This window comes from Perissodus microlepis, chromosome 8, assembly GCF_051167445.1.
Source record: "Perissodus microlepis isolate ML-2025 ecotype Zambia chromosome 8, ASM5116744v1, whole genome shotgun sequence".
NCBI lineage: Eukaryota > Metazoa > Chordata > Actinopteri > Cichliformes > Cichlidae > Perissodus > Perissodus microlepis.
Window position 1 is genome coordinate 7,970,280 of NC_140468.1, and position 548,212 is coordinate 8,518,491.

Consider the following 548,212-nt stretch of genomic DNA (forward strand, 5'->3'; position numbering starts at 1 on the left):
TTTTTGGGTTCATTGGGAACATGGTTGTTGTTCAATAATAAAATTATTCCTCAAAAATACAACTTGCCTAATAATTCTGCACTCCCTGTATTAACGAGGCTGTAAAGCCTATCGAAAGCAGTGTGGCTGAAGGATCCTAATTAGCTCACAGGACTCCACTTGCCATGATGGGATGTGAAAACTGTTAACACGGGGTTTTATCTTTCATTTCAGGGTTATTTGCATAGAATAATCCACTGTGAGAGGGTGTTTGTTAAACTGTGGATTTGGCTCTTTCTGCAGTTCCCTCATTGAAATCTGACCTTGCAGTAGACGGCACAGTTTATACTGAGCTTTCTGCCTATTTTGTGCCCAATGTTACACATTTAAAAAGTTTGAAAATTACGCAGCCTGCAATGACAGATTTGCAAATATGAAACAAAAGAAAGTTGATCATAGTAAAAGATTATCAGCTTTCTCTTTTATTGAAAAATATAGAAGTTATTTCAAAGAAAGAAAAGTGAAGATAAATATATTAATATACTGTAAAACCAGAATATGGAACAGGGAAAGAAAACAGTACATACTTGGCATATCACTGAAGCCAGTGGGGAAAAAAAGGAAACATTCTTTAGCTGAACTTTGAGCCAGCTGTCTTACGCAGTTCTTATCTCTCTCTCTTTTTTTTTCTTTTTTTCCCGCTCCCCACACCATTGCTGTCAGGGAATGAAAAACTTTTAAGCAGACCTGGGGCAGAGTGTGTTTGCAAATTCTTTTACGTGGTTTATTCTGGCCTACTTAGGAGTTTCCCACAGAGAAACACAACAAATGCCCGAAAGTTAAGATCATTATGCTAAAATACATTAAGTATTTTAGCATAATTTTGTGTACTTTTCCACAATTTTCTATTTATGTCTTCCAAAATCTACAGCAATATACTGTCTGGTGTTGCAGACAGCTGTGAAAATGTCGCAATGCAAACACAATCTGACCACATATGTACCATGTCATGTTAAATCCAATATTTGTCTGTTTGCTTAGTATGATCTCATAGTCACACTGCTGGTAACAAAGCTTGTTTACTGTAATCGCTGATGGCACTACCTATATGTACATTATTTTATCAAAAGACAACAGCAAACTTCTTGGAGATGAACAAAAGGGATTGCATCACCCCAAACAATCCAAACACTACATGTTGCAAAACTGATCAACAGAAGACATCCTAAGATTTGGCCCATATACACTGAAATATAAAAAGAGGTCTATAATGCATATCTATACAGGAGTAGAAAAAAACTAAATCCAATGTGCTGCTAACATTACTACAGAAGCCCTGAGAGGCAAGTGAGGAGTTGAAAATTAAGGTGTTGTTTGTGTAATCTTTCAGAGGGATTTTTTTCCCCCCCACATCTGTGAGACAGGTGAAGAGAAAGGTTTCCACTAAAGTAAGGAAAAAGAAAAGTTCTGCCAGGGCCACATTTCTTTTCATTTAACTAACCAGTAGGTTTGATGCTGAAAAACCAACCAATTACAACCAGAATGTAACTGAAAAATGAAAATCAAAGTGAAAAATTACAATTAAATGTTTCCAATATATTTCCACCCCAATCGGCTGAGTGAAAATATGTTAGAAACCCAAAAACAAACTTCCTACAAAATAAATTTAAAATACCCTGGCATAAGAAAACATTTTGGATCATGCATTAAAAAAAAAGAAAAACAGACACCCACTTTTTTTCCCCACTCAGGACTTCTATACCTTATCCAACAATATAGTTAACATACTTGGCAATTTCCTCAGGATCGCCTTCAGTTTCAGAACGTCTTGCAATCTGTACGGGCACATAGTGTTCCAAAACATTACAACAACCCAGAACAGAATGGCACAGCATCCTGATTCTATATACACAACCCTGCATCAGTGCCACAACAGGAAATTCCAAGCTAACATTTGTCAAATGTGGCAATTAGTTTTTTTTAAAAACACGAAATAATAGAAGAAGGTCAGACATTAATCTTGGATACAAGAAAGTAAAGTACGCACTCTTTCTGTGTAATTTATAGCTGAAAGTAATCTGGAGTAGCCTACCGAGTGAAACCAACTAAACACAAAAAAAGCCAAAGGGAAACAGCCCACCTATCTGTTTCTGGAGCAGTTCCAGCTGGTCGGGGGCCAATATTCTCGCACATTTAATGAGTAGACTGGGAGAAGCCAGATGATTGGTTGATTTAATCATCTGTTCCTACTATGTGATTCTGGTTGGGTAAAGGAGTTGAGTATTATCACCTTTGGGTCCACTTTGGGAAGTAAATATCCTTCTCACTGCTCAGAGACATACCTGATGCCCGTCTGTTAAGTAGCAGTCCTCTAATAACACTTTAAACATGCTACATCCTTTCTCTGCTCTCAGAGACAAGCCTGGACACATGTACAGAGAGAGGGAATGCTTTTGACAGAAGCATAAATGCTTAAATGTAATTATATGGTGGCAACTCCCTTCACAAATGTCTTACATCTTTCCACTGACCTGCTAATCCTACTTCAGCTAAGAAGCGGAATGAGAGGCATGACAGACACACATATTTTACCACAATCACAATTCCCGTCTTGCTTTTTTTTTAAAAAGTACAAGACACATAACACTTACAAAAGGCCTCTTTTTGACAATTCACAGTTTTTCTGTATTAAAAAAAAATCTTTCACCAACTCTGATTTTGTACAAGACATTTCCCTGTAATGAACATGGGATCAGGAGTGATTTAAGACAATGTATTGCCTACTTAAGGCCAGTATTTAAGTGCAATTCAGCCAACCTCTAACAAAGAAGATGGTTCTGTCTTTAGTACCCTTAAGAAATTATGATATCTGGAAAAAACAACAACACAATTTTAAGACTAAGGAGTGCACATTAAGAATGATCCATCCCTTATGACAACAAATTAATAAATATTACAGCTGTCTGTGAATTTAAAGAATGCAGATATTCCCAATGAAAAACGGAAACAAAATAATAATCTACCCAACTCAAAACAGCAGCAGGCTGCTGTATACTAACTCCCAGATACTGCAGATACAATAAAGTAGAAAATAGCATAAATCAACTGTTAAACTCTTAAAAAGGCATAACTTTTTCTGTTTAGTGTCTATGCCAAAATAGTGTCATTGGCAAATAAAACCCCATATTCACTCACACACACTGGGATTCTAACGCCATCTTGGTTTCACTCCTCATCCTTTCCCTACATCCTTCCACAGAATCCATACCACACATCCACATTACCCAATCTCACTGTCATCTCTTCTCTCTTCTTAAAATGATATGTCTGTGATATTATTTACTAATGGTTTGCAATTGCTTCTTCTTGGTTAAGGGTTTAAATGTGGTAAACAATACTTTTTTGGGAAAACTGAGACTTTACCAGTAATATGAGTAAACCCAAACACTTCAAAAAGGGCCACTTTGTGAGCCAGTCAGTCTGCACTCTAGCGTGCATTTAGCCCACCCTAGCTACAGCATGGTGAAAAAGCCTTATTTATCATGTCTACAGTCCTTTTCAACTGTTCTTGGCAGCTAAAGTCTAAACTCTAATCTCATCGTCATCATCCTCGTCCATGAAGGTGAAATCTCTCTCTCCTTCTCCCCCACGTGGGGAACTGTACTTTGCACTGTCCGTGTCACCGTCATGGAGGCGGTAGTTAGGTTTCTCCTCAGAACCAGAGCTGGACACAGAGCAGCTATCCATATTGTGGTGGTTGTTCTTGGTTTGTAGCTCAGGGGTGTAGGGATCCACCATGGCTTTTTGCTGGTACATGCTGCGAGGAGGCCTTGCAGGGGCTCGCTCCTCTGCATCGTCATCATCTATGTGGGGAATGAGGGACGGTGAAGCATGGCCCTCGCTTCCCTTGCCTTCCTCGTAGCCAAGGTCATCCTCCTCCCAACCTTTCTTTTCCATCACGCTCAAGATGTCCCCGAGCATCGAAGGGCCCAGGTCAATGTGGAAGGACATTATAGACTCTGCGTGCTTCATCCCACCTCCCTTAGGCATGGATGGAGGCAAATCTGTAGGTTCGCCAAAATCCCGTTCCTCAAGCTCTGGATCAAGGGCTGCCATAGCTGCTGCTCCATTTAACGGCTTGCTTTCGATCTCATTCACCTTCTTCATTGGGCTTGAGGAAACGCTCTTTGGCAGTTGGATACCTCTGTTAGTACCCTCGTCGTTCAGGTACGGCAGGGATATGGCGGTCTTCACAAACTGGGAGGAGCCGGCAGAAGGTGCCATCGCGTTGTACTCACACTTGTCCGCCCGATTTACAGACTGAGATCGCTTGCTGTTTCTGAAGGTACGGGACAGAAGCCCGGGCTTGGAACTTGGTGAGCCTTGCTTTTTGTCTGGCTCCCTGGGAGGTTCTCCTGAACGGGTGCTGAGAAATGAGGTGTCACCAAAGGCATCGCCCCCTCGGCCCACGTGCATGGTGTGACGGAAGTCCCCCAGCGGAGCACTGATCATCTCTGCGGTCAGGTCAGCCCGAGACCTCCGCTTTGACTGATTGGAGTTGCTGACCAGTTGCTTAAGAATGGGCATGATGGCAGTCTTTTAGTAACGATCCACAGGTAAAATTTAAATTAGGATCTGAAGGTGGTCAGGAGAGTTCCTTTCAAAGTTTTTAGCAATTGTAAGGGATGTTGTCAAAGCACATATAACTTCAGGTGTTTGAGTAGAGCCATTCTGGTCCTCGGTTGAAAAAGCCTGTGGTGAAGAAGAAGAAGGAGAATACAGAGCATTAAAACCACATCAGTAGTTCTGTAAACTAAATGTAGCTCTGCAACATGGCAGGCAATGTGAAAACAAGTAAAAAAAAAAAAAAATAGATTCCATTAAACTGAGATAAAAATGTAACATTCTGCTTTGAAGAATTCTTTCTATTCATTTCTCATTACTCACTATTGCATAAAACGCACTTTTCTGATCTCCATCAAGCATGGAAAGTTTGGTAGCCAGGGCTTCAAAATGAAGGCTCACTTGAGTGGTTCTAAAGTCTAAAAGGTTTTCTATGCAGAAGACTGTAAGGGTGTTATGCAATCGTGAAAAGCCTCTCTTGTACAAAGTTCAAAGCACCCTCACCTTACTCCAACCCAGTCACAATAGCCCCTGTGAAGTTCTACCATGGTAAACTTCATTCCTATTCAAATTAGTTCGATTCATCTGATACATTTTTGAGCTTTTTCTAAAAGTCTAGGGCTGCTGTTGTGCTCTGTTTTTCATGGGCTGCAGTGCCTGCCATCACTGCTGTGCTTTAGTTCCCATTTAGGCCCCTGGCTGTTACATAACCAGCAAGACACAGGATACTGTGAGCTAGAGCAGTTGAAGCTGGCAGAAATAAAAGAAAGAAGAAGAAAAAAAAAAAAAGACTGAAGAGGAACAACATCTCTTCAGCATGGATCGACTTACAGCACAGCTCAGAAAACTCCAGACCGACTACATTTTGCTCTCTCCCTCCCCTGTCTTCAAGAGATAAATAGTTTCCAAAAACTGCTTTTTATGTTATTCTCTTTTTGGGGGGAATTTGTCTTTTTAAACCCCGTAGGCAACACTTGAACACTTCACGCAGTGTATTTTGTTCCGTATTAATCTGTTTTTCATATAACAAATATCAATCAGCAACTTCTATTAGATTTGTCTATAAAGCTTTGGTGAAAAGTAGCAGATTAAAAGGTTTTGAAACCCCCTTTGGAAAGCAGAATGATTCTTTCACAGGTCAGTTTGATCTTTTCCATGCCAAATGACTATACAACTAATTTTAATCCTTAGACCAAACTGACCTTAAACCACTTAAACCTTGAAACATGATCTTAGAACAGAAATGCAGTGGAAAAGAGGTTTAAACACCCACTTATGTGCTAGCTACAGTCTACTAGCTCCATGTGTTTCTGACATTAACAATGGCTTCAATTGTTTAAGCCAGACAGAAATACCATTACTCTCAGTGTTTTCAAACTCACGCTGAAGCCCACGCTCTAGGGCTGCATGCGTATCCCCCATGAATGAAAGGGGGCTTCACTCAACAATATTCCAAAGAAACGTCACCCATGAAAACATTTGCATCCCTGACAAGAACCCATTCAATTGGAAAGGGAACTGATGCACTAGAGGGAACAGAGGGGGGCTTGATAAATGATAAAAGCTAGTGCTCTTTTTTTTTGCTCTTTTTTCAAAAGACAGATCATCCCCAAAGAGTACTAAATTCTATCCACTGCCACATTTTTATCTTCCATATTCACCACCTTCATTCAAGATTTCTTCAGTAGTTCTGGTGCTAATGGAAGAGACACATTGTTCTCACAGTGGCTGAACAAAGACCAAATGTAATAAGGATAGTACTCCAAAGGCTTATTTTCTTGTTCTGTTGTAAAAGCTATTTGAGTTCAAGCTCACACCCATATACGTGACAACTGGAAAGAGCTTACTGTTACTAAAGCTATTTACGCCGCAACTGGGTGCCAAATTACAAGATTATAGCTTAAAGCAAACAAACACCACCAATATCCTCCGGAGCGGAGGCACTGTTGTTAAATTAATGCAGTATGATCCATCATTGGGTAAACCCTTTATTATTTCATGCATTGTGCAGTTGCCCCATTAGTATCTGCTGCACAAAAGATTGCTGAATGTGTGGGTGACCGCTAAAGACAACTCATCATCTTACATGTTCCTCCCTGCTGCACAAAGTTTTGTATTTCTCTATGGCAACATCAGAGCTGAGCGCTGGCTACCAAGTGGGCTTCCTGTCTCTAAGCTGACCAGAAACGGCGAGAAAGATTTTATCCCCTACATGGAGAGATCAACTCATTCAGATGGATTAACCCTTCCTGGTGACCACATGCCAGGCAATAAGACAAAGTTCACAGTGCAATGGCTGAGGGGCGAAAGCTTTTGATGTGCCATGTGACTCGAAGACATTCAACCTCAGCATAAAAGATGTCACTGAGTTCTCGAATATCAAAAGGTGCAAACCTCACACCTTAAGTCATTCTAGGAAATGGCCCATTTTATGCCTTGGGGAGCCCCTTGGTCTTTGATGAGGAATAGTTTCAAAACCCCGCAGGGTCATCAAGACCCCATTATTGTGGCTGTGACAAAAAAAATAAAGCATGACCTGCCTGGAGTCCTGTCATATTCAGTTTTAGCCTTTCAGTACTTTGTAAAAAAAAAAAAAATACATTATGAGAAATGACACTGTCATTTTCACCATTCAGTTTCAAAATAACACTCCAGAATGGTTCAATGCTCTCCAAATGAAACGGTGACAGTGTTAAATGTTCTTTTACACAGAAAAGGGATGTTTCTTCTTTGTTTTTTAGTTCTCAGGGGAAATTTGTCCATGCTGTCATCAGTTATATGTATATTTAATGCTTAGATTGTTAAAGTCATTGGCAGCATGACTATCAGCACTATAAAAAGTTATTTTGGAAAAGCAAACAGATTCAAGGACTCATTTTCATTCACATCAGTAGAGTGTATTTGAAGAGGAAATGGTGACCTTTTAGATAGATTTCATTGGACAATAGGCGAGCGGGAGTATCTTATTGTTTGGTTTTCTGTTTCTAGGTGACCCTTTGTTCTTCTCATTTTATTACTGTTACTAGCTAGATGAAAGAAATGAAAGTATGGGGCTTAACTACAACTCCGTCTAGACATCTAAATAGAAAATAATTTAAACACAAAAACGCTGTTATACCCGAGCATTTACTCATACATTGTGTTGAAAAGGAATTGGTTGATCAGTGATTCCAGTTTGACCTGCACACACTCCCAGCCCAGCTGGGGGCAAAATTCCATTTTAGCTCTTTTTCACACAGAAGATCATATTCCTATTGGATAGCTACTGATGCAACACAAAGAAGGCTTATACAAGTTTGTGTCAGAGCACTCAGTGTGCCTAAAAATATGAAGATATTGTTCGTTTGCTTCAGTTGAGAATCAGTTTTTGTTTTTTGTGCCAGTCAGTGACAAAGCCTTTATGTAATGGAGTCCCACATGACACTAGCTTGAACTGAGACAAGTGGTGACAGGGCCATGAATGATTAAGAGCATTTTATGTCGCCAGCAGAATGTGATGTGGGCAGAATGACATCACAACAGCCAACATGGTCATCAGCGCTCAGCGTAACGCTTGTAATCCTTAGGATCACAGGCGCCCTGCAGTCCTCGGCTATCCTGTGTCACTTTCTCTCCTTCCACTCAACAAAGAGGGGAAAGAGGCTTTGGCTGCTCATCCAATAACAACTTGGCTACTGTCATGTTAAACCAACCGGCATGCAGACTATATAAGAGTTTCTGTTTTTGTCTTTGGCTCCATTTAAATTTTTTAAAGTGAGATGGAGAAACAGTCTATCCTTTTTTCACGAGGTGGAGGAGGCCTTCATGCAAATATTACAAAGAGTCAGGTGAAGGGTAAATTCAAACCTTGTTATTTTTAATACTAGAATAACGAGCATATATTTAAGCACATAATGCACTGCCTAAGCTGTCTCTGCAATAAGAAAACTTCTGCTTGTTTTAACCTTGAACTACTCAGAGTCGTCTCTATAGTTCATTCCCATTGTCAGTGTCATTGATATGCAAATGAATATTCAAGTTAGCCAACGCCATCTATGACACTGCTAATCAGTTAATCAATGGAGCTGCATAACAATGGAACGTTCTTAACTCAAAGTGACAAAGAAGATTGGGAAATTTCATTAGCACTTATTCTGGCAGGCTCTAACCTTCACACCAAACATCTGATTCCCACGGGTGGGGGGGGTAAAAAAAAGCACTGAAATAACAAAAGTTATATATAGAGAGAAGAACGAGCGATATAGGGAGAATTCATCTTATTTTACAGTAATTTGAATTTGTATTAATGTGAGTTCTGTGGTTATGTTCAAAAATGTTTTTGTAACATGTAAGAGAAATAAAAATACTATTAAATATGGTGCAAAAACGAAAGGATTAGGAGAACTCATGAACTATGTATGAGTCTGATTTCGACTCACATCATGTAACTGCAGCTCATTAGCAAAGCCTCCCTCTGACTTCACGGTGCTTTTTCATGTGCCTCAAAGTTTCCTCCAAGCAAATCTACTTACTTGCCTTAACTCACCACACAGATAATAAATAATAAATATAAATATGCCGTTTGTTCTGGCCTTGCTTGCCTTGCTCCGCCTGCAAACAGCACCCAAAAACTAAATCAGAACTGCATCTAAAAAAACCCCAAAAAAAAACCCAAAAACATCTGACTAACACCATAAGACAGTAATGAAAGACTTTTGACGTGATTTTCTACAATAGCATGCTCTGCTACGGACAAATAAAAACAATAAACTATAATTTGCTTCTCTGCTTATTTGTTACTGCCTGACACATAAGGAACCTGTTCTTCCTGTTTAACTTCATTTATAGTTACCTAGCTCTAAGGCAAGCCTTGCATGATAAACAGCAAAAGTATCCTGAGCAGAAACATGCAGAATGTTATGACACTAATGGCCTCACCCCTCAACAGTAAAGGATATACATACTTAACACAGGTGAAACTGACTTGTACAAAGTATGATTACATGGTGAATGGATCCCACTAATATAAGCATGTCTAGAACACGCTCTACCCGCTTATTCGCAAGTCTCACTGCATATTTCAGAGAGAAAACAGGGAAGCAATGAGAGTCAAATTTATCCAGCCAGTTCTTTTTTACTGAAGAGTCTGCAATGGCATTCCACTTCTAACACGCAGGTTCTAGGCAGAGCTGTGCAGACGCACGTCTGCAAGTTGTCACTAGTAAATTTGTAACATAAGCTATTCTTGTTGATCACTAAGCGTTCTCTCGGCTGATGAAAAGACAAAAGTTATAATACACAAAAAGTCTTTGCATTGAAGTAAAACAGACTGATAAGTGTTAAAAACATTAAAGTGAAACCATTGCAGGGTAACACGCTATTGAGATTTTTAGATAAATACAAGCAAATGTCTCTAGTCTCTGCGCTGGTTGAATTCCCATAATCTTTTTTCGGTGTAGCCAGAGAGCTATGCTTTACTGATCCCAAGGGATATGAAGTGAAAATAAAGCTGTTTATTTTCACATGAACTCCAAGAAAAGTTGAGAGAATCACTTCAGGACAATGTCTGAAGTAAGGAGAAGGTCCACTTGAGACACCCCGTCACTAGAGGAAATACTTTGTAGGGTTTAGGCGATAGTGCTGCGTGGGTAGAGCATGCAGACGGCAGGACGCACTGTATGACACCAGCGCACTCGCTGTGAATTCACTGGAATGTGTCAGTGTCGCATGCCTGCTACTGGACATCCAGAGCTTGAAGGTTTAAGACCCTTCTGACTTTACTGAATATTTGTATTCCCACACGTATCTCCGATGGGCAATGTCTTAGAAAGTTCAAGTCCAGAGTGCATTTGGGAAAATTACTTAAGTTGAATTAACACGATTTATGCAGGGAAGGAAACATAACCAAGAGTTTACTGATGCTATTATGCTGACCTGTTTTTCACTTAACTTATATTTTTATAGGTTTTGAGTTGTGTATATATTCTATGCCATATAGCGTGTGGTGGAAAAAGTTTGACAACCACAGTTTCAAACAATCATTAGTGTATGGTTTCATCAAATTCCAGCCAGACAGACTTGTGCTGTTGAAAGACTGTCTTTGAATTAGGAAATGCTGTTTATTTGGCCTAAAATCCATACAATGGTCATAAATCACTTAATACTAACGAAGCCTTTTTTCAATAACAGCTCTTCTGTGCCGTTTCTAATGCTGTATGTGCTTCAATGGGTTATGCTTACGTAATGCATTTCTACTGTACTGTAACAAATTACAGAACCAAAAAAAGTCCTAAAGAATACCTTTGTTTTTATTTTAAAGGGTGCATGTGCAATAAACATGCATTGAGGTCATATAATATAGGGGGTGCTAGGTTTTGTCATGATACACACTGCAACCTTGTTAAGCTGTAATAAGAGAACAGAAGCAGAAATTGATATGAGGTATAGTTTGGTCAAGATTTACCAGAAGCCTAAAAGAAAGCAATTGTGCCAGTATCAAAATACAAATATGGTTTGTGCAATCTGAACTTGAGATTTAAGCAACACAACAGCTTAAAGATACTTGAAACCTAAAACAAGCAGACAATGGGCTTACACAGAGGTCAAAGATGAGTTGTTCAGGTCACTCCTGAAATGCTGAGTGCTTCATGTAAAAAGCCTTCAGGAGTTCAAACAACCAGGACACAAAGACATACCTACATCCGCATGACTGTTGCCAAAGTACCACCACCACACAAAGTACCTGTGTGTGTGGAAACGGTGGAGTATCAGCCTCCAGGGCCCCACTGCCACCCAGGCAAAAACAAAAACACAAGAGGATTAAGAGCAACATTTTCAGCGTGAGCGAATAAAACCAGCATGCCTGGACTAGCCCTCTGCACTGCGACAGTTCCTTAGGGCGTATGGCACAACCTCCAGTTACGACCCCAACACTCCCTGTGACACAAACACCAAATGAATTTATTTTCAATCTTTACAAATCCTGATATCCAGAAGCACAGGACAAACTTCCAGATGATTCTTTGTGTTTCCAGTCAAACTGGCCTTTTATAAATCTGTTATTCCTGCATGGCTGGACAAAGCAGCAAATACTGGGTGGGCTGCCATGCTGTGCCCCAGCCAAAGAGAGAAGAGAAAAAGGCTGGCTCATAATCAAACAGATAGATAATGAACATGCTCCTTGATTAAAAAATAAGCCTCTGCCCAAACAAGTCTACCGAGAGTTTGTTTTGAGGGGGAAAAAAAAAATATACCCCCCCTCTTGGTGTATGAATAATATCTAGAGTAAAAATTAGAGGGAGTAAAGCCTTTCCCATGTGAAGCAATATTACCTCAGGGACTTGTGCAAAAAAGGGAAGGCACAGATGGATTCACTGAAGAGAAACACATCCTCAAAGGGGCGGTGGAGGGTGTCACCACATTGGATTCACTCAGTCATGCCAGCGCAGTGACAGACGTTCTTTCACCGTGTCCTGCATGAAATGTACCCAAGTCCTCATTATGCCTACTGTGGATGGCTTGAACTACACTCTGTGTGCGTGTGTGTGTGTGTATGCGCACATGAGCGTACATGTCTAATTAATCGCCAAAATCCTCCCCATCAGTCTCTAACAAATAGACAGCATTCACGCCTGGTACCAGAGGTCAGGATCTGAGCCAAGTGGTTGAATTAACTGTCCAATAGCTGCTGGATCGTGAAACGATGCAGAATTTCAACTGAGGATTGTTTTGTAGATGACAAAGAGGGAAAGTAATGCTTTGTTGTAACATTTGGCTTACACTACACTTAGAAAGTTTAAACAGCTTACATGCCGTATTGGCTGGTTGTTTTAAAAATGAGACCTTGGGGAAAACCCCAACAAAAATAAAAAAAATTGGCACTATATTAAAAAAAGATAATCTAGTGCCAGACAGCCAAGCTCAACGCATATATCCGCACACACTCTCTGGTGGAAGCAGCAGTAGGCCTCTCAATGGGACTGAAAGATAAATGACCGTTTTCTGCTCTCCGTCAACTTATCAGCAGCTTGTGGCTTTTTTTTTTTTGTTACTTACTTTTTTTTTTTTTTTTTTTTAAATCAGCAGCCTCCTTGCTAAACTCAAATACACAAACTGACTATAAAGACCTTAAGACCTGACAAACAAGATGAGTTAATAAACCCCCATGGTGTTCACTTTAATGACACCAACTGCAGCCAGCTAAACACTCGCTGACCAAAGAGAACACCCAAGCCCGCAAACAGTCACTTCAACCAGATAATAGTAATTCACAACAGCTGAGAAGCTGAAAAATGCCATGACAAGACAGAGATAAAAACTAGAACACAGTACACAGCTACTGCACTCCTGAAGCATATTGTAAGCTTAATTGCACCCTTCCTTGATTTACCTACATCCACTGTGATTTTGTTAGTGCTGTGTGTAGATGTTGTGCTTGCTGTGAGTGAGCATGTGTTTAAGTTCTTACCAGAGTGACTCTTCAGGAATGTCCAACTAGCACACAAGGATAAATTACATCTCAGTAGCTCCTCAAGGGTTGGGCAATCGTCATAGCCAAAGCGCCCTATCATCATCCTACGTGACTGCCAATATAAATAAAGAGCTAAATAATGCATCAAGATCATTTATTGGCATAACCCTAAGGTAAGGTCACTGAGATAAATGATTAGTCAGAGCAATAATCTAATTAAATATAATTGGGAGTTGGGTCAGAACGAACTTGAGATTCAAGTTTAACAATTTAGGAAAAAAATCGTAACAATAAATTCTGTTTATCTATGAGCCAGACGAGAGAAGAGCCAAAACCTAAGAGCTTTCATGCATCACCACCTGATTTTCTCAGTAAAAACCTTTGAAGTATCATCGGTGTCATCTTACTGCAGTTCGTCTTTCTTTAATTTGGTTTTCTTAAAGACATTTGGCATACTACTTTGATTTGGCACTCAAATAACAACTTTGATTCCCTGGAAACTGGCAGCATAAAGTCTTAATTAGTAGAGTGCATACACTCAACCTGCTGTGGGTGTGAACAATAAGTTTAAAGTCCATCAGCCACTAAGTTTGAACTAACACAAATGTGTTCAAGAGTCTCACACATCCACATACAACCCCCACTAGGGGTGGGCGATATAAACGATATAGGATAGAAACGATATACATTTGGCCAACGATAGAGATTTTGACTATACCGCTCTATCGCGATAGCGCATGTTGATGATGTCATCAAGCTGCACCTGTTTTGGTCGAAAGCACTTTTGAAATATGGGGAAAGCCAAAAACTGCGCTTCCTCCACTTCCGTAACATTGATTCATTAATGTTGAATTCTCTCGCAGCTGTTCTATTCCCATGTTGTTGCAGTATATTAATAACTAACCTTGTATTGTGGATGAATAATCTCAGTTGTTCTCCTGACTGAAGTTTGGCCCGTGTATAGCATCCTGCTATGCGATTGCATTTGTCTCTAACCACCAGAATCCCTCACGTTAACTTTTATCGAGTGGAAAAAAGTTGCCGTTCATCCTCCAGCTTCACTGTGCTAATGTTATGCTAACATAGCTGTGTCGCTAGCAATTACGTAGCACAACATTATATACCAGGTAGTCCCACTTCAGTAACCCTGCAAACGCCACTGCTGTTTAGTTTCCTGTCTTCATTTATGTTGGAAGTGGTAGCAGAGCTGTACGTTTTAATTAGTCTCAAAAATCTCTCAGTCAGAACATGGTATGAAATGTTTAGGTGTAAACTAGCGAGCTAACTTCTAACTCTGTTAAATTTAATAAATTCTGTTTTCATGGATGCATGGACGTTAAACTTAATTGTTACACCTGGTAAAGCAGCAACGCTGATGATTTTATTAAAGATGAAAGAATTTAGAACGTTTTTAACTCTGTGTTCATTTGACTTTGGGAACTGAAGAGGACGGAGTTTTGGACCCAGATTACTCCGCGAAGCTACTCACTACGGCAGCCGTAATGCTCTGACAATCCATCAAAACATTTTTTAACAGATTTCTGCACACCAAAATCGGTTCGAGGTCAGTAAGCACAACCAGAATTCATACATAAGGCACACTCGATTTTTGAGAAAATTAAAGGATTTTAAGTGTGCCTTATAGTGTGGAAAATACGTTATACAGAAGAAAAGAATATATCGCGATATATATCGTTACCGCACGTGCTTCAAATTATATCACGATATGGATTTTAGGCCATATTGCCCAGCCCTAACCCCCACCCCCCAAAAAACCAAGTATATACACATATCTCACTAGCTCCCAGTTTGGATTTAGACAAACTGTACTTGTAACTGAGAAGCCAGCAAAGACACACAAAGCACAATGGAAAACAAAACAACAGAGAGGAAGGCGCGAACCAAACCCTTCTGGCACACCCAAAACCACACGCACATACCTATAAAGGGAAACAGACTAATGCAGGTAAGCTCACACAGGACGGGCCTCAAAGCTGATTCATGTAAACGACACTGAAACGCATTCAGTTAAAACAAAGAGACAAAGGAACTTCGATCCTTATCCATTTAGGTATTGCAACTTCACCCTAGTCCATTCACAACACAGAACTGCTGACCTAGAAAAGGACCTCTATAGGCTCAGGCAGGAAATGTGTGATTCTCACAGGATTATCAGATATGCTTGACAAGAACCCACAACAACTCATGTGACTGTTCCCATCTCCTGAACTGGTTTCCTTGCATGACTTTGTCATCTGGTAGTCACAGTGGTGACCAACATACTTCCTTTGTCCTTTTACTATGCTTAAGGCCAAAACCACCTGTTTCTGTGGTCACTCAATGCTGGAAAACAATGATGGCTCATTGGAGTGTAAAAAAGGCCAATGACTGGACAAAAACTGCCAGCTGCACACCACCCGTTACTGTGTTTTTATTTTTGTTTTGTTTTTCTACACTATATTATCCAAGTCTACAAGAGTCGGCACATATGGTGCAGAAATACATCCTATTAATTGCAATACTGTGTCAGTAATTAAGGGTAAGTAAAAGGATGTAATACAATCATAACTGTTTAATGATAAACTCTGTATTGCATGAAAGCTTCCACTGTTGCCAGTACAGCTGAAAGAGCTGATGTAGTTTACACACATTTCTATTCAACTCTATGCCTGTTACTAGCATACTACCAGCTCCTGATCACCAACTCTGATGAGGAGGTCCTCATCATGAGCTTTAATCCTGGATCAGCAAAACTCAACAGGCCCCAGTAACAATGCAATTCTAGGGAGTTCTATATATATTAAACTATGTGTCAGCAGCAGTGCACTGGTTGCTAGTGAAAGAGCTAACAAAACATGGAGGAAGCTAACAGCAGCCAACAGGTTGGTAGTTTAGTATATGATCCAAGCCTATGTCAACAGTCCCTCGGCCGACATGGACAGTGATAACAGAGGGTGTTTTTTTGTTTTGTTTTTACAATGGCACGAGAAAGAGGAGCTCTCATGGAAAACCTGTGCAAACACAGGGAGAATATCCAACCTCCGTATGAACCTAGGACCCATTTGTTGTAAGGGACAGAGCTAACCACTGAACCACCATCTGATAAAACTTCTTATCTGTTACTTCATCCATTTGAGGAGGTATACTCAATGTGAAACAGAGACCATGAATTACAGAAGGATGCAGTAAAGACTTTCATTTTGAGCGGAACTATGACAAAAGCAAATAAATTAGCTAAATAATCATTCCATTTATGGTCTAGGTCCTGTTGATAGATTAAAAAAAAAAGATCATTAAAAATTTATTTTTGCTACATTTTAAATTTAAATTTGAAGTTAGGAAAGCAATCTTTCAATTGACCCTCATGCTGCCTTAGACATAAAGCAAAACTCCCAGTCCTTTCCTCTCAGTAAGGAAAAGCTTTATTAATCTAACACTGGTGCTGGATCAGTACCCTGTATTGGCAGCCAAGGTACCCATACCAGTGTGTAACTGGAAGAAAAATAATTACCTTGTTTAAAAGTTGCTGCAACACATCTTGCAAAGTAGATTTGTGTAACCACACCGGTCCAACAACAGGATTTCGGATTATGTGATTTGGACACGCCAATCACCCTGATGTTGGGTATTGTTTTGTTATCTTCTTCAACATAACTGAAACCAAAGAAGGTGTTCTGAAACTTCGCAACATGGGATCGAGTCAAGTCGGCCACATTCAGCGGTTTTGAAATGCCTTGCGTCACGCGTGCCAATTTTCCAGACTGGTTTCACAGCTTTAAACAATTGAGTTTAAGACATCAACAGTGACAGGTGATGCAAAAACGAGATCATGCTGTGCCAAAACATACAGTACTACTGCGTGACAGATTTTGAAATCTACTGTATGTCACAGTAAGTTATGCTGTCAGCTAGAGATGGCACGATACCACTTTTTTATGTCCGATACTGATACCGATATCATAAATTGTCCGATATAGTGTTTTTTTTAATCAATAAAACTGTTTTTTTTTTTTATATCTTGCTGCATTTTGTGTAAGTTCAAACTCAAGTTAAAAAACAAACAAACACTAAAGCTATTCTGTTATACCTGTATGCAAAAAATACACTGCACCCAAAATATGTCCTAGTTCAGCGATACTGATCAATCTAATAAACTTAAACCTACTCCATCCTCCCTATTCTGGTATTTTAAAGAGTAAGCAACCTAACTAATAGGGTTGCAAACGACGTAATCAACTTTAATTTGATGCAGTGTGAAAAAAAATGCACAGAAATCAATTATTTTTCAAGAATAATTAAATAGATTCAACATCTTTCTTCAACAGAACTGCAGACTGCACAGATGGTACCTTCCTAAAGGAAAAAGTACTACAGCTCACTAGGGTATATTAGACTTAATAGTTACTACATACAATAATGGACTTCTACACATTTTACATCAGATTAAAACTTTGGGTGTAAGATTCAGATAATTATTTATTAAAAGCTAGATATTTTAAATGAGAATAAGAAAGAAAAGTATGTCTTTGTGCCCCCTTTTCCCTGTTCATGCCCTATGGGCCCCCCTGGCTAAACTTTGTTAGATCCGCCCCTGCACAGTTACCAGCCGTCAGCTACTTAGAAAAAGATCCTGGTCTAGAAAGTAATATTAAATAAATTCTAACAACAGATTATCAAGCTTAAACGTGCTGCTGTTGTTCAGCCACTGGTTTCCTCTTTCTGGCGCGAAGTGGGCCAAAAACAAGCAAGAGACGGACTTGCGACAGAAAAGCCAATCAGCTGATCATTAATCAGTTTCACGATTGAAGTAGCAGCAGGAGAGGGAGAGAGGCAGTTGCTCCATATATCGGGTGTTAAGCTTAACGCTGGAATGCTTTACAAACATTCAGAGATGAACTTACACACTTGATTTACTTCTCTCTGGGATAACTTTCTCGGGAGATCAAATGCCAGTTTGGTAGCAAGGCTCAGAATGCTCAACCAGACCACCGACAGGTCTCACGCAGCTGCTCTATGTGATGCATACTGCTCCGACGTGCTACAGTTATGAGCCGAATTATGCCATGTCACAAGTTTTGTGAGGTACTTTTTTGATATTTAATGGATCAGATTACATTTTTTATTTCTCTCCGATATCCGATCCAGTAATTTAGGTCAGTATCGGACCGATACCGATACGTAATATCGGATCGGTCCATCTCTACTGTCAACCTGTTGTTGGGAGAGGACAAAATGACTTTAGTGTTTAGCAACGCAAAGTAAAACGTTTTTCCCGTTGAACTGGTTAGGTTACGTTGATAACCAAAAAAGGCATAGGTATGGTGATGGGGTGTCAGGTTCATAGGGGCTGTTTCGAAAGAAAAGAGAGCACACTCTTCTTCTGAGAAAAGATATGTCATGTGAAATGAAAGGACAAAAAAAAAAAAAAAAAAAAAAAAAAGAACTGTTGTATCACTGTTTCAGATTAGTTCAAGTTGCTAAATGTTTATGCAATTATTTCTAGAACATAGATGCTACAAAATATGTCTACATGTCCAAGTTTCTATGTGAACAATTTCGTACTTTTTCCTCTAATTTGCCATCAAATAAGACAATGATGGTCTCTGATTAATTTTTTTTTCTTTTCTGACATTCAGAGTTAACTATAATTTGCAAAAACCTGAAGACACAGATAAAATATTGCACTGTTGCTTTTCATATCAAGTCTGTTCAAAGGTTAAGACAAACATCCTCAGCATGACTGCTCTTCAAAGACCTCATTGCTTTCTTTGCAGGTGGGGTGAATCCTGTAATTGTCTGAGACAAAGCAACTTTCCTTGGGGATTTCAACATAACCAGAAAGAACAGCTTAAAAAATGTGCACATGTGTCACTCGTGAAATGATTCAGACTTTGCAGAAATGATCAGGCCTCCATAGTTTCAAAGCTCTAGAGGGCTTTTTTTTTTTTTTTTTCAATGTAAATCCAAAAGGTATTAATTCACACGAATAACTCAATAATGACCTTTTGCTTGCTGCAAATTGCCCTCTTTGAGCCAAATGTCAAGACATTCTCTCATCATTACCTGTCAGTCTCCCATGGAGGTTGGAATAAAGGTAGATGAGCAAACAATTTACAAGGCCATTTCCTAAGGCATGGGAATATTACTCCAAGTTGTCACATCTGACTCCGGTTAACCAATTTATATTTATCGCCTAATAAAAACAAAAAGAAAAATGTTTCTGCTCTTACATTAAACCGTCACGTAGTATGAAACCCAGACACACAAATAAAACAAAGTCTATTCACAAGGAAATGAGGTGCCCTCAGTTTTTACTAACTACACAAAAACTGCCTGAAGTAAATGTTTTCGTGCACATGAGTCTAAATGCACGTCCACAACCTCTACTACTGCACACCCTCTTTCTAATATAAAACTGTAATGACCTCACCACAGCCAAGAGTTGGGAAAGTAGCCAGCTTCCTCAAAACGCAGCAGGAGTATCCTCCAGAGGAAACTCAAAGAGCCTCCATAGCAAAAAAAAAGAAAAGAAAAAAAAAAAGCACAGTCAGAGATGACACATACTCTCCCTCCCCTACTGGCTGTGCAGTGGACACAATAGATCTCGATGGTGAGATATCTGCCTGGCAGCTCTGGAGAAGACATCCACTAAGGAGCTGAAAGGCCTGAAGTGTGTGCAGTAATGCAGCACTGTTGTCACTGGAAAGAAGACAGAGAGACGCAAGAGGATGCCAGGAAAAAAAAAAGTGGCAGCGCTGGCAGGATGGTGACAAGTCAGTGTCGGAGTTAAGACAAGATTTCTCTAGTCAACTTTTAAGATGTAAAGGAGTGAGCTATTTTTTGCACTCGTCTAAGTTCTTTGATTTAGAGTTATCAGTGCAGAGTACGTAAATGATTCATCGAGCAAAATGACAAGAACAGACCAACCTTTGGGCTTTTGTTAACTACTGCTCTGTGTTTGTGTGTAGGACAAGGGCAACAGTCACACAAAGTCAACACCAGACCTGAACTCATCAGTCAACACGTCCTTTCACTATTGTCCAGACCGACAGTTTAACAAGCGTGAAGAGCTGACGATGAGTGAGGAATAATGAAACAGAATGTTATAAAACGGACCTGCAGACTTTATGGACAGTGTAGTTAAAGTCGGGCACACACTATACAGCCTTCATTTAGAGCATGATGAATGAGGCAGGGCACGTATACAGCCACTGTGGCAACTCTTACAGCAAATTACTCAGTTCATCAGGAGGGATGATGACCATAAGAGGCAAGTGCCAAGTCTTTAACCACAAACAGGAAAAAACTCCCTAATGATCCAGGGAGGTGGACAAATATGCCTGCCAAAGATGGGGTGAAAATAGCTGTTTAGATTGTAGAGCTCTTGCTAGATTCCCAGAGATTTTACTGAGATCCAACAGCAGCAGTATTAATGTTACGTAATTCTCACTGAAGAGAACTGATGCTCATGCAACCATCTGCCCCTTGCTCTGATTAAATCATGACCCGTCCTGTAGCCAAATATAGTTATTTGGGACACTTTTCTTAGACTTTGCAACCTAGTTTTAACTCTGGGATATCTGCTGCTTCATTGAGTTAGTTGCTCTTAGTTACAATATGAAAGGCCAGAGTTTGTGGGCACATTACCACAGAGGATCCCAAATGTGAAATACGTCACTCTCTGCAATAGTAAACCCAGCTAATTCCTTTCTTGAGTAGTTTTTGGGCCCAAAACAAGAAAAATATCCAACTTTAATAAGTCATACAAAACTGGATTTGAAAAAGAAAAAAAAACCTCAGGAGATCCCATGACTTTTAACGAAAGTTATTAGCTCAGCACAGCTTTTTGGCCATTATTCAAACTGAAAGCACAGCAAAGTCTATAGTGGCATAGGTCAAGAAAATGGTTCCAAAAACAGGCAGGATATTTGTAATTTTAAAAAAGCACCCTTTAGATTAACATGTTGGCTCTTGAAGATGTTTTAAACTCAGGTGGTTACTTTTATTGTATCTTTTTTGACCCTGTACTTCCCAGTCTTCCTCAGGCTGATGGAGGACACAGAGGACGCGAGAGAGCTCATTGTTTTGGCTCCATATGGGACACCGAGGAGCTCGATGAAACTGCCAGGCTCTGATTGTCCAGAAGCAGATGACATTCAAATGAGATGCAGATTTCACTCCGTTGGCTTTACTTCAACCTACGCCTCTTCCTCTGACCCCACAGAGTATTCTGGAAACTACACTCAACACACTGGCTACAACCCAAAGATGACTAAAAGTCGTCGCTCGTCTTCAGAACAGCCCCTGGATACGTGTAATACAACAAAACATCACTCCTCAGGTTACCGCGAAGAAACGTTACCTTTTTCTTTAAGGTCCACGCGGTGGCGAAGTTTCAGACTTTATCCCTCTCAACTTTCCGTAAACACCGCGAAGGGTGAGTTAGCACAAATTTAGTTAAGTGTCCGTAGAAAGAGAAGCAAGAGAATTGTGGCAGGACGGTCCCTGTTCTGGTGCTCCCAACGTTCGTTTACTTTGCATCTGTGTGGCGCACAAAGCGGCCCTCCTCCTCCCCTCCCGCGCTGGAGAGCACCACCTCCTGCTGCGGTTTAAAGGGCCAGAGCGCCATTTATCCACAACGCCTAACAATAGCTGGGACTTCAACTGGAGTATCCCAAGCCTGACCCCTTGAGTGGTAAAGGCTGTGCCCCAAGCTAGCTGACAGGGACTAGTTGCTGCGAAGTAAAACATTTGAACACTTAAGGGAGACGCAACCACCGTCTGGCTTTTTGTACCACACGGGCTACCTTAGAAATGAGGCTGGCAGGGGAAACTGGTTATAGCCAAACTCTGCTATGCCCAAATGCAACAGAATTTGCCTACTGGCACATCTAAACCATGATCTAAACACAGATAAAAATAATAAAATCTTGCTTGCTGTTCTGAACAAGGAGATCTGCTGTTCTGTAATGTTGCACCCATATCTAGCTCCATAAAATAACAGCTTTTTTAAAAACTTATTAGACTCATTTATTTGTTATATATATGTAGATAAAATTCGCGTTTACAAATGCTTGTATATAGACTAGTAGTTAAAAGTGGACAGACCTTCATATATCATATACAGACACTGAATCAATATATCATCTAACTTGTGAAGAAGGTGAATAACCATGCACTAAAGGTCATGCTAATATGGTTAAATCAGTATGTTTTCTCACTTTAGCCTCTTAGCACATCTGAAAGCACCACATAAATGAGCGCTATTGGTTTTAAACATGCTAAATTTCAGAAATGTGCACTTAGTTCAAGAGCACACAATTACAACAGGAGTTAATGTTCTTCTCTTTTCTAATTTGTAGTATTAGAACAAATGCACTGAAAAGTAGCCTATTACTATAATTAAAGGTCCAGGCACATTGATTTATATGATCACTAACTCATAATAGCCATGGAGGTAATTAGGTTAGACATAGTGCCCTTTTCTCCAATTATTTCTGACAATTTCCAGATTACATTAAAAATGGCCTTTAATTTCACACCCACAAAGCAAATTTACAATGTCTGATGTGTAAATCATCCAGGCCACATACAAATGAGCATGTGTGTGTGCGTGGGTGTGGTTACAATAGTAAGCTGGGCCTCAGGTGTGAACTTTAATTCTCCACTGACGCCCACCTGTCTGTCAAAGCCTAATTTTCCCACCTGTAAATATCATTAGGGCTTATATTTCAACATGATGAGCCAATTAGTGGTGTATTGTTTTACGGCATACTCTGTTTAAGTCTGTCAGAACTTCAGCGAGGGTAGGCAGGAACATGACACTTTGATGGCAGGTTTCCCTGAAGCAGGCCCCTTATTCATTTATTGCTTCCTTGTGTGGCTCTGTGTTCTTTGTTATATACTGCACACAGCCTAAATGACTACAGTAAATGGGGACAAAAGGTATTCTCTTTTCTCATAAAAAGCCTCTCAACTGAGATATAAATAATTGTGACCTACTATGAGTCCTGACAACAATTTATGTCACAATTTTTTAGCTGCCTCACATTCCCAAGTCTTACTTTCCCCACATACTGTGGAAAGTTAGCGTCTTTTCAAACTGCAAGAACAGTGGGGTTCTCTGGGGCAAAGGGTCTTTCCGAAATGACTGAGGCCATTTTTCTGCTCTTGCCTATAATGTACACTAAGTCAGAAAACAATTTAAGCTCGATACAAAGAATACATTAGGAAGGCATTTATGAACAGCACAGAGGGAACATCCTATTTCTCAAATTAGTATCCTTTCTCCAACTGCCAGTATATCCTCTTCAAATCCCCAAGCCACACTCAGTGAAGCTCACAAATGAGGCAATTAAATTCAGGGTTTCAAACTCCTTTGAACTACACCTTCTGTCTGAATCCTTTAATATTCCAACTGAGGGTTCTCAAACTCATCAGGGCTATTTAGCACCTTGGGCTCCCGTTTTAAAAAGGGACCACCAACTCAATCTTATCTGTCAGTCATTTCCTGAGGGGTAGAAGAAAGAGAGAGACAGAAGGAAATGAACATTTCAACAAGTGAAAAACCTCCTGTCTGTGATTCTTCTGTTGGAGGGAAATTTCCCATGTGTTTTCAAAAAAGGGATTAGTGCTCTGGACGCTCTTGTTCCAATTCCCTGTCCAATCCTATCCCATCTAATCTCCTCTCTTCTCATGCCTATGTGGTTAGTAGGTTAGCATTGGATCAAGTGACTGACTGTGATACAATTAGCATCTAACACCATCTGACACTGTACATGTGCTTCTGTGTTACTGCATATAATGTTTGCACATACATTTTCAGTGCATCACCTATGTCCTGAGTAGATATGGGTATCACTTAATGTATAGTCACAGGGGTCAAAGGCCCAACTGAGTTATCTCACTTGTGGTTATCTGGAAACCAGGAGAAAGCTGAAGAAGTCAGGATGGGACTTTGTAACCAGATAACAGCATTTCAAAGAATCTTCAATGATCCAATTTATTTCTACCCCGAGTAACACAAGGTTAGATGTGATTTAATTAAATAGTTAGCCATGGACAGATCCCAAGTGCTTACAGAACTCATTTGTAAACAGAGTGCTTCTGGCATTGTGCACTCTGTTTTCTTTTAAGGTTTTTATCACATGTTACAGTAAATAGTATTCGCTGCACTTTGCAGAAATTTTTGTGTCATGTTTAGAGGCACAATGGCCATTTTTCAATAGAAAGCAAGGGACTACTTTCTGTGTCTGAAGAAAAACTACTCAGGTGATTCCACGAACCATGATGCCCAGTTTGAAGAAGCCATGTCTAGACGTAGCATGTGGCCCAACATCGCGTGATACTAAGGGAAGCTTCGGAAGACTATCAGTCCAGTCTTTTTCTTTATTCTAAAAGCTACAAAGATTGGAAAGTTAACGTAAAGTCTTCAAACATTTGCTGGCATATTCTGGCATATTCAGAGTTTACCAACCAATTAACTGGATCTGGGAAAGTAAGCCAACAACTAAACGACTGGCATTGTGAAAGATTTAAACAGACACACAAGAGGAATGGAGTAGATAGTGATCAATGGGTGTGGTATGATTTGCACATAGGTCCTCAATAATGTTGAAACCAGTTGATTATGCACACACTTAGAGCTGAAGTAACATTTCAATTTTTTCTTGTATCATTACTGAATAAGAGATTACTGTGATCACCATGTATGTTATTTACTGAACTAGAGTGCGTGAGAAGGTTTACAGAGGAAATAGATTAGATGGGTGCTACTGAAAATGGAAATCTGCTGATTACTGTGGCACAGCTACAGAGGTCATGCAGCACTGGTTTGTGGCAAAAGTTGGAGTCACTGCTTCTGAACGAAGGCCTTTTTTTCTGCAAAGTCTGAATAAGAAGGGGGTTATATCCCTTTAACACCACTGTTTGCATGTTTCCCTTCCTCCCATCTTCCCTTTACGTTTCACAATTCAATACCAGAATGGTTAACATTGAAAAATAATTTATTTCAGAAATGTACTGTGATCATATATTCATTCAGATTCTGCATGATAAGCTTTTGTTGCGTACAATGAAATCACCCCACAAATAATTAAAAAAAAAAGTAGATGACATTTTTTTTCTGCTTTTTGAACTATGAAAACTAAGAACACACCACTGAGTCTTCACTATAGCGTTATGAGTGCGCCTGGCAGGTGGCTGGACCACGTCAGCCCTCTGTGGCGTTACTCCGGGCAGGTTTACAGTTGCTGCAGAACAATCTCTTTATAAACAGACATAAAGTGAATGATCTGTAAGCTTACACACGAGAAGAGTGACCACGCACACACACATGCACGCGCGCACACACGTAATTGCATCTGGGACAATACAGTCACACCTGAATATTACAGAGTGGTTGTTTACATAAAAGGAAAAGAGGTGAGGCAATTCAATGACATCATCTCTTGGTGCAGGCTCGGCGCTGCCCAGCGATAGCGATCAGTGACAGCGAAAAGTTATCTCAGCAGGGAAGAAAACAGGGGGGGTGGTGGGAATCCTCTTGGTCTCTTATCAAAATCACACTGTAGAACTAGCAGCTGTGCTCCCTTATAACAGTTCCTGATGACAGTTTTGAGACTTCACCTCTTAAGTTGGATTCCAAAGCATTTCAGTAGAATCGGACTCGTGAGTGTTTATGTGAGCCAGCAAAAAGTGAAATATGAGATATGGGTTTTGTATGCAAACTGATTCCCAGCCCACATGAGGCAACACGATGCCAAAGTCTCGGGGCACCATCAACAGTCCATTCACAATTGGTGCCAGAGATCATAAATATGTGTTTCTCTATCAAGGCATCTTCGATCCACTGTAACACACTCACAAAAAACAGACTTAAACACTTCCATTTAAACAGATATACACTCGTTTCATATATCTGCAGGATCCTTCAGGCACGCCGCAGTCACTGACATTTGACCTACTACTATGGCCAAATGCTGTCTGACTTTTTTTTTTTTTTATGTATGTGTATGTTATAGGCCAGAGAGTTTTTCCATTGAAATCCATGATTGCTTCTTCAATGTCATTTTAAAACTCTCACAACCAGCACATTAAATGTCTTCGATTTGGCATAAATTCCACCTTTACGCTGGCAGCTTTTTGTTTTTACATCCAGTCCAAACAAATAATTGTTTTTTAACTTCCACAATATGGCTCCATCATATTGTCATATCAGTCTTCGTCAAAGTAGAGTCAGCAATGACTTGAATTTGTCTTCTAGGCATGTCTACTATAGAATATTTATATATATGTATATATATATTTATATGTGTGTGTGTGTGTGTGTTTTCAAAGATTCTAGTGACTTTGTACAGAATCAGATATTACCACTGAATGAGTTTAAAAAAGTAAAAAGAAGGAAATAAATGATAAAGCCATGCAAGTATTTCAACTAACAAAATAAAAGTGAATAGATGTTGCAGAGACCTTTTTTTTTGTTTTTATCAGCCGGTGAGCGAAACCAAAGTTTACACTGGCACATTTTCACACATTAGACAAAAAAACGCCTCAAAAAGTATCATAATGTTTTGATACATCCAAGCTCACTAAAAAAAATAACATGTAAGTTATGAAAAATAAACTGATGATGAAAATAAAGAGTGAGCGACTTGATTGGGCTGACTGCAATGCTATGTTCTTCTTCAACACAAGTTGGGTAGGTATTTTCAGAAGTTTCTATGTCCTCAGTATTTTTCACACAAAAGAGGAAAAGCCAGCAATAGGGGCCCGTGAGCCAGGGGCTAGACTGCTGGGGGGCCTGTACAAGGTGCTGTGCTGGCTCGGAGGGTTGGAGCTCTGCTGGGAGGGGGTGGGAGTCCGGCTACCTTTGGGTCTAAAGAGGCTGCCTTGGCCCTGGGGCTGGCCCTGAGCCTGCTGAGGCTGAGGGCTTGGTGAACTCAGCTGGGGTGGCAGTGGAGGTAGAGGGGGCAGCGGTGGTGGGGCGCAGTGATCCGGCTCTCCTGACTCTGACTCTGTGTAGCTGTAGGCCTGCGCCCGGGATATGCCTTTCTGTTGGCGCCGCCAGGAGTTGTAGTAGGTAGGATCACTTATGTAGTGGTTGACGAAGGAGTGGGTCTTCTGACGGTTAGGGTCCACCTCATACTCACTGTCGCTGCCCTGAGAAGCCAAAAAAAGAAGAGACAGCGGTTTATGTTGTGAGTACGGTGTGACTCTGTAGTGTTTCCATGTGTAGCAGTTAAAGATGTTGAGGCTAGAATGAAAATGAACATGAAGTTATTGTGTTATTCTAAGGCATCAATTTACAGCCACAGCTGTCTAAAAAGCAAACACATGCAAACACTTACATTTACAACACAGCACAAATACAGACGGACAAAATGGTCAAAGATGGTCAAAGCATGAAGGATGACTTGCTACTGAAACGTGCACAAGAAAACCGTCAACACGAGATGGCAAAGGTCAATTTGTCTTCGGGACTTTAACCAATAAGCAGATCTATATGTTCAGGATCTAAGACCTTGACCACACCACGTCAGCAAGACAGGGCTTGGTGTTGTGTTACACAGTGTGGCATATAAAACCTAACATGTAAGAGGAATCTGAGGGAAAGGATTGGATGGGGGCTACCAATTGGAACCAGTCGCCTATAGGGCTATATAACATTCAAAGCAGGCAGCCACAGGAACCTCACCAAATGCAGTGGAAGTGTATGTAGGCCACCTGTTCCATATGAAAACACCAGCGCCTCCTATGGGTGAACAAAACAATGGGTTTTACAGTACATCACCATAACAGAATGATTCAAATGGCCGAGTCATGATGGTGATAATGCCACAATATGTATAAATAAATGCATAAATACAGCCTTTGTGCCATTCTGTGTAAATGGTATGAAAAGGTAAAAGGATGAAATAAAAACAGTTTTGTATTGTGCAGTGCATTTTCCAACACTACCATCAACTTTAAGAGTATATTGAGAGCACTGAAGCATTGTTAAAATGATTTTTCTTCACATTTTAACTCAGTCTGAATTCCATTCTTGCTATGTGTAAAGAAATAATAGTTCTCAGCACATTCTCACCAGTGACCTTCCACCTTGCTGCAGGTTGAGCTAGAAGCACTATTGTATTCATGTCAAGAAACATTCCATGCATCAAACAAAAAGGAACGTGATCACTGAACGCTCAGCAGGGACTGCTCATGGTAATCTAATTGCCATGAAAGCAAACTGCCAATCGGCCAGGCAGCATCTGATTAATCACCTTGCCACAATGAACATATGCACAGTTGACTGTGCCAAAAATGTCACTGGATAATTTCCCAAAGACGCTCTTATAAGCATGCAATAGGTGCATAACAAAAGCCTGTTCTCTTCAAAGTGGTATACCACCGAGAGGGTGCTGATAATCGTGAGCGTTTCAGAAATTTCTTGCTCTCTCGGGCCTTTCATAATCATGTACAGAAACATTGCTATTGGCGCACACTCAAAGAACAGATCTCTCACTGGATATTGCACAGCACATATGTCATACATATGGCAGTTGTCTCAGATTTCCCTGTGCCTCCTGGTTCATGCCTATGTCAAACCCCTATATAAAAGCTTTTGTTTTCTCCATGTCAGCAGAGTTTATAAAAGTCCAAACAGAAACTTTTGAGTGCTGAATTATAGGAAAAACGATCCTACATTTTGATTCTCTTTAAAAGAAAGTATCCTATTTTTTTTCCTCACGAATTAATCAAAGGCAGATACTGCACAAGCCACGTTCCCCTTAACATACCTCCTTTTTTCCCCCTTTCTTCTTTATCGTTTTTCCTCTCAATAAAGGAGAGCCAGAGTGTGGGATGGCTCAGTATTTGTGTTTTTGTTTGCAATATTGTCACCCAGTTGTAAACACTTAAAACACTTAGGTCTGAGAAGCATTCTATTCATACCAGTCTATTTAGCAGCACAGCAACACAATAAAAACATCCATTCACAGTGGACCAGCAAGACACACTGAGGCACTTCAAGTGGCATTACTTCACTCTAAAAGAATTAAGCCAGCATTGAGAGATGAAAAACCACTCTAGCTGTGTGTGGCAATGGGAAAGCGTGACTGCAGACCGAGTGTTGACACAGGGAATTGCATCCTCCTGCCTGCTCCGACACAATTTTCGAGTGTGTGCAACAGATGTTGTGACTGTTAAATTGTTCTGCTTACAAGTACAGCGCTCCAATCTGTCTGCCTTTGCTTTTGGTTTATCACCAATATTTAACAGAAATAACACACGGATGCAATTGAGTAACCTAAAGTAAAGATGCTTAACAATTTGCCTCTGGGGCCGCGCAGCCCTTGATACAGCTCCTTATTCCAACTCATTACAAGCTAATTACTAGAGCTGAATGCTGTGACAGAAACAGACTTTAGGCATGAAATGCAGCATTGCACCTCAGCCTCGAGGGAATAACCGTCTCATTTATGCAAGGATATGTGTAAGACAGACACATACCAGCCTGCCTGTGTCAATTATTAAGCATTTTTTCATCATTTTGATGTTAAATTAGGCGGTGAAAGAGATTAAGACATCTATCCAATTAACTAGCGAAACCTCTTGACAGTACTTTATTTTATCATCAGCATAATAAAGTTGCCTTGTGGTCCTGTTTACAGTTGCTAGCAAAGAAGAGGGAAAACAACAAAGGAGAGGAGGAAATAAAATTGAGAAAAAACATGACAAAGATGTGCATCAATCATGGGTCAGAATTACAGTTTCTTGGAGATAAATTGGTCATCATCAACAAACCATGTAGGCGTTCAGACAATCTATTTGAAATTTGACATCGGCTTGCTGAAAATGAGCTTGCTGTCATCTCTGTGTTTGCCACCGTCTGAATTATTCCCCTTTTTATCTGGATGTGTTGCTCCAGAAATGACATAGACTTACAGTCATGTTAAAAGTGCTTTGAATTAATTACTGCACTTTGTAAATAAATTCTCTGGTAAGCAAGGTCCCAACCCCATCCCCCCCAAAATTGATGCATACCCCAACAGTCGGTCCTTTGTCCTCTTGTTATGGATTATTGCAAAGGGGAGGGGGAGAAAGGGGATGCTGTCTAAGTCACTCTTATTGATGAAGTGAACACAGCAGGGGTCCTTTGAGATAAAGACAATGGCAGTGTATATGGGGCTGGAGGGGACTTGAAATCCCTGCACATTCACAGCACATATATCATTATGAGCTTTTAGCAAAAGCTGTGCAGGAAATTGGAAAGGAGAAGATGGGACACTTTTGCTAGCACTAAAATACCAGCTTTATCAAAGCAAAGTAGCATACTGCCACCATCAAGGCAAGGCCTAAGTCTCCTTTCTAGTTCCAGTCTCCAACTAGTGAACTTCATATTGCTTAATCAGAACAATTATATTCAGAGAAATTTAAAATCTTATTGATCATTAGAGCTGCCCCAGAAAGATGAAATGCATAATGGAAGCATGTGCATTTATTCAGATTTTTCCCTTTAAAAGTGATGCCTAGTTTAAGGAAGCATGTCAGTTTAATGCTCGTTTTACATGTGCTTCATCCCATCCAGCCAATATAAATGTCTGCGTCTTTCCAATAACCTCTGTTTTGTACACAAGCCAAAAAGCTATTAATATAAACTCTTATTTATTTGCGGTCGCAACTGAACTTTATTCTGGGTTATGACATGAAACTTTAAACGTGGCTGGTCAAAATTAGCGTGTTGTCATTAGTGACAATCCAAACATTACAGATAATATTGTCGGTTGAGTCTCAGCCCAAAAAAGCTGCAGTAACCACAGAGGCAGCGAGTATTAGGATGGAGAAAGAGAGCGGCAAAGTCTGAAAGAAAAAGACATTTTCATCTGTCTCCCATGGAATGCCACTCTGCAGAATAAACATAATCTATAATATGACTCAGAGATGAGGTCATTTGCCTTTAACTGGTTTCGGCTTTAAATTACACACAAAGACATTGCCACAGAGACAACCTTGGAAAGCGAGAAAACCTACACTCTAAAGGAAAAAGGGAAGTCAATAGGTCTCTACCTGCAGGGGAGCAGAACAGTAATGGTGACCCTGTTGCCTTGCCAAGTCACTGTTGGCTTTCTCCAAATCCCCTCTTCACGAGGAGTACAATAGTGAACTTATACCTGCTGGGGGAGGCCGTGGGGATTAAGGAGGACAGACAGCACAATGTCATACTGATAGCTATGAGTTATCCGCTCAATAAAACTTCAAAGAACATTCCTAGATTTTTTGAGCACCACTGGTGCTGATATGGTGGTCTGTCAGGAGCATGGCAGGGGAGCCTTGGGCTAACATAAAGGCTCTGTGCATTTCACGCCATCAAAGCCAACATCGACCCCTCGAATGTGCAGAGTGGCAGCAGACAAGTGTCGTCATCCAAGGGGGGCAGTAACTGCATTAGGGCCATGCTTGACAATACACAAGTGTGAATGGTAGATATGTCAGACAGGCGTTGAAATGTTGAAATGCTTCATTTGAGGGGATGTTATGGTGCTGTGAAAGGTCCTGTCTGTAGCACTTCATTGTAGAGAGATTTCTATTTGATCTGGAAGCATGACTTAGGTCCCGATAAAGCGAGGTGGGGAGAGATTTCTGGCTTTTGGAATTCACACTACAGACTTATTTATCTGAAAGATTTTCCAAGATAATTTGGGAAAATGCAGAGAGTAAAGAATTCCCAGATGAAAGAAAAAACTGAAGGAAGCCTGATAGCAAGGGAATTCCAGACTACTTTCCCCTGATGCTTTTATCTTGCAAGGCTCCAAACCAGACTGCAGATTGCAAGATGAATCACAAAAACCACAGAGAGGATGTGATATAAACAAAAACAGAAACAGCATAGTGTATACGCACATAAGACCAGACAGAAGAAATTTAATTTGGTTAAAAGGGTGAGAATGAGAACAGACAAAAGCCAAGATGGCACACGCTGATCAATAGAAAGACAGATGCAGACAGACAGAAGGGCACAATTTATTGATCACACTCGCTGGGTAAAAGCAGTTTGGCTCGGCACAAAGGCCACAAGTCAGACATTCTGACATCAGTTTTTAATAATCTATCAGTCCGAACAGAAGACTTTAAAACTTCAAACAGACTCAAAATTATGATCGCGTTTTAACTATCAAGATCCAATACAGTGCTCTTTTTTTTTCCATAGAGATCAATTTAACTAACTTGACTCTGATCTGACTTGCTGAAAAGGAAAATTGGATAAACTATCTGTCTGGAGAGCCAATTTTTACTACGTAGCTAGCTGGAAAATAAATTTTGCAGAGTGCATGCCCTCTCGCTGCCTTACATAACGAGTGCTGTGGCTGAGTGCAGTGACCTAGATCTCAGGTGGATGTTTGTAGAGTGACATTCTCCACAGGTTACTGCCTGGTCTAAAAACTGCTTTGCCACCAGTAAGCAGAGTCATTAATCTCTCATCTCGCCATGTGCATTACTGTAGCTGTATCTTATGACCTCTGCAGGCCAAACACATTGAGATGGGTGACACAGAAAGGACACCAGCATGAACAGGCAAAAAAACCACAGAACAGCTGACAATGCAAAGCTGAATTCCAGAGGAATTCGAGGAGATGACGGTGGGTACATGTACACAGGTACAAACAGGACTGAAATACTACTTAATGCAGACAGTAGGGAAGATGCAGTATAAAACAATACAATGCTATTGCACCTGTGAGTCTGAGATTTCTGAGGGTTTTTCAGTCAGGCTGCTGCTCTCTGCAGGGATCAGGTCGTTGTACTTGGTGCTGACATCCTCGTCCGAATAGTGAAGACTGCCTGGGCTGGGCCTGGGAGGAGACCTGATCAAAGAGTAAATGCACACAATTAGTTTGATTCAAACTGGTTGTCAAGCTTAACAAAAAAACCCTGGCTTTTCAAAAACAAAACCTTTTGGAATAAATCAGGTTGTATTTTAAATGCCAGTACATCTCACTGGGTCGAGCAGGCTAATGGAGAGGCCCAGTTTCAAATCGACCACAAGACTGTTTTCTTCCAGCTTTCATGTCATCTCTCTGGTGCTCTATTCCAATAAATAGTAAAAAGAAACTTAAAGAATACTCCCGGTCTATTAAAACCTGGGTTAACTGTCTTATTACTTATTCTTTGTATAGATTTGTTCCTTTAAAATTAGAAATTGTAGTCAATACAATTTTTGATAAACAAGCAAATGCAGTGTTCTCTCTAATGTCTGAGACACTACAGTTAGGGCTTCCTGTCAAGCTCACATGTGTTCTCTCTTTCAGTGTGTGTAGGAGGGCAACTAGATGAGAATCATGGGACACTCATGAGATGGCTGCTTACAGCCTGTCTCTTCTGCAGTGAATAATTTCCTTGATTCAGTCCTCACTGTGGGCTGTGGAATGTCAAACCACTAGGCTCTTGTGACTAAATTATAAACTGAACTCAAGGGGTCATCAAACAAATTGCAGCCTCAGGCTTTGCTCGGGTAAATGTTATTGCACGCTACACAAAATGATGGCATGGATTAATGTGTCAGTGCGCATACTTAGGTTATCACATATCAGATAGAAGCTTAAAGAGAGGTGGCCGAGGAAAGGGAGGATCATTAAAGTGTGGGGGAAGGGAGGATAGGGACAAGGTGTTCAATGAACCTGAAAACTGAAAGAAAAATGGAATGGGAAAAACGTGAAATAGTTGGAAAAAAGCATTCCCTAAAATGGTGCGCTTCTGTCAGGGGTGTTTTCAGTAAATATGAGAGTAATAAAAAAGCTCTTGGTTCCTAATCTCCTCCACATTTTCCACTGTTCCTAGTCCTCCTAAATAAACACCCATCTGTTTCTGCTGATTGGTGCTGGTTTGGCGGAGACTACTTGGACATACTGACTCCTGTTGACTTTCCAGGCCACAGCGTCGGCCGGCAGTCGCTGCCAGTGGAGCTGCTGGAGTGCACACACAGCCGCTTCACACATTGAAAGTGCATTTGCATAAGCATTTTCCATATAAATATATTTGGAGTGCATTTCAAAAATGTTGCGGGTAAATTCCAGCAGTTTTCACAGGGCTGGTACTTTGAGTGCAGTGTGGATGAAATGGAAAACTCCACTGGGAAATCACAAAGCAAGCTCTAACTCAATTACACTCTGAGAGTTAAACTAAAGTTAATTCACTTAACTTTAGAAAATTGAAACATGTACAATGGAGTGCTCCTATACAATGAGCTCAAGTTTTTCTAATTCGTGTGCTCTTTCTACATGACTGAGAATCTTAGATTATATCCCCTTGCATATATACAGATGGATTTTGACGCTACAGATGAGTGGTTGTTTTTATATTTTCTAATTGGCTTGGATTCTGCTTAAAGGACATATGTAGCTGGGACCATGTAGAGACGTGTCTGTGTGGACGAGTTCATGGGGTTACAACAAATCAATGTGTGTTAAAAAGGAACCTATAACAAAATAATAAAAATGCTTAAAATTATTTACCACGTACTTATCATATGTGACTGTTTTGAGCATTTTTATCCACCCACCCATCCATGGGTTTTTATCTGTTGGGGATGGCCCAGCATAACCCAAAAGCCCATCACAACTCACTGAAGGGGCCGTAGTGGTTCAGTGCTTGGTGGACCATGTCTTGAGCAATGTATCAGTATTTGTGGTATTCAGTATTTTAGACACAGTATTCCAGTATTTTTTATTTCATTTTATTCACATTGGTCGCGGCATCCATCTGCCGGTCGCAGCAGATGGCCGTCCCTCCCTGGTTCCTGGTTCTGCCGGAGGTTTCTTCCTGTTAAAAGGATGTTTTTCCTTCCCACTGTTGCCAAAGTGCTTGCTCATAGGGGGTCATATGATCTGTATGTATTATTGTAGAGTCTACCTTACAATGTAAAGCACCTTGAGGGGACTGTTGTTGTGATTTGGCGCTGTATAAATAAAATTGAATTGAATTGAATTGAACATTGCCCTGAATTGGCTCAAGTCTTATTTGACTCAAAGGTGTTTTTTTTGTCAGAGCAGTTACTCTTCTAACATTGCCCCCTTCACCTCTGACATACCTCAGGGTTCCATTCTGGGCCCAATTTTGTATTTATTTTCAATGCTACCACTCGGGTCGATATTTAAAACAAAACAAAAGTTGCTTAGCCTGTATATGATGATGATGATAGGAGTAAAGCGCTATACAAATACAGGCCATTTACCATTTACCATACTCATATATACCTACCTCCTAAACCAGGCGTCAACTTCCTGTCTAGCTAAGTTTAAAACCTGTCTCCTTTCCTGAGACTTAATGAAAATAAATTTAGAAATTTTAGCGATCCATCCCACTCATCGACAGGTAGTCACACTTTGCATTACCTCTTCAACTCTTAAGCCTCAGGCATACTATTCTAAATCTTAGAGAAAACAACAATCTTGGTGTCATCTTTTATTCCTTTCTTAAATTTGACTCAAAGATCAAACCCATTGCTACGGGCCATTCGATCCCTATACAACCGTTGCAAGAGCTTGGTTCGCATTGCCGGCCATAAGTCGGACTCGTTCCCGGTGGGTGATGGGCTCCGCCAGGGCTGCCCTTTGTCACCGGTTCTGTTCATAATTTTTATGGACAGGAAATCTAGGCGCAGCCAAGTGGCGGAGGGCTTTCACTTTGGTGGCCTCAGAATCTCATCTCTGCTTTTTGCGGATGATGTGGTTCTGTTGGCTTCATCGGGTGAGGGCCTCCAGCTCGCACTGGAGCGGTTCGCAGCCGAGTGTGAAGCAGCGGGAATGAGGATCAGCACCTCCAAATCTGAGGCCATGGTTCTCAGCCGGAAAAGGGTGGAGTGCCCACTCCGGGTCGGGGATGAGTAGACCCGCTGCTGCTCCACATCGAAAGGAGCCAGCTGAGGTGGTTCGGGCATCTGACAAGGATGCCTCCTGGGCGCCTCCTAGGTGAGGTGTTCCGGGCATGTCCCACCGGGAGGAGGCCCCGGGGCAGACCCAGGACATGCTGGAGAGATTATATCTCTCGGCTGGCCTGGGAACGCCTTGGTGTTCCCCCGGATAAGCTGGAGGAGGTGGCTGGGAAGAGGGAGGTCTGGGCCTCTCTGCTTAGGCTGCTGCCCCCGCGACCCGGGCTCAAACATGAAGATGGATGGATGTATGGATCAAACCAGTCACATTTCTGCCTCCCTCCTAAATTTACATCATCTACCTCACAAACAGTCTTCAAATCCCAAGTGAAAATGTACTCTCTCGCCCTTGTTTTTCCCTTGAGTTTCAATTAGTTTATTAAGCTTGTGGATCAGGCAGCAGTAAAGGGCAGAGGTCCCTGCAGTTTGATCCTAAGTTGGTGAATCTGGCTAAAGGAATTGGATCAGTTATTTATCCTCTTGATATTTACCCTCTTGAGGTAATTTAAGGGGAGGTTTGCCCAAACAGTCTGCATGTGTTTTGTGGACCTGGAGAAGGGATTTGACCATGTCTCCTGGGACATCCTGTAGGAGGTGCTTCAGGAGGATGGGGCGACTGGCCCACTGGTGCAGTTGTACAGATCATCCAGTCCTTGTGCAACTGCAGCAAGACCCATTCCAGGTGGGAGTTGGACTCTGCCAGGGCTGCCATATTGAATATTTATTTTCTTCTTTTTTTCTATGCACATTTGTATATTCTTTTATATACATTTGAGTATTGGAGGAGCGCCCTTGGAGTAGGGTTGCTACATTTGTACACAGCATGTCTACTGTTTTTACCTATTAATGTAAATGCAATCGACCTACTTCTACTACCCCTCTTAGTATGTTGTTGTGTTTTTTATGTATACGTTCTTTTATATAACTCCATCTTATATAAAAAAAATTAAACTGAGTATCACCAATACAGAAATATAAATAATGCAATAACAAGCTATCTTTTTTCCCCAATTCTCCAGCATCCTTTAGTGATCCGTTTAACAACAACGCTTTGCATCAATGTAAATGTTAGTGGATTTTTAAGTTAATGACAGAGGAAATTTCCCCCAGGAGTATAATTTTTCCATAATCACAGGTCTGAATTTTTATCTGCACTTATCCCCAGAAGGACTCCACAAAGTAACCTTCAGCAACTTGCATTCCTCTGTAGTCCTCTTAGCGAGCCCCCTCCTAACACAGCCAAACAAAGAATCGAGCCAAAGTGAAGAACAGCTATTGCGAGCCTACTGGGATATTATGATAAACTGCCCGTTTTAAAACACTGAGGAATCTCAGCCCACTTTCACCCCCTTCTCCTTGACTCACATACACTGTTGAATGAGGCGTAAATTATTTATCAGCTCTCTCATTTGGACGGAGAAGGGTCCACTTAATCCTCTCACAGCAAAATTCAGTCAGCAGCACGTCAGGTAAGGAATGAGAACCAGAGGGTGAAATCAAATCTGCCCCCTGGTCTTTACTCATTACCAGGCTCTCTTGCTACAATCGCCTGAAGGGACTCATTAACATGTCTGAAGTGTTCGGAAGCTTTGTCACTCAAGAGTGTTTAAAACCATGTTAATCTACACTGAATTACCTCGCCGAGACCTCTTTAAACCCACAACCAGTGTCAAAGTTGGTTTCAAAAAACAAAAAGACGCTACTACAAAGCCAAGAAGGGATTGCACTCTTAATCCTTCCCTCTTGATCATAGAAGAATTTGAATGCCAAACCTGAGACACATTTAGAGTTCTTTGGTTTGATAGCATGCCGTTTATGTGCTATTAGTGTGCACTCATTACTACTGCCATATATATATATATATATATATATATATATATATATATATATATATATATATATATATATATATGTTTATGAGACCACACTTTATCTAAATTCTTTATATTTTACTAGATTGATGTGTTTATCTATTTTGATCTCCTTACAGGAAAAAGGTACACTTAAAGTTTAAGCGGGGCAGATTAAGTCATCGGTGTCCAACGGTACTGAAATCCCTGTGCGTTGAGATTCTCCACCAGACATATTGGCCCTTGTATTAAACTCTGAACAAATAATCTCCACATAGAGAAAATCTCTGTGAGGATCAGCTTCAAATGGCATTTGCTGTCTGACACAGTTCTGAATTAAAATGAATACAGCAGGATTAGGAACGTGTTTGATTTCTGATCCTGGTATAACGCAAAAGAACTTCATCCTGTCTTTGGTATTCAGAGACCAGAGATCAAGATGTGGCATTAATCTATAATCGGAGACTCAGGTGTTGGGATTTGGTTTCCTTCGCTATGGGCTGAGTTCAAAGAGTGCTGACTGTACATCTGTGCATTCTTTCCCTCTGAGCCTCCCCCTTCAAGTCAGAGACATAGTAGTAGGAAGCTGCCTGGAAGCATCTCAAAGACCTGTGCCTGCTTTGATCTGTCCTCAAGGTTACACACACACATATACTCATAGAAAGACACAACCAAACATATTTCTCCAGCTTACTGTTACTTATATAGAAACAGTCAGAAAATGCATTTGTCTCATTTGCATTCTTTTCACTCAAAGGATAGTAATATCCACATGACATAACTGACAGTCTGTTCAAAAACAACATGAAAGCAGCTGTCTATAAATCCACATCTTATATGCAGAATAAACAGGTTTTAATGAGCTAACACAAAGTGTGCAGTCACATCTAAACCTGGACTTATGACTTAGTTCGTGCAGTATTCTCAGCACAGGTGTCAGTCACAGTGATTGGTTTTAAAACAAGGCCATGGCCTCAAGACCAGTATTGCTGGGAATTCACAGAAATACAGAAGCTCATTAAGAGAGGCTGCAGTGAGTCTCTTTATATGCTGCTTTTAGATAGCGGAAGGAGTGCATTTGAGTTGTCAAGAGTATTTTTTTTTTTCAACAGAGCTGAAAGTGTTTTCAGGCATGAGGTATAGCTTCCACAGATTACCCAATTATTTTTACCGTATGGCTGTTTCATTTGGACATTAAATTAAGCTTTTCTTTTAAATATTATCGGAACATGAATTTTCTTGGAAATGTGTTGCTCACTCACCTGGTGTAGACGCCATTCTTCCGGCAGAAAGAGTTCTTTACAGACAGCCGTCGATTGTTAAGTTCCAGAGCTGGGAATCGTCCTTCATCCAGGCTGACCATATCTCCGTGGGTGAGAGCGTTACAGTTGGAGTTGTTACCTGGACACACGTACAGAGACACTGTGTGACCACAGGCCAGATGGACAGGCAGGTTAGTGTCTGGGAAAACTGATGGAACTACGTGATCTTTTTTTCCCTTTAAATTCTCAATACTGAAATAACATTTTATTCCCAAAGCTGTCTACACTTTTTTATCACATAGGCTTTTACTTCATCAGTCATGCCGTCAGATGTCATTGTGTTTATTTTAAAGGTTCAAATTGTTGAAGTAAATACAGCGGGGGGAGCTATTATTTGATTCCCTACTGAATTTGTAAGTTTGTTCACTTACACAGGTGCATTGTGTGCCGGGTGGCGGCCAGGAGCGGAGGCCCTGGCGGACTGACCCCCAGCTGCCAAGACTGGCAATAGGGACATGGAATGTCACCTCTCTGGTGGGGAAGGAACCTGAGTTAGTGCGTGAGGTTGAGAGGTACCGGCTAGATATAGTCGGGCTCACCTCTACGCATGGCTTGGGCTCTGGAACCAGTCTCCTGGAGAGGGGCTGGACTCTGTCTCAGTCTGGAGTTGCCCCTGGTGAGAGGCGGCGGGCTGGGGTGGGTATTTTAATATCCCCTCGGCTTTCTGCTGGTACGTTGGGGTTTTTCCCGGTGGATGAGAGGGTTTGTTCCCTGCGCCTTAGGGTCGGGGAACGGGTCCCGACTGTCATCTGCGCTTATGCGCCGAGTGGCAGTTCGGAGTACCCAGCCTTCTTAGAGTCCCGGGGGGGGGGGGGTGCTGGAAGGAGACTCTGTTGTCCTGCTGGGAGACTTCAATGCTCACGTGGGTAACGACAGCGAGACCTGGAGGGGCGTGATTGGGAGGAACGGCCTCCCTGATCTGAACCCGAGCGGTGCTTTGTTATTGGACTTCTGTGCTAATCACAGTTTGGCCATAACGAACACCTTGTTCGAACATAAGAGTGTCCATAAGTGCACGTGGCACCAGGACGCTCTAGGCCGTAGGTCGATGATCGATTTTGTAATCGTATCACCAGACCTGTGACCATATGTTCTGGACACTCGGGTAAAGAGAGGGGCTGAGCTGTCAACTGATCACCACCTGGTGGTGAGTTGGATCAGGTGGCGGGGGAGGACGCTGGACAGACCTGGTGCACCTAAACGCGTAGTGAGGGTGTGCTGGGAATGTCTAGCAGAGGCCCCAGTCCGCGAGATCTTCAACGCACACCTCCGGCAGAGCTTCAACAGCATTCTGAGGGAGACTGGGGACATTGAGTCCGAATGGACCATGTTCAGCGTCTCCATTGCCGAAGCTGCTGCATTGAGCTGCGGCCGCAAGGTGGTTGGTGCCTGCCGTGGTGGTAATCCCCGAACCAAATGGTGGACACCAGAGGTGAAGGGAGCCACCAGGCTGAAGAAAGAGTCCTATCGGGCTTGGTTAGCCTGTGGGACTCCGGAGGCAGCCGACAGGTATCGACAGGCCAAGCGGAATGCGGCTCGGGCAGTGGCTGAAGCAAAAACTCGGGTGTGGGAGGAGTTCGGAGAGGCCATGGAAAAAGACTTTCGGACTGCCTCGAAGAGATTCTGGCAAACCGTCAGGCGTCTCAGGAGGGGAAAGCGGTGCTCTACCTGCACTGTGTATAGTGCTGGCGGAGCGCTGCTGACGTCGACTGAGAAAATTGTCAGGCGGTGGAAGGAATACTTCGAGGACCTCCTTAATCCCACTGACATGTCTTCTGAGGAGGAAGAAGAGTCTGGGGATGAGGGGAATGACCCACCAATTTCCGGGGGCGAGGTCACTGAGGCAGTTAAACAACTCCTTGGTGGCAGAGCCCCTGGTGTTGATGAGGTCCGCCCCGAGTTCCTGAAGGCTCTGGACGTTGTAGGGCTGTCCTGGTTGACACGCCTCTGCAATGTTGCGTGGAGATCAGGGGCAGTACCCGTGGACTGGCAGACCGGGGTGGTGGTCCCCATCTTTAAGAAGGGGGACCGGAGGGTGTGTTCCAACTACAGGGGGATCACACTCCTCAGCCTCCCTGGGAAAGTCTATGCCAGGGTGCTGGAAAGGAGAGTTCGTCCGCTAGTCGAACCTCGGATACAGGAGGAACAATGCGGTTTTCGTCCTGGTCGCGGAACACTGGACCAGCTCTTTATCCTCTCGAGGATACTTGAGGGTGCATGGGAGTTTGCCCAACCAGTCTACATGTGTTTTGTGGACTTGGAGAAGGCATTCGACCGTGTCCCTCAGGGTGTCCTGTGGGAGGTGTTGCGGGAGTATGGGGTGTCTGGCCCATTGCTACGGGCCATTCGATCCCTATACAACTGTTGCAAGAGCTTGGTTCGCATTGCCGGCAATAAGTCGGACTCGTTCCCGGTGGGTGATGGGCTCCGCCAGGGCTGCCCTTTGTCTCCGGTTCTGTTCATAATTTTTATGGACAGGATTTCTAGGCGCAGCCAAGTGGCGGAGGGCTTTCGCTTTGGTGGCCTCAGAATCTCATCTCTGATTTTTGCGGATGATGTGGTTCTGTTGGCTTCATCGGGTGAGGGCCTCCAGCTCGCACTGGAACGGTTCGCAGCCGAGTGTGAAGCAGCGGGAATGAGGATCAGCACCTCCAAATCTGAGGCCATGGTTCTCAGCCGGAAAAGGGTGGAGCGCCCACTCCGGGTCGGGGATGAGTTCCTGCCCCAAGTGGAGGAGTTCAAGTATCTCGGGGTCTTGTTCGTGAGTGATGGGAGAAGGGAGCCGGAGATTGACAGACGGATTGGGGCTGCAGCTGCAGTAATGCAGACGCTGCACCGGTCCGTCGTGGTGAAGAGGGAGCTGAGTGTAAAAGCGAAGCTCTCAATTTACCGGTCGATCTACGTCCCTACCCTCACCTATGGCCACGAGCTGTGGGTAGTGACCGAAAGAACGAGATCGCGGATACAAGCGGCAGAAATGAGTTTCCTCCGAAGGGTGGCTGGCCTCTCCCTTAGAGATAGGGTGAGAAGTTCGGCCATCTGGGAGGGGCTCAGAGTAGAGCCGCTGCTGCTCCACATCAAAAGGAGCCAGTTGAGGTGGTTCGGGCATCTGACAAGGATGCCCCCTGGGCGCCTCCTGGGTGAGGTGTTCCAGGCATGTCCCACCGGGAGGAGGCCCCGGGGCAGACCCAGGACACGCTGGAGAGATTATATTTCTCGGCTGGCCTGGGAACGCCTTGGTGTTCCCCCGGATAAGCTGGAGGAGGTGGCTGGGGAGAGGGAGGTCTGGGCCTCTTTGCTTAGGCTGCTGCCCCCGCGACCCGGCCCCGGATAAGCGGAAGAAAATGGATGGATGGATGGATGTTCACTTACAAAGAAATATACAGTCTCTAATTTTAGCGAGAAACAGAATATCAGCCAGAAATCCAGAAAAAACTCTACATAACAGTTATAAACTGATTTGTGATTGAGTGAATTAAGTATATGATCCCTAGGGGACAGACTGCCTGTGTGCTCATGTGGCACACAGATTATAATCAATCAATCAATTATAGATACTGATCTCAACTTGTTATGTGTATAAAGCACGCCTGACCAGAGAATATTTTCTTCCATTCCAACCTCTCCACCACCATGGCCAAGACCAAACAGAGGAACAGATCAGTGGCTAAAGGAGAAGTACGTTAAGGCCATGGAGTGGCCTAGACAGTCTCCAGATCTCAATCCTCTTGAAAATCTGTTGCTGAAGCCAAGTAGCAGCCAAGAAAACGACAGGATTTAGAGAGTTTGAGTATAGCGAAGTAGGCCAAAGTCCCTCCAGAAACGTGTTCAAACCCGGTGACCATCTCCAAAAAATATCTTACTTACTGCTTGGGTTTCTCCACCAAGTTGTGTTTTCCTTGATAACCAAATACTGATTTCACACATACATCTAAATCAATGTATAATTTTTATGATATGTTTTTTATGGGTTTTTGTCACTCCATTAAAATCAAACAAAGAAATAGAGATCGTCCATTTCTTTGTAAGTGAGCAAACGTACAAATTCAGCAAGGATCAGATAATTATTTCCCCCACTGTAGTAGTATTCATATTTATGACTTGCAGCAATAACTCACAATTTTGTAAAAAATACACTTCTTCACTTTCTAGCCAAGCGTAAGAAGAAAAGATCAATAAAACAAAATATGTAACTGGAGCCAGGAGCTGATTAACTTAGATACCCTGGGATTAGCTAGCTTGGGATGTTAATTAGTGAGGTTCAGAAGTCCCTCATACAGCTAGCTGATTCCCTGTTTCCAGTCTTTGTTAGGTATTCCAACCATTTTAGACTCTAGCTTTTTATTAAACAGACAGCTCCAAGAGCTGTAATAATTCTTACAAACTAATCCTCAACAGTTAAGTAAACTTTTTCCTAACAAGCGTCAAGTCAAGCGATGTAGATTTTCAAGTGTCCAAAAAACATGTGAATGAAAATGAGAAATTCGGCAGGTTTGCAGGGCATGTCAGTGGAAATTCCCTTAGAATATAGCAACACAAATTTAGTATAAATTACATGGACAGAGCTTAACATATTTATTAAACCACCTATCATAAAAACAGAGAAACATAAATATTTTAGACATCTGTTGAAAATTGTATGTTTTTATACCTAAACTTGAGCGCGAGGCTCTGCACCTCTCCAATAAGTCAGAAATTAATCAAGCATAAGATTCAAAAACCAAAACAAGTTTTTTCTGTTCAGGAATGCAAGTAAAAAAAGAATGCAGTTTTGGCATCTGAATCAAAAATGAATAATGTGCTTTACTATTTTTCCAGCTCTGTTGTAAAACATTACATTTGAAAATTCATGGATAACAACAATAATTATTTTTTCGCATTAAATTAAATATCATTTCAGTTAAAGACCTGGCAGATAATGATGGTTTAACTGTTAAAAAAAGCATTAAAAGATTTTGGTATTTACCAATACTATAAATTTAGGTGAGCTGAAGCACATTCATAATCTATAACCAATGACTGAGCTAAACTCATAATTGGCATAAATATTTAACTTTGACTTTAAGTGTCATGATTTTATTATATTAAACAACATAAACAGGATGGTTTCTATATAAGATTAATTTTTCGAGACTATTTCTCACCATGTTATAGGTTAGAAAGACTTTCAGTCATCCTACAGGTGGCCACAGCCAGGCCAGGACCTGCATGGTTGCTCGAGGGTACTAAAGGTCAATTGGTGGTTATGCCAACACAGAGAAAAAGAAATAGCATTCGGTCAGTCCAGTGGCCTGGGCCAGATTCCTAGAGGAGGATATGGAGGCTTTGAGAGTGTCTTTGTGCTGGAATGAGAAGGAACCTCTTGTTTTCTCTCCATCAGTCAGAAAGATGGGCAGTGACCCACAGGGACCCCACCCCTCCCCTGCCTGGCAGTTAAACAGCCCTGGCAAAAGTGCTGAGCTGAGGGAAATACCCGCTGATGTCAGAGCTGCTCTGAATGGACAAGTATGCCCCCCGTTCCTGCTTCCTTTCTCTCTTTCTCTGCTTTTTATTCCCCTGCAACCCAGTCAGTGACCTGATTCATTCAAAAGCAGAATTCACCCCTCTACAAAACAAAGTTAACTCAATTTCTCTGCTCAGTATTTCAAAAGTAATAAAATAATAATAAAATCCCTGTAATAAGTTTTACTCTTTTATTTAAAAAAGGCAAGTTATCAGATTCCTATGCCCTCCATGCCACCAGGCTGGAAGCAAAATACAAGCTTCCATGATAGTTAAATGTTCCACTTAGCTGCACAACTGTGTGTACTCACCTGATTCAGACTTTTTTGCATACTTCTTGCTCTGTCCTCTGATAATGAGGATGAAAACTAGCAGCAGAATGAAGATGAGTCCCACTAGAGCAACCACGACCAGGAACCACCATTCCTCATAGAAAGGAGCCACTTTTTGAGCTAGATAAGAAAAAAAAAACCCAGAAAATTGAAATTCATGCTTGTTAAAAACATGTAGCCACATTCCTGTGAAGTCTGAATGACCTAAGGGGATTTAATTAAGCCTGAAAGTTAATGTAATTCAGTTCATTCAATTCTATTAACAAATGCAAGAAAGCTCACCAGATATGGAGGGAGAAGGTAGACTCGGAGAGCCATAGCCGTAGTCGTTCACTCCAATGACCCGAAAGTCATAACTGACACCTTGTTTCAGGATGTCCATGTTGAATGTGTGCGATGTTGCATCCTTGGAGATGTCCTTGATTAAGATATCCCACAAACCCTCATCTGTAATGGAATTTTAATGGAAAAATTGGGTCGGAGGAGGCTGACGATATTCGTTAAGCAAGCAAAAAATATTTAAACAGTGTCAATATGTCATTGTTAACAGGCTGTTTGTTTGTTTGATACAAGGCTCCGGCCTGGCTGGCAGCTCCGAGGGTAATTGATAATTCTTAAAAATATTACACAATCCATCAATTTCACTGCTCTCGTAAAAATTTACAACCAACAAATTCTACAACATAAATAGCGGAGCAGCCATATTTCAAATGAAGCAGCGTTAGATGTCTTGCTGCTTGCTATGGAAATCATGCCAGAGATCATTTATTACACCCTGCTGCTTGTAAATAAATGTGTAGCTATGACTCCTTGATAGGGTACACAAATATAACCAAGTATGGATAGAAATTTTTTATGTTGCTGAACTTTGACAAACATTTTTTAAAAACAGCGTAATTTGATCTAAAGGCAAAAATAAGTTTTCAAGTAACTGGATACTGTAGAAACTTATCACCACTGGCATATGGATAAGGGGGATATGGGAAAGCCCCCCCCCCTTATCCATTTAATCTATACTGCCATAAAATACCTATCAGTTCTTGCAAACCTTTAAAATGTAGGACTAGATAGCCTTTGCGATTCTCACTCAGGAGCGGTGAAACACATCTCTGCCTGTGAGTCACCCACCATCCATCACCCTCATTGCCATGCCAGGACTTGTCAATCACAGTTGAAACAGGATGCCAATTGTCTTGACTGTAGCGCCTGAATCAATAACCCATTAAAATGCCAGGGACACTGACTCCAGGGCAGCAGATGTTGACACTTTACACCACTTTCCTTAATCAAAATCTCACAGAAGGTAACATAAGGCCAGTGATGTGGTGATCCTGTAGAGCATGGAGTCTCCAAACGTCTTTCAAAAACATGCTTGCTTCCATTTGCACTCTTAGATGGAATCTCATGTCTCACAACCATATCAAATTGGGATATAGATTGGCTATTTATTCTTAATATTTAGATATTCATTTCCAAGATTACAGCAAAATGTATTTTACAGTCCCCTTGGCTATGGATGGCTGACCCCTCTGATTCCCCAAGACCCCACTTTCAAAACCACTGTACTAAATCCCCTACCTGAGGGTCTGGCCTCAATTACATAGCGTGTTATGGGAGAACGTCCTGGGTCTCCAGGGGTCCAGTGAATGGTGAGGCCCGAACTGTAGCGCGTAATAAATGGCTCTCCAGGGGGTCCTGGGGCACCTGAGAAAGAATAACATAGTAAAAAGTGTTTAAAGGGCTAGTGACAAAATTGTCAGCGTTCCAAAACATCACTGCAACTACCTTCCCCTGGTCCTGTGGTGATATTTGCTTCCACCTCAGGCCCGTAGATGAAGGTCTTGGCCCGGATGCGGAAGTTGTACGTGACGCCATCTGCCAGGTCTCTGATCTTCAACCACAGAGGGCCGGTCCCCTTCACATCCACCGTCACTGTCTTACTGACGCCTGGGGGGGAGGGGGAGTGGAGACAGTCGGCACAGGCCACTGAAGACTCTAGACAAACACACCACATTTAAAGCAGGTCTTACACAGGCCAGGCAATGTGCAAGCACACCCAACATACGCAAATGCACACAGAGAGTAATGGAATTAGAAACATGTTTGCATTTTGGCACCGAAGCAATGTATTATTTAAGATGATAGTAGTAGATATGTATAAGGTTGCAATGAATAATGAGCTGTTTATGTAATGGTTAGCTTAGCTCAAGAAATGCACATCACAAGATTGCAAGAAGGTCGACTGACACGCAAAAGCGTTGACTCTAAAACTTCCGATCTTGTAGTGTGCATTAAGCTTTTATAGCCAGCAGCCATTTAGTGCAGAGAAAACTGACATTGTTAAGAATTTGTTACCATCTACAGGTGTGGAGGGTTCATAGACCAGACGGTAGCCCTCAATGATGCCGTTAGGGAAGGTGGGCTCGCCCCAGGACACATTGACGGAGGTTGTGGTCAGTTCACTGAAGTGAATGAAGCTGGGAGCACTGGGAGCTGAAACATACAGAGGTCAAAAACATCAAAAATTTTTGTAGAATGACTCTGTCAAATAATAAAAAACAACCAGATGAGTGGATTGAACAAAAAAACAACCCTTGCTTCACTAGCCTTCAGTTAGTTTCTCATGAAATAGCAAGTAAATTTTTGCACGAGCCATTTTAATGTCATGACATATATTTCTTCTGTCTGATCAATGCAGTGGTCCTTCCCATGGTTACATCAAAGGCCTCAAACAGAGGCATACATCTCTAATTCAGTTTTCTCATCTGAACAAAAAGCCAAGATGCCATAAAGGTTCCATAATGGTACATAAACTAATGGTTGGTGTTACGGTATTCACCCAATACTTTTTTTATATACCCCTTGTTAAGGGAATTCTTCAGGCTAACAACAAAATATACATAAACGTGGAAATATCACAATTCTCCACTGGTGCTGTTTCTTGTTTCTATAGTAGAAATCTTCTGGAGGTCCAGAACCACTGCTGCAAGTCTGAGTCTCCGCGCATGAGCAGAACTCCACTGATTATATAAAAAAAACTTTTTGCTAAACTACATACAGATTTAAAGGTTCTGCATTGCTTACGTATACTTGTTTGACCTTGGGCAGAGCAATTCATAATCACAATGAACACTCTTTGCCTCGAGACCCCACCATTATAACAGGCTGAACTCTTGAAACCACTGTGCTGAGAAACACATTTTCCTCTGCTGCCTTTAAGCTTCTTGAGCAGGGGGTGAGACGCTTGCAATAGACAAAGCCTCTTTGTTTAAAAAAAAAAAGGGATAACTATCCTCCTAATGCATGCCACCCCCTTCCCAGCTTGTCATCTGCTTCCTCCTCTCAAAACAGCAAGCACTGGGGAAAACAGAGGATCTGTGCACACCTTCCTTTTTCCCCTTTTTACTAGTCTGGGACACAGTAGTAAAACGCATCAAAAATGGCTTTTTGGAAGATAAATATTGTTTTGACACATTTGCAGATGGGCACGCAGGTAGAAAGTCCCATGAGTCACAGAAAGAAGAAGAAGAAGAAAGAAAGGGGGCAATGCACGGGGTCCTTTTTGATAAAGCATGCCTGGAGACTCAAAGCTCGCTGACAAAATTTTCATAGCATCAGACAAAAGATGAAATTCAGCAAGTAAGTTTAGAATGGGTTAGCTGATTAGAAACTTATGCTCCGTGTGTGGCTCCGCTAACATCGTTTGGCATGCTGCTGACAACAACGATTAGCATCATCGTCAAATCAAATTCTTTCCCCATGGCTGACTCATCCACTTTGAGAAAACTCTCAGGGTTCTCTAAACTAACATCGGCGCTGCCACCAGCACATAAATATGACAAATGAATAAACACGGCTGTACACGCTCTAATTTATCTGCTTTAGTCTTGTCATGATGTTACCACATTTGTCTTAAGCTTGTCTTTTCTTTTAGAAAACATCTCCATCATGTGTGCGTGCGTTATATACAGAAATATTTGTTTTACTACACTGCTTGATCCCGACTCTTGTGCTCTTTCATACTGATAAACGATTTTGTATAGCCACGTCTGGCGTCTAATTGTCACATTTACCTGCTTGCTGAGTGCGTCCCCTCGTTGGTGGGCTTCGGGGTCCATCCCCAGCGGCGTTGAATGGAGCCACACTGATCATATAGGTGGTGTAACCAGTCAAATTCTTCAGCTTCACCCCTCCTTCAGGCATAAACAGAGTCCGCATCCGCTCAGTCTCGTTCTTACGTTGGAATTCCCAAAAGTAAATCTACATGGAATAGCACAGACATAAATAAATATCTACAGATACTGTTCAGGGAATGCAGCAATTTCTGCTTCTATGAAACTCAGTCCCATTTCAAACTCCCCTATGGGAAATACACAATTATATTTTATTCCCTGCAAATGTTTTCTTGAGCAGCAGACGGAACCTTTTACTGAAGCCCCCTCTGGAAAACGCTGTTCGCTAAAAGTGTAAAATTATCAATTTAATACTGATTAACAACAGATGGATGTAATCTCATGTGAACCACTAAAATGTAAATATTTAATGATAAAAACAGAACACTGTTGTATTGTTACGCTGCACTATAAAAGTGAGCCAGTAAGGCATGTTGAGCCTGTGCCAGACGCGGCACTTTGCAGAGACTCTGACCTTGTATCCCTGGATGTCTCCATTCTGTGCATCCACAGGTGGAGGGTCCCACGTCACATCCAGCTGGGTGGCTGTTGCGGACTGAATAGCCACATTCTGGGGCGGGGCCGTCGGCACTGTGACAGCCGTTCAGATATATCGCATTTAACGATGACGTTTTTCGATTTTAATATTTGTTTTCATTACTATGCTCATTGCGTTTACTAGGAAAATGACAGCCTCAAGGAGAAACTATTCAGTTAAAACTGAACAGACTCGGCATTTAAGAAAGATAAATGACCCCCCAAAATCTATTTGCCCATAAGAGGAAGTGTGCATACCTGCTTCTCCAACAAACACCTCCTGTGGAGGGCTGGTTGGCCCCTCACCCACGGCGTTGTACACACTCATGCGTATCTCATAACGCTTGTGTTTACTTAGCTCTGCAGTAGAAGTAAACAGTTTGGAATATAAGGTTAGGAATTATATCAAACACCAATCTGTGACATGTATGCGAAATCCCTACATGGGAATATCTTCCCATTTATGAAAGTCACCATTGCTCTGCAGTTAACTGTAAAGAGGTCTGCTGACCTCCTGGGGATCCATTTCTGCATCCCTACACCCCCCCTCCTGGTGCCCCAAACAATTAGTTGAAGTAGAAAACGTAATAAATAGGATATGATCCCTGAATGGTTTCACACCCACCCACACAACAACACTACATGGAATTTTACACTGCTGCCCTCGGAAGACATTTCTATTTCAATTACAAATTCACAGAGTGACACTGTAATTATGAGTCTGTCGAATTGTGCATTGTGGGGGTACAGGAGAAATATGTGACCATCTGCTTTTGCAGTGCTCATCCAAATAAGCTGACATGTGCAAACCAAAGAGCATGCTGGACCAGGCACGCTTGTGTATTCAGTGTTCAAGAATTTCTATGTACAAAGCGCTCCACTGGCCTCAGTAGAAGTGTTTGTGCCGAGCAATGTGATTATAAGCAGCCAAATGTTGTGTTAATTTGCTTAACACTCTGCTTTCTCTATTCTAGGAAGCCGGGCACTTGAGAAAAAATTGAGATTCAAAAGGAAAATAGTTTTGTTTTTGTTTTTTCAACCTAATTTGTTTGCAGATTGAATTATTGTGTTTATATGTGTTCTTTCGAGAGGCAGAGAGATAACGAAACTTACTGTCTAACTCATACTGGGTGAGCGTTGAATCACTCAGATTACGGAGGCTGTAGGGAGCTGCAGAAAAAAAAGGGATAAAAAAAGTCAAAATAAGAGCTGTTAAGTGGAGAGACAAAGGTAGTAGGGTTCAAAGTCTAAAATTTGTTGCTGTTAATGAGGGCAGCAACATTATTATAAGAAAAAACAACCCAATGATGGTGATCATAGCTCTGAATGAGCAACAGAGTGAATCAACAAGAGGAAAATTATAGGCCAAGTTTCACAAAGCAGCAGAAAGAGAGAGGGCTCCAGAGTAAACCTAATGATAGCCTGCAGCTGATAACCACTGATCACAAGATGAAATGTTTTGCTGTGAAGTGTCAAGACCAGTGGGGAAATCTTGGCAACAGTATAGGCCTTTGTGAGAATTTTCCTCTAATGGAAAAGGGGCTGCTGACGCATAAAGACAGCATGTGAATAATCAACCATAACAGAGACTTATAATTATGTGTTACTGAAGTAAAGCGCAGGACTGTATTTCTTGATGTGCAATTTCTAACCTCGGTTATTTCTTTATGGTCTTTAAATTCATAATGTCACATTTCAAATCGCACACCGGAGAGTTCCAGTTAATGCAATATACCACTTGTTATAGTACACAATTCATTTTTCTTAGGATCATATAGTGTAGGTGGTGGCATAATAAAATGTATTTTGTTGGTAGCAGTTATTTCTCACCAGAGAGCTCAGCCCAGGCGGATGCACTGTTGACTGTGTGAATATAACTGCGGAGACGGTCGTACAGCAGCTCGCGGTATCGAATGCGAAAGCCCAGTAAGATACCATTTATCTTCTCCTCTGAGGGGGGCTGAGGAGAAAAATGCAGACTTACTGTTAGTCTAATGTAGCACATCACTGTACATCTGATACCTACAGATAGCCTGGAAGACTACATACGATCCAAGTGATCCAACTCCTTTTAACAAGAATTTTGATTGTTTTTTTCTTCACTGCTAAAAAACTGCCAAAAAAACCCCCAGTTATCACTGACATTTGTCATTAACTTACCATCAACTAAGAAGATTTAGAGTAACTGTTATACACAGACAGGAAAAAAAATCACACCATATCACACCAAGCTGAAGAAAAATCCCCTTTGATTAAACAATGAGAGGAACAAACCCACAGGAGAAAGAAAAAAAGCACAAGCAACTCTCAATCCTCATAAAGTCTACAAGTGTTCTCTATAAAACTAAAATTGTGTCTCAGAGCCTCCTGTTTTTCTTTTTATGACCTGTTAATTCAGGTGGGAATGCGGGTGAGGGTGCTTTTTATTACGCAGACAGTGTAGCAGTGTGTTTATCAGTGTATACTGTAAGTATAGGCCTTGCTGTTTGCTATCAAGCTCTCTTAGAAGCCATTTTCCCACACTCGAATAGATCACGAAGTTTAAAAACATATATATAAAGTTATTTTATTTGTTCTTACCTGCCAGCGGATCAGCACTGACGTTGTTGTGTGTGGCGTGACAGAGAGAATCGAGGGCGCTTCGTCAGGCACTGGGGTAATAAAAGTGAAATAAATGAGCTAAATTGACCAGAAAATCTGCACAATTCAAGATGCTTAACCTATCCATGTGCAGTGGCATTCATGGAGCATAAATACACAACAGCCACAACAGAAGAACCATTGATGAGTCAGAAATAGCTGAGGGAAAGATCAGCAGAGTTTCTTGATTTGGATAAGCACCACTGGGCAAACTTTTGTTTTCTTTTATAAAGTTGCTCTTTTGTCTCATGATGGTGCAGTTGTTGCACACGAGACAGTTTCTGTTGTCTTTGCCAGTAATGTTCAAATCACAGCAAAAGGCAAATTGATGCAGACATAAAACTGTTTTCACTATGATACAGATCAAAGTCATACCTCGGACTAACCTACATTTTAAATAACAACTTGATACTATACACTAACATATAAAAGATATCACAAAGGAATAGCTTGTTTTGTGAAAATGAACACTAGCGTCCACACTTTCTGACAACTTGACAGTGTCACGAAATGAAAATGACCACATTCACCAAGAAAGTGTCTTGCACAACACACCATAAATGTGTCATACATCAATATGACATGCATATATTCAAAAGATTACATACGAGTAAGCTTTAGAGGCACTTCTTAGTAGCTACAGAGCAAACCAGACAAGACATTTCCAGCTTTATACCAGGTTTGTGCTTAAGGATGAGTCACACAAGAGCAAAAATAGATGTTCAAAAAAGTTTCTTTTTGAATAACTTGCAGTCGGCAGCCAAGTTGTCCCAAACCACTTTGTTGCCAAGCAGTTGTGGTAACCAATTGGTTGTCCAGATGTTAAGCATGTAACACCCTCAACCTCTGGGCCATGTTTAAGTGCAAGGTGATTGCACAAGTTGGCTGGTCACAGGAAACCTGTCTCCAAACAAGCACGTTTTGACTTGAACTTGGACTCTTTTAGTCTTACCTTAGTTAACAGCAATCAAAAATAGACCCACTTCTTTCTGATCAAGGTAAACGATGCATCATGTCATCAGATTTTTATGCTGTAAACGATGAGAATAAAGATTTTTGCTCATCGTGTCACTCTTACCATCCTGTAGAGTTGTGATTGCTTCACTTTCCTGACTGTACTCGCTGTCCCCTATGTCATTGGTGGCTTTTATTCTGAACTGGTAAGATGTGAAGGGTTTCAGCCTTAGGGATGAAAGCACAGAAAAGCACATCAATCTTTATCACAAACTACAGCATTGAAACTTCAAACTTTTTAAACTCCATACATCAAAAAGAGAGTCTCACTGCGAGGTTTAGAAGCAAACTATTAGGCATACTTTAAACCAAACTGGAACCTTAATGGCAAATACAGTTTCACATTTGTACTTGCCAAATGCATTTCCATTGTTTACGTTCCAAACTGCAATCCTCTGGAAACATTATTCTTTAAAAGAACACATTTCTTATGCCAGCTATTCAAAAGCTAGGGGAATATTAAAGAGGAAGCGTCAGCGAGAAGTGTGAGAACACATTTGTTCTAATAAAGGGAATGAAAATGTGAAAATTCACACCTTAACGTAACCAGATGTTGTTACTTGATGATACTCTACCTGGATACTATGTAGGTTGTGGCCTCATGGCTGACAGATGCTGAGTGGACTGTCCAGTTGCTTTCAGGAAGCTCTCTTAGCTGGACCGTATAGTAACGCACGGGGGACAGGCCGTCACTACCAGGCTCCCATGAAAGTAACACCTGACGAGCCTGAACGTGTTTTTGAGGAACCAGGGGGCGGCTGGTAGGCTGAGGACGAGCTGGAGCAAAAACAGAGGCAAGTAAGGGAAAGAGAAACGGGCAACGGAATACAAGGACGGCTGCTGTGTGCGCATGTGACACATGAATTGGGGCAAACTGAGTGTTTGGAGAAGTTGGAGATGTGCGGGGGAAAAAATTGGAGCTATTAGAAACTGTTTTTTTAAAATATACTTCTTGTTTTCCATTTACTCATATTTGCATGAGCTATGTAGAGCTGACAAGAAAGAAGAAAGTGTGATTCTGGTGCTGGAATGAAAAGTAGCTGAGAAACTAAAGTAGCATAGTACACGATCCACAACATGCCTTGAGGGAAGCAGATGGACTGATGCATTCTCACAATGACATCAGAGTGCTTCAATAAATACCCACAGGGCACAGACACTCCTCTAGAAAACACATCTGCTCGCTGAACTGTTGACTGGAAATGAACTAAGTGCAACGAAGGCTTAGTGCAGCTCTCTGCATGTTATGCCATTACGGAGATCATACACCTGTGTCTGTTCTCAGGTCTCAGCACCATTTATACAACTGTTACTATATTTCCTGCATTGTTAGAGAAATACAAATTATGTTGCTACTACGCTTCCAAACACCACTTCATCAGCATCAGACGAAACATTTTATTCATATTCTCAATTAAATTGTTGTTTTTATGACTCCCCCACATATCCAGCGCTCTAATATGTCAGCATTAAAATCCACATCGAGTTACCTCTTTTCTCCGTGGTAACCACGAGCGCCTCGGCCGCCTCACCCCAGCCTTTCCTTGTCTGTGCCGTGATGCGAAACACATAGACAGTTTCTGGCTTGAGGTTAGTCACCGTGTACTGGCGGGCGCTAGGGTTCAGCACATCCACTGTGGCTGTGTTGCTATTGGTGGAGTTGAGGTGGTACGTGATCTGGTAAGCTGGAGAAGAGACAAATGGTCTTAATAAAGCTGTCAAAGATGCTCTGGGTTAGACTGAAACATGTATTTCAGTGGTATTTGAAGAAACAGTTGTTTATACTGTTAATAAAAGGGAAATCAAGCTGCGCTGCAGACAGCTGTGTTCCTTCTGACAGGATTTCATTAGCAACTGCTCCTCTATGCTACTTTGTAGGTCTGTCACACTGGACAGTTTAAACTAAATTATCCAACAGATGTTTAATGGAATAAATACTCACAAGGAAATCCCCAGTAAGCCAACAAGAGAATCCCAGTCCCTTTATTACAAACCGGAAAATAACAAGACTTGATTTCCCCCAACGAATACGGTCTAATCCACTTAGTTGGGGAAAAAAACCCAAATTAAAGTTTGCAAAAGTATGTTTACAATGATTGGGAGCAAAAACTGTTGCCATTGATTTCTAGAGTAGAATTAGGGGCCAAATCTTAATAAAAAACATTTTGTATGTACTAACCAAGTATAATGCCATTCGGCTGGGCAGGGGACTGCCAAATAAGGCGGACTGAGGTGGTCCGGACTTCAGGGAACAGGATACCCACTGGAGGTCCTGGGACTGTGAGGAGCAGACAAAGATTTAAAGTTTTTTCAGACATAACATACAAGTAGCCCCTCCCTTTTCTTAATTCTCTTACCAAAGTATTCAGCACAATATCAATTGCTATTTATTTTTACATAATTGGAATGCTTAATCTTGCTCTATCCTGTGCTCCTACCATCATCCAAGGTCCTTTCAAGAATAGGTGGAGAGCTCGGCCGTCCATCTCCAATCCGTGTGAATGCCAGAACTTGGATCTCATAGAGCACATATTTCCCCAGACCAGTCAGCTGGACACTGTGAGTGGCATTCCCCTCTACTGTCCAGAAGTGGACTGGACTGTCCGAGTCTTTTTCTTTATAAACCACCTGACTCGGTGAGGAGACAGGAGAAAGAGGTTGGGAAAAGTGAATGTGGAAATTAAGTAGGACAAATAGCCTCAAAAACCGCAACCATGCTGTGTATTTCACTGCTTAAAAGAAGCTCAAGTTTTTTCCAAACGAATTAGATGCCTCGGAAAGCTCAGTAAATAAAAGGTGTATAGCTGCCAAATATAAAAAGCAGAAATAGACCTTGTAGCCCAGAATGAGCCCATTCCTGTCCGGCTCTGGGACTTCAAACCAGCGCACCAGGATGCTGCTTGAAGTAGTGGCAAAGGCAGAGACGTTGGTGGGACCACTGGAGGGAACTGGGAACAATAAAGAGATTAGAGGGCTGGATAGTCTACTGTTTGCCACATATTCCAAAAAGTCTGTCATATATCCTGTGTATGAGGGCAATTACTGTGTACACACGGATCTAAAATAGAGAAGGATTTATTATTTGTGTTTGCGTATGCACACAGAAGCTTCTATTATTTTGGCTTGGTGGAAAAAACCCCTCAAGAATAGGGCTGTTCTCCTCCTTGGCACTCATCCTTGGACAATATGCCTGATTCCTAATAATTTGCTGGAGTATGGGGAAAAAAGAGCGCAGGAATTCCACATTTAAGTCCATGTGTTCTCAATTTCCTCAGACTCCATTCTTAGCTCCTTCCATGTCTTTCTGTCCAATGCCTGGTGAAAGCGTGAAAGCAGACGCAAGGATGGAAAAGCAGTGTCTTCGCTTATATTAAAGAGGCTATTAAAAATACTCTAGCAGGGCATCTGAGCAGGAGACAATCTGCTCATGGATTTACCATATGGCAAAGTGTTAAGTGTTTGTTTGACACCTCTAATATGACTAATAATAAAGATATTCAGCACAGATGCTGCAAATACAGTATCACAGAAGTAATCAGCGTGTTTTTATTTCTGGGTTGTGAAAATGTGTTTGATGTTCACACAAATATGTGTGAGGCAATTTAGGAATTTGACCTTTAACAGAAAAAAGAAGATTTGACTAATCTAATGAAGTTTGTGCATTACTTTTCCAAACAAAACAGTGTTTTTCCACAGCGTGGAACTCACCAGACTCCCGTGTCCTGCCTCTGACCGGTTGGCTCCAGGGTCCCACTCCAATGCCGTTTACAGCCTGGACCCTGACCTCATATTCTGTCCACTCCTCCAGGTCCTCAATAGTAAACTCTCTCTCCAGACGGTCGGTAATAACATGGGTGAGTGGATGGCCCTGTGAGCCTGCACGGGAGTACTGAACCCTGTAGCCCACCTGCTCAGCATTCCCATTGTATTCCCATTCAGGCAAAGGCTGAGTGGAAGGAGATGGTGTTCACATTGAGAGAGATTGGACTGACTAACAGGCCTGTTTCCTTCAACTCATCAAGTTTTTCTTACGGTGTGACATCACTAACAAAAACTGGCATTTTAGAAAAAGATTTCTCCTTACCATCCATCGTAACCAGAGGCTTGTTTCACTAGCGGTGCGCAGGGTGACGTTGGCAGGGGCCATGTCGGGAGGAGCTGGTAGGGTCTGAATTTTTCTGGAGGGCTGACTGGGAGGACTGGTACCCACTATGTTCACCTGACGCATCCGAAACCTATATATGGATTTGAACATCATAACATGAATCTCACTTGAGAAAACACTTACTTGATTTCAGCTGTAGTCCTGAAACTGGGAATCTGGCAGCTTAAAATGAACCTGCAATGATCAGCATTATAGTCGCACTTGCATCCTCTTACATGAGGCTTATTGCATTTGAACAAGATCAGAGCGCCGAATATGAATAAAGCATGAATATGCTGAGAGGGGGGCTTATTTGCGTTATGGCCTGAATATGCAAAACAACAATTTTTTTGCATTTAACTATATTGAAATGAAAAGTGGCAGCGCTGATGTTGGAATGATGAGAACTATAGCTGTTGTGAGCCTTTAGGGATTGGCTCAGTGAAATGCTAATTGCTTATATTGAATGCGATCGTGAAAAACAAGCCAAGATAAAAATCAGGCATACACTTAAAAAAACTTTTAAAATAATCTTGAATTCAAATTAAAGGAAAACATAATAAGATAAGCTGCTGGGACATGCTGAAATGAAAGTGCACATACACAAATGGCACATTATTACTTTCAATTAAAACTGGCATTGCTAAGTTGTTAACACTAATACTGATGTGACTTTGTGTGTCTGTACAAAAGTACAGTGCAGCAGATCAGTTTTTATTTGTTCTTTTCAGCATGTGTTCTGCCACAGGAGAATGTGTACTGAGGTGAATGTGTAGTATGTGTACTTTGTATTTAATAATTTTGGAACAAAAATCTGTAAACTTTATCTCTCAGGTGCATCAAATTTGGTGCCTGTCTTAACCAGGCTACACTCAGGTACACAGTAAAGATTCACAGAAACAAGTTTCCAGTAATTACCTGTATGAGGTATATGGGTTGAGACCTGGCACCTCTAAGGAGCGAGCCTCAGGTTCGTTGAACACCTGGTGGACCATCAACCAATCCTCATTTTCTCCTACTGCACCCACCTGGGAACAAGACAACAGAGGAGTCAAATACTGCACCTCTCTTTCTGAGGAACTGAGGAAAGTAGTGAATTTTTACTGAACTTTTTAAATATAACTAAAAAATAAATAAATTATTAGTTCCAGTTAAAATCTGGCTCACCTGGGCCTCCACTAGCCAGCGGGAAATGGAAGTTTTGCCATCATAGCCAGGTTTGAACTGCAGGTTGATGGAGCGTGGGCCAATATTGGAAATTGCCATGTTGGTAGGAGGGCCAGGAAGCTCTGTGAGGAAGCAAAAAACAAACAAACAAAACAATTAAAAGAGTCACATAAAGCAATAACTGGGCTGATATTACTATGTCACTGGAGAATGTGCATTAAGATATGGATATTTTTCTCTTGCTGCCTCTTCCACAGGGCAAGTTGTTGAGTCTGTGGACTACATAGGAAAATCCATCAACCACAGCACCCTCTTGTGGCAGAACAGATACTGCACACATATATTTCTCTGCTATCTCATCCTATTCTCTCCAGAGTGCTCCCACCTTCAGCCAAAACACCAAAAAGAAGATTAGATTTGGAAAAGATGCTTACACACAGTACACAGATAGAGACCAATGCCATGAATGTCAATTACACTGCAGTTATCTGGATATATGATTCAATCTGATATCCTACTTGTTTACACTTGAGCTAAATAAACAATAAGAATGGATTGTTCACTGATAATACTGGAGCAGGTGGGCGGGTGGGGGGCAAATCTGAAAATGGTGAATTCAAAGAACAGCAAGAAAGCATTTTTGCGTATATGAATATCAACACTTTTTGTGCTTGTCTAGGTAGGATTGGATAATTTATGTGAGTGCAAAAACGGATTCATTATTCATCATTTTTTACCTCATACTTTTTTAAATATTAAACCTACTAGGCAAGCCCCTCTTCCCAAAGCACAATATAGTTAACATAAATTCCAGTTGAAGACATTAATCCAAACCATAGCCCATCGGTATGACCCAGTATTTTTTTAAAAAGATATCATCATTGCCATGGGGATACTAAACAGTTTTTTCCAAGATTGCTTAAATGTGAATATATTCAATCATAATGAAACGCAGATTATGTGTCGCTGTAAAATGACCACCTCTAAATTATTTGCATGACTGATTACTGAGGCTGCTTTTAGCTGGGTCATTACAGTACAGTTGCAGGCACATAGGCGTTTTCTTTATACCTATACAATGGGAGTAATTGCTATTCTAAACGTAAGTGCTACACTGAGGCCTGTTCTCAATAAAACAGCCTGTCATTTCACAGGTTTCACAGATGTACAGCCTCTAAATGTAGCTCCAGTAATTGACGTGTGCATTGTGTTTCTGTTGCACCGTTTTGCAAATATGAAATCATTAAACACTGTAATCGTCCTTAATGCTATCGAGGGAGCTATTATTTCACGAATGTCGGGGAGATACGTGCATGTGCAGGTTTTTGGGTTTTTTTGCTTCTGTCCTAGATGAGGTGACCGGGGTCAGATTTCATTGTGTCTGGCGCCAGACAACATTGAGTGTGTGCACCGAGTTCAATGCGTGACGGTAAATCTACGGGAAGGGAAGGTTCAGTAAAGGTCCCCAGCTGCTCATTAATTTGAATAAAGACACAATTTTGACTTGAGAATTAATTGAGCTTGGAAAGGTTTTATGATTGTTAATTGGAACTGCACACTGCCTGAGAATGAAGGCATGCGGATAAAGGTAGATATTGTCTGAGTATGTAAAAAAAAATGCTATGGCACTTGTAATGTCAATCATATTTTCTAACACTTGCTTTTTGCAGGTATCATGTAAAAGCGTACTTTCATTCGCTTTCACAACATGCCACTACCTCTCCTCATAATAGACATGAACTATTAACAGATTTTACAGGGACTATTTCTTCAAAGAGCACTCAACCAAGGATGAGTGATACTTAGCCTCAACACAATTGTGTAACGTCTTCTGTTCCAGAGGGCGCTCTCCAAGTACGGAAAAAATGAATGCTGACGATGTCTACAATGAGACTGAATGAACATCAAAACAGGAGCTCCCAATGCAAACTGACATTTTGGAGAGGGACTTTAGTGGGCGGGCACAATTAAACATGCAACTGCAATGTGAGAAATGTAGAATCTAGTGTGTATCCATTCTCACACATGAACTTTAGACAGTGTCAGAAAAATCTGGAAAATTGTCTTTTGTTTTTTGGGGGAAAGCGTTCTGCCGGAGGAGCTGACCACTCACAAGCTGTGAAGTCACTGAACTTTCAGTGCTTTTCTCATAATCGCAAGAATTGATGCAAGCTGACACCACACAGGCTTGTAGTATGAGCTAGGAGGTTAAAGACTATTTAACATTCAATATACTGCAGTAATTTGTGTTGTCATGTGCACCTCTGCCTGGTGATGTTTAGAAAAGTTTAGTGCTGCAGTTCATGTCTAAAAGCTGCTTTTATTGACAGATTTTTTTTTTTTTAAATTACTCTTTCATATCATCTGGAATAAAAAATTTTGGGCATACAGGCTCTCATGTATCTGTAGTGAATGCTTGGTTACTAACCTGGTGGGACACCAGAGGAAATGGTGGAGGAGGACAGCACGCCCTGGCCCTTGGAGGTCATTCCTCCCACTTCAATAGTGTAGGTGGTGAGAGCAGTGAGCCCGGTGACCCTGTACTCTAAGGTGACATTGGGCAGGTAGTGGGTGACTCTGGTGTTTGTTCGGTTGTACTCCTCCCAAGAAATGCGGTAACCTAAGGAGAGGCAGTGATGAGTGGACACGGACAGAGAATCCTCCAAGGGAAAATCTGACAGCAGTTTTACTACAATAGCAACTCCAGGCTTGCGTGCTACAGGGCAAGCTAACAGAAATATTAAATTAACTTCATCAAAAATTGAATATAGCAAATTAAATAAGCCTGTGATTATACCTCCCTGCACTCACGCATCCTCCGCCCACTCCCATACACACATACAGACACACATGCTCACCCGCTCAAAGTTAATGCAATTTGCTCCTTGGCCAGCAGCTCTTTTCATGTGATTGCACAAAGCATTAAGCAGCATTTCTTGCCAAATCAATAATTTCACATGGCATGTCAGTGTTTGTCTCCTGGGAGCGTGCAACACATTGAAATGTTGGAAAATACTTTACAACATGCTGCTAAATATCAAGCTGTGCAACCATTTAACAATTTGTTAGCTAGATTTTTTAACGTAATACTCAACAAAAAACATTCTGCATGTGAGTCGATGGAATGAAAGATTTACTGCACATTAAGCGACTGATAAGTCGATGGCGTGGTTGCATGAAAAATAATAGAAACAGTATATTGGCCAGTATTATAGAAAAATCACTGAGTAGTAGGGAATGTAATTTTAAGAAAAGCCAAATAACCATTTCTGCACACTTACCACTGAAAGAATCACTTTAATGATATATCTCATCAGTCAATGCGATGTTTTATTGGTCTTTATTATGTATGATAATTTAAGGACTTTTTGCCCTTTTATTACTATACTGTTTCATAGTAAAATGATCACATTTCTGTATATTTCTTCTACGATTGCAAAAGACTTGAGCAATGTCTCTCGAAGGGAGCCTTATTGAGAGATATTTCATATGGAGAGCTTGGGAGAGGAGACAATGTTGGCTGAAAAATGCCATTTTTCAAATATTCTTCTCTTTCTTTCTTTTTTTTTTTATTTTCTCAAGTGTTGTCTTATTGCTGGTATATTCTGTCTGTGGCTTGGGAAGTGGTATGTGCATGAACCCCCACAAAAAACAAAGAAAAACAACAACTAACGATAAAGAACCTCTCCTGGGCTGGCTTCACTAAATGAGTTCAAGCAGCTGCAATATAAAACCAAATCCTCCGGTCTCAGTTCAACCTGAGCACTGCCTCATGCGACTGGCGTCTGTCAACCCAACTCTGACAAATACCACCTTGGAGAAAAAAAAGTGCTATTTCTCACCTTTTCTGCCTCTGGCTACAAGTATAATTTGGGAGTTATGTGAATGTACCTGTGAGAACTCCATTCTTCTTGCTGGGCTCACTCCAGCTGACTTTGAGTGAAGTGTCCAAGATCTCGGTGAAACTCAGATGACCCACTGCACCGGGGGCTGAATAGGAACAAATAAGAATAATGAGCACGCCTAAGAGGCTTTGAGCCACGGGTGTACAGGTGATTGACTAGGATCTGGAAATAGCCACTCATTGCTGACATCTTAAGAGTTTGGATTTTAAAATTTGAAAAAAAAAGAAGAAAGAAAAACCTGTGAATATGAGCCAGGGTACACTGGGAATTTTTAACACTTCGCAAATATTCTGTAAAGAACTATATCCCAATTATGATGATGCCAAATATACTCATTCATTAGCACTTTTCTACAACTCCTTACTACATGAATAATAGATCTTGCCCAAAGGATGTGTTACTGTGAGATGCATGTGTCCCCATGCCACCGTGGGAGAGGCAAAAGTGTGGAAGAAAAGTCACTTACTGTCCTCATGCGTCCTCAATGCTTTAGGCGGGCTGCGGGGGCCGTCTCCGGGTGTGGTGAAGCACAGCACAGAGGTGTAATACTCGGTGAACTTCTTCAGACCTGTCACATATCCCACATGGACGCTGTCCTGGAAGTTCGGTCGTACTGTTACCATGGCAACTTCGTCATCCTTGCCAGGTTCCCAGGCCAGCAACTAAAGTGGGGGGAAAACAATGTAAAAACAAAAGAAAAAATAGAAAAAAGAAAGAAGGAAATTACCCACACGGTTGAAAATAAAGCAACTAATCCTTTTTCTTCTGTAATAATTCTCACAAAACTAACAGTAGTGTCTCTCTGTGGTGGTCCTAAGCCACTCCGAGGAGAGATTTGGCATCATAGCTCTTCCAAATATATTTAGAAAAATGCCCTAAAGAGGTTTTGACTGGGGGAGAGTGACTGAATAACTCCGCCAATGTAGGCTCAAGAGAGACATGATAGCATCCCATCATTGCACACCATATAGCATCTACAAATGGGGTCTGGATTGACCAATTAGCTGCTCGGTAATGAGTCCCAATGGTTGTCTATTGGGTTGTTTCCAGTTTTCAGAGTGAGCGAGCTTCCAGGGAAGTAAAGAATTGGCTAGAGGATGTCAGCGGGATAAATGCTTGATTGTCCGCCTTCATTTTCCAGCTCTCCGTTCTGCTTTTGACACACTTTCTATCACCGTCCACACTATCTACCTCCCCTTTTCTCATTGCTTCTTAAGTCTCTTTCCTGGGAGAAAATCCTGGTATTTAAAATTCAGATTGGGTCTTTACAGTATGACCCTTCCACCAAGCTGACTAAGACTTGTGGACTGCCATTCAACAGACAGACAAAAAGAGAGAGAAGAAAAACCCAATAACATAATTAAGTCTCAGTGGAGTCAGCAGAAAAGTACAACTGCACCATGGATGCAGTTTTGAGAATCCCTGTGGGCTACATTTATTCAAGGTGCACACAAGAGGGGCAGAGATAGCCTACATTTGAGAGCGTCTGACAAAATAATGAAGACATTTATCATTATGGGCACGCAGCCTTACAAAGTTACATATGAGAAATGGTCGTGAGGATAAAGAGAATGACCTCAGACTGACAAATCGGTGAACAGAATCCATTGTTCACACTGGCACCAAATGTCGTTAACCCCCCTGGCTTTTCAATCCCCTGTGCTACATGTAATACTACATGCTCAACTGTGACAGGTCTGCCAATGGATGTGATGACTGGTGGTGTTGACACTGCGGCGTCTACTGACCTTGTAGCCCTGGTTAATGCCGTTGATGAACTGGGGGTTAGGGGCTGTCCACGTAAAACGGATAGTTGTTGAGTTGACCGACTCAGCCTGCACGTTGCCTGGAGCTATGGTGGGCACTGGGATGGATGAGGAGAGGAAGAAAAAGTGAGACAGAGCGGAAGAAAAAATAGAAGAAGAACAGAAGGCAAAAAACAAGGGTATGACAATGCCTTTCAATTCGCTGTTGGAAGTCTGCCTGCATCTGTTTAGATGTCAGTATTGATTGCTGCTGCGTAGGTCAGGGCAGATACCACCATTACTCTCTCTCTGGTACTTAAACCTTACACCAGAACTCTTTGTGGGTTTGTTTGCAGTGCTGTGACCTATTTATGGGTTTTAGAGTCACGTCATTGTGTTTCTTACAAAGAAGATAACAGTTAGCACTAGCTTTTAGAGCTGATTTCAGTAATATATATGCAGAAATAAAATAAAATGAAAGATTTACACTGTATTTGTAAGATACTGAATGCTTGATTGACACATCTTAAAGATAAGCTTGACTGAATTTAGTAAAAAATAATATACATGCATGCTCACTGAATAATGGGACATTAAATAAGAAGGAAAGAGCTATTGAGTGCTTACCTCCTTGCAGGGTCCACTCAGTAACCTTATGGCTGAAAGTGCCCAAACCTGCCCCATTGTAGGCAGCCACCTCAATCTCATAATTGGTCCAGATGATGAGGTCTTCCAGCAGCAGTGTGGTCATATCTGGGCTGGAAATGTTCTTGATTTGGTAGTCCACAGGCAGCCCAGTGAGACGATACCTGTGATAGACATGTATAAACTTGTTGGACTATTCAGAAGATTGGACACCTGTTCTGGATGAGAGTCCATGTGTTTGCAGATTTTGTACCTTATCTCTGACAGTTTAGTTGTTTCACTGACAAAGACATTCCTATTTTACCTGAGCCCAGCAGTGCATTAGAATCCCTGCTAGGGGGAGACAAAGCACTAGCCAACAAGCAATTAAAAAACTGACAGCACTGACTGTTGTCTGGAAAACACCTGCTGTTTTATTTGGATGTAATGAATAAAAAGCCTGACAGAAAACCAAACTAATTACATGCCTACAGGATTTACAGTCAGTTTGGCATATTGCTGACTTTACCTAATAGGCTTGCTGAAGTTTTTTTTAAGTCAAATCAGCCATTAAATTTTGTTTTGTTTTTTTCTCACAGACAAGATATGCATGTATATCTTTAAATACAGCGGTAAGGGATGTAAAACATACTCCAAGTGAGCTGCTCCTAGTAGTTTTCCACTCCAAAACCAAAGACATAAATTAAAATAGATGGATCAATAATATATGCACTGGTAATAAAGTTAGAAGAATATTTTACACTTTACAAAACGCTGTAGAAAAGCATTTAGACTTGTCTGTTCAGAAAGAAAGTGCAAATGCAAAATATGAAGGTCACAAATCAAAAATTAAATCCATCATCACGTAAGAACACTGACAAAGGAAGCACAATAGATGTGCACATCACTTTGTAGCTTCCTTTAAATATAAAATATGATCAAATTTCAATTACACTGACTTGAGAAAGCACTTGGAGTCCCTCATTTTAAAACATGGACCATCAACACTGTGTAAATTCTAACCATTTACATAAATGTAAGAGACAGGGAGGTGTCTGTGGAGATTTTACCGAACGATGTAGCCTCTGAGGATGCCGTTCTGGTGGCTTTCCGGCGGAGGCTGCCACTGGATCATGATAGATTGGTTGGTCCGACCACTAGCAATGACATTTTGAGGAGGAGCACTGGGGGACTCCTCTGGGAGAGAGACCCTGCAGAACACACACACAAATATTGCACTGATAAGACATTATATTAAAACCACTGACATGTGATAACTCGTGTGTAACACCAAACATCTATTTCTGCTGTCTGCTTTCTGCTATCTTCAGCTCCAGTAAAGTTTGCAAGGATTTTGAATTGGCAAAGGGTCGTTGGCTGGTCTCTAAGCATGTGAGATGGGGGCTTTGGGTCCTGGCAGTCATGTACCAGCCACATGAACATTTGTATAGACCCAGCGCACACATACAGTCCTTTTCTCAGTATAATAACTTGCCCCACAAAAACCCTTTCAGGAATAGCTAAAGGAATAGGAATCCGGTGGGATGCACTGCAACAGGTTCAGTCCACAGAGGTCTAAAGCAACCCCAGAGATCTCATGTCTATACCTCAATAGGTCAGAGCTTGTTTCAAGGGAGACCAGTGAGTTATTAGGAAGGCAGGATTTTAGTTTTAATGCTCCAGCTACTCGATGCAGAAGTTTAAAAAATGAAGAAATTCCAGCTGAAGCATTTCCCCGTACAATATCTTCTGTCTCATAACTGTGTCCTTCCATATCCTTTTGTTTGTGAAAAAACTGTCACCATTTCTTGTTTGCTTTTGCTCTCCAAAATATGTGCAATACTCACCACCTTGAAATCACCTCTGAGGAACTGAAAGGATACCTAGGCTACCTAAAAGCTATATTTCTACTGTGATAAAACACCCCGTGTGCCTGGGGAGAAGATGTGTATGAGAGATGGGAGCGAGATCACTGGCACTGACTGTCCCAAATGGTCTCATGGAGAGTTCTGTGCTGCACCCCCCGTGACACACAGATGAAGCTCCCTATGGCTCTCCTATGGCTTGGGAGCTCCCAGCAGGAGGCAGCGTGACAGACTGGTGGAGGAAAAGAATGGAGGCAAGAAGGGATAGGGAGAACAATCAGTGCTTGAAGTTGTGTGAGGCCGCAGAGAAGCCGACAGCGGTCTCGCCTCAAACCTAAATCCTCCCTGTGGCTTTCAGAGTCAGTAGGTGTTTGTGTGTTTGAAAATGCACGTTTGAAAATGCGTGTTTACATGCATTGGGCACGTTTGTATGTGTATTCTCCTCGGGAGGCTTACATGTATATCCCTCTTCTCTCGACTCTTGACTGAAGGGATCAGTCAATCCGGTTGTCTAGGAAACAGATTTCTGTTTACTAACAACCAACAAAGTCCTGCTTTGACTCTTGTTTTTTGACATTGCTTAGGTTTCTCACTGCTACTGCCAATTAAATGGTGTGCTGAAAGGGACAAAAAAGCTTTTAAAATGTTGATGTGAGATATAAAAAGTGTCTTTAGCTCACCGGTCTGTCTCCTTGCTAAACTGTCCCTTCCCCACATCATTAACAGCACAGAGGCGGAACTGATAGGAGCGAGCTGGGATCAAGCCGTTGACCGTCACTGCTGTGGACTCTGGTTCAATATTGGCCAGCAGGATGGCCCAGGGAGCATCTACAAGACAGAAAATCAACTTTTACACCTTTTTTCCTACATGCGCATCCACACAAATACACACCTGAGTTATTGCTATTGTTCCATTCAGGAAGGAGTGCTACATTCCAAGGAATTTCAACAATATCAAAAGGGATTTTCAATTTAATGCCTTCCAGTCATTTTGTCTTAGAAGGTTTTAAAATTCAATTTAATGAAACAAACCAAGCAATGGTTGAAAAAACAAAAAAACAAAATAGAAGAGCAATAACAGTATTGGTACCCACAGGGAAACTTGGTCTCTGCATTTAAGTATTAGGAGCAGAGAGCAGCTGACATACATCACCCTGAGACCAACTCCAGATTTAAGCCAGTGCATTTATCAAGGGGACAACAACAGCAGAATCAGCCTAGCATGTTTTTTGATGGCAGGAAAACCTGGATCCTCAGTTATTCAGGGACTTCTTCCAAATTGGCAAACCATTAATGTTAATACTGTTTACCTCACCTTCCTGTTCTCTTTGATTCTACAAAACGATACAAAGCAAAAGTCCCAAAAGCATTGTTTCTGTTTCCCTCTTACTCCGTGACACTGACAAATACCAGTTTGCTCATGTAGCTTAGCTTACAAGATGGCAGAAAAGAGAGAAGCTGTGGAAGTATTTACTTTATTTTGAAGACGAAAGACACGACAGTGAAACTCTAATTGCGTGCCTGGGTGATAATAAGTGTCAGCTGCACAGAGTTCTACTTCAAATTTAATAACGGACACCTGCAAGATTAGCACAGACGTTCCACAACGCCGGTGGCCCACGGAGGAGGGAAATGATGCTGGTGCAACAGCTCTGAAACGACAGCGGCTAGTTTTTAGTTCGGCTAAAGCTGCAAGTCAGAGGAAAATTAAGGAGCTTGGCGCTAGTAATACGACAGAGGAGATGCTACCGGTGTCTACTCGCTATATGCAAAAGAAGGCCTGTAGGCTATATGAAAGTGTTCCAAAGAGGTGTTACGCTGATGTTATGCCAGTCGAACAAATTGCTTATACCGACATTTGTTCTGCATCGGGTTACTTTTCAATGGTAATCATGTCATAATGAAACTTTTATGAGTGTTATAACCCAACAGTGACAAGCCCCTCGTTTCAGTGCATTTAATTCGGCGATGCAAATTGGACTGCGCTATAGTTACAAATCCATGCTGAGCCTAAAGGCAATGATGGACATTCCTAATTAGTGATATTGATCCTGATCTCAAATTCTATTTAATCTTCTTGTAATTTTTTGCTGTATTTGTTTACATTTAAGCTCCTTGGGAAAAACACTGTGAACACAGGAGTCTAAACCAGCCTCTTTTTAACTCACTGCTGCACTGTTAATCCCATGAGCTGAGTTCCCCAAACCTAACTCATCAAATAGAAGGTAGAGAAGGATGCAGGAGAAGGATGTATGACTGGAACAGACAGGACATTTTATGACTTACTGTTCTCAGAAACCTCCAGGATATAGCGTATGAGGGGACTGTTGCCATCAAAAGGCTTGGCCCAAGCCAGGTCGATGGCTCTTTTTTCAGATTTGCTCAGCACGGCCGTAGGGTTCTCTGGGGCATGGGGCAACTGTCTGCAGGGAACAGCAGGACAAGAGCGATAAATAAAAGAATCTCTCTATTACAGCAAACAAGCCGCGGAGCCAAGGGAGTTAGCGAACGTTTCGTTTTTCTCTGAAGATCGCTTGTACAGATCTAAAGTAAGGCAAAAATCTTTTGTAAGAGAGAGATCAGTTAGACAGGTGATGAAATGTGGCGAGACGAGACAGCAAAGATGGTTCCTTGTCAAGATGGACACACAGGCAAACAAAACGAGATGGATATCACTGGAGGGAGGAAAGGGATTGAAAGGCATAAGGAGACAGATAGAAAGAAAATGCACAGGGAGACATGAATAAATGAGGCCAAAGCAGAGGATCATTAATTCATTCAGCCATAAATTCAGATAAGCACAGACAGATTGATAGATAAACCTTATAGCAATGAATTGATATAGACAGTAACTCAGTCAAAAGGCAGGCAGCCAACGAGACGGCCGATAGCACGATAAACAAAGACAGAAACAATCAGTCAGTCAGTCTGGCAAACAGAAAGTTTGATGTCACATTCATATTCGATTCACTCTCGCTGCCGTGGCTCTCTGTGTGCCAAAGTATAACTGTAGCAGGCAAAGTTATGTGGAAGCGAGGGATTTGAGAATAAAAACAGAAGCGCTCGTGCATGCATGTGTAGTATCGGAGATGAAGAATGGAGGCGGAGGTCCCCTGGGGCTGGAAGTGTGTCAGGTGAGAATGAGGACAGGGGAGGTGAGGAAGAACAGGCGTCACTTAAGTGAAAATGAGTCAGCGGTGTCAATAGGAACAGACAGAATAGCAGTGGTAGTAAGCACTCATGTGTCTGGCGCTCGCACATGCGTATGCATGTAAATGTCTGTGCTGTGCCTCTGTGTGTGTGTGTTGTGTCTCTACAAAGAACATGTTGCTTCCTGTGTTTTTACACTGGAGAATATTGGAGAAACAAAAGGGTGAGAGGAAAAAGGAAGGCCGGTAAATAGAAAGTCGCACGATGGTGATGGTGAATGATGGGAGGAGGGCTTGTTACCTGACACGGAGGTGCGCGCTGCGGGAGTCGTTGCCTCCAACAGAGGTCACTCTGCATGTGTAGGTGCCTATGTCACCTGACCAGGTTTGGGAGATGTGAAGCGTACCATCTGCATCTAGCCGCATGCGGGGGATGGACTGAACATTTATCACTGAGCCCTCTTTTTCCCAGACATGCCTGGAATACAAAGACTTCAGTCAGCTGGCTTGTTAAATGTCATTAACGTCATCATCATCTGCTGCATCCATTCCTTCCACTGCATCAGTCAATCAATTTAAACACATTTTTAAAAAAAGGAAACTGCAATATTCAACAGCCTCTGTGTTTTTTCCATTATTACAATTAGTCACAATATAGCATTACTCACCACCTGCACGCCAATCGCAAACACTCATACTGCATGTTAAGCACATTCTTTACACTTTATTGCTCAATTAAATCCATCCATTATCTGTCAAAAGTCGTTTCTAGCATACTTCCAGAAGCTAACGCTGGATAATTTAATTGCCACCCACTGCAGAGTGGAACTTATCAGGTACATATATATGTATGTCACCTTCAGATTGCAGGTTAACTCTTTTTGACAGTAAAGCAAAGAGTAAACTGAGGTTTTGGTTTTCTTTTATTCGACCACAATCTAAGAAAAACATGTCATTAGTGTGGTTTTTCATCTTCTTCTCCCCTGTCTCTTCAAACTCACCATCACAGGTGCCCCGCATATCATCGCGGCTGACGGCTGCATATCAAACGACCGATTCACACTCGTCAAAACTGCGCGGCGCAAACGTGGCTTCAAATGCAGCTTTCTCCTCCGAGTAGAAAGGGACTATTGATCACTACTGATGTCAGCTACATGCTCGGAGTTCAATACATTTTCTGTGGAAGGGTTGTTTGTTGCGCTGGTTTGGGCAGCAGCTGTAAAGTATTGTGCGAGGGACTCTTTATGGAAAGAAATATGTATATGCTGGTGGCTGACAAACATGGTTAACAGGCGTAGGTGTATGTGTAGGTCACAGGTTTCCTCTCTGTAGTAACAGCAATTCAGTGCATGTATTTATTTATTTTTGTGCGACCCTTAACCCTTCCCTATAGCAGAATTGTAGTGGTGAAAATAAGATAATAAGGGTACTAAATGACATACACAACCAAGCTGAGGATGAAGCGTCTTTATTAGCCAATCTAAAAACAAAAAGCTCAACTGCAGAGATTTATTAGGTATTAAACATGTAAGAATTACATAAAAATAGGTTAGGATGAGTGTCAGGATGAGTTAATCTATTTTAATCTTCTCTTCACCAGGAAGACACGGCTGAGTCCCTTAGAAGTGATCCAGATAGTGGTGCAAAGCTTCTAAACAGGTCCTTTTAACTAGCCTTGATTTTTTTTTTTTTTATGCTAAATCGCCATCAAATTGAGAAGTCAAGTTAAGATTCCTCTGCACGGTCAGGCACCCACATTCATTAGTAAAGGTCTCTGGGGTCTTCTGATCAGTATGTGCTGGTCGAATCTTTCTCCTGGCGTGAACTAAAAAAGATTCTGCAGCTTTTGAGGATGTGACTCCTACATTTGAAACTCGGTTTTTTGATCTGTGGACACCGTGGGCATTGGCACATTTAGATGATAGGGCTGGCAAAGTTTCAGATTTGTTTTTGTTGTTTTTAATTAAAAAAAAAGTTTCTTCCAAAATGTTATATCCTACTAAATAAGTAAGTTTTTTTAAAATTTTGCCCCAAACAATGAAGAATGCATCTGTGACACACACTGACATGCCCCAGATGAACATTTGTACACACATATAGGTCCAGAGATCACAAGGAAAACTATTATAGCCACCATAAAAGGAATGAAGAATAAAGAAATATAATAATGGCTAAAAGAAACACAATTGTGGCAGCTAAAGTCTGAAGGAAACGCTCGCTGCAAACTGTGAGTGTGTAAATTAATAGGGTTACCAATCAATGCCGCATCATTAAGGCACAGGTAGAGCTTACTTTAATTAAATTATTGGGCTGCTTGGATGTATTCTTGTGCCAGTTGAGACAATTTCAGGTATTTTCTCTCAGCTGCAAACCTGACAGCTTGCATAACTGTTTCAGGAGCAAATAAAGAGAAAATAGAAATAATTCAAACCTTGCCTACAAGGTAATGTCTTAGGGTAAGGTCTCTATACAAATGCCTACAGTACACTGAACTGGCTTTGAAACAGTTTTCTGCCAGGAGGAAAAAAATGAATCAAGGAATGAAGTTCCCTCTGCTACGAATCCGTATCTCTCACAGATATAAGACATGACAGCTTAGCTTGGGTAAAACTTATTCACCTTTTGTGGGACGGGTTAATCAGGAAGACGACTTACTTTGCTTCTCTTCACTTTTTCTCCTGCTTGTTTGCATGCATTAGCTCCTTCCTGATGCTTGCTTGCTTTCAGTATTTGACTTTTCGCTTTAGGATTTGCTGTATTTTGCCCTTTTTCATTAAAAACAAAAGAAAAAGAAAAAAAGGGAACGACTCCCTTTTAACCTGCCTATTCTATGTTTGACTCCTTTTTTGAGTAACAGTATCTACTGCTTTCAGGTGACATCAGTTTTACTAACAGCCTGTAGAAACTGTTGTATATAAATATGCATTGTGCCTTAATTAATCTGTGTTTCTAAATGGATCGTTACCTGACTGTCACACTTGGGTCGTGTGTGACTCCACAGTTCATAATGGCTTTAGTTCCTTTGATAACGCTCTGGTCCTGTGGGGGGGTGGTAATCCGAGTGCGAGCTGTGGACACAAAATAAAGAAGAAAAGAAAGAGATAGACGGAGAAAAAGATGAAGGAAGTGAGAGAGGAGAAAACGGTCTACAAAATGTCAAAAAAAAAGAATTTCAGAAAACTCATTTCAGTCGAAATGACTTGCTCCTGGTTTGTCTTTTGTCTTTTGATGGCTTCTTGAAGAAAACACCAAAATGATGACTCCAGACTTGCACAGAAGAATGCTTTTTCTATTTAGAAATTGAGCATTCCTTTGTTATTATACAGCACAACCTTGTTTCCTGCTAAACACGTCTCTCAGTAAAACTGCACTACTCTTTCATTTCCTGTTTTTATCACAAAGTGAGGACTTTTTCAACACATTACATCAGGTATATGTGTTTTTAAAAGCCCACTTACCCCAAACAACAAGGTCAGCAGATGCCTCGTCAATGCCCCTGGAGTTGCTTGCCATGCAAGTGTAGGTCCCGGCATCAGAGATGTGTGAAGGCGAGATGAGCAAGCTGCCTGATTCGAGCAGGGTGAACCGGGGCAGCTGGACTGAACCGCTGGCTAACACGCGCTCACCTGGCATATGGGAACGGACAGCAGAAGTGGTAGGCAGAGAGAAAAAGGTCACACAGAACAGAAGGGAAAAAAATGAGAAAAGCAGATTGTCAAAAACAAGGATGGTGCTTCCCTGATCTGCTATTGGAATGCAAACACAAAAACATGGCAAAAGGTAAATCCCAGTAAAGGAATCAAATCAGGCTTTATTTGTTAAGCCACAGCAAACTGTGGTCCCAATGTTTTACAGATAACAGACATCACAATCCCTCGTGGTGTGCGTATGCGTGTAAAAGAGACCTTTTTGCCAGGTGATAGCTGGTCTTGGAGCTCCAGAGGTCTCACAGTGCAGAATGACTGACATCCCGTCGATCACAGTGCTATCAGAGGGTCCAGCTGTGATATTCGGGGCAATGCCTGAGGGTAGACAAACACACACTGAATAAAGGAAGCTCAGTACAGTAACGAGAGAGGGTAAGAGGGTTATAGAGGTGAGAGAATAACTGTCTGTGGCAAAGCCCCACTTCAAACGTATTTCTTGTAAGCAGCAGCCAGCTGCAGTGTTTAGTCGATGCTTTGTCCCCCTAATTCCAAACGGATTGACACAGGCTTCACCTCGGTGCCATAACTGTCTGCTGCCGGTCTATTTTTTGCACCCGCAGAGATAGCGGATATGAAAGGAAGGAAAAGAAAATGAATGGAGAAGAAGTATAGACAGAAAAGGAAGGCAATTTGTAGATAACTAAAATCCGTATTTATGATATGCAATAAATCAAAGCTTTTATAGGATGACAGAAAACTGTATCACTCCCGGAGGAAAGGAGGAGTAGGGAGTTGTCATAGGTGCGCTGCTAATCTCAGGACACAGGGAGTAGGGCTGAAGGAGAAGTACAAACATGATTGTGTTGACAAAAAGGAAGACGATAAGATGAGATCATAGAAGGAGGGGGGAGAGAAGAAGAGGAGAGAAAAACAGGGATGGAAGGGGTGATTTAGCGAGACGGAATATTATGAATTCTGATAACGCGGCACGGCGTGGAGCGAAGGCAGCAGGAACTGAGACAAAGTGAAGAAAATTAGATGTCAGAAACTTGCCAAACAGATGCACAGTGAGAGTAAAATTAGCAGTTATTTTCAAATACCAACAGTGGCAGAAGCGCAGGGGAAAAAAAGACTTCTAAATTCCCATCATTTAGGTGATTACAGTTTAGCAGCAAACGTGATTAATGTTTCGCCTTTCCACAGTAATGTAAACTTAATCGTTGTTGGCCTAATTGTTAGTTTATATAGGGAAGCTTCCCTTCTGCAATATTGTCAACTGACAGCGACGCCGCAATCACAACTCTGCTGTCAGATGTAGTGCACATCCAAAGTGTTTTTCTTCACTGCCTAGGTATCGGATTTCTTAGTACAAGACAAAAATGCCACTACTACAGAAAAAAAAGGTGCATCTCTGTGTTTTTTTTTTTCCTGTAACCAAAGTTTTGTTTGTGGTTTTCATCTATATTTCATGTCCCAAGTTGAGTGTTTCTTGCAGTGTTTACAGTAAGTCAGGTTCTTGTGTGATGAGAATTAGTTCATTTTCCAAAGACAGAGAACCAAGAGTGCAGCAGTTTGTTTAACAGACTGTCACTTTTTTATTTTTATTTGGACTTTTATTCACTCAGCGTAGGGCCCTTGAGCTCACACGCTCATTTACAGCAAAACCCTACTTCACTTTTTGTACTGCATTTTTCGCATTTGTCCTGGGAGATTGGCCATTACAAGCCCAGTCATACACAGGTCACTGCTTTGTTTGGTACCATGATTTCATTTTCTTTTTTAAATGAAAATAAAGACTTAACTTATACTTTATAATCACAAATGTAGCTTTTTTACTTGAATTGCAGAGAGTAAATCCATACATCCATTTATAACCATTCTATGCAAAAGTCAACCTGCTTTCAGTATTCTGAAATGATTCCATTTTTAAAATACTACGCTTTGACATTTCTAAAGCTGAAGCTTAGCAGAGCTGCATGAATAGTTAACACATTTCAGTAAAATAAAAAGTGAATGTTTAGCTCAAATTCAGCACTTTACAACATGTTTAATAGTAGCAATTATCTGGGTGAAGTAATTCCTTGAAAAGCTGCTGGAGCACTTACTTGTAACAGCCAGGTATGTGTTGGTCTGAACTTCTCCGGCTGAATTTCGGGCAAAGCACTGGAACATGCCGGTGTCATCAGGCAGTAGGCCGTTGACCTGGAGGCTGCCTCCCACCAACACCCTGTACCTGGGTGTCCTCACTGGGTCGATAGGCAAAGCATCCTTGTACCACACAATGTCTGGCTGGGGCACTCCTGCAGAGGGTGGGCGAGTGAGAGTTTGGGGTTCAGTTCAAACATTTCTCCTCTGATAGGGTTTACTTTACATTCTCTTATTGTAATACCAGCGAGCTCTCACCCCGTGCCTGACAGGGAATGTCAACCACCTTCTCCATCTCAGCTGTGATGTGTTTCTCTGGTTCCTTTATAAACTGTGGTGGCTCTGAAACAGCAGACACATTAGTGAAACACAAAAACAACAACGCGAGCTTAAAGCAGAAGTTATTTCTGCTTTTAAATGTATTGAATTTTGGGCCAAATATCTGACAACGCAGCAGAACACGGTGAGACTAGTTTGATTATAGAAGTGAGTAATTGGTATTCTGTAATGGTTAGGCTATCCTTCAAACTTATAGGGGGGGTAGAGGAAAGGCTCAGTTAGCAGTATCGTGGAAAAAGTCCCCCCCCCTTCCACCTTGTGCTTTGAATCACATCATAACCCTGAAAACATCAAAGTGTTTCAGTCAGATGGAATAAATGTGACTCAAGCAATGCTATTAAACCATTTCTTGAGGCCAACCATTAGTTTTCTCCCTTTTAAATCAATAACACTTCCCCCTTACTGCCTCACAACTTCACAGTCATGCTTTTACCACATTTATGTAGTGAGACTGAATATTTGCATCAAGCTCGCACAGTCACTCTTGTCTGTTAAAGTTTACTTCTACATATGTGACGCATGTGGGTTGCTACACGTAGACGCTGATATGAAGGTACATACAACTACCTACCAAAACTGAAAATATTAATCTGTTCTTTAACTTGACCATAATAAAAAAAGGTTATAAACACCTAAAAACTATGTTAAACTTTAAGGCCAACAGGCAAAGAATAGAAATACAAACATTATGGTAATGTGCTCCAAATACTGAAGTTGTATAAAATGCAAAAGCAAAGACACTGATATCAAATAACAAACAAAGCATGAGAGAGAAGAATGACAAACTTATCTTGACTTTGAAGCAGCAAGGAGAGAGCAATTCCTTAATATGTGTGCTTTCACTCGAATGTGTTTCTGTCCTCAGGCAGCACTGAACACTAAAAACTCAAATAGTATTTGTGATGCAGTGTCTGAGTAAACCTACAAGGTAATCGATCATGAGCTCTCAAAGTGCTACCTGCGGGCCAGTGGTGCCCCATGGAAATATTTTATGTGGCCAGCGGGTGTGAAAAGGAAAGAATTCACGACTGTGGGTTTAGTTTCTCCGCACTTCGTGTTATGCTATGACAAAGTAGCGCTCGACGAGACCGGGGTTTCTATTCAATTTTAAGCAGATCATTGCAAACTAAACCTGACAAATGCATCTGTTTAAAAAAAAGAAGCCTAAAAGTGGTTGATATGCATTTTTATATATGGCCTTCCATCATTTGCTGGGTTCCTAAGTGGCACTCAGTCATATAAACTTTGTGAACCATTATAATAGTCAGACATTCACATGAAATTCTGGGAATGTTTTTTTTTATTGCTTTTGTCCTCTAAGAAAAAAAATGTGTGAACTGGTGTGAAACTATGAGGTAATGAGTTTCATAAATAGATATTGTCACCTGGAAGTGTGCAAGTATTGGGAAAAATTACAGCTAAAAGTACTAAGTGATATTAATACGCAAAAATAATAGACACAAGACCCTGCCAGGAACATATTTTAGCCTTTAGCTCTTACCAAGGACATGTAGATAAGCTCCAGCACTGACTGAAGGCACGCTGCTGCTGCGCAGAATGGCCTCGCACTCGTAGTAGCCGGCGTCGCTCACCACAGGACTCAGGATGGTCAGTCTGCGGTTGAAGTCACTCAAACCGCTGTTCACCAACACGCCGTTCTTATGCCATGTGATACTCAGCTTGATAAGAGGTCTAGTGAGAGGAAAGAAGGATGTGAGATGTGTTTGTAACATCCATGTCCCTGTGAGAATGCTCGTTTTGTGCTAGCCCATAAAGCCTCACAGTGTGACACGTCACATAAGCAGACATAAGCAAATTATAATTATACAGCTGAAGTACATTTAGCTTCTGACTCTTTACCATTAGAATCTAGCACCGTAGATGTTTTTGGTTCTATTTGCCCAGTTTTCTGAGTTTTGCCCCTGACATGCAGCAATATATCACCAACGGTCATTTCACTGGGACTATTTTTCTTTTCAACTGTGAAAAATAGCCCCATAAAATCCTCTATTTTGGACTGTACCGAATCATTTGAAACCCTGCACTTCCAGGAATTTTTACCTGGCATTGGCCACACACTCCATCGTGACCTCTGATGTGCCTGTGACCACACTGGTGTTCCTGGGAGGGATGATAATGGTGGGGGCAATGGGATCTGCTGGACCTCCAACATCTAGACACAAAGTCAGGTCGCCACACAAACATGTAAACAAAACATGGAGATGTTAAGCAAAGATCAATGAACCTGATAGATGGGAATAGGATATAATTAACAGAGGCACAATCTGATGAGATTTCATTGGGTTCTTTGGATTGTAGTGACCTATAAATTTCATTTCCACTCAGTGGGTGCTCATCGACATGAAATATTGAAACTGACCAGTGCACGCACTGTATCTGAGTTCTGACAGAGAGATTGGTCAAATACGATGAGACAGTGCACTCACTGTGTATAACAAGATATATGCCGGAGAACCAGAAGCAGCGATAGAAAAATACTGTTTGACTAACATGAGGCTTAAGAAGCGAAGAGGCTGTTGTGTGCGTGTGTCCGCATGTGCCTGAGCCCACATTTTCAACACTTTATGCTCATCCTTGTTTATTTCTGTGTGAGTTTGTCTGAGAGTGTGTGTGTTCATTATGGCACAGCTCATGGCAAGGAAACCCCAGTGTGTGTGTGTGCGTGTGTGTGTGTGTGCTGCTTGAGATGTGTCACGTCTGCGATAAACTCACACTGATCCGTCAATCCCATCATGCCCTGGAAGTGTGCTTGTGGGCGCACATGTCAGATGTAGCTACAGGGACTGTCATGACTCAATCTAACCAGTCTTGGGTGTTAAGATGCATGCACAGACACAAACACACACATCACAAGATATGATGTCCATATCAAACTACTATCTTGCAGAGAAAACAAATCTTTTTTTTTTAAAGAGAAGAACAAAAACACAGGAGAAGCCTTGCTGAAATTATAATGAATTTTTAAAACTTCATCCCGAGTATATAAATTGTAAATTGAGCATGACTCCTGCTCTCCACCTTTCCTTGTCCTTTGGCCTTGCCAAATCTTAGGCAACTACTGCCGGACCCAGGTAAGCTCACAGTGTCAGAGGCATCACTGCAGCAACAGCTGCCGCAGCAAATAAGTGGTGCATACATGCAAAATTCAAGCGCTCTGTCAAACACATGCACAAACTCCAAATACCGGCTTTCATAACAGACTGTATCTGATTGCTTGTATGTGTGTATGCATGCGCACATGTGTGTGCATATGTGAGGAGCATTCGTATAAATTCGTATTTCCATTACACCTGCTGAGTCGAGACCTCCTGCTACGTGCTCTGTATAGCCTGAACCCGTGCGCGTGCGTGATCTAGCACTTGTATAATCAACTCTGCCATTGTTCTCAACATGTGCCACAGGCTATTTTTTGCTCCCTTGTGTTGTCAACTATAATATCTTACCCTCACCCTCCTCATTCACTTCCATAATGAACTCCAGTCTACCATGTCATAAGATGCTGTCTGTTAGGTTTCCTCTTATATTTCACTCTGCTGAGCTGAAGCCGACCGAATTGGTTTGATTTGTGTATTCTGTGTTTTTTTTGTTTTTTTGTCATGCAAGCTAAGGATGCTTGTGAATATTAACTAACTTGGCAGAAGAACAATCTACCTGTGCCTCTGTCCGTACAGCTTCCTCTTACTTTGTGCATGTATTCGTGTGTGGGTGTGTGTGTTTATGTATGTAGCAACGTGCGAGTATTGGTACAGACTCATGTAGTTAAGCTTAAATCTCCCACAGTGATGGGAAACATAATCAGGTACAATTAAAAAATTTACCTGACAGATTTTGTCTATATTCCTTTGAGGTCGTCTCTTTATGCATCTCTGGAACACTCCCAGTACTGCTGTATTTTAACCCTCTCAGGCTCAAATTAAGTTTTTGTTGCTAATACACAAAAGAATACCTGCAGTGGTACTTCTGAGTTAAAAAACCTCATAAAATATGTATGTGGGGTAATCAGGTTGTTAGCTTTTAACTGTTGCAAATCTGCAACGCCTGCCTTGAGAGGGTTAAAACGCTTGCTTAAAGCCGGCAATTTACTTATGCGCTGGATCGTCTCTAAAGCAGGCCTTCAACTTGAATTTCATTTTAGTCAAGAGGAAGAAGTAAAAGGGGAACCTAAACTGTCGAGAGGGTCAGCTGGTCAACACAGAATAATGATGTGACCAAAGAACTTCTCTCTTTTCAACGTACTTTCAGTGTGCACACAATGTTCTGTCTGGAGGATGAATGTTGAATGAGCGCGTCAGGTCAGGAAGGCGCACCAGGTCACACTCCTGACCTGAAGAGGTGCCTTTGGGCTTTTCTCCTGAAGACTACTGTTTGATCTCTGGGTCATAACTCATACATCTAGCTCTCATCAAGACAGTTGAAAGTTGGTTCTGATGGACACCGAATTTGACATTTTTCTCCTTTTGCCAGTTTGAGGTAAACATAAAATCTTAGGTGTGGATGTGGAAGAGCCCAGAAGGGTGTAAACCAGGGGTGTCCAACTCCAGAGCTTAGTTTACCAGTACCACTTTATATGTACTATATTATAAGGTTCTAACCTGGAATGACATCTTTATAAACTATACACACTAATAGCAAGACAGTAATACCATTTTAAATACTGTTTTTGCACCGGGGCTTACTAAAAACACACATCACACATTTTTCAAGCCAATATATCAAACTGTAAGCCTGGTATGTAAAGGCTCAAGATGTCAAGTGAATGTTTAATATTTCCTTCAAAAACTTAAAAGGGTTGAACACGATAATAAAAGTACGCCTAAATGCGTTTACAATTAAGCCTTGATTAGCATACGTATATGTGGTTACTCACTTTCTACTGACAAGATGATGGGCTGGCTGGTCTTGTTCTCTCCATTCTTGTCGTTTACAGCTTGCACATAGTAGCGTCCGGCATCCGGTGCCACGGTAGACAAGATAACAAGTGTGTTGTCCAAAGTAATGGCACTGAACAGGAAAAGAAAAGAGATATAAAATCACTCTGCTCATTCAATGAGGAGGAGGAAAAAAACTGTGAGACGTTCATAGAAAGCTTCTATAAAAAGAAAAACAGAGAAAACTTTAAGGCCGTCTCCCTCTGCCTAATTAAAACTAAACATGTCTGACGTTTGCTTTTGTGTCCACACTTTATCTCGTGGCTGAGGAAGGCATTAAACATTTTAACATTTTAATTACACTGTTCAAGCAGCATTAGGTATATCGATTTACAATGTGTAAACAATGTGTAAGCGCTGACTGAGCAAAGCGGAAATATTGACATTCTCTCCTGTCTTAACTTCTGTGCAGTCGCTTTACAAATATGATAGCCTTGCTTTTAATAACCCAAAGCTTTTAATTAGCTATTTATACCACTCTGCTTCATGTGGCCAGCATTTTGGCAGCAAACTGCTTTTGGCGGGGATCAACAGCATCTTTCTTATTGCCTGTTTTAGTGACGCCTGAATAAATAAACACTGATCCATTTTTCAGCAGGAGGCCTATAGGCGCTAATACCTGGTCCCATGTTGGCTTTATCAAGTCCTCCCTTTCTTCGTCACTATAGCCACCAGTGAGAGAGCCCACCCTCCTGTGATGTGTGCCTGTCTTCAGTCTTGACACAGATTTCCAACTAGGTTTTACTCTGATTTCATATATCCATCTACTTACTTTTCTATTCCTCATCTCTCTTTTTCTCTTTCCATCCCACCAGAAGTAGTTCTTAGTAATGTGCTGTTTATAGATAAACTTCTAAACTACAAATAAGCTATAAATTCTAAAGTTTGAGCTGAAAACACAATACACATAAAAATCGATATATTTCGATATATCGATATATACAAAAAAGCCTAAAGAACAAACAAGTAACACTTTAGGAAAATAGTCCTTTTGGAGTCCTCTTCAAACTTTTCAGGCTATTAGCAGTGCTAAAACTGTCCTCTAACTGTAATCTCAGTTATCAATAAAAAACAAAAACAAAAACTATTCCCCAAGTCATTGATCATGTATTCTAGAAATAGTGTAATTTTTGCTGTTTGTTATAAAAAACAAGTGTAAAAAAACAAAACAAAACTACGACCCCTGTCGTGTAAGTTTCAGACACATTTCTGTTTCACAGCTGATGATTTCCTCTTTTTCTCCTCCTCCAATCAAACCCACTCCACTTCTCCTTCCACTTTTTCCTCCACCCCCACCTTCATCTCATCAGTAGGGGATCGGAATACCTGCTGTGCATGATCAGGGGAGCAAGAGAGCTGATGAGAAAGCAAGCAAAAAAAGATGCCAACAGTATGGTGCTCACAAGCAAATACAGAAAATATATAGAACTGTGCAAGCCCATAAAAAAAGAAAAGAAAAAGCTTCACAGAGGCAGGAAAACCATCTGACACAGCAGAGAGAGCAATATGCTGTGCATGTGGCATAGAGGTACCTGTGCTGTTAGCATTTAGAGCGTGATGACTTATGAGATGCATCTTGGAGCTGATTGATTTTCAAACATCTTAAAGCAGCTCCAGTCGCTGGGCTCATCTGGGATTCTTCATGCATGCTGAGACTGAAAACACTCTTCCTAAAGGGACAAGCAGGCCTCAATGGCTGTGGCTTATGATCTGAGGTAAATATTTAATGCTAGCTCGCTGGAGCGGTGACATCCTGGACACACAGCCATGAATTATGGATCTCTTCAGGGATGCGGGTAGAACGGAAGTGTCCAAAGCACCGAATGAATCCCGGGTGGCTTCCCAGGACCTTTCCAAAACGGGGACACAATCCAGGGCTTAACTTCTTTACCTGCCACTTATGAAAGACCAAAATATACAAGCTAGCACTGTTAACCACAGCTTTCCAATGACCTCGACGACGCAGCCCATTCTCTCTGTGATAATGCAACGTATCAGGTGATCTTTGAAGTTCTTCTTTATTTTCCCTCAAAGATCATTCAGGAGCATGTCAAAGCACCTGCCAAACTAAGTTCAAACTAATATTATCCAGAGCAAAACCAGATTTCATCAGTTTCTAGGAGCAGGAGGCATTTTCCCCCTGCTAGTTGATTTTAATGTGCTCCCATGCTGAGCATTCACTCCCCCCAGCCTGTAATCAGGGCTGGTGCAGTGGGGGTCACACAAAACTTGGTTACACAGCTTGTTCAGCACATCTAACCACTCCGAGTGTGTGCTGGGCCTCAGGGATCAAAGACCACATGACGCTGGAAGAAATTAAAAGTAAGCCAATTATCCTGAATGGCTTTGCATGTATATCAAGGGAGCAAGAAGGGAAAGATAAGAATTTCGCTTAAAAGAGCAGTTAATGTTTTACATGCTTCTTGAAGTTCCGCTTTAACATGTTCATTATTTTTTTCTCTTTTATCGTTGTCTGTCTGATTTTGGTCACTCTTATTCAAATCCCCATCTCTCAGCGGTGTTGTAAGCAGCTGTCGGAGGCTTGCTTATAACGATGGCTTAGCACGTATCCGGCACGGTGCAGGGATTTATCAAGCCACAAGGCTGAGAAATTTGGACAAATCAGATATGTGTGAACATGCCTCTGTCTCTCTCTAGTTTTAATGTTTATTCCCACATCTTAGAATGCTTTCTCTTTTTTTATTCCAACCCAATTTCCTTTTCCATTATTATTCTTCAGAAAGAGCCATGGTCTACAAGAGAGCCTGGTAGGCAGGACAGCTGCCCAGAAACATCTTGGCCAACTGTGCAGCTTTTACGCAACCCTAATCTTGCTTGCAGCAATAAGCAGTATTACTCCCATATGCAATTACTTTCTTGTGGATCAATTTTTTATGTAAAGAATCAAGGGCGCTTTTTCAATGAATGCCAGCCTTATAATGATTCTGTAGCACTTTCATCAATAATGATGATGAGGATTTATGTTTGATTGAAATAGATATAACTATAAATGTTTTATTTGCCACTAGCTGCTTCCCGTCTCTAATTTCTATTATTAAAAATAAATTATATTACAGCAAAATTAAATATACAATGATCACGGTTGCTCCGTTTAATTAAAAACATGTGGTCCCAGCGCTGGAACAGTGGCTTCACAGTGTATCTCCAGAGAGTTCAACCACCGACTTTGTCAGCTTGTATACATATCTTATTTTGTTAATCCAGCACTGACACAGTGTGACAGTGCTGGTCCTGCTCTATCACATACAAACACACACACTCTCTAGTGTTTTGGCATCTGTCGTGGCTGTCCTTCTCCACTGGGCCGTGAGGGGCCTAACCTCGCTCCACAGCCTCAGACCTCCATTACATGCAGACAAATGGCCCCAGTTGGCTGATGGCCACCCCCCAGGAGAGAGAGAGAGGGGTCAGCAGGATCAAATGGCTCACATCGCTGGCTAAGGTATAAGTCAAACCACAGGCAGTAGACAGATGAAGGAAAAAGAAAGCTAGAGTGAAAGCAAGCAACAGGCTACAAGCCCTTCCGCTCAACAGAGTTGTGATGAAAAAGCCACAGCTCCTGGGGATGGAGGGATGAAGAAGTGAGAGAAATGAGAGGAGGTGAGGGAGTGTTGCTCATGAAAACAGGCACTTGTTTTCTCACTGGGTGTATGGACTGAAGGTTTGTGCCTTACTGTTCGCTTTCTGCTTCCTTTTCACTTGTGGTTCATTGAGTGTTCAAACCAATATAAGGATGTCCCCAATACTGCTCAAATAGTGACATCTGAATGAACTCAAAGCCATTTAAGACAAGCCTTCATTAGCTGAGTAACTCGATTGTCTTACCATAACAGGACACCCCTAAATTCTTCAACCATCAACTGAATTCTTACATAGAAATCAACCTGCATTAAGATGAAAAATAATTAATTCATTAGTCGTTCAATAGGAAAGTGTTTTTAATAATCAATCATTTCTTATTGTGAGTCTCTGTGGCGACTCTCGATCCCATTCACAGCGTGGTTTAGCTAGATTGGATCGCTCTACTGTGACCCATTGTTAAAACACTGGGATACTGCAACACATTGCAATGGTTTTCAAATCACTGAAACTTTATATTTAATTGAAAACAGTACAATATATCAAATGTTAAAGCTGAGAAATTCTACATATTTTTTGGGGGAAAAAATGTGCTCATTTTGAGTTTGATGCCAGCCACACAATTCAAACATGCATGGGCATGTTTACATCTGTATTGCATCACATCTTTGACCAACACCACAAGAGTTTGGAAACTAATGAGACCAAATGCTGTAATTTTTTTAAAAGGCTAGTGTGCTACAATTCTTGCTTTTTACATGACTTTAGCTTTTCAATTTGAGGCTTTTTTGTCATATTTTTCATTTCATAATGCACTGCTATTGCCATTAAAATTTTAAAGTGTCAGGTCAAGCACTCTTATATGGAGCTATGCTGCTGTAATATGTGCAGCATATGGTTTGTCATACTATTGCTGAACTAAACAAGGCTTTCCTTAAAAACGTTGTCTGGATATCAGCATACAATATGTCACTAGAAAAACCTTGTACATATCATTCAACGGTAATTGTGACTTTACAGATATGCAAGAGCTAATGCATCAGTGGAAAATGGGAAACAGATGCCGTGATTTATTGAAGCAGGTGCAAACACAAACGGAAAAAGAGTATGTAAGGCAACAAAACGTAAAATAAATGACCACATTTATTCTTAAACAGACCCTGAACTCTCTAAGGTAGCTTTCTTGATTTTTTTCTTCAAAAATAGTTCTCTGGGCTTGAAGGAAGTCTAAAGCTCTTCTTTGGATGTTAGCTGCCTTTTGTTCCCTTCGCTGTTGAGACGATCCTATACTACCTTAATAATGTTGTGACATCCAATCCAACACTTTTAGTATTCCACTGTGTGTTTTTCTACCCAGGCATGCTTTTACTGTTTGGAATCACCCTAACCCTGCTGAAAATGAATGATAACGAAATTAAACTGTTGCCAATCGGATGCTTCCCATGTGGTACTACATGGTGGATGAAAATCTGGACTTTGCTGCCTTCATAACTCATAACTTCATAACATCAATTTTGACAAGATCCTCAACACCACTGACTGAAAGGCAGCCCCAAATCATGACAGTCTCCACCATGCTTTACAGAACACTGGAGACACTCACTCGTGTACCTCTCTCATAACCTCCTCCGTACAAAGTGACGGAGATTTGAACAAAGCTAACTAACACAATGGCAATAAATGATGTGTTTTTGCAACAGGACCCTAAATATACAATTTAAAATTGGTTCTTTGCTAAGGTACAACATTCGTTGATCGTTTGAGTTGGCCTATTTTATGCCTGAATGATTTACTGTATAGGTCACTGTTAAATGGCTTAATAAGTTAACTAAAAAATCATCTGAAAATGGTAACAAGGACTGAAAATGTGTGAAAAAACAGCCAATGTCTGAAGAAAAACGTTGAAAGATCTTTAGAAGGCTTGGAGAGCTAAAGACTTATTAAAAAAATAAATAAAGGAAGAAAGTCTGGCTCAGTGGAACCTAGAGATCTACTAATATTGGCAAGAGCCCAAAACAACAATAAAACCCTCTTGATTGCTGCTTCACAGATCTTTTGATTTCCCTGGAGTTTCTTTTTCTACTTTCACTGTCCTTGTATAAACAGACGTCAACATACAGCACAGAACTGAAAGGAATACAAGGAAACTTTTTAAAAAAGTTTTTAAGTGTACACTTTCAGGATTAATCATTAGGTAGATATTGTATAATTTTGGCTTCATTAAAGCATGACCTTGCTCATGCACCTCCAAGTCTTAGGCCATGGTTCTCTGATGGAAAATGTTGGAATGCTCCCTGTGGATTGGGGAGAGAGGCTCGAGGCTTCCTTGCCTCAAGCAAACAAGTTCCAAATATCTTGGGGTCTTATTCATGAATGATGTTAATGTGGAGTGTTAGCTGGACTGACAGATTGGTGCGGCATCAGCAGTTATGCGGACATTGCATTGAACTGTCATGGTGAGCAGAGTGCTGAGCAAAAAGGTGAAGCTTTCAAATTACCGATCAATCTACGTCTCAATCCGAAATATGGGTAATGACCAAAAGAGTAAGGTCATGAATACAGTTGTTTAGTTTTCCCTCTAGGGTGGCTAGGCTTAGACATAGAGATAGGGTGAGGAGTTCAGACATCCAGGAGGATCTCAGAGTAGAGCCACTGCTCCTGCATGTAAAATGAAGCCAGATGAGGCTGTTTGGGTATCTCATTAAGATGCCTCACCTCCATTTGGAGGTTTTCCAGAAATAGAAATTGTCACTGGAAGGAGACCCTAGGGTAGAGCTTGAGAGATTATATACCTCCACTGGCCTGGGACTGGACACCTTGTGGTCCTCCAGGAGGAACTACAAAGTATTATTGGGAAGAAGGACATCTAGAATACCCTACATAGCCTGCTACCACTGCAACCCAACTTCAGAGAAAGACAACAGATGGATATTATCTTAAAATATATCTTGTCTTAATTAAACACACAATAGCTTCAGCTGTTGTTCAAACTTCTAATAATCTAGTTGATGAACAGTAAATTTTGGACAAAGGAAGAAAAAAAAAGTAGATTTCTTAGTCTCTTGCAAGTAGCGAGGACCAAGAAATATTTAAGAATAGTAAGTAATTTCTTGTAGGACTAGATACATCCATTCATTCATTTAGGAATCTATGTAAATTGTGATATTTTTTTTAATGTTATTCTTGCTTCTCCTTGTCGTCTATTCTCTCTTGACCTGAAGATCGTCAGGTTCATGACTAATGCTGAGCAGTTGTAGTCAAATGCAAAGGAAGGGCATGGCTATTCACTGGTCCTCGTGACTAATGGAGAATCCATAGCACGCTGACAGGACCTGAGCATCCCAGGCAGGGCCCATTAATTGATCAGTAGCTACAGCGAATTACTCAAGCGAACTGCAGTGTGTGTGTGTATGCGTCTCAACGATGTCCTCCCACTGACTTCTCCAGGTCAGGCTCCTCTGTGTTCTGTCTTAACAGACACCTCTACAAGGTTGTTTCGGTGTAAATCCATGCCAAAATGTCAATAGAAAGTTTCTGGGAGAAAAACAACAGGTAGTGGGTAGTGAGTTGTTGTCAGATGTGAAAAAGTGAGGACAGAATCCAACGCTATATCTAACGACAGACTCACCTTTCAGCCAGGAGCCACACAATTCCTGGCAAATGCATTTAACTAAAAGAGGCTCTGATTACACACGACATTAAGTCTCCAAAATAGCATAACAAATCACAGCAGCTGAATGGAGAAGATCTTCTCGACTACATTTCCATTCACCGAGAGAAGAATGTCAGCCATTAGAAAGTTCTTTTTCTCCTTGCATCCTGTTTCATATATTGTAACAAAAAGACCCTGACTGAACTGATTCATTAAAGCAAAGCTAGATCAATGTCTGGTTGCACACTGTTCAGCTTACAGTCAAACAAGGACATGTGCTTTGAACCTGGGCAGTACACAACATGAGCACAGCAAAGACTGTAAGAGACAAACGCATCAATAAGTGATTCCGTGAGCTTATGGGCGTACTGTTAGAGAGCAAAGGAGTCTCTGCCCACGCCGAGGCCAGCAGCTGCACGAGTCACATTGCAGAAAGTGAGCAGTCACTGTTCCACAGTAAGACGCAGCCTTGCCAAGGGGAATATTGGCAGCAGGGAAGCAAAAATGCAGCATTCATTAAGTTTACACATTCAAGGCCTGGGTGGTGTGTTCATACTACTAACATAATGATGTTCAGCTGCTATCACATATTTCCCCATTACCATCTTTAGATGGCATAAACCAAAATATATAACAAATTAGAATTTGACCCGTAATGGACAGTCGGGACCGTCAAGTTGTATAAGAATCCCAAAAATGTCTTTGAGAGGTTTTATACAGAACCCGAGTTGTGAAATGACTGTCACACCAGTAATCACAATCAGATTTTGGAGTGCTGAAGTGTGCTTTACTCAAACCACATTTTGAAATAATCATGCAATTATTCTGAAATAATGGGTGCCAGATCAGCCAGAACGGGATCCAGGATTGTAATTCTATTATTTGTTTTACATGTTTTGAATGGACATGGTACGCTCTGGTATTAAAACAAACCACTCAATACGATTTCAGTTATTCAAAGAAGCATCTTTCAGCTCCTTCAAATGGATTTCCTAAATATTTCATCATTGACCCCGCGTAAGAAAGTAAACACGTTCTATTCGTTACAGCCATATTATACCCAGGGTTAATCGTCTCTTTGAACAGTGCTGGTCATACCTAATGATACGTCAGCCTCTTAAAGTGTGAATATTAATATTTGCTAATCTACAAAGCCAGTGCCGACTCTGAAGGAGTTTGGGTGAACGCTTGGTCTATGATCTTGAGAAAGCTGCAAATAGCAAGACTGGAAGCCAAGCAATCAGGCTATTTTGAACAGGCATGTTTTGAACAGTCACTTCCCTAGTCCCTGATAAAATGAAGGGGGCATTTTATGCTGTCAGCAGCATTCCAATATCGAATACTGACTGTGAGCTAGCCTTTTCTTTCTCTCTCTCTCTCCCTCTTTTTTTTTTTGAAATGAACTTGATTTGCACCCAAAATCCATTCCTCTCTGCACACATCCACTAGATCATATTTACTCTTTCTGAAGAGTAAATTCAGTTCCCAGCTGTGGGTGGCCAAAGGACATAAAAATGCCACAGACATCCGCAGTTTAAGCCAAAATAGGAAACATGAGGCGAATCAGGACGGGACTGTGGTGTGGGGTGTTATGGACAACAAGATGAGGTGAGGACATGATCCAATCTGAGCAATTCCTTATTGTGAACAGTGAGGTATAAAGACCTGAGGACTGAACTGCAAGTTCTGTAAGCTTCATAGCTAAGCATGTGATGATGTGGGTGTTGTGTGTACTGAGAAAAGTGGTCTAAAAACATTCAACATCACTTATTGAAAATTGATGCCTAGGAGCCAAACAGCTTAGTAAGTGGAAATTTAGTACACACTTTGCACCATGTTCTGTACAGCAGCTGCATGCTCCACCAGTTTTTTGATTAATCAATACTTATATATCTGAATCTTGCCTATAATCTATATTATTGAATCTTATATTCACTAATCCTGTATATAGAGGATTACTTTCTATTCTCCAGACATCCTCCCTATGTATTCGAAAGATTTGCATTACAATCCTGGATTCAATTCTGCAGCCAGATAAAGATTTATACAGCTATAAATACAAACATTTTGAGGTGTGTACTTGTTCTCCTGAGATGTGTATTTTTATATGTGTACCCAACCTGAGACCTAGAGCACCTCACAAGAGTCCTTGCAATCAACAAGTGTCATCCTTGAGTGATTTCTCAGCTTCTCTCACCTTTCTACCACGAACAAAAAATATCACACAAGAACTCTCGAACTGCACGACACAGTTTGAGGAAACTCCCAGAATTTCAACTAAATGAAAGCACAATGCAAAAAAAAAAAGAAAAAGAAATTGGTCGTACAGCAGCCTCCAGAGCGAGTGTGAATTATATTAGGTATTAGATTGGTTGGATGAGAGCCTCGACATTTTTTGAGCGATCTGATTGTTTTTGCTGTTTTCTCTTTTGCAGGGGTGTGATTAAAAAGAGCACAGACAAGCAGCAAGACAGACCCCTGAGGAGCCTGTAAATTAAACTTATGACACCTTAGGATGGCTAGCAAGAGCAGGAGACAATTAGGGGAAATGGTCACCATGGTTCTAATCCATGGCCTGTTTTTGTCAGTCCTCTTTCTCCTTCACCGCCATTCCACTTTAGCTTGTTCCACTATATGACTCTTGTAACACATGGCACACCGAGATCTTCCAGGTGGTCTTACAACAAGAGAACGTCTGAAGACCTGCATAACGATGTGACAGATTTAGAGAGACAGAGCCTTCATGACGGCAACACTTGTGGTTTGGTGCGACTCACTCAGTCGCACTCCCTCATTCTCTCCTCCACTAGCGAGACTTTGATGCCTCTACAGAGTAAACGCTAGTGGCACGAATCAAATTCAATTAAATGATTTTCAATAAAAAAGGCTGCCTGTTATCAACAGTGCTCATTTGCACACTGTGACCTTGGTAGTGCATGTGGTATTAGCATTCTCAGAGCTGCGGGGTAGGAAGTGAGGATGAAGAGCAGCAAAGTACACACAGCGGGTGGCCCATAATGGAGACAAAAGAAGGGAGAGAGATAGAGGAGGGAGACAGCGACAGAACGGCAAATGAAGCCGCAATTATGCCTGACACACTGGTCACTGCACATGCCACTTTGACGTCAACAGAGAAGCATAACCTTTTATAGTCGTGCATGAGGTTCACTGATTTGCTGAAGATTTTCTAAAAGAACAGCATACTGCTGAGAAAACTACAGTCTGCGCCACAGAAAGAGGAAGTACATAATTCAAAGACAAATACAATGCTGTTTTTCAATAACTTTCCACAGAACGTCTCATCATTTCTAGCTGAAGCACCAATCTTCCAACACAAGTTCAATGCCATCTGGGAATTCCTATACTCCCACACTGATGGATTATAGAGATGCCCATAAAGACGGGCTCGCTCATGCCTTCAGCTTGTCCATTTCGCTCTATCTGCACAGTGCGCACCAGGTTACAAAAAAACCTGAGAAATAAGGAACCAGCTGTAACGATGTCAGAGAACACAACCGCATCAGCTTGAGAGAAATAAGAAGTTCAACTTATTTTGTAGATCCTTCTTATTAAAGTTTAACTTTAATACTTATTAAAGTATTAAAGTTAAAGAGTTAAACTATTCTTTAAAAACACAGACAGAGCAGGCTACCGGTGGCCAGCAACCTTCATCTTCTCAGTACGCCTGGGCATTTGTCTCATTGTGATTCTAGGTCAGGGGATGATTACTGATGATGAGAAGCTGATAAGAAAGATTCACTCTAACTAAGGGCAAGGTCACCTCCCACTGTGAAGAAATGCAGATGTGATGAGACGGGATAAGTGACTTTTTAACGCACACGCTGGTACACACAAATATCCCCCACACAATGTGTGTAACCTCAGTACAATGTCAGTCACTGAAAGATAAAGTAAAAACCCTACCGTGTGGAGGTGCAGCCTGTGTAGCATCACGGGGAACATAATCTTAATTAATAGGGGTGGGGGAAAAAATCGATACTGTGTAGTATCGTGATATTTTGTTTGCTAATAATGTATCGATACAGGGACAGCAGAAATCGATATTTTGTTACAAAAAAGGTTTTTGTGGACTGGAACTCTGACTTCAGAGCATGTTGATCCTTTTTCTGAGCAAGAATCCTGACATTCCTTCACTGTCCAAATGTGTTTAACTTTTTTTTTGGCAGCAATAAACATGACAGTTTACTTATTTTAATTTAAGACATGTTTTATTTTAATTAAGTTTAAAACTTTTTATTTAATGTAAAATTATATTTTGTTTTAATTTACTTTCAAATTCTTCAGTTGCTGAAGGGGCTGCATAGTTTTCATAAATTGCATAGTTCAGAATAGCTATAATTGTACCAGATGGTTGCATTCAGTTAAGTTGGACTAGACTGTAATACAAACCGTTCAGTTTGTCAACAATAAAACTGACTGAAATGAGAGAAAGACTGAGTGCGAGACTTTGATATTAGATAAAATGAATATTGATAAAGTTTACCTTTATGTACAGAATCTGAATATCGCAAAATATTTAAAAAAATTGCAATATGCAATATCGTATCGTGCGTTAAGTATTGTGATAATATCGTATCGTGGGATGTATGGTGATTCCCACCTCTATTAATTAATCTGTCAAATGTTCTTGAAGCACATCTGTATATTTGTGGAAAAAATATTCTAAAGTAACTCAGATATTTTAGGCAAAACTAACATAATACATGCAAATGCCCAAACCAAACAGTCAAGTTACATTTTGGGAAATGTAGTTGTCAGGTTGTGCTGACAGTGTACAGATGCAGTACATTTTCAATTAGTAGTAAAATAACAAAGTTTGTATCTGCTTCTTTCTTGGGCCACATAGCACGTTAAAGTGAAGAAAGCACTTTAAAAAAAATCTACCTTCATATTTGCATTCTACCTTTTTAAGTGACCAGAATGAGACAGAAAAACAAATAGGCTGTCAGGAGGCCCAGTGCAAAAACAAAAACAACAAAATAAACACAGACAATGGGCAACATTAAGAAAAAGACGTAGATAAGGAAATAGAAAAGGGTTTTCTTACAAAATTGAAAAAAAATGTGTAAGATGAGAGATATTCCATTGCACACACAGTGCTGAAACCGTTTTGTCTTCAGCCCTTGTTCTGTAGAAGAAATTCAAGCTGTCCTTCAGCACAAAATCTAGCAAGATGAAAAACAAACAACAGGTAGGAACAGCTGCTCTCAAACTAAAGCCCTCAAACACCTTCAGGGACAAAGGAAAAAAAAAAGGAAAAAAAACCAAAAAGTATTTCTAGAGTCAAACAGAAAAGCAAAATAAGACACAAAAGGCCCAACGAACAAAAAAAAAGAAAAACAACAAGAGAAGAAAACTCACATGCGGCTGCTGGGTGGAATCTTGCGCCCATCTCTGAACCAGGTGACTTGTGGCTGAGGGAAGCTGCGAATGCGTGGTGCTGGAATCACAGCACCCTCTCCCTGAGAGACTGACTGGGTACGTTCGCCTTCCTCAAAACTGCCCATAACTAAAAGAAAACACACAATACACAGACAAAAACAAGGGAAGCAAGAGAGAACAAGAGAGTGAGACTGACAGTCGCAGGAACAAATTACTCTTGCTTTCTTCTTCTTTGACTTTTGGTAACCACAGAGCTTTTGTCATCTGCTGTCTATTGTGAAATTTCACACTGAAGCTATTTGATGGACAGCAAAGTGTTGTTGCCATGGTTTCCATGGTACATCAAGCAAGGCTAGACGGAACCGGCACGTAACGACTCACAGAGGGACATCGAGGGACGCTAAATTGACTAATATTCATATCCCGTATCCTCCTGTGTGGATGCATCAAAGGCAATCAATCTTGATCACGCACTAAATTTGTGCATTGCGCAACATAGTAGATGACCAGCTATGCCGCGTCTCTATTATCTCGTAATATATTTCATTTGTTTTTTTATTATTAGTATTTTTATTCATCCCTTGCCTCATTATATCTTAAAAGCTGACAAAACGCTGGACTAATATTACCCCCCCCTTTCCACTCCCGATTTCTAATGGGAATTTATCAACTACCTGTAAATTCATCTGTTGTGGGCTGTGAAATTCCCCTATGCTGTTACATTAGCAGATGCTGATTGTAAACCTTTACAGGACAACAGTAACAAGTAGAGTTTATGTTTTCCTCCTCCAGCACAGTCTGAAACGCAGTCACAGCATTATTTTTCTCCAAAGATCATATATTTGCCTCCGTGATTTAAAGGGGAACAATAGGCAGAAATAAATAAAATGTTACATTGAAAACCCAATTATGACACACATTTTGGAGATAATATCTCGGGAACATTCAGGGACGAAGGTGAGGGAGTCTGAACCGAGGATGCTGCGGTGGTTGTGAATCGATGGCAGTCTTATTTTTCCTCACTCTCTTTCAAGAGAATAAAAAAAGGTAATCTGGCTTTACGCTGCAGCTGTGGTGCTTAGCTTAAATGAAAATCTGGGAAGTGTGCAAATCCCCCGACTTTGATCTGCAGTTTCAGTGATGTGATGTCCTCCTCCCCTTCTTCCCTAATCTCTAATGCCTCGGCATGTTTCCCTTTCTCTGAGGTGTGTCTCTGTAATTCTAATTGTGCTGCCTCAATAGAATAGTTTCTAGAAGAAATCTCTCCATCTACCCTTCCTTCTTTCTTCTTCTCCCTCTCCCTCCCTTGTCCAGCTCATCCATTCCTTTTGCAGGTGTCCTTAATTCTCCTTTTTTACTCTGCGTCACCATCCATACCACTTCATGAGCAACTGAGAGGGAAGAAGAGAATTATGGAAATGGGAAGTGTTGGGAATAAATAGGAACTGAAATAACAGCAGGGTGGAGGCCAAGAAATAAATAGAAAGCAGTGGTGGCCAGATGACAAAGTCAAGAGAGAGAGAGGAAGCCGAAACAACAAACAGAACCAGTGATGGATGCCACAAAAAGTCCGTCTGCTGGAGGAGAGGCTTCGGCAACAGTGTGTTTGCCGAATACGAGAGAAGTCGACTTGTGGGACTCAATTTCCTATCACCCTCCCATTTCTTTCTCTTTAGTGGCTGGTTGCGTGCATCAACAGGTACAGCTGTACGTTACATCCATTCAAATGCGGCTGGAACACAGGGAAGCAAGTAAACCAGGCATACCCTAGTAAAGCACGGTAATGGACAAGTTGTGTATATGGGAAGGGGGGGTGGATCTGATGTGACAACACTCCAGACACCTCAGTGGCACGTCTAATAGCTCGTTAACAAGACGAGGGAGCTGAGTGGCCTGAAAACGAATGTGAAAATTTGCAGAAACACTGTGCACGGGAACTCTATTTTTGCCAAAGAAACAACAGATGTTGTTGACAAAGGAGAGAGAATGAAAAAAGCAGCGGTCATATTGAAATGAAGCAAAGTTAAAAAGAACCATGGCAACAATATCAATCTAATGAGAATGCTGAGTGGAACAGCTGTCTGGGATGATAACACTCTGAATGAGATGCAGGTAGATCTTTCACCCTGCCAGCATCTGTCCCTCCCTAGTCAGTCCTTGATACAAAGGCACCCAAAGATAGCGTGGGCCTACTGTGTACTAAACTGCTGCAGTTAAGCGCACACGCTTTCGCTCGCTTAAATCAGCATGTGTCTATTAGACAGCCGTTTATTCATTCGTTGGATCTGTGCTTCAGCTGCGTCCTGTGTTAATACTTACAGGCCACTTGTACTTCTGTGCGCCTCTGCAGAAGGGCTCCCACCCGATTTCTCACAATGCAGCGGTAAAAGCCAGCATGGGAGCGGTCCAGTGAAGGGATTAGGTACCTTTTAACAAGCACAGAAACACACAAGAAAAAGATTTAAATACTTTTAACTCTTAATAAACTAAAAAAACTAATTAAGACAAAAGTAGAATTCAAAGAAGTTATTTAATTTATAGGCACGAACAAGCTGAAAAGCATTTGAGTGCGTACACACATTAAATACACAAACTTAAGACTATCTAATAGAAGAACAAGGGCATTGAGGACGTCGCAGCTTAGCTGTTGTTTATTCCACCGATAATGATACTTGAGAGGCTAACCCAGCCATCACAGTGAAGCCATCCCTCACACACTTACTTAGACACAGGCACTAAGCTCAGACAGCAAACACCTGCATTAAAATGTCTTTTATGCAAACATACACACACACACACACACACACACACACAGACACAGACAAACAGAACACCCCCCTGGGACAAAGGTTGAAGCCTCATGTCTTCAGCAGCTGACATTCTCACGATGACCTTGACTTCGGTGTCCAGCTGTGATAGCAGTACTGCCTCGGTGCCAGGTGGCGGCAGAGTGACGTGTACTTTTTGCAAGGATAGAAGTGTACACTTAGCACTGTCTTGCTCTATATTGTTCCTTCTGCCACATCTGATGATACAGCTATGGTAAAAGGATAATGAGTAAGTAAGGTGTCTAAGGTTTTGGCTTGAGAAAGGACTGCATTAAAACAGTCCCTGTTTTGTTGCAATTAGACTGCAAAGACACACCTAAAAATGACTTAAATGTCATTCTGTCAGACTCCGCTAGTGTCGTAAGGCCTCTTTTGGCATCAGTGTCTCAACTCACCACCTGCTGTAATTTCTGAAGCCAACAGATAATGCTCCTCTTTTAATGAGGAACAAAGTACGCATCTGGAAGTTGGTTCAGAAAAGGCTAGTGAGGAGATGATGGTTTGTGTACTAATTTTTTATTTTCAAATTAATTTTCAAGTTAGATCGTATCCTAACATTAACCCTGCAGGCTGAAAAATGCCGCTTAACCAATGCGTTTAAATATAAAGCCAAAAGGTCCTTTGAAAGCATTGATTTATGACAAGCTGGGAGTGAGAATGGGCAGTTTGATGAAGCCAAAAAGAGAAAACAATGACTTTCTGTTTATTCAACGCAGGTATAGACCTTTGCTTTTAAAAAGTTTCAAGCACATTGAACTTCTAATTGTGTTCTGTAGAACAAAAAGCTTGTAAATTGAGTTGTTAGGGTATCGATTGTTTACTAAATTGATTACCTGAAAGCTAATAGGTTAATATGTGGTATAGTGGTGGGCATCCCCAGTTTGAGACTAGGAGGAGACACAAATCCACCCTCAAAAGATGAGAAGACAGTGTACTCTTTCTGCCGGACAAATGAGAAGGTTCAGATAGGAAGGGCATCTGGCATAAAATAAAAAAACTGTGCCAAGTCAAATTTGGGGATCCATTCGCCATGGCAGCCCCTTGGGAAAATAAGGCAGCAAAAAAACCTTTTTCATTACTTGCAAAGTGATACTTGATTGTGTGCTTGTGTCTTTTCAATATCTGGAAAACACCTGGCTACGTCTGTGAGAGAAAACTTCAATAGCATCAGGATACGAAATGGATTAGGGCATTTCATTTTAGAGATCAGGCACACCTCAAAACGGCAGGTATCAAGGTCCTAAAACCTTCCAATAACTAAAAGAAATGACTGCACTGAGGGAGCTACAAGGAACAGCCGGCTGTTAAAGTGGTTGCACGGATGGTCTCTAATGGCATGTTACATAGCAGCACAACATGCAGAAGTTGCAAGTTAGCCTACAGCCAGTTGCACATGTTTAATTTGAAAGTCACTCTAGCACAGCACACTCTTGTCAAAATAAATACTTGTAGGAGGTGAAACAGTTCCCACTAGGAGCATGTGTGACAGCAAAGCTGTCACATTCCTGCATGATATGTGCTCAGAAATGCTTAGAGCACTGCCAGGCAGATCGTTTGAGAGTAACCTTTAGTAATGGTATGTACTGGTTTCTATAGTAACCACATGCAGTTTGTTTGAAAAGTTTTTTTGTGATTTAACCTTTTGTTTACACATCGCTTTTTTGTCATGAATCAGTGTTTGGCGAGAACATAAGTGAGACTATTTGTTAAAAAAAGAGCAATTTCATAGTTCAGAAGTGCATTCAACAAGCTGTTTGCAGTGAAGTTGGATGCTCGCAGAAGCAAAACTATAACTGCAAACAAAGCAGTTGTATTTTAGGGGCCATAAAAAGAATTATTCCTCTAAAAATGCTCTGTTATATATGCCTAATGGTACCTAAATATCTGAAAAGCACTCATCTGGTCTCTTCTGTAGTTGACTAAAAATGCATCAAGAGATTCAAAAGCACTGCAGAGAGCTCAAGAGAAGAAAAAAGAAACATCTATTTTCTAATAGTGTTTTTAAAGCAAGCTAACCAAAAATATACCCTCCTGCATTACACGCAGTACATAAATATATTTAAAAACTTTCCACATAGAAATAGGCTAGAATATATTTTTTAAATTTGGTGATTTTGATCAGGCTGACAATCAGACTTTAAAGTAGAAACAAGCATCTATTTTGCTTTAGGGTCATTCAGAACAATTTTACTTGATCTACACTGATCAAATATTCACATAGTGAGGAAAAACGAAGACCCAAGAAGGAGCTGCTAGAGCAACTTTAGTGTGCTGTCAGTGTAATCTCTCTGAACTAAGTCTCTAATTTGGTGTTTTAAACATGGTGGTCGAGAACACCATCACTCATTCTCATTAAACGACTGAGTCGCATGCTTTGGAAAGTAGAATCTGCAACAGTTTTGCTTTTTCAAATCAGCTTTTTCTATGTCACCAGTCTCTCATGTATGTGTCAGAAAACTTAATTTCACACCACCTTTAACATGCAAGACAACAAATAAGCAGATAGCTGTTGATTTGCTGTTCCACATGAAAAGGAAGAATTAATGGATAGTGCGCATATCTAGAAGAGCATGGTGCTGTGCTCAGGATTCTGGTTTCTGCTAGTTGGATAAAAAAACTCTGCATTCAAATCTCTGCATGTGAATTTCAAAAGACGAGGATGCCATTATCCTGTTGGACAAGGAATCTTCTTAAGTCCTCCATCGGACAGAGTAGAGATCTGTCAGCAACCACTTGGCAATCATTAGTCACAATATAAAAATGTGCATTTCTCCACTGATTGTGAGTGATTGCTGTGTCAAAGTAACAGGGGGTCATTGATTAGAAACTGGTCAATGACCCCCTGGTAACGATCGTTTGCTAGGAAAGACTATGTATTCTGCGACTGGTTGGGGAGCGACTGCTGAAGGTTGCTGGCCGTCCCAAGCATGCGGTATATGGCGCTTGTTTGTGTTGGTTGATGGCAGATTGTTGCGATAGCTAGAGGTTTGCATGGAACGAAACATGAAACTGAGTTTGCAGTGCAACCTAAACTGCAAATGGAAAACTTACCCCTTCACAATAAAAGCAGTGACTTGCAACTACAACCAACACAATTCAAAAGATGCAGTTTTTACTTTGAAGATTGAAGTTCTTCATTTCCAGTTTGTGTCTCACTTTTTGAAGTTTCACTAACCACTCACTGTCTAGTTTGCTCTTTGAATTATCCCGATAGCTTGAAAAGGTCCAGAAAGCCGACTCTGTTCTTTAAATGTAGTGCTTTTGAAATTGATATAGTGCCGTAACAACAAATGGCTGGCTGTGCTGGAAGGCTTTTAATATCTATAACAAAAAAAATGAAGTGGTATCAAACCTCATTACCAGCAGCGCCACTTGGGCCCGAAGGACTAAATGAGTTTTAGCCCAAAGTCTGTTAAGGCTTAATCAACTAATCAGTAGGCTCTATTAATGATGTGTGACTCCTTTCATATGTTCCATCAACTAAATGAATACAATTACATATATATGCTATGCATAAATGGAAGGGAGAGGAGGTGAATAGATAATGGGATGCCAGCAAAGGAAGACTGTTACAAAAAAAGTGAGCTCGCTCAGTGGTTTGGAGAAGAAGAAGCAGATATCGAGCGAGAAATATCTGACAGGTGGTGTCGTTGCTCGAAGTTTAACCTCACTGAGGCCTAGAGAGAATTCACCCTAGAGCCAGAACCTTCAGGGTGACTTTAGTTAGTATTCTTTCACTTTCTCTCCCTCTCTTTCTCCCTCTTTCACTCTGTCCCTTATATAATGAATACAATTAACCTTTGCAGAGTTGTGCACGTTGGCAGCAGGTTGGGGGAGTCAGCGGGGGCTCGCTGTGTTGGACAGAGATTGATTGATGTTCCTGTGGTCAGCACACTCCGTCAGATCCCCTTTAATTAGCCCCACTCAGGAGAAATGATTAGTTGGAGGAGTGGCAGGGAGACGGATAGAGGGACATGAGAAAGAGGGGAGGACTTGGCATAAAGTGGGTTGGAGATGGAGGAAGGCAGAGAGAACAGAAGGGATGGAAGAATGAAAACAGGTTAGAGAGAGAGGGGGAAAAGATAAAGAGATGGCAGCGGATAACTGGAGAAACTATCATCTTTGATTGTAGGTGGCTGCAGTGCACTCTTTTTTAGAGAGTTCCCATAATAATATCATACCTTCACCAAGGTTAGCTCCAATAACATTCGACTTTAATTGCTAGTTAAACACTAGCATTATAAAACCTCATTCACACACAGCAAGGACACTATAATTACAGCCTATCTTATCATAAAAGTAAATCATAATAAATTATAAAGCATCATAAATTTATTATGAGCTGGTAATGACACCAACATTTTTCTCTACTAAACACTGCAATTAATTAGAAACCAGATCTGAAAGTGTGTGTGTTGTTGATGCTGTGTCACGTGATGCAAAGATCAGATTTGACTAAAAAAACGAAACGAAGCACGAAGTCTGACCGCTCACTTATAATGATCTCCCCCCTCATGTTACAGTTACAGCTAACAGAAAGGTCTTCAACCTCATATAACAGTTTGATGTCACTTTACTTTTCTTAACGAGTTCACTTAACAGCAACACGGCATACTTCAACAGCTTGTATATTCAAAAGGGTAGCATACAAACAAAAGCAGTTGCAGTGGATAATTATTAGCTTTGACAGCCTAATTACTTATTTATTCAGGGGATCATGATGGACTGATGTGTGTCATTATTCTAATAGGATGATTATATGCTTATGGTGTGTTTACCGTGTGCTTGAAATATCCATCACAGAAAGCAACACGTGAAAGCAACATTGACAGAAAATCAAAGATACTCGTTTATAGCTCTGAAATGCTCCACCGCATGCGTAATGTCTCTGAAAAGAGATCAATACTCTTTGAGATCAACTATATATTTTTAAGGACATTCCATTTAAAGATGCACTGGATTATATAAGAAATGTTTTCTCGGTTAAATGTTTCTCAGTTTCTTCTTAATTCCTAACATATCCACTACATCACAGGTAACTAGGACTTCTCATTTAAGCTACTGGAAATAAATAGATTCTTTAGAGGTGCACAGAGGATAGCTTCTTCTGTTCTTTAGGATAACGCAGAGGGATACGTGTCCAAAGGAGACAGTATACTCAAACTAATACTATTTTAAGATCATTTTATCTTACAATTTCCGCCCCATAATGTCTGAAAAAGCCAGTTTCCTTTTCTATGCATTCATCCCAGCTGTGAAATAGTCGCGAAGGCCAGAACATATTATGTTGCAAATATACGACAAACAAAAGCCTGCATACTTGTACAAAGGATGAAATTGGTAAAGGATACTGGAACATTCTTGAATTAAGAACTATTTATATCAGAACTTAAAAGACTACAATAGGAAAAATACTTTGTAAACTATATAAACATGATAAAGTGAGGGTACTTCCTGTTTAATGTGGAGATTCAGTGTAATTATTCGTATAACCCGATGTCCTTGCACATCCATACAGTACAGTATGGATGTGCTTCTACAGTAGAGAAGCAGCCATACCAGCCAGCAGCACAGTGACACACACGCATGAACAAATGCTGTACATGTGCAAAATAAAACAGTGTCTTCTTCTTCTCCTGTTGTCTCACTTGCACTTGAGACTCACTCACTCTGCTCAGCCATAGAAAACAAGAAGTGAGTGCGTGCAAGGGAGGAGAGAGAAAGGTACAATCTATTGTATCTAGGGGCTGTGGCTGAGAATGCCAGAGAGATAGAAAATGGACATTTCTAGTTATAGCCAGAAATCCATTAAGGTCATCCAGAGAGAGATGCTGCCTGGCTGACTGTATTCAAGGCGTGCCCATCCCTAACATGATGGGATTCAAGTACTGACCTAAGGTACTGCAACTCTTTCTCCTTAGCACGGATAAAGGTTAGCCAAACATTAGAAAATAAACAAGGATAACAATGCGTTCAACCAATCAGCTTAATAATACATGTGGATTTATTTGACCTGTATATTGAAAAATTCAGTTATGTCTCACGCTGGTCAAGTCTGCATACTAATTCTTCTTTTTCTTATTGTTATTATTACATTTCAAGGATACTTTCATTTAGTCCAGTGAAGTAGCTTTGGATTTTCTGTTTTGTTGTTTTGCTTTTATTTGATGTCTTTTATTCACAGGGCCTTAAAGCACAGAAATCCAAGCATATAAAAGAAACGCATACAGATTAAGTAGAGAGTGCCACGGACCCGCTAAATAAAAACTATTTATTTAGATCTGATGTGACTCGCTAGAACAATTGTGTGTGACAATTGGAAAGAGCGACAGCAGAAGGAGCAAGGATATGTTGGATGTGTCAAAGAAAACAACACACTGGGAAATGAAATGGGAAATGAAAATGACAGTGAGCGAATGGGCAAATTTGAATCTCAAGGTCTTATTATTTGCTGCTGTGCTTTATTCCTCATGCAATTTCATTTTCCACATGCACACTTTGACCCACCCCCTGTTCTACATGCATACACATTTGTTTTGGCACATGGAGACTGGAACAAAAGGAATCTTCAATTTGTCTGATTTTCAACAGGGTTTTTTGACATTTCCTGCGATAAATTGCTGTTTAATGACAGTAAAAAGGCAGCGCACACACAAACCATGACTTGGATCCTACTCTTGTGTCTGTTATATATGTACTCATTACAGAAACAAATAAAAACAATTTTCATAATTACCACCGCTGTTAATTTAGGGCAGCTGTCGTATGAACCTCTCATTGGGTGGTGGTCACTGTAGCTGGAGACAGATGGCACATTCCCAACAGGACAGTAAACTGACACGCTTTAGCTGGTCTTAAGTTTGGATATAATTTATTCAATAACTCAATAACTAATCTTAGGCACAATGATGTTCGTGGCTTCCTCTAAATATTTGTTCGTGTGTGAAGAAAAGGCAGTTTTTTATCACCAGCTTTTCCTTCATCTTCATCCAGTTGGCATGCTTGTCATCTCTTCTCGCTTTCCCCCCAGACATTGAAAAACATTGTACTGAACTTGTTTTAATTTGTTCAGAGCTAACATGAAATGATATCTGCTTAAAAGAGAAAAAATGTGGATGCTTAGTGGTATTTCATCTATGTATGGATTAAAGTAAGACAAGACAAACAAAGGGGATGGAGGAGAGCCCAGTGTGAAGTGTGAAGAGGGGCGTCTGGGTGAGGGTTGAGTTTTTAGGAAATACGTAAATGCAGTGTTTAAAAATCTGCACATATCTGTCTACATCTAGCTTCCAGCACATTCTTGATTTGCCAAAAACACGGATATACAACATTACCGTCCCATTTCTGAAGGCGCACCCACATTTTACAAAGATGAATCATTATTGCAAAGAGTGAAGTGACATTCTATCAAGCTAGCTGTCAAACGCTAATCTCATTTTCTATTTATTCTTTTCTTTCCTGATTGTGAAATGCCAGATTTGAAGAGCAAAGCACCTATTATGCAGAAGATCATAGAGATGAAAAGTCAATCAACACGAACTCGTCACGCTGCGACTGCGATGTCTTTCGCACCATTTTTTATGTATTTATTTGTTTCATATTTTGTGGTGAGGGAGTCTTGATTAGACATATCCATACCCCCGTTTGTGCCCGTACAGAGGTTTCTCCTGGAGATCTGTGGTTGAAGATTACAGTCATTTACTCTTAGTTTTCTGCCTTTTCCTTTGGATTCACAGATTTCTCTGCTCATTTACTGATGCAGTTGTAATTTGAAATGTCATTCTTAAAGTTTTTATCTTTCAGAAAAAAACGTATCCTCTCTGGAATGCTATTTTCAAATTATTATAACTGAAACAAACAACTACTATATTCCCTTCTGCCTTTGTAAAACCCTTTAAGACTTATTTATTTACTTTTGTCTTTCAATCTAATTACAGTAAGAAGCAAAAGTTTACTATTCTCGGAAGCAGAGGCCACACTCCACCAACCCAGCCAAGAACCAATTGACAAACAAAAATGCCTCTTGAGGGCCGATTAATAATTAACTCTCTTAATTAGGTTTCTAGGTTAATTGGCAGCAAAAAGACTGGTGGAGTGCCAGGTAATCACCCCTGAGGTTTTGGTCACGTGACAGGAAGCTGTGGTGCTATTCTGTGTATTTATAGATCTATTGATTTGCTGAAGCATTGTGTGTGGGAGACTTATCTGCCTAATAGGATCAAAAATTCTTAATTGTATTGGATATAATCTTCATCCTTTCTAAGTTCAATTGTAATCTGTTGATAAGGCTATTAAATGATTTTTTTTAGGAACAAAGAAAGCAGCACGCGAGCCAGAATGTGTGAATATCTGTGTGTGGCAATTGGATATTGTATAGATGAAGTTTCCGTCATGTGGCATTTGTCAGTGCTGATCCTGGTCTCTTTAAAAGTCAGCCACTTGCTTAACTCTTCCACGCACACACCTACATGTTGAATTATAATGCTCACGCAGAGTTTGCAGCATTGATTGGTTGCCAGAGGACACAAGGTCAAGTCACATGGTGTCAATATTTAAAGCAGCGCCCAGCACTGGGGACCTCTACCATAACCTCATTAATATCGGGGTCTGTTCTGCTGAAATACTCTGCTGGCGGAAAGAAAGGCCGACTTGAGGAATAAGGAGGAGTGCGTACCGACATATAAACAACACGAGCGCTTCGGTTTTGCATTAAGAGAGCTGCTGATATATATGAGGAAATTATACAATGGACACAAAACCTCAAGAAAAAGGCATGCGTACTTAAAACTAACATCCACAAACTCTTGGAAGTATATAGCAGGGCACTCGGTCTTCAGTTAAAATGGTATTTAGATTTTTTAAGTACTCAGCTACTCATATGGACTCTAGATCTTTATAAAGGTCCTTTTGTTGTTTGCATGTTGCATTTAGCCTATGCAAGAGTCACGTTCTTTTTCGCAGTGTACTTTATTTTATTACTAGCAGGACGTTGGTAAAGCACAGATGGTCTAAGCGCATGACAGCAATTTGAGGGTATTTTTGATTAGCTTCTAGTTTATATCTATTTGTAAAGCCAAACAATCCTGAATGGGATAATTGCATGGCTTTAACAGTCCTTTTATATGATATACACACTCACATAGACATAACCTTGTCCAGCCTTGTGTCTGAGTACTTGTTTAATCACCCATAGTGTCACTCAATCACTCTCCCAATAACACAGTCAAAGTGGCCCAAAGCTTTCAACAGCAGTGGTTTTCTCAGGTACAGTCCATTCTCATCAATTCCTCCAGCAGCTGTGTGTCTCACTTCTACCCTTCCTGCTCTGCTGTTCTCACTCTGGTCTTATCTGTCTCCAGAGATTATACCAAGAAAGCGTTTCCATCAACAACCCTGATGTTGCTTCTATGTTCAGCCACTGTTGTTTTCACATTCGTTCTCTTTTTCACATGTGAACACAACAGTTCAGCTAAGATCTGCTGCGCGTCAGCAAGCTTTCTATCAATCGTCCGGCACTTCATTTGTACTGCTGTCTGCACACATACATGTACATGCGCACGGAAACGCTCAGTGAAGGCACACTGCTCTCTGAGATAAGAGCAATGTTTGCCTCGTGATTGGGATCTTCCAGTTACCGTTAAAGACGGTTTATCTCCTGCACTAACCCTCATTCACGTCTTTCGCTTGTTTGCAGCCTCTCCAGAGAGAGAGACAGAGAGTGATGGAGGTCACGGAGGCACGAGGGAGAGAGAGGGGGGGGGGGGATAGAGGCAATAAAAGAAAAGAAGCAAGAATAAGCCATTTCTTTATTTATAATGCACTAATGTTTGATGGATTATAACCAGGATTAATTAAAAATGCACATGCAGAGTACCACACTTCCCTACTGAATTTGAGAATTATTACGGCAGTGTTGGAAATGAAATAAAGATTTGCTTTTAGAGCCATAATATTACACTGATTCAATTTAAATTTAAAATAAGTTTGATTTTAAAAAATATTTTCATCAAACAAGCATTAAACACCTATCTAACTGGAATAGGGTGCAGAAGATGTTCTTACATAGCCCATGCTTCTTCTCTGTAGCATCAGAATAATTCATCAAAAAATATAAGTAAGGCTACCTGTGGCTACAAGACCAGGTCCCTTTGAAGGATTTTTTTATAGGTCAAATTCAAACCATCCCTCAAGCAAGAGAGTTCAAGTATTGTGGGATTTTATTCACGAGTGGTGGGACGTGAGCTTGACTGGGAGATTAGTGTGGCGTCAGCGATAGGGCTGGGCCATATCATACCGTTCACGGTAATACCGGTGTAATTTTGGGCAACGATAGCAAAATGAAATATCGCGATAGAATATGGGTAAAACGCGCATGCGCAGTGCCTATGTTTACATACGCATGGCGGCGACGCAGAATGAGAAGAGCAAAAGCAGATCGTTGAATGAAACGGATGAACCAGAATTGGTTTGTAAAAATGCTGCAACTTCAGTGGTGTGGAACTGGTTTAGCTTTCGTCCGTCAGATACACAACAAAGCACTATTTTTGGTAGCGCATGCTAGCAGGCCGTCGTTATTACCGTGTTGTTTGGAAAATACGGCACATTTAAAATCAATCCTTTGATTTTTTCTGAAAATCGACAGAGCCCCTTATAATCCCGTGTGCCTTATGTATGAATTCTGGATGTGTTTACTGACCTCGAAACAATTTTATGTCGTACACGGCGCTCGAAAATCTGTCAAATGTTTCAGTACGACTTTGCTAAGCTACGAAGCCGCACTGCTTGATGGGTTGTCGGAGCCTCGCGGAGTGATACTTACTGTGCTTCAACATAATATTACCGTATTGTGTGTGTATAACCTCTTTTTAAGTTTTGTGGATATTATACATGGTTATGCTGAGGATATGTCAGCCAGTTTCCACTGGAAATGCCTTTTGGTTAAACTGTCAGCGAGAAATTTGCACTGTTAAATTTTTATATAACTTTAATGCACATAAAAAACAGCTGCTTGTTTAAGTGAAAATACATTGATGGGGGTTTTTGCACTAATAAAGTTGTGGAGTATTTTTTCTAGTGTCAATTATATCGTCAGTTATATCGTTATCGCAAATTTTCAAATGTATATCGTGATAAATATTTTTGGTCATATCGCCCTGCTCTAGTCAGCGATAATGCAGGCATTGTACCGGACTGTCGTGGTCAGGAGAGAGCAGAGCTGAAAGGTGCAGCTTTTGATTTACCAGTCCATCTGCATCCTGACCCTCACCTATGCTCATGAAAAATGGGTAACAACTGAAAAACTAGTGGTCGAAATCCAGATCTTGGAGTAGAGCTGCTACTCCTGTGTGTCCTGTGGGTACGCCCGAATGGCAGGAGAACACAGGGTAGACCCAGACCACAATGGAGAGATCTCATCTAGCCTGGGAACACTCTGGGATCCCCCAAGGAGGAACTAGAAAGTCTGTCTGGGGAGAAGGACATCTGGAATAACCTGCTTAACGTGCTGACACTGTGAACTGACTTCGAAAACGATAGATTGGTAGATACCAATCTATCGTATATTTTGATTTAGATTCAAATCAAAATATCACATGTGTCATGTACGTTAAAAGAATAAGGTCTCAGTCACACTGACCTAGAGGACGATCAACAACCTTTGTATTTACCAGCCACTTGGAGCTGGCTGTCAGAGGTGAAACGAGTTTGTAAAGAGGGTGCTGCACCAAAAACCTTCCTGTACTCACCTGTAGTTTTCATGGAAGATGCCAACTTGTCTGCAAACACTTGCCATTTATACTCTGAGCTATAGTGAAACTGAAAAGTTCACTGCAAACTGGAAGTGGACATTGTTTGCTTTCACAGTAAAAGTTACAAGCTTTTTAAAAAGTTGTACCTGACTGCTGCAACCAGCACATTTTACTTTTAGTGCAAACAGACTCCATTTCCAGGTTGTGTCACAATTTTTCACAGTTTCACTTCCTCTTGGTGTGTACTCAAACTCAAAACCTCAAAGGAGGTTTTCAGTGCAACACCGTGCACCTCTTTCCAATCAATTTCACGCTAGCGTGAATTAGCGACCAGTGGCTACCAGGGGTCAATCACTAATCTCTGCTCCTTATTGAATGGGACTTTCATAGTTAATCTCTTACAGTAGGCCTGTAGCTAATGGCAAAAAGGTAAATACTAATCCTAATTTCACCAAATATATACATGACTAGTTAGTTACAGTTCATCAGCCTGTGCTCACCTGTACTCCAGTGAAAAGCGTGTTAATTCTGTGCTATTGTGGATCCATTTAAACTCTAGTGGCCAGCTTCCCTCCGCCATGCAGGTCAGCACCAGCCTGTTACGTTCCAGATGGAGCTGGCTACGCACTGGCTCTGTCTTGAAGTAGGGAGGCACGTCATCTGTAAAGACAAATGTTTGGAATTAAAGTCTTTCAATTTCCTAATGAGACATTTTTCTCCTAAAACCAGTTAATGGAAAACAAACAGTGAACAATGCAAACTCTTAAATGTCACACACACAAATACAGGGACAAAAGAATGTCAGGAAAATGGAGTTCTTTAGATAAGATAGAAGGAATCACATTAACTTTGATAATGTAAGCACAGACAAGAAGCAAGCACAGAGTCCTCGGAAACTTTTCAAATACACTTAAACAGGGAGCCAAATGTAACTGATGCTTACATCTCTCTGACTGTTACGGATTGTCTATGGTCAGATGCTGGGATCTCATTTAAGACAAAGTAAACTGTGTTGCATTTATTTATCACTGGCATCTAAACACACTCCAGATGGAAAACCCTCTGTGAATGCGTCCCATTCGGAGCTACCTAATCTGATATGATGCACTGTTGTCTGCTGTGGGTGATTTTGACTTGCTCTTAATGTCTCAGAGAAGTCTGACTAACCGCGAAGAGGAAGCAAAAGCATCAAGTCATGAAGGATTGATCCTGCATCTCCTGCTCTGTGCACTTGTGTGTCAGTAGCTCATTGGCACAGTGCAGTACCTTCCTCCGAGCTAGACAGAGCAGACAGGAGAGGAGTAAAGCTAAGGAGGAGGCATGAAATCCTTTCATCATTTGTTCGCCTCCACTCTATATCGCTCTGTTTTTCGCTCCTTCTGTGTTTCCTGAACACGCTCTGTTGAGTGTGACGGAATGGATTGAGGAAGACCGGCGAGAAGCTCTCTGTAGGGTGGTGCCCATAGTGAACGTCGCAATAGACACACAGTGATTTTTTTATATCTCAATCAAGAAGCTGCACAGCAAAACTGTCAAGGTCTCTCGTGGCTCTAATATCTCACCCTTAATAAATGATGCAAAAATGGACCGCTTACTTGATGATCATTGTAAATATAGAACACATTAATTGGATGGTTGGATAATATAATTATCAAATTGACTGATAATCAGGCATTGAAATTAAACTGTCAAAATGATCTATAGTGCTGATATTTTGTTCCTCTATTCTGGCTCAACAAATCCACTGGAGGTAGACTGATAAGAGTGAAGGAATGGTGAGAAAAATAGGGGATGAAAGTCAAACAGTGGAAGCCTAAAGATGATTTACAGGCATTTCACTTAAAATTACAGACTTAGATTAACTACTAAAGATTCTTCTTCACACTAAATGTATGTATGTTACAGTAGCTGATCATGGAGGAACATAATATAGTTTGCATTTGCATCTAGTTTTTTTTTTCCGTTCCTATATTCACAGATAAAAGTTGAGTGGAACCTTTACAGGAGCCCTTACAGTAAAATGCGACACAGATGAACAGCGCTGCTAAAAACAAACTTCTGTCCACAAGATCAAAACTTCAGGCAGTGCAGTATAGCCTGAAATCCAGACTACAGACCAAAGCTGCTGTGATACATGTAGAATCTGGATTAGCAATTTATTGTCCTTCACAAAAAAACCCTGCTTATTTTACTCATCATAAATAGATTTCCAGACCTTCAAGGTTTTTCTTTGTTTTTCAAGGTTCTTAATTTTTTTTAAACACGTAGATCACATCAAAATTCAAAATGAGAAATTTAACAAGTTTGAAACATCTGATACTGTTGTCTTTAAACCACCTGACACAACATTTAATTAATTTACAACTTAATTAATGATTACGTTCCACTTTTTATTAAGCTTCACACAGTGTCCCAACAGGTTTGCATATCCTAAAAATATCAGAAAGTCAAATAAGCACCTTATTTATTTTACTGTATTCTAGCTGAGGAGCTCGTGAATGCGCAGCCACGTGTATTCTCCAGACAAGTTATGAAAGAGCCAGATGACTAATCATGTCATTCCAGAGAAATATAAAGCAGATTTAATTACTATGTTAAATTATGTTGAAGAACTTTCTGAAATACCTCGGTCGTCAAGAACCAACGTGATAGACTGAGGCAGATACAAAGTTACATAACGAAGAACATCAAGAAAAATGATAAGGGAATGAATGGTAGTTGTTGGAAGTTCAAAAGTGCAAAAACACACTTCAGTGATTCAATAATGAATATTCATAAATTCTTGATGCATATTTATCAACAGCTTTTGGTTTGACTTCTCACTTGATAACCTGAGTATTGTGCTAGGCTGACATGCATAAATATTTATAACACATATAAGAAGACATAGGAGACTCAGCAAGCTAACACACGGCATTTATCTGCTAAATTCGACTCACATCACCACTGAGCATTTTCAGGAGTGAGCCTTTTCCGTTCTGTTCAAATCTGATCCCTTAATCTAGTCAAACACGAAGAAAGACACCATACAGCAGGGGCATAAAAAGTTCAGTCAAACCATAGACACAGCTAACAGAAAGTCACACTGTGAAGTCTTTGTCAGTGTAAAGACAGAATACACAATGAACGAAAAGAAAAATGAACACTTAGGTTAAGTGATATAAGACAAAAAATGAGTGAATGATCTATAAGCGATGAGGATGGCAGACAGAGGGCTTAGCAGATGCAAAAAAAAAGAGAGATAAAATGTAAAATAGACTCTAAGCTGCCTTTAGAGTTGGAGTGCCAGGGCCTCTCCAGTGTGGGTTAATGCTATGCCTGGCACTGGAGGAGATAGTTTGAGAATGAGGGTGATTGAGACATACAATAGTTATTTGAGATGGCCGAGACTAATCGTTCCCTCGCGATGCACGCTTTGCTTTTATCTTTGAGGGACAGATAAAAAGAGCATGAGGTGAGAGGAAGCAGTGGAGTGGGGAAAGAGACAAGAGGAAGCAATGCCGTGAAAAAGAGGGAAGAAGAGGGGTGGGGGGCACATGCAAATGAAAGGCAAGCGCTGTATCACGCAGAAACACATATCCATTCAAGCACAGGGCAGTGTGAGGCCAAAGAAAACACTGATCACTGATGATATCTCCAGTAGCTCCTCTCATTAGGACGTCCGTAAGAGCTCATCAGTGTTATCTAACAGTAAAATCAGCACATGCAGTGCCAGTATAAAAGAAAGCACTCTAGGAGTATAATAACTTAGGCCCAGAAGTAATTAATATTTTTTTGTTAACAATTAGTAATCAAAACATTGCATACAACATGACCCCATGTAAAAAAAAATCAACAAATAAAATGTTTTATGTTAATAAGAACTCCGAGTTTTATCTGAACCGGTGTTTTGGTGGGTGTCCAGGCTTAAATGTGGAAAGCAAATAAAGGTCAATTGTATTTCTCAATAAAACACACAAATGTTGTCATCTATAATAAAAACAGTCCTGTCTTAAAAATGCATATCTTTCTCATATGAATATGAAACGTGTTTTAATTGTGCTTTCTGCATAATAATTAACAACAAAAGTGGGGTCACGAAGGGAATAATGTAATAAGCAATACATAGCTCATATCTTTTTGAGTAGAAAGCAGGAATGCAGTCCTCCCCTACCGGTGACCCGTAGCATTACCAACAGATTGATGCACAATTAACCCATATGGGAATCTGTGCTTCCTGTGCACATGGCTGGTTATACATTCTTTATGCTGACAGCACTTTAGCAACATGGAGTAACTATAGCAACAATTTCCTGACACTTTAATACTGTAAACACTTACATGTGACAGGATTTAATGATGCTTTTAAAAAAAATAATCAATGCTTTTTCTCAGAGGAAATGATTTTCACACAACTACAGGAAGTATAAATGTGCAGCATGTTGCTATCACTTTGTGAGACAAAGATGAAAACTGAAGTATCAAGATTTTAATGACATACCACCACTTGAGATCTTGCTGTTACAGTTCATACTGTACACAGCTATTAGCGCAGATAAAAAGGCTTAGAAAACACATTGGATGGTCTGTCTCATGCCACCAGTAAGCTCTTATACACTTCCAATTAGTGTGAACAGTGCTACAAATGAACTCGCAGACAGACTAGACCCAACTTAAGTTTCCACTATTCGGCTGCATGCTTCCTGTAAAATACAAAGGATTACTGGGTGTTAGAGACCCCCTCGTTTGCATACAGCAAAGTCCATGCCAGGAGATGCTCCCTGGGGCCATGCCAGCTCAAAGCACTGCATGTTTCTGTGTGTGTGTGTGTATATATAATTGTGTGTGCATGCAAAGGTGAAGGGTAGTGTGTTAAATGCAGACTCAAAACCGAGTCTGCAGCACAGTCAATTAAATCAGCTCTCTCATTAATGAAAACGGTGCCAGGTACAAATGCCTGCCCTGGGGTGAGAATTCATAATTTAGGAGAACTCATATTATTAAATTTTAAAAACAAGACCTATAGTCAGGAATATTTCTCCTATTTCACTCCAAATACCTTTGGCTAGCTTAAAAAGGTCAAAACACCATTTTAAGTCGGTTTATTTATAAGGCACATAAAATAAAGGTGCTTTGTGGAGCAATGTGAAATACAGGACATGATTTAAACGGACATAAATAAGAAGTAAGTGAATTAATAAGACCATCGACCATCTGATTACATCAGAAAACAAGATTTTGTGAATTTGATGCTGCACATGTAACATTAATTTTTTAAAGAGCAGTCTGTAGGTGCTAATGCCACACATATAAAACATCATTTAAAATACTTATACTTTACTTATACATAATGCATAATATGTATGAAGATATTCTGAAGATTGTAATTGTGACACAAACATATTCTTTCCGCACAAGTCTGCCACTTTTAAACTTTATCGGTTCTGTGCTTTCTGGCAATGTGATTTCTTTTTTTCAGATCACTGACGCAGTCGCCTTCAGCATAATGTGTCCATGACCTCCATAGGCAGAGTTCTTTCTGGATCATTATTATTATTATTATTTCAAATGGCCGTGAAATACACACAGAAATAAAGGTAAAGCAGGTACCTGTGTCCGTTTTCAAGGAAAAATATCCTCGTGAAAGCACATCGTTTGAATAGATGCAAGTCCGTGTCAATACAGCTCAGCGGCTTTACAGATGACATTTATTTTTTCAGATTTTTTGTGGCCAGTGCAAAACGGAGCAGTGAATTTGCACAGATAACGAAGTACTTTCCAGCTCCCAGAAGGCTGTGGTGCTGCAGTGGCAGCCATGAGTAGTAACCTCCCTCCTAGCTCAATCCTCAGGGGCTCAACGTTGCCGGACACAGCATACATATTTCAGCTGCAGCCTGGGGGCCCCACACATAGAGACAAACCCATGCACTCATGCACAGGTGCTTGATTATAGCTTTTACAGTCCATTTTCATAAACCTACTGCTACACGTTGATTTATAATGTGGAACGAAAGTTTGGAGGTGTCTAAGCGTTCGTATGTATCTGTCCACATGTGATTTGTTTGTTTCTAAATGATGTGTGCATGTGTAGGTGTGTGTGTTTTTGTGGGTGTGTGTGTGTGTGTGTCCCACCGTGTGTGCATGCCATTCTTTCATGGCAGGTGTCAAAGTGTGTTTGTGATGCTGATGAGGATGGAAGTTTGCTGGTGGTCTAACTGAGCTGCTAATGGTCCCGCTGGGTGTGAAAATCTGTTCTACTGTCTAATTTTATTTAGCACACTGCTCTGGCCCTCTTGCTCAGTGTGTGTGTGTGTGTGTGTGTGTGTGTGCGTGCGCTCTGGAAGGGAAATGATCCAGATTGTGCCAGTGAATGTATGTCTGTACGAAACTGTATATTTTGAATGTGTGTGTCTGTGTGTGTATGTGCGTGCGTGAGAGACACAGAGAGAGAGCGAAAGAAAGATTTGGCAGGCGTGTGTGGTTGTGCTGACTGATATTTTGCTCATCCCTGAGAGACACTCAAATCCAGTCCAGCAGCTGGTTTCCACTAGCCTGTGTCCACACAGTTACACATACTGTACACAAATTCACGATACAAAGCCAGTGAGCAGCTCACTGTTCTGTTCATATGCACATACATAGCATGTCCATACTACATAAAGGAGACACATCTTGCTTTAGCACAAAGCTTCACTATTTTATTGTTGGCTCCCTTTTTGTTTCATTCATGGTTCAGTGACACCTCCTCCTCTTTGCCCGTAGAACTGCATTTTCCAGGAGACCACCCTGCCAGCCAATAATCTCTATTCTTGCTGGTCTGTTCTCCGCTCATGATTTTAGTTCAACTGGAAGCCCTCCACCACTGCAAAAGACCCCTGCACTGTCCAGGAGACAGACTCTCAGTGGATAAGAGAAGACGCCCGGTTCCAATGAGAAGCGATTCTTTTTTTACCCCTTTTTTTATTGTAGGTTTAAATATTCTTCTTTGTAGATGTCTGCATCCTATTTACATCCAGCACTCTTCAGATTTGATGTTATTATGTTTATGTCATTTCCATTTACATACATAGTGGTAAGAAGGCGCTATGTAAGACCCTACAAGACAGCACATTAATTCTAATTTATATCAATTTTTTCCTTCCACGTGTTTTCTGTGAGATACCTTCGCTTTCTCAGTGAATGGAGAAAAAAAAGCTGCAACATTATGATGTGCTGCAAGTACCTCTCACTTGGTTTCAAATGGCTGACAATCTGCAAAGGCAGGAAAACACTGGTGCGGGATATTGAAAACAATAACACAATACATTGCTGTGAAAAGCCAAAGAGCTCTTTTTTTTAAACACATGAATATTTAAAAAGTGTGAAAACTAGCATCACTCACTGTTCTTTTCTCAGTTCTCATGCCACCCAATATGGGGAAGGGATAGCAATAAATCACAGCAACTAAAATATCAAAAATGTCTACTTCTTTAAACGGCCTCAGCAAAGAGAGGTGGCATTCATAAATCTATGAGTTAACCTTTAGCAACGACAGGCTAAGCCGTCAGCTTGTATGCTTACTTTTATCACTTAACCTGCAGCAATCCTTCACAAGTGTCAATAATGACTTGCAAATCTAGACTAAGCAGGTAACACTAAGAAACAGAGCTACATAAATAAAAAAAACAGGTTATGTACAAGAAATGAAAGGAAAATGTGATTGGTTGTGCGCCAATAAATGCCACTCTATTGCATGTCACCATTGTGTAATTTCCTGTTTCTACAAAAAAAAAAAAAAGTATGTATGTGTATTGGTGTGCCTGTATGTGCTTACTTAGGAACAAGCTGGTTTAATTTCCCAATAGATCTAGAAAGAAAAATCTCCTTAGTGGTGGTGTGCGGGGCACAGTGCACTGAGCATATTAAGCTATGATGTTTATGGAGCCAAATCAATTGCTGTATTATGGGACACAATAAAGCTGAAAAGCATCTCATGCGTCAGTATCATATGGCTGCATGAAACATCTTAAATGACCTTGCATGCTCCAAACTGAAGTACTGTACAGCAAGACTTCATGTTGATTTATACGTCAGTGAAGACTTCTTTATATCAGGTAAAGAATTAGGTCATTCTAAAACATTAAGAGGGAAGACAAAAAAACGCTCACCACTTGAGCTGTATGATAAAAAAGTGCAGTCAGGGGAAATAATGAACACACACTGTTGATAAACACAGAACTCTATACGAGACAGTATGCATCAGCAACCTGAGTAACCCATGGCTTAAGGATGGGATGTATCTGCAGTCCACCCCTGGCCTGCTGAAAAATTAACGCTGTGGAACAATGTTCTTTACTACTTAATAATGTATGGATGGGTTGCAGCAGGGGAAGGCTAGACAAAGGGAGAAAAGAGAGGACCATACTCCTTATCACTTCCTCTGCATGCTACAGCCGCTATGAAGTAAGTGAACGTGGAAGTAAGTGAACGTGGAAGCAAGCTCGCGCGTGCACACAACAAAACGTTGCCAAACTACAACTTGAACTTAAACCTAACATGCATGCGTTGTTGTTAACGAGCCAAATTTATAGTTCAGTGTGTGAATGAACTGCGATGACGACAAGCCATCCACAAAATAACACATTTCACACTGATTTGGCAGGCTGAAATGTTACGGTGGTGGCCAACACCACCGTAACATTTCAGCCTGCCAAATCTTGTGGAATGAATTTATTTTTATCTGAACAGACTATTAACTGTGAGTAATCTGCACAAATCAATTCCACTAAATGTTACTCAGTGTAGAAAAGATATTTTCTCCTAAGCTTAAACAGAATTTTCAGGTGTTAAAATGTTAAAATAAGTATGAAAAAAGTGGGAAAGTTGTCTTTTTTATGACTTTTGGGCACATAAATTGGTACCACAATTGATGCAGTTTAAAAACAGCTATTGCAAAGGTCCACTGGTCCACTGTTAAAGGAGTTTACTGACAACAAGACATCATACGGCCTCTGAAATAAAGTGAAAATGATAACAGGTAAATATGAGACGTGTAGGCAGACCCTAATTTGTTATTTTTTCTTTGACCAATGGGTTCCAACACCAAAAATTAACTTTTACTCTAATTTCTAATTTGATCATGCTTTGGAAAGACAAGAGATAAACCTGGTCTCAATGTTCAACTGGCATCAGTTGAAAAACACCCAAGTAGCATTGTTTTAACTTTTAAAACCTGTAATAAATACGGTCAAAAAAAAGTTACAAATTTGACCTTTAAGCCTTTTAAAATCTTCTTAAGATGAGTGGGCACAGTGTGCTGGATTCATTTGATAAAATACTTATTTCAAAAGAGAAATTTGGGGGGATAACTGTCTAAATTGCCACTTTGTGAAGATGATTAGTGCAGGTCAATACGGAGAGCATTTGATAGCTGAGGTAGTTTGAAGGAGAGGCCATTATCCAGCTTCTCGCCCAATTCAACACTTGTTCACTTTGGAGTGTGGCAGGAAACAATTCCACTTCATGGCCTTGTTAGAAGGCTTTTAATGCACTACAATTGGCTTTTTAGTCAGCCTCTGTTATTGCCACGCAGTAGTTATTTGTTGGAAGGATAAAAAAAAAAAGAAGATGCCTAAATAAATGTCATGTTAACACGGGTTTCTCTATGATAATCTTTTTATTTATTTATTTATTTTTATTATTCATTTCTCCTTTTTGATCTTTTAGATTCACATCTTTCATATAAAAAGATGCACAATGTAGACTGCTTGTTTTTCTTCATATTTCTACTCTTGCCTGCTGATTTTTTTGGTGCAAAGATGCACATCTGTGTGATTTAATGCAAGCAGCAGGCAAATACTCACTGGTGACTTTTTCCCCTCAGTACACACAATGTGAGGCATGCCACTGGGCTCTTGACACAAGCAGAGCTGCATGCACACACACATCGCCCACCTCATCTATCTCATCCCCGTCTCTGTTGGCAACTTCGCACTCATCCTCTGATGCTCACACTGAGACAAAGGCATATACATATAAACAAGGAGACCACCCTCTGTCCTCTCCCGACACAAGCAAACATACATGCACAAACATTCACGCCGTGAGTCACTACTCCACCTCCCCTTAATAAACATCATGATCATTGCTCTGTCCTCTTTGTACTCACCTAACGAAGGGCAAGTCTATATAAAGCCGACTGAATAGATGGCGCTGGTTTCATTTCTCAGCAAGCCAATTAGCTTTTCTTACCTTATACCATACATTCTTCTTTGACCTCATGCTATGTTTTCTCATAGCAAGGATGGTTAGCTTAGTCGCTGTTTTCCTTTCCTCTTGCTGATTGTACCGGCTACAAATGCAAGTGTTTGGTGAACCAAAACAGCAAGAAGGCACACATGTGCATTAGTTTAATGCGAGAATACAACAAGCCAGGTTTAGCTTTTCTTTATTTTTTTCCATGATTTTTCTCGTTTAAACATTTCCTCTTTTTTGCTTATTAGTAGTGGGGTCTTTACTTTTTGTCAAGGGCACGTCTTCAAATCACAGCACAAAAGGCTGGCTAAGGTCGTTCATGCTCCTGCAGGGGTCAATGTTTGTTCCTTTTGTGTTTGGCTCTTTGTACCACAGCCTATATGGGCACCAAATGAAAGCTCACTGTGGCTATTCAGAGAAACCGTAATCTTTCATTAATGAGTTTTGAGTATTATTTGTGATCAAGCCACACTGTATTATGCCAGTATAGCCAGGTCAGAGGAAAGAATGAGGTAAAGTGGATAAACCATAAAAGAGGAGGATGAAAAGATGAAAGTGGGTTGGAGCAGCGCTGATTATAAGGCTGGAGGTACAAAAACATCCTCTAAAGTGTATAATAAAGTCCAAGGATTAGGTTATGGGGGAAAACAAGGGTTTTATTTACATCAGTGCACACAGAACCTCTTAAGCCAGAAGCCTTGGGTGAGTATTAGGACTTGATATTTTATTGCAAAGGGGGCTGCAGGCAGTGGGCACTGAGGCTTCTATATATTGTGCAGAATGAGTTTACTGTCAAATTATGTCCTACAGACTTCTAGATTTTGCAAACAAGCACCAAAGAGAAAAATGTTGCTTCAAATATTGTTCTGGGTTTTTTTTTGTCATTTTTTGTCATTTTAATATGGTTCTTGTAAATGTGATGAAACTGGTCATAGAAGAGAAGTAGAAGAGTGTGAGAAAACAAAGTAACCAGAAACAATGGAAGGCAATAACAGTTATTTTTGTTATTATTAAACACGTGTGTGTGCTGTCTTAACACAGAATATGCAATGACTCTCACATTAAATATGAAGCTCACACCTTTCAAAAATGTCAAACTTTTACGTCTTGAGGAGCAGAGATGGGCAGTAACGCGTTACTGTAATCCGATTACTTTTTTCAAGTAACGAGTAAAGTAAGGGATTACTATTGCAAAAACGGTAATTAGATTACCTTTACTTTCCCGTAGGAACGCTGCGTTACTGCGTTACTTAAACCTTAGTCTCATGACAGTGACGTAAGCAAGTGCCACGTTTGTGACAACAGCTGTGTGCAGATCAACAGTGGATCATATATCGAGTACGGGAGAGAGTATGAGCGTGCAGCGTTTAAAGCGTGGAAGTACTGACCTTACTTTGAGTTTGATTCCATAAAAAGTGACAAAAACATTAGCGTCCATTAGCATTGTGCGTGGGAAGAAAACTTCTTTTTACAGCGAAAAAAAACTTAAGGTTATGTATATAACCCCGGTTCTCTGAGTAGCATGAGTGAGTGTCTCACTATGGGAACGCCTCCTGCGTGACCTCATCAGAAGCTCAAATACCATTACGCCAGCCCTTACAGGCTGGCTAGGTGACGCCCATGTCAGGAGGGGCCAGTGCCTCCCTATATAATAGGCTGACATAGCGTCAGACGTCATTCAAAACAAGCCCACCTCTTCCTCGCTTCCATAGCAAGGAGGGCGGTCTGGTGAGACACTCACTCATGCTACTCAGAGAACCGGGGTTATATACATAACCTTAAGTTCTCTTTCATAGCATTCGTTTCGTGTCTCACTATGGGAGAAATACTGACTCCCGGATTGCCAGACATGCCTGTTAAGAAGACAACTGTCCCCAACAGCACTTCACAGGGGAGAGGCCCCCACCCGGGAAGAACCTGCACTGAGGACTGAATGTGCTAGGTTAGGTGCTGTCACATCTAACCTGTAAAACCTAGCAAATGTATGAGGTGAGGTCCAGCATGCAGCTGCACACACCTCCTGAATAGAAACTCCCCTAAAGAGAGCCCATGAGGTTGCCAGACCTCTAGTGGAATGCGCACGTAAGCCAGCAGGGGGCTGAAGGCCCCTGCTAGTATAGGCCAGGGCAATTGCTCCCACTATCCAATGGGAGAGGCGCTGTTTAGACACAGGCTTTCCCATATGTGGCTTAGCCCAGGACACGAACAGCTGGTCACTTTGTCTGACACTCTGGGTTCGGTCCATGTAAATGCGTAGAGCACGGACTGGACACAAGGTATGCAGCCGCTGTTGCTCCTCTGAGGAGAAAGGCGGTGGGCAAAAGGCCGGCAGTTCTATAGGGGAACATGTGCCGACAACCTTCGGGACAAAGGCAGGGTTGAGCCGCATACTGACCCTCGTATTATCAGAGGAGAACCGAATGCATGACTGATGCACTGAGAGAGCGTGGATCTCTCCCACACGTTTAGCAGAAGCTAAAGCAATTAATAGAGCTGTCTTCAAGGACAGAAATTTTAACTCAACCTGTTCCAGGGGTTCAAACGGGCAACAGGAGAGGGCAGCCAATACTGTGGGAAGGTCCCACGACGGAGCCAACGGCCTAGACGTAGGCAATTTACGCCGTGCACCCTTCATGAAACGGCATATTAAGGGATGCTGGCCAACAGTCTTTCCCTCAAAACCAATATGGCAGGCTGAAATTGCTGCCAAATACACCTTGATGGTGGAGAAGGCTTTACCCTTATCAATCAGGGCCTGAAGAAATGACAGAATCACAGCCACAGAGCACAGAAAAGGGATGGCCTGTGATTCTGCGCACCAGCTTTCAAACACACGCCACTTGTGCTCATATAGCGTCCTAGTAGACGATGCTCTAGAACACTGAATAGTGTCGATAACACTATGAGGGAGCCCCACCGTGTTCAGGTTAAACCATTCACGGGCCAAGCCCATAGAGCTAGCCTCTCTGGGTGGGGGTGGAATATTTCCCCCTGTGCCTGAGACAGGAGGTCTCTGCGTAGTGGTAACGGCCAAGGTGGGCCGCACAGCTGCTGAAAAATCTCCGCCAGCCAGTGCTTCCCTGGCCAGTGCGGGGCTATCAGGATCATATAGTGACTTCCCTCCCTCACTCTGGCCAGAGTTGGAGAAATGAGGGCCACTGGGGGAAAAGCATAGAGGAGGGTTCTCGGCCACTCGTGAGCTAGAGCATCCACCCCGAGTGGAGCTCTCTGATCGCGCAGTGAGTAAAACAGGGGACACTGAGCATTCTCCCTGGATGCATAAACGTCCACGGTCGCCTGACCGAATCGCAGCCAGATCTGCTTCACCACCTCTGGGTGAAGCTTCCAGTCCCCATACAGCGGGTTGCCCCTGGAGAGAAGATCTGCTCCAAAGTTCAAGATCCCCGGCACGTGAGTCGCTCTCAGTGAGAGCAGGTGGACACTGCTCCAGATTATCAGTCTGTGTGCCAGTGTGTGTAACTTGGGGGACCCCAGACCCCCCTGTCTGTTGATGTAGGCCACAACGGTGGAATTGTCCGACCTCACTAAAACATGATGACCTCTCAGCCAAGGGAGAAAGTGTTTTAGCGACAGGTGAACCGCCAGCAGTTCCAGACAGTTTATGTGGGTGGAGCGCATGTGAGGGCCCCATTCCCCATTCACTGTTCTGCCCTCGTGGGTGGCCCCCCAGCCCGAAAGAGAGGCATCTGTGGAAATCACTTTCCTGGCTGAAACTGCCCCCAAGGCAACACCCTGAGACAAGAAACCTGGCCTCTTCCACTCGCGGAGAGCGAGTGAACAGTCTGCAGAGACTCTCACGCGACGGTGGCCGTCTCGGTGAGGGTCCAGTCCCCGCGAGCCCACCCAGCGCTGAAAGCCTCTCATGTGCAGGCGTCCCAGTGTTATCGCCACTAGAGAAGAGGCCATCAGACCGAGCAGCCTCTGGCACTGTTTGAGGGTCACTGTGTTGCCTCTGCGAAACAGTGCTAGGGATGACTGTATGGCCGCTGTTCTCTCCGGGGACAGAAAAGCCCTCACCCGGAAGGAGTCTAGGCTGAGCCCTATGAAAGTAATGCATTGAGTTGGCGTCAATGTGCTCTTTTCCACGTTTATCTGGAAACCCAAACTCTCCAGATGGTGTATGAGAGCATTTGTGTGACAAGTCGCTCCCTGGCGGGTTGGGGCTGCCACCAGCCAATCGTCGATGTATGTGGCCACCCGAATGCCCTTTTTCCTGAGCGGGGCCACTGCTGCCTCGGTGCATTTCACAAACACCCTTGGGCTCAGTGAGAGACCAAAAGGCAGGACTACAAACTCGTATGCTATCCCCTGGAAAGCAAATCTCAGATACTTTCGGTGTGGGGGATATATGGGGATGTGGAAATAAGCATCCCTCAGGTCGATTGATGTGAACCAGTCGCCCGCTCGTACAAACCGTAGCAGCGAGGCGTGCGTCAACATCCTGAACTTGTATGTCCTTAAATGCCGGTTCAGGGCACGGAGATCCAGAATGGCTCTCATACCCCTCCCCCCTTTCTTTGGCACAAGGAAATACCTTGAATAAAATCCGCTGTGCATTTCCTCGGGAGGGACAACTCTTATAGCTCCTTTGTCTCTCAAGGTGGAAATTTCCTCCAGGAGAAAACTGGCAGACTCGCCCAGAGCACGAGAGTAAACGATCTCTTTGAAATGTGGTGGAGCGACACTGAATTGCAGCCTGTAGCCCTTTTCCAATGTCCTCAGCACCCATGCTGACTGAGTGCAGGTGGCCCAGCTCTTCATGTGGAGAGAGAGCGCTCACTGGCCACTCCACCGAATATGGCGTTTTGGCGCCCCCTTGTGGTCGCAGCGCGAAACATACGTGTCCCGTCACCTCTGTCACAGGTGAGCGAGGTGACGGGCTCATCTGCATCATCACAGCCGTGGAAACGCGAGTCTCCACGGGCTGCGTTATGGCAGACGGTGCTCTGTTTTTCAGCATGTTTGATTTTTTCATGTGTTTTGCAACACTCGACAGCGCCCTCGGCAAACTGCCTGGATGCGCGTGTCGGGGCTTTTTTAATACAGAATGCATGAGAGAAGTGCTTGTGAAACAACACTGCGAACTTTGGCTCTCTTTCCCTCTGGCGGGTCCGGTGACAGGAACGCCGGCCCGAGTTAAGCACTCTGTGTGGAACATGTCCCGTTGAACTTGCTCTGGAACGGAGCTGGGAGGCGGCAGGGTGGCCCATGAAGGGGGGAAACTGGGTTCGCTCCCGCCTAGAGGAGAGGCTGTCAGGCCGGCCGCTTCTTCCTCCTCACGATCGCGGCAGCGGGGGGAGGAGGAGGGGCCGCTTGAGGTCTGGCCTGGGGAGACTGCTTCCGAGTCCATGGATTCTTAGGGGCCCCGGCAGCCTGGGGGGCTGCCTGCGTCTTAGGCACTTTGGGAATCCTGAAAGCGGGGACCGGGCGAGACGCTGCCTGCGCGAATGACTGGCGCGGTGCTGCTGGGGTGGCGTGCTGGGCCCTCCTCGGCAGGCAGAGTTTCAGAGCCTCATCATCTCTCCTTTTCTCCTCACATCTCTTCTGCATGGATGTAACAGCCGCACCGAAGAGACCGTGAGGGACGACAGGGGTGTCGAGGAGTTCCTCTTTCTCCTTGGTCGTCAGGTTGGTGAGCCCGAGCCAGCGTGCTCGCTCCTGAAGAACCATGAGGCCCATGGCTCTCCCAGTAGCCTGTATGGCTACCTTGTGGAGGCGGAGGACGTGGTCAGTTATAACGCAGATTTCTTCCCACACTGTGGTATCTGGTTTAGCTGTCATGTCCTCTTCTAGCTCAGCTTGGTAAGCCATTAGCATAGAAGAGGCGTTGTGGGCTCTTACTGACAGAGCCGCTGCCTTGTAGCACTTATCTGTAAGGCTAGACTGGAAGCGGTCTGTTTTGGAGGGGAGAGATGGAGCCGATGAGGACAGAGACGTCTTCGGGTGAAGATGGCTCGCCACCAACGGCTCCACTTGTGGCATCTGGCGGAGGCCGATAGACTCCATCCCCTCACAATCCAGCAGGGAGCTCCCCACGATGGGGTGTTTCTCGCTGTAAGGTTTTGCTTTCCACGTCACCGCTATCTCATCGAGTAGCTCAGGGAAAACAGGCAACACATGCTTCCCCGTCTTTTTCGCCTTCGGCAATTTCTTACCGTCAAAACGAGACTTTACAACCTCTGTTTGTATGGCGGGCCACGGGATGTTGAGCCTAGCGGCTGCTCGCTTGCACATGTCCTGCATGTCGAGATCCAGGGGAGACGGCGGTGTCGGTTTTTCAACCTCGCCGGTAGCCGAGGGCTTTGCAGCCCAGCTGATGCTAGCCAAGGAGGTGGAATCTTCCTCCTCGCCGTCGTCAGACAGCAGGAGCTCCGAGTCAGCCGACTCATCTCCGTCCTCGTTGGCATCTCCTTCCCAGGTGACTCCAGCATCGGGGAAAAACACACGATCTCCGTGTGCCTCCAGCGACGGGAAAGCGGTCGCGATGGGCTGAGGGTCTGCCTCTGCCCAGCTCGGCCCTGGCGTTGCAGCCAAATCATCGGGCATCTCAGTTTCTCCTTGCGCTGCAGCAGCCTCACACAGCAAAGGGTCGCCACCCGACAGGTTAGCCTGGCGAGCTAGCCTGCGGCGGAGTAGTTTGCATGGGAAAGCCGCGCAGTGGATACAATCTTGTGCGGGTGTCAAGGCAGCCTGAGCGTGAGATAAACCCAGGCATGCCGCACACACGGGGTGTGTATCCCAGGCAGAAATCTTCTTGCCGCAAGGACAGAGTTTTGCAACTTCGTTGGCCGTCGTAGCCATGGTTAGCTAGAGGGTTGCGCACGTTAGCGAGACTGACACTGAGTGCGGAGAATATTGCTATTCCTCGCTAACATGGGGTGAAAAGTGTTGCTACTTTTCTACAGGTATTGCTACCTAATGTGTAAAACCGCTAGCGTCGAAGGGTATTGCTACCTGATGGTGAAGCTAGGGGTAGCTTTATTAGCAAAGTGTTGCTACTTCGCTTTCGGAAAGTATTGCTACTTCCCTGGGTGAAAGTATCGCTACTTGGCACCCGCACTAGCTACAGAACAGTATTGCTACTGCTCGTATGCTAGTGGACAACTGAAAAGCTGGGAACAAAGCGCCCGGCGACCGAGTTGTTCACTCGAATCTGTGGACAGTTTAGCTTTAGCACCCAATAGAACAGTTGTCTACAGGCTTCCGTGAGAAGCGAGAAGAGGTTTTTGAATGACGTCTGACGCTATGTCAGCCTATTATATAGGGAGGCACTGGCCCCTCCTGACATGGGCGTCACCTAGCCAGCCTGTAAGGGCTGGCGTAATGGTATTTGAGCTTCTGATGAGGTCACGCAGGAGGCGTTCCCATAGTGAGACACGAAACGAATGCTATGAAAGAGAACCCCCTAAACTTCCAAGCAAGCTCCGAGTGCGCTACGACGTAATGGGAAATTCACAGAGAAACTGCCGTATCCTTCCACTGACCGCTGCGGCACACCTGCACCAGGGTAAACCTCCGCCTACCCTACTCCTGCTTTACAGGTGAAAATAGAGCAAAAGGACCGCTAGTCTTTGATTTTATTTATTTTCTGCTGTGTTTTACTTGCATCTATTTGAAAGACTGAGTGTAAACACACACAAAAAAAAAAATTATGTGCTGGAATGTGCAGAAAATAGGTTTAAATATTAAACAAATTTCTTCCAGTCAGTGAATGTTGCATATAATTACATTTTTGCTTGATGCATAAAGTTAAAAGATTAAAACTAATAAAACAAGTTTTAAAAAGGGACTTTTCCATTTGATTACATTTTGTATGATGGATTATGTAGAAAAAGTAGAATTGGGCTGGGAGATCTGTCGCTTTATCACCTATTCAGGTTGTAAATCGTGTTTTTAAAAAGTAACTAAGTAACTAAGTAACTAAGTAATTAATTACTTTTGAAAATAAGTAATCAGTAAAGTAATGGGATTACTTTTTTGGGGAAGTAATCAGTAATTAGTTACTGATTACTTTTTTCAAGTAACTTGACCAACACTGTTGAGGAGTGCAGATGAAAAAAAGCCGAGCACGAAAGCCTCAGCTGACAATTTAAAACTCACATACTGCTCATTTTCTACAGATTCGGAGCAGTGTGGACCAAGAATCTCTGCAATTAAAAAGTCTCTCATTTTGAAGAATAATTACAATCGTATTTACTGTATCTTTTAGGACATACACCACTTGTTTATGGACAAAAAATACCCACTCAAAAAATGAAAAAAAAAAACCAAACAAACTGAAAAATATGGAGATTTTAAAAAATAACACAATCTGAGAGAGAAATGCACAAGAAAAAGAAAATGGATGGTTGAGACAGTGCAGAAGGAAGCGTGCTGATTCATCAGACATCAAATGTCTGCAAGCTGCCACGGGCATGGCAGTGTGCCATAGATACCAAAAACCTCCACCCATGCTGAAAAACTATACTGCAAAACTTGTTTGGTTCAAGTGGAGAAACAATGAAGCAGTTTAAAAAAAATGCTCAGAAGTCGTGGAGATAAAAGAGGCAGCCACGGGAACCCAGCAGGGTGCCAGAATCAGATCCAGTTCCTGAGGGAGAAGGAGGTGGCTGGTACCACCAGCAAGATGCCAGCATCAAAACCTCCGATATGAGGGGCAAACTGTAGGCGGACTTGGAGAGGAGGCTCTGTTATACAAGGGAGATTTGCAACTTGATTCTGTGACCAGACTGTGGGCTCCAGCAATAAAAGCGCTGCAGCTGACTCAAGGAGGAGAGATTGAGAAGAAAATGACTAAATATGCAGAACTCATCCCTGTTCTCTGCCTAACTACCAGGAAACGCAATAGAGAAGTATCACCAACTGGTTGTAACTGCTGGTAAGTGGGATGCATGGGGTGCACGGGAAGTTTCCATGAAGAAGCATACTTCAGTCTTTTTGATTTTTCTGAGAAAAGTGGCATTGTGTAACAGTCGTGTGAACGCTTGCAAGCTATAACAAGAATACATGACAAAAGAATAAGATGATTGGCTACGATGACATAGCATGATGTATCCAAAGCTGTGTGCTGCTGACATTTAGAAAGCCTAGGAGAAGTTAAGCGATAACTGATAATGTGCTTTCATTCATTATTTGGAGGAGTCAAAAGTTTAGTCACAAGTTTAACTACAAAACTTTCTTCCCATGTTCAGGTAGAAAGCATTTTAAAGTCAATGTAAAAAATATTTATTATCGGATTCTCTTTTTTTCCACTCTTCTTTCAGTGGTTGGAGGTTGAAGTAGAGCATCTTTTTCAATACAGGTGTGCTAGGGAGTGTTTGTAGTAAACAAACCTCTTTAAAAACTGAAAGAGGAAAATGTCAAAAGGGTACACGGAAAGCTTACAAAGCTTTTTTATATATATTTTGTGAACAGGGAAGAATGAACAGGATTGAAAGATGTTGAAAAGAAGAATGAACAGGATTGAAAGATGTTGAAAATCTACCCAAACAGAATTTCTGCAAGTGTATTCTTGTTAATAAATATATTTACAGATCACTTTATTAGGTACACCAAATATCAAATCAGTCAGTTACATACTACCAACTTATTTAGGCACGTAGTCATGCTCAAGATCAGAGGTGGAAAGTAACGAATTACATTTACTTGCATTACTGTAATTGAGTAGTTTTTTTGTGTATTTGTACTTTTTAAAGTCATTTTTCAAGTCTGTAATTTTACTTTTACTTAAGTATATTTTTTAAAAAGTATTGTAGTTCGCTACGTTTTCAATCACACCCGTTACTGAGTAAATTAAAAATTAAAAAAAACCATTGCGCTTCGGAAATACTGCAGGGAATGATGGGTAGTAGAACAAATTGGCGCTAAGGTCACGTTAAAGATGGAGTCTGACGTCGGTGTTACGGATCTAGTGAAAAAAGAAGCCCCGTCGAATTCTGCTGACCCTGAACTCGAAGAAACGGATGTGAACCCCTGGCCGTATTTAAGGGACCATTTCGGCTTCAAGTGCAAGAAAGGCAACAGCTTTATTATGCAGTGTAAGCTGTGTTTGCCCAGAGAGACCGAGTTAGCAGCTTTTAAAAATTCCACATCAAACCTGCGCAAGCATGTAGAGGTAAGTTAAATACAACTCGTACCGTTATGGTAGCAAAAAGGCTGTGTTCAAATTAATCACATTAAGTTAAGACATCTGTGAAGAACACAGATAACGTTGGTTGGTACTAGCAACTTGCTGTAATCGGGCACGTTGTTGTCCACGCAACTTACATTTTTTTTACTGGGTTGGTAAATTGCCAAAAGAAAATGTGTTTACCTACGTTTTTCCTGTTTGTTAATAATAATAATTTATTTAAAAAAATAGTTAAATTAAAGACAGAAGCGGCTACTTTCTTACTTAACCCACATATGTTCACACTGCAGGCAAAAGAATAACAGAGCGCTCACTTACCTTAGATTAGTCAAAGACAGCTGACTTCTGTTACTTGTTAATTAGCACTTGCAACCTCCCGTTAACTAGCCTGTTACTGTCCAATAAAAAAAAAAAACACGAGGTATATTGGTATAATTTACCAGCGGTAGCTATGTAATGCATTGATGTCTTATTAGGGACGTCAAAAAACTTTCTCTCAAACTTAACACTGGCCTGCCTGCCTCAGCTGCCTTCGAGCGTCTCTTTAGCTGTGCTGGACTACTGTTCACTACAAAGTGAGCAAGGATGAACTCTACTAACTTTGAAAATCAACTGCTCCTCAAAATTAACAGGAAGTTCAGAGAGTAACACTCTAGGATGGATACAGGAACTTTATTCTAGAGGTACAGTAGGGCAGGGCCAAGTTTAAAAAATTAAAAAACATTTTTAAAGCAGCTGCCGTTCAGTTCAGTACTTGTTCTCTTATTTGACAGTTTAGAACACATTCTCATGTGAAAGAATGATATGGTTTTGTATTGAAAACACTGTGATACCTGACAGTTTGGTTGACTGGTTTGGTGACCATTATCCATTTTCATGTATAGACTTGCAGTTTAACTGCCACTGCACTTTAATTTGTAAAGTTTTTCTTTTCACTAAAAAAGAACTACTTTGAGATTTATATCCCACTGTCTTTTTTTGCACTACTCAGAAGCGGCTGTCCTCCTGCTGACAGAAAAGTAACTAACTTTTACTCTGAGTACATTTTAAATGAGCTACTTTTTACTTTTACTTGAGTACATTTTTAGACAGGTAATTTTACTTGTACTTGAGTAAAAATTCAGCAAAGTAATAGTACTTTTACTTGAGTAAAATATTTTAGTACTCTTTCCACCTCTGCTCAAGATGACCTGGTTAAGTTCAAAGTGAGCAATAGAATAGGGAGGAAAGGTCATTTAGGTCACCTTGAATGATGCCAGAATGGCTTGCATGAGTATTTCAGAAACTGCTGAACTACTGGGATTTTGCCACATAACTGCTACTGAGGTTTATGGAGAATGGTCCAAAACAGACAAAATATACAGTAAGCAGCTGTTCTCTGGGCAAAAATGCTTTGTTCGTGCCAGAAGTCAGAGGAGAATGGCCAGACTGCTATGAGCAGACCAAAAAATAAAATAAAAGATGTTGACTGTCTGCTTCCAGCGGGATAATGTGCCACGATGAAAAATTGGAATTGTGTCAAACCGTTTTGTTTTTATTTTACATGAAAAAATAATCCTAACATAAATAGCCCCTGATAGCTAACTAATTCAGTCACAATCTTTGTAGCCTCACACTGACTATGTCAAATCTGTAGGTAGCGATTACAGGTGGTGTCTCAGGGAAGTGGCAGCTTTTCTCCCTCCAGTTTACCAAATGAGTTCGTCTTCCTCCCTTTACTCCAGCCTCCTACTCTGGTGACAACCATACCATTACTGCACTGGGTGACTGACAGCTTCCTCAAATGGAAGTGTATTGGCTGCGCTGTGACTGACAGATATGCCTCCCACCCCCGTAACCATGTCTCCCATTGTTTGATGAGTATGTGTCCAGAAGTGGGCACTCAAAACACACACTCAGCCCCTCCACTGCTCTTAGTGAGCCACTCTGGTCTCTCACTTTATAGGGGTAAAAAAATCCATTCGATTTATGTAAGGTGCTCTCAGGCATACGGTGCCCGTTTTCAATCACACTGCATAATCTCCCAACAATCCCGAGGAAACTTGATACATACTGGAACTACCAATATGGTAATTTGGCGACAACATCTGTAATATAGCTTGAATGAAATCATGGTTTTAGTTTATTAGGAAGAAAGCACAACACATATATTGCTTCCAGTATAGAAAAGGCTTATTTTTATCTGTAGTCCCTGATAGATTTTTTGCACTGTCCAGAAAAAATGAAAAACAAACAACCAAGAAAAAAACTAAGTCAGAATTCTACTCTTTCATAATCCTATAATACAATACAGCTTTGAAGATTAATGCTGATCAAACAAACGGAAAAAAGAAAAAACCCATCTCTAACGCGAGGCACACGTCTGTATTTACTGTGCAGTTTGAAGCTGTTAGCTTCGGAAAATTTGTTTTACACTTTGCTCTGTAGCAGTGCAACTAAATCGAAGTAAAAGTCTTCAGTTTGTGTCACGGTTTTAAAATTTCCAATCGGATAACATGCACATCGACACGCGACTAGAAAAGGAAGTAAGCCACAACTGCATTTTGATTTCATTTCATCTAAAAGCTTTCTAGCAGATATGCCGCAGTAAAATTAAAGACTGCTGTAGGAGGTTATAGCTCATAGATTTTACTTGTCAAAATCCTCACTTACCAAAGCGCCATAACACAGACACCACTGGAACCATTCATTCTTTGTGATTTCAGCAGTCACAGCAGTGATAAATAGGTAGCGCACAGCATGCTGCATTCAGACAGGTTCCCCAAACCTTGCTGCCTAATGACACTGCAAAGAGGGCCAAGGTTGGAACATCCGTTATCCATCATCATCATCATCATCCTACGCTCATCACTGTCTATGGGAAGATCACATTTCCATCATGCATTGTGGGGCTTCACGTGTCTTTTACACATCCCTAACTCAATTTGTCTCGCTCTATCTCTCTTTTTTGTTTTTGAGTCGGTGACCTCTTTCAGTTTCTTTATTCGGTCCCTTCACTTGTTTGCTTTTCTGTCCTTTTTTTGTTGCACAACTGATTTTTTTAAACATCTTCACTGAATAATATCACTTATCACTTTCACTCGTGTTTCACTTTTAAAATAACCATCAGCTGTTTTGGGTCTAATCCTCACGCTTCTTACTGTTAACTCAGAAATTAAGCTGATAAAAAAAAACGTCGTCTCAATAGCCATTAACTTAAAGTGAGCATCCATTTCCCATTAAGGCTTTTAGAGGCACTTTGTGGAATGTTTGTACAGTACAACTATACTTTTTCCCCCTTCATTTCCTCAAATTTCATTCCCTTTTTTATAAATCTTGCGTGGACTTTTGTTTGGGAAAAGATTTCTTGCACTCATCAGCAGGCATTGGACTTTGGTTATTGGAAGGGAGTGGGTGTGACCTGTCATTGCAGAATAGCAACAGAAAGGAAGAGAGAGGGAGAGTGGGGAAAAATGCAGAAGCGTAGTTTAATTGTGCTGCCTCGCTCTCTTGTCACCGCTGAAGGTCAGAGCCATCACTTACTATGCTGCCAGCAGCATCACTATGACAGGCGCAGCACCTGCGATTGACATCCCATCAGCTGGTGTTTTACATGTGCGAACTCAGTTGAACACGGACAGTTGTTCTTGCGCTCCGCAAAAGCATATTTGAACGCTCAAACACTATCAGCGAAGTGGCGCGCCAAACATGAAAGCACTCCCTACACTTGTGCGCGCTGCCTTTCTTCCCTCACCTCGCCGCACACAAAGACACCCTGCCTATCCCGCCTCACTGACATGTATCAGATGGCTGTGCATTCAGTGTCACCATTTCATCATGCAGCCCTGACAAGACAAACTCCGTTCCTCTTCCACCTTTGCAGACAGATGATTAGGTGCAGACCAACATGCATTCAGAATTGCATCAGAGCAGAACATCCTTGTCTGGCTGCCATGAAGAATAATGTCTCCTTTTAGGAGTTTTGTGAAAGTGTTCTTTGTGTAGCCATCCTGCAGTTGCTCCGTATTGCCCTATTTGTATTCATTATAATGTGCAGATGAACTATCAGTGACACAGCATTATGTCATTACAACTGTAGCTTCAGAAACAGGCGTTTTTCCTTTCTTTTGTTGTTGTTGTGCGGTGAGAGAAAGATGAATACAAAGTGGGTGCTTGAAGGAACACTGAAGTGCCAGGAGAATATCCGAGTCCTTGAGTCTAACAGCAGCTGAAGTTGGAGTACTGGCAGTGTATAACTGTGTTTAAGCCTCTGCTAAAGATAATGCACTGCCTTTACAATAATATGGGTCATATCATTTTACTGCGGAGACACTAAATTCATGTCAGAGTCATACACTATATCATTGCTGCTTCATGATAATTCAGATTCATGACAACTTGGGTGTTATGTCTATGATAACATTGTATGCGACAAAGTGACTGAAACGAGATGGTTGCAAGCTGATCATGCAAATGATTCAAAAGAATAACATCTAATTAAGAGAGATTGCATAAAACACTTTGCTGAGATCCAGAGAATGCTCTCAAAATGTACAAGCCACATGTTACTCACTAATTTGCTAAAAGGAGCAAGAGGAGAGATAACAACGCTGGCAGTGGGAGAGCATGACCTTTGTTTGTAAAGCAGTGCTGTCCATAGATATTTCACTAGCTGCTATTAAAAATATCTAAAGGGATCTGGAAAGTCTCTAAATGTAGCAGCAGCCACAAACCTGCTCAACAATGAGGCAAACCTCAGTGTTATAATAACTGAGTGAAATGTACAACCCTGGCTTATTCAGATACTTTTCAAATAGATTTACTGGAATTACTGGAACTGTCTGATTTACTATATCCACAGTCTGTGTATCCTTCAAAAAATAGATTTACTTTTTCTTCTTTATTCTTCTTATTTTAATAAACATACATTTCAGGTATATAAAGTGTTATTTATGGTGTGTTTTATAAAAACAAACAAACACTATCCATTCATTCATCCAATTTCCACTGCTTATCCGGGTTTGGGTCACAGAGGCAGCAGTCAGAGCAGATAAGCCCATACTTTCCTTATTCCAGCCACTTCAACCTCATCAGGAGGGGACACTGAGTGGTTCCCAAGCACACTGATAGATATTAATTATCTCTTCAGGAAGTCCTAGTTCTAACTCGGGATTACTCCAGGTAGGACATGCCCAAAATACCACACTTAGGCATCCATGAGGCTTCCTAGATAGATGCCATAACAGCCTTGACTGGATCCTTTCCATGTGGACGAGCACTGGCTGTAATCAGAGTCCCTCCTGAACGGCCAAACTCCACACCCTGTCACTAATTTTGTTATTTATGACCAACTTCCACGGTTCAGTTATCTCTCTTTGACTCACTTAAGCAAGAAAAAAAGCAGGCCTTCCTTTATAAGTATCATTGGTAAAGACTGAGAATTAATTAAAAACATTTCTGGAAGTGTTGCAGCTGTCAAGGAGGAGGAATAGAAACAAAAAAAAAGGGTACAAAAAAACCCACCACACCGAACAGGTCTGTGGCCAATCAGCAAGGCCTCTCCTCCCTCTCATTGAAGTTAATCATCTGAGAAAAACAAAGTCACAATGCTGTTTTGATTGTCAGAATGAGCTTGAGTGTTTGTTATGCCAGCAGTATTTCAACAATCGTGGCAAGGAATGTCAACTTATACTTAACACTGATAAACATGAGGCAAGGCAGAGGACAGGCACTTCTGAAGCCAATTTGAATAAGTGTCTACTGCTGCTCCGAGGTAGCGATCCAAATGGAGAGGAAGCATTCATTATTAGTCTCAGGTCTAGAAGGAGACTTATGCCAGGAGAAATGGAATATCCTCAAAGACTCGGTTACAGTAAATGCTTCCCATTAAGGTTTGTTCTTTGTATTTTCCTATGGAATAAATGGGAAAAATATCTATATATCCAATGGGACATTCAAGGGCACTTCATTGCTTATTGTTAATCACCTGTCATTTATATCACAGGTTAATCACCTGTGGCTCACTGACAAAAAGACAGGAGGCAGAGCTGAAGCAGAAGATATTGTTTTCATTGGGAGTGACAAGATTAGAAATTAGTAGAGGGAGGGAGAGGGAGAGCTCAGGTGGAGCAGTTTGGTGACAAAGACAAGGTTGAGATGGTCTGGATATGGAGCTGCCAGGCAGGAGGAAAAGAGGACGATGATGAGAAACTCAACTGGACTATGCTAACAGCAGTTCAGAGATGATGATGGTCACCCTCACTGTTGCTAGTTTAAATTTCCATTTCCTTCTGTGCTGTGCTTGCAACTCTTTTTAAAACAAACTAAATATACCTGAATGTATGTATGTTAATAGAGTTAATATAGAACTGTAGAGTAAAACATATCCATGTATCTGTAGGTTACACAAGCTATGAAGAGCTAGTCCAGTTTTGGTGATTTGACCAGGATTGTTCAGTCATAAATAAGTGCAGGATTTATACATGCAAAATCGTATGACACCTGTAAACAGCAGGCAACTAAGACAGAATAACCACACATCTATGATAAAATGAGTAATACATGCACCTAACTACATTTCTTAGTTCCCTCACAAGCTTGTAATTAATATAAAATATAACAAATGACCCCAACACAACGAGAATACAGTTTAGTGAATCTTTGTATGTAAAGAACAACAAAGACATTTTTTAATGAATGAAAATTGGTTTAATAGAAACCTGGGTTGTCGGTGTGCATGTTTGTGTGTGTGTGTGTGTGTGTGTGTGTGTGTGTGTGTGTGTGTGTGTGTGTGTGTGTGTGTGTGTCATTTTAATGAATGCAGCATATCATAACGAGAAAGGCTGTTCCTGAATTGAGGACCCTGGTCTCACACTGCTCAAGGTCATTAATGCTAATGCCATGGTTTTGCCATCTGCTGAGATTGTTTACACTTGCCTAGATAATTAGCTCTTAATTAGTAGTTGATGGTGGGGAGTATATGCTCTGTCTGCATGTGTATAAGTGCGTACATGTTTTTGTGTGTTTAAGAGATGGCATGTGTGTGTTTGTTTTCAGTAAACATATGATTGTTATTAAGAAAGGCAGGTTGACTTGAGCAATTAAGGGTTTGCTGTAGGGATGGGGGGGGGGGGGGGTGGAGAAACAGAGAGAGGTTGCTTTATATATTTTATATGAAATCAAGCTACAATAAGGAAATAATAGAAAACAGTATCAAAATAGTATTTTATGCAAATAGTAATAGGAACAAAAAAACAAACAAACAATCAGACTACCTATTGCACCTACTATGGGTTTTGTCACACATAATAATAAAACGTAAATAAATAAATAAAACACACTTTACAGAAAGTTAATTGGAATAACAAATAGTTGCACAGAGCAACAAGTATAAGAGTGCAAGGAAGGGCAAAGGAGTCAAAACTATAAATGCAACAGTCTTGTTTCTGCAGCAGAATCAAAACAGCTTCCAAATCAAACAAATTCAGGATATGAGTTAAAAAATAAGAAGCTAACTCTTTTCTATCCTTATTTTACATAAAAACTTTTAAATGCAGATTCAGTAACAGGACTAGATGTTACAATCCCTGATAATGCATTGCTTTAAATGGAGAAAATCTTGAAGGATAGGAAGTTATGAGGAAAGGCAGCCCAGAAACTTTACCAGCGGCACACATCGTTCGGTCTTTTACCCAAGGTAATGAGCCATTATTTCTTCCTTGGTTAGGTTTAGGGATTAGAGCTCTGATCTAGGTTATCATATTAAAATTTGACACATCGTCAGTAGTGGACCTTGGATTCATCGAGTGTTTCGGCCATTATCACCAGTGAGACCCCGTGAATGTAAAATTAATAGTAGGTCTGCGTGGTGGGAGTCTGTTTTTCGAGATTTTGGTAAAATGACATTTTTATGGCATTCTCTTTCACTGTCCTTGAAGGTGTTCTCTGTGTAAAGATAACACAGTGTATTTTAATTTAAAATAAAGCAAAAGTCTGGCCCTCAAATTCAAAGAAACCACAACAGCTACTGTCCTTCCTAAGCACCGTCTCTTTCATAATTTCCTTCTCTTGAAATGCCTTTGTTTTTGTCTTCAGTTTGTATATTCTAATCACTTGATGAGATTATATCCTGTGCCCATGTGTTTGTAACAGAGCAAACACTTTCTTCTATAATCTCCACAAGCCGTTAGAGTAAAACAGATGTTGTGGAGGGAGATGGCCCTAATCCTGTGCTGTACAATAATCCACAAGTGTTGTGAATGACTTCACAAAGGATATTATGTTTCCTGGTAAGCAGTTGTAACATGAAGAGAAACTCAGGCTGGTTAAGGGTATACATCTGAGCCCCGAGGTAAAGCTAATGGTTACAAATAGTGTGATCTGTGCTTGAAAACCACTTTAGTATAACATTAAACCTATGCTGTTCTATTCTTTAAAAATATTCAGACATAAGAGATTCCCCAGGATCAGGTCAGAGGTTGTGTTGTTAGTTTCCTAGCTGCTGTATGTCTGAGCAAATTCAACCAGATCCGACTGTGCACTACGCCAACAAGCCTCTAAATCAATTGTTAAACACACAGACACGCACACACACACACACACACAGAAAAAAAACACCTTTGTTTTACACAATAAGGACCAAACGGGAATCAGAGACCCAGAGCCTCTGTGGTGTTTGGTATTTGCTAGCATATCTGAAGTGTAGCCCGGGGCCGTATGAACACTTGAAGACAGGGATGTTAGCTCCTTTTCCTTTGTAAGACATAAGATGTGACAGCCATGGGCATGGAAGAGCTGGAGCTGAGAAGGTGTACGTCGATGCTGGGGATTGATTAAAATGTAGGTGTGTTGTAACGGATGAAAAAGGCGTAACCTCGGGTCTAAAGTGACAGATGTGGCAAGAGAGCTTGTTCTTTTCTATCAAACAGCTCAAGCTGTGACCCTTTATGACAGGGTGTTTTCTGTTTAATACTTTTATGTGGAAAAACCAGCTGTCTGTCAGATGGTGATACGATTATTTGTGACAGCAGATCTTTGAGAAAAGAAAAAATCCCATAAAACAACCAACATACATAAGAAATGCTACACTTCAATATTGATTTCTTTGGAAATGTTCAGCTTTATGTGAAGGCCCTACTTCCCATTATCACAACACTTGGCCATCACTGCATGACGTAGATGCGTAGAGCGCTGTTTACTGCAGAACGGGGAATCCAAACCTAAGGGTTTAGTGCAATAAAGTCAGCAAAACACCACACCGTATGACACTGCTATGTCGCATAAAGGGAATTGATTCCACACTAATCACTCATCTCGAGTAATGGAATTTAACGTCCACAAAGTATAAATCCATGGCAGATGATAACACAGCCGCCCCCCCATTGTTGGTAAGAGGCTTGAACACTGAGCACAATAAGATGATGAATTTGTAAAATGAGTAATAATGTACATTCTTTTTTCTTTTCTTAAATTTTTGAAACACGTTTCACAAAGACAAAAATAAATAAATAAATAAAAATCCAATTCCACTCATCATTTCCTCATTACAGTCCAAGGCGCAGCATCTTACTTGTGTCAAATATAAAAGAAGTAATTTTGCACAGGAGTTAGGAATAAAATCTTGCCTGGGGCCCCCTAGAGGCCTTAGCCAGCGCTGTTTGCAGTTCAAACGTGTTATTGGCCTCCGTGATCTCTTTTGGACTTGGACTGGGAAGAAGATCAATATCTATGTTTTTGCTAGATCAAAAGGATCACTGTTAAAAAATAAACACTGCATACACTGCCTCTGTCCTCTTCTATCATACTTCTCTACAGTCTTTATGCATTTCTTTGATAATCATATACATATACATATATATACATGTATATTTTACAGAAATGCTAACTAAGGTCCAACCAGGCAGAGAGAAAGAGGAAAAAAAGCCTCCACCCTCTACTGGTCAGCAATCAATTGAAAGTAATGTATTCGTATTTAATACATGTAATCAAAGAAAATTAAAAAAAGGTCAAATTATTCTGATGCTTATCAAGACAGGAAAACACCCACAACTGGGAGTTCACTGTACAGAACACTACAATTTTTCCCTGATTCAGTGCCTCCCTGTGTGCTCTTTTAATGCTGCATTGTTTTGCATGTCAGAGAAGACAACCTTTTATCCCGATCTGAGATATAAAGACGAGGAGCAAATAGAAAGAAAAGGTCGACAGGGTTTTGTTGGTGAGAGGTTTTGCTTTTGAATTCTTTTTGCTGCTCTGGTAATAAATAAAATAAAAAGGTCATCAAGTACTCTGCAAAACCTAATGATGTTTTAATACTTTCACAGCAATTATTCTATAAACATCTAGTCCTTATTTTGTGGTGCAAAAAGAAACAAAAACTGAAAAAATGCTCGACTATTTCAGTGAATGAACTTCAATATTTCGCTGTTTTTTTTAATATAATTACAGTAACATTTTTAAAGTCTAAAATAAAATCAGCTTTTTCGTTTTCCTGTTTCTCAATGTCAAATCAATTTATTTTTACTGACTGGCAGCTGAACTTTTACAATCTGAACGATACGGTGCAAATTGCTGTAATAATGGTATTACACAAACTTTCTTCAGAGCCTAGCAGTAACCAAAGTTGAAAAATAATGCTAGAAACTCCAGCCACATGAAGCTGGCACCTAAAATTAGTCAATTCCCATAGACACTCATGCGAAATTGTCCAATTGTAGAACAGAGATAAACAGTTTATTTCCTCCAAACTAAAAAAACGAATTCTGCTCTTCATTAAGCTGAACTCGCCATGCTTCCCTAGTTTTTTTTTTGCTGTTGGTACCTTTTGACGTATGCAACTATCTGACAACTCCAGCTGTCTCCGGCTAATAGGGTTCCACAAAGCACCTATTCAGTCTATGGATGCGCCATGCTAACCAAGGTTGCCCACACTTTTAACACAAATCTCAAATTTGTTCAATTCTGCTGAAGTTGAACATCTATGTCCCCACACACTACAATGTATAAATGCTTTTATAATTCTGTTACCCAAGTCTTTTCATGCTGTACCTTACTGAAGTACAATGTTGAAAGGTAAAATAAGCAGAAAACGCCAGATCAATTATGTCTGCCAAGGACAGCAGTCATGTTAATGAGACCCTGCCTCACAGTACATTTCTTCCCAATTTGAAACATAGTTGCTGACACACTCTGTAGATCAATAATCACTCACTGGAGTTTGCTTCTAGGGCCTAATTAAAATATTACCTCTAAACATAAGTTTAATAGCCATAAAAATTTCAATAAATTAGATACTGTCCACTGTGAAGAACAATCGCTGCCTTTATAAAGGAATGAGTCATGCTGGGTGGGGGGATAGAAGTTATTAGTGGGTGTTTGGAGGCTTTGGTCCTAAAATCAATGATATTTTATTTCTAACCTACAGATCTGAAACAAAAACAGAGATGAATCAATGTATAAGTCATGTATCAAATAGTTCAGGATCTCTGATTTGCAGACCAAAGCCGATGAGCGGAGGTTAGCTAAAGTTAGTTAGCTGCACGGGGAGGTGGAATTAAAACCCGTTTAAAGGACTGTTGCAGAATGCCGGAGTGAGGATATTAAGGATATTAGTGCCCGTGTATATGAGTGCTTTATGAAAGATGTTGGAGGTTACAGGTGAGCAGGTTCTGTGAGACCCATTGTCACTTTTAATCTGGTTGCACAGAGAGCATGATTGTTTTTTCCTGTCAGTAAAGTTACTTAAACTACACACTAACTGCAAAATGCTCCTCTGTTCGTTTGTGTTACAGTATAGTGAACATATGTGCAAAATATAAGACACATAAGAGCAGATGCAACAGTCAATTATATGTTGTTTCTACACTGCTGCCAGTGTCTCGTGTTCATACACGCATGACAATGTGTCAGAACCCAAGACATCCATATGGTAATGTGCTTGTCTACTTATTTAACTAAGCTATCCTTATGTATGTGTTGCTCTCTCGGGTGCCTTCACATCGCTGGTAAATTCTAACAGAATACAGTTTTTGCTGAGAGCAAAAGCTTGGATGATCGAGCCTATCCCAGCTGTTACAGAGCAAGAGGGGTGGGTACCTATGTATAGGTCTCCAGAAGTAACCATATTTGGAGTAGGGCTGCCATGATTAGTCGACTAGTCACGATTACGTCGACTATCAAAATCATCGACGACTGATTTAATAGTCGACACGTCGTTTGAAGCTTTGTAAGATCCCAAAAGACGCAGGAATTAGTAGGATTTAAGAGTGTAATAACGTACTGAAACAGAAGATGGCAGCACTGCATGTACAAGGATGCCAGCTGCCGTTAAACGCCGAAGAAGAAGAAACTGTGTCCCAGAATTCATAGCGCGGCCCTGCTCAGTTTCCAACAATGGCGGCAGCTAGTTAGTTTTAATGTTACTCTTATTATTCTTTCTGGGCCACAAAATAAACGTTTAACATATTTTCAGACGAGAATGTAGCTGTGTAAACCTCAAATATCTGCTAATATCAAGACACCACATATTTTCAAAAGCACTCCGACGTTTTCAGAGACGTCCGTTACCCACTAGCTCGTTAGCTAGCCGGGGGCAAGGCTCACTAGAGCCGGTGAGAACACCGGACTCCCGGCAGATCGTTTTCAAACCCACCGCCGTCTTTCGCTACTCAGGTTAAAGATGATATATAAGTCACTTAGATAACTTAAAAATGTTATTGTTTGGCATTTTTCAGTATTTTATTTGTTCCTGAGTAAATCGGTTTCGGCTGAGATTAAAGTTATAGTTTTTACACAGCTGAATAAACGTTAAGCAGACAACTGATTATCAGAAGTGTGAGATGCTCGAGAATATACTCCGGTGTCCTGTTATATTTTAGATAGCAAGGAGCAGACGGCTGAGTTTATTAAACTCCACCGAAACAATCTGCAAACTTCATTAAAATTTAATAAACTATCATGTCTTTATTTTTAGTTAGCACATACTTTAAACACTTAAAGCTGTAAGCTAATGATAGTTATATAAGAGCAGATGCATGCTGGTGCAATAAGCTGTATGTTTTACGTTCAATGGATGATGATCTGATTAGTCGACTAATCGCAAAAATAATCGGTGACTAGTCGACTATCAAAATAATCGTTTGTGGCAGCCCTAATTTGGAGTGACAAATTATCAGCATAATAAAAATGGGTTGGAGAAGAATTTAAAATCCTTCTCCTTACACAGCCAAATTTCTGAATGATCAGGCTCTGTTATAACGTAATGAAAATGCTCTATTTTTCCCAATAGAGCATTTTGCTCTCAGAGTGCTGGCTTAATCATCGTTCTTACAGTTTTCAAAAGTAGAATGGGAGCCTTAAGCTATCAGGTTTCTTTCCTGTGGAACCAGTTCCCAGGTTGGATTAGGTTTGGATTTGGGAAACAGGCACCGTCACTACTTTTAAGATTAGGATTAAAACTACTCAGGTGCCCCTGAATCATTGGTTAGTTATGCTGCTATAGGCTCAGGCTGCTGGGGGACTTCCCATGATGCACAGAGCACTACTGCATGTCATTAACTATTGTTGTTTGTCTCCATTGACTTTTTCTCTCAGCCCCCAAACTGGTATTTGTTCACTCACTCTAACTCTTGTTAGGTTTACTGTAACTTGCCGAGAAGCTATATCTGTCCTTACAGTGCCAAACATACTGTCGCCATCTTCCTTAATTATGGCTTCACTTCATCAGTCTCCTGTCAGCTACATTCACCGGGAGTGTGTCAGAAGATGCACTTAGAGCGAGTGTGCAGGAAAAGTAGAAATGACAGTGAGCTGAAATGAAACCAGTGCAATTAAATTAGTTAAATAATATAGATATATTTTATTTTCCCCAAATTGTAGTCCTCTTGTTGTGTGTTCTTTAAAAAAAAAAGTGTGTTAAGTTTATTTTGTTGGTCATATTTTGGTGTTTGTTTGTTTGTTTTTACAAAGCTGTCAAAGTCAGGGTTGAGCCAATGTTGCTTTGCACATAAGAGAATAATTCCAAGTCTATTCCAAATGGCATCTTATCAGATTTAGAAAAAAATGGGTCTGTTTGTGCCTACTTGCAAATATAACAAAACAAACAAACAAAAAAAGAATTTTAATCACAAAGTTACACAAGTTACACTGTTAGAGATGCCAAAAACAAAAAGTAAAAAACAAAAATCTGTTAAAAATGCATCCCTTTTCATACAGCAATGTCAGACAGCCCCATGGGTGATAATGGTGGAAGGATTTAAGCACAGTCTATGAATTAATACATACATAATTAATGTTTGTGCTGTTGCTTTTCACTGCTACAGTATGTGTCCATGTAAAAAGAGAAGCATTTTATATTAGTGTTCATGAGGGGGAAAAGGCACAGTGTGGTAGATAACCGGATCACCAATTTTACTGCCATACCTTTTAACCCGCGCTCTTTGCTTCTACCATAGGTTACTACCACAATCACACATATCCACGCACAGCCCAGAAACAACACCTCACTTCGCTCAACTACTTTCAAAAGCCAGTATAACAGGGCTCCTACTGAGCTCCCAGGTAAAATGGACTTGACTGTGTGCTCATTGTTCCATCCCCTCTCTCCTTTATGTCTCTTATCTACAGATGTCTTGTCTCCTGCGGCCCTCCTGACTCTTTTTCAGAGCTTCTATTTTAAGAGGCGAGTTTCTCTGTTCGATCACACCGTCCGTCTGTAGGTCCTCCAGACGGCAAATGGAAACAAAATCTGTCTGTGTGTACAGTATGTCTCAGTGAGTACGTGTGGGTCTTTGTGTTTGTATGAATGTGTGTGCGTGTGACTCCCTGTCTCTTTGTCTTATGTGACTATTTAGATTAGCTACACATCCCAAGTTTAAAAAAAAAAAAAGCTGACCAAAATAGAGTGATTCCAGATGGAAACACTTTGCAAACCACAATGACCCATCCCTTCAACCACAACACACACACGCACACGCACACACACACACCTACACACACACACACACACACACACACACACGCACACACACCCATCTACACACAGACACAGAATGGAAGCCTGTCTTGTTTGGGCATACCATATCTCAGTCTCCTACTATGTTTATCTCCAGCGACAACTTTCTGGGCCAGGCTTTTGTTTCACTGTTTATCTGAACCCCAGGCTCCAAAACCAGCAGCACAATGATTCAGTCTTTCTGGGCCCTTTTATAGACTGTGGGTATGAAGTTGGAGGGAAAGTGGTTTAGAGAGGAATGAAGTAAGGGAGGCGGTATGCTAGAGAAACGAATGTTTTGTTCAAGGTCTCTCCAAGGTCTTTTCATTTAAAACCCATCTAAGCCTGACAGCCGTTGATGAGATGGACGATAAAGCAGTTCTGCAAACATTTAACATACTTTCACTACATCATATAATGGCTAGTTTAATCGATCAATTCGCCAACATTAGAAAACTATTTTAAAAAATGCACTGCGAGAAACATGCTTCCTTGAGTTCTTGCTAAGTAACATAAGGAGCAATGTATGAACAATGTGTTTACTGTTGTACATGCTGACCACAAGACTAGGGCTGACAGTTTGTCTTAAACTACCAGCTCAGCCGAGTTAACTGAAACTAAAACTGGAAGAAACAGTCAGACAAACACAGTCTCAGTCCCATCATCTGCACTTATTGCTAGAAAGACAGACTAACTGCATTTCACACAATCTTAATCTATTCCCATAACCCAGTAGTAGTTTAAGCTGATTTAAGAAATTAACAATTTCAATGAACTTCTCTTTCTTCTTCTCTTGGCCAGTTCTTGATTAACATCCCTTTCTCCTCTATTCTCTCTCATTGTGCTTGGTAGATTGTAGAGAATGGGCTGTTTTGTGGAGTAAGAGTTGGGCCAAGGACTGCTTTTGTCAAGAGAAACACTGTAAGGACAAACCGCTGCACACACAGTTGACTGGACTAAGCAGATTTCACAACATACAAACAGTTCAGCTAATGCCAGCATTGCATGGCATTGAGCAATAGTATGTGGATATATAATTACAAAATTGTAATATTTAAACAAAACAAAATGCAGCTACTGAAGACAAAACACGTTGAAGAAGAAGAAAGATGACAGAATGTGTGCTCTCATCTTCATTGACGGTAAGCTCACTCTGTTTTTGGGGAGCTTTGGTAAGCTTACAGCCAATTTCGGTCTGTTTCACTTTAACAAAGCGGATGTCCTGAAAATCCCCCCTTCACTCTACACTGTCCGCAGGCCTAGCTTAAAGCCCCGACACTGACTAAGAACCCGTCAGAAACACACATTCTTTTTAATCCGCTTCTTATTTGGCTTTGCTGTTCCTCGGCAAAACTCAGAACATGCAAGGACATTAACTTCTAGCTCCGAGTTAGGTTTATTTACTCTATCCAATAGGCTGGTATGTAACAGAGATGGCCTCCATTTGTATACTGTTTTCAATAATAAAGCCCAATTTTGTTACAACTTTCTGCTGCTTCATTCCTGTCCAGACACAGAAGGAGACTGAATCTACTTTAGACGATAACACAAAACTCATAGGCCACTGAAACTTTAAACAAAATTCAATATGCCCATTACAGATCTGCTGCCATCGTAGGTTAGAAAGCGCCACTACGCCATTGTGGAGTATTATTCATTCATTTATCTGGCTGGCATGGTGATGGATTTCAAATTCTAAACTCTCAGAGAGCATGTATATACATCAGCGTGTGATTATTTTCCTTTTCCTTTGGGCAGTGATTTCACGCATGTAAAGATGCAGGTGGTTCAAACAGCCCTTCTCAAAAATAATGAGAAGGCTGTTCCATTCTGCTGGCTATTAAGGAGAGTCTTTCTTTTTTTTGGAGTGGAAAATATAAAACTCAGCCCTGGAAAAACCTATATAAAACGGTGCAGAAGATGCGCTAAATAACCTTAAGGCAATTTATTCTTAAAACCACATAATAATCCCTGTGGTCAGTACATGAAGTTCTTCTATTCTCATACATGTCTGATTTCTAGGCCTCAAGGGCATTTACATGCAAAACACGACCCTGTTCCGTTTAAAGATTAATACAAAGAAAGGATTGGAATACAGGCTGTAATACAAGTTTAAATCCTTTGCCACTTGGGAATGTATGAAATGGATACAGGCACCATTAGGAGAAAATAAAGGGATAGGGAAGGTAAAAGAGTTACCAAAAAGGAAAAAAAAGAAAGACTTGACCTCTTTTCTGAGTCCTTGTTAGTGAGGGCCAATAACCTCACAGTTCGTCCATCCCACGCTGCTGAAGCTTTGGCAAGCCCAAAAAAGGGATGCTGGCATTACAGACGCAACACATGAACCGACATCCGCTCCTCTTTCCATTTGGCCTGACGGATACGCTTTGCCAAAAATAATATCGACTGTAATATGCCAGACCTCTCCACCTTATCCAAACACCAGGGAGTGCCCCATAGTGTAACAGTCGAATTAACAGACTAGGATAAGAGGCTAAATGAAAATACTGAAAAATGTCTGGAAGAGATTTGCCCTGCATAGCACTGTATCTAATTACCACTTTAAGACCTCTGTTTCTAAACTCCATAGCTACAAAGGTGAAGCTTATGTGGGTTTTGTGCAGATTAAACTTGTCTGGATGAGAAGTACGGCTGAATAACAATATTAATGGGTTTGAGCAGCACATTCGTCTCAGATTTGGGGTATGCGCCATCATTTTATGCAAATGCGCTCTAGGTATGTAACAAATTCACATGTTTCACACCTATTTACTTTACATTTCACACTCCTAGATAATTGATAAATGCACAGGAGATCACACAAAGTGTTAACTAAATAGGATGAGAAGTATTCACCTTTGCGCTATGTCAGCTCCCATCATCTTTAATTTCCACATGTGTAATCGTATTCCATCATCTGCGAGAGGTAAGTAAGTCTCCTCCAGGCAGCTATTTACATTTTACGAATCTATGCCTCTCTAATCCTTCTTCCAATTCAATGAGAGGGAGATTCAAGTTATCTCTGACTGAATCATTTCCATATAAAGAATTGATGCTGAGGCAGAGGGATACCCTGAGCTGCCTTTTTTTTTTTTCTTTCCTCGCAGAAAATGGTCTCTGAGCTTCAGGCTTGCCCCAAACACTTTAGACCTTTATTACAGGAACTTACCATAGGGCCCATCAGAGCTGGCTATGTGCTCTAAGTCACAGATAATGAGCCCCCCTTCTCTCTCCAACGCGAACGTGCACACACACAGACGTGGGTTTTAGCATCATTATGGTATCATCAGCTGCTCTAACTCAGCAGTGAAAACTAACACAACGTTTGATGGAGCAAGGGTATTATAGAATAGATCAAAGGATTCTGGTGTATTCATGTAGGACACACATTCATATAGAAACGAGCATGAGCGTGTTTACTATGTGTGGTACAGCATGTTTATCAGGTGCCAGTGAGCAATGCATAGACCCTCACAGTGTCTGTAACTTTTCTGGTGCTGTGCATTGTCTTAGCAGACTTGCACGGTTTCCCAATTCCTCTCACATGTTCACTGTCTCTGTCGCAACTAATCTAGTGACACTAGTGTGTCATATTTGGATGTGAGTTTGTACAGGAAACAACAACATCAACGAATATTGCAAATTGAACTATTAAAATAACATTCGAGGAAGACTTTGTTTAATCTAAATCAAACTTAGTGCCTGGTCTGTGTTTGAGGAAGCTTACAAAATAAAACACTTTGGAGTTTAATACTCTACTTGTCATTAGTCATTAATTTAAACTGAAATTTGATGACTTCGCCTGAAGTTGCCCAAAATACACTAGAGGTTTTTTTTATATTTTATATCTATCTACCCAGATGGATTTTGGGTAAAAACAAAGGCAATGGGCGTTTTAGGGACTCTTGAAACTGTGAAACTGTACATGCTTTTTATGTGACAGTGGTGATAGTTCAAGGAGGACTTTCACACTGTCATGAGAACAGATTGTGTTTCCACCCAATTTGAGATTCTTTTCCTTCAAAAATTAGTGTTTTACAACCTATTAAAAACAAACTTTCCTTGCTCTCTTAAACATTATTCAAGGATTATTCATCCTTTTTTTTTTTATGGGAAACTGCCTATTTGTACATAAGAATCTGTGGGTCAGTATTTGGTACAGACAGTTATTGTGAAAGCCTGGGTCAAAATGGACCATATAGAAAGGCATGACATATGAAGGATTAAAATTCATCAAATGAAGTTACCATGGTTACTGTCCCCTGCTTAACAATTTCCCCCCCCCCCATCAATGCTTGTAGCTATATTTATGTGAGTCTTTGTACAGCCCTTGCAGACTCTTCAAGAGTGTTATTGCTGCTATTCTATAGACACCAAGAGCGCACACTAACTATGAAAACCATTAGCGCGCACACCATCCAAATGTTTTTGTGTTGCACATTGTACGTGTGTTTTTCCGTGCATGTCTATGAACTGATTTAATATTTTATTGCTTTTTCCAGCAGTTGCACACTACAATTAGCATTCCACTCTGTTTCCCTGGTCTCCTATGAGATGTCTCCTCATTTGAAGATGATACATTCCCTCAAGCCTGGGTGAGTGTCAAGGAGCGAGAGAGGGAGTGAGCGAGAGGGTCGAGAAACACAGCTTATGCTAGAAGGTTGAGGTAAGCAAGCTTAATATGCAGTATTCCTCCACTGCAGCAAAAGCTTTGAAGTGCAATGTTAACCTCAACCCTGACCCTTCTATAAAAATGTGGCTTCGGCTTCTCAGTCAACACTGTGGGCCAACAGACTATAAAGTGCAAATCAGGTGCAGGGTTTGGCTGTACATAATACTGACACAACACTGGACACAAATAACACAGGTAGGGAAAAATGCAAATGTGTACCAAATGCAAATTACAGACACACACACACCTTAATACATAAACTAGACTTAGGCACATAAAAACACACTCCACACAAGCATCTACACGTTCTCCCAGGAGTCATTCATTGCCTCATTCATCAGTATTAACACCACCCACCCACCCACACACGGGTGCGCGCACACGCACACATTTACTGTCCTAACAATTACTCTGCGGCTCTCTCTATGCGAGCCAAGTAAATGGGCTGAAGGAGGATAGTAAAGGAGCAGAGGACACAGAGCTTCTCTGCAGTTTCTTGCCAAGCAGATGACTGGCACCCATGGCTCAAGCTCTTTTTTTTTTTTCTGACAGAACTGAGCTGAGATGTGCAAGAATTTGATTATTTCCTCCCAGTCTCCTCCTCATTCACTTTTCATCAGCAACTTCCTATTTGTTACTTGCGCACCATTTTCTCCCTTTTCACTTATATCAGTCTGGCGTTACTCTGCTCTCTTTTTATTACACCATCCACCCCCTCCCATTTTTAGATCTCCTTTTGTCTTAGTGCTTCTTTTCCCATCTATATTCTACAAGCTTATCCTCCACTTTCTGATAAAAAAGTAATAAGGCTTCTAATGGCTTCAATTTCTTCTCTCCTAGCAATCCACTGTGTATTGTATTCCTGTAGATAGCCTCTGTTGTTCCAAAAACAAAGGCCAAAAGTATGTGTGTGAGTGCATGTGCACTTCCATGGATGTTTGGGACCATATTCTAGATATAAATTCAAGTGAGGTGAGTAGGTGAGCACTAGCCTGTGTTTTTTTTTTCATGTGTGTTTGCGTGCATATTTGCACTCCTTGTATATTTGTGTGTGCTGTTTTCCCACGTGATTCAACCCTGCCACTTAGGCCAGGGATTTAATTGAATAGTGGAAGTGGTTTGATGCGCTTGACTTCAATGGTATATACGACCCATTACTCCCCTCAGGCCATGCTAGAGGCTTGCCTGGAGTTATAAAATTTTCACAAAAGCAATCCCACGTGTTTGCCAAAGTGTAAAAAAAAGTCTTGAGATATATATATATATATATATATATTTTTTTTTTTTTTTGAGCATATATGTGCCACCATATATGTGTGTGAGAGAGAGACAGAGGGAGAGAGAGAGAAAGAGAGAGAGAATGAGACAGAAAGAATTAAAAGAACAAGAGAGAAAGAAAATCACTAAAAGGTCAGCATCCTTCTTATCCCCCTTTCTATTCTTGCAAGGCCCATAGATTCACTTTTAATCTCTTCTCTTATCTCTTACTATTGTGTAAAGAGAGAGAGTATGGACCAGCTTTGGTCCTGGTGTCTTCCATCAAACAGAAAAAGGGACACAGGACAAAGCAACCTCATAAATGCTCTGTCTAATGAAACTGAATCAGTCTACAAGCATCTATATCAGGTTAAGAAAGACAACTTATTATGGTAAATTGTCATGAAATCCACATTTGGTAGTCAAATATTTTGTTTGTCTAGTATTCTCCTTTGCAACATTTACTTATATTTTACAAATATTAAAACTGCTCTGTTAGATGTGAGTTTTCCTGGGACCGAATTAAACATTTGCAATATGCCTTCTGCAATGTAAGGACCGAGTGCTAGTGTGTGTGTGTGTGTGTGTGTGTGTGTGTGTGTGTGAATGTTTTTGTGCCCACATCATTCAGGTCTTATTTTTGTGAATAATCGCCCAGATTTTCAAAAGTCGTTGTTGGCAGACTCTTTGTGAATAATACAAATCCTTTCTTGGATTGATGAACGACCAGCAAGGATCCATAAACAAGTAACAAAAAGAGCAGACTCCATCTGGAGCAGACAGAATCAAGATACCAGCAGCACTGTTGACAAATTTCCTTTTAGCTTCCACATTCAAATAATTTTACATGCAAAAGAGGTTTTAGATCGAAAAAAAGTCAATCGCTCCTGAAGATTAAAGAAGGAATTTTTCTTGGTGTAATGTGGATAATTTTGTACAATTTTAAAATAAGCAATCAAGCAAACATCAAGGCTTTTAAATTCATCACAAGGAGTAACATTGTATTGCCTTGGCGTATTGGCTACGGTCAATCACAGCAATTCTTTATTTTGTTTTGTGGAACAACAACGCATTAAATACAGATTTGGTCTGGACCACTAATTAATTAACTTCTGATAGGTTCACAAATTTGACAGAACACATAAACAAGTTAGTTATAGCTGTGATATGCAAATTTCTGAGAGCTTCCACTCAAATTGTACCCACGTGCAATGACCAATGAAGCCACATTCACAAATTGTTTGACATGGTTTTCCTAATAGCTGGTTCCTGTTTTTGACATTACATAAGTAAGACCAGGAACTGTCTGATCTGTCAGAGTTTAGTTGGATGAGAGCATCCTTGACTAAACGATCAGCAAGTTGACCCTGAGACGATAAGTCTTTTATGGCACACTGAAGTCATAGTCCAGAAGGTTAAATGCAGCAAAGACTTCTGTCTGGACTTGCAGTTACAAACTTGACACCCCAGCTCTTTCAAACTATTTTCTCCAGAGAGCAGTGACTTGTTAGTGGAAGCACAGCATAGATCTGCTATGCTCCTATGCTGTCATTCTCCTGTGCTTTTTTTTTTTTTGGTTTTTCTTTCTCTCTGGCCCAACATTTACAAGTTGATACATGCACAACTCAAATATGTGTGGACATATGCACAATTATGTGAGTGAGATCTTCTAAACGAGCGTCACATCACACTCTTTAAAAGCCCATCTGTTTCTTTTTTGACACCTAATGTAATCTAAATAAGTCTGGAATGGATGTCACCTCTGCAAACACTGACTTGGCCCCTACTCACATTTTTCGTTCCATCTGGGGACACTCCAAGGTGAGATAGTCCTAGGAAATGCTCTTCCTTGACTCATTTCTCTGTCTCCTTCCTCTGTGTTCTGTCAACTAGATTTTCAAAATGAGCTGAGAATGAGTGGGAAGAGAGGAAAAGGTGCTGTGAGTTACAAAGAGAGAGATGGAAAGAGGAGAGATATTAATAGTGACAGGGCAGGGCTACTGAGAGCCTGACGATGATCCCTCTGCATCTCTCTGAAGGTGTGGGGATGAGGTAATGGCTTCATGGTGACATCTGGAGATGAAGGCGGAGAGGTAGATGAGGGGCTAATGCCTAAAGATTATGACCTCTAGGGAGTGAGACGCCATTTTGCTGAGCCCTTTAAAAGCCTGAGGTTCCAGCTCAGATCTAACCACTATCAGTCCCTAGACTAAGCTAAGGGTTTGTCTGGATAAGTGGAACTGACAACCCCCAACAATGAGGTCTCCCTGCAGATACACTATTCCTTTGGCACGTCGTTTAGTTCAGCCAAGGGTACGTCTGTGGGGATTTGTCCATTTCCATTTTCTTTCTACTGGTGCTCTCACATCGATGAATGTTGTCATTAGGCTAGCAAGAACAAGCTTTTGGAAAGTGATCTTAAAGTTTGTTTTTATATAGGAGAGAAGCGAGTTCCAGTTGATTAATATTAAAAAGATTTCCAGCATAAAAGGAAAACAAAATGATAATTTCAAAGTTGGTGAGATCAAAAATCAATAAAAAATGTGCATTAAAAATGCAGTCACATTCTGGCTTAAAAAACTGGTTACTAAAATATGAACATTTGATCATCTGTGAGATTTTGTAGAAACACAAGGACAAATACAGAATGTGTGTTCTTTTCAGCACACCTGGCAGGTTTGGCTTCATGCAACAAAGAATGAAAGCACAAGAAAACCGCATTAGTTGCAATAATAAGTGTGCACACTCGGACTGTATTGTCCTAATAAATGCTATTAGCATAGCAATTAAAGGTGAAATCTTGCAGAATAATAAAATAATCAAACTGCTCAATAAACATGTTCACAAAACAAATTGAGATTAAAGTCCATTTTGCAGCTGCTATGCAAAAAAGCTGCCGTTTGGTCACATATGCCGATTATCAGTGCACATTGAAGAATCCGTCTTGCAGCTGAAGACAAGTGAAGACGACAAACACAACACAAAGTGTTTTAGTAAAGTGTGTTGAGCTGCTAAAAGTGTTTTCATTTAGATTTGGTATATTTATTTTCTAAATCACTGGAACTCTTCTGGAGAAATGGAACACCATAATTAAAAAAATAAATAAATAAATTCACCACTTGTTGATTTGGTGATGATGGTGGGGAGCAGATGTAACAGAGTTAGAAAATAGCTTAATGAATTTCCTCAAAATTAATGTGCTTTGTGAATAGTTGTAGCCACCCGGTGGACAAACACAGCAACTGCAACTGTTAAGGTTCCAAATTGCTGCACAGGGCATGCCTCAGCAAAGGAAAAAAACTCCTAAGCTGGTGGTAGGTGCTTGTGAGCGATACTGTTGTCAATTTTGTATGTGTATTAATGGAAACATTCTTATAGTGGTAATTGTCAACATGTATTTTGATTGTAAGCAGTACTAGCATGTATCCTGAAAGTTACAGGCATTTTGATGCATGGGTAGTAACTTTATTCACGAGTAGCATTTTTAGTTAGCATGCTAAGCTAATACTCGTTAGCTAGTCGGGTGCTTTTTGACTTGCACTCAGCTCTAATGTTTCTCTATGAGATTGTAATTGTTCTAATTCTTTTTAACAGAACTGAATGTTGCAGTTGCTTTGCACACTGTTAATGAAGACTGTGTGCTGTTTTCTATGTACCAGGTAGGCGCTGTTAAGTATAACTTTTAATTGATGCTGTTGTATAGGGAAAAAAAAGGATGAACAATGATGATTGTTTTATAATAGAAAAGCTGTTTTTATATGTTAATGTTGTTGGTTAGGAAAAAGGAGATATAATGTCTCTTATCACTCATTTACCACAAGGAGAAAAATAAATAAATAATACTGCTACTATACGATCACAGGTTTGGTTTCAGCTAGAACTTTTAAAAGAAAGACTTTGGTGATGTTGTGTTGTATAAATATATCTTAGTCATTTGTTAAGTGTTATGTTTGGAAAGAAAAAGGAAAAAAACTCCCAAGCTGGTGAACTGAATGTTGCAGTTGCTTTGCACACTGTTAATGAAGACTGTGTGCTGTTTTCTTTGTACCAGTTGCCAGAATAAAGAGGGAGCCCAGAGTAAGGGCAAGTCCAGCGTTGCAGTGCCGTCCTTTCTACATGGGCATATCACACCACTTGCACAATAGACTCACAGAACAGCAACAGCTACACATAGTGGGTTTAAGCTCTGCTGACTGTAAAGGTCTTAGCCTCTGACTTACATCATGTGCATATTTTTCAAAGAATTTAGTAAACCCGTGTGCCCTATGGATAGAGGCATTTTTGTTGAAGAGATCATTGCCATCTGCATAAAAATGTTTCATCATAGGATAAAAGAGATCACTGAGAACAACTTTGCATTGATTTTCAGTCACCCTTCCCTCTAAGGCAATGGTTGCAAAACCTATCCTGGCATGCCTCACTTCAGAAAGCTAAAAAAAAGTTCATGTTCCAAACCCCAAAACTTTAATTATTAATTAAAATTATTTTTTAAACAGCATCCAAGTAGCATTTTGTTTGTATATAGGTCAGCATGTTTTGTTGGTTAATCCTGTTTATTTTCCATGCAAAAACCAGACTCTTGAGTTTTACCATTTACATTTCCCCCGGCAGTTCATGTGCCACCAAACAATCCCACCCCAGAGTACCAAGGGAGTGACCCCGGGGTAAGTGGGCCCACACCATGCCAGCTAAAATGCCATTAAGAGAATAACAGAGTATGAATCACAGTATGAATCATAGGATTTTACCTTTAATTTGCTACCCTTCTGTAACTCATATTGAGAGGAATTTTTCATCTGCTGTTTCCAAGATGCAAATGAAATTTCAGACAGTGTTAAATGAACCTGAAGTTTGTTACAACTCAGCCAGGGATTATCTGAGGTGTATTCGCCTTGTTTGTTTTAAAACCCAAAACACATATGCAGTTCAAATTTGCCACAAAATGACCTCACTAATTTGTCACGCCTTCAGCTTCTACTATTTTTGACTCAAGTTAAACAACAGCGAGATCCCTTGTCAGTAATAACCGCTGAACACAGAACAGTTTGCACACATCAAGCATAATTAAAAGACCAGTGTTGATCAATTACTGGTGTCTAGAGGATGCAGTGTAATGTCTGAATCCATGGTGCACGGCTGCGGCTCCGCTTAATTCAGACGATCACAGCTGCTCAAAACAATGCTTTAGAAGTGATTTTGAGCCTCGCTAAGAAGATGTGAGGAGTCTATTTTTCACCAAAGCTGGCAAGGAGAACACATGAGTGCATAGGGCACCACGTCGACTTTCAAAATAAAAAACAAAATTCTCCACAGATCAAACACCAAATGCAGACCAATACGCAGCACACACTACGGTTGCAAATACGGTGCCAGTAATGTACAAAAAGAACGTAACAAAACCATGCAGGAGAGGCAATGCCATTGAGTAAAGCCAACTGTAAGTTTAGAAGTTGTGTACTTAACTTATGCAAACAATTTTTAGGATCAGAGATAAAGACAAAACCTTACTCAAGGAATTTATCAATTTTAAAGCCTTCTTGTATAGATGTATATTTAGTCAGGCATTGTAAAAAAAAAAATAAAAAAAAAAGGGACAGGAGAAATCTGATCAATTATTAAAGTCATGAAAAAATGTATTAGGTGACTTACTTGTTGTGTTACATAGGCAGGGGTTAGACCCAAAGAGTCAGTGCTGAAATACAGTTTGGATTTCATCATGAAGGCAGTTGCAAATACTCCTGCCTTGATAATATTTTCCAGCACCTTGCTTGTCTCCAGCTGTGCTCCTGTCTCAGAGAGGAAGGAAACTAGAAGTGCAGCTCTCCCTTAATGCAGGTCTCCATAATGCTTCCGTCATGTTTGAACAGAGTCAGTGTAACAAAGAATATGTTTGAGCACCAAAATAACTATCGTGGTAACAGATAAATGAAACCAGCACCGTCCCAAATTGGCCTTACGTGTAACTACCTCTAAAAACGTGAATGCAGTTGCAGATATAAAGAGCAGATACATGTTAAGGTGGCTGCATAACGGAGGCTTCGTATTTAAAAACTGAAGGTCATTTTTCATATTAAAATAATTCTCTTCCTTAGGAATTACAAGTTACAATCGATGGCCTCTAATGTAAAAGAACAATTTAACCCTTAAGAAATCACTAAAGTCCCCCCAAAATAACTAGTGATATACGAAACAATGAAATAATATTCGCCAAAGGCTTCCTTTTTATTTATTTGCCTTGTTCCTTGCTTTCCTGTTGTCCTCTGTGGCACCTTGCTTAGTTGGCAAAGGTACAGAGCAACTTAGTAACAGGAAGAGAGACAATGAAAAGAGGGGATGAGGTTCAGTGAGAGCTAAATGACCAGGCACTGGACCAGCATCGACCCCCTCAGGAAAGGGGCACGGATTCAGTGGATAGCTTTAGTAAGGGCAAAACAACTTTACTCAGAGAAGGTCATGGAACCCTTGCTGATACTATGCTTTGCCACCTTGTGCTGAACAACTGTTGTAAGGGCTTAAAGAACAAAGTTTGGTATCATGTGTTATTTGTCATCTGCCTTTAGACATCAGAGATCTCATGAAAAGATAGAAAATTCAGTGAAATTGAGGGAGAATAGCTTCTAAGCTGAATGTACACTTGAGCTTCTGTATTTATTATCAAAAGGCAAGAAGGAAAATCCTGTCAAAACATGCGTGTATGTGTGTATAAGTTAGGAAACTTTCATTGATTTATTCTGACAGAGAAGCACTATTAATATTTAAAAAAAAATCAACACTTTGGTTTCACTAGGCCCTCAAAGTTAAGGGGGCTGAAGGTTCAATAATGAATAATTCTGGAGACGTTTTCTGCCAAAGGTGCTGTGTAACCATGAAGGCAGCATATTTGTTTGGATGGCTAATTTCCCTGGCAATTTGAACAAAGTGTGATTTTAAGAAACCATCCTCCAGATGTCTGCATGCCTACAACTTCTGTTCTGATATAAAATGCAATAAAGTAATATTTAATCCCTTATCATTTGTGCTACAGAAAACACCAAATTATTCAGCTGTTGCAGTATAGTGTAGTGCAGCTTGAATTGCAGGTGAGGAATTAAAGTAGGTCACAGCCAGACTTGTTTATGTGGGTTCCAGGATGCCAAGAGTCAGCATTTTCTGTTTAATGCCTTAATAGAGTGTCATAAAAAATTATACAGACGGTTTTAGTAACAAACAATAAACAACAAATACTAAAAATAAATTAAACTGGAACACCATGATCAATGTCCACAGTGAGTTAGGTTTTACATCGTTTTGGACCAAGAGGGTCACGACCAAGAAAGAAGCAGTTGATCTAAAATCAACACCTTCAAGCACAACTGAAATTTTCATCTTCCCGCATGGAAAAGACAAATGCCTTCTGGGTTGTTTGGTCATATGAGACAAAACAGCACGACAATGATTCCAAACACACATCAAAAGACATTCTTCAAAGCTTCTGGAATGACCTTCCAAAATGCTTTGCAGACAATTTGGGATTCAGTATCCTGCCCAAGGACACTTGACATGGAGACTAGAGGAGTGGAACATTTGCTAACCAATTAGCAAACAACCTGCTCTACTCTAATAGCTTTGGATTTACCACCAGAAATGCTAAACTACCAAAGTGCAATGATTTATTTATTGGTCAAATTAGCTTCCACTTTATATCGAGTTAAAACCAGCAAGGCCATCTCTGATATCATTAAGGGGAACACAAATATTACACTGAATTGATGGAAGTCTGAAAAATCTACAGGACATATGTATATTTCTTAAGTGGAGACTTACCTTTCCCAATTGGACATGAATGGCACCATTAATTAAAAACAACAACCTCCTCTTTCATTATAAAATGAAATGGAACAGACAAATGAATGTAATGTCACTGACTGGTTTGTGAAGGCTCATTTTGAAGCCTCACATTTGGCCTTTTGGTTGTCACCATATTGTTTTTTGGTGGCAAGTGACAGTGTTTGAACAAGGAAGTGGAATAATAAGTTCTATAAAGCTTCCATGGTGAAGATGAATTGCAGAGAAACATCTAATAACATAGCTATATAAAATAGTGAAATTAGAATTTCACTCACAAAAGCTGAGATGTAAACTTATTGGATGGGCTTTAGTATAATTCAATACAAACTAATCTCTACTTGTCAGATAATTGAATTAAAACGCTCCAAAAGACACAAACACCACAAACATGCTTAATTTGATTAGTTTGGTGACTTGAATTACCAAAGCCTAGCAAACTGCTAGCTGCTACGGCTTCCAACTTTAAGCTTTAATAAAGTTGAGATACTGAACTGTGCAAAAGTTTCGAAGCACTCCTCATTCTTTATTTTATTTTATTTTTTTAGAAAAATCTGAAATCTGCAGTGATTTTTTTATTTTTTATTTTTTTTTAAAAACGATACAGCCAACATTTTCTTAGGCAAGCGTTCCTTTAATTTCTTTAAGCATTCCTCAGGAATAGTTATCCAGGCGTTTTAAAGGATATTCTCAGCTCTGCTTTGGATGCTGCCTGCCTGTTGTTCTGTTCTCTTTTCTCTCAGTCACGATAATCCCACATTGCTTTGATATTCCTGAGGTCTGGGCTCCAGAGAGGACAATCCATGACTGATAATGTTCCATTGTGTGTTTTTCTATCCCGGTATGCTGCTAACCGCATCTGCAGTGTCATGCTGAAAAATGAAGCTCTTGCCAATCAGACATCTTTGGAAATCACCTTGTTGGTTCAAAAATACTTTTTTATGCCTCTCAAACGGTGTTATCTTTGGCATTTTTCATCAACCCAACTAAAGAAATTCAAACAAATGATGTGTTTTTGTAGCAGGCTGCTTGTAACAAACTGGTTCACACCTTGAGTTATGAGCCTTTATGCCTGAATGACCTATAGGTCAGTGTTAAGTGGGTTAACAGAGAAACATTACTCTGAAAATTAAGTACAAGAACAGGCTTAAAATAAGTTAAAAAGCAGCCAATGTGCAAAGAAAAACTTTGAAAGACCTTGATAAATCCTGGACTTTTGCACAGTACTGTAAATAAGTTATTAAAATAAAAGGCTACTTACGAAACTTTCAGGCACTTGCGTACTGGTTTTATTTTTTAGTACCAGAGGTTGCTACTTTAACAAAACCCAGGTTGTGTGAAAATAACACTTTAGTAAAATCAAGTCAAATATTTGAATATATATGACTTTGAGGGATAGAAGTCTGGACTGCACTTTTGCCATTCTTTTATCTTTACACTTGTCATAATAAAGAAAGCATGCTTGCATGCCCTCATGCTTCACTGATGTACTGCTCCTGTCTATCTCTGCGCCTACGTCTTGCTGAAAAGCCCTGTCAGAGGGGCTGACATCACAGTTCGTCCATCTGTCTTGTTCCTTCTCTTCTACTGTTGTTCTGCGGGTAAAAACGAAAAATGAGACAGGCGAGAACACAGGACACCTCCTCTAGCCACAGCCTCCTCCCCTCCCTCTTTACTTCTCATTTGATTGATATGCTGCTGGAGGGAGAGACACTACTGGAACACGCTATGATGAGAGAGCCAGAGGCAAAACAGGACAGGAATGTAAGAAAAGGGGAAAGCACTGGGGTTTGGGGGCATTACTAAATATTTGAAATGATACTTGCAAAGATAGCATTTGATAGGATTGGATCACACAACATGTAGACACAGAAAGAGTGAGGATGTAAGAAGTCCAAAAATAACTTGGGTTGAAGCTGAGATCACGCCGTCACGGGCACTGTCCGCGGTGCTGCACAGCAAATAAGCTTCATCTTAAGCCGTCTTATTCCAGAACTGATTTAGAACTGTTTACTTTCGTTGAGGATTTCTCTCAGAAATAAACATCAATATTTCAATAGGTCTTGGTGCTTCACTGGTATGAGTTTGCTGAGAAGGGAACTGAAAAACCCTATCACGTTGACTGACATTTTTATGTTGATTAGGAAAAAATCTATAATCGTTTCAACTTAATAAAATGCGAAACACTAATAAACAAACACAATAAATTGTCTCATTGTAATAAATTCTCAGTCTAACATGGCGCTACTTCACTCTGACTAAGCTCAGCATTACTGCTGACATCTGTTGATTTAACTTCAAAGTACATCGTGTACAATGCGTGTACAACCCTGGTGGTACATTGGCTCAAAAGAAATTCCAGCGACACACTGGCTAGACCGCATCTTTTGTAGCACAAAAATGTATTTCAGAGTAAAGCTACCTGTTCTGTCTACATTTTTAACAGCTGTTTCCATTCCAGGCTAAAACATCATGCTTCACGTACTTATTTTGGGAAACTTGCTGGAAGGTAACGTAGGTAGGCTGAGGCTTTCCTTTGCTGTGCAACGGCTCTTTGGCTTTTCAAAGCTACAAAGCACTTCCTTTAAGAACTATAATCACAAATTTAAAAGCGAGCTTTTGAGTTCTAAAGCAGTTTATTTTTCTTTGCAGAATTCACCTTGGCAGAATAGCTGTTTTTAGTAATTATTAGCAAAATGTAAATGAGAGGGCTTCAACAAAGTCCCATGGGTCTCAGTGCAGATGTTATAAGCAAGGGATGCATTTACTCTAATGCAGGCAATTAGCATGATCACTGCTTTTAAAGGCATTAAGTCTATCTTATGTTTATCTATTTATTCATTTATTTATTGTCTGGGTCTTGTTCAATCGCTCTTTAAGGACAGTAAATGTACCAGTGGTTTAAGCATTTTTAGAGTAAAACGAACCTATCTTGCTCCTGTGTGACAGGTCAGACATTTTTTCAATAGAGAATACTGCTATTTTGTGCGAGGGCATGTCTGCAGAAGCTTGTCAATGACAAAAGGTCCACGGTATGAAGAACCTTTGCACAGCACAAAATAAAACGACAAAGACCCAAAACCATTAATTAGTGATCAATACTAACTATATCACAGCTGTTCTTCTGATCTTGAAGACTTTCAGTGACTGAAGCAGGGCTAACATCCCTGTCTACAGGTCAGGACCAATGGATCAGAGGGTGTTCGACTCTAAGTGCCACAGACACAACTGTACTGACTTGCTTGACTGATTCAGCTGTACAGAAAAAATATACACAGCACAATTTTGTTCAATCCCTCTTTAAAGTTTGGTAAAAGCCATTTTAACGGAATGAGCAACTTCTCTTACAACAAGGCTGCCAAAGAAAAGAGAAAGTAGAAGTAAATGACAGCGAATCTTGTTTTCCAACTGAAACGTTCTTACATACACAGCCCGAGGGAAGAACAATAAAAAAAATGTTGTTTTTTTTGTCCATGGCTACTGATCTTCAGTTCAGCTCCTCAATTTCCTCTGCCTTTGGTATTACCCCTTCTATCAGCATTATGACTACAAGCATGCAAAGACAAGGATAAGAGAACCAAACACAAAATCAACATCAGAAACAGGATAAAAACGATAGCACCGAGAGAGACAGAAGAGAGTGAATTGTGGCTGTTTCTGAAGGCAAGCCTCTGGAGACACAGAGCCTGCAGCTGCAAAACCAGACAAAATGGATTTGTACAAGAATTAAAACAAAAAAATTAATCAAAAGGGACATGTAACTACCCTCATAAGGCCTTCAGTCTCTTTTGCTATCCATTTCTCTTTACTGACAACAGAGCTGAGGTCTGGCTTTGAGAGCCAGACTGATTTGTGTCCAAAGTGGAAACCAGAAAGACATTGCTATTACTGGGAGCCGCTTTAAACCCACATGAGGCCCGCTAAGGCAAGGGTTAAAAGACAGGCTGTGCTTAACAGAGAAGTATATGTTGCCTATTTTGTCTGAAGATGCAGTCTGAAGATGGCAGCACGATGACATCCAGAAAATGAGCAATTCTGTATTGCTTCTAAAATTGGACTCCAGTACCCAGAGTGGCACATAGCACTTGAATCAAAACGCTAAAATGTCAAAAAGATGTTTGCTCATGTTTACATCTGTGCCAAGGGAAATTGGCTGCATCTTAAATTTATGTGGTCCCATGCCATCAAAAGCAAATGTGATTTCTGTGTGTGGCGTCTTGCTGATGTGATTTTATCCTCATTGCAAATGTAGTACCTGGTAAATGATAGAAGGTGATAAGAGTGAGTGAGAGCTTCTTCTTTATAGGGTGTGTGTCCTACCCTTTTAATATATCTACAGATAGGTGACAAATTAATAGAAAAACCAGCCGAGAGGGTCTTAGTGGGGTGTTGGCCTTCTGCATTTATTCTACAGATTTTTCCTTTTTTCTAAAGGAGGGATGGAATTTTCTAGGGGCTACACTATAAGGACAAAAGTATTTGGCCACACAGTCGCATCATTTTTTAATTCACCCCCATTACCAGAGGTGTATAAAACCAAGCATCTACCCATGCCTGACTTGATAACTGCAGAGTTCCAAACTGGCTCTGACATTAACATCAGCACAAAAACTGACGGCTGGGAGCTTCATGGCATGGTTAGCATGGGCAAGCAGCTTGTGTACTTTTGTCCATTCAATTCAATTCTATTTATATAGCGCCAAATCACAACAACAGTCGCCTCAAGGTGCTTTATATTGTAAGGTAGACCCTACCCAACCCTAACCCAACAATCATAAGACCCCCTATGAGACCTTGGTGACAGTGGGAAGGAAAAACTCCCTTTTAACAGGAAGAAATGGGCTCAGGGATGGGCTCGCCCCTCCCATGTAGTATATTTCCATAGGCAGTATTTTACTTGTGCTAGAAGCATCTATTCTCTGTACAAATTGTATAAAAATCAGTGTTGACAGTGTTCAGAGTCCTTGGCACAAAAACAACCTCGGTGCAATTTAGTTGTTTTTGTTTTCACTACTTGAATCAAATCTGCTCTCATTTGAAAATAGTTCTACTTCTGAAAAAGTGCTGTGCTTGTCAAAAAAATAAGTCTTGCACCAGCCAATCAGAATTAAGAAGTGGCACGACTTGCGATATCAACACTGGGAATACGGGTGAAGCCAAAAACTTTGGAGGACGTAGTGTTTGTAAACAGGAAAGAACAAGCACCAGAGAGGAGCACTCTGAAAATAGGACCAGGGGCTCTTCAAGCACTATTTGTAGCACTTGAAAAAAGAACAGTTAGATCAGTTTAAATAATGTCAAAACTAGAATTTGAAATTTCATCTTTAAAAAAAATCAAAATGTGACCACAATTTGCCGTGTCAGTTTAATCTATCTGAACGTGGTATTTTTAACTAAACAGCATGGCTGCATGCAACAGAAAATCATTGTTTCATTAAAATAATAAAATCCACGGGCTACTCGAATCATCAGCACCACCTCACTTTACCAGTCTTGCTTTTTATATTTTATAATCCCATGCACTTCGAAGAATGATAATGCAGCATCAAGCTCTGTCCAGATATAAAGCAATTAACTTGCTGCACATTCCCAGCTGTTGAACCAACATAGTTACCACTCAGTTGCATGTGAGCTGCCAGTGCTAGTTCCATTTTGAGGTGACTGTTGTTATAAATTGCCATCCATCCTCTTCCACTTATCAAAGTAAGAGTTGAGGGTTGGGGGGAGGACTTATCCCAGAGGCAGGGTACATACACCTGGGACAGGTTGCTAATTTGTTGCAATAAAACTAAATTTAATTTAACTGCTTTGGTTGGATTTGGTTGCCTCAATGTTTAAATAAATTACCTCAGAATTCGTCCACTTTGCGTCTCCATTTCATCTTATGAGTCAAAAAATTTCACTGAAATTCCATGGTCTATGGTCACCACATTGCTGCTCGTCTCTTCCTGTGTCAAGGTCCCGTGATGAATTACTTGAATGTAAATCAGGAATATAACTCGGAATATACATTACGCTCTAAAAGATAACCTCCCTGCTGTTTTCTGTTAGGCTACAGAATGGGGCACTTACTCCCCGGGAGTGTCTAAGTTAATCTAAATCTAATCTTAGTCTTTACCACTAGTATCTTGCCATATATAGATAGTGTTTCTTTCTTTCTTTTTTTATTTTCAGCCCAGTACACTGGAGGTAAATCTTTTTTGTAATGCTCACAGAACTGAACTAAAAATACATAATCCACTATGTACTCTTCTTTCATCTCTCCATGTCTTTTTATTCTATGGACATCCTATATTTGTGTGTATATGTTCCTGCCTCCCTGGTTTTCCATCTTTCTTTCTTCCTATCTTCCCCCCTCTATCTACTTCTTTCTCTCTCATTCTCAGGACATGCAGATGACACGGGGCTTGGCCAGACAAAGTGATTCCACAGTGCCGAGGTCTGCCAGGGAGAGATAGCTTAGACACAATGTCACTGCTGTTAGCAATGTAGATGCAGACTGCCGAGGGAAGGGAGACTCAAGCTCGAATGAGAACGGAAGAGAGAGAAATAGAAGCGAGGGAAAAGGAGGAAAAAGGAAACCTGGCAAAAGGGATTCTGGATGGAACCAATGTTCAAATATACACAAAAGTAAAGTATATAGAACTTGCTTAATTAGACTAAGTGGAGAGGATACATTATAATGTACTTTGTTTTATCCGTTTCCATGAGCAGTTCTATTAAATCCAACAGGAAGTTCATCGCCTCTGGCTGAATGAAATGCACCCCTCAAAGAAAATCTGTGCTGACCCACTTCCCTCGGTATGTCAGTTATCTAGAGGAAGCCAACAAACACACTCTACTCTCTACCACCTCTGAGGTCTATACTTTAGCTAAAAATAGACGCACACACCCAGGCTTGCTTGATTCTGTTAGACTTTGCAGCTCTCAGATAACAATACACTCGATATTTACCGGCCTATATCGATCCAAAAAAAAACAGAAGAAAAGAAAACCCAACATGCATTTCTCAGGTTTCACGTGTTTACACATCCATTCATCCATCCATCCTTCCAGCATTTCTTCCTTGGGGAGTTATAAAATTTCAGATTTAGGTTGTTAAATCCCCACAGCTTCAGGAACACAGCCAAACCTGTGTTCAGCACGCTGGAACCCCATCTCAGCTGTGAAATACATGTTAATGCATTATAATTTCTCCTATTTACTGGAGGAAACTGAAGAAAACAAAACCTAAAATAAAGCATGAAAAAACTGGGAAAATATTGCAATTCATGTATATATTGTAATGTCCATTAATAATTTGTGGGCTGCTGAGACAAAATTCGACATTTAAAAGAAGATCTTCGACTTTGGGAAATGATGATGGAATTTTTTCACTCTCTTCCACAGATTCTAGATCAAAAAAAACGAGTAATTGGTTGCTGACCTGTAGTTCACAGAAAACTGGAGATAATTAGTGCCGTCAAAATCAATAGACTTTTGAGATTAAAATAATGCGCTAAAAAATAATACTATTAATTTACTACTTTGTACCTGCTGTAGTGGCTATACAAAGCGGGAAAGCTGTGTGGGGGTTTGAAAAAAATTGAAAATTCCCAACTCACTTTTGAGAGTGACAAACAGTACTATCAGGCGCAGCAGTGGGGACAATAGTCAAGTTGTATTGCCTTCTCTTGTATCAGTAATTGCAGTGAATTAGCTGAATTATTTCTCTGACATAAATACATATAAATGAGGTGCTCTTCTTAAAAAAATGTGATAAATTCATACAAGTAAAGAAGATATTTAAACACAACTACAACTGCAAAAGCCCTATCACCTCCGAGTTTGTGTTGCATCCTCTGAACCACTAAAAAGCATCTGGTGTGTTGACCAGAGGAATGACACAGGACATATGGGTGCAGCAGTTCTGTTAGATAAAATGAGGAAGAACGTTTGAGACTTGAAAACAAATTAAAGGACTTTAAAGATGATTTGTAAACAAAATGGAAGCCAGTGAAAAGAAGATAAAATTGGAGGGATGTGCTCTCAATTGCTTGCACCAGATAAAAATCAGGCATTTTTGCACATGCTGTAGGCAAGCAATAGAGGCCTAATTCCAATAAGAAGTGCAGTGCAGTAAGAGACGAGATGTTATAAAAGCATATATCGCCATTTCAAAGTTGATTTGGACAGAACATTCTTGACTTTTGACAGCAAACGGAAAAAAGCAGGAATTTAGCACTGCTTTTACTCCAGTATCGAGCTTTAGAGCAGGATCCATTTTCACACCTAAATTTGTAATAATGGAATTTATATATGTGGACCAGTGGGGAAATGTTGACACAGGCAATACAGTTGGTGCCACTGAGCTTGACAACATGACTTCTGTCATGTTCTCACTAAAATTAGGAAAATTTAGATCCAACTGTCCCCTGATGTCGATAAAGCATTAGCATGGTGAGACTAATACATAAACCAGTGGTTCCCAACCACTGTGCCGCGGCACATAGGTGTGCCGTGAGAAATGTTTAGGTGTGCCGTGGAAGATTATCTGGTTCCACCGGATTAGTACTCTAAGGCTATGTTCACACTGCAGGCGAAAGCGAATCAAATCTGACTTTTCTGACCCTATGCGACACATATCCGATCATGGTATGACAGTGTGAACAGCACAAATCCGATATTTTCAAATCCGACCTAGGTCACTTTCGTATGTGGTACTGAATCCGATACATATCTGATGTTTTAGAAAGCGACTGCTGTTTGAATGGTCATGTCGCATTAAATCCGTCTTTTACATCACTGACACAAGACAGACGCCAATTATCAGCGCCAGAGAAGACAAATGAGAAAGCATTGTGGCTGAAACTGGAGACGGAGCGAGTCAGTGGACAGAAACTGAGGTTTTGGACTTGATTAGCATATGGGGAGACAATTCTATTCAAGTTACGACTGTGCAAAAATTGATAGACTGCTGCAACAACACCTACTAGCTCTGTAGCCGCCATTTTTACTTCCGTAAACAGAGCGCGTTGTGTGTGACATCTTCTTTCGCGGGCCGCTTTGAGGGCCATGAACCGTTCACACTAGAGCATGTTTGCGCTCACATTTTATTTGTAGTGTGAACAACCAGACAAAACAATCGGATTTGATCAAAAAAATCGGAATTGAGCATTAAGACCTGCAGTGTGAATGTAGCAACAATTTCTTAATTTTTCTGACCCTGAAGCTACATCCATGTGTTCAGTCAAGTCTGTAGTCCATCCAGTGGGTAATAGCTTTCTCATTTCCCACCACCAACTTCTCTTTGGAAAAAAGGTAGCTGGCTTTGGTAAGGACATAGCCTCCTCCAACTTCTCAGTAATAACTGCGACTTCTTTTTTAGGTGTTTGTTTTTTTAAGGAATGGCTTTTGGGCATCCTGTGGTTATCCCATATTTAATGTCACAAAGTTAAACTGCGGGTAACTCCCCTGGGTAAAGTCTGCAGAACTTTCAACTTAGAGAAAGTGTGCACAAAGTGGCTCAAGACCCTGCCTAAGCTCTAAGGGTCTTAGAGGAATCATGTCTCAGTCTGTGACTCTGTGAGTATGGATAGTGGAATGTCTAGCGTACCAAACTCTTGGTGCTTCTGTGTATGTCTCTTTTGCCTGCAGTAACAGTTTTATTCTGTGGCTTGACAAAGGTGAAAGTGAAATAAACTGTTCACAAAGTTTGGTATCGATAAATGCCAATGGGCAATGGTGTTTCAAACTGCAGCTTGACGAGTTCAAGTGTGAGTGCATGGAATAAAGCACCCTCTTTCCAGCAACAACCTCTGTCCTGATATGTATACTGACACGATGTACACAGTTTTAAAAGTTTAGTTAGAACATTAGAGAACTGCAAAAAGAAAAAGCAATGACTCTAGATTTTTAATTTAAAAAGTAATAACATTCACTCTTCTTTAGAAAACATACCTCTATATTAAATTCTGTGATTTTGTATTTTAATATCGAATATTAAAAGATTTGATCATGTGAGAAATTAATTAACTGCTGTTAAGAAGCAAACTATCTGATCATTTTATTTTATTTTCCAACACAGATTGACGGGATTGGTGATAATATTCCATCCTTGGACTCACACGATAGACACCAAAAGAAAAAAAAGAATTCACACAGGCACTAGCGCCCAAAAAAATATAACAGATTCCTTTAAAAGCAGAACAAAGACCTCTGGTGTACCTCAGGATGTGGGTGGCATTTATTCTGGATGGCTGTAGTGTGCTTTTGAGAGTTTGCAATTATCCTGCTACACAGAGGGGAAAGCACCAGTAACGCGCAGAAGGGGTTCTATGGATTTTACTATCCCCTCACAGCTGTGTCTGTCTGTGGCGGTGTGTCTGTGTGTGTGATAGAAGTGAGTGAGTGTTTGGGGAAAAAAAAAAGTCAACACACTGACTTGGAAATGGCACCGTTGCACAATGCCAACTGGCCCAGTCAACTTTGAGTCAGTACCAGATGGATTCACACATGCACAGACCACACATGCACATATACGTACAGATCGTCCACCAGCACGGTTTGGTGGGCACGTTAAATATACTAGTATCATACCTGAAAGGCAACCAGCACTAGAAAAAGATACAAATACACACAAATATCCACACTGTGGGCACCCAGTTATCATGAACAGATTGGATCAGTAGTAAAAGTAGCATCTTCCTTGTAATTTTTCCAAAATACACATACCAACACAGTGCTAAGGCTGTCTGGCCGGGTGCGATGCCATGTGGTCTGGTGTCACCTGACAGGCATATCAAAGTCCGACACACTTGGTGCTGCATTTCCAGACTAGTGATGGAATGGAGTGTTAATCCTGCAGGAAGGCAGGCGGGGAGGCAGGAGCTGTTTCTTTAGGGCACGGTGCCTGCTGTTAAATCGTCTCTACCTCTACTGTCTGCCTGCATGCTGCAATGGCACGCTGACCCCTGGCCCAGTTGTTCTGGCACTATTGATGAATGAGGGGGCAGTATTGTATGAGTCATGTAAGCGAGTGGACAGCGTTGGTGTGTGTGTGCTTGCACGTCCATGTGTGTAGGTGGCTGAGGATGTGCAGAGTGAATGTGTATCAGTGTAAGATACCTCGTGTATGTTAATCTATTGTAACTAGTAGCTTTAAATAGAAGTTTACCATATTATATATACTGGTCACACACACTCATGTCCGTGTGTGAGGCGTTGCCATAGTTACTAAATGATCTTTCACAATTAGTTTGGCTCACTGAGAGTTGCCAGTGAGCAGCACAAGGATTGTCACTGGTCATGGGTTTTTAATTCAAAATGTCACAGTCCTGAACGTAAACCGTTTGTGGCTTGAACCACAAAATAACCTTTTTAATACCTAAGAGTGTATTTGTTTTGGATTAGACACAGGGGTGCAAAGATAAATATCCTGCTTAGAAAGCCTGGATTCTTCTGCTCTTCTTTTGCACCTGTAAAGCTCTTATTGTTACAATCTGTAACAGTTGGACGTACACATAAACTGTAGTAACGCACGCAAGGTTTAAGACTGAACATTCCAACTAAAACCCACGTTACACTGTGTCAGTACTCCTCCTGAAATATTTGTGTATGAATGTTCATACAGTATGACAGCATGTGTTACAAGCCATGGCTTGACCTTGGCATGTTCATAGTTCAGAGGTACTGGGCTGCGTCTGGCTGCACATAGCAGCCAGCAGATAACTGGCCTGAATACTCCAAGTGACACAGGCATCTGGCACCTGCAGAGCCACTGGCAATGGACAACCATGTTATATCGTGTGTCAATGTGTGGGCAAGGCTTTGAGCTTGAAAATGCCAGCAGCTGTTGTCCTTATACCAATTTCCCATCTCTCCAAAGCACACCTGTACAACAATATGAAGCCCAGGAAGGGGCTGGCGTCTGGCACATTAATACTTTCCATTCTTTGCGGTAGCCAGCAAAACACTGCGGGCTGAGAAACATTGGTCTTCAACGAGTCTCAAACAACCACTGTGCTAAACTTAATCAAAGACATCACAGACAATAAAAGAACAATAAAACAGCAGTCCTTTCAGCGTTCAACCAGGGCATACAGTATATTCCATTTGCCCACAGGGCTACAGCACTCAGCTTTACAACTCAGCGATTTTTCAAAGTAATATCCTTGCTTTCTGCCCCAACTCCACCTCCTCTTCCAGTGAAGTGGGTGATGTAGAATGGAGCAATACATTCAACTCTGGGATGTCTTCAACGATTGACTTCTGTATTAAAGTGAAATAAGGACTGGCCTGGTTGGCTGCAAGCAAATGAATGGGTTAAACATAAATATGGGGTTACTACTTCACTGACCTTCCCTGCCATGCTGTCAGTACTAGTCCTTACTTGTATTTGCAGTGTATAGTTTTTGATTGATATAAAAAAAATATATCTTATAATGTTTTTTTTTTTGGTGCATTGCATAGCAAATTCATAGATTAAGGGCAAAAAATGTTCTCAGAGACTAAATTTGAAGTTCAAATCTCCAGTTTTGCAAAGTGGTTATGCTTTCCAGTAGCAATATCTTCTGCTTTTTTATCGTAGTGAAGGTATTTACAGAATTATCGGATTGATATTTATGACCTGCTGACTATGAATTCGGATGATTATGATGACTTTATGACTAAACATCTCCACCACTAAACATGTGTCAATCTGTTAAGTTTCTAATTACATGCTACAAATCAGCATGTCAAAACTGTCTTTGAGAAGTATCTCATAGACGCTGTAAAGACTGATGTATCGTTACCAGTGGAATTAATAACAGGGAAGATTAAAAATAAAAAATAGCAGAGAAATGATACGAGTTGAGAAATAGACATCGAAGGGTGGAGGAGAGGAAGGTGTAGAATACACACACAGATATGTATAAAAATTGAGTGTAAGAGCAGTAGAGTCCTCCTTATCTCCTTTGCTCTATACTTTGCAGTGCTCAGACATACCGTAGAATCAAAGGTTGGAGTCAGCATTAAGTGCATTCGACAAATGGGTCCCTGCAGAGAAACCTGTAGGTGTTTAAACCGAAAGCGGCTGTACATTAGGGGCTGTGTCTCTTTCCCTCTCTGTCTCTTTCAGACGATCGCACAGACACACACTCTTTCTTTCTCTTATGCACAAGATCACATACACATCCGCACCCACATTGTGTCTGTTGCCAGTAAGATTTCTGCTTCGTCAGTAAACAGTTGACCGTCCTTGTCAGTAAAATGTTTATGTAGCTGGCCATAGTCCTGGTAAAGCTGGCAAGGGGAGCTGGCTCAGAAGATAAGACCACAGATGAAAGAAGAGTGCAATGATAAATAACGACACAAAGCCACCAAAGAATAATTACACAGAGAAAAAGAGAGAAAGAGGGCTATTTAAAGTAACTACAGGGAGGTTAGCAAAGTGTATGTTTTTTAGACTTCCGGCACCTCGCCAACAGATGAAACTGATACACATCTGGACTAACTGCTGCTCAAACGGAGCTCACCAGGCGAGAGCTCGAGTACCTGCTGCAAGGTCAACTCACTGTGGAACTATTTTGAATGACAGTACAGAAAATGTGAATAAATAAACGAGAAGGGCAGTGTTTTGCATATTTAGTTTTGCTCTTTCATATCACATTGTCTTCAGTAATACTGTTACGATATATAAAACGGCATTATTGCAATAGCAACTCTATCCATTTACATTCCCTAGTGCGTGCAACAATGAGACGAACCCCAGCAAGAGCATTACCTTGTGTCAGCCTTCACTGATGATTTAGTGCATATAAAGAGAGCTACTTCAACAACTTCCAACAAATTACATTACTTTGCAAGAAAACAGTTCCCATTAATATGGAAACAACACACTTGTTTCCCACTTGAGGCAACAACATACAATCAAGCACAGCCAGGCTACAGAAGAGGGTATAGTAGTGGCTGGTGTTATGGCCCTGTCCATAATCTGTTTTGGTGGCTGTTGTTGTCTGTGCCTTTAAGTCTTTGCAGGTCGAGGAGTGGATGAGCTGATGGCTGCTGATTGGTCCCCTGGCCATGTGATCTTCTTCAAATCCCCCACCAGCAGTTGTCCTGGGGCAGCCACTGACAGCAGCAGACTTGACCCTGGCCTCCAAAACCTGAGACATTTGTGCCTGTGACTTTGTGCAACTTTTCTGAGTTTTGTATATAGTGTGTACATTAGTTTTCATTGTAAATAGCACATTGTAAATAGCACTGCAACAGAAGGGGTGAGCTGCCTTATTGTTTTTCCTTGCACTGTTTTCTCCTGTTTATTTCAGTTAGGGAGTTAGGTGTAGCGCTTGTCTTTTGTTTGATGCTTGATTTCACATAGGGTTTTAGATAGCACCTCCTCCTGACTTAGCTTGTTTTGTTTGTTATTTTGGCCTTTGTTCTCCCCGGAGCTTCATTTTTGCAGTGTAGAAAAATAAATCACGATTCACTAAGAAATTGGTTTTCCCTCTGTGTATGGTTTTGGGGACCAGGGCGGGGCAATCTTTCCAAACTTGTGTTGCGTTCCTGTAACCCTAGACTGGGGCGTAACAGCTGGTATAATGCATCTCAAATGTAAACCGATTATCGCTGTAGCACTATCTAGTTGTTTTCCGTATTATAGGAAATGTTGGACGGAAATTACTGATGTGGTTGCACTATGGAAAAACACAGCTTTAAGCAGCTGGTTTACAAACATCAAGTCAAGAAAAAAAGCATCCTAGATAGAAAATATTTTCCAGTTTTGTTGTGTGACATAATTGTGCAGCTCCTGAAGAGGTACAAGGTGAAGTTACTTTAGTTATTGCTAAAATAAAGTATTAAGCAGTTCTTTTATACTTTTACTTCATATGACCAGAGAAAACACTATATCGGCTACTTTCTTTTGGTTGCAATTGACTTATGCTGAACACTGCAAGATGTTTAATGCAGTGTCATTACTATTGCACTATAATGGTAGTGCACCTTGTTTCAGTCAGCTCACACTTCAAATTGCGAAGTGTGTCATCAATGACAGTAATTCATTGGAAAGGAAGGCTGGAAAATGCCCTTTATTTAATTCCATTCAAAAAGTGCCTGGAAGCTGCAAGAATCAGTAAAAGCTACTTTATTTTTTTATGATATTGTCAGAAATATCAGCGTTGTAAAAACTCTTGAAATATATGATATAATTTTGAGGCTACCCAGTAGTTGGGAATGGACAAACAGAAAGACCTTCTGTAATTACACCCGCCGCTTACTAGTCACCATCTCCTCAGTTCTACATTGAACTGCAAAGTAGCTCATCCCTTTGAGTTTGAGTTATTCTACACCTGAATTTTAGAAATTTAGAGATGACAATGATAAGCTGAAGACAATCTAGTAATGGCAAAGATGAAAGAAAAGTGAAACATCCAGATAGCAGTTAAATAATCAATGTAATTTGAGGCGTACTTTAAGCAGTTTGTTAAAAATCTCCTTTCTGAGTTCATTTAATGCACTGCTGCTAGAACTGGGTAGCTTTTTTTAACAACATCAATGCTTGCTCATACTTTGGCAACAGTTTATGGCTACTTGTGTTCTTATGTTGCCAAGTGTGAGAAAGCCAGAAATTTCTTACATCTCTTCATAATTACAGCTGCAAAGCTGACCTGATTTTTTTTGCCACTCTGCTATGCAAATCTACAGTACTATAAACAGAGTTGTACAGTCCAGGGTTTATCTCGCCATCGTTCGTCTTGCTCTTTTAATACTCCTACTATTCTCTTCCTTACTCCTACACTTTTCTCAGGCTCCCCCATCTTCCCCTAGAAAGCTGATCAGTCTGAGTCTTTGCTCCAGGTTGTGGCTGTTGCAAATCCATTTCATCAGATAAAAGAGGGGACAGAAATCTGATGCTGCTTCAGATCCTTATGGGTTTGACAGAGAGGAGCAGATGAAAAATGGGGGATTACTCCACTCTCTCCTTAATAAGTCTACACAGAAGGGGAACCGTTACAGCCATATGTCCAGTCATCAAGTCTTATTGTAATCTGATTGAAATGTGGTGGAAGACAGGATGATGTAGGAGGTAAAGAATTTCTAAAAAGCCTTGGAAAAACGAAGTGGTTCTTTTTCTAAGGTCCCAACTTCAAAATACAAAATACTGAAGATGTAGGAGCATGGTCAGGCATCACAGTGTGCAAACGGCCACTCAGCCAACAAATAATCCCCTTTGAATAATGGCTGTTATTCTATTTCACTCCCAGCTTCTCCAGATTTAGGCTGGTTGTAATTTCCCCTCTTGTGTGGCTGAGTTCCCACAAGTGAGTTTCAATCTGCATCTCTCTGCAGACCCAGTGAATGCAAAGAGAGTGCTAAAGCTGATCATTTTTCCACCTTCTTACACCTTACCTCCACTGTCTCTCTTTGTGGCAGTCCTCCGCTTCTCTTTCTTCTGTACTACTGGCTGTCATAAGCCACCTAACCTCCCCACAGCAGTCAGCTTCCTTTGTTACAGTAGACATTTAAGCTATAAGGGATTTGAGATGAAACAGTGCAAGGAGTTAGACCACATTACCCTACAAAAATCTATGCTGATACCCGTTGGACAGACTGAGTAGGGCAAGGAGAAGAGAAAGATTATACCACACCGTAGAAAATATAGTGTCTCTCTGCTGTGAAAACACTGTTGAGCAAACTCTGCTGTGTTGGATGCAAACAGGAGCCTGACACCAGGGGACACAAACCAAAGTTCATCTGCCTCCTCTACAAAAGCAACAACCTCGCCAACAATAAACACATGACACAGCCAGAAAGGCATCAATGAGGCCACTGCAATAATGAGATCTGAGGCACTACAGTTGTGCTTACAAATTGGAAAAGGTTGAAACTCTGCACATGGAGCGAAGAGAGGACCAGAAGTAATCTGCCCCAATAAAGTCATATGCAGAAACTTAGTGGAGTCACTGCTTCCACCTTCTTTGTGCGATTAAAATATCCCCAATTCATGCCACATCTTCTTACTAAATACTGCAAACCCTAATTTGAAGAAATGACTCAGGCAGGATTTGATTAATTAAAGCAATAAACTGTAAATTTACTTATACTTTATACTTCTACTCCAAGAGTCACCACTGTGAAGTTGCCAGGCAAGATTCCAGGAAATCATTTTTCTCAAAACAGCTGTAGACTGACTGAATTGTCAACTCGTTACACTCCGTTTCTATCTTCATTCTGACGTTGAGGATGTCAGACCAGAGACGGCTTGTTGTGCAGCCATATTATCCCAAGAAGGTACCGAAAACTCCCAAGCATTGGCAGTTAAGTATATCCCCATGACAGCATAGAGCTTGTCAACACAGCACACAAAGGACTGTATTTATTTATATATTTGTTTTAGTTTTTCAACTGTGAAATCTTGTTGTAATGTCACGATGCCCAATGAATTCATTGGAGTCGATGAAGTCTGTTGTCAAGCAAGTTGTAGCCTGTACCCCTCCAAAAAAACCACAACTTGTTATGTGCATGGATTTAGAGGTGCTAAGTGGCCTAATTTTAATCTTTGAATCATACTGGCACTTGGCAGTAAGAATAGTACTGAGCAATGTAGGAACCCATCAGCTACTCTGATATTATTTCTGTTCCCTACACCAACTGTCTTTAATAAATGCAGAGACATTAAAAAAAAGAAGACTGAACTGTGCAAACTCAAGTCAAATGTCACTGGCCAGCAGAGCTCAGACTTCAACTCAACAGAGAGCAGAAACCAGAAAGCTAAGTACCAAAAATCCCTCGCCTAATAATCCTACATTTTCACTTTTAGTCTGGGTTTAGGTTTTCTGACTTTTTTTATTTGAAATTTATACAATAACGGATAATTGACTGATACAGTGATTTATGTAAACAAGCTGAAAAGATAAAATCTATTTCTTTTGTGTAGCAGAGGGAAATCAGAATCGGAACACTTCATTAATCTCTAAGGAAATTATGCTAACAGAGAAAAACTTTATAACGTTTCAGGCAAGTATTTTTAGTATCCTCGTTATCACCTTTACATATAGTTCTTATCAGCTTGTTATCACTGTGGCATTTCTGGTCCTTGACCCTGTGTGAAGTCTGACATATCACTGTCAGACATTGCTACTTTCTTCTATATATAGCTCACTGAATACAAGTATGACACAACACAGTAATGCTACTCATGTTCTTTGTCTGAACAATTTGTGAGAGGCTAAAGGTACAATGTGGGTGACATCGCTTCTTTATTTCTGTCTTGTTCCCTTTCATTCTCTGTCAAACCTGTTACTATACTTGATTGAGAGAACTGAAGTGCGGGCCAGTCGAGCTCTTTCCTCCTCTTGAGAATGACATAATTATTAGTACTTGAAATCGCCTTTAAATTCAGGATATACTTTATGAACATCTCCGTCACGAAAGAGTGCACATCACAGAGCTAACGCAAAGTTTTCTGAGACATTAAAATCATCAATGTTAACTAATTTGACAAAAATAAAGAGCTTGGAAAGAAAAGCATCTGGACGTCTTTAAGTTTCTTGAAGATGTTTCACCTCTCATCCGAGAAGCTTCTTTAGTTCTAAGAGCAATTGGTGGAGAGTTCCAGATTTTAAGACCTATGGGAGTGTCCCCAAGAAGATCATGGACACCCTTTTGATCTTCTACCTAATCACACGAGCCAAGGTGTGAAAACGGGTCTGGGTCACAATCGGCCAAGGTTTCGGGTGAACCCATTGTGAAACCTAGCCCCACCTTATCATGTGATTTCCTGAGGTCAGATGGCCCAGGATGTGAGTGAGCGTTAAGGTGTCTGGGAAGGGATCTAAAAACTGGATTATAGATGGCAGACAGTGGGTGTCGTAAGCCACCACTCTGTTCAAAGATGGTCGTTCACAGTGGACATAGATGGGTTCTTTCACTCTTCTTTCAAGCCATCTATCTTCTCTGTCCAAAATGTGAACATCGGCATCCTGGAAAGAGTAACCCTTGTCCTTTAGATGCAGATGGACAGCCAAGTCTTGTCCCATCGAGGTTTTAGTCTAAGGAGCCTACGAGGCTTAGGGGGCTGAAGAGGCTCCTTAGACTATGATGACCCAGATGACCTGGATGACCGTGAACCTTCCCAGACATATTTTGACAAATGACAGTTTTGGGGAACCACTGAGAGAAGTCAGTGGAGAGCATCATTGAGTTTGTTCACATTTTGTCACCATGTTCAGGTCTAAAAGTGTTGTCACGAGACTAGAACTTCAAGTTTGATACAAACATCCAAGAAAATATTCAATACTAGATATGATACCACGAGGGCAGAAAAAGACAAAAAATAAAAGTCCATTGTTTTTATGAAGTTGACAAAAATAAAGAAAATCAATGACGGCATTATTTTTATGCTGTCTGATGCAGTGCAAAAATAAACATAATAGTAAAACAAAAATAATACATTTTTAGAATTCCTGATGAGCACTGTGCTTCTGGTGATTTGGCATCATATTTTAGTTACTGATCAAATGGAGTTGGTAAGGTTGCCACATTTTTGTCTAGTTGCTGGTAGATTTTTTCAGCTTTAATCTGGGACTTTAAGAGAAAGTCATTACTTAACAGCCAACTAATCCAGCAACTGGATAAATGTACTTTCATTTGCTCTCTTAGTTCCCAAAGGATGGATGTGAATGTTTGATTTGGCACAGATTTTACACTGGGTGCCCATCCTACTCAACCCTCCAATTTATCCAGGCTCGTTACCCCCTGAGGCCGGGTTTGTGTCTGTTGGATAATTGCTGATAGTTAAAAGGCAGATGTTAACGTGAGCGCCGGCCAGGTTGACATTTATGATAAAGTAACTGTTCAATACTTGTTGAATGTTGTTGAAAGTGTTGTTTAGTGTAGTGAACATCAACCATACACAATACTAGGTACAAGAAGTCTGAACTATGAGTCGCAGTTACACTAAAGGTTGAGCTCCGAGTCAGTCATTTACTCCAGCATCAGCTTACTTAGATTTCATTTAGATTATAGATTAATTACTTTAGATTTAGTATTGCTGTTTTGAAAAAAGTACATCAAAATGCTGAAACAAATAGCATGGTAAAAACAAAATGCAATGAAACAACTACCGACATTATGAGGCCTTAGATCACAAGACACCTTAAGACGTCCCATAGCAAAGCCCCAAAAGAGTTTTGATGATTTGAGGAAGCACCACCAATATAACCCAAATCATTATGTCTTTGTGCACATTAGGATCAGAAATTGTTGAGCCAGTAGCAACATAAAGTCTTCATGCCCCTTAGTTCAAAGGCTTCTTTAACTAACTTTAATATTTGTTCATAAAATATGGAACCAGCAACTCACAGTGCATATTTCATCACATTGTTTTGTTTTAAGTGTTTGCTTCAGCAACAACAACCAAACAGCATTATAAAGGAACATGAACACAGAGCCACAACAGATTATTATATGATTGGATCCGAGAGGGTATAGCTCCTTTCACGTCTGCAGTTATGGCGCTGTACTTCTGATGAAGGTTTCAAAAATTCATGCTCTATGGTAAAAAGTGTGTCGCTTCACAGTTTTTGCATTCATGGTGAAGTTTGCAAATTGCTGAGCTGGCATTTTATCACCATCAGGCTCAGGATGCTTTTATGTGATCTGTAGATGTTTTACAAGATGATCAAGTCAAGATGGCTGACTAAGCCAAATGCTGTATATCGCCTGAGTTTGACTGAGGACTTTTTAAAAACAAATAAACATGGGGGACACATGCAAAGAGACATGCTCCCTCTAAAATATCTTCATGTCTGCACAGCAGTACCTTTGAGCACTGTGTTAAAGAGTAAGGAGTCAGGGGCAATACTGTTGTGGTCAGAGAGCACAGAGAACAAATGATAGGGTTGAAGTGACCTTGATAGAGGGTTGAGCTAACACCTCAGTGGGAGGAGAGAGAAAAGCGTAGGAGATGAAACTGAAACAGGAAACAAGAGGCAGAGGTCAAAAGCTTTGATAACTGCTTGCTATTTGTGTGCCTTAGCTGTTAAACTGCTGGCTCTAATTGCTAAATAGCAAATATTCATTACCATTCCAGTCATTAGTCATATTGTGTATTTCTCTGCATGTATATCTGCAGGTGTGGGAGGCCTGGAGTATGAACAATGCAGGCATAAGTAATAAGGCATCTGTTATTGCTTCTGAAAAAAATAGATATTGCAACAAGTACCAGTGCCTTAAGGTAGTTGATTCAGCATTCAAAGATAGTAACAGAAATCAGAGCGTGAATCAGACAGAAAATAATAAAATGTATTTATTACCTTTTTGTGGGCCCATCAGTATGAAACAGCAGCAGAAAGAGAAAAAAGGGGAAAAGAGGCAAAAAAGTTAGAAAAATCAAAACACACCTACCTATTATAAGAATAGCAGCAATAACAATATTCTGCTAACTGCAATAATTCTGTAAGATTAAGTTTTAAAACACTTTAAAATGTAATTGTGTACATCACCACAACCACAAAAGAAAAAAGAAAGAAAAATACCTGGACTATTTTTTCCCTTTCTATCTCCCTCACTAAGCCTCTGTTTTTCAGTGTTTTATCTCAGTGCGAGTCCACTACTGGTTCACTGCGATAATGCTGGTATAATGAGTGGCAAGAAACCGTCTGATACATTGGAATAAAAATAACTTCATATTTCAAAGTTGGAATAATTACGGTCTGTAAAGTCTCTGAACTTGTTATTCATAAGCAGCAGTTTGAGGCTATAGTTCTGAGCTGACTTCATCTTTTAAGTTTTCTGCCAACAAATCTCAGTGATATTATGTCTTATCTTCTTTGGTCCCCCTTGGTGGGATTTGTTCAACAAGGTGTGAACAGACACTCAGGTGCAAACCAAAACCATGAGAGTAGAGACCCTTTAGAAGCAGCGGTCTCAGTTGAGGCCCAAACAAACTCTAGAGCAGTTTTTATTTTTTTTGTGGTGGAAGCGTGATCCGACTTAAGCTAAACCACTTCTGTAGCCAGCTGTGCTTTAATTTCTGGGAAACAGAATGTTATACAAATGCTAGGAGCTTGCATTGTAGTACTAGCAGCTAGCCAGAGAATGAACTGAGGTCTGTCTAAGATCTTTTCATTAACAGATACATGAATAAGGCCAGAATACGTAAAATAAAATGTCCTTTCCTGTTCCCAGTTGACCATTAAGAAGAGTAACTATATTACTATAATAATAATAATAATAATAATAAAAACAATACAAGACAACAAAGAAAATGCTCTAAATCTTGCACAACCTGAACCTGAGCAAACAATTTATGGATGAAATGAAAATCACCTCAGACGACTATATGATGAATAACTATCATGTTGCAAGTTAAAGTTCATGACAAGGCAACTCTTTCTGCAAGAGTTGCCGGGAGAAAGCCTCTTTTCTCTTAAACGGACATGGAAGCACAGCTTTGTTTTATATGGATATGAAGAAAAGACAAAACTTCTAGAATAATGTCCTTTGGACAGACAAGAAGTGAAGATGTTTGGCCATGATGCAGAGCACCATGTTTGGACAAAATCAAACATAGCATATCAATATAACACCTCATACCAACTGTCAAGCATAGTAGTAGAGGAGTGACGTTTTGGGCTTGTTTTACAGCCAATAGACCTTGGCACCTTACAATCATTGAGGTGACCATTAACTTAAATATGAGGCTATTTGTCCAACAGCTAAAGCTTGGCCAAAATGCGTTATCCAATAGCAAAATAATCCCAAGCACACATGCAAATCCACGACAGAATGGCTTAAAAAAGAATCAAAATGCTGCAATGACCCAGTCAAACCACAGATTTCAAGGATTTTTAGAAATCTGTGCATGAACGACTGCTAGCAAACCAAAATTCCCCAATAACGATTTGAGAGGCCGATTATGTTATGCAGAAAATGATTACTTCAAGGTACTGCTACTAAAGGTGGTCATGGGGTGTACTTAGTTTTCACAGGACTCTGTGCAAAATCCTCTTTTTCATGACTGTATATACATATAACTTGTATGCCCTTATTTTAGGAATGCTGTGACGGCACAAGTAATCTTAACTGTTTTGTTTCTGTCATTCAATTAAAGACAGCAGAGCTGTGTCTCTGTTTGTAGTGTAAGATATTGATATTCCAAAAGCCACCCACTGTGATCTAGGCCAACAAAGTCTAAAACAGCCTATCATGTACAAACCTCAATATAGGGCTGGGCGATATGGCCTAAAATTCATATCGCGATATATATCGTTACCGCGCATGTGTCAAATTATATCGCGATATATATCGTTACCGCGCATGCGTCAAATTATATCGCGATATGAATATATATTCTTTTCTTCTGTATAATGTATTTTCCACACTATAAGGCACACTTAAAATCCTTTAATTTTCTCAAAAATCGAGAGTGTACCTTATGTATAGGGCTGCCACAAACGATTATTTTGATAGTCGACTAGTCACCGATTATTTTTGCGATTAGTCGACTAATCAGGTCATGCATCCATTGGACGTACAACGTACAGCTTATTACACCAGCATGCATCTGCTCTTATATAATTATCATTAGCTTACAGCTTGAAGTGTTTAAAGTATGTGCTAACTAAAAATAAAGACAAGATGATAGTTTATTAAATCTTAATGAAATTTGCAGATTGTTTCGGTGGAGTTTAATAAACTCAGCCGTCTGCTCCTTGCTATCTAAAATATAACGGGACACCGGAGTATATTCTCGAGCATCTCACACTTCTGATAATCAGTTGTCTGCTTGATGTTTATTCAGCTGTGTAAAAACTATAATCTCAGCCAAACCGATTTACTCAGGAACAAATAAAATATTGAAAAAAGCCAAACAATAACATTTTTAAGTTATCTAAGTGACTTATATATCATGTTTAACCTGAGTAGCGAAAGACAGCGGTAGGTTTGAAAACGATTTGACGGGAGTCCGGTGTTCTCACCGGCTCTAGTGAGCCTTGAACCCCAGCTCGCTATCGAGCTGGTGGGTAACAGACGTCTCCGAAAACTTTTGAAAATATGTGGTGTCTTGATAAACTGAGCAGATATTTGAGGTTTACACAGCTACATTCTCGCCTAAAAACATGTTAAACGTTTATTTTGTGACCCAGAAAGAATAATAAGAGTAATCTTAAAACTAACTAGCTGCTGCCATTGTTGGAAATTGAGCAGGGCCGCGCTATGAATTCTGGGACACAGCTTCTTCTTCTTCTGGGTTTAACGGCAGCTGGCATCTTCTGTTTCAGTCCGTTATTACACTCTTAAATCCTACTACTTATTCCTGCGTCTTTTGGGATCTTACAAAGCTTCAAATGACGCGTCGACTATTAAATTAGTTGTGGGGATTCTGGTGGTCAGGGACAAATGCAATCGCATAGCAGGATGCTATACACCAGCAGTCCCCAACCCCCGGGCCTCGGACCGGTACCGGTCCGTGAGTCGTTTGGTACCGGGCCGCGAGAGTTGAGGCTGTGTGAAGTGTATAGTTTTCAGGGTTTTTATTGGTTTTCAGCGTTATTTTGTTATCGTTTTTATCGTGTACTCGGTTTTCCTTGGTCTTTTCACTTGTGTTATGAATAAATTTTCTTTTTTTCGGTACCGGTACTAGTTTTATTTTGTTGTATTTATCCGCGACACCTTAAAGGCCGGTCCACGAAAATATTGTCGGGCATAAACCGGTCCGTGGCGCAAAAAAGGTTGGGGACCGCTGCTATACACGGGCCAAACTTCAGTCAGGAGAACAACTGAGATCATTCATCCACAATACGAGGTTAGTTATTAATATACTGCAACATAGAGCAGCTGCGAGAGAATTCAACATTAATGAATCAATGTTACGGAAGTGGAGGAAGCGCAGTTTTTGGCTTTCCCCATATTTCAAAAGTGCTTCATCTCTTTGCTATCACTCTCGGCATAATTTGCAGATGATAATTGTTGCAGCCACTGCGATGCTTTCGACCAAAGCAGGCGCAGCTTGATGACATCCATCATCAACATGCGCTATCGCGATAGAGCGGTATAGTCAAAATCTCTATCGTTGGGCAAATTTATATCGTTTCTATCGTATATCGTTTATATCGCCCACCCCTACCTCAATACCTTGGAACCTCATACTGTGAATAACAATCACCAAGTACCCAAGTAAGGAAATTTCAAGTTAAGTTTTGAATGCTGCTTTCCCTGATTTGAAAACACGGAGGTGGTAATCTAAAAAGAAAATCGACAGCAATTCGTTGTTCCTGCTGCATTTGTCTCTGTCTCTTTGTGAAGCATTTTCTCCCTGTACCTGCCTTATTGCCCCCCCACCTCTCTCAGTGAATCAGAAGGTGTCACAAATTATCTAGGTAATCACTGATCTCTACAGATCCCCAAAAAAACGTTCATCTAACTCCTTTACAGAATGTCACACTGCGCCACATTTGTCTTGAAGCTCTGCATTGTTGAAAATGGCTGAAAATTGTCTTTCCCAGGTCGAACTGTTCCCTTCATAGATCACTGAGATGTCCTCCAGATAGCCAGCCCACATACACTGCCAAGACAGCATGCTCAAATAACTCTCCCTGATAGCTCTCTTTCTCTCCTTGCACTATCAGGAAGCAACCAAGCTTATATCAGATTCAATTCCTTGTATGCTGGCAACATCCTACAATGACAGAGATCATCTGAGGACAAATGAAAATATAAATTTGTAGGCTTTAATGGTAGCAACACTGATTAACAGATTATGCTCTCTAAGGAATACTTTTGCTATTTTCTATACGTTTATAAGCTCAACGTCAAACTTTTTGAAATGTCACGCATCAAAATACCAAGAAGGTGTCATCAAGGGAATTAGCTAATGCACATTAGAGGCCGTTTGTAAGTAGGGGATTACGATATTCAGTTTTGTCTTTCTAATCTAATCTTCGTCAGGACCCCTCCTAATGACATTACTACCACTTTAGCACCATATTGTGTTGTTCAGTATCATCCGTCAAAATATGATTTTCCTACTTAAGGAAAGATAAGCACCAGCAAAAGTTTGAACAGTGAAGCAGGTGGGGTGGACTGTGTTTCAGTCCTGTCTGGGATGGCTATTTTTACATTTTCATTTCACGTTTTACAAGGCGAATTTCTCCCATCTGCAACAAGCTTCTCAACCATTTTCTTATTTGCCACAGTTGTGCATCTTGCAAGAGTGATGAGAGAGAGCACATCAAGTCTGTGGTGTCATTCAGCATACATATTTTGTCGAGGAACTGCTTAAAACTCTGCATGGTGAAAAATCGTAAGGGGTTCTAACCAAGCATCGTCATGACAAGATGAGAGTGAGAACACGCTGCCTTTACCCACACAGTTTCCCACTCATCATTATCTCACCAGACCAACTACTTGCAGGTGTTGGGAGTTATCAGTGGAGCAGCTTTAGATAAGGTGGCTTTTTTCTCCCCCCCCATGTTCCTGACTCTGGCAGGACACCATGTCCGGCAACCAGCCAGCTTGTGTGCATACGTTTTTTCCACCTATTTTATGTGGATCCTTGTATCTTCATGTTTGTGTGTGTGTGTGTGTGTTTATCCTGCCTGTGCAGCCATGAGGGCCGAATGTAGCAACTCTCCACTGATAACAAGTCTAAGGAGCTTGGAAAGAAAAGCGTCTGGACTTCTTTGAGTTGCTTGAAGACGTTTCACCTCTCATCCGAGAAGCTTCTTTAGTTCTAAGGGTCAAATGGTGGAGAGTCCCAGAATTAAACCCAGTGGGAGTTTCCCCCCAAAGAGGGACAAAGGACCCCCTGATGATCCTCTACTTAATCACATGAGCCAAGGTGTGAAAGCGGGTGTGGGTCACAATCAGCCAGGGTTTCGGGTGAGCTCATTGTGAAACCTAGCCCCACCCTATCATGTGATTTCCTGAGGTCAGATGGCCCAGGATGTGAGTGGGCGTTAAGGCGTCTGGGAAGGGATCTCAAAACTGGATTATAGATGGCAGACAGTTGGTGTCGTAAACAAGCAAGCAACTCAAAGAAGTCCAGACGCTTTTCTTTCCAAGCTCCTTAGACTACGATGACCTGGATGGCTGAGAACCTTCACAGACACACTGATAACAAGCTGATTTAGCATGATGGACAGATGGAAAAACATGATGACTAAAGAATAAAGAACAGATGACAAAAAAGCAGACTGACACGGAAAGAAAGACAAGAAAGAGATAACTGTAAGGGAACAGCTGACATCACTCACATGGCTTCTGTTCTCCATTATCTTTTTTCCTCTCTGCTTTCTGTAGGTCTAACAGATTAATGGGACGGAAGACTGACCCATATCTACCCTGCTTGTCTGATTCGCCTCTTCTACTGTTTAGCCTCTCTCTAATTTTCTTTCTTCTCTCTTGTCTTTCTTTTCTCTCGTCTCTGTCTCTCCCTTAGTCTCCCTCTGAAGGACAATTGGTTTCATTCAATATGAGAAACTGGAGGCAAATCAAACTTTGCTGCATAAGTGGGTACAGGGGGAAAGAGAGGGAGAGATGCAAAGGGAATTGAAATCGACTGGCACTCAATGTCAGAATGCCAATCGGGATCAGTGTCATACTGTATAGGAAATGAAAGCTGCTTTAATAAGGGCACAACTCTATTCAGCTATCCAGATGAATAGAGTCTCATTTGCTCAAATTGAAACACACCCCTGCAGGAATAAACATACACGTGACTGCATAAGAAAAATGCAAAAAAACAAACAAATATACACAGCGGTCTACAACTCTACAGTGTTAGATTAAAGACATGGCTTCAGTAGTGTGGCCTTTAGATAACACGCCATGCAAACTGTGACTGTGTTTGTTGACCTGCAGCACAGGGGGAGGGGTGGGGGAATGGGGTGAAGTAATTGACCAGTTATAGCCACTGGGAGAGGTTAATTGAGGCGTTTCCTCTCGTGAAGGTTGGGGAGTTTCAATTAATGTTGTGAAGGTTGCCATGAGAGACAAAACCACAGGAACAGCAAGTCCATTAAAGGTGTAATTAACACTGGCATTCAGGTGAAACACATAGGGTGGCTCCTAACAGACTTCATTAAGCTGAATGCCTACAACGCCAAGGTGAAACGACGGGGCACTAGCAGTAAATAAGCATGTATATATGTATGTATATGTATGTATGTGTGTATATATATTCAGTAGTATACCTAATATAAAAGAGTCAAATGATACATTCCATGAAAATTTGTATTATTAAATATGTATTTGCAATTAATATTTTATAAGGCAATGCTGGGAGAGAAATATGGCTTCAAAAGCACGGGGTGTGTCACTCGCAGTACAGACTTTTGTTGCTTTTTGGTGACACTGCAAAACTGCTATCAGCCATGGCTATAGTCCCCGAACAGGTCTGTTCAGTACAAAATGGCTCCTTAAAGGTAAAACCACTTACAAAGGCTGGGACGATTAGGCTTCATTTTATAGCAATGTTCCATGGTGAGTCTGCCTGGCACTGGACCAGATTTAGTCTGCCTGGGGGAAGGAAATAAACTCAACGCTATATGATGGCTGAAGGAAGTAATGAAATGGGAGTCCCATGAGAGACACAAATCCACATATTGTAGGTATTCCCAAGTGTTAAACTCTGAATCAAAGGCTGCTGTCTGGCAGGCATGGCTCAGAACACTGACAGCCTGACTAAAGGTTTTTTATAAGTCATAGCTTGTGGGAATTCTAGTCTAGCTAGTGGAAGATGTGTAACAAAGAACTTAAAGGAGAGCAGGCAAAAATATTTAACATGGAGATGGAAAAAAATCTTTTATGTATACATTTTTTGAGGAACAGATAAAAGACACAAAATCAGAGTTCATGCCTTACTGTGGGGGCTTGGTGAAAGCTTAGCTGCCAATTAAAAGTGATAAGGGAAATTGAAATCCCTGTAAGTTTGAATATCAAACTCCATTCTGTCCTCCTCATGGGAACGATTGAATAACTAACTATATTTCTGGATATACGTACGTGTATGAGGGAGCTTCAAAGCAGAGAATGCTTGCCATGTTATAATAAACCACATTCCAGCTGTAAACTAAATCTAGTATTAACTGTTGGGTTTTAACTACCAGACTGTACTGACTCAAGTTTACAGTTAAACAACCTTATTATTCACCATCACCAACACTGATAATGAAAATCTTCCTGTTTTTATTTTAACTTGTCAAGGACAAATTGCTAGAAACATTTTCAATAAATACATTAATTAACCCTGATAAATAAGATAAAGACATGTTGCAGTAGAGGCCAGGGACTGAATCTTTCACATTGTACAGCGTAAGCAAAAAGACTACCTTCAGCTTTGTAAATGCATTAAATGTAATTACCAGTATAAAGGTGCCTCAAGACTCCGATAGCCACTGTAGCATCACTTGGATGCTTCTGAAAGCGAGTGGAGGAGGTGGCATGGTTACAAAAAGAAAAAGCTGACAATGAAAAGAAGCAAAAAGTTGAAGTGTGAAGGCCAGGATAAGCTGAGTTTTTAAAACTGCTTTTTAAATTCCTGCTTGTACATGACAGCAGGGGATATTTGAGCCATTCAAATATTTGGGTTCCAAAGAAAGGGTGTATTTGTGCACTCTGTTTCCTTAAGAATTTTAGTAGGTTCTGGCAAGGAATCATATATGTGAGAAAAATTGAGGACGAGGGGAGAAAGAGGGTAAAATTCTAACCACCAAATTTCCCGCAATCATGTAGCAGGATGACAAACTTAGCCAGGGCACATTAATGGGGCACAGTGCACACTGTGCTCTATATTCCAAGACTTTCATTGATTTCCAAACTCTAATATGCCATTTTGGTAGAACATGAGCCCAGGGATATGCTCTGTGCCCAACCACAATCAGTAATGACTGCAATGTTGCAGTTTTCAAATTCTGGCCTGAGATAAGCAGGAAGATATAAATGGAGTCCTGCACTGATAGAGAACACTAATGACTGTGTCAATGTCACAGCAAGTTCTACTGACAGTTTTGACAACTTGAAAGCCTACAAATTAAATCTGACAACCTCTGCTTTGAACAATCTATAAAACACTTTCAGCACTAGACAGATATTGTTTCTCCAGCAATAGGTGGGCGGGAATCTGATAAAGGGCTGGGTCGGTTGAACATTTGCATTATGTAGTGACTATACTGTGCTTAGAGTCTAAGGTAGCTTGATAAGTTCATCCATCAGTTCATTTTCCTGACTGCTTATCAATTTTTGGATTGCAGGGGGGCGGAGCCTATCCCAGCTGTCATTGGGGGAGAGTTGCGTACACCCTTGACGGGTTGCCAGTCTATATTTGGGTAGGTCTGTAAGTCATAGGAGGCAATTCATTTTGTCTCTGTACACCACCAGAATGTGGATTTGAAATGAACAAATCAAGATGTGACTGCATTCAGCTTGATTTCAATAAATTATGTAGGAGTCATGTCATTATTAGACTTTTTCTTTTCCTTTTTCACTCAGTCTAAGTAAAAACTGTAAAAAAATCACCAATAAGCACCTTCACAGCCACTCGTCACCCATTTTCTCGTTATCGGTACTGACAAATTTAGGAGATAAAAGATTGATTCTAGTGTTGGATTCAGTAGCTGTTCATAGGAGCTCTTAATATGCACGCCAAAGAGGCATTGTCAATGGTCAATGACACCAAAAGGCCTGGATGATGACACGAGAAATCTAAAGTGGCAGATTTTCTTCCTTTAACGCACTTCACAGTAAAGTCAAGTGCTTTCAAAAGGTTTGCTTGTCATTATCTAAGTCTAATACCCATATCTAAAACACAATCAAAGAAAGGCCAGGTTAGACTTGTCAGAAAATATTTAAGAGAGAACAACAGTCCACCAGGATTCTTTGGACACATAAATCCAGTGGTGCATTCACACTAGGCAGGCCTTCTACTGCACCTGAGCACTACTGTCCCACTAATTCACTCTCCTGCTGGCAGGCACTCATGTTATACTTGTGGGCCTAATTCTGCTGCACTTTGTCTCAGCATCTTAACTCCTCTCTCAGATACGCTCTCTTTCACCCGCAAAAACTCTTAAAAAGCACTCTTCCAGAACACAATGAGTTTCTGGTTTTTATGTGCCCTGTGGATTAATTAGGAAAGTGGTGAGACACTGTTTTTCCACATATTTGTTATTTTCTTTTATTTACTAGATTGTCACACAGGCAGCTGTCACGGAGAAAGTGTAGGAGCTTCGTGCCTGGGCGATTACCAATCACATTACCTGTGTATCTTGACTGAGTCCAACTGAATCATGCCAGGACCACCTCTTCAGGTGGATCAGGATATGGTGCACTTAACTGCACCTGAGCACAGCCTTGTCAAATGAACTGGACTTTGGGGGTCAAATAGGCTTGGGGTTACTCTGCAGGGTTGCTCTTGTGAGTATGCCTTAAGACTTACTTGTACAATAATGATAGGAAAAGCATATATGGAAAAGGAAAGAAAGGGGTTGAGATCCAAAGCATGCCACATCATTTGTAAAACATGTTAAATACAGTTATATGGCAAAGCCATGCGTGGCTTCCAGTGGAACTAGGTCACTGGTATTTAATGACGATGTGACTGATGATAGAAGCAGAAAGACAAATTCTGAAGTACATAGAGCTTAAACATTCTGCTCAGATACAATTAACTGATGCAAAACTGATCAGGACAGCGGGTGGTGTGCATGAATATGCTAACTCAGCATGTTCTTTGAACATGCTCATGTTTTCTGTGACCTAATCTGTTTGCAACTAAAGAATATGAATGTGAGCTTCACGAACAAGTGTGGTCGAGAGATTAGGAATTTAAATTTCTGCTTTGGGATGCCCATGGGTCCCAGACTCTGGGCGGTTATTGACTGCAAAGAATTGGCATCCAAATGTTAAACATAATCCTTGGACTTATGAATATGTTTGTTTGCCCAATTCTGACCCTGTGAAAAGTGAGGGACTATGTGAAAAAGCTGTCTGTAATTTCCAAATGACTAAACACAATTAATTAAAGCTAAAAGTCCACATTTCAATTTCGACTGGTTCCTTTTCTTTGTCGTACAAAAACAGAATCATAACTATTTTGTTATTGTCCAAACACTTACTGAACTGACTGTTTTCTTAAGGTTTAAAACCTGGTGACAAAAACATACATGAACTATTGCTTTGACAAAAAAATGTCATATATATATATATATATGCCAAAGAAATTTTTAAAATCCTGCATTTTATTTTGCTCAAAGGAGTATGAAACTTTCAATTACTCCCTCATTATCAACTTAATTGTATTTTACATGGGATAAAATCCTCGTTTACCTACTGTCTTTCCACATGAAGAAACAATATTTGAACTTAATTCATTAGCCATGTGTAACCTGTCCTGTATGTGTGCACTTTAGTATTTGAGGCTATTACAAATTAATTTCAGCCGCTGACCAGCCTTGAATAGCAGTGGAATTGATTTGAAATTTTACATTATCATAACACTGGTCAGGACAAACTGGCAGGCGAGATAGTGAAAGGATTTCAGCAGGATGACATTACTGGAGATGAGAAAAATTATGGGCATGGACATGAATAAGCACTGAGATAAATTCAAGACAACTGTGGAAAATGGACTCTGCTTGATCCTGGTGTTTCCAGGATTAAGGCTTGTCTCTACTGAACATTTGAAGTATCTTGAAAAGACCTATTCAAAAATAAAATGACAATCAGTAAATTAAGTTAAAATAAATAGCCTATAATTGGTTTGCATTAATTTAGCCAAATCTAAAGACAGATAAAACCTTCTCAAAGAGATATATATGCACACAATGTATGGCCTTGTGTGCAGTCCATAGGAAATAGGAAAGAAAAAAAAACATTCAGCAAAGACCTGACAAAGGCCCTGAGAGATGCATCTGGCCCTTCAGTTGATCCATCTGCTGTTAGCCAAAGCTTCATCTGAAATGGTCTCAGTGGAAAGCTGGCTGTCAAGAAGTCATTTGTAAGAAAAGGAAAAAAAACCCTGAGGTGTGCCAAATTATAAAAGAACTGTAATAAACAAATATTGTGGTGTGATGAAACCAAATTTTAAATTTTTGGTTTATATCAATGTCAATATGTACGGAGAAGATCAGAAGAGAGCTTCACAGTGAGTGTCTAAAGCCATTTGTGAAACAGAGAAGAGGCTCTGTTGTGGTTTGGAGCTGCATTTCAGCCAGTAACATTGGGGACATTGTCAAAATTGATGGGATTATGAACACATAAAAGTGCTGTCAGAGTTTGAGCCACCATGCAGTGCCATGTAGAAAGTGTATGGTTGGCAATGGCCTAATTTATCACAAATACGCTGACAGTGCAGTAAAAAAATAGAAAGAAACCCCCACAGTGGAACATTGTCAGTCATGTACTGACCTCCACAGAGCCCTCAACATTATTGAAGAGGTACTATTTAAAGAAATGACAATAAATTTGCTTAAGAGAATTCAAGCGTGTTTAAGAAAAAACATTGTCATCCCCAAAATTACCTTAATGATTATACTACAGATTCTACCAGCTCTGTTTTTTTGTATATGCTGTATTTCAGTGTATGTTTCCACATGTTTCAATCAATTGCTGCACATATTTTTTTTAAGTTTAAAGACAATGAGATGTGGCTCGAGTCTTGCACAGTACTGAATAATGCTCAGAGGATGGATGTTTACATTAAATGTGATCTAAAATATTCAAGTAATTTGTTTATTTATTTGATTTTGTAATGATCCAAGTACAGAATAGCTAAAGGTTAACTGCATTTACTGCACTCCAACTTAAAAATAACTGATGATGCAAGGAGATGTTACATAGATACTGCACATTTTTAACAACAGAGTAACATTTTACTAGCTTTTATATTTCCTAGGAGTAGACGGGGCTCGTGGTGTGTGATGTGTAAGGTTACTTGAAGAGGAATTCAGTAAAACGCACACTCGTCATTCATACAGTATTCATTCTTCAGCAAAGTGACCTTCCCTTGCCCTATGCCCATAAAGTTTTCATTGTTGTCATAAGTCAGACAACCATAAACCAACATATTCTGACCTTAGTATAAACCTAATTACATTTGGTTCCACTTAGTATTTAAGCACAGGTTACATCTAACCGGTGACCCTTTAAAGATAAGGTCATACGCATAGCTATGAATTCCATGAACTACGAGTTTGTAAAAAGGGCTTATTTATTTTAAGTGACTCTCCAATCTGAAAGCAGGCTGATACTTGTCAAAGATGAATGCCTGAGGCAGGATATAGAGCTTTTATGTTGTGGAAGTGATGGAGATCATACTTAAATCTATTTGCCCTCTAAGTTTCAGAATACCGGTTACCTTATGTTACTTTTACTGGTACTACATTCTTCCATTCAAAAATTAAAAAAAATAGATTAAATTAAAACGGTGCTCTCTCAGGAAACAGTACAGATTGTTGATAATGTTGTAGGAACTGTACTAATCATGAGAAGCTGACATTTTCTCCTGTGTGTATTGTAACTGCACATGAACTATTCTACAGTTTGCATGCAACAGGGGGGTAAGGCATGGTTTCCTTTGGTGAGCTTGTGGTTGCTAAAACTTTTCTGGATGGCAGCGTGAAATCATCAGACATTAGTAAAAAACAAGAAAGTCTTCCTTCTTGAAATATCCATGTTAAAGAATGGAAGGTATGTACTGATTATGGCAAATAAGTGCTGTGTTTATTATAAATTAATTCCTATATAAAACTTCGTTAAGGTAGGGAGAGAGAGAAAAAATTACTTTTGGTGGGCGTCAATTCGCTATTCTGCAGTACTATTGTCTTTTATTTCACAGCATTGCGTGGATTTATATTATGTTGCTTAAAAAAATGAATGCACTGCATTGTGCGTGGCTGTAATATGTTACAGTGCATTGCATGTCATGCTTTCTTGTGTTGTTTGGTTCTGCAGTGCCTTGAAAGACATTGTGCATTCTCAGGGTTTCTTTTTATGTGTTGTCTACCACAGCACAGTGTTTCATTGCATATCATTGCATTGTGTTGTCACTAGGCAGGTGCATAAAGGCCTGAAGGATTACACTCATCCTCAGAGGAGGTGCCAGAAGTGGGCCTCCAGGACATAGGGCTTTGGACTAATCTGGTTATACAACTATTGTTTGTCACAGAGTTGTTTAAGTGCTGCTAGCTTGGAGAGGTATTAGTGACATCATCGCAAGCTGTCTAGTATTCAGTGGATTGCAATACAGCTGGTTGATGTTGTTGAAAGTAAACACAGCAGCTTAATGCCATGTAATTGTGGAGACATGGCAACAAGGCAAGGGTAAATACTCATACAATATGCAAATTATCCTTCTATAAATAGAAAAAGATAGATAGATTGAATACACACTTATACACATACCCCAAAGACATACACCCATCGCTCCATCCACGAGTTACTAATTAATTGGATCAGAAACCAAGGCACATTGATTTTCCAATGACAGACTCTGGTTTTCAAGATCACGGTGCACACAAGCTGTGAGAGAATGTATACATACTCGGTTTGTGAATGCATATATACATATTTTATGTGTACAGTGTGTTATTTGAAATACCCCATGTTTTAGTCCATGTTTGGGCTCTTGGAAAGCAGCTCTCTTTAGTGCAGTACGTGTCATGTCCATAAAATGACCCCCTTCAAGAGCACAAGTTTTAGGAATGATGCCATCTGGTCCGTTAAGAATGAACCTCGAGTTCATTCTGCTCTGAGAGCTGAAGTGGTGAGGAGGAGGTCTAGCCAGTGAAGTATTTTAATGAGATTCCATGACGTCTGTTTTTAACTGGCTCCTTCTTATCATTCTTTGGTGAATAGGCAATGTGGGATTAAATATAAATGTACTCTGTTGGAAACAACTATATTAACTGTAATCATATTTTTGTTTCATTTTTAGTTACACTGAGGTAAACCCATCTCTTTTGTAAGTAAAGTCATTAAAGAGACGCGAGTTATAGGTGAAACTGTTTAATTTTAAATTAAAATACTTAAAAAGACCTATTTTAAGATATATATGGGCACTATATGGGCTGACTATATTGTTGTAAGAGCTCCCAGTGCCCTGCTGACTCAATAACTTCAAAGTTCCAAACAATCTCTGGAAGTAATATCAGCATATGAACTGTGTACTGGGAGCTTCATGCTATTGATTTCCATTGCTGAGCAGCTCCTATATGAGTCATGTGCAGGTGAACCAGTACTTCTGTTAATATAGTGTATAATTATCCATATTCTCAAAAAGAAGTGGTGCTGCAATGTACTCATTTTCAGGAATTAAAAATGTTAACTCAAAACAAAGAGAAGCAGATCCACTGATTCAGCCGATTGTTCACGTTTTTGAACACGAAACTGATACACACTTTGTGAAGAACACTCATCGGCTTACCCGCACTGTCTCTGTAGTCCATGCGAATGAATGTTAACATGGATGAATGTGTGTGGGGTCATATGTATACATTTGTGGGTGGGCATGCATGCCAATCTCTGGCAGTGGGGTTAAATGGGGAGAGAAGAAATAGAATACTGGGATGTAGTGAGAGAAAGAAAGCTGAGTTGTGGCTGGCTGTGAGACACAAAACCCTTAATTACACTGTACAGACATCACAGGAATAGCAGTCTGCCTGGCTGTAATGGGATCCAGATGAGGGAATTATACCATTTCCTGATGAAATGGCTTCAATATGGGGGACAGCGCTACCGTCCTGACTTCTAATAGAGCTGATGAGGGAGCAGGGAATCAAAGAACTTCAGATGATGGGGGTGGGTGGCTTGGTGGGGGGTTGAAACGCAGTAGGGGGCAGTGTTTGAGTGTATACTACCCATGCTGTGGTTTTCTGAATAAAACTCAGCGGTTTGAGAAGAATATGTAATTGTGTTTTTCTAACCCATCTTACAGATAAGTTTTACACATTTTCCTAATAGAAAACTCCAAACTGTAAGATGCCACCAGTTATTTAAAGCTGACAATTGCATATACTTGCATACTTCAGATTATACATTAGGTTTTAAATACAATGCTATTCAAGAGCCTTTTTTAAGATGAAATATCTAATTGGAAACATCTAAATAGATACAAAATTGTGGGAATATGACAAACTGCTAACAATTCATTTAAAGTGTGGAATCCTTGCTAATGAATTTGCACAACGGTGTTGACAGCTTTGCACTGAAGGTTAAGGTAGTGATAAATTCACAAAATGACAAGACAGTTAAGTTGCCTTGGAGGCACTGCTTGAAACAATTATAAATGTTATATGCTTTTTCTTTTTTTTAACTAGGACAACTTTTCAGTTTCTCCCATCTATCTGTCATTTACAATTAGTTTTTAAATAGCTGGCTACAAGGTATCTCTCTGCAAATGATGTGAAGTAATAAGCTACATTCTCTACGTATAAAAAAAAATACCACTCTGGTGTCTTTTCGTTTTGTTGAGACAGCTCTGACTGAGTCTTTAAAACAGTACCATGACAGAACAGTGTTTCTTTCTAGGCAAAACTACTGTTGGTTTTTGCAGTAAAATAATAAAAATAAATCATCTCAGAATTATATGCATATACAGTGCTGTGAAATTATTATGATTTCTTATTTTATTTTTTTGCTATTTAAACCTAAACCTGACCCTATGTGGGGAAAAATGCCTCCCTTGTTAAATAATTACTTAGATTGGTGATTAGCCACAATTTCTTTGAAGAGCTCAATTTAGTTTCACTAGCCTCACCCAGGCCTGATTACTGCAAAAGCAACACATCATGACATAATCTGAAAAAACACTGAAGGAAAAAAAAAAATGAAATAAATTCACTGACATCAGTCTGGAATGGGTTACAAAGCCCCTTTTAAGGCTTTGGGACTCCAGTGAACCACAGTGAGAGGCATAATTCACAAATGGAGAAAGCTTGGAACTGTGGTGAACCTTCCCAGGAGTGCCTAGCCTACCAAAATGAATCCAAGAACGTGTCAATGACTCATTCAGGAAGTAACAAAAGAACCCAGAACATTTAAAGAACTGCAGACCTCATTTCCCCCCATTTAAGGTCAGATTTCATGATTCAACAATAAGAAAGAGACTGGGCAAAAATGGCATCCATGGGAGTGTTCCAAGGAGAAAACCACTGCTGACCAAAAAGAATACCAAGGCTCCTCTTACATTTGCCAAAAAAAACATCCTGATGATCACTGAGCCTTTTGGAAAAATATTCTCTGGACTGATGACACAAAAAGTTGAAGTTTTTGGAAGGTTTGCATCTCAATACATCTTGTGTAAAACTAACACATCATTCCATGGCAAGAACATCATACTACATGAAGGTTGTAGTCTGGACTGTTGTAACTGATTAAACCATGCATTCTGTTCTCTACCAGAAAACCCTGAAGGATAATGTCAGGCTATCGGTTAGTGCCCTGAAACTTAATCGTCCTCGGTTTATGAATAGCCAAAGTCTGGATTTAATCTGATTGAGACACTTTGGCATGACCTTAAACAGGCTGTTAATACTCAAAAACTTTACAGTATGGCTGAATTCAAACAAAGGAGTGTCAAAAAAAAAAAGAGAGAAAAATCTTAAACAGCTTATGCTAAATTTTTGTAAGAGCCCTTGAATGAAAGCTGAAACTCTGCACTTCAATCACAAATTGAATGTTTGGTAGAAACAAATTATATGTTTGTACCAAACATTATGGAGGGCATTATACATACTGATTAAAAGGAAAGTAAAAAGCCTCAAATTGGAAGCTGGAGGATGGTAGAGGATTAAATTATCTTTCATGCTAGAGATCCAAGTTGTAGTCATACACATCAGTTTTTCACAGATGATTTGCATGACTTTTAAATATGTTGTCATATATGTCACTTGCCATGGTGACACTGGATTTGCTACAAAAAATACAAGCTTCAGACATTAAATATACTTCCAATCAAAATGCACTACTTGCAAATTCGTGTTCACTAACATGAAAACGTGATCTCTCACTGCTTTTATCAAGTTTCTTAGAGTCTCATCTACACCCTCTTTCCAACTTTCTCTTCCCCTCTTTTCATGCTTTTTTATTGTCCATAACACATTTTGTCAGGTGACATTTCCAGCGAGGAACACGGAGGCTACTGAAGCACAGTTCTTGTGTAAAATAAAACTCTTTTTCAATTGAATTGCAGCTTAAAGGAAGACATGTTTTTGCTGTTCACCATTCCCTTTCTTCTATCTTTTAGGCCAATGTCAGTGATGAGAATAAATAGCAAAATGAAAGGCAGAGAATAAACACACACAGGAGACTATTTTATCTGTGAAATTTCACTTTCCAGGTCTTTCTTTTGTCTTTCGGATCCAGGTACAACCCCTCCCTCATTCCAGCTGCTTTTCCTTTACCGGTGTTACAAAACTACAACTTTGGATAACCATCGACGGTTATAACGAAACAATGATTGATTATTACAAAAATGGCGAGATGGTAAAGTACAAACGTGTGACAGAAGCGAAGTGTGACAAAATATGCCTGTACGGCTGAATACTGCATTCCATGTACCACTGAGAAACATGAAAAAGCAAAGGTAGCGACAGACTTATCGGCAGGAATAAAAGAGAGTGAGATAAAGAAGTAAGAAGGTGGGGGGTATTAGAAGCATAGTCCAACTCTCTAAGGCTGGGGGTGGGGGGGCAGCATTAAATAAGTGATAAATATTCAACAGAAAGCAAGCAGGCACTCAGGAGACACCCTGACAGCCCAAACAAATACTTAGTGAGCGTACTCTAGCAACCATATCACATGTACCAGAATACACAGCAGTCCCCAGTTGATTTTACTGACAGCAGACAACACAGGCAGAATGGGGCTAGGTAAGGTACAGGTGATGAAAAATAAGAGTGTAGTGGTAGGCAAGGGAGAGAACGGAAAAGGTGGAGACTACAGCTGTAACACTGGGAAGGGACTGTTTGCACAGGCTGACAATTTTTAGTATTTTCTTCAGTGCCTTTGCCCACAACATGTTTTTTCACCCTCATTTCTTTCATGGCCCAAATCTCTGCCAATCTTGATTGAATTTGTCTCTCTCCATCTTTGCTGTAGCTCTGAAAAGTTCCAGAAAGCAGACCTAACCCTTCTCGCAACCCCTCCTAAGGGACCATCAATCAGCTGCTGGCCCCAGACGGATTCCGGAAGGGAAAAAAAGGGCGGATAAAGAGCTGGAAGGAATGATGGAGGTGGATGGAAAAGAATTTTGTGGGTTAGGTCTGGAGGTCAGAGCACCACGGGCAGTGGGTAGAGGGGGCATCCTTACCACGGGAAATGAGATAATATGTTGGGAGTCAGGTGAAAAATGGCCATGTTGCTCCACTGGGAATATCTGCTTCATTTTGCTGAGCAGAAGGTGAGAGGAGCTTCAAGGTAAGTAGCCAGACACATGCATGCTTAGGAAGAGAATCATGTCACACGTGTACAGATGCAGAAAAGACATAAATATATGATATAAAAAAATGAATAAAAGTGTAAGGAAGAAGACTCTAAGACCAACCTGCTATGAATTTACACACACACTAACCCACACCAATGACTTACACTTAAACCTGACACTTTCATCCATAATGACACTCATTAAGAAACACTTCAACACACACACACACATCCTCAGTTGCACTCTGCAAGAGCATACAGGACTCGTTAAAATCCACACATGTACTCATACAGGTTTCCACGTATAATGGTGGCGATGTACTTTGCTAAATAGAACAAACATCAGTTTTCCCTGCTCCAGTACAGAAGCATTTGTCACAGTGTCATGATGTGTAGTCACATCTCTTACTCAGCATGTGAAATCACATCCAATTCCAACCTTCAATCATAGTCATATTGAGAATGAGAAACAAAACAAGATGAAGAGGGAGAAAGATAAGGAGAAAGAAATGGATAAAATGGGCTTCTACAACTATCTTTTGCTTATTTTGGGCTGACTGGCTGCAAATGTATCACCGGTGGAAACACACAAGCCATAAATGACTGTCATATATAAACTACATTTACAGTAAAAGTATCCCTTTGATCTCTGGGATATTTTTTTTTAATCTTTGATTAGGCAGTGGAAAACTGTCAGCATTTTCCAGTGCTAGTTCACAGTCTTTCGGGTAAAGGGAAATGCTGCGGTCTTTCCCTTAACCAAGTGTTTATATCTCTAACTTTAAAGTCCTCATTCAAAGACTAGCAGGGTACTATTTACTTCCACATACTTATCTGTTTCCTGTGAAACATATAAATTATATAAAGAACTGCAGGCCTCCCTTCCCACGGTTAAGTTCAGTGTTAATGAGAAATTGAGAAACAGGTATCCATGGCCTCACAGGAGAGTTTCACCAAAACCCCCCCACAAAGGATTGTTTGACATTTACCAAAAAAACATCTTGACGATCCCCAAGATTTTTAGGAAAATATTCTGTGGACTAACAAGACAAAAAGTGAACTTTTTGGAAGGTTTTACATCTCATTGCATCTGGCATAAGACTAACACATTTTTCACAATTTCACAGAACATCATCCCAACAGTAAAACATGATGTGGGTGTTGAGATGGTCTGGGGCTGCTTTGCTGCTTGACTCCACGAGAGAGACATTGCATAACTGATGGAACTACGAATGATGCTGTTTTTCAGTAAAATACCGAAGGAGCAGCACCATTCAGGTCCACCTCTGAATGGCTCAAAAAAATGGTACATTAAGGTTTTGGAGTGACCAAGTCAGGCAGTTCATACTAGAAAAACCCTCAAATGTGGATGAATTAAAACAAATCTGCACAGAAAATTAGGCTGAAATTCCTCCACACTGATGTGAAAGACTCATTGTGAGTTATCGCAAACACTTGATTGCACTTCTTGTTGCTGAGGGTGGTACAACCAGTTATTATGTTTAAGGGGCAATTACGCTTTCATATAGGGCCTGGTAGGTTTAAATGGATCATAATAAATGAATTTAATGTTTTAATACGTACGTCATAGCCTGCATCTATCACCTAGTGGCTTGATGTCTTAATATTGCTTAACCTCAGCAGCAGTAGCTGGCATGTATAAACAAATGGCTATTCTTGAGTCCCTCCAGCTATGGATCCCAAATCTAAATAAATGAAAGTCCCAGAGGAAAATGGACAGTTTAAGAGTCTATGGACAAACTTGTTTGGTTTCACTGCCAGCACTAGTTAAAGCAATTAGGCTGATGTGTTTCGTTTATTAGGCTACTTTTCATTTCACCAATTTGCACACAAATAGACAGGACTCGAAGCAGTCTGTAGAGCTTTATAACTATTGTGTTTTCAAGTAGGTTTAAACATGCTAATGTGTTTTGTGGCTCCATCCAGATGTGTTTGGTCAAAAATTGCTTAAAACAGCTCTAGTAATACATGCCAACCCTGGCTCAAAGAATTGTGACTGAAAAAAAAGTGAGCTGAAACAGATTATCACCTGGCCAGAAAAGTAAATACAATTATAATCAATTAATGTGTCAGTGATGTGTTGACAGTTTGTTTCACCTGCCACAGAGTGGTCAAATAGAGGATTTGATTTTTTAAGCCCTTCAGCACCGTGACTCTTTTCTACCTCATTCCTGAGTAAAGGTCCAGAAACCGTGTCAGCCCACACTCACACATACAAGATCTGTCCAACAAGGCAATTTCTTTCTCCCCTTCCATTCATGGACCTTTTCTTTGGTCCTAAAATGGCACATTGACATTTGGAACACATCCACACATGATCCATTAACCAATCATTTTCTCCTTTCTCTCTCCCTCACCCTTCCTAGCACACTCTTCCCTTTTCCAAATCATTAATAGTATGTAAATCCCATCATCACCATCACTCGTGTCTTTCAACACATGTTGACAGGCTCCATATTTTATAGGTCAGGAGCTGAACGCCCCTGCCAGTTAAAAAGGGTGAACTCAAAGGCCACTGGGAAGAAGGGAGTGACAGAGAGAGAGAGATGAGAGAACAAACACTGGAGCAGGGAGGGGTGACTAGCTTTCTCTGATGTCACTGACTCCCCACGGAGTCCGGAGTCTTTGCTGTTTTTTGCTGTCTTTTTCACAAACCTTTCAAACTATACGTCAGTGACAGCAGCTGCAATGCCAAGCAACAGATTTGTCATACTGTTTACAGGCTGCTTTTAGAAGTCCTTTGAGACTGGCTATGCTGGCTACAAGCAGAAAGAAGGAGAAGGGGGCGCACACTTCTGGCTGCCCAGCAACTAAGATAAGGGGGAAAAAAGTGATAGAGTCAGGTTGGATGGACAGGGAGATGTCTTTCTACATCGGGAGAAACAGGAAAAAAACGGGGACAGAATGAAACAATCAGAATGAAAGGAAAAGCACTAATACATTTTTGAAGAGATTTTGTAGGGGAAATCTACAAAAACCTGCTGGAACTCTAGTTTAGCAGCACCCCCCCACCCCACTCCCTTGGTTCTGGGGCAAAAGTCTAATATCTTTGAAAGAGTGCAGCCTTTCAACTGAAGTTCCACTGAGTGTGAGCCCAGATCCCTCTTCCTTTAAGTGACTAAATCCTGCAGCAGATGGAAAACTGCTGGAACACGCTCGCGTGGCCTGCTGTTAAGAGAAAATGTACCAAGGAGTAACTGAAATTTAGTTAATGACCTTAGAACTTGTTCTTAGTACATCTGCGCATATAAACTCATTTAATCTCGAACAGGGAACTTGTTTAATGGAAAGGAAAGAAATTCATCGGGATACGGATGACAAATGGATGTTTTGCAATTCTCAATATGCCACTGAAACTGGGCCCATTTTTCTTGCCATGTAAATGACAAAAAATGTAAACTTTAAAGGAACAACCGAGTTCGGTTTGCCTGTAGATAGGCAATATTTTTATTATTTAAGTTTTTGTGTGGGAAGCACAATGCTGTGTTTTTATCACTGCTCTCTCACAACAGCAAGGTTCCTAGTCTCAATCTCACGGTCAGCTGGGGTCCTTCCAAGATCTCCTCTCTTCTCTGCAGACCGAAAACATACTAGTTAGATTTATTCTGGAATTTTAGATTAAAATTCGATGGATATGCGAGTGTATGCTAGCCCGGTGATAGAAAGCCTCTCTCCCTATGACTGGTGAGAAAGGTTCCAGCTCGCTGGATAAACATTCAGGAAAATAGATGGATGTACTGGTGTCTGATTTGTTTCATGTTCATCCCTATTCACACAATGAGAGTCTTTCAGGGATTCTTTGTATGTGTTTACTAAATCTTGAGAAAAAAAGTCTCAATACATTTTGGGCAACAGACTGAAAGAAAACAGAGCAATGTCAAAGGGAAGTGAGTTCAACAATAAATGATGGGGACAATTCATGTCAAAACACGTGCATAGATCAGGGACAAAAATACCTGACTAATGGTGCAGAGTTTCATTCTGACCCATTGATGACTCATTTATGCTGAACTGAACACAGCCATTAACCGATGGTTCATTTCTTTCTGTAATAACATTGTTTTTTGATAAGTTGAGGTGCCAAACCTTGTTCCCCTATCATATCATATCATATTTTCTAATTCTAATACTATGTGTGTACACAAGGGCGGATGCAATGGAGAAGCGAAAAGAGTACCAGAGAGAGAAAGACTTGTCCCCAGAAAGTGTAAATCAATCACATACAGGAAACAATTCAGGCTGGCACAGGTACAAAGGAAATTAGAGAAAGCTGGGAAGCCACACTCCTGAAAAGATACACACATATACACGCACACACACTAAAAGACCAGCAAACTCCCACACACACATGGTTTAACTGGTCCTGGTGAGGCTTACAGGAAATTGGACAGTCGGGAAGTAGCTCTGAATACTGCCGGAAGATTGCAGCGTCATCAGCGTTTCCCTCCATTCTGTCATTCTCTTTAAATTGGTGTTGATATAATATCATTAGACGACTGCCACTGGTTCGCATGTGACCTGCTGTATTCCTAACTGAACAATCTTTCGTGCCTTTTTTCTCCATTTTTTTTATCTATATCTGACAGTGTCTCTAAAGCCATCTTGTTACTTTGGCTCAACAGGTTTTGTTGTGCTGTTTTTAGAACACTTCTAAAATGATTTGTAGAAGTGAGATCCGGATCTGCTAACTGAAAAAGCACTTTTTGATTTTCTCAGCTCTTCTTAAAGTAGAAATATGGATGTGGCTGATTTTTTTAATAGCTTTATATTGTGGCCATCTGATTTCTGGATTTGGATATCGGTTTGGTATGGCAGTAAATGTCAACTTCTGTGTAGTTTTGGGATAGAATGATGATCATTTCACAATGGTATTTAATCAGTCTGCTTAATCAGCTGACCTAATATTTTGTCCATTACTACAGAATAATGACTACATGTTTATAAATGCCCCTTTATTTTCCTACACATTTTAATTTAGTTCAGTTTCTTTCAGCTTTATTCATAGATTATAATGCGTGATCTCTAAACTATTCACACAGTGAGTTCATACAGTAAAAAGAACCCACTGATTTCCCACTGAAAAAGTACTTGGGAAGGATAAAACTTACTTGTGACATGATGTGTTCACTAAATCGTATATTTGTGCATTTCCTTTAGATTTGCATAAACAATAAAAATAAGAATCTTATTTGTAGCACACCATATTGGCAAACAGATATGAGCAATTTGTATATTTTCAGAGAATCTTTTTGTGAACCCTGTATAAATCACTGTGCGAACTGGCATCCTATTACGTAATAAGTCTGACAATCCAGGTCGAGAATAACATCAGACATATGTACTAACAGAAAAACAACAACAACAAAAAAATGTACAAACACAAAAAAAGACCCTGGTGACTTTGTGGTTGCAGGGTCATGCCATTTCTACTGAAGTGCATAAGTTGTAGCCTTTATCAGATTGTGCTTGCCTGCATGCATTAACCCATTAAACTCTCAAGTATTGGTGTTGAACACGTGAATGTTTTGGTTTTTTTCCATCTCAGGTCAGGTTCACTTCCATGCCTAATAAATTGTGGTTGGGAGGATTAAATATTTCAGTATCTGTTGGTAATATGATCATGCCAATTAAGCATATATCTATCTATCATATATATCTATCTATAGATCTATCTATAGATCTATCTATAGATCTATCTATCTATGGAAACGACCAGAAAATGTAGGCTACTGTTTTTTGCTTTGGTCCTTTTCATTGCCCATGTCATGGAAAATAAACTAGTCATAAGATACAAATAATTTATTTGAAGTGGGAAAAAAAAAGACAAGAGTTAATTAAAAAAAAGTCCACAATAGACATTTTCTATGCGTTTCATCTTTGCTTTGTTGTTCTATGTTATTTGTTATTCTTTGTGATGCCTAAACTTAACAAAGTCGTGCAAACTGTAACTCAAACCACAAGCCTTGTCATGCTTTTTTTTTTTAGTTGTATATAATGAAGAATTCAGTTTAGTTCTATGGGAACAGGATTTTTGAGTAAGGAGTATCTACAGAAGGCTGTATGGTACTGCAGCTCATTACAAGAAGGTTCCTGATTTGAGCCTTCTCGTCAGCTTTCTGTATGGGTTTCTTCCAGGTACTCTGGCCAGCTCCCTCATCCCAAGATTATGCTTGTGGGGTTAATTTTCCAAACAGGCTGTAGATGTGGATGTGAGAGTCTGTGGTTGTTATACTCCCCTGGGACCTGAACTGGACAAGCAGTTAAGAAAATTGATGGATAGAGTCTCTTCAGAAGACAAGTGGCTGTTCCTCAACTTTTAGATGTAGTTTCCTGGAATCACTTAACACTAGAAACCAAATCTAATGGCTCAAGAATGCCCACTGGTTCCCTATCCTAACCAGGTCTAATGCCAACTTGATTGAGGAACGTCTGTTGCTATTCTCCAGGAACCACTACTAATTTTTTAAAAAGACTGGGTTGCAGTCCTACATTGTGAAAGGTTAAATGCAATCACAGGTGGGATACCAAAGAGCAAATTAAAGAAATTAATGTGATGCAAAGCTCAAAGCAAAGGGGCGATGAACAGCAAGTGCTTTCAAGAAATGGATTTAAATCAGTCATTCTTGGCATTCATAAGATGCATAAATTGTTGGTTAAAAAGGGTTATACACATTCTTATTTTAAACAGTATTTGTCAGTCAGTTGATCCTCAAATGCATCTTTAACCTTTTCCAAGGAAAATTTTGCAAGGATGTATGTCATAAAACATTTCTATACATGCCCAGAAATGCCAGCTGCCAGTTGAACTAAAAACAAAAGGGCAAAATTACAAATATTTGCATTTTGTAAAACAGGCAGTGACAGAACAGAGACAGAGTTGGAAATTTCTTTCCTTCCTTCATTTTCAAACCTACCTCTGAAGTGTAGGTTTCCTTGCAGGCGAAAATAAATAAATAGGTAGACAGAATACAAACTGGCTCTGATTCTACCTGTGGCACTGGGGAGTGTTTATTCCAGTTGTGGATGTCACTATATGCAATGTAAAGGCCCAAGATTATCAGTTTAACTGGTATAAGGAAGAAAATAGGTTTGTCTGGTAAGAATATCCAGACGGATATATAATAATTACAACTGGAAAATTGCTTTTTAAGTTAATTATCTGTGATCCATCTGTATATGTCCTGCATCTACAACAGTGAGCTTTTTGAGGATGCCATCTATCATCACATCTATGGAAGACTAATCGTTCCTCAGCCTAAGCAGTAGACACCAGTACTACGAGCAAACCACAAGAGACCATTCTCATTAAACCGATGCCCCCCCCCCTTTCTTTTTTTTTCTTAATTCATTTTCTGCCTCACATTTATCGACTTGATTAAAAGATAAGAGACGGTTGATTAATTATTAATGGTCCCCCATCTCTTCTTTTAGGTTCCACCGTACTATAATGATTTTTTAATTCGCATTCTCCTTGCTCCTCTCATCTTTGATTTAGTGCATCTTTCGCTGCCATATGCAAATCCATGGACACACAAATGCACACACAGTTTAATTTGGAGTCAATTACAGAAACACTTTCATGCTATTCTTTTTACTTCCTCTCCCTCCTGTTCAATCTAAGGTGTGAAACACAGAGAACAAGGCGGTGGAAAGAAAACAAAATGGATTAAATTGATTGTCTGTCTTGTCCAGCAGCACTTAATCAGATAAGCTAATAATTCTGTGCTGAAAGAAGACCAAAGCTGTGCTTGTTTTACTATCAAATAGAGGAACTTGGGCCTGCTTCAGCTGCTGATGGCTCAGTAGTTAAACTACCACACAGAATGCATTACTGTAGCAGAAAGTGAGAATTTTTACAAAGATCTGTGAGTCTGCTGGGATCCAGGTGTAAATATGGGTAAGAGTGGGGAGTGCTTTTGTGTGGTCAAAATGAGCCACCTGTATGCAGGTGCAAGGTTTTATGAGCTTCTGCGGCTGTCGAGTTTGAGAAGTGACTTAATACCAACAATTTTATATAGTGTGCATGCAAAGAAGGGGGGAAAATCTTGTGTGCTGACTTTGAGTCATATTTTACAGAAGGATAAAAATATACACAAGCTACATGAGATTGTTACCTTAAGCCACACATGCTACAAAATTCCCATGGGACATCAGCCTGGTACATCACCATTCTCTTCTTCCCACACTCCTCCTCTTATTACTTTCCCCCCTGCTGCCACCACCCCAGGAACAAGAAACCCATTCCCTTTTCAAGTGTCAGTCTCCCACCATTCATACTCCTGCGTAAATCAGAGTTTGCACTGCATTAGAAGTGAAAGACAAAATTTGAAAAATGCTACCTAGCAGCAACAGGGGAAATAGATATATAATTAACATAAAAGTGCTTGTAAAGAATGTAGAAAAGGGAACAATATTGCATTTCTCATACAAGCGAAAGCAACCTTCTCACTTTCATAAGCCACACTGGTATGAGTTAAGAGCATAATTAGAGAAAAAGCTCGAGCTTGACAATGTGAGCACACCGCTGAATCTGAAAGCTTTCCACGTTGAGCTAAAAGGCAAATGCATGCAGTACAAGATGATGACAAAAACTGTGTGGTAAACTCTTTTGGAAAAATACATAGTTATTGTCTACAGTACTCAGCATTCAGCTGGCAAATGCAAAGACTGTATGCACATTACCAAAACAGTGTGCATGCACAATATTCTTACTGTCAATAAGCTCAATCACTGCAAGACTGTATGCACGTACAAAAGCCTGATTTTATACAGTAGATTATTCCCATCTTGAGCCATAATTGGATACAGACCCTCATACTTTCTTTCAAATATCTGCATATAAAACCAGCATAAGGATGCATGCATATTTTGGTCAATAGCTGCCGGTTGCATTGCTTTCATTTTGTGCTCAAAAATTGTGTGATGAAGTTCTGAAAAACTTAAAATTGTATTTCTTATACAGAGTTCTGTGATTTCTCATGGCATAACAAGGGTAGAATTATAGCAATTTGATACAATATTGGCCCATAATCAGTGCATCACTAGGTTACATCAGAAGTCATTAGAAATTACAATACAAACAACAGCAAAGAAGAAATGCAATTTCACTGAGATACTTGACAATGAAATTGTAGTATTTGGTGATCTGAATTCGGAAATCAGAACAGAGCAGAAAGAAGCAAAACTGAATGAAAAATATGGATATTACATATCTCTAAATTCAGTGCAAATGACAAATGCACAGAGTAGAAGACAGAGAGAAATGGTCATACCACAAGGTCAGACGAGCGAAGAAATAATATTCATTGATAGTATTCAACTTAACTCGTGCATTTCTGCATCCTGTTTTTCTTATTCTGAAAGTTGTGAGAAGTGATTTCAGGATGCTGATCTACTAACCAATATTCTCTGTCACCCTGCTGCTTTGTGTTTACTATTTGTGTCACAGCCAAGTACGTGTTTACTTAGTTGATGCAGAGTAGTAAAGTTTTGACAGCGCTGTCTTTTATTTACAAGGTGATATCTGTACTCTGTCTAATCGTGAAACTTCAGTTGCTTCTCACCAGGGAGCCCTGACCCGTCACGTATCGGCTTGCCCTACATGCAGGCTGGCCAGGTTGTTGTTCGAGATTGAGAGACTGTTGTGTCAGTCGCTCAATGTCATTCAACTGACTCTGAGGTGAGACTCGTGTCGTGACAGGTATTCTCTGTCAGATATTTGCTACAAGCTGAAGGGACAATCAAACCAGAAGTAGGTAGAGGACTGATTCATGTCCCGCAGCATTAAGGCTGGAGAACAGAACAATGGCTGCCATCGGCTGCAGTTCAAAAAGTAACTAAGAACTTTCGGAGACTGAAAGAACTGAAAGAGGCACAAAACACAAGCTCTATTGGTGCTAATTGGTTAGCAGCAACTTTTAAATATTAGGCCTATATAATGAATCGATCTACAATTCTTCTGAAAAAATAAACGTCATCTATGACACAAGATCATCAGATAGCCGAGCAATAGCTTCCAGCTGTACTGTAATCTTCTCTCTCAGCAGGACTCCCAGAAACCATTGTGCCACCCACAGCAATGGCAGCCTTAGCAGGATGCAATAAAACTAAAACATAAACAAGTTATTGTCTTTCTTGAGAGCTGGTTTTCTAAGGTGCATAAAGGCCAATGAGATGTATATATCCTTGGGTGAAATGTTTCAGCCTATCTTATTCATAACCCTTAGTCTGCATTACCTCAGTGATGCAATAACGTAAGGAGAGAAACAACATGGGGCCAAAGGGATTGTAATGCAATCCCATGAAGGCAGTGCATCTAGCTGAAGCGCCAGAAAAAAACACACAAAAAAAAACCTAAAAGAAAAAAAACTACTTCTCCTTTGTTCTGCAAATACGCACAGTCCACAATCCATCTCACTCACGCTGTACCCCCAAAGGATATAATCGCTGGTATACGGAGAAAAAAACCTATACATAATAAACATCCACAGGAGCTTCTTTGTTTGCAGCTGGGGCCTTTGGACTTTAAGCTAGAATGCTTAAGCACGTGAGCACAGGCTCACACACTGGACATTTTGAAATGAAAATAGGAGGAAGAAAGGTGTGATTGATATATATGTGTGTGTGCATGTCTGTGAGTCTATGCAACTACACAACTTAAGTGAGTGCTCTATATTGGGCACCTTCACCCATGGTAAATCGGAAGCTGCCACATGCTACTGGGTTTTCTCCATATATCACAGTGCGTGTCATTGAAAGTGAAGGCAGGCTCTTGGCAAGAAAGGAAGAATTACAGCACTTTGCCTTTAATAGACTCTGCTGGTGACTATGCTAACAGTTACACCTCTGAGCTGCCCTACCACTGAGACAGTAGCTATGACAGGCATGAAATTTCTCCACTAGGACAAACAAAGCTGAAGAGACAAAGTCGGGGAAGGAGAGGATGGCAACATGCGGCGCACAGTACTCTGGAAAGCACTGCACCTAGGCTATATTGTAAAGTGGTGTTTATTATATAGAATAAAAAAAAAAATATCACAGGCTGATAAGAAACCGGTGTAGAGAGATAAACCCACGGACACTGGGAAAATAATGTAACATACATTTTACATTTGGTTAATTATTATTAAATACATGTTTTAGTCTCTCCCAACATTCCTTCTGCTACTTTGACAATGACAAACAACACGCAAACTGCAAGGAAACAGTATGATCACTGAATGTGGACACAGCATGAAATATCAGAATCTCACAGTTAGTAGCAATGACCACTACTCTCTGGGAGCCACTTTTCTGCTTTCAGATTTTTTTTATATATATCCTTTAGAAAGAAACGAACAGTCAAGCAAAAGAAGAAGAAAAGAAAGGAAAGACAAGGACTGAGTGAGCCTGGAAAAAAAAAAGTTGATGACAATGGACAATATGCCGTTCTTTCGACTTAATAAAAAGTTAAAGATGGGAGTGAATTATACATGACTATATGGGAAGACATCAGCCTGCACATCCATAAAATTGTCAGCTGTGTATTAACAATTCCCTTTGTTGAACTCTGTCCCAACAGACGCCGTCCTCCACTGCAATCATCTGTGCACATTCTGCAGCACATCTTCAAACATGGGGTTATACTTATCCTTCATTTATCATTCTCCAAATAAGCTCAGAAAAAAGGATATGGGTTAGAAAAAAGATGATGGAAACAGGAATGGGACCACTTTTTAGCAAGCACTGCACCACTGATACCAATTGCATTAAGTCAAATATTTATATTGCTTCTTCTGCGATTAAAGAGCAGTATGTGTGAGCGAGCTGGGAATTCTTGGAGAACATGCTGTAAGACAGTTAAAAATTATATTAATATTTACTTCCCATAGATGATATACCGCTCCATGACCTTAAACAGACTATGCTCATTGGACATAATGCTCTATTGGGAAGGGTAAAAAACCTTTCTGACAATGTTTACCTTCTCTTGTTGATATGTCTTATGCATATGTCAATTTTTCCAACTTGGTATTAAAATGTAGTCACTTTTGTCATGCCACATTAAGTGTACTGTGAGCTTCAAGACAGCACATAAAAGAAACAAGAGGACACAGAGGCAGGCTAAGAGACCCAGGGAGGGTGGGTGTGTGTGTGAAAACACCAGCCTAGTTGGGGGAGGCTGACATGGCCACAGAGGTAATTAGATACTTAGATGTCATGTTCAACATGCTCCCTTCCTCTCTTTCCCTCTCTGTATCTGTCTCTCCCTCTCCATCTTTCTTGCTACCCCTTTTTTCAAGCTCTACTCCTCTGTCAGTCACCATCAGCCCTCACTCCCTCCCCTTACATCTCTTAGATGGCTTATAGCGCAATGTTTTTTTCTAAGTTGTTAGAAGATTAAAGAAAGGAGATAACAGAACAAAGCTCAGCGAAATCAAGTGATTTCATAGATTCCAAAAACAACGATGATTTTGACCTCTTCAACCATAATGATGCAAACCTTCAATCTAATTGTGTAGACACATCTTGTGAAAACCCAAAGAATGTCATTATAAATTCTGCTCTGGATCAAATTCCAGTCAAACGTGTCAAGCTGAATTACAAGCAAATTTGATGTGAGTGCAGCTACTAATGGGCAGTTCTTCATTCGGTTTTTCAGTCACGCACTTATGCACTCTGCCCATCAGTCTCTAAGAAATGGACACTTTTGGAGGAGGGTGATGATTTTCTCTGACTACTTGAATTTTCAGGCTGTCTTTTTGGCCTTTGCAGCACCTTACATGGCATGACGCTATCTGGACTAATCATATCGGAGGATCCTGACATCAACACTGCCCAATCCACTGTTCCACTTGCTATAATACATGGACTTTTCAAACTACCATTTTGATAGCATTTTAAAACTACAGTTGCCATAACGTTTTTTTTTGTTTGTTTTTTTTAGCACAGCACAGTTGATGTTATCCTTATCTGTCTTTTTTGATATATCTGGTCTAGGAAGAGTAGCTCACCTCTTAACTGACCTTAGCACCTGAAATAAGGTGTAAAGCAGCAGACTGGATGTGCAGTAAAACGACAGATTTTCTTTGATGAACCTGCATTTTGAGAGCTTCCCTATATATTTGTAACATTCCTATATTGTGTAGCCATCCATGATAGTTCATTTGCCACCTCTACTCATATTTTTAGATGCTGTAGCACAAATTCAACTGGTTGTTTTCGCGTGTGTGTGTTATCGCTTTGCTGTATCATCAATAATGATTGCAATTTCGAGATCATTTTTGCATCGCTGCATAGATGTTTCATTTGTTATGTCCAATCAATTAACTTGTCAGATCAGACATCTCAAAATGAGAAAAAATTAGGTTCTACTTCACTATGGTGAATGTGAGCACAAAAATGATCAGCTTCTCTCTCTCGTATAGTCCTTTGCACAGACCGTGAGTCATTTTTCCAGCCTCGGGGAAGGGTGTAATTGAGGCCTGGTGAAAGATAATGTAATTTGGAATAGATCATAAATAATGAATAGTCAGGACCCAACTAAAGTATATGGGAGGAAATATTATCTGGTGTTTTAACTGTAGGCTGGGTTTGTGATAAAGTGGATCTATCTCCAGTTAATACTGCTGTCTAGCCAGTGGGCAACAGGAATTAAATCAAGCCAACGAGTGTATGGTATAAATCCCCTCAAGTCAAAAAGAGACTAAAATGTCTAAACCTTCTGTTTTTTACTTGACTTAAAAGAGAACTTTTAAGCGTTTAAAATGTCACTGACAGGACCGCAAGCATGTCTAAGCAACCAAAACACACCCCATTTCCTTCTGTCTGAAGCTTATGACCCTAATGGCCAGATGAACCTACTATTCACCATTTTTCCCACTAGAGGCCCATATATCAAAATCATACTGTATTCAGTTAACTGTCATTTGTTTCCCTTTCCTGAGATGGGCTAGAGGGATAAGAGTCTGGGATAACAATGGCTGCAGGGGTGGGCCCAGGTCAGCAATGACTGACTGCAGGATATTAGACCTTGTGACAAGGTTAGGCCCCGTTGTCTGACCCCACTACCACCAATGCTACTTTTGCTTCCGCCTCCCCTCAGTCAGCTCTGTGTTCGCTACTTCAGCTGACTGATATTGGGGTTGAGCATGGGAGCATTGATATCTTCTGTTTTGACAATGATCCCCATTGGCCATCACTGAGGACTGATCCTACAGTCATGTTCTTCTCCCCTGACTCCTTTCATCCCCTTAATCTGATGTTGTCTTTTTCTGTTGATCCAGCAAACAATGATGACACCAAACTTGTTCAGCACCTTCTTTTTTCAGATTTCGCTAACATCTGGTGGATATTCAAATTAGACAGCCCAGAACTGTGATGCCTGATGATTTCAGTGCAATAAACTTTAGAGTAGAAGCCCCTCTCTGTCACCAGCTGAGGGGACTGCTATTATAGCTCCTTTCCAGTACCACTCTCTCTTTAGAGTTGGAATTGGGGAAAAGCAGTGTGTAAAATGCCAGCAAAAGATGGAGGCTCACGGCTAAACTGTAATTTGTAGTTTTTCCTCAGCATCCTATCTAAACAGGGAGGAGTGGGGCAACAGAGACGCACCCATTTTAGGTAGCAATGTGTTACTCAGTGAACAGGGAGTCTGGTACATTGAGATAGGATGGTCCCACCCACGGTGTAGCTTTTCCCAGGAGCCCTAGCAGATAGGGCTCTAAGGACACCTGAGAGAGTAGGGAATCAACCACTTCATTTTTCTCAGTTTTAGAAGTCATGGAGCACAAGCTGGACTTTAAAACAAACTTAAATCTGGCAGGAGGCTGTCCTGCCAAATGTTTTAGGCTAATTTCACTCAGATATTGCAACAGTTAAATTCCTTTTTGCAAAAAGATCTTCGTTATCTGTATTTTTCCCTCTGCTTTTATCTCATTTTCCTGTGTTTGTGCATACCCTGCATGTGACCTACAAGCAATAAAATCTGTGCTTTTATATACAAAGCAAAAATGTTAATGATGATAATAATTAACTCAAAATTTAAAAAAATAACATTTCCCCAAAAGCAAATAAGTCCAAGCCATTATAGCGTTATGTATCTGAATTAATTTACTTTGCTATATAATGCACTGCAAAACCACAATTAACCCACAGACTCGGGAAAATGTCTAAATGACCTCAACATGATTCATCTTAATTCATTAAGGGCAAATTTAGGTCAAAGGAAAAGGCTGTGAATCACTTAAAAAGCCCAATTACTGAAGAGTTATTAACTTTCTATTGCTGCTGAAAAATGTAATCAACAAGTGTAAGTAGGGTTGTTCGATATTAGGGATGCACCGATACCGATATCGGGTATCGGCCTCGATACCACATTTTCTAAAGTACTCGTACTCGTTAAAAGTCCCCCGATACCGAGGACCGATACCACGGTCTGAGACCTGTCTATGTTTGAGCGGCATGTAAGGGGTTAATCACAGGCGCCGAGTGCCCGCCCCCAGGCCCCGAGTGCCCGTCCCCAGGCCCCGAGTGCCCGTCCCCAGGCCCCGGCTGCAGCTCAGAGCGGGGAGAAAGCGAGGCGAGACATATCAGCTGTGTGGAACTATTTCAAAGTGAACGAAGACGCGAAAACAAAGGCGGACTGCAAATTGTGCTCAGCGAAATTGTCCAGAGGAGGCTCTAAAGGTAGCGCATTTAACACAAGCAATTTAATCAAGCACCTAAAATCCCAACACAACAACGAGTACAAAGAGTTTACCCACGCTTATTTACCCACGCTTATTAGCACAGAGGAGCATAGCTGATGCTATAGCAGTGGGACGGAAAATAGTTGGGCATTTTAAACATTCCGCCTTATCCTACTCCCGCCTCGAGGACATTCAGGGACAGCTCAACCAGCCAATAAAGAGACTGCAGCAGGATGTACAGACGCGCTGGAACAGCACGTATTACATGCTCCAGTCCCTCACTGAGCAAAAGCGAGTGCACGAACTCCCTGACTATCTCACCGCTCACCAATGGGCTCTTATGGAGACGACTGTTGCCATCCTCGCCCCCTTTGAGGAACTAACTAAAAAAGTGAGCAGCTACGACGCACTAGCCTCTGATGTCATCCCAGCTGTGACTGTGCTAGTGAGACTTCTAAACAGAGAAACAGACGAACAAATTTAAAATTAAATTTTTTTTTTTTATAATTATTTATTCTGTAATATGTTGCATACAACATGCTTTTCATTTTAAATAAATGTTCTTAATTCCAAACTAGTCCCTTGTTTGTTTTTTGTTAAATTATAGGACTAAAGCTGTTACCTGCAAATTTAAATCATGTTTTTATTAAGTACTCGGTATCGGTATCGGCGAGTACTGAAATGCAAGTACTCGTACTCGTACTCGTTTCCAAAAAAGTGGTATCGGTGCATCCCTATTCGATATAACGATATATATCGGATGACGATATAAAAACATCTATCGTTTCATTTTACGCTATCGTTTGTTTCGTGGTGTCGCAAAATAAACTGTTTATGGCAATATTTTTTTTCATCGTTTTGATGGTCGCTGTAGTGGCTAAATTAATTTCTTAAAGTTCTCTCTTTCTCTTATATGTAATATAACCACACTACGGACGGACAAGCGCCTGTTTTTTTGCGTTGTCGTTAGCAACAGCGACGGCAACACCTTCGCGTGTCCGCTTGTTTATGTTCCACATAAACCTTTCACAATAAAGCTCAAGATCCCGTTGAGACTTTTCAGAATAAACTGAATCACGTGAAAGAGCAGATTATTTACGGATGAGAAGTAAAAAAGAGCTGCCAGGTGCTAAAAAATAAACCTTAGACTCAAACGTTAGAACAGGCAACCCGCAGCACGCCCTGTAATAAATACAAAGAAAACGGCGGCCGTTACAACTTATGTCTAAAAATGTATAGTTTCATGCATCGGTTAAAACACTCGACTCCGGGTAAAGGACGCGCAGCTGGAAACACTTCACGCAAGACGAGCTGACCGAGATTCACAGAATTTACAGAAAATTGTAAATTTTTGTGATTTATATCGTTATCGGGACGATAGAATTCTTATATCGGGATATGAGATTTTGGTCATATCGCACAGCCCTAAGTGTAAGTGTTAGAGTGCACTGCTATCACCATAAGGACATCAGAAGCTGTATACTTACACAAACAGAGTTCTGCTTGTGTCCTCTAAAGCTCACCCAGCCCTGCTGTTGATAACAATGCTGCCTGGCACAGCCAATTTTTAGCCCCATGAAATGCCACCATTTGTCCTGACTTGACAGATTCCAGATCCTGGGTGAAACAAATAAAAAAAAAGAAAAAAAGAAAAGAAAAAAGCCCACACCCACAGCCCACTGGCCTGGCCCTCTGTAACATCCTCGACCTCTATCACACAGTGCTGACTACCATCTGTGGTTTGATCTTTGCTCTCATGGGGAGCCTGAAAGGGCTCACTCATCCAGCAATGACAAGCAATGTTGCTCTGCTTTATCTATCCAGCCTGCCATTGAATACAAGAGCACACACAGACATACACACACACACAAACACACAAACACACAAATACAGCACGTACAGTATAAACAGGGCTAGTGATTGTCAGCGTTATCATTGATCAGGTCATTGCTTTGGTATCAGCCATGCTCAAGTGACTGGACTCGGCTGAAAGACATCAGCTAGATAGCAATTAGTGTTTAATTACTGTGTATGCATAGTTTGTTTTCTTTCCATTAAAGATAATTACTCGATTGCCAGTATCTTTTTTGGTGCCTTATAGATTTGTGATAAATTCGTATTCACCATTCATATTCACAATTTGCCTTAATGGTAAAATCTGAGCATTTTGCATTTTTCAGTGTACCAGAAAATTGAAAGGATGGATATTTAATGCAAAGTCTTTTCCATCCATCCACCCATTCATCCATCCAGGAGCTGGAGTTTATCCCATCTGTCATAGGGAAAGAGGTGTGGTACACAGGTCGCCAATCTATCACAGGGCCATAATGCCGAATCATATCTTGAAATTGCTTCTTAAAATTTCACTGGCAGTTACTAATTAAAATAAGAAATCATGTACTTTTTCTCAGGAGACATAGGGTGTATAAGGATTGATAGTAGATAGAAGAAAATAATGTCAGGACATCACCCCCACCCGATTTTCTTAAACTCCCCAAAGGATCGCCTACTATCTGCAATCAGCAGCTGTGCGTGAGCCACTTGGAAAACCAACTGTTTACCCTCCACGTCTTTTGCTCACACACACATATACAACACTCTCCGAGCTCTTCTTTTTCTTACACAGATTTATTTACATTAGTCTCTTATACAGCAGCCTGTTTACATCTGTTTCTCCTTAGTCACTTGCTCCTTTTTCTCCTTCCCTGTCTTTCTCGCATACATATATACAAACTTATTTACACACCACTGTGTTCCATCACTGATCCCCTTTTGAAAAACACTTAATTAGAAAAGCCTGAGACGCTCACATACTCCCCCCCCCCCCTCTCTCCCACCCCCCATCACCACCACACACACCTCCTGCTGGCACTTTCTGCAACACAAACTCTTCTCTCCTGTTTTAACTACATCGTGTGGCTTTCTGTACCCTCTGACTAATTACACAGAGATTAGAGGTGGTGGCACAGCCTGGTAAAAACAACAGCCGTATTAGTATTCATGGCATTAATATTCATCTAGGTATTAATATGAGAAGTACACATCAGGTTAAAAAAAAGGGAACAGGCTATTCAGTGCACAACACCAGAGGGATAATGTTTCGATGTGGCTGTAACATGTCGAAAGGTAAAACACGATATTATTAAATGGAAGCAAATTTGAAGGACGACAAGCTTTGCTGGTTCAAGAGATCCAGCGAGAGGACACTTGCTCATTAGCAGCATGTCCTTACAAAAGTACTTGTGGGAAGGTAGCCGCAAAGCGCACCCACATATTACTTGCACCATCACCAGCATGAAGATATGAGCCTTGCTTTTCTGAGGCCATCAAAGAAGCGACAATGCTTTAGGCTGTGTCCCTCAAAGAGTTATATTTTTCCTTTTTAGATTCCCGAAAAAAAGAAATTATTTTGCATCTGCATTTAAAAAGAGGACAGAATCCATCAGAAGTGTTTTGTCTCTTACTTTCTCCAGCTATGAATACAATGTAGGAAACATCTGACCAAACTAAGAGAAAGTCTCTTCTCATAACTTTCTGAGATCATGAAACTTCTGGTGCATTATGAAGCCACATTGCATGCACTCTTTTTGTCTCTCTTTGGATGTGCCCGAGAGTGTAGTGTCGTTAAATCTTCACTTAAGACATGCATGCACACATAGAGCACAGGGGGGGATTGACTATGTGCATTTTCAGACACACAACCCGACCTACTTACTCTGACAGCCGGGAGTGGTATTGCATGCCCGGCCTGGAAAACTGTGGCGGTATTGATATGCTATTTATAATTTTCTTTTGCATAAATTACATTAGTCAAAATGGGAAAGAGCAGAGGAGAAATGTGAAAAGGAGCAGAGACAACCTAGTTTGTTCTGTGTGCCTAAAAAGTCTTGCTGGATTTATTTTTTGCTCTCTCTCGCTCACGTCTCATTAAGACCTGGGATCATAAAGTCAAGCTAATGAAGGACATTGTGTGCTTTTTGCGCGTGTAGGAGTATTTTGTGCACTGGCTAAACCCTGTCAGTAAGTCAGTCAACGATGACAGGCCTTTGTCATTGCAGAGAGGGAACACTTATGCTACGTGACCAAACACTCACAGATCAAGTGTCTTTGTAGTGACTTAGAGAAAGACTAATGGCAGCAGGGAGAGTAAAATACTGAAGCCCACATGCTGCTAATAAGCTTAACATCTGAAATACACCTGATTGGGCAGCTAAAGGTGTACAGTCTGTCGTGTCTTGTTTTTATGGAGACTATATTATTTAAAACTGGTACTTACCTCATCTCTAAGCATTAATGCAATGCAATTTTCTCCTCTGAATTAAATTCATTGTCAGTGCTTTGGCTAAACTGACTCTGGTGCAAATGCAATTACCTCAAGAAAATCAGGTTTTAGACATGAGATATGCAACAATGTTTGCCTTATAGATTCATTATATTTTTTTAAGTCTTGTTTACCTCGATACTGTAATTAAAAGTATGGTTTGTCTGTGTGTGCGCGTGATGCATATCGCTGCAGTCGGTGAAACAGAGTTCTTTTTTGGATAGGGAATAACCCCCCAACAATTCATCAATTTTCTTTAGCACTTGTCCAGTTCAGGGTTACGGCTGTCATAGGTCGAGATGCAGGATCCACCCTGGACAGGGTGCCACTCTATCAGAGCCAACACAAACAAAAATACACTGATGACAAATGACTAGTTCAGAAATGGAGTTGTTCATCTATATGTTCCTGCCTCTGCTATTTTATTTTTTACATTTAAAAATGAATCCCCCACACCCTCTGGATTTTTGCTCTGCATCTTGAAATAGTTAGAAAAAGTTTAAAGTGCAAACACTGGCGCCAAACACCTCTCTTTCAGTCTAAACCTAATAGTCACAGAAAATTCCTATATGTATACACTTACTGAGTGTTAGTCATAAGCACCAGCGGTGCCGTCTGTAGCATCCTACACCGAAAGCTTTAGAAGCATGAAGAGCATGTCTGAAGAAATGTTTCCTGCATGGTTTGTTGGCTTTGCAATTGATGCAACAGCAATGATTTGCTGATTGAGAGCAGCAGCCACTCTTCTAAGTGAAAAGATCAACCCTAGCTTGACTATCATTCACTGCATCACTCACATTAGAACTTCCGGTCCAGAACATGCAGTAGGGCTGAGACATTTTCACATAAACGAATAGGAAAAAGTAATCAAAAGTAATCACCTCTACTGTACTTGTTAGATTATTGTAAACAAAAAGTAGCCTGTGGCCCCATAGCTGCAGGGGTGACAAAAAGCACAAAAAGAACTATGCCCTCATGCCAAGGTACCACTAAGAGAGCTAAGTGTCTGAACCAGAAAACTAACTCAGTTATCAGCTCTATGCATTAGCCACTGAATTACAGGAAACATCTGCCAAATGCATCTAAATCCTGATTACTCTCACTTTGCCAAACCATCCAGCTTACACATCCTGAAACAAAGTGGATAGAGAGAACCCGAAAGAAAAAGCAGTCAGAGTCCATTTATAGTTTGTACGGGAAACAGTGCTGATTACTGCAATAGGATGAAACATTTATTGGCATTCAATCTCCTGATTTATTCAGGTCAGTTAACCAAGTGAAGGAGAGCAGTCAGATTGGACATGGCAGGTGGTGTAGCTCTTTTTCTTTGTGTTTAATCTTTTCTTTCTTTTTAGTTTTTTTTCTCTCCAATTTGTAGGTGACCATGAAACAAACTTGCTGATTATTTAATTTAATAGAAATTTATGCTGAAAAATGGGCACCTTTCATATCACACTGTAACTCTAAAATGCAATGCCACAGGAGCCATTTTAAGATGTGAAATTTAATCAAGGAGTGGCAGGACAAGTAGAAGTTTCATCCTAATCAGAGTTGAGAGTTATTATATACATGCCGGGTTTTTTTGCTATACAAATCAACTCGCTGTATCCTTCTCTCCATCATTTCACATCAAAGCCCACCTCGTCCTGTGTAGGTTTTTGCAAGGGGAGAAACTGGAGGGTTGGGAAAGAGCCCACCTTGGGGTCACCAATCATGCTGAGGACTTGTACATAACTCTGTCAATTCCTGACACCTCCCCCTTCAAATGGGAGAGGAATGGCAGGCATAAATCGCAGCCAGAGGCCGCCCGATCAATTCGCTGCCCAGCTGACTGATGTGTCATTTGTCATAAAAGGTGGGTTTGCCTTCCTGTACCTCCTAAACATGTGGCTATTTCCAACATTTACTCTAAATTCATATGTACTGATGACATAATATTGGACTTTGATACAATGCTTTTATATAATGACAAGAAAGTGCTGAAACATTGAGGAAAAAAAACCAAAACAGAAGGTACTAAAGTCTAAGCAAGCCAAAGAAAGAAGACAAGAAGGGAGCAATGTGTCAATAGGAAAAAAGATGATTATTAGAATAGCTAGTATTATATAATCAGAATCATTTCTATATAAAAAAGCAACAACTGTTTTCAAATGTTTGTCAAATGTCATCTTCCCCCACTCCAGTTCAGAAACAAGAGGTATGGGGGAAAGTTATTTAACAGAACAATGATGATACCATATAAAATGAGCGACGACACTGAAATCACCAGATGATATTTGAGTCATCCTGGTAATTGCGATTAACTTTTTATTAACTTAGTAAAATTCCCCCAAATTCCAGCAAAGTAAAAGGATTTCTACCTTTGAGTACCTGATTAGATTAGAAAATCTTAGCTTTGCACGCTCAACCTTCCCAAACTTTAATGAAGTACCACACCCCCAAGCAGAGATTTTTTTTAAAGGGGTGTTAAATGTACACTGGCTTGAAGTTCCTCCAAAGGAACCTAGTTCCTGTGGAAAGTTCTTGTTGTGGAAATGTGGCTTAAGAGAAAGAAAACGTAAAAAAAAAATGTAGACCTGTGTTGTTAATTATGCTCAATGCCATTAGAAGGGTCAGACTGTGAGCACTTAGGGCGAACAGCTTCAGTACCAATCTTACTACAGAGAGCTTTTTTTTTTTTTTTTTGGATTGAATGGTCAAAGAGGTACTCTATAATTGCTTCCACTTTCTGTGGGTTACAGAAGTTAAATGCTCTGCACATTTATCCCTTTTAATCTATTAATGCAGCTTAATAATTGATACAGTGCCTCTCTGGCTGCGGTCTTGGCCCATAATCAATTAGTAATTTTAATGACTGGGCCAAGGAGCAACAGTAGCAGGTGCACCATGAACTTTATAGAAAAAAAGTGCACTAGATAGTTCTACTAATTGTGATTATGGCTTGATTTAACCTTTCTGGGAAATTCTGGGTCTGACTGAACATCTAACCCCCATTACTATATCAACATACTGTCAAAAGAAAGGACATAATATGTAACAAGAAGTCATTATAGATTTTTGATACTGGCAAGCAGAGCTGTAGTGCGTGGCCTAATCCTCTCAAAAGATGGTTTGACGAGTACGTCGACCCAAATGTCAGCCATATTGTGTGACCCGCAGGTAGCAAACATGAAGAGCGAAAATTATCTGCTGATTCTAGGGAGACGAGCGCGACAAACAAACATTAATTACTTATACACAGATTCTTGACTGGGCTCTCACTCATTATTTACTGCATATCACCAGCTGCCTTGTGAGTCTTACTGAAAGGTTAATGAAGAACATAGAGATATGAAGGCCGCCCAAACCTCCTGCCATCGCTCTGGTACATCTTGTACTTGTATGTGTGTTTGCGTGGGTGTGTGTGTGTGTGTGTGTGTGTGTGTGTGTGTGTGTGTGTGTGTGTGTGTGTGTGTGTGTGTGTGTGTGTGTGTGTGTATGCGCATCCCGTCAGGTGGCTGCAGCAGACTCGGGTGTGCCTGCCATTTCTTAATTATTGATAATGAAGCCCAGGGAGACTGCAGCGAAAGATGAAGGGGAAATGGCATCTGATGCAGTTAGGCATAATAACAATACAAGTCATGATGGTGCTGTAATGAGAACAATTATACGACTATACCCTCGACAGCCACAACAATACCAATCATTCTGCCATTTTTAGAACTCTTTTTTCTGTATGATCACCCTTTTCTTTATCCTAGACACGTTTTCTTCATCATCTAAAACCACATTACAAAGCCCCTAATCATCACTAATGCTTCGACATCCAAAAATTATATTCATCCACGTTTTCTTCTCTGTTGGTTTTACGAAACCCAACTCGCATTGTCATTCCAGCAGAAGCCATTAATAATTCTGACAGCATCTGAGGGTGCGATGAGTACAAACTCACAAACAACAAAGAGGAATGTGTTTAAAAAAAAAAAAAAAAAAAAAAAAAAAAAAAACACCCTCCATGCCACATCAAGCAGTTCCTGTGACCTTCCCATCCTTGAGGAAGACAGTTTTACATCCCAACTCTCATTAAATCCCCTGGGGTTTAAGGCCTTGATAAAGCAAACAAATGGCTCGTAATCACAGCGGTAATAAGCAGAGGGGTGATCATTAGAGATGCTATTCATCCCATATGGAACGCCTCACCGAGAGCTGGGGACCCTTCTCCTATTGTGCCAGAGTGACTTATTGTCTCTGCCAGTGCAACGACAGATCGTCCTTGTCTGTATGGGGGGGTTTATCCACAAAGCCTGGCCACCCACTCACCTTGTTTGCAGGGCTTTATTAAAGCTCAACCTGTACTGACTCACTGCTAAATGCAAGTCTCCATGTACTGTAATCAGCCTCAAACCACCAACATTAATTTCCATTCACGACTGCAAAAGGAAGTGCGAGATTATGGACTCAGCACCTGATCTTGGCATCATGGCCTGGCCTATTAGAGCTGGCAAGGGCTAGAATGAAGTGCTGTTCAAGGAATTTGCCAGGATGAAAGTGGAGTGCAGTGACTGCTGTGTGACTACTTTCTCTATTCACATCCACTGGGATGTACATCATTGTTATTTGGCTCAACCGTGGAGGTAGCTTAAATCTTAAAATGGTGTTATGTAATCCCTATGGGCTAGTTTAGAGTACAAGAGAAACAACCCAAGGGAAAACACTGTAGTTCTTCAAAGAAAAGTTACTACAATAAAATCAATTAATTAAATACTCATAGCAACAGCTGAAATTCCCAGACCCTCCCCCCAAAAAGAAAAAAAAGACAAAACTCATCCATGAAAATAATTCATTCCTTGAATTTGAGTCCATAGTCTTAGTTGCGTTTTTGCTTTCCGAATTCAGTCTTGATTTGATCTTCCGTCTTTGCCATCAATAGTGTTGGACTGATATCGCTGGAGAATAGCCAGCAAACAAAAGCTGTCAGGAATGCTTTTGCTGACAGCAACCCCAAGGTCTCACCGCAAACCAGAACGTATTCTTCACGACAACAAATAAGAAAATACCCCCCCTTATATATACTTATACAATGTCTTCTCAATTCATCCAAGGCATAAAACTTATACAGCAAAAACAAGGAAGAAATACTGGTGTGTAGCTGTTTATTAAGAATTTCAAGTTTTTTTCCACATACTTTGTGTATGTCACTGTTTGTTTACTTACTTTCCAATCCAAGACTTTTCTAATTACTTTCTTAAAGCAATTATCCAAAGAGGTCTTAGTAAGTCCCCTAAGCCATTTGTAAATTTCTGCTTCAGAATCACAATGCACAAAATACATGCATAATAAAAAAGGGTTCTTACCTTTATTTGCAAACATTCCGAGTGAGCAGCACCAGGAAAAATAGGAAAAAGAAAAGCACAATTAGAATAGGCATTGCCATAAATGAACAAACTTAAATCTAAGAGCTTTCTTCTTTTACTTTTATGACTTTATGTCCCAGTGAAAGAAAAATGGGAATCTAAAGTTTATATCTAAGCTCAAAGCTAGCAAGGAGTTATAATAACAAACAGAAAATGAATGATGAACAAATAGCGTTCGATAAACATGTTATGGTCAGGACACTAAATAGTTTCATTGTTTTATTTTCAATTAGCTTAATTATTTATTGAAGAAGACGCTGGAAGTCAGGCTGATGGGATACTGGAAGGTTTCTGGCAGCAGAGAGAGAGAGAGAGAGAGTGTAAGAGAAAGAGTTTGAGACAGGGTTTGCCCAATTTCCTAGAATAGAGAAAAACTGCAAGCAGGAGAGTTTCATTGATTTACAGCAGTGAATAATGCAGGTAAATATCAGCTGAGCAAGTAAAAGAGTATTGAACTTTAAAAATATACATTTTGAAATGATTTGAAATTAATTTTTTTTCATCTATCAACAGTTTTCATGATATAAGAACCGTATAAATGAATGCAGCTTCCGGGTTGGTAAAAAGCCAAGGCAGAAGTGCCTAAAAATTCGAATTCTACCTAAAGGCCACAAGATAGAGATAGCTGTGGTTGCAAAAAGACTTCTGGTCCCATAGAAGTCTACAGTAAACCAACTTTCTGACTTGACCGCTGGTGAATTTACAGACTCAGACATTCATTTTGGACCATACTGAATAAAAATTGAGTCCGTTTCATAAATGTTAGTTTGACCATGAAGAGCAATATTTGTGGTATGAATTTGTATAATCATTGGCTAGTGAATTGCCAACCACCAGTCATTAGCAAATGAGTGTGCGATTTCACGATCAGACCCGCCCTTCCACATCAAAACCATTTTTTGAAACCAAGATGGCGATGGCAGAAATGCCCACCTCGAGCCTTAAAAAAAGGGTGGCACCTTTTATACCGTCTGTGGATATAGTAGCAAATCTATTGAACTGACACTGGTTGTTAGTATATTGGAATTAGTGTATGTGACAGACTTCAGCAAATATGGTCACAAATAGAATCAGAAGACGCTGCAAGCTGCCACAGGGGAGTCTTGCCATGACTTGCTGCTGCCCGTTCGGAACACTGATGTCCCGCTGCTTGCCGCCTGAATGCAGAATCACCAAGAATTGGAGCAATAACACTGTGATGAGATGCAATGTCTGTAATAAATACAGCGAGAAGAAGCATGAATTGGAACAAATGAGCAATTATTGGCAAGACCTATTTACTATCAGCAGTGAGTGATTAGGCATTTTTGGATGGTCACAACTTCTTATTTTTGGAAGAAGTATCCTGTTTTGTTTTGTTTTTTGGTAGCAGGAACTATTGAACTGTTTGAGGGGACTTTTTCGAGCTCGTCCTTCAAGGTACGTCCTCTACAGCACAATAACAAGCTTTGATGTAAGCATGAGGCAGCCACGACATAAAAAAATAATAATAATGATAGAAAAGCATCATTAGCAGAAACATTATACAAGGACTATGACATTAGCTGCATAAACAACATACAACTCCAAAAATTAAAGAAAACCAAGAGAAAACTGCACAAAAATAATGTCTAAGCTTTATTAAGGGACTTACATCCCTCCATCCAACAAAGCAAAATATTATAGTGCAGTGACAGTTGTAGTGACATTGGTCAATAGTTGCAATGACTGTATAGATTAGATTGTATTCAGCAGGAATCACTCTTGTGTTCCTGCATGAATCATTGCTGTATATTTCTTATTGTATCCCTAAACTTAGCAGTGATAACTTGAACGTATTACATAAATGTGCAAATTTTTCTGCAAACTTGCTCAGACTACATAATGAAAATATAACCTGTGCACAGTGTGTGCCTTAACATTTGTAATGAAATCCCAATAATGTGGCAGAAATTAAAGTAAAGGTAAATAAAATTATAAAAAAAGAATCCAGTTGTCTTATAAGCATTTACTACAGATAAAAATAAAAGGGTTTCATGTATATTATATGACTATGTTAAGCATTTTCCACGTAACATGGGGCTGCTGAACTCATTTTGACTGGCTGGAGCATGCACTGTCATTTGCTAAACAACTCTCAAGACTTACAGTTCCATTATAGCTCCATTAGCAGAGAGAAAAAGGGACGGGGTTGGCAAAAGGGAGGGAGAATAAAAATCATAGGGATGATAGCTGAAAATGAAAAAGAAGCAAAGAAGGTTGAAAAGGTGGAGAGAACTAGAAGATGATGAGCTAAAGAGCATACAAAGAGAGAAGATGGTTCTTTCATCTTGTCAGCTTTCAAGAAGACTATAAACTGAAGGAGTACAGAACAAACTGCAGTCTGTACTACTGAACAATCATCCCCTATGGCTTGAGCGTATGACCAAGTAAAAGCTAAAGAGTGACAAAAAAAGGAGAAATGAGGGCGGTGGCGTGTGAAAAAGATGTGTGAGGGAAACGAGAGAATGGATAAATAACAGAGACCATCTCAGAAAAGAAAGTAAATGACTAGAAACTATTGATAGCTCTAAATATGACTTGTTCAATTTTCAGCTACTGAAAAGGGAGAGAACTGAGCTCTGTGTTGTGCTCTAGATATGTAATCTCTATTCAGCTGCACTGACAAATGGTATCAGATATTTTCCTGTTCATCCATTCCAGCAAACCTGTGTCAGATGGAACTGTATCTGACACATTAGTGTCCATTTATACTTGCATTTCATAAAATGTCAAGTTCTTGCACATTATCCTGTGCACTCATATCTATTTCAAAAATGCAGGGCTTTCACCTTAATACATTAAAACACACTTTTTTCTTTCAGTTAGAAAGGAGTCTAGGTTTCACTAGGAACAATGAGCAACCAAAAGATTCCAGGTAAAATAAAAACGTCTGGCTTTTGTACTTGTTATGCATAACGCAACCATGAGAGATTTTAATTTTTGCTGTCAGCCAGAGTGATTGCGTTCCATTATTGATGGCTATTCAGATAATAAGAGAACAATCTTACAAAACAAAAAAACAAAAATAAACCACGATAAATTGCATGCATCATTCTGCAAACAATCTGTCTTCTTTGTACACTGGACAAAGCAAAAACTTCTGTATTTATCTGAAGAGTTAGATCTGTAGTTGGGACTGAAGCACTAGTCTATCAGAGAGTAATTGGAACAGCTTGGGCTGTAAAGAAAGTCTCTACTTAGCTCAGTTTCTCTGTTAAAGCCCAAGCCAATGAAGCACTCTGCCAATTCCCCTCATGGTGGCAATCCAGCTTTATTGATCCCATCATTCCTACTTTTATTAAGGCTGTTCATGTATTCTATGTCCAACTAAATCTTGACAAAAAAGAGGATTTTGCTCATGCAACATACACGAATCTTTGTGATTTGTCTTTTTTGGGTTGATATAAAAGCCACTTTTGAAAAACAGCTATGAAAAATATGTGTGGATACAACACTTTTCTTTTTTCTTTTTTTATTCAACTAACTCCCACTGCTTCTTACTCAGGAGAGGTCATGGATGCCTTGCAAAAGCTTGGTTTTCCATTAAATGAAGAATTATTAAAATGAAGCGTGTCTCGCCACATTTTCGGTCCTTAACACAAAACAGTAGGCTGCTGTCAAACTAAAGATGGTCTCAAGGGCCCAGACACCATGCTGAAATATTACCCCTTAAAGCACAGTCCTACAGTGCTGGGTTTCTCTCTATAAAATGCTTCAATATGACTCAAGAACTCAAGAACTTTTTATACACATGGAAACAAGGGCCTGAACAAAGAAAACAGCCAGACAATCTATGGTGCGTGTGGTTTATTTCAAAGGCTTTGCTTTATGTGTCTGTGCGAATGTGTTTATCACAGAGAACAACAGCTTAAGCAAGCAGCCGACTCTCTGGAATTTTTGCAGTTAGGCAGGAATCTGTTAATATTGTTCAAAGTAAGAAACTGGTAACAAAAGGGGACCCATTGGACTGGCAGATGCTAAACAGTTTTGGGCAAACTTTCAAATAATGAGTTCATCACACCATATGTGTAAGTAATCTCTTAGGTTTCAGACTGTTGCAAACTAAATTCCAGTTACATTAGATATTGGTTCCGCATGATGTCATTGTGAGGGGATATCCTTAATATGAGTGAGGGTCAGTCATTCTTTTTTAATGTCAATCATGTAAAGCTACTCTAGTAGATTTCAATTTTAAAAAAATAAGGAGGGAGAAATGAGCACGTTAACATTTACATACATTTGAAAAATGAATCCTTCTCTATTCGTAAAGAGTTGAGCAACTGCTCCAAGCAATAACGCTCCACTTTGTTTTTGCCAGATTTCTGTTATCTTCCTCAGATTTTATTTTTGGCTGGTCTTTTCTACCCAGCCAGAGTGGGCTTGATGATCTCATGTAAGCTTAAAGGTCTATGCATAACCCAGCCAAACTCAGACTCTTGATTGTTCTCACCCCCAAGTAATCTGCATTAGCGATTGAGTCCCACTGTAGCTTCTCAGTGTGATCCAGCACTCCAGTCTGACTAAGACTCAAGGTTGAAATGTGTCACTGTGACCAGAATTAAAAGAAATAAGAAGCCTATAATTATATGCAAACAATTATATGCAAACAAACCAGCAATTGCAAGAATCCAAAGAACTTCAACTTCAACCTTATATTCATAAATGAATCATCAATTATTCATTTCTGAACACCTACAGAAGAGTGTTCACAAATACTTTTAATGAGAGAATGATGCATTTTCAAGTAGACGTCTCCATATGTGACGCCTCTGTAGTGACTAGTGTACTTGATGTGTTTGCTTGTCCATGTGTATCTGAATGGGTGGGCTGTTGAGGAGTATATTTGAGTCAAAAGTTGTGCTGATTTCTTATAAAGAGTTTCCACGTGCATTCATCAGTTCATGTACAATTACAGCATGTTTGTGAGTGGGAAAACACACGCCCACTCATCAAACACCCATACACATCCCCAACTATTAACATCAGCTGAAAGGGTGCTCTGCCACCTGCCTTTATTTTCAAGACATCCAAGGGCTATTATTGCCTCAACTTCGCAGTCATTGAGATCATAAATGTCTCTCAATTATAAAACCATTCAAGGGCAATTAATCTGAGTATAAAGAGAAAGGCAGATGAAACGGGAGAAGAAGGGGAAAGAGTACAAAGGTGGGGCAAAGGGTAACAAAGATAAGAGGGTAATTGGGAGGAAGCAAAGCCAAGGAAGTAATGTGTTTGTAGTGTAAGGCACTACTTAAGGCATTAAACATTTCCCTTTTGGTGGTGTAAAGCATTTCCTTTTCACATAGTTCCAAATGAAGCTGTTGTTGCTAATGCTACTGAGCTGGGCTTTTCCTTCATACTCATTCAATGATAGAAGCATTTAACAGTGTTGGTTCATGGCATGCAGTTTTAATTGCAGCTTTCAATATTGACGAAACCTTTCTTGCTTTAGAAAAAATTAAAGCAAAGCTGTTCAAGACAAACTGGAAAACACGGAAAGATTTAATGCGATTCTACAAAGTTGCAGTCGAATCTTTTTTCACTGACCTCATTGAAAAACATCCTCATAATCCTTGTAAAACCGCTGCTATACACACGCTGGGTTTTAGTAAGACTTTGCCAAGCAAGACTTCCTCAGATTTTGTTAACAAAGTGTCAAACATTCACAGGCAGATCACCCATCCAACTCAAGATGTAACAGCTGAGATGAAAGCCTGTGTCTCTCTTGAGTCTTTTGATTCGGTTTCTACTGAAACTCTCACTGAGACTGTGATTTAAATGAAGCCCTCTTTTTTCCTGTTGGCATACTACTCAAAAGATTTCTAACATAAGTATATGATTCTTTTCTCCCACTTATCATGTGGAAAATCATTTAAAATGTTACTTCCCGTAACTCCTTCAGCAAGCATTTGTTCAACTACACCTTAACAACACACCTGTAAAGTTCATCAAAGGTATAGAGCACTATATTAACCCAGCTTAACTATAAGCTTCTGGAATAGCATTTCTTTTTGAAGAACTCAGTCCAACCTCTGGTACAGTTGATGACTCTGACGATATTTGGGCTGACTGGGACCCGATGAATGTAAAAACAAAGAATTGTCTTTGACTTTCAGGTATTGTTAATCTGCTGCAGATAGTTCTTTTAGGCTTGCCACTTCTTTCGTTTTCCACTTGTATAGCGTCCTGAGTTTCTTAAGGACACACTACATAGTCTGCTGAGATATGATACATTTTTTGGCATACAATAGCATTCTTGCACTCACAACATTATTTTCAAAGAGTTACTACCCAGTCAAACTGTTTTCTTTGGCATTTTTCATATATTCAACTAAAGAAATTGGAACAAATGGGTTTGTGCACAAGGCCATTCTTTAAAATTGGTCTTTCCTAAGTTATCTGTAATGAGTAGACACCAGACTGGCTCATCCCTTGCATTAGGGGCCTTTTTTATGCTTCGCAGGTCAGTGTGGATTAAAGTGGATTAAAAACTGAAATTTTACAAGGACTTGAGTGAACATGAGTGAAAAAGCAGCCAATGTTCAAACAAAGACTTTGAAAGACCATTAGAAAGCTTGGAGAACAACAACTCAAGAACACCTTAACAAGTAAGACTGGCTCCTTGGAAGCAAGATATAAAGAAATGAGAGGTGAAAAAGTACTTGTGTCCAGTACCTTCATTTTTCCACACAGTGTAGGACATTATGGCAATTTCTTCAGCCAACCCTCGCCCTATGACAGCTGGGATAGGCTCCAGCGCCCCCCTTGACCCTGAAAGGGATAAGTGGAAGCGAATGGATGGATGGATATTAGGTAATACACTAGTCCCACATTGCATTACCTAGGTGGAAAATCCTCACTGGGACATTAGGTTACTTAGCTTATTTAAGTTCTTTAAAAATATTACAGTAAGCTCTGTGGTGACCATATGAACATGGCATGCTAGCCAGGGCTCACATACTTGTTCATTTAGTTTAGTTTGTATGGTTTGGTTGTACATTTGTGAAATAACTCTAAAAATAAAAGTTTCATTTTTAAAGAAATTGTAGAAATGCAAAACTTTGACACAGGCCCACTAACTCTTGGTGAGTGGGTGAGTGTACTCAAGAATAAAAGCTACATATCCCAAGAAATATCTTTGTATCCTGGTAAAGAAATAAAAAGAATTTATTTTAGCTGAATGCACGCTAAAATAAAAAAAAAAGAGTGTGCTGCCACTAGTCTAAAAAATGAAGTACAGTGAGTAAATGTGATGAATAAAATGAGTGAGCCATAAAAAGTACAGCTACACACAAACAAATACAAATGACGCAGTAATAAGAAGCCTACTGCCAAAGGCCAGAACCAAAGCATTCTAATTAAACAGCATGTATACAGAGGAACCTTGACAAAGCAAGAGAGCAGAAAATACTCATGAAAAGAAAGATGGCGTTAGGAATGAACACAGTATGCATTCTTGAACACCACAAACAAAGAACTATAAAAGCACATTCCTCGTGTCCTTTTGCGTACGTCTGTGGTTGTTTATGCACATCTGTAGCTGTCCATGCTACGGTAAGTGCTGCTTCTGGAAGATGTCTACTTTACTATTCTGCACTGGGAAGAGGAAATAAAACTGAATTCCGCTTTCCTCCAAATTGAGTGAGAGTACAGTTAGCAAATTAAAACAATTACATCTGCGGGCCAGTGGCCACTGGACCGTGAACTGCACAACAACAATATGGAAGCAGATTTCAGCAAGAAGGAACAGCCTCATTAATACATACTGAGAGAGGGGGGGGGGTGCAGTGTAATGAAGTTGGAGCTTATTCAGCTGAAAACATCTAAGATTTTGCCAAAGATATGCAGCTACAGCTGGGTAGTGTACAGGCAGAGAGACCTAGATTAGCTGTGATTGAGTGTGTGCGTCTGTGTCTCGGTGTGTGTATGTGGGAGTGAATGCATGTGTGTCTCTTTGTGCCTGCGTGTCTCTGTATGTGCACTCCTGAGCACAAATATACGCCAAATCAATTCAAATTAGGTCATCTCTTCACTCAGTCTAATGTTCCATAAAAGATGTAAGGGGCCCCATCCGTATCGCTGTCTGTTTCTGACATTACTTATCTCTAGGTGTCTTCTGCAGTCTCTCAGGCAATACAGGCCATTTCTACGGCAAACTTAATGGACTGTTACATAAGCCACCTAAAGCCTGTCCTGCCATTCGTGACACTAAGTGTGAGAAGTGACTATAAGAGGGAAATTTTAAGGAAAAATGCCGGAGGAAATTACAAGCCTTAAAAGGGTTCTAATCTAGAATCCTCCTCTGATGGGCCAGGGCTGTCGACTGCCAGCGAATGGGTCAGATCTAACTGGCTTCTTGATATGAAAAAAATTGCACAAGTAGGTAATGAATGAGTGGCTGGTATAGCTGCCATGCTAGAGAGAAGACAGCAGTGGAAGAGATAAGTAAAGCATGTGGGAAAAGAGCACTTTTATGTCACTCTCCTGAAAGCGTGCTGAACTACGACATCAGAAAAGACAACAGAAGGAAAAAAGGAACGTAGAAAGAAATGTAAACATTAAAAATACAGTTATGACACTGACGCTGTGCAGAAACAGAAGTGGGTGGAAAAATGTTCCAGGTGACACCAAGTATGGTCTGTTCAAACACTGGTCACCCAGTTCTTCATAGAAGTGGGCTAAGGGTTTAAGTTCTGTGCTGGTTAAGTCCATATCACTCCAAACCACTCAGCCTCTCCTGCAAGCTTTGCAGAACTTCCAAAGTGATAGAACCGAAGTTGAACTCTCTATTCTTCCCTCCTTCTTTTGTCCCATCTTCCCCTCAATGCCATACTGCAGAATCCCAGTGGGTAGACTGCACATACATCTAAACCTCAAAGACTAGTAAGGTGGTAGGTTAAAATAATGCTCCACTGGGAAGGATTGAGTCTGCAGCGTGAGGTACCTGTCATCTCGAAGTTTAAAACATCAAACACAGATGTCAAAATCTGTGTTTAAAAAAAAATCTCAGTAAAAAGACTAAGGTGGTGACAGTATGCCTGTAAAATAACAGTAAAAAAAACGGTGTTTGGGTGAATATGAAAGAAAATATGACAGCTTAATTTAGAAGTATAAACACCCACGCAGTATACATCAGTACTACTAAAAGATTACTGTATTTCTCAGCACTTAATGAGAAATCTCTCATTAGAGTAGGTGAAATACTCAAGTATATAAGGCATTCACACAGCTTGCACTAATGAAACACAACTTAATGAATAGCTTTTTGTGACAAATGTGGGTGAACCAAAGGGAGTTGGTTTTAAATATCACCATACTTTGAGAAATACAGACCACTGTGTGCCAAGGTTTTTATATTCATTTTTACTGAATGTTATCCCTACAGTACAACAAGGTAGCCAAAGTAACCACCACCCATACCCTCAGCATACTCCCCCCCCACACACACACACACACAAAAGGTGTGCGAACAATTGATTTGCACAGTGTCTTTTGTTGCACCTGTCATCCCACTAGATGAAACTCAGTATTAAAACACCTTTCTGGTGAAGCATACAATATTCTGCTGGCAAACCTTGGCTTCTGGCATTCATCTGTACGCTACTTTGACACGTAGGATTGTTGAAGACCGAAACAATATTAAGCAGCTTCTTTTGATGTAGTGGCAGTTTTTATTTGGAGCCCAGATGGAACTAAAAGTGAAAAGTCTTTACACTTTACACTTCTGATTTTTACCATTTGTTTCAAAATTTTATAGATGGGCAAAAACGAAATTACATGCATTTAAAAGTCTACATGAGCTTTCCTTACAAGGACCCACAAATATCTCTATGTAGCTCCAGTTTCTACTTGCCATCAGTATAGTTTTACAGTTCACAGTTAAAACAAGGTTAATAATAATAAAGTACACTGTGAACACCCCTATAACAGTAGCAGAAATAACACGCTCAATGCAGGCATTAGTGACTCATCAAACCTTACATTTATCTAAAGGTTAAAAACTCCCATACTTATTTTTTCTGTGATCATCTGTACATCAAGTGATTTCCCAGAAACACAATATTCTAAACACTCTTTAGTGTTAGTCTCAACAAATGTTGAGTCCGCTGGTTTGGAACAAAGTACCCAGCAGTCCAAAACATATCTTTGTTTGGTTTATTTAAAGGAGATTTGTTGACTAAGAACTCAGAGCAGTAATGGCCTCACACCTGGAAGCTGCCCAGCTCGACAATCTGCTGGCTGTCTGATCTATCGGTTGCTGAGCAGCTCCACTGAAGCAGTTGGGGGTTAAGTACCTTGCTCAAGGGTAACTTGGGGGGTCATGAGGGCCAATAATTTTTTGCCCACAAGTCACCAGTCTGCTCAAGTCAGAACAGAACTGATCCATAAATCCATATTTTAGCCTTAGCGTGTGCCTATAATGTATTTCTACAGGAAATGTCACTTTAACTGCCTGTAAAACGGAAAGGCGGAAGAGAAAAAGGGCCCATGGTTGAGGATAATGGAAAATTTGTGCTCCGTCTATTTATTATTTTCAGGGAGATTTTCTGTGTGTACAATGTGTCTGTGTGTTTGTGTGGATGGTTATGAAGCGTGTTTAATTAAATTTCACACACTGCGAAGTGTCAGATTGAGAAGAGCCCCCCACCCCCACACACAGACACACACACGCGCACCCCCTCATGTGCATAGACACACACATACAACCATGGCGATGGTAGTGGGATGCAGATGAGATGTGATTTGAGTGGGTGGAAGTAAACACTAATAAGTGAATGACTTGTTTTTAATTGGCAGTCTGGAGTGAAACAGTTTCAAGTAGGCCAGTAGTACAACTTATAGATGTGAGGACTCACACACATTTAAAATACTGTGCAAACTTGCTAAAAGAAAGGAGTTCAGACCTGATGAATCTTTGCACCGTTGCACAGATGGTCAATCTTCTACAGCATAGTCACAGAAGATGAATAGACCTAATGCTTGGAGGGACAGAAAGGCTGAGGCTGATGTATTGATGGACAGTAAAAACAGAAAGAGTGGAGAGAGGTCACTGTTTCTGACACCTGCTGTATACACAAGGGTGCTCAGATGAAAATATCCAAAACCACCCGAGTCCACCTGAAGCGCGCGTTCTCACACATACATGAATGCAAAGGGGTGAATCTCCATACACAGAATTGACCAAAGAGTCATTTCTGGTTATGGCTAAAGCTTGTGTGACAGTCTGTGATATCACTCTGTCACACTACAGTGCTCACATTTGATAGTGAGGAGCAACAAAAAGGCTTTTCTGGTTATGTCCCTTCCCTCTGGTTGGAAGAATTATAAGCAAACCTTATAAAGTTGGTTAATATTTCATTTTAACTTGACTCATTCACTTAAATTTTTAATTAGAAAAACACTTGAAATTACATACTGGTTGAGATTTATGTGAAAATCAAGGCACCATCAGGAAAAACTTTATTTCATTTCATTTATATTTATAGCATTTTCATTGTTTTGTTTTTTTTATTTTCAAGAACTTCATTTTCTTGAGCGTATACGAATGCAAAATGCATTTTAATGAATATCATGATAACTTTAGGCTTTTAATGATTTCTTTGAGCTGTTCCTTTTGCAGGGTGGAATTATTTATTAATGCAAACAGGTATACATATGTATTTACAAATATATACATACACTCAGATCTTTTAATAAATGGTTCCACAGGTTCTTCAATGTCTTAACTTGATAAGGCCAAGGCCTTCCTGTTAGTTGTCACAGCTGACTACAACTGACGTTCTCTCTTAACCAGCATTAAAATATTTTGTTTAACAACATTAACTGGATTCGTCAATACTCAGGACAATGGGAAAATCCAGAACTCAGAGAAGATCTAAGAAGGAGAATTGGAGATTTATACAAGTTGAAAAGGTTATTTCTCAACAGCTGCAGATTTCAACATCAACAGTTCTCATAACTGTACATAAGTGGAAGTTACTCTAATGTGTCACCACACTTTGCCAAGGTCTGGAAGAAGACCCAAACTGTCATCCTCAGATGAGAGGAAATTGGTTAGGATGTTCAGAAACAACTGAGGAACCAGCGAGGGTCGAGCCTGGCATGAAGTGGAAATTGCTGGAACGCCAATGTCCCCGTCCACGGTGAAGTTTTACTTTGCCATGGACCGAAAAGAATGACTGCAAATTGCAACTGCCCATGTGGACAAGCTGAATGCCTTATGGAGGAACGTTTTATGGTTAGACAAGCCAAAAACTGAGCTATTTGGCCACAATTACAAGGTATGTGAAACTTTGTAAAAGTGACACAATTGGGTCAGGACAATTATCCCAAACACATATTTTGAAACGGATAAAGCAGACTAACATGGTCAAAATGGTCTACCAAAGCCCTGACCTCATTTCTTTTGAAGGTTTGTTGACTACACTTAAAGGTTGGATCTGTACCAGCGATCTAATCAATGTAAATCAGTTCTACAAATTTTGCCAAGAAGAGTGGTCAAATATCCAGCTGGAATTAGAAGCTTGTTGATGTCTACCAAAAGTGTCTGGTCGAGGTGCAGCTTGGGACATTTCATCAAATATTAGAGGGGGCATATATATATATATATATATATATATATATATATATATATATATATATATATATATATATATATATATATATATATATATATATATATATATATATATATATATGAAGAAACCATTCATGCCCACGATAAATCTATGTAAACTTCTCATCACAACTGCATATGTTGCTGGATGAACTACTTGGGGAAAACAAATGACAAGGTGCTCAGTGCAGAATATATTAAAAACACTTAATTAGTGAGAAATCTGAATGTTGGATTATGACAGGCTATTTTTAGCTTCCAAGTTTTAAAAAATAAAAATGAATTTCTGGATAATTTCTGTCCCCTGTGTGGGCTTCTTTATTTGAGTATCTCTTGCCAATGGCAATATTTGAAATTACTATAGATCAAGGTAGTTTAAATGAACAAAATGAAAAAAAAAAAGGGTTAGCAGTGAATTTTCCCTGGTAGTGAATTTATCCCAAACCTCTCTGTCCAGTCGCAATGATATGCACCCTTCACAGTAGCATTGCACATTAAGAGTAACTGTCGTTAACATATCAGGATCCATTTTGTCACCACATGAGGTGATTCGTGAGTTAAATAAAACCTGTTCATTTATTATGACTGCACAACACATTAATTAAAAGAAAATATATGGGAAACTCATGATTTTTTGTTTTTGTTTTATACCATTTGGGACAGACCATTTCAGGTAGGTAACAGCAGAACACCGTCAAAGCAGACTGCTACTGTTAATACCATATGGGCCAGTGGTGGGAATATGCAGCAAAGTGTACGTCTGCTGAGACGTACACAATCCCTCAGCTGGTTTGCATGAGTTTTTCCTTGTGTATAGCAGGGAGATGCAGAGAGGTGGAGTGTGGTGTTATTGCGCAGACAACTACGCACACCAGAGACCCCCCAAAGGCCCCCCAAAGGCCCTACAATGCAGGTACTGTACTGTAAGTAAATAATCAGGATCCCCTTGTGTGTGCAATTGAGATAGTGTCTGTGTTTGTATATTCCTTCATGGTGTCACTGTGAAGTCTCCAGAGTAGCCCGTGTTTGTGTAGAGATTGTGTATTTGTATATTTGTCAGGGAGAGAGAGAAAGAGAAAAAGTGTGTCTACAAGTGTGCTGCCTCATACATGTTTGATTGGAGGATTTGGTCTTTTCTCCATAAACAAGGCTCCTTCAGTCTGAGCAGGGCAGCCCATTTGAGCATTCATAGGTAAGCCAGCAAAATCGCCTGATCAAAATTCATACTGCATACACAGTGGCCAGTGACTCTCCTCTCCTTTCTTTTTTTCTTTTCTTTCCCTTCTGCAGTTTAATTCACTTTAACTCATTTCAAGCCAGCTCAATTGTTTTATTGCCAGCTCCTTTTCCTTCGCTCTCCTCCTCTCTGTTGTTTTGTTCTTTTGTCATCTTTTATCCTCTTCTCTTCACTCATCTCCTCTATTCTGCTCTCCTCTCTTTAACACGCTTCCACTCAAGTATTTTCAATCCAATTCTTTTCATTCTCTACTTCTATTTTCCCTTCCATCTTCTTTTTTCCCCTCTCTTCTGCTAGTGTTATATTCCCCTCCTCTCTTCTCCTCCTCTGTGCCCCTCTCCCCTGTGATTCCTTTCGTCTTCTGCCACACATGTAATATTAAAGAAATGCACACACACTGGGCTAAAACAGACCTCGCTTAGACAAGCATGAAATAAGCAATTCTGAATACAAAACAATAATCCACAGGAAAATCTGCAGGCACCTCAGACGTTCTATTGCTGCCTGCTAAATGACCAGCCCCAACAATTCTCATCGCCAGCAACCCTCTCCAGTCTGCTTAATTCTTATTTTCTTTTTTTCCCACTTTATATGACTGTTACACAGAGTCATATAAAAAGCAGACAGCAGGAGTTGCGGTGTCAGTGAAAGGAGCTCCTTAGTTGACTTCCCTTAAATGAAGTGACACTTTCAACTTGGGTGTCTTGTAAGTGCGAGCGGCTTAATGTCAGACAATGTTGTCTGTAACTGGGAGGGATATGCTGGGGAGGAGAAGAAAGACCAGACATCTACTGTCATTTAGTCACAAGGAGGAGACATGAGAAAGAAGTAATTAGTGAGAAGTGGTTTAAGAAATGGAAGCAAGGGAGAAGAAAAATACCAGAGGGAAATAGAAAAAGATAGACTCTAAGAAGAAGACATGAGAAGTGAATAGAAGGATGAGAAAGGAATGAAACTGCAGGCAAAGGGGTGGGGAAAATGACATAAAAGGAATAAGTGGGGGGAAAATAGTTCAAAGAAAATCCTCGTTTATTACAACCAGGTCCCATTTTAGAAAATTTACCTATCAGTTACCGGAACAGTATACTTGCTCATGTAATTGCTGAGGTGTGGAAACGATAAAATTGTTGCTTAGTACGATTAGAGACCTATTAGAGAAAAGTGACACTGAACACAGGAAGGCTGTATTATATTGTTTTTGGAGAGTTTCTCCCATTAAACACTGTCCCTACTGAGAGCAACATAGGTGTCTGACTTTTTACGCTGGTCGTGGGATCTGCTACTTCTAAAAATTAGAGTCAGAACTACCATTGTGAAAGAAATAAAAACAAGATAAAAGGAAACAGAAATAGGAAAAGGAGAAAAATTATTGCAACAAGGACATTAAGAGGCGCCCAACCCTTCAGGTGGCAGTGAGGTGAAGTGTGAGTGATGCAAAGACCTGATGCGTGGTTCCTCTTGAGTGCACTAGGGCAGGCAGGGGTCCTGTCCCAGTGGCTAGTAATATGGCAGCTCGATGTTGTTTTCACTTTGAGAGATGAAGCTCAACTGCACTGACATACAGTAACAGCACTTTGCAACTGGATGTGTGTGTCGTGTGTGCGTGCCACGCAAGCATACCTGCTAGTCAGAGCTAAGGGGAAGCCCTGTCATGCCTTTTCCCATTGTTAGCATATGGCTGTGCGCTAAGTGAGTTGTCTTTTGCCTTATTAAATATTCACAAGTACAAACAGAGTGAAACCCTCACCCTGGTTGGAATTCATGTTTAATTTATCTCTCTCTCTCTCTACTTCTCGCCCTGTTCTGTTTCTGTTTTAAGTTCATCTTGTCTTACACTTGAGGGGCCTAATTCAATAATAAATGTTAAACTACTGTCATCGCTAAGTTTAAGCTTAGGTATGTAATCAGAGGACTGCTATTTTTTTTTTAAACAAAGAAGAAGAAGATTGTCTTTAGTTCAGGAGTTTTGCAGGTTATGAGGAAAGAACTCAGGTGATGTCACGTGAACGTGATATTAGAACGGGGGTAAAAAAATTAGAAAACGTAAAGAGAAAACCTTCATAGGACACATAAAATAAAAAACAACTGAGCAAAATAAAAAAAATCTACATTGATGATTGATTATATGACCTTAAATATATAAAATGATATTTTTGTGAGTCTCTCAAATCAACTGAATTCATAAAAAATACGCAGTGAGCAGTTTACCATTCTCCAATATTCGTTACTTTTAACATTTTGGCAAAAATTAGCTTTCAAGTCAAAAGAAACACATAATCACACTTTAAAACATCTGCTGATGGGAGTCAACCTTGTAAGCATTTAAGTATTTGATTAACAGATTTTCAAAAGTGCTGGTTCAACAGTACTTCACAGAGCGTAAGAGTAACATCTGCACCACTACTGTTTATTGGGAAAACTTTTTTCCCCTGAAACTTTCTGAAAACAACCAGCTTCGTCACAATCATTGAACAACTTGGTGCAGTCTGTGCCACAGATGCAGCGCATCTCCAAATAACAGCAGCATCAAATGATAAAGATGTATTTTTCAACTGGAATAAATATCGGTTTCACTCAATGCGCAGCTGGGTATTACTTGGTGGGAGACATGGTCTGTCCTTGCAGACGACTTATTATGTAGGCTCACAACGTGTTATCTCTGAATATGTTTCCAATGTGAATGTGGCAGCATTATTTAAACCTCCTGCTGTTTTACTGTCATGATGAATTCACCAGCACAAACTGTTCGCCTGTAACTTATCATTATGGACATACTGTCATCTAAAGCACCAGGGTCAACCTGGTCCTCTGTCAGAGCTAAATGATCCTCTACTTAGTAAGCTTTGTGCATATATCTTAAGCAGAAACTCAGAAGATTTAGCGTCATTAAGAAGAATGCCTAGTTGTACGATAACATACTTTTGGAATACTGCAACAGATGTTATACCAAGATGATCATCTATTTTATCCTTCGCATCCATTCTCCTCCTCAGCTACCTCCCACTTGGATAAAAGCCCACGAAGCAGCCGTATGCAGTCCAATCAACTAGTCACAAACACATACACCCTCGCATACACATATACACAGGGGTACGTGGGTCACTGGAGCCCTTTCATGTGTCATGTTTTAAGAGAACAAAGTCCTAAATCCATACAGTGTCTCCCAGCTGTTTCATCATTTTCTCTGTTTGTGTCACTGTCTCTGTGATGAAAAGAAAAACCACAACTGACACATCAAAATATACTTTGGTTGAGAGGCAGGTGGTTTCAATTCTATTACATAGTGTGACTCTGCCTTTTGTTTCGGCGTGATAACTAGGATGACAAGCGAACATCAAAGAACTGCTCTTAAGAGGCATTTTAAAGTTTAACGTAGGTGTCAAACAATTGTTAGAAAAATGGTAGCCACGGCATACGAGGAGGAAAAGTTTTAGTAAAGTGTAAGTTAGGTAAGGTAAGCGATTCACAATGTTGACTGCAAATGACCACTGAATGCATTACTTCTGTTTACTGAATAGAAACAGAAGAAATACAGTAATTCTGTTTTATCTCCCATGCAGTAATTCACTGGACTAATTCGCTACTACTAAATTTTTCTAAAAATAACTTTATTATTTAAATATTACTCAGAGCAGCTAATTAGGTTTAAAAGTGGAACAAGGAAAACTGGAGGTGGGCAGATTTTTGTTACTGGTCAACACTTTCCCTTCATAGAAACTGTATGTGTGTAATTACAGCAGCTGAATGGGAATGTAGCTGCTGTAATTACCTAAACATGCTGAAAGTGATTCAGTGGACAAAATTCTGATTTAAATAGGGAAGGGCAACTAGTCTTTAAATTATGTTTGAAAATAATCAGTGTATGCATATTTCTTTCTTTTTTTTTTTTTTTTGTCCATTTTCAAAAAAATTTAAAATACTTGACAAACAACAGATAAAAAGTTGTGCATCATGCAAAAACAGCTCTAGAGCCCAACATTTTTTTTTACTTTCCATGGCTATTTAAATGTTAAACGTAGATTAATGTGTAAAAAAAGACTTAAATAATCTTACTTTGTCTATTTTCTATGATGTTTTTTAACTTGATGATGTCAGAAGGTGTCATTCTTTGAATTATTGTGGTTTACTTGTGCACATAGAAAAAGAGTAACATGCTCATAAATGATAAAACTTGTAGCAAGATATCAGCTAGGTTTATAAGAAACCATCAATCGATCCCAGTCCACACATCGATGGAAAAGTCTCCAGCATAACTAAGGGGGCAGATTTCGCTGACTGACTGACTGATTTGAGCCAAAACAGTGTGTTGTTGATTTCCAGTTTATGCTTCAGAAACAGTTTGAAACCAAATTTTTCAAACACAGTTTTGGCAGAAAGGAGTTACGATAAGAACTGGAAATATTTGAAAGCCCAGTTATCTTGATTGCATCTATGCTTGGCTGTTTTTGTGCAGAGACAGGATTCTCCAGCTGTGTGACTGGCTAGTACGTGCAGGGGATCAACCTTTGAAGAATTCTTAATTCCTAGCAAATTAAGAAGTCTTTTGGTTTTTAATGCCCATTCCTAGAACAAGAAAAGCATCCTCTTAACAGCTGCCATTGTATAAGAGGACAAGCTAATTTTTTCTTCAAACTGTATATTGTACATGTCAAATTAACTTAGATGGAGTCTAGTTTATTTATAAGGCAAAATGTTACAAATCTGTGAATGGCAGTCTGCGCAGCATACAACATCCCATCTCCGTAGACCATTGAATAGATAAAAGCCTTGTCTTTCTTTTCTCATTTCATACAATTACATGACAACTACTCCCTCACTCCACCATACACACATATTGCCTTTGTGGGTATAGGCTACAGCTCGTAATCAGATTTCGGCATTAACAGGATTAGACCAGAGCAGAGGTTTTTCCCTGAGATAGGGAATGAAAACTGTCTATTATACCACAGACGAGAAAATGGCAAACACAGATATAAGATAGGAGAAGTGACATGCTCTATCGTATCAGATCACAGCAAATGATATCAAGCAATCAAAGATCAGAATAACACAACTTTCTTTTCTACAGCAACAAAAGAGGAAGATCCCAACTCGACGTCAATATTGTGAAAAAAATAAACACCTTCAAAACAGGCTGTGTGTGTTCTGCAGATGTCTCCTATCATTTCAGATAGTCCTCTGCGCCTGAGGGGGTAAAACGAACCATCTCCGGACATTCATTCAGGCATTGTGATGGACGGACACCCGCCGGATCAAGACCCCAAAGGAAAAAGTAATGTACAGACAGAAAGGAGAGGCTGTAAAATTTCTGTTTCCTGCAGGGCAAGGGGGTTATGAGGTAGTGTGGAAGGGTGCCAAATCAGATACCACCACATCAAAACAAGCCTTAGGGGTGATACGGGCAAGGAATGACATGGATTCTTTAGGAAAACAAAGGCAGTGTTATCCAGGCCCAGATACACAGACATTCAGACACACAATCATATTTTCCTTATACATTGCAATCATGAAAAACTGGCACATGAGCAACCCTATCTCATTCTCTTTTCTTTTGTCTTTCCACACACAAAATCACCCACATACTCTGAGAAATGCCCAATGGTCTGCAGACATCAAATTTTCAACCCACCCTCACCACGCTTCAGTCAGAAATCACATTACCTCTGCCACCCCAATAAGCAGTAAGCACAATGTAGCAGCTACATCCACCTTGTCAAACCTCTGAGCACACCATTATGTTATTTCTCAGTGCAGTGTTATGCCTGCGAAAGCAAACAATAAAAAAAAAAAGCACCCATCCATCCAGAGAGAGGATAGGGCATAGTTTCCAGTATTTCTTCTCATCTGGGACAGTAATGAGCTAGTTTAAAAGAATTGAAAAGGTGAGGCAGAAGTGCAGTCACAAGGGAATGAGAAGAGGAATAGACAGAATAAGTGTACGGTATTTAATCATTAGGGAAAGAAGATAGGCCCGCAGTGGTGGCAGCATTACAATTGGCAGCTTCAGTCATTCATTTAGAATGACATTCATTAGTCTGCCCTATAATCTGCCTCCTACATGTTGGATAGGATGAAGAGCAAGGCAGAGTACAGGCCCTATGAATCACAGGTGTGGACACTATCATACCTGGGCCTCCTCTTTGATTGGTCCCCAAACAAGAAACCTTATCAGGGTCTATGAGGCTGCTAAATAATGAGGCTGTCAGATCCTCCGCAGCACGGCTTTGTGCTTTGTCACATACATACAACTGATAGTATGTACAGGAGAAATGAATGAACAAAAATATCCACAATACAAAAGCACGATACGAAAAAAATGGCATACATGCGTTTCAAAACAGTAGCTCTTAGCTGATCCAAGGTTTCCAAGACAATACGGATACATCAACTAAGCTGATCTAAGATAGTAATGTCACACATGTCATGAGGTTGCACTATTCAACCACCACAGTGTCAATGTGACTCACATATGGCAATGAATGACTTGCAGTAGCCTGATTAGTTATGTGAGTGGACAGATAAGATAAATAACTGAGCACAGAAGTTACTTTAAACTTTTTTTCTTTATAGTTCTAGTCAACCGAGGGATGTTCTAGTTTAATCATGTGAAAACTATATTGGTGATAACGCGTTTTTTCTCAATCACTAAGTGCCTCTTTGCTTTTGTCTTTGTATCATTCTCATTAATTTACTATCCTCTGTTATCTGTTAGTTGTTTTAATTAATTTATTAATTAATAGGTAAGTAGGGAGTTATCAGCCCTGTTTGCTGATGTTGTCTCTATTAATTTTGTTTTGCCCAAATTAGTTTAGAGAGAAAGTTTGAATCTGATGGCCCATTGTGCAGTTCATGGTTCATGTACTTATTACTCTTTTATTTTTGCCACGACACTAATTTTCCTTATTTGTCTCATATCTTTCGAAGCAATTAGATATCCACTGTTAAAAGTCTGTTGAACTGTAGCAGTGCTGCGGTATCTTATTTACTGTAACAAGCTGATGTACCTAAAATAATTAAAACAAATACATAAACAATACGTTTTTAAAAAATCCAGATGTTACTCAGTATGCCACCACGCTTACAATCAATTTTCTGAAACCCTGCGGATTTACTAATGATTCATCAATCTTATTTTAATAATGTATTAAAACCAGTCCCAGATACATTTACATTTATAAAAAAAAAAAACAAAACAGTTTGATAAGTCATCATCAAGCAAACTTATTAAAATATGCACTGCTTCTATCTTATTTATTATGTCGACCTCACAGGTTTCATAGCATTATAATTGAGGGTTTTAGCTATTTGCCTGGTAATTGGACAAAGCAGGCAATATCATTTTGAGCTCTGGGAGTATGTAATGGAACCCTGTAATAGACTATCCAAGGTGTAGCCTTGCTCTTGAAGGAAAGGCTCCAGACCCCCCACAACCCTGAACTGGACAAGCATTTACTAATGAATGAATGTGTGAATGAATGTGCTGACATTTCAAAGACTGACCAATAAAATGAATAAATATAAGGAGTTATCAGTATAACTGCAAAAATAATGGAATAAAACACACTCACACACACACATACATGTGCTTCCACATGTGTGCTTTTTTCCCTTCCCTCATATCTCCATTGTTTTCCTATGTACTGAACACCCTCAATTTACCTTTGAAAAAGCTACCACCGAGACTAAAAACAAAGACTGAGGGAGCGCCATGCAGCCTCTCAAGCCAACTTGACACAGCAACTCAATTTTCTATTATATTTTTTAGTCTTTAATTAGGGTTATTAGACTCTCTGTGGGTCTGTCCATTCTTCTCTCTCCATGTGAGGTGATTAAGCGGCCAATCACGAATGGCACACTGCTGAGACAAATGAAAAAAAGTGGAGAAGGGATGGTGGACAAGTGCTATTTGTTTTCTTGTGTGTGTTTTTGTCTGTGGCCTGTATGTACTGTGTGCTCAATTTAATGGCTTGTTTCCCTGACACAGTGCAGTATAAGAATGCGCAGTCACTCAGACCTAAACATGAAAAGAAGAGTTATTCACAAAATGCCACAAAGCAGTTTTGTCAATAACACAACACTCAAGGGAGGCAAACTACACTTTAATGCCCAGTGCCTTTCTAGCTAATTGGGCCAACGCTTGGGTATCCTCCCAGGTTCCTTGAAGGACTGTAAATACCTGTGAATCTATAAGTCCAGTGGATCACCCCACATTTGTGTTTGTAGCCACAATAAAAACAATGTACTGTATTAGGGCTGCCACAAACGATTATTTTGTTAGTCGACTAGTCACCGATTATTTTTGGGATTAGTCGACTAATCAGATCATGCATCCATTGAACGTAAAACGTACAGCTTATTGCACCAGCATGCATCTGCTCTTATATAATTATCATTAGCTTACAGCTTGAAGTGTTTAAGGTATGTGCTAACAAAAAATAAAGACAAGATGATAGTTTATTAAATTTGAATGACTTTTGCAGATTGTTTCGGTGGAGTTTAATAAACTCAGCCGTCTGCTCCTTGCTATCTAAAATATAACAGGACACCGGAGTATATTCTCGAGCATCTCACACTTCTGATAATCAGCTGTCTGCTTGACGTTTATTCAGCTGTGTAAAAACTACAACTCCAATCTCAGCCAAACCGATTTACTCAGGAACAAATAAAATACTAAAAAAAAGCCAAACAATAACATTTTTAAGTTATCTAAGTGACTTATATATCATGTTTAACCTGAGTAGCGAAAGACAGCGGTGGGTTTGAAAACGATTTGCCGGGAGTCCGGTGTTCTCACCGGCTCTAGTGAGCCTTGAACCCCGGCTCGCTATCGAGCTGGTGAGACGTCTGTTAACCACGTCGGAGCGCTTTTGAAAATATGTGGTGTCTTGATAAACTGAGCAGATATTTGAAGTTTACACAGCTGACATATTTTTAACATATTTTTAACATATTTTCGCCTGAAAATGTTTATTTTGTGACCCAGAAAGAATAATAAGAGTAATATTAACACTAACTAGCTGCCGCCATTGTTGACAACTGAGCAGGGCCGTGCTATGAATTCTGGGACACAGCTTCTTCTTCTTCGGGGTTTAACGGCAGCTGGCATCCTTGTACATGCAGTGCTGCCATCTTCTGTTTCAGTCCGTTATTACACTCTTAAATCCTACTACTTATTCCTGCGTCTTTGGGGATCTTACAAAGCTTCAAACGATGCGTCGACTATTAAATGACGTGACTAGTTGACTAATCGTGGCAGCCCTATACTGTATAGAAAAGCTGTCTGGAAAAGGACCCATAATTTTTTGTCTAGGGTGGCTGAGTTTAGGGAGTTTAACTTAAAAACAAATACAATGCAATTTGCCTGACTGGACTAGCAGATGCACTTGCTGCCGACATAGCTTACTGATTTTCAGTAATTTATGACTAAAAAAAAAAAAAAGAAAAAGAAAAAATAAATCAAAATAGGTCTGCATCTAGTCTCTAAGTCTCCCAAAGTTGGTTTTAATCCTTTTATCAGATGATACCTGATCTACATTTGGGAATTAGTAAATGCTGCTTTTGGACTTGGGCAAAGATGCTGCCCAAGCAATAAAAAATACAATTTGACAAAAACAAATGCTGCCAGCTAATAATAATCATAAAATTTAATTTAAAAACTGCATAAGTCCTTAAAAAGGAGCTTCTCGTAAGTGGCTCCAAATAAAGCATTTCTTTACTGCCAAGTTTACATAAAAACATTTCTTGCTCTTTTTCTTAGTGCCTGAAATGTTTGACTTGAGTGTTTAGGGAGGAAATTGAACGAAGCTGGAGATGGAGGGAAATGTTTCCATCAGTATGAATTACCTGCCTGTGCTGATCTTCAGACAGAACAATAAACTGATTAATGTTGTGGGTTTATCAATTTGTACTAAGCAGGGGGAAAGCATCTTAGCTTACCGTAGCAAAAAAAAAAAAAAACTCTCAAATGTAAAAGCCTGATTTTTTTTCCATATAAAGAAAAAATAGCTAGACGTGTTAACCTTAACACAGGAAGAAACTGCTTAGTTATTCTAAATCATTAAGCCTGAGGATACACTAACACCAATACAAAGATAACTGTAATTCTATTCTATAATGCATACATTTCATAGATTATCGCCTCAAGGCATAAAACCCCGCAAGGATGTCAGCGTTTTAGCATATGGCTTAAACAAAACAAAACAAAACAAAACACCACACCAGGGAATCTAAGCAAAGCACTCTTCTGGGAGAGCATTTTTCTTCGACTTTAATTGCAGGGAATTAATTGGTTGAAATTTTTGTCACCGACAAAAGCAGCCCCTGTTTCATTAACAGCATCATTAATAAAAGATGGCATTTCTTGTCTTTAATTAGAAATAGTGAAGAGGGAATTGAGTGAAAAGGAGAGACACGGAGAGACAATGAGCACACGAGAGAAATAGGAAAATAGAAAAATAAAGGGAGAACTGGAAGACAAGTATAGAAAGAAATAGAAGTAGACAAAAGCAGAACAGGTGTCAGTAACTCATGGCCCTGCTGGTGGTTGTAGTTTAAGCTCATTATTTCACACTGACTGTGGAGGATTAGTTAATCACTCGATATTCTGCCAGGGAATTTGCTAAAGGAAAACTTCTGTGCATATTTTTTTATTAATATTAAAACACTTTAGAGTCCTTTAGAGTGAATGTTTTTTTTTTAAAAAAAATGTTTTCATGGACATGTGTGCTGTCGGGTAACTTTGGTTGGCTCATCTCCTCTCACTGTAAAAGTGAGAGGAGATGAGCCTTCAATGCTTCCCTTCCTGCAAATACTTCATTACACAGTCTAATCTTTCTCTCTGTAAAAGAAACAAACTTCTAATTGAGTCATGATAAAAGCCATCTGTTTGTCTTCCACACCCTCTCTCTCTCTCTTTTCTTCTCCTTTCTATATTTCCTCACAGTGTTCGATCTACCGTCTGGCGAAGTGGGAAAAAAGAGTGAAGACACTATGAACATCAAGTGGAGAGACTTATAATCATCTAAAGAGATAAAAACATGCACGGCACTGCATGAGGCTGCAAAGGTATCTTCTACCCATTAAAGGCAACAGTAATAGAATGCAGATTGGCCCCCTGAACGTCATGTTTTCCGAACTTACAATTTAGGCTGAAAAAAAACCCTCTGATTGCTTTTCTCACATCTCTTATGTGGGCAACATCCAGTCATTTGAAAAACATAAATCCAAAGCTATGACATCTCTATGACCCCTTTCTTTTTTACCCAGGAAATGTTCATACAGTATGGGACATATAGCACAACTATGGTAAATGGATTGATTCTTACATAGCGCTTTACCGCCAATATATATACCGCCAATTTGTCACCTAGTGTAAAATGTTACAGTTTGGGAGTGAGAACGTGTTGGATGGATGCATTGGAGAGCAACTTGGGGTTAATATCTTGCCCAAGGATATTTGGCATGCAGACTAGGGGGAGCCAGGGATCGAACCACCAACATTCCAATCAGTAGATGCTCTACCTCCTGAGCGACAGCCACCCCAACTATGACCAGGTTTAGTGGCAAAAGCATTCTTAAAATCTTTGTAAGATAACTACATTTACATTTACAGCTAATTATAAAGTACTTGGTAAGCACAACCACACCTTGCTAAACCTTAGTATATAAACCTCATATTACTTTGTGTGTTTGTACCAAAGATTTGCACCTGCAAATTTCTCAGTATGAATAAGGAATGAAAGCAGTTTTCATATTCATAAATCATATTCAAACAAATGAAAAATAACATACAAATGTATTGAAACTTTGACTCCATCTATTACTCCTGGCTTTCTCTATGTGTGTCTGTCAGCAAGAAAAAGCTACCAACCCGAATTTCATGAAACTTGCAGTGCAGAGGTGCACTATGTTTAACCTCCTAAGACCCGAACTCTTCCACGGCATGCATTTTTAATTTCTCTTTGATATTTGGGCTGATTGGGGCCCGATGAATGTAAAAACAAAGAACTACCAGATTTTTTTTTTTTTACCTTATTTTTGTTTTTAAGAAAAATAAGAGCCACGTATGAGGAGATTCCTTTAAAATTTTGATAGAACAGTAGCAGTATAATGTCCTCGTAAGTGGATATCAGGCCCTTGTAGAGCAAAATTGAGTATTTTGGTCTAAATAACCCAAAATGTGATGTCCACATATGTGGACACCACGTCCTAGGAGGTTAACCCTTTAAAGCCGGTGGGAGCGGGCACGCTCCATTTTGCATAACTATTTTTAAATCCCGGTAGATCTGCAACCACGTAAGCTAGCACAACAATTTTTTTTGCATATGAAACCGGAGGAGTTGTACTTACATCTTATGCCATCAGCTTGTCCTCGGTCACAGTTTCCTTCCACATATAGCTTTGCAAAAACTGCATAAAAAGCACTTGCAGCAACAAAAACACAATATTCCAGAAACACGCTTTGCCGATCCGATCAGCTGTTTGTAACACTTCCTACGTCCATCAGCGCGAACTATCGCATGTCCACCATGACCTGCCCGAAACCGGAAGTGACGTCATTTTGCGGAAATGCAGTTTTTTACCATCAGGGCCTCATGAGCCTATACTGGTGTTTTTAAAAGTTATGTTTGACTTTCTGTGTCGTTTCTGGGATGCTTAGGACTCATATTGCACTGCTGGAAATAGTTTATTTTGATGCATATGCTGTTTTTTTTGCAAATTTGCATTATAATATTCATTTTCGTTTTTCCTGCAGTATATAAAAATTGGTGTATTTCAAAAATAAAACTATGAAGACACTCAAAATAAATTTCCTGTGGTAGGAAACTATTTTGTGCAACTTTTTTGTATTTACAGTTTTGAGGGATAAGCCTCTTAAATTTCTCTAACTAGAAATATATGTTAAAAAAACAAAAATGATTTTCAATTTTTTTGTAGTTTATTGCAATTTATGTAATTACTATGCACTTAATGCAGACATATTATTAAAATTTGGGCTATAATGGTTGTATCGATGTATATCAACTTGAAATGCTCCCAAAAATGGCTCCACAGCATGTAAAAATATAATATAAGCTCTGGCAGACTTGGTTCTATGGTCGGTCTTAAAGGGTTAAAGGAATAACGAATGAAATGGTGGAGCACTTCAAATAAATCTGCAAAGCGGGACCTTGGCCAGATGTTCTTCCAGTGTCAAGCTCTGTTTTCCCCCTATTTTATTGAATAGCCTATGTATATAGTGACAACACATTTTTTGCAAATCCATTCAATTGCAGAATTCTGAACGTTGGAAGGTATTCTTGAAACCAGATGCAAAGTGGAAATTTTGAATAAAAGTCAACAGTCAATGCAAGCATAAACACAAATAAAATGGTGAAAGAAAACTGAAGTTGTTTGTATGCTACATTTACACATTTGAAATACAATAGAATGACTATCATTTACTGCTTATAGTACTGTGTTATATAAATTTTATATCTGGTACATTAGTATTACAAGTAGACTATACTTCATGGCTATATTTCCAAGACTAGGTAAGCAGAGCAAAACTACAATGGAAATGACAGAGTTGCATAAGCAATGCAAGATATTCTGAAACGTGTAAAGTTATCATTACGGAGCACTGAAATGTTCAGCGTGTGAAGTATGCACACCATGTCAGGCATGTGTATAAATATTTTACTGGATGGTTTGTCACTGGGCCGGACAAAATCAGTGGTACTGTAAATGCTTATTTAGTTGCCTTGAATATATGTTCTCTTTGTTTGGACAGAAGCAGTCAGGAGGTAGGAGTGCACCTCTGCATACATGAGTATCTAAAATGTGTTTGTGTCTTTACGTACTTCTGAGGGTGATGTGTGTGTATGCATTTCTGGCTTTGTTCATCTGCCATCCTCTCCATGTTGAGTCTATCAGGGATGGAACTTGTTGACCTTGTGACTCTCGGAGAACAATGAGCGAATGCCTGCTGTATGCTAAACAATCTGGAGGCGTATGCCTGTGTGTGTGTGTGTGTTCTTCGGTGTTTGTGCGTGTGTGTGCGCGCATGTGCGTGTCTGTGTGTTTCTATACAAACCTGGCTGTGCATAATCAGCATGGATTGGAGCTGAGCTGGATAAAGTTAAGGAGCACAACGACAAGGAGAATGTGTGCATGAGAATGTTGGTGTGTTTGAGCAGCAGATGACAAAGTATTTCTAAAACATGGATGTGAAAACAGGAACATGCCTGGATTTAATTATTTTATTTATTCTACATTCACATTATGAATGTAGTGGTTGGAGAACACAGTACAAATGTGTGCAATGAATCTTTCTGCCTTTGAAATGTTGTTTTTTTAAAGGGCTGGGGGGGCATTTTCAATTTGGTAGGTATCTTCATAGCAGATCTGGTGAATCAAGACAGCGATAAAATGACAATAAAATGAAGTCAGTCTGTGACTGAATATGGTCAAGCTGGCAGTTACATGCAATCTGTGATAATATGGAGATGAATTCTGATAAATCAGCAACTATTCGTGAATCTGTTGTAGCCTTTCAACACATAAATTCACATTATTTACATCCAGCCATTCCAGGCAGAACCTCTGAGACTTTTGTTCCAATAATAATGGAGTGCTGCAGGATGGTGATTTGGTTGGCAGCCTTGCTTATAACCAGTATGCAACCAGCTGGCAAGCAGCTGTCAACACAACTATTGCAAACACACACATCATAGACCTGTTGAGCTTATCAGCACAGTCTGATTCTGACTGATTGTCATGTATTAGTCATCTGTGTATGTTTAGAAATTAGATGGTGATTATGTTTAAACATTTAACAATCTTTCTGAGAGCGACAGCAGTGTCCAAGTCAGAGCAACACTGTTGTGGTCTGAGGGTGTTGCACCTTTGTCCCTGCCATTCTATTGCTATTGTCCTGTAACTGAGTCATTAGATATAGAAAGTTTTCTTACCTAATATGAACTCCATATTCGTTTTTCCTCTCAGTAAAAGAAAGTTGGCTGAATTTTTCCTGGGATATTAGGGCAACATAGCAAAATGGAAAAACGTATCCTTGTAGCATTAGCTTAACAATCTGAATGATTCTACAGTAGTCTAACCCAAACCATGACCTTTTCCCAAACCTATGCAAAGAGCAAATCAAAATAAAAGTAAAGGGCAACTGATTATTGAAAGTGGTTGTTTAAAAAAAAGCCTAATATAAGAAATAAGAAAAATATGGTTTGATGAGGAAAGTTAAAAGCAAACATCAACTGAAACACTAAAACACAGGAAACAGAATCTGGCTGCCTTGAGTGCCTTCTATGTTGATGGAAACTGAGTAGTCATAAATGCAGTTCAGTAGAAAGGAAAAAGACTAGAAGAGAAATATTAAAAAAACAGATTTTCACAAGTTTAAACCTTAGTTTGAAACCATGCTGTGGTGCAACATATAAGAACATAAAGAAACGTCTGTGCTTTGAGTAAGTTGCATGATGCTGTTGTTGCTTGATTTTTTTTTTTTTTTTTTTACCCCGTGTATATTTTTGCATTTGTGTGTGTGTGTCTGTATGTAGCGGCCCATCTGATCGTCTGCTATTCCATTGGTCTGTCAGATTATCTACAGAAATAGCAGCAGGTGTCTTGGCTGTGATTCTTCAGAAGTTCTCTTTTCCCTGATGCTTTGCTCTATATTTATGAAGGCTCTAAATACAGCAATAAAAAGCATATAGGCTGGAAAATGGTAATGGATCCCCAGTGGTGGAGTTTCAGTGTTTCTTTTTACGGCACAAACAGAAATGATGAGTGAGGTAGAAGCAATTAGAGACGGATGGCGGGTTGTACATGTCTGCTAGAGAGATGAGAAAAGCAGGGATTTTTTTTCCTTTTTTTTTGCGAACACATACATATTTCTGCCGGCACATACTAATGCACAGGCACACACATCAGACACAGACACAGCTGCTGTTCAAGCCATTACAATGATTCAGATGTGCCCGTGGGAAACTGCATGAGTCACCTACAAGCAGAGTTTCTGTTTGTCCAACGATTCAAGTCTTTTGCTTTACTACTTCTAATATATGGATTGGCACAGAAGATTTTCTTTGTGCTTAAAGTGCATTGTTCTAGGTAGTGAAAAAAAAAAAGTATACTGCTTACATGTAACAGGAGGGAAAAAATAAAACCCAAGATAATGTGGCAATCCATATAACAAAGTTGTATGTTATATGGATTGCCACATATAACATACTGCACATAGTCTTATTCTACGTGCAGCAGAATAAGATTCAAGTATATGTGATGATACAGTGACAATAAAAAATATGTACAAGAGGACACCCACGCAGAACTCATTTCAAACTGCAAAGAATTGCTGCCATGTGCAATAATACGAGTCTAGTGTATCATAATTAGGTTCAGCAGGTTAAATAATAAATTACTCCCGAAACAAGGGAATCAATAAGATCCTGCATGCTACAGTGTACCATTATATCAGCTAAACAAAGCAACCAAAGGTCTAATTTGGTAAATGAGACAGCAGACTCTGCTATTGTCCCCAACTGTCTCTAGTTCTTACCCCCTCTCCCTTCCTTGAAAGAAAGTAAGCGCAAAGTAATTACATACAAAGCCTTTCTTCTCTTTTTTTTTAATGCGACACAGTGTTTGCAACCCTACAAAACCCTCATCGCCACCAAAATGAAGCTGGCTCTAAAGAGAGGAAATGCAAACAAAGAGGCGAATCCCAAATTAATCGAGAGACTTCATGAGAAAATTATAGGTAATTTCTCTATGTAAATTAAAAATATATCCCTGCAATAGGTGATATGTCTCTTTTGACACAAACATTGTTCCAATTACACTTTAAGCCGAGAATTAGAAAGAAGGCGTGCTCAGTGGAGTGAGAAAGGTCTGCATACCAGACATGGGTGGCTTTGCACAATAATTTCTCAAAAAACATATATGTGATATAATGACAAAAGTAATCACAAAACCAGGGACTTTATTAATTCAATTTAATTCAATTGAATTCAATTTTATTTATATAGCGGCAAATCACAACAAAAGTCGCCTCAAGGCGCTTCATAGATACAGAGAAAAACCCAACAATCATATGACCCCCTATGAGCAAGCACTTTGGCGACAGTGGGAAGGAAAAACTCCCTTTTAACAGGAAGAAACCTCCGGCAGAACCAGGCTCAGGGAGGGGCGGCCATCTGCTGCGACCGGTTGGGATGAGAGAAGGAAGACAGGATAAAAGACATGCTGCGGAAGAGAGACAGAGGTTAATAACAGATATGATTCAATGCAGAGAGGTCTATTAATACATAGTGAGTGAGAAAGGTGACTGGAAAGGAAAAACTCAATGCATCATGGGAATCCCCCGGCAGCCTACGTCTATTGCAGCATAACTAAGGGAGGATTCAGGGTCACCTGGTCCAGCCCTAACTATATGCTTTAGCAAAAAGGAAAGTTTTAAGCCTAATCTTAAAAGTAGAGATAGTTTCTGTCTCCCGAATCCAAACTGGAAGCTGGTTCCACAGAAGAGGGGCCTGAAAACTGAAGGCTCTGCCTCCCATTCTACTTTTAAATACTCTAGGAACAACAAGTAGGCCTGCAGAGCGAGAGTGAAGTGCTCTAATAGGGTGATATGGTACTACAAGGTCATTAAGATAAGATGGGGCCTGATTATTTAAGACCTTGTATGTGAGGAGCAGGATTTTGAATTCAATTCTGGACTTAACAGGAAGCCAATGAAGGGAAGCCAAAACAGGAGAAATATGCTCTCTCCTTCTAGTCCCTGTCAGTACTCTTGCTGCAGCATTTTGGATTAGCTGAAGGCTTTTCAGTGAGTTTTTTGGACATCCTGATAATAATGAATTACAGTAGTCCAGCCTGGAAGTAATAAATGCATGAACTAGTTTTTCAGCGTCACTCTGAGACAGGATATTTCTAATTTTAGAGATGTTGCGCAAATGGAAGAAAGCAGTCTTACATATTTGTTTAATATGTGCGTTGAAGGACATGTCCTGGTCAAAAATGACTCCAAGGTTCCTCACAGCGTTACTGGAGGCCAAGGTAATGCCATCCAGAGTATGAATCTGGTTAGATACCATATTTCTAAGATTTTCAGGGCCGAGTACAATAACCTCAGTTTTATCTGAATTAAGAAGCAGAAAGTTAGCGGCCATCCAGGTCTTTATGTCTTTAAGACATTCCTGCAGTTTAACTAATTGGTGTGTGTTATCTGGCTTCATGGACAGATAGAGCTGGGTGTCATCTGCATAGCAGTGAAAATGTATGCTATGTCTTCTAATGATGCTGCCTAAGGGAAGCATGTATAATGTAAACAGAATTGGTCCTAGCACTGAACCCTGTGGAACTCCATAATTAACCTCAGTGTATGAAGAGGACTCTCCATTTACATGCACAAATTGGAGTCTATTATTATTATTAATATTATTATTAACCATACACAACTGCCTCAACACAACCCATAAAATTGGCTTCAAATGAGCTCTCGGGGGGAATTAACCTTATCTGTGTGGCAAATATGCCCACCTATCACTGCACACAAAAAAAGTCATGCAGAGATGTGAACATGCAGAACCTGCAACAATGTGGGAACAAACAGTAAGCCTGCTACAAGTTCTTTTGTGTGTCTTAGGGCTTGTGTAAATCTGTCAGTATGCCTTCATTTTGCCACCATGCTTGCTGTCGCAGAGTACCAGCTGCCTGCTCAGGGTGGTAAGGGATCTTTAATCACACACCCACAGTCCCTGGCAAATTACTGCCTGCTGACTTGAATTGATAAACCAATAGCCACAACAATGGGGGAGCTAAAGCCATCAGTGGGTACGGAGCCACCCGGGTGAAGTCAGAGCAAAGAAAGAGTTGGAGTTCAGAAAACCTAACAAAGAACTCTGTATTTCTCATGTCAACATGGAAAAGCCGAAGCCGAATGAGCCTCGGGAGAGGTTCGCCCCATAAGGCTGGATCAGTTCAGTACTTGTGATAACACTGATGGTAAAATGTAGAGGTGAAAGGAGAAAGATCAGATATGACGAGAAAAATAAGCCAGGCTAAAGTTGTTGGAGCAGCTGCAAGAACATAACCATATAAATGACCTCAGCCTTTTATATGGGAAAAGAGTCCAAACATAAGTCTTGAGGATTGATCCTAATGCACTAATGATGCTGCAGCTGTCACAGACATATCACTTCTCACTCTCCAGTGCACTTTCCACCTCTGCATGCAGACACATCCCTCACAATCCTTTGATCTCTTTCCTCAGACCTGCCCCCTTCTTCTGTTTTACCTCTGCTCTCTCATTTATTTTGACACCTTCGACTCCGTGTTTCTTTCCGTTCCTTCTGCCATATACAGGTAAAGATGTGTATTGTTTTTATTTTTCTTCTGAAAGGTGGAATAACATTGATGTTATATTGACCCATCTATGGATAAGTTAAAAATGGAATCAGTTACAAATCAATTAGAAATGGAAATGCATTCTTGGTTCTACTGCGATTAATGCAGATCAACATTATCACACCTCTTCCTGTCACCTGTTTTTTTCCCCCTTAATTACACAGTTGTACACCTGCTGTTTGCTCTGCTTGAACACACATTTCTTTCCTTTCTTTCCTTCCCTCCACCTGTCCCTCTCCTTCAACAGTTTCCTACGCCAATTTCACATAGCAAAGATGCAAGCGAAGTCTCCAAATGTCCAAATGTTTCCACAGCCAAGAGCTTTGCACTCCGTCCAGGGCCCAATTTATCTGGTGTCGCCTGGAGCCCAAGTACTGTCATCTGCTTTGGCTTGCTGAACGTTGTGTAAAAACTCATAAAGCTGATTTTCTTGTTGCAGACTTTGTTGTGTAGCAAAGTATTCTCACTCTGATTTGCAATGGCAGATACTGAGTGACATCTTTTGGAAAGAAAGCCAGATGGAAAAAAAAGAAAACTCTCTGTACCAAGGCACATCAAGGGTGACTGACAGTAACTCCTGGATTTCACAGTAAGTTTGCACTAAGCAAATGACCCATATGGTGTTAGGCAACTGCAGAGGCCTGGGGTCAAATCTGCCTTGGGCCATTTGCTGTATGTCTTTACCCATGCTCTCCTTCCCAGCTTTCCTGCCACAGTAAAGGCTAAAAGGTCACAGATGCATCTCAATGTAATTAGTAAGTGCAATATAGTATTTGTACTAAAATAATTAAGAACTACAATTATCACTAGCAGAATTGCTATATCACATTATTCATATTTATATCATTTATAAAATATGAATAATGAATGAGAGAAAAGCCAAGTCATAATTAACTCATCCCAGGCTGTCAAAATAAGAATACTGTGTTTCATTCAATAGTCAGTTTCTGCATAAAAGTTGGCTGATCAAACAACGCTTTGACCTGAACGTATTTTTTAATAAGATGCAGTAATGACATTTATTTTTGAAATCAGCTTTGATACCACTTCATCAAAACAATTAATAGTAGTAGTTGTTCTTAGAAACTAGGGCTCTTGGTCAGAACTTTTGGGTCAAGCCAATGCTTGCTGCAGAAGATATGAACTCTGGTCTTTGTTCTGAGAATGGGCTTGACATACTTTAACCCTGGAGAACCCATGGGGTCAAATTTGACCCCATGGTTTCCCTAGTAAACCAATGGGGTCGGCTCTGACCCCATGGGTTCTCCAGGGTTAACACAGAACTCTGGTACAAGGTTCTTTTTGTGGTGGTTTCAAATGGAATATTTAATCGTGGATATAGAAGGGCTATTCAAGTTTAAATCGACAAAAGGGAACACTAGTTCCCTGCGAAGACATGAAAACTTGTTGGTTGTTGTTTGTTTTTGTGTTTGTGAGAGCATTCATGTCTTCACCAACGTTCAAGAATGAAACCACAGCTTCAGGCTCAGGGTTTATAGAATCTGGATTCAATAAACTGTACTAGTACTATACTGTTTTACTATATACTATTATAAACTAATACACTATATACTATTTAGATTATACACCAGACCGTCTGAAAGGTGTGACAAATATATCATAATCTAGTTTAACTTTTTTTTTTTTAAAAACAGCCTAAACTGATCGTTTTTACAATTCCTTAGTGAATGATCAAAATAAACTCTTATGTACAAAAGAGAAACAACACACAAAAGCACAATAGATCAGTTGCTTTATGCATCAAGGGAAATAGTTGAAAGAAGGAGTTCATTAAATAGAACCTGGCAAAGACATCCCCTTTAGTCATAAACGCATACTCAAGGGGTACAAGAACGAATGCTTGGATGTTAGGTATAAGCTGCTGGAGGACAAACTTTTATTGCACTGCTGTATGTTTTCTGAAAATGCAGCTATTAGTTATTTATTATTTATTTATGCAGCTGTATAAGCACTTTAACTAGTACACCTTTGTTTATATGAGTGACAACTAGTACACAGATCCAGACAACATACAGTTATTATGCATCGTATTCTAAGACTTCAGTAAAGTAGAAATGTAATATATTAATTGTTAAATTGACAGAAATACAGTTCCTGACAGCTGGCATTTACTGGCTTTGACAGGAGTTCTTGCTTGGTTCGCTTCCCTTCTCCTTCTTACCCTATGGTGGAATATTCAATTATAAAGTATGCTGATGACTCTTCTATATTTATACAGATAATAATATGCTAGAACCCAAATTGCCAGCTGGGCTTAATGGGGATTATGTGTTGACCCATGTAATATTCTGTTCTGTGGAATGATTCACTGGAAACTGCTGAACTAAAAATACTCCTCATTGTCTCACACAAACACAGCCAAGCAGATGATATACATGAACACCATCTCTCTCCTTTGATTACTGTTTGCCATTCACATTATGAGGTTACAAAATAGGAACAGGTGTTGCCAATTTTTATTTGCTTTGTTTGTAAAACAAAATGTATATTACATTATAACCACTGCTTACCTGGGCTTCCATAAGGATGAGTAAACTTGATTGAAAGTGTGCAGTTCATAGAATAGGAATGAATCAACAAATGTCAAACTGGTTCATCTGTGAGATGTGAATTTTTATTACCAGTGTATCTGAGATTTGAATCCGGCTTCACTGTTATGAATGTATCTGATGAAATAATAAAAAATACAGCATCCTGACACACATTTATAGCAAAGATCACACAGCAGGGCTTAGCTGAAGCAGGAATAGTATGAATCCCAGACAGTCAATCAGCGTACACTGTCCCTGAACTTCATAACTGTGGACCTCTTGCCACAAAGTATTCTGAGAAGGATTTTAGCCAATAGGGAAATTAGGAAATTGTTAGGAAGTAGGAAGTTCTCCCAGCAGTCATGCGGATCATGCTGCTTCAGGAAAGTATATGGCACTCACCCTTGCCATAATCAGACAAATCGGGCTCTGCTGCACACAGGCCCGAGCTCCTAACTCCCAGTTTGATATATTAAACAATTATTGAATATGCCACCAAACAAAACTCAGTGACACAAAGAGCTGTGTAAATCTCTGGCTGCTTCCCCTAAATTATGAATGACTCCATGAATTATTCATCAAGAGGAAGAGAAAAAGGAAGGAGACAATGGCAAATAAGAAGAAGAAAAAAAATGAAAAGCTGAAAATAAAACAATGGACTGTAAATGGAATAAAGGGAGTAAAAAGAACTGCTCTCTAAAAGGCCTGGTTGCTTCTGTTTGTTGGAAGTAAATTTGGCAAATCAGAATGAGTCAGTCAATTCAAATTGAGTTGACTGTCATTCATGGATGAATAGAGGCTTATTATGACGATGACATTACGGTGATGGCGTGCACGCATGAAGGATCAGCACTCGCCGCAATGTTGGTAGATGATACTGTGATTGGAAAACAATAAGTAAAGAAAAGACACTGGTGCACATGTTCAACAGAGTGCATCAGTATTTCTCCGTTTGTGTCGTAACGAACCGACAACTGGCCGCTGCACTATGGTCATGCACAGTGTCTTCCCTTTAGATAGCTTGTTACATGGGTCAAGAAGTAATCCCAAGCTCACCAATGCAATTCTAGATTTTACCAAATCCATTAATAGATCTGCAAAGAAAAACAGATAACAGCATAGGCAGTTATTAGCGAAAGCGCTGGATGTTTGCCAGTGTCCTAAGTTAACCCAAGGTATCGGGAAGGAGGAAAATTGCAGAAAATTACATATTATCAATGCATTGGCACTGCTGTCTTGACTTTTGGTTTCTGGACTAGGTCTGATCAGAGGCTATAATTATGGCAAAACAGGTGCTTCAGGCAGCATGGGTCAGCTGAACCATCACAGGCCCCCTGCCACACTAACCAACAGAGTTTTACATATATATTGAATTACCTGGAACAGTTCTGCCCTATGTAAATGACCATTATGCTAATAGTGTGCAACACCACACACATTCTGCCACCTGACTGAGGCACAGAAATGTGTGTGTGTGTGTGTGTGTGTGTGTGTGTATATGTGTGTGTGTGTGTGTGTGTGTGTGTGTGTGTGTGTGTGTGTGTGTGTGTGTGTGTGTCAGCAAATCTAATCTAAAACACCTCAGTGTTGCTGTTCCTGCATGTTTCGAATGCTCGATAACAAAAACAACACAGAAAATTCAAATGATTAAATCTTCTATTTAAATTGCATCACAGTTAATATTAATCATTTGAAGAAGAAAAAAATCATGCGTAGAAAGACAGCAAAAGCCAACAAACAGACAGGGAGACAGAATCACGCAAAGTAACCGCAGTGCTTTAGGGAGATGAGATCATGATGGTGGAACACAGAGGACCCCAGGGACAGAACAGGTGCAAACTACAAGGACAGAGGGCAGCTGCATGAGTGTGACTAATGAAGAATGTTGTCTGTGTGTGACAGTGAAGAAGAAAGACGTGGTGGATTAACAGAAAATGAGATGTGTGGAGAAGAATAGGATTGGCTCATACAGGAAAGAAGAAAGAGGTGCGATAGAAGATGAGAAAATCTCTCTGTTCTGTTAAAAAGGTCAGAAGGCTTCAAGGGGTGAAAGAGAGAGATGTTGCATGTATGCTACACAGTTTGAATGTCATGGTCATCCAGTCTCAGCTAGCGGAAAAGAGACAAAAGAGCAGAGTGACCATACTTGAGGTAACGGAAGAAAATGAATAAGGTGATCATTAGTTGAATGCCAGGCAAAGGCTAATGAAGGGTGAACAGAGCACAGAGCAGAGCACTGGGGAGCTGAGCTAGCTTTTACCGAGCATTTCTGGGAGCAAGGGCAGACACATTCCAGCCACTCACTATTCTGGTATGATTGGAGTGGTCTGCAGTAAGCCAGCAAGTTCACTGTGATGAGGTTGCGGGAGTGGGGGTACTGAGAAAGCACTGTACCACAAAAGTGATGCTTGTGCCTCAGGGGATCAGGTTGCAAGGCCGCGGGTCACCATCTCTGCCCTCTTTTATGGGCTGCATTCCTCAGGCCATGCTAATTTAAAACATATCTGTTGCTTTTGTTTCCACTACATGGCCTTCAGCAATTCTTTTACTGCTTCCCTGACCATCCTTTACTCCTACCATGGCCTACTTTTAGATCTGCAGTGGCTATTCTTTTCTTTGGATGTGTCCTTCTCACTTTGGCTATCTCTTTCATCCTTCACCGGTGTCTCTTTCCTTATACTCCTTTCAGTAGTTCCACAATTAAATGAGTGACTTCTATTTTACAGTTCCTAGCACTGCCACCCATATATCTGCTTGATTTTTTGTATGTAACAAGTACACTTTTTTGATAATCAGTGGTTGTGTTTGCATAAAATTTGCTTATTAATGTTTCCAAAACTTATTTTCTCTGCTTCATATGGCCACAGTAAGGGCAAAGTTGCATTACATAACTGTCTAATGTTATGTCAACTGTATCAGCTATTGTAACTGGGGAGACTTTTAGATCTACCAAGAATGCCAAAACTATCAACAGTCTCAATATCATACTAGTAAAAACCCACTGATTTTTAACAGTCCCCCTCTGTTTTGCCTTGCTTCTCTTGGCCATAATCAACCATACAGGTTTTTAGCATATCAACATATTTATCACATTGTGCATAACTTAAAAGTCAAAGTGATGCCATACGAAAGACCGGACCGCCACTTGAAGTTGTCTATGGTGATTAACGTGCCAGAGTTCTCCTAATTCATCCTGGGTGAGTAATTACTGTGTCTCCAGTTGCACACTTACCGATTAAAACTACATTCTCTTTCACAGTGACCCTGACAAATAAGTGACCAAAGTCACAGTATGAGCAATTTGAAAGCTTTTTTAATGTTCAAAACATTAAAAAAATGTAATAACTGACAAATTTAATAAAAATACTAAAACTATCATAAAAAACTAAATCAACATCACCATTATGTCAAGGTCCATCTGTAGCATGTAAATTGGATTCGTGTTTCTGGAATGTATGATAATATTGTACTGGTACTTTTGGTCTTTCTGTTACTGATCTTCCCCATTATCACTAAGCATTGCGGACTAAAAAAAATCATCATGATTTTAAGATAAAAGCTGTGACTATTAGGTTATCAAACTACTATCATGCTGGTACAGTCTTCTTTTTATTATTCTTTTTCTGCTTGGGCTCTTTAGCGTTCACGCAGTGAATCACCTGCCTCTATTTATTTCTAGTAGTACCGTCCTCTTCTCACACCAAACCTCCTCACGTATGGCTTCACTACATCCATGAATCTTCCCTTTTCCTCTTCCCTGGCAGCTCAACCTTCATCACCGGTCCAAATATCCACTATCCCTCCTCATCCTCCTCTTGTCTAAACCATCTTAATCTTGACTGTCTAATTTTGTCACTAAACTGCTCAACTGAACTGGCCTTCTAATATACTCAATTTTAATCCTGTCCATCCTGGTCACTCCCAATGAAAATGTTACCATCTTCAGCTCTGCCACCTCCGGCTCAGCCTTCTATCATTTTGTCAAACCCACCATCTCCAAGCCACACATCATAGCAGGCCTCACTGCAGTCTTGTAAACCTTTCCCTTCACTTTTGCTGCCATCCTTGTTTCACAAATCACCTCTGACACTAATCTCCACACACTCGACCTAGTCTGCACTGTCTGCTTCACCTTTTTTTGCACTGTTCATTGCTTTGGATGGTTGACCCAAGGTATTTAATCTCATCCACCTTCACTACCTTGGCTCCTTTCATCCTCATCTCTCCCTCTCATTCATGCACATGTATTCTGTCTTGCTTCTGCTGACTTTCATTCCTCTGCTCTCCAGTGCATACCTCCACATGACTGGGCTGTTTTTTTCCTGTTCCATACTCTAACTACACATGACAATGTCATCTGCAAACGTCATACACAAAGATGTTCTAAAGAAGGATCCAAGCAAATGTCATAACTTTAGATTATATATTCTGCACAGTTATGCACAAAAGATCTATAGTCTAATAACTATAGACACATCTGTCTGTGTTAAAAGTGATTTGGGACTCTCTGGCTGGTTTACCATTACTGTCTCTATCGTTGAAAGTAAATCTCCCTCTCTCTCTCTCCTCTGACCACCAACAGTATGTCTGCACCAATGTAGTGTGTGATGCACAGCAACAACTCTGCTGCCCCATCTGTGCTGCACAATATGTGTTATACTGTGTCGACAACCATATAAATTAAATGGAACCCATATTGTACGCTGTTATCAACAAAGTACACTAATTTACATGGCCTTATGTGTCTAGTAAGTCTATGGCAGGGCTGTTTCAATATCTTGAGGGAGCATATTAGAGAGTTGGATCTGTATATAAAAAGGACATGTACCAAATGGCAGGTCGTTTTGCAATCGCTCAACGCAAAGGTTCTAGTTGGAGGTTAAACAGCTACATAAATCTTCTAACATGACCTGGTAATTGACTGGGTTAGGGCCACAGCAGCAACGTTCCAATTCAAATGTACTCTGCTACATGCAATGAAAGGCAAGAAAGAAATCTCAGATAAAAGGTCTAGGTTAAGCTACTGAGAGCTGGCCACATGTATGAACTGATGTACTGGTTGTGAGAAACGGATCAAAAAGAAGAGAAGCTGTGGATAAAATGCAAACTGCTTTGAGAATTCCCTTTTTTTTTTTAACACATCAGTAAATGTAGCACAAGCTGCAACAACTCTGGCAATTTGTTAAAAGCGTGTTTGCAATCTTTCATGCATGATATTTTGTATAAAAACAATAAAACTCGTTCGCACTCATCACAATATCTCCAATGGTTTTGTGGTTGTATTTGGAACCAAAAAATGTTCCTACAAGATTTACATCAAGTAGAAATTAACCAAATGGATCACAATGTGTTTCCAACCCTTCTCAGTGGATGAGAGTCTTCTCTTTGAAGTGGATAACGAAGCCCTTAAACGACTGCAGAAACATTCAAACGGCCCCTCCGACAGCTTTTTTGATTGATTTTTCATTTGTCCCAGATATTTCATCTCATTCCTTTCTGAGTCTTTAAATGATTAAACAAAAATTTTCTCTCTGTATTTCTTTGTCTCTTGCCTTTTTTTAAACTTTGCCTGTTTACACAGCCCAGGCAGAGGGATGACAGCAAGCGACAGCTCACATAAAAACTATGTTGTCCCAATTTTTGTCTGATAATATGTTTTAATTTAACTTCCCTCATTAGAAAAGCGTCAGGGTGATAAATATATGTGGCTTGCTCGACACGAGAGTAATTTACACGAGGATATTAATAGATTCATCATCCAGGCTTAAGCACATCAATTATGAAAGGCCTGTAACCTGAGAAAAGTAAAAAAGAGCCCCATTGAAATGTTGATGAGAAATATAATTACTGCAAGTACAGCGGAGGCAAAACAAACACATTAACAATCAACTATAAACACTGAATAATTAAATCAAACTGTGTATAAATAAATATGCTTATTTATGGACATAAAGTTTCATAAGTACTTAGAAGTAATTAGAAACTGCTTGCTGGTGCTTTGATTAATCACACAGTGTACATGGGGGAATTCATATTTTATCAGTAAGTCATGTTGTGTTTGCACATCTGCTGCAGTGACTGCGATTGACACTGCTGTCAAACTATTGTAGCTACTTCAAGCAATACCACAAGAAAGTCTAATCAAGCTAAAAAAAAAATCTTATGTTACTTAATTTGGTCAGCTATATTTTATTCTGCCATCACCAAAATTCAGTAGGATTTTTGTTCCAGTGACAATGAAATTTGATGGTTTAACAAACTGACTATGACACTCACCACAGCGAAGACTTCTTGAGCACTGTTTTAAGTTTCACAGAACTTAAAGTAGCAAGGTGGCATTTACATTTCAAAACCATATTTCCTTAAACCATTTTTTACTCTAAAACCTTAAAAAAAAAAGCACTCCAAGTGGGCTTCAGCTTTGTCATTTCCTCATGAAGCTAGTGGCCTGTTAAGGTAAGATTTTGAGAGTATTAGAGGCAGTCAATGATCAAACTGAAGGAACACCTGAGTAAATTTGATGAAAAAGGGAAAAAAAAAATAGCCAAACAAGAAGCCATCTGAAGGATGTGTTCTGTTTGAAGAGAAAACACAAATGTACCAAAAGGAATCATCTGTGTCCGAGAGTCTAACCTCTGGAACACGAGAGGTCACAGGCCCAGCAGTGTAGCTCTTCGGGTCATGTGATGGTAGTGAGACTTTTGGTCCTTAGGGAGAGCAGCTTGGCCTTGGGCCTGAGGGAAACCCCTCTTCAAGGGTATCAAATGACTGAAGTGTGAGGGGCTGAAGGAATGTAGGGAATTTAAAGCGTGGATACAACGGAAGAATAAACTGAATGGAGGAATGGATGTTTGGGTTTATGCGGACTAGGGGTTGTGGATGTATTGGAATGACATATATGCTTCTAATGAGGAATTTGGATCTTGAATTTTCAGCTTATAAAAGAAGGCATGCATTGTTTGTAAAATAAGAAGGCATTTGTGGCAGCGATCATAAAATTGCATTGGGGGAGTTTGAAGATCAGACACAAAGGAGTCACGGTAAAGCCCCAGCTGTTGCAACAGAAACACGCACAGCCTGTTCTGGGCTCCAAGATGCCCCTGAAAACATGCCAGACATGGATAGAGGTAAGTCTCTCAGGGCACCATAACTCCCCCAGTCCATCCATTCTGTCTCAATACCCAGTTGTCACCGGATGCCACATGAGGCCTGATGTTGATGTGGGCCAGCCGTGTCCCCAGAGGTCTAGTGTTCAAACTGCTTCTCATGTGTCTGGTTCACCCTTGCTGGACACATCCTCATTTGAGTGCCCTCTATTACAGTACAGGCATTGGTATTTAAATGGGGAAGATAACAGCTTGCTTGTCATACTGTTAGATAGGTGACCTACTTAGGAAGAGGACAGCACAGAAAAACTGGATTTTGAATAAATTGAGGAAACAGAATACTAAATCAAATGTGTGACCAAGTTGCCATGGAAATTGTGCCCAGTGGAGAAGATTATGGGGAGAAGGGAAGTGAAGAGAGGGAAGAGGCATAGAGGAAACTTGTAACCTATCGTGGAAGTGCTACCGAAAAATAATACATTGAGAATAAGTGATTTCTGTCTCGTGTAAATTCCAGGCGAAGGCAGCTCATTTGGTTCCCCGGAGCCTATGAATTCATAATGCCTCTCACGCGCACCTCTAGATGTCAAGAGTGTGAGGGGAAAATAACTGAGCCAATTTCAGCCAATACTAACCTCCTGCAGACACAGTCTCTATCTCTGCCGATCACTCCTTCACACACACACCTGACATGTCTTCTGCTCTCTGCCAATTCTTTTCTCTCCCTTCACAAAATGCTTGGCATATTCTTTAATCCCGTTTTGGAACGGGATGGCATTTACAAGTCAACTTATACAGGACTTTTATCTGAGGTAGCATTGGGAAAGTTGACAGACTAATTCTGACTAGAGTAGAAAAGTTGTCTTTGCTGCCGGGTGCTGTGTGTATGCCTGTCTTCCTGCAGTCTTCATTGGCGAGGCCCTCCAAAGAGGGGTAAGGCAAAAAAGATGGAACCTGAAGTTCGTACGTCAACAAATTTCTAGGCTCAGCATGCTGAGAGAAGGCCTACTTAATTCTGTCTTTGCATCATCAATCTCACTGACTTCTTTTTGTCTGTTTTTTCTTTGCCCTGTTGCCTTTATGTGTGCCCTCCAGCCTTCTCTCTCTTTTGCCTTTTTTGCCTGCGCCTGATCCCCTCACGCACGCAGCTGGTACAACTATATATGTGTGCATAAGAGAGTGTGTGTTTCTGTATTTTTTTGCTTGTTTAGGATTTTATATAACCAAGTCATTGCTGAAAAATGAAGGGAAGGTTTGCATACATGCATGGGCATATAGTAAATGTACAGAAACATTTCATCTGCCCCAAAGACCTGCGTGTCTCTAGGGATGTGCTCTGCCCTCTCTCCCACTCCTTTCAACACAGCCTAATAAATGCAACTGTCATTCCTGATCTGCTTCCAGTAAAAAGGAGCTCACTTCTCTTTGACACCGTGATGCTTACAGGAAATTCCTTCATTTAAATACCTTCAACCAGGAAAACAGAATGAATGACTTGCGAATGAATGACTATGCACAGCAACCGCTGTGTAAATATTCTGGCTGTGAAGTATAAGCACAAGTGGGTTTGATGGAATGACATGTGATTTTCAACAGGGCAAATTTTAATACATGCAGAGTGTAGGACATGTGTTCTAAGCAGTGGAAGACCTGTGGAGAGAGAAAGCAGCCAGAGTTGTGCGGCAGCCTGAAGCTTTCTCCATCCTCTCTCTGGCCACTTTATGCTAACAGAGAGGCCACACCCAGTCCAGCGCCAGACAGGCAGTCTGCCCTGACTTTGTGGTCTAGCTGCCTGACTATATATGGAGATTAAATAGCAGGGTTGAGCCTTCACCCCCTTGAAAGGCCTTCGGGGAGAGGCCTCAAAACCAACCGAAACCTTAAAACAGCTTGTAAAAAGCCACTTCCTCAGAGCCAAGATTATTATAGCGCAGAACAATGCAACTAGGCAAAATGACTAAAAAAAAAAAAAAAAACAGGAATGAAGAAGATGCTTTCTGCTGTACTTAGCAGCTAACATTTGTTATCCACAGACAGACACTTTTCTTTGTAATTTCTAACTTTTTTAGATTTTATAATAGACATAATAACAATTTCAATGTGACAAATCATCATATTAAAACTCCCAAATCGCATGTCTACCATAAAAAACAATTTAGTAAAGGGGCCCTAGTGTTATTGGGTATTACTGAGCTAATCAGCAGATCAGCCACGTCAGCATATGCATTCAATTCCTTAAATCAGTTTACAATGATAAATGGCAACCATTTAGGCCCACAGCTGGTCCTGTGCTGAGTGCTGCCCACATGTTTGTCTTCGTCTCAGTCACTGCTGGAAAGTTGTTTTCTGCGAGACAAATGGGAGATATCACCGGCGACTGAAGGCAAGACAAAAGGCAAACACTATTAAATTGCCCTACCCAAGAGTCACTACATATGGTTAGATTAGATCACTTTCTAGTGTTTGGAGGATAAGCAATACGTGTTCTGTGTAAGTCCACCTGCAGCCACTAAGAGAAACTGGCAACTACAGTTAGAGGAAATTGATATGTGTAACCAGAGAACAGAGCTTCTCAGGTCCCTATTTAATGAGTTGCCATTATGCCAGCTTGCACTGAAAAACAGTTTAAGCTTTAAGCCAGAATAAGAGAACAGCCAACAAAGACAATAGAATGATGACTGGGATCCCCATTCAAATGACAAAGTGAATATGAAAGAAAGCAGCTACACTTCACTGAAACATGTTGGCAACTACGCTGGTTACACGGCAAGATTTTGTGATGGTTATCACAAGGCATTTTGTTCTAATCGCACTGCAGTCAGCTGTTTTTCTCTGCTGTTTGTCTATCAGTAATGAGGGACTCAGCAGCAGCAATCAAAGAGACTCTTATTGTGTTTGTGCAAAAAACAAGAGGTCTTTGTTGGTTGGATCAGGTTGAATCACATTAGGGATTTTCATAAAAGCCTTTGACATCTGGACCAGGGGCAGCGAGGTCTTTGTCTGTGACTCCAATTTGAGTAATGGGCTCTCACACTGTTCCAGAATAGGATATCAGCAGTGTGTCATCGAGGATCTGCTGTCAGAGCCAAACCAAAAGGCTCAATCTGTATAGTATGCAAATAGAAACAAATGATTTATCCTTTTCCTAAACTGTTGATGCATTTCTGAAGGATGCAATTCAGTTGGTTTACCGTTAGGTACAGTATCTGTGTCTCCATATATCATACTACTGTTTGGACTTTTATGCAGACTTTAATTCTTTAAAGTCATGATTAGGTTAAAAATTGAGTAGGAAATTCAGAGCAAATACGCAAATACTGGTTTCCCAGTCTGAAACTGTTAACAAGGAGGTCTACTGTCAGGTTATATAAATGATCACACTGAAAATGTCTCACATTTAAGTCAGGAAAGGATTTCAAAATTTATAAACCTGTTCTCAGAACTTTTTGATCAATCGTTATACAGTACACATTAAAATTGAGGGAAACATTTAAAAACATAAATGATGACATGTACGAAGAAGACATTTACATCTTCTAGATTCATTCTAGGTTTGTGGTACTGACCATTGTACGAAAGATGAGATTTTCTTAACTCAGATCCTTTCATTAAATCGTGTGCTGAGAAAACAGGTTGATTTGATCTTGTGGGATCAAATGGAGGCTAGACTGAATATTTATGAGGAGCAGTGTATCGCAAAATTTGCAGAAAATTGATCTGTTGTATTTAAAGCACAATCAGGGAGCCAGAAGTGGCAACCTCTAAATGATCAATGTATCAAACTTACTCTACTGAGAGCTAGAAAGAAAGTCTATAACACTTATAGTATATAGTCACAGAATAATTTACTAACTAAGGAATATAAAAGTCAATCAATTAAAAAGTACTTTTAAAGATCATTGCATATTAGTGATATCTACACCACTTCTCAGCATGGGAGAATGGGCCAAATGTTTGGCATGGGCTATCACCTACCAGCTTTTCAAGGTTGAGAATGGAAAACAGTCCAGTCTGATGACAGCAGTTTAGAGATATCAGTACCTGAGACTGGCAGGCAAACAGCAGAGCTCATGATTTGAGAGTGTTTTAAATTTACAGTGAAAGATAGCTGTGGGAATCATCATGTCGGGGAGTTTTTTGAAACTCTGGAGTTGCGCACCTGCAACAACCTAACAACACCATGACTAAAGTAGACTACACACCCTAATTTATAGGTCTATAGTTAAGTAGTTATATAGCAGACAGACTGAAAATTATGTAAGATAGTTGATAACCAAAAAAAGCTTTCCACTGTCTTCCTCTTATCAAATTCAGCGGTACAGGTAGGGTCAGCATCAGTAGTATCTTTGGGCAGAAGCTGGAGTATAGAGGGAACCCACTCAGGCACAGGCAGAACATGGTTGAGTCAAATCCTTGACCTTCTTGCTGTGAGACAACTGTGCTAACTACCACAACACTGTTTCCCAAAGAAAACTAAGAAATGCAAAGCATTCATGAGTGGCTTTAACATTTCCTGCTGTCATTAATTAATAAATGCATCTGCTAAATAAGACAATAGTAATTTCCGCAAAGAAATATTGCAGAACAAGACAGAGGAGCACAGTGATTTCCATACTTTTAACCTTACTGCAGCGGCACACTTCCAACTTCTTAGCAAGGTAACCAACTTTATTCACTGTAGCCTGTTTGCAGAAGTGTTGTCCGTAGCTACAAAACTGATTAAATGTTGCTAAACTCCTCTTAAAATAAGCAATATTTTTATACACTAGCAGTCTTAATGTTAGACTTTTGTACACCGTTATGTGTTTAATTAAGTGGAACAAAGAAAAAATAATATAATAGTGTTAGAGACCACTGGTCCAAGGTCTCAAATCACTCTCAAATCAGTCAGCAAAAACTTGTTACATTTCATATAGTTAATAAAGAAACAACAGAGCCCCTAAAATTGTTACATTAACTTTAAAAATCAGGGTTCTGTGTTATATTTTAACAATTTTAATTACAGCCTGTGCAAGCATCTAAATGAAAATGGTGACCAGGCCAGTGTACACGCTGGTTTATTTGTGATGGCCCAGTACAACAAAAACAAGGACTAACAAGTACTGATTTTTAATTTGTTAATTTATTTATTTATTTACTTACCAGCAATTAAAAATAGGTAAAATCATCATTCATTTTAGAGCAGCATGTAGTTTGCTCTCTGCTTCAGTTTCTTTAAAGATACAGATAGAGAGTGGGCTCAACTATGAATAGTTCCTCAATCACCAAGCATCCAAATAAACACCTGGTCTTGCACATGATTAATTTTGACATTTTATGCCCCCCAAAAAGTCAAATTTTACAGTAGAATCATACCATGGTAATGGAAAGATTAATATTATGACCACATTTGAACAGAGGTTTCCTAAACTCAAGCCTTCAAGTCAAGTTTTTTCTTTTTAATGCAAGGCTGGCTCTGGCAACAGATCCAGGAATTAGTTATTAACATGTGTTATGGTGATGTTTTTATTATTTTTTTAAACTGTGACAATGAAGTTTGCTCTGCAAATTCGGACGGATTTTGAGGAGGCACAAAAACAGTCTGGGTCAAAAATACTAACAATAGCGACAGATATGTTTGCAGTAAATATTGCTGCCATGTCATGATACAATTGTAAAAAAAAAAAACCCAAAACAACAACAACAACAAAAAAAAACTGTAGTCAACGTTTAGAACTTTAGCACCAAAGGCATATAAATACATTAGCTCTCGTGGAGGGAAGAGGGGTGTGGCAGTGATTTTGGTTTAAAGTAAGGACATAATAGATGGTAACATAGAGAAAATACCCTGTGATGACATGCAACAATTTGGGAGTCTACAGCTTTACCCACATATCCATTTATTTGTGGCACACTGATTTTCTATTTTTGGAAATATGCACACAGCTCTTGCACACTCTCTCTGATATACTCCTAAACAGATGCAGTCGCACCTGCACCATGACTCGTTCTTCCCCCACTGCACACAATCACCCTCCTCCAAGCTCACTCAGAGCTTTTACCCTGCAGTCACATCATGTCACATCATCTACATTATAGCATGATCTCCACTTAAACATTCAGAGATCAATTGGGTGTCTACAGTGCTTTGCAAAGTTTGGGCAATAGTCTCTATAAACAGCTGAGCTTCATGATTCATTCAGTGATACTTCATAACTCATTCCGAAATCTACAATGTATTTTACGGCAAAAGGTGCAAGACATCCTGGTGCATTCAATCCATAAACTCTGAAATCTATACTAGTCCTTAGTATTTTTCAACAAATCATAACAGCAGAATCCTGTCTTCTATGAATACACTATCAAATTGTCACTATCATTTGTTATCAGTAAACTCCAAATTACTCCAAGTACTCCAAGTTTGCAAGATGTGAATGACAAACATTTAATGCACTATATAAAATGACTATGCACAAGAAATTATGGCAATGATGTCATATTCTTTTTAACATTGACACGTTCTAAAAATCGATTTAAAAATGTATCCAATTGTTAAGAGCAATGGCAGCCATTCCCTCCTAACACACAATAACACCACAGTTATGAGGTATCACAAATATTCTATATGGACAAAAGTACTGGCCACCTGGGTGGACATGATGGCCAACATTAAATAGTTCAATCCCCAGCTATTCTAATCTGCATGTTGAAGTATCCTTAAGCAAGACACTAAACCCCAAGTTGCGCTACTGCAGTGTAAGCGTGTGAATGTTGTTAAGTGCTTTGGCATAGAAAGAAAACGCATTTGAATGAATGGATGAATATGGTTTGTAGTAAGGAAAGGGTTTTCAGCATTCAAAGCAAGTAGAGAAGCATAAGTACCAGTCAACCTACTGTACAGGAGCTTGACCATGAAAATCTTATTACAGTACCACACTTGAATTAAGACAGCTCTCGAGAGCGACCCATTCAATCAATCAAACAAGACTTAAGCTCATGATTATAGAGAAAAAGCACTACATAAAACCATATTATAAATATAATCGACAATGAATACAAATATAATATTAAAGAAAGCAGAATTAAAAGAAACCAGTTTCCACATAAATATTTCAATCAGTGCTTTTGTAGACTGGATAAGCACCGGGAACAACTGACAGTAGGATTTGTGAGTGCTGAAATGATTATATTATAAAAATGAACATTAACTTTCTCAATAGTGCTTTAAAAGTGCAAACACCTGCACTTACAAACATCTGACTGGCATTTCCCCTTCTGGGTATTTCATTGCATCGTATGTAACATGCATCATCATCATTCGTTTGATCAGTAATAAAATGACAAAGGTATTTCACCTTTTTATAAACTTTAAGAACATTGTCTGGCAGTTTAGTTTAGTCTTTTATCGTGCTTGGTTCTATATATCAAAATAGCACTTTTACTAACATCGTACTTTATATAATTTTGCACACCTATTAAGTACATATATTGAGCTGCTGTAAACCAACATTACCTGAGCTGAAAAGGTAATGTTGGTTTACGTGTTTCACCTAGCAGACATCCAGTGTTACAGACTCTTAGCTACATCCCTGGCGTCGTAACACCCAGGAACTCATCGTAATTTTAATTTACCAAAAAGTTTCCAGTAGTTTTCTCAATCAAAAGCTTTAGAAGCATCAATAAAACAGATGACGACAGATGGATCTTTGACTCAAGTTAATCCTTTCTTTAAGTGCATATATACATGTTAGCACCATGCTTTCGCTTGAAGCCAAACTGATTATCCAGAGAAGAGATATGCACACTCACTCTATCAGGCAGGATCCTTTTTAGGATCTTAGATAAAATTCTGGATAGTGCAATCAGCCTATAATTTTCCAGACAGCTCACTTTCCAAGCTTTTAATAACTGGGACTAGCAAAATATGCCATGGGTCATAGAACCAGGGAAACAAAGAGCTAAAAGAGGAGCTAGCCTTAAACTAGTATTTTAGATGTCCTGCGGTATTGTGATTAAAATCAGTCTTTACTATCAAATAATTTATGAATGGCTTCATATACCTCATGTGTCAATATACTTATAGGTTCATCACTGATGTCAGAATCATCCACATATCGTTAACTTTTTAACAGCTGAACAATCTACTGTAATGCTGTTTCCATAATGCTGCAATATCTGCCCCAGATATGCCTTCAACCGTACAGGGTAGAGGCAGTTTGCAATTATTAAGAGCTTTTCCCTCTTTCTAAAAATCTGTGACATTATTTCTCAGCATTTTCCTGGCCATAGAATCTGTCCTCATAACTTACTTATTTTTAGATATAAAACGAACAGCAAACTTATATCAGGCATTTGCAAGCTTTTTCTATTCAAACTCTGGGCCTTGCTTAGGTCTTACAGCAATGGCCCAAAGTTTATAAGCTTCCTTTTATGCTTACGTTGGACATCAAACGATTTACCACTTTCATGCAGAGCAGCCACTATATCGTCATACATGGAACAAAGTTTACGTTTAAGCTCAAGATTCTTACATTTGACATCCTTGCTTCTATAATAAATGTTGTTTAAATATTTATCTGTCTTATTATAACAGGCCAAGAAGTCATGTTCATAAAGGCTGACCAGTCTAATTTTACACTGGTAGTATTATTAGTGACATGATTCTTTCCCATTTTTTCTGGCAATTCTTCCACATTTACAGTAAAAGCAAAATTTATATGGTCTGACACAGCTATCCAATACTTAATAGTCATGTTTTCTAACGTTGCATTCCCAGCTGTACTGATGCAATGATCCAGCCATGATGTAGTATGCCAAGCTTCACTTATATATGTGTGGCTCTCTGGGCAGTAGCACTTCGCTTGACAGAATAAGATAAGCATCTTCACAAAAATAGATTAAGTGGTTAGCAAACGGCCTAGAACTGCCATCTGAAAGATCAGCATTAAAATCACCCACAACATATATACTGTACTGTACTGTTATCTTGAACACATATTCCTCCTCATTTTCACAAATTTCAAAGGGGGTATAAACATTAAGGATGACAAAACTATTGTTATTCTATGTATACTGTATATACACCAGTGTACATCCAGTGTAATTGGTTTTATCACAGCATCAGTTTTTTGTCCCAGAGCACAGCCTGTAGTCTGTCTCTTACTAGCTGTGTTTAGATCTGTCCCCACTACCAAAAAAATTGGCTCAAGGTTAGTTAGGTTTTCCCAAGTCTTGTTTAGGTAATCATGTCTCTAGCAAACATAAAATGTCACATTCTGCAAGAAAACTGTCCACAACAGTACATCTAGCTTTATCCCCTGCACTCTGTCTCAAATGTAGGCCAACACAGTTGTAAGACAATATCCAAAGAGGTTGCTGTACGGTTGGTGATATGTCAACACCAGGGGACACAATTATTCCCCCTGCTGTATGCACTATGTTGCGTGGTTCATCAGACCAGAGCCCCTTTAGGCCAGAGGTCGGGGTTATACATTTCACTAATGTCATTATATTCAGCAGTGATGTTCAAAGAGCTGAACCTGCTCCATATATTGACAATTTGGCATCTCTGCTGACTCTTGAGTCTTTAAGATACTAATGAAGCGTTTTTGCATCTACATCTGAGGCAAATTTACACACATTTTTCACAATTACTAATTTAGTCTTTACAATTTTTAAAGTACTCACAATTCCAGTGCCAATCATAGATGCAGTTCCAGGCCCCTCGTTGCGTCCAGTGGTGCCAACATGCATCTCCGAACCTGAAGCAACCTTTTCCATCGTTCAGCGAGGTGTGGCCCTTCTTTACAACTTTACTCCATTTTGGAGAACACGTAAAGAGCTGTTGATCCTTTGTCATAGTAGTTTCTATGTTAGGACCAGAGGCTATCATCGGAGCCTGATATTGCCCACAAACCAAAATCTCTGGACAACACACTGACTTATCACTCATTTGGATCCTGCCAAGCCTCCAGCTCCCTGTGTCCTGGCCAGATCGCCTTTACTTTGACTCCCCCGCAGCTCCTCAAAATAATTCCCCAGAGGAAAGTGAGAAGCGGTCCCCGGTCCCTGAGCATTCAGAGTAGCAGCCCCAGCCAGCACGTCAGACTGACACCGAAGAGCAGTCACACATTGGTTGACTTCCACAGCGCCAGGCCGAAGTTGTTCACAAACATCCACCTGAAGTTTGACTACATGTTTCAAAGCACCCAACTTGGCACACAGCTGGTCCATTCGCCATAATAAACAACAGCTATCCAAACTGGAGTATGCAACAGGCAGCAGATCATCCAAATGATGAGAGACAAATCCAGGGATATTCTCCCCACACTCATTCAGCACCTTAAGGCAAAGTGTGATATTGCTGATGTCCATATGCTGTTCACACTGCTGTTAGGTAGCAGGACACAGCTTAAACATAACTTTTTTGTGATCAATGTGTTCGTGGCTAACAACACAATTTCATCCTGACTTAAAGTTTTGTTTTTACCGCAAGGAAGTTAAGTAGTTCATCCTCCACAATTACCCTGCCGTTAGTCATCCTATATATCTCTGGTTTTAATCGAGACCGTTTAAAAGCAGGATCTGCTACACCACCATCTGCTGCATCCACCATCTTGCATCCAATCTTCTTTCTTCACATTTGTGAAAAATTCTTTCACAAATGTTTGAAAAGCCAAACTTTTGCAACGGGGACTGTAACACCTAAATTCAAAAATGAAGCGATAATATCCATATGGTGTAGAATCTAACTCTTGGGAACTGTCTGGTGACTGTGCAGTGTAGCTGTACTTTACAGACTGCACACGCCTGATGAGGAACATAAACTTCAAAACTCTTCAATTCAATTCAATTCAATTTTATTTATATAGCGCCAAATCACAACAAAAGTCGCCTCAAGGCGCTTCATAGATACAGAGAAAAACCCAACAATCATATGACCCCCTATGAGCAAGCACTTTGGCGACAGTGGGAAGGAAAAACTCCCTTTTAACAGGAAGAAACCTCCGGCAGAACCAGGCTCAGGGAGGGGCGGGGCCATCTGCTGCGACCGGTTGGGGTGAGAGAAGGAAGACAGGATAAAAGACATGCTGTGGAAGAGAGACAGAGGTTAATAACAGATATGATTCAATGCAGAGAGGTCTATTAATACATAGTGAGTGAGAAAGGTGACTGGAAAGGAAAAACTCAATGCATCTTGGGAATCCCCCGGCAGCCTACGTCTATTGCAGCATAACTAAGGGAGGATTCAGGGTCACCTGGTCCAGCCCTAACTATATGCTTTAGCAAAAAGGAAAGTTTTAAGCCTAATCTTGAAAGTAGAGATAGTTTCTGTCTCCCGAATCCAAACTGGAAGCTGGTTCCACAGAAGAGGGGCCTGAAAACTGAAGGCTCTGCCTCCCATTCTACTTTTAAATACTCTAGGAACAACAAGTAGGCCTGCAGAGCGAGAGCGAAGTGCTCTAATAGGGTGATATGGTACTACAAGGTCATTAAGATAAGATGGGGCCTGATTATTTAAGACCTTGTATGTGAGGAGCAGGATTTTGAATTCAATTCTGGATTTAACAGGAAGCCAATGAAGGGAAGCCAAAACAGGAGAAATATGCTCTCTCCTTCTAGTCCCTGTCAGGACTCTTGCTGCAGCATTTTGGATTAGCTGAAGGCTTTTCAGTGAGTTTTTTGGACATCCTAATAATAATGAATTACAGTAGTCCAGCCTGGAAGTAATAAATGCATGAACTAGTTTTTCAGCGTCACTCTGAGACAGGATATTTCTAATTTTAGAGATGTTGCGCAAATGGAAGAAAGCAGTCTTACATATTTGTTTAATATGTGCGTTGAAGGACATGTCCTGGTCAAAAATGACTCCAAGGTTCCTCACAGCGTTACTGGAGGCCAAGGTAATGCCATCCAGAGTAAGAATCTGGTTAGATACCATATTTCTAAGATTTTCAGGGCCGAGTACAATAACCTCAGTTTTATCTGAATTAAGAAGCAGAAAGTTAGCGGCCATCCAGGTCTTTATGTCTTTAAGACATTCCTGCAGTTTAACTAATTGAAAAACAAAAACAAAACTTTTATAAATCCTACAAGATAAACTCGGTGCATTTTTCATTGCAAACAATGTGCAGCAGTCACATTGTTTTTGTCTTTTCATATCTCCAGGATATAGTGCTTAGACTTCTTCAACAAGTATGTAAACAACATATAACAACAGAAAAAGAAAATCTAAATCAAATCCCCACAATATTGCCTGCAAAGGCCATATAAATCTGATAAATCACATTATTAACTATTGTGTGTATGTGACAAGGCTATCTTCTTACACTAATGAAATAGAGCCTTGAAGAGCATTTTGAGCGTCAATAATTCTGAGATCTGGAACCAGTCTTCTTTTATTTATGCTTTAGGATTTTATCCATTAGCACTCTTATCTGCTGCCAAGGATATACCTTGTCTATCCAATGTTACAAGTCATTTTAAATGAATTTATCAGTATGCTATTGAACTGAAAGATATATACGCTTGAACACCTCTACTATCATCTATACAGTTTATAGGGAGCAATATAATGCCCAGCCTGAAAATAACCCCAACCACCCTTCCATCATTTTGTAGTGCATCTCTTTGTCTAAAGCAGGGGTTTCCAACTCCAGGCTTCAAGGGCCAGCATCCTGCAGGTTTTAGATATCACCCTGGGTCAACACACCTGAATCAAATGAATAGTTCATTACCAGGCCTCTGGAGAACTTCAAGATATGTTGAGGAGGTAATTTAGCCATTTAAATCAGCTGTGTTGGAGCAAGGACACATCTAAAACCTGCAGGTCACCGGCCCTCGAGGCCTGAAGTTGGACACCCCTGGTCTAAAAAATTCTGCCAGCTATTTGGATGACAGCCTATGTGAAGTCATGACCTACCACAGATCTACACAGGGCTCCAAGGAAGCCCACAAGTTGACTGGATTGATTTCCTTTTATTTGATGTGCAAAAACAAGCTCTGATATTCAGTTGTGCCACATAATGCTCTGCTCCACCATCTTTGCGTAATTCAGGATATTACATGCATTCTCAAATAATGAACATTTACTGATTCACACACATCCACACCCACAAACACTTCTGCTCGCTTTTAAATTTTGACAGAGCACAGGTGTGGCTTTCAATCTACTCACGTCATGTTCATTGGACAGTCTTCTGTCTCTCTGCTCTTGAACAGCAGTACAGCAGATTTTGCTGTACTGGTTGATGGTTACAACAAACAGGTTTCACAGGAGATAAGTGCAGATTCCTTTGTCGTAGACCCAAATCTTGTTTGAGACCTATTATTGTAAGCATGTTGATTAATGATTAATTTAAATTTTTTGTTAAGGCAACTTGGATTGTGACAAAATGTTTTGTCACATTCATTCAAATGAGAGATTCTCGGCTGCTTTTGTGATATCAGCACACAGATGCTTTGTGCTGATATCACACTGTGTTTAAGACAATGTAAGATCTATCAGTCATTCTCTCTGACAGTAGAACCAAAACAGCAGTTCTAACCATAGCAACTGTGCTGCGGGAGAAAAGGCTGCACGATGTTAAGATGACAGGAACTTTTGACAGACGAGGAAAGTCAGGGAGTTTTCTGATTGGATAAGAGACTGCTCTATGATGTTGGGCTCCTCATCCATAAACAAATACATGCTCCAGTTAAGATGCATCTTTGTCTTGTGAGGGGAAACTTCACGAATGCAAAGCACAATGGGAGCATAACACATCAAAGCCCTAATCTCGGTGATCTCCAGAGAGCAATGTCTTTCTTTTCTCACTTTCAAAAGTAGCATCTTCTCCCACATGCTATACCCAAGTGAAGTTAAGAAAGAGCCTTAAGTACATACGGCTCGACATTGCATTCAAAACATGACTGCAGGTAATGAACAGAATTCCCAAATGATTTCATAGATCTACTTGTGAATTTGAGTATACAAAAGAAAGCTTACTCCTCATATGAGCATCGCAGAATTTAGCAGTTCAAAAACTGTTTGACTGACAAAATATTTTATAGATAGAGGTTTGCACTAGTCAAAAAAATAAATACAAATCTGAATAATACCTTTTAAGTACTTTTTGCAATTTTTTTGACTGTTAAGAGACATTTTAAATGCTAAGAACATCAAGTAAGTTTAAGGGTTAAGTCTTTGTTGTAGATTTAAGAGTAGGTTTAAGGCTAGGACAAGGAGAGTTGCCAGATCTACTGAAACGGATCCAAATATCTTGCATGCATGTGTGTGCGTGTGTCATACTCAAAGCACTTTATCCCATTAGCTCAGGTTTGAGGACGCAACCACTCCAGAATAGCAATAGAAGTTTGGCATCATTACATTTTATTCAAACTGAAAGCCGATGACAGTGTGGCATACTGTAAGCCTGATTGCAGACATTCACTTTGTCAAGCTTAATCAATCGTTCTCATTTCCACAGTGGTGGTCAATCAATAATAAAGCTAATTTGAGAGATTGTTGTTATGCACTTATGGGTTCATGAGCAAAACGCCACACAGATGAACAGTGATATTATGTGATCCTGACAAAGGATTTTTCAGCTGAAAAAGTTCAAGTTTCACAATAATGATTACACTGGTAATTCATGATGTAGAAATATGTACACGGAATATAAATCTGTGTTCACATTAGGTTAATTGCATGTGTCGTATAATAACAGAGTATTTAAAGCTAAAAATGATCAATGAACTTGCAGATGTTGCATGTCATCATCTTAAGAATATCCTTTACTCTCTGGAAATGTTCCCTGTCAATGTATTTAGCAGCTGTCGATTAACCACAGTACTCGAAACAGACTGAGTCACTGGCTTTTACCACTTCTGGTAAGTTGTAATTTATTTATTTATTTATTTTTGGGAGGGGGGGGTGTATTCTTTTTTTTACATTATTTGTTTTTCCCTTTTCCCCCCTGCAACCAATGGATCAAATAATTTAGTCAGACAAAGCCTATACTGATCAAATTGCAATGACGAATTTGTATTTATTTATTTAATTATATTTCCTATTGTGAACATATACCACCTGCTACATGATACATCTGTCCCATCCACCTGCTTGGGTCATGCTTCTATTAAGGTTTATTTCTTTCTGACATGAGCATTTCTAAACAAAAGCTTCAGTTTAATCTTTGCTGTTCAATACAAACAACAACACCAACAAAAAAAAAACTCAACTTAAAAACTTAAAATTTAACTACATACTCTACAATAAAATGCCAGTAGTTTGATGATGATTGAGTTTAATAATAAGTCCTGTGGGAGAATGCATGAAAATGCTGTCCAATTTGAATGGTGAAGAGAACAACACTTGTTTAGCTAAGTGCCTTTGTGAAGTCTTCTAAAGCAGATTTTTTTTCATACTTTGGTCAATACTGTATATGAGTAATACTTTATTCACTACAGTGAAAACAAATAAATAAATAATAAGGAAAACATCAATATAATTGACCCTAAAAGGCAGTACTTTTGGCATTTGTATTTAGTGTTGCATTGGTTGTCTGCAAAATTCAGCATGCGCACACACCATTTTGTTCACTTGGTCTTACTTCGTGAAACATTAAAACTGGAATGCCGGAAACAGAAATGTAGGCCACAGTCTCCAATAGCAATTCCATTAAGGGAGAAAAAGAAATAGGCACAGTGCCATCAGAGTGAAAATCTCTGTAGAAATATGGAGTGTCGATGTTTCCATCAAAAACTGAACTGCAAGGTGTCTGAAGGGTCAGAGAAGACAGTGCGTGATGCGTTCCTCACATCTGTCCACTTCATATGGAAGTTAGAGATTTTCTATCTGAGGTCTCTGTGGACATTGTGAGAGGTAAAATAAGGACCTGCTTTGGATGAAAGGAACAATACACTGGTGCGGGAGTTATATCTAAATTGTGCTCTATATATGTGGAAAGCAGACAGGATTTGCTAACAATCCTCTCTTTTATCTTTGATGCTACCAATTCTTCCTCAGTCAGGTCTTTTCGCTGCTCTGCTGAGAGCCTATAACTAAACTGCCCTGATTTCTTTCTCATCTTTCTATGTTTCTAAGCCTTTCTCACAAGTTATCAGCACAAAACCACCCAGATGGGTGACTTTTGACCTCCAGCATTGACTACTTAAACCCCAGGGTGGAGAACTCTGGATAAACTACTCTCCAAAGCAGAGGTCTCACACATACAGGATTAAAATGCTAAGGAGCAAGTGAGTACATCCTTAGTTCATCCTCATCTGCATCTTAATTCTGCATCTTAATTCTGCTTATAATGCAGTACCTGTATATAGCGCTCATATAAGTTGAACAGATCGTAGTACTGGCACCTGCCACCTCACTAGAGGGGAGTTATGTGCCTAAAAATGAAAGGCAAGAAAATGGCCTAATGAATTTTATACACTGGGTCCCCTTGTGTTAGAAGGCAAGAACAAAGCAGAATTCACAGCAGGGTGTTAGCTGGAGAGTCATATGAAGAAATGGGGAAAAAATAAGAAGGAAGAGAGAGGCCTGTGGGGTTCAAGAAACCTTCAGGGTGGACTGTGGGCCCATCTTTAATTGGCAGGCCAGTGTGTGCCTGGATGACCACCAAGCAGGACTACTGTAGCGGATATGACCAGAGGGCAATGTAGGCACACCACCACATGGCACCAGCTTCCTCCCAAACCACCATCCTAGCCCTTCCTGAGTCTTCCCACAATCCCACAGGCAATTCCATCTGCTTCTGTTGTTCCTCTGCTCTCATTAAGGAGGACTGGCTGGGGCAAAACACACTCAGACAGGACAGGTGCCAAGTTCTCCAAATATGCCATATATGGCAATGCATCTCATTGACCCAGTAGGGTAATATCCAACTCCAAATAGGCCTGAGGTTACAGTAGCTATTATTACAATCTGGATGGTTCAGCATCACTACTATTGAGACTATTCTAGAGGACATATTTATTATAATTTTGAAATTATTCACTTGCCTTGACAGGTATGGAAAATATGGAGAACTTCACGACATAGAAAATAAGGTGGAATATTTATCCTTATTTAATATTTATTGCATCAGCCTGAAACCAATATGGATTTTATTGTAGTATATTAGAAAGCAAGATAAAGCTTTAGCCTGAAGATTTTACACAAAGAAGGAATTGCTTTGCAGGGAAATTAACTTTCAAGGTAGTGAAAACAACACTGTGAACATTACTGCTGTAGTCCAAACAAAACATAAGAAAATTCACTGGTCTGATTTCCCATTCCCCTCCCCGTCCTGAGGAGGCTGTGCACACACCAGCCATAAACACAGAGGGCATGGTGACCATCTATTGTCAAGTGTTTATTTCACTCCAGGAGTACAGACAAAACAGGATGTCTATGGAATTTCTGAAATAGTCTGATTGGATTGAAAGCAAGGTGACAGTTAAGTGACATTAAATATAATGAAGTTCCAAGCCCGGTGACATATTCTTACTCGCTGATTAATAAATCCAAGATAAAAGCATGAATGAGAACCATAGGAGCCCAAGACAAGAGTTTACTGGCTTGTATATGACCTTGTTACAAAGCTGAAGTACATCTTCAAATTAGAAGTATAGGTGATTTTTTACAACTAATATTGCATCTGCTAATATTTAGAATATTATGCTTTTATAAATATAAATTCCATATAAATCAATACATGACTGGACCGAGCCTGTAAAATCCTTCTGACTAGGGATGGGAACTGATAAGTATTTAGTGATTCTCATTCCTTTACCGATATCGCTTATCAGTTTGATTTCTTATTGATTCTCTTACCGATTCTCAATCGGTTCTCACGGCTCCGCTTTGAGAGCTGCCACCATCGCTAAGCAGCATATCAAAGACATTACATTTCATACTGCGTGGTGTAATGTTTGTGCCTGTTGGAGGCATTTCCCCACTTGGTTGTCAGTCGTCAGTGTTGAGATCATTACTTAAAAAATGAATATATTTCACATATTACACAGAACACTTTACTTAAAGTAATGCAGTATGCTACTTAATTACTCCCAGGACAAATTAATTTGTTATACGACTATAGTCTCACACACAAAATAAATCCTTATCCTGATGAGGACGCACTGAGATCCTTCTCTTAGTATTTAGCTATGAACACAAAACTGTTTCAATCAAAGTGACAATTTCAGTATTGTCATTAGACGCTGAATGGTTGATGGACTACAACAAAAACTTGGCAACACGATGGTAAAATGTTATACTTAAACAAAAAGTGCTTACAGTAGCACTCTATTGGTCTGTTTCCAGTTGAGGGGCCATAATTGTTCAACTATTCCTCATAAGATTTCTGTTTCTTCCCCGCCCGATTTTGTTTTGTTAAATGCATCAAAGATAAATGGCTCTGCTTCACTGGGCTCCTCCTCATGAATGAATAACAATGTTAATCAGTGAGGGCTTTTATCCTCGATGCAGTGCATGTCGAATAAGAGCCGCTTGCTCACCTGACCCCTCTATCAATACAATCCAATAGTCTGGGCACTTTCTTTGTGTAGACAAATGTACCTGACCAACTCCAAAACACTAGTTCTAATTGTTTGTACAAACACTTTTTTCAGGCACGCATTTTTAGTAGTGCTAGAACTGGGCTGGGAAAACAAAAGGATTTGTGAAGATCCTCTTTGGGGCATGATAGCAAGCGTGGAGCTTAACTTAGATTGGGGTGAGGAGGCATGAATTATAGCAGCAGCTCTTTATCCCTTGTGTACCCTTTACATTACTCTTATTTTAATTAGTAGGAGAAGGTCTAACCAATAGCATCTGTGTAAATCTTCACCAACTCACCACTTCATCCTAACTTCTCAAAGATCTGATAAATACCTGATTTTCCATTCAGCTCTCCAACTTTGTCTTGCATATGTCATTTTTTTCTTATAGTGCCCTGGATATTTTCCATCTGTCTGTTTTTTCTTTCCCCCATAGCTTTAAAAGAGAGGCCTGTCCAAGCTTAGTATATCAGCCTCATGGTCAAATGATAACAGTTAAAAGCCTTGCTCCATATACAGTGTGCTCAGAACAATATGTGTTGTTACTGATAGCCATGCACTGTGCCTTAGCGATCCTTTAACCAATAAAAACCATGTAACAATACAGGAAATAAAGTGTGTTCTCATTCTGAAATTAAGTCTGATTTATCCATGTTCCAATCATCTCTTTATTTGTCGAAGAGGAGTTTGTGTCAAATTAAAATTCACTTTATCACATAGATCCAATTTATGCATGGATTTGGTGCCGTTTTAAATTGTATTAATTATTAGCAAAGTGCACATATTCACATATCTTCAGTGCTAGATCATTCCATCTCTAAATGTTTCTGTCTTGAACACCCACTTTCTATTTCAGGGTATCTTGATATATCCCAAGTGTGAGAGAATGCGTCTCATTTAAACATTCTACCACAGAGCCTTGGGTGATGCTGTCTATGTCTAGCCTGAGGGCAATGATACGTGCTCATACATTTTTCACACCTGTAAGACAGATGAGGACCACATGGGCTGAACATGAGCAACTTCTCTAGACAGCACACGGTAGTGTTGTGATTTGGATTCTCCCATATGGGAGTAGAATTAAACCTCTTTAAACATGAAAAAAGCAACTCGGAGAGCCCTTTGAGGGCGAAGAGGCATTGAGAGGAAAAAAAAAGAGAGAAAACAAGGCAGCACATAAGAAAGGGGGAGATGGGAGGATGATGGAGATGGGAGGAAAAATATGCCTGTGGCTGGAAAGAGAAACCAAACTAGCTCATTACTGACCCAAGCACATAGAGAGGAAGAAAGGGGGGAAATAACAGATGAACATTGTGGATCAAAAATGGGAAAAAATAAAGAAAGATAACAAATAAAGAAAAAATATTTACAATTTTGGTGTTGTTACATAGTAGCATATCATTGTTATGGCGATTTCATCATTGTGACTGCAATATATTTTTGCAGTCCCCATGTCAGCTGAGCACACCCTGTTAGAGAAATTTGTAGGGTCCTCTAATGAGCAGCAGACCCTCAGAATAACAAACAAGCTTACTCTTGAATAGTACAACACAAAAAAATATGAAAGAAGAGTCGCCCCTTCATCCAATTGCACACACACACACCCACATAAACAAAAACAAATAAATGTTCCATTTTTAAATCTCTTCTTCTCAGACTGGTAAGTTAGTATCCATCCCATTTTTCTCCTATCTTCCTTATTTAGTCTGCATTTCTGACCCATATTTTCTTTCTGTTGCACAAACCTGTTATTCACGGGTTCGCCTTCCTTCTTCTATATCTTTTTCTTTCCTCTCATCTTCCCCATCTTCGCTAGAACATAACAAGCTCACTGACTCCCACTCTGTGTGCACCGGTGCTGTCCTGTTTTTTATGGGGTGACAAATTAGCCCAGTAGAGAACCATGCTGCCACTGCTGAGCAGTAAACAAGAAAGTTGCCTGAGTGGAAAAATACAAGGTTAGGTTCTGCAAAGGATCTCTTCACTTCCCTTGCTCTCCACACTGCTTCTTTCCTTGCTGCTCTTGCCTCCCTCTGGCCAGAGAAGCATGCCCGCTGTTTCCACATGGCTCGTGCCCAGCAAGCACAGCCATGGTGCAATGAGCCACAGCTTAACACCATCTCAGATACCGACAGTGTGATTGCCGCTAAGGAAATGGAGCAGAATGGTGACTACTGAAGCCAAAATGACAAGTCAACAGGCCTGAGAGTGGGCGATCACTGAGTAATGAAACCAATATTTTCTGCCAGTTTGGGAGTTAAGCAGGAGGCAGAAACTATAGCTTAACAAATCCTAACAAAAGAGGCATAAGCTGAGTATATCAGTATAATAAGATGGTGTTTTGAATAAATCTTAAAAATGCGATTTGTTGTGGTGGGACAAAATAACCCAGAAAGGCTTCAGTAGAAGAGTTACAAAGTCAAGTTTGTGATGGATCATGAAGACCTGACCCATTAACCAACATTTCTCACTAACGTCCATGTATTTTATACCTATATACATGTCGCTATGTCACAATGTCTGCAACATTTTAATTTCTACTTTTGTTATAAATCAAAACTTGAGTAGCAAACACTTCTCCTGTGTCTGTGTATTAGCATTAACCTTAAAAACCTTTGGATTCTACTAAATACAACACCAGAGAAAAGACAAAGCTTAGCACTGGAACCACTATTAACCACTATCATATAGGCTAAAGTTTAAACAAGTGTTGAGTCATATAAGTAATTAAACCTTAATCACTGTTTGTTTCTCCCAGCATTTCCTAAATGTAACCAAAATCTTTATACATGAACAATAGTAATAGAACACAAGTCCAATATTGGCCAGTATCGAGTTTTGGTCAAAGAGCAGAGCGACTGATAACTGCAGTGAATCACTGTATCCCATTATATGTCATGGGTGGAAACATAGCATAGCTAAGTATCAGTCTGCAGATTTACCATCCTTTGCATTGCATTTTATTTCATAAATCAATTTCCTGGGCATGTCTTTGAGGGCAGAGGGCATAGTAATAATCTCCCACGCAATGTTATGCCAACATCTCTTGCCTCTTTCCTCCTACTCAGGCTAACAAATTACAATCCAGCTCTGAAAACCAAATTATAATGAGTAAGCAAAAAGCCATTTCATGAAGTCCTAATGGAAAAAAGCAGCCCTTAGGGGAGGGGAAATATATTGTAGTTCAGAAGGTGCCACAACAATCCCACATTTTAATGGTGAAATCTTAATTATTCAGAAATGGTGCCATGGGGCAAAGAAGCCATAACTGGGGCTATGAAATTATAGGTAGGACACATATGTTGTGGCAATTAATGTAAATACATAAATGTAAAAAAAAGCATGAAAGCTCGTATAACCAGTGTTAGACAGAGATAGCTAAAGGAAGTATGAATTAAGCCTTAGAGCTATTAGTCTTGGGCTGTGTGACCCAGCCAAAATAATCAGAGCCTAATTCAACAGAGATACCACCACTGAGGCTAAAGAATGGTCCTCATTAATCATTACAGCATCAGCTACACCAGTGGCCTATGGCTTTAGTCTTTATTAATGGTACCCCACTTAAACTCCCTCTGTTTCTGGTAAGCAGCAGTGCTGCAAAATGGCAAGGACTGAGATCCAGACAGGCACTGACGGAAAACAAGTGGCCCCAAGAATAAATCAGAAAGGGGTAAATGACCCTCATATAGCAAGTCCTGAACAAAATATCATTACAATTAATTTAATTTTAATAAGCACAAAATAGCTCCAAGACCTCCAATTCAGCATGAAGCAATCTGCTAGGGTAAAACCCTATACCTCTCTTTCTCTCGGATAAAGAATTAGCTAAATATAGGCAAAAAGTCTTGGGAATACATTTGCTTAACAAATTCATTATGCAGGAAAGTTGTCACTGACACAGATTTCAGGAGAATGGGGATTTCACAAATCATAACGTGAGCCTTAGTACAGTACCACGAATATTTTAAAATTAGGGTTTCTGTTTTTGAGTTGATGCCCAGTTTGGAGCTTTTTTTTCCCCTTTATTTATGTATTTTTTATAAGTTGGGGTTAAGTTCCCAAAAAAGCTAACCAGGGGAGGGGCAGTCAGGGAAATTCTGTAAATTTATTACAATTTAGTTTACTTTTTTGTGACATAATCTCCCTGTCAATTCCTTGTGTTTACATTTGGGTCCTTTTATATATTGAACCTAAGCTCTGTATGTACGCTATACATTTCTCAGTATGTAGTTAAGTGTATAATGTACTGCTAACATGCTTAGACAGCAGTTTAAATCTGTAAAAGTAACTTGGCAAGTGATACTTTAAAGAATATATACTTTTACAAATTGTATTACAAACTGTATTTTGTATTGATGGGGGATGTTAAGGCTCTAGGAGGCTAACTTTGTGTTTTTGTGTGGGGGTGCCCTGGTACTTTTTCCCACCCATTTTCTCCTTCAAAGCCAGTGTGCAGCTGGCACCACTTAGCCATCAATGCTGGGTACAAAAGCGGGGAGAAGAGATGGCCAGTGGGCCACCTTCTTTAGTGTATAAGCAACTAGTGATTGCTGTCTTCACCACCTGCCAAACAAATGTTTTTCTACGAGTGATTCTTTAATTTAATTTAACAGAACAATTGATGAGTGGAAAATAGAAAAGCTGGAGCCGTTTTAGGAAGATGATTCTAGGAAAGAGCTGAAATTGCTGGTGTTCCTCTTTACTTCTCTGTGTGTTTGTCCCAATACAGCACATAAAAGAACTATTAGAATTTCAACTCATCCTTTTAGTGCTTTTCAGGTTCCCATCCCTCTTGCCAGCAAAGCTGCTGACAAGTACATTCAATATGTGATTTTGAAGAACTATAAAGGAACATGAAGACATTTTATATATAACACCTTTATAAAAGTAAAAGCACGGTGTTACTGTATTACTGTATACACATCTACATAAATTGCACAATCAAAAAGGATGTGCATGTGAACAGAGCTGAAGTAGACCACGTCATGCACTTCGTTCATTATCCAAACACTTTTACCTCAGACCTACTTCATTCTTTGTTACTTGATGAACAAGATCAAGTACATAAATCTGAATGGAACGCTTCTTTTTTAGGTGATAACCACCATTTTAACAGTGCTAGGGAGGCAACTCAACTCATTGCAACAGACAGCAGTAGAAATTTCTCCAAATTACAGTTAGAGTGGATATCTAGAAAGAAGAAAGTGTAGGATCACACTAAGGGCACATTGAGTGAGGAGAGAATGAAGATGATACACTCAATCAGTCTCCACTCTGAGAGGCCTCTCATTAACTATTCCAGTGATAATGACAGCACTGAGGAAGCTCCTCACTTACTGTTATTGTCATCTCTAGGATTCTTTTCGCTCCACTTCAGTTTCTGGAGAGAACTGTTTTCCTCTTCTTGACCTCTTTTTTTCTTCTTCCCCCTCTTGTATGAAGAGCGAGGCAAACTTAAACTAGTGTTTTCCTCTCCTCCTGTTACTAAGGCCACAGAGCCGTCTTAAGTTGGGATTATTCTCGGTTGCGGACACGAACACCTGCAGACACCACGGGTGAATAGGTGCTTTTCTTTCTCTTAGTTTTATTTTTTTAGTCCACATGGAGTCCACAGTGGAGGAGGAATACACAATTTATGCCCTGTAGTGTTGTGACTGCTGCAACAAATTGAAAGGCACACAGATGTCCGTATGGAGTCTGGCGTTCACCCTCTGATGACTGATTACTTGGACCCAAGCCGACCCTCACATACTTGCTGAAATACACAAATCCTATCAACACAATCAGTCCAGTCCCTGTTTAAAGAATGCACATACTCAATATACTGTTCATCTTAATTTATGGCCTTCCATGTGGTTGCACAACATTCCATTCATCCACTATGCATAAAGTGTGCAGTCACCACAATACCTCACTATAATAAGTGCTGAGACAGAGCAAGATAGAGGCTGAGGCATGGTTACTCTTGCCTTGGAGAGGATGTGTCAAAAATTAGGAACTGCACCTTCTGTCATCTGAAAACTCAAAAGGCTACATTTTTGCAGGCATTGACAGAATTAATCACAGCTTTTCAGTGTAACATGTCAAAAGATGAACGGTGACCATTTACAGCAACAAACTAAATTGCATTGCAAAACCTGTTTAAATGTTAAACTTTTTCCCCCTGCAGATTTTAAAACTTGATTGTAGGCTTTGCTTGAATGAAAAGGAAAACTCTCACATCTGTATGACTCCTCTCTCTCTCAGCTCCCTCCATAATTAACATTTTTATTACCATTAAGGTGTCAATGTGATTTTCAGTTTTGCCTCAGCAAAAGCTACTCCTGCTTGTGAAATCGGAAGTGCTTTAAATCTTCTGTGGTCAATGTATGTTTACATCTTTGTCAAACTTTAAAAAAAATCCTTTCCTTTTTATCCCGACTACTTCTTTCAGTTTCTAGTCATTTTTTTGTTTGTCTTTTTGCACTTTTGAAAAAAATGTATCAGGAAAACAGACATTTATAACACCACTGACATGTTTTTACACATTTTTAGAATTGCATTTGAGATCTAATGTTGAAGCAAAGTTAAGATGAGGCCACTTCAGTCCACTCCTCGACATAGTATGATGCAAAAGCTGTTTCTCTTACTCGTGTCCTTGTCAGTTAAAAAAAACAAGCACCAGCAGTGCAGACATAAAAAACCTGTCTATGATACTTCACAGAAAACTCTAAATTCCTTAAGCTTACAAAAAAGAGAAAAAAAAGCTTGTAGCTACGATCGTCAATGCCCTGATTTTATCCAGTAACTACTAAAGCTACTAGAAGGGTAATTTCATGCCAGGTAGCTCCCTCTCCTTGCTCAACTCTGACTAAATAACCAGACCCAGAGGGCTCTTTCACAGCAGGTGTTCTGTTAGTGCCTAACCCCGTGTACCCACCCACCCTCTCTTGCCTCATCACTCCACCCACATTACAGTGAGCACAGAGGAGGCCATGCTCCCCTCAGCGTTAAGACAGAACACTTTGTTACAGCTCTATTAGCTAACTAATCTGAAAGAACTTTATTTTATTAGTCCCTTAAGACTCCTGCCAAGGCCCTTTTCATCCTTTATGGATTCAGTAACTGTGCAGACTCCGTCTCCCTGCCCCTCCCCTTTCCTCCTGTCTCTCCCAATCCTTCAATCCCTCCATCTTACATGCTTGCTCGCCCCTTCACATACAATAGAGCTCTGTGGTACTGGCAAGGTTGCACCAACTGCGCATTACAGATGCAAGTGCACGCACACAAGCAGGAGATATTGCACACAACTCACATGAGTCTTCAGTTAGTCGAGCCCGAATGCAGTCTAAATAAGCAATAGAGAAGACGATGTATGAAGAATTGAAAAGCAAAGTTAGATGCGGGAGGGATTCTCACTTTGTAGAAAAATGGAGCTCCAACGGCAAGTCAAATATTGAGGTGTGAATTGATAGCCTCACTGAAATCATCAACATTTGCCTTATATGGCTTCCGCTCAATTTCCCCCAACTTGCCCACAACCCACAAGTAACACATTCTGAAATGTGTGGGAGGCAGAAAGGTCTCAACATGATTTGGGGAGAGCTCCATATACAGACAGCTGAGATCAGAGATGAGGAGGTGGCCTATGCCACAACAAGTTCTGTGAGTATTACCATAGCATATTTCACATGCCACAAATGATGTGTACTTGAGCAAGTCATCCAAAATTGCTGCCCCCAAGTGCCTTTCATTTTAATTCACATATTTCACTTGCAGTCATAGTAAGATGATATCTCTAGTGACAGGCCATTTTGACCCATACATTTGATCAAATGGGAAAAAAGATTAGGATTCTGTGATGTCAAAAAAATGAAATATTCAGTAGGAGTTGCTATTAAAAATGAATATGGAGAAAGAGAAACAAGAAAACACTATAGCATACTGTATATCAACTATATGTGCTTTATAATAAATGAAAGGAAAACAGTGAGGTAGAATCCCCAGAATGATTCACAAGGGTTTTAAACAGCATATTTAGCTTTTCAATCTTTTATAACTGATGAGTTAAGAGGAATAAGCAAAACCTTTGATATTATTCATAGAATTTTAAAAATCCATTGTTACATAAAGGCAGCTAAATTGCTCAGTGACGAGCTACAGGGGATTCTATATTTATTCTCATTAATTAATGACATTTTGATGTCAAGTGAGAGATCAAACAGCACCAGTCTTATCCCTGGTTTGTGGTTTGAAACATTTATTCCTGATGGTCCAGATGTTTTGGGCTCCTTTTTTTTCTTTTCTGTTATACTGCTTCTTTATTCTCTCAGCTACTATGTATGACTGCACTGTAAGGAATTGTTTAGGAAAGAGCTCAACAAAACAGAAGTGACATCAAACAGTGGGCAGCTCCCACATGCACTTCGCTGAAGGGGAGTTTGGACGTCTTGCTCAATATGCAAGGGCTGATGGCATGGCGGCCCAGTGGCAGCACTGGGCCTCACGCCAGAGGAAAGCACTGCACGTAGTGGCTACATGTACATCCAAACGTAAGTGTGCACGCACGCACACACTGAAAAAGAAAGAGACAGGCATGCGAATGCATAAACAAGCAAGGATAGCATTGCACATGCACACAAAACCACACACATGTGCATGGCAGAAACTCTAATAATGCCATCAGAGATAGCCTAATGATATTGGAGGGCAGAGTGTGCGGGTTCGCTTTGATCTTCCCTCTTTCCCTCCTCATCCCTCAAAGCTTGTAGCAAAGAAAGAAGCTGAGCAGAGCAGAAAGGGAATAAGGGGGGAGAAAGAGTGAGAGAAGAATAATTGCCAACCTTCATTTAAAAACAAGAAAAAGAGGGATACCACTGAAGTGAACCTTGCAGCAAAGAAAAAAAAAAATCAAACTCGTTCTTTTTGCCTGCCTGTACCTGCAGAGCATACAATGGACAGTTGACAGCCCTCACAGCTGCCCCTCAAGCCCTGACTGAACAACAGGGCTGGATTTGGCTGGAGAAGCTGCTGCAGTCCAACAGATTCTCTCTCAGAGGAGCCAGAGACAAATACACCATGTCAATCTGGTCTGTCAGTCCAGCTGATAGCTGGCAACATTAACCCTATGCCTCCTACATGTCTGCTTCCTCCCATAACATACCGAGACAGGTAGTTTCTGATCCTGGCTGTCAATCAAATTTCCAAGCCCATTCCTCCAGTCATACAGGGAAAAAAAAATGTCAATCATGGACGTAGCAAAGTAAAACAGGAATCCCATAAGCTCTCTGTTTGTACCAGCTCAAACGGCTTGTTTGTGTTTGTCAGTTTGTTCATCAACTGTAGTGAGCCACTATGTCCGTTGATGTGACGGTGTCTTCCAGCCTAGCAAGCACATCTGACTTCACTGGCCATGACGGATTGTGGGCACGGATCTATTTTTGGGGATCTGAAAACGCTCAGACGGACCTGACAAAAGATTAAGGCCTATGTGTGTCTGCGCCTAAGGGGGCAATGCAGCAGCTGCAGAGGCCAAGGAATGACAGTTGTGAGGAACCAGGACACTGCACCGTATAGTGCCTACTGAATGTACAAATAGAAAACTGAATAATTTATCTGAAGCAAATATTCAGGATATTCAGGTCTACAAGTCATATTCTAGAGTATGAGGTGTCCACTGGTTTTTGGCTGTTTGACCAAAGTGTGCCAGCAGCATTGTTAAAAGGGAGGGGCCTCAGGAAAATCATTTTTAAAATATACTGAACTTCCTCAAAAGCAGCATTGTAATCTAATTTGCACAGTTGTCTAAACAATCAGTGAATCCCCTATGCAGTGTAAGGCTGCGTAAAACAAGAGGATCAATAACAACTTCACATATTTTCTAATTTCACGGTAAGTTAGGAATGTCTTAAAGGTAGCTTTACACAAAGGCTGCAATCGGGGCAAAGGTTAACCTACTGTGGTTCTATTAAAGGTGAAAGAAAAAGCATCCCAACTCCAAAGCGGGTTCATTTACATGTTTTAGAAGCATTTAGATCAGACACTGTAGTATCTCCTCAGCCAGTACCAGCTAAGACAGCAGTGAAAATGTGTGACTGCTTTATTGCTTTGTTGCGACAGTGACGTGCAGTCAAGGCAATCATTGCATGACCAGTTAAATGTAAAAACAGACGGTTAATTAAGTGTCAACGTGAAATCGACCTCTCTTAAGTATCAGAACAGTATGCTGTCCTATAAAGCATCTCACAGTCCCCATTTTGATCCATCCTGGAAATTACTGCCATGTTGTGGCCACAATTAACTGTTGCCTATGGAAGTTTTCTTGAGTACTAGACAATGAATCTGTCCCTGTTATTTTTATAGACATTGCAGCACTTTTTGGCACTCTGTGCATGGACATTATGAGTAAACCTGTGCTCTTTGAGACTGACAGGAGACCAGTGTGCTTGTGTCACACCACTGTGTGCTCACCTTTCATTATCTGTGCATGTTTTACTCATGTAAGCGTGATGTACAGATGTGCATTTAGAAACAGTAGCAAAATAATCATTTTGCACCGTGATTTACAATCTCAAATCTCTTATAATCTCTAATCACCTTGGTCAAGATGTATGACCAACGAAAGAAGCGAAGCAGAGCTTCCACAGAGAAGATTCAGATGATGGCAACTTCTTCAACTTCCTCACACAGTTCACATCTTGTCTAACTGAGTGTGGTTATTTTGCCGCTATTAAAGAGACACACGTCATTTCTGAGCTCATGAGATGCTGATAACTCTTTTGGAGACAAAAACAATTATCCAACACAACATAAAAAAAGTGAAATAAACTTTAAAAAAAAGCTCGTCTACAACACAAGCTCGTTAATGCAGCAGTAGCATTAATCTTTAAACACCAAAAATGCCATATACAAATTTGCTAACAACAGTTTTCTTGTAGTGAGGTGTTTTCACATGGGGTATTGCTATTTTTACTACAGGAAAGGATCTAAATAATTCCTCCACATCATTCCAGCTGATGGGTAAATATTTATCATCTCTAGTAATATTTTAAGATATCGCTCCTCTCTACTCAACATTTTAAAATTTAAGTGTCAGTTTCCAAAATGTAACAATGATCCTAATGCTTCCTCAGTCTCCAGTCTAATTGCAACAAGATGTAGGTGAGACTGTCATCACATTTTCTGGGTGGTCCACTACTCTCATGGGTGTATTAAGCAACTAAATCGCTCAAACAAACTACAGAAGCATTTTTACTTTTCTTGTTCAGTTTCATACCTGTTTATGCGATACATGTGCATTGCACGCCATCATGCATTTGGGTTGTTTTTCCAAATTAAGCTTCACAATATAAATTGCCATTTTCCACACAGTGTGGTGCATTTTTACGTGTGCATCGTGCGCTGCTGAGGGAAATTAAGCTGTGAGTAGGTGGTGTGTTCAAGTTCCAAGAGGAATGAAAGAAAAAAATTATTTGGCCATGACAAGGAACATTTTCTTTAGTGTTGCCATTACAATGAAAAAGACCTCTTCACCTTTTCTCTGACTCTACATTAAAAAGAGGAACACAGAGGACACCTCACATATTTTCTGCATTTTTTGTACAGAACTTTCATAGACAGGATTACATCTTTTAGCCTCCTGTAGTTTCAGGAGGCTAAAACGTTTTTGTAAATATTTTAATCATGTCGTGGAGCTGGTGGATGTTAGAGACCTTGGGCTCCTCCACCTTCCATTTGAGGATAACCCACAGATGCCCAATAGGGTTTAAGTCTGGAGGAACGCTTGGCCAGTCAAGTACGTTTACCCTCAGTTTATTTAGCAAGGCACTCGTCTTTTTGGAGGTGTGTTTGGGGTTGTTATCATGTTGGAATACTGCCCCGTGGACCAGTTTCTGAAGGGAGGGGATCATGATCTGCTTCAGTATGCCACAGTACATGTTGGCATTCATGGTTCCTTTAATTAACTGTAGCTCCCCAGTGCCAGCAGCACTCATGCAGCCCCAAACAATGACATCCCACCACCATGCTTGACTGTAGGCAAGACACACTTGTCTTTGTACTCCTCACCTGGTTGCCGCCACAGACTCTTGACACCATCTAAACCAAATATGTTTATCTTGGTCTCATCAGACCACAGGTAATGCACATCCTTAGTCTGCTTGTCTTCAGTAAACTGTTTGTAAAGGCTATCTCGTGCATTATCTTTAGAAGAGGCTTCCTTCTGGGACAGCAGCCATGTGATGCAGTGTGTGGCGTATGGTCTGAGCACTGACAGGCTGACCCTCCACCCTAACCCTTAACCTCTGCAACAATGCTGGCAGCACTCATACATCTATTTTCAAAAGACAACCTCTGGATATGACGCTGAGCATTTGCACTCAACTTCTTTGGTCGACCATGGCGAGGTCTGTTCTGAGTGGAACCTGTCCTGTTAAACTGCTGTATGGTCTTGGCCACTGTGCTGCAGCTCAATTTCAGGGTGTTGGCAATATTCTTATAGCCTAGGCCATCTTTATGTAGAGTTCTTTTATTCAGATCCTCAGAGAAGTCTTTGCCATGATGTGCCATGTTAAACTTCCAGTGACCAGTATGAGAGAGTGTGAGAGCAATAACACCAAATTCAACACACCTGTTCTCCATTTGCACCTGAGACCTTGTAATACTAATGAGTTACATGACACCAGGAAGGGAAAATGGCTAATTGGGCACAATTTGGATATTTTCATTTAGGGATGTACTCACTTTTGTTGCCAGCGGTTTAGGCAATAATGGCTATGTGTTATTTAAAGGTGAGAGCACATTTACACTGTTATACAAACTGTACAATGACTACTTTATATTGTATCAAAGTGTCATATCTTCAATGTTGTCCCATGAAAAGATACAATAAAATATTTACAAAACGGGTGTACGCACTTTTGTGAGATACTGTATATACACAAAAGTACCAAACTGGGTTAACAGGCAATGATCAGAATATCTCACTCACCATTACCATTACTAAAGCTACTGTTTGAAGAAAATGAACATACAATATACAACTAACTACTGCGTATGCAATGCACGCAAAAAAGAAAACAAAATGCGATGACATGTCATGTATGAACACTGGAACACCCCTCTCATGAGATTCTCTTTAAGCAGGCCATTATGGGATTTCTGGGTAAGGAAAACAAAGTAAGACACTACTGAAGGGTGGGTAAACCAATCATGTGTGCTTTAGCAAACATAATCATTTAAGTTAAGAATTTTCAGTGACTGTTTGGTTTTGACTAAGAAATGTTTATTTAGAAAAGAAAAAAGAAACCCAAATGCATTCTGTTTAATCGCATCATTATTTGTGACTTGTATTCTCATCTTTGTTATGTGCTGTACAATGCAAACTTAGGATGATGAATGGTTGGTCCATCTGGTATTTCCTGCCCATATTCAGTTTTTCCATTAGTCATCATTTCTGCTGTAACTACCCACCTCACCCTCAGCCCCCAAAAAACAGCCACAAGAAACGAACACTGTCAAAACACTCGTTAACTTCTTTGTTTAAATAAAGCCCACACTCAGTGTAAATACCCAGAAGACCACGCTGGAATCTAAATTGTGACCACACAACTACCACTATAGTCAGTGAAGTCACTGGGGAGTTAAGCTTTTTACAACTTCCATAATTAGTAGTCCTGTGTTTATCTCGTTTTTAAAATGTAATCAGCTGTTTCACAGGGAGTTTATCAAAACTGAACTGCACTACTTTATAGTGTTTGCGGTACATTTATGGTCTGACTAACACTTGGAGTACTAAATGAAAGACAAAGGTAAGCAACTCTGTTCCATGTAAACTCAAGCTAGTCTGCTCAGTGGTATTGTTATGGTTGTAGGGTCGGGATCCAGAGCAGCTCTTTACTTCTCTCACGTTATAACAGTTTTAAAGATTTCTGCTAGGCAGGAAGAATGATTTAGAGAGCTGTGGCGCTGGCCAATACACTGGGCCATCCACACTTCTTTTACCGCTAGTATGTATTGTCTTCTCAAATGGCAATATAAAAGTAGGAGGCCATTTCACAAGACAGTGGAGTGCTGTGAAAAACAGTCACACAAATTTAAGCTATAGTTTTGAGTAAAAGGTCCCTGGCAGCTGTGGCTCCAAATCTCTCACCCCCTTTAACTGTCACATAATGGCTGCAGTGATGTACTGCAATGCCTGCCCAGTACTTAATGGTTATCTATTGCTGTACAGTAACAACAGGGCTCCTTCTCCTTAATATGCCACTTTTGCTAGACTAAAATATGGAGGGACCTCTTTACAAGCACTCCACAAAAATACTCTGTCTTCGGGTGAACACCTCACTCTGTTAACACAATACATAGAATGACAAAATGAAGTGAATGGCAAAATAAGAGATGGGATTCAATAGAAAACTGCCCCATTATACATAGCAATTAATCAATTACTGGGATTGAATCAATATTCCCCGCCCAGTTTGGCAGCCTGACAGCACTCAGGTGTAATTAAAATTGTTGCTATTGACAAATCAAGATGGATGAATGGTCTGCCGCCTGCACTGATCAGCTCTGAGAGTGATTCACTCTGTGTGACAAACCTGTGGGATAGGTTTTGTTTTTTTATGTGTGTGCGTCTACAAATGTGTGATTGGGTATCGCATCAGTGAATGTGTGCACGGTGTCAGTAAGGCTACAATTAGCGTCCTTAAGTTGAGGTCAAGCACAAGTAATGCACGAGGTCAAAGCCCAGTGTCCAAACATCCATTTCACTCTGCCACCTTCTATTATCACTGGGTTATTCCCATTAAGCTGACTGCTAAGAGTGTTAAATAATTTAGTCATGTGTAAAGTCTATCCAAGCAAATGATGATCAAGATGTTAATCTAATCTCATCTAAATTTAGGAAAGTGCTCAAGTGTAAAGTATACAGAAAAGCTATGAAAGTATGTCTTTCTTTCAAAGTGGAACATTTTCTTCCACCTTTCAGAGTCACAGATAAAATAGGAATCTCAATTAGAAGGTGATATCAGATTCTAAGCCTTTAAGATGATACCAGCAGGGTAGCTGAATGTGGTGATGGATGAGCAGCTGGCTAAGAAAGCAATCAGGAGCTTGTCAGCCTTCAAGGGACAAAAATGTCACACACAGACTCACAAAAGTTTCAAATAAAGGCTTTGATTAGCTTCCAGTTAATTGGCGATGCTGCAATCACATTTTTTTTCTCCCTTTCCCCTCTGCCTCATTCCATCTTTAACTATCTTTCTTTTCACATAAGACAACATTCATAAATTACATCTGCAAAAAAAATTATTTCAACAGTGCTTGGTGTTTATATGAAGCTTGGCAGGAGTCAAAGGAACTCTTCAAAAGCAATATCAGAGGCGTCAATGATCAGTGCAAAAACAAAAATGCCAGAACATTCTTTTTCTGAGATGTAAGACATTTATTATTGAGGGATCCATGCCTTAAATCTCTTGAGACTGGCCCTTAAGCATTAAACAGAACAAAAAACGGAAAATAAGAACAATGTTTCGTGAATTTGAACACAATTTTCAAAGAAGTGTCACGAAGGAGTAATTTATTGCACTATTAAAAAAGGAAGACAATTTCAATCCCACACAGCTAACACATTAAAAACGCATCCCATTAGTCCATTTCTGGTTTTTACCTCTCAGTCAGTTAAAAGGTTAACATATTAACACAGGGAAACAAATTAGCAACTGCAGAGAAGGCAATGCATCATTCAGTATACTTTTCTTTTAAAGCTTTAGAAAATAAAGCCTGTAATTGTCAGGTATCTGAAAAATTAAAGGAGTGCTTTCTTTGCCACAGGCAAGTGGTAAAAGTGAGGCAGGAAAATTAAGCGATATACAGAATCTTCTATAAACTATCTGACATATAAAACTCTGATGTCCTGGTTGCTTTCTTAGGAAATGCTATAAATTTGTGAGGTTTAAAGAAAATCTATTTGTTTGTGTGCAGCTTATGAGCTCTGGGATAGCTTATTAGCTGTGAAAATTGTCAGAATGCTGACTTCCACATTGGTGCTTTGTTCTACAGTAAAGCAGTATAGACTATACATTGCCAGCTCTCACTCGAGCTTAAGACCAACAAGAAAGGAAGGATGCACTACCCTCTGCTGCTGTTCAGCAGAAAATTCTCAAGGAGGTAGACATCCAAATTAGTGAAAAACTGACATCAATAAGCTTACCAAGTACCAATTTATTTATACAATCAACCAATCGTACTGGGAGAAAAGTGATACACACAGACTTGCTCACATTTTCCCTGAAATTCTTTAGCATGTTTCTCCAACTGGACCAGTCCTACACAACAATTGTGATCAAATGCAGCCAATTCTCTGTAAAAGAAAAGCCTAGAAGATGAAATGCATGAGATGCCTATTCATAAAAGAAAGAAACCAGTTTTGATGCGATACCTGGAGAGAAAGAAAAATCTCCTGTATCGAAATGTTAAAGAAGCCCCACACAAATATATTCAAATGTCATTAGATGGTTGAATCTAAAACACTGCCTTAGAAAATAGAAAGCCCATTCAGACCCAAATGAATAAACACACTCATTTTGTATATAATGTGTGAGTAATAGCTCATAACAGCAAGGTTATCCTTCAAATGCATCTGGAAGTGGAAAAAGACTCATGTTCTAATAGTTCTCTTCATTCCACAGTATTATTATGTAAAGCATAAAAATGTATTCTCTCATCAAATCAAAGCACCCTACAAATCAAAGTTAAGGCAATTACAATCTTATTCCACCCTTTCAAATGGCAACAGCTGTTTCCCCATGGTCAAAATTGCAGCATAATTGCACACGGTAGCATATGGTTATGGCTGATTAATCCAACTGGGGGTGAAGGCCCATTATTCCTGCATGGGATGGGTAAATAGGCAGTGGATCCGAGTGCTGGATAGACGGGTAATGGGATGGCGAAAAAGGGAATGGGCCTTTGATGAGATGTCTGTTAAAAATGGCGTGATTGTCAGAATCGATCAGACCCTCTACCGTCCTTATCTAAGTCTTTAAAATGATCTGCTTGTCATCCGGTTTCTTCAACACAGAGTAATGCCAGTGGTGCAAATCTATGCAGAAAGGAGGAACAGTTTAGTCCGAGCCCCTTTTATTATACGATATGTATTGCTGTGGGCATTTCCAATTTAATCCCCCTTCATGAACTCCATGAACTAGTAGTGGGGACATTATTGTAGCTGCAGGGGAACCCGGTGTGTATGCCAGAGATGTGATAGTTAAGACTGCTTACTGGTTTGTGGGCTTAGACTGGCCACTGCTTGTAAACAGATGAACACCCACAAGCCCATAGAGCTAATGTATGCATTCAAATTCATAGTTCACCGGCAAACACACTCACACAAAACACATCCCCCAGGGAACAGCAATTACAGGGTTCATAGGTGGTTTCCAAAGCCTCCAGCCAATCTGAGTGCATTTCAATTGTAAACACACAAGGATCCACATGAGTGCGTTGGGTTTGGAGGCCTCCTGAAGCTAGTGTCATTCTAAGGTCTGTGCTCATTTCCATCTAGCCAGATGAGGGATGATGATGGTAAACAGGCCTTGACTGTGACTCCCCCCTGCCTGTTGCGGGTTGCATAATGTCCTACTTAAACAGTGAGGGAAAAGTTCAAGTCTGTAATCACATTCATACCTCCCGCTTATTATTTTGTTGAAGTCTTTTTGGAGTCCAATTTGAAGGACGTAAGCAAGAGCCGATCATGCTCACTACAAGGTATTGTGCACTGGAATCCCACGTGTGTGGCACAGAAGTACAGAAGGCCCCCAGATGCTAATTTAACAAGCTGTGAGAGTGCACAACTGTGGCTTGGCTTGCCTCAGCAAATATGAAAAACACAGGATATGCTTTCAGCACAGTGATATTAAAACAAGGTGGAATGCCCTACTGTAAATCCTTCAATCCATTCGCAGTGCATAAACCCTGTTCATGCCGAGGCTTTATTGTTCCAGCTCACACACAGTACATCGAAAGGAGCACAGGCTTCAAAAGGAAAAAAACAACAACCCAAAAAGCACTGTAGTGTTCTTTCTGAAAAGCCAAGTACAATAAACATGTAAGCTATCAGTGTTCTCCATACCGTACATCAAAGGGTAAATACTAACACCTGTAAATAAAGTTGCACAAAACGCACAAGCTCAGCCTTTACAAATACATTCTTCAAACCACCTTCAACTTCTGCTGTGCATGAAAATGTGCACCCACAAACACGGGGAACAAATGGAGCAATAATTTCTGTGCAGGTAATCTAACTTGGCCAAGTGCAAAGCAGAATGATCAAAGAAGAACATGTCAGAGAAAAAAAAGACAGTCAGCAGTGCTGGTTTAATCCAGTATAGTCACTGCCCCAATTAGACTATATGACTGAACAATGAAGCCAACTCATCATCACTACTAAAGCCAAAAGGGAGAAGAGTACACCCTCTGTTTTTGGATTCACAAAAATATTCAAATTGCTTTCAGTCATTCAGCAATGACCCTTGTCTCTCTCAGTGTATACTGACAATTCCCAGCTGGTCTGGGTGGCCTCTTTTCCCATTCCCAGAAGCCAAATTAATAACCATGCAAAGACAAATAGGACAGCCATGGCAAACAGACTCCTTTGTGCCATGTTCCAGGCAGTGGGCAAAATGACAGCGGCTTAAAGAGACTATTTGTGAATTAGGCTACTACATCATTGCCTCAGTTTGTTCTGGTCAAACTGTCTGGACTGCACAGCACTTAGAATAGCATAATCTGAAATTTCCAATTTTCCAATAAAATGCCTTTTTTTGAGGTTACATAGCTATTTCCAAGAGAGGAGCTGGTTGAATTTTTAGGATTTAACTTCTTACAATGTTCCATGAACTAAAAATGAAAAAAAAAAAAGGGAGAGTGTCTGGCATGCCAATGGGGGAATTTAGGGAAGCAATCACAGAACAGAAAGTTGTGAAATGGTATTGATTATTCCTTGCTATTGTTACTTTGCAGCACCCTCTAGATAGTGAGCCACTGTTGGTGGCTCCATATTTATGCCACCTCACTTCACGTTAAACTCTCATCCTTTCTTTCCCATCTAAGCGCATCAATTTTTACACTATTTTGTCACAAAGATCAAACAGCAGACGACCATAATCAGGATCATTTTCCTCCTCTTCCTATTCTTCTCCCTCCGCGATGATTCTCCGGGGAAGTGACAGTTCATGTTCTGTTGGTTCTACATCACAAAGAATTGTTCATCCTAATTAAATAATTCATTGTGCAATTTAAAGAATCGCCTCTAACTCAAGCAAAAGTACCACGTGTGAGCAATACAAGTTTACAGAAGACTTCTCACGTTGATAGTGTGCAGAGTGTTTCTTTATATTTCTCTTTGAAGTGTTTTTTTTTAAACATATATCTAAGCAATTAGTACGCTCTGTCATAAATTTTCAAAGACTATGTGTGGCAATTTAATAACATAGTCCCACTCTTAACCTTTTTGGCTGTATGGTACTGGAAAATTGGGCCAAGATCAATAAATAAAAGTCCCACTTCAAAAAGCTCTGAAAGTGCTATCCAGGGAGAAAAACAGAAGGTCTTTAGTTACACCTCTCTCTTAGACTTGCCACTACTAGAGACCTTCGGTGGGTAGTTTTGTTTTATTGAATGTAGCGCAGTGAAACTCTAGACATCCCTCTGAGAAATCTATCACTGGACTTTGACCATGAGTTTTCTTGCCAGCCCTGAATACTAAAAGCGATATGTTGTGACCTTTTGCCAAAGTGCTGGCTGCAGGGATCTACGACAGCCTCACTTTTTTTCCTCTCCTTCCCTTTGAAAATCATTTCACAGGGCACAGCTGCTACAAGGAAACAGAGATCCCCAGTCTGTCAATTAAGATGAGTGACAAATCAGGACATTTGTAGTCTGGAGACATTCTCTCAACCCCTCTGTCTCCACAAATCATTCTCAGTCCAATCTCAGTTGATTCTTTTTTTTTGGCTTAGCTCAATTCACTTACTTCAACTTTGTTCAAATCCATAACAATAAGTTTCAGTAATCCTACAAAGAACATGTGTACTTGCTACTAATAAAAATGTGATACACAAAAGACCAAAGGTGACTGTAAAGGGTAACAGGAAATAGATTAATAGTCTTGATTTAAAGTGTCCCTTGCTCTCTATACACAGTGTTTCAGGCACTTGCAGTGAGGTTTATCTCCAAAGGGGCTGGAAATTACCTTCTCAAGTGTGGGCAAATAAAACACACAATGACCATTTAGTGGAAAAGATGAGTCACATCAAGGTAACAAAAATGCAAAAACCTCTATCTCAACATTTCTCCCTTGAAAATGCAGCTTCACCGTCTCCACTGATTAAGTTACTAAAACTATCTGATGACCACCTTCAATTATTCACCCTTTTTGTTGCTTGTAATAAGAATGTGTTAAATTTTACTTTCATCGAAACGAGTCAAGAGCTTTCCCCAAAAGGCAACCATCTCCTTTCATTCACACAATTTCAATCAACTTTCCTCTAAGACTGAAAATGGAGATGACGCACTGCACTTCTATGATTGTGTCAAGATTCATGTCCAATGCATTAAGCTACAAACACACCACAGCTCTAAAAATGTTGTGGCTGATTCCTGCACCATGTCCTAGTAGCGCCACGCACCCTGTCATAACCACGCTTACTAATGTTAATCTGAGTGCCACTCCTCTGACAGAATGAAATCTTGAAGTCCCTGTGAAGCTCCTCAAGTTGAGCTGTAGCTAGTCAACATAATCTGCAGACGTTGAGTGACGCCGATGTGTCTGTGCCAAACATGACATTCCAATAGAGTCCTCCCCTGCTGCTCAAAGCTCCAAAATAGACATGTTAGAAATGACAAAACCAGCAGGCTAGCCCAGCATTGTCTCGGCATGACCTCAGTAAGCGAATGAGAGTGAACAGTGGGACAGACCAGACAGCTCTTATAACTGTCACTTTAAACACAATATCCAGACTGGGTTTGCAGAAAGGCTTTTTTATTCAATTTCAAGACAACAGTGTGCTTATGTGTCAGTAACCAAAAATAAGGTGTTTAAAAGTTAAAGGGTCTTTGTTTAAACCACGGAATGCTTTCCTATTTTGGATAAATCAGAACTACTGATGGACTAAATGCAAGTTTTTTGCCATCAGTTTAATCCTGATGTACATCATTTAATAATGTGACATTTTTTTACTCTTTTCCCTGCCACACAATGACGATGAGTGACAATGTACGAAATAAAAGGACCGAAGAAGATCCCTCTTTGCTCACCAAGCCCTAAAGCAAGACTTCATAGCACTTTGGTCTGATGAAGGCTGTTCTCCCATCGTTAAAAAGCTGTTTTAGCAGACTGGTCATTAAAATATGGCAAGCACTGGCTGACATGTCCATCCAGAGGCAGGCTACTTGCCTCATCATGTTCTTTAATCATCGGGTGGAAAGAGAGCATCCCACACTGGGGTCACTTTCAACGAGCTGCACTCTGAATGGTCTGAAGAGAGTCCAATTAAATCCTACATTTTCTGACCCAAGAGTGACTATGTGATGGAATCTGAGAGCTGCTGCTGGATGGATTGAGCAGAAAGAGAGTGAGAGTGATTGCAAGCCTTCGTCCCCAACATACATAGTCACATGCATGCATAATTTTTGTATGCATCAGTGCATAACCACAGAAAAACTCGCAAAACATTCTCCCCGGGCCACCTCTGTAAATAATGTGTTCTTATTTAACTTGCTTGGTTAAATAAGCATTCAGAAGGAAAGAAAGAAGAGTGGGGCAAAGCATCTAGAATCAGATACAAACAGCAGGAGAGAAGCAGTTATAGAAAACGGGAAAGCAACAATGTCAGGACTCTTAATCCCTAGGACACATGAGTTATCAATCTGTTGTAAATGTCAAACGCAGGGATATGCCCCTGTGAACGATGGATATCTGCCTTGTTTGTTTGTGTGTGCACATTTTTTTTTTAATTCATCTTTCCTACATTGTATTATTGAGTAAGCCCCACAAGAGCTTAGAGTCTATCTTGAGCGGCAATACTCTCTCTTCATAGAGCCATCAGTACCTGAATCCCAACAACCTGAGCGGAGGTGGTGCAGCAGAGGAAGGCAAAGAATGAGAAGATTGTCATCCTGAGACTGTCACTGTCTCCTGATCCATGTTCACAGTACATATGTTTGAACATATATACTCTGAGCATGCCTGAATGAGAGGTCGAAGAGACACAGTACAAGAGTTCCACTTTGTGCAGTGTGTGATGAAGCTTTGAAGTGGGAAGAAAGAGGACAACCCTCAGTCAAGTTCATCATGTTTCCATTTTCATTTTCTAGCAATTTTCCAGGCTCTACTTCAGCGAGGAACCCCTGGAGCAACAGCAAGGACCCATGGTGCAAACTCCTGACCCCACTAAATGTGCGTTTGAATCAAAGTGACAGTAATGTACACGTTAATCTCCAGGAGCAACTAGGTTTTCTTTTAGAATAGTTAAAAAAAAAGCATAAAAAATAAAACACCCTGCAGCTCTGTGATAGGTGGGTAAAAATGAAAGGAAGAATGCCTGAGGTTACAGTAGACTCTCTTTCTGGGCACCGAGTCTCCACAGAAATATTACAGGAGATCTTGTGGGATTATTGCGCTGAGAATTTGACTCATGAAAAACAGATAATAAAAAACGAAGATAAACGCCACCGATTCCCTGTGAACTGCCACACTTGGCTGGTGCTTCCCTCCGCTCAGGCTGCATAATTCTCAGAAAACCAATTAATTTTCAACATTTGATACTTTGCCTCTCTGTGCCCGCTCTAATCGTTGCATTTCAATATGTATGTATTTGTTTGCCGCGCAAAGTTTAGTTTCCTGCGGGGAAGAGTGATTAATTATTTTGTACTTATTAATCAGCTTAACATTTTAACAGCTTGGCTCGCAATGGCACGTGACATCAGAGGGGCTCATTACACATGTTCAAACTGTAAAACAAAAAAACAGCAGTAAAAAAAAGAAATAAATAAGAGTATTCGTTAAAACGGTCTTTTTTGAAAACTTGAGAAGCCTTAAATGTGTCTCATTAGATTCTAGACTTCACCCACATCGGTGTGGATGAACTCAATGAAGTTTGATATACGTTAAGTGTGGGGGGAAAACTAAGCCTATTTTAAATGTTTATTAAAGCACAAACGTGAGAGTGGTGCCACGTTTAACAGAGCTCAGCATCTCACTGATGTGAAGCCTAATGAGAAAATTGTGGGCTACGTGCAAAAGGATGAAGACTGCAAAAATCCGGTGCCACACCACACCGGAAAGGGTATTAACATCTAACACAGCAGGTAGCTACAAACACCAATGGGCCGGTGTGATCGGTTCATCGGTACAGTAACGATCCAACACTCTTCTTACCTTGAGGTTGTGCGCAGTGGATGAGTAAGGAAAAAAATAAAATCCATGCGACGCGCCACATCGATCTGTTAAAGGAGTCCTCAAACATGGTCCCAAACCGGGAGGACTGGACAACAAGTGCCCGGTGAGCTTTAAGCATGCCGTAGTGGCCGAGTCCCGCCGTGGCTGTGGTGCCGTTCGCCTGCTGCTTGATTCTCTGTCAGGAGGACCTGCGACCACTAAAGTCGAGCAGAGCGCACCGACCTCGGAGCGCAAAACCAAGCCTCTGCCGTAGCCTGTGGCGACCGGAGAAATTCGGTCAAACTGTGTGTTTGTTTTACAGTCTAAGTTCGCTGCAGTTCCACGAGCTTCGTTGATGGTAAAATATTTCCGTAGGAGTACCAAAACAGAGCGCGTTTGTTTATCTGAAGGATGCAACTCAATCAGATGAATCCAGGTTAAGTCCAAGTACAGTCTGTCTCTTGCTGCACCTGTAAGAAGGAAAGCTGCACCTCATAGAACACCTTTCCCCACTTACACGTCGTGCGTCCTTGAGATGCTGGTTTGTTCTTTTTCTTCGTCTTCTTCTCTTTACTTAACTTCCTCCCTCGCCTTGTCCCCGGCGGAGCGCTTAGGTGTTTTTGTTCTTTCTCTTTTCTTCTTCTCCGAAGCACAGAACAGACTTTTCCTCGAATCCTTTCCTTTCTGAAGAGGAGCGCCACAAATGGAGCACACCCCCCGTAAAGTTCCTCCCCAGAGCGCACCGTCAAGGTCGCCAATTTGCTTTGACAGGAGCGGAGAAGAACTACAGCAGTTCGCTGAGCGGAGAATGGGGGGCGGTGGGGGGAGAAACTTGCATGCAGTCACAGGATGAGAGTGGGAGCCGTGCCGTAGAGGAAAGCCCGGTTGCCGGTGCCTCGGATGAGGACGAGTCCCGGGTTCTTCGTGAGGTAACGCTGGGATCTGATGCTTCTGCAGCAGCGCAGCGCATGATGCCACCATGCGGCCATGCGCAAAAACACATCTCCTGTTACAATACAGCCAAGCACATGGTTTCAGGAGAGGATTTTATTGCTTTCCACATTACACAAAGGTGGAATGAATATAGTCCTTTGTTAAAATGATTTAAGGAGCATGCGTCCGGCTTGTGCTGCCAAGAATGTAGTGGTTCTTAGGGTGCCTGTGGAGAAATCACTATGATATTTCTGCGGGGATTTATAGGCTAATGTGTCTGAGTTTACTGACCTTGTAGTACTTTTTATCCCCCGTGGTATCATTAGAGGGATTTATATTTTGGCTGCATTTTAATACTTTGAGCTATGATACTGTATGTTTTTGTAGCACTTTCTGTATTGCTCTTTTCCTTTTTTCGCTGAGGCTACAGGATGTAATTCTCGATGCTATTTGAGGTGCATGGCATGAATATAAAAGGCGCAAATGGGTGTGCTAAGTCGTTACACAGCCAAGACTGAAACTGCTGCATGTTATCTTCTCTGTGTGTAGGAGGAGGAGGAAGACAAGGAGGAGGAGGAGGCTGTGAGAAGAGAATCGTTGGAAGACAGAAGGAGGAAGAGCAGAGAAGGGTGGTTGGTGAGCAAATGTTTCCAAAATGACAGTATCAGTAAAGTGGAAGTCAAGGAAGAGAATGAGAGAGCCTGACTGAGCAAATGTTCATGTCCTGAAAATGACAGTGCCTTGCCAGGAGAAAACAGGAGTGCTTAGTGTTTGTGATGTTTTGTTTTTTTTGTTGTTGTTTTAACAAATGGTGAGGCCCATCTAAGCCACCACAGGGCAGCTTGGAAATAATGCACCATGATAATAGCTTCTGCTATTTCCGCACAAGAGTTTCAGCTTCCTTTTGGCTTTCTCCTTCTTATTCAAAAATGCGATAACTTGCACAAAGTTAATAATAGGAGAGTTACCATCATGAAAATCAAGATGGAGTGCTTCCCTGGCCAGCCTTAGGGCATCTCAGGAAACCAGTTATGATTTTTCAAGTATTTACTGTGACTGAACTCAGCAAGAGGGTCATTTTGAAAATCCCTGGACACAGTATTTTGAGCCATAGCTTTCTGCAGACAAGTGGTAATCCATTTGTTTGTGCGTTTGTGTCTGTGTGTGTGTGTGTCCACCCCGCACCCCTCCTTTCCCTGCAGATGCCAACAATGCCAGGTGTTAGCTCCTGGTGTTGTTGAGCAACGGCTAGCTGTGATCACAGGTGCTAAAGTAGCTTAGTGCAAGCTGTACTCACTTCAGAATGAGACATGTTATTTTTAACTAGCCCAAGTAGTAACCATGCAACTGGTAATGATGATCAAGAGTTAGTCGGGTGCAGTAATTTCAAGTTATACCAATGTTTAAAACACACAGTTAAATGGCATTTTTGAAAAAGGAGTTAAGAGAGTTAGAAAAGAATCAAAAATGTGCAGTAAGTGGAGAAAATGCATTCAATTTTCTCTAAATGACCAAAATGGTATCATTGCAAGTTCTCAAATGCATGTGTGTGTGTACATGTTTAGACAGCTTTGTGAGGACAGAAAATTGGCATGCTACTATACTTGTGGGGACCAACAGTCACTTATGGGGAAAAAATGCCCGTCCCCATGAGTTTGAAGGCATTTTTGAGGCTCAAAGTGTGGTTTCACTGTCAGGGTTACAATTAGGTATGGTTAGGTTTAGGCTGAGGGTTACGATAAGGCATTCATTTTTGATGGTTAGGGTAAGTGGCTTGGGAAGCATTATGTCAATGCAATGTCCTCACTATAGATAGGATATCTATAGGATATGAAAACAAGTGTGTGTGTGTGTGTATCTCTCTGTGTGTGTGTCTTACCACTGTTCCTCACAACTGATTTTCATTCATTTTTTGTTTTGCAGAATGATTGGACATTATTTCAAGTGATGAAATGCATGATTGGGAGCAAAATGCCTTTAAAACACATTAAAAAAAAAACCCAATGGTAAGTTTTGGGTTATTTTTGGTGATGTGTTCACACTTTTTGCTCCACAGCTTATCAAAGAGCACATTTTTGTTACCTATTTCAATCTGAACCTTTGAGTGTGAAGTGCAGCATTGACCACCCTTTTCATTTCATTTCAATGAACAAAATAAAAGGCAGGCTCTAAGCTAAAATTTCCACCTCTCTTTTCGGAGGCCTTAAGGAGAGCAACACATTAAAAGAAAAAAAGAGATGGAGAGACATCGTTGAATGACAAAAGGCATTGCTGTTTGCTCAGACCAAAAGTCTGACCAGCAGTTCTGACTTTCACCTGCATTTGGTAAGAACTTGAAAAGCATGACTACATATAGATGGAAAAAAACACAGCAAAAGCTTAAAAATTGAAGTGATATCAGAGGAATTTTCTATTATGCCCAGATGGAAAGCGAGAGAGGTCAGAAAACCAAGAGGAAGATAGGCTGGAGGGAAGACTCTTGACTGCTTCAGAAAGGTCCCTGAACTCCACCTCCTCCTCCACACACACACACACACACACACACACACACACACACACACACACACACACACACACATTTCCTACTCTGCTGTCCTGATATAGAACTAACCGATATAGAACTAACCCCAGTGATAACTGGAGAGTACTACTGGATTCATTAACCTCCAACAATATTTTCGTATGGGATAATATAGCTTGTAAAATGATGACACGTAAGAGAAAAAAAAGTAGAAAAGTAGAGCAGCAGATCCAGGTCTTTAAAGGGTTTACAACTATTTATCAAACATTTCTCACACCATTAATATTTCTCTGTCAGTTAGAGCTTGGATAGGCATCAAAGGAATATGGATTTTCTTAACCAAAAGGAAAGCTCCATCCTCTCGTGCACCTCTGGCCAGTCTTGCTAGAGGTTTAATGAACTGGAACGAGTGGGGGATAATGGGAATGCAAGAACAGCGGGAGACCAATGGGGTGATGAGTGGTTCTTATTACCTGTGAGGCCAATTACAATAAAGATCTGTCAAAATGTCCCTTTGATAGAGGAAGGCCCTGCTGACCATCTGAACCACCCCAGTCAAAGAAACACAATATAGAGAACAGAATAGTTTAGATGAATTATTATGTTCATTTAGGTTCAGGCCGGTTAAAGTCTTGGAATCTTTAGGAACTTGCCTATAAGCAGTCTTAGTCGTACTCAAACTGCATGTCGGGTTTTGTTTTTTGTTTTTTGACACACACGCACACACAGAGTATATAAATATTTTAATGAGTTCAGAGATGAAATTCATATGCATGTACCACCTACCGCAGTCAAACAACCTTGCAGTCTAATTACTGTTCTCATAGAATAATGACATCCTGGGCTCACTATGCTTAATAAATAAACTGCTACCCTTGAGTGAAATTTTCATTCGTACATTACTGCAAAGGTTGTGATATCTGTCTATCACATTTACAAGGCAAGATGTGGAGACAAAAAGGGTATTTCTTAAAAACAACTAATATTTGAAAAAAATGTCATTCTAATTTATGTAAGAACCTTTAATCATAGGCATCTTCGCAGATGGAGAGGAGTAAAAGAAAAGAAATCCAATAGTATTCATTAGTGAGAGAGAGAGATCATTCAAAAAGCTGTTTGTGTGAGACAGATGGTCAATATGGAAAAGAAATATGTAAAGCAGAGCTGTGCCAACCTTGGCAAAGGAAGGCTTGCAACGCAAAAAGAAAGGTAAAAAACGTAGGTGTGGAACTTGTGAAAGAAAGAAAAAGGAAGCAGAGAACTGTCTCAGGCAAAGAAGTGGTTTGAGGTACAAACACAAGGAACAGGTGAAGTGTGCTAACAAAATATTAGTCTGTTTGTTTTTGATTTTCCTGTTTATAAATTAATATCTCCTGCCTCACAGGAACTACACCACCTCCCCTGCCCTGCACTGCTTCATATCTTCCACATCTACTAAAAAACTAAAATTGTGGTTTTCTTGCTTAGTTTATGGATATAATCACGCAGCACCCGTGAAAAGATTGCAGTTGACTGCATCAGCCTCTGATTCACATATGCGCTTTGCTCCCTTTCTCACTCTCACGCTCTCAAGAGAGTAAGCTCTGAGTAACATCAGTTTACATGGTTGGTTCACCCAAAATCTCCCCCTAAAGATAGCATGCCTTAGAGTACAATGTCATCTACCTTTATTTAAAAATATATAGAATATGGTTGTATTCACATCAGCTTTGCAAATAACCTTGTAGCAGTTGCTACACTTAAGAATAAAAAAGTACCTTGTTGAGCAAACTTTGTGGGGTTTTTTTTTTGTTTGTTTGTTTTTTGTTTTGCTTTTTGCAATCCCCACAGAGAGGGCAGTGGACTTTTTAACCAGATTGTTTAAAATAATCTTTATAGTGAGAGGACGTCTGAGGAATAGAGTACTATACAATAGTCTATTGGTTCCAGTATTCAAGAACAAAGGTTTTATGCAGAGGTGTAGCAAATGGGGTATAAAATTGATGAGGCATGCCATAAAGATGTGTGAAAGAGTTGTTGAAGCTGGGTTAAAAAGAGAGGCGGCGATCAGTGAGCAGCTGTATGGATTCATGCTGATACAGAGCACTACAGATATGATGTTTGCTTTAAGTGTAGATAGAGAAGTATAGAGAAGGTCAGAAAGAGTTGCACTGTGTCTTTGTGGATTGAGAATGTATGTGATTGGGTGCCAAAAGAGATCAAGGTAGAGGTGGGATTACATCGGGGACTGGCTCTGAGTGCCTTCTTGTCTGCAGTGGTGATAGACAGGTTGACAGATGAAGAGTCTCATTGACTAAGTGATTATGATGTTTGCAGATGACATTGTGATCTGTAATAAGAGTAGAGTGCAGATGGAAGTGAGAGTCTGAGAGTCAGGAGATGTGGAGGTATGTTCTGGAGAGGAGAGGAATAAAAGTAAGTAGAAACAAGATATAATTTGTGTGTGAGTGAGACAGGTGGAAAAGTGAGCATGCAAGGAGTAGAGGTAATGAAGATAGAAAAGTTTAAATGCCAGGTGAAGTCGAGAGTATAGACAAGGTGGAGTAGGCGGAGACGAGTATCTGAGGTGATTTGTGACAGAAAGGTAGCAAGCAAGAGTGAAAGAGAAGATTTACAAGATGGTATTGAGACAAGATTAGACAGGAATATGCCAGACAGCTCAGGTTGAGCAGTTTGGAGACAAAGTCAGAGAGGCAAGGCTGAGATGGTTCAAACGTGTGAAGAGGAGGGACATACTGGACAAAGGATGCTGAATATGGAGCTGCCAGGGAGGACGATAGGATAAGGGATAAGGTAAGATGGAGGGAGATGAGCTGCGGTGGCGGCTCCTAGCGGGAGAAAAAGAAGATGTACAATAAACATTGTCAGTCAATGCTGTTCATCCTGTGGATCCAAAATAATGGCCCACCCTTTTTCAGAAGGGGATATTGAAACCTTGAAAGTAACCCATCTTTTACAAGGACTGCATGCTTATTAACCACGGCTGACACGCATTAGTCTTTATTGGAGATTACATTTTGTTTGCATGGTTGCCATCTTGACTTGAGCTCATTTTAAACATAAAATGTATATAGGTTGTTGAATATATGCTGTTAAAAATTGCAAGAACACATTAATCACTTCAGAATGTTCAGAAAAACAACCATTACATATGTCACAGAGGCACAGCACCCATGTATTTTTGTTTCAGTTTCATTACGGGCTTACTAAAATTAATATAACAGAACTTTGCTAAATGTAGCCATTTAAATGTTAATCTTTTTGGGGGTTTGGTTCAGTTCTATCCAAACTCTCATTATTACCCAAACCTTCTGTATAAAACATGCACTGTATTGAACAGATTCCAAACACTGACACCATCTGTGCCTTCGTCCTTATATGCCAACTCTTCTATAATGTCGAATCTGATCACATGAACTTATATTTATATATGAAAAATACAGTACTAACCAAAAAATAACCACATGGCTACACTGACGTGTGTCTTTGGAGCATATTGGATCAAACATCAGTCAATGCTGAGCTATAATTGGTGAAAACATAAAACCTTGGGCACCTACATCAGATAAAGCATTGATGTTTTTCCACCCACTGATATGTGTTTAGGTCAATGCATGTGTCACTGAGCCTGGAGCCAGAAAAGGCACTCGCTGCCCAGCTCTCCTGCAACGGCAGTATCCTACTCTGGACTCCATGATGGAGTCTTGACCCACACACCCCCACAGTGTTGAAGGCAGTGGAGGGCACTCAGCTGCTGGAGTTTTATTTCAGTTTTCCTTCTCTGACCTGAGAGGGCCCGTTGTCAGATGATAAGGTGTCCTAAAAGAGAAAATTTGCATGAGGTTTTCTTTGAAGAACATTTTACTTCCTTTTTTAAAAATATATTTGCTGTGAGTAAGTCTTCACTGAGATCAGTTGGTCAGGCACTTTTTTTGTTTTGGAATTTTTGAATTCATATTTTAACTGTTTAAGGTTTTCCACATGTTGATGCACTATTTTTGTACCCTATCTTGTAATCATGCCTACTTGTCCTCATGGCCAGCGTGTGCCACCTATTCATGCAGCTACTACCTTTTCAAATTCATCCTTTGACCTGGCCCTGTCATCTTTTAATAGCTTGCGGAGGGATTGTTTTCTTCTCTGCACTTCAGAGGAGATAATGGCAGCATGTCAGAAAGTCAAGGAGCAAGGACACATGATGGATTCAGTGTTGGATCCAGCAATTCTTGTGTGGCAATCTTGCATTAATTATATATTTTTTGTCATTTATTATATACTTTAGCTGAAGCGTAGCATACACAGTGTAGCGTGGGGGTATGATCTAAGTTAATGGTGAAAAACATGTAACCTACTGCACATCTTCTCTTTAAAAATAATAAAGCTGGTTTCGCAGGAGTGAATTCAGTCTAGGACAAGAGATTTTTGTTAATGCTTGAAAAACCCTCTAAGGGAGCCTGAAAAAGAGCTGTGTACAAATTGGAGAAAACAGAATTATTATGAGATCTTGAGTCAGCACAGTAGAACTTTGGAAATAAGACCTCAGACTCATTCTTATTTCTAAACTTGTAGCATCATTGTAGTCAATAACAAAAGTTCTCTCCTCAGAAATTGACAGGCTCATTAATCCTACAGATTTCTTATAAATGTAAATGCTACATTTTTGGAAACCACCAGCTGTCAATGAGCGGGCTGACTATAAGAGTTAATCTGACATGTTATTCATTTTTAAACACGCATTGTCTTACACAATCGCGGACTAATTGTGTTGGGGAGACATTAATGAGAAAATAGAGAAGCAGCTTTATTCAGCCATGCTGCATCTGTGCAATGTGCTTGTCCACAGGAATTGATTGTTGTGGCAATAATAATAATGGATTGGATTTATATAGCGCTTTTCAAGGCACCCAAAGCGCTTTACAATGCCACTATTCATTCACTCTCACATTCACACACTGGTGGAGGCAAGCTACAGTTGTAGCCACAGCTGCCCTGGGGCAGACTGACAGAAGCGAGGCTGCCATATCGCGCCATCGGCCCCTCTGGCCAACACCAGTAGGCGGTAGGGTAAAGCGTCTTGCCCAAGGACACAACGACCAGGACAGAGAGCCCGGGGATCGAACCGGCGACCTTCCGGTTACAGATGCGCTTCCCAACCCCCTGAGCCACGGTCGCCGGTAGTGTCCCAATGAGGGACACTATGCAGAATTTTCCGATGAAGCCGAACAAATCTACTTCTGCCCACATACCCTGAGTGTAGATCTTACTTGCGATGCCAGTTTGCAGACATTATTCTTCTGGCCTCTTGCCAAACAATGATCATGACGTTTTGAATGTCAGGCACGTGGGGACCTTTCAACCTTTCAAGTAGTAAAGGTCCCCTTTGTCCAGTACCCACAGATTTTCTGCTGCCTTTAACAGTTGCACCAGACTCCTTCTTGCTTTTTGTAATAGGGTTCCATTGTACACCTATCACTCTTAAACATGTGCTTATCACTCAAGGAAATGCAAAGAACTAGAACCAGAACTAGGGCTTCTATGTGCATGTGATAGACGTGCATACAGAAGCCCCAGTTAAGTTTTTTTGATTGCATTTATTTTAAGGATAGAAGGCACATGAGTCAATGCTCAAAACGTGGCATGAGTCATTCCCTGTAAGATCATTTGGCGATTAGAGCAGACCCACGTCAGAAAATCACTTTTACAATATACCAACATCGTGAGGCTCGCATAAATATGCTCATGTGGATGAATGTGACCAGCTGTAGGAAAAGACTGAGGTCGCATCTGATGAAAAATATACAGTAAGTGGATGGTCAAGAAAGATTTAGATGATAGCTGGTAAAAGAATATGAAAAAACTGTGTTTTTCTGACAACAATGCAATGATCACTTTACAGAGACTAAATCTGGATCAAAGTTGAAGTGAACAAGTAGAATACCAATAGTTTGGTAACTGAGTTGGAGGCAGCAAACAAATAGAAGACTGCAAGCAAGTTCATGCTGACAGTGTCCAATAAGCTTATGTTGGTGCAGAAGATAGCGCCAATGAATGTTTCAGATTCCATTAAAGAGCTCGACTGATCATCTCATTCTGTAGAATGATGCCCATTACCAGTAAGAACTGAGGAGAATAGATTTTTATCGAGGATGTCCTAATTCTCAAAATCAAGGGCACCTATTACCAAACTTGTCATTCGACATGAAAAAAAATGTCTTTAAACATAGATGAAACACCAAAATAAAATAGGAGAACATAAGGTATTGTAGCTTTGCAGCAATAATACAATTATATGCTTGGTTAGAAACATGATAGCCACAGGCTACTTTTGAAATCGGTACAACATAATAAGCTGTGATGTCAAGTAGCTTGGCAAAATGTGTCTGTTATCTTTTCAATCACAGAGATGGATTAGCTTCACTGACTGATTTACCAATGTTGGGAGCCATTCAATAACAAAGCTTGGATGGCAAAACTCCCGAAAAACTATTGCTCATCACGTTGAATTTAAAAATAACCCCAGGTAACTATAAACGTGATTGCTTTCAGGCGGTGTAAATAAAATAAGAATGAAATTTCTGTCACACTGGAATGATCCTGTAAAGAGGTATGCTCTCAGCAGTGATTGCCATGCCATTTATGCTAGGCCTTTGAGTGACAAGACCTCTGGATTGACTTTACTACATCTCAGGAGTGGCTTTAGAAAATCCCTTTGCTTTAATGGGGGGAAGGCTCCATTTAAAGAAACCAAACACCCAGAGAAATGAGAGACTACCTTACAAAATAAGGATTTTCATCATTTTCTTTCCCAGCTCAGCTGTGATTGATGAGTAATAATTTCTTTCCTTGTCCTTTGTCAAATTTACCTTTAACTTCTAACTAAGTCCTGTCTCTTGAAATGAATGTCGATCGTCGCAGGAAAAGAAAATACAAGAAGCCTCTAATGAATGTAGAAGAGGAAAAACGCTGCTTGAGCTTGGTAATATATCCAGTCTTATCACTTGAACTCTGCATAGTAGGTTACTCTGAGACATTTTGCATATTAGTCTCCCTCTTCCTGCTTTCCCATTAGTCGTATTCATATAACTTAGGTAACAAGTACTTTTCATACACTAGCTCTCAGAGGAAACACAAAAGATATTTGTGGGTGGCATACTGTTTGAAGTGAAAATCTACACTGAATTTACATTTCAGTGCCATAATCTGTGACAGCTCAGTAAATATGTGTCCCTATTTGCAACACTTTAAACCATAAAGTCAAGGTTTGTAGAGTTTAAATCTTGGAGCCAACTCAATTTTCAAGTTATTGGCAATTCATTTCATCAACTCCCACATTTTTTTGTTTGAGCATTAAGCATCCTAATTGTTTTTCAGTGTTATGCAGAAAAAACAACTGTAAGACGGCTGTGAAATGCATCCCACTGAAATTGTGTTGAATCCTCTAAATGTGGGCCTCATAGAAAACCCATTTGCTGGTCCAAGATTTGGCTTTTCATGAACTATGTAAATTCCACTTTGTAATGAATTTTGCTTTAACGTATCCAGCAAAGAAGTCATTCTCTATGATTCATTCTGTGAGGATTAGTCATTTTCATACCCACGCATTTGAAAATCTTGCAATTCCCTGTCTACATGTCAGTCCATCAGTCTTACTTAAGTAAAGTATAAAGAATAACGTATTTGAGAGAGAGAGAGAGAGAGGGAGGGAGAGAGACATTGCTCTCCCCAGGATTGATTCAACCTAATTGCCATGTATGGGCGCCTGAGTATACGCACCAGCCCCCTTTATCCACACAAAGCCCCTCATTAAGAGCTGGTTGGACAGCGGGCCCAGTGCCGAGGTGAACGCTGGCTAGAAGCGCTGGCCTGGCATCCACATGCAGGTGCAGAGCTGCCTGCTCTAATTGACAACAGGAGAAGAAAAGGCTCCGTGCTGTGCATGACAGACCTGCCTCTCTTTCCTTCTCTCCCTCTCTCTCTCGCTGCCTCCTTTTCTGATCTGCCTTAACCAGGTTATGAGTCCGTCTGACAACACGTCAGCTCCGCTTCTCTGTTCTAACACTCAGCCCAACTTTCTTTCTTCTTTGAAAAATTTCTCTTCCTCACACCCCACCTTCTTATTATATGCTTGATGAAACATTTCAGTGAAATGCAAGTTCTCCCTCTTACTGTCTCTCTCCTTAACAAATTAAATTCTGCATTGAATGTAAAGTCACAAACGTGGGATGAGCTGTGGGCTCTGGAAATATTTTCCTGTTTTTTTAATAATATATCTTTACATGTTCCCAAAATAGTGTCTTAGTAAATCCATAATGTAAATATATCTTGTGCCCAATAATTTTGCTAATTTCAGCATAGTTTCCGAGAATCTATGCATTTTACATACAATATAAGGATCACAGTGACATTTGAGGGAAGTGCTCCTGTGGCTGTGGTAAACAAGCCAAAAGTGAACTAGTGCTGTGGCAAATTCAAAATGCTTTGTTGCAGAAATTGGAAATAAAGCATGGTGTGATGTTTGCCAAATTCATTGACCTTTAATGAGCTGATACTGAGAATGTATAATGAGGTTAGTATAAATGCACTTTTACTTCTGCTTGACAACAGCAGCACATTAATTTGAATTGTAAGCTCTGTCTTAAGTATGTTTCATACTTTAATGTAGTTACTGTAGATCTTATTTTAAGTATTTCCTCTATTTAAAAACAAAACATATCTTTTAATCAAAAGACCCATATTTTCCAATGCACTTATCATATTTGTCTATTGATGAAAGACAGAATTGTGTTCATTTGATGCTTGTAATGGCCCCTATAGCTAGTTAATACAATGTTCTTGTACATGGGCAATGACAATAAAGGGCTACTGTATTCTATTCTATTCTACAATCACTGTCTATGCAAAAATAAACAAGACTTTTTTTCTTCCAAGGCAGTGGAGAGCACTTTCTTAAAGAGACATTTCATTCAGTGGGTCCAGTATTTTTTCTTTATTCCCCCTTTTCTTCCAGTATCAAAGATCAGACATATTGGTCCACTTTACTTCCATCTTTTCATTCATTTAAATAATTCATGAAGTTTGCAGAAATCATTTCAGGCAAAGAGCTTTTCAATTAAGGATTGAGTGCTTAGCAGTTTTTTTCATATTGACAGGAAAGTGCACCTTCTGGAGAAGAGTGTTTATGAAATGTCTCTTATTTCAACTTGAAACAGGCATTCATTATATTCTAAGTGAGCTGTTCTACAGATGTCATCAAGATGAATAGTAGAAAAATGAGACAAAGAGACAGAGAAAAAGGAAAGAAAACACTTAAGATGAAGAAATCTGCAAGAGCTCTGGGAATGTGGCTCAAAACTGTGCTATGTTTGGAACAGATTCCTAATATGTGTGTGTTTTAAGTTTTGCAGGGATCTATCATTATGATATAGTAAATAGTTACTTTAGATGCTCCTTGAAGGATATATGCAGTGCAAGCAGCAGTAGATTTTACTGGGTGAATTAAGCACAGTCAGATTTAGCTGTTTTGGTTTAACAACTCTAGGGCTATTTACTTAACAAAAGAAATTGGTTTGAAACTAATTTCTGCTACTTGTATCCACAAACTCATTCTTTTTGTCACTCTCCAGGTGGAAATACAGTTCATCCAGTAAATCAACACCTTTGCTTTTACGCTTAACATTCTCATCACAACAGATTAGTACAGCCTATTTGCATTCCATACTAATCTGTCTATTAATCTCCCACTCCACTCTCCAATCACTCAAGCGGTGCCAAGACCCCAAGATACTTGAACTCCTCCACTTGTAGCAGTAATTTGTCCTGGAATGGACACTCCCCTTTTCCTACTGAGAACCATGACCCATCCATCCATCCATCTTCATCCGCTTGATCCGGGGCCGGGTCGCAGGGGCAGCAGCCTAAGCCGGCACACAATGCACCCGACCCCTATGGCGCCTCCTGCGGGTGGTGGGCCTGCGGAAGGATGGGCCCATGTCCCCTTTTCGGGCTGTGCCAGACGCTCGCCCTCGGGCACCCTCCCCGGGCCTGGCTCCAGGGCGGGGCCCCAGTAACCCTATCCCAGGCAGGGTAAACTGTTCCCTCAATGTTTTCTTCATAAGGGTCTTCTGAATCGTTCTTTGTCTGGTCCCTCACCCAGGACCAATTTGCCATGGGAGACCCTACAAGGGGGCAAAAGCCCCCAGACAACATAGCCCCTGGGATCCCTGGGACACACAATAAGGTAGCGATCCTCCACCACGATAAGGTAGCGATTCACGGAGAGGAGAACCATGACCCATAATTCCTAATTCTTATTCCCAGTGCTTCATTCTCAATTGCAAACCACCCCACAACCCCGGAGAACACAAATGAATGGCTTCTCCAAGTTCTCAAAACACATGTAGATTAGTTGGACAAACTGCCATGTAGCCTTGTATATTCTCGAGATGATAAAGACGTGGTTTAATGTTCTGAAAATCATGTTCCTCCTCCTGAATCCAAGGTTTGATTAATGGATGAACACTTTTCTCCAGTACCCTGGTAGAGAGGCCTTCCTAGGGAAGGTGAGAAGTATGATCCTTCTATAGTTGGTCCACATCCTACCTTCATGAAACAGGGAAGCACCACCCTACTCTTCCAATCCATTATTTGTTTAATTAGATAAATTACCTCCTATCAGCTCTTGCTAAGGATAGCTGTCAATAGTCGACCTGAAATCAAAGGTTTTCTTGAAGCTATTTGTCCTGGTTTTCCAACTTGTAGATGTACTAGTGGAAGGGAGTCAGCTCTAAAACATTCCTAGCTGTGAATTCCAGCTTTTAGGGTGGATGGAACACTGGAATAAATCTATTCAATAATAGCTAGAGTGAACATATTTGGAAGATTACTGCAATTACATTCTTTCTTGTCAAAATGATATATCATTAGACCAAAGACTTTTTACATATTGCTTTCTTGATATTCAGATTATTCAGATCTGGAGAATTGTAATTAGAAAAAACATCTCTCCTCTCTGTTAAATATTCTATGTGTATGGGGAATATGTCTTTGGTCATGACTTCTTTACTTCTTGAAGACACTTCAGCTATCCCAGCCATGCCCACAGCTTATTTATAAAACATTTGTGCAGATGTAAAACTGGTGATGCAGTGTGGCAAAGTGTGAGCTTCAGTGTGTGGTGGCAGTGTGTATCCGTTACCTTTGCGGTGGGGAGCCTGTCATGGCACCCTCCCAGAATTTCTCTTACACCCATCTTGGGGGATGGAAAGGTTTGGTCCTCTGGTCCATCCCTGCGTTGCTGGCCCTGTCTGAATTCCATCTGTCCCAGTCTGTCACAACTTCGAACAACTCGCACTGAGTGCGTGCACCAGGAGGTGGCTCAGCACCAGGTTGCCCTGTCTGTGTTTTGGCGATGTACGTCAGGTGTACCTGGCTGATTAAGAGGAGACCAGCTGTTTGCTGCCTTCTTCTCCAGGATCCTGGGAAGTCCTGGTGTCCGATTGGTTGTGGAGGGCATTTGGCAGGCTTGTGCATCTTCAGGGCTTACCCTCCCTTCTGGAGAGGGGTGGGCGCTTCTTGGGCCTTGTAGGGACCCTCCTCCCTTTCAGCCATTGTGCAGCGGCAATGTGGTTCTCAGGGTGCAACCTTCACTAGGGTTATCGCCTGAATGTGGCAGCCAGCCCCTCTGTCTGGGGTGCAGGTTTTGGGTGCGCCTCAGTGGCAGCCTTCGTGCTATGGGTGGTGGCTTGCTCTGTTGCGGACCTTGGGTCTTGCTGTACTGGCTGAGGCCAGGCTTGTGTCTGGCAAACTGATGCCTTCCGCCCCTCCGGGTCGGCATTTGCATCTGCCGTCGGAGGAATAGCTTATAGAGGTATCCACGTGCCATGACCAAGGAGGGGGTGATTCCCCATACATATGGAATATGTAATGAAGTGGCGAGATAGTCAGAATACCAAGTTTGCAAAGTAACCATACATTATATATATTTTTTTAATATCTTCACTTCAATAAAAATTTCATTATAAATATAGTCTATGTTGTGCTCCTAAGATGTAGGTTCAGAGAAAGGAAAAAATAATGATAACACTGCACCTGTGATATACACTACCAGTGTAAGGTTTGGACACACCTTCTCATTTAATGTTTTTTCTTTAGTTTTATTACTTTCTACAATGTAGATACATACTAAAGATATCAATTATGAAAAAAAGATAAATGAAATTATGTAGCAAAGAAAAAAATGATAAATAACTCTAGTAGATGCTGAGGATGCATTAATTTGAGTCACCACCCTCAGAAATCAACATAACAGCACCTCCAATTAAAGTCCAGATAAACGCCACACAGAGGTCCAGTAGCAGACACATCTCTACATCAACTTTTCAGAGGAGACTGAATGAATCAGGCCTTTATGGTCAAATAGCCACTAGGAAACATGTACTAAGGACAAACAAAAGGGTGCTGTGCTGGTGACATTGTTGGGAATTAATTCAAAATTGAAGGTACACTGAACAAGGATGACTATCACAGTATCCTGCAGCAACATCCCATCCGGTTTGCATTTAGTTGGATTATCATTTATTTTTCAACAGGACAATGACCCCAAACACACATCCAGGCTGTGTAAGGGCTATTTGACCAAGAAGGAAAATGATGGAGTGCTCTGCCAGATGGCCTGGCCTCCATAGTCACCTGACCTAAACCTAGTCAAGATGGTTTGGTCTGCATAAAATGGACTGCAGACTAAAGGCAAGACAAGTACTATTACAGGTTACTACCTCATGAAGGTCATCAAGAGAATGCCAAGAGTGTGCAAAACAGTAATCAAAGCAAAGGGTGTCTGTTTTGAACTATCTTAAATATAAAAGTTATTTCACACTTATTGTTTACTACATAATTCTATTTGAGCTCAATTCCATTTGAGTTGTTGTTAAAGCTTATTTTATGTTTGTTTGGTGGGCAGACCACTGAAAAAGTTGTTCCATCCTTCTGCAGCAGATAACTATCTGCAATGGTTTATGGAACTGCTTAAAAATGAAGGGAAATGATGGTGACCTTCTATTGGAAAAATATACACTAGTCCAAACTGTGTCCAGAACAGAAAAAAATGCACTGTACTGCTAACAGAACCTTTGCTCTTTGCTCAACAGCTTGCTAACACAAAGCTAGCCAAGAATCCAGAGTGATAATAAAGTTGTGAATACCAACCCCAGCCCAGCAACCAGAGCTAGATCTTTAACTGGTAACAAACTGATAAGTAGTAAGGATTGTAGCCACCTGTTAGTGTTTCTACAGTAGAATCAGTGTTGTCTCTTTGAGCTGGTTTTTAGCTTTGCTTTTGTTATCAGGTTTGTGTTAACATGTAAACACTAAAAGAAAGATTGTATGTGTTACCTCATTAGAAAAAGAGGTTTGTGTTGGTGTATGGGACTGTTGGCTAAACTTTATATTGTTTACCAAGAATTATGTAACAATGCAAGCATTGTAATGAGTAGCATAACAAATTATGTCCTCTGGAGAGCAATTAAGTAATATACTGCATTACTTAAAAAAAACAAATGATTTGTAATGCTTTTTAATTACCTTGTCTCGAGTAATGGCCCCATTGTGATATTCTGTATATAGAATCAGCTGTGGTGGTCATATTCTTTTCTGTGTTCAAGCTGTGGAGGTGATTTTCTTCTCTGTGCACAATCACCAGTTGTACTGATAAATATAGGTAAAAATGCAAAATTGTAGAGTGAGCTAAATGCATAAATGCATGACAAATGCAATCACAGCGACCCATGTGTGGAGAGACTTTGGAGGCAGGACTGAAATCAAAAAAACAATGCACAAGAGAGGTAAGGAAGAAAGCGCAGGCAGGTCCAAGTGGGAGTAGACGAGGATTGATTTGTGACATAAAGATAGCAGAAAAGGAAGATTAACAAGACAGTAGCAAAACCTGCTAGATGTATGGTTTGAAGAAGATTTGGAGTTTTTCCTTCCCACTGTTGCCAAGTGCTTGCTTTATAGGCGCTATAAAAATGAAATTGAATTGAATTGTTGTTATCAAATGACTCATCTGATTGGTGAGCAAACCCCATTCTAGGTTTTCTGACTTGTTCAACTAGAATAAGGTCAACTTGGGTGTGATGTTGCAGCTCTGACTTCTAAAGTTCATGGAGCAGTACATTAGAATCAGAAATAACAGACAACTAAAACAATATTACAAATTTAAAATTGGTCTTTGTATTGCATTGGATTTATAAAACTTGAAGATGTACAATTTATACAATTTTGCAATTTCTCTTTTATGAATTCTTGTAGAGATGCCTGAGTGACATCTGCTGTAGATACCAAATTGAGATTTTTGATAATGGTGCCATTTTTACAACCTTCTTTCTTCCCTGTAATTAGCTTCACTGTCTGTCATGATGTTGATTGTTAAGATTTATCCATTTGATGTTCATTTACTGAGAAGAGTTTTCTGTTGCCAAAAACAATCTTAATTTATAGTTTTATGCTGTCTACATTGCATAACTCTTCACTGAGACTCTGTCATGTTGACTTTATGTTGTGATTGTTATTTGTCCTTGTACTTCCAGTATAGTACTCAATATGCATCTGCTGTGTTTTTGTAAGCTATTTTAATCATCTTGCTTCTACCGTGTGCATTATATTAACGTACCCTTTTTTTCACCAGGAGTGAATTTCGTTAATAACCCTTTGTAAAGAATGCTTGTCATTGCTTGATGAACACTGATTATTCGTTACATTTTTGCATATGCTAAAGAAACAGCTTCAGCTACGCTAGTGTATCTGTGTGTTTGTGTGAAGATATGTGTAGGTGTTCTGAACTTTGGTTTTCTGAAGAGTAAAACTTTCCCTGCGATGCCAATTACTAGATTACCAGCCAATTTGTGCTGAGCGAATGTCTCAATATGAGTTAGTGTGAAGAATTGCAAGTGGAGGACACATTTGTTAGAATTCATATGTTTCTGTGAACCTAGTTATGTATGGTGCAGACTTTATTTTGCTGTTTCTGGTTTAATTGTGGTAATTGTTTTGGGAGCTTGGGAGTCTTTTTCACCAACTACTACTCACATGCAATTTGAAAACTGTCTCACTTAAAGTTATATTTGTGAATTCTTCGTGCATGTTTATGCAAGTTTAGTGGTGCTCTTGGTTACTTGCGTTTTTTTGCTGTTCCAGTGTGACTTTCCGGGCAATATCAGGCTGTACTATAAAAGGCAAGTTCACATGACGCAATCACAGTTCATTTTTAAATTTTAAATATCACATTTTTAATATTAGCCTTTCCATTGAAGAATTTTCAGTCCTGTAAAATGTTTACATTTTAAATGATGCATTGCTATGTCCTAAATGTTGTGTAGACATCTGCCACCAGACAGACCATCTTTGTTCAGAAGCACCATAACACTGTTAATCGAGGCCTGATCTCTTTGTTAATACTGTAATTATTAGTTGGTTATTACATAATTCTTGGTAAACAATATAAACTTTAGCCAACAGTCCCATACACCAACACAAACCTCTTTTTCTAATGAGGTAACACATACAATCTTTCTTTTAGTGTTTACATGTTAACACAAACCTGATAACAAAAGCAAAGCTAACAACCAGCTCAAAGAGACAACACTGATTCTACTGTAGAAACACTAACAGGTGGCTACAATCCTTAAGTGCACTTTTTTTCTTTCTCAAATACCAGAACTGTTAAAGCACTGTCTGATTCTTTTTTAGGGCGCAAAGATAAACTGAGAACCCCACGTTGTTTCTACAGTGTGGCCACCAGGTTGCCTTCATATGATGATTTGCCCCCTTGTCACTTGATTGGGTCTTTAAACAAGCTCAATGAATACATCAGACACTCTGACTTTAAGAACTGACTGTTTACACACTGTGCAATATATCCCAGAGCTGCCATGTGCTGTTGTAATGAGGTAATCAACATTATTTGCTTCATTTGCGAGTGGTCTTAAATGACAAGTGAGTTAGCAACAGGAAAAAAGCAGGCAGGAATGAATTAATGAATGCAGTGAGTGAACAGTGGCACCAAAAGCAGCATTAGCCAATCATATTAACTCACTGACATCAAGTTCAAGACTAAGGCTACGTCCACACGTACCCGGGTATTTTTTAAAACGCAGATTGTTTGCACCTTTCGTCCACACGTAAACGCCGTTTTTGGTCACTGAAAACAGAGATTTCTAAAAATGCCTGCCAGGGTGGATATTTTCGAAAACTCCATTTTTGCATTTAAGTGTGGACGAGAAAAACGGAGAAAACGCAGCGTCAAAGGTGTGCACCTTTTTTGATGTCACACTGTGCGCCACATTATTGTTTCGGTGAAATTAATTTCTACAATACTGTTACTGTTAATTGTACTCTCTGCAGTGTTTAAATGCTTACATATACACACACAGTTACTGTCCCTCCACACATACGACTGGGTTCTGCTTCTATGCCCCATCTTTGTTTACTATTTCCCGCCGAGGCTTCTAGACTTCTGATTGGCCAACATTTCTACACGGTTAGGAATATATCGCCACCTGTTGCTTTGGCATGTTCCTAGCAGCATTTTCCTTCATTTCTGCGTTTACGTGTGGACGGGATTATTTTTTAAAACAAAAACGGAAAATCTCAGTTTTCAAAAATACCCGGGTACGTGTGGACGTAGCCTAAGAGTAACAATGACTCTGAATTCAAACACTGAAATAAAAAGACCCTGAAAAGGCGGTCGCTAAAAGGCACTCCGTCTGTTTATCTATCTGAAAATTGGCTTGTCACACTATACACTCACCTGTTCTTCTGCCTGATTCCCACTTGACTCTGTAATCAGACACATAAAATAAAATCGAATCATTAGAAATGAGAAAACAAGTCCGATGCAACCAGAGATACCACACTCCTCTGAAGAAAGAACTTGTTGCAACTTCTGTCTCTGGTGTAAATATGAATAAAAAGCTCTTTTTTAAAAAAGAAAAAGAAAAAGAAAAAAACAAAACAAAACTCTGCCCAAACCCCTCATAAAAAACATGTTACTGTTAAGGTTACAAACTTGACACTCATTTAAAGGGGTCTTGAGAGATACACTGATCAGTCAACAGCCACTTTCTTAGGCACACCTTTTTAATTGCTCTTTATGACAAACACCGACACGTCCAGGATCAGTGTGATCAGTAGCAACATTTCCTCATTGCAAGAAGATCATGGTTTCGAATCTGTCAGCAATAATCTGTGTGGAGCTGTGTCTGTCTGAATTCTGTTGGGTACTATGGCTTCCTTCTACAGTCCAAAAACAACAAAAATAAAGTTATTGTAGTTCGATCAATTGGTGAATCGAAATTTCCCAGTGGTGTAACTTTGAGTGTTAATAGTTGTCTGACTCCTTGTGTTAGCGCTTCTACACCGCCTCTCACCATATGGCAGCTGTGATATGCTGTAAAAAACAAAATGTTATAGTGAAAAAAATTGTTTCTTTTCTCTTCAAAGAGCGAAGTCGTTTTGTTACTGTGGGAAAAAGTTTATAGCGATGCATAATTTACAGTTTATAAAAGCAGATGCTTTCACAATGGGAACCCCTGGGTAGTCCCTGACATTGAAATGATATTAGTATTGTAAACAAATGCATCCAATGTCACTTTTCTCCTCTCACAACAACCCATTATGTTTATAATACAAATGATAGATTTGTGACAATGACAGCTCTTTTGTAATGACTTTCTTCCTGTTTAGAAAAAACAAACTACAGCTTGGGAAAGTGGTTGCTGACATGGCTTTAGGAGCATTTTGTGCAATATAGTTCGCCCACAGTAAATTAAAAAAGAATGAAAAACAAAAAAACAAAAACAAAAACAGACTAATCTAAAATCAAATTTCTGGTCTTCTTGTTTTAAAAGAATTTCTAATGCATTTTTTTTCATATTTCTTAAACAGTGCTGATGCGTAAAGTGATTTTCTTCATGTTTCTCTTCATCTCTTAAATGTAATTTTTATGAAATGATTACCACAATCAGGCAGGCTGTTACTGAAACATTTTTATTGTGAGTGTTCCAATTCTTGATTCATCTTGTCTAACCGTGTTTTTGAACTCAGTGCCAAGATTTACTGAAGTTGTTCTGGCATGTGGTGGCCCAACAACTTAATGAGACAACTTATGTTGTGTTCTCTTTGAATTAGTCAAGAACCTGCATCTGAACACTTTTCTTCCACATTTTTTTTGATATTTATTGACTCGCCAGTATTTTTGTTCAGTTCTGTTCAGATATAATCTTCTTTCTCTACATGTTTATTAATTGTTATCCTCTTTTGTTTGTTCACTACTTGCTCAACAATCTTATTTGTGTCTTTCTCAGTATCTTTAGCTATGACATTTGTCTTATCATGGCTGGTCCCTGCTATGCGGTCATACTTGGCATCTACTCACTAAGCTTCTCTTCACCTCTGCTGAATAAGAGCGAGAGGAAAGACAGGATGCATTATACATGAATTACAGGCTGGCAGACAGCACAGCACATGGCACCGATTTTACTGGGATGAGCCTGGGAGATTTCTATTAATTCTACTAAAGCATGCATGGTGTTGAAAGCACAGAGAAAAGAAATGGGAAGCTGCTGAAGAGCCGTGGGGCAGACCATTTGAGGAATCAGGGTTAAGGGCAGGCAAAGAGGGAGTTTGTTTGTTAAAATATTCAGGAAAATAAAATGACTACTGAAGTAGAGTACATGGTTTCGTGTGTATGTGCACCTTTACCAGAACATGCCGCTCCTTAGAAGCTTTTAACGCACTTGCTTTCATGTTTAAAGCTCCTAGTAGCTGCCCTTATCTATGTGTTCGGGGATGGGCTTTCCATACTAACAGCTAGATGTACATATGTGTGTCTATATTGAAAGCAAGATAGGAAATTGGTTCCAAGCAAATCTTGCATAATGAGAGCCCAAAGTGGCCAACTGAGGTTCTTGTCACATCTTCGTTGGCGTCACAGGGTGCACACACTTCTCTCAAACAAGACATACAAACAGCACACTAAGATAAGCACTTTAAGATAAGTCGCACACCGTCATGCAAATGTAATCACAGTTTACAGCAGCTAGATCAAGCATTATGGCTTTCAAGGTCGCTTATTAAATGATAGTTCTCAACGTTCATTTTGGCTCATGAAGCTCATTTCTTTATTAAAATGGGAGTGGCATTGAAGCCAAGAGTGCTGAGTTAGTCTCAACACTGTGTACAAAAACAAATCTTGAAAATCTACAGCCAGCATAATATGCTATGGTGCCATCACAATACTGTGTTTCATCCCTTTGTGCTTTTAGGAGATCAGAATGGATCTTGTTCACTAAAGAACAAGAAAACATAGAATACATGCTACCATTCCGCCTTCGCTGTGTCGTTGATGGAGTGTTGGTCTGAGTCCCGAAGCAATCGATCTGAAGTATTTCCCGATAGCTCCTTCATGGCCACAGTCACAGTGTCTCTACATTGCCTACGCACAGTAAAGCAAACAGCAATTGATTCTCTTCCTCCTATCAGTGAGACATTTCATTTACTGGAACAAAGCCACTTGTGCTTTTGTTGTTGTATTTACTGGGCAGAGTGACAGGAATAAATATGTCTAGCCAGACCTGCCAACCTTGAAGAAAGCCTAAGGGAAAACATTTTCAGCTCAACGTGTAGCCAAAAACAGACTCGTTTAATAATATTAGAAATCTAAATCTGAACTCTGCATCTGCAAATAAAGTGTCATTTTTACAGTAGTCTGGCGGTAACATGTTTAATTAAATAATAAAATACGAAATTGGGCAAACTAAAAAGTACAATAGTTGAAAGCTGCTATCTAATGTTCAGTGGCACATGGTACTTGTTATTTATTTATTTGTGTTAACCGCGCTAACGTGTTAACCGCGCTAACGCGTTGACGCTGTGCAGCCCAACGCATGGGGCGATCCGCATTAACTCGCTAATGGAGATTTGCCACGTTAATGTGGTTATGGCGATAACGTCAATTTAACGAGATTAACACTGATAGCATTATTTTCTCTTTGGTGTTGATGTCCAAGACTCTTCAGAATCATCCATAAATATTCTCTTACTTATTCTCTTACATATTCTCTTACTTCAGGTTCTAGAGCTTTTCTAATCACCGTATTTTTGGTGTTAGTGTTTTTGCATTAATTAAAGGTGGAGGAATTAGAAGGATGATTTTAGAAGTTTAGTTTAGACTTAAATGATTAATCATGTGATTAGGGCTGCTCAGAGAAGCAGAACAGAATAGAAAAACAAAACAAAAAACAACTTATCTAACAACTCAGGACTTAACCAGAAACTAATGAGCAGCTTCAAGGATAACAGTATAGTAAACAAAGCTCAGTGTTTCTTCGTATCTCATTGCATTTTAATTTCTTAGTCTGTTTGTCACATGTAAAAAAACAGCCCCAAATGTGTCGTTATATCCTAAACGTGCTGGGAGCTTTAATTTTTAGCAACTGGGTAAACACTGTATTTGTATTTCAGGTTTATACACATTTTGTGCTCTGAACAGCTGCATGGCAAAACTGCTGTTGGTGATAATGAAAGAGCGCGTCACCTACTGCAACACTGTGGCTCACTGATGGGCTTTTAATAGTTCTTGTACAATAATGGAAGTCTAAAGCATAGAGGATTACTGTAAGCTATATCAGGCATCGTAATATGCAGGCACCGCTTTTCAGTAAGATCAGTTCATTGTTTTTTCTTTTAATAAAGAAGCGAATATTTGCATATCACCACACTTTTAAGTTCTCTGCTCGTACATCAACAGAACAAACTGGAGTGGTGTATTACATTATGCACCATAGCTGTGGGATGCGAATCAGCTATAACCTTGGGCTACAGAGTAAATGAGCACCAGAATGATAAGAGAGAGTCGATGAACACCAATCCAGAATCAAAGCATCATCTTGGAAGATGTCAAAGTCATAAAACCAGGGGAAGACAGTCTAGCGCCCTACCCATCACATTGTAACATACTGCATTCCCCCTTTAGTGTGATTTTCTGACATGCAATGTAGTAGTGCAGATACCACATTTTGCCAAAAAAGGAAGAGTTACAATCAACAGAATTAGTCTGCATGAATGATTTCTATCCAGAAGAAAGCAGTTCAACTTCTGTGTAGGCCCAACATGTTGACTTTTTACTTTGTTAGATTTACGAAAACATGAAAAAACTTATCAGGGTGTGCAGCCCCTAGGAGGTCTATTTAAGATTCTGAGAGCTTTTTATTAGGTACCCTGGGTTACCTTCTGTATTACAATTGATTCATTTGTGACAGATGAAACCACAGGCCAGGGTGGATTTTCTAAAACAATTCAGCAATAAGAAAGTGAGAGAAAACATTACAATATAAAAAATAAATAAATAATCAAACTATATTTGATCAAATCTAGTAATTTTGAATAATTCTTAAGAAAAAATTACTTGCATATTGTTCTTCAGTATCAAGTTTCCCCCAAACGCCCCACTAAAAACATTACTACTACTAATTGGAGCATGTTTCTTATGTAGACCAACAGGTGTGTTCACAGCATTTTGACATAACATGATAGGGAAAGCAGAGGTACAATTGATAGTATTATTATTCCATGTGTAATAGTGGTGGGCGGATCGATCCAAATGTCAATAGTATCGATCCCAAGTCGGGATCGGTATCGGATCGATACTAGCCTGGTTAGATCGATTCTTTACTTTGAGTTCTGCTTGTTTGCTATGCTGTGCTTTCGGCAAAAATGAAACAGCCAGGTTGCTGGACTCGCCGCTCCTGTGTCAGCCACCACATGCAACGGGGAAGTGTCCACTCTGGCGGTCGCCCGCGCCTCCAGCGGAAGCCCGGGAGCTGGCCTGATGGCCACCCATATGGCAAGCAGCGGCGGCGCAGCAGGAGTGGAAGTGAGCACCTCGCGCACCTCGACCTCCATCTCCAGCTTGGCAGGTCCCGCTGGCGCGCCAGCCTCCGGCTCACCCCGAGCCGCGCGCTGTCCACCCTTACAGTGATCACCCGGTTGCTGTAACAGTAGCCTACATTCAAGGGCTGCAGCCCTCCTGCTGCCAGCTGTACACATCAACACCAAAAACAACAACAGCACAAGCAGCGCACAGGTTTTAAGCCGGTGAGGCATAATTGTAGATGCAGTGAAGGTGAGTCCATCTCATCTGCAGCAGCATCGCAGACCACGGCCCGTCACAATAATAAAGCATTTTTTATTTAATTATAAATAAATTATTTCTCCTAATTATGTCCTGGGTTTTAAGTAATTAATAATACAAAAGGAAAAAAATCACAAAAAACACTTAAGGTCATGAAAATTAATTGCAATTTAGCAATTCAATCAGGCATCCACCTTATTTATTGAAAAGTATTGGTATCGGTATTGGTATCGGCGATACTGGCCCGTATTTACTTGGTATCGGATCGACACCAAAATATGCAGTATCGCACACCACTAATGTGTAATACAGCATTGCAGCTGTAAGTTGAGATGTATCAGCTCCAGGTTCTGGATATGCTGTCTGGTGGCTTGCAAAATTAGGCAACTTAAAAACAACACACTTTATCAATAACTAGTGTTGTGTATAACATGTTACTGTTATCACATTGCATTTTTAAGACAGTAATGTAATCAATTGTTTGCATGATGGGCAGATCAATCAAAGCATACTTTTTTCTTCCTGCATTTGCGCTACAATCAGCTGATTTTATTTCATGTGCAAGGAGAGGAAAAACGGTTAAGAAGTCTTTCAGTCATGAGGGGTGGAGATGTGGCCATTACTTTTATTATTCTTGCATGAAAACACGTGAGCTTGGTGGGAAACTATAAACTGTGTCCAGGAAAGAAACAACAGCATTAAACGAACAGCAGCCAGAGTCTGATCTTCAATGGATAACAAAGGCCCTGATGAGCAGTCAGGCTTGTAGCTCTGTAGCCTCTATTTTTATGTACCAACATGTTTCTACAGTAGAATTGTGGCAGCAATCAATTTCAAATTGGGTTGGTTTTCAATTTTTCTTTGTTTGTGTTCATCCTTGAACACTTAAAAAATGTCTTATGTACTGATTAGGATAGGGATTGTGTCAGTGTGCGTGAGTGTAACCTCGGACATGTAATGGAGAAACAGTCATTTAAAGAGTATGTCTTGATGCATACCCAGTCATCCAGGTCAGGAAATCCCAAAAGGTTGATTCAGTTCATCCAGAAGTTGCGTTTTCAGTGGGAGAAACATTTTGTCACTCATCCAACCTTGTAAACAGTACATTTGCATAATGACTGAAACTAGCACCACTGACTAACAGTGGGCTGTGAGGTCGGTTTCATGGTCATTAATGTGCAAATTGTCACGACCATTGATCAGTCACTATTGATCAATGGCCACCGATCAATGGCCATGAGTACCATTCACAGAGAGTTTGGAAATGTCTGCAATCACAGAATTAATGAAAGATATACTCTTAGGCCTCCTCAGCTCAGAGATGGTCTTTTCAGCATTCGCTATATTACTCTGTTTGTGCTGGGTGGTCCAACCCAAGAATCCCCAAGGATTGGCCGCATTGTTAGTCAGTAGTGCTACCGTCAGTAATTATGTAAATGCACTGTTTACTGTTAAACTTGCAGTCAGCTGAGACTGAAGAATTCAGTTTGATCAGTGACAAAACATTTCTTCCATTGAAAACGGCACGTGCAGATGAACAGAATCAATGTTTGATATGGAAAGAGTAGTGTAACAGATTACACTCTCTGGGAGTAATTAAGTAATGTAATAGATGTAATGCATTATTTGATCTTTGTAAGTGCCAAGTGATGTATAATTTATTACTTTTTTGTAATTTTTTTTAAACTTCCTTTCCTCCTTTAACACATCAAAATGTCTGCTATTAAAGTTAAATTCTTAGCACCTCTTTTCATGGGGAACTAATAATTTGAAGAGAAGACAGAAGTTATGCAAATTGGTGATTAACTGTGTAGTTGTTAATTTTTAGTTAACATATAATTTGTGACACAATTTGCACTGGTTGTCATGGAGGGCTGTGATACTGTTTTGGTGTGTGAGGGCTGCTTTTTGTAATGCTCAGATCTTCTGTTTGAGTCCTTTTATTTATTTAAATTTTTAAACAACTTTCTCTACCTTGAGCCATTTCAGACATAAAGCAGAACATAGTTCTTTCAAAATAAAATGGCAAAACATCTATATTTACACACAGAATAAGAACCTTTGAAAAGCAGCAGCTCAAGCAAGGTACTGACATTATAAAAAGGTACATTTAAGCCCTGCCAAGGTGCATTAAGCAAAGAGGAGCATTTTCATCGACAGACTAAAGGTCAATAAGGGGACATGGAGTGGATCCAAAGTGCCTCCCACTCTTTTGCCATGGCGGTCACAGTGGAAGACAAACTGTGGTGCTAGCTATCAGTGCACACCCACTAGCGATCGGTTGCTAAAGATCAATGTGAACTACTCCTACTCGCTCCATGAAAAGTCCATAAAGGTGACGGGCTGCTGATGGTGGTTGCCAAGTCTTTAGAAACTAAATGATCAAATTAATCAAAAAAAAAAAAAAAAGTAAAAACGCAGGAAGAAGAGGAAACTGCATCTTGGCTGACATTATTCATATATTTTGTGGGTACACACACAGAATCTTAAAGCTCAGTTAAAAAAAAAAAAAAAAAACACCACAATATCCTGTAGTTGTCTGAAAATGTTTTGTCTTCTTTTTAACATGCTGTTAATCTAATATACTGTTTCTACATATTTGACACAGGAACCGAGTCACTTGCTTTGAATTAAATTGAATTAAACTGAAACTGTTGTCACTCACTCCTACAGAGCCCCACTCGCTGGTGATCATTTTCTTCATGAGTTAGATGGCAAAGGGAAAAAGTGAAAAGGCTGCAGAGCACTCCCAGCCAGTGGACCATTACATTTATCTATATCATGAATGTAGTGTTCGAGTGAAAAATAGAACGGACAGAATACGAGGCGTATAAAGTGTATGATCGAGAAGGATAAACAGAGTGAGAGGAATGGAACAAAAGATAAGAGGAAGACAAGTGAGAAGAAAACGTGAGAATTTAGAAAATAGGACGAACGAAAAGCCAGATGTACGTAGTTAAAGGGCACTTAATAGTACCAAAATACTGTATAACAATGCACAGATGTGGAAGTGTCGAGTCCTGTCACAGTCTGGCTGAGGCAGACTGTATAGAGTGAAGAAGGTGGACCCAAGTGCAGACACGTGAAATAACAAAACTGAATGTTAACTGAAAACAAGCCATTTATTGAAGGCTGATCTTAGCAATAAAAAAAACAAAGGCAAAGACAAAACCAAATCATAACCTAAACTGGGTGAGCTAAACATAACAAAACCCTGGAACATGGACGTAGACATAGAGACCTGGCATGAATGCATAATCTTGCAGACATGGCATGACATGGAGAATAACAGACGCTCAGACAAAGAATGAACCAACAAACACACACAGACTAAAAGCACACAGGAGGTGATCAGGGGAAGTGGAAACAGCTGACACAAATGAACATAACAACATCACAGTGGAAGAGTAAAACTAAAACCAATGAACATAGAAACACGAGACCTCTTCAAAATAAAAAAAGGAAACATGAGACACAGTTATAACAATACAAACTTGACAAACTGAAATCATAGACAAGAAATACATAACCAGAAGACGCAAGTGAAACACAACTACAGGGAGTGCAGAATTATTAGGCAAGTTGTATTTTTGAGGAATAATTTTATTATTGAACAAAAACCATGTCCTCAATGAACCCAAAAAAACTCATTAATATCAAAGCTGAATGTTTTTGGAAGTAGTTTTTAGTTTGTTTTTAGTTTTAGCTATTTTAGGGGGATATCTGTGTGTGCAGGTGACTATTACTGTGCATAATTATTAGGCAACTTAACAAAAAACAAATATATACCCATTTCAATTATTTATTTTTACCAGTGAAACCAATATAACATCTCCACATTCACAAATATACATTTCTGACATTCAAAAACAAAACAAAAACAAATCAGCGACCAATATAGCCACCTTTCTTTGCAAGGACACTCAAAAGCCTGCCATCCATGGATTCTGTCAGTGTTTTGATCTGTTCACCATCAACATTGCGTGCAGCAGCAACCACAGCCTCCCAGACACTGTTCAGAGAGGTGTACTGTTTTCCCTCCTTGTAAATCTCACATTTGATGATGGACCACAGGTTCTCAATGGGGTTCAGATCAGGTGAACAAGGAGGCCATGTCATTAGTTTTTCTTCTTTTATACCCTTTCTTGCCAGCCACGCTGTGGAGTACTTGGACGCGTGTGATGGAGCATTGTCCTGCATGAAAATCATGTTTTTCTTGAAGGATGCAGACTTCTTCCTGTACCACTGCTTGAAGAAGGTGTCTTCCAGAAACTGGCAGTAGGACTGGGAGTTGAGCTTGACTCCATCCTCAACCCGAAAAGACCCCACAAGCTCATCTTTGATGATACCAGCCCAAACCAGTACTCCACCTCCACCTTGCTGGCGTCTGAGTCGGACTGGAGCTCTCTGCCCTTTACCAATCCAGCCACGGGCCTATCCATCTGGCCCAACAAGACTCACTCTCATTTCATCAGTCCATAAAACCTTAGAAAAACCAGTCTTGAGATATTTCTTGGCCCAGTTTTGACCTTTCAGCTTGTGTGTCTTGTTCAGTGGTGGTCGTCTTTCAGCCTTTCTTACCTTGGCCATGTCTCTGAGTATTGCACACCTTGTGCTTTTGGGCACTCCAGTGATGTTGCATCTCTGAAATATGGCCAAACTGGTGGCAAGTGGCATCTTGGCAGCTGCACGCTTGACTTTTCTCAGTTCATGGGCAGTTATTTTGCGCCTTGGTTTTTCCACACGCTTCTTGCGACCCTGTTGACAATTTTGAATGAAACGCTTGATTGTTCGATGATCACGCTTCAGAAGCTTTGCAATTTTGAGACTGCTGCATCCCTCTGCAAGATATCTCACTATTTTTGACTTTCCTAGCCTGTCAAGTCCTTCTTTTGACCCATTTTGCCAAAGGAAAGGAATTTGCCTAATAATTATGCACACCTGATATAGGGTGTTGATGTCATTAGACCACACCCCTTCTCATTACAGAGATGCACATCACCTAATATGCTTAATTGGTAGTAGGCTTTCGAGCCTATACAGCTTGGAGTAAGACAACATGCATGAAGAGGATGATGTGGACAAAATACTCATTTGCCTAATAATTCTGCACTCCCTGTAGATTAAACTTGAGGCAACTAAATAATGAACCTCGAACTTAACATCATCTTCAAAATACAACAACAAAGATCAAAAACCAAATGAAACCTCTGGTAAGTCCTGTGTTGGATAAACAGACACACCCACAAGATCCATAAGTGGTTAAGTGTTACATTGGAACTTCCCAGTGCCTCAAAAACATGCAATCTATGTCAGCTTTGCTGATCTTTTATAATACTTTTGTCTCATCCAGTATAATGACTTATAATGCGTGAAGGCACAACTCCAAAAGACAATTTTGTTATTCTGTCAGTCCAGCAGTATCTGACAGTAGAGGAATCGCCTATTTGAAAGTAACTTGAAATGATTGTTTCAGCACAAAGTAGACTATGCATCACATCATGGCTGAAAAATCTCTTCAAAGACAAAGTTGTGACAATGTCCAGGATGTTGATTGGTTGTCTGCTGGATGTCCTTCACGGCCATCTGCTGAATACATGCATGGATTTTATGACAAAGGCTTTTGAAAATGGTTTTACTCAAGAGTATGAACAATAACAATAACTGAAGTCCTTAAATTAAGTACTGAAAAAGTTCTGAAGACTTAATAAGCTAACCAACCATTATGGAGCGTATTGTCATTGCTGGTGCCGTTTTTCCATTTTTAGGTACGCTGTCTTGGCGCGGCTCATTACGGCTAAACTGAGTCAATACCTCGACTCCCTCATTTCACTTCACATCATACTCGACAGCTTTATTTGTGCCAGTGAACCACAACACTTAAATACAAATCAAATTAAATTCCTCTCACTAACACATTTCCCGTCTCTGCAGTGCAGAAAAGTGCACTGAATTGTTTGCAACTGTTATTTGTGGTGAGTAAGTGCTGGTGCCAGGATTCAGGAGTGTCTGGTTTATGTTTTCTTGATATTGAGACTGAGTCATTTTTTCCCTCATATTAACAAAGCTAATTGGAAAAAAAATATCAATATCGTTGTCATTGTAAATCCAAAATAACATCAAAGAGCATTCAGGAATTTCAGGACAGACCATTGGCAATTCTTTTTTTAACAACGTCTCATAATACCACAGATGAATGAACAAGCACAATGTTGGTTTTATGACATTTTTGTCTGTAAAACTGTTGGAATGAACATGACTGCTGTGACTGGAGACATGGCATTGGCTGCCACTCGGATACAGTCTGCCTTATCCAATCTCACCTGGCACATCACCACCACCTGCAAATATGGATTAAATTTACAGTCTTGAAATAAAGTCAGTGACAGCTCTCACACAGTCTCACACTGTGCTGAATGTTCATTACAAGTGTTTTATTGTAATGTGGGACAAGTTAAGCATAAAAGCTGAATTCTCAAATGTTATCCCAGAGTGGGAAATACTGCTGTTTAACATGATTATCAGGAAAGTTGTTGCCCAATCAGTCTGATTGCTGTGAACATATGAACAGAGCGATGGCACCCTCACGCAGTGCTGCTTGATGGCTGCACCGTGACTGCCAACAACTGCTGACAGCTGACCATGACAAGAAAAAAATGGATCAATCATTGATCGATGATTACTTTTTTATACATAAACATCAACACGGTACTTCGCATTGACAGTTTATGGTTGAATGTGGGTGTTCGGAGGGCCATCTACACCACCTTTGAATTACAAACACTGCATTCATGTGTGCATCCCTGCATTTTACAAATCTGAGTTTTTTTGTGCACACCATTTTTGGGTTTTGTTCTCACGTACACTTGTTACAAGGATCCTACACACAGTTTGATGAATGAGAACCCTGAATTATATGGCATGTGGTTGTGTGCCTGCCCACAGTCCATTGAAAAATATTTTTTGGACACGCCAAGAGAATTGTAACACACTATTCATCCTACTTGAAAAATCTGGCTCCTCACAACTTTATCAAAGTATTTGATTGCACCTCTGTAATCACTATTTTGATGTTTGAAAATGCAAGTCTGATAGGACCTCTGTTGGAGGTAGAATCAACATCCATTTGTCCCATTAACAAGCTACAGTTTTTATTGTAAACCACAACCATTGCTGAGAGAGTGCATAGATGCTTCCCCGGCAAATATTATTTCAATATATGAGCAGCAGGACCATGAGGCCTTATGTTATACATGCTTTAAGCATTTGGCAGAGTGGTTTGTAGTATTTGGTTTATAGCACTGGAAGAAAACAGCAAGTAAAAAAAAAAAAAAAAAGAATGTGATGCATGAGTGATGGGACATTAATAGCAGGAAAATGCAAGAGGCTTGTGAAAATGACTGTATAAGTACCAATAAAGTAGTCCTGACAGGCAATTTGGCAGCCCAGCCCAGCAAAGTATGTGGGTAAATCAGACCATGTGAACGCTTAACAGGGACACACACACTTTTACACCTACACGCACAGACCAGAACATGAAAACAGGCACATTATGAAAAACTAAATTTTTAGAATTACATTTTGGTAAAAAATTAATGTTATTTTAGATACGGTGTAGAGTACTGATTTTCAAAAACATGCATCTCTTATTAGAAATCTAACAGCATGTGTAATTACTAGTTGCTAAGAAACCAAGACCTTCATCCGCTACATATAGTTTATGAAATTTAAAGTGTTGCAGATGACAGATCAACTGAAGAAACATCAGCTGTAAAATAGTTATGTATTGCACATGTGTAGAGTATAAAATTCTCATCTATAACAAACAATACCAGACCTACAGAAGTGTAATACATTTAGAGGTTTTCTAACTCAAAAATATAATTATCTTGGAAAGTTTCAAGAAAAAAAAAATTCCAAATCAATTGTCAAAATTTGTTTCAAAATCCTGCAAAGACCTGCATGAAGTACAACTGACAACTATTTCTTAGCAGCCTGACCCTCCAACATTATCACTGTTTACTCAGGGACATGGTCATTTCCCAAACAAAGTAAAACTGGATAAGCAAGGGGGCGTAATTCATTCCATCCATATTTTTAACTGCTTATCCAGTTCAGGATTGTGGTAGGGGGTGGGAGGCAATTAAGGGAATATCATGGTTAAATTTTCAGATCTCTCAGAGCAGATTTTTAAATAAAAGGTTTTCTTCAAATTCTTAGATAATTGTCGCATCATATGAGAAATAGCAGAGAGGTATTTACCAAAACCTTGCCTATTAAGGGGAGACTAATTGCAGCCTAGAGAACAATCCATTTCATCAGAAATTATCTAAATGGAAGGCCAACAACCTCTCAACAGGTCTTATGAGTGATGGATCCATACTCAAAAAGTTTTGGTTCAACTCGTCAGTATAAACAGAGGAGGTCAGGGGAGAAACAAGACAAGGTGAGTTCAATTCAGTCAGTGGTGTTAGGGATCTTGTCAAAACTGATGAAATTATGAATGCAGAAAAGCACCATCATATTTTGATCCAGGACGCAGTACCATGTGGAAAGTGTCTGATTATCAACAGATTCATTTTTCAGCATGACAATGAGCCCAAACACACTGGCATACCTGGATAAAAAAAACATACAATGGAACAAAATCAATCATGTGTTGGGTTTCCCAGAGCAAAGACCTCAACATTATTGAGTGTGGTTTCATTTTGATAGAGAATGGAACAAAAAGTAGCCAAATCCCAAAGAGGAGCTTTGAATGTCCTTCAAAAAGCCTGGAGAACTATTCCTGAAGACTACTTAAAGAAATTACAAGAAAGCTTGTCTAAGACAGTTCTGGCTGTGAAGTAGAATAAATGTTGTCATCGCAAATATTAACTTTTCAGCTCATTAGAATTGTAGAAACTTGCCTCATAGACTGTATTTCTATGTATTTTTGTGCATTTATAGCAAAATATAAGTAAATGAGGAGAGAGTCAAGACTTTTACACATGTACGTATGCATACTGTATGGATATTTTGTCAATGTTTGAAAAAAACAACATTTATGCTATATATTTGTCTACTCCTCATACCTGTACACACAGATAATACATGCCCCCATTGTACACAAACGCATCTTTCCTTCTGACGCATGTTTACTCACCCTGCTTCATTAATCACTGCTGCTGGTGTCATGACAGCCGGGCACAGAAGGGTCTATGACATTGTCTCACCTCTTCTTCTCCACCTTCTCAGGAATAAAAATATGCCTTCCATCTGATTCACTGTCTCCCCACAGCACATACACAATTTTGAACTTACAAATGAAACCAATTCAATGGTTGCAGGTGTAATGGATGATTTCTGGCGTTCCATCACATCTTAAATGTCTCAGACTTTGTAAAATTACCTCATATTATGCAGAATTTCAGTGAAACTAAGAAAACTTAATTAATGCAGGTATAGTGCTTACCTACTGTGGCATGTTGCTATGGAAAACAAAAATCTGACTTTATAAACTGGTCCTCATTAATACAGGAAACTGACAATACAGAATCATTTGTGGCTGTTTTCTATTTGTAATGTAATACTTTAAATAGCAATTAAATGTTTTTAGTTTTTAACTGGTTCTACAAACCAGCTCACTTTGATGATTTATTTGAATATTTAGTTAGAATATACAGCATATAAGAAGGAGATGAAGTAGATATAAAGTTGACAATTTAAGGCCAATAAGCAGGAGGTGAAAAATCCAGCTGGTCCATATTTGTGTCTTTTTGCCCATGGGCATATTTCTGCTGTTCTGCTGTTTTTGCATTGTGACAGAGTTCATTATCCTGCAGGGGAAGGCTTCAGCTGTTGGGTTGTATTGTTGACTTGTGTGGTGGTGTTTTCTTGGTTTTAACAATATTTAGCAGGGTTCATGTGTCAGAGTAATATCCAGATGAATGCTAGGACTAAGACTAATGCCAGCAGAATTTTTGCCTTGTAATGTCACAGTCATTACAGTTGCCCTATCATTATTCTTACATCATTAAGCTACTTACCTAAAACTATGTGTACTGAGTTTTAAAGATGTCTTCAGAACTGATGCAAAAATTCTAAAAACACAATACTTTTTTCATCGCAGGAACTGTTTTCATTAAAGTAAGCAGCTGGCAATTATGACTAATAATAAAACAATAACATTAATTTTGGAGCTAGTCAACAGTCAGTCCTGCCTGTTTGAGTGTTAATAGAAAGTGTTAATTTGACAGGATAACACAATTATTTCTGTCTAAAAGTACTATGTTTTGTTTTTTTTGGTTATGTTTTGTTGTTTGTTGTTCTCCCATGCAGACTGAAGTTCAGTAAAGTCTACCAGCAACCACACAGAAATAGCGGTAGCCTCATTTACCAGCTATTTTTTGTTAGCTACACAAATATGGTGCCATGTTATCAGAAGCACAGGAAATAAACTGGGCTGTAGCTGAATTCATTTGCTGTATTGTTATAATTTTCTTTTCTTTCTTCTCTTTTTTTAAAAAAAAGTCTTTTTTAACCCTGTAGTACTGACAATAGTATTGAGTTTTTCCTTGAGTTGTTATAGTCTTCTTTACGATCCCCAGTGATCTCCATTTCCATATCGCTGCACCAACTGGTAGGGTAGTTTGGTAGTTTCTGACTCTGTGATTGGATCTGGTTTTGCCCTGGACTCTAACTAACTGCCTTCTGTGCAGAAACATCCCACCTTTGTGGGTTATAAGAGAGACATTGCTGGAGGAAAAAAAATAAAATTTGAGAGTACTGTTTGGAGGTTTTCCCGACCCCCAAACTGTCATGGTCTGGGTGCCAGTGGTTTTCGACAGAGCTGGTAGTTCCACCTCTGGGACGAGCCACCTGTTCCTGCTCATTGCTCTCACCTGTGGGTAATTAAACTGTCGACACATAAGGCCGGCGCTCTCAACTTCTCTTCGCCAGATTCTCAGCTAACCACTCTACTCACCAGATTACCAGATGCAAATCCTCACCATAGAACTTGCATCAGGATACTGGACCTCTCGACAGTCTTCATAGTCATGGTTTTTGCTCACTCCATGCACCTGCCTGCCTCCTGCCTCAACGGCAGGAGTTTTGGATTTCTTACCACTCACCCGGACCAATCACCCCACCACGCTACTGATCCAGTTGCAGCAATGACTCTGACCCTTCCCCGGGACCCTGCCATCCAGTCTGACTCTCCCTTTGGCCCAAAATCACAGAACTGCAGTTTCCACAGTTGAAACTTCACTTGTTGTTTGCATGGCTCAGGTCGCATAAATACTCCATAGTTTTGGCTTTGTTCATAGCACAAGTTTAAACTAACGGCTCTGTTCTCTAGCCTTGTTGCATACACTTGTTTTATAAGTAAACTTTGTCACTTAAACGTTCCCTTTGCTCCATCTGTGTCCTGCATTTGAGTCCTTTTCTCTCGAGCCGGCTATGGCCGTGACACAAACCGCAGCGCAGGAAATACCAACTCACTGTTTCATTAATTTGATTGTAAGACTTCAATAAATGTGTAAACTTTTACTCTTGTGTCCTGCAGCTGAGCCCAGATCTGGTCGACATGAGTATTGAGTGTTGAAATTCTATTATCATGACAACCCTGTTGTTTTCCATGCAAGTTCCATACCTGAAGATTTACTGTTTGCATTTAAAGCACATTGAAAAATAAACGTCGTGAAAATAAAGAAAGCCATCATCTTTATTGCACTGATGTTCATCCCATGCTGCATTTCCAAAGTTACTGTGGGGTCAGCACAGTTGTTGAAAGGAGCATAAAATGTAATCAGACTAGTCATATAGGTATTAGAAGTGGAGAGACCACAAACCCCCAGGCAGGCAAAGGAACTGCTTTATAGAAAGAAACTAATATGGAATGAAAACCATTACAGAAATTTAATTAGAATTTCTCAAATGTAACCTTCGTCATTACCGTTTAGGCTTTGAAGACACTTTTTTCACCTATATCCTGTTTTTCATTTCTTATCACAAATATTCACATTGCTTGGACGTAACTTTTTGTAGCCATTTCCTCCTTGTGGAATGCATCTCTGCTCCTGTATTAGCTATTAACACTGACCCCTCCACACTTGTGCATTGAAATAAAAAGCTCTGGGTACGTCAGCTTTTGAATCCCCTTCTGTCCCCCTTCTATTTCTCCTCACCATGAGATGAAAACAGCAACTTAACTATAGTCTAGTGACTGAGACGTTTTGTTCTACTCCTGTTCATTCTGTCTCAATGTGTATCTCGTTCAATTAATGTTTCCATTTTGCTTTTCTGTTGTTGTAAAATTGATACTTTTTTCTGTGTAGCTTGTTTTGAATCATGCAATAAAGATTATTGAAGTTGCTTTTAGAACAAACCAATACAGTAATTTCAGGTGACTTTGTCTAGCCCGATTCCTTCAGTGATTATCAATGCAGCTGGCACAGGCCTCCACCCTCTCCCCCATTCTTGCATAAATATCTACATCAGCAGCAGTGAGGGCCAAGTGATGCACAGAAGTTTGATTTTGAACTTAGGAAATTCTGTAAGGTGAACCAACTGAATTAATAAAACAAAGAGGACATTGGCATTGTGCTGTTGTACAAATAGACTACCACAGTTACAGTTCTATATAAATAGGGTTAGGTCCCAAATTTCCCCTTGTGGGACAATTAAAGAATTATTCTATTCTATTCTATTCTATTCTATTCTATTCTATTCTAAATGCAGCTGTAACAGCTAACACAGAGTCAGTATTGCTCTCACACTTGATTAGAGAGGCAGTGGTCATTTTTATAGTATATTATATTTTGGGGGATTCAAAACATTTAAAACTTAATCAGCCACTTCTCTTAATGTGTTTGTAAATTAAAGATTTTGGGCTTACTACTGTTGGTTCCCTGAAAAAGCTGGCATCATCTTAGGTCCGTAGATCTTTCCAAGAGATTTTAACAGAAGTTTACATATTTCTTAAAATAGTCTTGCTATTTTCCTCCATAATACAGCTCTGAATAGAGGTGTAATTTGTGCAAAGCTGTGCGTCATTTTTTCTTTTCCGTTTTGCTTCTAAGATTTTCGAAAAAGAACTAACACAAGGAGTAGTAACCTGCAGGTGGTCTAACTAACTATCAGAAAACAAAGCTACCCAACCTTAGATGTTCTAGGGTAGCTGGATGATGCAGCATCATTTGACAGGACCATCTAATGACCCTTGCAAATGACCCTTAAAAAAGCAGCTTTATTTAGTAATGTGTGTTTCAGGTGAGGCAGCACAGTTACCGCCAGAGCTTCTGTTAGAAAGAAATGCCAAAAAATGAATATTTTTTTTCCCATTTACCTGTCTATGAGTGATTGAGGATTACTTGCTGTCAGAGGTGTGAAATCCACATGTGGAGGAATGGGCATATCTCCTTTTCATTTATTCATCCTTTCTGCCCACCGTCTTTCCTCTAATGTACAAAACAAAACAACAGTGAGACTTAGAGCACCATCACAAAGGTTATTAAAGAAAAAGAAAGCTTTGCCCCCGAGGCAAAGAGCAAACAAGAGAGTTTAATAATGAATGATAGTGAGGAGCGTGTCAAAGTAAATTCAGTCTATTGAGCAATACTCTGTGAAATGTTTCACTGTCAGCAACATTCCCTGCAACTGTTACAGAAAACACAGATACAATGGTTTTCAAAAAATGCTCAGATGACTCTTACCATCTGTCGGAATTACTTTTGTGTCATCCACCTTTGTAATTCCCCAGCTGTCAGGGAGGAATGCTACCACAGTTGCCTAAGTGGATGTGTCACTGTCTACCAATTATTCCAGTCATTTGTGCTCATCACTTGCTTTGTCCCTGCAGTTAAGCCTTGGGTGTTACTTACTTTTCTTAAAAAATATATATAAATAAAAAAATTATCCCGCTCCCTGCAGTGAACATCTTGTTAATTCTGTCAATTAAGTTGTGATCCCTGCTCTTCGAAGTGATCCTACAAGCACAAGTGCTCACTTGTACACATGTACTGTCACACTACTACATATCCTGATCGTGTTCCTTTATACCTGGCCTCCAAAACTTTACTACTTCATTTGCTCCGAAAAGTCTGTGATGTTTATATGAGTATGCTATGTGTCCCCTTTGAGAAAAATAATAAAGAAAAGACGAAATCAGATATTTAGATTAGTTTTTTTTTTTATACCAATTTTGTTCAGGACTCTTCAAATTGTCAGCTCAGCAGAAGCCGCTGTGGCAATCCTGCCTTTTACACACTGTTGTTAAAACTGCCACCAGTGGTATTAATACCAACTGATTACAAGAAATAATAACCGACAACAGCAGTACTAACACCTCCTTCACTCTGATGCCAGTTTTCAGGTCTGTTTGTTTTTTATATCTATATCTATTGCATTAACGGACATTCAGTGGTTCTCAGAGAATCAAACAATTAAATACAAATGATCAACTAAGGCAAGCTACGTAACAGGAAGCATTAACACCTGCTTGATGAAGGCCAGAGTTGATATCCCTCACAAATTGTGTAAACATTTCACTTTGTTAGTATTTTTTGCAAGACATTCTGCAAGTAGACATGTGTAAACATTAAAAAAAAAGAGAGAAATGGCTAACCTAGTTAACCTATAATTTATCAAAACTTCTGTCAAAATTTTTAAATTAGTACTGACAAAATCCACGAAGCAACATATTGTTCTATACGGCAGCAGAGAAAACTCTGACAAGTCTTATAAATCAGTTCCATCAGATAACACCAAAAAGTATTGTGTGGGCAGCGTGTTAGAGGAGCAGAAGCAGATCTGGTTCTGCAATTATGTTTACACAAGATGCATTGCAGCAGAGTGCTCATCTGTACTGTAGGTCACCTGCTTTTTAAGGCCAAAATGTAATTACTGTGATTATGTGATTAAAATGCATGAAAATATAACGCGTTCATGGGTGCATGATGTGAGTAAAACTAGGAGTGAACAACTGAAAAACACAGCTGAAACAATTTCACAGACACAGCACAACTTTGTACCGAGCAAAATGATTCTGATACTAGCCATCTAGCGGTGGGAAAGTCTCTTGTTGGTTATCTTGAGGGAAAGTGGCAGACAATGAAGGGCTTTTGCACTGACTTCCCTGTTTTTTTGTCCTCTTGGGCAATCAAGCTCTGGTCTTTATGAGGCGCCACAGGAGGTGGCTTCCCTGAGGAGCTGCTGTGAATCACTCATAATAAGGCAGCCATTTTGAGAGAACATATAAAGAGCCATTTCTCCCTCTGTTTCTCTATAGTCCCATGTTGAAGATTCGATTCTCTCTTAATCTTTCCCTCTCATTTGCTGCACTTCACCACATTATTATTAGCAAGCCTTTGGGAGCATTAATTGCACTCATTGGGAGAGGCTGCCAGTTTTGTCAAGCTTTTGAAGTTGCTCATTCTCTCAAACAATGGATTTTTAATGATTCTGAGAAGCATTTGTTGATGAGCACAACAATCAACCTACATACATACAAAAAGTAGGTGGACCAATTAATGAAAAGGGTGGATTCTGTTAAATACTATTATTTGTACAGGTTAAATTAAGCTATTGTGATTAAGACAATCAAATCCATTGAAAAGCATTCGTGTCCTGTTGCTTCTCCTCTTATTCAGTATATAAAAACCAACAAAAATGGCATCGCTGGCATCGTTGCAAAGAACTGAAACCCACTGAAATTTGCAGTAAAAAAAAAGAAAGAAGAAAAATTACAGATGCAAAGCTGTTAATCTGCCTCTAAACAATTAACTGCCATTTACCAGCTTTAATGAATATGATGAAAATAGCATTCATGTATAATATACATGTATAATATACAATGAACTCAGGGGTTCTTCATCACATCTAGTGTTGACATTACCTCATAGGATGTGGGGCTACAAATAGCTACACTCTGAAAATATCTAAAGTTCAAACTTGTAGTAAGATTGCATTGGTAGTTTATATTTCTTAAAACCAAGTTGTACCAACCATGTATTATAAAAAGAAAGACAATAACATTATATTTATATATGCTTTTTCATCAAATTAACAATCTATTATTTTTACAAACTAAAATTTCTGATATTCAGAGTTGGTATCCACTCCACTACTTCATTAAAATGATGTTTTTGTAATGGTTTTGTGAGGAAACATTTCATAAACCGACTCCTTCTAGGTGACCTTAGTACTCTTTAATAATTACAGTGACTGTGGAGCTCTGACTTTCCTGCCTCAAGGAGGCCATTAAACCCATTTTTAAGTACTGTGCTAACAAAACAGTGCACAGGTGCGTGCATCAATTAGTGCCAGAAGTGAAATCAAAAACAACCCAAACATTTTAACCATGGGGTAGGTGTGCATCTTTTATTGTAGCATGACTCCAGGCCACAGACATCATTGAGACAATTAGTAATGGAGTTAAATGGCGCCAAATCACTGCTAGTACCTGGTAGCTGGGGATACTGTGCAATAATGAAAGGGCAGCAGCATTAGCATTAAAGATGAGTGTTTGTCACGGCTGAATTAGTTTTTTGGAGACATTAGTTATCAGTCAATTGCATGATGTTTGTAAGTGAGCGCATTTATTAAAAGAAAATGTTTTTAACTGTTTTAAATTCTAAAGTACAAATGAAATATTTAAGAAAAAGAAAAAACCTATCATGAACAAGCTGCAGGAGACATAGTCATAGTATTGCAGTCACAATTTCAGTTGCAAAGGACTATAAATGCAGTATGACGATGTTCGGTTGCTGAATACATCAAATTAACTCAGGGAGATGCCTGTCATCTTTATCATTGCCATATTTTACTTCCATGTTGCTTCTTGGTTTGGTTTCTGATAACAGCGCTCATAAGTGTGTCTCTGATGACACACAGTTCACTGTTGTATGTTTTGCAGTACCAGTAGTACCTGTTCTTCACACATTCATTTTTCTTGAAAACTCTAAAGCAATAGAGGAATTTGTCATTTTTGGATAATAAGAACTAGTTGTTGTACAACATCCAATCTTTAGCCTTTTATTTGGGTAAAGATTTGTTGGTATTGCTCACGTTGTTCTGGATTAGTCTGTCCTTTACAGAACACTAAGTTATTTTACTGAGTGAAAACACAGTGAAACTAAAGTCAAAAGATTACTGACAAATACTTTAAATTAAGGTAGAGAAATATACATAAACTGCATAATGTAAATACTGCTAGACCTTTTTGATTTTTGAAAAACATTAAATAGAAAAGTAACATTTCTGCAGACATTGAGAAGAAACCACATTGGTCAAAGTGGAGCTGAACTATAAATAAATACATTTTTAAAAAGACTATACACCATAAAGAACAGGAAACCCAGCAGATTTATGAAGTGGCTCATCTATTCCCGTCAGCACAATAAAGTGGATATAATGATTATTCCGGTGCTATAGCAACTTTAACCAAAACAACAGTTAATCCCTGAAAGGAGAACAGAACTGAATCAGTCCTTGCTCTGCAAATAATACACTGTAGAATAGTGTACCCATGAAGAGCCCTTCAAACTCAGACTCATGAAGCTCACTAATATGCAAAGTTGTCCTCTCGTCCTCTGCCTCGAGTGGCCATGAGCTTTACCAATTCACATCAAAGCAATCTCATTGTCTGCCTTTCTTTTATCTGCTGTTGTTTCATGCAAGGGAGGTCAAAGAAATGTATTCAAACAGGCTAGGACTTTGAAGCCCCACCACCAGACCTGGGTGCTTGGTTTGTTCAGTCCTTACTTTTGTCTGTTTTGGCTACATGAAAGAATATAACAAAGGCAGATCTTTCCCTAAGAATCTTGACTTGGCACTTTCATTATAAAAAAGAAGCCACATGAATTTTGTGATAGATGTGACACGACATCATAATAATTCTAGTCAGTGGTTTTAACACCATCAGACAACGTTTTGAGAATCTGGTCAGGACATTTTTATAAAGTTGCTTTTTGTTACATGTAGCACACTACAGGAGATGTTCTCAATACTAGAAATACTCTGTTAGTATGGGGAGGCGTCAAAGTCTGCTAGAATGATCTGGAATGGCATTTTGGCACTTTCAATTAAGGAGTAATTAAAGCTGCAGGAAGTTGCAACATTCTTTTCAAATTTTAGGACTGCTCAGCAAGTTACATTTAATTAATTGCACATTTAAAAATAGCATGTTGGATGCTAATTCTTATAAGATTTCTTTTAAAAATCAGATTTTTAATCAGTATAATATGTTTTGGTAAAGTAATGTTTTTTTCATTGTGAAACTTTTTAAGAAACAACAGAGTTAAAGCTGCATGCAGCAACAAAAGGGCCCCAGCAAACTGGTGCACATCCAAGGTCTTTAGAGTGCACTCATCAAAGATCATGTTGATCTGAGGAAATCTCTAGGAGGAGTTTGTTAAAATTCAAGGCCTGAACATGAAAAAACAAAACAAAACAAAAACAATTAAGCAAAAACACTGCTGACTATCTTCTAAATTTCACACTCATATATTCAAACACAGTGCCTGGGCTGCTTTTCGGAAATTTTGTAGGTGGCGTTGTGAAGCCAGTTTGCAAAATCCATTAAAGAGATAGAACCTAAAAAATGCCTTCATGTTTCATGGAAAATTGCCATGGCCTCAAGATGCACTGTTAAATAAAAACTCACAGTTTTCACACTGAAGCATCATTAGCTCCTCTTTATTCAGAACCCTTTTTGGTGAATATGGTCAACATGGAACAAGCAGTACATCACACTACAAAACGTGAAATTCCCTATTCCCGCTAGGTGGCACTCTAACAGTTCTTGAGCGTTAGCATATTCTGGCCATGAAGTTTCATGCTTCATGGATACAGTAGGGCTCTTGCACTTTCATTGCCCTGGACCTAATTATAATCATTTTAGATTATGAGATCAAGATTATGAGATAATACTAGAATAATTTTTGCCGTTTAGTATAATGTAAAAAGTAACGGTCCAGAGCAGATCGTACTGTCAAAGTTAGGTTAGGGTAGCACTCTAACCTTAAATCTGAACTGATAATGCTGCTCAGTTTCACCAGCCAAATACCACACTTCTCATTAGATTTATTCTGTTTATTTGTTGGGTTGTAATCAGAATACCTCATATAATTTTGGCTTATATCTTGTTGAATGGTTTTGGCTAACTCCATGGGGGGAGCAGTAAACCTCTTAGTCAGCAGCAGCAGCAGCACAGGCCAGCTAATAACACCATGTACACATAGAAAATCAATTGCAACCCATAATGCAAATCATTATGTGATTGTGGCAGGCGGGTTCCACCACCTGCCAATGTTAAGTCCTAGGTATGATCAAGGGTGATTCCAGCATAGAAAGGCAAGAGGTGGGACCCAGGTTGTAACATGGAAATCACTGGACATTTACCTATTCTATTACATGCTTGGACATCACACAGACCTGCAGTAGAAAGATAATCAATTAAAGACCACACATAGACCCAAAGTCAGCATTAGAAGAACATAGGGCACTGGTGGTGGTATAAGGCACTGTTCTGTAACCTGGAAGACTTGGGTTTAAATCCTGTAAAACATGACCATTTTTAAACTTTCATTTATATTATTTTTACAGTTTTATTTGAAGTTCACTTACCCATTACTTTTGTTTTGTTTTTTTTTTACTATTGAAAACATAGGCTTTAGTATTAAACATTTACCAAGTGTTAAAAAAATACAAAATAGTGTAACAAAAGTTTTAACTTGGTTCTGTAAATACAGGGGCAGGCCCTACGGCATGATGTAAGAAAAAAGGCTCAATCTCCATACATCAACTCCCATAAAACTCAAGAAAACAGGTTGTTTGATCAGCCCAGCTGTTATGCAATTCTTGGCATTTGATTTCAGTGTGCCGGTTGTTTTTCTTCATTTGCTATAGGGGAGAAGACGGCGTAAGCAGAGCAGAGAGGAAGCAAGTGTTTTTGCATATGCTATGAATGTATTTTGACAAAGTTTTTCAAGGAGCAACATTGTACATATTTTATTGTTCATCTCTCTAGACCAATAGTATTATTGTTTGGTGACTGATGCCCATTGTCATATGTCATATGTCTTTCAGAAAACAACATAGAAGCAGATTATATTAGTTTTGATTGTTGCAGAACCATTTTATTGGTTTACTTGTTAGTACACAATCTGACACAAAAGTAAAACTCTTAAAAGTTAGATATTTAAAGGTTGGGACTGTTACATAAATCTACAGTGTATCCTTCTGCCAAACATCCATCCATGTTATCGCTACAAATTAATGGGAGTATATATAGAATGTCTTTTAAATTCCATGTTTGGAAAAAACATAGCCACACAGAAAAAAAAAGCTTTTCTACAAAAACCTTTTTTCCCCACAGTTAATTAGTCACATATAAATGCATTTTGTAGGAAATAGGTTTGTATTGTCCATTAACTAAGGTGCTGAGTCATTAAAGTAAGGCATGCTTCCTCTCTACTTTCATCTAATCATACATAGTGTCTGTGGGAGCTCTCCTCTGGCCCAGCCCTGTCTGATCTATAGTATCTCAGGACACTGGCCACTCATGTACTTCTCCCTATTCAACTGCTCTGTGAGTTGGAAAGAAAGAGAGAGATGGAGAGCAATATAGAGGGTATTTGTGTTCAGGTAGGTGTATATGTGTGCGCACCTCTATGCATGTGTGTGCGTGTGTGCTTTATAGAAGGAGCCAGGGAGGTAAACGAGTGCCCGAGGGAGACCACCCTGGGAGAAAAGGAGGTGGTAGGAGGACAGGTCGAGGAAAAGTAAGATTAATGATGCTTGGGAAAACGAGTGCTCCTGCTGGCCCAGACTTTAAAGACAGCGGGAGTTAGTTACTGGTTGCTGGTCCAATAGGGATATATTTCCGGCATCCAAAGTTTAAAAAACATTCAAGGAGCTTGGCTGAAGCTCAGGAAGAGCAGACAGACTCTTGTCGCCCCAGATATGTAGAGAACAAGACTGGTGTCAAGGCAAAAGTGTTTAAGGTAAGCAAGTGACTCCAAAGGCCTAATTCTTCCACTGTCTGCCAGCCTTGAATGAATCATAGGAGATGCTTTGTCAGGTTTTAAGAACTTCTCGCTGGTCTCTTACTGCACATAAATCACACCTATGTATGTGTCGGAAAGACTTATTGTCCCAGCATACTTTTTTTGTGGGCATGCTCAATGATGTAGCTAGTTTGGAAGAAAATCACACATCTTAGCCTGAAGGCAACCAAACTCAAACTGAGGTTCACAGTAGCTTTCATTCTGGACTCCATTTATCTGTCACAATCAGATGAGAAGCCACAGCTGCAACCGGGACACACACAGACTATTTAATAAAACAGAGGTTGCTAGGCGTTAATAGCACAGAGGAGTAAACATTTTACTGTGTAGATAAAACTGAGCCGGTGGAAGATTCCTACACGACTCCAGCAAATAGTGCAAACAGAGAGGAGTGATAGTATCGCAATTGTACTCCTACATGTTGAAGTCACATATCTTTGTGTGTCCACACCAAATTCTTACTCATACTGTGGGGAGAGCACGTATGGGAGAGATAATGTGAGAAGACAGTCAGCCATTAGAGAGAGTGGTTGAGAAAACAAGCAGATAAATGCTTATTGTATTACACAACAGGGAGTTTATTGAAGTTGTGGAGGTGGCTTCACATTCCAATCTTTCCTTTAAAAGAACTGCTTAAATGCCATCGTTCCGGTGATTGCGTGGTCACCAGCAGCAGGAGCAGCAAGCGCTAAATGACTTTATGACAGCAATTTATCACCTTTGTTGTCGCCCCCCCAAAAGCAAATTTTGTTGATTATCTAGTGATTCAATAAGAAAGGCCGAATGATGGAGCATGGGTAATTTTGTTTCCCTGTACCACAGAAAGGACTCACGCTAAAAAAAAGAAAGAAAAAACAACAACTTGGGGATATAGCCAGCTTATTTTGGTGTGACAAAACATATGGACATGATTAGAGCAGAGTTAGCTGATTACCAGATTTGTCACGCTTCCTTAAAGTTGCTGGTTCGAGCTTGTTGAAGTAAAGGTTTTATCATTTTGCTCATCGTCGCAGTAAACTTATTTACACTTTTTGTCACATTCTAACGATTGGCCCAAAGCGTAGTCTTCACATTAGTTTGTAATGAAATATTATTGGCTGTTGACATCATGTGATGTGATTATATAAAAACAAAATCAGATATCAGATATCATGCCATGTACTTTCACACACTCATGTGTCCCCTCTCACCTCCATGTTGAAGCAGTGTGGGCATCTTTGCCCTCTGTGGCTCCTTTTTCAGTCTGAATGGATTTATTGAAATAAAAGGAATATTCTCAGTAAACCAGTGGTATTTCTTGCCATGATGTCCATGATTTTGTGTGTAGAAATGACTATTATCCTACCATGAAACACTGCTTCATCACTATTGCTAATGTGCAGTCTCCTTCTCTCTTCTGACTGGCACTCATTTTCTCGCTATTCTCAACTTATCTTTTTTCTTTGCAGGACTCAAAAAACTGCCACTAACACATTTCCTCTTGCACATGACAACACTCGCTGCGAATAAAAAACAACTAAAAAGCTGCTCGTATATAATGCAATAAATGGAAGCTGCTGCTGTCTACATAAATTACAGACGCAGCTCAACATAAGCGACTGACACATCACTCGGAAATGTGTTGTTGTGTTTTATTTACCAGTATATTAACAGGAATTGTTGGCTGCTGGATGAATTATCTTTCAGAATACCTTAGCTAATGTTTTTGGTATTTGATTGATTAACCAATTGGCTCCTTTTCCAATAAATATTTGATTTCTCTCCATGAAAAGTTCACTTTTATTTATGTTTCATTTTTATGGAAAAGAAGACATCAGGGAGTTTTGTTTTTTATGGACTTAAAAGTTTCAATGCCACAAGGAGACGTCAAGGTGAAGTTTAGAGGGCAACTGTCCATGCTGGATGTTGAATGCTGTATTGAAGGCTGGGGGAAGAAATTAAGAAGCCTCATGCGGGGCTCAGTGTCAGATCTGAGTCAATTCTAGACTCTGCTGTGCTGCGATGGAGGAGTAATGAGCACCAGGCGGAAACACAGGGTCCTTAATGGGATTACACAAGGAGACGGTAATCTAGGGAGAGCAGGTGGGGAATTAAACATGATCAGAGAGCTGCAGTGAAAAGTATGGGAGAAAAGCTGGAGAGTTAGAAGGTGGGGGGGACACAAAGATAATACCAGACGGTGAAACGACCACTGAAAGTCAGAGGAAAGAACTGCTATCACAAAACAAACTACTAATAAGTACCCGTTATCATTTCTGCTGTTCCTGTCTGTTCCTTTAGACTGTCTCAAAGTATCTTTTTGTGTTTGTATGGAAGATTTCAGATGATAGAAACTCATTTCCTCTGCAAGGCCAAGCTAAACATTTATAAAATGGCCCATTTCATTCCATTGATACCGACGCTGATACTGGCTGCGTATGTGTGTTAGGCAGTTGGTTTTGCTTGAGATAGATACATTACCAATAGACAATATCTGTCTGGCTAAAGCCCGTTAGTCTGACACACACTGAGCTGTACAGCTGGAGGAGTGAAAGCACCCTTTGATAATCAGCCAACCCCAGAGGACACCAAGTGCTTCATTTGAATGAAACAACAATTAAATTACTTGCTGCAGTTTTTCGCCGGCCTTATTAAATTCCTTAGTGCGAATGGACTATTTCCATTTTGTAATATAGCCTCTAAAGCTGCAAATTGATTTAGAAATCTTATATTGTCAATGCAAATTCCAGAAGCTATGACCTTCCCTGTAAAGGTATATGACATCTTAACTGTTTTTCAACATCATCAGCCACAGCTCAGTAAATTCACTTAAATTAAGATCTGCTCAGGCATGCAGACGTCTAGTTGTGGCTGCAGTTTATTGCGGAGCTATTTTAAAAGATGCTAGAGTGCATTTAAGTCAAACTCTTTGCCTTGTTTGGATAAGATGTTATTTATATATATATATATATATATATATATATAAACTTCTAATATTGTTGGTAGTTTGGAGGGAAATGTTCAATCATTGAGGCAGAAGGGCAATCAAACACATCAGTGTTTTGACTTATTTAAAAAATGTTTTAAATCAACTTGATAGATAATTTGATTTGGTTTATGAATAATTTCCCCCTTTCACATATTTTCAGGTTCACTGAAATCACATCCTTTCAGCACTTGCGTGCTTTTCAGACATTGGCACATGCCAAAACAATGTGTCAAACTCACTGCAGTGAGCCACAACCGTGCCCTTTTTCTATTCTGTTTCTGGTGTTTCTGAAGACTCAGACACTTACATTGACACTGAAAACCTGTGTGTAGGCCTACTTTTTCCTCAGAGAAAATTGGTGAGGAGTCAGTGTGGGGATCGATAAGGACTTTTAAATAGAATCGCTAATGGTGCTGGTATCCATAAAGTCCAAACCAAAAAGCTGCAGGCACTAATATAAAGCTCAAAGTAGCAGGTGCTTAGAAATCTAAGTGTGTGTTATGGACTTCATTTAATCTTTGGTTTTTGTGGTTTGCAATTAGTGTTACTGCTACTTTTTAGTTTTCCACCACTTTTCTACATCACTGTGTTTAATCAGACAACCATTGATCTCCGTATGTATAACCCCTGTCAAACAGTCTCATTACTGCAGCCTTTCTCTTCCATGTATTGCTTGCATGTTTGCATTTTATTCTTAGCTTACCAAGGTATAATCTCTTGCCTGTTTTTACCTCTCATTTGCCCCCTGCCCGATTCATTTGCTAAACTGGCTTATGTTTTTTTTTTTTGCACGATCCCTGCTTTTTATAATAAAGATGTTCTTTTTGTGCTTCCTAGTTTGCTGTGCCGTGCATTTGGATTCTAATTCCTTAATCATCAGACTCGCTTCCATGGTTATCTTTTCTCTGTAGTAAAGAAAAGATAACAATACATTTCTGCAAAATGCCAATTAATCAAGGACAAACCTAATTTAGTTGATGTGCTGCTACTTGTAAATGCCTAGTCTATTTCATACTGTGGCTCACAGATCTCTTTAGGATAATGAGTCCTTTCTTCCTCTTTAGGGAGAGAGAAAAAGAAGTCTGACAGGCTCATTGATGTTACTTCCTTACTGTAATTGATGGAGTGTTGATTATGTGCTTGCTTGTTAGTGTCAGGCAGTTTATTCTGTGTTTCTTCGGGGTCTGGACCAATAAGTGTATTTGGAAGCTTTGGATTTCAGGGCTTACTGATGACATGCAGGGGTTCAGGGGAACGGAAACAAAGCACAAGCATAATTATATATTAGAATTCAACCATCCATTATAGTGATGGCTTCATAAAATTATTTTATTTTTCCTGAACAGTAATGATCATTTTTCAGCATCATGTGGAATTCCATTAATATAAATAAGAAATAAGCTGAGGATAATTCAAGTTTTGTAATGAAAATGATAGACAGTGATTAACAATAATGGTTCCTGCTGTACAAGTTGTGTGCTTAACTACACGGCAACATCGAGTTTCTTCAAAGTCTCGAAGAGCATAAATAATTTTATCAACATCCACGGGGTAACAGACTCTACTGTGACCGTGGTACACGAGCAAATCTGGAGAATCCCGAAGCTCTCGAGGCGCTGTTTGTAATTCTTCAGCACAGGCTGTGGTTTGGCATGTATGAGAAGTCTTGAGGACAGCAAGTACTGTGTGTACAAGAGCTAGTGTCAGTATCAGCTGAGTCAAATCTCCATTTTATAGTACTTCATGGTCTCAGCAGCAAGCACATACAGTACAGCCACAGAAAGCGCCAGCATGCACAGTGCCATAGCAAGCTAAACTTCCACACTGTACTCAAGTGAGTTTTTAACACTACTTAAAGCTCAAAAAAACAATTTCTTTAGAAGTATTGTTAGTAATATATAAAACTAGAATAGGAGAAAAGAGCATCATGTAAAATATTATGTACTGTGGCTTATTTCAAGGAAACATAGTGTGAAGGTAGTTATAATATTTTGCCACTCTTAGGTTCTTTAAGGGTTTTTGCGTTTGGTGTTATTTTCTGCTAGAACCTGAAATTGCTTTACTGTATGACTAACAATCACAACAAACAAATATAGTTTGGACCATGACAGAAATTCCATATTTAGGTACTCTACACCACCATGATAGACATGATATAAAATAGTTAAGATGCCTTTGAAGTTCACAGGTTTTTAATATAAGTGCTGTAGGAAAAGAAAAAATCTCATTAACTACTGAGGACTTACAGCCGTGTCACAAGAACAGAAAAGTCAAAGTCAAGCAGCAGAGGCCGGGATAACCTGACCTTTACGTTCTAGTACATTTATATGTCAAGCTTCAAAAGAGTCAGATATTTTTCTCTTAAATGACTTAAGCTCTTAGCAGTACTAAAAGTAGTACTGCTAAGATGAGTAACAGCAGAAAAAATAAATAAATCCTGTACTTACTTCTCTATCTCAATATTTTTTTCTCCATATATTTCAGTTTGTACTTTAGGTTTTACGGTGCATTTGAACAGATTCAAATCCAAAAAGAGCTAAAGTGACCGAAACCTGCGTACCCTGAGAATGATCACAAATTGAAGAGCGACTGGGCAGACAAGTGTTTTTAAGCATTACTTTATGTCACACTAATGGGCACAAGGCAAGGGATTTATAGGTATACATTTATTTATACCTACTACAAGATTTTCATTTATATTTCATCATTAGTGTTTAAATTTAGGACAAACAGATATCTCTGTGCTCTGAGATATTTTGCATTGTCTCCTTGGTTTATCACCAAGTGGGATTTTGAAACATCATTTTGTCTTTAAAGAGGTGAGGTACCCTCTCAAAGTTAGACAGATAATACTAATAATAATATTAATACATCTGCCAGTATGAACTTTATTAACACCCAGGCTACTAAAAAAGTGCAACAAACACATAGATGGTTGGAAATTGCCAGCACTTGGCCCATTAAACAAGGTGCCAGTCCAGTCACAGAACAGCAAGTGAATTATGGCCTGTTCATCAGCCTTTAGGGCTCTGCCTATTGCTTAGGCTTGTGCGTTGCAGAAGAAAAAAACCGTGATACATATAGTCTGTCAGTGTTTGTGAGCATACCCTTGCTGAATTGGTAGGGGAAGTGCAGTTCTCTGCTAAGAAATAAACTGTGGTTAAAGGGGAGAAAAGAAAAAACACAAGCTGAACAAAAATGCATTCATGGAGTTCAATCCCTCCCTCCAAATCCCCTCATGCAATCACTGCTTAACCCCAACCAGGCCAACAAGTGAACAGGGACTCCAGAACAACAAACATGAACTATGTGACATGTGGACTGTTATGCCCGCAAAAATACAGAAAACCACCCACATACACCCACAGTGTACACAACTGACAAATTACATGACAGGGTGAACCAGGGTGAAAAAAGGCCACTCCATTCACATTATCAGAGAAACCTAAATGTTTGGCCTTTAACTATAAGGCTGGCATTATTTTGTCCTTTTTTATTACTATTAGAAATTGCCTTGAAGAGATTAAAGGCTACAAATTTACACATATTACTGTGTAAATTACTGTGCATTGTAGCTGGCTCACATTAAAATCTTACACTAATTAGTTTACACTGAATTCTGAATAGCTTATAGAGATGGAGCAAAGAAAGCTCCATGCAGGGTCCGCTACCGGTATGTGATCTTAACATCCAGTTTAAACCCCTGTTTAAAATAAAAAGTATCAGCAATAATTTATAAAGTAGGACTTTATAAAGGTCCTTAAAGGAAGATCTGTTGACAGTGTAACTCGAAATTTGTGGAGCTGTGAGAAATGTGCACTGTGATGTATTTGATCCATTTCCACTTTCTTTTCCTTTCTGAAATTTCTTGACCTTTCCTCATTTTCTATGCCAATAAATGAACCCTGTAACTAAAGCCACCAAGTGCATTTTCTTGCTACTGTAAAGGAAGAACTGAACAATGTGCTGACCATGTTTATCTCTGCATTTCACATGTCTGTTGCTGGGGTTTAACGCTCCTAATGTCAAGCTGACTTAAGCCCAAGGAAAATTAGGCAACACAGACACCTGGATTGAACAGAAATTAGCACTATGTGTGAGGACAAAGCCTCTTATTTGGCTGTGGCATCTCTGTGGCACAATTGCGCCCCACTGGCACAGCCTCTGTGTGCAAACAGATCAGAAGCATCCAGGCAGCTGAGGCCAGGATTAGTCTCTGATTCTTTGGAGGCACCGAAATGAACCAAGCAGACACTAATCTCTCTCTCCCTGTATCTCACCAGACCTCTGCTCCACAGAGAGAAAGAGAGAGAGAGGGGAAGAGAGAGAAAGAGAGAGTTAAATGAACTGAAAAAGAAGCGACAGGCTATATTAACTAAATGTGTTAAGTATGAGGATGCAAGAACTTCAAGCTCAGCACATATACCCAGGCATTGGCATATGCCATTTGCAAAGAGAAAGAAAGCCAAAGAGATGAGAGAGGATGGGCAATTGTGGGGAAAGATTAGGGAGGAAATAGCAGGTTGGAACCTTTCTAACAGACACAGTTTGCAATTCACCCTTACAATTAATCCTTGATTGAGTGATTAGATCGTATTAGGAAGTTTTTAGAGAAAAGAAATGACTTTGAGGCTGATTTAAACAAAAAACACACTCTTCTATTCCATATCTTATTCATCTATCACTGTGTTTTTACTCCATCTATTCATGTTTTCCATTTGTTTTCTCCTCTGGCTGTGGTTTTTTTCTTTTCCCTACACATTTTGTCCTCTAAATAAGTTGTTTCAGACACTCCTCAGACATTCTGTTTGTGGTCTTTGAACCTTAAATAGTTATTTTGTAAGCACCCTCATTCTGAGTTTCTTAGCAGTTTGTAGTGCCTTCATTACTTTCCTACTGGGCTCGGCATAATATAACCATTGGAAAACAGGGATCACGGCTGTTGTTCAGCAAGAGAAAATAATGGGGAATAAGCATAAGTCGAACTCTCCCCACAAAACAAGGTCTGGCAAATGCTTGATCTGAACGAATGCGTAAGGAGAGAGAGCTGGTGCTTTGCCACAGTGAAGCCATGCTTTATCATTACACAGCGACAGTGAATTTTAAAAGTGTCCGCAGCTCCAGCTTTCTCATTTCTCTTCTGATACTTCTCGTAAGAATGGATTTTGATTCATATCTCTGCTGTTTTTTATCTCCCGGGTGCATTCTACTCAAATTTTAATGACAAACCCCTATCTAATTTATCGAGGAGGTGAGAGATATAAAAGTGCAACACATTAAATGACTTTATGATGGGCTCCTTTTGCTGACAAGGCTATTGGCACTTGTTTGTTATTTGTCTTTTTAAGTGATTGATTTAATGATACATTTCCTCTACAGAGGTCTTGTCACCCATCATCACTTATTCTGTTTGCTCAACCAGTTCGCATTTATTGGGGCCTTTTAAGAGGCTCGTAGCTGCTACGTTCCTTATGTTGCATTTCATTACACTGCAGTGTGGATGCAGTTTTCCATTCATGTCTCTTCCGTTTATGAATCTGCAAATATAAGCTGTAGAAAGCCCCATAATCAACTTTGTTTCCAAACACACTTTGAATCTTTATCTTTATCCAACCAATTTTCAATGCTTCATACGCCGGATTGAATGCTGAAGGCAAGGAACAATGCGGCAGGATATCAAAAGCAAGGGGGAAAAGGGCTAAAACGTTAATAGGCTAAAAGGCTTCCTGGCAGGAAATATAGTGTTTAGATTAGACCTGTGGTACAATCAGCGTTCAAGGACATAGAAGGTTTTCAGTGATAAAGGTGTCATGAGAAGTCAGCAGAAGATATAGTGATTCCACCTGCCAGCTACAGGCAGACAATGGGTGAAAATATGATACAGTTTTTAGCTAAAAGGAAAAAGCCAGACCTTGGAAGAAGGCATGATCAATCTTACCACGCCAACAGCGAGAAAAGGAGGGGAAAAAAATACAATCACTGTAAAAGTGGTCCAAGTATTTGGGAAATGACAAAAACAAAGTTTTGCTTTCCTTCTTTTCTTTGTGACTGATAAAGCAACCAATATTGTTTGCAATTTTTTCTGCCATCATCAAGGCCTTTTCAAATTCTTGAGACAAAATGAATAAATGGATGACTGGAAAAATTGTTCTTCATTTCTGGGACCCAGGACACTCTTCATTGGTCTTTCATTGGGTCTTGATTAGTTTTCCCTGAAAAAAGCCTGCTGATAAAAGTCAGCTTGTTGACACCGTGCAGAATTTTGCTTTTTGTAATAGGACCATCTGACAGGCCTTATTTCACAAGGTTGATTTAAAGCAACACGAGGCACTATTGTCTCTGTGCTGTCATGGAGAAGAAACACATAGAGGTACGAATGGAGGAAAAAGCCTGAGATGTTAGGTCTAAATTAAAGAAAAGAGTGGCAGGATTGTATTTAAGAGCAGTGTGTAGTGTGTAGAGTTTCCAAGGCTAACACCTGCAGCAAGCCTTACATTATCAAACAATGCAAAGTGTGAGATGCAGTGGTGTAAAGGATGCACTGCTAGGCTCTAGAGCAGTGGGGAAGTAGCCTCAGGAATGACAAATTACATTTCTTCGTATGATGATCCAATGGATAACTCTGGGTTTGGCCATTGCCAGGAGTGCAAAATTTGGTAGAGGGGCGATCATGGTGTGGGGCTGTTTTTAAGGACTTGGACTTTGCCCTTTAGTACCAGGGAAAGGAAGTCTTAATGCTTCAGCATACCAAATATTTTTTTTTGAAAGATGACAGCAACAGGTTGCATGAGCTTTTGGGCCATGCTGACCTAACCTTTTAAATGCCACTTTCTGTGTCTTTGTGAATTTACCAGCAGTGTGTTATTCACGACCTTGTATTGTTTACAGTGCAGAGGTCACTGTGAGAAAGTGTGCATACAGATGCGCTGCGCTAACATCTACATCACTTTTTCCACAGCAAAGGGCTAATCGTGGGATCTAATCACATGATTTACAGCAGGACACACCACTGGCTAATGTTTTTTTCTTACGACGGGGCCTGGAGTGAAGCTACTCCATTGGAGAATCCCTGGAATTTTTAAGTGACAATGCACAACTTTATCGTGCATGTCTAATTGTGTTAAGTTAACATAGGGCAAAAGAGGGTTTTCCGGGGAAGCTTTCATTTTTAAATTGCAGGGACCGTGACATGAGGGATATGGAAGGATTGACTGAGGCGCAGATGCAGACCATGACTGGGAGAGAACGCTTCAAGAGGACCAGTGAGAAGCAGGAACCATCTCCAGGACAACTGACAAACGACAGTGGCCTGCACCACTGGGCTTCCAAGAGGTTGTCATGAGGAGATTTTGAACAGCAAAATCTTCAATAAAATGAAAGAGTTTCGCCGTTGACGTTGAGGAAGACAACTAAGGTGTACGACGTGCTCTGCCTTAAATCTACAGCCGCGTTGGAACAGAAATCGAGGGATGAAGAGAGCGTGCCAAGCACCAAAGGTGACAGCGCAGAGGGAGATCAGCGTTGGAATTATGACTCTGTAAATGGCACAGACACCAGGAGCCATGACTGTGACTGAGAATGACCACTCTAATGCTGTTTCACTCTGCCATGCAAAGTACTTTGACACTCTGGAGAAGGCCTTTCCTCTGTATCATTGTTGTTGCCATTTGCGTGTGAGAGCTTAGATTGTGGGGAAGATTAAAGATGAACAAAGGGTGGTGGGAGAACAGTGAAGTGAGGATACACAGTGTGAAACTCCTTTAAGTGTACAATAATGTTGATGTGATATACACAATGTCAAGAAATAAATTCTGGTATTAATGTGATTCTTGATTTAAGAATCAAAGGGTGGGATTGTATAGGAGTTTCTTTTACTTATGTATTAATCACATTATTTTATTGTATAATGCCTTGGTGCCACTGGATTTTAACAAGTCTCACACTCATACATTAAGACAAATGGTGGGGGTCTAGTAAGGAAGTTGGGGGAAGCAGACAACTCCACAGGAAGAAACTTTTGTCTCTTGAGGACTCTGGGAGGTAGCAAGGGAGTGTGAACCTTAAGGTGTGAAACAGCTGTGTACTGCCTTTTGTTCCTGAAGAAGGTATTTAACTGAGAGCCATGCTAGGCTCAGTGAGACTCTGCTGACCATCTGCCCCGCGGTCATGTAGGCTCTCCACAAGCTTGGTTTTCTGTTCTTTGTGTGTTTTGATTAAAGAATGTTAGCTACCGCTCATCGCTCGTCTACAGGCTTTATTTAAATGGAAAACTTCCACAACAGTAATTAATGGGAAGACTTCTTTGAACAGTCTTGTAGCAATGGGGCTTAACAAATATGTTGATGATTAAGAGGAAGAAATTAATTGAGTTAGTCAAGAAAGCTTCATAGGAAAGAAAGAGTCAATAAATTTAAGCTGTTATTAATGTTTCTGTATTTAATGATTTGTTTGTGGGTGATTGTGAATATTTTTTCCCTAGTGGTTAACATTTTATTAGTAAAGAAATCAATGAAGTCAATACTAGTTAAAGGAATACTTGGCTCAACAGACCTCTGACTCTTTGTAAGACAGACAGTTTTTAAGAAAAACTGGTAAATGTTCAGTTTTTAGGGCATAAGTCAGGAGAAGATCCAGAGTGTGAATAACATGTTGATTTGGCTCGTTTGCATTGCGAGAAAAACCAAATGAGACCTATAATAAATGAAAGGCTGGTGTAACATGTTATTTTAAGTATGTACCGGTAAGTTAAAATCACCCAATATAGTTATTTTAAATGTACTGAGTTCTAAATCAGATTTTAAAAAGTCTGTTTTATCATTATTATTTAGATAGGGTTAACATTATTAAGAGTAGGGCTTTCAAATGAATCACAACTCTGGTTAGGTGTTTGGTTTATTGCTAAGCTAGAGTGGAAGACTGCTGCCACGCCTCCTCCTCAGCCTGTGCTAAGAGGATTCTGACAGTTGGTGACTCGTTGGTGTTGATTCATATAAACTAAAGTATTCATCCTGCTGCAGCCAGGTTTCTGTAAGGCAAAATAAATAAATATTTTTGATCATACAGTAACAGAAAAGAGTTACCTAATGTTTATTTTTAATGTTAATTGTTGTGCTTCTTGGTACAGTTGAACCTGTTATTTTTTTCTTTGTGTTTTTAATAATTAAAATACTTTTTGTTGATATTTGTGCATTTTTAAGTGGTCTCGGAGCAGAAACAATCTCTAGAGGGTTGGGATTTTGGGGACTGTGGTGGTCACAAGTCTGTTTTCCAATTACAACAGGCAAAGGCTGTTGTAATTGGTAATTAGACTGTGGCAACAAATGGTTCAGACCCAGAGGACATCAGATACTGCTAGGCAGGTCATCTGAGGGAGTGGTGCTTGATCTGTGATTGTGGCGGTTGGGTGGTACGTGTGAGCGGGCAGAGAAAGATGGAGTATGCGAGTGTTGTAAACCAGCGGTCCCCAACCCCCGGGCCTCGGACCGGTACCGGTCCGTGAGTTGTTTGGTACCGGGCCGCGAGAGTTGAGGCTCAGGTGTGAAATGTATGGTTTTCAGGGTTTTTATTGGTTTTCAGCGTTATTTTGTTATCGTTTTTATCGTTAACTCGGTTTTTCACGTGTGTTATGAATAAATCTTCTTTTTTTCGGTACCGGTACTAGTTTTATTTTGTTGTATTAATCCGCGACACCTTAAAGGCCGGTCCGTGAAAATAATGTCAGGCATAAACCGGTCCGTGGCGCAAAAAAGGTTGGGGACCGCTGTTGTAAACTATAAGATATGTTCGTCAACAGCATCTGCTCTATTAGAGTGTAGACTGCCCCTCCAATAAAGCCCACTGTGCTCCTCAAACAAGTTAAAGTTATCTTTAAAACATACTTTGTTGTCACTACAGACTGATGACAGCCAGGTGTGCAAGCTCAGCAAGCTCAGTGGGTGACTGAGCCACACAATGGTCAAGAAATAGGAACTGGGCCAGAGATGAAAGTGTGGCAGTTCAGAGACTCCAGAACCCTAAACAGATGCATAAAATCTTTTTTTAAGCAGTTCAGGCAATTGATTGCATATTATTGTTAGTTGACTTGAACATACTTCAACTTATGTATATAATATATGTCATATTTTATTGAATCTATATTAATATATTTTGATTAAATCAGACCTTGTCTTAAATGGCTTACTTGTATCTTTTTAAATATCTAGTTTAATCTTGTCTGTCATCTTTCTTGTGTCAGCACTGCTCTCAAGGTCAAATGCAGTGCTTTGCATTGGTTTTCTCTATCTCGCTGTTGCAGTCTTCGTGCCATCTTTCTTGCATGAGACATGCTCGCATTTCTGCTATTTTCAGATGCAAATCCTGTTTAGACCTGTCACCTACTGCTAGACACACTATGAGAAAAAAATGGAAAAAAATAGGCTATCAGAACATTGGAGCAGTTTGCAAAATGAGCACCGATTTGTTTTATGGGATATCAGGGTTAGACATGGTCAACAAGTTAACATAGTCGAGCACCTTGGTGTCAGCTATGATAAGGCTCATCTCATTACTGAGGCATCAACATTGCTACAACCACTTGGATCCTGTGGGTCTTAAGTCTGAAACAAGCTGCTCTCTCTTCTTTGGCATTCCACTGAGCATATTTGAACTCTGGGTTTCACCTTTCTTCACGACCATTCCCTGTTTTGCCCTTATTTCACTGTGCCCTGTGTTTGTTAAAGCCTACAGCGTTGTCAATCAAAGACCAGCTTTCGTTCTCCTGTGAGGTCCCCACTGCCCTCTTCAGTGTTAAACAAGCAACTGAAGCATGCCACATTGCATCTAATGCAATCTAATAACACCGACCTCTCCACCTCAGCGCACGCGTTTCTCTGCTTCGAGGTCAGAAACGATCCCCAGCGTCAAACTGTGCAGACTCACAGTTTCACTCCCATCTAGTAGCAGGTCACAACATCTCATCATCCTCGACTGCTAGCCTGACAACTGCACAGTCCAGTCACTTCACAAAACTGATAATATATATATTAGAGAGAGAGAGAGAGACATATATATAGTCATAAGCTGCCAGTGCAGTGTTAAGTTGTAAAACTGACATTCATCTTTAGCACAGCTTGTTGAAGACACAGACTTGTTTTTATTCCAGCTACATGCAATGACAGGGTTTTATAATGCAGTCAGCTCACGGTTCAGTGGTGCAATAAAGGGTTCAAGTTCGATTTCAACTGTCACTGCACACATTTCTTTGTTTATTTCCTCTTAGTTGTAAAATGTGCACAAACTTTGATTTATTTTTTTTAAAGACTAGCACGTTGTATAGGGACATCTACTAGCAGAAATGGAGAATATACTCATAACTGTGTTTTGAATTGTACAGCGCATTTTTTCCGTAGCTACAAAATGCGCTTCTTCCATAAATAGCTTTTACTCTTTCACAATGTCTACTGTGTCTGTGCTGATGATGTATTTCTAGAGTAGCCCCCAAAATATGAACAAGATATTTACTCTTTTGCATGTTTACGTTAAAAGGACAGCCAATAAAGGAGAGGGAGTGGTAAAAGACAAGTATTTACTTAGGTGCGACCAAACTACATCAAATTGTTAATATCGCTCTATTATTAAATATGGAGCTGCAGCAAAGAGACAATTAACTACGCTTAGCATAAAGAACCAATCCACAAATTGTATCTACATGAACAGTAACTGGTAATTTAACCTATTAATTCGTTCTCCATAGACACCTGGAAAAAACAGTTTTATGAAATATTCATGGAAACTTTAATTGGTCCCTATGATATTTATTCTTAGGAAAAAATACCTTTTTGTTTTTACATTTTAAATTCTTCGATGTCAGATTGTTTTATTATATCAAATCTTGTAGCAAGGACTTCTATCCCTAATCGGTGATTCTGTTTTACAGCAGTGCTCCCCAGCCCAGTTGTCTATGTATGTTTTTCTACCTGTCTGTAAGTACCAAAGCAAGGTTGACTCAGCAGGTGCCCTCTCAACATGTCTTGGTGTAATGTCTTCCTAAATGAGCTGTAAGGAGGGCTGCCTCCCAGTGACTCGGCAGTCTGTCAGGCCCCGATAACACAGTGGGAAGAACATTATTGTCCTCAATTCTACTCCTCTCCTTGACCTTGTCTCCCACTGCATTACTCAACTCACCGAGAGGCTCCTTGGAGCCCTTACCTGACACCAGCATGACCTCAAATCTCAACATTTCAAAAAATGGTGATAGAGAGTTTTATGACTGACAGAATGCTGAGTGCTTTTGGTGTTTTTCAAACTCTATAGTATTAAAGTAAAATAACTTTGATCTTAGAAGTATTAAATAAAAAATGTTGCTGACCTTGGCGATAACTTCTGCTTGCTGCTTGCTCCATAATGCATTTGCCGGTGCACATTGTTGTCTGAGTTTTTTCATGATGAACTTTTATTTGAAATCTACAAAACTGAAAATTAATTTAGCGGCGATGTGCATAAATTTTGTTTTATATTACTTAACAATTTTGTTTGCTTTTCCTCAAAATTGCTCTGAGATTTTTTTGCAAGATGCTGCATTGCTTAAATATAGTGTCAAAAAATTCAAGGTGAATCAATTAAAGGGCAGGACAAGCAGCAGAGCGGCGTTACAATCTGAGTTTTCCTTTTACATTTGCTTTTTTCTTTTGCATAAATATTTAGTTTGGTTTTGATTAGATTTATTGTTAGTTTCAGTCTTTTTCCTTCTTAAAGAGTATTTGTCAGTTAAAGCTGTAATATATTCACATAAGGTATATAAATACTTGACTCACAGTCATGTCTGAGTTTCACTAAACATATGCAAAAATATATGCTCATGTTTAATGCCCTGACAGATTTTTGCCATATTACATTTTTCAGTTGAATAATTTTTTATAATTATCAACATCTGCTGATTAACTCTCACAGAAATAAATAAATGCCTATTAGAAGTGGACTTGCACACTAAAGGTATACACTTTTCAATGACATCTCCACAGTCTTGACAGTTATAGAGCCAGCTAATTAGTTATCATGATGGTGTGCAATGAATAATTTTAAAAGGGCAGATTTACAAAACAAGTGTGCTTTTAATAAAACTTAATTGCAACAGTACAAAACCAAACTTTGCTCTTGCATATGATGGCAGGTTATTGTTTCGGATAGGTAAAGGCCATTTATCTGCTGATCAGTGCGAATACGGCATGCTCAGCTCAGATCTCACTGCTAATCAAAGGTTGCACCAGCCAGTTAAAAATTCTGCTGGATATCTGCAGACTGTCTAGAGACCTCCAAGCAACAGTAGGTTAATGTTCTGTCTTGTGCTAAGCAGGTGCTGAGGAAGCTATTATGCCCAGACATCATGGGTCCTCACATTAATTAAGTTTTTTGAGCCTGCCTGTTTCCCTAGTGCTTACTAATTAGTCTTAATTAGTGGCCGGGATGATGAAGTTGTAGAAACAGACACTGCTCCGCTTGTGTTTTCACTATCCCTGTCGTTTCTCCAGTCTCGTCTTGTCACCTCACTTTACTTGAGCTCCTTCCTAATTGCCTTTTGTCAGTATGTGGAAATCGAGTGGACAAGGAGTTGCAGTTTAAGAAACTCTTAACACCTAGAGTAGACATTATTGTCAAAGTGTTTAATGGCACCCATTCTCCTACACATATACTGCAATTTTGTCAAAGATGTACACACAAAGTGTCTGCTGGTGTCAGTCAAGAGTAATAATTCTGGACACCAAGAACAAAAGCTATTGTTTGAAAGAATGACAAAGAGAGCTTGATACTGGAGGGAATAGAAGCTGTGACTATTAAAACATTTACCAACGCTCAAAAAATTTAAGCTAAGGGACTTGCAATACCAAGGTATCATCACTAAGCTTCCCTTTGTAAGGAGTTTGCAGTTGGACCATGCGTGCATACATAAGACTACACAGGGCTGTCATGAAAATTTAAAAGACATTTTTTTCCATATGCTGTAATTTGTATGCACTCAGTCCATGTAATGACATTTGCTCGTGTGGTTGTCAATGTTGTAGATGAATCCCACTGCAGGGAAGAGCTAACTTATTCTCCTCTGACTGATAGTTTTAACTGCTGACTGCAGTGACCCTCAAAGACCAGCTGCAGAGATAATCATCTAATGTGTTTTTGCAGCTACAGTTTTGACCCCAAATGATCTGACCTTCATTTTTGGCTATTACCACTTCAACCAGGCGACTGGTGTGTAGCTGTAGCTGAAAGTGTGGTTAAAAGAAGCATTTTCGCTTTAACAGCTAAAGGACAGAAGACCATTTCCTTCAGCCCTCTGTTATTCCACTGGTTCATGATTGAAAATCAACAAGATGTTAACAACACTATAACCAAAGCTATCAAGGTTTAGAACTTAACGGCCCACCTGGCGTTACTTGTCTGACACCAAAACCCCAAATATAATATAATATAATATAATATAATATAATATAATATAATATAATATAATATAATATAATATGTTAGGGGTTTTGATGTAATACCAGGTGGTGTGTGGGGCTGGGGGGGGGGGGGTGCTGTGATGTCACATTCACTACAATCCCCTACTTTTCCCATTAACTTTCTTTATGTACATTTTATTTAACAATTTGCCTAACTTAAAAAAAACATTCATATTTCTAGTACTTTTTAAAACGAGAGAGCATGAAGCCTGTGTAAGAAGGCACCTTAATTGCAGTTCTAGTAGCAGGATGGTGTCAATTAAGACGGAATCGGACTTGGGACCTAATTCTGTTTTTTCTAAAGTGGGTAGATGATGACATCCTCCCCACTGCTGTCACACACATCCACACATGTGCAATAACACTAAGTGCAATACTCTTTTTCTGACAAAGTTGTATTTTTCCTCAGTTGTATAAAGAGTATTTGTATTGTATTCTATTTTTATCCTATTGTATATTTTATTCTATTTATTCTACTGTATATAGTATTTTATTTTATTCTATTCTGTACAGTTGTGTACAGTATTTTATTCTTATTGTGTTCTAATTTTTGCCATATAACTTTCGCACTGTCCACTTCCTGCTGTGACAAAACAAATTTCCCACATGTGGGACTAATAAAGGTTATCTTATCTTATCTTATAACTCATATTTCCAAGACTAAAGTAACCTATTCTATTAAGTTTCTAACATAGTAAGGATGAGGGGGCTAAGAAGCACACTCTAAGCCTTGTATTAAAGGCATTAATGTCAGGCTCCAGATTTTAGGGATGTCATGTAACCACTGGCTCTTGTCATTGTAAAACTGGCTTTTCTTTGGCACCTACTGACAGAGAAAAGACAGGGTCTGTAATGTGTTTGAAGCATACGGGAGGAGTAAATCGCTTTGCCCCACTCTTTGACACAAAATGCATGAATGCACCCACAGAGTGCTTCTTGTCAACATATTCTTACCAGGCGTTGCAGCACAAATGCAGCACTTATAAACTCTTTGCTACAAAGATATAGTCATGCTGGCACCTAAAGAGGCACTTTCTTTGAAGCAAGCCACTGCACGGAGCAAGTAGAGGAAATGAAGTTTCTTTGAAGAACTTTGAGGAGAAATGCAAACCAGAAAAAAATATTTTCATTTGATGCACTTTGTTCATTTTAACACTGCTGGAGCTTGTAATAAGTGACAAAGGATTAATAAAGAGATGCAATACACATAAGATTAATAAACATTGTGCTAAAGAATGAGTTAGGAACAAAATAGGAACAGGCTGATGTATCACACATATATCCCTATGACTTTAATGTAAAAAGTCAATCATCAAAAGAATATTTAAGAAAATAACAACTCATTTTCTTCAAAAAGAGTTCCTGATTAACTCAGATCCACTTCACAGCCTAAAAACTGTGAAAATCTTTTTACTCTATTACTGATTACTCCAGGATTAGTCACTCGTGTGACCTAAAGCATGGAAAAGTTGCACAAAGTTCCATTCTTAACATTTATGTCTTTCAAAGTATTGTAAAAGAAGCTTTTTTCAATATTTTATTCATCATAATATTATATACAACATGTTTTGATTTCTTATTACTAATATTTTGACTTTACAACATTTACAAGTTCTAGTATGTTATGGTCACTGCTGCTTTCACTTAGTCAGGAATGACTGACTTTAGAAATAATAAAGTAATGATTAATCATTACAGTATCTTCCAACTTCATTACCTGGCACACATAGCTCATGATGACATATTTACTTATAAAACAAGTAAATATCAGTTTATTTTTATTTATTTCTTATTTGTTCTTTAGTAGCTATCTACACACCACATAATAATAATATGTTGCTAACACAGAGAAAGACCAAAGGATCCATGGAGTGTATCATGGTTGTGTACGTGGAAAGTTCAGTGTTCTCTTCAGCAACACTTTAGAGAGCAGCCAGTGCCCCACAGTTTACATTTCTGGAGGCGAGACTTTGCCATTTACACTGAAATGTTATATTGGTTTTCCTCCAGTACCAGTGAGAGCAGCCAAGTGTGCATTTTGTTTGCTATAGAACTAAACCTCTTGACTATAGAGTCCAGGAGCACAGCAGCGTTTAGAGTGGAAGTGCACAAGGTCAAGGCAGAGTGGAGGGATGTGGCAAAAAAAATTTGAGCCAGTGCCTGTTTTATCTCATCAGGAACTCAGCATGAGCATGTTGTCTGTGCTTGTGCATGTGCATGCAGGTGAGTATGTGAATATGTGTGTGTGTGTGTGTGTGTGTGTGTGTGTGTGTGTGTGTGTGTATTTATGCACACCTAATATCAAACAGCTGTTTTTTTTTATATTTATCTGCTAGTGAGGGGGGAGGGTAAAGTTAATAAGACTTCTGATGTGGGCTAATTTCTAAATCTCTTTTCCCCCCTCTTTTCCACCTCAGGTCATTACATTTTAACAGTCCATTGAAGCTGCAAATTGCAAGCTTGTGGGAAAAAAATGCTTTATCAATGCTTTATCAAGAATAATCTATGTATCTATTGAAAATCCCAACATATAGTAACAGGAAGTAAGATGCAAGATGGGATAGTGTAAAGGAACATCTGTGCCACATATGGACTGGAAGTCCCCAAATCCCCATGGGAGATGCCACCAAATGTGGTTGAGAACAACAGGGCAAAGGTCCTCTGAGACTTTGATTTCCTCACAGACAATCAGATGCTTGCTAACCATCTAGACACAGTGGTGGTTGACAAGGAAGTTGAGATAGATATGGCAATCCCAGTAGATGGCGATATCAGGAAGAAGGCACATGAGAAAATAAGTAAATAACAGGGGCTGGAGGAACAACTAGAGCAGAAATTCAAAGTCATTCCGGTGATAATACAAACATTAGGAGTTGTAACCCTAAACACCCCCCCCACCCAAAAAACCCCAGAAGTGGGTCCAACAGCTTCCAGGCACAACATCAGAAGAGTGCAGACCCAGAAAAAGCTGATATACTGCACCAGAGAAATATTAAACAATTTGCCCCTCCTAAAATCTCTTAGATGTGTTTTGTGTGAACGATTTCATTAGAAGCATTTGGAGGAGAACTTTTTAATGAAAGCCTGTAAACAGTAAGAGCTGAGTAATGCTCAGTTATTTCAGATATGTAGTTACATACATCTAAGAACAAAAAACAAACAATTTTTAGAGTAAAATTTGTTTACTCCCAAATGATCGCCCTTAACTTGTGGAAATAAACAGCTGTTGCATGGTGGTAAGAATTGATTGTAGTGAAACAACACAGTGCCATGTAAGATACAGCAGTTTGTTGGGTTGACTGACACTGACAAATCACCTTTCGAAGTTATGAACACACAGTTGCGATTATAATTCTACTCAACTTCCAATCTTTTAGTCACTGCTCTTAAACTATCAAACACAAACATGCATCAGAGGGTACATGTCCTCTTAAGTGTTGGCAGGACTAAAAAGTACCCCAGATATGTTACACATTCCCCTGCTTTTCATTTAAGAAGCCTACAAATAGCTATTGACAGCAGTGCCTCAACTTGCTTTCAGCAGTCTATGGCACTGTCCACGGTACTGAAATATCACCGCTGACTGTAAATTCTAATCATGTTTTAATACTACCTATTATATATGTGTTATTATATGTTACAGTATTCATTTACTACTTTGATGGCCATTTAGTATGATCTGTGTTGCTGGAAATACACCCTAGACCTCGACATATTTTACTAAATATTTTAGGGGACACAGTGACTACAGATACAGATTTTTAAATTCAATGATGATTGTGTACCTTTAAAAGATCCTGCTTGTATTGCATTGTGAGAAACATGAGGAAAATCCTGCCTGAATAGACTCAGTAAAATGCATGAAATTTCAAGGTGCACTTTCATTCAGAGTTAAAGAAGGACAATTTTAGCACGCAGAGGATGAAAATAACTTGATATCATGGATTTATAGAATTAGAAATGTCACAGTTATATTGCGCATCCTGGAATCGGGTTGTAGCTCCACTGGGGTTCAGGTGGTTAAATAACACATTTATGCAGGTTGGATCTAATAACTGGTCAGGTGGGTGCAGGATTAGGGGAAAAAAATTACAAAGTACCATAATGAGCTATTATGAAAATATAATCATCTCTAATACAGTGTGGTGTCGGTAAAACCACATGATAAACCTTCGCTTGCCATCTGCTTTACGAGGGTTGGAAAGAGACATAATTTATGTTTGAACAGCTTTATGTATTTATCTTATGCATTAAGGATGAATGTGGGTTAGCTGTGCTGGCTCTCTGTGGTAACTAAAACCTATGCACAGGTTCGTTAAAATATATGTGTAAAACGGCTTGTGTTTAAAATAAAACATGGGGATTGAATTAAATGCTTTAAGAGCTTTATCGCTATGCAATGAAAGAAAAGAAACCATAATGTTGCCATTATCTTTTCTTCAAAATGCAATGATATCATAATGTAATATCAATACATTTCCATTTAATGTCTAAAAATACCATAACTTACCTATAGAGGCAGAGTTTGATTTTCAAGACAATTTCTCAAAGATGAAATGTCAGAACTGACAACATAAGAGAAGATGTGAACCTTTCTGCTTTTGTTTCAGGCAAACGAGCAAAACCATAGAACCATTATATAACCATCACACTACGTCCTGAAATGGCTTTGAATACTTCCAGTGAATTTAAATTGCTACACAGCGAGAGAGAGAGAGTAGATGTGTAGCGCCATAAATAAGGAGAATGAATTGTAATACCACAAAAGTATAAGCCTTTGGGGCCCCTTTTTCACCAGAGTAAAAGCACATGAAAATGCTGTCAAATAATATATTGATTTTGGAGGTATCATTCTTCAGGAACAGAACACAACCCGGTAGCCTTAAATGAACCTTGCATCACCTTGTCAAATCAATATCCGGTGAAGAAACAATAAAACATAGGTGCAAAATTATCTTGTGTGTGTATTTGACAACTGCTTGGGAGCATGTTTTATAGGACAATGGTGTGCAGATATTTATGTTTATCTGGTGGTGTAATCATGCTTGTAGCCCATCCCGGTTCTCCTCCAGCCCTCCTCTACTGGCCTCCCTCTTTATTTATTTACCCTGGTCTCATCCAATCGAATGGCAGATCAGTCTGTGGAAAGGGCAGTGTGCCAAGGCAGCCTTCTGTGACAGAGCAATGCATTAGGACATTAAGACACCAGCTCCTGCGCAAAAAATCAATCACACACCCCCGGACGCATTAGAGGCAGAGAAGGGCACCTCTCACACCTTTCTGAAGGCCATCCTGGCTGGCTCTGCAGCTTTGTTCCCATCTTGCTGGCTCTAGATGTGTGCACACCTGGCTAGGCTTGTTTGCCTCGCTGTTTTCTGTCCTACCCTACACTCAGTGAGTTGGCTTTCAAACAAATCATTAGCCCTCTCTATGAGGTGGAAAGGTAAGCATATATAAAAACCTATCCTTAGATGAATGGCCAGCAAATAAGCCCCTTTCATCAGTTTCTCTGTCTTTTTCTGTGTTTTTCTCTTTTCTCTGATCGCTGGCACAAGTGAAAATACTGTTTACAGAAATAAGTATAAATAGCTGAAAGCAGAATAACCTGCTTGTGTTTTGTTGAATTTGGTTTAAATTTGGTTTAAATATGACACAAATCATAGTGACCGATAGCGCCCCCCCCCCCAATGCATCTGCGTTTATGCCTGAAAGCTGCTCCGTAAAACTAGAGGCTTATCTATTGGTCAGCTCTATTGGCAATAGATGGATGAGGACCTTTCCTGTGGGACACTGTAGTGTTAATGGTTGGTTAATAAGCTTCAGTCTTGAAGTTTTTGCAACAGGGGTAATTCGAATATAATTCTAATGAGCATGGCAGTTAAGCATCAAATCACAGTAATAAAAATGGCAGACAGAGATGATACAGAACAAACTGGAGAATTTGCACATCAGTTGAATCAATGATGACAAATGCTGTGAGATTGTGAGAATGCTTCATGTTTCAGTATTATAGAAATGGGTCTCTTTCTAATTTACATAGAAATTGCTTGTCCCCCGGTCAAGACTTTTACTGTACAGGTACCAGAGAGACAGAAAAATAAATTTAGATGTCAAAAATAGTTTTGACTAATATCCTCCTCTTTGTCTATTACTTTGCCTTTTTATATCGCTATTAATGTTATTTACGGGCATTCATGTACCTTGTTTCCCCCCCTTTGGTTGCAAGTTGGAAATGGTGGTCATTCTTTCATAAACATTAGCACCTTGCAGATACTACCTGTTGTTTTTTTTATGGAATTTTCTAACAAAACGACCTTATCTTTTTCTTTCACATTTGTTTCTTTCCTGCAGACATGAGTGCATTAGAAATGATGGAAGAGGAAGGGGACAGGAAGAGGACACAGAATCAGAGATCAAAACAGAACATGAATAAAACACAGACACACCAAAACTGCAAGAAAACAAGTGGAACAAAAAAAGACAGATCAAAAAGAAATGGGAGGAAAGAATGAAAGGCATAGCCAGTGCTAAAGGGAGCTAGGTGAGTGGATGTATTTGCTGGATACGGACTGCCTGCTGAATCAACCTGGCATTAAGTCAGTCTATCAAGCTTTCACAACATGTCTCCACCGGGGACTCAAAAGAGCGGTACCAAAGCTGCTCATGAAAAGGAAACCCTGTCATTTCTATGGGCGTATCATTTAGTGTATGATAAGTCGTTACTTTTAAAGCAATTTAAAAGAAATAAGTGGCTCTTTTGTACAGTGTCTAAAGCAGTTACTTCAAGTTTTAGGTTATGTGCAAAATTCATTATGTGCATAGATCTATTTAAAAAAAGAAAGAAGAAGAAGGAGGAACAGTGACGTTTAATACCGGCTTGTTTAGCAGTTCGTGCTAAGCAATCCGTACTGGTGCACATAATTTAAAAATAAATAAATAAATAAATCTGGCAACCTGGAAGATGACGGTAATAAAGAATAGTTTCATTTCTGTCTAGTTTTTAAGCACAGGTGCAACTCTGAATTCCCAGCACACTTTGCTTCACGTGAAAGTCGTGAGAAAGCGAACAACACTAGAATATTATCTGCGGAGGGCAGGCCCATTAAAAAAATGAATATTGCTTTTCTCCCCTTCTTCAGCCTCTGCACCTGATAAGGTCTAAACAAATAAATAAATAAAAGCTGTAAATAACCGTTGCCTGTTGCTCCAGTCATTTCTCTATTACTTTGGCCAGTGGAGTGAAACCAAGTTCTTATTTCTTGCTCTGAAAAGCAGCTCTCAGTTTCGTGATAGAAAAAAAAAAAAAAAAAAGGAGAAGTGGTGGAAGGAGAGGAATGGAGGAATGCGTGTTGGGATTCTGTGAAAATGAATTTTGTGAATTAATTTGCAAATGCTCTTTGAATATCATCATGTTGCCAGGCTAAGGGTGGGCATTTTCCCCGTTCCCTGTCCTTACCTGTGACCTGTTCCTCCACCCTATTAATCCTGTACACACATAGAAACACAACCTTGTTTTGCTATTTCTGTTTGTTACTCTGTGCTGTGACTCATTCCCTTATTACTTACACTAACCCCAATAATAACCTTTACCGTGAAAACCAAATTTTACCCCTGAATAGCACTCTACTCCTGTGGAGACAAAACAAAATTAAGGTGACACAAGTTCCCTGGAATTATACACACACACACACACACACACACAGAGATAGTAAAAGTTAAAGTTGAAACATAGATGTTCCTGAAATCACCTTCAAATCAGACTTCTAGAACTTAATGACACTATATCATAAAAAATAACAAAGACGACTGAAACACCTTTTAAACAAAGATCCAATGGCTATGCTTGAAATAGTGGTTTGGCTAAAGCCCACGTATTGAATACAGAATGGCAGAACTGGCTTGTTGATCAAACAGGATTCCATAAAAGCAGCGAATCAGTGGAAAAAATTTGAATAACTATGGCAGAAATCAGACATGAAGAGCAGCCAAGCTTTTGTTAAGTGCATGGAAAACATGCTTCTATCAATTCACCTCCCCTGCCTTTAAAAAAATAATAAATAAATACTCAGTAAATTGTCATGCCACACCTGGCTTCACAACACAGTGATGAAAAGTGAAGTAGCTTTTGTTGGGAACAATGTGTCAACTGCTCTATCCATCATAATGCTTCACTGGAAGCCTACATCTGTCATGAGTCATGCTGCTTTCTCAGGTCTGATAAATGCTAATGAAACTAAGTCAGGTGTGCTGCACAGTTTGCATTTAACAGCCCAAATTCGATTTTTTTTGACAAATTAGTGCCAACCCATTGTTTTGTAGGAAGCATTAATGGTTTGCTTGTTTCCCTAGTCAGAGGGGATAAAAGCTGCATTTAAAGTTTTAAACACAACTATAAATATATTCATAAGCTGTATGACTTCAGATCCTACACTTAATGTTTCCATTACAGTCGTTATGTCATTGGTTGCATCATCTCAAATGCCATAATAGAATATTGGCATTGTATGTTTTTGCAACTTATTAGCATTTATTTATGAAGGAAATTTCTTAACAAGCTCATTCCTACTGTCCCTGAATGTTTGATACACAGATATGCTCTTGCTGCCCTTTAAGTCTATATATTGTAATTTGTACACATTATCTGTATTTGTTTCTCTGAACATGGATTAGTAAGTTTGGAAGTAGGCTTTTTTCGAAGGAGGCTTTTACAAAATGATTTAATGATCTTGCTTTAGCCTAACCTAAATTCAGCCTTTGAACTTAAATGAGATAATGTGTAGATGTAACCATTGTTCCTTTCAGCATTTGTCGAGTCGAACAAGCATGACCTTTGTTGTCTTGTTTTAACAGATCTCTAGATTTAAGATGATATAGCTGAAGTGCTGTTAGCATTGTTATGAACAGTTAGAAATCATGTCAGATTTACTCAGATTTTCCTAGTGCTGGGTGAAAAAAAGAAGAAAAAAGATAGAAATAATGAAGATGAATTTGCAAATGATTACAGTTATTTAAATGCCTGAGATTGAGGCCAACTGGACAATCTCCCTCTGTGCCGCGGAGGAAACAAACGACATTTTATGCAGACTTGATTCCAGACCCCCATTGACCTACCAAACGACAAATAATCAGCTGATAATGTATGTTTACATAGAGCACAAACTTGTTAACAAAAAAAATTGTCTTTAGTAAGATTTTACCATATTTCAAGGGTGAGAGAGGGATTAATTCTCTACACAGCAATGTAGTCCAACTATGTGGAAGATTTAAGATGTGTTTGTGTATCACCTATTTATATACCCAGTATCACTGACAGAAGAAAGTGGAATAACCTGAGGACATTTGAAATTACTTGGCATTCAGATCGTTTGACTAGAGATTTTTTGGACCCACAGATGACAACAATGACATTCGGTAAGAGATGGGACCAGCTGAGCATGACTTCAATCTAATTCTTTGCCAGTTTCTGTGAAAGTCACAGATCTCAAATGATTCTGTCCAGTGGTCAAAGAAGAAACAGGGGAAATATCACACACAGTTGTCTACTTAGAAAAATCAACAAATTTCTGTTGCATTGCTACTAATTTGAGAAGCGGTTTTCCAAAGACATAATGTGAAAATGTGAGGACATGCAATTTGCCTCCTACTCTAACTAATGTCAAATCTTTCCTAGACATAACTGATCAACATCACAAATGCATTTGATTAACCATGACAATATATCAATTGTTATATCTAACATAAAATGTAATGTATAAGTTAATCTCATGTTAATATCTTCTCAACCCTCAAACATTTTTGTGGGTTAGCAGCAGGCAAACTGTCTCCTTTTACCCAAAATGTCCAAAACTCGAACTGCATCTCATAAATATAGCCATGCACTTATAACCCAGCTGGAAGATAAGAAAGCAACACTTGTCAGATTGACCTTTTGTCAGTTATGTCATGCCACTGTCTGAGCCCCATTAAGTGGATTTATATCATAATTATGAAGGATGTAGAAACAACACTTGCAATGTGATGTTGTGCTTGGGACCACTTTGCACTTTGGACTGCTCCAGTCAGCCTTACAACATGCAAGATATACATAACTAAAGCTATACTGATGAGAAACTGGCTACTGGAATGAGGCATATCTGGTCAAGGACCCAGGTATCCAATACATGCAGTACATACAGTACTGTGAACTAATAATAAAGATTACAGCTGAGACAATCTTTTAAAGGTCTTGTGATATGTACTTTGTGTACTTTGCTTGTGCTTTTTTTAGAAAACTTAAAGGTCACTTAAGGAAATTATCTGAATATAGCCTCAGATACACACACATATGCATATATGCACACACTCGCACACAGTAAGGTAAAGAGGAAGAGAGAGAGGTTGAGTGGGTTGAAAACCCCACTACCATAGAATTGTAGCAAATAGGTCATGTATGCGCTAATATTACAAGCAAAGCTTTGCGATTTAGAAACAATTACCATGCGTAAGGGAGTCTGTCTTCCCTGTGCATGGTGTCTGGAGTCTGTCTCCACAGCAACCAATGCCATTTAGTTATATGCTTTACAAACTATCATTTTTGTAACATCCTTTCTAAACAGTATCAATCTACAGTGTAATCTTGCTCCTTCCTTTGTGTTAGTAAAAAACAACAACTTTTTACTTAAATAAAATAAATAACTTTTTACTTAAATAAATAAAATAAAAAATAAAATAGTGTTTGTAGCAATACATTTCTTCTTGTTGGCTAATTTAGCTCGTCCTTATATGGCACAACACATGATTACCTCTTAGAAATCACTGTATTTGTATCACTGTTAAATTTTTATATTCCAATTTCAGTTATTTAAATAATATACAATGTTGTGTTGTTAGATGAATCATTTCCATTAATGTGCTTAGATAGAAATTCTTCAAGAATGGATTTCTACCAGATGAATTTGGTTTGATGAGGTAACAATGTAAACACAATAAAGCACAAGTAAAGCAAATCCCTAACTCACATGGTGTCTCTGCAGCGCTAATTAGCTTAAGCTGAGCGTGAGCATGTGGCTTATTAGCATATTATGCATATGTTACCAAAGCAATGTCTTATTGCCATTTTTTTTGTTTGTGGAGTGTGTCTCAGTGGATGAAAACCTCTCTCCCTTTTCTTTCCAGCTGACAAGTGTATGCAGACAGACACATAAGACTACAACTAAAACTAAACTATAAGAGCTTTGTAAAGCTTTATCACCTCTCAACGAGACTCTTCTTCAGTTCTAAAACCAAACGGTGGAGAGTCCAAGGTATTTAAAAAGGCATTCGAACCCTAGTGTCATTCCTTATGTAGAAGTTTTATCAGAGAAACTCAGCATTACCTTCCAGTGCACTTCAGACCCAGCCACACCCTCAGACAAAAACTGGTTCATCCCAAGGACTAAATCCCAGTATCACAGGGAGGAGTGCTTAAACCTCTACATTGGAGAACCCAAACAGCCACTTCATAAACGCATGGCACAGCACATGGTGTGCCATGCCACCTCGACGGGACAAGACTCAGCAGTACATCTGCATCTAAAGGACAAAGGTCACTCTACACTCCTACTGTGTAGAGTGACCTTGAGTATTTTGAAAGGTGCTTTCAAATAAAATGTATTATTATTATTATTATTATTATTATTATTATTATTATTATTACTACTACTACTACTCTTTCTAGGATGCCAGTGTTTATATTTTGGACATATAAGACAGATGGTTTGAAAGAGGAGTAAAAGAAGCCATCTATGCCTACTGTGAATGACCATCTCTGAGAGGCAGTGGCTTACGACATCAGCTTTCTGCCACCTACAATGCAGTTTTGAGAGTCCTTCCCAGGTGCCTCAACCCCCACTCACATCTTGCGTCAGGTGATCTCAACAGGTCACATGATAGTGTGAGGCAATGTCCCACAATGGTTTTACCAGAAACCTATGGTGACCCACACCTTTTTTCACACCTTGGCTCGTGTGATGAGGCACATGATCCCACTATTGATAGTGGGATTAATAGTGGGTCAACAACTCTCTTAAGGGACAACCCCCACTAGAGTTTAAATATCTCGGACTCTCCACCACTTGGTTTTAGAACTGAAGAAGCTTCTTGGATGAGAGTTGAAACATCTTCACGATACCTAAAGAAGTCCAGTCGTTTTCAGGCAGAAGATGCTGCGTGATATTTTTACAAGCTTCTCACTTGTTGTAAGGCTGCTCATGCATAGTCTCTACTTTTACTCTTTAAAAAAACCCTAATCCAATTATAATTGCATCTTTCTTCCTGCTGCAGGTTTTTGAACAAATTTTGTAATTTTCTCTCTGTACACCAACACAGTGGATTTTAAATTATACAATTAAAAAGTAAAGACCTTTAGCTTTAATTTAAGGGGTTTAACAAAAGTATTGCATTAGCTGTTTAGGAATTACAGTCACTATTATACATAGTCACTTATTTTCAAAATTAATTGGACATACTTTGAAGTCAATGACCGTGTGTGAAGTCTAGGACCAGAGGACATCAACGAATGCTTCATTTCCTCCACTGAGGTGCTTTGCTTGGCCTTTACTGCAGCTCCTTTTAATTGGTACTTGATTTGTGGGTTTACTTTCTTTTGTTTTTGTCTTCAGTATCTTAAAAGCATGCTCTTATGTGTTGAGGTCAGGTGGCTGACTTGGGCATCATTAACAACTTCCACTTTGCAGTACTGTGTAATCAGTTTTGAAATATTTGCCTGAATCTGAGCAGACAGTATAGCCTTATATACTTTTTTAAGTTTTAAGCCTAATCTTAAAAGTAGAAAGGGTGTTTATCTCCCAAATCCAAAGTGGGAACTGGTTCCATAGATGAAGGACCAGAAAGCTGAAGGCTCTGCCTCTTGTTCTACTTTTAAATACCCTAGGATGCACAGATAAGCCTGCAGTCTGTGAAGTGTTCTATTAGGGTGATATGGTACTACGAGAACTTTAAGATGAGATGGTGCCAGATTATTCAAGGTCTTGTATACAGGGGTGGATCTAGAGAAATTTCTTAGGGTGGCATGGAAATCAAAGCCATTTCTTTACACATATGCAGGTGTTACATTCTGTTCTATGCATTATATATGGTTTAAATACATCAAGTGCAGTGTGTATACATACATACACACACACACACACACACACACATACACATCTATCTATCTATCTATCTATCGATATATATAAATTCCCCACTCGCCCCTGTGGGTGGTCAATCCTTCAAGCTCGGGTCCTCTCGGGTCCTGGGAGCTTGAGGGTCCTGCGCAGTATCTTAGCTTCTTCTAAGGCTGTGAGTCGTTGCTTGGCAGTTTCCAAGGCCTCAGGCGTGGACAGCTTTCTGTACTTCTTAGGCACCTTCCTCATCGCGCCTTTCTGTAACTCCGATAGTTGGCTAACCTCCCTCCGTGCTACCTTGTTCTTAGCCTCTAGCCTCCTTCTCCATGGAGGGTACTCAACTTGTAGCCAAGCATCTCACTGATCACTGCTGCCGTATTGTAGATCAGCTTGTTAGTGTCGGTAATCGTGTCTGTAGGTATCGTCCGTAGTGCTGCATTAACATCATCTAGCAGACCTTCTGAGGGTACTTCACGTAATCTTGGTAACCGGCTACAGGGGGTCCAGGTTTCAAGCTTGGCCATGATCAGTTCCTCTCGCACTCAACGATCCTTCTCCTATCGCACTTGGGTCTTGGTACCCAATCTCGGGTGGGGGTGATGATATCTCCCCCCTGACCTGGCGTCCTGGCTCCCCTTTGCTGTAGCATTTATGTTGTACCTCGTCAATCTCTAGCTGTGAGAGCAGTCCCTTCTTTCGACTGTTGGAACACTGAGCTACTAGTTGTTTCGCCGTCATTGTGGATGTTGGGTATCGAAGAATCCATAGGTCCCTCATCCTATTCATGTAACCCCTTCCGCCAGGGTTACTTGCGTATTAGCATTCCAACAACGCCCCGTTTTCGTCTCTTGCCCACCGATGCCTTCTTGTTCCAGTAGCCCACTTTTCATCAGGGTGCCCTGGTTCCTCAACACCTGACGCGGACCTTGTTGATCCGGGCGACGTCCGAGCCGGCATGCCTTCATATTTATCTGTCTGGCTCATGTCTGCGGTAGGCTTGACAACAAGAAATAAAGCCAGCCTGATTCACAAGAGAAATATTTGTCCCTCTTGAAAAGAATGAAGGATATTTTGCTGCTCAAGTGTGTTGAAGACATAAAGGCCTGGATGAGCCTTAACTTCTTAAATTTTAATGAGGAAAAGGCTGAGGCGATGGTGTTTGGCAGCACCACTCTGACCCCTTTCGTCGATTTGTGTTCCTTGGCCCAGTACACCAGGCCGACTATCACAAACCTTGGGGTTAAATCGACCAACCGGAGTATCCTCACCCCAACCAGTCGCGTCAGATGGCTTCCCCTCCTTGAGTCTGGTTCTGCTGGAGGTTTCTTCCCGTTAAAAGGGATTTTTCCCACCAAGCACTTGCTCGTAGGGGTCATATGATTGTTGGGGTTTTCTGTCTTTTATTGCCGTGCCTTCACCTTAAAATATAAACCACCTTGAAGCAATGGTTGTTGTGATTTGGCGCTATATTAATGAAATTAAATTGAGCTTTTTCTAGGCAGCTATCCAAAACAAAGCCAGTTTTTTCTAGGCAACACTTTGAGACAGTAATCCACGACCTTCTTACCACTCGGCTGGATTATTGTAATGCACTCTATGTGGGGGCTAGTGGTTCTTCAAATGTTCATCTCCAGTTACTACAGAATGCTGCAGCATGTCTTTTAACCCACACACGTAAATATGTTTCTCCCATTTTAACTTCACTACACTAGTTGTTTGTAAGTTTTTGGATTCATTTTTATTCATTTTTCATTTTTGTCTCAGGTTAGGTGATCAGCTGCTCCTGAGGGTACCTGAAACTAAGTGCTCAGAGGGGACCGTGCCTTTGCTGTTGCAGCTCCTAAATCGTGGAATAATTTGCCTCTTCACATTAGACAGGACTCTTCCCTGTCCATTTTTAAATCTTTTCTTAAAACCCACCTCTTTTTTCAATTCAATTCAATTTATTTATATAGTACTCTTCACAGGATAAAAACCACAAAGTGCTTCACAGTAATATAAAGACAGAAATACATAAAATACATCAAAAATCAAACATACAGCACAAATCTAATTAAAAGTCAATCTACATAAATTAGTCTTAAGCTGCTTTTTAAAAGAATAAATACAATCAAGGCAACATAATGATGGAGGGAGAGCATTCCACAACCTGGGGGCCACCACTCTAAAAGATCTATCACCTCTGGTCTTAAAACGTGTTCGTGGGACTACTGACAACCTTTGATTAGATGATCTCAGGCTGTGACAGGGAGCGTGGGGTTCTAAAAGATCAGATATGTAGGCAGGGGCATCACAATGCAAAGCTTTAAAAGTCAGTCCTAAGATTTTAAAATGAATTCTAAAATGTAATGGAAGCCAGTGTAATGAACGCAACACTGGTGTAATGTGCTTTCTTTCTCGTGTCTTAGTTAAAAGCCTTGCAGCAGATTCCTTTTGCTCAAACAAAGAAAAAGACCGTTACAATAATCTAAGCGAGATGAAATAAAAGCCTGAATAACCATTTCTAACTCAGATTTAGACAAAGTTCGCAGTTTGGAGATGTTTCTTTTTTCCATTTCCTTTTTATGTATTTTTAATTTATACTTGTTTTAACGGATTTATTCTTCTATACAGCATTTTTGTCAGTTGTGGGTTTGCTTTTTTTTTTTTTTTTTTTTTTAAAGTGCTTTACAAATAAAGCTGGTATGTTATATTTGGTTTTGCTTTTGTTTTCCATGATTAGCTCCAGCTGTGCACCCTGTGTTTCCCATGTCCTTAATTATTTCATGTGACTATTAAAAGCCTCAGTTTGCCTTGTACTTTCTCTTGTAATGTAGTAAACAACTCCCGTGTGTTCCTGGCTTGGATTATATTTTGGATCCTTTAGACTTTATTTGGGTCTTTTTGTATAGTTTTGTCATTTAAACCTCACTTTGTTTCGCCCAAGTCAGTTTGGGTCCCCACTCAGCACAGGCATTGACCAATAGCGTGGTATGCACTGGATGATTAGCTAGTTTCCTACTACTTCAGACTTTTCTCTTTCCATTCTGCCAGAAGTTAATCTGGGTTTTGTCTTTACCAAGAGTTCCAGAACTAGAAAGGTTCAAGGCATTTTTTGTCTAATAAAAAAAACAAAACAAAACAACCCCCCCGCCACTGTTGTTCTGGAGTAACCAGTGGTTTCTACCTTGCTGTAAAAGCCTCAGCAATCTTATTCATGTAGGCATTACTTGCTTGCAAACTTTGATAATGATAAAAAAAAAATTACACACAAAAAACTCCTTGAAAGGCACAAACGGAACAGTGTTAAGGTTTTCACAAGCCTAATTATAAACACAGATAAGGAATGACAAGATGACTGTATCTGGTGGGGAATCTCTGATGTGGAAGCACTATGACAGAGGGAGAGTGTGGTTAGGATCTGAGTTTAGAGAGAACGGCAACTGGAAGGAACTTTGTCTCTGAATTTGCAACTTACTTGCAGGTGGAGAGTGTAAGGCTCTGGGAGGGGTAACCAAGTGAGCGTCCAAGTGGTGCGTGAATGAATGAAGTTCCGACCTTGTTTTTCCCCATAATCCTCAGAAGACAGCGGAGGACAGGCAGATGAGAGTGAGTTGTTTAAGTTCAGAGGAGCGTTGCAGTGTATCTTGCTGTGGAGACTGGCTCCAGATTATGGAGTTGCAGGTGAGTTACACAGTGACTTGACAAGATTAATGAAGGCACAACAAGATCAGGTTAAGTACATAGCATGAAGGAGAAGCAAGGAGGCCTGGCTACCCCATGAGGTAGATGACAAGCTAGAGGAAAAGAGATAAAAGCGCTGATATTAAGCACAGCCTTGCTGATTGTCATCAATGGAAAGCAGGTGAGCAGAACAGGTGAAGAATCAAGGCTCCGCCCACACGGAAGACATAGGGAGGCAGCATAAAAACACCAGATGGTCACCCAGATCATGACACTTTATTTGATGACCTCTAATTGGTTTCACTTATCATGGAATACAAATTAAATTAGCTTAACATGGCCATAAAATTATTTTCGTCAATACCCTTTAAAATTCCAAAGTTGATTAACCTCTGCTCTCTACTATTAAGCCCGTGTACTACAAAAGAGCTATACATAGGTACATAAAAACGCACTATAAAAAGTATTTCTACTTTCCGACTAAACATTTAAGTTTTTATATGTTGAATATCACTGTGAGGTAATGGAAAGTAGTAATTTCTATGTGGAGCTTTTTAATAAAGGCTACAGGGAAAATTTCACTGTGCATAGAAGCAGCTTGCATAAACCATGCTTTTGTTGGCAATTATTCGCTTATTAATTTTTAACCTTTCCCAATAGTTCAATAAATAAACAAAAGCACTTAATGAAAAAATTGATTTCCTACCAAATAACTGTTAATAAATCATTCAAAGAATGCGTATAGATTATAAATGCATTACCCCATTAAAAAGACGGAGCTGAATTCTTAACAACTGCTCGGGGACCCAGAGGCATCTGCTAATCAATATGTAGGACTGGAGTTTTGTGGTCCTTGAGGAAAACAGAAACTTTGAGCGTGCACTTTATGTAAACAAATCATCTGTGATCCAAAAAGTTGAAAATAAAACAAATGTGCTAAAATCAAAATTGTTTAGACTACCTTGCCGAGTACAGGGAAATGTGAATTACTCAAAGTAAAAGTGTAAATATGGAATTTTATTTGGATTATAAAGGCCATAGTATAAACTCCTCTTCAGTCTCAGTGGCACTCAATGACTGAACAGAAGCCAAATGTGGTGGAGATGACTACAATGTGTCCCTACTATGATAACACATGGTGAGATGCACTTTCATCATAAGGATGTTATCTGGTCTTTGAAGCACACATCATTATAAGTATGACAGTCTCTGGGGCTTCAAGCACACCATTTATCTGCTATAAATTACCGTGCCACTTCCACTGTTGATGACGAGCCATTCTTCCATATCCTTCTAGAGCCTCTCTTGCTTTGACACTAATCAAGTTGTAGCTCCACTGTGATGGACATTTGTTATTAGCTGTCATTATTGGATACAAATGGCTCCTAGCTGTATTATGTCATGTCCATGATAGCCTTCTAAGGTGTTTGACGATGAGGGCCCCAGTGAGGTGTCACCATGTCCCTCTCAGTGGCCCAAAAGGTATCACATACTCACCACATCTGTTGCACATGACACATTATGAAATGTGACAAGAGTCTAGTTATCACTGTGCTGAATGTCCTCTCAGTATATTTGACGGTTTCAGACACTTCTCATATTATGTTTCCTTTTTAGGACTATTACTCTGCTACCAGTAGTCTGAATGCCAGGTACATGCATTATGCATTTTAATATGAAAATATGCTGTTAGTCAGAGAGATTAGAAAAGGACACTTACTTGAAGCTCTGTTAAAAAGCAAATGCTTCTTAATGTATATAGGTGGAATGGATGGTGTCTCCCAAAAGAAGTAATATTTGCCCTTGAAATGATTAACAAAAATGCAGGACAAGTACCTGTTACAGCAAGGGGATACCGTGGAAATGTATCAAAGTTTAGGGTATTTTGTAACCATCATTCATGTTTTGTGATGGACACTTTTGGGATATTATAAACTAGAGATGGACCGATCCGATATTACGTATGGGTCCGATACTGACCTAAATTACTGGAGAGGATATCGGAGAGAAATAAAAAAATGTAATCCGATCCGAAGTATCACAAAATCACCTCAGAAAACGCGTTACTTGGCGTAACCCAGCTCGGCGCGTCGGAGCAGTATGTGTCACGTGATAGAGCGGCTGTTGTCTGCACCTGTCTGCGGTCTGTTGGAGCATTTGGTGCCTCGCTACATGCTTCCTAACCGCGGCATTTCTTTTCGGCGAAAACTATCCCAGAGAAGTAAAGCTAAGTGTGTAAGTTCATCCCTGAATGTTTGCATAGTATTTCCACGTTAAGCTTAACAACTGATATATTGAGCCACAGCTGGACTGGCCATCGGAGTTCCACATTGAGGTGAAAAGGAAGCGATTTGTCCCGTACTTCAGCTAGAATTAAAAAAATAGACACAAAGCTGGAGTTATTCTGTCTTTGCTGCGCAGTTGCATCTACTTATCTCATTCACTCCCCCTTCATCTCCTGTTATTACTTCAAACATGAAACTGATCAATGATCAGCTGATCGGCTTTTCTGCCGCAAGTCTCGTCTTGTTTGTTTATTGCCCAGTTTGCGCTAGAAAGAGGAGACCAGCGGATAAACAACAGCAGCACGTTTAAGCGTGATAAGCTGTTGTTAGAATGTATTTAATATTACTTTCTAGTATCAGCTGAGGTTTGCTGGAGCCACGGCTGTAAAAGCTGCTGGTCATGATATCCGTTTGTGGTGAGAGGGAAACATGAAGATGAAACCAGGAGATGTCCTTGCTGAACCATCAGAGCTGAGCAGGTGATGAGAAACAGGTTTACCTTTTAGGTGACATGAATGAGTTGAAGGGAAGTTATGAACTGTTTCTGAGAGACAAATAACACCAGGATCCTTTTCTACGTTGCTGACGACTGGTAACTGTGCAGGGGCGGGTCTAGCAAAGTTTTGTCAGGGGCCAGGTTGGGCGTTAACAGGGAGAGGGGGGCACAAAGAAATATTTTTCTTTGTTATGTCATTTAAAAACTTTGAATAAATAATTATCTGAATCTTACAACAAAAGTGGTCATCTGATTAAATGTATAGAAATCCATTATTGTATATAGTAACTAATAAGTCTAATATACACCCTAGTAAGCTATAGTACTTTTTCCTTTAGGAAGGTACCATCTGTGCAGTCTGCAATTCTGTTGAAGAAAGATGTTGAATCTATTTAATTATTGTAGAAAAATAATTGATTTCTGTGCATTTGTTTTACACTTGCATTAAATTAAAGTTGATTACATCAATTAAGGGCGGGGGGTGGTTCCCTAATATTTTTGCAGGGAGTTGGGAGTTGGCAACCCTATTAGTTAGGTAGGTAAGTACTCTTTAAAATACCAGAATAGAGAGGATGGTGTAGGTTTAAATTTATTAGATTGATCAGTGTTGCTGAACTATAAAATGTTTTGAGTGGAGTGTATTTTTTGCATACAGGTATAACAGAATAGCTTCAGTCTCTTGTTTTTTAAAACTTGAGTATGAACTTACACAAAATGGAGCAAGATATTTATAAAAAACACTTTTATTGATTACAAAATACGCTATATCGGATTCATATCGGTATCGGCAGATATCCAAATTTATGATATCGGAATCCGTATCGGACATTAAAAAGTGGTATCGTGCCATCTCTATTATAAACTGGAGGTGGATGGTTTGTTAAACCCCAGTTAACTGACACATTTGGGCAGGGCAGCCTTCATGTTCTCCGCTAGGTTATAGGGGGACAGCCACCAACAGATGGCATTGAGTCCATGTTGAGCCAGCTATGTGACATGGTGTACAGGGAAAACTAACAGGCAATGTAGCATTGTGGCTAGATGGGGAAGAGACACGACAAAAACAGTTTCGTTAAATGGCAGGATGTGGTCCGCAGCACTCCATGTGATGATCAAGCTTTATTTCAACTGGCAGCCTCCTGCCCACCTCTCACATGATTAATGAGAGCAGAGCAGATGCTATGGATATGGAGCAGAGGGGGTAAAGCAGGGAACGGCACTCTTATCGGCACCCCACATGACGCCAGCCTTCATTTTTCCACCTTTACGTTAGGCCTGTCTGGCTTTGTTTGTTGGTGTGTGCATGAATATCCTTGTATGTTTTTGGCTCTGTTGTCTTCCCTTGAATATTTTTCAGTAAATGGTAAATGGTCTGTATTTGTATAGCGCTTTACTTAGTCCCTAAAGACATCAAAGCGCTTTACACTACATTCAGTCATTCGCCCTTTCACACACACATTCACACACTGGTGATGGCAAGCTACATTGTAGCCACAGATGCCCTGGGGTGCACTGACAGAGGCGAGGTTGCCGGACACCGCCAGTAGGCAAACATGGGGTTAGTAGCTTGCCCAAGGATGCAGCCTGGAGCAGTCTGGGATCGAACCTCCGACCTTTGGGATCGAACCACCGACTAACCGACCTTTGGGTTAGTGGCTGACCTCCTCTGCCACCTGAGCTACAGCCACCCAGTATATGAGTTAAGGAAAGCCAGGGTAGAGAAACAGCAACCACTGTGCATTTTATCCTAGCAATATGGTAAATAGAAATTCGACTTCAAATAACTACAAGCACACTTGACCTAACAAAAGCATGTCATTTTAATTTGTTTCCTATGCCTTATTGCCTAACTTTTTTGTTGTAAAAATGACACCTCTTACATTTCTGTGTCTGGGTAATCTTAGTAAAAAAAAAAAAAAAAAAAAACTGCCCATGCTAGGGAATGCAACTGTGAATTTATTAATAGTTTGTTTTTTTGTGTGGTTTTTTTTGTCATTTCCAGCTGAAACAGGTGTGACCCTACACCCTGGTAATATTTCAACTGCAGAGAACTGAAAGGACTTTTAGTCATGCAACTGATTAAAAACAATGTGCTGCAGTATAATTATATACACTACCAGTCAAAAGCTTGGACACACCTTCTCATGTAATTTTCTTTATTTTTACTACTTTCTACATTGTAAATTCATACTGAAGACATCAAATATATGAAGCAAAATATATGTAATTATGTAGCAAAGAAAAAAAAAGACAAATAACTCTAAATATGTGTTATATTTTAGATTCCTGAAAGAGCCCCCTTTGCTTTGTTGACAGTGCTGGAAAGCATTGGCTTTCTTTCAATGAGCTTCATGATGTAGTCACCTGAATTGGTTTCACTTCACAGGTTTCCCTTGTCAGGATTCATTTGTGGAATTTCTTGGCTGCTTAATGGGGTTGGGATCACCAGTTGTGTTGTGCAGCAGTCAGGTTGGTACACAGCTGACGGCCCTATTTGACAAAAGTTAGAAATCATATTATGGCAAGAAGCAATCAGCTAAGTGAAGAGAAACAACATCATTACTTTAAAAAGTGAAGGTCAGTCAAACTTTGAATGTGTCCCCAAGTGCAGTCGCAAAAACCATCAAGTGTCCAAACTTCTGACTGGTAGTCTGTGTATATGTTGTATCTATTTTTTATTATTATTTTTTGTCATTTTTGTTGAGGGTATGCGCATTTGGCGTAAAAAAAGAAGAAGAAATATATATATCAAAATGTAGGAATGGAAATTGAGTTGATGTTCTAATATTCCAGTGTGTACATGGGATGTTTAAAATGAAAATTATTTTTGGGGGGCCATACATTTTGTTTTCATGTTACAAAAACAGGAATGCTTTTTGACTGACATGCTGGTGAAGCCTTTTTGCACCTGTCACTGAGTTATAAGTCACTCTAAATTACTGCCATTGAGGGCTTGCACTTCTTATTGCCATTTCTTGCCCCAGGCTACTCCTTGCTTTTATTTTATGTATTTTTTTTTTTTTTTTTTTATCACTGGGCATAAATTAGGCCCTGGTTAAGTAGGAAGACAGGCTTGGCCCTGCAAAGCTGAGATGAGTGTCCTCCTAACCACTTGTGCAAATTTAGAACTCCTTGTCAAGCAAGGACGTCTGAAACAGGGAGCCATATATTAATGATATTCACTGAAAGCAAAACAACCATAACACTGAATGACAGAAAAACAAGCTCTCTGGCACATTTTAAAAACAGCAAACAAGTATTTTGCACCTGTGTTCAGTTATGTGGCTGCATTTTTTCCCGCAGAGGATTATTTATGATGAAGGTTAATTTGCATGTGGTTATTCTGGATAGAGATGTCTATAAATACTTCAGTGGCCCAGCAAATTAGGCTGTAAAACACCCAGCAGTGTCAATACTGTAAGAGAATACACACTGGTACACAAACAGCTCTTCTTCTTCTTTTTTTTTTGGCCTAAGTTGTGAGCCCATACAGACTGATTGCATCTTTCCTGCCTTGATCCTATTTTCATGGTGGTATAGTCTAGCTGGCTGCTTGGAAAGGTCAGGTCTAAATTGAGAGCAGAGAATAGATCTTTCAAGGTTTAAGGATCAGATCTCAAAAGTCACTTAGCAACCTAAATGAAGGAGAGTGTGAACGTTAGAGAGCTTCTCTCTCTTTCAAATTTGTATATGTGACAGTTGTTCTTGATAGCTGATAATTGTGTTGAATCGTGCCTGTTTTTGTTAATTCTTGTATTTTCTTTTTTTTAAAATCATGCTATTTTCTTGGCCTCGTGATATGATAGACTTATGACCTCTTTCACTATCATACAGGAGAGACTAGGTCATGTTTTTCAAGGTAACAGTCATTTTAACAAGGTTTTACCCTGGAGCACTGACATTAGATTTTCTCTTCCATGTTGCTTTAAGCTGGGCATACACTGTGCAATTTTTTCAGTCGCGCGATTCAGCTCCTGCTCAAACTGTACGATTGACTCGCAGAGGTTAGAAGTTCATAGGTCATGATTCAATTCAATTCAATTCAATTTATATAGCGCCAAATCACAACAAAAGTCGCCTCAAGGCGCTTCATAGATACAGAGAAAAACCCAACAATCATATGACCCCCTATGAGCAAGCACTTTGGCGACAGTGGGAAGGAAAACCTCCCTTTTAACAGGAAGAAACCTCCAGCAGAACCAGGCTCAGGGAGGGGCGGGGCCATCTGCTGTGACCGGTTGGGGTGAAAGAAGGAAGACAGGATAAAAGACATGCTGTGGAAGAGAGACAAAGATTAATAACAGATATGATTCAATGCAGAGAGATCTATTAACACATAGTGAGTGAGAAAGGTGACTGGAAAGGAAAAACTCAATGCATCATGGGAATCCCAGGCAGCCTACGTCTATTGCAGCATAACTAAGGGAGAATCCAGGGTCACCTGGTCCAGCCCTAACTATATGCTTTAGCAAAAAGGAAAGTTTTAAGCCCAATCTTGAAAGTAGAGATAGTGTCTGTCTCCCGAATCCAAACTGGAAGCTGGTTCCACAGAAGAGGGGCCTGAAAACTGAAGGCTCTCCCTCCCATTCTACTTTTAAATACTCTAGGAACAACAAGTAGGCCTGCAGTGCGAGAGCGAAGTGCTCTAATAGGGTGATATGGCACTACAAGGTCATTAAGATAAGATGGGGCCTGATTATTTAAGACCTTGTATGTGAGGAGCAGGATTTTGAATTCAATTCTGGATTTAACAGGAAGCCAATGAAGGGAAGCCAAAACAGGAGAAATCTGCTCTCTCTTTCTAGTCCCTGTCAGGACTCTTGCTGCAGCATTTTGGATTAGCTGAAGGCTTTTCAGCGAGTTTTTTGGACATCCTAATAATAATGAATTACAGTAGTCCAGCCTGGAAGTAATAAATGCATGAACTAGTTTTTCAGCGTCACTCTGAGACAGGATATTTCTAACTTTATAGATGTTGCGCAAATGGAAGAAAGCAATTTTACATATTTGTTTAATATGTGCGTTGAAGGACATGTCCTGGTCAAAAATGACTCCAAGGTTCTTCACAGCGGTACTGGAGCCCAAGGTAATGCCATCCAGAGTAAGAATCTGGTTAGATAACATATTTCTAAGATTTTCAGGGCCGAGTACAATAACCTCAGTTTTATCTGAATTAAGAAGCAGAAAGTTAGCGGCCATCCAGGTCTTTATGTCTTTAAGACATTCCTGCAGTTTAACTAAGTGGTGTGCGTTATCTGGCTTCATGGATAGATAGAGCTGGGTGTCATCTGCATAGCAGTGAAAATTTATGCTATGTCTTCTAATGATGCTGCCTAAGGGAAGCATGTATAGTGTAAACAGAATTGGTCCTAGCACTGAACCCTGTGGAACACCATAATTGACCTCAGTGTGTGAAGAGGACTCTCCACTTACATGTACAAATTGGAGTCTATTAGATAGATATGATACAAACCACTGCAGCACAGTACCTGTAATACCTACAGCATGTTCTAATCGCTCTAATAGGATATTATGGTCAACAGTATCGAATGCTGCACTAAGGTCTAGCAGGACAAGCACAGAGATGAGTCCACTGTCAGAGGCCATAAGAAGATCATTTGTAACCTTCACTAAAGCTGTTTCTGCAGGGTCTCACACTATACGGCCCGATGCTCTGATGCGACCTGAGTGTTCACACTGTGCGTCCATAAAAATGAAGGTTATAACAGAAAATCTGTCACTCACTCTCCCTCTCTGTCTTTCACTCACACAGACACGCACACCACCACCATCAACTTTGCTAAATTGCTAATGAAAAACATTGATCAGGCAGCTGTGATTGAGCAGCAATGTAAATCCAACTATTTTCACGGTTGTTGTGGTCGTGATAATTTTGTGAGGCCACATCGAAAAGGCTCAGATGAGCTTTCCAAAGTTCTACAAGTGCCTCCATCGCTTGTGTCCAGATCACACGCTGCACTGCTGTGCTACTCCGTCTTTTTCACCGACATTTATGTGTTTGCGCATGCGCAGTGTGAGAAGCTGCGGTGACACCCTCACAACGGTCGTGAGGATTTCAAACAGGTTTGAAGTCCTCCCAACCAAGCGATTGATGATCGGGAGCTGGTGGTGAGGTGTTAATTACTTCTCGTTACCCCACGTATACTACACGATGCACGACGCACGATGAAGGCTAAAATCGGGCCGATCGCCAAAACGGTCGCACGACTGAAAAATCGGCTCAAAATGGGCCAAAAATCGCACAGTGTATGCCCAGCTTTACATTTCAGTGGTTGTTTTTCTCCATAAACAGGAGAAATATACCCCCATATGTCCTTTACCTCAATTGCTTGGGAATGTATAAACCTACTGATATAATTAGCTTCATGAGTCACTGATTGCATTAAAACATTTTTACAGCGATGCATTTAATGTATTCTCATGTTAACAAAGGCCTGTGGGAAAGAGCAGTGCAAAAAGGCAAGGGCACTTACTCTTTAGCTTCTATTTATGCTCATAGGTTTAATTGAATTTTCTGCAATAGCCCTGGCTTGCAGACATAAATTATGCCTCTCAATCGTTCAAGATAGCCAAAAGAGGCCCCTGCTACAGATGTATGAAAGAGCAGGCAGGGGCAAGAGAAGGCCTAGATTTATGTGTGCATGGAAAAACATGACCCTGGGTGTCTGCTCCCTGTCAGCAGAGCATCTTTTCCATTACCTTGAGGATTCATAAGCACTATATTTCAGGCAAGGGTCCTTTAATAAATTCAGGACAGAAACAAAAATCCCAGCAATTCCAATTCATTCTACTTTTTTTTATGCTGCAATTAAAATGTGTTTTGAGAACAACACTAGAATAGGAATCTGCACTCTCACAAGCAGGCTTTGATACAGCTGCCTCAAAAGACCCAATGTAAGTCGAATCATATCCTCTCGTCTTGTTTCCTGTAAGCCAAAAGGGCAATTATCTATTCTCATTAATACGACATGTTCATTCAGCCTGTTTTTGTTCCCAGGTTGTCAAAAACTGTTTGTTTTGTTTTGTTTTTTGTAATTGTGTCGCAGATACTCACAAGGTGTACCTTGGCAATAGTGCAGCAGATCTCCCCTGACATGAAGGACCCTTGGCATCAAATTTAAGTGCTCTGGGTAAATGGAATGCAGGGCTGATCTATTTTTCTTAAACTACCTTTTTTGCCTAGATCACATCCAGTGAGTGGAAACAAAAGTAACAATCAATTAAAAACCAAAGATATGAAGTAATTGAAATAAGCACAAACCACAGTCTCAAATTGTCCAGGGGTTAAAGTAAGAGTTGTCAGGTAGGGGGATGGAAAAATGAACTGTAGACTAATGATGCACTAGGGCAGCGGTCCCCAACCCCTGGGGCTCGGGTGTGAAATTTTTTCAAGGATTTTATCGTTAACTCGGTGTCCCTGGGTCTTTTCCCTTGTTGTAGTTGTGTGTCTTATTTTGAAAGAAATATTTACGTGTTACCATAGCGACCAGAGAGCATTAACCTCCTAAGACCTGAACTCTTCCACGGCATGCATTTTTAATTTCCCTTTGATATTTGGGCTGATTTGGACCTGATGAATGTAAAAACAAAGAATTACCACATTTCTTTTTAACCTAATTATTGTTTCTAAGAAAAATAAGAGCCACATATGAGGATATTTGTTTAAAATTTCGATAGAACAGTAGCAGTATAATGTCCTCGTAAGTGGATATCAGGCCCTTGCAGAGCAAAATTGAGTATTTTGGTCTAAATAACCCAAAATGTGAGGAGGATGTTACTCTCAATGTTGTTGGTGCATTTCAGGAGGACACCGCTAATAAAGTTACACAATTACACAGTCAACTCGTGTTTATTATTATGTTTACAAAATACCACAGTTTTTGTCTTGGTCGTATCGTTTCATTTGGTTGTATTGACAGTCCGTGAAAATATTGTCTGACATTAAACAGATCCATGGCGCAAAAAAGGTTGGGGACCGCTGCACTATGAGGAAAGGGGAATACCTGCCAAATGATACCATATTGTGAGTCACAGTAGAGTTGACCTGAGCAGCTGCAGGATTTAAGAATAACAGCTCTTCATGCTTTTATCCAACCACATTCTAAAATATCAAAGAAGCTCATGAGACTCTAAACAGAAGTTACATGAGCTAACACCACCAGCAAGAATAAAGGTGAATTTGACAGGCAGTATTAAAAAACATTAGCTTCCAAATGCAATCCAAATGCATGACTTCTACTCTTGACTTAACCTAACAGTGAACCATAAACACTGGAGACTACTTTGCATCAGTGGAGTCACAGCTGATGATAACTTGTTTGACTGGCTTGGAGTTGGACATGATTCATTACTATACATTTTTGCCTGCAGTTATTACCTAGTAAGTGCAGGTTGGTGGCATTTCTGGGGGTTAGCACTGTTGCCTAACAGCAAGAAGGCCCTGAGTTCATCTCCACCATCTGGCCACGGTCTTTCTGTGTGGAGTTTGCGTGTTCTTCCTGTGTTTGTGTGGGTTCTGTCTAGGTTTCTCCCACAATCCAAAGACATGCAGCTTGTAGAGTTAGCTTAATTGGTTATTCTAAATTGCACAAAGAGGTGAAAGTCTCTCTGTGTTAGCCCTGCTGGTGACCTTGTGTAGGGTGTTCTCAGCTTTTGTCCTATGGTAGCTGGGATAGGCTCCAGCATTCCCGAGACCCTGATAAAGATAAGCAGAAGAGCATGGATGTCCACTAAAGTAAGCTAAGCGACTAATTCCACACAACTCCACTGTTTAATTAAAAACAATAAACTTTAAATTCCATAGTTCATTTAATATTGATGAGAGATCATTATCTTTCAGAGGCATTTATGTCCTGTCCTGTCTTACATCTTTCTCCATGTCTATGAGCACAACTGCCAATCTTTTCTATCTCTCTCTCTAGCAAGTGAAGTATCTAGATGTTCCAATGATGTGTTCATACTTACTCAGCAAGTAAGTTTGTGTGCTGTGACATTTTAGAAATTGCATTTACCTGCCACTTCCAGAGTGGCAGATATTGTCACTTCCCTTCTGCAGCGCTATCTGTGTGCTAAAGAATAAAAACACAACTTTCTCTGCATCTGTATGCATTAATAAATTACAGGGATGACTGGGAAAAATAGATGCATAGTGTACAAGCTGTACTTTTTAATTTCACAAAATGTCAGTTTTTGTAGTAGTAGTAGACATTACCTCTAGTGGCAGACATTAACCCTACTTTAATAAAGCATTGGCACCATTGTAAGAATGACAATGAAAGAGACAGGTTGAAACACATATAAAGAAATACTGTTGGATGCCAATAAATTGTGTAGTGAATGTTTTTCCATCTGCTACAATGTAGGAAATATTTTGTTGTGAAAGTAAGGACAAATGTCCAGGAGGCAAGAACCTAACACTCACCCCTTGGTGGAGTGGTATGGTCTTGTTCGGGTCCTCTACCAGATACCTGGGAGTTTCGTGCTTCTTTGCATTATCTTAGCTGTTCTGAGGGCAGCGCTCTTCTTGACAGAAACCTCTGATGTTGTGCTTGGAATCTACTGGAGCCACTGTTACAGTTTACAGCTTCTAATGCCCCTATTATAAACTACTAGGACCACTTTGGACTTTATGTTTCACATTGTTTCCAATTGCTCAGTCCTGATATTTCTCTGTTTGCTCCTTCTTCCTAATGTTGTTGTCTGCTAGGAATTCCAAATCTATCACAACTTCTTCTACTTCTTGTGAGCTACCGGTATGTCTCGTTTGGCCAGCAGCTGATTGTTTTTCTGGAACTTGAAGTCCCCTAAGACTTTAGCCCTGTTTTTCTCAACCACCTTTGGTGATGTCTCCCACCATCACCATGGCCTGAGACTTGGGGACTTCTGGTCCATATATGACACAGATCTTTCTGTACACGATCCCATTCACTAGTATGTGCCTCCTATAGGTATGTAGTCCTAGCTTACATCTTACATCCTGCTGCTATCTTGTGAATAGTATGCAAATTGGGTCCTGCAGTCTGCTACAAAAGGTGGATTCTGTTCGTGTGGACTTAACATTTTCAGTGGGAGAAAGTTTTTTCAGTCATCCAAGTGACTTAGTCAGCTGAAAATTGTCCAGACTCACAGAATCAACCTTGTGGGATTTACTTACCTGGATGATTGTGCATGCATCAAGATACTTCTGTGGACCTTGCTCTGAGGACCTGTTTTTGTGTTGCCATTTTAGTCTCTATGCTGACTTTTAAGTAGGTCTTTTCTACCCATTGGCAGGATATCTCGATGTCACCCACTTTCTCTATCTATCAGTGGTGTGTCCCATTCAGGGCTTGGTCATCCATGATAGTTACTCTTCCTGTTCCTCAGTAGGATCTGTCTTCAGCTGCTTGAGGCCTCAACTCGGGGGCTCATCTACCTGATGTATTCACAGATGCTCCATGTTTCATCCTGGATTGTGGCTCTGACCTCATCCTTCCTCTTTTCATTGCTCATAGAGCCTCAGAGTAGTGGTGGTAAGGGTTCAAAATGTTCTTTTAAGACATAACAATGAAGTGATAGATAAAAAGGTAAGATGCAGTATGGGTTAAAAAGACAATTTGTTAAAAGTATACAGTTAAAAGTATATAGTATATAGGGGAATATAGTTTTTTTCTTTTGTTATTATGTCTCTAAGGGTTCTGTGATCAATTCACTTTACTTTTCATGTACCATCCCATGGGTTACTTAAAGATGCCATTAGGTGGCACATGCTGCTCAGGAGGAACGTGATGCCCCTGAGAGGCAAGTGCTGCAGAATATATTCTCGCCATGGGTCCTAAATCTGGTGTCTGGCTCATGTTTCATCTCCTGGAGTGGACATCTCCATATGATGAGAAAGAAGACAATGCCTCCCTACCTATGCATACACACCTGAATTTATGGCCAGTACTTTTCCAGAGCAAGCTGACCCTGACCGTGCATGCGCATTCCAACAAGACCACTTTGCGTTGTGAGGAGTTTTGTATCTTCTCATCAGTGGCATCTGTCTCCTGGCATCTGCCAGCTCATTGTTCCATGGTATCACCAATGGGTAATGGGGCTTATGTCTTTATAGCTTGGATCTTATTTGTAGTGTTCAGCTAGCTCCTCAGCACCTGTCTTACCTTTTGAAGGCTGTTGCTGACCATCGTCTGTGGGATATCTTCATTCCTGAGACTCATTGGATGGCTGTCTTTGTGATATTGACTATGCTGTTGTCTCTTTCTAGGTTCACCAGCCACTTCTCCCAGTGTTGTTTAGTTAGTCTAGTAGTACTTGCATTATTCCCTTGTATCTGAGGTGGATGGATCTTTGAAGAGCAGGCTATTTATTCTACTGGTCTCTGATTCTCTGATCCCTTCAGCCTTTTGGAGTTGTGAGTTGTGTGGGTCTTTGTTTGGAATTTTTGGATTCTCTGTTATAGAAAACTTGTTGTACCTCTTTTTCGTCTAAGACCCCCCCCCCTCTTTTTCTATCTATTATATAAATAATCAGATCGATAGATCTATATCTATATATATCTTTGATTATCCATGGTCATATATATGTGGGTCTGTGTTCCACACACCGTATACATTCACTTCCACACATACCGGTGTGTGGAATCTAATCATGTCTCAGTGTTCCTCAATAAAGTCTCCTGTGACAAACATGATGGAAAGCCACTCTGCTTCAGAGCAGGATACTCTGGAAATGACTCGAAGATAAAATATCGCCATTCCACTGAATGACTTGCCAATCCAAATTTAAAAAAGTTAGGAGAGCCCAGGTTTATGTTGTACTCTTCATTGGGGCTATATTTCACACTCAAATACCCACAAACTTACACAAATGTACTGACTTCTTCCTTTCCAGTAAAGTATATGTGGCTCAATAACCTAATGATGATCTGATGTAAGGCCTGAATCCTGGTCCTTCAGCTTACCATTAAATTAGAAATAAATAAATAACTCTACAGTTGTAAACTACCTCTTTTTGTGAGATAAATGTTATACCCATGTTAGACCCACGTTATAGTTTTGAACAGAGGGCTTTTGAAATAAAAGATCCTACTCACATGTTACACGACACTTGTAAATTTAATAAACATTTAATATGCTGTAGGTTTGTTCTTTTCAGTGCCAAAATGCTGTTTGGAAGACTGGATCTAGATCATTTGACTTGGCATTGACTCCTAATTCACATGCGCATTTTGAATAGTTTTTTCCCCCCGTTTTTTTTCTATTAACTGAGGTCCTTGCTGTGCTAATAGTATTTGAAAGGCCATGGTGAACACACAACTATCCTGACATGACATTTGAGTTGCCAGGTTGGATTGAAAAAATAGTATGTGTACAATCTATCAGTCACAGGTATGCATACTCAAACTCTCTATGTCAAGAGCATGAAGGATCCACACTGAATATAAAACAAAAGCTATGCATATATTGTGGCTTAACAAAAGTCCAAAAAGAAATATAAAAAAGTCCAACCAAAAGCATCCAAATAAAATGGAGACACAAAATACAAAAGAGGAAAGCAGGATAGGAAAGACTGAAAGCAATATACTGAAACTACAGAGAAGACAGGATTATTTGTCCAGCAAGGGTTGCTTGGGAGTGAGATATGGGTGAAGACAATCAAGAAAATCAGAGAAGACAAAGTGAAACACACACAAGCAACAAAAGAAAACATGATACACATGATAAAAGACTATAGGAATGAACAGAGAGGGAAACACTGAGTGAAAAAATAAACTATTAACTGAAAACAAGACATTACCCAAAACACAGGACTGCAAACCCTAAACTCGTCATTGCAATAATAATGAAGGAAAAATAAGAATAGCTGATGTCACAATAAGTAAATCTCACAGTCTTCTAGAATAAAGGAATCAAAACAATTAATCCATACAACAAAACTTTGAACACTGGAATAACAGCAAAACCCAAACAGAAACCAAAAATCCAATATATTATTAAGAATTCATACCCCCAGATAATGCGTTTGAGTTAAGCCAGCCTATAGTTCTTTGACAGTTAAAAACAAACAAACAGTCTGCAGAACTCCATCAACAACAGCAAGGCTTGACATCTGTACATATATCCAGCCAAACATCCAACACTGACATTCACCCAACAGGCCTTATTTTAAAGCTGCTGATCCAAAGAGATCAATCCAGTTTAAGAACCAGCTTCACTATAAAACAGTAAGTGGTGGTCAGATGGTCAATAAGCCTTATAACTTAGCAAACTGATGTGATTTAATGTCTTTGATCTGTGATTATTCTATGGAAATCCTAGAGGGGGTGGTGGGCAGTGTTGGTCAAGTTACTTGAAAAACGTAATCAGTAACTAATTACTGATTACTTCCCCAAAAAAGTAATCCCGTTACTTTACTGATTACTTATTTTCAAAAGTAATTAATTACTTAGTTACTTTTTTAAAACACGATTTACAACCTGAATAGGTGATAAAGTGATAGATCTTTCAGCACAATTCTACTTTTTCTGCATAATCCATCATACAAAATGTAATCAAATGGAAAAGTCTCTTTTTTAAAAACTTGTTTTATCAGTTTTAATCTTTTAACTTTATGCATCAAGCAAAAATTTAATTATATGCAACATTCTCTGACTTGAAGAAATTAGTTTAACATTTAAACCTATTTTCTGCACATTCCAGCACATAAAATAAAATATTTTTTGTGTTTACACTCAGTCTTTCAAATAGATGCAAGTAAAACACAGCAGAAAATAAATAAAATCAAAGACTAGCGGTCCTGTTGCTCTATTTCACCTGTAAAGCAGGAGTGGGGTAGGCGGAGGTTTACCCTGGTGCAGGTGTGTCGCAGCGGTCAGTGGAAGAATCCGCGATTTTCTCTGTGAATTTCCCATTACGTCGTAGCGCACTCTGTGCTTGTTTAGGGGTTTTTTTCGCTGTAAAAAGAAGTTTTCTTCCCACGCACAACGGACACTAATGTTTTTGTCACTTTTTATGGAATCAAACTCAAAGTGAGGTCAGTACTTCCACGCTTTAAACGCTGCACGCTCATACTCTCTCCCGCACTCGATATATTATCCATTGTTGATCTGCACACAGCTGTTGTCACGAACGTCGCACTCGCTTACGTCACTGTCATGAGACATTCTTGCAAAAAAATCACGGTTTTAGTAACGCAGTAACGCAGCGTTCCTACGGGAAAGTAACGGTAATCTAATTACCGTTTTTGCAACAGTAATCCCTTACTTTACTCGTTACTTGAAAAAAGTAATCAGATTACAGCAACGCGTTACAAGTAACGCGTTACTGCCCATCTCTGGTGGTGGGTTTTATCATTTGATTGTGTCAGTCACCATTTTTACAATGTTTACAATCTAAACTATATAGCATATTACTTTTTTAAAGAAGCAACATCATCCCAACCATGTTGTGATGTTCAGTTAACGAAGCCCCAGCAATGCTAGCAGACAGGGTAGTATCCAGAGTCTACATGCTGGTTGTGGTGATGCTTGAGCAGATGGCAGATGGAGACACGGATGAGGCTGTCTGGTGGTGGGTCACATCAGTCTAAAAGGGGAAAGAGAGAAAAGCACTGTGTTTGAAAGAGCAGGGAATAGAGGATCAGGCAAAAAGAATATTAGATCAGAGGGATGATAAATTTCAGTTGGATAGCATTGGAAAACAGAAGTGGTGAAAAGAACAGAGCAGAGCAGAATGGCATAAAATCACGCTAAAATACAGGCAGACAAAAAACATAGATCTTTCTTAACGGCATGCAAGTCAACATTATATCTATTTATCTATCGATATATCAATAGATAGCTAGATCAGTCAGTGCAATAGTATAGCCAACTGCTGAGTTATTACTGTCATGTAAACTCAACCACAGTTGGCCGATGCAAGAGGCAATTATTTTTATCACCTTGAGTAGAATCAATTAGAAGTACTGTAGCAGCATTCATTATTGACAATGACTAATGGGGGACCAGAGACTCAAGTCTTAAGAACCTTGCTAATTCAATAAACTCTCCTCAAAAATCTATTTAAGAGGAGAAATGTGGTGGAGAAAATTAAAAGCTTGCATGGCATCATGATCAGACACCAAGCAAGTGTTAAAAGGTAAAAAAAAAAACACGCATGGCATTAATGGGACAGTAGAATGGCTAGCTAGACGCAGTCCTGCAGATGTATTATTGTGCTTTTCATGTTACAGTAGTGCAGAAAGAAAGAAGAGTTGAACACACACATAAAACAGTGTTTGTTAATGTAAATTTGCCCTAAAATAAAATTTAAAAGCCCACAAATAACATATTTGTGATTTCTGAATGTCCCACATGAAAGATGAACTTTGGTAATACAGTTGTTTTGTTGTTTTAAGATTCTTTTATAAAAGAGTTGAATAAGTTTTAGTAAATGTTTAGTAAATATTAACAATAGCAAAGTTTTGATGATTATTTCACATTGTGAGTGCTCTTTTGACATACACTTTGACACATATGAAAGTGATAGATATCCTATTCCTAAATCAATAAGATTTAATATAATGTTGGTCTACCCTTTTCCTTATACACCTGTTGCCACGAAAGTGTTTGGATTACCTGAATGCAATGATATAACTGGGTGACTGAATACTTTTGGGATTATAGGACATATACTATATAGACAAAAATATAGGGTTACACCTTTTAATCTTTAAATCTCCACCCTGGCAGGAGTTTTAAAAAATCTCAGTTTTCAGTGATCCAAAACAGCATTTACGTTCGGCCTAAAATCATAGAAAAAGCTGCATTTTCAAAAATATCCGTGTACGTGTGGACGTACCCTAACATTAATTTTTAGGTTTTTTTTTTATCAATGAGTTCGATTGTTTCATTACAAATTGCAAAGTTAAAATACATATACAAATACAAGATTTTTATTATAACAAAAGAACAACATCATGAAAACTTTATTTTTGCTAACTTGTGTGATTAGTTGTCCTAAATAAAGATGACATAAACTCTTACTGTGAAACAGATTTAATGGCTGATTGCCTACATTTTAAAACTAACCTCTTAGCTAGCCACAAAAAAGAAACATGTTTTAAATAATTATTGTAAAATAAGATCAGCCCCATCATTTCATCCACATCTACCTCTGATCACCAAACCTGCATCTTTACATCCAGCGTCCACTCTGGTCCACCTCAGTATGCAGCCCTTTACCTCCTCAGCTGTTCTACTCAGGCCTAAAACCCATTTGGCTATTCTGCTATGGATTTCGCTCTTTTTCTCTGATTAGTTCTCCACACTCTGAACTCTTTGCTGAGTTCAGCTGCTGTTACTCCCCTGGTCTGTACAGTCAGCAATTTTCGATGTTTGGTCACACACTCAACACTCTGACCACTGCTCCAACTCAAAATCTCAGGAGTAATTATTTGTCTTTTGTGTAACTACAGTTCCGTATATATTTATTTATCAGTTACAGCTAGTTACCTCTGGCTCACATTATAGCAGCATCTCAAAATGGCTGTAAACAATTATTCTGTATCATTTTGTTTTCTTTTTATCCCACACATTCTACAATTCGGCATTTGACAAATAAGTCAGTTTTAGGAAAAGTCTTAAAATATGAGATCACGGGGTTTTAATGGAGTTAACAGAGTTACATGATTTTTAAACTACACTATTCCTGCTGTTAAAAATATTGGAGAATGAATGGATTATTCTAAAGAGCTCACTGAAAATGGTTTTGTAATAGGATACCACCATTACTACAAGCCAGTTGTTGACATTCTTCCCTCAAAGGCAATTAACCGTCAACTGTAAGTGGTATTACTGAAAAGTGGAATTTAGGAACCAGAGAAACGCAGCCATGCAGTGGTAGTCCACATAAAGTTACAGATACAGGATTTCAAAACAAACAAAAGACTTGAGCTCTAAGGCAAGTCAATCTAACCAAAACAAGTTCAAATTAATTAAAGACACAAGTGTTGCACTACATGTATTTGCACTGGTCTAGTACCTTATATCTCTTATATTAGAATAGTTGTTGAAGGGCCCCGAAGGTGTAACTCAGCTCTACAATGAAAAAAGAAATTCAGCAGAAAAATGCAAGACAGACGATTCACCTCAGCAGCAGGAAACATAAAGAAATGGGTCATTCAACTAGGGTTGGATGTCAGTCAGAACCATATCTACATGAAATATTAGATGGACCACTGAGCCATCTCACCCTGTCGACCACATCTAAAGCAGCATTGATGAGATTTAATGGTGTTTTATTGTATGAATTGGGCCTGTGAGGCCATGCAGGGGTAGCTATGACTTTTCACTGATGTTTTATATCCAATTATCTTCATGCTGAGTGGAGGGAGGAATGGCAAACATGAGCTAAATGGTGCATTTCATATGTGGTCAAACCCACTTCTAACCTCAGGCTGAGACTGAGTTGGGTTGTTACTTTCTTACACACAAGGGCAGAGAGAAGACTGCAGTCGTTTTAGTCTGTAAGAATAGGTGTATGTATTTTAAAAGTTTTCTGAAAAATGCTCCCACACTTATAAATCACGAGTGTCTTTTTTCTCTTTTTTTCCAGGTTTTGTCTGATGCCCACAGATATTTTTCTTAACCACTTATTTTTATCTGAATGGTTTAAAACAGCTTTACTCGAACAAGCCAGTAGTATTTCTACTGCATGTAGTACATATATGTTGTGCAGAAGTGATCGAAAATGATTTAGGTGCCCATGAAAAAAAAAATCTCGGTTGTATTTCACATCTGTGTTGCAGCAGAATTAATAGAGTTTCCATGGCATAATCGCTGGATTTATGACTACCTCTTCCCCTTAGTGATGATCAAGGTCACATCTGCATGTCTGACAACCGCTCAACCATCAGTGTGTTCGATCTGTCTCTGTTCACTTCAGCACAGGCCCTATGACATCGACAGAAAAATATGTGTGCAAACAACAATAATGTGATTCAAGTACATATGGAGAACATAGGTAGGCTATTATGTCTTGACAAAAAGCTATTTAAGTAGCAGCAGAAAATAAATATTTTAGGACAGAAATAACGAGCAAATAAACAGAGACTAGACGGAATGATACCATTAGAGAAGAGAAAAATACTCGCGGATAGATTAAATGAATATAAGCAAAATAAGCTGTCTCAAGGCTCTCAAGGCCATATTCCCAACATGAAAAGTTAATAGCTATGAATTTTTCCTCTGTTTAATTTCTCAATACTTTTCAGTTTAATAAAACACAAAGAACTGCAGTGGGATGGAAGAAAATACATTTCCACTTAGAAAAGGCAATAACCTGAGAAAATAACCATTTTCAATTAAGCTAGGGTTCTGAAGAAACAAAGGATTTATGATGGTGTTCTCCTCAATTGTTTCAAGCATGACAATTATCTGCCAAACACTTGAGACTGCATTCAACTATTGCAAATCACACTTAATTGCTTTGCATTGTATGTGTACAAACATTGTAATCTGTGACTTACAGGTGTCAAGACTTTGTTTCCATTTATTTCAAAGCTTTGTTTAAAGAACCAAATAATGAGTTTTATATGGATGTATAAATATTAGAAAATGAGCTGTCAAATATTTATTTTTTTGAACATTATGTGGAAGATTAAGACTCACTGAAACTCACTCACAAAAGTACCAAAGTGTTAGAATAAAGTACTAAGATTTCAACTGTATTGACAGCCACAGGCAGTTTCAACTAAAGGAAGATACGCCTGTGGATTTTTCCCTGTGATTGCATACATACCTGTTAACTTAGGCGTCAGCACTCTGCTTACACTTTTGGCATTATGTTTGCTTTCGCAACACTTTTTTTTTTTTGGTCATATACTGCTGTGACTGTCTCTACGTTCTCTTTTATCTGTAAACACATAAAAAAGGTTTACCTCTACCCAAGAACTATGTATAGATTCCTCCTGAGGGGAATTTATTATCATAAATTCCCACTGCCTGCTAGGCTTAATTTAGGGCGTCCTTTAGGGGAATGACAAGATCAGAGACTATTTTGGTGCATACGTTTGCTATCACAGAGTTAAACTCCACATATGATGATCATCTTGCAAGGAATTTATAGCTCAGTGGGTGATTGACTTAAAGTCTGTTGAAAAGAAAATTAAAGAATTGCATTACAAGCTAACTATAGTTCATGTGTTTGTTTAAATACCATTTAAATGTTTAAGGAACATTGTTCAGTTGTTCTTATCTAAAAATATGATCTCATTAAATTACTTTTACTCACAGAAGTTTTCCACAGTCTTTTTAAAGTTTTTACTATTAAAAGTATTTATTGTTCTATGAAAAATTGGGAAAATAATAAACAAACAAGCACACAAAAAATGGTAGGTATGGTAGATTTTTTCTATTAGATAAAAGACCTGAGTAACTACAGTTGAGTAACCACTAACTAGAGTTAATAGCTAAGAATAAGGAAGCACATTCACTACAAACAAGTTACGCTATTGCTGTCACTGAAATACTGTTTCACTTAAGCCTATCAGCTAGCACTGGCCCACAATATGCAATGCTGAAAGGGTTATTCTTTCTTCATTTACATCTTTAACATCACAGGTATTTTCTTCTTCTCCTTAAGTTAGCTATAGCATTTTAGAGTCCCATAAATGGTTGGTTTTAGAAGTGTGAGGCATTCCAAGACAATATGAGTACTTGTGCCCAGGAATAACTGTCATGCTGTATCAGGGGACTCTAGTGGCTGCATGGGTTTGTGATCTGATGAGATGGACTGCTTGTCATGTTTCTGCCAGATATTGAAAGAAATTGCCTGCTTGGGTAATAGAGCAACTGAACAGACAGAAGAGAAATAAAAAAAAAATGATGAAGTGAAACGCAAATGCCTCATCACGTCTTACTGCCACACACAGTCCTGATTATATCCAGCTGCATAGGAACACGTATTTTACCAAGGCTTAGACTTTTGGAGGACACAAACTGAAATAAAGTTTCAATCAAAGAGGGCTTTTGAAGGATTTAACAAGATTCTACATTCACTGTTATGATGCAAATCAAAATCCTAACAATGATCATAAATGCTCCATAAAGAGTTAAGTTGACAAAGAAGTTTGTGTCTAATCACTTTTTATCTTGTTACTATATGCAATTCTATTATATCATTGTAGTAGTGGTTGTAGTAATGGTTCAGTAGCCTAACATACTATCAGATCTTTATTATTTGATGATTTCATATTATTACTTAATTAATACTGTTTACTTTCCAAATGTTGTCGTTGTATATGCTTTTTATCAATCTTGTTACCTTGTATTGTCTGTTTTTTTACATAAGCAGTTAAATAGTGAAATGTGCATAATATTGATCTGTACATGAGAGATAAAATTATTGATTTCATTTTTCTTTTTTGCAAAATATGCACTTCCAAAAAAGAAGTGCCTGAAAATACTTCCCTTTTTTCTTTCATCATTTATTGATGAAAGTGGATAAAAGTGGAGAATATAAAAAAGAAACTTGCGCTTTTGTATCTGATTAAAATAAAATTCCTTCTTGTCACCTATAACCCCCTCACACACACATAATTATATCACGTCAGAGCACACAGGCCAAATACAAAGATAAAATAAGTCTATATACTTAGATAAATAAGCATGCAAGCTAAAATTATTCATGTTTTCTTGAGAGAAAATGAATGATTTACTGTGCCTTTTGCGTTGATGCATTTACAGATGATGAATAGTTTAGTAAGTAATTCAGTTTCCTAATGAAATGCAGCTATTTGAGTATATTCAAATTGTTTTTTGTTTAATTGTTTCCTGAAATTGTTCTTCTCGGTTCATCATTGATCATCATGTAATGAACTGTGCAGTCTAGTCAAGTCACTCTGTCTAATTATTTATTAAAATTTGATGGAATTTTCACAACAACCCTAAGCAGCATATGCTGCCACGGAGACGAGAAGAAACATATTTGTTATTGGCGACTAAAAGAAATTATGATTGTGAATGGATCTGAATAATTAACTTTTAATTTGCATAAGTACTTCAGAGACTTCAGTCATCTATCTAAAACGCAGTTTGTAAGTCACAATACATGGAACTCAATGATAATTGCGAGAACACATGTCAATAAACATATTTAAAAATTCACAATTCAACAGAGATAGACAAGTATTTGCATATATAGCAATGGTTTTACAACTCTTTACATTTATTAATACTGCCTGCACCTTTAAGACATTTTAAGTCCTCACATAGCTTGTTCTTTTTAAGTAAAACTATTCAGGCAGTGATCTTTGTCAAACCTGTTAAACCTGAAGACACACCCTTCTTGTTCATTTCACTGAGGTAGACAATAACACCAGCAACTCAGCTTTTCATAGGATGGTGTGAGTATCTGTAAGGGTGAAGGTGCCTATCCTCAGCAGTCCTTTAAGGAAAGTCTACTCTACAAAGAGGGATTAGAACCGACAGCGAGGTGACTCTGAAAGCAAAGGGTAAGACCATTACTCTTTTTCTCTACTCTTAATGGCCTCCTCTCACTTCCTTTCCAAGTTGCTTTCATGGGTGAGGAGGGTGATGGAATTTCATTACTTATGACTGAAATCCAAAGGAGTTTTGAAAGCCGGGTGAGATGGAAAGGTGCATTCAAAATGCCAGTATACCCTCCAGATGCCAGCAATCTAATTTACTGTCAGTGTTAATAAATGGGTAGCCACTGGATGGCACAGATAAGTTGTTACTTCACCATCAGGGTTATCACTTAATATGTGATAATGTCTTTGGGGAGCAATTGTATCCGACAGTTGAAACAGGGGGCCTCAACTCCTGGCAGGAGAGATGATCATCAGTGTGGAAAGATTGTTAATCTGTCAAATCAATGTGACTTCACTCAATAAAGTGTTCGTAAAGAGACTTAAGTTTAGACTGTAGTGTTAATGATTCACATTTGTGAAAAATGATCTCTCTTTAATGAAATGGGACACTTCTATGCATAATATGTTCAGCTCTCTGTTGTTTACTGACTAGACATATATCATATATCATTACACCGATTCAGGCAGTGTCCTGTCTGTAGACATTGATGTCACATTTACGCTGAACCAAAATGTTTCTTTGTACGTTACTGGATTTTCTTTTAGAGCATATAATGTCTTGTACAGTTCCAAGGAAGAAGCAATATTATCTGCATAATTGAAAGCATTCCTGCAAAACAATGTAAGACGCAGATGATAAAGAAATGAAACCCAGCACTGGCAAAGAAACACATTTGAGTCATGGCACACAGTGAAACAGTGAAATCTTAACAAACACGACAAAGTGTAATAACAGCATTATGACGCTGGACGCTGGATGTTGTTATTGTAAACAAAGCTCGTATTGTAAAGCCTGAGAGTGTGGGAGTCGCCACATAATGCGGCCCATATAATTCCCTGTGGAAATTCTGCTATAATGAAGCTACACACACGGCGTATTACATTTCTGCCATTTCCTTCACAGATCTGAACCATCAGCTCTCAAGTCATTGGACTAAGCTCAACTTTTGTCAGAACAAACACTCACAATGGGAAGAGGCGAAAGTGAAGTGTGGGACGAAAACCCTGACGATGTTAAGCAAACTCAACCCAAAAAACACACACCCACAAAGAGTAAAAGCCCAGAGAAATCGGGGAGTAGCTGTCCCGCGTGCTGCTTGAAGACAAGGAACTGCCTGATGAGCCCAGAGTGTGGCAGGGCACTTCAGATCTCCAGTGTTGTTGCTATGTGTGGAATGTGTCTCCGCATGTTTATTGTAAGTCCAAACTTCAGAAACAGCAAGCAGCTATGATACAGCATATAACTGGTTGGGTGTGCTGATGCTTGAATGGGAAAATAATTTCCTGCTTAGATGAGTATAATCATTGCAAACACAAATATATAACCCTGACATTTAGAGGGTGAATACATTTCATTTGTCTTTTTCTGCACATTGCAATTGAAATACAAGCCAAGTGGAAAAAAAATCCACAGAAAACAAAATGATTATTTATGGAAAATTGTCTTCTTTTTCCTAATTTTTCATTATTATTTCTTTCTTTCTTTTTTTATTTTGAAATTGCAGAGATGAACCTTGGACGACACGATCAACCTTTCTGGAATATATTATTATTATTAAACCATCTCCAGCACTTTGCATGAAAATCATGCCATTACTCAAAGAAGATAAAATGAAGCAACATATGAGAAAACATGTAAATAAGACCAACACTAATTATTAGTAGTCAATCAGTGGAAACACTGAGGTAAAGTGAATGTTACCTTATTATAAAGTTAAACTTTTTTGTAAAAAGTTTAACACTGAAGCCTTTCACAATAAAATTATGTTTGTTCAATCAGAATGCTACAGTATTTAGTCAAAGCAGTTGTATATTTATTTTTGAAAAAATCTCATTAATGTAAAAAATAATTATAGTAAATAAACGGTGACACGTCTAAGTAGTATCTTATCTAGGTTTCTGCTGATGAAAAATGTTAACTAAAGCTTTTAGTAACATCCCTGTAATGACAGCACAAGTGTGTCACCTGTACCAGTGCTAATAATAAAAGCATTTAATTATTTAAATACTTTATACTGTCAACGCCCTCACTTGAAGCCTGTTGGGAAATAACCAGACTAAGGAGGTATCTTCACATATTAACAAAAGACAGCTATGCCATTACTCATGCTTGTGAGTCAGACCCTTTCATGGCGTGTTATTGACGTCATGGAAAAGCCATTGAAGATTTTATGACAATAACATTGGCAACTAGATGGTGCAGAGTTTTATAAATAGTATTTTTACAAAACTATAGCATAATTTAAACCTGATCACGAGCCAATTCCAGCACTTTTTGGGAAGGAAAAAATCCAGGTTGCTGGTTGCACAAAACTACTACCTCTTCCTTTTCAACAAGATTTCAGGCTCACCTGATCACTGCAAGGTTTAGTTGACCTTGTTGTGAAAAACCTAGTGGGAGATTCTGTGACACGGTTAAAAATAAAAATTGGCCACCATTAAAAGAAAAAGAGAATGACCTTCCTTGTCAAATAGGGCAAGTGAAACACACACCCCCTTTGCTCTCTGTTGCTTTACTTTTGACTCAACTGCTCATGTACCTGTGTGTGTACGTTTGATAGGGTTAAATTGCTTGCTGTGGCTTACTTGGCTTGATCTAGCTGCAAAATGTTGGTTGCATCTACATGCAATGGGTTGTAAAAATATACAAAGCAGCTTAGCTACCTTGCAGGCTCATTGTTCTTACTGAAACAAGCTGTTCAGTCTAACTGCAAATATTTGGGGAATATAGTTCTCCTCGATGTTGCCTTTTATAGATGGAACATCTTTCTTTTATTATTAGGCAAGCTAAAAAATCCTAATTTATCCCGGATTGTTGACAAAAGACTCCTCTTTGATGTAGGACGAAAGAACATGTTGGTCCTATTATTGTTGGTTACAAAAAAGGCAGTTGTTTTACACTCCCTTCCCCAGGAAAGCCAAATAAATTGAAATGGATTTGTTCGATATCCAAAAAAATCACATTCAATAAAGTTTGTCTAAATAGCTAACTGATTTTCTGAGTCTAAAATGGCATACAGGTTGAGCTGTTGTGCTCACAACCAGACCACAGTAAGAAAATCCCCTGTCTTTCCAACAAATCCAAGAGTAGAAAATACTGTAAGGAACATGATTTGTTTGTTTAGCCAAAGCCAATGAGACAGTGTTTACCTTTATACCCCTTTATCTACATTTTCATACCTCTTTATTTCAAACTTTGAGCCTCCACCATTGTAAAAGTATCTATTTGAAAAAAGTGCATTAAAAGTATAATAGATCTACTTTAAAGAGGATATGTGGCTACCCTACATATCAGCAATAGCAGAGGGTAAAAGATGTTAGAGCCTTATACTGAAATGCATGGTAGTGAGGAGGGTTGGTAATGGATTTTTTTTTCTTTTTTAAACTGAGAATACATTGTACAGTAAATGTAGTTTTTTAATAATTTTCTCAGAACATAACATAAAGTCATAGTGTGGCGGACCAACAGGTGGCTCCACTCACACCCAAGTTGAAGGGAAGTGTTGGGGTGGCGCTTTTTGTATGTGGAGTTCTGCTGAGTCAGTTAATAAAGTTGGAATGAGACACTGAGACCTCTTCTGTCGTCTTTACATACCTCCACAATAGCACTATTTCTGCTGCTAACCTACAATCATTGAGGAATGATCATCATTTTGTTTGACTTTTTTTTTTTTCACAAATTACTATTATTCTCATACCACAAAATATTTGAAAAAAACCCCAACAAAAATAAAAAAATAAATAACACAGCTATTGTATCCAAAAATGTACCAAATTTAATACAAAAATGAAAGTCGAGCTTACAATCAGAAATGTGAAGGCAGTCAAATTCAGTAAACTCAAAGGAGTCAACAGGCAGATGGTGCACCTGAAAACCGGCAGAAGATCTTCATGAACAAGAGCAAACAAGAAATGGAAAAACAAGTGGAGAACACAAATTATCTGGCTGCATATCAAGACAGCAAGAGTTCAGCAACAGGCTAAGAGGTAGCAGCTGGGTAAGCACTTACTGTATCTAGTAGATCAGGTGGTTGGCAAATCACTCAATTTTTTGAGTACTGGACAAATGAGCAATGTGCAATCTGCTGTGACAGAAATGAGTATGCATTTTTATTAGTTTTTTTAAAGTTTGATTGTGATTTAAGGGAGATGAAATAAGCCAGAAAAGAACACAATATGTGATGAAAGCAAAATTTACCTTTATTATCAGGTGTCATGACCAATAAGACATAAACACAATCTGCTCCTGTCAATCATTTCAGTGACCATGTGAGCTGCATTTATTACTTGCAGCACTGTAGGTCAGCTGGCAGATTCCAAATGCATCACATGTACATTATAGCAATGCTAATCAATAAAAAGGTAGAACATATTTTGTTATGCATGATAAAATATGTGTATGGATATTTATGTATATATATATATAGCATTCTGCCCTTATTGGGAAGCTCTGCTTTTCCTTTCCAGTTGAAAGCTGAATTAGACTGAACTATATAGAGTAATAATGGATAAGCCACCAGGAAAGTAACTGTGAAAATATAAAAACAAAAAGATATTTTGTCATTATGTGTGTGACATTAGTGGGTGGTTTTCTAGACTGTCACTGTCAGCGCTCCAAAGAGCTCATCCCTGTAGCAGTGTCATTTCAAACACCACAGCTGACTGAGCCTGACTATGAACTCCAGAACCCTGGATGAAGCCCACTAAGATCAGCTCATACTTCCCAAGTTATGCCTCACATGGAAGCTTGAATACTGACAATAAATCATCTTTCTTTCTGCTTTGTATGAAGTGTCAGTGAGTACTTAATATCTTTTATGAACAGAAACACTACAGAGAACCCAAAACATTCATATTTGGCAACTTGCAACCAATTTAGGAAAAGGTCTTTGAGCACCACTGACTGCTAGAAATAGTCTACAGATCCTCTACCCTCCTCTTTTATTATTATTATCATTCTTTACTGTAGTTCTGTTGCCATTTCATCTCTTTACTCCTCAACAAACTCTTGCATCCTTCTTTTGCCGCATCTTGTCTGTGCCGAGTGCCACTGTGTCAGCGTAGGCATCACAATACAGGGGTGACATTTCAAGCCGACAGATTAGGGCCGCTCTCCAATTAATTTTGCTTTCCTTTGCCTGTTAAATACACAATCAAGCAAAGGCAAAATGTCAGTGAAACAAACGAGGTGCCGCCATGTGGCTGACAATTACCGCCAAGCACCTCAGAAATGCCAATATGTTAAAGTGGGAGCAGTGTGTGAGATGAATGGGGACAAACGGCAATCTTTGAGATGCCTTGTTGTTCCAACATCACTAAAACAGGCATGTCAGCGGTGCCAATGTTATCTGATCTAGTGACAGACAACATGTAGATGCAAAGGTCAAATGTTCCTCAAAGTTTTTATCCGATTATATGTTACATAGCTACTAATATCTTTATTAATCCAAATTATTTGTAGAATTAAATGAAGGACTGCTGGTTGAAGAGAGGGAACTCGATGCATGGTGATTCAGAAAACAAAAATAAAATAGCTGAATGCTAAATTATTATTATTATTATCCAAATTATTATGAAAGTTATTAAAGCTTTAAATTGCATTTTTGTACATTTTACTTTACTAACTGCTCAAAAAGGATTATTATTATTAGTAGCAGCAGTAGTAGCTAGGCAGCACAGTGCTATCGTATAATGACACTCAGATGTTCCTTGCTAATTACGTTAGCTAGTAGTCAGTGATAATGGTTGTTTATTACTGCCTAACTCTTTCCTCTAATTCATCATTTTTGAAAGTGGCATAAACATAAAACTTGGAATTTAAAAGGCTTTCTAAGAGGATTTCATGCAGCCTAAGATACTTCTTCAGAAAACTGTCTGTACTTACCCTCTCAGATAGGTGTACAACTTAGAGACTGGAGTATTACTTGAATATTAGATTGACAGTTTATATTCTGAACAACAGCATATAAACCCTACAGGACAATATTTTTTAATATAATACTGCCCAATATGTTTTGGTTAGACTTATTCCCTCAATACTGCAGGTCAAATACTCACCACTGTGTTAGAGGCAAACACAGACATAGAAAACCTTACTGATATACACATGAGTAAGCCTTGCCAATTTGTTAAAAATAAATTCAGAATAGGTATAAAAAAGAGAAAAAAAGACATTGTTTTTGGGAGCATAGCACTGTAATGTTGTCCACAGATGACCCTTTGTGGAGGAGAGTAGACTACGCTGAAGGAGAATCAAATCTAATACAATGAGAGCCAACCCACGTCGGGGCTGATCAGGATTTCAAGCTGTTCCTGTTGGATAGTGATTCATTATGAGCACACCAAGTCCATCTGTTGATTCTGCTCTAAGCCATGGATGTCTCTCTGCTACATATCTCATAGGGCTAAATGTGCCAAACCTGGGTGAAACGCACCCACCTGTCTCCTCCCACCCAAGAGAGGAATGGTGGAAAACCAGTCCTGTGTACTGCTAGAGGGCTACATTGTGTTTGTCAGGTTGAGGAAACAGAAATGCTCTGACTTTTCCAAGTCAGTTTAATCACCACCTTTTGCCAAAATGCACAGCAGGCCCAGCCTTTGATTGACTTGGCCCACAGTCAGCTAAATGCAATTTGTTGCATAAATGCTAAATCGATGGATCCTTACACCAATAGAATGACACGGCAGTGTTACATGATAGTAGAGTCAAGGTTCTTCACAGCTTATGGTCAAGGAGAGATGCCAAGATTCTGAAATGATTCAGAAATGCGAAATCTCTGAAATTCTTTGAAGCTGATGGTAAAACCCCCCCAGAAACGCATCTATTTTATGACTGTTTTCTAGCTCACCTTGCAATTGAAAGCCTACATGAATGTGTTTTCACAGACAAGAAATACCTGCTCACTTGGCACTTACTGACAAGCTCCATCTCTCACTGAATGAATACTGATTATATCATATTATAAAAGATCTTCTGATGATTAGACATCTCTCAGACCCACTGAGAGATGTCCGGTCACCTTATTCATCCACAGGGTAACAATTCATATATTCCCAGATACCTTGAATAATAAGACTTTGGGCATTTCTTTTTTTACCCTGAACTTTTTTTTCTCTTCCCCTTTTACTGACACCAAGAAGATGAAAGGGGGAAAAGTGATAAAAATGTTTGACTACGCACTGTTTGTGTGTGTGTGTTGCACTACTGTTTGTGTACGTTGTAGAAAGTGGGGGAGATGAGAGAGACCAGGACAGGGAAAGAGAATGAGACAGAGAAAGAGATGAGATTTGTGATCTCATCTGTTCACCCGGGGCCTCTCTCCAGAGCAGCCTTTTACTGTCGTCAATCATCTCCATGGAGACATCTTAAAAGTCTGATGGATGGGAGGCTTTGATGCATTTCAAACATGGCTGTGATACACGTTGGAGAGAATGTGGATGGAAGCCACTCACCTTGCGTTGGGCCTGATTACACCCCCAAGCAATAGGAAGAGTTGGGCCTCTAGTTAAAGTGCAGTAGTGTTACAGGTCACTGACAACAATAACAACTGCCAAGAATATACATGAGTGTTTTAAACTATTTTTTTCAGATAATAAGACGGTCTTAAACATGTTATGTATATTGTTACCTTCAAACAAAGAGGATTGCTTGAGAAATACAGTGGAATTAATTATTATTTTAAAGGATTAGCCAATATTATGGTATTAGTATGAGGTTACTGGCACTGTAAAATTAAAATAAAAAATACAAAATGCTAAGATATTAATATTTTATTGCTGGCAGATACATACGTACATTTGTTTCCAGATTAGTACCCCAGTACTCTCACATTCAGCTACATGAATGCCAATGTAATATTGCTCATGTATAACCACTGTGATTTTTAGTTGAAATTTCTTGTTAATTAAATGGTTGTTGTTGTTTTTATATTATTCCCTCATTGTTTTCATCTTAATTTCTTACTATTAGCACATTATTATTCAACTAATAGTAAAATGCTGCTGAAATCAATTAATATGCTTAGACCATACCACTTATCCAGAAAGCATGCACAGTTTCAGGGAAGTATGAGCATTAATATATTTAAGTGGAAACCCTCGAAACAGAGATCTTTGCTGTATTTTTCTTTCTTTTTTTTAAATACTTTTGCAGTTTGGAACTTTTATGTCTTTATGCTAAGCTAAGCTGGGTTAATATTATTGGGATTTGTACAGCAGCATCAATTTTCTGCTCTAACTTTTGGGAATGTGCATATTTCCCATTATGTCTCTTTAATGGATTTAGACTGAGTACAAGTTAATTGTAAAGAATCAGTTAATGCAGTAAGGTCTGTAGGTGCAGGACAGATATGAATTTGTTATCCTTTAATGAGGCAGGAGTTTAAATGAAGTTAAATAATAATACAATTTAGGATTTCTCTATTTCATGTAGGTAACCGTGTGTGCTGCCATATAAGCTATTGTTCATCTGCAGTTGGGTCTTTATTTTATTTCAAGAGTCAATTTAAACCATACAATTATGTAGATTTTTAATTATTATACTTGAGTAGAAAACATAGAGCTGTAAGTCTAAAAAAAAAGTAAGTCTATATTACTGCTCTTGAGTAATATAGACTTTAATGTAATATACTGCAGTGGGATATACACACCAACAAAATGGACATGTGATGAAAAATCTATATTCTATAGGAAGGACAGAGTAGATGGTTTTCTGCGTGGCAGATACTACTGGTAGATGCCCTTGTCTGTTTCTCAAGAACAAGGTCTCTGTGCCTTGCATTCTCCCTTCTAGCAAACAAACAAAGCTGATGTAATCCTCAGCTTCCTTAAAGCCTGATAAGAGGGAGTCAGGGTCAGTAGGACAAAACAGAAGAAATACATTTGGTGTATCATTAGTGTCTCTCTGGCTCTGCGCAGGATTAGCTGGGCTGCTTTCATTGCAGTTTTACCGCCAAGACCAACTTAGCACTGAACTTTGTTCCTCACCCAAAGGATGCGGAAGTAGAATTCAATATGCTCTCACCTGTTTGTCTGAGATTTTGCAGGAAGTTCAAGTCTTTTGGCTGGCAGCCTTCACAGCACTTACTTTGTCAGCGTAATTTACTGCCATTAGAACTGGTAACATAACAGTCCTTCCGAGTTTAACTCTAGAAAAAAAATGCTTTCACTTATACCTAAGGAGGAAAAAAGACAGCAATGACGTCCCAAAGAGCATTCGGGGCTGTAGCAATACACTGTAGACATTTTAAAGTGTAGGATAAAAAAACCCCTCGTTTCTTGTTTTCAGTCTGTCTTTGTTCTCAAAAATAGATGGCTGTCATTGATGGTGGTAGATTGCTGCTTTTTCTGAGTCTGTCAGTCACAGAAAGAAAGTTTTAGTCAGCTCCAAAGATAACATTTTACACCTGTAACTTCATGTATAAAACTGCATGATGATTTAAATTGTTACAAATATTGGGAATAGGCTACAAGGGCACTGTTTTAAGAATTATGTGCAGACACACAGCAAAGAGTTTAATAAACATGTCTATATCTCAATGTCAAATGTTGACACAAACTGAAATACATAATAATACCTAACCTCTTCTCCCTCATGCTATTCACAGAAAGGCTGGATGTCCTTTTAGAAATTTAAGGTCTAAACAAAACTATTCTCTTCAGAAGCATATCCGTTTATATAGCTGCCTGAACATTTCAGATACAAATGTGCTCAATTTCATTTTACAGAATCAGAAATCTAAAATGAAAAATACAAAATTGCTTATTTTTGTATGTCGGTAGTGCTCAGAATTATTGGGTGCTTTTATTCGAAAACAGAGGAACAGAGTAGTTTTACTCACTCTAGAGATTTAGCCTCTTTCCTTTTTTTAGTCTAAGTCAGGGGTCGCCAACCTGCCTCTTTAGTCCTTATAGTGCGGCTCCTCGTGGTTTGGGAAAATAAATTAGAAGTATTTAGCTGAAGTGTATTTTATTTATGTTAGTTCTTCTTTCTTTTTTTTTAAACTTGTACTTCTAAATTGGAAGATTATTGTGATATTGAAATATAAAAATAAAATTCTATTTTATTATTTTTTCATCGCTCAAAATAAGCGTCACACTCGCAGAAGCCGGTGTACCCGCCGAAACGCCGGGCAATTATCGAGTTTCAACCCCAGGTAGGCCAATTATGGATCTTCGGATCCGCATTATGTCAGCGGCTATTCTCCACTGTGAACTATGTTACAAACAAACATCGCTCACGCCTCACAGATGACAGCTTATAGTCCTGCGTAAAGATGAAAGTGACTTCATACAGCCCCGATTTGCAGACGCTGTGCGCATATGGGATATGCGCAGAGGTTCAGGAGCAGAAGTCCCAAACATATCACGGCAGACCCGACGATGTTTGCATGAACATGCTTTTCAGCATCTCTTTATTGACCACTTTTCACACACGGTTGCTGTACGCACACAGCCGGCTGTAGCTTTTCAGCTCACAGCCCGACACACACCAACACAACAGCATAGATAGCGCAGACGTTAAGGCGGCGAGGCGCGATTGCCGCTCAGGTGCGTCCGACTCCCATACAGCGGCGCTGCAGACCACGCCCCGCCACACACCTTAACCTGGTAAAATACATATTTAGACAGAATTTTGCAAATATCTATTTTTCATTTTTTAGCAGCATAGTGCTTTTTTTCCAATTATTTTTTAAAAGTCAGGTCAAGGCTCCAAAAGCCCAAAGGCGATATAAGGGTGGCGGCTCACAACAGTTTTTGTTTGCTACATGAATCATTTTAGTTCAGCTGGGTGTCTTTCCTTTTGTTATATTTCTTTAAGAGTTCAAAATGTGTTAATTACATAAATAAAATGTAACTTTCTCTGTAGCACTTCATGGATTTCATAAGCAACACTCCTTAGTTGTTCACACAAAGCATAAAGGTAAAAAACAATATATACAGTGTTATCTTCATTTTAGATGTCAAAAAGTATTTGCGGCTCCCAGTGTTTTCGTTTGCGTGGAAACCGGGTCCAAATGGCTCTTTCGGTGTTAAAGGTTGCCGACCCCTGGTCTAAGTAGACTAATAAATGTTTAAGTGTCTCATTTTGTATCTTGTGTAGTTTATTCTTTATGAAAAGTTCTAAAATTTAATGGGGAATCTTTTTAAAAAAGATTCTAAAAAAGATTTTGGAAAAGGATAAAAGAATCTTGTAAACACTCCTGTCCCAGCTTGTTGAAAGAATCACATCAATTGGGAATAGTTATAACCGCAGCCAAGGTTATTGCTTCTTCAGAACATCATTTGTTATTGCATTTTGTGAGACTTTTCATATGGCAATATAACGACATTATGTAACTGTGAAGCTAAAAATAAAGATATCACCAAATAAGTGGAGCTATCCTATGCCATTAAGTCGTATGCTGTGACACACTAAAATATTTTCAGCAATTGCGAGAACAGTCTTACATCCGTCATATTTTTATTGTTGCGAACAATTGAGAAACTATGTTAGTTGTTCGTGATAAAAGTATAAGAACTTTGAAACCACTGGAAAACTCTTCTTGGAGCTTAGTCACAATCTTCCTGATGGAGTTTTCTATTTTAAATCCACCTTTTGGACATATGTCAGTACTTTAAAGTAGGCCAAAGCCACATTTTTATTCTTGGACTCAATTTGCAGACTATTGGGGGGGGGATCATTATTTTCTTATAGTGGGGTTTGCAGCCCCTCAGTTCATCCCAGTGTCTAAAACTTGCTTTTCCTTTTTTTTTTTTTTTTTTTTTTTTTTTTTTGCTTCCTTAAGGGTCTCCTCCCTAAATTACTCCAATGTTCATACTACTAACAGTCTCCGACTTTGTCTTCATATGTTTTGCTTGTGCTGTTGTTACATCCTGTGATGCTGTATGTACGGTCGGGGGGGGGGTCCCATTTCACTGCAGGGCAACTTGTATGTGACAAATAAAGGTTTTCTTGACTTGACTTGACTAAATAAATATTGAAAAAAATATTCTGATTAGCCTTGACTGACTGACCTTTTTCCTATTGGGAACCACCTTCTTTCTTTGCAGTTGTAAAGAAAGAAGGTTGGTCAATTATTAAAGTTGTTCATCTTCCCTCAAGTGTTGCTGGAGTTCCTGCATTGTGAAAAGAGAGTGGTTAGCCAGGTATTCAGGTTAATGTAAAGCAGGTTTTTCAACACGTTTCTGAAGAGGAGGGAGGAGACAGGTGAACACAAGGCAGACAGAACTCAAACGAGCAAGTAAATGCACAAGAGGCCTGAACTATGCTACCACACAACCTGGCAAAGACTGGATGTGAGAGCAGTTTGGATGGATTACAGGATCACCAGCCAGAGACTTCCAAGACAACTACTAGGCATCACCAGAGAAGCAGTTAGTCACACCCACACCCACATTCACACAGGGAAGAGAAAGAGAGAAGGCAAATCCACACCTGGAGAACAAGGGGTAACTATCACAGGTACAGGTAGAACTATTCACAGTGACATCACCAATACAAATAAGATGTTCAAGTAAGTTAACATGTACAACACCTTGACGCTTTAAGTAACATACAAATAGAATGAAGCCATCAATTAACGTCATTTATTACAGCAGTGACTATCCCTCCATGCCAGGCCTGCTTGTTTTGCATGCCACCTATGTTTTTCCAAGCCACAACACACCTCAAAACGTTCATGCTGTCTGACTCGTTTTCAGTCTTCATTAGCATCTGTCAAATACAGCACGTCTCTTGTATACTTCACTCTCACAGAATGTTATTTGTGTGTCCATTATGGAGAGCCAGGTCGCGCTGCAGTGACCTCTGCAATATATTTTACAGAAAGCTCTAGTGGCCTTCAGCCCTCTACTCCGGCTGGAACACGCTGTGGTGCGACAGATGTCACATTAAGCAACACATCCACATGCCATCAGCCTGCTTCCAAAATCCTGCCACTGTCACTTTGCAATGGCCTTTCCACTGGACACGTACTGGGCTGTATCTGTAGATCTGTGCGTGAGCATTAACCAGTTAGGCAAGGGTCTCCGAGGCTTAGGCCATCAGAGTCATATTGGACGTGTGCACATGTTTACACTTAAACACACACAAGGGCTCTCTAAAGTATCTCTCTGAAGTGCTGATATTTTCTTTCATCCCATCCAGACTGAAATGATCCGTGCATGCTTTTGGACATAATGGCGGGGTAATTTTGTTTCAGTGCTGCTATGTTTCATCTGAGAGCTACTACACATTATACAATTAGGTTTTATTACAAAACAATAAAGCTATGCTTTACTAAAACCACAGAGACCTCGGAGAGACAGATTTAAAAACCACTTTTCTCTTGGCTGACCAAAATACATTTTCAGTGCAATATCCTCAAAAAATAATTTTTCTTTTCAGTCAAACCTCATTTTTGTATCCATTATGTTATTTAAGTCAAAGATGAAATGTCCTGCAGCTTGTGACACTTGACCAAATATTCTGAGAAACATCTGCCATGAAGCCCGTAGCAGGCTTTAGAGCTGAACCTGTAAAGATGGCAGTAGGAATATCTTCAGACCACTCCGTAGTCTTTCTTTAGAAGTGCAGGGATTACAAAAGCTGTTGAAAACTGAAGAAAAAAAATCTCTGTGGATACTAATTACTTTGAAACATACAGCAATAGACGAGAGAAGACCTCACAAAAGCAGAGGAATGATATTGATTTTCTCTGGCTTGCCAGCAAGTCACACATCAACCGACACAGTTATTCCAGAAGTTTTTATTTACTATCTCTTCAGTGTCTCAGATGCTCTTCCCAACCTTTGTATAGTTTCCTCTGCACTTGCACACAAGCAAAAGTAACTGTTGCAGGCAAACAAACTTTAAAGTTTTTTTTCCTTTCACCTTTAGAGCAGTGGTGTTCCATATGAAGTTTAATTTACCGCTTTATTTTTCATATATTTTGACCTCAGGTCCATCAATACCATAACCACATGATCATATCACTGTTTATGGATTGCCAAAAATAGCCTTTTAACAGTTAAAGTTAGAGGTTAACAGCTACAGCAAAACATATTTTGTGCATCTTAGATCTCTCTTAGATTTTATTTGTGTGTATGTGTGTGTGTTGAATAAGGAGTGTTTTCATCAAGTTTTACACGTCAGTAACATCCAGACGTGCATTATTATTATTAGCTGAGAGACAGGCTAACGCCCAGAGCCACAACGCAGTGTGATTATGCTTGCCCCTGCAGTTCAAAACAGATGCTCTTCACCAGCACTGGCAGCATGAAAGAGCCCGAGGCAGGCAGCTATTTTGGGTAAATTAGTAAAGACAACAGTTGTTCCCCAGGTTGATGCTGCCACGCTGAGGTGTGGTGCAAGGCGACAGAGTGGAAAACACAGACTCAACCTGGGCAGAGCAACCCTGCGGGCGTTTGTCATTTGGAGGGACTCCAGCCGACAGGTGGCTGCTGTGGTCGACTGCTCCCCATGCACCTTATCCAGGTAATTAGCCATTCAGCTCAGGAACGCAGGAGAAGAGGGCAGTCATTGACAGAGACAGGTATAATGAAGACGGGGTTACTGTGGAGACATTATTTCTGTACACTTCATATTTGTGCATGCTGCCTCCTGTTCGACTAGCAGCCTCTGGATTTTACTTCATACAACACCATCTTTTACTGTCAGAAACCAGTTGCATGTTGCAGGTAAATTCCATAATACCCCTGACTTTCCATGTCCCAAGAGCTAGTTTTAACAGCTGGGGAGTGCAATGGCAGGTCATCCAGCCTTGACCCAATGCACGTTGCCCTACAGCACCTCCTGCAGGTTGTGAGCCCATGATGCCTATTCGGGCTGACTAGGTCTCTCTCAAGCTTCCTCCCTGGGCCTGCCTTCAGGGTTGGGTGGCAGTAACCCTGAGTCAGGCAGGGTAAACTGGTCACTTAGTCATATCTTCATAGGGGTTTCGTGACTCACTCATTATTTCACCCCTCATCTAATACCAATGGGACACCCTACTAGGGCCAAAAGCCCCTTATAATTATGGAATTATCGGAATTATGGAATTTACCCTTACTGTGGTAAATTCTTCTACCACAGTAAGGTGGTGACTGGTGGAAAGGTGGCCATTGATCATGGATGCAAGCAGTGGCAATGGCCATGGCAATGGTAGCTGGCGTGGTTTGGCCTTCAGTCATTTGGGAAGGAAGTCAGAGTGGAGCCACAACTCCTCAATGAAAGAAACCAGTTAAGGTGGTTCAGGAATCTGATTCTAATACCTCCTGAGTGAAGTGCTCTGGCCATGTACTGTCAAGAGGAGAAATTATATCTTTCAGCTGGCTTGGGAATACCTTGGTGCTTCTCCAGAGGAACTGGAAAAGCAGATGGATGGATAGATGGCCAAACTATCTGTTTCGACAATTGGATTCAATAATAGAATTCAAAATTCTAAATAATTACGCTTTTGGCATACTATGCAAAACAACATGATCAGTCCTGAGTAACAGTTGTAATAATACCTGACACTGCCTCCACAGGAACTGTAGTGACAGCAGTATGCTAGTAGAGCTCCAGCTGCTCCTGGGCTCTGTCTGTGCTTATACAGGAGGCATTCGTGCACAGTAGAGTTTCTGGCCAAGCACAACGTGCGATTCACAAAAAGAGACATCAAGCAAAAATATATGCTTTAACTTACATTTATGGCAACACAGAATATAATGATTTGTAACAGTTTTAAAAATTGCAACATACCATACACCCTTTCTGTCACTGCTAACTGTATTTTCCCCTGTTTGTCTTTCAGCAAGATTATGGAATAACTATCAGGCTGAATTTGGCAAGTATTTTATTCTGTACTTTCAAGGAGAAAACACTTCTCAGTGCTCAGCTGATGGGCATCTTTCTCCTCGTAGTACAAGGGCAACAGCCAACTCCAGTTCATTATAAGCTTGATTACTTATTATGCTATTGTGCTCATATTTAGCATCATATACTAATTATATCTAATTGGCCAGTCAAACCCCAGTAACCCCACCAGTGCTACATGAAACCATTGACCTCTACAAACAAGCATTAAGAACCTGTAGTGGTAATGAGTATCCATTTTCCACAGCATTGTTCTAATAAGGATTTCTCTATGCCCTTTTAGGGGTCTGAAGTTTTGTGACTAGGTCTTTTTTGAGAAGCGCAATATGGTTGGTAGTTCACTGTTTGAATATTTGCCACACAGTGAGAGTTGAACGTTCTATAAATGGCCCAGTAGATAGTTGTGGTTGAGTCAGCTTTGATGGGCAGTAAATGGGGAAAAGGAACTATGTAAATGGAAACCTGGCTGGTGGTGCTCTGTTGGGAAATCAGGTGGCCATTTGAATATTCAACCCCAGGGCCAGTGCTCTAATTCCTTTCCACTCAACATGCCACACAAGGAGAAAGGAAGTGACAAAATGGCAAGGAGTGCAGAGACAAGAATTTGCATTTTAATGTGCCTGTCGGAATCACTTTGGATAAGAGCTGGGAGTATGAGAAACCACATAACCCCAAGGGTCGTGTTGAAAACTCGTTCGATTTGGGCAAGAGAAGTAAGCAGACTGAGTCCAGGTAGGTGCCAAAAATAGTGATCTTTATTTACACACTTGCGCAGAGTGTGGGAAGAAACTTGCAACAACAATCTTACAATCTTCAACGAGCAGACCGCTCCCCATCCTTATATTACCCTGATGACGTCACAGCTAGATCTTACTGGAAATGATAACAGTTCCAAAGTTCTCCTTATATAGGCATCCAATACTACTTTCGAGACAAACAAGTGTGTGATATGTTGTGCAGTTTTGTGAGACTGTGTGTCCAACCGAGAGATTGTCCTGAGACGACCTCCCTGTTCTTAGTACGTGCAGGAGTGAACGTGCGTACTTTCCATGACTCTCTATGTGCATGTTGGTGTAGGCCTGAATATGTGTGTAAGTGAATGTAGAAGGCCCTACTGGACCCACAGCTTCGAGAGGTGTGAATACAATGATATGGATACCATTTGCAACAGCTTAAGCAGATAGAATAATAGAGAACAACAATAGACTAATTAAAGTGATGATAATATGCATACATTAATATTTTGATCAGATTACCATAGATATAATTCAGAGATTATTCTGTCAACTGGTTCAACAATGATGAATGATTGATCAATGATAGTCCTGATTATAAATTGTCACCATGAGAATACAAAATAAAATATCTCTTGTCCACACTCCTCCTCTTTGGCCATCGGCCAACCTTTACCCGAATTTGTTTCACTCCTCCGTCCAGGCGGCTTCTCGCAACGGCATCATATACCCCGGACCAGCTGAACCAGCTGAACCAGAGTCTAGGGCCCTGCTTACCAGTTTTACCAACACTCGCCTTACCAGAGGAATGAGACAACATCCGATCATCAATATACCTAGAAAAACTATAAGAGAAAACATGGCAGACATAAACACACCCTTCCATTGCCCAAAGACAGACGTGATCCAGTCTCCCAGCCCCGTGTTCACACCTGATTGCTCATGCATGGTTCTAGATAACGTTTTCAGATTCTCCAGCGCCCGAGTGACCGTTCCGTCCGGAGCAGTATTGTTGGGAATAAAGGTGCAGCACATGTCACCAAACATTGCACATACTCCACCCTTCTCAGCCAACAACATGTCCAGAGCCATTCGATTTTGGACTCCCATCAAAGACGTCGGACCTAATTGTTCCGCAAGGCCTTCCACTGCGTCCCTAGTAAGATTAGAGAGTCTCAGCACATTATAATGCACATAATTAATGCGATCAACATTTTTATTTGGAGTTATCCATAAAAACACACTTTCAAAGCCGGCCGCTATCTGATTAACTAACTTATACTCATCTGGAACTCCCCTGGGAACTCCTATTGAGTCAATCCAGGTTGGCGAGTCCCATCTTGGGTCATATTTGTGCGTACCCCTTGTATCTCTCCTACGTCTGGCTGTCAACACACCCGTGTCCTGCTGTGAAACTGTTTCTACCCTACTTCCTATAAGCATCAACGGTGCACCTAGGCGCACCAGAGCACATGTTCCCACACTCCCCAGGGGAACCTGCACCAAAAGGGTGTACTGCCCACAATAATAATATAGCCCACCCCTTGCCCAGGTGCCTATGATTGTGGTTGGGTCACTTACATTATTAGTAGTCCTACCTGGGATCGTCCTCTGACACCAGCTTGGATCAATCCTTCCTAACGTATATCTCACGCTGTCTGTAGAGAACTCAAAACATGTATAATTATCTCGTTTAGGTGTGAATGAACCTGGTTGTGTACGTTTATCAATTGGCGGATATAAACCTGACAAAGTGGTGCAGTTACCTGTGTTCACCGCCTCTCTAGTTAATCTCAGCATACAACTATAACCCCACTCATCCTCTGGATACAGAGGAGCGGGTTCAGTGAACAGACGAGGTCGAGCTGTAGCACAAGCAACACAATCAACCACTTCCTGCTCTTTAGCATTCTGAGCCACCCAATCTAACCAAAGATTCCTATCACCAAAACCTGTGGCCCGCTCTATTAACTCTTGGGGTTTTAATCTAGTGTAATCTGTGGCAACAAGCCATGTCTCTTCTGAATCCTTATAAGTAGCTGTCTCTAGGGGGTCCATTTGCTCTATGAGATTCATTGCAGTGTCGTTCCCTATCGGTTTAGGTCTTGGATTGAATAAGTTCACCCGAATTATCCCTACTGGATCTGTCCCTGCTTTATCTACCCCTATGACTAGATAAAACGCACCCCCGTCATACCCCGCTTCAGGGAGTTCACTCCATGGTCCCAGGGAAAGAGTGACAGGGTTCTGTGTAACAGAATAATCTCTCTGAATGGCTATCCCTTGCAGGGCCTGTGGCACTGTTGGCCGCCATCCTACCCCTGTCCAAGCAACCACATCCTGCCAAGAACACCACTGATCTGTTATATAAGTGTAAATGTCTCCTTCCATTGATGGACCCCACACCGACTTAGGGTAACATACCATAGGGTGATAACAAATCCACACATCATATGTTCTCCAGCTGCTACCGTCTCCTGGGCATCTAATTACCTCACACAAATCGAATGTGAAGGCTGTCGTGGACCCATTAACATACCCAAACTCAACTCCCCCACTGGCTGTGAGACACCCATCGTTCCCACCTGAGCCAACCTCGCGCTTGAATTTCCTTGACGACTTGATCGGTTTGGACTCTGGAGCGGATAGACCTCTGCGTCTGGGCAATTCACCTGTCTGCCAATAAACAAACAAACACATTATAATACTTATTATCCCCAACATCCCCGTTATTTTCCAATTTTCCCACAACTTCATGATCACTGTTCCCAGGCTCGTTTTACTTTTACTTTAAACTTCGTAATAAGAGTATAACGTTATGGGTATAAAAGTATGCGATTATCGTACAAAACTATTACGACTCCTTTAAACTATAAAATACTTTAGACTAGAGCCCTAGCCTATTAGGAGCCTGAAATGAATTAATACTTGGCATGTGACGCTCCTCTTCTTTCTTCGTCTCCCCAGGTAGACTACTGGGGAGAACCGCGGCACAGGGGGAGAGGATTATTCTGCCTCTATGTTCCCCCCTGTGTTACTTGGGGTGGAGCTTATCTCGAGTAAGCTCTCATCGGCCACGGCACATTGAGACCAATGGAACCAGGTCTCACCCTTTCCCTTCAGCCGAACCGCACTGGTAGTTCGAGCCGTCACCTCGAATGGCCCCGTCCACCTTGGATCTCTCCACTTTCGCTTAATGACCTTCAGCCACACCGCCTTGGCGTCGGGTACGGACCTGTCCTCCGCATTCACCCCCTCTCCAACCTGTTGTGTGAAACTAGACACAAGAGCTTTTAATTCTTTCCAACATTCAGTATGGTTTCTGTTACTTTTTATACTTTCTTCCGCCGGGACTGTTGTCCAAGGACCTGGAAACTGTCGTCCTGTCAACAGCTCATATGGTGTGAAACCTGTGGATTGATTAACACAACATCTTATTATCATCAATGCAATTGGCAGGGCTGCCACCCAATTTAGCCCCGTCTGAGCAGAAATTTTAGCGATTTTATTTTTCAGGTTTAGATTCATTCTTTCTACTTTCCCCTGCGACTGGGGATGATATACAGTGCCAAATCTGTGTTGCAACCCCAGCTTCTGTTCTACCTCTGCCAAATCTTTGTTTTTGAAATGAGTCCCATTGTCTGACCTAATTCTCTTAGGAAAACCATGCCGGGGGATGTAATGATTGATTAAACACTTAATCACACTTTTTGCATCCTCCCTCTTTGTTGGCCACGCTTCGGGCCATCCCGTCAGAGCATCTACACTTACCAGTAGATATCGAACTCCTCCTGGCCCTGGATCAATCATGTCAGTGAAGTCGATCACAATCTCTTCACCTGGTCTCTCTGGGATGGGAAATTTTCCTGCCTCTGGCTTAATTACTGGTTTTGGATTGTGCCTCCCACAGATCAGACACGTCCTGGCTTTCTCCTTGATCATATCCTTCAAAAAGGGATGCCACCAATGGCACAGATGTCTTCCCATCTGGGCCACACCTACATGGCCAAGCCCATGCGCTTCGGCAATCTTCTGTTTTGCCAGGTTGGCCGTCAACACTGGTCGTCCGTCAGGTCCTCGCCAGAGACCTCCTTCTTCCCAGGCTCCTCGACTCTTCCAGACCCCCTTTTCTTCCGGGGCCGCCTCCTCTTGGGCCTTCCTGGCCTCCTCTAGCATGTTGACTCCTACTTCTTCCTCCGCGGTTATTTGCACCATCTGTCGTAGTGCTTTATAGCCTGCTGCCTCCTTGGCCGCTCGATCAGCTTCCTGATTTCCCCTGGCCACCATGCCAGTCCCTGAGGAGTGACCTTTGCATTTTATAATGCTCACCTCCTCTGGATCTCCCAAGGCCTGCTCAAGTTCCTCCATTTCCTTCTTGTGGCAGATTGGTGCATTATCTGCTGTCCTGAATCCTGCTCTTCTCCATTGGGCCAGCTCCACGTGAGCTGCTCCAAAGGCATAAGCTGAGTCCGTGTAAATGTTGACTCTTTTTCCTTTTGCAAGTCTCAGAGCTCGACTTAGAGCAATTACTTCTGCTCTTTGGGCTGACTGCTGCCCTTCAAGTCTTTCAGCCTCCTTCACTTCAAACTCAGCCCCTTTTCTGCAAACTACCGCGTAGCCTGCTTTCAATCCTTCCTCATCTCTGTAGCAGCATCCATCTGTGAACCAATCTTCAGCTCCCAGTACAGGTTCCGCTTTCAAGTCTTCTCTTATCTTCTCGTCGACTTCAGCTCTCTTTGCACAGTCGTGCGGCTCTCCTGACCCCATTAAATCTGCCATATTGATTCCTTCGTGTGTGAAGGTCAAGTTGGGAGCGTCTAAAACTTTACTCACTCTCTGTTGTGTCAATGGTGTCATGGTGAAGGCTTGTGAGTTAACATATGCCACCACACTGTGGGTGGTCAGCACCTTCAACGGATGGTCCCTCACTATATGTGCTGTCTTTTGTATAATCTTTGACACCCCAATGGCATGCTGTGTGCATCCCGGGTGCCTTGTCTCTAATGGATCCAGTCTGACGCTGACGTACATGAGTACATCTCTCCCTCCCCCTTTTTTCTGAAACAACACCCCATTAACTATCCCGTGTGTTTCTGAAACATCAAGATAGAAGGGTTCATCATAATTAGGGATGGCAAGATCAGCCGATCTTGACAAGTCCTGTTTTAATGCGATGAACGCCGACTCAGTGGCCGATGTCCATGGCAGTTCAGCCTTCAGGTTACGGACACCCACTGTTTTCACCAAATCCCTCAAAAGGGCTGTTTTCCCTGCATAATTTGGAATGAAGTGACGGCTGTATCCTGTTAAACCTAAGAATGAGAGCAACTCCTTAACCGTACGCGGTTTTGGATGTGTCAAAATCTGATCGCGATGGGTGTTTAGCAATCCCACTGATTTGTGAGCAATGACACGGCCCAGAAATGTTACTTCTGGTCGGACCAACTGCAACTTTTCTTTACTCACTTTGAAACCGCACTCAGCGAGTCTCTTCAGTATGGTAAGTGAAGCTGCCGTACAGGCCGAAGCAGACGGAGCCGCAATGAGCAAATCATCAACATATTGCACCAGTGAACACCCCTCTGGTAGATGGCATGGCGATAGAGCTTCTTTCAACACTTGGTTGAAAATGCCCGGGGAGAGTGCAAACCCTTGTGGCAACCGTGTGTATCTATACTGTTGCCCCCTGTATGTGAATGAAAAAATGTCTCTCAGAGACTCATGTAATGGGAGACAGAAAAATGCATTCGCTAGATCAATACATGTAAACCACTTCTGTTCTGGTGTTAATGCCGTCAATGCCGTGTAGGGATTTGGGACAGGCACCGTGTCAGTACGTAAAATGGCATTAATGGCTCTTAAGTCATGTGCCATTCTGTACTTTCCTGTCCCGTGTTTTTCTACTGGCAAAATAGGAGTGTTCCAGTAAGATTGAGAGGGCTCAAGCACCCCTACTTTCAATAGCCCTTCAATGGTTTCTGCAATTCCCTCTTCAGCTGCTCTCTTTTGCCTATACTGCGGTTTCCAAATTGGCGTTTCAGACTTCAGCTGGAACAAAACAGGCGAGCAAGTTGCCAGGCCCACATCTGTAGACCCAGCTGACCATAAGGTGCCAGGAAGAGTCGCAAGTGCGGCAACTGCATCCGCATGGTCTATTCTTTCTCTCCCATGGATTCTTGAGATTTGTTCATGCTCCAATATCACTGTGTCCTCTGATAGACAAGTGATACGGTAAATTTTGCATTTTGGCGAGTACCAAACGTCTGGAATCTGAGTAGCTTGCCAGCCCGGTTCATCGAGGGCTCTCTTGACCATTGTTCCCAGCTCCTTCGCCTGATGACCCTCATGGACCGCCAATGTAATATGGGGCACTGAATCAGGTCCCATTTTGAACCAAGGCCGTTGTTCTTCGGTTAAATTTACTCCTGCAGCGACGCCTTCAGGACCGACATAGATGTTCTGAGAGCGTATGTTCCAAGTCTGACCCTCAAGTTCAGTCTGGAACTGGTCCCTATAAATTTCATCCTCGTTCTTATCATAATAGAGGGTCACGTGGCATGGATCTCGCGGAGAAGAATAGACAGCCAAGGCCATAATCCAAGGTTTCCACAGCTGATACAGTCTCAAAATGCCTTCATCCACCAACCGACCCCAGTAAATGTCAGCTGTAGGTTGTTCACAGTCTTTCAGCAAATACTGGTTCTTTGAAATTGTCCCCAGGCACAGAAACTCTTTTCCTCCTGGAAGTGTAACTGTTAATCCATCAGCTGAGCACATGACAGTGGCTCCCAATTTAATGAGCAGGTCCCTGCCCATCAAATTCACTGGCACCTGAGGAGACACCACATAACTGTGCTTCAATGTCTGATTTCCCAGCACCGTCCGGGCTGGATTAGTTATTGGCAGAGTCATTGGAACCCCAGAGAAACCCACCACACTAACCGTGTGTTCGGAAAGTGTGACACTGCTTGGTCTTTGTCTCAGCGTTGAGTAAGTAGCTCCAGTGTCCACAAGGAAGGTCATTTCAGTCCCTTCCACACTCATTGACAACATCGGATCTGCCATTCCCATGTCGTCTTGTCTCTGTGGGTCCCGTCAGTACAGCTCCTCCTCTCCGCCCCAGTAGGCCAGGGGATACTGAGCCACCGGCGCCATGCTTGGGTTTGGAGCTTGATGTCCCCTTGTCTGGACCACTCTGCCTCGAAGAGCTCCCTGTGCCTGGGGTGGAGATGGATAACCAAGTTCTAGCTGTCGTGGTGTAGGACAATCACGAGCCCAATGTCCTCGTCCTCCACACCTTCTGCATACATTCGGGTCCAGCATAGGTCCCCCCAGACCACGGCCCCTTGGTCCGCCTCCTCTTTGAGATCCACCACGCCCCCTCAACGACCTAGTAGCCCCCCAATTCCCCGCGGGTCTTCCTTGCCTTGGTCCATTGGCGGGCCATCGGTCACCAGGGTACAGAACCGGATCCAGATCTGGCCAATCAGGCTCCGGATTGCCCTGTGGCTGCGCCACCAGCATCTTCTTAGCTCCATCTTTGTTTTCCTTTTTCTTTTCGTTTAGTTTTTCTCTCGCCTCAGCCAATTTCAATTTTACTAACTGCCCTTGCGCCTCCTCCAACTCCTGTTTTTTCTTGTTCACCTCGTCTCTTTCCAGCTCAAGTCGATGTATGATATGCCTCTCCCATTTTGCTGAATCCGCCACCGCAAAGTCTGGATTCTTCTGTAGATCTGCTCTCACTCGTTCTGGCAGACCTGCTAACACCGCACATCGGAACCACGCCCGAGGTTCCCCATCTTGCCCAGGATGCTCCCCAGTTTGGAGAATCCACTGTTCTTTTGCGTGCTCTATAAACTCTCTAGGGGAATGTTCTGGGCTCCAAACAATCCTAGGTGTAGTGCCAATATTATGGGTCGGATACTTCTCACGCACTGCATCAGAGAGAGCATTTCGCACCCTTGCATAGGGGACATCGTTTGGTTGGCATACAGTTCTTGCTATCTCTTCCACGTCTGCGAGGCCTCCACCTCTGAAGGTCCTCCCACCGATAGCACGAAAATCTCCCAGGGCAAGTTCTTCTCCTTCTGTAAGACTTCCTAGTCTTCTCAACCAAGCCGCTCCTCCCTCTGTGATCGGGGGCAGCTGCTTCACCAGAGCCTCAAGATCTCTGATATTATAGGGATGGTAGACTGGTTCGCCCTGTGAACCCGTCAGTAAAGGCATAGTGAGGGGCAATTCCTCCTCTATGTCACACTGCCCTTCTCCGGTTTGCAATGCAACGCTCTGCTTCCGATTCTTTTCAAAGATCGACGGTCTTTTGTCTCTTACTTCTTCCAGAACCCTCCCAGAGCGAAGCGTCTTCACTCCTGGGAGACCCTGAAACTTTGGGGCGAGTCCTCCCATTTCCAGGTTCGACACTTCTCTAGATTTTCTTGATTGTCTTACAGAGGTCGCCAAGTCCTTTTCCAATGCCTCAAGCGTTTGTGCTAATAGCCGTGGTGTTGCTACGCCTTCTTCCTCCAGTCTTTTCAAGGTCTGTTCCAACTTTATCACGGCCTCCCGGTTGTCAGATATTTTCCCAACAACATGGCCCTGCCACTGTTCTTCCTCAGGGTTGTCAACCTTTGACCTCTGACTGGTTTTTTGGTTCGCCTTTAATGGCTGCCTCTGAAACTGCAGTGAAGGTGAATCTTCCTCTGAAGTCCAGACCTCCTGGGATGCATTTCCCTGGGTGGGCTGTTGCGGTGTCACCTGACCTGTACTCATGGAAGCCACAGGTTGAGCTTCTTCTGTAGCTCCATCTGGGCTGAAAAGAGAGGGAGGGATCAAGATCACCCCCCGTGTAGTAATTCCTTGTGATGTCCCAGCAGCTGGGTGGGGCTGACTCACTTCTGATGCAGCTGCCACTGATTGAGGCTGCATCACTTTTTGTGTAGGTGCCACTGATTGAGGCTGCGCCACTCTTGTGTCTGCCTCCTCTATGCCCCGAGCAGATGTCGATGGTATAGGATTCTCCTGTACTTCCACAATTCCTCCCTTAACTGTTCCTGTTTTTCCTCCCGGCCCCCACAGGGTGCCACCCTCCAAAGTCACCACTGGACAGATATAAGGAGGGGGTGGGGCACTCAAGAATTCCTTCAGGCTGGGATATAATATTCCCTCAGCCTCGGCTTCTTTTATTAAGACTGGTTTGGTGTCATTCACTTCCTCTTGCATCCAGTGAGAAACGCCTTGGGAGACAATCATAAGCTTGCAATACTTATTTTGTTTTCCAATCATGAGCTTCTTTTCTGCCTTCACTTTTCTCCCTTGAAAACGTCCCAAGTGTTCCTCTTCAAGCTCTTTGATTCTCTTCTCACATTTCTCACCTTCAACTTGGAAGATGGAGTGAAGAGGAGTTCTGTCCTCCAATGTCTTCTGTTGATTTTCACATAATTCCTTCACTTCTCTTTCCAGATCTTGACACTGGCGGGCAATCTCCTTTGAAGTCCCCTCAGCAGTAATTTTAATTGCTTTCTTCAATTGCTGTATTTGGTCCTTCAGTGGCTTGTATCTCTTTCCCCCATCAGGGGTCACCTTTTCCTCTTCAGCCATTTTGCTTTTCGACCTCACTTACCTTTACCAAAATGGCCGCTCTTAGGCTCCTCCCTTTGGGGTTGCCTCACTGTAGTTCCCCTTTCGGCAGTCAGAATCCCTCAAGCTGGTCAAGCTTAACCTCCGCTAGGCTCTAGCCGGGGAGAGACCGCCCACAGACACACATACACACACACACACACACTCTCTAATGCTCCTTTCAAGACAAAACTTCACAAACGTCTACTGCAACAATTTAAGCACCCAAAGCCAGCAAAAATTCACTCTCACATTCACTTCCCTAACAACTACAAAGTTTTCACACATGAGAATAATCCAGTCAATCTACTATGCACGCCGTTTCCCTCCTTATAGCGAGAGACTCACCCGATCTTTAAAAGACTTTATATACACTAGGAAATCACAAACACAAGACTACAAGATTTAGTTTATTTAATATATTGAAATCCTTTCACCACACTTCTGAAACACACCTTCACCTACCCAAAAAGAAAACTGAGAAGCAGAGAAATGGAGAAGTAGGGAGATGGAACAAAGCCAGCAAGTACACACACACACAGAGCTCCCCACAGAGCCCCCTCTCCTCCTCTCAGAGAGAGAAAAGAAAAGAGTTTTCCTTTTTTCACTCTGCAACCACACAGGAGAAATTCAACAGACAGTTTATACCGCTAATTTACACCTTATTTACACATTATTTACACATGGGCCCATATAAACGTATGAAAACACCATATGCCAGAACAACTTATCTTCTTTATTTCTCTACCGATATTCCTAAGTTTTTTGACTAATTTAAAAGCATCTTTCAGCCCAGGGCCGCGCCTTGCTAATCAATTAAACCCGCTTCGAGGACGCCCCCGCCGAGAGCGGTCAGATTCCTAAGCCCTACTTAATTTATAACTGCTCCCCGCCAGGCAACAAGGACCTCCACCAGCCACGTGAAATATCCCAGTTCACGCTTTTGGCTTTACTTAAAGTTCACAAGTCCCCGACGTTAAATAGTCACAGCCGGGTCGCACCCTGTCACTCAAACAGCGCAGTAAGGAAAGTGATCCCCTTGACCACTTTAGTTTTTAAGGGGGGCTCGAAATCCCCCGGGTACCACCCGAGCTTTTAACCTGACCGTGCGTCCACGATCAGGGGTCGCCGCCACCCGCTGAGCAACTGCGCTCTTAGGGGCCGCGCCCCAGTCCTAAGACAATTTATTCAAGTGTATTATAAGCATCACTCCCGGGTCTTAGCCCGCGGTTATTTCGACGCCCGAACCGCGTTCTGCTGATCAATCAGACCGAATACCCTAAACTACTGGTTGGCTGGCTGGCCTCCCCAGTCAACCCACATCACTTTAAACACACACCGTATTGACTTAAACACATAACCTCTTAACTCAAAATTCCCCCCAAAATAAACAGCAATAAATTTAGTCAGTCCAATATTCCCTGCTTTTAGCACTAATTACCCCAAAATCACTATGGACAGACACCAGAAGCCCATACTGAGTGAATATTATTAAATTTAGTTTTAACTTCCAATTTAGCGCCTTTGGATAAAAATCAACAGGTGGCACTCACCTTCTAGTTCGCCTGGCGTGTCACTCAGATAAGCTGCTGGCCTTCCGTCCCTTTGGCACCTCCAAGCCGCACGCTCCTCTCTTCCCCAACCAGGTTTCGGCACCAAGAATTGTTGAAAACTCGTTCGATTTGGGCAAGAGAAGTAAGCAGACTGAGTCCAGGTAGGTGCCAAAAATAGTGATCTTTATTTACACACTTGCGCAGAGTGTGGGAAGAAACTTGCAACAACAATCTTACAATCTTCAACGAGCAGACCGCTCCCCATCCTTATATTACCCTGATGACGTCACAGCTAGATCTTACTGGAAATGATAACAGTTCCAAAGTTCTCCTTATATAGGCATCCAATACTACTTTCGAGACAAACAAGTGTGTGATATGTTGTGCAGTTTTGTGAGACTGTGTGTCCAACCGAGAGATTGTCCTGAGACGACCTCCCTGTTCTTAGTACGTGCAGGAGTGAACGTGCGTACTTTCCATGACTCTCTATGTGCATGTTGGTGTAGGCCTGAATATGTGTGTAAGTGAATGTAGAAGGCCCTACTGGACCCACAGCTTCGAGAGGTGTGAATACAATGATATGGATACCATTTGCAACAGCTTAAGCAGATAGAATAATAGAGAACAACAATAGACTAATTAAAGTGATGATAATATGCATACATTAATATTTTGATCAGATTACCATAGATATAATTCAGAGATTATTCTGTCAACTGGTTCAACAATGATGAATGATTGATCAATGATAGTCCTGATTATAAATTGTCACCATGAGAATACAAAATAAAATATCTCTTGTCCACAGTCGCCACCATACAACCTATAATAGCCGACACCCAGAAAACAACATCCTGCATAAGAGGAAGTTGTTGCTAAACAGGAAAGGGGCTTGAGAGAGGAGTGTAAATTTAGATCTTTAAGATGGATAAAGGGCTATGTAGGTTGAAGAAAGATGGTCAAATATATTTTTGGAAAGAAAAGTTTCTGAATATGTCCTATCGTCAGCAACAAACATACAAACAACTCTTCTGGTGGTAAACGTTGTCATTAATTGCCGTGACAGTTAAATTCTGAAGATTGCCTTCCTGAAGGACAAGTGAATTTATCACATCTGGATAAACAACCAACTGTCAAAGCAACAACTGCAAGGGCAGCAGCTAAAGCATTCAAACACAGATAATTATTCTTTTCTATTTGTACTTAAAGCTATGGAAATATTTTAATTCTCCAGCTCAGCAACAATGAAGAAGCAGTTTTTTTTCCATCTCCACAATACTAACAGAGGAAAACTACAACGTGACTGAAGAAGTTATTCTTAAAAGCGGCGCCACTCTCTTAATGTCCTCAATCACATTGTCAGCTGGCAGAAGGTGAGGTATGTATTGAGCGCCTTGATTAAATCAGTTCAATTTTATCCCGTCGTTAGAGAGTGTATCTTTCCACATATCGATGGGTGTGTGTCATGCCCTGGCAGACGCAAGGACACTGAGTGAGTGGCACTCACACCTCCGCTGTCACAGATTGTCAGAGAGCAGACAGCAAGGCAGCAAGGCCAGACATTAGGATGCTATTGAGAAACCAGAGTCATCCTAGAGCAATGCATCGTTGAGGCTGATTCACCTCAGTGTTGAAACTATCTGTCTGCTCAAGGTCCTCTTTACAGTATTGATTAATGATATTCTCTACTTGGAAAACCAAATAGCCACCTCTAACTTTGTCTGTCAATAGCCCCTAAAATGTAATAAATACATTTTCTTTAATTATATCAACCCTGACATGATGAATTCTTTGGACTTTTTGCTTTCACATTTCACATTGCAATTAATAATATATTACCTTTTGCCTCCAAGACCCTTTTAAGTTTAACATAGAACAAGTACAGAGCTTATCTTTACATTTTTACATGCTGTAGTGACATTTTTATCATGCAACAATACAATGATTATATTCCACATTTTAATAATATGTATGTATTAAATTCATAGTAACTACATAAATTGCTAAAAAAGTGCAATAAACTACAAAAATTGAAAATAATTATTTTTGGTTTTGTTTTTAAACATTTTTCTAGTTACAGAAATGTTAAATTTATGCCCCTTAAAATTTTAAATGTGGTTTCCAACCCCAAAAATATTTTGAGTGTCTTCATAATTAAATTTTTGAGAATTTTAATAAACTGCAACAAAAACAAAAACGCACATTATTGTGCGCAATTTGCAAGAAACCAGCATGTGCATCAAAATAAACTATTTTCAATAGTGCAATCAAAGTTCTAAGTGTCCCAGGAACTATACAGTGTCAGGATGATCACTGTGTGGATGTGGAGAAGAGGAAGAGAGGACCCAAACGCAGGACTGATGAAGGACGTGAACGGTGTTTTATTATGCTGACAGGATGAACAGAACATAAGACTAACTGACTGACTGAAGGGTTAGCTGAACTGAACTGAAACACACATACCGAAGTGATGATAACAAAAATGACAAGACAAGGAACTGAGGGAAACTGAGGGCTTAAATACCAGGCTAATGATGATGATAGGAGACCAGTGAGTACACAGCTGACCTTAATCTAACTAATCACACACAGGAAGTGGAACAGGACAAAAATGCACACACATCAAGGCTAACATAATAAAAAAAAGGAAACGTGAACATGTGGAAAATAAACAGAACATGTACAAACTGAAAGGCCCTGGAGAAAAAAACACTACATTTCCTGTGAAGTTTTTTGCATGTAATGGTGGACATGTGACAGTTTGTGCTGACAACGTAATGATGTTTATTGCAACATATGAAGTGCTTAGAACCGCTGATCAGATCGACAAAGCGTATTTCTGGAGTATAATGTTATTTGTTGTTGCATGCGCTTTTTACGCAATTTTTGCAAACCCATTAGTCGAAGGAAACCACAGCGTGGGACAAACTGAATGAATGATATGCAAGTAAAACTCCTTGTTTTTCATATGCAAAAAACCAAAAGACAAATTATTGCTCTAGCTCACTTGGTTGCAATTCAATCAGTATTTTAAAAATAGTTAGGCAAATAGGATCGCGGGCTCTCCCGTCAGCTTTTACGGTTTACTGTTAAAAGGAACATTTAAGATAGGCTCAGTATTAAGTATGATGTACTTCTAATCCCAGCAAAATGTCCTTAGTGAAAATGGTTGAGGCACAGTTATGTGTAGATATAAGTGGAGTCCATCTTCAACATCATTTGTCCATTATACCCACTATCCCTCCTCTGCAGATGTCCAAACCATCTCAGCCTTGCCTGTCTAACTTAATCACCAAATTGTTCAAACCAACACTTTACTATACTCACTTCTAATCCTGTCCCTTCTTGTATCAACAAGAATCTTTAGCTCTTCAACTTTGCTACCTCCACCTCCCGTCTTCTCCTGTCTGTTTGTCACCATCTTGGCAACTATCGGAAAAAAACAGGAAAAAAATAAACAGACACATTTTCCAGTCTATAAGTGAGAAAATGGGAAAGTGTCAGAATTTGGCAAATAAGCAGATGTATTTAAGAACCACTTAAAACAAATAACTAGATTCTGTGGGTAATAGTTAATGAGTCTGAGAGATTTTGCCATGTTTCAGTGGCATCTTGCTGTGGAACATTTTAGAAAACAGTCATTAACTGATGTTGGACAATAATAGAATATGAGCTTAACTGACTATAATTTCTAGTGCCAAATAGTGAGGGCAGGAGCTTTTAATCATCTAGCCGAGTAATCATGTAAATTCCAAGTTGTGACACATGCCAGTCTACATGGCTACCACAAAATGAGAAGTGAAAACTACTAATCAGCAAAAGCAATAATTTGGCTGGTGCTGAATCGCTCTTTAAACTTGGCGGCACCTTAAAAGCTGTAATCCTGTAATGATGAAAACATTTACTTCAAGGTGTGTCAGTATGGTTGTCATAAATACAGATGACAGGTAGAGTGCAACAAAGAACACTTCGGCTCACACCCAGTTCCACCCATAAATGACTCTCTGTGTGATGATAAATACAACAATCATATATCACTCAAAAATAGACATTTATTGTAATACAAATGTCTACCAAGTCATAAACGTTGGATGGTAATCGCTCGTTTTTGTCTGTCCGTCCACACTGCCATGCTCCACTTAACTGACAGCCTTTTGTTTCATCTTTCACCATGTTATATCCCGACCTTGTTCCAACCACAATTACTACATGTGCTTCCATTAAATGGAGGCTCTAATTTTATCTTTTACCTTTTGGGTGTTTTAAAGGCACTGCGATGGTGACTCATTGCAACAGTTCTGGTCCCTGTGCCCTTCACAGCAACTTCCTTTTCCATTCTAAAAACTGACATTTTGTCAACTTGTTTGCTTTCCCATTAGGAGTAGATGAGAGTTTCGACCAGCTTGGGTCTCTGCATTCAGCACATAGTGGTCCAGCACAGGTTAGCAGGAGGATAGCCTCCAGCAAAAAGAGGAAAAATGATGCTCCCGGCTATTCCAGCGTTAAAGTCTTTTCGTCATGTGTCTATCTCTCTGTCTCATGTGTCTGTGTTATCTGTGCAAGAGACCTGTCCAGTGTTTATTCTGTTCTCACCCTATGACAGCGTGGAGAGGTTAAAGACACCCACAACACCGTGCTGCTGACAAAGCATCTTTTGCAGCAGTCTTTGTGCACAATCAACAAAGGTTACTTGTAGTAATATCCCTAGTTGAGCTAAATTTCTCAACAGGAGCAGGAAATATAAAAGAGTAAGGAAGAATTGTTTGCAACTAAAGTCATTCAGGTGAGATCAGTCAAAACAGAGTCATTGCAATAATACAGTAACCAACATGAACTGCAAAGCCAGCATCAAATCCTGCAGGGTTTTACTGTTTTGTCCAGGACTTTGCTCCCAACATGTCCACAATTTTTCTAACTTTCCTTTGTTTTTCTTCTCCCCGATTTCCCATTCACTCCATTTTCTACACATCCAATATCTTTCATAATTGTCATTTAGCCTCTCAGTCAGTCTGGCTTGCTCTCTCAGGGCCTCCCTTGTTCACTAAATGCTATACCATTCTGTTGTAATCTGACCCAGCCTTCCATGCCATTATTGCTCCAGCTCTCCCAGATCCGGTCCTAATGCAATTGCAAAAGCTTTTCCACTTTCACTGTTTCCCCATTTTTACTTAATAAACCCTGTCTCATTGTTTTTGGGCCGCAAACAGAATTTCAATTCAATTTAATTCATGCTACTGCTCTGGGTTTTGCAGAAACAACATCTTTCTTGCTTTACTACTTTTTGCAAAGTGTCGTTTGTCAGACGCTGCAAATAGGCACGTAGAATTTGAAGAATTGAAGATGATAAAATGAGATTTTGGAGAAAAAAAAATGATGAGAAATGATGTTTTTAAATTTCATTTCTGTAATATGACATTTACATGGATTCCAATAACAATTTCAGTGTAACTGTTTATGACAGGGTTGGAGCTCAGACCTTAGCTGTTATTGACAAATGGTGGAACCAAAAGGATTAAACTTAGGTCCTTATATGTGATAACGGTCTTTTTTTAATTTATGGTTTGTTTTGTTTTGCTTTATAGATAGAGAAAATGACCAAAAGAGGAACAGTCAACATAATTAGAGCAGGCAAATCAATGCACAAAACTTCCAACTTTCTCTTCTCTCCATCAGGTCTTGTGTGCTGGGCCAGTGGGGACACTTAATTCAGCCGGCAGTCAGAAGAGATGAACCCACACTGTGTTCTTGAACATTCATTTCCTCGAGGGAAACAGTTCCTGTGGGCTTAACATGTAGCTGATGACTCCCTTGATTACCTGCAGCTCTTTCCACTTCCATCTTGTTGTTGTCCTGCACTCTCTCTCACTCTCATTGGTTTCCATCCTCATTTGACCCTATTGATTTATCCCGCTCATTCTCCTTTTCGTATGTATTTGCACAGCTAATCTGCAGTGCAGCTTTGACCTATTGTCCAAACAATGAAGTGGAAACAAGCTGCAATAGCTGAATGAAAAGCATGGCAATTGTGTTTCAATTGTTCTACGTTAGCGAAAGCATCCATGTCAAAAGGTTAGCCAACCAAAATGCTCGCAGGCCTGTAGACAGCAACACAAAACACTAAGAAAGAAAAATCAGTATTTAGATATTTATTCTGTATAGGTTAGTTTACAAAAATTAAAGAAGGTTTGTAATGTTTGGATGAAGATTGATCCATAAATATCTAATCACTAGCTCTAGTAACCCTGAGCTGTTACATCTAAACACAAAAGCTCTGTTTCTTTTGTGGGTTTTCATTCTTCTAGTTTGGTCCACCTCAAGCCACACTGGAGAGGACACTGAAAACAACATTCAAACTGAATAAGACTTTGGAGTTTTTATTTGATTTTTTTTTTTTTTTGCTTGTCAGAGAAGGGTAGCTTTTTTCAGCTGTGGTAATAAAATGAAAAAACACTTCTGTAAGCTTTTGTAAGGGAAATCTTTCCTTAGGTGGGTTTACTAAGGGTCTGGTAGAGATCACTTGACAGAGTCACTCACTAGAGGTGCCTCACAGTTATAATATAAGAATTTAATGATTTAGTGTTCATCTCCTGGTGCCACAGAGCTATAGACATCCAGTTTTGTAAAAGCTTTGGAGAAAGGCCTTGCATAGTCAACATGCCTTCACTGAGTTGTAATCACTTTTTTTTTCACTTTTACTTTTATTGTCACCATGCATGCAATGTCTTGTATTCAAAATGAATATATGGAATGTATCTAAGTAGCAGCAAACATGATTAGCTTGTACTATTATCGGTGTTATTGGAATGACTTTGCAGTGGCAAATGGTAGCGATTCACTCTATTTTCCAACAACTATAGGAATATTATCATTGAACTGGAGTGTCAAGGCTGTGTGATGAGAAGCACACCTTAGGACTCAGACTTAAATGTTTTAATGTAAATGGGTTTGTTTGTGTGAATGATGGTAAGTTCTTGCGGAAGAAAGCTAGCAGGTGATACAAAGACAATGAAACTGTTAGTTTGGAGTGAATGGAGCAGACGCGGAGAGATCGGAACATGAGGAGGGTCTTGCACAAGGAGAAGGTGGAGTTAGAACTTGGTGACATCTTTACACAAGAACCAAGTGCTAGGAATTAGTCCTGACTGCACTAGTGATGAAACAACCTGCAATGGCGTGAGTGGCAGGACTTGGGTTGATATAGAGTAGTTAGATGATTGAGTTGGGGGTGATTAGTCGATTGAGACCAATCAGGCAGTCAAGATCCAGAGAACGATGCCCAAGAGTGTAAACAAACACAGACAGAACCCAAGAGGCAAGGCAGGCCAGCAAGGCAGGCATAGGAATTATGACATAAAACCTCCACTACATGCTATTTCTTTTTTGTTTTACTCCAACTATCCGATAAGGCAGTTGTTCTTGTAATATTAGACATTTGCTAAAAATGATTCATTCATCCTCATGTGAATTCGAAGCAAATTCAGCATAGCCAAGCTCTCTTTGTGTTAGCTGGCTTGACAAAACTGAACACCTGGGTCAAAGATAACAAGTATCAAGACAGTGTTTAACAGTTTTTTCTGTTAACCAAGGTGTCTGCTTCAAGCTCTGTGTACTTTCACACAAAGTAGGCCATTTGACAGGTCATCAAGTCTTTTTCTAAGCAAAATGAATCAACTGAACACTGCCAGCTGCTATCAGAAACACTATCAGGGCAATGAGTGAAAGAGGACTTATTATACTAAAATGTTTGTATTACCTCCCAGTCCATTCTCAGTGCTGTTCTTTATATCTGACATGACAGCTGTATATTTAAAGTACATGCACTTAAACATTAAAGGTTTCAACCACTGCAAACATGCCCTATGCAGTCCTCTAAAATCCCACTTGTGTGTTGCATAATGTGGATGACACTGTGTATCAGTTGAATACCGACTGGTTGACAAGTGTGCCAGAACAGGGAAGGGTGCAACAGTGGTGTTCACTGGGAATGAAGGAAGCATCAAAAATAAAAAAGTATAGTACAAAAAGTACAGAAAGTGGCATCCGTGGAGACGTTTCACAGTTTTTAACATCAGTTTCACCTCAGCACTTTATATGTTAGAACTTTTAAGAGTAGCCCACAAAGTGGTTGTACCGCATATTTTTTGAACTTGCTCACATCTGATAAGACTCACAAGTTATTATAAGACACCATTTGAATTGTGTTTTCACTTACAGCCTAGTTCCAGTTTCATTTACTGATTGGTTCGATTAAGATTGGGCAAGACGTTAATCCCACATGCTGAATTATGCGATCAGTGCATTTGAGTATAATGCAAATGTAATGGAAATGAGCCTGACAAAGCAACCATGAGATAAGTTACATTTTGTGAATAAAACACAAGCAGAGAAGAAAATATGTGAAACCATCAGGTTGACATGAGAGTCATATTTTGTAGTATCATTATTAAGAACTCTCCAGAGAAAAACTCCCAAGAGAAAGTTTCAAGTGGGTGCTGGAGATATGAAACAAAGTATCCCATCCCTACTCATGTCTATTACTTTCTCTTCATCCATATTAGACAAAAGGCAGATGAAAATGGCATGCCATGGTTAGACCCAACATTTGACAGTAGCAGTTTTATTGTCATTCTCATTATCATAAATCATTTGAACATGTTGGCAAAACTAAACCAATAATTAGTTGTGCTTGGCAGGGAAATGTCCACTTGGCTGCAGTGGATGCTCATTTGTGACTTTGGCACATGGCTTGCAGTTAAATTGTTTGTCTAATACTCTCAAAGAATTACTCCCCATGTAAGTCCAACCTCCATGTCTGGACCACTCCCAGTTTGAAACACAGTTTTAAACACAGAACGTTTTCCCACCTTAATTCAGATGCTGTGACAATGTTTAGGAATGAAATCTTGGCTATTACACCGTCTCTGAGCAGCACTGTTTGCAGAAAAAGACCTATAACTGTGCTTTTAATACCTCAGCCAGACCATTAATTTCACTCCCAGTAAAATAAATGTTCCAAAATAGTCCCAGCTATAAAATTCTAGCACCATTTACATATCTTCTTTAGCTAATGTGAGACACAGTTCAGATCAGAACTCAATGCTCTGAGACATGCCTGCATGGATCATTACAAACTTCTTTTTCTTTTTTTCAGCATCATTACGATGACATGCTCTTGTGTAGCAAACAATTCTAATTTGAGACCACTGGGGAAAAAAATCCTTAAGAGTTGCACTAGCATTTATTTTTATATAAACAGCGGATTATATGGCTTCTTGCAGGTGTTGAACCTATGAACCTATTGCTGAAAAAAAGGCACATTTAACATTACAAAATAAGGTCGGAACATGTTATTGTAGCTTTATTTTCATGTATAAGTCAAGTCAGAGGCTGTTTGCTGAGGTTCTGATGCCATCTGTGGGGTCAAAGACTCATTCTCCATCTTTGGTATCTTGAGCATTACCATCTGCTGGGTGTCAAGATATTTGCAGCTTTGCATCATGCTGTGTACTAATGATCATAATTAGATCATGGACATCTCTGTATACTTGTACAGTCCTGTTGAGTGTCCTCCTAGTGGAAATTCCCTGGTCAGAGACAGGTATTCAGAATAAAACTTTGTAGTTTTAGTTTTGGTGGCCATGGGACCTGGGCAGCACGGTGGCAAGGTGGTTAGCACTGTTGCCGCACAGCAAGAAGGTCCTGAGTTCAATTCCACCATCAGGCTGGGGTCTTTCTGTGTGGAGTTTGCATGTTCTCCCCGTGTTTGCGTGGGTTCTCTCCAGATACTCCGGCTTCCTCCCACCGTCCAAAGACATGCAACTTGTGGGGATAGGTTAATTGGATAATCCAAATTGCCACTAGGTGTGAATGTGAGTGTGAATGGTTGTCTGTCTCTGTGTGTTAGCCCTGCAACAGACTGGCGACCTGTCCAGGGTGTACCCCGCCTCTCGCCCCATGACAGCTGGGATAGGCTCCAGCGCCCCCCGCGACCCTGAAAAAAAAAAGGATGAAGCGAATGGATGGATGGCCATGGGACCAACTCTGCTTTTTGCAGATGTGTGGTGACCTCCAGCTCGCACTGGGAGAGTTTAAGTGATTGAGATTAGAATTAACACCTCCAAGTCTGCTCAGCCAGAAAAGGGTAGAGTATCTGCTCCGAGTCAGGGGTGAGCTGTTGCTCAAAATGGAGGAGTTGAAGCATTTCAGGGTCTTGTTTACAAGTGAGAGGAGAGTAGAGAGGTAAACTGACAGTCTAATGTAGTAAAGCAGGAGCTGAGAGTGAAGACCAGGCTGTCCATTTACTGGTCAACCTATGTTTACAAGCTGTGGGTGGGAGCCAAAAGAATGAGATTATACTTATTTACTTGACTCAGTGTCAGAGATGGGGTCAGGAGCTCAGTCATTTGGGAAGGGGCTCAGAGTAGACTTGGAGCTAGCTGAGGTAGTTTAGACATCTGGCCAGGATGCCTTCTGTACGCCTCTTAGAGAGGTGTTTCAGGCATGTCCTGACTGGAGAAGACCCAATGACAGATCCATGATGTAATACAGAGATTATATCTCTCAGCTGGATCAGGAAAGCCTCAGTCTTCCCCCAGGAGAACTGAAGGAGGTGGCACAGATAACAGCCACGAGATAGACGGATTGATGGATGGATGGATGGATACTTTATACTAGAGATGGCACGATACCACTTTTTTTATGTCCGATACGGATATCATAAATTTGGATATCTGCCGATACCGATATGAATCCGATATAGTGTGCTTTTTAATCAATAAAACTGTTTTTTTAATATCTTGCTGCATTTTGTATAAGTTCATACTCAAGTTTAAATAAACAACAACACTAAAGCTATTCTGTTATACCTGTATGTAAAAAATAAACTGCACCCAAAATATTTCATAGTTCAGCAATACTGATCAATCTAATAAACTTAAACCTACCCCATCCTTCCTATTCTGGTATTTTAAAGAGTACTTAGCAGAAATTTTAAGCAACCTAACTAATAGGGTTGCAAACTCCCAGCAAAAAAAAATAGGGAACCACCCCCCACCTCATGATGCTTAATCGACGTAATCAGGAAAGGAAAAAGTACTATAGCTTACTAGGGTATATTAGACTTAACAGTTACTATATACAGTAATGGACTTCTATACATTTTACATCAGATTAAAACTTTGTGTGTAAGATTCAGATAATTATTTTTTAAAAGCTAGACATTTTAAATGAGAATAAGAAAGAAAAGTATGTCTTTGTGCCCCCCTTTTCCCTGCTTTTCCATCCTATCGGCCCTCCTGGCTAAACTTTCCTACATCCGCCCCTGCACAGTTACCAGCCGTCAGCTACATAGAAAAGGATCCTGGTGTAGAAAGTAATATTAAATAAATTCTAACAACAGCTTATCAAGGTTAAATGTGCTGCTGTTGTTCAGCCGCTGGTTTCCTCTTTCTGGTGCAAAGTGGGCCAAAAACAAAGAAGAGAGACGGACTCGCGACAGAAAAGCCGATCAGCTGATCATTAATCAGTTTCAAGATTGAAGTAGCAGCAGGAGAGGTCCATATATCGGTTGTTAAGCTTAACGCTGGAATGCTTTACAAACATTCAGAGATGAACTTACACACTTGCTTTACTTCTCTCTGGGATCACTTCCTCAGAGATGAAATGCCGGTTTGGTAGCGAGGCTACAAATACACACAGCCGCTCTATCACGTGAGCACACTGCTCCAACGTGCTACGGTTATGGGCCGAGTTACACTGTGTCGCAAGTTTTGTGAGGTGCTTTTTTGATATTTAATGGATCGGATTACATTTTTTATTTCTCTCCGATATCCGATCCAGTAATTTACGTCAGTATCGGACCGATACCGATACGTAATATCGGATCGGTCCATCTCTACTTTATACTGGGCCTTTCTGTGTGGCATTTAAAAGTTGTCTTTGTATCTCTGTGGGGTCTCTCCAGGTACTCTGGCATCCTCCCATAGTCCAAAGACATCCATGGGATTAGGTTAATTAGTGAGTATGAATGGCTGTCTCTGTGGGTTTGCCCTGGAATAGACTGGTGACATGTTCAGGTTGTACTCTGCCTCTTGGTTTAAGGCCCCTGTGACCCTGAATGGGATAAATGGAAGGCAATGGATGGATGGACATCTTTTTATGCATTTTTTGAGTGTTTTATTTAAAGATGGTATATATTTTACCAGCAATATTTGTTCATGAAGAAAGAGGCAACTGTCACGGGTTGCCGGGGCAAGCCGTGTGGGAATTATTTAGGACCAGGAAGCGGCAGCTCTGGTGCAAGTGAGTTTAATAACAAAAGAAAATACAAACAGCAATGGCGTGTGTGAACATGAAACAGCAAAACCTAAACTGCGCAAAACTAACAAAACAAACCAGAAACGAAGATGCAGGGAGGCACAGGAAAATACACGGGAAGACGGACGGAGAGAAGCAGACGAACCAGCAACGAGGACGAGGTAACACACACTATAAATACACACACCAGGAATCAAGGGATGGGAAACAGGAGGGGAACACACCTGGAAGACATCCCAGCTGACGAGGCAGGGGAAACAAACACAACGCACTGACATCAGACAGGGACCTTCAAAGTAAAACAGGAACACATACACGCAAAGACACAGACTGAGAACGCAAACTAAACACAGAGACCTTACTACACAAAAGGGGACACACAGGCAGGGATAACACCAACAGAGGGAACACAACCCACACAAACTTAACACAGACCGGGGTTACACAGAACATAGGAACATGAAATGTGAAAAAGGAGCAAAAAAACCCATAATAATAATAAACTTAAACATAAACACGGAGTCACAGACTCCGGACCATGACAGTAACGTTTAGACCAAACAGAAAAAATGGGTATACAAACATTCACTTGTAAAGGAAGCAGTGACAGCAAGCAGGCTAATGCAATTTAAACAGGTTGTGTGGGAAGTGACATTTAGCTTTACACAAGAGTATCCACTGAAGTGGACTAGTATTAAAATCAGCTGGTATCAGCTGACCTAACAGGACTTCTGAATGAGCTTGATTTGAAATACTGAATATGAATGAATATCATAACCGAAAGAAAGTCAACCTGATTTTTTTTCTTTATAACAAGCCTGTTATTTCAGAAGAGATAACAGGTTTGATGATAATGAGGTTGACATTTCAAGCCCACCCCACCCACCACTATGAGGTGCCGTAAGGGACATTATTACTGAAACGCTCTCACGCACACTACTGAAATGCTCTCACACACACTACTGAAATTTTAGCTCTCACACACACAACTGAAACGCTCTCACACACACTACTGAAACGCTCTCACACACACTACTGAAATTTTAGCTCTCACACACACAACTGAAACGCTCTCACACACACAACCGAAACGCTCTCACACACACAACCGAAACGCTCTCACACACACAACCGAAACGCTCTCACACACACAACCGAAACGCTCTCACACACACTACTGAAACGCTCTCACACACACTACTGAAATTTTAGCTCTCACACACACAACTGAAACGCTCTCACACACACTACTGAAACGCTCTCACACACACTACTGAAATTTTAGCTCTCACACACACAACTGAAACGCTCTCACGCACGCTACTGAAACGCTCTCACGCACGCTACTGAAACGCTCTCACACACACTACTGAAATTTTAGCTCTCACACACACAACTGAAACGCTCTCACACACACTACTGAAACGCTCTCACACACACTACTGAAATTTTAGCTCTCACACACACAACTGAAATGCTCTCACGCACACTACTGAAACGCTCTCACACACACTACTGAAATTTTAGCTCTCACACACACAACTGAAACGCTCTCACACACACTACTGAAATTTTAGCTCTCACACACACAACTGAAACGCTCTCACACACACTACTGAAACGCTCTCACACACACTACTGAAATTTTAGCTCTCACACACACAACTGAAACGCTCTCACACACACAACCGAAACGCTCTCACACACACAACCGAAACGCTCTCACACACACAACCGAAACGCTCTCACACACACAACCGAAACGCTCTCACACACACTACTGAAACGCTCTCACACACACTACTGAAATTTTAGCTCTCACACACACAACTGAAACGCTCTCACACACACTACTGAAACGCTCTCACACACACTACTGAAATTTTAGCTCTCACACACACAACTGAAACGCTCTCACGCACGCTACTGAAACGCTCTCACGCACGCTACTGAAACGCTCTCACACACACTACTGAAATTTTAGCTCTCACACACACAACTGAAACGCTCTCACACACACTACTGAAACGCTCTCACACACACTACTGAAATTTTAGCTCTCACACACACAACTGAAATGCTCTCACGCACACTACTGAAACGCTCTCACGCACACTACTGAAACGCTCTCACACACACTACTGAAATTTTAGCTCTCACACACACAACTGAAACGCTCTCACACACACAACTGAAACGCTCTCACACACACAACTGAAACGCTCTCACACACACAACTGAAACGCTCTCACACACACTACTGAAATGCTCTCACACACACTACTGAAATTTTAGCTCTCACACACACTACTGAAATTTTAGCTCTCACACACACAACTGAAACCAGAGGCATTTCCGCTGAACAGGAAGTTATTTCCTGACAAGGAAACTGATGGAAAAAGTGGTATATTTCAAAACACTACAAGGATGTCTACTCAGCAACCTGCTAGTATAGCAGTCCCCAACCTTTTTTGTGCCACGTAAACGATATAAAAATAAAAAAACGATAAATACCATGAAAACCATAAATTTCAAACTCAAGCCTCAACTCTTGCGACCCGGTACCAAACGACTCACAGACCGGTACTGGTCCAGGACCTGGGGGTTGGGGACGGCTGATCCTTGTTTAATAAAATAGTATACAGGATTAGACTTTATTTTGAAATGTGATTTTGCGGTAAATAAAATCCCCATAAAGATATCAAACTTTCCAAAACAGACTTTGCATTTTTGGGAAAATGAGATTTACCCACAACCTCTCCCCATAATTCAACCTTATGGAATAATAGGGTAATAACACTTAATCAAAAATCAATTTTCGAGAGTGACTGGTTTGAACAAAAAGATTATATTCATAACAGATTTGTTGGATGATAATGGTGTCATTCTAAGTTACACAGACTTTTCAGAAAAATATTGTCTAAACTGTTCTCAAAGTGAATATAACAAATTTTTGTGAACTGGTCCCACTGCCTCTGCTTCATTTGATTAAAATTTTTATGATATACAATAATTTCTCATCAGTGCTCCCAAATTTATTGCTAGGGCAATGTCAGCTGTTTGATAAAAATGCAATAAGAAATTTGTTAGTAGTTTCTTCAAAGACAAAATATTTCATAGTTACAACAGAATGGTTACATTGCATGGTTCTAATTTAGTTATTTCATATACACTGGATAAAGCATACTAAAAATTTATGAAATAGCCTATTCTACCTAAAGTTAAAGAAACACACTTTAAACAAAATTAATCCTGTGGCAGAATTTCTAAAAAAAAGAGATTTGGCTTTGAGGTGGATCAGTGTTCTTTTTGTACTGATGAAAATGAAACCCTAGAACATCTTTTTTTTCCTATGCCCTATCACACAATGTATTTGGTGCAACTTAAAAAATTGGATTTCCCTAAATATTAATGATGTGCCAGTATTTGAATTACATCATAATTTTTTTTATATGGATCATCTAGCATTGGGTGTCCCAGACATTATTAACATCATCATACTTTTGAGTAAATATCATATCCATTGTGCTAAATGGAGGAACGCTAAGCCTTCTCTCCCTGGTTTTATTGATGATTTTAAGATATTTTTTTCTTTGCTAAAAAAGACAAAAAGCACATATGCCAAAAAAATAACCAGGATAATGCCCGTCTCCTGCTATTCTAAATTTTGACTTATGCTGAGGCTAATATATTGTTAAGTAATGCAGCTGTCTCACTAAGGTCCAGAATCGATTTGTTCCACGATTCGATTGAATTCGATTTGATTCAATTCAATTCGATTTGATTCTGGGAAATTTTGACAGTCAGAAATATTATAATTCAGATCAGTACATTTACATATTTTTGTATCTAAAAAAAGGAAGCTGACACACGCAAGACTTTATCAAAGGTATAAGCGTCACAGCAGATGCCTTTGTGTAAAAGTAGCTGAAGATAAAACACAGAAAAACATGAAGGTGATTTTTCCTGGCCTGGGATTTTATAAAAAATATTCTGCAGTACATCAAAAACGAAACAAAACCATTAATCAACATATGAACGTTACCTCTGACGTTCCAGCGGTTTTATTAGAGACACGGCTAAGCGTTTTGCATTTTGCATAATTTTAAAAAGTTTAAATTTGTTCAGTATTGAACGGCAGAAATTAGGTTTTCTTTTCGGAAGTATGTAAAATGAAAAAAAAAAAAAAACATCGGCCGACAGCGCTGTAAACAACGGTAGACTTGTGCGTAACAAGCAAGCGAATAATGCAGAAAACAGATTTTTAGACGGGAAACTGTTCTTGAAGTACGGAGAAAGAGAGAAAGAGAGAGAGAGAGCTGTACATGAAGTGTGATTTTATTGTGGTGGAAGCAAAACAGTAAACGTCAGAGGGAATTCATGACGATGTTTATGTGAAGCTCAGTTTGGATCTTCTTTTGCTGCTGGTTCGGTCAATATTGTTTGGAGAGAGATAAAACTAACAGCTTTAGAATCGGCGCAAAAACGGCGTGAAAACAAAGCCGGACCCTCGACAGATCAGAATCAGCTAGCTGTCGGCTTTCAGCCCCGACCGTTTCCGTGCCGTCGGGGGGAGAAAGGCGACATCTCACTGATTCTGATCCGCGGGTCCGCGCTGTGTGTTTACGTCTTTGTGCAGAATCCGTGTACCTGCTCTCATTTACTGTCTTAGCTGTTTGGTGGTTGTTGAAATTTTGTGAGGTTTCACCTGAGATTCTGGCATTTCGGGCAAAATAAATTTATATTAAAAAAATCGATTCAGGATTTTAATGAATCGATTTCACGTTATCCAAGCCAGAATCGATTTTAATCGATTATAAAAACCCACCCCTAACTAGCAGGTTGCTGAGTAGACATCTGTGTAGTGGTTTGTTTGAAATCTACCACTTTTTCCTTCAGTTTCCTTGTCAAGAATTAACTTCCTGTTCAACTGAAATGCCTTCCTGTTCAACTGAAACGCCTTCCTGTTCAACTGAAACGCCTTCCTGTTCAACTGAAACGCCTTCCTGTTTAACTGAAATGCCTTCCTGTTCAACTGAAATGCCTTCCTGTTCAACTGAAATGCCTTGGTTTTTCAGTAGTGTGTGTGAGAGCGTTTCAGTAGTGTGTGTGAGAGCATTTCAGTAGTGTGCGTGAGAGCGTTTCAGTTGTGTGTGTGAGAGCTAAAATTTCAGTAGTGTGTGTGAGAGCGTTTCAGTAGTGTGCGTGTGAGAGCGTTTCAGTTGTGTGTCTGTGAGCTAAAATTTCAGTAGTGTGTGTGAGAGCGTTTCAGTAGTGTGTGTGAGAGCTAAAATTTCAGTAGTGTGTGTGAGAGCGTTTCAGTAGTGTGCGTGAGAGCGTTTCAGTTGTGTGTGTGAGAGCTAAAATTTCAGTAGTGTGTGTGAGAGCGTTTCAGTAGTGTGTGTGAGAGCGTTTCAGTAGTGTGCGTGAGAGCGTTTCAGTTGTGTGTGTGAGAGCGTTTCAGTTGTGTGTGTGAGAGCTAAAATTTCAGTAGTGTGTGTGAGAGCGTTTCAGTAGTGTGTGTGAGAGCGTTTCAGTAGTGTGCGTGAGAGCGTTTCAGTTGTGTGTGTGAGAGCTAAAATTTCAGTAGTGTGTGTGAGAGCGTTTCAGTAGTGTGCGTGAGAGCGTTTCAGTTGTGTGTGTGAGAGCGTTTCAGTAGTGTGCGTGTGAGAGCGTTTCAGTTGTGTGTCTGTGAGCTAAAATTTCAGTAGTGTGTGTGAGAGCGTTTCAGTAGTGTGTGTGAGAGCTAAAATTTCAGTAGTGTGTGTGAGAGCGTTTCAGTAGTGTGCGTGAGAGCGTTTCAGTTGTGTGTGTGAGAGCTAAAATTTCAGTAGTGTGTGTGAGAGCGTTTCAGTAGTGTGTGTGAGAGCGTTTCAGTTGTGTGCGTGAGAGCGTTTCAGTTGTGTGTGTGAGAGCGTTTCAGTTGTGTGTGTGAGAGCTAAAATTTCAGTAGTGTGTGTGAGAGCGTTTCAGTAGTGTGTGTGAGAGCGTTTCAGTAGTGTGCGTGAGAGCGTTTCAGTTGTGTGTGTGAGAGCTAAAATTTCAGTAGTGTGTGTGAGAGCGTTTCAGTAGTGTGCGTGAGAGCGTTTCAGTTGTGTGTGTGAGAGCGTTTCAGTAGTGTGCGTGAGAGCGTTTCAGTTGTGTGTGTGAGAGCGTTTCAGTAGTGTGCGTGAGAGCGTTTCAGTAGTGTGTGTGAGAGCGTTTCAGTAGTGTGCGTGAGAGCGTTTCAGTTGTGTGTGTGAGAGCTAAAATTTCAGTAGTGTGCGTGAGAGCGTTTCAGTAGTGTGCGTGAGAGCGTTTCAGTAGTGTGCGTGAGAGCGTTTCAGTTGTGTGTGTGTGAGAGCGGTTCAGTTGTGTGTGTGAGAGCTAAAATTTCAGTAGTGTGTGTGAGAGCGTTTCAGTAGTGTGTGTGAGAGCGTTTCAGTTGTGTGTGTGAGAGCGTTTCAGTTGTGTGTGTGAGAGATAAAATTTCAGTAGTGTGTGTGAGAGCGTTTCAGTAGTGTGTGTGAGAGCGTTTCAGTAGTGTGCGTGAGAGCGTTTCAGTTGTGTGTGTGAGAGCTAAAATTTCAGTAGTGTGTGTGAGAGCGTTTCAGTAGTGTGCGTGAGAGCGTTTCAGTTGTGTGTGTGAGAGCGTTTCAGTAGTGTGCGTGAGAGCGTTTCAGTAGTGTGTGTGAGAGCGTTTCAGTAGTGTGCGTGAGAGCGTTTCAGTTGTGTGTGTGAGAGCTAAAATTTCAGTAGTGTGCGTGAGAGCGTTTCAGTAGTGTGCGTGAGAGCGTTTCAGTTGTGTGTGTGTGAGAGCGGTTCAGTTGTGTGTGTGAGAGCTAAAATTTCAGTAGTGTGTGTGAGAGCGTTTCAGTAGTGTGTGTGAGAGCGTTTCAGTTGTGTGTGTGAGAGCGTTTCAGTTGTGTGTGTGAGAGATAAAATTTCAGTAGTGTGTGTGAGAGCGTTTCAGTAGTGTGTGTGAGAGCGTTTCAGTAGTGTGTGTGAGAGCTAAAATTTCAGTAGTGTGTGTGAGAGCTAAAATTTCAGTAGTGTGTGTGAGAGCGTTTCAGTAGTGTGCGTGAGAGCGTTTCAGTTGTGTGTGTGAGAGCGTTTCAGTTGTGTGTGTGAGAGCTAAAATTTCAGTAGTGTGTGTGAGAGCATTTCAGTAGTGTGCGTGAGAGCGTTTCAGTAATAATGTCCCTTACGGCACCTCATACACCACCACCAACCCCCCCACACAAAACGAGGAGAAAAAAAAACACAAGAACGCACTGAATTTACCGTGTATAAGTATAAACTACGTGCATTTTGTTCAGCAGGAACATTGTACTCAGAGCATACAATGTCTTTGGCGTATTAAAATGTTATTATTAAAAGGGTTTACGTGTTCTTTGCATTTTTACCATCAGCAATATTTTTATTATCTCCAAACAAATAAATTCTCTTTTTTTTCAGATGAAACAGTAAGCGGATAACTAAAAAACTGAAATAAAATTAGGCATAACTGTGTCTAAAATTGCAACAACTTCAAGAAATGACTCTAAACCAATTACTCTGGAAAGCTGGCTAAGCTGGGGTGTCTGTTTGTTTCTGCCTCTCCAGGAGAAAAAAAACACGATGCAATGGTGTTTGAAGTGAGACAAAAGACAACGTACTGCAGCAGAAGAAACTTAAAACAAACATTAGTTAGGAGATTTGTTCACTCTCAAAAAAGGGGTGGGGAGGAGTATATTTGTTTTTCTTATCCAGACACGTTTAGTGGCAAGAATAACCAGAAGACAAGCGAGTGAAACCTGCCAATTTCTGACAGCATTTGTCATGTCTGATATTTTGCATTTTAAGTTGACATGCAGTGAACCCAGCAAGAAATAATAACCTGAGCTCTTGAGAAAAATGCCTTGAGGACTACTATAGTCCTCACTTGCCCACTTTTTATGTGTCCCTTAATCTTGCAATGTCTCTTCCTTCTATTTCTCAGCAAATCCTCTGTCTTCTTTCCTCCCTTTATTTCCTCTGCTTTTGCAATCTTCTTTTGATTTTTCTATTTTCTGTAATCTCACAGAAAGTGTCAGTGCAGGACATCACGCTGTGTCACAAGCTGACATCTGACACAGGCCAGGCAGCATAGTCAATAAAGTCCTCTAATTGAGTGCCACTGGCTGCTGTTTATTGACAAAATAAGACCTGGGAATTAGGTGTGTCTCCGTCGGGTGCTCACTGCCCCGCTGTCCTCCTGCCTGTCGACAGCTGTCCACTTCCCATCCATCACCCGCTCAGCTTGGTTTGCTGTCTATGTCAAAGGATAGTGCCTTACTTGCAAAACAACGACCATTCTTACCTTCCCTACAAAAGTACAGGTGAGCGGGTTCAGAAGCAAAGAAAGACAAAAAATTTACATGAAAAATGAGACGGACCGTCGAAATCAAAATGAAAGTTTTGCTTATTTTAGGGCGTGTGCGTGTGTGTGCGGCTGCTGCCTCCATCTGTATCTCTGTAATACCCATCAGAAGAGGCACCAGCAGAGAAGCCTTCTAACAGTAAAGCACACTCTTGGTAGTTAATTAGTGTTTATGCTTCTGGACACTATCTCTGTCGCCTGGCAAAAGCAAAGATAAGATTCCCGTTGCTCAAGCTCTGTCTTCCTGCTTAATTAGAGGCCAGGCAGAGCCTTGGGCTTAGATACAAACAAAAATCCTCTATCTGCCGTTCAATTGTAAAACACAAAGACGCTTATCACTCCGTCTATTTTCCCTTCCCCAAATTAACTTCAGTCATGTGGTAATAGTTTGGTGGATGATCACGCCTGCTTGTAGGCATTTACCAGTCAGGTTATCTGAGTAAACATACAGTAAATCCCAGGATAAGTCTATTTCAGTAATGGCTGAGCACGGTCGCTGCCAAATGTCAACGTCTCAGCTGTGCTCCTTCATGTCTTTTGCATCCTCCTCCACTCTTTTCTTTCCTTTGCTTGAAAATCTTCTGCACCAGGTGGGAGCGATAAGGGTGAGATGGTAGCACGACTGGCTGCCGGACTGGATGTGCCACACTAGTAAGCCTAGGATGACAGTGATGAACAAGCCATCCAGCCTTCTGATAATTTGTCACTCACCAGCAGAGAGGGCTCCATTAATCAAAACAAGCGTGTCAGTGATGTATTTTCTAATACGCACCTCCTTTCTCCCACCTCCTCTAATCCTTAGCTCCTCCACTTTAACCTGACATGACTAACAGTAGGGTAGAGAGCAACAAGATGTCCATTTATTTTGTGATTTCTCTAACTAGTGGTGCAGGTGAACAGGCATGTGTGAGCAGCACAAGCTCATAGTGCAGCCCTTGGCACGGTCTTCTGAGGAATCACTGCCCTGGCAGGCAGCAGGTGGAGCGATGGGAGAGCTGGGAGTAAGCAGATTGATTGATCCATTGCAGCTGTAATGCATCAGGAGTTTCCCGGTGGAGACAGGCAGTGTGCAAAATGCTCAAATCTGGGTAGCAGGGCACAAATCAGCAGCAGCAGAATCTCCAGAGAGGTTCCCATTACCGCTGCTATATATAACAGTAATCTTGTTAAGCTTCCATTCTGTCTGGGCCCTGTCAGGGGGTTTGATTCAGTCAATAAGTGACCCCTTGGACTGTAAATGAGATTCAGCCTGCTCTTTCAGGCAGGCACAAACAAACGTAAGCACGTGAACACAGACTCGCACATCAATACGTACAAAAATGATTACACATACGCAAGCATGTGTAGCCAAGCTTTGGATTTATTTGTTTTGTTTTGTTTCACATTTGGTTTTGTTTGTGTGTGTGTGTGTGTTTGTGTGGAGAACAGGCCCTTTCTAATGAGAGCAGGGGTCTAACCTGTGAGCCCTTAATGACAACCATTTGGAGCTTTTTCTGTTTACCCCTTCATTTGGAAACCACACTTAATTAGAAATGGTTGCTTTTCAAGCAGAACAACTCGGGCTGTTGTTGCTAAAAGCCCCCAAAGAAATTCAAATATTTTGGTGGGGAACATCTGCTGTGGCCCCTAAAGAAAGAAAAGGAAATAATATAAAAGGCGAGATTTTTGTTGTTGTCGTCGTCGTGGTTGAACACATGTGGCTTAATTCTCTTGTGCCTTATGTTTAGACGTAATGGCTGCACATGTGTCTCGTCTTTGAATCAAACAGGATACCTGAAGATAAATAGACATGTGCGGAATGCTTTTCCCTCTTTGACAAACTGAAAATCCCCAAGATTTACAGGGGGGGGAAAAATCATCTAACTTTAATATGATACAAAGTCAAGTGAAGGGAACAGATAACAAAATCACATGCCAGAGCAGACATCTTGGCTCATGTTAATATCGTGCTCAGCAGAAGTCCTAGACTCAGGCTGTCTTGTGCCTCAGCCCACAGCGCCTCAGTGCTTTCACCCCTTTACCATACACCATGATTTACCCCCCAAGAAAAGAAATGAAAATTTCACTCAGAACCCCTCAGAGTGACTCCATTAGTCTGTGCCTGCCTATCTCCAAATGCCAGCTCATCTCTCAAGCTAGGCCCCCCAGTTGGACTCCAAACGCTGCTAACTGCTCATTCTTATGCATCCCTTCTGCCAAGCAGCACATCAACTGGGATGAGGAAATAGCTTGAAGTTTTCCTGGACTATATTTTTTTCTGCACTTGGAGAAATCAGAGGAAGCTTGTCAAGGTAGGTTTTGTTAAAAAGTTATGGGATTGGAGCTCTGAGGACCCAAATAAAATGGGAAGAAAGGGAAGGTGAGTGATTGAAGCGCAGCCCTGTGTCTGTGTGGGCTGTGAGAGATGATGAGTTTCCCTTGATATGAGGAATGTAGACTGCAGCTTGTTGCCCACTGGCATTCATAACACAGCTGAGTTTAAGGGCGTACTCCATTGTTTTCCATTTTAAATATTTTGCTCTCAACCTCCATCCTAAGGTTGTGTTATTGGCACAGCACTCTGGCCCTGTTGTATATCCCTTAGTCACAGCTGCTTTCTCCTGCCATCTGTCCAAGTGACGCTGCTTATTCTCAGAGAACAGGGCCCTGCCAAGCAAGCCCATCAGCCATACAATTTAGACATTAATGAGTGAAGGAACCTCAAAGTAGCTGTTGGACTCCTTTGTGTGCTCCATTGTGTGTCGCACATCCAACAAATATGTGTTGACTGGGACTAACACTATTAATGTTTAAATGCTTTTAAGTACTTTTTTCCAGCTACTATATTTATTAAAACTGTACACTGTTCCTCTTTACTTCTTGTCAGTGCATGGGGTTGTTACTCAAGAAAAGTAATGTAGTACACATCCCCCGTTGCTTTTCTTAAAAGTAATGCAACTCAGTTACTTGCCACAGAAAATAATTTGTAACACTAATCGTTACATTACTTTCTAGTTTCTTTGTAAAATGACCTGAAACTCGTAATTACAATGTAAACCTACAGGCTCGCGAAGTCCCACACACAAACACCAATCCATTTTCTAATGAGGACACGGGTACGATCTTTCTTTTCGTTTTTAGGTACAAGCACAAGACCAGCAACACAAAGCAAAGATGAAAATCAGCCCAAAGAGAGTCAGTGATTTTACTTTAGAAACATACCAAAAGGTAGAAACAGAAGCTGCATGCCTGACTGCTCATCACTGCTTTTGTTACCTGTTAAAGATCATGGTCTGGCTGCTGCGTCGGGGATGCCAAACACTCAGCTTTAACATCACTTTGGGTTCTTGGCTAGCTTAGTGTTAGCATGCTGTGTGCAGATGCTTGCAAAGAGCTAAAGTTGTGTTAGAAGTTCAGTCTTGTTCCTGTTCTGGATGAAGTTTGCACTTCACCATTTCACTCTTGTACTTTCCTCCTATAAAAATAAAAGCTGCATCACCGCCGCCATTTTCTTCCTCTCGCACATGAGCTGAAATCAACTGATTTTACAGCAAGAAAAAAAAAACATGATGTTCGGTGTTTTTTTTCTTGCTATCTGCCCGGTGCGCAAGTAACTGAAGAATCTTTGTAACATAACTAATGACATAATTGTAACCTTAATGTAATTAAGGTCGTGGTGAAGAGAGAGCTGAGTGTAAAAGCGAAGCTCTCAATCTACCAGTCCATCTACATCCCTACCCTCACCTATGGTCATGAGCTGTGGGTAGTGACCAAAAGAACGAGATCGCGGATACAAGCAGGAGAAACGAGCTTCCTTCAAAGGGTGGCCATCCTCTCCCTTAGAGATAGGGTCAGAAGTTCGGCCATGCGGGAGGGGCTCAGAGTACAGCTGCTGCTCCTCCACATCGAAAGGAGCCAGTTGAGGTGGTTCAGGCATCTGACAAGGATGTCCCCTGGGCGCCTCCTGGGTGAGGTGTTCTGGGCATGTCCCAGCCGGGGAACCTTGGTGTTCCCCCGGACAAGCTAGAGGAGGTGGCTGGGGAGAGGGAGGTCTGGGCTTCTCTGCTTAGGCTGCTGCCCCCCCGACCCGGCCCCAGATAAGCGGAAGAAGATGGATGGATGGATGGATGTAATTACTGTTTATAGTCCAGCAATGCTATCCATGGCTGTGTTACTGAAAAATGTAATGTGATTACAGTAACACGTTACTTTGTAACCCAATGCTACTTTCTGTGCCCCCAAAATGACAGTCTCACTCTTTCAGTGAAGTGACCAGTGCATGAAATCTACTGTTTTGTTCGCTTGCAAGAAAAACCACAAAAAATCATAATTATTTCACCAGTTGTATGTGTGCGCGCGCTTTCATGTATGCGTGATTCAGCCTTGATCCTCCCAGAGTGGCAGCAGAAGACAATTACGATACTATTTTATCTCAGTTTGGTTTTGTCACCACAAATCAGATTTCACAGTGAATTACATGGATTAGGCCAGCAGCCGTTGAAGGAAAAACTAGTTTTGCTGTTTGCCAGATGCTGTCTGCCTTGTTATAGGATGCTGAAAAAAAAAAAACTGTAGCTCTGTTGGGAGAAAGCTCCACGGGAAAAATGTAGGAAAGAGTAAACAAGGTCTTATAAATGGTCTCTTCCACGCCATAACACTTTTTTCAAGTGCCAGTGTAATAATCATACTCCTGACCATCTACTCACTGCACTGCAACTGTCAACTCTATGAACAATGAATAGTTTTCCGAGGACAGGCAGATAACACAATAACAGCTGCTGACAGCTTTTGACAATGTTCCCGGGGAATGGAGTTCCAGTGCATCACATTTAAAACAGCAGGGTGGGTTACACACACACACACAAGAATGTAAATCAGCTTCTCCCTGCTAATCAAGTACTCCACTCCTCTGTATTTGTTAATAAAGCTGTCATCTTTTTAATTACAGTTCTCATTTTAAGTAGCTGGTTAATATACTCAATAGAAAACTCTACTCTCACCTCTCATTAGTTCACGGGTGAAGCAATAAATCCTTTACGCCCTGACTCTAAAATTTATATGGTTCAGAAACTCCAGAACATTTGTACAGTTTACAACTTTTACAAAACAGTTGCCCTTATCAAGTGCTGCAGTGAACAGCTCCAAAAAGCTGTCCTCCTGTTAGTATGCTAAATAAGCTCAGCTGACTGAGGTATTGCATATTCATGGCATGTTTCACTGCCACCAAGGATCCTGTGAAACCTCATTTTCACAACAAGGGACTTTCATGAACAGCACTTTCCTTTGTGTCTTTCTGGAACCATTTGGCCTTTCGTCTGTCGTTTCTGCTTAATTTGTTCTGTCAGAGAAGAGGAGCACTCATACCAGGGGCATGCACTATCTGCAGGGACTCATGGTATCCAAATAAGAGAGCGAAGAATGGAAGGCCAAACACGACAAGTAGCCGAACCGAAAACCTCTGTGTACTTACAAGCCGCTGTATTCCATGTTTTGCTGCATCTTGATATTCCAGCTTAGTTAGTAATGCTTTTGAATAAGTAATCACACTGCGCTCCCTCTTTTCACTTCGTACTACAGTGAAAGGAAGAAATGTCATGTTTGCCCTGTGCAGCACAGTGTTTCAGCTGGAGGAATATTTCCTGTCCACTTTTCTGTTTATGTCCGTTATTCCTTATTTTCATAAATACACCGTACTTTGCATTCATTCAACATTTAGCACTTAAATAGTTAACAGGGAAAACAAAACACTACCGTCAACAGACAGTCACATCTTAGGCTATGCACCCTGCATCTTATCACTGTTGAAGATCTATTTTGTTTTTTATGCGCTGAAGCTTGAGTGGAATTACTAATTCATACTTACTCAACAAATATTTAACCATGGTTATGTCACATTCTAAGAAACGTCCTGTTCTTACGTGTAAGGAATTGTTCCATTGATCTCCATCAGATAAAACACAATGTATTGGATTAGACAAAAAAATATTGTTGACATTCTCATGCCATGGCTCATTATTAGTCGCAAACATATAACAGGGCTTTAGTTAAAAGTGAGAAAGTCTACCACCAGTGTTAAAACTAATGTGACGAAGATAAATCTTTACAATAGGTATTTTAATTAACTAGTCGACATCGGAGGCAAAAAAAATGGGAAGAATAGGTTGAAACTGGAAAACAAACCAAGGCTCTGGATGTAACCATGGTAGATGGCACTTGAAGGGGCATGATGGCAGGGGAGTTCCTTTGGACTTTGTTGATTATGTAAATTATGGCAAGGTTTTGATTTAAACAAGATGTCATGGCTAACTGTGTTAAAAAGCGATGGCATGGATGACATGAGGGAGAACATATGGAGTAGTACAGAGGTGTGCCAAAAGTGGGAGTACTTGTTTTTTTATGCAGGAAAGGGCAAGAAGAAAATTTGGAAGTGGAATGCCAGCAGGGAAGAAGCCTAAAATTGATTCATTGGGGAAAATAGACATATGGCCTTTTGTGATTATGGATGGGGATCCACTTTGAGTCTCCTCATCATTAACTGGATGATGCTTGGTAAATGGCTGATGTGCTGAGAAAATGAGAATTTTTGTGGCCGGTAAATAGATGATACTTCTATAGGGGGAATATAATGTAAAGTGCACTCAAGGCACTTTTTACTACAAGCCACATTTGCATAGTGCTTTATTCTGTGCTTTTAAGTCATTTCTAACTATCACACACACCCACAGAATGACTGTTTGGGGTTCACTACCATGTCCACTGGAGAGGCCAGAGATCAAACCACTGAAATTTGAAATGGCAGACAATCCACTCTAGCTACTGAGCATCCAGCTTGTAAGTCACTGCAGCAGTCAACTGAAACATGCACTACTATGCTAAAAGGCTGGATTATTGATGCAAGTACTTTTTGTCCATATATAGCGTACAAATAGCTAGAGAATACAGCAACCCAGTGCTAGCAGTGGCAGCACAATGCTGTTGAATAAAAGAAAAGGAATTAGCGGAATGTGCAGCATGCAAGCTGGTGCCACTGAGACCAGAGGAGGTTTAGAAATATACAGGTAACCCATTGATGGAAATAGCTGTAAAGAGAGGCTATGTAAGAAGGGAAACTGACATCAGACATAAGACATAATCTGAGATTGGTGCAATGCTTTGCTGCAATTTCTCTGTTGAACAGTATATTTCCTTAAAACAATTTTGGTAAGGGGATTGAGGATTGTTTGTAAGACTCCACTTCATGGTTTGATTTGGGCACTAAACACTACTTTGTGTGGATTAGCAAAACACAGCTTTGGTTAAAATATGCAACTTCAGAATCACAATTAGTTTTGCTGCAATAATGCCCATACTTACATGTTACAAATGTGACTCAAAAGGGACTTTTACAGTCATCCACTAGTTAGAAGTGAAAGATGTGTTTCACTGCTGCCTAAGCCTGCTGCATCGGGAGACAGACACCAAAGGAGAGCTTGTGCATTATTTTGAGAGGTTGGCGGCTTTGTCATAATTGCAACACTTGATGTCCTAGGAACGAGAATAGGCTCATCTTATCCGATTAGTCATATTTTTCAGCAGTCACCTGGAGAAAAAAAAGGAGCAAAATTTGAAATCGTATATGCACTTCGGTGATGGACAGAAAAGTCAGCTTTTCATCTCTCTCAGTTACAAGTCCAACCAGATCTCAGATGTTTCTCTGTACACATTGTCTACTGCAAACAAGGCTTATCTTGTCAACCTTAAAAAATTACCATAACTGCACAAATCAGAACATGTTGCATTTGGCAAATGAATGGTGAAACACTTATCATATCATTTTGTCAGCAGTCGTTTGCTTGTCCCGCTTCACTTCTGCAAAGCCCTCCTATATTCTCTGCCTTTATCATTACCACCGGCTCTGCTGTGACACTGCAGGGCCTATGACACCTTTTAATATCCAAGTAGAGTTTTGTGGAGAGGGGAGGACAAAGCAGACAGGCCGAAGAGATAGAATTCATTATTCAGGCCCTTCTGCTGCCTGCTCCTGCTACTGCTTTGCACATTCCATCTCTCAGCCTGTGAAATAGGGACCCTGCCTGTCCTGCACATCACTGTGACCCCATTACACTGCCACATATACAACCCTTTGATGAGAGCTGCTGCCATGGCTCTGCTATTCTAAAGAGAAAAAAAATCATATTACAATTTGCCATCCCATGCACACACACACACACACACACACACACTTATTAAATGTTTTTAGAATAGTTTTTTTTTCAGTGTACATATTTGATATTTAGTGGAATAGTTAGACATATATTAACAGAGAGAATGGGAGGATGGCAAAGGCAAAGATTTTTCCTTTGTTCCCTGTGTCTTAAAACCTAACCCTCTTCAGGGTGATAGAGCAATTCTTAACTTACTCAGCTCACCATAAAACCTTGCATTCTAGTCTGTTCATATTGTAGGTCTACTCACTGTCTTGTCAGTAGTCCTGGATTGAGGACCTCTAACATCACCTTTCCACCCACTGTATTTGCTGAAATAGGTAGATGTGGGTGTCTCCACAGTGAGACAACATATGAAAAAGGAGCGTTTTTCCAAGCTGGTTAAACAAGACAGGTCGACTGGAACTGTGACTGTTGTTACAAAGGGCTTTTTTGTTTGTTGTTTTTTTAGTTTTTAGGTCTTTTTTGTTGTTTTGGGTTTTTTTTAGGAACAAGCTTTTCTTACATTCTTTGTTTTTTGAGCAGTTTTCTTGGTTGTATGGCAGGGTCATACGCACATGCTCCAAGCTCTCCTTGAGTTGCTGCTTCTGTGCTGGTTTGCTCTGTAACCTCCTTCAGCTCTGTCAGATTTTCTGCTAAGATTTTAAACTGCAGGTAAAAAATCTAATGGCCTTATCCTCAGATTAGGAAAAGATGATGCATTTAAGTCATGCTTGTAGTCCACAATTGCAAACCAGTTACTCCAGGCTGCTGGGTTTTGACGACCAAGAAGACTGAAGATTAAAAGTCGTAGCGTCCGTATCCGAGCTTTGGTTAAATAGCCATGCTAGTTATGAAGTTTTGGCATCTCACTGATATGAGTAAGATCCACCAGCTTTTCTGCCTGAGACTCTGCTGTTTAGGTTTACCCTAACTGTTTATTTTACATCCTTTCATATAGCTTAATAGGTCACACTGTACCCCTTAATAGCAGGTGTTAAACAGTTTAAATACCATCACTCCCAGATGGTTCCCGGAATTACTTACTTTATTATTGAGCTTTCACCTCATTAAATCACTTGTCTGCTCCTTAAACCTTTTATTAGGCAGAAGAGACAAGATTGAAGGCAGCAATCTGTGCGAATTAATTTATTCCGACTACATTACAGTTAAATGCACAGTTTTCAAAATTTTTACAATGATTGAAAGTTCATTTATTGATAAACATGTTGACCTTCTTGTGGCCTGAGGCGATGAGGAGTGCAGGGTGAATAGGAGGAGTTCTGTTAAAGCAGAATCTCTAACAGCAGCAGAGAGAAACATACTCCTGTTTGGGATTTCCAACCAGCTGTCATAGGTGTGTGGCCATGCCAGAGGCCTCACAGAGGATAGTGGGTAAAGGAGTGTAGTGTTATGTCCTTAGCATGCAGATTGCATGGAAATAACACTCTTTTCCCTCTCAAACACCTACACCACACACACAAAAATGGTGACAGAGAATGACTGCAGGGAAACCTGCAGCTGAGACTGAAGAAGTCACTTTTCTCGCACTGAAAACGCTACGTCCAGATGAACAGAATCAACTTTTGGGAGTGACAGAGGATTGTTACTGAAAACTATGGAGTCCAGGACACACATACACACATTCCTATATTCATTTGCAGTTGCACAGCCACTTAAAAAACAATTACAAGTTGTCCCTTCATCTTGAAAAAAAAAGTGTACAGAGGGTCTGCAGGGTGAGAAGTGGTTTCAGTGTTAGAAGAAAATGCAAAATAAGTCAGGGTCCTTGTAAGACACGAGATCTCCTGAAAACACAATTTGTGAAATAAATATCTAAAATATTTTCTCTAGCCGTTGCATATCAATATAAGAGTATATTGAGTGGCAGTATTGCCACATGTTGGTCGTAGCTTCTTTCAGGGATTCTTTCAGGCTTTAGGATTCAGGTTAGAACTAGTTGTATGGCGAGGATTTAAGATGTGCATGATCTCCATGACATTTTATGATTGTGTCTCTTTCAGCTCCAGTCTGTGTGCATTTTAAGCCTGAATATAATTTTGAAACTAAATTTATGTTGCCTGTTGTGAAGGTTGTTGTTCCCAGAGGGTTTTTTTTCTGATCGCAGCCAATGTGGGTTTCTGTACACCTTTATTAGAAATCAACATAAAAACTGTGAATAATACGACAATATTCAGTATCTTTTAACATCCACAATTCTGCCTGCAGGTCTATATGTTCAAAGTATTACCCATTACTACCTTAAGAAATGGTTGGCCAGCAAATACATGTTTGAATGTGCCCATGTTTCCAGCTATAACAGGTCAAATATGCTGATCATATCAAAATTCACTTTTTTGTTCTTTTTTAATTACAAGCCATATCATCAGGCTGTATGACAGTATTGTAAGTGGCAGATTATGAGGGAGGAAGAAACTGAATACCACAATCACAATCAAACTTAACCACATGGATATCTAAACACTAACAGCTGAAACAAACCATTCAACAGCTGCTCCTGGAAAACTGATGTATTCTGCATATACTGTGCTGTTTTGAGTGTGAAAATGATGTGTTGTGACTTGGGGGTTTAACCTTGAGGAATATGCAAAAGCTGTAGTGAATAATTGCTATGAGTCATGTAGTCATGTGGGGTATGGTGGAGTTTAAAATCAATCATGTCAAGCTGTTTAATGCAAAGACGGAGAGAGGAAAAGTATTTGTCTGTGAGCCCCTGTGCTGTTTGATATGAGCATGGCATTGAGGCACATCAGTTCTTAGTTTACTGACAGCATATGATGATCTCATGTTTGCAGAAGAGGCCTGACTGCAGCTGTGGGTCCAGTGAGGCTACTCATGTAAGAAGAAAGAGGCTGGCTCAATCAAATCTAAACCGTCTGGAGTGTCTTTAAAGTTCTTCAGATGGAGGACAGATGTGGTGATTGGATCAATTAAGCAAAGGTAGTATATTTAAATTTAAAAGTCTATCAGGTTGCTGCAAAGCCATGGTTTCTACTTTTTTTTTTTATTATTCACACTGTACAAACTAACATCAGAAAGATCTATGTCTCTTTCTACATTTGAGTATCCTCTGAAAAAAATGTTCTTATATGACGGTAAAGTCTGTCAGCCCAGCACGAGATACTCAGAGCTCGAATGCAAGTCAGTGTAGTTCTGAAACTGCTGCATCTTCAGTCAATCACTTGTGTTTTTGAGCTGCTGTGCAAATGGCAGTCCATTTGCACAGTATGACTCATCACCATTGTCATACCATAATTATAGCATCTGGCCACAGTGCCAGCCCTCATGCTGACGCTGTAAAAAAAAAACTTAAATATGATGAGGCTGTTTTTCACCTTTTCCCAACTGTTACCTATTTCATTCCCACGTCTGTTGTCTTATCCATAAGACCGACTCCTTCAAGACACTTGATGATAAGAAAGCAACTTATGCAACTCTTATGCAAAGGTAATTACAACAGAATCATTTTGGTCACATGTTAATGCACACCTATATTTCAGGGCAAATAAGCTACATGCTTAATATAAATGCGGAATATTTACAGCGGTAACATTTGGCATCTAGGTCCTGATCTCCCCACAGGAATATGTTACGTTCAAGGATAACCACCCACTAGATATCCTTTAAGTGCAAACTCCTAACCAAAAATAAACAGAGAATCAAGGGCATAATCAGATCTCCCTTGAATTACCTACAAATTTCTTATACTTCCAAACTGCCATTGCTAAGATGCTTTGTAATTGATTCTCTGGCCAAAAACCTTAGATTCCCAATGAATGAAAATAATAGCTCCTTTGCCTGTCTTTACCCAGCCAGCTAACTTATCCTGAAGTTTCATTTGGATTTTTTTGTTTTTGTTTTGTTTTGTTTAATCCGCTTTTAGAACTTTACCCTACCCCATAGCTTACACCTTTGCCCAGAATCCACCCCGCCGGGAACTGCATGTTAAACAAATGCAAATTGAAACAATTGTGATTGGCCCATTTTATATCAGTTTGGTCTGCTTGGTAGCAAACATGCCAGTATTTGTTTCACAATCTGCTGCTGTGCGGATTGCAGATTTGTGCAGAATGCAGGAGACTGACACTGCAAATTGAAAGCAATATTTATTGCTGGTAGCAGGTCCGATGAGAGAAGGAACAGAATCCAGACACGGCAGGATAAGCACAAAGCAAAACTAGCATGGCATACTCGGGAAGAAGCTCAAGAGACTAAGAGATACAAATATAAACACTTAACAAGGGAGCACAGAGGAACCAATGCATAATCATGGAAACAGGAACACATACTGTGGAGAGTACTACTACAACTGCTAACAAAATACCTCAGTCAAAATACAAGATGACACCAGACTAAAACTGTCTGCTTCCCCTTGTCCTCCATAGGCCTGTACTATTAAGAGAGATTTAGTCTCATCCAGGCATCTTTGGGTTTAGCTTGAATCATAAAATAATTGCCAAAAAATTCTAACTTTTGGAAACTGTGGTGTTTACTTAACTTTTAAATAATTACATGAATTTGTATCATATTTTCTATATCTTGTATTTGGTACAATTTATTTTAGGGGAAAACATGCTGATGATTTTGAGGTCTCAAAAACTCACAAAATATTATATAAAGGTACTTTAAGTATGTTACAGGGTTAACTTTGGTGTTTCTGTACTATGAAGATGCTTCTCTTCTTACCTGTTCCTTGATCATTTATAGTGGAAATGTGAATAAGTATGAAATCAGTGCTTACTGACCAGTCGGATCTTTGTAAAATAGCATTATTATTTCTGGAAAATCCATGAGACCTGCAAGCATTGATGGTAGGAGGCACTAAAGTTTATTTGTTAATAATGAACATGAGTAATGAATGCAGATCAGTAGAAGCAAGTTCATTCCTTGGAGGTTTTTTTTTTACTGTTGGTTGCAGTTTTACAACAGTTTTATTGTTCTATAAACATGCAACCTGTCACGGTTCTGTGTTAGTTTTGACCCAGTATTTTGAGTTTCTCGTGTCTTGGTTTAATTTTGTATTTTGATATTATTGCCGGTTTAGTTCAGTGTCTAGTCTGTCTCACTCTGTCGAGTCCGTGTCCTAGTAAAGTGTGTCTTGTTTCCTGTTTTACTTTGAAGGGTCATGTTCCTGTCTAATGTCAGTGTTTCTAGCTTTGTTCTCCCTGTCTCATTAGGTCTTATTCCTCCCAGCTGTGTTGCCCTTCTGTCTCTAATTCCTTGATGACTTCCTCAGTGTATTTAAGCCCAGTGTTTCTTCGTGTCAGTGTCGCATCGTACCCTCACGTTATCTGTATGTTCTGTCTGCATGCTTAGTTTATTTTTGTATCCTCAGCTTAGCTTAGCTTAGTTCAGTTCAGTTCAGTTCAGTTTAGTTTCTGTTCTGTTTCTCCAGCAATAAAGCTGTGTATTCTGAGTTCACATCTGCCTCCGAGTCCTTCATTTTGGGTCCTATCTCCCTGCCTGCCCGCACACAGTCATGACACAACCATAGTCCTAGAGGGCACCTAGTTATAATTACTGACCTTATATCAAATCTGCAGATAGACTAAAAAATATCATTTATGTTTGTATATTGATTCTTTCCTCTCTGAAGCTGCAGCTGAAAGAATACAGACTAAAACTGTCTTTGGAATGAATGAATTTGATGAAATACAATAATCAGATTCTCCCTTGTGTCAGTGACAGAGCTGTGATATCGGTAAGTCTGTTAACTTGCCCAGTCAGCATTTATGCTGGTTCTCTTTTTTACGGTTTTCAAATATGCTAGACTTTTTTAATACAAAAGGTCTTTTCCAGCCTTACTGACCAAAGAGATTAAATGCACATACAGTCACACAGCCCTTTTAACACTAACACTGCACAGTGCTTTTCCTCTTCCACACACTCTGTTACTGCTTTGTTTGCAGCAGCTGTGTTGCACATTTAACCTCTTCATATTTTTCTAAAATTACAGTTTGATCTTTGTTTGCAACATCATAATACATAATTCTGATTGGTTGAATACTGCCAATTCCACCTATTTCATTTGAATGCACATGCAAAACCTTCGACTGACATACTGAGTTGCTAACCTGCTTCATGTGACTGTTTATGCTGATAAGTGAATCCAGAAAAGGGAAACAGCCTAGGTTTGTTGCACTCGCGTCGTAGCAAAGAGCTTTAGTCCAGAACTGCTTTCTATTACTAACCAGTAGCTTCCAGGAGTAGGCGTGATCTAGGGAGGACTCAGGCAGCCAGATATGTTTTACATCCCCAGTGACTGACAGTATTTAAACCTGCCTTTTATCTTCACTTGGTGCCAGATTGTTAACCTACTTTATATGATAGTGTTGCTCAGCGTGTTTGCAATTCAGATATATGATCTAGTTACCTGCTTGCCCTGTAAACCTAGATTTGTATTTACCTGCTTGTCTCCTCCTCCTCCTCCTCTTCCTCCTCTTAGAGGATTCTGTCTGGTGTGCCTGTTGGAATACTTAGCTGTGTACCTGCCTGACCCACTCTCCCACACGCTCTCTGGAAATAAACATGAACTTGAAGACTTGAAGTTGACCCTGTATCAAAGAAGGAGGAAGGAAACCTGTGCAAGAAAAGAAAGACTCCTCCAACTGAGTAACAAGCTACTTACCTAAATGAACATTCTGACTTTGAGATCATTTTACATTTACCTGATTTTAGAACAAAAACCTTTCCTTAGTTTAACATTTTGCTTCCGATGAAATATCGTAAGTTTTGTCTGCTTTGGTGATTAAAGTCTTTGTGAGCCTGTGAACATTCAGCTTTAACGAAGATACTTGGTTCATTTCTGTTGTTTAGAAACAACATTGAGTAGCTCATTAAAACCTTGTGAAACTGCTCAGTGTGACCTGCAGTTGAGTCCTTTTAGTGAACCGTGACAAACCCATCGTTAGAAATAACGTACACAGAGACTCAAAGGTATTAGAAGCAAATTAAAACAGCAATCCAAAACTTTAAGCACTAGAACCAAAACTCAACTTGAGCATATTAACCAAGAATACAAAACAGCTGGGAGCGTGTCCATTGTTACCAGGTGCACCGAATGTCCTGTGGTAAACTCCTCTTAAGGCAACTCGGACCATGCAGGTGACATGCTGTGTAGTGAAATGAGTATTAATTAGAACCCAGCAATTAAGCTGAAGTACAGCAGCAGTCTGAGAAACCCAAATTACGGAAATTAATGGCTTCAGATAATGTGTTCTTATGTGGCACTTGTTTGATTGGAGCCTAACAGCAATGTATGGCTATAAGCTTGGTAGGCAATGAGTCTGGCTGTATATGTCAGAAATAATAAAAACATGCAATCTCAGTTACCAGTAATTAGTAATTAACTCAGCCAACACAAGCATTGAGATCATTATTCACAGTCAAACTCAGAAGATATCTAAGAGCACAAACAAATGGAAATATTCATAAACAAGTGCATGAAAGAAGCAATAGGAGGTGCATACAGCACACTATGGTGCATGCATATTTTTATGGGTAGAAGCAAACTTTAGAGGGTGGGGCTTTTGTTTGTTTTTGATAGATTTATCTTTTCTGATCCTAGTTTCAATTTCACTTTTGAATCAAAATTCACAGTTTTGTTGGCATGATATGCACTAGAGTTTTATTTCATGAGCTACCTGATGCACCCTAATAATGATTCTGATTACACATTGATTTTGCACCTGCAAATGCAAACACAATACTTGCACTGTGGTGGTAATGATGCCGCTACCAGCACCAAACTGTATTTGACTCCTCAAACTCTTTGAAATGGCATAATCAGGCTGATGTGGCAGAAAGTTGCTCTTGAAAAGCTACTATTGGGTTAATGTAGCTTTTGAAATGCTAATGGGAGCAGTGGCAACAAGCAACGGGACAGCTTTTGGGTGAGCATGCTGCGAAACAATGAGCAGAATACTGACAGCTTAAATACACTGACACGACTGAGAGTGTGGATATGTGTTGCTATTACAGAGATACAGGTGAAGCAGGGGGACTGGAGTTGGATTGCAATAGTACATAGGCTTAAAACAGAAACATAAATATGTATTTAGCTTTCCAAGAATCCTTCTATGGATTTATTTCGGTTTACTAGAAACCTTGCACATCTTAGCTTTAACTCCAATCATCTGAGTGCTTTTCATCAACATAGAGCCCCATTTATCCATTTGATCAATTCCCTGAAAGGATTCAAGATTAATTAATCAGTATAATGAAGTTATTTTGTTAGTTTGTAACGCTTTCTAAAGGTCACTAGGGCTCAGAAGACTGTGGCGACAGTCCACATGTAGCATTCCAAACTTAGCAACCAATGTAGTCACTGATACCGCAAGCGATTAAAGAAAATCAACAGCAGTCATTCAGCTTTGGTGGTTTTTTTCCTGTGCACTCTACAAGTCTGTAATCAGAGGTCCATAGAAATCATTCCAGTTTGAAATGCAGAATTGCAGAACATCAGCTTGTGGATAAAAATTTTTCAAGTACATAGCCAGTGAAATACACAGAAAAAGCACAAAGCCTGAGCAAAGAGGGATTAGCTAAACATAACAGCAATTATTTTATTTCTCATCAAGCTTATAGTTTAAATTATAACAAGATTTGCATAATGCAAATAACAGGTAGTGATGCCAGAATTAGTAAGTGGGAAAGTTAAACTGCAGAGATGATTCTTTGTGCCTATTTAATCAAGTGATCTACTTAGGTAAACTCATTTGGGACTTCTGTGTACTCTTTTTATTGCTATCCTTTTTATATCTATCCAAACAAAAATGTTTGCTGAGGCTGCAGACATCCAGCAGGATATGCTGTGCTTTGTTTCACAATGTCAGAACTGTGTGCAAAACAGTGATAAGGGTTCAGTGCTTCACTGTAAGATCAGTATTAGTCTTGCAGATATCTTTTCTAGGATGGATTAATAGATGCTATTTAAAATATTTCAGAGGAGATGTTCATGCTCTGATAAACAAAAACACCACAGGGTACCATTTCATGGTTTCATAACACTCAGTGTCATCGTTTTACAGTGGCTTGCAAAAGTATTTGGCCCCCTTGAACTTTTCCACATTTTGTCACATTACAGCCACAAACATGAATCAATTTTATTAGAATTCCACGTGAAAGACCGATACAAAGTGGTGTACACGTGAGAAGTGGAACGAAAATCATACATGATTCCAAACATTTTTTACAAATAAATAATTGCAAAGTGGAGTGTGCCTAATTATTCAGCCCCTTGAGTCAATATTTTGTAGAACCACCTTTTGCTGCACTTACAGCTGACAGTCTTTTAGGGTATGTCTCTACCAGCTTTGCACATCTAGAGACTGAAATCCTTGCCCATTCTTCTTTGCAAAACAGCTCCAGCTCAGTCAGATTAGATGGACAGTGTTTGTGAACAGCAGTTTCCAGATCTTGCCACAGATTCTAGATTGGATTTAGATCTGGACTTTGACTGGGCCGTTCTAACACATGGATATGTTTTGTTTTAAACCATTCCATTGTTGTCCTGGCTTTATGTTTAGGGTCGTTGTCCTGCTGGAAGGTGAACCTCCGCCCCAGTCTCAAGTCTTTTGCAGACTCCAAGAGGTTTTCTTCCAAGATTGCCCTGTATTTGGCTCCATCCATCTTCCCATCAACTCTGACCAGCTTTCCTGTCCCTGCTGAAGAGAAGCACCCCCAGAGCATGATGCTGCCGCCACCATATTTGACAGTGGAGATGGTGTGTTCAGAGTGATGTGCTCTGTTAGTTTTCCGCCACACATAGCATTTCGCATTTTGGCCACAAAGTTCCATTTTGGTCTCATCTGACCAGAGCACCTTCTTCCACATGTTTGCTGTGTCCCCCACATGGCTTGTGGCAAACTGCAAACGGGACTTCTTATGGTTTTCTGTTAATAATGGCTTTCTTCTTGCCACTCTTCCATAAAGGCCAACTTTGTGCAGTGCACAACTAATAGTTGTCCTATGGACAGATTCCCCCACCTGAGCTCTAGATCTCTGCAGCTCGTCCAGAGTCACCATGGGCCTCTTGGCTGCATTTCTGATCAGCGCTCTCCTTGTTCAGCCTGCGAGTTTAGGTGGACGGCCTTGTCTTGGTAGGTTTACAGTTGTGCCATACTCGTTCCATTTTTGAATGATCGCTTGAACAGTTCTCCGTGGGATGTTCAAGGCTTGGGAAATCTTTTTGTAGCCTAAGCCTGCTTTAAATTTCTCAATAATTTTATCACTGACCTGTCTGGTGTGTTCTTTGGACTTCATGGTGATGTTGCTCCCAATATTCTCTTAGACAACCTCTGAGGCCGTCACAGAGCAGCTGTATTTGTACTGACATTAGATTACACACAGGTGCACTCTATTTAGTCATTAGCACTCATCAGGCAATGTCTATGGGCAACTGACTGCACTCAGACCAAAGGGGGCTGAATAATTACACACACCCCACTTTTCAGTTATTTATTTGTAAAAAATGTTTGGAATCATGTATGAGTTTCGTTCCACTTCTCACGTGTACACCACTTTGTATCGGTCTTTCACGTGGAATTCCAATAAAATTGATTCATGTTTGTGGCTGTAATGTGACAAAATGTGGGAAAGTTCAAGGGGGCCGAATACTTTTGCAAGCCACTGTATATGTAATAGAAAAAAAAACTATTAAAAAAGAGTTATTAAAAATTAAACAAGCTATCTTATTTTTCATTCCATAAATGATCCCGCCTATTGGGTAACCAGAGTCCTATTTCTGCATAAAAGTTTTTCCTGAAGTGTCCCATCATCAAGGAGTTCAACATGAAGCACTAAGTATTACCCAGATATCAAATTATGTTTCTTAAAACATGTTTGTTGATATTTTTGATATATATTTTCATGAACTTAAACTTAATATTGTGGGGAAACTAAACAATGCCTTTGATTAATTATTGACCAGTTGTTACAAACAATTCAGTGGATTTCATTTGTTCACCACTACTAAAATACATTCTTTAAAAAAAAAAAAAAAAATAGGTGTTTGTTTTTTTTTGGGGGGGGTTGGTTTCGTTTTGTTTTTTACATGAAAAGCAAAGACACCTGGAGAATATTATTGATTGTGTGTCTTACTGATTTATACTCTCTAGGCCCTACTTCCAACATGTCTTATTTGTCTTATAGTAATTTGGAAAGGATTTAATCTCTCAAAGATGCACCAAATTGTAAAAGACTACGATGGACAGGCCTTTTATGTTTAGTACATTTTAGTATTCTGCAAAATAACAACAAAAAAAACAACTTAATTTGTGTGATGCGGGACAAATTTTGTTCTTTGTTGCTGTGTTTTTCTTTCACATTTTCCTTCAGAAAGACTCATGACAACCTCTCAAGCTGCATTAAGTACAGCAGCTGTTTAACGCTTGGCCATCCACCTGCTCCGCCCCCCTAAATTGCAACTCCTCTAAAAACAAACATGGTGACTGGTTACACTCACAACCCCATTTCCTTCTGTGCCATTCTTCATTGTTCCCTTGAAGCTCGTGAAATAAAAATTGCACACAGTTCTGCTTTGCCTTCTTTGATTTTAAATATGGTTCAAATTGTTTCCTTTTTGATAATAATCTGGAACCAACTGTTTTTGCACTCGTGAGTTGCTGCAGAACAGCTAATGTTACAATTTCCTTTGAGTTACTCAAAAAAGTTGGTAGTTGTGGATAGTTTCAACATGGGCATTAATTAGTTTTCTGTATACCGTTTGCCTCTACAATGTTGTACAGTATGTGGCTGTGGGAAGAATACATAGAGAATAAGCTCTGTGTTTACGTAATAAAACAGCACTAAGAGTTTTTGTATATCAAACAGTATAGGCATTAAAACAATTGTGTATGTTTTTCATGTCGTCCTGTGGATATGAACAAGTAACCCAACATCCATTATTGTTTGTTCTCGAAAATGGTTTTGTCTTTTCATGTAATCAGCTTCCTAGTAATTATCATGGACTTTTCTTCATGCACACAGACAGATCTTTTAAAAGCAGGTAAAACGTGACCTGCTGTGAGCTTCTTCCTAGCTAATAGCTTCAATTTGTGTTTTCCTGTGTGTAGTTTTTATATTGTATGGTAATGGGACTGGCCTTTTGCTGCCTGCATTATACAACTCCAAAGCTCAGCTTTTGTGAAATGAAAATGAGCACTAGATAAGGAAATGGCAGCTCATGCTAGACACTGTAGAAGAGCCCATTAATTAATTTGTAGGCTGTCATCCCTTCTATGCGGATTGCAGTTATAGGTATTTATCTTCTTTTGGATTTTTGTTTGTGTCTTGGACTGGATTAATGCATGGATTTGTGTTTCATGTGCCAGGTGGTCATGTGGGTCCCACCTGCTGTTTGTTGACACCGGGTGACAGCCACCCACACAGCAGCCATGGGCTTGAACACACACAATAGAGGGAATTACATTTGCCTCCCAGTGAAATGTACACTATAGCAGATCCATCGTCATCCAATGGAAATATAAATATATAAAGTAAACACATTTAAGAACATGTCAGCACTTGTTCTTACAGCCAGCAAGTGGAAGTAATATGACAAAAAAGGATGAAGGAAGATGCAAATCAGTCTCTGAGGTGTCATTTTTAACTTCTTTTTCATTTTGAGCTGTGAAGCTGTGAAATTAGAAGTTTATTGAACTGATAGTCTATTACAATCATGTTTGAACAAAAGAGTATGAAACTAGCACATTTAACGAGTCAGTTAACACAAGACTTGATGACTTGGTCGAGAATGGGCAGCTTTGCTAGTTACGAAGTACTTAAAAAAGCTGGGGCATCAGTGACACAGTCCTAGAGATTTGTCACCTGTGACCATGGTAACCGTTTGTCACGACTGATACGTGTATTCCCCGACTGGTTGGTGAGTGGTTGCTGTAGGATGATGGCAGCTATTACAATAAAGTTGATCTAAAACAGATATAAAGGGCCCTTGCAATTGGTTTGGTCACTGGCAGGTTGCCATGGTCATCTTTAATTTGCATGGAAAATGCCGACCTGTCTGCAAACACTAGTGAAACTGTGAAAAGTATGATTTAAACTGGAAATGGAGACTGATTGCATTCAAATTGAAAGCTGTGCTTTCAAAATTTGTTGGTGGCAGCATTTCTGGTTTCTGTTTCTTTTAACAGTTTCAGTACAGCTGGGAGAGTAAATCGAGTCAGCATTTTCCATGCACACTATGGGCAATCGGGGTTATTAGAATACAAAACAAGGAGAATTTTGATGTAGTGCCTTCTGTGCAAATGATTTCACCTGGTAAAAGCAAACCATTCGGTGGAATACACATTTTTCAAAAGCGGTCATCAGGGTTTGTGCTAGTCTCCAGGCCTGTGAGGCCTAAAATATTCTTAATCGCTAGCAGACATTATTTATGACTTTTAATATCTTGCACTGGCTCAGTTTTGTTTTGCCTTCCACATTTTTTGTAAAAACAATTCCACTCAAATCAAGGCAAAGCAAAAGTGTAAAAATCAGGTCAAAACTGTAAAACACACACACACAAAAAAAAAACAGCTTAAAAGGCCGGCTTAAGTTCTAAATAGAGGAACCACTTATCCATTAAGCTTTTTGAGTAAAAAGCAAAAGAAGACCTTTTCATTCATAATATGGTGTAAATTAAAGAGCCGAAAGAGGGCACTAATGGGAATGTCTGAAAGTCAATGGTTAATCGTGTTGCCAGAGCAGGCTACAATACAGTATGCGAGAACAGCATGTGGGCGAGGTGTCAGAGGGTTTCTTTGACAGTGGGAGCTGTATTATCTTTAGCTCCAAGCACCAGTAACAGTCAGCGATAGTCCACTCAGTTGTATGTTCCCTAGGGACAGAACTCCTTAGAGAGAGAAAATTGGAGGAATAGCTATGACTGAGTGGCATAGTGGCAGCTCCACCTCAAACAGCCCATTCCAGACTCAATTACCACACATCTGCACCCCCGCTGCCAGCCCTGGCAATCCTAGGAAATGCTGGAATGGTTGTCCAAAAAAAAAAACAGCTTTATCTTTGGCTGCTCAAGTAGCAGAACACCTAAGGGTTGGAGTCTAAGCACTGGGACTGAGACTGAAACAAATGAGGTCTGTGAGATCGGCATTTGCAGCTTTTCATAGGTCTAAAATGGCCTAAATCCAGAGAGAATTGGGAAAAAGAAGGCTTGATTTGAAAGGGAGATTCAGTTCAGAGATGGAAACATGAGCCCAGCAGGACATTGCAGAACGTTCTCCCACCCTGTAGGAGAATGATAAAGTACTACTGCATATAACACTGACTTGTTTTACAGAAATGCCCGGCCTCTCAATGGGCTTTGCAGAAGGCAACCATGCAGGACTGTCAATGGAAAATTTATAGCCTGAGACACAAATGAAGATGCCATGTTGTTACACTAATTTAGACCCTTTTATGCCAAGAGCGACTGTGTCCATAAATCCCTTTTACTCCTAACAGAATGGCTTTGTATTTTTCTTTATAGTTCTTTGTATTAACCTGATTAAAAAGCTGCTAATTAGGTGTCCCTTTCAGGAGATGTCTTTGTGTGTCAACATTATTTCATTATTGCAGTCAACAAGTGTTTGGGCACAGTGGGGGGTGGCTTGTCTCCCATGAAAGTTGGAACATTATGATGCCAGCCAGCTCGCTATTTAATTACCTTCTCTCTTTCTGCCCCATTGATTTACATTGTGAGGCCTTTAATTATACAATTCATCACCTTTTAAACATGAAAAACGGTGTAAAAGCACGCTAATTAAACCTTGTCAAAAGGTTTTCTGCAAGGCCCCAGTAAATCAAGCAAATGGGTTGTGTGCACTGTGTGTATGTATATACAGTATGTTGTTTCGAGGTTTTGTTTTGTTTTTTGGGGGGGTTCTGTGTATTGCCATAAATTCCACTTAATCCTCTGCAGCAAACTAATCGGGCTTTTGAAAGTATGTGTCATGAATTGATTTCAGTGCTTTCCTTGTTTTCTATTTGTTTGGTGTCATAATGAGGAGAAGGTAACAGGAAGACGCTTACCCATTTTCATCCAACATCACTGGTGTGTGTGTTAACTATTATGAGCAGTAATCAATGTTGTTGCTCTATGACTTTGCCATATTATAAATGTATTTAAAAACAAGATAAGTCATTACCACTTTTGCCAGATTTTCAATCACAAAAAACCCCTCTATACCTTGGACTACTACAAGCTTTTCTATTAACTGGCAGATGGGTGGTTTGATCCCCAGCTCCTCCAGTCCATATGTTGAAGTGTCATCTGGCATGCTATTGAACCCCAACTCTCCCCCAATTTATCCATCAGTGTGAACTTGTGTGTGATAGTTACATGATGAAAGTGCTTAAAAGCATGAGGAATAACGTGCTGTGTGAATTGTGGGTTACGGACTGCGTATACAGTCAATAGCTTACTTACTCTCTTATTAGCTTAATAGCAGTGCTTCTGTATTACAGAGCCCTGCTGTAAACACAACTGTAATTTACGTTTTCAGTTTATTTTAATCTTTTGTTCACCTGCTGCCTCGCCCGAGCCAGTATTTATCCCAGGCTGAAAATAGTCCCAAGTGCATTTATTTGAGTGAAGTTTACTTAAGCCAATGTTGGAGTGGTTGATCAGGTGTGTCTGGAGCATTCCCATTGGACTGCTTACTGTTGGACCAATGTTCCAGTCATAAACAAAATATGACTATAAGATTATTCACGTTAGTTAATCAGCTCTAAAACTAGGCTACACCCTCCACTTTCCACAGCTGTGACACTGCAGCCTCGTGATGGTAATAAATTGGATGAATGCTACCATGAATCCCCCCAACACACACATGCTTTTAGATTACTGAAGGTGGTGGGTTCATACAATTGTTTGCTCATTTCATTGTTTTATTTGAAGTTTTGGAAAACAAAGAATGGACTGAGGGAAAAATGAGGCAGAGGAGCTGAAAAGATTGCATTTAAAAATATTTCAGATGTGTATGTTGACCCCAGCTGGAATGGAGTCCAGTTCCCCCACAACACTGAGATGAAAAAGTGGTTTGTGGAAAATGGATGGATGGATGAATTTGAAGAATTTGTAAAATGCTTGTGTATGTAATAAATTCCCGCCTCCTCCAAATAATTTTTTTCACTTCCTGTACAGCAGGTGACCAGATCCCAAATGATGATAACAAGGAAATTATGACTCCTGAGAGGAAGGATAAAGTACAACGCCAAAATACGTACCTGAAATGATCAAGTGATCAAGGACTTCTGTGTGAAAACCTAGATGATCGGTTTGTGTTATGTCAGTATCATTGAAGAGACTGATTAAAAACAGCTCAATAGTAATAAAAAATACTGACAGTAAACTGACACGTTAGTTAATCTGTTTCCTCCAAAAAGGAAAAGTGGGCTGTCTGGCCTTGAACATTAAACTACCAAACTAAAAACTGGCACCACTGCTGAAAGCAAATACAGTGAATGGTTTTCTGAGCATTTTATAATTTTCTTTAAAAACGGTTGCCCTATTTCTTAAAAATGCTGGTCACTGCTGAAACTAATGTGCTTTGGGTATAAAGCCACAACTTACTTATGCCCAAAATCCATGACCTGCGGATGCCCTAATGAAATGCAGTCTCACAACCATAAGTCAGACAATGAGAAATATGTTGTCTCTCATCTCCCCTCACTTATGTGAGAATGATGAAAGATTCAGAGAGAGAACTTACCTTGCCTGCCCTCTTTTCTGATGCCTCGCACTGCAAGCAGCTGTCACCACTGTGAAATGAAATAGTCACCGGAAAGATAAACAGCACAAAAATGCACAACAACAGCTCGTGCTATTTTGTTAAGCTTTCCCGCACTGATACTGCTGCACAAAGGGTAGATGTCTTCTTGATTCAGTCAGTATAAGTCAGAACAAGAGACGCTCTATGCTTTAACATTGAGAAGACGAGGTCAGCAGTTCAACTGAGTGCATGTCTCGAAATGAAATTGCCTTCTTTATATGTATATATATATATATTCTCATACGAAGACATAAGGAATGCCTAATATCACTGAATATGTTGTTTAATGTAGGTGAGAGGTCTGAGCTTATTATGTGTCACTGTATGGAGAACGCCAATCAAGTTTTAGAGCCATTCCACAAGGACATATACACAGACACACATGCTCCGGTATAACTCATGCTACTGCGATCTCATTTTAAAGTCTTTAGTTTCAGCAAAGGAAAACAGAAGCCAAAGGTGATTTTGCATAACCTTGCCTGGTGTATAATAATTTCATAAAATTCACTTGTATTCCTATGTTGTGCAGCTTGTATCCAAAGGCAAGTCATCAGTGAATTAATTTGAGTAACTGGCGAAATATTTGGTGTCGGCAGAGATCTGGGGGCTTTTTAAATGTCACCTTCTCTATATTCAGGAGATGCTGAGGCTTTTTAAATGGCACTGCATTAATGATGTGAGATTAAATGCTCAATATCAAATAGAGGCTGCTCCAATTACAGTTTGTTCAGTTTTACTACGGCATGGCCTTCAGTTTCCCTCCATGAAAAGCAACTTACAAGACACATCGAGATGGTGCACGTTAGCAACACTCCCGAGATGATATGTGCCATTTGCAGTGCAACCCTTGCCGGAACAAAGGCTTCTTTTGTGTCTTCCCGTTTTTGATCCAACATCAGTGACCAAATTGAAATCCTCTCCTCTGTACTGACCTGCAAATATCTGGGGACATGAGATAGGAGTGCTCACTGCCTTGAACAATGCCACAGAGTTAGGCTCTGATTCATGCTGAAAACGGATTAATTTCTCCACAAATTAACTGCTAATTCGTCTCTTATCTTTGCCCCAGACTCTCATTGAGTGAGTTGCCTTTCTCTCCTTTGCCCTGTTTCTCTCTCGCTCGTGACTCTGACTTTGTTAGCTTGGGTGTGAGCTGTGACTGGAACTATCATTTGGTAGCCTTCCCCTTGGGTCTATTGCACGGAGATCTGAGACATGTCCCTCACGTCCTCATTTCCTTTTCTGTAAGTCTCCTACAAGCTAATTTGCCCCCTTAGCTGCTTAAATATTAAATGACAGTTTAATACAGATTCAATTAGATGTGTGAAGTGTGTGGCTGTCGTGCACTCAGAATTAGCGCAATAAAAGTAAATATAGAAGCCTATACACAAAAACATGATCTAATTTACCACTTGGTGGGACATATGTGAGAGTGACCTTTGTTCTCAGATGACTGTATGATGTCTGGGACTGCTTATGTAGGGTGGCATTACTGTGTTTTTCTAATAGCAACAAAGGAGGAGAAAGACAGCCACACATCAAGGTCAGCCAAGAAAAGAAAGAAGAAGAAAGCAGTGAATACTTTTTTGCACTAAAGTTTATACTTACAGCTCTATGTGCCCAGATCTTAAGGCTATCGACAGCTTCCACCGAAGAAGCCTTTCTGACAAGGGGATACAGTGAATAGCTCAGCTAGATAACGTCCCAGCATCAGATTAGCAGCACCTAGCTCATGGAAGGAAGTGTACCACCATGTCTGCCATTTAGCGAACTTTAGAAAGGACAGCAAGAAAGGACATGGATTCATTCAAACGCTCACCTCATCATTTATTCATGAAAAGTGAGAAGGGAGTTCACAGCTTTTTTTCTACGCCTTATAAAGAATGATGTGTATCTCGCGGGGCGATCATGGTTTATGTATCCCCTGTTACATATTTTGCATGGACTAATGGTGAAATTAGAAAGTGCTTACACAAACACAGTAAAACTCACATACTGTATGCATCTAAACTCAGACTATGTGGGCTGACTATGCTTGACAAATGTTGAAGCTTCCATACATTATCTAACAAATTTCAGAAGAAAATCTCTGCCTGTCACATGATGGTTATGAGTCCCACTGGGACGCTGGTGTCTCCATAAATACTTTGACTTGACTCATTTGAAATGTCCTTTGAAGTCAAAAGTGACTCATTCTGAGATTGACAGTGGCATTTAACTTCACTTGGCAGCTTCTCACCCTTTCATACCTTTATTAATAAGCCAAACTTATTATTCGCTCAAACTCCCTTAATATTGAGATAATGTGTCACATCAGGTTTTTTTAGGAGTCGTTTTTCATAATCACTGCGATAACCCTCCTTGAAAGGGGTGGCTGGGTGCACAGAGAGCGAGGGTCGGCAAGGTAGAACTCTATAAATGAGTATGCTAATGCTGACTGGCATTTCCTTGAATGGCAATGAGGGAGAAAATGCTTGCTCCCAATTATCTTAAACGTCAGTGTAAAATGGGACTGTATATCCATCTGGGAATAATTTGAAATAAATGTAAAGGATTGCAGTAAAGCAATAAAAAAATGCAGATAACTAAGGAAAATGTGACTAATTGAAACCAAGATTTCATGAACCTGCATGCTGCCTTGAAATAGAAGTAAGTACTTTATAAGTACCTTATAAAGAGTTCATTGTGCTCTTATCTCTTGCATTTCTATGATATTTTTCATTTTTAAAGGAAAAAAACCGTTAATAACCAGAGCTAGCCTTTACAGAGCGAATGTTTGTCTGCAAACATAACATTACGGTGGTGGGAGAGTTTTGCACTGTGTGTATATTATGCATCTGCATGAATGCTAGTTTAAAAAGAAGTCATTAATTATTAAAGAATCTAATAGATCTTTTAATATTTAGGCAGCTTGTTCTCAAAATTACATTGCTCTGCCTTCTAATATAAATGTTGCATTTCTAATGACTCTATTTAGAGATAAATGCAATTACTGTTATGTAGAATGGCAATGTAAATATATTTCAGGAGGCAGAAGGGGTGGAAAGAGGTTGCCTCAAAGTTAGAAGGCCCTGGGCTTGAATCCACTGGCTGGGTGGGGTCTTTCTCTGTGGAGTCTGCATGTTGACCATGCTTACCCTCAGCTGCTCCCATTCTAAATTGGCCATAGGTGCAAATGCCTGTCTGGCTCTCTGTGTTATCCTAAAATGGATAAAAGCTTAAGAGAATGAATGAAAATGTAGTTTACCAAAGCATAAAAATAATACCATGGGCACTTTTGAATGTGTTACCTTGATAGCATTAGGTACTTAGATGGCTGGCCTACAAACTGAGCCTAAAACCAGTCATTTGGGCTTAAAAGGAACTGTTCACTAGATGTGGTGCTGAACTGCAGCTGTAGGTAGGCCACAGACTGTTTTCACCTGAGTGTTACAGTCGCTTTAAATCCATTAGTGGGAAAATGCTTTTTAATTATTTATTTAGTTCCTTTGTTCTTTAAAGTCAGAAATAGTGTCAAATGTATTTCTGTAAACTAGTATGCCCATATGAACTCAAGGGATAGGGTGAGAAAAATTATGAGAGTGCGTGAATAAGCCACGAGTGTCGGAGAAGTATGTGAGGGTGGGTGTGGGATTACATGAGGCCTCAGCGCTCATGTAATCCTATTGTTTGCAATGGTGATAGATTGGTTGACAGATGAGGTCAGAAAGGAGTGGACTACGGTGTTTGCAGATGAAATTGTGATCTGTAGTGAGAGTAAGGAGCAGGTGGAAGAGAGCCTGGGGAGATGGAGGTATGCTTTGGAGATAAGAGGAATGAAAATCATTAGAAACAAGATAGAATATATTTGTGTAAAGGAGAAGGAAACAGCTGAAGATGAAACAAGTAAAGGTAGTAAATGGTGATGAGCTTAAATGTGCAGTGCACTAGAGCAGTGAAGAAGAATGCAGGTGGGTGGGGAGTGGGGGTGGGTGGAGGCAAGTGTCAGGAATGATTTGTAACAGAAGGATAGCAGCAAGATTGAAAGAGAAGGGTTATGAGATGGTAGTAAGACCTGCTATGATGTATGGTTTGAAGATGGTGGCACTAACAGAAAGACAGGAGGCTGAGCTGAAGGTGTTAATATTTTCATTAGAGGGCCAGCCCAGGTTGAGCAATTTGGAAATAAAGTTGGAGAGGCAAGGCTGAGATATTCTGAACATGTGCAGAGCAGAGATAGTGGATCTACTGGAAAAAGGATGATGAAGATGGAGCTGCTAGGCAGAAGGAAAAGAAGATGACCATAGAAAAGGTTCATGGAGGGACATTCAGAGGGTTGGTGTGACAGAAGAAGCAGCGAGGGATAGGGTGACATGGTGGCAGATGTTCTACTGTGGCCATCCCTAACAGGAGCAGGTGAAAGGAGGAGAAACGTGTATATTCCCAACATGCAGTACACATGAAATTATGACACATTGTTTTCATAAATACAAAAATAGTTTTAGATGATTGGTACGCAACATGATGATGTTGTAATAGATCACGTTTAATTCTTTTTGTGGATATAAATGAGGTGCCACTTTGTAAAATTAAAGTGACAGGATGCTTTGATAAAGTATTGTAGGTGGCTAATGTCACAGTCCCTGTGTCCTTCTACGCTGGCGTTCTGTTTCTCTCTCTCTGTTCCTTCCCTGCCTGTGTTTGTATGTGCGTCTGTGGTTGTGTGTTGTTTACCTGTTTTAGGGGCAGTTCCTCTGGGCCTTGCCACCCTCCTGCCAAATCTTCACCTGTTGAGAGTTTGCTGATTAACTCATCTGCTCCTCGTGTGGCCATTAATGCTGACTGTTTAAAGCTGAAGAAACCCCTCAGCCGTCACCAGATCATTGTGTCCGCAGGAGGTATTGTGCTCTGGCCTCTGTCCTGTTTGCTTATTCCTTTCTATTCCTTGTCTCTGTGCAGACCTCTCCAGCCTTTGGATACAAGCAAGTATTTGTAACAGTGTGTGTGCCCACAGACTTGCCTTCAGTTCCATAACATCTCAATCAGTGTTTTCTCTGCTTTCAAAGCTACCTGTTCAACGTGTGTTGAACTTTCTGTTCAGTCAGTTCTACAACAGCTAAAGGAAAAAAACAGGTCATTTATGATATGTGTATGATTCAGATATTTGTTCTTGACTCGCCTGTCATGAATTTCTCCTTTATTATTTCCTTTACTCATTTTATATTTGTTGCAATCTCTGCTCTCATCTTTGAAATTTAATCTCAATGTCATTCTTTTAAGCTGGATGTAATTTTAGCCCGTTGCTAAGCGGTTGCAAGGCAACCTCAAGTTATGATAATTTGTAATGTATAACTGAAGTTTTGTGGGCATAAATTAGTTACTAGTCATGAAATGAAATGACAATACTTTTATAAGATGTTACAGGCGTGTAAATAAACAAACGGGTCATTTTAGCCCATTGCTAGGTAGCTGCTAGGCAACACCATGATGCCAAAATTACATAGATAAAAACCATCAGCTAAAGCTTTGTGCTGACCAGAGATTATATGAAAGGAAAGACATGCTGTGACTTCAAGCAACAAAGTCCATTTTTACTGCCGTGAGAATTGGGCGGGACCTATGATTAATTTTTCTCATCTTCCAGCTGAGCAACTGAAGCAACTACCAATGAGCACGCAGGATACAGTTGATTAATACATGATAGCACATTAGTATATATGGTAGTAAATACTAGACGGTTGCCTAGGCTACTACTGGCACGTGGAATGTCGGCAAATGACCAGCTGTGAGCTTCAAAGACTGGCATGATGAGCAAATCATTTCCAGCATGGATGCAGCTTAAGATGTAACTGTGTGCCAAGTTTGGTTCTAAACTCATGATTATGTTGGAGGAGTTGGCAGACAAAAAGTAGTAATATATGCATCTATACATTATCTTAAGTAAGGAGAATAGAAATGCTGCATCCTCTCCTAAATATAATCCTGGCCATTTTGTTACCTGTGTGGAGCAAGGATTTCCCCCCCTTGACCTACTGATTAAAAAGCTCCTTGTATGTTATTTCAATTGGAATGTAGACTATTCGTCTGGGAGACAGAAAGTTGTGCATATTCCATATCAGGCTAGTCATTAATCCTTGTGTCATGTTTTTAGATTAGGGTCAGCAGAATTGATTTCTTCTGTGGAGGTTAGCAAGAATAACAAGAAACAGAGAAACAGGAAAGCCAGCAGAAAAGATGAAAGCACAACAGCTGTAATTTTTCATAGTCATCAGAGAAACTCATACACGTATTCATGCACATGCATTTATGCATGTGATATAAAAATATATGAGGTCATCACTCATTACATGAAACAATTATTGGCTCTTTTACTGTTCTGAACTAAGCGAGATAAATCTACAGATTTCAAAAAAATAAAAGCAGGGGGCCGAGTCAGGGTGAGTTCTCATTTTTCCCCATGTTTTTCAAAATATATTCTTTCTCCACTGGATGAAAGAGAATAAGACTTGATTGCTTTTCCTTTGCGTTTGTCTAAAATTCATAAAAAAGTGTTTCATGCATGAGAGATGACATTTGATTTTCTTTTGGATTGCAGTGATTGATATTGTAGTTAGAAATCCCAAGGTGCAGACGTCACTGCATAAAAGCCACTTCATAACTTGCTCTAATAAAAAAGGTTGAGTTTTTATTTTGCAGTGAAGACTATGGTGGCCCTGGGAGGCCAAACGGACTGCAACTTAAGAAAATACCAGCAATAAGAAAAACGCTGCAAAAGCATACAAAACACAACAGAAATAGGAAAAACCGAAAACAGAAAAAGGAAAAAACAGATTTCCAAAAGCACAAGGAAAGTGTTTCTGGGGCGACAATAACCCGACGGACCAGTTGCAGGAACAAAAACACGCTAGGTAAGTGTGTTTTAATCTCATGGATCACATAATACTGAGGATGCATTTTTAGGCTAATAGTTAGGCTAACACACTTACCTCTCATCTTTTCTTTCTTCACAAAAACGATAGATCCTCCACTTCTTTTAGGTGTCTCCCAGCGCAATTCTTAGCATATTTTGGTTCCTGCAACTGGTCCGTCGGATTATTGTTGTCCCAGAAACACTTTCCTTGTGCTTTTGGAAATCTGTTTTTTCCTGTTTCCGTTTTCTTTTTTCTTACTTCTGTTGTCCTTTGTGTGCATTTTTCTTATTGCTGGCGTTTTCTAAATTGCAGTCTGTTTGGCCTCGCAGGGCCACCGTAGGAGACACTTTAAGAAACTATAAGGAGTTTTACCCACTCACTATTTAGCTCATTATTTCAATGGTTTTACCTGTTAGTTGTGGAGAAATAACTGACGTTTTTTTTCTGTAATTTAAAAAAAAACTGTCTTAAAAGGTACTTAAAGCACAACTGGGCAATCTGGAGAAAAGGCAATTAATAAAAGACAGACAAACAGTTACAAAAACAAAAAAGGTTCATGACTCATTGTGTAATTGTGTACATGCAAAAAAGCAAAAAACAATCCACTGTTCCTTTGCTTTTATTGTTTTTCATCTTTTACTCAATGATAACCTACATCTTGCTACACTCCTTGCTAACAATTAATAATGGTGCTTTTTTTGGTTTTTTAAGAGCTGCCCTTTATTAAAAGGTGCAACATCATACAAATAAAACTGTCCAGATTTTACTTTAATTTTACTCTTTTTTTAATACTTTACGTTCCGTTTCATCTACAGTAATGCCCTCATGTTTGCACAAGGTATCTCTGAAATGTGAGAAAGCTGCTGACCCTTCTTCAGCACCAGAATTATTTCTCTGAAGCTTTTCATTGCTAACATGTTAAAGAAGTTAACTATATTAAAAAAATGGAACTTAGCAATTTGGTTATTTACTTGCTAATGTTGTCTCTGTTTCCATGTGTAATAACATGTCTATCATAGCTGATCTCAGAGCAGTGAAAGCAGAGCCAGCGGCAGCTTGGCTATCACACTAGTCTCCTATCAGTCTCCCTTCAAAGGTCTCAGGTTTTCCACAACTTGCAAACAATCTGATTTCTCAGATTGAAAAATCGCAGCCTTTATTGAACGGACATAGGTACTCCCATGAAAATGACAGATACCACAGATTCCAGCGATGTTGAAGAGACAATATCCAACAGGATGGATTCTAACAGAAATCATGTAGACAGAAAGCTGTTTGATTTGTATGGTGAGAGACTTTTTGGTATATTTTAATGGATGTATAATGGGAAAGCTTGCCTTCCTTGCACTGTTAGAATGCCCACGTTGTCTCGTGTGTGATTATTGTTGACACAAGATTTTTTTTAATGTCAATTAATAGTGAGAAAATCTATAGCTGAGGAGGTTTTGTGCAGGTTGTTGATCCTCTGGCTGTGTTTCCGTCATCACACAGTTGCAACGAAATGAAAAAAATATGAAAATGAAAAACTCTTTGAATCTATTTAGGCTGGACCTCTCAGTAGGCCAGTTATATTCTTTAGAAGCAGTACCAGCATATTTGAAATATATTCCATTTCCTTTTATTGAATTCAAAGCAGCTGAGGTCTGTTTTGTCAAAATTCCCATGGTGAGTGATTCAGTTAAAAGCACATGCTGGCTTGCCGACTGACTGCCTGGCTATCAAGGAGGGTGCACTGTTATATTCAGGTATGTAAAAAAGCTCTGGGTAGCTCTGAAGCATTTTTTTTTCTTTTTAATTTGCTGAAATGTGTGTCTTTTGATGGAGGAGTAGAAGATTATGTCTGGAGCAAAGTGGAATAAGAAGAGTGGAGGGATTTCAGGGAAAGACAAATGGGAATGAGGAATGGGCCGTCGAGCCCAGTGCTCAGCTAATGGATCATGTGCCTTTCCCTGGAGTGGTTGGCCTCGCCTTTTTTTTTACTGACCATGGTGCTGCTGCTCTGTAATTACCTGCTGTGAAGGGATAGCTGCTGAAAGAGGGGCCAGCAAAAGAGTAGATAAAGAGGAAGTGAATCAAGACTAACAGAATGAAGGACCAATACGATGTCAAAAGAGAAGTTCCTAAAGTGCCTGATTCATCTGACGTCAGTTTAAGATATTTAGGATTTCTGATTAGTGACAGAGTAATTTGTTTTTACTTCCCAAATCCTTTTAAGAACACCTCTCTAACCCTGCTAGTATTTTTGCAGCCATCATGAAATGAGAACTAGTCAGATGTGGCAAAAATATAAACATCTGTAACTTGTGTTAAATAATACTCTAATAAAAGTTGAAGTACAGCTACTTTACCCAAGTAAAAGTGAGAAAGGTCAGGCTCTGAAATGTGTGATGGTAAAAAGTAGCTCTTTTAAGTACAGACATATCTACCAGCTATTTTGCTGCAAAGCTAAGTAAACCATGTGCTATTAGCACATGTAAATACAAGTTTGTTTGTTTTTACATTTTGATGTAACCTAACACTGATCATGCATACCAGTGACAGATACACCAAAAAGATTGCCTTTTATGTGTTATTGTCCCCTCTATTTAAGCTCAAATTGGTTTGATGTTTGATGACAAACAGTGCTGGAAAATAAAGAAAATCTCAAATCCTCACTGTACCCTTCATGGATGTTTTCACTTTCCTATTCCCGAAGTATTGTAATATTAATTGTATAACTAAATAAATATCAAATGTGATCCCGCGGTTCACCTTTCGTGGTCTCGCTGTTTCACTGATTTTTTTTTTGTCCAATTTTGCATGTTTTTTTTTTTTTTTTACAGCACATTGTGTTCTGCATTCTGATTGGCTGTAGACCATTGTCAATCAATCTCGTGCCGTGTCTCCTCTACAGTACAGAATGCGTTCAGCTTGTCAAATTTATCTAAATCGCTAGCAGTGTGACTCTGAAGTGCTGTACTGTATGTTTGTAAGTTTTCTCCAACAAACACAAAAATGTCGATGAAATGTTTTGCACCGTTTTATTCTATAATACTAGACTTATTTTTCTACGAAGGTTTGAACTTTCAGAGTGTTTAAACAAGAGCGAAAAGTGTGAAAATGTTCATGCCTGTCGGAGAAAAGTGTATAAAGTGTGTAGTGAGGGGTTTTACAGCCATAAAACATCTATAATAATTGTAAAAAAAATAAAGTTAGCTACTTCGCGGATTTCACCTATCGTGGGTTATTTTTGGAACGTAACTACCGCGATAAACGAGGGACCACTGTATCAGAAATTATTTACTTTTAACTGACATCATATTTTATAAAATTATATATTTTGGGAGAAGGGGTGAAATATTGAAAAATGAAGGTGGTGTGTTGGCCAAACAGCTGGTTAAACATAATAGTGATTTCTCAGAGATGCTATAATGAAAGTCCCAGGTTCAGCCTGCACCTGTTCCACCTGCCTGTTTTATTAAACTCCTCTCTATGATCAAGGCTTTCCTTGCTAACATTCACACATGGAGTTATTAAAAGGTTTTTCACACTGGACTCCATCTTCTCTACGCAACACATGCTGGAAAAGGTGGTCAGTAAGAGAAAATGTATCTTTTAAGATGATAAATCACAGAAGCTTGAACGTTTGTGAATGGTAGCTCTGTTTCCACACAAAGGGTGACTTGTAATTGATTTAAGAGCAGTGAAAGCAGAGCCCGTGGCAAATTGTCTATCACGCCCCCATCAGTTTACCACCAGAGGTTTTCCCACAATACACATGTGCAAACAACCAGGAAATACTGCTGGCCTCTCAGCTTGATAAGCTTCAGCCATTGTTAATGGGACACAGACATGCCTGTAAAATGTAGACACGCTACAATTTTCAATGGGATCCAAGGCAAGTGTGCTTCCAGCAATAATATCCAGTGGAAACAATCTAAAGAATGAATGCAAGATGAAAGGAAAGAGAGATCTCTTTCACTCTGGTATGTAATGACTGATATCTCATTTGACCGGGCAAGCACTCCTTGTCTTGCTTCTCCTGATGGAAGTCTACAGCCACCAGAAGTACAGTAACAAGTATTTGTATTTTGTTATGCTCCACCTCTGGAAACTGTTAAATTTACTAAACAAGCCGAAAGAAAATCTGAACTTCTGTACTTCTGTACCTGGCCTCTATCTGCAGATAAAGAATACATAGACAGTATATAAAAGATGGACAAATCCTCAAAGCAAGGTTAATTGGTTAGAGTGGTATGTTGAGTCTGGAACCACCACATTTCCAGTCATTCTTTTGTTTACAGTTTGCTTTAAGTAATATATAGATTATCTGCTGCAGAAACATTTTGTTGTGCTACATTAAAATAAGAATGCATACATTCAGTCAGTGATACAGAAAATGTATAAATGGATGTTTGTTCTTGATCTCTTTTAAACTGCTGGAATTGCAGCTAATACAACACACTCATGAAAATGAATCACATTAGAGGCTATTTATCACCTGGAATAATCAATCAATAAAATTAATTTCACTTTCTAGCAATAAACTAATGTAGCATCCAAGTCTCTCTTTTATTAGATGAGAGGATGCCAGAACTGAATACACCGAGTAGCCTAAAGTTTCAGACCCCAGTGTGCAGCTACAGAAGAAAATTGAAACACAGAGAGCAAAGCAAGCAGTAAAAGAAATATATTAACTTGACATATGTTTTCCTATTTAGTTGTGTTAATTAAATCAATGATTGGCAGATTTCTGCAGCATTTCTGACATGCTATTTACAACAGCAGTGTTGCAGTTTTATTATTTATGGTCTTTCCACCTGTTTCTCTGTTAATGTCTGTAAAATGGGTAATGTTCAGACTGATTTTGTGTGGAAGAAGAGTAAAGGGAGAAGCAAAACGGCCCCTTTTATGTGACTACTCAGAGCCTGCGTGAGCCTGGTGTTTTGCCAGGCTAGCTAATACAAAGAAACACTGGCTATGTTGAACTTGCTTTGTAGTCCCTCACTCTGGTCTAAAAAGTAAAGCCAACCAAAATATTTTCAATTTGCATATTTTCTTATGACAGGCTAGGGGCAAAACACTAAATACTTTCTTGATGAGTTTATGGTCTTAGTCACAGGTTTTAAGTTAAATCAATGGATGACTGTGTTAAGGTTGCTGACCTCTAGGGGCTATGAGATAGCTTTTTCTCCTCCTTCTGTGTTGGAGATCTGTCTCATAAACCACAGCTGAGATGTGTTGCAGCTTGTCAGCCACTGCATAAAGACTGCCATCTCAAAATGTCACGCCCATTTTTGGCTTCAAGTTGAAGACGGGTCAAACATACCTTTAAGCATGCACTTACACTGGAATTAGTGGATTCAATAGAGAATGGCTCAAACCGTGGAAGAGACAGTGGTGGCTCCCCCCCTCTGGTTTGACCACAGCAGGTGTCCCTGTCCCCTCCTCAGCACAAACATCAGGCTCATCAGAGGACTCAGAAACTGAAGCGGCATCCTCCGTTTCCACTTCCAACAAGAATACACCCTTTTCAATCAACCCACTAACCACAAGAGCTTTTAATTTGCTCTTCTTCATAGATTTAAACACAGAGATTTTGTAATGGGAGGCAACTGCATATAAATCATCTTTCCTACACACATCAAGCTATAAAAATCTACCAGACTAAACTCTGCCATGTTCAAAATTAATCCCGGACGAGCCCCCACTTATGTTACACCCCCCTTAAAAAGGAAGTATTATCTGGGGTGGGGGGTAACACAAAGTGAAAAGAAAGTGACCGTAACAGACTAACACTGGCTCCATTAATCTCGTTATATAATCTGAAATAGTGCATTGCTTAAAAATTTCTGCCATCTTCTCTCCTTTTTTGGCATTTTGTTAATTGTTCTGGTATTTTGTTCATTTTGTTCACTCTACACTTTATTCAGTGACAAACTTTAATGCTGGGCACCCTCTTAACTACTAGCTGAAACATTTTAAAATGGCACAAAATGCACTTAAAGATGGTTTCCACTGACTGAAGCACATCCTCGGCACCAGCCTAACAAATGAGTCAGGCTATTACACAACGCATTTAAAGACTGTTTAATGACTGAACAATCTGGCCGTATAAATGACTGCAACCAGTGACTGTCACAGCATCTATTGCAAACATTTCCCATATGGATTTCTGCATTCCTTCAAATCTTTCACAATGGAAACCATTGTTAAGGGGAAAAACACTTTCTGTGCAATGAAAACTTGAGATTTTTTTTATCTGAAAAGAAAAATGCATAATTTCAAGTTTTTTTGTGTCAAGAATGTCTAAAAGTAATTTTAATAGGGAATTGTTTTGAGTCGAGTGGAGGTTTCCTACATATATGATATCCATCGGGGAATTAGAAATAAAGAATGCCTCTAATAAATCATTCTAAAAAAATCTGCCACCAGCTGAGGTAAATATAGGCCGCTGTGTCACATGGGTGTCATTGTTTATGTGTCATGTTAAATTAGCAGGTCTTATTCACTAAAATCCTGAAAAGCAGCGAAAAAACATTCACACACGAAGCTGATCTCTCCTCTAATGTCTAATACTGAATTATTAAACTTATGCGTTCCCATTCTTACATCCATGGACCCTACCACTTACATAGGTATGGAAAGCATAATAATAAACTTTATTTATAAAGCACACTAAAAAACCAAGGGTATACCAAGGTGCTTGACAAAAAATAAAATAGGAAAAAGGAGATGGGAGGGAAAAGAGAAAGGACCTGGCACGTATCAATTATAAAACCTTGACAATCATAATATATAAAAGTAGTTAACAAGCATAACGGATAAAAATGTACCAACGCACACCAAATGTTAACAAGGTGGAAAAGCAAGATTAAATGAATAAGTCTTCAGCCATGATTTAAACAGTGGCATAGAGTCAGACGCCCGGATAGCAACAGGAAGATTGTTCCATAAGACTGGGGCAGCTACAGCAAACGCTGTAAAACTGGAAGAGGATGGAGACGACACATCCCTCCCTCTATCCATTTTCTTCTATTTATCCAGGTCTAGGTCACAGGGGCAGCATCCTAAGAAGAGAAGCCCAGACCTCCCTCTCCTCAGCCACCTCCTACAGTTTATCTGGTGGAACAGCAAGCTTTTCCCATGGTCAGCCCTGAAACATGATGTCAGATGCCTGCACCACCTTAACTGGTTCTGTAGGTCCACCACCCACAGAAAGTGCTTTAGGATGGTGCAGAGCTTAGGTACAATGTAGCATGTAACATGTTACTATTCTAAATTCAGTAATTGCATTACAATTATGCTGTTTCTTTCAAAGGTTATCTACATGCTGCGCAGATTAAAAAAACAAAGAAAACATGTTTTTTCTTTAGCTGATTTCAGTGTGCTGGAAGGAGAAAAATGGTGGAGTGGTCTACAACTTCAGAAATTTTATTATGATTTAATTTTAGCTACTAACATATTAGTTAGGTTAGTAGTTAGTTATAGCTTTAGTTATAGGTTAGTAGTTTTTTGTTTTTGTAATATACTGAAATATTGTTACCTGTCATGATGAGCAGGTTTTCATGCAAATGCAGGACTCTGAGGTAGGCCGACACAAAACTACCTTTATTGAATGCGAGGTAAAATTCATGAGGGATTTATAATAATAATAGTTTAACTGGATTAATGTACATCATGCTGACCAGGTAGGAGCATGCAGGGATAACAGACAACAGATAGTCTGGCACTGACAATACATATAATAATGATATTAACTATTACTTATAGAAATGGGGAATTGGGGATGTGGTGGCATGGTGTTTAGAGCTGTTACCTCAGCGCAAGAAGGTCCTGAGTTCAATTCCACCATCAGGTGTGGAGTTTGAATGTTCTTTCTGGGTACTCTGGCTTCCTCCCGCAGCCAAAGATGTGGGGTTTGGTCAGGGGTGTCCTACTCCAGGCCTCAATGGCTGCTGTCCTGCAGGTTTTAGATGTGTCCTTGATCCAACACAGCTGATTTAAATGGCTAAATTACCTCCTCAACAATGTCTTGAAGTTCTCCAGAGGCCTGGTAATGAACTAATCATTTGATTAGTGTGTTGACCCAGGGTGAGGTCTAAAACCTGCAGGACACTGGCCCTTGAGGCCTGGAGTTGGACACCCCTGCTCTAAATTGCCCAGAGGTGTGAATGTGAGTGCGAATGGTTGTCTGTGTCTATGTGTTAGCCCTGCGACAGACTGGCGACCTGACTAGGGTGTGCCCTGCCTCTTATAAGAAAACACAGCTGGGATAGGCTCCAGCCCCTGTGACCCTGAAAAGGATAAGCAGAAGAGAGAATGGAATAATTGGGGAATGGTGGAGACGCAGGTGAACAGAATCCAAAAATCAGAGATAGGAAGTAAAGCTTAAATTAAGGCACCAGAGACAAAGTAAAACAGGAACTTACAAAAAAAGAGAATACTTGAAACAGAGACTGAGATTTGACAACAAGCCACAAGGGAAGACAGGGATGACCTCAAACATACACTACACCTTTTATAAACTAACAGAAACCAGAAAACAAGAGTAGCAGTGGTAAGAAGTAAGGACTAAGCATAGAGGCATTACTATTATTACAGAAAAAAAGAAAAAAAACTGAACTCACAATCTATAACTAAACAGAATGTTAAATAGTGAACAACACAAGAACAAAAATAAACCCAGAACCATCACAGTTACCATGTATATGTTGAACATATACACTCGTCTCTAAAACATGGTCCACTGGAAATTATTGCTGAATCGGTCAGTGCGTGAACAGTTGTCACTGTGTTACTTTAGCAAAGCTTAATCTGTTTTGGGCTTGTGGTAGGCTAGTTGAAGAAGATGTGAGTGTGTTTGCTCAGTACTGTGTGGTGATTAGAGCCCAAAAGGAATATCTGCCCTCAGGCCAGTTGCAGTCTGTGCTTAAATGAAAAAGAAAGGTGGAATATAGACAAAAGACAACAGTGTGCTGGCTTCCATGGTTTTAACTTACATCAGTTCGATGAACAAAATTATCAAAATTGTTCAAGTTTAACTATGTGTCCAGACTTTCAGTGTCCATCTAAACTTTTAATATAAAAAGACAATGTGTTATTGAATTGATCATGATCTGTATGAGTGGAAAGAAGCCAGCCTGTATTTTATGCGTGTAGGAGCAAGGTTGTTTGTTTTCTGTAGTAAAAAAAAAAAAGATCAGAGGGATGACACTTTGACCCAGTAAACTTCATGGATTTCCTTTACCCCTATAACGCGAGCACTGTGTAACTTTGGAGCATATACAATTCTCGGTCTTTATTCTAAAACTTTTGACCTTCAGCAAGCCATAACTCACTATTGAAAGTGGACAATACTCCAGAGTTTCTTTTCAAAATCACAAAGGACTGTTGCTAACCTTCCTTGACACGTCATTTGATTCATCTGTGGAGGACTGAGATGGAAATAGTAGAAAAATAAATGTGAGCAAAGGAAAAAAAGAACAATAAAGAACAACACTCACACTGAACCTCCAACACTTTCTTTCTGCTCCTGTAATGAACCTGAAGCAAGATGGCTCCTTGGTATTCACTGAGAAAGGCGATCGCTGGGACAGGCAAGCGTGCTGCAGGCTCAGGGTTAGTGCAATTAAATGGCTGTCTCATTGGATTATTGTGAAGGTTGCCTGGGCAAAATTAATAGCAGGTAGTCCTTTTGTGCTCCCCGATTTCTCCGATCTCTACCCACACAAGGGGTCATAGGTGCACGAGTGTCCAGAGGAGCGATATGAAGAGAAAGGCAGAAAGAGTGGTAAGAGCAGGAGAATGGTGAAATACAAGCACAGATACAGTATGAACAGTTTTTTTTAAGGTCAAGTAATTCCATTACCCCTCTATTTACATTGTGTAACATAAATATTGTAGTTTGTGTTGGTAAGTCTGAAGGTTTTTCATCATGACATGTCTCATGGTTATGTCTGGGAAGTTATGGTATTGTTTTTGATTTGTATATGTGACGGGAATTACTCAAAAAGTTAAGCATGAATTTTCCTTTTACCAAACGTAGAGCATGTTTTTACCTAGAAGTGGTTAACTTTTTGATTCAGTCCATACAGTCTCATATCGTATGTCCTCATATCATCAATAAATATGAGCAAAAAACAAAAAAACAAAACAAAAGATAAACAGATTTCTCTAACATTTGTTCTGGGTATCTATTCATCTACTCTACGCTCTGTTCAATTTGTGTTTGAGATGTTCAAAACACATGTTGCTAAAACAGAAGTGACAGAGTGCCCTCTGGAGGACAAACTATGCAATGTCAACACTCTACACGGTTGAAGGGTGTTTTTTTGGTCTCTTTTTAATTGCAATCTTTGGACATTATAAATGCAGATATTGGTAGACTGGCAATAGTTATTATTGGCGATAATAGTAGCTCACTGGTTTATTAGATGCTAATTCAGATCCACAAATCTTTCTAGATCTGAGGTTTCCATTCATGGATGGTGGAGGCGGTTGTCAGCAGAAGAAAGGAGCCTCAGACTCCTTTCTTTTTATTTGTGGTTAAACGTAAAATGAGTACATCCTCCCTTTCAAAACTTAATGATTGTTATAAATGAGTTGCTAGGACTGCCAATTTAACTGAGAGTCAACAGGGAACTCAAAGCTGCAACTGTTTTTAAAAAAATCCTTTTAAAATAAGATTTGGTAAAGCATTGACCCAATTTCAGTGACTGATAATTTGTGCATTAAAATACAAATATAAAATGCTTCAATTTTGTTTGTCTAGCAAAAACAAAAATTAACAAAACAAGAAAAGCCCTACTGAGCAGTGACAGCTGGTCAATACAGGTTAATTGCCTATTTTAGATCCAATATACTCCTAGGGCTGGTCCCAAGCCCTGATAAATGGGGAGTATTGCGCCAGGAAGGGCATCTTTATCTTAATCTTAGTCAAATCAGACATGAAGATCATAAATAATGAGATTTCCACACCAGATCAGTCAGGGCCTGGGTTAACAGCAACTTCGTCTGGTGCTGTTAGCAAAAAGGGTCCCAGTGGAAACTGTTGGCCAAGGATAAAGGAACAGGAGAGGGAGGAGACATGTTAGGACATGTCAGCCAGAGAGAAGGAAAGGCATGAGTATGGCAATGAGAGTAGAGACTCTAAACACTGTGCCCAGAAAAGGGGGATAATTGCCTGATATGATATGATGGAGAGAAGGATGGTAGCAAGGCCAGGAGTAATCTTGAAGGAAGAGTACGTGATCAGTGTTGTAGGTAGGGCTGCCACGATTAGTCGACTAGTCACGATTACGTCGACTATCAAAATCGTCGACGACTGATTTAATAGTCGACGCGTCGTTTGAAGCTTTGTAAGATCACAAAAGACGCAGGAATAAGTAGTAGGATTTAAGAGTGTAATAACGGACTGAAACAGAAGATGGCAGCACTGCATGTACAAGGATGCCAGCTGCCGTTAAACCCCGAAGAAGAAGAAGAAGTAGCTCTGTCCCAGAATTCATAGCGCAGCCCAGCTCAGTTTCCAACAATGGTGGCAGCTAGTTAGTTTTAATATTACTCTTATTATTCTTTCTGGGTCACAAAATAAACGTTTAACATATTTTCAGGCGAGAATGTAGCTGTGTAAACCTCAATTATCTGCTCAGTTTATCAAGGCACCACATATTTTCAAAAGCGCTCCGACGTTTTCGGAGACGTCTGTTACCCACTAGCTCGATAGCTAGCCGGGGGCAAGGCTCACTAGAGCCGGTGAGAACACCGGACTCCCGGCAAATCGTTTTCAAACCCACCGCCGTCTTTCACTACTCAGGTTAAACATGATATATAAGTCACTTAGATAACTTAAAAATGTTATTGTTTGGCTTTTTTTTCAGTATTTTATTTGTTCCTGAGTAAATCGGTTTGGCTGAGATTAAAGTTACAGTTTTTACACAGCTGAATAAACATCAAGCAGACAACTGATTATCAGAAATGTGAGATGCTCGAGAATATACTCCGGTGTCCTGTTATATTTTAGATAGCAAGGAGCAGACGGCTGAGTTCATTAAACTCCACTGAAACAATCTGCAAATTTGATTTAAATTTAATAAACTATCATCTTGTCTTTATTTTTAGTTAGCACATAACTTAAACACTTAAAGCTGTAAGCTAATGATAGTTATGTAAGAGCAGATGCTGCTGGTGCAATAAGCTGTACGTTTTACGTCCAATGGATGCATGACCTGATTAGTCGACTAATCGCAAAAATAATCGGTGACTAGTCGACTATCAAAATAATCGTTTGTGGCAGCCCTAGTTGTAGGTGAAGCGTGTCAGACAGAATCGTGAGTTTGAAGCTGGAAATGAAAGGGGTGATGTTTAATGTTGTCAGTGTGTATACCCCACTGGCTGAATGTCAGAAGATACAGAGAAATTCTGGAGTAAGTTGGATAAAGCAGTAGAGGTGATGAGAGGGTGTTGGGTAGGTGAGTGTTATGGAGAAAATGCACAAGGACAGAAGTTGGTTGTGAAAAGGATGGAAATGACTGTAGTGAACATTTGAAAAGAGGTAGCAACATAAGGTAAAGTATAAGAGTCAGAAAGAAAGGTGCACACAAGTGGACAACATGTTATGTAGAAGGTGCAATCTGAAAGAGATAGGAGACTACAAGGTGGTCAAATGTAGCTAGGCAGCATCAGATGTCAGTTTGTGGGATAAAGTTATGCATCAAGAAGAGGAAGCAACTAAAGCCAGAGGCAAAGATTAAGTGGAAGTTGAAGAAGGAAGAATGTTGCTCAGAGGTCTGGAAGGAGTTGAGACAGGCTCTAGGTGGTAGGTATGAGTTATTAGATGACTGGGAAGGTAAAGCTGTAATGCTGAGACAAACTCCCAAGAAGGTTTCTAGTATGGACAGAGGAAAGAGGACAAGGATACCTGATGCAGGAATGATAAAGTACAGGATACTTTTCAAAAGATGGCGTTGGAAAAAATGGGATAGTCGGAGAGATGATGAAAATAGACAGGACTGCGTGGAGGCTAGATGTACAGAGAGTAGGGCTGCAACAATTCATCGAGTAATTGGAATAACTGATTATCAAAACTCCTCAGTGCTAATTTTTTGCTTCGTTGCTTCATTTAACATGCATCTCTGTAGCTCTCAGTTGTCACTATGTAAACGAGAGCATTTTATCCACATTAAAAACAGACTTGCAATGAAAAATGTAGGAGCATGTGTATCAATACCAAATATTAGACAATTAAGATCATGCAGCCCCCAGTTTTTAAACCAAAAGGCTGATAAAACCACAGCAGCAGTGAAGAAGATGTCTTAGTTTAACAGTGAGCAGGAGTCTGGCTACACACACCGCAAAGAGCAAAGAGTTGGGGGCGTTACCGAGACGCTGAGCTCAGGTGGAGTGAAAGAAAAACATTTCTAGCGTCTAGCTTGTTCTTGTAATCACTGTTAAACCCTTTGAAAAAGATGGCAGGATTTCTTCATTAAACCATCTGCTCAACAAGCTCAGATGAAAAGAAGAAAAGTAAACTTTATAGCTGCTCCTGCCCACTGTTGTTTATTTTACACAGTGAAAACTCTCCAGTAAGCCTCCAAATGTTGTATTAAAGTATATACCTATATAAAATATATTACCTCCTATCAATGTCAAAAAGGTTCCAAGAAGACAGAATAAAGGCAATTTTATTGTATGCCTTAATTTAGATTGCACGTATAAGTTATTTTATTTGACTTTAACCTTTGACTCTACTTGAGATTATTTATCTATTTTTGCATTTAAGAAAACGTTTTCTCTAAAAAGTTACATTTTTAATATGGCATGTAAAAAGGCTTCAGTTGGGTGTTGTTGTTGGTTTTGTAGATGATCTTCTGTGGACAAACCTAAGGGAAGCAGCTGAAGGAAGAAGAAGTTAATCAAATAATCGTCAATATCTTAAACTGGTCAATGAATGAGTTTATACTTGTTAAAATGAGCTAATGAACAGTCTGTCTCAAACCAGCATTGCACTCCCAAAACAGATTAATGTGACAAAAACTATAATTATGCATGAAGCTGAAGAAAAACACAATAGGTCTATTTTGGGCCTGTAATATTAATATTGTTATTTCTCTCAAAGTCAGAAACTAGAAGCTATTTTTGCTAAGAATCCACCCATAGCTGACTCTATAATTAGAAGTTGCAAATAAAGATGATACATGGTGTGAGAATATTGCTATTGAAAATGAAAGCGTGCCAAGTAATGATGCTTAAATTAATAAAGTATGTATTGTAAGTGTCAACAGTAGTTCCCCAAACAAAAAGAGGCTACCTGTATAGACTCGGTGACACTACCTCATTCTTTCTTGCCCTTGTTTACTCAAGTGTGCTCAGGCTGTTTTATTTCATTTTTATTTTGTATTATTTCAATTTTAAAAAACAAAAAACAAAGGGAGCGTGTGTATGCTGCACCACGCCTGTGTTTCTCCTTTCATTTTTGAGTATTAGAGGTACATCTGAAGAAAGTGGGTTTCGGAAGAGCAGTGACTTATTTATCTTTTTTTTATTAAATCAATTTTAATCTTCCTTCCTTGTTTTCTATTTAAAAAGAGAAAAGGAATCAATGCAATAGTCTATATCTGTATGATTTTCCCATCAGAGTTCAGAGATAGCAAGTCACATTCAGAGTTTGATTGCCAGAACTATTTGATTGTGACAGGCTTGTCTTTTTGCTCAGACAGATATTGTCTTGAACTCTCGGATGGATAGTTGGAATAAAGTGGGGCTTACCTTAGAGAACAAGTAAAATGGTTCAACAAAAGTCAACTTGGTAAATTATTAAATCTTTTATCTTGACTTGGTAACATTGTCTATTATTTGAGAGACTTGATGCCTAATTTGCCAATTTTGATGGAAGCCTGTGTGATGAAACTTGAATCAATTGTTATATATGTTTTTCAGTGTTTTATCTCCCTTTTTATGTCTTCAGAGACTCATTATAGTCTCTGAATTTTTGCCTGCTTCATTCTACTTTCACAGCCTTACTGAATTTTTTACAAGGCCGGCAGACCTTCAGGTGGTACCACTATCTTTAAATCCACTGAGTATGCATTGCTCTGTATCTCTGCTATATCTATACATAATGAATAGAGTGAGACTTAGAATGACATGTGCAATATGCTGCAGTATTGTGAATGCACTGTAGTGTTAGATTATGCGTAGAACTATGCTGAATTGTTCTCGTGTGTCAAGCTGCCTTCTTTATCTGATATTTTCCAAAAAGTTGGGGTTTTTTGGTGTGTGTGTGTGTGGGGTGGGGGGTGGGGGTAATATATATTTGTTGGTTGCCTCTTTCTTCATTCATTTCAGAAGTGGCGTTGCAGTAAACATGGCCATTAATTGCTTGTGGTCTTCAATGGCCCCCTACCCTAAGCTCCAAAACTACTTGCACACGCTTGATGAGTATAATTATTTGTAGGAGTACTTATCATGAGAAGTTCAATCCACTCTGTCAGTGTTTACACTCATGAAGCTCAGGCAAGAAGCCACTGAGCCAAAGAGGATTCACTATGAAGGACTTGGAAGGGCCACCACTGGAGTGCCGTTGTGGTAAAAGCATGCCCCGTCAGACATGAGCTTTAACACCTCTGTGTTTACTCTGAAAATTCAGGATCTAACAGGCCATGAAATTACATTTCCACTCTATGAAGAGGGGTCATCTCTTCTGTGCTTTACCTGAAGACAGCAAGCCAATACAGAATCAAGCTGTCATCTTAATTAGTCCGTACAGCCTCTTATTGAACAGCTTCTTTCGTTACACTTACTCATTGATCTGCCCCCTGATGCTTTTTAGAGGCTATGGAGATGGGAATAACTGACACAGTGGCACTGACACAGTAGTCTTTGACACACTTCAGTCCCATTCCCTTCTGCTGTTCACAGAGTCTTAAGCCATGTACTGTGGGATGTTTGTGTCTTCACAACATTGGCATCTATTTTCTCCTGATACTAGTTTACTGTTAGCTTATATACCTGTGGCAATGGAACTGAAAACACTTGAATACAGATTAAAAGTGTATGACTTCTATGATGGCTTTGGAGTTGCCTTGTAGTGTTGTTTTTCACTTGATTGGTTATCATTGTACTGATGGCTTTTTATAGTGCTACAAAGCTGGAGCCTTTCTGTGGAGCTTGCATGTTTTCCCTGCCCTTTGTCAGTTTCCTCTGGGAACTCCAGGTTCCTCCCACCTCTCTGTATTAGCCCCGTGACCTGCCCTCTGTCCATGGTGCCCCCACATCTCGCCCTATCACAGTTAGAAAAGGTTTCAGCCTTGACACTTAATTGAATAAGTGGTTAGGAAAATGAATGAGTAGATAAGAAAGCAGTATCAGCTTTTAATTTCTGAAAAATTCTAGTAAGCTTCACACACAATGGAGCTGTTCACTTGTAAGCTGGATGTCTAAATGCAGCTCAATGGCCATATGAATGTATGTAACCTGATCTAGACCCTATATGAGAATATATAAATGCGATATGTTGAGTGTTTTGAGATAAATTTACATTTACATTTGCATGATGAAATTGTGATGCATATATCCCAAGAAAAGCTTCTTTATATTGTGCTCATTGTACAAAACAGCATGTATATAATACACTTTCACACATTTCATTCATAGTGCATGTATTTTTGCCTGATGCAAAAGCTGTTTCTTCATTTTGAAAGAAATGGCTGAACTCAGCTGAAATCTTTCATAGGAATATGCAAATATACACTGAGAAACTTATCAATGTTTTGGATGTGTTATGTCCATATTCCTTTGTTGAATTGTGTTCAGCGCCAAGGTGGCCTTAACTATTCAGATCAGTGCACAGAAACCTATGCTGCTTTTAATATTTCCGACCACATTATTCAAACTGCCAAACTCTAATGAAATACATATACTGTAATATTCAACACCTGCGTTTCAAGTCCCCCGGTAGGACTCACAATCTTCTTTCATATTCAGGTTTCAGGAAAATGGCAATATTCACCTCTGAAGATTACTGGAGGTCATTTGAGCAGAGGCAAAATAAGACGGAATAAAAATAAGGAGAGGCACTTCTTAAAAATTCATACTGTGTTTATCCCTGACGTGATTTTGCCCTATCACAATGGAAGACAAGACAATGCATAGGCGATAAGATCTATTGGGTTTATTTTCATTGTCTCTGAACTCCCAATCTCCTCTGAGGCACCGCCTGCCCTCAGCTATGACCTTCTCCTCACTTATATCGCAAGTTTTTGCTCTGCTTGAATTCTTTCCATTCTTTACTTTTATTTTTAATGAAATCTGTGTGTCAGTATGTTTAAGTCAACACTTGCGTGCAAATATTAAAGATATAAATGTAAGACATGTAAAATGAGCCACGTAAATGCTCTTGTTGTCAAACTGCAAGGCAAGCAAAAGCAGGGCAATTAGACAAGCACCCAATGTGTGTTCAAAAGCATCATTATGTTTAAGATGTGTGCTGGTCTGAAACATGTCAGAGAATTTGGAAATCTCTTTAGTTTGAGGAAATCACCATCCATAAATTTCTTATTAATTTTTCCAAGCAAAAGCCTTCATTTAAAAAGTCCAACCAGCACAATAAACCAAGCATTTCACTACTGGTATTTTAGCAAATAATTGCTGCTAAGCCAAGTAAAACCTCACCCCACCATTAAAGCTGCTGTCATAGAACCAGGGAATAATTAGCTCTAAAAAAGTGTCACAGCAGCTTCTTCTGCTGTATGCTGAAATTGCAAGCAAAAATCCTTGATTTGGTGCTTTACCAAGTATATTTACAGCAACCAAAGACGGTGCCCTTTGTCTCCTGATCATTTTCTTTCAGCCTTTGGGGCAGTGATTATGACTACAGCTGATGGAGACCTCCTTCTAGACAGGCAGGATGAGGTCAGAATAACAAAAAAATGCTAACTTTAAATACTGGGGGCTATGCAAACTGACTAGCTGAAGCGAAATGAAAGAACAGATAACTTGAAAAGAGAATTGATATTGAAATTGAAAGTAAAGTAAGGCAGTGTGAAAAAGTAATGCAGAGAACACAGCAATGAGAATAGCCAATATTTAATCTAAGAATAGAGACAGAACTTGGGGAAAGAGCCCTTCCCAATTGAATGTACGGATAAGCTTCATTTCCTAATTAGCAGTGAAATCAAAGTAGAGACGAGGCTGTTGGGAATGTCATTAACTTTGCATTTATTTGGTCATTAACCAAAGTTTTGCACAGATTAAAATGTGGACCTAATGAAGAGTAGGGAATCTCTAAGGTCATTAGAGCAACCATCCTGAGAATCATGGATGTGCCAAATCATTTTATAGGTGTGAAAAGTTACTACCAAAAAAAAAAAAGAAAAAGAAATTGATTCAAAGAAGAAAAAAAGAATGAGGACCTTTCAATGTCAATGTAGCATACAATGACTACAATGTCCTAAAGTGTATATATAAACTGGGATGATGAGTTTAGGTACCAGTCACAGGGCCTAGAGACTGCTTGGAGACCACCTGGCAATGTTGGTAAAAAAAAAAAACACGAGTATTCCCCAACTAGTAGAAGTGCCTGTGGGACATTACTGGAAGTTGCTAGGGGAAACTGGTCGCAAAAACATATAGGATGGTGAACCAAAAACTTGCAATTGCTTTTGTTGCCAGAAAATGGCCACGATCACCTGTAGCTTGCATCGGAGTTAGTTAGTTAGTTGGCTAGTTAGCATTGTGGCGTCAATTACAAAAGTGCAGAAGCATCTCCTCTATTAAAATCAATCATGCTTTCAATATAGTTGCACAAGTCAATGAATGACCTATTTTTATTTCCAGAAAACATAATCCTGTCCTTTTCAAAAATCAGTCGTTTGTCTTCTGTTGGGTCAGTGTTCTTCTCTGACAAGCTCTTTATCTCTATTGCTGCAAATCTATTAGCTAATTAGCTTATTTGTTAGTGCAATGACTTACTGCCATTTTAGTATTTACCTGCTTCATTACCAAACTGCATGACTTAAATTTAATTATAGTTAGAAAACTATATTAATGGACTTAAGCTCAGTGGGCACTGTAACCTTTTTTTTGGAAGGGCCTAGACACCCAAGGCCTCATAACCACTGGGTCAAGCTAAAAGGGTCAACCTCCATAGTTCCTATGAGGAAATTGGAGAACTGCCAGCAGTGCAGGCCTTTATGGATATCTTTACAGATATAAGCAGAAGACTGTTTAGTAGGGCTGCCACGATTAGTCGACTAGTCACGATTACGTCGACTATCAAAATCGTCGACGCGTCGTTTGAAGCTTTGTAAGATCACAAAAGACGCAGAAGTAGTAGGATTTAAGAGTGTAATAATGGACTGAAACAGAAGATGGCAGCACTGCATGTACAAGGATGCCAGCTGCCGTTAAACCCCAAAGAAGAAGAAGTAGCTCTGTCCCAGAATTCATAGTGCAGCCCAGCTCAGTTTCCAACAATGGTGGCAGCTAGTTAGTTTTAATATTACTCTTATTATTCTTTCTGGGTCACAAAATAAACGTTTAACATATTTTCAGGCGAGAATGTAGCTGTGTAAACCTCAAATATTTGCTCAGTTTATCAAGACACCACATATTTTCAAAAGCGCTCCGACGTTTTCAGAGACGTCTGTTACCCACTAGCTTGATAGTTAGCCGGGGGCAAGGCTCACTAGAGCCGGTGAGAACACCGGACTCCCGGCAAATCGTTTTCAAACCCACCGCCGTCTTTCGCTACTCAGGTTAAACATATATAAGTCACTTAGATAACTTAAAATGTTATTGTTTGGCTTTTTTTTTTTTTAGTATTTTATTTGTTCCTGAGTAAATCAGTTTGGCTGAGATTAAAGTTATAGTTTTTACACAGCTGAGTAAACGTCAAGCAGACAACTGATTATCAGAAGTGTGAAATGGTAGAGAATATACTCCGGTGTCCTGTTATATTTTAGATAGCAAGGAGTTTATTAAACTTCACCGAAACAATCTGCAAATTTCATTAAAATTTAATAAACTATCATCTTGTCTTTATTTTTAGTTAGCACATACCTTAAACACTTAAAGCTGTAAGCTAATGATAGTTATATAAGAGCAGATGCATGCTGGTGCAATAAGCTGTACGTTTTACGTCCAATGGATGCATGATCTGATTAGTCGACTAATCGCAAAAATAATCGGTGACTAGTCGACTATCAAAATAATCGTTTGTGGCAGCCCTACTGTTTAGAAAAAGAAATACTGCCCACTTGGAGTTTTTAAAATTCTGTTAAAGAGAGAAGAGATGTTGTAACATATTCAAGCATGACTGTAAACTGTTCAGCAGTTTTCACACAGGATGCATAGGATACACAAGCAGTGCAGGGCATGGCCAGCATTCACAACAACTGAGTCAACTGGACTTTGGAGTGCAAGAACACTTACATGTTAATACACCTAAGTACATTACCCAAATAGACTCAAAGGTGAAATGGCAAATGAGTCCTTGCCTCTAAAGCAAGTCTATGATCATAGATGTTAAAATGTTAAAATTTAAAAGAATAGCTTAAAAAGAAAAAATGTAAATGCTGACTAATTCTGATGAGCCCAAAACCTAAAACCTATGCAATCTATTTGCAATGTAGGTTTGAGGCATAATTTCTGAATTTAACACTTGAATTGTCTCCAAAAGAGTCAGTTATAGTGTTAGCTATGATAAGTAAACAGTCATTCACTGGAATATCACCACTAATTAGGATATCCACACTTCTGAAGACCTGAAGATTTTTTTATTTTGTCCCCTGACATCTCCAGAACCTCCGGTCTCACACTGCTCTTCTTTATATAAAATAACGGTCATTATCACATTTTCAATTGCTTTGTTGTATATATTGAACAGAAAACAGACTTTTAATTAGCAGTTCCACATTCCACTTGCTGTAGGGCAGAACTGTTGACCATACTCTCTGGCTGAGCTATTTTAAGGCACTGTGCTAGTGGCTCACAGTCAGAGAAAAGCTTGTGATTAGGAGAGATCCACATCCGTTTTGAACATGCTTGAGACCAATCTTTTCTCCCAGTGAAGATAAGTGCATTTTTTTCTTATCACTAAAAAGATAGCTGTATTGTATGAGTGGGTTAGTCAGTTTTCAATAGCTCTTCCTCTAGTATAACTTCCTATAATTAATGTCCATTAGCAAAGGGGAGAAAGCATTATAACCACCGAAGAAGAACCGGAACAACCTCAAAAAAACATGTTTTAAAGGCAGAGCAAGGTCAGCGCGGGAGTATGGCTTTCACTTTAATCTAGCCTCTCAGTAAAATAATTTCAGAAATAACACAAAACATCTTTCCAACTGAAAAATAGAAAAACAGCATGCATTTACCCTTAAAATTTCAGCCAAATTGGAAGAGAACTTGGTGAGTGCCAATTACTCTTCTGGGGAGAAGGAGCTTTAACAAAGACCAAGTCACTGTAGGAACCCTTTCTTTCTAAAAATGTCTAAAACTACAGGCTATCAATTATTGGGATTGTTTGTTCTCAAAAACAAACCCCATTGCTCATTCTTTGCAGTAGTAAATCTGCACATAGAGTTCAGCTAATCTAGACTGTAGTCAGTAACTACAGTAACTACTGTAACACCACATTTTCATTTTTAAAAAAGTTGGCTAATTTTGGAATTGTTAATATAATAATATAAGAAAAGAAATTAAAACAGTAATACGTGGACTTTTAATGTGGAATGTATGTAGTGGATAAACCCTTGAAGTTAAGAGAAGTCATGAGAAAAATAATGAGCGTAAGTGTACCTACTGTGTTCCAAATTTCATATAGATCTATTAAAGAACAACATAAAATAAAAAGTTTTGGAAACATCAAACAGCCGGTACCAAAAAAAAAAATGCCTTGATGCCATCATGCATCTCCATCTACTACACAGATATTGTTTCCATGCCTTCAGTTTGACGTACATGTGCAATGATTCACCTTAGCTGTAGACAGCTGTGATGCCAGGTGTTTACTCCAGCCTGCAATCAACTGTCTAGTTTGACACTGAGTCTCCATGATCCTGTCAGCACACTGGTATATGGTACGGTACATCAAGCACACACGCATGCGCAAACTCAGATGCATGCAGACACACACGTGCACAACACACACTGATAGAGCCTACATGGGTTGTTAAGCTTGTGGCTTGCATCAGTGGGATAGATCTGTTCGGCATCGAGCCTTGTCATTGCTGTCATCTTAATTTTCGGCCTGGCACATCCCCAAATCGCAGCCCTCCACCACCCAGCACCACCAATAACTTCCCTGTACCATCTTTATCAGAGTGGAAAATGGATGGGACACTGGACCACAGACTGTTCCACTCCTTCATGAATATGCTTCTATCTCCCAATCAACTCAGAGCAAACTTCTTATGACTCCCTGTGAAAATGTCTGTGGAAAGAAAGAGAGTTTTATCTCACTTTTGCAAATGCTCGCCCCTCATTTCATCAAACTCTCCCCTGTGAAATATATCCCTCCTACTCAAGCCAAAGCCCCCAGGGGCCAAAAGCCAGTGAAGCCTCTTATTGAAATTGCCATCTTATCAGAGAAAATATCACCATGACATCGCTTCACAAATAGAGTGGTAATAAGTCTCGGTCAAGTGAGGTGGCTTTTACATCAGCCCCCTTAGCGTACAATGAAGCAGTTTTTCTATTACTCAGATGTTTGGAAGATAAAATGGCATCGCAGCAGTGGCCAACTCTCCAGGCTGCTGCAGGGAACAGCTGTCAGAAAGAGTGCTCGATGAGAGAGCGTGCACACGCACACGCACACACACACACAGAAAGCTACTACAGTCTGTCATAAATTATGCTATTATACACTGTATTGGATTGGCTTTTGTTCTCTCCAATTGAGGAGGGCAGAGCAGATATGAAAATAGAGCTGGAAATTGGTCTAGACGGAAAATTAGTGTCCACACAAAGTGAAAAACAAGTGATAATCCTGTCAGAAAATACATCTAATTTCACAGAGTGTAGAAGGAGAGAGACATGATGTTACACTTTTAAGCATCATCTTTATTGAATTCCAGTCAGTTCTTGAAAACATTCTTGCTTTAAGCCCCCGAAGACGATAGCGATCGATATCTTAACAGGTCTATGCACATTTTCTGCTGTGTACTTTGAAACTGCTGCATTAAGGTTTTTGCTTTTCTCTTATCTGTCATTCTGTCTCTTACCAACATACTCACAGTACATCCCCTCTTAATACTTCCAGATTCAGGATATGCTCTAATCTCAGACCACTATCTTCAAAAGGCCATATGCCATGGCTCTCTTTTGGGGCTGCCTAAGATTGCCTCCCAGTAAGCACTTTCTGGGGAGCTCTGTGGGGATTGCTCTGTTTGATCTATGCTACCTGGACTACAATGGTGCTGCAGAGGAGGATCCCCTCTCTCTGATCTCTTTCACATGCCAGCAGCACACTCCATCTCCCAGTGGGCTGGGCTAACACCTTCTGAGGAATACAGCCCATTTTATAGCAGCTCTATACCAGCTATTTCAATTCCAATAGTTCAATGTCTCTAATCCAATTGCAGCTATGAGATATCCGTAGTCACAGCTAAAACCAAGCAGGGATAAACGTCAGGTTAATTCACTGACAATAAGAAAACCATCATCGTGAAGGAAAAGTCATCTCTTGCTGACTTTGTTTTTAGCAAAATCAAATGTTTATTTTATCAATTCAGTGATAATGAGCACAACACGGGATTCGACATCTTCAGTAATTACAGCTGTTTTTAGTTGTCTTCAGCCAACCAGAAGCATAAGGACTGAGTCTTTTTCACTTGATAATGAGTTGTAATGAAAAACGTTAATGGAGCTTTGAAAACTCTGTGAAAGATCCGGAGTGGAGTGGGTAATAAAACTATAAAAATGTAGTGTATGAGACATTTGCCCAGTGCAAAAAAACGTTCACAAACAGATCCATCACCACAGGAGACAATTGATCAGTTAAATATTGCAAGTCTTTTCTTCGGAGAGAAGTTCTCTCATAAGCTGCAGCTCCCCAGAATCTTTGGTCTGAGGCGCAAACCAAATCCTTTCTGGTATGCATCATTTAGAAGACAGCAGCTGGCCATGTCAAGAAAACAATTGCACAAACTACAGAATTAATGCTATTAATAGTAATCTTCTTTCACATTTACATTTTTTTTTAAGCGAGCCTGAGTTAGAGACTGGTGCGTCCTCCAGCGCCATCCCATAGCAACTGCAAATAGCTGTCTCTGTGTAGTTCCATCAAACAAGAATGCTTGCAGGTGAAGAATCGAGTAAAGAATTTATTGCAGAATGAAGCACAATCATCGCTGGACTCTTACTACAAGACAAGAAATATAAAGGTATTTAGGATCATGACTTCTGGTAGTTAAACAATATAAACAAAATGGGGTCACATAAGCAATACCATTCACACAATCCACAGTTCACAAGAAGAAAAATAAATCTTTTAATATTGTTTGCTAGAAGTCTATCATTTCCCTAAAGCCACATGTGCATAATTTTCAATTAAGTAACTTATATTGAATATGTTTTTTCTGTGAGCAGCATGGCAGTGTCGCGGTTAGCACCATTGCCTAATAGCAAGACGATCCTGAATCCACCAGCTGGCTGGTGTCATTCAGTGTAGAGGATTCTCTCCACAGGTACTCTGGATTCCTTCCACAGTCCAAAGACGTGCACATTAGGTTAACTGGTGGTTTTAAATTGGCCATAAGTGTAAATGGTTGTCTGTCTCTCTGTGTTACCTCTGCAATAGATTGGAAACCTGTTCAAAGTGTAACCTGTCTCTTGCCTCCTAAGACAGCTGAGACAGGTCAGGTAAGCAGAAGAAAGTGTATGGATGAACTCTTCATGCAAATTTCTCAGTAAATTCACAAATGCTCAGCAAATACTCAAATTCTAATTTGCAGCTGTTGTGACTAGCACAATTTTTTCCTCAGTCTTTTAAAAAACGAGAAGTAGCCCTTGATTTCTTTTGAATACAGAATCAAATATGTCATACTATATTAGGGGCGGCTATAATATGCACTAATATACAATTTACCCGACCTCCAAAAGGATATCTTACATGCTGCTTCAAGTGTTTCGATTGCTTTAAATACTAATGTATTGTATATTTTCCTCTTCAGGCCTATTTTGAAATAAAGAAATATTTGAAGTGGATGATTTTATTTTAGAGTTAATTAATTTATTATGAATTTTATAACTGCAAACTATAGATCCACCTTGAAAATCTCTGCTTTGATTTGTAAAGCTATCATATGACAGTTCACTGGAGAAAATGAAGTCAACAATTCAGTGAAGTCAGTAAATGGCAGCAGCTATGTGCTCTAACAGCTTCTAGAGATGGACCGATCCGATATTACGTATCGGTCCGATACTGACCTAAATTACTGGATCGGATATCGGAGAAAAATAAAAAATGTAATCCGATCCATTAAATATCACGAAAGCACCTCACAAAACTTGCAACACGCCGTAACTCGCCTCAGAACGTTAGCACGTCGGAGCAGTATGCATCACGTGATAGAGCGGCTGTGGCATGCGGGACCTGTCGGTGGTCTGGATAGCATTTGGAGCTTCGCTAGCAACCCGGCATTTCATCTCCGACAAAGTTATCCCCGAGAGAAGTAAAGCAAGTGTGTAAGTCCATCTCTGAATGTTTGTAAAGCATTCCTGCGTTAAGCTTAACAAACGATATATGGAGCGACTGCCTCTTCTTGCTGCTACTTCAATCATGAAACTGCTTAATGATCAGCTGATCGGCTTTTCTGTCGCGAGTCCGTCTCTCTTGTTTGTTTTTGGCCCACTTTGCACCAGAAAGAGGAAACCAGTGGATAAACAACAGCAGCACGTTTAAGCTTGATAAGCTGTTGTTAGAATTTATTTAATATTACTTTCTACACCAGGATCTTTTTCTACATAGCTGACGCTGGTAACTGTGCAGGGGCGGATCTAGCAAAGTTTAGTCAGGGGGGCCGATAGGGCATTAACAGGGAAAAGGGGGCACAAAAACATACTTTTCTTTCTTATTCTCATTTAAAATGTCTCGCTTTTAATAAATAACTATCTGACACCCAAAGTTTTAATTTGATGTAAAATGAATAGAAGTCCATTACTGTATATAGTAACTATTAAGTCTAATATATATACCCTAGTAAGCTATAGTACTTTTTCCTTTGGGAAGGTACCATCTGTGCAGTCTGCAATTCTGTTGAAGAAAGATGTTGAATCTATTTAATATTTCTTGAAAAATTATTGATTTCTGTGCATTTTTTTTCACACTGCATCAAATTAAGGTTGATTACGTCGATTAAGCATCATGAGGTGGAGCGTGAGGGGTGGTTCCCTATTTTTTTATTTTTTTATTTTTGTTGTTGCTAGGAGTTGGAACCCTGTTAGTTAAGTTGCTTAATATTTACGCTAAGTACTCTTTAAAATACCAGAATAGGGAGGATGGTGTAGGTTTAAGTTTATTAGATTGATCAGTATTGCTGAACTATGAAATATTTTTTTTTGCATACAGGTATAACAGAATAGCTTTAGTGTAGTTGTTGTTTTAAACTTGAGTATGAACTTATACAAAATGCAGCAAGATATTTAAAAAAACAGTTTTGTTGATTAAAAAACACTATATCGGATTCATATCGGTATCGGCAGATATCCAAATTTATGATATCGGTATCGGTATCGGACATAAAAAAGTGGTATCGTGCCATCTCTAACAGCTTCATAAGAAATACATAAAACAGATGGTCAAACTAAATAAAATACAACAAACCTTTGCTTCCTCAGTGTGAAACTCGTAATACTTTACAACCCATCTATTATAGGAACTATTTCCATTATTCCTTTACAGGCCATGTGCCCTAGCAGGGCCTCCTAATATTGACCTTGTGAGGGTGTGTCCTGCCATATCTCTTGCCTTAGGTGCCACCTTTTTCTACAGTTGATTCCCTTCAGCAATTAAGAAAACTTAAGGCCAGAGAAACGTGAGCTCTACTGCCCGAGACCTTGTTGGGTTTCAAACACTTTCATATGTATGTACTGTTGGATCACAGCAATGCGACAACCTGATGACTGCGAGCAGAGAACAGAGTTGACAGCGTGACACATCAATCACAAGCCTTACTTGTCTGAATTTTATTTCATAGTTGTAGGATCTTGTTTATAAAACAGACTTATGCAGATATTTACTACATAAAACCTTAATTTGACATGAATTTCTCTTTAAATCTAAACTTAATATAAGGGGTTTTTTCCCAGTTTGAGTGCAGTGAGTAGTACTCGCAGTAAAGAAAATAAGCTGCATTAGCACTTACTGGTAAATGTTGACAGGACAGAAGCCAGTTGTTTTAAACAACAGTTAGAAAAAAGGTTTACAGCCTAAATTACCTTATTGTTAAATATTTGTTTTGCCCATTTTACTGTTAGCTTTATTGCCAATAAAATGCTTTTAAATGCTGGTTAAGTAACTCACCATAAGCCAAATGCTTAAATGCTGAACCTCACATCAAACTCAAATCAATTTGTGTCTTCAAGCTCACCAAGAAATAAGTCAGTTAACATAAATGAGCAAATTACAATTATGTGTTTCATGACCCTGCAAACCAAAATGGAAAGTGACACTTTTATTTTCAATATCTTCTCAGTGGTGGTCAGGAGGGAACAAAACACAATCAAACATCAATATACTCAATGGCAGGAATAACTGAAACAGACACTCTCACAAGGGAAAAGGGAAAATTGGGGCTATATAGACACACAGAGACACACTCTGGGATAAACAGGGAATTAGACACAGCTGCGGAGAAGAAAGGCACAGGTGAAACAAATTAAGAAAATGATGTCAGGGAATTAAACTGAGACACAACGAGACAAATGACCAACAAATAATACAGAAAACTGGTGGACACACAAACAAGCACCAATGCTCTTAAACTTGACACAGAAAGATACAAAGAGGAAGCCTGTGAAAACAACACGAGCTTCAACTAAATAAATCTCAATCAGAAACAAAAAACTAAACATTAAAATACAAAGGTTCATGAAAATGATTGATTCAAGGGTCAAAATCCCAGGACCATTACATGTCTAACTTAAATGTTTGCTCTATAAAATGCAGAATGAAGAGAATGCAAGAGAGCGCGCATGCATGAGTGTGCAAAAAAATGATGTTCCACCATAACAATACACCCAAACTTCTTTGCCAAATGAGTGATAACGGGGGTTTCAAAAGGGTGTCCCATCCCAACCGAATAAAGAAAGAAAAAAAACTAATTTTTTTTAAGTCTGCAGTTGTTCCACATTTGAACATAACAATACCACAAATGCACTACACTTTCCTAATGTATGAAAAGTATTCAAACTAATGGCATGTGTGTCAGCTCTAGGGAATGCATATGTTCTTCAGTCCTCCTGATGGGTCTGCTGTCACTAAATAAGCTAGGGGTGCGATCTGTTTTGCATCATCTTGCCCTTCAGGACAAATTGCAAACATAAAATTAGCTCGAAGTAATTTTTAAAAGAAAACATGCTGGGTGCAGGCCTATGTTTGCACCCAGCAAGCGCATCTGTAACCGGAAGGTCGCCGGTTCGATCCCTGGGCTCTCTGTCCTGGTCGTTGTGTCCTTGGGCAAGACACTTTACCCTACCGCCTACTGGTGTTGGCCAGAGGGGCCGATGGCGCAATATGGCAGCCTCGCTTCTGTCAGTCTGCCCCAGGGCAGCTGTGGCTACAACCGTAGCTTGCCTCCACCAGTGTGTGAATGTGAGAGTGAATGAATAGTGGCATTGTAAAGCGCTTTGGGTGCCTTGAAAAGCGCTATATAAATCCAATCCATTATTATTATTATTATTATTATTATTATTATTATTATAATAGATTTAGGTAATATGTATGCAAGGGCACAAAAGTGGTATTGTGTTTGACTGTGCAATCTGCACTGTGATGCCTCTTTGGCAGCCTAAATATACTTCTAAACTGGTTACCATACAGAATGGTTTATTTCATGACCAGTATAACAATAAGAATGTCTTTTCTCACTGTGTTCTGTCACTTCTTCTTCTGCCAGATACTCAGTCAATTGAAAATGCCCTTTCTGATTAACAATTAAAATTCAATTACCTGCAGATGCAGAGGAATAACTTTCTTTCTGGAGCATACATTTTGCACTATTTCCTCTTTGTTGCTTCTAATGCAATTACAGAAATGCATTAATAGGACTGAGGATTGGAGATAGAGCAGTTTAGAGAGGGAAGGGAAGGGTGAGAAGACATAAGTTAGAAGACTGATAGTTGATATTGATGTCTGCAGCTGAATGATAATCCCACACATACCTTTTGGTGCCTGAAGAAATGACTGTTCTGTGATGTGACATTTTCACATGATTTAAATTGTTAAAAGTTTTTGGGAAATTTCTCTCTTCCAGCTTGATTTAGTGAAAAATGTATCATAGCTTGAGCTTTCATGAATTCTCCTGGGGAATTTACAAGCAAAGTGCTTATTTTAGAATTTTATACCAAGTTTCCAAAGGGCTCTTCAATAAATCACTGACAACGGAGAGGAGACTCACTGAGAGGGAGATAATGAAAAAGGAAAAAAGGGAGTTTTCTTGAATATATCAAGTCTGCACTACAACTGGGATCTTTAGTAAACAAAGGGAAGACAAATTTCACAGCTGTACAGAGATCCCTGTGTTTAAACTCTTTCCCACTATTACTCATACAGTTAGGTCCATAGGTAGTTGAATTCAACCACTGATCATGTAATTGTGTGTAAGTAATTTGACAGACTACAGCTAACATAACATAATTTTAAATAATTAGATTATTTTTAATAACTACCTTAAAATTCTGTTCTTTCAATGGATGCCTGAAGTCTAGAAACCATTAATTAGATCCTCTGCCAGGTCTTTACTGCAGCTGACTTCAGTTGCTGCGTATTTGTGTGTATTTCTGCCCTCAGTTTGGCATCTAACAACTTAAAAGCATGCTCTACTTGGTTGAGGTCAGGTGAAAAACGTGCAGTGTCAAGAACTATTCGTTCAGTCGTGCAGCATTTGGCTGAATCTCAGCAGAGTCTACACTTCAGAATTCATTGTAATACTTCTATCACTAGTCACGTCATCAATATACGCTAATGGCTTGATTCCACTGGCAGCCACTCATGCCCATGCCATAACACTGCCACTACCATTTTTGACTGATGATGTGGGATGCTTCTTCAGATCAAGAGCTGTTCCTCTCCTCCATACTTTTCTCTTCCCATCTTTCTGGTGCATGTTAATGTTGGTTTCATCTATCCATTGGATTTTTTTTTCCATACTGCGCCTGCTCTTTTAGATGTTTTGTGGCAAAGCCTAATCTGTCCTTCCATCTGCACAGATAGCATGCTAACACAAAGCTAGCCAAGAAGCTAGCCAGGCAACCAGACCCCGAACTTCATTAGGTAATAAAGGCAGTCATGAGAAGTCAGGCTTGTAGTTTCCATTTCCACCTGTACCTGTTTCTAAAGTAGAAAGAAAAGAAAAATTGCATGTGTGTATGCCCATGAGCATAGGGATTTGTGCTGGTGTTTAGAACTGTAGCCAAAGTATTGCTAACAGGTAATTACGAGACAAATGCATTTCAGGTCATTTTACAGAACAACAAGAAAGTAAAGTAGCAAGTAGGGTAATGTATTAGTCTCTTTACTGCATTACCTTTAAGAAAAGTAGCAGGTAGTGTGTGTGTGATGCCTTTGTCCATTGTTACTCTGGAAAACAAACAAAAATGTGAATATTAGTCCCAAAAGGTTGATTCGGTTCATCTGGACGTAGCGTTTTAAGTGGGAGAAACGTGTCGTCACTCATCCAAGTGACTTCTTCAGTCTCAGCTGGCTGTGGGTTTCCCCAATCTTATAAACAGCACCTTTGCACAATGACTGAAACTAGCCCACTGGATGACCAATGGGCTGCGAGGTCAGTTCCTTGATCATTAATGTTTTGGGATTTACTTACCTGGATGATTGAGCATGCATCAAGATAATGTGAATATTAGATTTTGCTTGGTTGGTGTGTCTCCATTATATCATGGCTGAACACCGCAACCTCTTTGTTAGTTGCTCTCAGCAGTTCAATTAAAGCTATTTATACATCTGATTATTGGGGGTGGTTCTGTTTGAGCTATCTTGGTAGCTTTGTCGATAGTAGATTTACTACCTTGATTTTGTGTGTTTTTCAAGCTGGGTTTTCACTTATTGGCTCCCTAGATTCCCTTCGAAATTACTCCACTGAGATCACACGTACTTTAGGTGTTCTAGCATCCTCATTGGTCAATAATTTACTTTACAAGTTAGAGCTAAATGCAGCATTCAGCCTAGGCATAGCTTTACCCAGGCAGAAATGTCCTCGTTGGCATAAATATGCAAAATCTGAATCTGCTGTCTGACCTTCTCCATTATATTCCGATGTACTTTTATGACTGTTCGAACAAGTCACAAGTACACATTCTTATTCTTAACTTCATTACACCTTAAAAATGTATCAGTTATACACAAATAAGCCTAATTTTTTTAATATACCCAGCTTATGAAAACCAGCATTTTTGTTGATGCCTACCCAAGCCAACCATAATTCGCCTGCATAGATTGTATATTAAAGGTCAGATTTTCCCAGTTAACCTCAGTTATTCACTAGTCGAACTTTAATTATTTTGAGAAAAGGCACAACAGCTATTGAAGGCAAATCTGTCACAGTCTGGCAAGGGCAGACTGTATGAATTGACGAGAAGGACCCAAAATGCAGACTCCAAGGAACAGGGAACAAAACTTGAATGTTAACAAAAGCGAGCCGTTTAATGAGGCTGGTAAAAGGTACAAACAAAAGGCAAGGCAAACTGAAGCAAAATTAACACAAGCCTAAACTGGGAAATCTAAACAAACAATATTTTAAAAAAACCTGGACATGAAATCTGGTGTAAAGAACATGGCGTGAACAACAGACGACCTGACAAAGAATGACCAGAACACACCGACTAAATACATACTGGAGGATAATGAGGGAAATGGAAACACATGGGGAAACAGCTGACACACATGAACATAACGACGTCACAAGAGAGTAAAACTAAAAACATTGAACATAGGAACACCGGACCCCTTCAAAATAAAACCGGAAACATAATGAGACGCAGACATGACAACCTGAACTTGACAACGTAAGACACAGACATGAAACACATGAAGGGCAAGGGAGACTTAACAGGGGTTGGAAGACACAAGGGGAATCTAATAACAAATGAAATAGAAAAACTAATGAGCTTAACCATATACTATAAACATCAAAATAAACTAAAACTCAAAACACTGGGTCATAAGACCCAGGATCGTGACAAAATCTGAGAATGTGGAGGAGTTCATGATCATCCTTAGAAAGAGAGTTATACTCTTAGAGCAATATCGTGACATCCTCTACAAGAGAAAATACATATCTTGTACATGATGTTTAAATGTGTATATATTGACTTATTGAAGTGGTCCTGGATCCTAAGGCAATGAAGCATGAAGCTTTATGTTAGGAGATTACAACAAGAACTTGGCCTTCATATCTCGGCTCCAGCCTGAAGGGGCTCAATGGTTATCTGGCCTTTTCTCATTAACTGGGAGATGAAAGTGGGAGCTTGTCTTCGGTCATGCGTCCCTTAGAGAAAACCTGCAGTGGGACATTAATAAAGGCCTGAAGTCTGAAGGGAATCACTTTGGCCCTATCTCCCACAGCCAAAGCGAATCATTTCTCAGAGTGCTATTCACATAAGCTGTGGCTTCCACTTGTGTCTTTTCCATTTCCCCGAACCTCCATCTACACCAACTACTGACTCAAACAAGAGCATTGTATCGTCAAACCAGAGAGGGGTTAAGTCTACAAATCCCCTTGGGAATGACATAATATGTTATAGTTTAACAGTGAAGCAGTCACGCTTGGCTGCTTGCATTTTACAATATAGTATCATATGTGCACGCCTGCCCCGAAAGACCAAAGAGGCTCCCAGCAAAGATGCCATCTAAAAGGAAAGAAAATGCAAAATATTACTTAATGTGTCACTATCATCAAAATAAAGAAGCAATTTCAATTTTAACTAGGTCACGCATTCAATCCAGAGCTAACGGAACAGAAATCACTGACTGTAAAACATGAAGGCACAAGTAACGCTGGGATACATACTACAAACGTATGAATTATGTTTTTTATTCATGAAGACATAACTGGGTTGCCTTCTACAAAGCGGGTCTATTATGACTACTGCATGTGTCATTTGCAGAGACAGTAAAAAGGAAAGCCAGGTCTGTGGAAAACAACTTTTTAGATTTTTCATTGTCCTTTCAAACACGCAAACATAACATAAACCATCCTTCTCTCCTTTGCTACAACCTTTTTGTTATGCAAACACAAACAACAGAGAGACACAGCCATCCACATAAAAATAAAGAAATAGACAAAGTTAATTTGGAACAGAAGTAGCAGAAGAATGAAGTAGATTGTTAAAGTTATTTGCTATTATTATTATCATTTGTTTATTTTTGTTAAATTACATTTTCTGTAGACTTTTGCTGTAGTTTTGCTTGACCTCTACAATGGTGGCGTTACGCCGGTAAGTCAAGACAATGAAAGCCACCGCTTTAGTTATTCGGAGGAAAAAGGCTGCTCTTCAACTAAATAATCCTTTCGGCTGTTTGTTCCTCCTGTGCTGTTGTACTTTCTGTGTGAATATATAGACACTTCTTTTGTCAAGGCCGCAAGCCTGATGGAATAAATGTGTGCTACAGGTATGCTACTGGTATAATCTAAGTCTTTGTGGTTAAAATTTTGATTATGGCTTCAAAGTTGAAAATCAAAAATCCAACATCTTAAATACTTAGAATATTTAACTTCAAGTTACCATTTAGACAGTATAAATACCGTCTCTCTATCTTGTTCAGTAGAGTCTAGGGACCTACTGCTGACCTGACAGGTGTCCAGACGACAATCGTCAACAACTTACAAAAGGAAAGTAAGTTGCGGAAGGTCATTGTTGAAAACGCTAGCTATTCTCAGAGTTTTGTATCAAAGGATATTAATGGAAAATTGACTGGAAGGGAAAAGTGTGTACAAGCAGCAGAAATGACTTGTAGCCTTGAGAGGATTATCAAGAAAGTTTCCTTCTAGAACTTCACAACAAGTGTGTTGAAGGCTCCAATGGATGCTAAGGAGTTAAACATTTTCCCTCTTAGTTCATTTATTATTTTATTATGACATTTTTTTTGTTATATCGTTTACAGTACATGAGCCAGATGCCCTTGGATGACTTCTAAGTACGACTCAACATATCTGAGAACATTTTGAGGAGGATCTGGCAGTTTTACAAAAAACTAAAGAAGAATATTATCTGTAGTTTCTACAGCGCAGCATATTTCCTATCTCTGTGCCCAGGTTCACATGTGATCTGTGCCTGGAGTGCATACCTGGCTACCATACAAGGATAAGCAAACCTGAAAGATGCCAGCAAAGTTAAAGCTTGGCAGAGTAAACCTCCAAACCCCCGAAACACAGCAATATAGATGTCTGGAAACGTCTTACAAAAGCACATCTTATGAATTTTAACAGATCCCACCTCCAATTCGCTTGGGTAAAAGAAAATAGAGAAGTGCAGCGTTCTGCCTTGGAGGTTTGACAGAGATATCAAAATAGTCTTTGCCAGTTGCTTTGTGAATCCATCCAATTAGGCCAAGAGAGCCCAATGAAGCTTCCTGATGGAAATGCTGTTTTAAATTAGGCCTGCAGTTAAGACTTCTTGGCTCTCAGCATGTATATTTTCACCTTTCTCAACAATTAGCCTGAAAGAATGATGATTACACGTGGAAAACAACAGGACCTGCTAAAAGAGGAAAGTGAGACTTTCTAAGTCAGCACAGAGAAAACACTGGTGGGAAATGGAAATACAGACAGAACTGGTGCCACATCTGCAATAGCGAGCTTTACGTCAATTTTGCAGACCAACCTTCCGTCCCTTTGTTGAATTTGTTCAACAAATCAGCTGCTGAACTCGAATACTAAGAAGCAATCTTCAAAAAATAATGAAGCTTGGAGTGAAAGATGGGAAGTAATAAGCCATGAATAGAAATAGATTTACATCATGATTATAATCTGAAATAGAAGCAGAGTGTGTGGTCAATGTAGAGTACAAATATACATTAGAAAGTCATGCTGTGTACAACTCAATAACACATCAAAATAATGGCTTCCTAGAGTTCGGTAATATTTTTTTGTGTGTGTGTAAGAGTTTTATTTGTACATGTTTTGTTGTTGCTGTTTTGTTTTTGTTTGTTTTTTCAAAAACGATGGCACTGTATTTGTTTTTGTGAGAGAAATGATTTCGAAATATCGCAAGACGGCATATGACTTAATTAAATATAGTCGTTTTTTTATTCAATCTTTCTTCAAATTCCCTGGCAAATACATTTGAGCTTTTCTCAGGATCCTCCTATTTGATGAGAAAATGCCAGAAGAAATGAAAGCCTATCTTTCCAAATGACAGCGATTTAGCTCATAGACAGGAGATTGTGGGGGAGCTTTCTCACTTGGGCAATTTGATATAATATCTTCATCTAATAACAGTCATTTCTTCAGTCTGAGCCCTTCCTGGTTTCTAACTTGATAGTGAATGACTACCTTGTGAATTACCTGCGAGAGTCATTCCACTAATGGCTTTTTAATCACCTTGAATATCCTGCTCTCCTTTACTTGTAAAGAAACTTCTTCCTTTGCCTTAATGATCTTTCAGAGCACAGGGTGTTATTGTTTTATGGTGGTTTGTGTTTGGGATGAGGATGGCTTCTTCCTAATAGCATCTTCCTTTGCCAATCTCAGATTTATTCACGGGTTCTCCTACATCATCTCTGACAACAAAAACGAGAAGGCAGCTGAATTTAAAAAAAAAAGGAATGAATAAACAGAAAGAGTCATTGTAATTGTTTTTCTGAATATAGAGAGAGGTAATCTAAATTGAGTCAAATCCATAAAAAGATGGTATTAGACTTTCATGGTGTAGCATCAGTGCAGAGACTAACTAATAAGGGAATTAATCCTACTGCTACGGCTCAGAAGCTGCCCCTAGCTCGTCCCGCTTTCCTAATCTGTCATTTCCCCCTCTTACAAACAAATGCTACGCTCATTCACTCGCGATATTCTGGATAAAATAGAGTAAAAGCAAAAGCATGAAAATGCCACTAGTTTAGGTGTCAATTCCTGTTAGTGAAAAAAAGTGTGTATCTAAAAACGCAGCTTGCAGAAACTTGGCATCGTATATGAGGGGGCAGCTGAAAGCGAGTCACATTTGCTCTGAGTATTTGCCAATTCCTCACAACCATTAAAGTGAAAGCGTAATAGTTTGGGAAAAGGCCAGAAGCCTCAGTCCACAGTGTCATATCAGCAAGCTGAAAACATTAAACCGCTTCAATTCTATCTTTTATTACATTCTCAGCAAATAAAAGGGACTATCTAGGCACCGACTAAAGGCAGTAGCAAGGAAATGCAATCATTTAACAGAAGACTACTGTAGCGGTGCAATATTAACAGAGCAGAGAAGCTGCAATTGATGACTGTCAATCCAATTTTAAGAAGCTTAAAGGAACTAAAGTGAGGATAATACACCAAAAGCACCTGATAGTGCAGACAATCTAAGACAAAATGAAGTCAAGTGAAACTTTTTTTTTTTAGTTAAAACAACAGCTTCCAATATTGAACAACAAGTTGATGTCGTGGTTCCTTTGTAATGGACATGCATGTCATAAAATGAGAAGATCAAGACTCTCTCAAAGTTGCACACATCCAAGCTGTAACATACCATGAAGACTTCAGTGTTAACTGTGGATTGGAAAGGACAACCGAATGTCAGTTTTGACTGGAAGTGAATTTGTATGGAGTGAGGGCTGTCACACATAGAGGGCCATAGCCCCTAACAGCTTTTGGGCCCAGTGCTTGCCCTGTGGGATCATCCATAATTCATGTGGGAGTCATGCACTTGTCACAGTGGCTCTTTAGAGTAACTACCACAAAGGGGAATGGTGTGAGTGAATGGCAAACACAATTATAATGCATGTGTGTCTGAACATTTCTGTAACTTTCCAAAACTAGACAGTCTGACATTCATATCCTTTTCAAGGCACGATTAGCCCGCTGTGTGGAAGTCAGGAAAAAACCTGTTTTTTTTTTTTAAATCTCTCAATTTTTGTCACTCTTGACAAAACGATTTCTGTCACTTTTTTGTGAATAACCAGGGACAATGCTATAAACGCCTTCAAGGCAAGACTTTTAGTAAGTCTCTCCTATTGGAAAGCGAGCTCTCTCATGTCTGCATATTTTAACACCGTCATGTCTCCCCTTATAATAAACTTTAAGAATAGGCATCCTTTATATAGTACCTCTATTAACAAAGTGACAAACTGCTGCACAAAAGCAAATGTTTAAAAAAAAAAAAAAGAAATAAAAAACACCCAATTAAAAAGACTTAAAAACCACTCAAAATAGAAACAAAAGAAAAACAGTAATGATTAAAACTGAGATCGTAAAAGAAACAAACAGATCAAGAGGAAAGAAGATAGGGATAATAAAACATCAACACATTAAAACATTCATTAAACCCTCCCAGTAAAACACTTTTTAAAAAAGAGACACTAAAGAAGTGACTGCTCTGATTTTAGCAGGCAGACGGTTCCAAAGGCAAAGACTCATTTTGCATTGCATTTGTTGACTGGCGGAAACTAAGGAACATCGAGCAGAGTCCAATTAATCGATCCCTGTGAATGCACCAGCCCATAAGTGGTTAATACGTCTTTGATATAATTTGGAGCATAGCCATGTTTTAAAAGTGAGAAGTTGAATTAGAAAATCAATGCAGAAAATTACAGGCAGTCAGTGTAATGCTGGAAGTAATGGCAATATATTGATATCTCTTAAGATCTGGGCAGCAGTGTTCTGTATCAGATAGAGTGTGTGAAGTGAGCTCTGACCAATGCTGTCATGAAGTGCAATGCAATAACCAATGCAAGGCAGGAAAATAATACAGGCACAAGTGCCCTCCATGGTGATGACTGGCTTTTCCTTCCGTTTTTTTAGATCAGCCATCTGAGACAACCATGACCACATTTGGTCAGGGAACAGTTAGAGCTAACTAGTTTTGATACAGCATAATGCAGCCCATGAGTAGTTTGCAGAAGTTTCATCCACTCTTTGCCTAGTGCATATAGCTCAGCCCTTCTGTAATTTAAAGCAAAATAAGACTTGTGCATAAAAAGGCAGTTTGCAGGCATGCTTGGATAGAATATAGTCTGTTAATCATCAGATTTATCATGTGATAATACTGTTCTGTCCAACAGATGGACAAAGCCTCTCGTCAGACAAAGCCAAGCCTACTTTATTGTACTGAAAGAATATCAGTGACTCATTCACTGGCTGCTTGAGCTACCAGTGACATCTAATAATAGTCATATAGGTTTGTTAGTCATCTGATGCAACAACGTTTTCTGCTGCAGCCCCCGCCCTCCCTGTCCCCAAACTTCAAATTACATGGCAAACTTTTGAAGAATCGGGATAAAATATTCATGTGTTTGTTTGTTAAAAGCAGCCCAGTTCTTATATCGAAATTCTCGCTGCTGCTGAGATTCTCAGAGAGACAAGCAAAGCCTTCTTCTGCCGTGTTAAACTCTTTGGCATTAATGCTCAATTACTAAAGAGAAATGATTAATGTAGACTAAGTGAGAAAAACATCGTTTTGTGTGGTAGCTCTGAGTGAAACTGCTTCTTATATGCAGTGAAAACAGTTGCATAACTATCTAAGTGTACAATCATCATTTCATTTTTTCATTTTTTTCATGGTATGTAATTGAGTCACTTGCTTTTAGGTTCACACTTTGTAACTGCCTTTCCCCCTCTGGAACCAATTTAACATGTTGGTAGGATGACCTAATTTTCCCACAGAGACCTCTAAAATTACTTTGGAATAATATTCTCTTTCATCTGTCTTGCTAGAGTTGCTGTTTTCAAACAATACTGCTCTCCATGATAAGTAATACTTACTCCTCTCTTGCACTTTAAAGGGAGTCCCGCAAAATTTTAAAATATGTAGCTACACTGTATTCTAATGAGATTCATTTCATGATCTGTAACAAAACAATTTGTATTCATGTATTCATGATTTGTATTGTACAAAAATGAGTAAAAAGAGGTATGATATATATCATATCAATATCATATTGACATGATAGAATCACACAGTTGCTGCAGATTTGTCTGTTGCATATACATGATGCAAATCTCCTGTTCTACCACATTCTAAGTGTGCTGTATTAGATTGATCTGGTGACTTGGGGGACCATTCGAATACACTAAACTCATTGTTGTGCTCAAGAAATCAGTTTGAGATCATTCGATCTTAATGACTTGGCGAGTTATCCTGCTGGAAGCAGCCATAAGGATGGGTACACTGTGGTCGTAAAGGGATGGTCATGCTCAGTAATCTTGCTCATGCAGGCGTTTAAAAGATGCTCAGTTGATGCTAAGTGTAAGAAAATATCCCCATCACTATTATACCACCAGCAGCAGCCTGAGCAGTGGATAAAAGGGCATGATAATGCCATGCTTTTAATGTTGTTTGTGTCTGATTGTCATAGCAGAAATTGAGACTCGATCGACCAAGCAAGTTTTTTTGGGGGGTAGGGGGGTCAACCTTTTATCGTACAACATCTTCATACCTTGGTTTTAAAGAGTGGTTATTTGAGTTACTGCTGTCTTCCTATCAGCTTGAATCAGTCTGGCCTTTCTCCTCTGACATTAACAAGGCATTTTCTCCCAGAGAACCGCTGTTCACTGGATATTTTCCCTTTTTTAGCCTCTTCTCTGTAAACCCTTGAGATTTTTGTGTGGGGAAAATCCCAATAAATCAGCAGTTTCTAAAATACTCGGCTCAGCCCATCGTGCACCAACAGCCATGTTCATCTAATGTTCACTTTGAATTTCAGCAGGTCATCTCAATCATGTTTACATGCAGTGAGTTATTGCCACGTGACTGGCTGATTATACTTTTACATTAACAAACAGCTGATCAAATGTGCCTAATAAAGTGGTCTGTGAGTGTATAGGTGATCTGACAATGATTTCTTTATAGATTAGAAAACAGCGAAAAAGCTAATAAAGAAAAAAAGTTACTGAATTTGCTTTCAACAGCATTTAATGAATCTCTAGCCTTCATCCTTCAACAAAAACTTCCCAAAATACATTTTAACAAGTGAACGGAAGAAGCCCTGCAGACCAGCAGTGCACGACAAAACAGAGAAGATTATAACTTTCTAGACTGTGAGCATATTTGGAAGCGTTTTTGCTATCATCATTATTTTTGAAATGACATCCACTTGGCACTATTAACACATGTGGGTGTAGAGGAGTGTCTGGGGGTCTACCCTCATCTGGAGTAAAATAGCTCAGTTTTCCAAGGTCACAACAAGGTCAGGAATAAAAAAAATTTTTTTTATCACCCTTCATAGACGCTGTAACAGGTTGTCAAGGTGATAGATTGTCTCTAAATGCATTCTCCATATCTGGTTCTAAAGACATCTGCGATTATAAATGCTGCAAATATGTTAATGTGAAAAAAAGGGGACTCAAAAGCGACTGAAGTGGCACATTTCTCATTTTTCAAGCTGCTGTTCAAGTATTGTCTCTGTGACGTTCACCAAGAAAGAAATGTAGTTACATGTCTGCATCGGCAGTCAGTGAGAGCAGAGTTTCAGAAAGGATAAATAGGCCCATTTTGTTTTGGAGATCACAAATATCTCATCTAACTATAACTGTATGGTGGCGGAGAGATTGGATAAATATTCAATGACGCGATGGGAGTAGGTGGAAAGTGAGAGATTTCAATATACCTCCATAAAGCAATAGACTGCACCAGCAATATTCTCTATGCACAAAATGGCAAGTGCTTGTGAACTGTTTTTGGCATTTGAAAATAGATTCTGAGCTCTATCTTCCCTAAGTGCCCCATGGCAATTTTACAGCTTAATCGGGGCATTTGAAGAAGGTCTTATCTCCCTCTTTAATACCACCCATTGCCCTTAGAATTCATCTTAATATCTTTTGGTACAGATCATCACCTAATTACCACTGACAAAGAGCAGCTGGAAGGTACATGGTATTAGAGGGAGTAATGAGCCAACTGTAATGAGAACAGCAAGTAAGATAGAGAATTTTTTAGACACTGAATATACTGATTTACCTAATGGAATCAATATTATAGCTGTACAAGTTTTACGTATCGATGAACAAACACCAAATTGGAAAAGACGCCTGTGCATCAGCATTGTGTTCTGCAAACGTATACATTTTGTACACAGTAGTTATGGCAACCGCCTCATATAGACTACTTTCTATTTACTATTAATTTCCATTATCACATTTGCTCTTCACAGGCACTTGTTTCCATATGTCTTGTACCCTTATGATAGATTGTTTGTCTAATAAATGCAAATTCTGGTTAAAAGGGCACAGTGAATACTAATCTGCTAAAACTGTGTATAGTCCTTGTATAATTTTCTTGGTTTCATGGAAGACAATAAATCAACCTAGAAAATCTTTTTTGAATAAATTGTGATTTAAAAAAAATCTCTCAGTAAATGTCAATATGTTGCTAGTCTACCACACTGCAGCCAGAGTTTCGCAGGAGTTGGCATTAAAGTGGCAAACTCCAAGGCTGAAAAATTGAGCCAGCCTGGAAATGACATCACTGCATTTCCTTGGCTACAAAAGCAACTCAGTACAACACACTCTTGAAACTGCTAACATTTTATTTGCTTTCCAAGCAGCAACTTCTTGGGTCTGGGAAACAAAACCAACATGCAAGTGCCAAAAACTGCAGTTCCACTTGTGACCACTTGAGTCTTGGCTCTAAAATAAGTGATTCCACATATACTCTGATGTTAAAATCTCCAAATAAACTAAGTGTTCACAGCCTAGCACAAAAAAAACAGTTTTGGCCTGTGCAGACAGTTTTGTAGGAACTCACTGTTTTTTAATTCATCCGTATGGATACTGGTAAGGTTGAAGTTTAGAGCCGTGGCTGTTTTTATTGATAGGTGTGCTGAAACAGAGTTCTAGCCAGTCTGGTTGGGCTTGTCGATGCCAGTTTGAGTTACTGACCTGCTTCTCTCAACTGTTTTTGTGTTGATAATGCTTTTGGAGGATTTTTATTGGAATGATCTGATAATGCCATGGCTTGCTGAGTGGTACATTCTATCCAAGAAGTTTGTGGGACAACCATCTATCCACGCATTCATTTTCGTATCTAAGCCTGCATCATGGAGGACGTTTGTGCTTCGGTTTTAGTGAAATTCTGCAGTTTCTTTCTTAAAATAAATTAGCTGAAATATTTGTTTGCGCATTACATTAGTACGGTTTATGAATCCACCTTGCCAAGTTAGCTGGTGCTAGATCCAAAATAATAAGACTGAGCGAAAATGAGGTGTCTGAAATGAATAAATGACATGTGCATTCGGTCTTTGTTATGAGTTATAACAAAGATCATCATCTAGCACTCTAGAGGGTTTGGAGTTATAAATTATTAGGAAAACACACACAGTATATAAAGTTTATAAAGTAGATTTAGCAACTGTGATGTCATCAACTGGTTCCCGAAGTCACCTGCAACCATTGGTTAACTGGCTAAGGCCTTGTTAATCACAGGTCCGTATCCAATGAGCAAAGTGTTTACACAGATAAAGTCACAAATCTATTTCCCATGGATGTCTGTTAGCCTGTTAAGTTATTCTTTCCTGGTCAGTCTAGCATGTTAGCTGGCCCAACTTCATTAACCATCCAAAAGTTGATGCTATTTTGCTGCTAAGTTATAGCACAGCAGTATATTTTTGTTTTTTGTTTAGAAGTATTTTAGTCATAAACTTGCTTGCTAACCAAAAACTACACTAAATTTGTGAATTTTCATTAATACATGGATGTTAAACTATATTTAACCCTTGAGAGAAAACCCACAATGATCATTAATTCTCAGTGGTGTTTTTAATTCACAAATTTACAAAGTAGGTGACATCATAGTGGGTATGATCATCAGAATCAGAATACTTTATTGATCCCTAGGGGAAATTATTTATTTCCCATACTACTACTACTACTACTACTACTACTACTACTACTACTACTAATAATAATGATGATGATGATGATGATGATGATGATGATGATAAGAGTTATTATTATCATCTTCATGCTTACAATGCATTATGCTTCAATTATTTCACCCAGCCAAGTATACCACAGGTGACCACTGAGAATTAGGGTTAAATCCACATTGCATACTTTTCCCTTGTCCCCTTTGAAGACTTCTGCCTTGTGTGTTGTTTTTTTTCTTCTTGAAGTTTATTTTGTGTGTGTGCTAAAAAGTAACAGAGTACTCTGTCTTAAACTTGCTTTTTATTGTGTATTCAGTTAATAACTCTACTAACACTAGTGTCAAAAACTACTGAACCCACTCACATAACCTTATCCTTGACTTATCCTTAGCTTGTGTGTTTGTGTAACCAAGCAGGATTTCTGGCTCAAATGCATACTCGCAACCCAGTGAAATTTGTAATCTTAATGACTGAATTTGTAAGCTGCCCTGATGCTAAGAGGTGAGTATCAGTGCAGCCTACAACCGACAGCTTGGCCCATGCTGAGCAAACAGAGGCCAGGAAATGTTAGCTGGCTGATACAGACCTGCTGTCAGCCAAGACTGACACTGTGGGTGCTGAGTGGTGCAGGCAAGGGCAATGTGACTGAGGGCATGAGGGACGACAGACATCCTGGCACAGGCACCGCAGGCTGGCAGGTGTGTGTATGCATATATGTGTGTGTGTCTGTGTTGGCTGGAGGGGAGCAAGTGGAAATTGATGGCTGTACAGCCCCCAAATGGCAGGTGGGGAGGTCTCTCAGACACGGTCCAAAGGACAGTCAGAGAGGACTATTCATTCATGATGTAGCCGACTCCCAGACGAAAATGTTACCATGAAGAAGAGACGCACTAAAATATTTTTACTGTGCTGCACTAATAGGGTGACAAACTATGGCCACTTTCATAACTGAAATAAACAGATAATTTGACACTGCGCTGATCAAAATGAAGTAAGAGTTTACTTCCCTAAAACTTTCTCTCTTCCTCTACATCCACTACATAGACCAAAAGCAGCATCTTTCTTTAATGGTCCTGTAAATATTCTAGTTTTTCAATAGTCAAAAGGTCTATTTAACCTATTTAAATGGTCTATTTAAATGCCTATTTAACTAAAATTCAGTACTTTTTGGCTTTAATGATCAAAAGTACAGAAAGTTAACCAAAGGTTAAAAAAAACATACTTGAACTTTGAAACTTGAACTTTAAAAAGATCGAACAATGCTAGAAAATTCATAATCTCCAAAAGAATGTGGAGAGATGAAAGGCAGCTTTAGTCCTTTTGTTATTCTTCTGGTATTTTTATTAATTCTTTATGTGTAAAAGTATTCATTCATTCTATTTTCTGTATTTTCTTTCTAAAATATAAAAGATGTTCTTGCCAAACTGTCCCCTGGATGAGAAAAGTCCAAGCTCCTATTTGCTTTATTTTTTGTCGTGGTTCTGGCTTTCTGTCATTTCCTGTTTGGTTTTGAAATTGCTCAACCTGTTTTTTCTTTTTCTTTCTTCTCTTTTTTAAAAATTCCTCTTGGTTTAATTCTTTAAACTTATTGCATTCAGTGTATTTAGTCTTCTAACAATGTTTAAATTTACTGGACATTTATGGTAAATGGCCTGTATTTGCATAGCGCTTTTCTAGTCCCTAAGGACCCCAAAGCGCTTTACACAACCAGTCATCCACCCATTCACACACTGGTGATGGCAAACTACATTGTAGCCACAGCCACCCTGGGGCGCACTGACAGAGGGGAGGCTGCCGGACACTGGCGCCACCGGGCCCTCTGACCACCAACAGATGGCAACGGGTGAAGTGTCTTGCCCAAGGACACAACGACTGAGACCGTCCAAGCCGGGGCTCGAACCGGCAACCTTCCGATTACAAGGCGAACTCCCAACTCTTGAGCCACGATTTATGCTAATTTGCTTGTTAATTCAAATAATTAACCGACCATGTGACAGCAAATCAGTGTAGTATAGTCAAGACAACTTGCTAAAGTTCAAACTGAGCAGAATCAGAATGGGAGAAAAAAGTTGATTAAGTGACTTTGAACCATCGTTGTTGGTGCCAGATGGGCTGGTGTGAGTATTTTAGAAACTGCTGATCTGCTGGGATTTTTCCACATAATCATTTCTAGGGTTTACAGAGGATGGTCAAAAAAAGAGAAAAAATATCTGGTGAGCAGCAGCTCTGTGGGCGAAAATGCCTTCTTGATGCCAGTGGTCAGAGAAGAATGGCCAAACCTCGACCTAGTAGGGCAACAGTACCTCAAATAACCACTTTTTAAAACCAATGTATGCAGAAGAGCATTTCTAAATACACAACATGTCAAACTTTGAAGCGGATGGGCTATGGGAGAAGAAGACCGCAGTGGGAGCCACTCCTGTCAGCTAAGAAAAGAAAACTGAGGCTACAGTTTGTTGCAACTTTGGGCAGTAGACGATTGGAAAAACATTGGCTGGTCTGAGGAGTCTTAATTTCTGCTGCAATATGTTGTGTAAAAATGAAATAAATTGAGGTGGAGGTAACCAGGTTGTCTTTCTGGGTTTTATTTACTTTTGCAAAGGGGTCAAACAAAAGTACAGACAGCATGACAGCACTCTACATGTTTTTTTGACAAAGAGGGATTGAGAGATAAAGTATTTATAAAGATAAGCTATCTATCTTAGAACACTGTGTAATAAAAGATAACTTGTACATTTGGATAGATCTAATATGAAGGATTATACAGAGACAGAGTATCAAAACATGGAGTGTTTGTTCAGTAAGGTCAGTTTGACACAGAGAAGTAACAGAATCTTAAAATTTTACCATCACAGATATTTAAATAAAGGTCAGAATCTTAAAAACTTGAAAACACTGATGCTCGTATGTAAGATTGTGGGCACACTTTAACACAAACTGAGCATCATTTAGACACACACAATGTTGCAAACCACCTCCTTCCTTTTATGACCACAGTGTACCCATCTTCTGATGGTTGCGTCCTGCAGGATAACCTGCCAGAAATGTGTACCAAATGAAGTCATCTTTTTACTCCGTGGAGTCAAGTTTCTAATCCATGTTTCTGTTTTTCTTTTTTTTTTTTCTAGTTTTCTAGTTATCTCAGACTTGTGACATTTACCCAACTTTGGTATTCTGTTTGCCAAGTTTGTTTAATCACCAAGTATTTCTTTGTTTTGTCCAAATCACCGAGTCCAGAATAATTGCCAATCAGAATAGTGCTCCAAACTAGTTCGCATGTTATCTGTATATGGATGTTTGCACTAAAGTGAGGACCGCTATGTGTGCAGTTTCAGAGTTCTAGAGACTGCATGAGGTATGGTATCAAAAGACAGATGAGCTTAAAGCAAGACACACACACACACACACACACACACACACATTTTTCTACTTTCAAAAACACATGTCAGCAGAATATTTAGATGTCAAAAGTCCCCCTAAGAAAAACCCCTGATGATGGCTTTAAGGTTATAAATCGCCACTTAAGCACAGTCTATACTCTTTCTCTTCCTTTCTGGCCTTGCTTTCACTCCACTTTTACTCCTTGCTTCCAAGGAAATCAGTTTTTTCTGCTCTCAGGTCTTCTGTAAATGCTCAGCCTAACATCATTCACAGTCACGATTTCTCTCAGCATAATTCACATGGATGGTGGTCATGTTTGTTTGCCTTGCCCGAGGCCTTGCACAACGGAAGAAGTGGAAGAGAGGCCCTAGGGTATCGAGTGGGATTGATGACTTCATGGACCGTGTTGCATAGATGAAGCATCTCTATCTGTATAGAGTATATGTGTTTCCTAACAAATATTTCTTGTTGTTTTTCTCCCTGCAAAATATCCACTGCAACCTTCAATGTCAAGGTTATTCTTATGATTGAGTTGGACATCGTTTTAATCTGCTAAATACGCTTACCTGCAGGCCAATTCTGTGACATGCACAGTGAGTTTTTCTTCTTCCTCTTCCTCACTATTCTTTCCTGTGTCCTGGTTTTCTGATTGAGCAGACCCGAATGGCAGGGAGTCATGACAAAAAGCCACACTGATTTCTTGGACTGCCATTTAGCACTGACACATTGGTCTTTCAACATGATAAATGAGAACTTTGCGGTAAACTTTCTCAACAGTTTCTGGCTACTCTGACAAGTCTAAGCACATCCACATTGCGATTCTGTCAAGGTAAACCTTCAGACTCTCTAATAATCTTACTTCATCTGCAGACGTACTTTGAGTTTGCCTGTGATAAGGCTACCGGAAAAGGGATCAATATCGATCAATAATCAGGGAGATTAGAGAAGCTAGGGTGATAGAGAGGATTTTAAAGTAGTCTGTTCTTGCATTTATAATGTCAGAAGTATTTAAACATAACTTCAATGACAGAAACATCAAGTTTAATATCACATTAAGTTCTCAGCCTTTGTATTTTATTGCATATTATCACTGTAGTTGGTTTCCTACATTGAGTAACAACTTTGTCTATGTCTTAAATCAAATTAAAAAATAAAGGTCTGCAGGCATGCTGCCACTTTTGTACTATTTCCCAGTGCATTCATGAGAAATGTGCATTTAAAACCTTCTGCTGACTTGATGATCAAAGTAAATTCAATAATAATGGTTCAGTAAACTATTTCAGGTAATCTTTCGTTGCCTCTCATCCATACAGTAGATCAAAATGTGATTAATAACAGAATCCACTGCTGCATTACTCATTAGCTCTCAGGTAGAGCTCCTTCTGCTGTCGCGCTTACAGGCCTGCGGGCAGAAATGATGTGTTTCATTACCTACAATGTCTGCGGTGAAGCTCCTGAAATTCCATCATCTACGCTTTACGTGTCTGTTACAGTTAAAAAGGATCTCTGAGCTAAGATCATTTCTTTTTCTTGTAACCCCACTTTGCCTTTTTAATAAGCCAGCGCATAGTTACAAAGTATGATTATCCGTCAGCCTGAGGGTACACATTTTTATTCCAATAACTGCCTTTACACAAAAAGGCGATTATAGTTTCGGGGGAACTATTTTAATACCAAGGTGTGTCCAAAAAGGAAAAAAAAAAAAGACTTCAAATGGGTTTTCAGTGCAGAATGAATTCCGAAATTCACACTGCTGTGTAAATAAATTAACACTTGCCCCAAGCAGAATCTCTGAATCCATCTTTCTAAGGTGAGATAGTAATTTGTGCGAGCACAAGTTATGAAAAAGGCAAATAGAAATTCACATTGCCAAAGATTTGGGGGAAGGTTTAAGGATATCATATCATGAGGCACAATTAAAGCGTGATGTGTTAATAAGCAGTGCCCTCAGCTGTGCTTGACGATTGTCTTATGTTGCAGAAGATTGTGAGGATGTCTAAGGGTAACTTTGATTCATTTGACGTCTTATATAATTAAATGAATTTGTATTCATGCTTAATAAAAGGAGAAAATGAAAAGAAAGTAACATTAACCTTTGCAATCTCTCCCTTATACAGAGAACTGAGGACCATTGGAGGCAATACCTTAATACACAGCGTCTCCTAATGTTGAGGATGAGATGCTGATCAACTCGACATTATCAACTACTGGCTGCCCCCTATTGTAAGAAACCCAGAACTGCAACTGGGGAATGGAAAAAAAAAATCTGCATTTAGAGTCAAGCTGAGTTTCTACAAGCGGCTTGGCACAGGGGATCATGTTTGTTGCTGTGCAAGCAAATGGAATAAAGATCATACCGGTGCAAAAGAGCTTTAGCTAAACCAGGCATGGTCATTTGTTGTAATCTCTGTAGATGAGCTGATCCTCCCTACGTAACCTTACACTATTACATCCACCCCTTACACAAGCGGACATTCAACAGGGATGAAAAAAAAAAAAGAAAAGAAATAACAACAGAGGTTGTGATGAAAATTAAATAAATACCAAATAGGGCATGCACACTGGCACATAGGCTTTGATAAAATGCAGTCACAATATAAAGAAATATTATAAACGTACAGCGTTAATATTCAGTTTAGGCGCCTCAAACTTTATTTCATCAACTTTATTCTCTTTTATAAAGAACTTATTATTTTGAAATGATGATGCATGACATGCGTGTTACATCTGTGGGGTCAGAGATGGCAGCTGAGAAATAATGCGTAATTGATGCTGTCGGTGCTTTTTAGAGCATACAAATCCCAGATAAGTCTATTGATTTTCATTGTTCATGAGCAAGTCGAGCGAGAAGAAAGAAATTGAAATAGTATTTAACAAAGATGAAACAAATGTGTCCGCATAATAACAGATAAAGCAAAAAAAAAAAAAGGTTTAAATTACAGTAATTTCAGTTGAAAAATTAAACATGAAATAAATAAAGATGAAGAGTTATAATAATCAGGTTCATATCAGGTCTAATTAAGAATTTGTTTATCTGCAAACACATTTTTATGCAGCACACGTAAAGCATGAAATGTTTCCTGATCACTAAGTTTTTTGGTCTTTTCTGAGTCTTGTCCACTAAAGTGTAATGCTATTTAAACTAAAGCGTTAACGGTACAATGTATAACAAGACAAACTACACTTTGTCCATCTGTGTATCACCTTTCATATTTTCTATACACCAGTTCCTCAACAAGGACACCTTTTTTATGATCTTTCCTGTGAATGGCACGAACATCATTTTACTGAAGCTACAGAATGAGTCTTGTACTCTTACATCTCCTCAGTTTCCCAAGGAGCAGAGTGACTGGCTGTCAGTTGAAAAAAAAATGGTGTATTATCTTGTCAGCAGCAAGGAGTAGAAATCCTTGCTGAGATAAACTGTTTTTAGTTCCTTTTTCACTGTGGAAAAATGGTTTGGGACTGCAAACAAGTACACAAAACAACACAGATGTGGGACAAAGCTTGTAGTGTCCGTGTAGTTCTCTAACCAGTATCTGCTGCAGAGTTACTGAGCCCCTTCACTAAAAACACTTGCTAAAACAAACTGCACTTCATCTCCGACTCTGACTGACAAGAGACTCGTGAAAATTTTAAACCCTGAGTGAAACCTCTCCAATAGTACAAGCGCTGATTGAGTATCTGGGTGGATATGGCCTGTGAACACGGGCAGACAGGTAGATAGTAGGTTAATTAAAAACGGCCGATGAGGTGTTTCCTGTCTTTATGAATTAACGCCAAGTCAGAGCAATGGAAACAGACTGAGGTGTCACTCAAGCATCACTGACCAAATATCCTTGGCTTGTGCACATTTTAAACTTGAATACAGTTCAGCCCACTAATGAACTCACCTCCAGGTAAGACAACTATGGGGAATATGTACTGCTGGAGTATGTTGCCACTACCATTTCCTCTGAAACAAAGTACATGCATAACAAATTACAAAGCCAAACACTGCCTTGAACACAAGAAGGTAAAGTAAATTGACACCCACTGAGCAGAAATGTGTTTCACACCTCACCATCGCAGGATTGGCTCATTAACTGTGCTCTACTGCTGTAGAAATACATGGAATTATTTTTGTCAGGTTGTAAGGATAATAGATGGGAATTTCTTCACTGTGAACCATTTATATACTTAAAGGCTTATTATTCTGGTACCCATTGGGTTTATCTGTCTTGAGTGCAAAAGATAATTGAACTCATAAGTCAGCAGGTTGGTTGTAATGTGTGCAGTTTCAAAGATGTCTCAAGCAAATCTTTTACTTTTTTGCTCTCTCTCCCTCTTTTTTTTTTTTAAATTTAGTGTAAGTCTGAAACCAAAGAAATACCTGCCAGAGCGTATAATACAAAAGCCCAACACAGCAGTTTTTCAGGAAACAAATTGTATTATACATGTAATTTTTCCCACCCTTCTCAAAAGAAACATTCAGTTCCCTCGCAATGCTTGGCCCTGAACTGAGTTTGAAAACTCAGCCATACAAGAGGATATAATGCCTGTTGCCTACTTGCTTTAAAAATGACCTCCGGGTTAACGGCTTCTCTGTATCTACGGTTTAAGACGAGAATGAGAGAAAGGGCTAGAAAGACGTATTAGAACAGATGAACAGATAGACAGAGGCAGAACATTCACAGTTCACAACTCAATTTGAAGCGCGCGAACTATTTCAGTAGTGAAAGGAAATCTCTAATTGGATTAAATACAGTCTTATTTGGTTCCTTATCATCTCCCGTTATAGACAGGAATATTTCCTCACCCACAGTCTGCCTGACCTTGAACTGTTAGATAAATCTGGGGCTCTGACACGACTTGCTGTGTGAATGCATCTTTATTGAAAAAAAAAAAAACAGAGAAAGAAAAAAATTTATTAAAACATGAAGTTTTCTTTCACCCTTGCATTTTGAGTCATACAATTATTTCTTTTGCTTGGTAAAATCCAGTTTATGGAAGTGTCACTTATGAAAACATTTAATCTGTCTATACAGCAAAGACTCTGAATGGAAGTTATGAAGTAATGGCTGACTTTTGAATCAGCTCAGTGATACGGTATGTGGCCGGGAAATTCTGTCCTTTTCTGCTTGATATTTGTCCTTATAGTAAACAAGGTAAATTCAGACCATTGAAGTTTCTATTTGTATGTCATTTTGGACAAAAGAAGAAAAAAAAAATACTGAGTTTGATTCGATTTATTTTCCCATGAAAGTTTGTAAGTTATATTCCTAGCAGCGTTGAGAAGTCATTGAACATTTAACATTTATGCAGGGTAGTGGATTGCAGCTTTCTTTGGTGTGACTGAGGGGCTTTGAGGTGCTCAGTAGAAAAGGAAAGGGGTTGTTTTGGGGGTTTTTTTAACTGATACACAAGAAAGATTTTTCTTGACACTTGACTGGATCACTGTGTTCACAATTTTTCTCTAATCTCAAATGTATTGAATAAAGGGTTGACCACTATTACAGGTGGAAAATACATTTTTAGGTACAGAAAAAATCCCTGGCAACTTCTAGGGAGATTAAACTTAAATAAACATCTATTCTGTATTTTTATTTTAGGATTTTTTATTTTAGAACTCAATTTCAAAATCCTGTTTGCAGCCCAGTGTCTTTCCTGCTTTACTAACACTTTACCTTTATGCTAATTATGTGGAAATATATCCACAGCATTTAACTGAATTAATTTCAGGTTCACTTTACATAATTAGTAGAAATGAATGCATGACCATTACAACATGATTCTGCTCCTGAAGTGATAAACACAATGCATGTTCCAGGTCAGTGTCAGGTCTGCAGAGGAGACCTAGTGTGATCATGTCCACATCTTGGAGGAGATATGGCTTTCTTCTGGCAGCGCAAACATAATTTCTTCCACACACTGGTCCTAGCCAGTGTTTCTATTCAGAGGCACGCTGTAGTGCATCCATCAAAGCTTATTCATACTTGGGTGAAAGTGCGCAGTGAAACACAGTGTGTGATCTGCAGGATAACAAAAGGGTCACACAGAGGGTGAGGAATAACCTTCATACATAATGCGCTTTACCGGCCTGTGAGGAATTCTCAGCACATTATGTCCTGTGTGATGCATGTTGTATTCATGAAAAGGTCTAATGTGTATAATCTGTGTGCAGTTGAGCAGCAAATTAATGAATTCATATTGTGGTTCTGTGTCATAGGCAACAAATCACTGACATTCACCAGGCTTAAATGAACTGTGCACACTACAACAGTGAATTATTAGAGGACATATTAAATTTTATGTACATGCAGTTTTATAAGCTTATTTATACTCTTGCATTGGAAACCTGTTTGAGGTATGGTGGTTTTTTTCCATTTTTTTTTTTTCCATTTTTGGTACATTCAATTCCCTTTCCTGGCTAATAAAACCAACAGTTACTTTGCGACCTTCAGCTTTCTTGACAATAACCCATGGCATAGAGCCTCTATGAGTTTTAATTCAGGCGAGTTACCTAGCCAATCAAGCCAAGTAATATCATGGCCAGAAAAGTATTTAGTAGCAGCTTTGTCATTGTGGGCAGACAGGGCTGGACTGGGACAAAAAATCGGCCCGGGCATTTTGACTAGAGACCGGCCCACCAAAAATGTGACGTCATTCAGGGGTAAAACCGCAAAGGATTCTGGGAACTTGTGGCAAGAGGTACTAGCGCATGCAGGCTTTCAATTGAACTCAGTTACACAGCGATAAAAAGAAACACAAAAAATGGCAAGAAGCTGTTGTATTACTAACTGCAATAGCCGGTGTTGTGCCAAAAAGTGATTGTCTGCCAAAAACTGATTTCCGGTATTTGCCAAAAACTGATTGCTCGTATTTAAATTGCTATAAGTAACTTGTTGGGCTATAATATGTGAAACATATGTCAAATGCATCCCTCATGGATGACATAAAGTCATCTCTCCATCTCCATCTCCCTCTCCTGCTCTTTTATTTCTCTCTCTTGCTCCATCTCTCTCTCCTGCTCTTTTATTTCTCTCTCTTGCTCCATCTCTCTCTCCTGCTCTTTTATTTCTCTCTCTCGCTCCATCTCTCTCTCCTGCTCTTTTATTTCTCTCTCTTGCTCCATCTCTCTCTCCTGCTCTTTTATTTCTCTCTCTTGCTCCATCTCTCTCTCCTGCTCTTTTATTTCTCTCTCTCGCTCCATCTCTCTCTCCTGCTCTTTTATTTCTCTCTCTTGCTCCATCTCTCTCTGCTGCTCTTCTGTCTCCTCTGTCACAGACTTCTCCACTTTTGATGATAAATCAGCCTGGTGCAACATGTAAGGATTGGCACAATTTGTTAAGATTTTGAGGAGTTTGAGAAACTAACCTTAAGCATAAAATAAAATTTACTATCACTAACTTCATAGCACCCGCCCAGCAGTATATAAACTCCGTCATGCTAGCTAGTACGCAGTACCAGTTATTCTAAGCGACTGTAAAAAGTCAGCACAACGAAAACAAACTACAACTAAACTTGGTTTATATCTGACACAGATAGACAGCAGGTCATAACTTCTTACCTGAAGTTCAGTTCCTCTGCCACTATGACCGGCGGCCGCCTCGGGTCTCTCCTCCTCTTGCCTCCCCTTTCCCTTATCCACCTGCTGGCCTCCACCACTTGCTGATGTTGCTAAATCTGTGGAAGCTATGCCATAGCTACCGCCAAACAATTCAGTTATTTTTACACATTTGGCAGCGTCTGCCTGAAGGGCTTGTTTCTTTTTGGCCCTAATTTTTTCTGCACCTCTTTTCCTTTTTTTGTTCTCCATTTTCTTTAGTTCATCTATAAGATTGCTAAACAAGGGGGAGGGTGCATCCGACCTCCTCGGCTGTAATTGGTCCAGCCCAGAGTCGATCATGACCAATTGGCCAATCCAACACCTTTCATTATTTATACCCTTCCAAAAAAAAAAAAAAAAAAAAAATTCGATCGGCCCATAAAAACAAGAAATCGCCAGCGGTATTCCCGATGGCCAGTCCAGCAATGTGGGCAGATGCAAAGTCCTGCTGGAAAAAGAAATTGGCAATTGTTTT

At 39.9% G+C, this 548,212-nt stretch overlaps 2 protein-coding genes and 2 long non-coding RNA genes across 9 annotated transcripts; 2 read left to right on the plus strand and 2 right to left on the minus strand.

Moving 5' to 3' along the window:
* Window positions 1-438: 438 nt before the first annotated feature.
* On the minus strand, window positions 439-21,619 carry cdc42ep4b (CDC42 effector protein (Rho GTPase binding) 4b). Of its 3 annotated transcripts, none has more exons than XM_084937295.1 (2): window positions 21,414-21,619; window positions 439-4,731 (listed from the first exon to the last, which is right to left on the minus strand). In XM_084937295.1, the coding sequence occupies exon 2, from the start codon at window positions 4,564-4,566 to the stop codon at window positions 3,562-3,564; it is 1,005 nt and encodes a 334-aa protein (XP_084793421.1). In that variant the 5' UTR covers window positions 4,567-4,731; window positions 21,414-21,619; the 3' UTR covers window positions 439-3,561. The 3 variants fall into 3 exon arrangements, with proteins under 3 accessions (XP_084793421.1, XP_084793423.1, XP_084793422.1); XM_084937297.1 differs by lacking the exon at window positions 21,414-21,619 and adding an exon at window positions 19,482-21,401; XM_084937296.1 differs by lacking the exon at window positions 21,414-21,619 and adding an exon at window positions 4,927-13,262.
* A 3,419-nt stretch (window positions 21,620-25,038) lies between these two features.
* Window positions 25,039-308,906, minus strand: sdk2b (sidekick cell adhesion molecule 2b). Of its 4 annotated transcripts, none has more exons than XM_084937292.1 (46): window positions 307,976-308,906; window positions 108,739-108,898; window positions 95,983-96,089; window positions 93,643-93,790; window positions 80,948-81,081; window positions 78,121-78,232; window positions 77,561-77,751; window positions 75,979-76,062; window positions 75,681-75,875; window positions 73,834-73,950; window positions 73,387-73,554; window positions 72,894-72,996; window positions 70,230-70,406; window positions 69,066-69,202; window positions 67,460-67,607; window positions 65,985-66,125; window positions 64,918-65,099; window positions 64,294-64,409; window positions 63,012-63,207; window positions 62,532-62,630; window positions 61,069-61,260; window positions 58,641-58,762; window positions 58,392-58,501; window positions 57,414-57,564; window positions 57,038-57,275; window positions 56,162-56,277; window positions 55,768-55,957; window positions 55,509-55,607; window positions 54,820-55,014; window positions 53,905-54,106; window positions 53,394-53,497; window positions 52,256-52,326; window positions 51,506-51,635; window positions 50,789-50,845; window positions 49,934-50,035; window positions 49,614-49,729; window positions 49,040-49,226; window positions 47,322-47,459; window positions 46,752-46,913; window positions 46,545-46,670; window positions 45,249-45,413; window positions 44,946-45,086; window positions 39,073-39,211; window positions 32,769-32,898; window positions 27,747-27,803; window positions 25,039-27,211 (listed from the first exon to the last, which is right to left on the minus strand). In XM_084937292.1, exons 1-46 carry the CDS (start codon window positions 308,112-308,114, stop codon window positions 26,789-26,791), a joined length of 6,717 nt encoding a protein of 2,238 aa, XP_084793418.1. In that variant the 5' UTR covers window positions 308,115-308,906; the 3' UTR covers window positions 25,039-26,788. The 4 variants fall into 4 exon arrangements, with proteins under 4 accessions (XP_084793418.1, XP_084793417.1, XP_084793420.1 ...); XM_084937291.1 differs by having other exon boundaries at window positions 46,752-46,961; XM_084937294.1 differs by lacking the exon at window positions 27,747-27,803.
* Window positions 308,907-309,455: 549 nt separating this feature from the next.
* On the plus strand, window positions 309,456-326,915 carry LOC146381319 (uncharacterized). The gene is made up of 3 exons (XR_014801043.1): window positions 309,456-309,544; window positions 310,832-311,233; window positions 311,332-326,915. It is a non-coding gene; the product is annotated as an uncharacterized LOC146381319 (long non-coding RNA).
* An 86,111-nt stretch (window positions 326,916-413,026) lies between these two features.
* On the plus strand, window positions 413,027-416,848 carry LOC146381320 (uncharacterized). Its single transcript, XR_014801044.1, has 3 exons — window positions 413,027-413,179; window positions 414,183-414,474; window positions 414,784-416,848. It is a non-coding gene; the product is annotated as an uncharacterized LOC146381320 (long non-coding RNA).
* The last annotated feature ends 131,364 nt before the right edge of the window (window positions 416,849-548,212 follow it).

What these genes read in the sequence shown, in the direction of transcription:
- sdk2b (XM_084937291.1), bottom strand. Translation starts at nt 308,114, where the DNA reads ATGCTTAAAGCTCACCGGGCACTTGTTGTCCAGTCCTCCCGGTTTGGG. An exon ending in ATTCCACCCAGCAGCCGCAT is followed by an intron (nt 81,082 to 93,642) that starts GTGAGTTTTCTT and finishes TTTCCTGTTCAG; the next exon opens with TGCCATTACTTTGGACAACA. An exon ending in GCCGAATGGCATTATACTTG is followed by an intron (nt 55,015 to 55,508) that starts GTTAGTACATAC and finishes TCTCTTCTCCAG; the next exon opens with CTTACCAGATCACGTACCAC.
- cdc42ep4b (XM_084937295.1), bottom strand. Translation starts at nt 4,566, where the DNA reads ATGCCCATTCTTAAGCAACTGGTCAGCAACTCCAATCAGTCAAAGCGG.